Source organism: Arvicanthis niloticus, chromosome 9, assembly GCF_011762505.2.
Source record: "Arvicanthis niloticus isolate mArvNil1 chromosome 9, mArvNil1.pat.X, whole genome shotgun sequence".
Taxonomy (NCBI): Eukaryota; Metazoa; Chordata; class Mammalia; order Rodentia; family Muridae; genus Arvicanthis; species Arvicanthis niloticus.
This window is the reverse complement of record NC_047666.1, coordinates 77,692,049-78,268,764: the sequence shown is the minus strand read 5'-3', so window position 1 is coordinate 78,268,764 and position 576,716 is coordinate 77,692,049. Positions and strand designations below refer to the sequence as shown.

Below are 576,716 nucleotides of genomic sequence, written 5' to 3'. Positions count from 1 at the left end.
AGGTTATATCATTTTTGTATGTGTAATGTCATACACATCTTTTGTCTATCTTTATCCCAAACACACATAATGAACAAGGAATTCTACATGCCTGTAAGCTATGTTCTTATAAGACAAACTAGTTAAAGCCTATTTTGTGACATGTGTCCATATGCCAATTTTTTTTTAATTCACCAGAATGTTTTGGAATAATTGGAGTAGACTTGTAGCTTTGTGACAAGTGAATAAAAGGACTTATCTCAACCCCAATAAAGGCAGAAGCTTGTTCAAGTATTTGAAGCAAACTAACAATGAGGGCTGGAGAGGTGAGTCAATGGTTTAGAGTGCTTGCTGCTTTGGAAGCACCAGAGTGTGGGTCCCAGAATCTATATCAGGAAGTTCACTGCCTATAATTTCAGTTCTGGGGAATCTGATTCTCTCTTCTCGGAGGCACTGCAGCCAGGTGGTATATATACAGAAAATCATGCATGCACACTTACATATAAATAAAAGTTACTATCAAAAATAAATACAATTACAATGTTACAAGGTAGAAAAAAGGAATTCTAAAAATGGAACTCCTACACCAGGACTCTCTCCCCAGATAAACTGTGGTCTAGTCACACCTTCACCAAGGAAAGGGGGCTTCTAGGTTCAGAATAGCTCCTCCTTTTGTTGTCATCTGACTCCAGGACTCATTTTCCACTGATTTTTGTACTTGTTTAAATATCTTTTGGAGTGTTCTAAGCAGTTCAGATTTAGGGCCTTGTAAATATATATATATATATATATATATATATATATATATATATATATATATATATATATATATATTGTGCTCTGATTGCATGGTCTTAGTTAGGGGCCTAAACTTCAGTTGTGGGCCTTTTGTATAATATGCAAAAGTAAAATGCAGGACTTCAGAGTTCATGCATAGTGTAGAGAACTGTTTCTTGATTCTGTTTCAGTCAATTCTGAGATTGACTTGATTCTTAAACTGACCAAAGATTGGAGGAGTGCGTTAGTGGAGGTCTCGTTCAGGAGCAATTTGGTTTGAATTCTTCTGTATTTTGATGAACAAATCTCAGATTTACAATTTTACTGATTTTATTTTTTAAAAATTAGTGTTTTCTTTTCTACAGATTTGTTTTAACTAATTTTTATGTGTGTATTTGTCCCTTGTTGTGAGTGAGGAAGGTATGAATCCACTGGAATTCAAGTACAGGCAGTTGCAAGCCACTTGAGATGATGATAAGAACCAAACCTTGAACTCTATAAGAGCAGAACTTGCTGTCAGCCACTGAGCTACCACTCCAGGCTCCTAATCCTGGTTGTCTGAGAGCAAGTAGTTGACAATAGACTGATAGCGGAGGCCAATGTATCCATAAAGTACTGGTCTGAGGAAATGAGTTAGAATGTTCATCTTTCAAAAATTTGGGGCCATCCCTTAAGAAATGAAAACTATACATCAACAATATACATTTTCTGTGTGATGTTACTGGTGTGACAAAACAAATTCAATGTTTTAGGCAAGAAACTCAGCCTTGGTGATTACTAGGATTTACTGTTTCAGTAACTTATTTTCCAAGTGACTTACTCAGTTCAATGTACTGATGTATGAGAGTGTTCAGTCATATCTTGTGGAAAACATTTGCTTTGAATTAGAAGTTTGGTGCCTAGTATATGTTTTCCCTATAGAAACATTTAGGTTTGATCTTAACTGTGATGGCAAATTCCTTTTCTTTATTATTTTATGATGCTAGAGGAGTTTCTTTATTCCTTGAGTTTCTACTTTACCTATCAGGAAGCTTACTAGGTATACAGCACATCGGTTTTGGAGGCAGGAAGGTATGTGGAGTTTCATTTGGGTTTTGGAGTTAGGGACTTCTGCTATGTACAGAACTTTTCAGCCTGGAGATAAACAGTGAACTCTGGAAAGGTCTTCCTTCTCCCCCTCCTCTTTTCTTGTCTTCATCTTCCTCACCTCTTCTCTCATTCTTATAATTTTTCTTTTTCCCTTTGAGTATCCAAGGATCTGTCTTCTGTACACATCATGAACAATTTCTTCCCCAGTGTTGTCCATGACGGCTCTGTTTCTTAGCTTGCAAAGATCCCTAGGATAGACCTCCAACTCCTTTGCTGATCTTTAAAATCTTTTCATTAGTGCTTGCCTCTGATTAGCTCTCTGCCCTATCCCTAGGTAAGAAAGTTTACTTTTTTTCTATTTTTTACATAGAAGCATTTAATGTATATAAATCCTACAAATGTTATGTGAGCAGTTGTGAAAGTAGCAACAGACACTTAGGAGTAAGTGGTTATAAAGGAGGGAGATTCTTCCCTTAATCTCTATCAGTTATGTCCTCGGAATATTTAGAAATCTGGAACTCTGGAACCTAATCTTTACATAAAAGTCACAACTTCTTGAGTTTCCTTTTAATTAAAATGTCTTCATCCAAGGTGATAGATTCTAGTCCTGAGTTCTCCTTCCCTTTCACATGCTTAGTTGCTGATAAAGGCTCTGGAGCCTCCAGCACCAAACAGTGGGAAACCGGCCTGTCAGCCTCTGGTTTTGTTCTGTGCAGTCTCAAACTGGCCAAATCCCCAACACTCTCAACACACAAGAGGCATTACCTAGAAATGCTATGTATGGAGATGGACCTTTGCTCTGCCAGACTGAAAGAAGCACCTGTCATAGCAATGAAAACGAACAGCCGATCTCTGTGACATAACTTATTGTACACACAAGACAATTCCTACGTCTAGCCTCAACTTTGCAGTTAACTATCACATTCTCTTTGATGTCACTCTGGTTTCTCGTATCTCCTACTGATTCACTTACTACAAACAGAAATGATTCTGAAACCTTTAAACTTTCCTTAGAATCAAAACATATTGACGTTCTGCTTTTAAGCTTGGCATAAGTATTCGTTTCCTGAATTTGATTTGTTTACCATACCTAGTGTTCGTATAACCAGTAACTGGAAACCCACTGCAAGTGATTTCAATTCAGGCTGGACACACCTGCAATAAGATAAAAGCAAAATATAACACTTACATGTGTTCAACATAGTAAGTTGAGATTAAACTCAAAATGTTTGCTGATGTTATTTTTCTTTATGGTTGGAAGAAAACCATCATGGAAATGACCCTTGTGTTACAAAGGTATCATTAATAGCTGCCTACATGTTATAAAGGTATCATTCACAGCTTGAGAAGAGACAAGACCCTGAGTAATAACTGTTCACCACTATGATTTCAAGGGAGTACAGAAAGTTGAAACTCTTTACCCCAGGCTGGACCTGGACTCCCAGCAACCCTCCTACTTCAGCCTCCAAAAGTGCTGAGCCTACAAATGTGAGTTACTAAGCCTGGCTACATTTTATGTTTTATTCAGTAATTATGCTGTAATAATATCTGTTGTCAGCTTTATGATGTCTACAAAGACATTGGTCTCATGTGTCCCATACAGCCAGGGCCTTGACAAAAGACCAGATCTAGGTATAGGTCTCAGCACACTTCCTGCTTCTTACTGCTATGACTGTTGTTAGCAGAGAAGTCTAATAACTCTGTAGATAAAGTTAAACTGTAACCAGAAAAGTCAAGAAATTTATGCATTCTGGACTTCCATGTATGTAACTGTTATGTTCAAGGTAGAGAACTTGTTATCACCGTGCTTAGTAACACACTCATTCAGGGCTAGGGAGGTGGCATGGCACTAAGAGTCCTTGTTGTTTCTTTGAATACCCAGGTTTCAGTTCCCATCACCCACATTGGATAGCACACAACCTCTAGTAACTTTAGCTGAAGGAGATGAAACCCACTATTCTAGCCTCTTTCAGGTACCTGGGCTCACTCAGGCATACTCATATATACAAACGTACACATACAGAAACAAACCATAAATTAAATCTTCAAAAAAGTATTTATAAATAGAAACACATTCTTCTATCTAAAAAGAATTAAAAACATATTTATGGAATATATTTAAGGAATAATTATGGAATTATTTTGATCTTTCTGCATTTGATGAGCTGGAAACACCCTTACTTCTATAAAAATCTCATCCCTATTGATGAGAATTAAATTATGTGAATAAATGGGTGCATGGGATGTTACTCATGCTTAAATACTTTTGCTGAAATCCTAAACTGATGATATATTTTATGTTGCCTAAAACTACTTGATGCTTATTTGTTCAGAGAGCTAAGTAGATATGTCATTCAGCCAATTGGAAGAAACCACTCTCCTGACAAGAGCTCATGTTCTGTGAGGATCCATATGTATTAGCACTTTGAACTTCAGTTTTCTTAAAATGTGACTGATCCTTAATCTTTGCAGAAAAGATACCTTTTACTAGGGACTTTAAATCATGTTCCAGAATGCTGATTGCTCCCACTCAACCTCTGGGATATGGGGACTAAGACAAGAAGACCACTTGAGTGGTATAGTATATGACCAGCCTGGGCAACATAGTGAAACCCTCTCTCAAAAATAAATGAATAAATAAATGAATAAAGTTTTCAAGAAAACTTTTACAATTAAACAGAGAATACATTAAACCATGTGTAATAAAAATTTAAAACATCATGGTTATATATTAGGAGACAGTAAATGCAGAAGAGTTGGTGAAGAATGGTGTTAGCTCAACAGGGGTCAGAAAGCTATGTTTATAATTCTAGGAGACAGGTCTTTTTGTTTTCCATTGTGTTTTGTTTATTTGTAAGTAAGATGAAGGAAGTCAGCAGGAAGTAGAACTTGACTTGGTCACTGAAATCTTTATCAAACCTCACACTTATCAAGAGGGTTTTGGAGAAGGAAGAGATGGTATGTTTATCCCTGTTTGAGTTCGTGTACATAAGTGATGCTGTTGTTATAGGGTGTACTTGGGTTATGTTCTAGAAACACCCCATGTAACTCAGTTTTGTTATCCATGTGCATTTTCATCCCTGGAGAATGCTTAGCCTACATGGGAATGCGGAGGACTTGTTGACAGGTCTCATGTTTGCTTCAAAGTGGGCTGGACACCTCCAACAATTTTTAGGAATGAAAGCTTTGGCAGAATGCTGTGCATAGACTGCCACACACATATGTAGACATAGACAGCCCCAATCATAGGCATGGACACTCACCCGTAGCCACACCCTTGTACTCTAGCTGCTTGTCACTTACAGGTGTGCTTACCAGTGTGCGCATTAGTGAATGCATTATATCATAGTGCACTTATCAGTAACTATACTTCCTACTTCACCATTCATGTGGAGCACCTCAATATAGTGTCCATGCCACAGAATAATTAATAATAATAAAAATAATAATAAACAACCCAAGAAGCTAGATGAGTTTTCTAACTTATTTAATTTCTTAGCAATATCTGCTTGATTTAACAAATTAAATCTAAACTAATCCTCCATTATACTCTTTCATGAAAATGGGTCCTACATTGTTTCAAGGGATGATTTTTAAGTGACATCTGAGAACCCCAATCAGAGAGGTTGCTCAGAAATGTGATGCTAGGCTTAATATCTGTGAAAGACAAAGCTCTATTTCCTGGTTGATCCAAATCACTGGAATTAAAGTTTTAAAAGTTCTGAAACCTTTCTTGGACATTTGACATTAATATTTCTGTTTATCATAAGTCTATGAATTCTGAGGAGATTTTGTTCATCTTAGTGAATCTTTCATAAATGAGAAATACTCTCCTTATAAATAGGCAACATTTTATATTTAATGGACTACCTGATCATGGGAAACATGTTAACATAATATTTGGTCAAAATAGAATTTAAACAAGTGCAGGTGCTATTTAAATGTCTATATTCATTTAAATAACAACTAAAACCTTTTTTTTCCCTTTCTCTTGGCCTTTGGGGACTTTTAATCAACATGGAGTGCAAAAGTATAAAGAGATATTAGCCCAGGTTATCATACTCACATACATTTTTTAAAATCAACATTCAAATGGTACACATTTTTAGTTTTAAATGTGACTCTGGGTGAATGAGTCAAATGGAGCTGCTAGGACCTGCTCGCTTCCCTGGTCACCCATTGCACTTGTCCCACCATCTTCCCACCACTCCCAGCCAATCAACTATGTCTCCTTTCAAAACGCTTCAGCTTTTTCTGGTTTCAGGATTTAAAGCATGAATCCAATTCTCACCTAAAATCCTCATCTAGACACTTTTTTAGATCATGGGATTGAACAACATGTTTTTTTGAGATGTGCTTTTAAGGAAATCAAAATTTCTATCCTGCCTTAAACTAGTTTCCTTTTAATCATCTTCAGAGCCAATTTTCTTATTATGTTAGGATCATTTTAGAATTATTATGTGCTCATTTTAATGATAACTTGATTCATAATGGTTTTTGCTGTTGTACTCTGGGATGTATGCCCACAATTATACTTACTGATAAGTGCACTATGCTATAATGCATTCACCAATGCACACATATTTAAGCACACTGGTGAGTGAGCAAGCAGCTACAGTACAAGGGTGTGACTAGCAGTGAGTATCCATGCCTATGAATGGGGCTGTCTATGTCTATGTATCTATTAACTTGGAATATTCTTCAAGCATAAAATCTTATATAAATATTTGTCTAAAATCTGAAGAGCTCCACTCTTTTCATATTTTTATTTCTTAAGCCTCCAGTCTATTGCAAAATATTGGATCATAAGTTATTCTTTGGGTAAATATAAACTTTTGAAATATTATTGCTATTTTAAAATTTTAATATTATTTAATTTTGTTAATTTATGTCTGTGACTGTGTATTCCAGGTATGAGTATACACCCTCAGAACTAAGATGGTGTCAGACCCCTTGGAGCTGGAGTTATATGTGATTGTAAGACACTTGAGGTGGGTACTGAGAACTGAACTCAGGCCCTCTGGAAGAGCAGTAGGCACTGTTAATTGATAAGCCATCTCTTCATCCTAGAAATATTACTATTGATTGAAGTTTAAGCTTGTCAGGCTTCCAAGTGGATTTCTTTCAATAACATCAATAAAGATTTCTAGGGCAGAGTAGAACTGACCATAAAAGTTTTCTAACTGTAAAGAGAGGTGCTTAAAATAGAGACAATTCCAAATAATTCTATTTTTTAAGTGTCTAGCAAGCTGGGACTTCACCGAATCTAGATTTCCTAATGAAAGAAGCATATGCAAAATTATTATTTGTAGTATTGAACTTACAAAATAATAATGAGAACATGTGCTCTTATGTAACTAAGATTGAACAAGATATGAACTTAGGTCCCAAATGTAAGACAATAGAAGTCAGTAAATATATTTATCATCTAATATAAATGACTAATAAAGATGTCTTAACAATTTATACTCAGGATAGAGAGAAGTCAACTTTGTTCCCATTTGTGATCTGAGAGGTGACCAGAAGATTCTTGAAAGTTCAAAGGCAGATGACCAGACTTCCACAGTGGATGTGGAAGGGTATTGAAGACTGATTCCAAAGATAATTATCTGAGTTCTATATCGTTACACACACATGCATCGCACAGAGAAATGCACGTACATGCACATAGAAAAAAAGTGTACTCACTTCATCAGAATCAACATAAAAGCAGTGCTTCCCATTGCAGAGAAAATATACAAAATGGCTTGAAAAGTTATATAAAAGTAATATTTGGTTTTGCATTTGTCTCTTGGACATTCACCTAAATGTGCTGATTGGTTTCCATTCTGGAAACCAGAGTCGCTGATACAACTGCAGTCATAGAATTCCTAAAAGACAGTTTTTGAAATGTTATTTTATGTGTTTGCAAAACATGAAAGTGCTATAAATATATCCTATTATATTTTTAAATGGTTCTTCCATTCTAGCAAAAGTGTTTACTGTTTTTAAAAATTCTGATAGCATCATTGTTTAATAATTGAAAGACAAAAATTTGTCTGTATTTATTTCTGGCCAAGAAAATGAAATTTGCTAATTCCTAATTCAGTTCAATTTCAAGATTATAAAATAATTGATAAATTAGTGTCTGAAACTATTCATAGGTTCTTCACTCAAACAAGTTCTTTTTCATAATTTTCTTCTCACTTTTTCTTTCTATATTAGTTTTGCATCCTTATTTACTTTTTAAAATGTTTTATTGGATATTTTATTTACATTTCAGACATAATCCCCTCTCCCACCCACCCAGGAGCACCTATAATTCCAGTACTTAAAAAGATGTGGCAGAAGAATTCTGAGTTCAGAAACAAACCAATTATAGAGATCCTGTCTCAAAACCATAAAACAATAAACTGTTTGTATACCCAATGTTTGGATTAGGTAAAAATAAAAAAGGATATTTCTCAACAATGTGAGATATTGAATAGTGGTATGTGCAACACCATACGTAATTTCTATGCCCTGGACTCAGAAGGTAACTAAGGATTACTCATAGGTCACAAGGGAAAGTGTGTTTTGAATGAAAAAAGAATGTGTCATGGCATGACATATAATAGTCCTATGTGAAAAAGTTACTAGATTATCTGAGTAAAGAGCTAGATTTTGAGAATTCAGAATTGACATGTGAAAATTGAACAGTCAGGCAAGCATGAAGCCAGGACTGTTCCTTGAGGAGTCAAAAGTTCAGGGAGCCCAGAGTTAGACTGATAAAAGTCAATAAAATTTCTAAGTCTTATCTATATGATTATTTAAGATTCATCTTTATACAGATAAATCTTTATACAGATATATCTCACATAGTTGCAAAACATCCTTTTTTACTTTTACCTAATCCAAACATTGGGTATACAAACAGTTATTGTTTTATGGTTTTGAGACAGGATCTCTATAATTGGTCTCTTTCTGAACTCAGGATTCTTCTGCCTCATCTTTTTAAGTACTGTATAAATCTTTATACAGATATATCTTTATAATGCAATCCCCAACAAAACTGCAACTCAATTCTTCACAGAGATAGATAAAAAGAACAATTTTCAGTTTTATTTTGAATAACAAAAAGCCCAGGATAAATGAAACCATCCTCAACAATAAAAGAGTTTCTGGGGGAATCACCATCCCTAACCTCAAGCTCTACTACAGAGCATTAGTGATAAAACCCAAAACTGCTTGGTATTAGTACAGAGACAGGAAGGCAGACCAATGAAATAGAATTGAAGACCCAAAAATGAATCCAAACACCTTTGGTCACTTGATCTTTGACAAAGGAGCCAAAACCATCGAGTGGAAAAAAAATATCATTTTAACAAATGGTGCTGGTTCAACTAGAGGTCAGCATGCAGAAGAATGTGAATTGACCCATTCGTATCTCCTTGTACAAAGATACTTGTACCAAGTGTATCAACGACTTCCACATAAAACCAGATACATTGAATCTAACAGAAGAAACTAGGAAAAGAATCTCAAACATATTGGCAGAGAAAAAATTTCCCTGAACTGAACACCAATGGCTTATGCTTTAAGATCAAGAATTGACAAATGGGACCTCTTAAAATTGCAAAGCTTCTATAAGGGGAAGGACACAGTCAATAGAACAAAATAGCAACCCACAGATTGGGAAAAGATCTTTACCAACCCTGTAACCAATAGAGGGATAAAATCCAAAATATACAAAGAACTCAAGAAGTTAGAATCCAGAGAACCAAATAACCTTATTAAAAATACGGTACAGAGTAAAACAGAATTCTCAACTGAGGAAACTTGAATGGGCGAGAAGCACTTAAAAAAATGTTCAACATCCTCAGTCATCAGGGAAATGCAAATCAAAACACCCCTCAGATTCCACATCATACCAGTCAGAATGGCTAAGATCAAAAACTCAGGTGACAACAGATGCTGGCAAAGATGTGGAGAAAGAGGAATACTTCTCCATTGCTGGTGAGATTGCAAGCTGGTACAGCCACTCTGGAAATCAGTCTTACTGTGCTTAGAAAATTGAAAATAATTTTACCAGAGCACCCAGATATACCACACAGATTGCAAGCTGGTACAGCCACTCTGGAAATCAGTCTTACTGTGCTTAGAAAATTGAAAATAATTTTACCAGAGCACCCAGATATACCACACCTGGGCACACACCAAAAAGATGCTCCAACATATAACAAAGATACATGCTCCACTCTGTTTATAGCAGCCTTATATATAAGAGCCAGAAGCTGGAATGAACCCAGATGTCCTTCAACAGAGGAATGGATGCAGAAAATGTGGTGCACTTACACATGGGGTCCTACTCAGCTATTAACAACAGGCTTCATGAAATATACAGGCAAATAGATGAAACTTGAAAATATCATCCTGAGGGAGGTAACCCAGTCACAAAAACACACATTGTATGTACTCACTGATTAGTGGATATTAGCCAAAAAGAGGGGAGGGGAAGGGAGAGAAGGGGAGGGGAGGGGAGGGGAGGGGAAGGGAGGGAAGGGGAAGGGGAAGGGGAAGGGGAAGGGGAAGGGGAAGGGAAAAGGGAAAAGGGAAAAGGGAAAAGGGAAAAGGGAAAAGGGAAAAGGGAAAAGGGGAAAGGGAAAAGGGAAAAGGGAAAAAAGGGAAAAGGGAAAAGGGAAGAAGGGAAGAAGGGAAGGGAAGGAGGGAAGGGAAAGGGAAGGGAAGGGAAGGGAAGGGAAGGGAAGGGGAGGGAAGAAGGGAAGGGGAGGGGAGGGGAGGGGAGGGGAGGGAAGGGAAGGGAAGGGAAGGGAAGGGAAGGGAAGGGAAGGGAAGGGAAGGGAAGGGAAGGGAAGGGAAGGGAAGGGAGGGAAAAAATCAGAAAACTCCGATACTAGAGAGAACTGATTAGAGACCTGTGCTTGTTACTGGTGTGAGCCTTGTTAAATTTCTAGCTATAGCTAGGAGATGATAAGGAGTCTGCACAGCCTTAGGAAGCTGAAGTGCCAGAAAGAAAAGGAAAGGTACATTGCACCTGGGGTATCAAGATGTGTAATTACAATGGTGAGTAGCAGGGTCAGTTCACAGAGAATGAAAATCATGTTTGGAGTGAGGAACTGGTCTCTTGCACAGATATTTGTTTACATGAATGCTAGAAAAAGTGTCTTCAGCCATGGCTGAGATAGTCCCCTATACTCACAACCTAGCCAGGATTGCAGTGGGTAAGGCTAAGAGAGTAGAAACCAAAACTTCACATTTAAGTCATGAGAATCAGTGAGGTAATTCCCTGGCCTTGCTGGTAATAAAAGCTGTATGTCTGTCCAGGGAGACAAAGGTATCCATGACCTAGCTCCCATTGCACATTGTGAACACTCTAAAAATGACATGATCAACACCACCCAGTTTTTCTTTAAAAGAGAAACAAGAACTTCTCTTGGGAGATATTAAACAGTGATTGTTTGGGCAATTTATAAATTGTGATCCTTACTAACTGAACGATCAGTGGAAACTGTTTCAGCCTACTCTTCTCTTACATTGGATTCTGATTGGAGGTAAAACATCATTCATTCTGTTGATAAAATAATATATACAAACCCATCATAGGTCAAGGTTAGGCCAGCAAATAACTTGTTTTCACAGATTAGAGGAAAAAACAACAGATTAAACACATAGGCCATTGAGGAAGTGAAAAATGCAAACTTGGTGATTCCAGCCAGGGTCAATTTGAATTTTTTAACAATATATCCTCCTAAAAACATTCCAATTGCCATAGTAGGTATGATGATACTTCCTGGAAATAAGAGAAAAACATTGTAGTTAAGAAAGACTTCTCTGGTGTCTTTTCATATGAAATGTGCTGTGTCTACATAAACCCTTCAATTCTGTTGCTTCGAGACCAGAAATGAATGGTCAGAATGGAAATGGAAGACCATGCTCTATGTGGAAATGATGAAAATAATATCTCTTGACAAAAAAAGGAGTGCCTCTTTGCCTAGTAACAGATGTCAGATTGCCTCTGAATAGATAAATTTTATGAGGGACACCTGACCCAAGAAAATAATGACAATGTACCAAGCCTTCCAGTATAAAACTTTTTTTTTTTAAGTTTGTGGTTATTTCATTGTTATGTATGTGTATGTATGTATGTGTCTGCACTGGTGGGTGTATTTGGATGCAGCTGTCAAGGGGACATCCTCTGAGTACACTACCTGTCAGGTCCAAAGGGATTTCTAATCTGCCAAACTCCAAAAGGCAATCCAAACAGCCAGAAAAGGCCTCAACTTGGATTATAGGAAGATTTCTGGTGATTAGATAAAAGCCTGTATTTGTTAGAAACTTGCAGTTCCTCTCTAGCCAAGGAGCCATTTCACTTATCACTGGCAGAAAGAACAAATGATGACTAGTGTTGCCTATTAGCATATGAGAGCTCATGCTGGCCTCCCAGCTCCTTCTGCATCACAGGAAGCCAAGTTCAAGGAGGTGCCTTAGCCTTTGTCACCTCCTCATAAACCCCAGCTCACCTGCTGTTCTCCCTACATGTCCCCATTCCACCTGTCATCCTGGTATTTTGATATATTTTCACTCAACCTCCTTGCTTCCTTCATTTTCTTTATTTTTAATATTGGCTCTCATTTCTCCCACTGTTTTCTCTATTCTTTATCCCCTGGAATTTTTAAGTCTCTCAAAGATAGCCCTGGTTAGATCCAGGCTGCTATCCATATTGAGTCTGCTTCTTTCTCTTTCTGCTCTGGATCCTTCCATATGTCTTTGGTCACTCGGCCACTAACATCTACAATAAAAGCCTTTCCCTTAACCAAACCATGGAGCAGCCATGTTCTCAGTTTATACATCATCTGTGAAGCAAATTATGAAAGATCGGTCTTACCTAACACAAAGTTGGCCTGGGATGCTGTCTTGTTGTACTGCTGCTCTATAAACTTGAAGATGTAAGTAAAGGAACCAATGCTGCTGCTGGCTTGCAGCAACATCAGTATCAGGAATATAACATAGAGGTCGTTGGTAAGGATGCTTTTCAAAGATCGTAGAAAGCGTTGAAATAACAAGTGTGAAGAAAACATTGTAGCACAACTTAAATGTTCCCTACATCCTAATCTTCTACTCATTATATGTATGAGTTTAAATTATATAAATACATAGAACAGATACAGAGTGATCTAAAATCTTGCTTTAAGTGATTCATGAATATTTTTATTCAATCATTTCTACGATTATATTATGTATTTGGTCATTTGGGCTCATAATTTTTTTTTTTTTTTTGGCTTTTTTGGTTTGTTACTTTTTTTTTTCAGTGGACATTTGTCAGTTCTTTCCATTCTTAGTTCTTCATACCATTCAATCCATTTACCTGTTCATTCAGCAAATGCTCAGTCTTTATCAGATATCAAAAAAATATGCTGAAACATGAAACATGAATTCTGTATGTGATGTTACCTATTATTAGCATTTAATAATGTGATTCACATATTAATTAAGCAATTTGTTAAGCAAAATTTTAAATAATTGATGCTCACAGAATGAAGAAGTCTGATGTTTAAAAATCATAAGCATGAATTTAATATGAGGATTCCAGCACTTTGTTTCTTAGAGTGCAGCTTTTCAATAAAACACTGCCTCCACAAATATGTCAGCACTTAAGCCAACTGCCTAAAACATTGCTCCAGCAAATACAACTGATCTGAGTTACCTGCCTAAAATACTGTCCCAGCAAATACTGTGGAACTAAAGGAATCTGCCTAAAACACTGCCTCACTAAACCTGGCAGCACTGAAGCCACCTACTTAAAGATAAAACACTAACAAGCAGGTAACATTAACACAGGAACACTAACAAAATCATCTCTGTATTCCAAGTGCTGGGACTTGAGCCATGTACCACTGTACCTGACTGGAAATTTCTTGATATAAACAACAAAATATTTGCTTGTCTGTATGTATGTGCATCCATGTATGTGGTTGCCCTTGGAAGTCAGAAAAGGGAATTGGATCCTCCAGACCTGGAGTTACAGAGCGTTATGAACCACCATGGAGGTTTCTGGGAAGGTAAGTTGGGTCTGCTGCAAGTGCTCTTATAATCACTGATCTTCCTCTCCATAACATGATCTTTGTAATGTCTATGCTAAGTTTCAAAACCTTGGAGTTCTAGAACCCTTGCCTAGTATGCACAATGCTGTGGGTTAAAACCCCAACCAGGAATAAAAACAAATCAATACAATGATTTCTTGCATCTAAAAACTTACTCTTGAGGAACCAATCAAACCCTGATATTAGGCACTGCCCAGTTTCTACATTTAAAAAAAAAAAAAAAAACAAAAAAAAACCAGATAAGTTATCTTCTCATGGCCAACATCAATATACTAATCTTGTTGAAAACTGAACTATCCTCAATTATAAACCAAATATAGTTAGCTCCAGCACAGAAATGTCCTTGTGTTGCAGTGATGGAATGAAGAAGGTAATCAAATGAAGAAATGAAAGAAGAGGAATGTCTTGGGCCACATCTGGTAACTTGATCCTTTGATTCCAAAGTAAACCAGGAAAGGATGTAAGGGGGTTTTGTTTTTGTTGCAGTTTCTTGTACTGTTATTGTGACAAAGTACCTTGACAAAAGCAACTCGGGAAAGAAAGAGTTATTGTGGCTCTCAGTTTAAAGGCACACAGCATCGCTATATGGAAGTCATGATAATGGCAGAGGTAGCTGGTCATACAGGACCCAGAGTCAAGAAGCAGAGAGGTATGTGTACTCAGCTTGCTATCTTTTTTCCTTTTTATTTAGTTAAAAAACCCCAGCAGATTGAATGGAGTTACCCACATTGAGTTGGGATCTTCCTATTTCAGTTAACCTAATTTAAACAATTCCTCACAGACAGGCCAAAAGGCTGGCCTTCTGGGTGATTTTGGAGTCTATTAAATTGGCAATAAACACAAACCATCACAAATTATTGTAGTGATTTAGTTTTTGGTGGTATGTTTTGAGGAAAGTCTTCCATTGGTCTCATAGTCCAGACTAGCCTTCAACTCATGATCCCCAGAACCATTGTAACAATCATTAATTTTGGTTTTGCTATTTCATCAATTCATTCTGATACCCCATTTCCATTTTGAATTAAAATCACAGGTTAGAATTCAAATAAATAGCTTTCAATAGAATTACCAGGAAAAAATTCTTACCCTAAATACCTAGAAAGAAAACTTTCCGAGAATTTCTTCTTTTTATCCAGATGTCCGGCTAAGAATAGGCAATTTTCACATGAGTTCATTATGTATGCGTATCAGTAGCAAGGAGCTCACTGGAATTAATCATAGCTTCTTTGAAGAAGGCAAGCACCTCACAAACAGTGGTTGGTATCATTTGTAAATGAATGCATGAATGAATGAATGAATGAATGAATGAATTATTTTTACTCTTAAAACTATCACTTGATAATCTGTACTAAACTTTGAAAGAAGGAAACTGTGTATATAGTTCACTTGTAGAACATATAACCAGTATGAGCATAGCCCTGGACTTTGATGCCTAACAGTACCAAAAATTAAAGTATTTGAAGGAAATATATTCTTTCTTTTTTTACAATAAATATAATTTATGTGATTCTTTGTTCCTTTTATTATTTAGTGTGTATGTGTTATGTATGAGTGTACATAAGATGTGTGTGTGTGTGTGTGTGTGTGTGTGTGTGTGTACACTTGCACTGAGATGAGCATGACAGTTGTTTGGCAATTGCTCACAGAGTCCAGAGGAGTACAATGACTGATAGTTCTTCATCATTCTTACCTTATTCCTTTGAGGAAAAATCCTTCACTGATCTAGAATGATCCTGGATCTTGGATGATGACCTAGGAGCCCAAGACATTCTCAGGCACAACAAGCCACACTGTGCTCTTTACATGGATGCTGGTGATTCTATCTCAGGTCCTCATGCTTATACAGAAACTGTTTCCCAGCACTGAGCCATCTTCCTAGACATGTTTTCTCCATAATAAAAGCCACAAATCTAATCCTATTATTTGAATACAATCATGGAACTGGTAGCTCAAAGAGAATGGCTTCTGTAGGTTCATGTTTGAATATTTGGCTTATAGTTGTTGGTCTCATTGAAAGAGAAGTCACTGAGGGTGAACCTTCAGGTTTCCAAAGCCCAAGGCATTCCCAGTTAGCAATTTTACCCCCTCCTCTTTCTCTGTGACTCATGTTTGTGGATCGAGGTCTAAGTTCTCAGCTACTGCCTTACAAAATGCCTGACTAACTGCTGCACTCCTCTTTGTCATCATGATTCATAGACTCTACCCCTTTCTAAATGTGAGTTGCCAAATGTAACACTTTCTTTTATAAGTTGCCTTGGTCATGGTGTCTCTCCATGGCAAAAGAAAAATAACTAAGACAGGAAATATCACTTTTAATAGGAAATGTAGGAGTTAAGAAAAGGTTAGTATAGAAGGAAGCTAAATAGATAAGTTGGACATACTGTTTTGAAATATTCTCAGATTTAAGTGGGATTAACATCTGCATATTGACTGACTATGGCATCCTTACCAGTCATGTTGGCAGGAGCTTCTTTCTCTTGCTTTGTTAAATTAGTCATGTGATTCTTTTCTTCTTCTGTTTTGAGTACATGAAGACATGCTGAATATTTCCTTTCATTCTGTGATCTCTTTGGAATTTTGGGTAGAAAAAAGAAAGGTAGGGAGGAAATAATGCATAATAGTCCATTCACAATGAAGCTGACCCACCAGGCACCAACCCAACGAGCATCTTGAGGAGTTATTCGGATACTACCTGGAATGAATAATTAAAACAGGACATTCAAAAATAATCCCGAAAGTCAATGTTGGTGAGACCACTGGCCTTCATAGATAAAGAAACCAAACTATAGTTTATACATCCAAAAATGCAATTTTTTTGCTAGTTGTTTGTCAACTTAGAAGTAGGAAATGGGTTAATCATTTGATGACATTTTACAACTTCTGTTTTCAGGAACCAGCCATATATATTATATACAGACTCCATTTCAACTGCAGAATTATCAACAATATGTATTCCACAAATAATAAGATTAGGTTTGTGGCTTTTAGTATGGAGAAAACAGGTCTAGGAAGATGGCTCAGTGCCCAGAAACAATTTCCATATCAGCATGAGGACTTGGGATAGAATCACAAACATCCACATAAATAGCAAGGTATGGTTAGAAGTGCCAGGGAATTTCTTGGTCTCCTAGGTCATCAGATTTCAAGATGGTTGAAAACCAAGGCAAGGCATGACCATTCACTATCATCTGAAAATGGCTGTTGGATTCCAAAACTCCTGAGGTCAGGATAGCAACAGAGGGAAGGTTAACATGGTTTCTAAAAAATGGGAGAGATCCAATCTGTCTCTTGTAGTTGCTGGATATACAGCCATATTGATTGCAGACACAGGAAGTGCTAAGGAATCCTTCCTCACAGCCCACATAGTGAATGTGTGAGTCTAAGAGGAACCCAGAAAAGATGGATTTCATTCTGAGGCATTTGTTGACCTTCTTATTTCAACTGTATTTCTTCTGCATTGTGAAGAGAAATGATATATTAATGCCAGCTCTAAATACACACTCCTGTGAATGATGAATGCTCATAATCATTAAATGATGAGAAACTTCCTAAATATATCAGAACCAGTGAAAGCTGAATGATGAATTGTTGGAAACCCTGGAGAGTCCTGTGGCTAATTAGGACACAGTAGCAAAAACACAGAGGAAAGCTTTGCACTAGATGGTTCACTGAAGTACTCGGCCTAGCACTCAGACAAGATATAACTCCAATTCTCCTCAAAAGCTTCCTAAGTACTCATAAAAAGACACACCCAGACTCACTGAACATGGTTAGACTACCCTAGCACTGACACTAGACATACAGCAGTATTCTTGATAATAGATGTGATCACTAGACATAGAACAGTGTTCTTGATAACAGATGTGATCTGACCTTTGTTTTGAAATTGTTAAATATAACATTACAGCAAAACTCATCTTTCTATACTACCAAAGAGCTGTCTGGAGACAAAGTTAAGAAAATTGTCTCACTTTTAATGCAGCAAGTGTTAACTAAGGATGCAAAACCATCAAATTTATTGTAGTCATTACTGAATAAGAGAAGATGCAAAAAGGTCTGAACATCCACTTATAGCGATCTAATTCCCAAGAATTCTAACACAACACAGATAGTTATTTCTAAATATAGGAAAATATTTTCCAACTACAGCAAAACATCTACCTCACCTCTGTATGAGTTTTGAAAACAAAAGTGAACCTTGAAGTGAGTGAAAAGAAGTTTGATTAAGGATTTGTACTGATAATGATTGGAGGCATGAGCCTTCTCATGGACAACTGTGATGTCAACTTTATTTTAGAAATAACTTTGAAGCCATTGAATCCTGATGAGATAGAAAACAAGATCTGTTTATACACCAACTACTTATATATTGAAACAGATTTCTTCCTATGGCATCTAAAGAGATCATCATGCATTTGGTGGCCTCTGCCCCAGCGGGGAGTCAGTGAAGTGTGGCATCTCAGAAGAAGAGAGCATCTTGGATGAGAGTCTCAGAATGATGCTAATGGAAAGGGGAAGAGAACTCTTCACTAGAGATCCAGAACTGTGAGAAGAAAGGATATTTTTAAGAGTCACACCACCGATAGTCATTGTTACTGCAGAAAGTATCAGTGACAGAAAAGTGGGAGAGAGGAAAGGGAGTCAAATTGTAAAGGTAAAGGTGATCACAGACAGCCATGTATCCACTTCTAAAGAGCCTGGCTGCCATACTGAACTCTGGTCTGAAGTCACTGTAAGTTTGTAAGCATTAGTAAGTCTTCTGTATTAGAAATATTCCCGAGGAATTATGAAAGTATGGAGCAGGGGCTGTTATCAGATTACATTGAAGAAAGGTTATGTAATGATTAAGTCAATTATACAATTAAGGGTAAGAATACCTAAAGTGAAAGACTATAGGAAACATCACAAGTGTTTAGAGTGACACTGTGAGCCCTGTATTTGCCATGTTGAGTGCCACTTAGATATCTAAAAATAGAAAAAGTGAGAAAATCTCTTTGAAAAAGTTACCTGATTCCATTTCATGAACCACTGAAAAAAGATGACCTCTGAGAAGTGGATTGGAGGGGGAAAATGAAATGTCTTCTAAATTCAGATTTTTCTTTCAAGATAATTGTTTATGAACAGAAGTAGACAAAGAAAACCAGCTACAATGTTCTTTAAGGACATGAAGACATCATATAAGCCAAAAGAATGCAGAGACTGAAGAGTGCTTTGTGATAATGAGAGGGTGGAGAAGATTCTCCAGAGAGGGATCTGGCGGAAGATGCAAGATGAAGACCTAACACTTAAGATAGGTCTAAAAGAATGAGGTTAAGCTGGATATTATTTGTATGTACTTTGGGTTGAGGGAGATGAGAGATGTGATAGTTATGGGAAGGAGGGCTTGAAGACAAGACAGTTTCCACACTTTGGCCATTTTTTCTGAAGTATAAAGGAATGCTCACTTTGAGGGAAGAGAACAGCCAGAAGGATCACTTAGTATGCATCCCTTCATTTTCTAATTAAAGGTGACCATATGCCAAGCCCTCTGTTAGTTCCAGGGAAAGCATCAAAACTAAGACACAGGATAATGATGCTCAACCACTCCAACCTTCCTCCAATCAAACAACAAAACAGCATCTTCCAGAAGCTTCACTCTGTAATTCTTGCATTTCTAAATCCAATCTACCACCAAGTGAGAGTGCAGATGATTCGGCTCTATAATCAGTTTGTTTTCTGTCTGGTCATCTAAATTAAGATTGTCCCCAGTGCCACATTTTATACTTACTGGTAGCAGCTTGACATAAGCAAGAGATGGAATTTGTTTTGTTAAAATAATGAACACATTCTTACCACTTTAAATTTCTAACAGAAAATAATTATGCAACTATTGAAAGAATTAAACCAGTAATCCGGAGGCATGGTAGTTGGAATTGGAAAGACAGCCTTCTGATCTCTTTATTAATTGTACTTACTCAGGTCTACATATCCAATGTCTACATATAGTTTAGCAAACACAGATGACATGATAAAGCCAAGGATTGGTCCGATCGTTGCTATACTATGCAGAGTACCTGCAAATATTCAAAACCATTCAATCAGAATCAACGTGCACAAAGTTATGTTTTTCTTACACGACAAATTTAATTATATTCCCCTCCTCCCAGATGCATCCACTCTTTCTCAGCCAACCAAGTTTGGACCTTCTTATTGTAAGTCTCATCAACTATAGTTTTATGCTTTTGTGCATGGCTGTCAACACTGCATGGTCAACCCATCAGAGAACACACTGTTAGAAAAACCTTAATCTCTTTCTCCCAATATCTATCAATTGCTAACTGCTCCTAGTTAAGGACAGGAATTTGTGCCTACCTCTCATCTACATGCTGGAATTTCACCCACCTTGAACTTGTAAATGTATGATTTTTATACAGTAAGTTTTAAAATGTAATGTTACACAATGAATTCTTGAAATAATATTTTTGTAGGAATCTTAATTTACTTAGGGTGCTAGACAGATACCTCAGTTGTTAATAGTACGATTACATATTTTTCTGCCCAACTCAAACACTGCATACATTAGGGACACAGTAATAAATGCAGAAACACATCCATATACATAAAATATAAACAAATATTAAAATGTAAAATGATTAATTAGCAGTGCTACAGTTTCAAATTTAGACCTAGAACACTTAAACACTGAACATAATATTCTCTGTACTTTACCTAAGTACATAGGAGAATGTCCTTCTTTTGCAAAGTCATCAATGTAGGAAACTCCCAGGGGGACTACTGGTGTTTCCCCTATCCCACGAAGCATGTTCTCCATCAAAACATAAATCCACATGTATGACCTAGACCCATTTACACAACCTGTGTAGACAAAAATATGTCTTACTTTAAATGTCTATTACAGTATTGATACCAGAAATTCCATAAAAATTATTCATTTTTATGTATCAGCTTGACTGCCAGCACTGTGCTAAGACAATATCCCTGTTTATCTTCCCTTTGTTTTATTTTGTGTTAAGATTTTAACCCTGTTTAAGAAATAACAATTTCAAAATATATATAGTTCCATATATATATATGAATATATCCTAATTGCCTAATCCCCTGGAACTGGAATTATACTTCATTGTGACATGTCTTCTGACTGCTGAGAATTGAACCAGTGCTCTTAACTGCTGAGCCATCTTTCTGAACCCTAATTTTATATTCAGTATTGTAAAATATTTAAAATATTTACTTCTGTCACAAAGAGATGTCTTGGTTATAATTACAAATATGTCTTAATTGATTATTTCCTTGGGATTGATCAATAACAATAGAATTAAAAAGAATTAGTAGTTTTTTGTTCAATAGATATTAAAAGAATAACTTCCAGAAATAATGATAACTTTATCCAATCCCAATAATACAAAACATGAAAAAGTGTTAACTTCTTATTTTTTTCATTTTAATCTTCCCATATCTGATACAATATGTAGAATTATCTAGAGTGTTAAACCTATATTTTCTCATTAAAATATTTTTAAATTTTCAATTGAAGTAATTATTTTTATTTTGAAAAATACCTCTCCTTTGTTTATACAATGCATTGTTGCTTGCTTAAATTCTTTGTTGAGGCCAGTACATACTACAAGGCTCAGCTTGGACTCAAAGCTACAATCATTCTGTTTCAACTCCTTTGTGCTGGGATTTCAGACATGTGCACAGTCAATTGTTATACCTTTGTTTAACCTGCAAATGTTCTTCCCAAATTCTAAATGTAATAGACCTTAGGTCCTCTTCAGCTACTTCTGAAGTCTGATTTTATATCATGTTTTTACTATGATTATGTCTGTACTACAAGGTCAAATGAATCATTATTCTAAATCTAAATTTGCTGATATATTTTACAAAAATTTGAGTAGGTTATTTACAAACTTTCAAATATTAGTCACAATTACTGTTTTTTCTTACCTTTCTCCACTATCTCACTTGAGGTTTCATTGAGGGATGGCATTTGATTGATTAAACAGGTTAATGTAGAGTTGCCTAGAGAGCCAATGTCATTTTCTGTTGCATACCTGTAACTGTAATGACATCACTACATTTAACATTTTTCTTGTATACAAAGTGTTTTCACTTTCCTCAGAAACTATTGATTGTACCTCTCTCTTCTCCATGTCAACGAGAATCCCCTGATAATTTTCAAGCCTTAATTTTAGGACAAATAATAGGTAACAGTAAAGTGGCAAAAAGGCCCAGTAAGAAAGGTCATTCATTGTTACTCAGCCAAGGTGGCTGATCACTTTAATGTGACAGATGATACTTTGTTTATAATGGGAAAAAAACTTAGCTTCCCCTTTCTATATTGTAAACTGCTATCTGAGTGTAATAATTCTCTTTTATTTATTTTTAAGATGACAGTAATATAAGCTTCTTGATGAGTTATATATAATAAACAAGAGAATTGTGTTTTCAAATTAGTCTTAAAGGCTTGCTAATTCTTCTACCTTTTCTACGAAAACATCTGAATTTTTTATGGATGGATATACTCACAGGAACTAATGTCTGACTCTCTGAAATTTTAATAAATTCTAATCACTTCAGCATGAGCAAGGAGAATTTAATAGCAACAAAGGCAATGGAATCAGAATAGGGACATACATAGTAACCTGAAAAATACTATTATACCTGTACTCTATGCTGGACCACCAACTATATGCCAGGCACTCTACATTACTTCAAAACTGAAACAAAATGCACAGGTTTTTGTGCATAAAGACTTTCATTCCCCTTAAGAAAAAATAGATCATTAGCTGTGCTCAAGTTTTAGAATGGATGGATATTATAGACTTTGCCTTGTGTAGACACTGTGACATGAATCTTAGTGATAGCAGGAGTTTGAAATGGACTCCAGAGGACAGTAGACAAGGGTGTAGGGCCAGTGCATGTAAAAGTAAAACATTGGCACGTGTCGAGGACTGCAGCCTCATCAGCTGCTTGTCAACTGTGGGGAAGAATGGAAAGTGAGTCTAGGACAGTCAAAGACCCAGTCAGTAAGCAGCACACATGCGCAAGTGAGTTGACATATGATTAACCCATAGGCGAGACATTTCAATATTTTGATTTTGACTTACACTAACTCAATTTCTATCTCTGCCCACTCACAAACATATTTATAGCTTGAATGATGTAATTGCAGGAAAATATTTTCCTACATATATTTTATATTACTCAACTCTATCTTATACTAAAGGGTGGTCCCAATAACCTCAAAGGGTTTTTTGGTCCACTGATAAGCTGGAATCTGAAGTTTGAAAATCTGTACTAGAGAACTAGAAGTTTTAAGCAAAATTAGGAAAATGAGATTTCCATTTAAAAGTATATTCTTGTATTGAGTATTAATTAAAGTACAGCTGAGAAGCTGGAGAGATGGCTCAACTGTAAAGAGCCTTGGCTGTCCTTCCTGAGGATCCCAGTTCAATTCCTAGCAACTGTTAGGAGACTTACTAATTCTAACACCAATACTATTGGATCTAATGCTTTGTTCTGGTTTCCACAAGCTCTGCATACATGTGTGCACATAAATACACACAAACAAAACACTCATACTAATACAATAAGAAATAAATCCTTGAAAAAACTGATAGAATTAAAACTGAAGGCAAAACCTCCATTATTGGATTCAGCTTGGTTAAGGCAATGAATTTCTACATTGACAAAAGGATGTCAAATAAGATCTTTGTGCATGCTGAATTTCTGTGCTGCAGTAAATCAACAGCTTAGGATAAAGCCCTTGACTTCCTTCTGAATTCCTTTACAGTTGTAAGAACAACTGCTGAATGAATAGATATGCAAATGAGCAGATGTTGGCAAACACAGTGAGTTCAGGTTGTGATACATGGGTAGGAAAACCTTGTGAATGTCCATTGGAAATGTAGACATGGTGCATGGATACATAGACGTTGAGTGTTCAGAACAGTCACCCGATGTGAACTATGGCTGAATTTGTAGCATATGTTTCATATGAATCATTGCAGGAATTAGACTGAAGGTAAAGGTACAGAGATGCAGGCATTCTGATACTACCCATGAAAGTAAAGTCTCAGCCTGATGAAGAGCCCACACAGAGAGAAATAAATTGAAAGAGCATAAAATTATGAAAATCAGAATGGGAAAAATTATTTGAACAGTCAACTTTAAGAAGAATACAATATTAATATGGTGACAAGTGTGAATGTCAACTGTGACAAATGTTAAATATTTGTGTGTGTGTGTGTGTGTGTGTGTGTGTGTGTGTGTGTGTGTGTGTGTGTGTGTTGCGTGTGTACATGTGTGAAACTGGTCCTGGCATCTCAGCATGCACTGTTCTCTCTTTATTGCCATTCAGAGATGAGAACTCTGTCTTGTCTTAGCACACAATCAAGCCAGGTATAATTCCTGCATGGATAGTGTGGACCATCTCCAGGCCAACATCATACTAGGATCCTAGCTACACCTGCGAGCTTCTGGGGAAGAGAAAATTATTCTACTTTGAGGTTTGGATATCCAATACTTACTATCCCATGAAGAAATGTGGCAATGCAGTCAGAGTACTCCCAATGCCCATGATGAAACACCCAGTTCCAATCAGCTTTGGTCTGTGTAGTTTGGATCTAAAGTAACTCACAAATACAATAACTAATAAATTCCCTATAAGAAAACCAAGTTATGCCAATTTAATTAATGATACCAAATAATGATGGTCATTGTGTATGAATACCAAAATATTTGGTACTTTTCTTGGGTTGACTGACAAGAAGAAACTCACCCTAATTAAATTGACCATAGAAAAATATGGTATTAAGAATAAGCAGGGCCTAGAAAAATGGCTCAGAGGTTAAGAGCACTGACTGTTCTTCCAGAAGCCCTGAGTTCAATTTCCAGCAACCATATGGTGGCTCAAAAGCATCTGTAATGGGATCCAATGCACACTTGTAGTGTGTCTGAAGACAGCTACAGCATACTCATATGAATAAAAAAATAAATAAATCTTTTAAAAAAAGAATAAGCAAAACATGGTCAGACATGGTGGTACACAACTCTAATCTCAGCCCACTGGAGGCATAGGCAGGTTGAACTCCATCGGTTTGAGGTGAACCTGGTATACAAAGCAAGTCCAGAACAGCCAGGGTTATTACATAAGGAAACCCTGTCTAAAACACCAACAACCAAAAACAAAAAACAAAAACAAAACCATGTAGAAGTATTCTTATTTTGTTTTATATTTTATTGTAGGTTTATTCATGTTTTTAAAACTCATGTGTATATATGAACATACGAGTGCAGTCGCCACAGAGGCAAAAAGAGACAGTAGGATCCTTTGGAAGTGGAGTTACAGATGGTTGTGAGCCAACAGACATGGATGCTGGAAATCAAACTTAGGTCCTCATAAACAGCAGTAAGTGCACTTAACCATTGGGAGATTTTTCAAGTTTCTTGTTTCATTGTTAGTATTCACTTTTACTTGTGAAACCAACTTCAGCAGCCATCAATAGCTATGTCACTTTAAGCTAGACATATCATATTTCCACTTATTTGTACCAAAACTCACAGCACTGGGTTTTCGGTTGCTAGAAATATATTAATTTTGCACTAGTCTATTGAATATGGTTTGGAAATAATTGTTTGACAATATGATTGAAGCAGATTTTTTTGAGAAATTTCAAGTTGTCTAGTGTGTACTAAGATGAGAAAAGTAGAGAAAACACTTCCTAATAGGAATCAAAGGCAATTAATTAATGCAGTTTTCATAGAGTCCTGCCTTTCTTTAAATCTGTAATATGTACCTGCTATGGTATTCCCTGCCAAAAGTATCATAAAAGAACAAACCACAAACTAAGTTACAAACAAATGATAAAACACATTAGTAATAAGAACAGGTAGGTGGGCAGAGATTCTATCAGACCTCAGGAAAAATCAATTAATTAGGAGCTTTGGTAAATTTTCCACAATGAACTACTACTTAAAATGTCATGTTGATTGTGGATTATCCAGGGAAATGGAAAACTCCAAATGGGGAGTAAATTCTCATCTCTTAAACAGCAAACAGATAGATTCAAAGAGTTACCAAGTGTTAAAAAAAAAATGATATGACATGAAATTACAAATGAGGACTAGCCAAAAAAAATACATGAACAGTTAAAGAAGAATTAACTGTAAAGAGAAGAGATTTGGGGGGTGGGGAATCCTTAAATATAAAATATCAAAACTGACAGAAAGAAATGAAAAATATTCTAAAGTTAAAAATAGAAAATGTATAAAACTTAATTATATAAGATGACAGCCAACCATAGATAAAGCAAGAAACAGGCAGAAAATGAGACATACAGAAGTTCCTAAGAGTAGCAGATGCTTACAGTGTGAGGCCAACCTATTTACTGCTGGACTTGCAATGTTCATAGCTGAAAGCAATGAGCCTCTATCATTAGATACAGATAGATAGATGATAGATAGATCATTAGACAGATAGATCATTAGATAGATAGCTGATAGATAGATAGATAGATAGATAGATAGATAGATAGATAGATGATAGCTGGATGATAGATAGATGATAGATAGATGATAGATAGCTGGATGATAGATGATGGATGATAGATAGATCATAGATAGATAGATAGATAGATAGATAGATAGATAGATAGATAGATAGATACATAGATACATAGATAGATACATAGATAGATACATAGATACATAGACACATAGATAGATACACAGATAGATACATAGATACATAGACAGACAGACAGACAGACAGATAGTTTACATAGATACATAGGTAGATACATAGATACACGAGCTGCAATGAGATTTGAGTTATCAGGGCTCAGAGAAACAAGCCTCAAGATTTTGAATCATCAAGCCATAAGCTTTGAGAAACACGTTTTCAACAATAGGACTTTATTTGCTTCTTACTTATAAATAATTGTCGGAGTTATATTAAAGAATAAAAACAAACATATGAAATCATGAATTCAAGATTCATGTAAACAAGGAAATGTGCTATAAAGGCACATTGAAAATCAATATTATTATAACTGTAAAATTGTAATTGATTCCATGTGGAAAACAAAGTTGAGTCTGGGAAGATTTTTGAGTAGTTAAGAGCACCTGATATTCTTGTACAGAACCTGTTTGGGTTCCTGTAATCATGTTGGGTAGCTCACTATTGCCTGTAACTGCAACTCCAGGGTATCCAATGCCCTCTTTCAGCCTGTGAGGGCATCCTCACAACCTTGACACACACAAATCCAGTTTGTTTATTTGTTTGTCTGTTTGTTTTGAGACAGGCAAGTGTAATACAGTGATATATATATATATATATATATATATATATATATATGCTATAAAATATTGTTTGCATCAAAAAAGTTTCAGGATGCATGAAATAAAACAGATAGGTAAGTCTTTATGTAATCATTTATATATAAAAAAAAACTGGCTTAAATATACCCTAAATCAGTTTTTAAGGAAAATGACCCTCAAATTTTTAGGAACTGTTGGAAATTCATATGATAGACATAATAGTGAGGTTCTCCAAATAATTAAAGAGAAAAAAATGAAGAAGAAGGAGCAGCTGCAACAACCTTCTGCTTCAAGAGGTTAGAGTAGAATCTCTTTGCTCAACTGCACAGAGCTCTGGTATCATGGAAGAAGATGTAAAAACTAAAGTGAAAGCAACAGATTAACATCTACAGTGTAATAGAGCAATCAATCCTCCAGGGAGGTAAAGAGCAGAGATCCCACACAGACCATTGCAAAGCTCTCCTTACTCCTTAAATCAAAGGCAATATGGCTCCTCAACTTTTCTTTATCTCTGGTCTTGAGAGAGGGAAGGGTCAGTCTCCCAAGAGTGAGTTTGAAAGCAATGTGTCTGTGTAAAATCAACCCTTCAAAATTCTCTTTGCAGAGTGGTTGGTCATCACTTTGTATTCAGTAATATCACTGATTTTAACTTCTAGGCATCAGCAGCACTGCTTCCCAAGACATGACAACAAAAACGATATTGCTTTATTTTTTCAAAAAGGAGAGTTATCTCTGGTTGAGAAGCATGGGTACAGTGTATGACTGGACTCCATTTTCCCTCTGTAAGTCTGGTGGTTACATAGAAATAAACATTACCAATTTCAAAGCCTCCATCAATCAAACCAGAAATAGAAGATGGTATTTCAAATCTTCTTTCTATCTGAGTGATGGAACTTTTCATAGTAACTCCACCTAGTGCCTTGCATATGTAGCTGAGTGAGAGGGCTGCCAAAAATATCTAAGAAAAAGCAGAAAGAGGGGGGAGAGGAACATTAACCAACAAAGTATTTATACTATTTATAGAATTCAATTGCTTTTATACACAATATTATTTGTTGGGATTTTTGTTATTACTGTTGTTGTTTTTTAATTAAAGTCTTTCCTTTGTAGCAGTTGATATTACCTTATCTCTTACTGTTCTGGTTGTACAGATAAAGTATAACTTTCTAATTTGGTAATCATTACAGCAGTAAAGTTAAAACAATTAGATTATAAACTTATTTCTACATGGATAATCTCAGTTAGCCATCACTTGAGCTTAAGTTTTGTTTCAGCAGCAGCCAATTCTAGAGATTGGCAGCATGTTTTCAACAGCAGTGTTTTTGAAAACCCAGAACAAATGTGGAATCTCACAAGTTAATGTAGGTCGCATACACAATACAAATGACGGACATTTGTTTTAAGGTCGTTTTTGGTCTCTGGTACTTTTTATTGCCATGAGGAGACACTATGCCTGAAGCATCTTATAAGGAAGATTTAATTGGGGCCTTGTTAGAGGGTTAGTTCATCACCACTATGGTGGGATGACTGGCCTAAGCAAGCAGGTATAGTGCTGGAACTGTGCCTGAGAGTGTGTATGATACAACCAGCAGGTCTAAAAAACAAAAGGAAGGAAGGAAGGAAGGAAGGAAGGAAGGAAGGAAGGAAGGAAGGAAGGAAGGAAGGAAGGAAGGAAGGGAGAGAAAGAGAGAGAGAAAGAAGGAAAAGTGGAAGTGACAGGGGCTTTCTGAAACCCCAAAGCTCACTCTCAATAACACACCTCCTCCAACAAAGCCACAGCTCCTTATCCTTCTTAAATAGTTTCAACAGCTGATCAATGTTGAGGTTATGGAGATCATTCTCATTCAAACTACCACAAATAAAAAGTTATCAATATAGTGAGTGATTTATTCTAACAAAACTTGCTGATTCATCTTTTATTTTGTCATTGATTCATCCTTTCTTTTCTAGCCAACATTCACATTAATAAGCAAATTCTTTTTGTTCCAATGTTAAAATGTGACATTATAGAATGTGAGTTTGTGTCACCCCAAATCCCAATGTCGAAACCATACCCACAGAAGTATTGGTGCTATGAGGAAGATGTTGATTCTTGAGAGTTGAAACCTCACATTGGGTTGATTGGCCTTGTGATAAGAGAAAACACAGTGCATGATTTCCTGGCTCTGTCATATGAATATTCTCTTAGAGAAAGTCCACATGCACATCCAGAAAGAAACCGACCACATGACCCTGGCACTGCTGGGGCCGTGACTTGTGCCTTGGGCTCCAGTAATGGGAAAAGTCAACTGCTATAGTTTAAGTTGTATGGTTTGCACAGTTCTCAACAGAACATACAGGTTAGAAGTATGTAAAGTGGTAAATTTAAAGTGGTGAGAGGAAAAAGTAATAAAACCTGCAGTTTACAAACTGTAGTCACAAAACTATCCTTCAAATATAAAAGAAAAAATGAGTATTTTCCTCAGATGAGGAAAATTTATGGGAGCTTATTACAAAGTGAGAGAGAAGGGTGGGAATATGGAGTCTGAAGAATGGAAATAAGAGTGTGAAAGATATGTGACACTGTATGTAGATGTACAAATCCATAACAAATTCAAGTGCAGTCACAAAGAAACTTAAATTATTAAATCCAAGTAGGTCAATCACCAATGCATAAAAACTCTGGCATAGAGTTTTTTTTTAATCCTTATTTATAAATTTCACAGCGAAAAAAAATGGATGATTTGGATCAACAGTAACAGAAATTTTACACACAGATAAGCTTATTATCACATTAAAATACATTTTTAAATGCAATTACAATGCTATTCCCTAAGAACATATGTGATATAAATAAAAGGAAACAAGAAAGAAATAAAACCATGCCACTATGAAAAGCACTGGACATAGACACAGACACAAAAGAACATAAGTAGGAAATAAAAGAAACACAACACACAAAGATTAGCAAAGTTGCACCAGGAAGTATTTCCTGATGGTATTTACTTTAATATAAAGAAATACAGCACAGGAAAACATGCTGGTTGGTTTAAAAGATAAAATTAGAATCAAACTGGGGCTGGAGAGGTGGCTCCGTGGTTAAAACACTGTCTGCTTTCCCAGAGGGCTAGGGTTCTGGTTCCATTACCCACATCATGATCACACTGCCTGTAATTCCCATTCCAGAGGGTCTGATGCCCTCTTCTGGCCTCTTCTGTCATCAAGCATACACATGGTACACAGACATATATGAAGGCAAATCCACTCATACACATAAAATAAAAGAATGATAATTTAAAAAGTAAAAATCAGCTAAGAGACTCACTATATGGCTATATCTACTAAGTATTGATGTAATAACCTCTTTTAGTGTTAATATGGAATTTATTTTCATAGATATCTGATAATAGTCACTAAGCAGTTTGACATGTTTTCTAAAACCTGTTTGTCACCTCAAACTTCATGTTTGAGACATTAAGTTTCATGTTTAAAGGACATAGAAATATGAAAGATTTCCTCCAGGTATCCACGCAGGGAAGCAAACCACATGGAAATAAGAATGAAAACCCAGTGCAGGTTGACCTTGTTACCCTGGATCAGACTTAAAGATGTCTAATGACAAGTGGTTAGGATAACTGAGACATAATACAATTCAAAAAATAATATTTCTAAACAATAATTAATCCAATAGTCCAACTCCAGGTGCTCAACAAAGCTTATTATGTGACTACATAGAACAATTTTACAAAGTACATATGACATAAGCATAGGTTCTATAACTAAACGGCCAAGAATCTAATGTAGTCTCTGACCCATAGCCTAGATGTCAATAAGGTATAAAGTAAATGTGGCATCTCTCCTAAGGATGGGTAACAGTCTAGAGAGATAAGAGTGTGTAATAATTATTGTGACGAATTTAGGTGAGGTCTGCCTCTACAAGAAAAGGTGGGCAATATCTGTTGTGCTTCCACAGATATGTCATTAGCAAAATCTATTCTCTTCTTTCTCAATGGAATGCAGATAATTGAAATGTTTTTTTCCATTGAGGAGAGACCCCTGCATGATTTATATTCCCAGTTTGCTTAGTGATGCCTGTGAGTACAGAGACCTCTGTGTCCTCAATACAATAGAGCTTAAAATAGATGATAGATAAATAGATGATAGATAGGAAGATGATAGGTAGATAGATTGATAGAATGATAGATAGATAGATAGATAGATAGATAGATGTTAGATAGATGATAAATGATGATGACAGATAGATTCATAAGATGATAGATAGATGATAGAAAAAAGATGATAGATAGATAAATGATAGATAGATATATTGATTGATTGATTGACAATAGATAGATAGATGATACATAGACATAGATTGATAGAGATGATAGATGGATTGATGATAGATACAAAGACAGAGATGATGATGAAAGATAGATAGATAGATAGATGTTAGATAGATAGATAGATAGATAGATAGATAGATAGATAGATAGATGATAGATAGATAGATAGATAGATAGATAGATAGATAGATAGACCGACAGGAGATAGATGTGATATCTAAGGACAGACATCAGATATGGAAGATTTCTAAAGACAGAAATCAGATAGAAAAGAAAAATTGGGAAAATCCTCTATGCAGACAAAAACCAAAAGAATGCAGCGGTGGTCATACATCTAACAAAATATTTAAAAATAGCAAGACAGCAAGACTAGTACACTATAGAATCAACAATTATAACACATATGAACTTGACAATAAAATTCCTAAGCACACAAAGCAAAGGGTGATAGATAAGAGAGAAAGATAGCAACACAGTGGCATCAGAACACGTGCCTGCTTTGCTTTGTGCCATGGAGTAATCAAGCATAGAAAAAAATGAATGAAGAAACAGATATGAGAGAAGATTTAGATAGGGAGAGATTTAGATGTAGATATAGATTAGATAGATAGGATAGATGAGATAGAGAGAGAGAGAGAAACAGAGAGGGGGGGATAGAGATATAATGCTAGAGAGACCGATAGGAGCCAGCAGACAACTAGAAACACTCCAATGAGTGACAGCTAAATACACATCCGGCAAACAAACCATGTCATGCCACATAACATGACTTTACACCCCAAACACACACAGAAACATACACAACTGCCTCCATCTCCAGCTTAAGGGTACCAGGAATCTTCTCTTCTGGAATGTGTGGGACCTTGCACTCAAATACACAAAACTATACACCAACACATGTGTATACATAATTTTAAATTAGTAAAAACAAAAAGTCCTTTGGTGGAAAACTACAATCTTTTCAAAACTTGGATTTATCTGTTTTTATTTTTCATTTCTAGTTTAATTTTGTATGCAAGAATAATTGGTATATTTTTAATCTTCTAAAAATTGTCTGCTGGGGAGATTCTTAAACCCAAAATGAAAGGATAATTTAATCTATGGAAACTAGTCCATCAACAATTCCATGTTAACAAATAAACAACAAAACTTTGTTATGATCTTAGTAAATACAGGAAAAAAAAACACATTATGTTGCTGAAGTTCAGTCTCTTGCTCTGTATTGTAATTCTGAGTGCAGGCCACCAAGACCTGGTTGCCCAGAGATGAGGGAGTCCACTCCTCCCCCTTGCTGGGCAGTGGTGGCGCACGCCTTTAATCCCAGCACTTGGGAGGCAGAGGCAGGCAGATTTCTGAGTTTGAGGCCAGCCTGGTCTACAGAGTGAGTTCCAAGACAGCCAGGGCTACACAGAGAAACCCTGTCTCAAAAACCAAAAGAGAGAGAGAGAGAGAGAGAGAGAGAGAGAGAGAGAGAGAGAGAGAGAGAGAGAGAGAGAGAGACAGAGAGACAGAGAGACAGAGAGACAGAGAGACAGAGAGACAGAGAGACAGAGACAGAGAGACAGAGAGAGAGCACTCCTAGACTCCTAGACTGAAGGGACCCTATGTTACCTTGCCCTCTAGTTATTTATAATTGGTAAATACAGATGGTGACAGCTAATAGCTGAGCAGAAGAGACATAGATGGGGTTTAGGGTTCCTGGGCTTTGTGTTGGAGGAGAAACATGAGAGGGAGAAGGAAAGAGAGGAGAAAGCTACTATGGATTAGGTGAGTCAATGGGAGTTAAAAGCAGCCCAGATGAAACATGGGAAATCATATGATGGGATTATTTGGGATTATTGGCTAGGAAATTGCCATAATAGCATAGAGTATAGACATCTGCCATGTTCTTGTGCTGATTAAGATTTATTATAAATATAAAAATTGTATGTGTGTCTTTTATACTGGAAATAAATGGTTAAAGGTGGGGTAGAAATCTCAGATGGGGATTAAATTTTATTACATTATGAAGTGCCATACCCTTTCACAATAAAAACAATGTGTTGGTCTGAATAAGAGTGGCCCTTATAGTGTCAGATATTTGAATACTCAGTCCCCATTTGACGATGGAACTTTTGTAGAAGAATTAGGGGATGTGGTCTTGTTGGAGAAGGTTTGTCACTGGGGTTTAGGCTTGACTTTTCAAAGGTGTAGGCCATTCCTAATTAGCCCTCTCTGCCTGATGATGGGCCCCAAGATGTAAGCTTTTATCTACTCCTTCATCCATGCCTGCCTGTCTTCTGCCATGCTCATTCCCACAAAGGTTATAGACTCTAACCCTCTGAAGCTCTAAGTCCCAAATATGCTCTTTTTCCTGTAAATTTCTTTGATCCTTTATCTAGTGATGCTTTATCATATCAGTAGAAAAGTAAATAATCCACACAGACTAAATAGAAACCAAAAAAAAAAAATGAGATACTTCAATAGAGAAGATATATATATATATATATATATATATATATATATATATATATATATATTCAGTCTTCTTGACCTGGAACTGTTGGCATTCCCTAGATGAGAAGGAAAGTGAAGGTATGTGCGTTCACCATGAACATCCACTACACTGCTAGAGACTGAAGGTAAGGAAAAGAAAGAGAAGTGAGAAAGGAGAAGGGACAAAAATCATCTCAAGTTCATATAACTCCAAGGCCAAAACAATCTTGAGCAGAAAACCATACCTCACATATTCAGATATCAGTATATTCCATTAGAATAATAACTAGACAAGGTGCACTATGGCATATTTGTGTGCATGTGTTTGTGTCTGTGTGTGTGTGTTACTTCATGTGTTGGTGTATACCTATAATCCTAGCCATTTTGAAGCTTGGACAACATACCAAGAACCTGAGAAATGAAAGGGGTCATGGAGAAGAGAAGTTGTAATGACATAGATTCATAGACTTACGGATCAACTGAATAGAGCAGAGATTCCAGAAACCTTTATGCTTGGACAGATGGCTTTCAGCAAGTGCCAAGGATGCACAGTGGTGTTGGGAAAGCTGAGTCATCACATTTAAAGGGATAAAGATGTAACCTTAATTTACATCATATAAAAATTAGGTCAATGAACTAAAGAGATAAGTTTAGGATCTAGTACTTCTAGAGGAACAAAAGATGGGAATCTTTAAAGTTTTTATAATTGTTAGAGTGTGTGTGAGAGAGTGTCTGTTTGGTGTATCTGTATGTGTGTATGTGTGTGAGTGTGTGTATGTGTGTGCATGTGTGTGTGTGTGTGTGTGTGTGTGTGTGTGTGTGTGTGTGTTATGTGTAGGCATTTACACCAAAGCACAAGCAGAAGTCAGAGGACAATTTTACTGAGTTGGTTCTATCTTTCCTACTTTATATAAATTCTGAGGCTTTAATTCATACTTTCAGGTTTTGGGGGTTATTGTTACTTTTAATTTTGTTAATGCAGTGTTTTATAATGATTTTTGTAGTTTGAACATCCTCATTACTCTTGATTGAAATCCCACTTGGTTGTACTGTCATGTTCTTTTAATGTGATGATGAGTTCTGCCTGCTAGCATTTCAGTGATCACTTTGGTTTCAACAGCCAGCAGAATTTTGGGATCATAATCTCATGAGTCATTATCTCATGTTGATATCAGAGAGTGACAGTGAGTGTGGAAGTACTCCTTCACTTCCATCTTTGACAGAGTTTGGAAATGGTTCTTTAATTCCACAATAAATGTTTCCTTGAATTCTTCAGTGAACAGATGTGGTCCTGGCTTTTCTTGAAAGATGTTATGATTCCGTTTTAATAGGTTGTGTCCCTCTAAGAATGTACTCCTGTTGTGTGATACACACCATTGGGAGAACAGGAATTGACAAGTGTTGGCAAAGATGTGCAGATGTTGGTGCTGGCTATTAAGAATGTAAAATGGTAATGTCATGGAAAATCTTACAGCGAGTCCTCTAGAAAGACATAGAATGACATACCCCAATAATCTTTTTTAGAATGTATTTTAAAATCTTCTAAATCAGGGTCTTAAAGAGATACTTCATGGTTGTTTCACTTTTATTTATAGATATATGGCATCAAGTGTCCAGGTTAGTTGACTCTGTTAGTATTGCTATAGAATTCCTATCCCTTTTGGGGTCCACAATCCTTGTGTCCATTCTCTGTCTCTCTCTGTCTCTGTCTCTGTCTCTGTCTCTGTTTCTCTGTCTCTCTCTGTCTCTCTCTGTCTCTCGCTCTCTCTCGCTCTCTCTCTCTCTGTCTCTCTCTGTCTCTCTCTCTGTCTCTCTCTCTGTCTCTCTCTCTCTCTCTCTTTCTCTCTCTCTCTCTCTCTCTCTTCTGCTCTTCTAGGATCTCACTATGATATCACTAAAGGAACTGTCTGAATAACTAAGGGAAATATAGTCCTAATTCCTTCTAGTATAGAAACTCTAGGAATACCTTACCTTTTATCCTATGAGGCCATCATTACCCACATTTCCAAAATTGACAAAGACATTATAAGATAAAACAAGGGCAGAACATAATCTTATGGACACATTGAAAAAATCAACAGTAATTAGCAAATTTAATAAGCTATGGAAAAATAATTAAACTCCATGACCAAATCCTATCTCAACTGTACAAGGTGATTCTATGAACCCTTATTGGCAGACTACAAAAGAATATACATATGTATACATGTAATAATACAGTGTTATAAAAAACTAAATTATTTAAATTGATAAAGCTTGTGCAGTAAAAACTCAGGCCCATTAATAATGAGTCATTAGGCCCTGCACCAGTAGAAAAAAGTAGGAAAAAACGCTTACCACTGCCTGTCAACAGTTAGCTGGACATCCTGGCTAATGCAATAAAACAAGAAAAGAAATAATGTTTTCAAGATTGGATGAGGAGGAAGATGACATTCAGATTACATGATAACCTTTACAAAGCATCCCAAAAGATTGCTAAGGAAATAAATGAAACCAGGAAGTAGTAACAAGAAGAGCTTAGATACAAGCCATTAGTTTCTACTCTATCATCACTGAACAGTGAACGTTGAGATGAACAAAGTAAATCAGTGTACTATTCTTATTAGAATCTATGAAAATTGGTTTTTATATAAATTTAATGAAGGCTGATGAAAAGTACCAATTTCAAATGAAAGACCATTTACAAGGCAAGTAATAGGGATTCTGTTTATGTGTGCAGGTGAAACTGAGTGTCGAAATGTCAGTTCTTCTCAACTCCACACACAGAGTTAACAAACTGCCCACTGAACACAACAAAGAATTTAATAGACATTAACAAAGTAATTTCAAAGTTTATATGAGAGGCAAAAGACACAGAATGAGGACTCTTACGTTGAAGGAGAAAATATTTAGATAACTGTCATTACCTGACTTCAAGACTGACTAAAAATCTACAGCAACAGGGTGGTTTGTACTAGTGGAAGAATAGAGAACCTCACCAAAGAGACATAATAATAAGTGTTAGTCATTATTGCTAATGTTTTTTTTTTCTATCTTTTTGATTAGATAACATGCTTTGCATAAATATTTAAGTCCTACTTGGTTCTGTTCTCAAGAAGTTCTGTAAAAGATATCACTTCACAATAATGCATGGAGATGAAATAACCGTTATGCAGCATAATGGCTCAGACATACATTGTAACTCAGCATAATATCCCAGAGATGCATTGTAATACAGCATAACAGCCTAGAGATATGTTGTAACACAGCATAATACCCCAAATATATATTGTCATTGCATTGTGTTTTCCTTCCACCTAAACACTATTCAGATATTTCATCAGAACAGACTTTGCAGAAGTCACTCAAAAAAAAAAAAAAAAACCAAACATATTTTATGTTCTTTGGATAAAGTTAAAATGGACAGGTTTTATTACAAAATTCTTGCCAATTTTCCAATGTCAATAAATACTCAAACTCCTGAAATACCACCAAAAAAAGAACTTTACCCAAATTTTAAAACACTTAAATCAAGATACAGTTGATGTGAAAGTTTTATACTTCAGTGGAAATTCTAATCAGATACATGTTGCTGTTTTAATTAACTGAACTCTTCTTTTATTAATTTTAGTTCAATATTTGACACTCATCCTACCCTGAATCCATCGCAGAACCTTGTCTTCTCTGGTTTTGAAGCTTTGCTTGAAGGCTGAGTTTGGTCCATGATTGAACAGTGGTTGTGATGAGAATGTCTGCAATCACTGTTGATAAATACCTCCTTTGAAATGACCACCTATCCTGAAAAAAAAGTTGCCATTTATTTTACATTAATAATATAACTTAGAAATGAGAAATGACATAATGTCAACCCCAACCATTCTGTCACTGATATTTATTAAGGGTTTAGGTCTCAAGCACTGAACTAGGTAAATCCTATAGACAAAATTGAGAAATTAAACACAGTGTCCTAACTTCAGGGAGATATTTAACTTAAAGTTGGTAAATTTATTGAAAAAATGTAAAAACCAGTAAGGTAAATAAGATTTATTTATATTAGATATGAACAAAAGAATTAAATTATAGAAACTAGGATTTTGATATCACTCTGCATTTCTAGGTTATATGGCCTAAGAAAGGAAATTGTGCATTAAATTGTCTTTAAAATTTTATAAAGTTCCAAAATGGGCTTTACATATAGCAGATACTCAAAATAAACAGAAAAACACATTCTATGACTTACAACAAGAACTGTATAAGATAGCTTCACAGAGGGGTAGATCTGAGTCATCTAAATTATCTATAGACACAGAGAAACATAAACATGACTAATAGATCTGCCTATTGTACAGTATGTTTCCTTTATAGTAAATGTTCAGTTGATTGCTATTACTTATATTAGTGACAATCTGTAAATTTGATTAGAATGCAGATTTAGTAAATTTCTGAACACCAATTCTAAAGGATGCATCAGGGCAGATCTCTGGCCACTTTCTGTCACAACAGTTTAACCAGCTAATGAAAACTTTCATATATATTTCTGTTGAAAAATACTTTACTGAATATATGTTCACATCTTTAACATAAAAGGAACAGAGTATAAAATGCTAGGTCAAGCCAGCCTAACATTTATACTCAATCTCTCTCAATCTCTCTCTCTCTCTCTCTCTCTCTCTCTCTCTCTCTCTCTCTCTCTCTCTCTCATACACACACACACACACACACACACACACACACACACACACACAAATAGTTTTGGTCTTAATTGGGTACTTTTGCATGAACAATCCTGCATAGAATTTTGCCATATTTTAAAGAGTGACCTTGGTAACCAAAAAAGGCCACAAAAGTGCAGACTATTTAAAAAACAACTTAGAGCAGATCACGCGTTGACACTCCAATGACATATTATGGCCTCACCTAATATAACCTTCACTATTAACTCACCTATGCCCTCCACTGACAACCCAAGCTTTCTGGCATTTGGCCCATGATGGTCATCAGCCACAAAGCACCAGCAGCCTTGGTGTCATGAATAAGAAATTTTCTTAAGCACAATCTATGAATAATGAGGGATGACTGTGTACATTAGTCATTATTTTTCCTTTTCATGTGTGTGTGTGTGTGTGGTCTTCTATGTGCAAGCCCAGGCTTATGCATGTGGGTGTATATATGTGTTTGTGTACATATTCAAGTATATTGTAAATGCATGTGTGTGCATATGAGTGTGTATATGTATGTGTGTGCATGCATGAGTGCATGTGATGTTAGAGGACAATCTCAGCTGTTGTTTTTTTGTTGTTGTTGTTGTTGTTGCTTTTTGTTTTAAATGGGGACTTTAAGCAGCCTGAAACTCACTAAGAAAGCCAGGCTAGCTGGCCAGAGAGCCCCAGAGATCTTCTTGTTTCATCTAGGAAATTCTGGGATTATAAGCATATACCATCACACCCAGATTTTTTTTTTTTTTGAAATGTGGATTCTATGGAATGATTTCATGTCCTGTGAATGCAGGTTTAGTACTTTTCCATTTGAGTGAATACCTTAACCTTATGCATTTTGAAATCTATTACTATCACACTACTACATTATACTTGGTTATTGCTGTACTTGGTAGTATATGACTGTAATCCCAGCAGTTGTGTGGAATAGGAGTAGGTTTGGCAATTCAAGGCCAGCATTAGCAATGTATAAAATGTTCTAGGCTAGAACTTTTTATACATTGCTAAAAGCTAAGTCAGTCTGACTATAAGAATTTGTGTGGAAAAAAAGCAATGTATTTATGTATTATTACAAATATATAATTTTACGCACACATATGTATGATTCAACAAAATATTGAGGTATCATCACTCATATAAATGTGAATACATATAAACATATGTAGAGCACAAAAATGATGCCTGTGTATAAATAAATGAACTCCAGTCACTCCATTTTCTTCACAAGTTTTTGCCAATCTTGTACCCAGCCACTTCATTTTAGCTCTCAGGTGGGGGCAGGAGCCAAGAATCAATCATATGTTGTGTTGAGGTTATAATAAGTATAGCAACATTTTCTCATGCATGTCTTTGTTCAGTATTAAACATTAGGAAACAGCTTTTACTAAGTAATGTCAAGTAGGCATGGCTTGTGTAGTAGAGTGTCTTTTTTTTTTTTTTTTTTTTGCTTTATACATAACTTTTATATATATTCCCAAACTCCTGAGGACAGCTGTCTCAGCCTTTTCATTCTTCAATGGATTAACTTCCTATTCTCCATCCTTGCCTGCCTGCCCATTTATACTCTACCTGGCCTTAGAATCTTTCAGGGATCCCTGTACCATACAAAATGCAATTTATAGTCTCCATTACGTGTCTTCACAGTCTACACCCAGCTCTTGTTTAAAGTTTTATTTTCAATTCACTCACAGAACGTCCTCCATACATGGAGTCCTGCTTCAAGTGGAACACTGTCCACCCTTTGGAAGTTTCTTTCTAACCTGAAGTATCCCTCAGCATCTCTTTTCAGTGTTGCCTTTCCTGCACTGAAACAATCACTCCATGTCTCATATTCATGGAGTAAATATACCAGTCAAGCATCACATTCTCTATTTCTCTCTGTTCTCAGACCAACTAACTGTGTATACTTCTAAAACAACAAAAGTTTGGAAAGAAAACTTGTTGTTCCCTGTTTCTCATAGACATTAAGCTGCGAACTATGACTAACCTGGGGGTAAGAAGATCAGTCTGGATTTTAATCATATGATAAAATATATCTGTACTTTGGAACTTGAAGCTTTATTTGGAGGTATTGGACGTATTTTTATCTAAATTTGTAGGGTTTTTTGGTTCTAAATGTCTTAAACAATAATTTTAAACAAAGAATGTTTACAGATGACCACAGACATCTGAATGTACAATGCCAATCTTCCCTGAGGTGAATGTGTCTTCTCAGAATGATTGCAGGGAAGCAGTGCCAGCCTCTGCTTCTATGTGTCTGCATTTATTATTCATGGGTCACAGGAATGCAACACAGACAAGGAGCCATTGCCCAAGGAATCAAGGAGGAAAAAGGAAACAGGACACACCTACATCTGTCCTGAAGAATTGGGGACTCTGGAGCCCCATCTTATTTTGAGAATAAAAATTTGCTTATCAACTTTGCAAACAGGAGAAGAAAAGCTGCATTCCTGGGGATCCCCTTGTGCTGGCAGCTATGATAGTCATAATTTTAAAATCTGGAAAGGAGATAAAGCCATCAGGAAAACTCTTCCCATTCCCTCCATCTGAGTCACACAGAAGTTGGCATCTGAGGGGGAGCAGAGTCTGCTCAGAGACTGTGAAGCCCTGCCTGTTCCTATTTATCATCTAACTCAGCAACACCTTTTTTAAAGGTCAGAGGAAGTTAAAAAAAAAGGAGAGAGAGAGAGAGAGAGAGAGAGAGAGAGAGAGAGAGAGAGAGAGAGAGAGAGAATGAATCAATTCTTCATTCTGTGTGGTTGATAAAACAATTCTCCATAGTGAATGATAAGGAGGTAACCCATGGTTTACTCTCCCAGACTAGAAGTTCAATTTTTCTAAACAGAACTAGGAATTGATTTTCAAACCCTATTTCAAATTATCCATTACTTGCTATAATTTGGGGCTGTGGAAACCTGAGGCACATCTGTTGCCTGAAGGGATTGGTAACAGGTTCTGAGAGCTGCACAGAAGAGCCAAGCCACACAACTTATACAATTTTATGCCAGGCACCACGAGCACTCCCATATATTCCCTCTGTATTGAGAAGAAACACTGAAGAAATGATCAAAATTGTCACAAAGCATCTTACCTGAACTCAGGCTTCTACAGCAAGTGTGTACCTTACCTTACTCCAACCTGTACCTGCTCTGAGAGTCACACTTTAAAGCCTCTCAGCTTTTTTTTTTTTTTTCAGTTCAATGATGATTAACTATCTCTTCAGGCCACTCTCCTACACAAATAGGAAAAAAAGAAAGAAAGTACAAATAAAAATAAAAGAAGGCAGAGTGGGCATCTTTCTCTTGTGACTGATTATAGAGGAAACACTCTCAGTTTGTTTACAGTTAATTTAATATTGGCTCTAGGTTTTCTGTCTTTAGCCTTTATTGTTCTGAGGCATACTTGATGTATTCCTGATGTCTAGAGGATGTTCATTCATACGGATGTCACACTGAACTCTGCAAAATGTCATTTCATCATTGAAATTATTGTAAATGAATGGAATAATTAATAAAAATTATAAAAGAAAATATAGAATTTAAGACTAAAAAGAAATTATCCTGTATTTTCTAGCCTCAAGTTATTCATACTATGTATGACATTTATTGGTTTACATATGTTGAACCAACCTTGCCTTTGACCAAGGAAAGTAGCTTGGTCACAGAGAATAATCTTAATACACACCTGAATACAGTTTGCAAGTACTTTGTAGAGAGTTTTTGCATGTCTGTTCATCAAAAGACTTGATCTTTATTTTTCTTTTCTATAGTGCTATAACCTGGTTTTGGTATAAGGACAAAAATGAGATGATTCTGTTTGTAAAATACATTCTCTATATTAATCCTCTATCAGATATTTGGTGGCAAATTTGCCCTCTATTTCCGTGGGCTCCCCTTCACCCAGTTGATTGTTTCTTTAGCTGTGCTGAAGCTGTTTAGTTTTGTGAAGTCCTGATTGTCTATTGTTGGCCTTAAATCGTGGGCAAATGGAGTCCTATTCAGTAAGTTCCTCCACCCGTTTTGGACAGAAACCAAATTTTTATTTATTATTGTGGCATTTGAACAGAAAAGTACTTTTCTTCTTACACTGGGTTTTAGACATTATATGTAGAGACATGTCTGGTTGTCACAGACATTATGTGGGTGTGTACTATTTTTTGTGGATTGTTTGTTTGTTTACTTGTTCTCTTTATTTATTTTCACTTACTGCCCCCTCCCTATCATCTCCTCCCACAATTCTTCCCCTATCTCTCTCCCCTCCCCTGAGCAGATGGAGGCCCTCCTGATTATCCCCCAACCCTGGTACTTCAGGTCACTTCTAAGCTAGTTATATCTTCTCCAGAGGCCAGAGAAGACAACCCAGCTAGAACAACATACCACAGCTTTTGAGATAGCCAACACACACACACACACAGACACACACATACAGACACACACTCCAGTCATTCTGGACCCCCATGAAGGTCAAGCTACATGTGTGCTTGGAGGCCTAGGTCCTGTCATGTATGTACATCTGTTACATGTGTGCAAGGAGGCCTAGGTCCTGTCATGTATGTTCTCTGATTGATGGTTCAGTCTCTAAGAATCTCAAGGGTCCAAGTTTGTTGACTCTGTTGGTCTTCCTGTAGAGTTTCTATTCCCTCTGGGCCTGAAATCCTTTCTCCTATTCTTCAGCAAGGATTGAAAAGCTTCATCCAGTATTTGGCTGTTGGTGTCTGTATCTGTCTGAGTCAGCTGCTGGGTGGAACCTCTAATAGGACAGCCACGTTAGATCACTCTCTGCAAGCATAGCAGAGTATCGTTAATTAGTGTCAGGGATTCGTATTTGCCCACGGGATGGGTCTCAAGTTGGGCTGCTTATTTGTTGGCCATTTCCTCAGTCTCTGTTCCACATACAGTCCTTTTGTTTCTTGTGGACAGAATACATTTCGGGTAGAAAGTTTTGTGGGTGGGTTGCTGTACTATTGCTCCGTGACAGTTCCAGCCTGGCTACAGGAGGTGGCATCTTCAGATGCCATATCCCCAATGTTGTGAGTCACTGCTAAGGATACTCCCTATGATTCTTGGGTAAATTCCTTATCCCAGGATTCTGAAACATCCTGAAGAGGCCCACCTTGAGGTTTGGAAGAAAACTGTTTATAAATCTATCCTAAAACCAAATAATCCCAATTTTATAAATAAACATTAAATCCCTCTGCACTAAAAGGCAGCCAACTTCATTCTTTTCCTAGCAGAAAGCAGATTGCAGTTCCCAATAGCTGGGGACCTGGGAGCTGCTAGCAGTTTCTTTGATTCAAAGTTTTAGTGCTTGAGTCACGTGACTCATCCCAATGTTACTCATTACACACTTAAAAAAAAATATACAACTCTAACTCTCAAGTTAATAATCTTAAATTTTTAGTGAATTCTTGCCCAACATTGGGCATCACCTGTAGAGGGAGGTATTAGAAAAGAAGGAGTCTGGCTTGCTCCAGCCATGTACCCACACTACTGCTGGCACCTCTCAGGTTCTGCCACCTCTGTCTCTAGCCACTCCTCACCTCCACCCCCAGCAGTGACCAGCTGTGTTCCCAGCTCTGTTTTGCTTGTCCCTGGAGTTGCTAGTTCCTTCACAGCCATAACTACCCAGTGGTCAGTGGACTCACCTCCAAGTAACCGAATAAAGTTAAACACTAAAGCTAAAAATTAACCAAACAAATGCGTATGACAGCAAATACTCAAGACACAAGATGCCCACACAGATTAGTCAAGTTATCCCATCTATCCTAACCTTTTCATATCATCTCTGCCAAAGGCTGGTTAAAGCCACACTCATTAACACCTGCTTCCATCTCTGCTGCCTGTCTTACCACCCCAGCCTCCTTCTCCCCTGCCCCCAACCTTAGTTTCTCCCTGTCTTTGCCTCTCTTAGCTATGACTACCTTTTCCCTATCCAGTCATAGGCCTCTCACTGCAAATAGATTTGGCAGGGAAATTTTTGCCACTCTCCCCATCCCTGTCAGTTACAGATCTCCATTCATTCTCATGGCTATTTAGCCATCTCTCCTATCCCTACCCACACCTGATCCTGAAATTCCCCTGAATTCCCTCCCCAACTTCACTTTATCCCTGTTTCTTTTTCCATCTGCCTCTACTTTACTTACCCTTCTAAGTGAGATTCAAGCATCCTCACTTGTGTCTTCCTTCTTGTTTAGCTTCTTTGGGTCTGTGGAATATAGCATGGGTATCCTGTATGTTATGGCTAATATCCACGTAACAGTAAAAATTCATGATGTCTTTGTTTTTAATAGCTGAGGAGTATTTTGTTGTACAGATGTACCACATTTTCTTTATCCATTCTTTAGTTGAGGGCTATCTAGGTTGTTTCCAGTTTCTGGGTATTATGAATAAAACTGCTGTAGACATCTGCCAGGGTCCAGCCACTGCATGGGCAGAGGAGAAGGTGGGTGTCTTCTTTCTTCTCCCCTTCTTGGTTCTTCTTGAGGTAGCTGGAGGGGATGATGTAAGAACATTGGAGGGAGGTAAGACTTGGTCTTACAAGACTCAGGGTAAGGCTTTGGGCCTTACTAGATTTTTTGGGTTGCTGTAATAAAAGTTTACTTTTCTATGCTAGAAAAGCTTACTCACTATGCTACTGTAGCTGACCTGCCCTCTAGTATCCTCTGAGGCCAGAAACTGCAGACTCTGGCACCCAGCACCTCAGCCCCAAAACAAGAAAGGATTAGGTAAATAGCCTTGTACTATTTTAAAGACTTCTTCTGAGGGTAAAAGATTGCAGGCTTAGGTAATTAACACCTGTACCCTAACAACAGAGGATTAGGCAAATAGCCTTTGTGCTATCTCAGCAGGAGCTGCTGGGCCCTGACTTATGCTTGCTAGCCTGAGGTTGCAGGAAGAAAAAACACTTAGAGAAGTTATTACTAAGTGTAAAAAGTTTCCTATAAAGGCTATCTGAAGGGAAAGGTGGAAAGGAAAAGTGGGGAAAAGGAAAAATTCTAACAAAGGAAAAATTCTAAGGGAAAAAATTCTAGGTAGAGAAAAAGGAAAGGAAAGGACGAACAGCTCCTAATGAACCACTACATCTAGGACTACTGTACTGCTCTGTCTTTGTCTTCAGTACTTATGCATCTTTCAGATTACATGATCACATGGTACAAAGTCCATCACAAGTTCACACCAAATATCAAATCATAAATTGAAATAGAAGTTTACAACAGAGAATGTTTACATACATATCCATTAGGAGTTATTATCTGGCTAAATATCCATCACCTGTCTAACTCCACAGGTTCACTGAAGGTTTAAAACTATAACTAAAAAATTAGTGAAGTTTTGTATAGATTATCCCAGGCAATATTTTCTCTTCTGTCCTAGCACCAATGAGTTTCCTTTTAGTCACCTTTGGTTAATTGTTTTACCACCTCTTGGAATGTGCTCTGAGCAGGAGAAAGTCTGGTTACTAACTAAGGGCAAAGAACTGATGACACTCAGGAGACAGGCAGAGTTCTCATTGCAGTTTTGACTATCAGAGAGGAACCTAATAGCAGTCCCACCATAAAAGAGCTTCATTATCATTGATATAATTTTAGGAATTCTTATAGGATCATCAGTAAGACTTAAGAAGTCATCTATTGTCTATATAGCATCGCTACAAGACAGTACATCTTCGTGGATCTGCAGAGATCTGGTCCAAAGGGGAGTGATATTGCTTAGTGACTGTTACATATGTTTAAATAATAATAATAGGAAAAGCATATTAATAGCAGGAATCTTTCCTAAAATAAGTCCCCCACAGCCTTGCTGAATGAGGACTCACTTGTGGCAGATAATATAATACTCCAAGGCAAGCATTTCAGGATGATCACCTGCTAATTATTAGCTTGTTCCATTATGGGTCCTGAGAGACATCATTGAGTGATTGTTTATGGTGGATTGTAGAGTATCTTTGGGTATATGCCCAGGAGTGAAATAGCTGGGTCTTCAGGTAGAACTATTCCAAGTTTTCTGAGAAACCATCAAATTGACTTCAGAGGTGGTTTTACAAGTTTTTACTTCCAAACTAGCAATGGAAGAGTGTTCTCTTTGCTCCACATCCTTGTCAGCAACTGCTATCTTTTGAGGTATTGATCTTAGCAATTCTGATGGTCATAAGATGAAAGCTCAAAGTTGCTTTGATTTGCATTTTCCTAATGACTAAGGACTTCAAACATCTCTTTAAGGGGTTTTTGGCCATTCAGGATTCCTCTGTTGAGAATTCTCTGTTTATCTCTGTACCCCATTTTTAAATTGGGTTATTTAGATTGTTTTTGTCTACCCTCTTGAGTTCTTTATAAATTTTGGATATTAGCCCTTTGTCAGATGGAAGGTTGGTGAAGATCCTTTACCAATCTTTTGGGTGCTATGATGATATGTATATGCTCAGCCCAGGGAGTGGCACTATTAGAAGGTGTGGCCCATTGGAGTAGGAGTATGGGTGTGAGTTTTAAGACCCTCATCCTAGCTGCCTGGAAGCAGTATTCTGCTAGCAGCCTTCAGATGAAGATATATAACTCTCAGCTTCTCCTGCACCATGCCTGTCTGGACACTGGCATGATCCCACCTTGATGATACTGAACTGAACCTCTGAACCTTAAGCTAGCCCCAATTAAATGCTGTCCTTATAAGAGTTGCTTTGGTCATAGTGTCTGTTCACAGAAGTAAAACTCTAAGACAGGTGCCATTTTGTCCTATTGACATGTTCCTTTGCCTAACAGAAGCTTTGCATTTTCATGAGGTTCCATGTATCAATTGTTGGTCTTGGAGACTGAGCCATTGGTATTCTGTTCAGGAAGTTTTCTCCTGTACCAATGCATTTAAGGCTATTTCCCATTTTTTTCTTCCATGAGATATAGTGTATTTGGCTTTATGTTGAGGTCCTTTACCCACTTGAACTTGAATTTTGTGTGGAGTGATAAATATGGATCTATTTTCATTCTTCTACATGTAGACATCCAGTAAGGTCAGAACCATTTGTTGAAGATGCTTACCTCTATGGTTTAGGCTCAGAATGTCTAATGAAGGTGGGTGGAGAGGTGAAGGAAGTATGGAGCAGTAAGTCACCTTTTATGCCTATACCAATATAGGTTTACTGCCTGTTTTCTTCTATCAATTTCAGCATTTTGGGTTGCGTGTTTAGATCTTTGATCTATTTGAAGTTAGTTTTGAGCCAGGTAATAGATATGAGTCAAATTTCACTCCTTTGCACATGTACATCCAGTTTTCCCAGCACCATTTATTAAAGATATTTTCTTAAGTTAATGTGTTTGGAATCTTTGTCAAATATTAAGAAGCTGAAGTTATGTGTACTCATGTTTAGGCCTTGATTTTGTTCCAATGGTCTTTATATTTGTTTTGTGCTGATGTCATATTTTTTTTTTTAATTTCTATGGCTCTGTAATATATTGTAAGCTCTCCAACAGCAATAATTCCAGCATTGTTATGTTGGCTCAAGACCTTTTTCTGCCATCTGGGTCTTTAATGGGTCGATGTGAATTTTAAGATATATTCTATTTCTGTGAACAATGACATTTAATCTATAGGTAATGTTTTATAAAATGGCTATTTCCCAATGTTATTTCTACCAACGCACAAGCACAGAATGTTTTTTTCTTTCTTTCTTTGTCTGTTTGTTTTCATTTTCTAGTGTCTTCCTTTGTTTTTTTCTTCAGAGGTTTAAAGCTAAAGTTTTTATTATAGATGACATTTATTTTGTTGGTTAGGTTTACTCCTAGATATTATTTTCTGTGGAGATATTGTGAATGATCTCTTTTTCTGTATGTTTGTTGTTGGTATATATTTTTTTAAAAATCTATTGATTTATGCAATCTGGTTTGGTGTCTTGCCACCTTACTGAATTTATTTATCATTTCTAGAGGTTTTCTGGTAGAATTTTGGGTATTTCAAAAGTATAGTACAATGTAATTTGCAAATAGAAGTAATTTAATTTCTTCCCTTGTTTGTATCCCTTTAATTGCCTTCTTTTGCCTTATTGCTCCAGCTACTGCTTCAAAATAATACAGAAATGAAGTGGAGAGAGTGGGCGTCCTCTCTCATTCCTGACTTCCATAGGATTGTTTCATGCCTTTCTCAATTTAAGATTATGTTGGCTAAAGGGTTTAGTAAACAGTTTTTATTATGTTGAGTTTTGTTCCTTCTAGTCCTTCACTCTCCTGACTTTTACCTTGAAGATATGTTGGACTTTGTCGAGGGTTTTTCCTGTGTCTATTGAGATGATCATGTGATTTTTATCTTTAAGCCCATTTATGAGGTTTGTTACATTTACTAACTTGTGCTTGGTGATCCATCCATGCATTTCAGGGATAGAACCGACTTGGTCATGGTGTATAATCATTTTTAAATGTATATATGCATTCTATTTACAATTATTTTATTAAGATTTTTGGATCTATGTTCATCAGAGATATTCATCTTAGCGTTTTTTGTTTCGTTTTTTTAATAGTTGTTGTTTGTTTTTGTTTTGTTTTGCTCTTTTGTGGTTGGTTGGTTGGTTGGTTGGTTGGTTGGTTGGTTGGTTGGTTGTGCCTCTACCTTCTTTGGTATTTGAGTGGTGCTAGTTTTGTGGAAGGAGTTTGGGCATGTTCCTTCTGTTTCTATCCTTTTTCAGTAGTCTCAGAGGATTGGTTGTAGATCTTCGTTGAAAATATGGTAGGAATCTGATGTGAATCCATCTGCCTTGGACTTTCATATGAATATATATATATATATATATATATATATATATATATATACATACATACATATACATAAATGTGTGTATAGTATATATATATATTTATATATATAATTTCTTCCATTTATATGTATATAATTTCTTTCTATCTATCTATCTATCTATCTATCTATCAGAAAGGCTTAATATTATTATTATTTCAATCTTCTCATTTGTTAAGAGCCTATTTAGTCTGTTGACCTAGTCTTGACTTACTTTTGGTAGTTTGACTGAATCTAGCAATTTATCAATCTTTTTTTAGGTTTTTCAGATTAATGGAATAAAGTTTTTTAAGAGTCCATGTTAATATTGGAAATTTCTTTGGTGTTTTTTATAATGTTTTCCTGTTCATTTTTTACTATGTTAACTTAAGTCCCCCCCCCCCTTTGTTAGTTTGTCAATCTTGTTTATCTGCTTAAAACACCAGATCATAGATTTGATTCTTTGTATTGTTTTCTTTGTTTATATTTCGTTAACCTCAGATCTGAATTTTATTACTTCTTGTTATTGGCTTAATGTGGATTTTGTTCTTATTAGTCCAACTTTTTTAGTTGTATGATTGACCCATATTTTCTGTGTTCTGACTTTTTTAATGTAGGCACTTAAAGCTATAAGTTTTCCTAGTAGGACGGCATTAAATGTATTACAGAGGTTTTGTTGTGTTGTGTTTTCATTTTCGTTTAGTTTCATAAATTTCTTTATTGCTTTCTTAATTTCTGCATTGACTCATTCATTATTTAATGTTGAGTTGTTTAATCTCCATGAGTTTGTGTATTTACTAGAGATTTGTTTGCTGTCAATTGTAAGTTTTACTTCATTGTGGTCAAAATGAACGCAGGGTATTATTTCAATCTTTTTGAATATAGAAAGGTTAACTTTGTGTCCCTGGATATGAGTTGTTTTTTAAATTTTTCGTAGGATGCTGAATAGAATGTATATTCATTAGTGTTTCAGTGGAATACTTTGTCAATATCTGTAAGTCCATTTGATATATAATGTCGATAAATTTCTGATGTTTACTCAGATGACCAGTCTATTAAAGAAAGTGGGATATTGAAACCACATACTGTTAACTGATGTTAATCTGTGTCTTTAAATTAAGTAGATTTTTTATTCTTTTTATGAAATTGGGCAGCCCAGAATTTGTTGCATACATGTTTAGAATAGCAATGACCTCTTGGTTAATTGTTCTCTTGATTTGAATGAAGTATTCTTGTTTTTCACTTTTTATTAGTTTTAATATGTAGTCTATTTTGTCAGATATTAGGCTACCAATCCCTGATCAATTCCTGTTCTCCAATTGATTCGAGATCTTTTGCTCAAACTTTTACTCTAAGGTAGTGTCTGACTTTAAAGCTGTATTTCTTACAGGCAGCAGATGAGTTTTGTTTTTTGGTCCATTCACTCAGCCTGTGATACCATTGGTATTTAAGTTATTATCAAAATGTATGTGTTGATTACAGTCATTATGTTTTTTGACTTTTGAGTGTTAATGTTTGTGTTCTCTGTGGTACTTTTTGTTTTAATACTTTCTGTTTCTTATGTCTTCCCATAGTATTTGTCTTGAATGATTTTATATTATGTTATATTCTTTGTGTTTTATCATCATATTTGTACATCTGCTAGAATAAGGTCATCTTTTAGGTTTCACTTGCCCATCTTCTGACTCTACTTGTTTTTCTGTTTTCTGTGAATATTCCTAGAGAAATGTTGGCATGAAGTTAAGCTATATGAATCAGTAGAGCTTAGTATTAATTATCAAATGCAGGAGTTGTCTAATCTTAGTTATTTGGCAATAGAACTAAGGTTAGGACTACATGCTGACCCCTAAGTTACCCAGATGGAGTTTTTAAAAACCTGGTTAACCTTTAGATTATCTGAATTCTCTGGGGGCAGTAGGTCAAATGCCAGACCCCTTGTCTAAAGTCTGTGTATTGCCTAGAGCTGAGTTGAGCATGACAGGCCCAACCTTTGACTTCTGGGACAAATATATTGACTTGTGTATAGACTCTCCACCATGAAATAACTTCTGGGGCCTCAGAAGTCAAAGCGCCATGTCACACTGACCTTTGAGACTGATTAAGCTGACATCCTAATTTGTCAGTTTCTTTGCAGATACTCCGGATGGAATCTGTGTTGCTTGCAGTGATTCTGGCCTCAAAAGAGCCATATGCCTGCTCTTACAGTACTTGCTGGCCACCCTTAGCTGGGGACCTGGTTGTCCAAGATACCTTCTGTTATGAAGCCAGAAACCTGGTTTCCTGGGATTCTCTTCCATGTGTAATTTTCAAGTTCCCTCTAATTCCTAAAGACAAGAATCAACATTAGTTTGATCTATCATATTCTTACATCAAAATCAGGGAAAAATAATCACTCACTTGTAAGGCTGTTTTTTGTTTTTTTGTTTGTTTGTTTTTGAGTAAGGATGAAGTTGATAGTTTGATTAATTAAATAACATAAACACTTTCTGCTTTCTCAAATAGCTCAAGTCTGTGTTTCTGTTTTAAGTTCACTGATAACAATAAGATCTTCTGCTATCCTCTGCCCCCTCTCTCTATCTCTGTATGTATGTGTGTGTATGTTTGTGTATATGTATGTGTGTGTCTGTTTCTGTGTGTATATAGACATATACATATTGTTACCTTGGATCATTTGTGCATGACACTTGATACACTGTAGTAACATATATTTAATCTTTATTTCTCAATCATTTGGCATATTGCTGGTATTTCTTGTTAATTTTTCAAAGCATATGAATCATAGGATGAAGTGTAGAGGAGAATTATTAGGAAGTGTATGAAGAGATTAGGAAAGCTATAAAACTGACTTTAAAAACTCCTCTTTAAGTCCAAAACTATGTTATCTTTACTACAGAATGGTCCAGACAGGGGACACAGATCAAACAGTACACAGGGCAGGCTTTATTTGTCCTAGACAAGGTCCTCTTGTATATTCCAGTAGGTTTTTTGGATATGCTTTTATTCAGCCTAAGAAGATGGCTTGAGTGAATTTATTATGATGTTCTTAAACATCTGTATCATTCAGGGAAAACAAACTTACCCTGTATAAAATGAAGATTAAATTAGGCATACTAAGAATTTTTTCAACCCAGGATAAAAGTTGTGATAAAAAAAAGAATGTTTTCTAAGGCCAACGAGCATTTTCCTCTGCTTCTTTCTCCTTATATCTTTAAGTCACCAGATAACTTTTTTAGAAAATAGTAGAGGTCAAAGGAGAGCAATTGCAAAAGTCCTTTCAGGATCAACATCACGTGAATAGCTACAAATCAATAGAGTTGCAAAATTTTCCATAAACTTTAACAATATTTATTTCAGACCTGCCCATCAGTAGTGATGAAATACCATAGACTGTGAACTTTGCTAATTGTCAGAGAAGTAATACTTTTTGAGAAAGAACTTCAATATCACAAGACATAATCTCAAGAATTGATAAATGGATCATAGGAAATTAAAGAGCCTCTGCACTGCAAAGAAAATAATCAAACTGGAAACACTGCCTACACAATTGGGAACATCCTTTGTTCATTATGCTTTGGGCAAGGAATTATTTCTATTCTATTTCTCAATGGGAAAACCTGTGAATGTTTATTTATAACTACTGATTTGTTCTTATTTACCCATATTCTTTCTTGGCTACAATCTAATCCTGTTTCGTCCACCCTAACTACCCTGGTTAGATCATGTTATTGAAATGTCTAGTGTGGTTTCCCTCTCCTGATGTAAAATGTTGCCTGCATCTTGATAGTTGATTATCACTCCCACTGAACATATTTTCTAAGACACATTTTCCATGAATTTCCTTCTATGTCACTGCCTATTTCTTTTACATGGTGTGATGGATACTTCTGGTTGTCAACTTGACTACATCTGGAACGAACTACAATCCATAAATGGAGGGCACACATATAATCCACATCTTGAGGCTGGAAGACACAAGCTTCTGACCCAGATCTTGTCATGGAGATCTTAAAGCATAGGGGCCGTGAAGTGCTTAGGCCCAAGCAAGGTTGTACACAACTTAATCCCAAAAGACTGAGGCAAGCTGTTCTCTGAGTTCAAAGCCAGCCTGGGACAAAGCAATTTCCAAATCCAGACATGGTACTATCCACCTTTGATCTAGGCCACACTTTCTGCTGGAGGCCTATATGAGGACATTGGAAGTAGGAAGACTCATGCTTTTTTGCCTGGTTGTACTTACTTTCTAGTACATCTGCTGGAACCTACTTCTTCAGTTCTCCAGCTTATACAGAAGACCAACTGAAAGAACTAGCCTCATGGGACTTAGCAACTGTTGGGGACCGCACTAGCCCCAAGTTGGGGTGGCCAAAATAAATGTTGCAGCCCAGGCAAAATGTTGAGGCCTGGGCCAACCCACGTTTGGGCGGCCACTGTATCCCGGCCCAAGCTGCTGCTCCGGTCTGCAGGTCAGGGGGTTCAGCAAGAGCGAGGGTGATGGCAGATTCTACCTAATGTCTGAGATTCATCTCTGATGATCCCTCTATAGTCTCTGATCTCAGTCTATATATTCTCTGATCTCTGGTTCTGTCTTCTATAGTCTGACTAATGTCTTCTATCGTCTCAATCCTGATCTGTTCTGTCTCTGCCTTTTATATGTCTCACTTCTAAGCCACGCCTCTAAGTTACACCTTTAATCATGCCCTTAGGTCTTGTCTCTAACTCTGATCTCTATACTTCTAAGTATACTATTAAGTCACACACCTTTAATCTCAAGGTATCTAAACCAAGATCTCAGCTGTTGTAGGCTATTGTAATTTAAATCTCATATCAGGGTATATGGCTCAAGATGGCTGCAAAGCTGATAAAAAGGGGAATTTGCAGCTCTGACTGACTGGCAATCAGATTGCTTCTTTATTTTTACCAGTTTCACATGACAAAGAGACTAATGGGTATCCAAAAAGTATAAATTATAAAATTTTGTCTTCGGGCATGTGTTTGGTTTTTCATTTTATATAATATATTCAGAGTTATAAGTTCAGTAACAATTAGAAAGTAAAAATAGAATAAATTGTATTTTTATTATTAACTCTATAACTCCAATTCATCCATTTGGAAAAGAATATCTTTACCAAATCAAACATATTTATTATATGACAGCCAGCTTTTAGACTGCCAGCTTTAAAGCACTGTAGACAAACAGAAAATATCTGAACCAGTCTTTGTATAAATAGCAGCTACTAATACCTAACTCCTTTTAATATATCATTTCTTCATCTACACTATAATATAGAAAAAATTATTTTAGTCAATATATCTTATTTACTGAGTTCTATTCCTCCAGGGGTATACTATGTATGATGCCCTATCTTTAAACTACATTTTCAGAGGGCTCTAAACATATTGTAAAAGGAAGGTTAGAATCTGTTATTAATTCTCCTAGTCAGTCATAGTCAATTATTTTTGTTTACCCTGCACCAATTATCCTGTTTGAGTCTGCTTAAGGATATCCCAGGAAGACTCCTGCAGTCATGGCATCAATTAGAAATTCTTAGATATTGCTTATCTGAGCTTATCACAATCTCCAGGTTATAAGGAAGACTTCCAAACAGTGGCCAGATAAAAATCATTTTCCTAAAAGCAGAAGAGAATAGCAAGTTTAAGACTTTCCCTAAAAGAATCAGACATAATTTTCTCAGGAAAAGGTATAAAATGAATCATATTGCAAAAGTCCCTAAGGATGTAACATGCAAAGACCAAAGCCTAAAAGTGAGAGACAAAGTGACAGTGATCACAATATCCATCCCAGCTTTTCTAAAACTGGGTCAAACAGCTGTGCTGGTTTCATGACTTTTACCACTTCCAGTGGGTATGGTTGTGCCAGGTATGTTGTTATCTGAGTTATGTAGAAGGGTAGCCTGGAAGTGAGATAAGTCATAAGGTATGAGTGGGCAGCTTGAAGGGCTGTCCTGTCAGTGTGGTTATTGTTTTTACAGGTAAGAAATGTAAGTGATAAATTGTTGATAAGAGAAGTTTCTGGGATAGAATCCAAGATTGTACAAGGGATTGGAGTTCTCTGTAAGTTAGGAGTTGAGAGACGGCAAGGGGGAGCACTTCCCCCTTATAGCCTTTATTCAAACTCGCCTGACTCACACTCCAGCAGGTAAAACTGTTTTATAGAACAAACCCAAATTACAAAATATCTCAGTGAACTACGCCACTATACGACCCCAACCTTTATCATCATGAAGTTATATAAGTCTGAAGTTATGACCATCTAAGAAAATATTTGAAGGTATGTGACTACAAGGTGTAAACGTCTGAGGATGCAGCTGCTTAGTTGGAAAAGTATGTAAGTGCAAGTTCTAAGAAAACTCTTTAAGGACTGAAGATATAAAAGTCTAAAAGGGTTGTGAGGGTTTGAGAAAGTAATTAAAGACATATAAACAGTTATTTTAGATCTCTCTATGCCATTATTATACTAAAACTTCAAAAGTTCATAATTTTAAAATTGAACAATATGGTTCTAATAAACTATCGATGTAAAGCTAATAAAACATTGCTACTATTATCTCAAACTTGAGATTTCAGATTTCCTTTGGTTATCTTCGAAAAATGGGCTTAAAAATACTTCTCATCATGCTACAAACACCTCTATCCAATCTATGTATCCAGCCTTATTTTAAAAATGTTAAAGCTTTTAACCCAGACTCATTTTTGGGTTCCCAAACTTTTACTATGGCTCAAAAATTTGAGTCTGCTGCCTTTTCTACATTGTGAATTCCCATACATAAAACAGTGGTCATGCCAACATATCTAAAACTTGTATCTCTTTTTATAAATTTAAAAAATTCTTATAACCTTCAAAACTTCAATTTGAGTATACCTGTCACAGGGCAAATGGTCTCCAAATAAATACTTCTGCCAACCAAGAGCCTAAATTTTCACACATGTCTATTCCTGAGAGTAAAATCTCTCTCCATTTTCCTAGGATCTCTCTCCCTTTTTCTGGTCTTGGGACTTCCCTCTTCCAATCACCAGGACCACAAAAATTTCAAATGTATACCCAAGGTATATTTTTCCCTAAATTTCTTAATTTTACCTTCTTGCCCTAATCCCAACAGATTTCAAATGGACTACAAACTGCTTTAGCAATTACCAGCCCGAGATAGTCCCTCAAAATCTGTATCCTAGACAGCTCCAAAGTAACCTAAATGGTCTATCCAGCCTTTAAACTGCTCCCACATTTGCCTCCACTGCTGTGTGCATTTCCATGGACACGGATGTCCCACAGATCCTGGACATCAAACCAAACAGCCAACTCTTCATGTCCTTGATCAACATTCCAGCCTCCTTGGGTCTTTAAGAAAAGTGCCCTGATGTCAGCAGCAAGTAGCCAGGGTAAATGATGTCCACTTACCTAAACATCCAGAGACCCAATACTAAAATGAAAAGGTGGGAATGGAGGGCTCACTAAAAGACTGAGCACAGCAAACATGGTGTCAACAGGTTTTCCCTTTCACTTCCTTTTCCTCTCATGCTAAAAGCCATTATATTACTTTTCTATAGCTAGCCCCCAAAGGCCCATTATCTTACTTGGCTATTGACTCATTCCTGAGCAAAACACTGAAGTCCAACAATCAAAATATATTACTTGGCAAACATGTCCAATAAGGATTTACAAATTTACCCTAACACAGACTCTCCCATTTTCTCCTTTAAAAACCTAGTACTGACAAAGCAAACAAAAAACAAAAACAAAACCCAACACACCTGGTTGCTGCTTTGATTGTCCCTTTCTGTTACTTACTGTTGATGCTACTCACTGGTCTGCCTTTTGCCTGCCTGATCCTGAGGCAGGCACTCCAATCCCCCTTGCCCTTCGGTGTAATAAATGTCTTTTGTGCTGAGAACTTGGTATTTGTGTGTGTCCTGTACCAACCGGGGGTAGGGTAGCTTCTCCTTTATGGGTATTCCTGGGCTTACAGTTAGTACTGTGTCTTGGGGTGCTGCAGCATAAATACCATCATATTGCTCTGAAGAAACAATGTGCTTAGAAAAACAAGGAAGAAGCTGTAATTGGGCTAGCCTTTTGGCCAAGAGAATGAGGAAAGCCAAAGAAAAATGCCAAAAGCAGACTGCCAAGAGACATAGGCTGATTTAGTAAGAGCTTTTACTTCTGAGTCTTAACAAAGTCTTTCAGAGTAACAAATTGTCAGACCTTGAAAAATAAATAACTAGGCATAGGTTATTTAGTTCTAGTGAAGGCCACTGGCCAAGCATCTGCCAACTGTGCAGGCACAAATATGCAATCTGGCACATTCAGACAACACATGTTGACATAAACACATATACAGATCAGTTTACAGCATTGAAGAAGATAGGCCTACAGATACACACTAACACGAAGGCTTCTAAACTTGAACACTGTTATGTTTTGTCTGTTGGTTGTATTGTAATGCTAAATTCTGTAATCAAAAACCTATGAGTGATTTATCAAGTTTACGAGTTTTTGTTGTGCAAAACATATTCCTTACTTTAAAACTATTGGTTAGATAAAATTTTCTACAGCCAATTACTGGAGAGATTAGAGGTAGGAGGGTTTTGAGTTATCTGATTGGCGATGGAGAAGCAAGAGGAAGAGAGGAACAACCATGAGAAGAGAGGAAAAGGCACCTTGAGAGGAGATATACCATGAGCACTTGGCCAGGAGAAACAGCAAGTATTTGGGGTACACTGCTGGGGAGGTAGCCAGACCAGGAATTAGAAAAGTAGGCTAAGAGTTATGCACACACATGCCCCAAGTAACTGACAAAGCCAAATTAAAAAAAAAAAAAAAAAAAAAAAACATAGTCTGAAACTTAAGTATTATTAAACTAGTCAGGGATAAGTTTAAATTGATTGTACTACATGTTGGTTCCCAACACGGGACAAAGACCAGCTCCCAGGAAGGCTTTGTACTTCATGGCTGCTGATAGGGACACAGGCTATAGTTCTCCCAAGAGCTACATGCTGCTCTGGAGAGCCAGCGCTCTGCTTGGCAGAAATCACATATAATTCTGAGGCCCATGGGGGAAGAAAAAATAACAGCAGCCAAATCTGGGCCTCCTGAGTCCCCTGCCCTTTGTCTGGTGAGAGGAACAAGCTCAACCAAGCATGACAAGGCACATGAGCCAGAGACTAATGGTGGATGTCCAGGGATGAAGGTCTAAAATTACAAAGGAACATGGCAGGTCAAAGAGACCTGGCCAGGGCTTGCAAAACGCAGAACAAGGAGCCCTTGCTAGCTGAACAGCTGGGGTGGAGCTCACTAACACAGAATAAGGTACAAACTAAAAAGTCCCAAGAGTATAAAGTGATATGGTATTCAGTTTAAAGAACAATAAAAGAGAAAGGAAGCTAAGTATTAAAAAAAAAAAACAGAGAGAAATATTTAATTTAAATATAAGAAAATAAAGTCCTTAGGGAGAAATTTTGAAATTAAAATGAAAAAAATGTTTACTCTATTTGGGATGGAGAAAAGCATGGTGACACACTGCATTTAGATTTCATATGATCATGCTTTGCTTAACATACAAATGTCTGTTTTTCAAAGATTACAGTTTTGTAAGTCCTCTTTGGGAGAGATCAGAATAAGACAGACTTGGAGAAAGAAGAGACTGAGAAATTAGACACTGGATTAGAAACCATAAAACAGATGTTGAAAGAATCTCTAAATCAAAATAGAAAACCCTCAGAGTAATTTGATCTGGAACTTACAATAACATTTACAAATATAGTTCCCGACAGAAAAACTGCAGAGGGATTTGAGAAATCAAAATGGTAGCCCATAGAGATACAATATATTGAATTAAAAATCCAAGCTCTCCTTATTAATGCTAACTTAAAGCAATGCCACACAATGGATTATATGTTTCACTTCATAGAGTTTGGAGAATTAAGATATGTTGATACATTATATAACTGACAAGTTTGGAGTTCCAATGGACTTTACCTTGAGTTCTGGGTGTGGGGGGGGGGAGATTCTGAGATTGCACATTTATTAAAGATGGTGGCTATTTTGGAGATGCCTTTATAGATTAAAACTTATGATGCTCAGATATGTATGTCCATTAAAATACAACAATTTTATGAACATTATGGCATGAAGCCTATTCCAGATATAGCTTACAGTACTATAGGTCAAGCCATTATTACTTAGAACTTACAGGACCTTAAATGCTCATAGAACAGAAGGGGGGTTGATATATCCCCAAAATGGCTTTAAATGTACTTTGTTGACTTTAAATTTTTAATAGTCAATGAAACAAATAGCACAACTGCTAAGATATATTGTATTTTAGAAAGAACTGCTGAATTAGATCAGCCTATGTGGTCCTAATTCCAAAATGGAAGAAAGGACATACGTTGTATTGGGGAGGACATTTTAAATTTGTTCCAACAGGAGACAAAAAGCTATATCTTCCATCCAAATTATTAAAAATAAAATTTGAGGGGAAGATCTCCTGAAGATATCAACTACAGGCAAGAAGAAAACCAAAAGGATAAAACAAACCAATAATGTACAATGTCATGCCCTCTATTGAAACAACTCTAAACTGACTAAAACATATATGTGTCTCCAGCCAGAACTTCAGTTTGCATGGCCAATAAATCTTGCTGGCTACAAAATGTTCATACCTATTATTATATACCATCTTTTCATATGGAATAAATGTAGTATAAATAAATTATACTACAATTTGATCATATGATCAAACTAACTTCTGAAGAAAGACAGTTGTCTTTCACCTGCTCAAACAAAGAGCAGGACATCATCATTAATTGATCTATGTGCCCTGTGTATTCCATATGCATGTCTTTATAGAACTATGTATTTCTTGGAAGGTCCCATTCTGGCAGAATGGAAGACGAGGAAGGCACTTCTAACAGGATTCACCCTCAGGGATGCTGAGATGCTGAGACCTGTTTGATCCTACCTCAAAAGCATTGAAGCTGTTGCTGCCCAGACATTTTCAGAATAGCTAGCTCTCTTGGTCCAGACTATTTCAAGCAGAACACTATTTAAGCCTGCACTTTTTCAACATACAGAGACTAGACAACAAATGCTACAGTTAGCTTTTTTGACTTAACCACTGTGATGGTTTGCATATGCTAAGCCCAGGGAGTAGCACTATTAGAAGGTGTGGCCCTGTTGGAGTAAGTGTGGCTCTGTTGTGTAGGGAGCCGCGGTTAGCGGTGATACATCTGCCATTCCAAGATGCCTCCGTGTCCTTTTTCGCAGGTGAAGGGGACTCTGGAGGCGAGCGGAACACTGTTGGAGTAGATTTAGATGTGGCCCTGTGAGTGTGGGCTTTAAGATCCTCATCCTAGAAGCCAGGAAGCAGTATTCTGCTAGCAGTCTTCAGATGAAGATGCAGAACTCTCAGCTTGTCCTGAACCATGCCTGCCTGGATGCCGCCATGTTCCCACCTTGAAAATACTGGACTGAACCTCTGATCCTATAAGCCAGCTCCAATTAAATGTTCTTTATAAGACTGGCCTTGGTCATGGTATCAATTCACAGCAGTAAAGCCCCAACTAAGACAACCATTTTTCCTATTTTCTTTTGAGGCTCCAAACAGGAATTCTTTACCTCAGTTCAGCAGGAAGCAATTTTAAGAAGGCCATAATCTCATTCTTATAAATTGAGGTGAATGGCTTTGTTCATTTTATAAATTATACATTTGTTGTCATTTTAAGGGATGATTTACAAATAATTATGATCTTTGACAGGGAGGAAACCAAATAGGGAGCTTAGACACAAGAATTTCTATCTTACCTTTCCTTTTCTTTATCTTTCTTTCTCTTAGATCTCTCTTAGATTAAGGGAATTGGATTGAGAAGAAAAAGAGGCATATAGAAATATTATATAAAATTAGGCAAACAGGGGTAGATTATTGAATCTACTCTTAAACCAAAAAACATTTTGTAATGCCGGGCAGTGGTGGCGCACGCCTTTAATCCCAGCACTTGGGAGGCAGAGGCAGGTGGATTTCTGAGTTCAAGGCCAGCCTGGTCTACAGAGTGAGTTCCAGGACAGCCAGGGCTACACAGAGAAACCCTGTCTCGAAAAACCAAAAAAAAAAAAAAAAAAAAAAAAAAAAAAAAAAAAAAAAAAAAAAAAAAAAAAAAAAAAACCATTTTGTAGCCATAATTTTACATTATTAGAAATATTTATGTTGTGATGCAGAATTGAAGTTATATTTTGTTATACTGGTACAGAATTTTGTATATTGATACAGGTTTAAGGTTTTCATTGTTATAAATCTTTATAAATTAATATGAAATTTAAGATCATTTTGTTAAAAACATAATAAATGTATGTTCCAAATATTAAATAGGCGTTGTGCCTATGCATTTATTTTTAAACGTAAGGTTTGTTTTTAGTCTTTTCAATAGCTGCTAGTACAAACTGTTTAGGATAATTAAGAATCACAAGGTAGCAATCCACCATATTCTTGGTCTTGTCAGATAATAGTCTGGATTATCACAGAAATATACATCCTGGGTTGTTCAGCTAATAGGTAGCTGGGAACAGGCAAGATTTGCTTGTTCAAAGATGCTTTGAATCAATAGATGATCTTCAAAAAAACCTCAGAGATTCACAAAATATGGCACTTAAAGGTGTTTTTATTAATTTAAGTCTTTTCTTTTTGACACTGACACATGTCAGCCACTGGCAGCATCCCATTCATAATTTACTTCAATTGTGAAAGACTAGCCACTGAGCAAAGAAAATGTCCTAACTTTATCTGCAGACATAATACTGTCCAGACAGGACAAACCAATGCAGGGAAACAGATTGCCAAGCTCTGCAAATACAAAGTAAGCAAGTCCTTTATAATTCCTGTTTTACAAAAGGTCTGTTAGATATTCTGGGTCAGAAGGCTAAAGATAGATGTTCCAACATTATACAAAATATTGGGCACTGTACAGGTGATTAGCTGTTTCTCTCATTTCTATAAACTTTGAAAGCTGCATTCCTATATTTCCTGCTTATTCAGGTTATATATGTATATATATATTTAATATAATATTAATTTAATATAATATATTTAATATAATTATATATTATATATAATATAATTAATTATATATAATACACAATATAATTAATTATATATTTAATATATTAATTTAATATAATATTTAATATAATTATATATTTAATATATATTAATTTACTATAATATATTAAATATATATATTAAATGTATATATATATTTTCTTTCTCAGGTTTCTGATGGTGTTGAAGAATAGATAGTCATAGTCTTACTATAAGCTTAAGTTGTTTAGGATTTAAGATATTCTAGGTCTAAGAATGTATTTTTAGAATGGTAGTACAGCCTAGGATAGAAATTTATTTAGACACGGAACTCTGAACTCACCAGGATAGGATAGATAATAGAGTACTTTCTCTTAAGTTGCCAAATATGAAAAGACTGGACTTTTAGAATGTAACTCTTACATAATCATTTTCATAATTGCTTAATAATTGTTCTTTTTCTATGTTGTTTATTATTATTATAAGAGAAACAGCCTTTTTATTTAAACAAATGTTGGGGAACTGTTAATGTTTGGTCTGTTGTTTGTATTACAATGTTAAATTCTGTACTCAAAGGTCTAGAACTATGAGTGAATTCTTATGATTGCAAGCTTTTGTTGTGCAAGCCTTGTTCCTTAATTTTAAACTACTGGTTAAATAAAATTAACTACAGCTAATTACTGGAGAAATTAGAGACAGGTATGTTTGAAGAGTTATCATTAAATTTGGGAAACTCGGCATGTTGTTTCACTCTCAGCCTGTTTATATTGAGTCCTTGTCAGAGGCTTGCTTATTCATAATTTCTGCTACTTGCCAGCACCTGCCTATACCAGATATACCCCAGCCATGCCCTGGTTAATTATCAAAAGTTCCTGAATCTGTAGTCGCAGGACTTGTAGCACTGCCTTAAAGGAGGGTGCGGGGTAATAGAGATTATCTTCTCCATCTTTTCTATCATCCAAAAGATTCTATATTCCTTCTTGTCTTACAGGTACGGAAAGCAGATCCCTTTAGCCTCTGACTCAATTCCTTTTGATAAAAGGGTTTAGCTCTTATCAAAAGTGCCCAAAAGTCATATGCCCTGGCTTTCAGTTTATCCTTCAAAAGATCGAGCTCTCACACTTTGCCTTTCTACAGCTCTGTTTCCAACAACCCAATGGTAAAACCAGACAAAGATATAACAACAAGAAAAGAAAATTATAAACTAATCTTCCTAATGAACCAACATCAAAAAAATCTTAATGAAAAGCTTGAGGGATGGCTTAGCACATAAGTGCAATATTTACTCATCTAGCGCACTCAGGTTTGATCCTAAGCACCCACATGTTGGCTCACAACCATTTGTAACTCCATTTTGGGGACATCAAATGTCCTCTTCTGGCCTGCAAGGCTGCAATACACACATGGTGTATGATATATGTATAGGCAACACACACACACACACAAACACATAACAGTAGCATTCCAAGTTCCAATGACAAACATTCTAAAAAACAAATCAGGGAGACAATTACATTCACAACACACACACACACACACACACACAATATCTGGGAATGAACCAAAGCCAAGAAATGGAAAACTGCTACAGTGGAAACTTGAAGGAATTGAAGATAGAAATCAAGAAAACACTAGAAAATAAAAAACTACCCTTTGCTTATGGATCAGAAAAAATAATTTGTGGAAATGAACTGCCTATAAATTCAGTGTACTCCCAAGGAACATTTAAGGGTCATGCTTTGCAGCTGTATGAAAAAAAAAAAAAAAACCCTCACTGTCAAAGTTATAGAGATACAGAAGATCAAAGATATTCAAAATAGTCCAGAAAACTAGAATGTTACAGGAACTATCACTGTACCAGAGTTCACTGATACTACAGTCATAATAATAAAAATAGCAAGGTTCTAGCATTTTAGAAGACATATACATCAATAGAATATTCATATATTCAGAGTATTCATATCTAACTTCATACAACCACAGCTACCTGATTTTGAGGAAGATTTTTGACCTGGATGCCAAAAATATGCACAGTGGACAGCATTTCAACAAATGACACTAGGAAATGTGAATGCTAAGCCAGACTCTTATCTGTAAAATTAAAATCTAAACAGATCAAGAATCTTAACCCAAGACTGGGTACTTTAAAAACCCTTGGGGGCGGGGGAGACTCCACTTCTTCATGTACTTACAGGTATAGTTTTCAGAATAGAACAGTTGTAGTACAGAAAAGAAGGTCAGTGGTTAACAGATGGTATCTCATCTCATGGAATTAAAAAACTCTTTATAATAAAGAAAACTATAAACTGAGTGAAGAAGCATCCCACAGAATGGGAAAAAACTTTCTAGCTGTACTTCTGACAGTTAATAAACAACATCTAGAATACACAAAGAACTCGCAAAAGTAAACATTAAGAAAATAAACAACACAGTCAAAAAGTGGTCCATAGAGCTGAACAAAGAATTCTCAAGAGAAGAAACAGGAGTAGCTACTAAACATTTTTAAAGATATCCAATATTATTAGCAGTTAGGTAAGTGCAGAATAAATTACTCTGAGATTCTATCTTTCCCATCAGAATGGCTGTAATCAAGAAATTAAATGAGAATAGGTGCTATGAGGATATGGGGAAAAAGGAATCCTTATTCATTGTTGGTGGGAGTGTGACTAATGTAACCACTATGGAAATCAGTGTGGACATTCCCAAAAAAGCTAGAAATAGAACTATCATTTGACCAGATACACCAATCCAGGATGATACTGCCCAAAGGATGTTACATCTTTCTACAGAAATTCTTTCTCAACTATGTTCATTGCTGCTTAGTTTAAAATAACTAGGAAATGGAAACAACCTAGATACGGAACAACTCATAACTGGAAAAGGAAACTGTGGTGCATTTACACATTGAAACTTTCTTTAGCTATAAAAAAAAAAAAAATGAAGTCACAAAATGTGTGAGTAACGCTTTACTAGAGGCCACACCTGTACTAGGAACCCTGGTTAAAATGCCATCCACCGCCTACTAACACTCCTTAGAGCCTGCCTAGCAGTCCCCTATAGCACCTTTTCCTCTGGTCTCTGTATCCTAGTTCACAGCTCAGGAAGAATGCCCCTGCTTTACTGAGGGCCACACAGGTACTAAGAACTCCAGGTATCTAGAACCCCAGAAGCCACACCTGTATCTGAAACCCCAGAGGCAACACTAGCAACCAAAACACCAGATGTCATGCAGGCTGCCAAACTCCAGTGGAGATACCTTACTGGTCCTTGAAGACTCAACAACAAGGTTTTAATTATTTCTTTTAATTTTATAAATTAATTTTTATTTTAATTTTAATTATTTTATTTTAATTTTAATTATTTTAATTTAAAATAATTTTAAATTATTTAATTTAATTTTATAAATTAAATTTAAATAATTTAATTTAAGGTTGGACCTTAAATCCAACCTCATGAAGATGATAGACGCCTTTAAAGATGAAAGGACCAAATTCCTTAAAGAAATCAGAAGAACATGAACAGGTGAGGGAAATAAACGAAACTTTCAAGATCTGAAAATGGAAATAGAAGTAATAAAGAAAACACAAACTGAGGGATTCTTGGAGACAAAAATCCTAGGTGAGAGAACAGAAACTGAAGCAGGCATCACCAACAGAATACAAGAAATAGAAGAAAGGATCTCAGGTATAAAATATATGATAGAAGAAATTGATATATCAGTCAAACAAAATGTTAAATCTGAAACGTTTCTGACACAAAACATCCTAGAAATCTAGGTCATTACTGAAATACCAAACCTAAAAAACGATAGGAATAAAAGAAGGAAAAGATTCACAGCTCAAAGGCCCAGAAAATACATAGAAGAAAATTTCCCTAACCTAAAGAAGGAGATGCCTATAAAGGTAGAAGAAGCTGACAGAACACAAAATAGACTGGACCAGAAAAGAAAGTCTTCCTGCTACATAATAATTAAAACACCAAACTCACAGAACAAAGAAAGAATATTAAAAGGTACAAGGGAATAATACCAACTAACATATAAAGGCAGACATATTAGAATTACACCTGAGTTCTCAATGGAGACTCTAAAAGACAGAAGGGCCTGGACAAATGTCTTAAGACTCTAAGAGACCACAAATACCAACCCAGACTATTATACCCAGCAAAATTTGCAATCAGCATATATGAAGAAAACAAGATATTTCATGAAAAAGTCAAATTTAACCAATATCTATCTGCAAACTTATCTCTACAGAAGGCACTAAGTGAAAACCTCTAACCAATAATTTCATAGCAACAAAACCAAAAGAAAGGAAACACAACACAACACACACACACAATTACCACCACCACCACCACCACCAACAACAACAACAACAAAATAACAGGAATTAGAATTTATTGGTCATTGATATTTTTCAGTATCAATTCTCCAATAAACAGACACAAGCTAACAGAGTGGATAAGAAAATAAAATCCATCTTTTCACAGCATATAAGTAAAGTGTTGGAAAAAAAGTTTTCCAAGCAAGTGGATGTAAGAAGCGAGCTGGCATAACAATTCTAATTTCTAACAAAATAGATTTCCAACTAAAATTAATCAAAAGAGATAGAGGAGATTTTATTTACATCAAAGAAAACAATCTAGATTATCTGAATTCTGAACATCTACATCCCAAATGCCAGAGCACCCATATTTGTAAAAGAAACATTACTAAAGCTTAAATCACACATAGAACCCCACACATTAATAGTAGGAGACATTAACACCCAAGGGCAGGTCATCAAGACAGAAACTAAATAGAGAAATAATGTAACTAACAGATATTACAATTCAAATGGACCTAACATATATTAACAGAACATTTCACCCAAACACAAAAGAATATACCTTCTTCTCAGCACCTCATGAAACCATCTCCAAAACTGACCATACTTGGTCACAAAGAAGGCCTTGACAGATACAAGAAAATTGAAATAACTCTCCATATCTTCTCAAACCACAAACAATTAAAGCTTGATTTCAACAACAGAAAGCTTAAAAATCCATGGAAATTAAACAACTCCCTTCTGAATGACCACAATGTCAAGGCAAAGATAAAGAAAGAAATTAGAAACTTCGTAGAAATCAATGACAATGAGTGCACAACATACCCAAACTTATGAGACACAATGAAAGCAGTGCTAAGAGAAAAGTTCATAGTATTAAGTGCCTTCACAAAGAAATTAGAGAGCTCTCATACTGGCAACTTAACAACACACCTGAAAGCTCTAGAACAAAAAGAAGCCAACACAGCCAAGAGGAGTGGATGGCAGGAAATAATCAAACTGAGGGCGGAAATCAATAAAACAGCAACAAAGAGAGCAACACAGAGAATCAGTGAGACAGAGTTTTTTTTTTTTTTTTTTTTTTTTTAAGAAAATCAACAAGCTATACAAATCTTTATCCAAACTAATTAAAATGCAGAAAGAATATTCAAATTAAAGTCAGAAATGAAAACAGGGACATATCAATAGACACCAAGGAAATCTGAAGAATCATTAGGCTACACTTTAAAAACCTCTACTCCACAAAATTGACAATGCTAAAAGAAACTGACAAATTTCTTAATGGATTGCACTTACCAAAATTAATCAATTTAAACAATTTAAATAGCCTATAATACCTAAGAAAGTAGAAGAAGTTATTAAAAGTCTCTCCCAACTCCCCACAAACCAAAAAAGCCCCAGGCTAGAATTCTACCAGACTTTCAAAAAAATAGCAAATACCAATAATTCTCAGATTATTCCACACAATAAAAATAGAAAGAACATTGCCAAATTTATTTTATGAGGTCACAATCACCATGATCCCCAAACCACACAAAGATCCACCAAAGAAAGAATTACAGACAAATTTCCCTGATGAACATTGTTGTAAAGACATTCAATAAAATTCTTACAAAGTGAACACAACAAAAATGTCAACCACCATGATCAAGTTGGCTTCATTCCCGAGATACGCTGATGGTTAAACATATGAAAATCTGCCAATATAATCTATCATATAAACAAAATGAAAGAAAAACAGGCACATGATCATCTCATTAGATTCTGATAACCCCTTTGACAAAATCCAACACCCATTTCATGATAAAACTCTAGAAGATATCAGGTGCATCCCAAAACTTATTAAAGGTAATATACAGCAAGCTGATAGCCAATATCAAATTAAATGGAAAAACCTCAAAGCAACTCTATTAAAATTAAGAACAATACAAGGTTGCTCACTCTTCTCCTATCTGTTCAATATAGTACTTGAAGTTCTAGATAGACCAATAAGACAAGCAAAATAGACCAAGGGGCTACAAATTAGAAAAGAAGTCAAAGTACTGCTATTTGCAGATGATATTATAGTATATAAGCAACCCAAAAAATTCTGCCAGGGGACTCCTACAGCCGATAAACCCCTTCAGCAAAGTGGCTGGATACAAGATTAACTCAAAGAACATAGCCTTCTTATATACAAATGATAAATGAGTTGAGGAAAAAAATAAGGGAAACAACAGTCTTCACAATAACAGCAAATAATATAAAGCATCTTAGTATAATTCTAACCAAGCAAGTGACAGTCCTGTATGATAAAACCTTCAAGTCCTTGAAGAAAGAAATTGGATAAGAAATCAGAAGATGGAACGGCCGTCCATGTTCATTACATGGTACCATTACATAGTAAAAATGGCCATCTTATCAAAAAGAATCTACAGATTCAACAGGATCCCCATCAAAATTCTAACACAATTCTTTACAGAACTTGAAAGAACAATATTCCACTTCATACGGAAAAACAAAAAATCCAGGACACATAAAATAATCATGTACAGTAAAAGAACTTCTGGTGGTATCACCATCCCTAATCCATGTCTGCAGACATCTGAGTGAACTCCTATTTCTTGCTCTCTGCATGTCTCATCCATGACTGTTCTGCTCACATGCATCTCCTTGATGAAATAGCATGAACAGAAGTCAGAAGTATGGTATTTTGAGTACCTAAGTAGCTCTTTGATAAATTTCAAATTTGTCTATAATACTTCCTTCTCTTTCTTTGTCTAGTATGTATTAGAAAATTTTATTTGTAAACCACTGATACAGTGTTTGGAAAAAAAATGACTTCCAGACTGATATTTTTAACTTAAGACACAGTGAAGAAAGTTATTTCACTACTAAAAATTCCCTGGTTCATACTTCAATGAACTAACTTCTGCTCGCCCCACCCACTGGCTTCCTGTTGATGCAGAAGGAAGCTCTCCATGGATAGCAAAGGAAAGGACCTAGGGTAAAGTAGTATATTGTTCACATATGTTGCTATGAGAACAGGGCCTGGATTAAAAGAAGGATTAATGGTTAGCACAGCAAGGTCTGGATCACTAAGTAGGTTAAAGACGGTTGTGTACAAGATACTACAGATAAGAGGAGGGACAGGCCTTTGGAACCCTTAAAGCAGGTCAACCCCCACCACTACCTCAAACGCATGCCATGAAGCCCTTAAGGAGTATATGCAGAGGGTTGGGAGTGGGTGGGCTGGTGGGTGAGCACCCTCATAGAAGCAGGAGCAGGGAGGACAGGATAGGGGGTTTCCAGAGGGAAACTGGAAAGGGGGATTACCTTTGAAATGTAAATAAATAAAATATCCAATTTTTTAAAAAGGAAAATATGTAAATTGAAAAAGGGGTATACGTAAAGCACTATTGTCCATCCATATATCTTGTCTCTTCAGTCTGTTGGATGGTAAGTAGCCTACAGACATTTGTAGATGTCTTTCCCGAAAAAAGTCACACAATAAATGGAAATCTGAATTCCATGCTTCTGGCTTCATGGAATTAGCCTCTGTGAATCTCAGCACCACAGAGATGGCGGACATCCCTAACTGTAAGAATCATCAGAATCGATGACTGCACAGGGGCTGCATACAGTGTCTCACACACAATGATTGTCAATATTCTATGAAAATATTTTTGGAAGCCTGTTACAATAAAATCAGAAAGATAAAGCACACTAGAGGGCGCTCTAAGACCAAAATATGCACTTTTTCTTTTTTTCTTTATTCTTTCTCTCGTTTTGTTGTTGTTGTTGTTGTTGTTGTTGTTGTTGTTGTTGTTTTTAATTACTGTCTGCTTTAATGTAGATTTAGCTTGAGATGGGAACTCACTGTCTAGTGGGAATGAGACATATCAGGAGGAATGAAAACTGAAGAACTTTATTGCAGATTTGGGACATTAAAAACAAAAAGCTTCCTCTGTGGAAGGCACAAAAAAGACATGAAAATAGCTAACAGTGGGAAGATTCTCAGAATGATGGTGGAGTCACATATCCCAGTGTCCTTGGGTAGCTTGGCAATTCCTATGGACTCCGGAATAGTTTTGGATATAGTGAAGGTGAAGTGCAGACCCAACCCTTTGCCAAATCATAGAAAACCTAGTTTCACTCTTAGATCATCAACAACTGCATCTGAAGATGCAAAATATAAAGCATCGGTAATAAACACTCCACACAGGCCAACTCAGGACCAATGATTGCTTTCAAAAAGGCCAGAGTTCTGGCAGAGTTTTTAAATGTCTTTGAATAAAGACAAACAGATCTACTTGTCAGGCTTCTGAATCTCTCTGTCTTAGAGCCGGAATGCTCACTGCCCTGCACCTTACTTAGGAGACAGGGAGTGTTTCAGTGCTGTTAGCCTTAGGCAAGAAATAAATCTATGTGTGGATTTTCAGAGATGTATTTAATCCAAGCCAGACCTGGTCTGGAGCACAAAATAACGGAAACTGGAGATCTACTGATCAGAGATGGAATGCTGCTGGAAATGCCACTTATTAAAGGATTCAATGTGTACGAGCCCCGGGTAACTCTGGTGGTTAACTGGAAATGAAACCCAAAGGAGGTCGTTTTTTAAAGAGCCACTTTTTCTAAAACTTTGGTGTTAAAAGTTGATTAGTCACCATCTGTGACTTTTGTTCAAGAGAAAGCAGAAGATTCTGTGACAACGATGCTTCCTGGGCCCCAGATCTCTGCTCGCTGACCACGCATCTCCCAGCTTGTATGGTTCAGTCAGCCACTGGGTTTCTGTTGTTTACCTAGCTTTTTACAGTGGGGATAGCCATCCCCTGGTGCTTTGTGGGGCTTTTAGAGAATAAATTGGCAAGAAGGAAGGTATTAAGTAGTGGACATTACTATTAAGAAGAGGTTATGGGGCAGAGAGGATCACCCTGTTCCAGGTCAGTATCATTAGGGACAGTATCCAAAAAGGCAGTAATCAAGTTACAAGGAGCAGAGCGATCACCAAATCCCTGCCATAGGGGGCCACTTGTAAGTTATAGGACAAGGGAAAAGGCTTCACAAGAGGACAGTAAGTACAGGTAGAGGTAGCTTGGCTCAGGGTGACATTAAACTTAGGATCATGTGAAACATAGTAACAGTAAAATTCAATGTTGCATCTGTATATATGCCTAATTACAGTCATCATAGTCCCTCAGAAGCAGTATTTTTCTCAATTTAGTGGAGCCTAAATTCCAGATGCCGATCTTCAACTCGAGTTAAGTCATTGTTGCAGTTCTTGGTGGACAGATCAAGAACAGCACACCAGGGCACCTGATCAGTAATGACAGCACGTTATATGTCCCTACTTTCTCGTTCACCTTCATTGGGCTCCACCTCTTCTGGGTTTCACCACTTCTTAAAATTATCAAAGAGACGACCACTCTTTCAGCATGTCAGCTTTGAAGGATACTCCAGATCACCTCCAAACTGTAGCATATAAAACAGTTGCTGTTACTGGACACAAAGCACACCTGTGATGTGATGTTTGATAAATATACATTGATGTCTCTGCTACAGACTGCAGAAGAAGCAAGAGTGTGCAAGTGACATTAGTGTTACTCTAGCAGATGGAGCAGTCAGTAGGTGTCACTCTAAGGAAGTAAACCAAGGAAGTGACATGAGAGCTGGAGAAATGTCTTAGTGGTTAAGAGCACTGATTGCTCTTCCAGAGAACCTGAGTTCAATAGCCATGACTCCCATGTTGGCTCACTATCAACCATTACTCCAGTGGCAGAGAATCTGACACTCTTCTGGGCTTCCCTGGACACTGCACACACATGGTGCATGGGCATACATACACTCATAGCACACAGGACATGGGAAAATGTTAAAGAATAGGAATGTGGCCGTCAGAAAAACAAAGTAACCTGCTGAGACGCTTTTGCCTCCAAGGATTAGAAATGTCACCGAGGCAAAAGACTCCTTATTTCAGATAATTTCATCTGACCTTGTATAGGTTTCAGTTTGCTTAAACTTTTTTAATTTGGATAAACAAAACTGATGTTTTGTGGAATTATAGAATTGTTGTGTTAACACTGAAGCCACATCACTTCACCAACTCTTGTAAACCTGGGTGTAAATCTCGGCTCTATCAACTGCTAAAATCTGTTGATCTGGGCCAGATCACACAACTATCTCCTAGTCTCCATTTCTTTTTTTTTTTTTTTCTGTCAGTTTTATGTAGCTCAGACTAGCCCAGAACTCAACATGTAGTAGAGGGTTACACATTTGAGCCACCATGTCTAGGTTTCGCAGCTGAGGATCTAACCCAGGGCTTCATGCATGTTACACAGGCACTCTACCAATTGAGATACATCGCCAGGCTATCAAGTTCTTCTTGGAAAAATATCAGCAACAACCCAGGACACAGATTATAACTTTAACCTTTCAAGGGGAGACTGTCTAAAGCACTCAGCACACTTAAAGTAACTGTTATAGTCACAGCTGTTCTCCAGACTGTAAACAGGAGAGTTCTCGAGTATAGGTCAGCATCAGCACACTTTTTAGTCTCCTTTAAATATGAGCATAGAGATACATGATACTTGAACAGAAAACCTTAAATGTTAATAATGGTTCCTGTTCTTGATGATTTCTTTTACCTGCTTTTGAGGCCTCGGGATGTAGTTTGTCTGCCTGCACCTTGGGGAAATCATTTCATCTGATGTAAATCATTGACAGTAGAATAGCACCTTGGCATTCAACCTGCTCCATTAGAGAGAATCAGCTACTCACTGAACACACTGGGCACCACCAAGGCCCATGGCTGTAGAATAGAAGGATACTGTGGTCCACTGAACATAACCAATTGTGGAAGCCCACTTATCAATCAAATAGAACCCCACATATCAATCAAGTGGAATCCTACATATCAATCAAGGCCCTTAAGTTTTGGAGAAGATGTGTGACATCTGAAATGAGGCATGGTTTAAAAGTGCACTTTGTGTTACACAAAATATCTGCTGACCTCTTATATAAAACATCCACATTTTTTCCTAATAAATTCAGACTCCCACTAAATGATGTCTTCCTATGCCATAGAGTTGTGCTCCATGGATGAAATTCTACTGTCTGTTGAATTGATGGTTATGTATAAAATCTTGGGTTTTTTTTGTTGTTGTTGTTAACATTTGGTCTTTTTACAAGAGAGACCATTTTTAATAAGTTAGTTTTTGAAATTAAAATATAATTAGATCTTCTCTTTCCCTTTCCTTTCTCCAATTCTTCCCCCACACACCATTTCTGTCTCTCAAATTCATTGACTCTGCTTCTTTAATTGTTGTTACATTTGAGAGAGAGAGAGAGAGAGAGAGAGAGAGAGAGAGAGAGAGAGATTGCAACCTTATACAACAACCTCTTCAGTTTGCATATTACTTGATTTTAAGAATCAGAATTTGGTATTAAGTAATTTGGTTGGGAGCTCTTTTTGTTTGTAGTTCTTTCTTTCAAAACACGGCTTTATTTTTAAAAATCATATATGAATAAATTAATTATGGTTCTCTTGAGAGACGTACCCACAAAGAAGTTATGTGTTAAGGCATTACTATAAAAAGCTTTGAAAAATGAAGGTGTCGTGGGAGCTACAGTGAGAGATTTGAAATTTTAGTTCATAATTTGAGACAAGTTGGAGAAGGGTATTGATTCCCTTCATTCACTCTTTACCAGAGTCAGATGGACACAAACAATGGCAAAAAGAATTCCTGCTCAAAAGTTGGCAGCAGCCTAGTAGATGTAGGCCTGTTTAGCAGAGCAAAGCTCCATTTCCATTGTCAAAAGCAGCAAAACATAAGGCATTCAGTTATTACTAATTTCAATAAATGACAAGCATTGTGTGTGTGTGCATACATGTGTGCATACACAGGGGGGTTGGATGCCTGCTGAGACCAGAAGAGGGCATCAGATTACCCTACCGCTGGAGTTCCAGGGTTGTGAACCTGTGGATCTGAGGACTGGATAGCACACCTAGCCCCTTAAAGAGCATCAAGCGCTTGCGATTGCCGAACCTTCTCTCCAGACCCAAAATTGCTATTTTTTAAAGGACATTTTGCTCCCTCATTCTCAGTCTTCCTGTCTTTCCCCATTCATCTTTGTGGAACTGATACTTAAAGAGAGAGAAAAAGGGCAGCCAATAGCTGTTCTTGAACCATTTGATCTTTATGATGGTGAGTAAAGCCGCCATGTTTTTAACTGACACCTTCCTGTTAGACTTCGACTACATGAGGAATCTCAATCACCTGGACTTCTTGGGGAGTGTTTTATTCATGTTTATGTTTATTCTAAAGGTTACTTGGAGCTGTGTATCAGGTCAGGCTGGTATGGTAGAAAGGGCATTTTATGTAGAAATCAATTTCATTCTGACTGTGCTTTCACCACTGCTGAGCAATTTATGTGACCTCCGTCAGCTTTGCTATACCCTTTAGTAAATGGGGATTCTAGTATCATGAGGGCTGTGAAGATGAATCAGGTTGTAGTGTGGCTGATGTATCATAATGATGGCTTCACCATGCTGGCTTTGAAAATGCTAGTAGTATATAAGTGTCCTCCTCAGTTTCATCCAAGGCACTCCACTGTCTCACTCATACTGACATACCCCCATTCTTACTTTCTTAGCCCAACTACCTGGTCTTTGGACAGTACATGGCCTAAAGAAGGCTGATTTGCTTAGACTGTAAGCTCCTGGGTATGATGCCACTTTACAGGGTTCTCTTGTGTATCTCTGCACTTCTTAGAGGAATCAGATCCATGTTTAAACTGATGGTAAAGAAAGGAAAATGGTAATTGAAGCTTGAAGGTTAGAGAGTGAACTGCCAAACTCACTAACTGCAGTCAGAGGAGCACCAATTCCCAGGAAAGGGAATGTCTGAACTGAAGGGTTCCAGTGTGGAAAAATGGAGGACTACCTGGTGGCATCCTTCTAACGTGTCTGCTAAGTGGCAGGTAAACATCTATGATACCATACCCTTAATGCTACTCAAGCTAGTTACTTTCTGGATATAACAACCACTGATATTATTACTCATTTTCAAAGACTTAACTTCTGTGAGGAAAGAGTTTGTTTTATCTTATAGCTCCCAGGTCACACTCTATCACTAAGGAAATTTAAAGTGGGAACTCAAAGCACAGGCCTGAAGGTAGGAGCATTAGAGGCCATGGAGGAGTGCTGTTTACTGCCTTGTTCCTCATAGCTTGCTTAGCCTGCTTTCTTATATAACTCAGGACTATCTGCTCAGGTGGGATGGACATTTCTAAATCAATCATTAATCAAGACTTGCCTATAGGCCAACGTTGTGAAGGAATTTCCTCAGTTGAGAATCTCTCTTCCCAAATGATGCTAGTCTGTGTCAAGTGGAGAAAAAAAAAAAAAACTGACCAGGACAAATGACATCTAGACTCTACAATCTCGACAGGGTCAAATTGAGCCCTTGAAGGGTCAAAGTCTCTGACTGTTTTGTATATAATGTACATATCAACTACATAGTACATGTATGGTGTACATAAACATTTTATATTACAGATACGTGATACAGAAATGCATAGTACCACACAGTACAATTTCTAGTATCTATGCTATTACATCTTTTCCAACATTATGTTTTTATGGATAATTTAGGGATTTCATATAATCCTCTCTGATGAAGTTTATATCCTAGATCCCTCAGGTCAACCACCCCCAAAAAACCTTAACATTTAAATATTTATGAATTTATGAATACAACTTACATCTAAGTACAGCCTAAATACATAGAAATTTGGGAAGCATTTGTTTAAAAATATTTTGATTCACTGAAACCATAAACAATAAAGCATAGTGACATTAACTACAGTGTAACCATGGATACTTCTAAAATCACAATGAACATATGTAAATGATTAAAGTAAATAACACATTATTATATGTAAACTAATGAACTGAAATGGTCTCCCAAGACAACACTGTCATGAATGTTTTTATAGATCAGTTACTAAATTCCAAGGAGGAGCTAAAACTGAAGATTCTCCTTAGGAACTGCTCCAAGTCTATTCTAGTCAGGTGACTCAATGTACAGATGACATGTCATAGTCAAACATGGTAGACAGCCTTCCCCAGGAATACATCCCGCACATCAAGGACACAATTTAGAATGAGGCAGAAATAAGAAGATAATTAGAAGGAATGTACAAGTTTAAAAGCTTTAAAATAAATTTAATTACGTCTTTAGAGGTTTATCATCTAATTCTTAGAGTCAAAAACAAAGCAGGCATACCTTTGAAAGCAGAAAGAAATTACACGTTGAAGCCCTTTTGATTATAGTTTTATTCATTTACATGTATTGGATAAAATGACTTCCATGTTTGTTTCCATGTTTTGTTTTGTTTTGTTTTGTTTTTTAAAGTCGGGTCTCCTTCCCTGGCCAGTACTTGGGCTGCATCCCATGATCCTTTGCAGCACATGTCTCCTTCTTGATGTTTGAGGACATTGCTATTTTTTCTCTTGTGGTTATTAAGCTGCTGTGTTTCGAGACATATTTCTTCTTTAAAACAAAAAGTACAGCCATGCTTAGGAAGACAGACACTGTGCCCAGGAGCGTGGTTAATCCCAGGTATATGTGTCTAAAAGAGGAGAGAATCTCGGTTATAATTATTGCAGCTACTCAACTTGAAAAAAAAAGCATGAAGGTTCTCACAGTATGAGGATGACCACTGAAGGACACAGACTTAGAGTAGGCCAGTGGCTACGCATGCTGGTGAATGCCTGCCAGATGTTTGTGCCAGATGTTTGCTAATACAAGGCGATTTCTTAGCAGTATTGTCGTTCCTAGTTACTAAAATGATACAATGATTTCCACTTCCTCTGGAAAGAGACCCTGAAGTTGAATAGCCATCTTCCTGCTTGCTGGGGCTGGCCTATTTAGCCTATTGCTGTCCTGAAAGAGCCTCTTTCACTTTCAAATGTGTCAAGGTTTAACTAAGTCATATGGTGACCCTGTCTCAAATATTTCTTCAATACATTACAAGGTAAAGATGCAGCAAGCAATTCAAAGAAGGGATCAGAGCTCTTAGTGGAACAGAACAGCCTGATAAAGAGCTCAGTGTTCGGTTTCCTCTCTCCCCTACAGTCTCTGCATCATACAACGTCCACATTACTGTGAGCGCTTAGCCTCACCAAATGAGAGCAGAAACCAAATTTCACTCCCTGAACTGGCCCTGGCTTTGGACCAAATATCCTTCACACATAACATCAAAGCCTATTAAATCTATCTTATTTGAGATGGTCTGCCTAATTCACATGCAACTTACAGGCTCGAGACTAGGGTTTTTTTTTTTTTCTCTGAAACAAAGTACTCAGCGTGTAAGTCTTTGAATAAAAGAAGTCCTGCTTTTAAGCCACTGGAGTATGGCTTTAAGCAATACGGAGATAAAGGTTTGATGAACAGAACTGAATGATACCGTAGTGAGAAAACCACGCTCTCCACCCCAGACATGCTCACCCACACAGAGAAAGCTTTTTACTTTTGTGCATTTCAAGTACTGGGATAATTGAACATCAGCCTGGCAATAAGAGCCGGATGGATTGAGAGCCAAATCCAGATCTTGCCCAGGGGATTAGCGCTGACGTAAATGGTACAGTTTGGCTCAGTTTAAAAAAGAATAGAATTAAACCCAGAATGTGACCTAAATTTAAATGCATCTGAGTTTCAGGGAATATTTTGCCATTTGTGTGCACATTTTCAAACCTGTACTCTAGGATTCATTTTTTATTATTTGTTATATATTTGTGGTCATGTGTGTATCTGCGCATGCAGGTGTGTGTGTGTGTGTGTGTGTGTGTGTGTGTGTGTGTGCACGTGTTTTATGAACCTGAGTTGCTTACTCTGTAGCCTCAGTTTAGCCTAGAACATGTTATATAGCCCAGACTGACTTCAAATAAGCATTAGCCCCCTGAATGCTGAGATTACAGGTATGACTCATTTTACCTGGCTAATTCTCATGACTTTTTAAAAATGATTACTTGGGGCAGGAAGAAATTCAAACAAAGTATAATGATATAATGAAATCCATTCATGAAACACATTACTTTGTATGCTAACTTTAAAAAGTAAGAATGAAATAAAGTAATGATGGATTCAAAATGAAATTCAATCTTAATACCGGAAAATATTTTTTAATCTAAAATAATAGAACTGCTCACAGCTTTTTTGGTTGATTTACCTCACAAGCATGGAAACTACACAGGGAGTTCTAAGCATCAGGGATGCGGCAGAGAATGAGATGTAGGAACACAGAGACGTAGACGTGTTTGACACTGTACCTGAATGCATGAGAGTCATACAGTCTGCAGGAGCCTCTGCTTCCACATTTTTTAAATCCCCATTTGAGGCACGAAGTGTCAATTAAAACACCAAAGTACACAGGAGCTGGGATTCCTGCTGTAAGAAACACGAATGAATGCTTTCACGTTTTTGGACATGAATAATGACACAGAACCACTTACCCTGAGCCCAGCAACCACTGTTTCAGGGATGAAAAACCACAATTATTCAGCAAGACCTCTTTCTATGGGTCAGTGTTTGGTCACAAGCTCTGCACAGAACCCATGCAGTAACTGTCATTAGTTTAGCTCTAGGTGTGTGTCTCCTGGCACATAACACTCAGTGTGAACACGTCTCCCTCGACTGACTCAACAAGTGGCCTTAGATGTCACCTTTGAGCCCTTCTCCCAATTTTAAAATCCCAAGCCATAAAATATCTTCGTTTGGTATACATTTTCCTCTGTCTACTTCTGCTCTGGTGTAAATCTTAAGGGAGGGTGTGTGTATAGCTCACTAGTAGAGAATTTCTCTAGCATACATCAGAGTCCAGGGTTCAATTTTCAGACACCCCACCCTAATAAAAGCAATGACCAAAGGTTCTTTTTTGCCAGCTTCTTTAACTCTCTCTACCCTATTTACTATGCAAATAGTCACATAGATAATTGCCCAAGGTATTTGTTCCAAGACCAAATTTGACTCATCCGAAGTCATATTCATTGCCTTATATTTCAGATACCAGCTTCACTGAACTTTTTTCAGTGATTACCATGCTCCACCCTCTTGCCTAAAGCCTTGAGTAGCTTTCTTTATCTGAAGCAGATGTCATTTTCTTGCCTCCTCCTTTTGAATGTGCACATACCCTTTGTATCTCACGTTAAATGATTCCCTTCAGAAAGAGCCATTCCAATGACCTAACCTGCATTCGTTCTGCTCAGCAGCCCATAGCTCTCCTCCCTTACACAAGCCCTTAGTGCTCTGGGAACAGCCTGTTTGATTGTGCATTCTGAGGAAACCAAGCAATGCAGCCACAAGACAGGCACAGGACGTTTGTCTGTCTTACCCGTGCTAAAGCACTCTTCACTTCTCAATAACTGATTAATGAGGGCACCACCATTCTTAGGGACAGAAGATAAATTCTCACCATCAAATTTCAACAGAAGTACTCTGGAAGGATTAAAATGTGTTCATAGCTTCACTTCTATCATATGTTGCAAACAAATGGTATTAAAATCTGGTTTGCACAAGGTTGTTTATTTGTTTGTTTGTTTGTTTGTTTTCCTTTGAGTAGCTAACCTTTTTACAACTAATAAAGGAGGGTTTATTTTGGCTCCCAGTTCAGGGTATTTGAATCAACTATGGTGGGAAAAGCATGTCCATGAGTAGGGGCATGTTTGGTAAATAAATATAAGCAGAAAGCAGAGAAAACTCAGGCTACAAGTTGCCAAGTTATAGACTTCAGCCTCCCCCTGCCTCCACTTCTGCCCAATTAGAGATCTCCCCCTGCTAGCCCCACCTTCTAAAGGTACCCCAATTTCCTAAATGGTGACAACAGCTAATAATATGATATGATAATATAATAATAATAATAATAATAATAATAATAAGAGCACACTTCATATTCAAACCACAAAAAACACAGCATATAGTTATAAGAAAATAATGTACTCTTACTAAAGCCATCCTAATGTGTATATGATACCATCAAGACAAGCAGGCCTCTGATAAAAAGTAAGAATTATTTTTTAAATATTTTCAGCTTAAAATTCCACTGAATTTTTGGCCTAAGTGTGGTGGTGCATACCTTTAATCCCAGCACTCGGGAAACAGAGGCAGGCAGGTCTTTGTGAGTTCCAGGCCAGCCTGATCTACAGAGTGAGTTCCAGGACAGCTAAGTCTACACAAAGAAAAACTGTTTCAAGGGGAAAAAAATCCACTGAAGTTTTATAAATAGTCACTATACAGTTGACTTAACATAGAATCATTTACAGTCATTTCATCTTCAGGCAAAACATATGCCAGAAATGGAATAATGACTTGACATCATCTTACAAGTCACTTATTAGTGAGAAATGACCTTTATTGTGGGGATAACTACGGTCCTCAATTTTAGCAAGAGACCATTGTTCAGTGATGGTCTACACTAATGTCAGGTCTTCCTGAAAGAACGGGCAAACTAACACAGTACACTTGTGTTGCAGTAAACCTCCAACCCAAATAAGCCCGATCCAAAAAAACAACAACAAAAACACAACTCAATACAAGCTGTACACCTAGATTGGGCAGAATTACCACCACACTACTCTATTCCCCACCCATGAGATCCCTTTAACTTGCGGTTTTTCCAGGCCACATGATTCTCCTCCATTGTCCTTCCACCTCTTCCTCCTCCCTTGTCCTCTCTTTCTCCTCCCCCAAACTTTTCTGCTCCACCTCCCCTTCTACTGCCCAGTCCCGGCTCTAGCCTTTATTTTACAACTTAGTGGACAGAAGGTTCACAAGAAGTCACCTGTGTACTGAGTTCACTCCTTGTCTGCAGCCCTTCCCAGGAAAGCAGAATTAGCATTAAAATACAAGACCAGGACTATCCACAACACACTTGTACAGTTCACACATGAAATAGTTTATTAGCTGCTTACCAAAACCAATCAGGTAAATGAAAAAGAAGGACCATCCATAAGATGATCACACTTTTCTAACTAGAATAGTGAAGCATTGTTAGAGGCTAAGAGGGGAGCTAAATGCACTATGGGATTCTCCACTCACTGGACTGAAAGTACAGAAGTAGATGACATCACTACAGTGAAGTAAATTTGAGTGTATAATATACAGAAGCACACCCATATCAATTTTTTTGACTGGGGCAATGCATTGTGGTCATACAAAGTGATGACATTTGCACTTGCAGAACAGCACAAGCTATGGTCTTTAAGCAGCAAAGTGTCAGGAGTCTATACTCACTTGAGTATACTCACATTTAAACTGTAGGAGGCTCAACTTAGAGAAAGTGTTAAAGAAACCAGACCTGTTTAATCCACGGGTTTATTTTCTTCAAGAGAAGGAAAATGACTGATGTCATTTTCCAGGAACATTTGTGTGGATGATGTCTAAGAGCCTGGTGATCTTTCTGCTAGTCCATGGAACCAGCCTTCCTATATACCCCAAGCACTGTTTACGCCCTCTGCTCTTGGTCTCTCAGGGAATGAAACCATTCCTTATGAAAGAGCATGCTCTATCCAGAGAATATCCTTATGCATATCACAAAGCCTTCCTCCTCAAGTCCTTACCTTGAGCTCCTGTTTAGCAGTAGACAGAACACATTCTTATTGTAAAGGTCACAGGTGCTTTGTTACATTGCAAGGGAGTTTCCATGTAGCTATTGCTGAAGCTTTGTTGTGATAATTGTCATGTAGATTTTTTTCCCAAAGTTTTACTGTACTTAAGTGAATAAGAAATATAAACTATGAGGTAAGATTCCAGAAGATTCTGATCCAGCACCTGCTAAAGTGGAGCTGACCATAGTTTTATTTTTCACCTCATGTAGATCATTCCTTGTCACCTGTGATCTGTGATGCTTGCAGCACCCCGACAATAAACCAAAATAAACACACACACACAATGCAGTATCGAGAGAAACAGGAGAAAAAAATGTTCTTTTGAGTATACTTACCAAGAACTCTTACTGCTAAGGTGTAAATACCCAGAGCAAAAGACTTAAGTTGTGGTTGAATGCACCTAAAATTTAAAAAGGCACTATTTTAAAAATATGGCCTGAGAGATTTCTCAGTAGTTAAAGCAGTTGCCATACAAGTATAAAGCCCAGAGTTTAGATAGAGAGAAGGCTTGGAAACCTGGCTGTAATTCCAGCCTCAGAAAGCAGAGACAAGTAATCCTTAGAGGAAGATGTCACTAAGATTAAGTTTGTTGATAAGTTCTAACTGGGAGATACTGCCTCAGTGAATGAGGTCAAGGGACCCTGGAGGGCACTTGAGGAGACTGCCAATGTCAATCTAGTACCTCATGTGTGCATGCCATATAGATGTTCACTATACACATGTACTCATATAACACACAAACACACATTTCATATAACCTTTATCTAGTCACGATGCTTATCTAATCATTATTCTTTAAGATTCATATATTTTATTTTAAAAAGTGATGCAAAGTTTAAAATTCTCTTATTTTTAAACGTACATGATTTTAAACTTAATTCCTATATTAATTATTCTTAAAACCCTTTATCTCAATTAAAATATGCAAAGGAGTGCAGATTTCATGGTCCAATATATAAAACTGTTTTAAGTCATTCATATAATATTTATAGATCAGAATCCTCAGTTGATTTAAAAGTATCACAGCAAATTCCAGTCTTAGTAGGAATATGCAGAAAATAATAGCCTATAGATCAAAATAATCAGTTCAAAAACACTTTAAGATAAAGCATATCTTTAAGGTATCTTACAAATTTTTATTGTTAGAAGCATATTTAATCTAAGGTACATTTTATCTGTGTTAGTTAATATTGTCACCAACATCAGAAGACTAGGCATGATGTTTACTGAAAAAGCTCAATAATGTAGCTTTTAACCTTGATCTAGATCAAAGGTTTGCAAACATGTTGAATTAAGAAAATTCTACCTAGCTATATTTTTATATAGAAATGTAAAGTGGGGTCATCTGACAGTGGAAACAGGGGATGGGTCAATTATTTCAAAAAGTTATCAAGAACCATGGCTCCACAGAGAAGATATAGATAGATGATAGATAGATAGATAGATAGATAGATAGATAGATAGATAGATAGATACACACATACATACATACTTACATAGATGATAGATATTATATAAATGTTATATATATATATATATATATATATATATATATATATATATATTAGTGAAGTTGGAGTGAAGAGACTTGGCACTCACCTCAAGAGTAATATATATCCAGGTATGCCACCTAGAGATAATGTATATGATGTGATGACTGAAATCACAAGGAAATACAGAAACATTTGGGAACATCCATTATCCTTCTGACACCTGCCCATAATGCCTGACCAGTTTCCTGACTTAGGGGCTGCAAATCCCACACAGGTGCAGTTAGAAAATATCTGTAACACAGTAGAGAAACAGTCATTTACTGAGGTATATTTAATTAAAACAGAAGTTACATATTTATTTTTAAATACTGTTAGTATAATATACATGTATTATATGAGCAATGGGGAAATATTTTTGCTGTATTGACATATATTAAGGTAGAGTATTCCATTGTTCAAATAGTGACTAATCCTGCATAAGATTTCTCAGTAAATTCTAAGATATTTACATCAATCTTGCTTTCTTCACTCTCACTTTTATTCTTTCTTTTCTTTCTTTGGTAAAACAGACATATGTTGTATACAGTGCTGGCTTCCTTAGCTACAATTTCCTTTGTGTGATTTGTCCTTATTACTCCTCCCACCTCCCACCCCATCCTGCTCTGGCCTCCCCTCCCTTTCCACTATTTTATGCTTTTATCGTGCAATGGTCATTTTGTGCTCAACCTACTTTCTCTCTTACTAACCAATCTGCTTTCTACACAGGATGCAAATGAATGTTTAAAACTGATGGGCAGATTCTCTCACTGTTCTCAACTCTGCCGTTAGTGTTCATTGCATACTTGTAAGGATTCCAAATCACTGTTGTGAATCAACCATTCTCTATCCCATCCATTCTCTCTCTATAGCTCCCAGATCCTACTCTGATCTCATTAGACATCAATCTTCCCTCGTTCTCTGCTTTGGTTACACAAATGGTTCCCACAATGGCAATTTTTCAGGTCTGTTTTGTCCTAGAAAACCCTTCACTAAACACAATAAGTTCACCCATTTGTCATGGTCTTGCTGCTCCCCACTCAGGAAGGTTTCCTTTTGCTTGGTTGTCTTTCCTCTGTCTGCTCAGAGACTTCACTGGAGAGAATTTCCATGACCTCCCCTTGTAAACCACACCCATACCTCTATCCTTTCATTCTAACTCAGTTCCTGCTACTGTGTTTAGGGATGTGGTGGGAAATATTTTAAAAGACCAGAAAGTTCTCCCACTATTCTTAGCTACTCTCTGCCCACAGCCCTGACACCTCTAGGCTAGCCTCTGTGTGGTGGTCTTCCCAGTAACCCAGTAAATGAAAACTCTAGAAGCTTATAATTAATTAGTCAGATTTATATATCAATAAATTCTCAATTCACAAGATGTCTACACAATAATTTCAGAGCCAATTGATAAGGATACAAGCTGCCTACCTAGATTAGACTAATTATCCCAATTAGTCTATCCCTATATATGATAGCTACCTGTGGCTATTTAAAGCCAAGCAGAATCGGAATCATTCTGTGCTTCCTCCATCTTGCTTCCTTCCCTTCTCCTGTGTTGCTCCCTGTCTCTGCAACTCTTAGTCCTGCCTCCCTTTTCCCTGTCCAATCACAGGCTCCTTGTGTTAATAGTTAAATTAATTGGACAGAGAAAATTCTGCTACATAGGGCTATTTATCTTTACGATTCATTTCTTTACTAAAATACAACATCTATGAAAGTAAAATTATCCCATCTTGTCACTATTGTACATCCAGAGCATAAAATTGACTTCATTGTTCTGTGTCAGGAGCCAACAAACTAATAACTACCAGGTGATCTTCCTAAAATGAGTCTGCTTTAGATTAGTAAATAATCCATAGCAGATTTGTTCCAATAGGCAAGGCCCAAGAAAAAAAATCATCTCAGGATAGATTATTGCTATTAATATGTTTTTCCTCTTATTATTAAACATATGTAACATTTACTAGGTATTAGCCCACCCTTTTGAGCAGATCTCTGCAGAACTACAAAGATGTACTGTCTTCTAGTGTTGCTATACAGACAAGTTAATGACTTTTTAATCCTTAATTATGATCCTATAATAATTCCTAAAATTATATCAGTATTTATTAAGCTCCTTTACAATAGGTCTTCTATTTGTCCTTCCTGATAGTCAAAGCTGCAATGAGAACTCTGCTAGTCTCAAAGTGACACCGGTTAATTGCTTTTACTACTCAGAGAATGTTCCAAACAGATGAAAAACCCTTAACTAAAGGTCATAAAAAGGAAACTACAATTTATTATAGGTTTGGGGGACAGAATATAAAATATTGACTGCGTTTATCTTTACAAAACTTCACTAATAACTTAGTTATGGTTTTGAACTTTCTATGAATCTATAGAGCTGTGTCAGATGATGAATTTTAGCCAGATTATTGCTTCTAATGGATATGCATGTAAACATTCTCTGTTACAAACTTCTTATTCGATTTATGATTTAAATTTATGTGTAAACTTGTGATGAACTTTTTACCATGTGATCATGTATTCTGAAAGATACATAAGCGCTGAGACAAAGAGGATCGCAAACTTCCCTTGTCCCACTTAGGATCATCATGATCATTTTGCTTTTCCCCTCTTTCTTAGAAAGCTTTCATAGGAAACTTTTTACAACTTAGAAATAAATGCTAAATTCACTTTTCAAAGTGTCTTTTTTTTTTTTTCCCTGAGACTTCAAATAGCAGGCTGAAAGTCGGCAAACCCTGTGGAGATAGAACAAAGGCTACATTACTTACTCTCCTGCTGCTAGGCTACAGGTGTTAATCACCTAAGCCAGCAGTGTTTTAACTCTCAGAATTAGCAAGAAAGTTTTTAGGACTTTTTAGACGTTATCATTAACATTCAGTATAGTTAGAGAACTAGAACATCCAAATGCCATCAGTCTTTAAAGCCACACCAGAGTCCTACTTTGTGTCTCATTTCAACTGGTTCCAGGCAGGGACACTCCTGGCAGTTCTGATAAAATATTTTTGGTCCTAATCCATCTTGTTTTATTGCTGTTATTTGTTCCTGCACCTCACTGTCATCTGGAATGTCTTCAATATGATTGGATAAGCATTCATAACTTAGCAACAAGAGTATTTAAATGTATATGTGTTGTTCAATTTTTTCAGAAGATAGTCCTTCACAGATGGCTTCAGTTATGCACTGAACATCCATTCTCTGTTCCCTCATTGAAGTATCAAGATTCTGTGTAATCATATTTGGAGGTAAGGCCCTTAGGAAGTCATGAGGATACAGTCTTCAGGAATTAGTGTCCAACAAGAAGAAACCACTTTAAGGTTTTTAAAGTGGAAACTTGAGGGTTCTTTGGAAAGTGTTGGATTCTGTTTCGCTGGGACAAAAACATGAAGGAGTGTTTTCCTGAAGACACTAGTGAAAGGATGTTCTACTAAAGCAAGCAGGTGAAAGGACATGTGACAAAGGATTCTTCTTCACTAATGATATGCAAGTATTGGTCTACCTTAAGCATTGCATAACTGAGCTTCATTTGTTGGGATTCCATATAGAGAAACACACCAAAAACTTCTGGTGGTGTGTTGTGTGGCTTCTTGCTGCTTTCTCAGACTCAAACTGATTGGCAGAGTGATGTCAGCTGAGACAGACTCATGTGCTAAGGCAAGTGGTGAGGAAAGACCCATGGAGGACACATGATGTTTGGAGGGAGTATAAATAGGACTGAATAAACAGTGACAGAGGCTGGATAAACACAAAGACTGGGCAATAGATTGAACCTCATTTCTATAACTGCGAGGAGTAAATTCTTACAGTTTAAGCCATTCATGTCAGGTACACATGTGATTATACCTTATCAGAATGAGCAAACTTCCTACCTAGAGTTCTGCCTCCTCTACTCTACAGAAGCTCTGTAGCCCAGACCATCTGCTTCTCATGATCAAGCAGAGCTGCCTTAGAACCGTCAACATCCCTGGGATCAGTTCCTGGACTTCTGAATCCCTATCTCTAAATACAGGCCCCTTAACTTTCTATATTTGTGTTGTGCCTAAAACCTTCTATGTCTACTGGCCTTGAGCTTCAGCTCAGGAGACACCAATCCTAAAGCAGACTTTAAAAATGAAATGTTCTGGTGTTTGGGACCTTCTTATTCTGAGCTAATACTTTTTTTTTTTTTTTAACCATAAAATGGGAGTTGTGGAGTAAGCAATTATGAAAGTTGTTATACCTGTTTCATTACTAATTCTTTCAACTGAAGATCCACAAGAATGATTTAAATTCTTTATATTTATATACAGAAACAAGAGTAGGGTCAGAACCAGAGCTTTCACCTGGGTGACCTCCTGAGCCCCAAACAGAGCTACATGGGACTACTACCTACTAGCCGTCTCACAAGCAGATATGTTAAGAGATAATTCTTACAATGTTCTTTCCACTCCGGCTGGAGGATTGACAGCCAGCAAGACAGGCCGACACATAGGTTATCCCATTGTCCCCACACATGGGCTCCCACTTTGAGTCTGAACATTTACATCTTGAGTTGCAATCTGAAAAGAGAGCTCGTTCATGATAAGAGACAGGTTTGGTTCTGAAAAGAAATGTAACAGTATAAAATATTACCTCTTAGCAAACCAGACCTTAGTTTAAAAAATATCAATGCTCCTGGGTCATATAAATGCTATGATATCAGCAGTCAAAATACAATTATTGTGTTAAAGACCTTAGCAGCTAAGTGTTAAAAATGAACCAAGTGTTAAATTTCTTTCCCTTAAATGGAACCTTGATATTGTAATGGGTTTACCCATTCTAATCATGTCCATGGCTTAGTGTGAAGGTCATATTAAAGTCTCCTTCTTCTAGGTTCTTTTAATGAATTTTTAGGCAGAGGTGGGTCTGTCCATGGTTATAAGACAGAAAAGTATAATTCTACAACAATTTATGATATTACACATGCTGTCTTTTGTAATTGTGTGGACATCGGTATGATGGTGTTATTTGTAGTAATAAATGAAAGCAGCTAAAAGTGAACACCTTTCTTACATCCATTGTGACAGCATAGCTACTTGCATATGTCTTTCCAATAAACACATCATACATCTTTTGTCTCCATCTTCTCCCCATGTATAGAGATCATCTGCATCCTATATCATCTTAGTACATACAGTTTTACATTATTCAGTGAGTTACCAACTCATTTAGTCACAAATATTTATTGGAACTCACTGAAGTGCTAGCTTTGTGAGGATGAAAAATGTTTATAAATCTTAATAAACAATATTTACTCTCCAAGTGTTGGTATTCTTGAATTGTGTTTTCTTTTTCTCTGATTTCTTCACAGGGCACTCCCCCATGGGAGTGTTATTTTGGCTTCATGCTAAGTGTTATTCCCATAGAGCTCTCATAATTCTGTTTCCTCCCCTTTTTTTTTCTGTTAATCTCTCACCTTGCTGATTTTTTATGCAGATATTTTGGAGACTGAAATTAACAAACAATATGCTGAAATGTACACTTAGTGGAGGCCAGATAACTTTGTGAATTTATTCTTATGATGCCAGTGTCAAATACAACACTTAGAACAAAGTGGAGTAAAAAATGCGGTCTATAGAAACTGAATCAGGATCTTGTTATGTAGCCTTGGTTAGGTTTGAACTCTCAGACCACCTGCTTAAGCCTCCCTAGTCCTAGTATTGAAATCATGCCCCACCACATTCATCCAAAGGTAGTATTTAGAGAAAGAAGCAGTGCTGTGTGGCCTTGTTTCTAGTGAATATTTCCTATATTATTATAAGGATAATTTCTTAATTTAGGTAATAGTCTATCTAACTGGGCTGCTGTGGATTGGACCATCTCAACAATAACCTCAAACAGAACAAAAGGGCACTTGACCAGGTCTCAGGGATGTCCACTGGAAGCATTTAATCTCCCCTTCCATTAAGTATTGACTGCTGGTTGAGATGATTGGTTTCATCTCTATTAAGTAATATTTTTGAAAGCCCATCATCAGGCCCCTAGAGGTCCTGTGAGACGGAAGTCCCAGGTGATCGAACCTCCAATGAAATTTGATGGAGGCCACCTACTCCCTTGCATATTAAGAAAACCAGGTTAGGGAAACAACTTGCTAGCACTCACACTATTTATCAGTGACAAACTTGGGAGTGAACCCCTCCCAGGCCTCTTGCATCCAAGTTCTTGTTTCTCATATCAGGATTATACTCCTAACTGAAAAAGAAATATTCCCCTAGTTGTCATATCTCAAGCTTGTCAATAGAGAACCTCTCTGGTGTCTAGAATCAAAATAATCTTTACAAACAAAGCAATCCCTAGGGAGCATTTTGCATAAAATTAATTGTTTTACATTACTCAGGATATGTTTACTCTGTCATCTATGGTGGCAGACTTTAATTGTAGACACATCTTATGGAAGATTTGTTTGACAGTAGAATTGTGGCTTAAAATTTTAATTGTAAGAATAGTTTCAGTAAACACATCAGAGTGTTTATCTTTCAACGGGACTTGTCTTTTGGAGAGCTGTACTGAGAGGACAGCGGCTCCCTAGTGGTGTTGCCTTGTCTTCTGCTGTTTTCAATGGTGCAGCTATTCTCAAAGGGTAAATCTATGCCATTGTGGGGGATGTTATAAAAGTGTGGAAAGCAGTTTTGAAAGAGGAGTTCAGAATGAACCAAATAATGGCAGCATGATTGTAATTCAGCTTCAGTCTCTCAAGGTAACTGCCGAAGAGGCTAGTACTCAATGGATATATTATCTTTTATTTCTCTAAAATATTTCATCTTTTATCCTGGAAGTGATCATAATATGAACCTCAAAATTTTACAGCTGCTGTCTATATATTTCCTTTTGCCTTAAAAACAGCATGATGTAGAAAGATGTAAACTCTGAGTCGTGCCTGTGCTCAAGGTCAAGTTCTGCCTTTGATAGATGCCAAGTTTGAGAAGCAAACAGACTTTTAAAAACTCACTCAGTTCAAAGAAGATTAGCAAAACTAACTTGTATAGGAGTATAAAGGGCATGCATTAGAAAATGGAAATCATGATGTTTTATAAAATTGAAAAATACAAATGATTCCACTATGCTGGTCTATATAATGAATATGAAAGGTACGGCCAAAAATGCCACAGGGCTTCTATTCTCTGCAGAATCTTCTACCAATTCATAGTTACCATTGACATTTTTTATATTAATTGCTGACCACAGCAGACTCTTCAGTCTCACAACCTTGGTAGTCATACTTTTTTTTTTAAAACTTTATATTCACAAAATTTTCATTTTAGATGAAAGAAATTATAGTGTGTGCTTAGTAAAAAGTAGAAGAAACTATTTTGGTAAAGAAAATGGTGGCTAGGATGTAGAGACAGGCAGAAGAACAGGAAATGGGGAGCTGTAGAGAGGAAGAGGCAGGTGATGAACTGCAGAATAGAGGGGAGATACAGAAAAGGTAAAATGTCCCCTACAAACTTAGGTGCTTGAATACTTGGCTCTACCACTAGGTGGAGGTCTTTTGGAAAGCTGTGGAAGCTTCCGGAGGTGCGGTCTGTAGGTCACTGGGTCAGAAGGCCTTCCTTGAGGTTTGTAGCACAGACTTCCTTGCTGACCCATCACAGCCTCTTATCTGTTGATGAGTGAGAAAGTAATTCTATGCACCCACAAAAACATGGGATCGCCTGCTGCTATGCTGTCCTTGCCATGATGGACTGTATATGCCCCATAAAACTGCAAGCCCAAATAAAGACTTCCCTTTTTAAGGTGTTTTTATCAGGCACTTGGTCACACGATTGAAAACAAAAAACTAAAAATGGTATAGTCAAATCACTGACCATATTCATGATAGCATAGGAATGATACCAACAACAGGAAATGTAAATTGTTCATGTTCTCTGGATTCAGTGCACAGTAAACAGCTAAAAACAGCTGCAGTGAGAAAACATTTTCCCCAGACCCTTGCAGTGATGTTAACACAATAGAGACTAGGAAGAATGTTCTAGAGACCAATCTAGATAATTAGTAGTCCAGAGGGGAAAGGGGGGCACTTCTTTCAACTATTTTAGACGAATACTAATCACTTTCATGTATATGACATTATTTAGGTCTTCTATAATCGTAATAGATAGTTATTATTTTTTAAGTTAAGAAAGTTATAGCCATATTGGTTCATCTCATTAACCATCACTTCACTAAGAACTCAAGGTCGGTAGGTATTTCCATGATTACATTGTTTCATTTGTCAGATTAATTTTCTAATGTAAGCTGTAGATTTAGCAATTTTTATATTTCTATAAGACAATCAAATTCAAATTTGTAAGAAGCAACAAATTTCAGTGACAATAACAGATTCTGAGTTTTAAGTTGTGTCAGCTATTCCATTAAAAGAATTCCTTCCTATAATTATGAGCCTTAAAATATTAATATAATCTTATTGGAAAACTCTATTGACAATTGAATTTAACAATTCTATATCCACAAATAATGTCATGAAGGAACGTACCCTTGGTAGGAGACGGTTAGTCCGGCCACACTGGAATTTTCGCATCCCAGTGCAAACAGAGAGAGGAAGAGGAGGTAGCCAAAGACAGATGATCCCAAGTAGAGTTTTGTTGCTTCACATATACCAAGCCTGAATTTTTTCATAACTATTCCCCCAGAGAATATTCCAAGGGCCACTGCAGGAATGTTGATAAGCCCTGAAGAATAAGAAAACCACCACGTCACTCAGTAACTGTTTACATGAGATCTCTGAGCACCACACATGTGGCCTTAGTGATTGCTAAAACATATCAGTGGTTCTGGTATATCAAAATTTGCTGTTCTTTTAATTTATGAAAATATTCAGTTACTATTATTGTTCAACATAAACCAAGGGTTCGTGACAAGTATCAAGGTCTTGGGTTGACAATAGCACAATTGTAGTCTCACATTCTCCAGACACAATGAATGACACAAAGGCAACTCTACCAACGCTGAATGAGTCAATGAAGTGATGTCTTTTCCGGCAGGTGCCCAGAACTGACACCCTCAATCACATGGCAGTTGGGTAGAGATTAATGTTCTTCAATATGGCCCATAGAGAATGAAGGAAATGGGTCTGTTCGTTTGTTTAATGTTTTGCTTCTCACTTTCTGGCTCAGACAAAATCTGATTTTGTTGACCCAGCTCCTTGGGCTCTTTCTTTGCTGGTCTCCTTACAGCTACAGTGGTACATGTTAGCATGTGCACGTCATGTGCCAGATGCTAAGTGATGCATTTGATACACTATTTATAACATCTAGTCTTCATCACAATCTTAAGGAAAGGCATAGTACAACCCTTTATTTAGAAAGCAGTTTCCTTGTGATTTTGGTTAGTTATGGGTAAGCTTTAATTCAAATGTAGGAAAGCTCATGTCAAGTCCTTTGCTTTCCATCACTAGATTCTACTAGTTACATCTTTTAAAAGGTAATTAGGGGATGGAATCCTGGACAAAGAGTTATGCAGCCTTACTAACCAGCAAGTAACATGATTTAAAACCTGCAGAGGGAGTGGTCCCACCAGGTGATAGAGGTCATGCATCAGAGACCCAGGTGTCTAACATCAGCTCTGCCGCTTAACAGCTACATCACTGTAAGAAATTTCCTAAATGTCTCTAAACCTGCCCACTGTCCTATAATGATAACTATCCACGACTGCCTGAGTATTCCTTCCTTAAATACTTGAGACTAATGTGGTTTTGAATTTTGGAAAATTTTAGAGAATGCATGCATAACACAATATCCTGGAGATGAGATCCACATCTTGATGAAAATTTAATTTTATGGATCATATACATAACACAATAGCACAGTCTGCAGGTAATATTATACAATATCTTAAGTGTGTCCTTATTCTGAATGGGCCAGGTGCGAACTTTCCCACTTGTGGTCTCACATTGTCATTTTCTATATTTGATTTGAGACGCTGAACCTGAAATGGGGTTGAGGTGGTGGAATGATGCTATTCATTATTGGCTCTTAACACAAAAATCTAACACAAAATGTAGGGAGTGTGTATCCTCTGTATCAAAGAAAGACCAGGTCTGAGATAAAAGCTTGAGATCCAGCTATGCAGGAGGCAGCTACAGGGAGGTCATGAGGCTTGAGGAGGCTATGAAGACATTTAAGGACAACCTGAGCAGTTTAGTGAAATGCTGAAATAAAATTAAGGAGAGAGATTGGGGCTGTTGCTCATTGGTAGAATGCTTGGCGGGCATGTGCGAGTACCTGTCTTCAATTCCTATACATCATAAAAGGATCAGTGAGCCAACCTTAGTAACTCTAGAATGTCAGAGAATAGTCACATGGTAGTCACTTTCACATCCTCTGAGTGCCCGTTTTTCAGAATTCATCAAAAAACTGCATCTTCTGAGAGATACACTCAGCTTTTTTCCTTCTCTTTTCTGATACAAATACATAGAGTAATGTTTAAAATATTGCATGAAGAAGGGGTGGAAAGATGGCTCAGAAGTCAATGTTTGGTTCCCAGTACACACCTTGGATGGCTCACAACCACCTATAGCTTCAGCTCCAGGAGATTTTTTTTTATTGATTCTTATCTCATGTGCATTGGTATTTTATTTGCATGTGTCTCTGTGTAAGAGTGTCGGATCCCCTGGAACTGGAATTACAAACACTTGTAATCTGTTGTGTAGTTGCTGAGAAGCCAGCACTCTTAAACACTGAGACTTCTCCAGCCCTCCAGGAATTTTGACAGCTTCTTCTGACCTGTATAGGCACCTATGCCCACATGCACAAACAAACATCCCCACCCATGCCCTCATGCACCCATATCCACACACCCCTATGGTCATCTATACCCATGAACAATAATAATAATAAAATAAATCCTTTAAATTTTTGTATGAAGAAATAAATTATTTTAAATATCTTATCTTTAAATATCATATTTTAAAGGAATATATCCCAAGAAACAGAATAAATCTAATACATGAAAATGGTAACTTTAGAGGACACATTTATGGAGAGAATGAGCCAATCTAGGTTTTAAGTCTCTAATTTTATACAAGGTGATAGCCCTCTATTTAAAAATTCTCTTCTCTCCTTTTGCTTCTTTATTTTTGTTTTGGTCCCTGAATGGTGTTTTTAATATTGGCTATATAAATATACTATAAACACAACTACTTTAAACAACATATCTGAGTCAAAATAGGCTCTGTTAGAGTGAGTGCAATTATGCTGTCTAAATACCTGTTGCATGCAATCCCAGATACCACACATGCAATTTTGCCAATGCAAGATTTCAACAAAGCTTAAAACATGTGTACCCAACATTAGCAATCATCTAAAAAGAATTTAGTCTAGATTCACTTCTTTTTACTTATTTAAGAACTGTGGGAAATTGTCTTAAAGCCATTCAGTCACAGCTATATTCTCATTGCAAAGTTGTAATACACACCCACCATGTGTATATTCATTCTACTAGATATTTTTTTTACAAAACCTTACTATATTACTTCATTTAAAATATCTGAAAATACTTTAGATTAAAATTTTTGAGCAAATCTAATATTACAAAGAATGTGCAAGATTCATCAAATTGGTTTCTATGGGAATACATGACAGACAGGTGGACAACATACCAATGACAAAGTTGGCTTTGGACGAAGATTGCCCATACTGCTGCTCAATGTATTTTGGTTTATATGTCACCATGCCAAACAGAGAATTGAACTGAACAGTGCTTGCACACAAGTATAAGATGTATACTGGATTTCTAAAAAGAGTCTTCAGTGATGGAAGAAAATCTGTAAGACAAAAACAATATAGAGTCCTTGAAGACAAGGCTGCAGTCTGCCTGGGTTTGAATCTAGGCAAATACACTTCTACAGGGAGAAGTAAGTTCTATATAGGACTCACAGGTGAGTCAGGGACATATCCTACCAGCTGATGTGCCAGTGACAAGAGACCAGTATATTTCCCATCATTCCCATATTTCTCAGAGCTTGGAACACTAGGCTGAATATCATGAACTCTCCTTGTGACTCTCTTTCTCTAAATGTATCTCACAGCTATCTCTTTTAATGATTGTATCTTGGTGTTAAAAGAACATCCCTCCTTCTCTCCACCCCACAACCCACCCCATGACTTGGGCCATCCACTTCAACAGTTAAAGATGGTCTATAAACATAAATACAGGATTGTTTAAAAAAGAAGAGATGAGGTCAATTTCTCAGCCACCAACTTCCCTGAGGGGAACTCCTGAGAACATGTCTGGCTTTTGCCTGGCTCCCAGTTATACCCTTGCCAAGACACACATTTTTATATATTGTTCAAACAAGTGGGTATCATGTGTGAAAGGCTCTCAAACATGGAGTTATAGCCTCTTCTGTTCTGCCCACCCAGACTTACGCTGAACAACTGCTGTGTAGAAAAACAATCCTGAATGAGAAGGTTAAGCCAATCATAAGGAAGATAGGAAGGATTTGCTCATCCACCTGCATAATGTTTTCAATAAGGAAGACTTCTTCTCCCCAGTTCTGCTTCCTATATGATCTCTTAAGCTTTCTTCAGACAGGGAGAGGAGACAAGTGCTGTTGTTCATATACCTCCTCTTCTCCCACTAGGAAGACAGTAGTAGCCCGTGATCAAAGAGAATCTGACTTACCTCTTGCCATTTCCATGATTTTCATTTTGTCTTCTCCGGGGCCCATTTGGTAGTTAGCAGGGTCATCTATGATGAACTTGGATTTCTCAGATGAGGAGCCAGAGTCCTCTCTACTTTGGGATCTTGGTAGAGTCTTGGGTAAGCACCAAAAAGGTACAGCTGCAAGGAGACTTAGGAACCCTGCTATTAGGTAACCAAGCCACCAGGCCCCGACCCACTGGGGATCCTTTGGGGTGATAGTTATATGGTCTGAAAAAGAGAGGTTGATTAAGTGGTGAGTTCTTCAAGGTTAGGGTGTTGAAATGAGTTACTGCAGGAAACAAATTCTAGCAACATTCTACCACATCATAAAAACTGCATGAGGACTTAAGATCAGATTACCCAGAACCTTTATAAATGCCAGATGGGCCTGGATGCTAGCCTTTATTCCAGCCTCCAATGGTAGACAGGAGAGCCACAGAGCAAGCTGGATAGTTACACTAGCTATATCGATGATCTCTAAGGTTGATTGAAAGACTCTGCCTCAAAGAATAAGGTGGAGGAAAAAATTAGGATGATTGCCAATATCAACTTCAGGTCTTTATATGTACACAAATCCATGTGCATACACTCTCACACATATTCCTTGCCCAGACACAGGAACCATACATACATACACATACATATATACATACATGTATGTATATATCACATTGGATTCACATAATGAATGGCTAGAATTTTCCTCAAAGAAAGACAGCTGCCAGTCCCCAAGATAATTGCCTAGTTGGGGAAAAGAGAGCAGAAGACAGAAGCTACAACTAGAAGAAAGGGAAGTTTGGTCGCTGGTGACTTTCACTCCTATGTTTGCTTTATCAGTCGATGCCACTATCATAAATGTTGACACATCTGAGACCAGCAAGAGCCAGCAGGAGCCACAGGTTTGCATCTGAACTGAGCTGGATGCATTTGAATGTGCAGCTGTTGGGAAGAGGGTCCACCTTTATAAACAGACCACAGGTCACCTTGTTCTAATTACTAATCTGTTTATTTTCCTGCACCAATTAAGGCTTGCATCTTCAGTATCAAGGTATATTCCATGGATTGTTTTTACTTAATGAAAGAGTACCACCTTGACATTATATTAAAAACAAAATTTGGGGGCTGAAGAAATGGTTCAGTGGTTAGAGTACTTGCTGTTCTTGGAGAGCTGGACTTGTACTACCAAGCACCCACATAAAGGCTCATAACTGTCTGTAACTCCAGTTTCAGGGATCTGACACCCTCTCCTAACCTCTTCCAACAACAAGCACTCATTTAATGTACATACATACATACATACATACATGCAAATATTCATATGTATATATTTTTTAAATTAAAAAAAGACAAAATGTAATCTTTTTCAAAGTCCATTAAAAATTATAGTAGCTGAAATTAACGAATAAATACGAAGTGAGTTCAGCCGGTAAGATGGCTCCTGTGGCAAGCCTGGACACCCAAGTTCCATCCAGGACCCACAGGCAAAAGGAGAGAACTGATTTCAACAAGTTGTCCTTTGAGCTTCCCAAATGCATCATGGCATGAGTACGCACAAAGAAAAAAGTGTAAACAAAGAGATATAAACAAATAATCTACTTACCTAGATTCACAAAGCCAATATCAACATACAGTTTGGCGCATAATGAGCCCAAAAGGAAGCCAAAAATGGGCCCTATAATTGCCACTGTCTGCACACACCCTGTACAAAAGAAAAACAAGCCAAACCAAAATGAAACACTAAAAAGGGTGATAAGAGGAAAAAGAAGAATATATGTCATTTTGCTCTGCTTCGATAAACTGACAAAATGCTAAGTAGGAAATATAAATGAAATGCCACTGGTATCTGCAAAATAAATACTTCACTCAGCGTTTCTTTTGTGGGTTTTTCCCTGGTTAAATTTTTCAGTTGCACTGACTCAGGAAATACATCGTTCTCTGTTCTGGGAGAAAACTAGTACTTTTAACACATTAATCATCTCACGGAAATAGCACCAGGACTCTGACAAAATTACTTTCCAAGCATGAATCAAACTTTAGTTCCGACAGGTATGGCTGTGCACAGGTTAGGCATCCTAGCACTTGAGGTGGAGGACGGAGCTAGAGACTAGGTGAGACAGAAACCAAACATATCAGAACTGTGCTGGTTTTGTCATCTTTCAACCACGTTTTATCATCGGTGAAGCAAAAAGTTCTGTTTGACATTAAAATGGGTTTCTCCCACCTCAGTAATAAAGCATGTGCACTCACATGGAGTTTGTGGGGAAACTCTGTGGAGAGAGCGCCAACTCCAGAAAGAGCTAGCAAAGGAGGTAGACTTTGGACCAAGTTAAGTTTATCTAGAAAGCTCATCACAGGTCAGAAGAAGCCTCTGACAGAAGATCGCAGGAGCAGGTTATTCAGAGGACAGTGTCACTAGTAAGCAGAAAGGCTGTCCTGCTCAGCAAGGGTCTCACACCTGCCATTCATTTCACAGCAGAACTCAAACAAGGATATTCTCGGAAGATTACATGAGCTGGAGACATAAAGAGCAGCTCCCTGGCCTTTCTCGGACAGATGAAGTGTAAGATTGTGTGTAGTCCCTGTGGGCCTCCAGAAGAAGGTAAATCCTTCCCAGTCCCCAGAATAATTGTGTAGTTTGCCCCATATAGTTCTTCTTGAGGCTCCTGAGTTATGCTCCAGTTTTCAATAGAGACAGAACCTGTGGCTAATTTAAGCCTGTTTGGGCGTGGTGTGCAGGATATCTGGGATTTCTGTGGTACATAGCCAGAAATACAGTAGTCCTTGTGTAACCGTTCCTTCAGTCTTACCCTTTGTCCCTAAAAGCTACACCTTCAAAATACCAGAATTCCAAGAATCAAAATTGATGTAGTAAATACAAAAGACACTATAGTCATTCCTACAGCTGTAATTTCTAGCTGAATTCCAGGGCATAAGAAACACGATTAAATAATGATTGAATGCATCTGACCTTAATAGCTCATTCCTACTCTCCATTTTGTGTGGAAGATTTTCCAATGCATTCCCTACCCTTTTGTAGTAGATATTGGTGACTATTGCTGCTCAACTGTCCTCTGGGATAGGGTATCCTTGTACCTTGCTTATATTTTCTTTATATTTCTTTTCAGTCATTTATACCTGCTCTCAAGGTTCCAGAACCCCTTCCTATCTCAAACAGGAAAAAATGAAATAAAAGATCCTTTAATTAATTATGGAATTATAGAATGCAAGGCCATTTCTAGAACTGCAAAATCAACACACACACACACACACATGCACACACACTTACACACATACACACATAAATACACATACAGAGGCCCACAAGCATCCATCACATATACACATGTGCACACACTTACACACTCACATACATACACAAATACACATACACATACAGAGGCCCACAAACACCTACCACATATACACACACACACACACACTTACACACTCACATACACACACAAATACACATACAGAGGCCCACAAGCATCCACCAGATACATGCATACACACACACACACACACACACACACACACACACACACACACACTCATTAAAAGCAATCTCTCAACTCTGCAGCCCGGAGGATGCTTTTATAAGACCCCATGACATTGAGGTCACAGCTACTTAGTTCCATGTTCTTTCTTTCACTCAGCAGATACTGATTAAAGTGCCTTGACAGTTCACAGTTAACTGAAGCATGGGGATTGAGTGCTCAAACCTCCCATGCTGAATTTGGAATACTTGGGAAGGGCTCGAACCAGGCACCCAACTTCCCAAGTTGAATAAGGTATCAGTGTTACCGATGTAGAAAGCAGCATTGTCTTCACTGGCAAAGTCATCCAGATAGGCGATGCCCAAGGGTTGGATAGGAGTTTCCCCTAGTCCTCGGAGAAGATTTCCCAGGAAGACATAAACCCACATGGAGGAACTGGCATCCCCTTCACATTCTGGAAAGAAAACCAAACAAGAGGACTAGAGCTAGCCCACTATTGACTGACGTTAAATGTTTAATTCTACGTTTCTACCCTCTGATTTAAAACTGAAATAGAAACCAGAAACAGAATTTGTCACAGTGCCAATCTGATAAGAGTTTGGATGAGCCGTTTTGATTTGTGACTTCTATCTCATTGACAGATATATCCAGGGGCCTAAGAGATTCTTGTTCTTGCTGTGCCTTTAACTTATTCTCTCTCTTCTTCTCATTTTGTACCTACATAGACATATTTGTCTTTTTCTACTGCAGCCATTTTCAGCATGCTATGAAGGGCAAAAAAAAAAAAAAAAAAAAAGAAATGAAAAAAAAAAAAAATGTTTATCCACCCCTACTTTAATCAAAATTGCTTATTTTTTTTAAACTCAAGTACCTGCCATTGTTGCCTAAATTCTACTTGAAATTTCAACATTTATGTGTGTGATAATTGCAACACTGGACTCTATTGCCTACAATTATATCTGCTAGTGATCAACTACTTTTAGAATTCTGGGAATAAGTCATATAAAAACTATACATCGTATATTCTTTAGCAATCCGTATCTTACAACAACAAGGTTTGACACTATTTTTAGAGTTGAATCTATTTAGAACTGACTAGTGAAGGATACATTGATAAGTGTCGTGCTCTAATCTGACTGTATGAGGCAGGGTAGTTATGTCAGTCATATAAATGAAAGACTACTTCACAGAGGTTGGGCACAGTAATACAGTTTAGGATGCTGACAGCCTTCTGTAATCACCCCAATCTAAATGCCTGCTCCCAGGCACTTGCTGGGCTAAGTAGTTCTCAGGTATTTTTAACTGGAGTCTTCTTGGCAACACTGGGAGGTGAGAGTTATTTTTAGCTAGGTGTGAAAAGGATAAAGAGAAAATTAAATTTAACCCTAGGGGGGAAAAATCACATTTCTTTCTTTTTAATCCTTTAGATTGATGTTTCTATTTGTGAAACTCATTTTATTTTCATTTCAAGACCCATCTTACTCAGAAACACTGGTAGATATTGCTAGTCACCACCAAGCAATTAATCCATAAAAACCAATCACTGGAATATCTTATTGGGATCATAGCATACTGCTTTTATACTTTAGGAGCTTTTAATTTGTTTTGAGTTCATGCAGTGTAGGCATGTGAACCACAAGTCTACATGCCTATCCCTCTATGTATGCAGAGGCCAGAGCACATTGGTACACTTCTTCTGATGGGTACATTGGTATATTTCTCTAGGTGACTCTTGGCTGGTCAGATATTCAACTTACTAGATAGCCCAAGACAGCCTTGAATTCACAGCCTTCCTACCTCAGCCTACTGAGTGCTAGAATTATAGGCATTTGCTTAGATGTGTGTATGGGTGTTCTGCCTGTGAAAAAGACAAGGCGATGTTCACAGGTTGGCTGAGCTGACCAGTGAGTTCTGGTGATGTGCTATAACTGTACTGTGCTATAAATGGGGGCATTCTTGCCCCCACTGCCTCAAGACAAAATTTCTCACTGATCAGATAGCTCACTGTTATAGCTAGATTTGTTGGCTAATGAATTTTATGGACCCACCCACCTCTGTCTCCCAGCGTTGGGTCTATAGTTGTGTTCAGATACAGCTAGATTTTTAAGTAGGTGCTGGGGTTTGAACTCAGATCCCATGCTTGCCAAGTGAGCCACCTCCCCAGTGCATTTTCAGGAATTTTCGGCACTTTAATATTTCAAATATTAATTTTTTCATAAAAACGCATGATAACGCTAAAACTATTCACTTATACAGGTCAGTTTTTAAAAACCATCTTACCGTGATTTAATTTGTTTTGTGATTTCCCCACAATTGAGCTGGGTGATGGGCTGCTGGACTCTAGGTAGCACGGAGAGATGTTGGGAGTGATGTTGGAGGAGGGAGAATACCTCTCATACTTCTCATAGCTGTACCTGCACATACAAAGCATTTTCTTTACCCTGACAGGCTAACAACATGCTAAAAACAAAGGTTTACTTTGTTTGGTTGAAAATGAAGGGATCATGTTGGTTTGGCAGTTTCCTTCGAATCAGTCTCACCAAACCGAACCAGCACTGAATAGCAGTTTGCTTCACGTCACCCACGAACCCACAGCAGAACATAAAAACAAGAATCATTTTAAGGCTTTTTAAAATAAAAGATAATGATTGTCCATCACCTCTTCCCTTAACACAAGAGGTAGCTACCTACATTTGCTAAACACCAAAGCTGTCTCCAAGTCAGAATAAAATCAGCGTTGCAACATCTTGAGGCATTAGGACATCAGAATCACAGAGCTACCAGAACACTCACAGGCCAGTTCTAGAGAATCTATAATGTGCATCATGGCTTCAGAGCCATTTTCCCAGAAGAAATTCTTACTCTGGTTTTCCCTCTCTAGGTAATTAATCAGGCTGCAAATTATTAGACACACACACACACACACACACACACACACACACACACACATTGTGGATTGTTGTCCATCTTTTCTGCCCTGTACCCTATGTTTGTATTCAGGTGAGATCAGGTGAAATCTTAATTAGTCAGATAAGGCTAGAGCCTGTGATTGGGCAGTGGAAGGGAAGGTGGAGCTGAAATTTTTAGATATGGGACACAGAGAGACAGACAGAAAGACTGAGATGGAGATGGGAAAGACAAGATGGAACCTATAGGAGAGGGTGATGAGCCAGAACCATGTGGTCCTAGAAGCCATAAGTTACAGGAAATTTCTTAGACAGGTGATTAAATAATGTGGGACACATCTGTCCAATCTAGATGTGCAGTTTGTATCTATATCAACTGAGTTTTGAGTTCTTTGTGTGAGCATTTTGGGGGCTGATGATTTACTGTTATAAATCTGACTGGTAAATTACAAGCTTCTGGAGTTTTCATTTTAGGGGGATAGGGGACTAGAGCCAGTGGCAGCCAGTTTCAGCAGGCTAGCCACAGGGGGCAGATGGCTTGGGAAATACAAGCAGGTTCAGTTAGTTATAACCATGGAAACTTGCCAGCCATAGTGTGATTTGTTTTTTATAACTACTTGCTACACACACACACACACACACACACACACACAAACACATTATATATATATATTTAAATAGGGTAAATAGGGGACAGAGAGAGACAGACAGAAAGACTGAGATATTGTGTGTGTGTAATCCCAGCACTCAGGAGATTGAAGCAGGAAGGCACAAGCCAGAGCCACCTAGAACGACACCTGCCTTCTGCAAACAAAACAAAATTATAATTTTTAAGAAAAGGAGGAGGAGACCTGGCATTGATGGGAAAGTTAGGGGAAGACAGATGCTTTAGACTTACTTCTCCATGAAGAACTGGGGTACAGCAATGAGCATAGTTCCAAAACCCATGACCAGGCATCCTGCTCCGATTATTTTTGGCCTGTGAAGTTTGGCGCCAAAGTAGCTAACAAATGTTATGACCAGAAGATTCCCTTTGGGGGCAAGAAGAAGCATTCATGATCAGAATAGGGAATCTATGAAACAGTCCACAGCATAAGCAAAGAAATGATGTACACAGACTGAGCAGAACTTCACTTGAAGGAAGTCCCCTGTCATGTTGCTTGCTTTCCTGGAAGCTAAAATAGCTGTTGATTCATGACTTTAATCACCTCATCTTCTATGTCAAAGTATTTTAGTTACCATACCTCTTCCATTTGGTTTTGCCACACCTGATCATTTGTTCCTTTAAAAGGATTTTATCAGTAAACTAAATTATAAGCAGAGGGCTGGAGAGATGGCTCCTTGATGGAGAGAGAGCCTGCTGCTCTTACAGAGGACAAGGTTTGATTCCCAGCACCCACACTGGGTGACTCACTGCTCGGGTAATCCTGCCTGCAGTGGATCTGTCCCCTTCCTCTGAACTTCAAGGATGCCTGCATTCATATGCACACACCTACACACATAATTATAACTTAAAAATAAGTCTAAATTTTACAAAGCTTCCTTTGGTTGATATTTTAAATGTTTCTTAGTGACTTTGCAGCAAATTCTATTAGTTTCTTCTTTAACTTACAATTTGGATTAAACCTTCTATTAGTTTCCCAATTAGTTTTGAAACATAGATCCTATATTATATCTACAGTTGATATTTCCCAGAGAAAGGTATTACAAAAAACAGGAATATACCTTTCTTTAAATGAAATAAAATATTAGACCCACGATTATACAAATGATACTTTGTAATTGTTCACGACTTCTTTACAAAGAGACTCAATATAAAAAGTTTGTCTTCCAAAACAACTCTGTGTGTCTGTCATATATAAACTATATATGTACAATATATGTCATATATAAACTATATAATGTACAAATACCATGAATAAAATGTTTTTACAAGACAGCCATTCAAAAAAAAAAAAGCTGATGTGCAAGTTGGAGGTCAGAGGTCAGACTTGAATGTCATCTCTAGATGCTGTTTACCTTGTTTCGTAAGATAAGGTCGCCATCATCAGCCTTGGGTTTTCTTGTCTACCTACTCGGGCAGGCCTATCTCTTCTGCAATAACAGGGGAAAGTTCTATATCATACCTGATTATGGTTGTTGTTATTGTTGTCATTGTTGGATATGTATTTGGGCATCAAACTCAGGTTGTCATGTTCATAGGACACTGAGTGAGCTACCTCCTGAGTTCTATGATTCAACATGTTTTAAGGGAAGATTTTTCAGGCTTTGTTATATAGAAGAATCTCAAGGAGAAGGTACAAAGGGAGATAAAAATTCTTGGCACATCCAGTTCCTGGTGCCATGGAACCATGGTCCAGTCAAGGAATCTGTATTTGCAAGGTAAACTCAAATACAATGGTGTGGATTATGACAGCAACACACCATGAGAAATCTGAGTTAGGCGCACACATTTTAAGGACCTTTCCGTTTTAGCTATAATCATTTGGGAAGGCTCATTTGCAGGAACTCCCATCTAGATAAAGAAGCAGACACTTCCCTATAGGCTGACTATGGGGGCTGATGGTTGGCCTGGCTCTGATGCTGTACTTGCTCTTTCCAATGTTACAGCAGGAACATGTTTCCTTCCATCTGCAAGCAATCATCTGATTTCACTACTGTTTGGACATACAGCCAGCATTAGTCAATTGGAAAATGAGTGGTGAATTTTACAGCCTGAAGGATAATAAGAAGAATGTAGAAAACGTAGCTTGAAAATGAGGCCTATGTGCTTGACTCTTCGAAGAATTCAGCTCTTTAAAATTTGCACATTAAAGAAACTAAGCCTGAGAGCACCTACTCGGCACTTGACTAGTGTAAAAACTACACTGATCATGTCCTTCTGTTTGTGAGGCTGGCTTACATTTTACAGCAAGACTTTTGTAGCCCATGTACTTTTCACCAAACCCTTAAAATAAGGGACTGGTTTGAAGGGTGTTTCTTTGTTACATTAATAAATAATGCCATTTCTCCACCATCCTATGACCACAAGATCTCGTCTCCTGTGCTTGCTATAAAGGCAACCTTTCTGAGTTCCCAGGAGAGATACATGGGGAATACACAGTGATTCAAAACGTACAAAAAATGAATTGGAGTAGCTGAAAAGAGAGCTAAGGGGTAAAGTGCTGGCTGTGTTCAGATCCTCAACACCAACATATAAGCTGACAGGCTGGGTGCCTGTAACCTCAGCACTAGGCTTGGGGAGGAAGTGTGGCGATTGGTAGATTCCAAAGGCTTTCTAGCCAGCGAATCTGGCTGCAAAGGTGAGCCCCAGGCTCAGTGAGAGACCCTACCTCAAAAGATAAAGTGGATGGCAGTAAAAGAAGATACCGGAAGTCTACCTCTGGTTACCACAAATGCATGCCTACACAGTGCTTCTGTGTACATAAGTGCACATACACATGTGCACACACATATCACACACACATAAACACACACACACACTAAATTGAATATGAAAACTCTTCCATACTTCACGTGACCAATTAATAAAAAAACCAACAGGTCCAAGGTGTTTAATAAATGTTTTACCAAACTTAAAACTTTTTATGCACACATCCAAAATTTCAAATCCTAGAAAAGAAAGCAAATAACTGAAGTTATCTTATGCACCAGAAACAAACCTGAACAAGTCCAGTGTAAGAGATAGCAATTAGAGACCAAGTACGGTTGCAATTTTGAAGTTAAAGATCCTACTAGTAAAAGGAATAGTCAGTGCAGTCTGGCAAGTACAGCTTATTCCGGGACTGTGAGAATCTGAGCTAAGAAGAAATCTGTTAACTAAATCATCATATAACAGGTGGGAAAAAACATTTTTGCAGAATAGAAGAAATGTAGTGAAGCCCTTAGTGCTGCCAGAAATTAAATTATAAAATCTACTGAGCCTCACATGGTGGTGCACACACTCAATCAGTACTCTAGAGGTAGAGGCAGATGGATCTCTGTGAGTATGGGGTCAAATTGGTCTATAAAGTGGATCCCATGCTAGCCAATGCCACAGGGCAAGACACCTTGTCTCAAAAATTCCAACAATGAAGAGCAGAAAAAAGAAAGAGAAATGTGGTGGTTAGATAAATTTTTAAAGTATACTTACTAAAAACCATGCAAAACAAATTAATAACTAATTCATAACAATTTAATTAATTAAAATAAAAACCATGCAATAGTTGAATTGCTGTATAGTGAAATTTTAAAAGCCCTGTATTAAGCCAGAAACAAGAGAAGGGTGACTATTATCACCACTGCAATTCAGCATAATCCCCAGGCCAATTGAGTAAGAAAAGAAAAAAAATTGACACATTTAAGAATTTTAAAAAAGTGTGTGTGTGTGTGTGTGTGTGTGTGTGTGTATGTATGTCTTCTATTTTAATCATGTAATTTTTGTACTCAGAAAATGCTAGAATTTCTATAGATAATCAATTGAAAGTAAAAGAATTTCAACCAAGTTATTGAATGTATATATTATTATATATAACTTTTTTGTATGCATTTGTGGGAGTATGTGTTAGGGGTGTGTGTGTGTGTGTGTTTTCACACATGTTTAAGTACATGTATGTGGGACTAAAGCGACCATGTGTGTGCATGTGTGTAGACACTCAATGGTAGCATTGGGTATCTTTTTGGACAGTCTCTGTCTTATATATTGAGAATATCCAAGCAAAAGTTTACATGCCATCATTTTAAAGCATCTCTAGCTGTATGTTTATGCATGGAAACCAAGAGTAAGAAAAATTAAATTTGTTTGATATTTCATTTTTACTGGCATATCGACTTCCATGCCAGCTTCACTCGGTAGGCAGAAGCTTCCTATCAATATGCCTTTCTTCACCTGTCCTCACCCTTCTATGGTCCTTCAGTTCAGGACCATCACTGGGGCAAGCATCGACTCTTGAGGTCCCTCAAGGGGGGTCACACAGTAACATAAGGGGCTGGTACAATCAGTGTGACGGTTTGAATAAAAATGGCCACCATTGGCCCATAGGGAGTGGCACCATTAGGAGGTGTGGCCTTGTTGGAGTAAGTGTGGCTTAGTTGGAAGAAGTGTGTCACTTAGTGGTGGGCTTTCAGGTCTCAGAAGCTCAAGCCTGGCCCCTGTGTTTCTGTCATTTCCTACTTGCCTATGGATCCAGATTTAGAACGCTCAGCTACCTCTCCAGCATCATATCTGCCTGCATGCTCCCATGTTTCCTGGCATGACCATAATGGACTAAACCTCTGAACTGTAAGCATTCAAGTGTTTTACTTTATAAGAGTTTCCATGGCCATGGTATCTCTTCACAGCAAGAAAACCCTAACTAAGACAATTGGGTATTTTAGAAGCATGATGTATGTGAAGTTATTGATTAACAACATTGATAGCCTCTGGCAACAAGAAATGCAGACTTGCTTTGAGATGTCTCAACAGGTCAAGACACTTGCCACCAAGTCTGATGACCTGAGTTCAATCCACAAGACCCACATGGTAGATGAGAAATGACTCCCTCAAGGTATCTTCTGACTTCCACATGTGTACCATGGAACTCTTGTGTATGAACATGAAAACAAACAGGTTGACTAACTAACTTAATTAATTAATTATAAATAAACAACTAATGCAATCTACAACAGAAACAAATAGAAACTTGGGCCCCTTCCCTGAAGAATCAGTACCTGAACTTGAACATTTCCCAAACACCTGAAAGGCCACTAAGGTGTGGTTGATACTGTTCTGGAAACTTTGTGAGCTGATTTGAAAGAATCCTTCACCTACAAAAGCTGATGCCTTGCTTAGAACTCCAGTGGTTGGAATTTTATGTGTTCACCATCTTAATCCCCTTCATCTACAGTTATCACTCACCTCTATATGACATCACATCTTTCAGATTACTGGGTAAATCCCTTTGAACGTGTTGCTCAAAAGCTAATATTGCTATCAGATAGCCTCTGAGCCCAATTGCAGAGGCTTCTCCCACTTCGCCCTAACTACCTACATGATGTTTCTACCAAGGTGTTGGAAAGCATGCTGATTTATGGCTTTCTTTGTTCTTACACAATAAGATTTTCATGAAACTGTTATCAGATTAGACCAAGGTACTTGGGGTTGCCTAGTCTGTGTCCCTGAGCTATGGCCATACATTTTTTTTTTTTCTTTTTTTTTGGTCTCCAAAATAAGCCACCTCCTATTCCTTTTGAAGTGAGGGCTGCATTTTTTTTTTTTTGCAAAAGCCATAAAATTTAGATGTTCATTGGTCTCACTTCCTCCATGACATCCCAAGTCACAAATAAAATCAAAATATCGAGTTAAAAAATGAAGTTGAAAACCTAAATTCCACTCACTACAGGGAAATCTGACACTAGAGCAGTTAAGAGATTTCTCTGTTATTTTTCTTGTCCCATGATGACCACTAAGGGAGTTATTTTATTTACTTTGAAAAGGCATTAAATGCCTCTTATTTTTATTAATTCAGGAAGTTGACTAACTGGAATGGCACACATTCCAACACCTTCTAATCGGTGATTAAAATCACTCTTTGAAGACGGAGGTCTAAGCAATGGACAAACCGTAGATACCAGAGGGTAGAGGCTTTACAGCCTGTTCTACTCTTGCGTTCCTGATAAAAACAGTCCTCCTTCTCCTTTAAGCAAATATGTAGAAAAATACAGTAAGTGTCTGCTTCGTTGTTTTTAAAGACTTATTTATTTTATGTATATGACTACATTATAACTTTATTCAGACAGACTAGAAGAGAGCATCAGATCCCATTACAAATGGTCGTGAGCCACCAAGTTGTTGCTGGGAATTGAACTCAGGACCTCTAAAAGAGCAGTTAGTGCTCTTAACCATCAAGCCATTTCTCTGACCCCAAACATCTACTTCTTAAATATTTGGACTCCATTTTTGCAGAGCCCCCTTGAGTGCTCCCACATTCTCACTCCTCCAAGAGGCACTTCCCCATATTACAACCCAAAACACCAGTCTTTACCTCATGTTCCCCTACAGAAAGTCTCCCCTCTGATGGGTAACAGACTTGTCTAAGCATCCAGTAATGAATACTGGGGGCAGGAAATTTATTATTGCTTGCCTGCTCTCTGAGAGAATATGTTTCCTTTATATCCTTGTAGCATAAGATCCCGGCAGATTTATCCAAACAGGTTTGTACAGGTTGTATCTCAGCAGACAATGATGGATGGCATAGAGTTGGCTCAGGAGAAAGACCTTGGGCTTAAAGGAAAAGTCAGACTTCTGTGATACCTACCGATTTCAAAACTACCATCAATTATTCCCACCAGAGAGGAAGGGATATCAAACCTCCTCTCTATCTGAGTGATGGTGCTCTTCAGATAGCCTTCTGCCAATGCTTTGGCAAAGTAAACAAAAGACAGGGCACCCAAGAACACCTGGAAGACACAAAAAGTTACAAGTAACCGGACTAGCATTGCATAGCTCAGAAGTTTCCAAGGAAACAAAATTGAGAGGAACAACAAGTGTGTCACCATTGATGGCTTGATTCAAGCACTGTTGCAGCTCACATCAGCCCCAGGACCATGCAGAGTCCCTCTCCTCCCCCCGCACAACCCAAGTTACTTGGCAGTTGAAATGCAAGCAGACTTTCATGTAAAATGTTCACAGGATTCCCCTACTCCTCCACAAAATATTAAAGGGAGCCTAGCTTTGGGAATAAAAGTGAGGGGCAAGGAAAGAGCCACTGATGGGTAAGGAAATAAATGAGGTAAAATCATCACACCCTTGTGCCATCTTCCCACAAGTCCTTGCCTAACACGCATTTTGAAACCACACTCCAAGCACTAGCGGGAATTATTCTGCACTGAAATGTCTAGTCTACATGACTTGTAGTTATTAAATTTAACCTTAAATTTTCAGTGGTTCTTTGCTATCTGGTTATATTTTAATAGACATGTTTTAATTATATGTGTAAAGCAGTATCCAGGTGAATTCAGGCTCACAGTTAATAAAGTACAATGTTATTATATTCCATGAGTGTTATTGGTATAAAGAAGGGAGGCTTGAATCATGCAGACATCTATCTCTTTCTGTGTAACTAGCCAAGCCACGTTTGCTTTCAGAAAAGGAAAATAGTGTGGGTATACTTAGTACAACATACAGGGCAGGGTAGTGCTTTAATAAGTGTCTGGTTCTCTGTCTCCCCTTCTTATCTAAGAAGAGCTTTCAAGGGAACCCAGGAAAGTCATGCAGCCTGCATGGCAGGCAAAAATGATTTCATTGCTGGGTGGGTGGTCTTAGTAATTTGCAGTTGAGAGCTTATTTTTAGAAAAAAAGAAGAGAAGAGAAGAGAAGAGAAGAGAGGAGAGGAGAGGAGAGGAGAGGAGAGGAGAGGAGAGGAGAGGAGAGGAGAGGAGAGGAGAGAAGAGAAGAGAAGAGAAGAGAAGAGAAGAGAAGAGAAGAGAAGAGAAGAGAAGAGAAGAGAAGAGAAGAGAGCAATTCCTCTTGTAGCTTCATTTGTCTAGAAAGAAAGTCAAGCTTGTGAACTGTACCCAACCCCTCTACCTTGAGTTTTCCACAGCATGGCCGCGCTTTCTCTGTGGACGGATATCCTGCTTTAAAGGACGGCCCTCCGGCAGGTTGCACTGAATTTTTGTGGAACAAACGGGCGTTTTCTTTGGATGAGGTGTCCATTATGAAAATGTTTCTTATCCCAGCCTGTCAAAGTTGATTTTAAAAGGAAACAGCAATTTATTTCCGATCCGCATGATTTAAAGACGTTTCCGTTTCACAGTAAACTACGGTTCTATAGGGATAATTTAAAGCTTCGCTATCTCCACTTACCACAGTAAGTTGGCAACATTTTTCAATTAAAATCAGACAGGATATTTGATTAACGAATCCTGCCATTGAGACCCTACAGCCAGCATTCTTTCTCAATCTTTTCACTTTGGGCCTCATTATAGCAAAGAATAAATTTCCATGTTGCCTTTGGAATAAATAACGAGGCAGAATTTTGCTGACTTTGTGGTCTTGCCAGATTCAACTGGGCGCGAGCAGGAAGGGGAAGAGAAATCCAACCTCTTGAATATTGAGTCATTAGAATTACAGCTTCCAGGACATGAATAGCAGAGGCTGACACCATCACAGATCCCCAAAGCACCTTAGCATTCCTCTGGCACCCAAGTAAAGCTTAAACTGAAGCAAAAAGGAAGAGGTCCCCTTGGTGTACCCTTTGGCTAATGGGGAAGGAATGTGAACGATAAAAGTCTGGTGCCTAGATTGAATGCAGATGAAAGTGCAGGCGGAGGTTTGCCTTAGAGGAAGGAAAACTCTTCCCTTCCCGTGCTTAATTCCCACCCTCCCGTCTCTGTTCCTCCTGACCAAACTCTTTAACAGTTTTGCACAATCTGACCCTATTTCTCCCTGTTCACATTAATATTTACACATCCTGTGCTACTCGTTGTTAGCTGTCTACATGAACCAGAGTTTGTCTAATAATCTAATCAGGCCACAGGACTCAAAAATTAAAACAGCATGGCTGTCCCCATTGGATACAAGACTCCCCACTTGTACGCAAAAAAGGATATCTTCTAATATTCTTTACACTGACTAGAAATATAATATTTGGAGTAAATTTTCAAGCATGTGGTAGAATTTAAAATTGTTCTGTTCATGTGTATGATGTCTTTATTCCTTATTTTATGGGAAATGAATGGGGCTTAAAAGGGAGGAACAAGGGTCTTTAAAAATGCTATAAGAATATCTGATTTTATAAACATGCTTAAGTTCTTAAAAATGAGCAAATAAAGGGGAATGAAAGAACCAAGAAATATCAAGCCAATTAAAGTAGTTAACATTACTCTTGATGAAAAATATGGATAAAACATACATAAATATTTGTCTTCTTGATTTTCTCAAAGAACCAGCTCTTGGTTTTGTTGATTCTTTGTATTGTTCTTTTTGTTTCTAATTGGTTAGCCCTGAGTTTGACTATTTCCTGCCACCTACTCCTCTTCGGTGTGTTTGTTTCTTTTTATTCTGGAGCTTTCAGGTGTGCTTGTAAGTACAAGATCTCTCCAATATCTTTATGAGGGCACTTAGTGCTGTGAGTTTTCCTCTTAACACTGCTTTCATTGTGTCCCATAAGTTTGAGAATGTTGTGCCTTCCTTTTCACTGATCTATAAAGTCTTTACTTTCTTATTTCTTCTCTGACCAAGTTATCATAGAGTGGTGAGGTGTTCAGTTTCCATGAGTATGTGGACTTTCTGTTGTTTCTGTTGTTATTGAAGACCAGCCTTAATCGGTGGTTCTCCTATAAGATGCAAGGGATTATTTCAACCTTCTTGTATCTCTTGGGGCTTGTTTTGTGTCTGATTGTATGGTCAGTTTTGGAAAAGGTATAACCCTAGGAAGGTATAATCTTTTGTTTAGGGATGAAATGTTCTATAGATATCTGTTAAATCCCTTTGGTTCATAACCTCTATTAGTTTCACTGTATCTCTATTTAGTTTCTGTTTTGATGACCTATCCATTGGTGAGAGTGTGGTGTTGAAGTTTCCCACTATTAATGTGTGGGGTCCACTGTGTGTTTTGAGCCTCATGTAAAGTTACTTTTAGGAATGCTGGTGCCCTTGCATTTGGAGCATATATTTTCAGAATTGTAGAGGGGAGTGGGAAGGAATGTAGGGGGAAGGATCAGGTATGGCAAGAGATAGGAGAGAGACCCAGAAGGCCAGGGGAATGTATGGAGATGTGTAGCTTCTGGGGTTGAGGGGTAAGGTGAATCTCTAGGAAGTCCCAGAGACCTGGGCTGGGGGAGGCTCCTAGGACTCAATGTGAGTGACCTTAGCTGAAATGCCCAACCGTGGGGAGATGGAACCTGAAGAAACCACCTCCAGTAGTTAGATAGGGCTCCCAATGGAAGGATGGGATCAACAAACTACCTACAAAACTTTGAACTCAAAATTATTCCTGTCTCAAAGAAATGAAGGAAAAAAATGGATCAGAAACTAAAGAAATAGCCAACCAGTGACCAACCCAACTTGGGATCTATCCCATGGGTGGGCACTAAACCCTGACACTATTACTGATGTTGTACATGCAGACAGGAGCCTAGCATGATTGTCCTCTGAGAAATTCTACCAACACCTGAGATATATGCAGATACCCACAGCCAAGTATTGGACAGAGGTTGATCACACCTTTGGGAAGAGTTACAGGAAGGAATGAAGGAACTGAAAAGGATGAGAACCCTACAAGAAGACCAACAGTGTCAACTAACCTGGACCTCTGGGAACTCCCAGAGATTGATTCACCAACCAAAGAGCATAAACAGGCTGGTCTGAGGCCAGCAGCACATAAGCAGCAGAGAACTGCTTTGTCTGCCCTCAATGGGAGAGGATGCACCTAATCCTGTAGGGACTTGATGCCGAGGGTGCAAGGATACTGGGCAGGGGTACCTTCTCAGAGAAGGGGAGCGGGTATGAGGCAAGAACATTGCAAGGGAGACCCAAGAAGGGACAACATTTGGAATATAAATAAATAAAATAATAAAATAATTAATTACAAAAAGTGAAGGAAGCATTTACAAGGAAAAATAAAGTATATATATATATATATATATATATATTTCAGAAAAATAAGTAAAAATACTTAGTAAGCAAGACCAAAATTATGTATCAAATATACAGATAAATATAAAATGTTTGAAAAAATGAAGAAGTTTTCAGTAAATAATGCCTGTATTGACACAGTCCAGAAGAGAAAACCAGACAATGAGGAGGAGAACAGTACACTTTCCAACCATACACCAAAGCAAAGGCACTAAAGACAGATGAAATGGCAGGCCTGCTTTATCAAGGAATCCCTTTTAAGGAAAGCAAGCAGACAATGAAATGGATTCACTGTCACTATTTATTTCATACAAACTAAAGCGTCCTTCATTATAAAATCTCATGAGGACAGGTTAAAGAGAGAAACACCATAACAAACCTATAGATTATAAACTACCCCCAAATACTACCAAATTTAAATTAACAGCTCAATACTTCAAATTGGGTTTACTCTAAAAAGTAGCAATTGAATAATATTGCTAATTACTGTCATCCAACATCTATTTCTGATTGAAAGAATCATGAACAATAACAACAATAAAACAACAGCAACAGAAACAAAATCAGAACTCTAAGAAAAACTGTTACCAATTTGTGATACAAACTTTATACAAATACTAAGACTGATTTACCAAACTAATGCTTTGAAAGAATAATCCAAATGCTATTTGAGAAATGCAGGCTTCTGAAGTGTTCAGTAGCTCTCTTTCCAACAAGTCTACCTAGTACCTGAAGTAGAACATCTAGAAGGAGTCATTGCTTAGGATAAAAAAATATCCAAATAGCCAAATGATTTAAATGGCCAGCAGATTATGGCGATGTCTCACAATGAAATCTTAGAAGCCACTGAAAGGTAACACGAAGAAGTAAATATAGTTATAGAAATCAAACAGAAATGAGACGAGTTGATTTTTACAACAGTGCAAGGAACAGTATCTATAATAAGAAATGAACTTACATGCAGAGAATCAAAGTTCCAGCAAACCTAAAAATATCACTACATAAAAACATATAGGCCAGAAAGATTTTTAAAAACAACAACAGTAATAATAAATTTATACTTTAAAATGTGATCCTTTACAAAAAAATGATATAATTAAAATTGACCTTCTTAAGGGGTCATTGACATACTGTTTCCTGCTACACATGATTTTAAAGCTGTTAACAAGAATATGCAAATAAATGTTGAATAATGGCTTACATCATTCAGACTAAATCTTTCTTTAAAGGAGCAAATGGCTTGACTATGTTTGTGCCATACAATAACAATGCTGAAAATAATTTAAAAATTTGAGATGTTTCAATCTGCTATTTTCTTATATTTAGAGGTATTCCACAATCATTCTACTGGGAACAATAGCCAGATATCCTGATCTGGGTTGATGTTGTGTTATGACAAAGTAACACTTAAAAAAATTGACACTACATAGTTTTGCAGAAACTGAACTACATCTTAATACCAGATATGCAAATCAGTGTGCCTGCAATATATTTCAAAGAGGCTCTAGCTCCTGGGCATTGTGAGCTTCTTATTGCTTTGAAAGGATGGAGAGAAACGTGCAGCGACATGAACGGGAGCCATCCATGGTCAAGCCAAAGCTCACTTCTCCTCATCTGCATTTGTAGAGCAGGGCTAGAGCGAAGTTTAGAGAAATACACATTGATATAGCCTTTATCTCTCAGTTCACTTGAGTCTTTTTTTTTCCAAAAATTAAAAATAAATATTAAAAAGGCAGATGGAGTCGGGCGGTGGTGGCACACACCTTTAATCCCAGCCCTTGGGAGGCAGAGGCAGGCGGATTTCTTAGTTCGAGGCCAGCCTGGTCTACAGAGTGAGTTCCAGGACAGCCAGAGAAACCCTGTCTCGAAAAAACAAAAAAACAAAAAACAAAACAAAAAAAAAAAAAACCAAAAACCAAAAACAAAAAAACAAAAAAAGAGGCAGATGGCAAACTTTTCATTCAATATCCTAAGTTAAGGTATAACGAATTCCAGATTGTAAAGCAAACAAGCCAAGCTGGTAGGAAAAAAAAAAAAAAAAAAAAAAAAAAAAAAAAAAAAAAAAAAAGCTGAATTCTCTGTTCACATGAGTTGGTTTGAGAATCTAGTCTTTAAAGGAGCACAGGTAGCTGAGATAAATAGGTAAAGTTCAGTCACACGGATGCACACAGGCTCTACGCTCTGAACCAGTGATGGAGATGCAACCAGTCTACATGGGCTGTCATAGAGCAGCTCAGAGAAGTCCCCATGGCCAGCCTCCCTTCTGGAATACCTCTGCACCAGCCAGGTGTTCTGACTCTGAGAGACTTCTCTTCCAGAAGTCTTCAAAATAGCCTGTAGTTTTTCATGAGGAGCAGTGTGTCTTACACAGAGTTCTGATCTCCCACCCCTAACTACAAATGACTTTAGTATCAAATTCACATATCATAAACACCATCTCTATTCAGTGTGACATATGCATCTATTGTAGCTTTTAAATAATCCCAAAACTTCAACATCATCATCTCGACTTATAAAATGATTTAGTTCACAGCAGTTAAGCAATCTGACAGAAACTACCCAACTAATGAGTAACAAAGCCTAAATCTGAAAGCAGATCTGAGTTTACCTGTCTTCTTTAACCAGACTCCTCTCCTATTCCGCCCAGCTAACAAAGGAAGCCATTGACTTTTACTGACCTGCCATAGATAAGCTAAGTCTTGCAGAAATTAGTGTCAAATTAGCAATGTCTATTCACACAATTAAAAGTAAATGGATAGATAGATGGAGAGAGAGAGAGAGAGAGAGAGAGAGAGAGAGAGAGAGAGAGAGAGAGAAGAGAGAGAGAGGCAGACAGGCAGACAGACAGACAGACAGACAGACAGACAGACAAAAAGAGCCAAATCCTACCTGGAGGTAGAAGTCAAAGCTGTCCAGTTCCTTTCAGAATGTTCAGGAAGGGCCTCGATCACAGAGCACAGTCTGAAAGAGGAAACTGAGGCAGCATCACACAGCAGTTGTGAATAGTTCTGGCAGGTCAAGAGAGCTGGTGGGCAGACAGGACAGATTAGAGGAAAGAAAAGACTAAGGGTCTGATCTCGCCCCTAGGCAATCTCTCGCTTTCGCCTTTCCAGTTGGCCTCTTTTTTTTCTGGCAGTCTGCAAGGAATTGGGCACCCTGGCAAGGGCACTGCCCTGCATCTCAGCTCCCAGGGCACGGAAAGAGCTGGAGCCTTTGAGCCATTTCTTTGCAATTTGCAGCAAGTTTAAGGCCACACGTGATAAAGCTTTGTTTATAGAAGAACGGAAAAAAATGAAAAGACCACTTGTGCTTTTTACTTGCTGAACCCAGAAAACACAACTCTACAGGGGGTGGGGGTGAGGAAACAGAAGCCAGGGCAGGGAAGGAAGTTTGTAACAAAGACCCCCTCCCCTTCTCCTTCCAATCAGTCTTCCAGCCAGCCAGTCCTAAGGGACATCAAGGGGCCAGCCTTGTTGTGTTGTATTTATTTGTTTGCTATTATTTAAAAAAAAAAATCTTGGGCCAGTTCCCTGCTTTGTTTCCCTTACCATTGGGATTCTAGAATCTGCAGGAATACTTTCAGGTCAGGATCAAAGCTCTGCAGGATCCTTCCAGGGGGAGTTCATTTTCAAAGCAAAAATAAAAAAATCAATAGCTTCATCCACACACCCTATGAGCCTTGAAATTTGACAAAATAGCAATTGGAATTTTTGGCATTCAGTTACTTACACTACCTAAGTCTAAGAAAAGAGAAAACTTTGCTCTGAGAAACAATTCAAACCAAACCTTTTCCCAAGAGAATGATTTTAGAGGATTTGAGAAATAATAATTTGTTTTTCCATTTTGATTCCACCAGTAAGTTTGCCACCAGGATTCTTCAGTGTTCAATTAGTCTTCCAGGGCTGTGACTCTGAGCACCTAATCTCAACATGTTCTGCTATTGAGCTATCTATTTGTTATTCAGAATGAGATTTCCAGGGATAGTCCAAAAATTAAATGATGTCACTATCTACTCCAAACAAACGTTCAAAATGATCAGACAGTGCCTTTATCACAGATGTAACTCCAGCTTTCAAGGTGGTTCTGACAAGTAATCAGCTGTTTCAGACTTCACTTTTGTTTTCATGTGTATGTGTGCCTATGAGATTAATTGGATCACAGGCATATATAACTGCCTAGTCCAGAAACAGTACTGGATGCCCTGAAACTGAAGTCCTAAGTGGTTGTGAGCTGCTGTATGGGTACTGGGAACTACAACCTTCTGTAGGAACAGCAAGTGCTTGTAACCACTGAACCATCTCCATAGCTCTATTACCCAATATTTTTATGAGTATATTTTACTGCAAAAGATAAAAGAAGAGGGAAAGAAACTTGGAATTATCTTAAACTTTACAAAGAAGCAATGGGCTAGGTGTGGTGCTGAATTTAACCCCACCACTGAAGAGGAAAAGGAGGATCTATCTCTGTGAGTTCAAAGGCTGTCTTAGTAAAATAAAACAAACAAACAATAATAAAACGGAAGCACTGTAATGTAGACTCTTGTAAGACCAAGAACTTTAATTTAAAAATCAAGTTGGGCCTTGCCATCAGAAGCAGAGATCAAATATCTTTGTGTTAAACTTTTCAACATGTCCACAAGTGGTCACTGGCTATCAGAGGGTTCACCCTTTGCTGCATACCAATCAAAATGATGAAGGACTTGTTTATCTTTACCAAACCACACCAAATAAAAATGGGAAAATAGTTTTTCCATTTTTGTGTAATTTGGACTATTTCAGTGTTTTTCAAATCAGTCTCTAACACAACTCCTTTCCTTATACAACCCATAGTCAACAAAACTGCGAACAGGTGGCTGGAACACAGGGAAGTCCTTTACAAAGGCTGCATGACAGCAGGCCCCAGTGGCATGAGGAAGTCTGGGGCTCCAAAACGACTTTATTGACATAGTGGATGGTAGATGGTCTGGATGTGCACCCCTCTGAAACTCAAGGCAGACCTGAGTTAAATAGGGAGGGAGAAGAGGAGGATCTGGGAAAAGGAATACGCAATTGGCTACACCCTCTGGCCTTTAGGTAAATCATTAATATGGAAATCTCTCTAGGGCTGAGGCTTGTAGTCACGCCCTCTACCTGTGCTCTTTGGGTAGGGGCTGCATTGTCCTTACATGACTGAACGGTGCAGGTTAATGGAGATCTAGACCGTATGTCACAACCCTGGGTTCTGGGGGCATGGCTGAACACCTACCTGCCGTAGCCCCATTGGGGTCGGGGGTTCCAGGCCCGTGCCCAGCCAAGAACCAAGCTATTCTTACACGGCCCGACATGAGACTACATAGAATGTAGTTATCTATCATTTACACATTCCTTAGGGCTTCTGGAACACAGCCTTCTTTGGATTGTATACTACATCACTGTCACTCTCACCTTCAAATTCTAAATCCCCACTCCTTAAACACTGCACTGTGACCCTGAAATGGGGTTGCCTACCTATGTAAAAGGGGTCACAAAAAATGTGCCGAGAGTACAGTTTCTGGATGTGTAGCAGTCAGAGTTAATTCAAAATCAAATGAGTACCAAATGTGAGGTGTTTCTGGTAGAGTTCAGCTGTGTTGTATCGTGAGACTTCACCATAGCCCGGTTCTGAATAAACCACACATCCACTTGGCCTTGAACATGCCTGTGTCGCTCACAGTGCCCACAAACAGTGTCTGAAACATAGGCTCAGATTCTAGGAAATTTCATGTTATTCACTTGCAGGGTTTTAACTGCAGAGCTAAGTTTTCTGCTTATTATTTATTTATTTATTTATTTATTTTTAATAAAGATTTATTTTCGCACATGTTCAGTGTTAGCATTCTGTTTAAACTCTGCCCCACAGTTACCTGGCAACAGCCAGGTATCCCTGACTCCCTACAAAAAAAAAAGGCTGCTTGGCCCCTCCGCTCTCTCTTGCTCTTGCCTTCTTTCTCCTGCTCTCTCTCCCTTTGCTCCTTCTCTCTCCATGTGCTCATGGCCAGCCTCTACTCCTCTTCTCTGTTCTCTCTCTCTCTCTCTCTCTCTCTCTCTCTCTCTCTCTCTCTCTCTCTCTCTCTGTGTGTGTGTGTGCCTTTCTCTGTCTCTACTACCTTCTCAATTACCTTCCCCATGACCTGAGTAGACTCTATTCTATACTATACCATCCTGTGTGGCTGGTCCCTCAGGGGGAAGGGATACCTCAGCATGGGCCTGCAGAGGTACCCCCTTCCCCCATACCTGACTACACAATCACCAAAACATATCCTCTCTATATCTTTTTATAAAACACATCATTCAGCTGATTGAACCCGTTCATGTGTCTTCACTAGCAGCTCGTACATCTCCATCCCTTGTGTTTCTGGTGTAAATTACTTGGTCTCTGTGCTTTGAAACCAGCTTGGTAAGTCCTTTACTAAGTAGCTCCTGAAGGGCTGCCATAGCCAAGGAACTGCCAATCTTCAATAGCCCGAGACCACAGCAGGAGAAATGAGCTTATAGTTGGGAACTCTCTTACAGAGTTTGTTGTACGTAGGTTTGTCAAACAGGACAAGATTGTTGAGGTTGTCCCGAACTGTGCCTATGGACCACTTCCTTTTTTGGACTTGCCACTAGACTTATATACTGGGTCTTTGTCTTTTTTGGCCAACTTTCTGGCATCTTTCTTCTTGTTGTCCTTGGGCTCAGAGAGTGACAAGGACTGTAGCCTCACTAAGATGTCAGAGGTGGGGGGAAATTTTCTGCTTTTATAGAAGCAAAGTGTTTTACTTACAGAAAGCAAGGCTTGTAATGTTTTCCTGATGTCACTCTTCAATCTACATCAAATTAGCACATACTCATATCATATTAAAATATGATTCAAAAATTTATGTTTGTTGCTAACTTGAATTTTATTTTTAAAAAATCTTCAATTAATTTTGGTTCGAGATTAGGGCAAAATTTCCAATAATTTCTGAAATGACCTTAAGCATATTTCTGCTATTTTGTACCATATAATCTCATTCTCAGCATTGATGTTTAAAAACTCTAAGGTTGATTCAGTTCTGGAAACTATTGAATATGATTTCAACCCTGAAGTATCAAATATTTAACCAACACTTAATTTTTTATGTATTTCATTAGTATGCAAAGTTGCTCTGATCTTTATGTTTGGTAAAACTGTATGTATGCCAAAGGATTACTTTGAAATGAATTTCTTTATATCTTAATAATTGGATTTATTTGATACATCTGTGTCATGTAAAATTTCCCAGGAAAACAAATGTAAAGTAGACAAATTTAAAACATTTCAGGTAGGTCAGAGGTCAACCAAGACTCAGAGCATCTCTGTCTTAGTCACTCAACTCTGTCGCTGTGCTGAGAAGCCAAAGTCTCATCCCTAGGGATGCAGTGACAGAGGGCATGAGCCAAACTCGATCTCTCTCTCTCTCTCTCTCTCTCTCTCTCTCTCTCTCTCTCTCTCTCTCTCTCTCTCTCTTATCTCTTTCTCACACTCTCTCTCCTCTGTCTCTCTGTTTTTCTCTATGTCTCTCCATCCCTGTCTCTCTGTCTCTCTCTGTCTCTCTTTCTCTCTCTCCTCTGTCTTACTCCCCTCTCTGCCTTTCCCCATTTTTCTCACACTCTTCTCTCTCTCTCTCTCTCTCTCTCTCTCTCTCTCTCTCTCTCTCTCTCTGTATGTGTGTGTGTGTGTGAGAGTGTGTGTGTGTGTGTGCATGCATGTGTGTATGTGTGTCTTAGTGTTACTGTTGCTCTGATGAAAGATTATGACCAAGGCAACTTTGGGAACAAAGGTTTATTTGGCTTACATTTCCATATCACTGTTTATCATCTAAGGAAGTCAGGACAGAGCAAGATTCTGAAGGCAGCCGCTGATACAGAGGCCATGGAGGTGTTGCTTACTGACTTGTTCCCCATGTCTTGCTCAGCATCCTTTTTTACAGAACCCAGGACCACCAGCCCAGGCGTGAGATCACCTACAATGGGCCTTCCAACATCAATTACCAATTAAGAAAATGCCCTACAGCTTGATCTTATGAAGGCATTTTCTTAATTGAGGTACCTGCTTTTAAGATGACTCTAGCTTGTGTCAAGCTGACATAAAACTATGCAGAACAGTGTTTTCAAGGGGTGGGTAGGGTTAAGCTCATCTCAGAACTGTAAAGGAGGAGCCTTCCTTGTCTTTTCCACTTCCTGAGGTCAGCTGAGGATCTTTGGCTTTTTGCGGTGAGGTGAATTGGAGTCTTGGAGGAAATCTCTACATCTGTTGTTGATATGGAAACTTCAGACTGTCTTTGAAAACAGAGGAGCCTTCTTGACTTGTGTGTTTTTGTAGGGAAATAGGGTCCTAGAAACTCTATGGCTACCAAGGCCACTAGAACTCAGTGGTTTTGAGTGTCTGTTTTGTAAATCTGAAAAAGGAAATCCATAGATTTCAGAAGCTTAGTTTTAGAGATGTATCTTATTAGAGGTATCTTAAGAGAGAGAAAGATGGCCGAGTGCCTACATAGCTGGAGGGGTCACTGGAAAGAATGGAGCTAAGACACTGGGTGTTCCAGGTAATTGCTTTGGAGTTAATAAGGACTTAGTGGGTAGAGGAAGACAAGGTGGAGATGAACTTGTCCTGGTTGGTCCAGTTTCCATTTTAGGTATGAAGGTAACTCCCAGTTTCAGGACAATTCTCAGTATGGGTTCCAGGAAGCATACTTTAAGAGAAGAGAGATAAGGAAACATCTCACCCCTTTCTGGCACCGCCAATCTCTGGCCCCAGTAGAACCAGAGGTATTTTTGAGTTAGATGCTTCTAGCATTTTGACCTCTGGCATGAACAAGGCTGCAGATATAACCCAGGGCATTTCTAGCTTTTAGACAAGAAAGAAACTGGTCACACTTTGGGGTCCCTTTACTCTAAAATGCTTAGTCAAGCTAAGCACTTGGCCATGGTGTCTCCTAAGATTCTTCCTTCTGTTCCCTAAACTCTACTGAGATCTTTGGGAATTTCTAACTTTGTTTCACCTGCTAAATCCCTCTTCCCAAGGGAGGGTTCATTTAGAGATACAGAAGATTAGAATCACAGCACAGAGTTGCAATGAGGCAGTTGCAATTTCCCCAGAACACCCATTGTCTCATGCCTATCCTTACCTCAATAGCATCCAGTGCTTGTTATTCACTACCTCCTGGATGCTCTTACTTCTCCTGTCCCTTTTTCTGTTTGTTGTTCTTTCTTGGCAAATTTCACGAACTTGCATCCAACTTTCTGTTTATTCCACTTTTATGCCCACACTCTTGAAAATAGAGACCATTCATTAACATGCCCTCAGGGTTGATTTTGAATTAGTCATCACTAATTTAACTGGACAGCAGATGAATTGTTGGATAGAATAAACTTTAATGATCCAATCATCTTCCCTCTTTCTTAAATACCTTCTCTAATCTTTTCCCCCAGCTCCAGACTTTAGCTAGTGCCTTAACCGAGGGCATTCACTGATAAATAGTGACAAAGGGGCAGAATAAATGTTACAATCCACCACTGCTCTATCTATCATCTACCCTTAAAAACTTTAATAATGACTGTCTTCCACCTTCTTGGTCTTGTAGAGAAACCATCCCTGCTTCCAATCTTTAGTTTGAATATAGAGCTCTCAATTTTATTTCCTCTTGTTTTTTTCTAATAAATCGAAATCATTTCCATCAATAATACCAATGACATTTGCGTTAATGAATGAGGTGATTAAATTTTATATCTGAATTTAATTACATAGTAATGCGGTTGTAAATATAGTTGCATTGCTATTGTTGGTCACATGCTTTTCTTTGGTCTTCCTTCCTCACTTGAGTTTTACAGGGCCCCTCTCCCTTGATTTTTTTCTTCTACCTCAACACCCTGTACTTTTAGTCTTTAGACTGGAATTCCCCATAATTCTGTCCTTGATTTATCTTCTTCGATCTACTTCTCCTTCCCCATATACGAGTCACTTTTTTGCTGTCATGATTAATACCACGACCAAAGACAGCTTAGGGAAGGAAGAGTTTATTTTGGCTTACTCTTCTAGAGGGATTGGGGTCCCTGGCAAAGAGTCTAATTATAAGCTAGCAAGTAGGTGGTATGAATAAGGTAGTCCATACCCCCAGCTTGACTGGAAACAAATTTTTCTATTCAAGAAATTTCTGAACCAAGTTTGGAGAAATTCCTTGATGGGAAGAATGGTTTGAATAGAAATGGCCCCCAGAGACTCTTAGGCTTGGCCCATAGGGAGTGGCACTATTAGGAGACTTGCCCTTCTTGGAGGAAGTGTGTCATTGTGGAGGCAGGCTTTGAGTTCTGATATGCTCAAGCTAGGCCTAATGTGGCAGTCTCTTCCTTTTGCCTGTTGATCAAGATGAAGAAATCTCAACTCCTTCTCCAGCACCACCATGTCTGCCTGCATGCTGCCATGTTTCCTGCCATGGTGATAATAGTCTAAACCTCTGGGAAAGGTAAGCCAGCCCCAATTAAATACTTTCCTTGATAAGAGTTACCAAAACCACTGTATCTCTTCACAGCAATACAACCCAAACTAAGACAGAGAGTTTCTTTTCTGGTCTCTTAATGCTAGTCTTCCCTAACAGGCATTATGTTACTGACACCATAGCTGGAGATAGTATGTGAGCCTGAAATGTCTTTTCCTAGAAACAAGATGAAAATCTTCAAACACTACCTTGTGTCAGAAGGAATCAAAACCCAACTTGGCAAGTTTCTACTAATCAAATATAAGAAGATTTGAGTATGAATAAGACCTGAAATATTTAAATGATAGAACTAATAAATTCATAATAACACTTTAAAGATTATAATATCACCGTGTTAGGAAGTTAAATCTATTTCAAAGAAGAGATACTTGGGGAGAAACTGTCCTTGTATGTCACTTTCTTACTCAATTCATTTCTACTTATAAAAACAGAGATGAATTATTCTCCATATAAGTTTAAGAATAATAAAAAGAGACAGGAAATTACAGTTTTCAAGCCTCTAATTAATTAATGAAAAACAGTCATCACTTATCCATGAGTATAAAGATAAGATTCAGAGTGTAGTAAGGAATCACACTTGTTTAGCAAGATCTCAATTTGATGGGTGGGCACAGGAGTGGTTGTAAGAAAGAGACCTTGGAGACACTGGAGGGAGTAAAGGGAAGAGGGAAAGTGATGTTATTCTATTTCAATTTAAAATGTATAAAGATTTTTAAATGGAAAACAGTCACCAGTGACCAGTAATATCACAAAAGAAACTGCCATTGTGGCTGTGGGTCTGCTTAAGCCCTCCTGACCTCTAGTCACCTCACTAGAACGGAGAGCTCTGATTCGGGCCTACATGGCCATAGGGCATGTTTCTTTTATGTGAAGAGCATGGCATGTGTTCCAGTCAGGAATCAGGCAGGGAGTCACTTAAGTCTCAGGTATGTGCCTGAGACTTAATCCCAATCCCCAGGTCTCAACCTGTTCTACCACTCCAAACTTCCTGGCATGGTTTTAAGTCCCACTTGTGACCATCTTAGCAAGATGCTTTAATATGGCTGTTACCTTAGTCTTCCTCCAAGCAGAGCCTTGGCTTAAATATAAGTCTTATAGAGAATCCAATTATGAACATCAGTCTATGAGAAGTCCTGGACCTAAAGGACATGGCATAAACACAACAATCAAAGCACAACATGCAAAATCATATTAGAATAAACACGCCAGGCTGCTTCCAATAAAAAAGTACAAGGGTAATAAATTACATGTTAAAACAGAAGGGATGAATCAGCCAATGGCAACCAATGCTTATATCCCTGTCCAAAGGAAATGTTCTATATGTTCATTAGATTTTTACAATCTTCTTGATATATTTATAAACTCAAAAACTATAAATTTGTGGTTTTGAGGAATTTATATTTTTTAGTCTGTTTATTTGTATAATACATACTGGTTTCTATTGTCTGTGAGTACAAATACTTCAGAGGCAAAGACACATTTTTATTTTTAAAATTATGTACCAATGTAAAATATATTCTATTATCTTGAAAACAACTTAGGGGGTGCTAAGTGTTTTGGTGGTACCTATAGAATGGATTTCTCAATCTGTGTTCCAGGCAATGGGTACGCAGTGCTCACTGTACTTTTTATGTCTAGTTTGAACATATTCAACAATTTCTAGAATTACATTTTGAATAAATAATGTGATGGGTAGATAAAATGTGTTTGAAGATGAATTTTGAATTACTTTCTATAGGCTGCAAAGCTCAAAGTGACGCATACATTTATCAATGTACAATTTCATACATATACTGAGATCTAAAGAAATAGCTTATCAGTTATTAGAACTGCCTGGTCTTTCAGAGGACCCAAGTTCTGTTCCCAGCATCCACATCAGTGAACACTGAAAAATCTGTTCTCCATGCTTCTTTTTCTGTACTTCCCTTCGTTGAAAGCCTTTAGTAATAACATCATCCAAAATTCTCATTCCTTCAGGGACAAGTTCTTTAGGGACCTTGTTTTTATTCTGTGGCTCAAGTTTCTCATTATATTCACTATTCAATGTGGAAACCTCCATAGGGAATTCTCTAAGTTCCAAAACTGGTCTTTCTTGCCAAACATTTGTATCTGAACCCATATTTCAGCTAAAGAGACTGGGTTTTTTTTCTGTCTTCTTTGGGTGGTTCAGTAACACTATGATTTCAACTCCAGGGTGAGGAAACCATTGTGTCTCTTGGCAAAACCATTCTATACTTGGAAACTGTCTCCTCTAAACAAGCATGAAGATCTATTTGTGGAGAGGAAGAACATCAACATGAGGAGAAGATCCCAGTGAGGTCAAGTAGGTCAAAGGTCAAATAAGACAAGTCTAATAATATGGAATCATGAAAATTACTCAACGAGACCAATTTTTTATATATTAATTAAAATTTATAAAAAATAAACAATCAGAGTCAAGTATCCTGTTTTCTAGTGTTACACTTGATTATTCTAGCCTCAAAACCAAGCAATTTCTATCTTAGGGTGTTCAGCTGTACCCACTTGCATCCCTCTATATACAGGCTGTAGGGAATCCCAGTACAGTCATTGGTTCAGCAGACTGAACAAGTTGTCTCCATTTGTCAGATATGGCTTTGATTTCATTCTACTGAATGTGGGCATGCAGTTTACCCAACACTGTTTGTTATAAAATGGTCTTTCATCCAGAGTGTGTTTTTTTGATAACTTTCAAATATCAGATGGCTGCGGTTTGTGTATTTATCTTTGAGTCTTCTGTTTTGTTCAATTTGTCTACGTCTCCACTTTGGTGCCAGTACTGCTTTAATTGCTATGGCTGTGTAGTAGGCTTTTAAATCTGGAGTGGTAATCTCTCCAGTGTTGTTATTTTTGCTGGGTATTACTTTGGCCCTCCAGGGAAGAAGGGTCTTTTGTGCTTACAAATAATAAACTTTAGGTTGTTTTTCCATTCCCATGAAGAAGAGATGGGAATTTGATTAGTATTGTGTTCAATCTATAAATAGCTTTTGGTATAATTTTCATTTTCACAATATTAATTCTACCAATCCATGAGCATAGAAAGACTTTCCATTTTTTCTTTTTTTTTAATTTGATCTTTTTTTTCTTACTCACTTTACATCCTGCTCACTGCCCCCTCCTGGCCAGCCCCCTAGCAATGCTACCCCACCCCCATTCCCTTCTCTTCTAAGCAGGTGAGCCCCACCTTGGTATTCCTCCACTCTGGCACCTCAAGGCTATGCAAGGCTAGGTGATTCCTCTCCCACTGGGGCCAGACAATGCAGCCCAGCTAGAAGAACATATTCCACATATAGGCAACAGCTTTTGGGATAGTTGCTCCATTTGTTTGGGACCCACATAAAAACCAAGACGCACTTCTACTATATATGTGCTAGAGGCCTGGGTCTAGCCAATACATGTTCTTTAGTTGGCGGTTCAGTCTCTGAGAACCCTAAGGATCCAGACTTTGTTTGTCTTCCTATGGAGTTCCTATCCCCTTTGGAGCCTACAATCCTTCTCCTATTCTTCCATAAGAGTCCCCAAGCTCTACTGTTTGGCTGTGGTATCTGTATCTGTCTGAGTCACCTGCTGGGTGGAGCCTCTCAGAGGACATGCTCCTGTCTGAAGCATAACATAGTATCATTAGTTAGGGATTGATGCTTGCCCATGGTATAGGTCTCAAGTTGGGCTAGCTATTGGTTGGCCATCATGAATTTTGCAGGTAAGTGGATGGAAATTGAGAATATCATCCTGAGTGAGGTAACCCAGTCCCAGAAGGACAAGCATAGTATGTACTCACGGTATGTAAGTGGTGCCATAAATACAGGTACAATGCTACACTCCACAGACCCAACAAAACAAACAAGGAAAGCTCAAGAGAGGAATTTTGAATCTTAGAAGGGGGAATAAAATAGTCATAAAAGGCAGATGGTGGAAGGAACTTGGAGGGAGGGGAGAGAGGAAGGGGGAGACGGAGGGAAATGAGGGGCTCAGGATCAGGTGTGGGAAAGGATAGAAGAGATGCCTAGACAGCCATGAAAATAAATAGAAATCTGCACCTGATGGGAGTGAGGAGGTAGGGGGCATCTCCAGAACAAGACAGAGACCTGGGATAAGGGATGTGCCTGAGGATCAGCAGGAGTGACGTTAGCTGTGTCTCTACATTGGGAATATGGAACCTGAAGAGACCACCTCCTGTAGTCAGGCTGGAACCCCAGTGGAGTGACAGAGACACCAACCTACCCACAAAACTTTCAATTCAAAATTTATCCTGTCTATAAGAAATGCGGTCACAGGGAACAGAGCAGAGACTCTCCCTGTTCTGATGTCTTTATCTCTGTCTAGAGACTTCGAGTTTTCATAGAAGGCTTTCCTGAAGTTTGGTAGAGATCTTTCACCTCCTTGATTAGGTTTATTCCTAAATGTCTTATTTTCTTTGAGGGAATTGTGAATGGGATGTGTCTCCATGATCGCTTTCTCACCTGTTGTTTAGAAATGCTAAGTTTTCCAAGTTGATTATAGAATCTGCCACGATGTTGAAATAATTTTCAGAAGTTTTCTGGTTGAAATTTTGGAATCTATTGTGAATAACATTTGTATTACCTACAAATGGGATAGTTTGACTTCTTTTCCTATTTACAGTCTTTGATTTTCTTCTCTTGCCTTTTATTGCTCGAGACAGTGATTTAAGCACAATATTCAAAAGGAGTGGGGTGGTGGACAGCCCTGTGTCAGTCCTGATTTCAGTCTGATTGCTTCAACCTTTTCTCCATTTCAGATGCCATCGTCTATGGGTTTCTCATATACAGTTTTTATTATGTGAAGGTATCAGAAAGTCATGTTGGACCTTGTCAGAAGCTTTTCCCGCTTCCATTGACACACTCATGTAGATTATTATTATTTTTTTTTTTTTACTTTTAAGTCCATTGATGTGATTTAGTACATTTATTAACTAGCATATGTTGAATCATTCCTATGTCTCTGGGTAATCTTTTTCATATATGCCTATATGTGAATTACAAGTATTTTACTGAGGATTTTTTGAGTCTATGTTCATCAGGAATATTGGCCTTTAGTTTTCTATTTTTGTTGTGTCATTAGATGTTTGGGGTATTAGAGGAACAGTGGCTTCGTAGTTTAGACATACTCTTCAGTTAATATTCTTTTAATAATTTAAGAAAAACGGCCATAAATCTTCCTTGAAAATCTGGTAAGATTCTGCTTTGTGAGTCCCCCAACCCAGTAGGTGGCCTTTAATTATTGTTTCAAGCCCTACTTCATTATGGTTCTTTTAAAGTTGTTGATCTCTTATTGCTAGATAAATGTAGACATTCATCCATTTCTTTCCCATCTTCCTTAATGGAATTTTAATGTATTCACTTATGTTTAAAATTTCTTTAGTGTCTATTGTAGTCTTTCCCTGTTCATTTCTGATTCTGTTCATTTGAATCCTCTTTTTCATTCTTTTGGTTAGTTGGGCCAAGGATCTTCTGACCTTATTATCTTCTCAAAGAGTAGGCTTTCAGATTCATTGATTCTTCTGTTGATTTCATTGGTTTAAAACATGTTGGTTAATTTGGGGTGGTTTTTTGTTGTTGTTGTTGTTGTTCTTTAGTTATATTATTAACTCATTTCTTCTCTTTTAATTTTTTAATGTAGATACTTACAGCTATAAATTCCCCTCAGAGAGCAGTTTGTAATCTGTTCCCAACATTTTGTTTTGTTCTTTATGTTTTCACTTAGCTTCAGGTTTTTTTTTTTTTTTTCTTAATTTCTTCAATTCACTCATTATTTGCTAGTGTGTTGTTAATATCCAGGAGTTTGCACAATTACAACAGATTTGTTGACTGTTTTTTTTTTTTTTTTTTTTTTTAACTTTTATTGCAGTATGTTCAGATAGGATATACAACATTGTAAGTTCTTTAGAAATTTGGGGGTTTTTGTCCCAGTATGTGGTTTATATTAAAGATGCTTCTGTGGGATGCTGAGTAGATTGTATATTCTTTGGAGTTTGAGTGTCATGTTCTGTAGTTACCTGTGAAGCCCATTTCTGTGTATAATGCCACATAATCAGAATGTTTGTCTATTCTGATGTTTATCTTTTGTTTAGATGACCTGTCTATTGACAAGAGTGGGGTACTTAAACCTACCATTAATGTTTGTCTTTAACTCCAATAATGCATTTTTTTTTTTTTTAGCAAATTTAGGTGTGCCAGAGTTTAGTGCATTGTCTTAGTTTACTGTTCACTTGATTAAAGTGAAATGTCTTTTTTATCCCTTCTAATTGGTTTTAGTATGAAATCTATTTGTCTAACATTAGGAAGGAAATATCTACTTGCTTTCTGATCTAATTTGAGTACTTTCTTTTCACCTTTTCATTTTAAGGTGATAAAGTAATACCTATATTTAAATTGAGCTTCTTGTAGGCAACAAAAAGATGATTTTGTTTCTTAACCCATTCATCAATCTTGTGTCTTCTGTTGAATTTAAACCACTAATACTTAAAATTATTGAATAAAAATAAAAAAATAAAATAGTGTATACTTATTTCAGGCTTTTTCTGTTCATATTCTTAGTCATACTTTATGTTGTATCAATTATATCCATTTTTTCTATAATTTCTTATATGTGTATTCCTCTCTTCAATATGCAGTATTGCTTCCCATATTCTGTATAGAGATGATCTGTTGGGTATAATACTTTTAAGGCTGCTTGTATCATGGAAACTTTTTTTTTCTTTTCCAACTACAGCAAATAATTTTGCTTGGTATAGTAGTCTAGGTTGGTAGATGAGATGGGATGACCAGTGGTTTATTTTACGGTACTAGGCATTTCTGGAACAATGTGTATGCATGTGCACATGCATACTGATAATGGGAGAGGGAAAGATTATATATAAAGAGACTATTTGTCTGAGACAAAGAAGTATAAATGAGAATGTGTTTTCCTTTGTGAAAAGAGATTAGTTTGCAGTGAGAAGAAAAAGAACCTCAGAAATAACAGGCTTGGGAATTGGGGTGGAATTTCACAAGCAATGGCAAAATCAATATTTGTGGATTAAAATGTCAATTCATCTGGCCAATGCTGCACTCTAGATTTGCTTCTGAGGTCTCTGTCAGTTAAATGAAATACTCAACGTTTGGCCTAATTCAAGCTATGTTATTCGTAAAACACAGAGCAAAACCCTCAATTTTGCATATGAATAATTATAATACTCCCTACTGCATAGCCAAAGTCTCCATATTACTATGGGATTATTTATAGTATAAACAGAAGTACTTCATATTATTCTGAATCTGAATGTTTGAAGTTGGGCAATTTGGTTTGATGCTATTTGATTAAGGAAAGAATACAGCACAGAGGTTAAAAGTTAGGTGATGTCAATGACTAAAAATTCACTATCAATAGGGATAGAGATATTGCCATGAAAATTCAACCCCACCCAGGACCTCAGGAACAGGTTGGGTACAAGAAGCTCAGAGGACTTGGAATGTACAAATAACTATATCAAACACGATACCACAGAATCAATTTTATATTACATATCATCTTCGCATTTTAACACACATATTGATCTATGACACAATTTTAGTAATTTTGAATATGTATGTAAATATATAAACTAAGAGGCACTTCCAGTAATTCTGGCAAAAAGGGAGTATCAATATACTTTCTAAGCTAAAAAACAATAAAAATAAATATAACGTCTCTAATTTTCTTTCTATACAAATCCTATTTTTACAAAACTTTTATCATCCATTAACTGAATCACTTAAGAAATACTTGTGTTGGAATAATACTAAATATTGCTACATATACCATGTCCAAGATACAGGTAACAAGACCAAATTGACTTAAATTATAAAACAATCATTTAAGATCCAAGTTTTCGTGTTTCTAAAAATGGGTAAATTTGGCAAAGATACTCCTTAATGAACATACTCAAGCTGAGTGTGGTAAAAAAAAAAAAAAAAAAGCATTGTTAAAGACTGTCATTTAAAAATGACACCTTTACCAAGATCACTTCAGTTGGCACTTATTTGAAAATAATGGACATTTTAAGAACAACAAATTAAATCCAACCTATACCTTCTGGGTTATAAATATTATTCCACAGAGTTGAATATTTATAATCTTCTATTTAGAGAACCACAATGCATTTTTTTTTCCTTTTCACAAAGAAGCAATAATGAATCAAATCAACTGTTCCATCAGGAATCAGAATGCATTTTCTACAAGAACAAAAGAAAATCCAATTGACCATGTCAACCCAACCCAAACCCAATGGTCTCAAATTAAAGTTCCTTACATTATTACAGAATGACATAGAGAATCTTTAGCCCCCCCACACATACCCCATATTTTATATCGAGAGCTCACAAAATATGTAAAAGCACCAATTTCCATTTTGTGGTTAAAATTATTAAAAATAAAAACCCTCTAGGAAGGAATTCCAGGGATGTGTGGATTCAGACATATTTATTTTCATTGCATGTTGGCTAGCAGATCAGCCTTATTGGTGCAAAATTTTAGGATATATGGTCTAAATATATATATATGTTCTAAATAGATATATGCAGTCAACTGACACTCATAAATGCAAAACATAAGCAAATATAGTATGTTAATAATCTCATGCAAATATTTTACATAGTATTTAAAATTAGTGATTGGTGAATAAATACATATTAAAAGTCATTGAACTCCCTTTAACATATAATATATAGATATATTAATACTATTTCTTAATGGCAACAACAGTACAGTTCTTCAGTATGTGTATAAATAGCTAAAATGAAATATCTGGTATAATAGAGGTTTTCTGAGTTAGAAAAATAACCAATTGACAATATTAAAAGAGAAGTGACAGAACCCCTATTCACCACCAAGTTATATACAGAGAGGACAATTTAAAACAGTTATTATGGATTTCACAATAGCGTCTGAATATTTTGCTATATAAAGGATATGTAATTACCATGAAAAATTCCTTCTCAGCAGCACCAGCTCAGAGCACTAATGGTTCACATTCAGTGTGAAAAGTGTTTTTTATGTTAAATTAAGTCGAGGCTGTATCATAGGCCTACAAGATCATTTCACTACAGAGCAAACAACTGAGCTGGTTTGTGAGAAGACTGGACAGGTGTGCATCAGGGTTTTATATAGTCTTCAGTTCTGCTTTTATCTCTTTCTTCATGCCACTGTGGAAATGGAGTGGGAGTGATTTGGACCCTGGCATTAAAAACATTCCTTCCCTCTCTTTCATCAGAAGAACATTTCTGATTACACTGTCTTTGCTAATATTGACTCCGAGAAGGAAAATTAGTGAGAAAACTCCTTTTTTTTGAGCTGAACTTTGTTTGCTGCTGTTGTTATTTTCTTTGTTGTTGTTGTTTTGTTCTGTTCTTAAGAAGTAAGAATTTCCTGCAATAGTTTGTTTCAGTTGAAAGAAGCATGTCCAAAAAAACCTGGAAATTAAATGTGTCAAGGCTCTACTAGGTTTTGTGGAATTTTTTTTGTTTGTTTTGGTTTGGTTTGGTTTTGGTTTTGTTACTCTTCTATATAGGAATTTCATAGTTTACCCTACTGTTTGGTCAAACATGGCAGATGAACACAGTTGTGTGGTTAATCCAAGGATAAGCCTTCATTTATGAAAGCCTAAATTAATAATAGTTAATTTTTTTTGTGTTGAAGAATTTGAGTTTTGAACTATATATTAGAATTTAGTAAATAAAATATATGGTAATAGATCATGTATCATTTTTTAATGTCTGATGATAAACTACTGGATGATATCACCCTGTGCATTGGGGTAGCTCAAACGAACTAAGCTGTAGACAATGCATAACGTTAAATGTATGAAGATAAGGGACTGAACAACACCTTCTTGTGAGGGTCCTAAGAGGAACTTAGCTATAGTCAATGTATCACTTTTAAATGTATTGTGATAACTCACTGGATGATGCCTCCCTGTGCATTGGGGTAACTCAGAGGAACTTAGATTGCAATTTGGGTACTACATTCTTTGGTATATTTTGTACAAATTTATTTTATGCAAATGGGTGTTTTGTCTGCATATATGTCCGTGTACCACACATATGCAGTGCCCAAGGAGGTCAGAAGAGGGTATCAGATCTCTTGGAACTTGTGTTATAGTCTGTGTGAGCTGCCATGAGGACACTTAAGTTCTTAATGTACCTTATTAAATTTATGTACTTATTGATCCCCTTATAAAGCACTCTTCCCTCGAGAGCATTAAAAAATATTAAATCCTGTCAAACTATGAGTATTTTGGTACCAGGAAGCAGTGCTTTATGGGTTTAATTTTAATTGATGTCCCCCCCCCCCAATAATCTAAGAGAATGGTGGTTCAAGAAACCACATCAAATTGAAGTACTTCTGTCAGTAACTACACACAAAGACTACATTTATTCTTGTTAGTTTTCATGATTAAATAGCCACTTCTTAATGCAAACCAAAGAGTCTGGGTTAGACATGGCTCCAGTGAGCATTTATCTATTAGAAGAAGGGTATTTTTTCCTCTGTGCCACACCACTTTGAGAAGGAGGCATACACTAAGATTCCAACACATGATGTTAAGAAATATGAGATCAGTTTAGAGCCTTCAGCCCAACACAAAAGCACACAGTCTATGTACTTATGGTCTTTTCTACATTAAAAAACTGAAGGATCAACCTTATCCTCCAAAGCAGCAGATTAGGTCCCACCAATTGCATTTTTGCATCTGCAGACATATTTAAAATATTCACACAGAGAAGGGCAAATACCTTAGTCACAACATCTTATCAGTTCTTAGGGTTAATTTACTAGCATGATCATAAAGACAATTATTAGGTAAGGCAAAAAGCAGTATTAGGTAGTATAGGAAGTAACATTATTTTAGCATATGCAAAGCACAAGGTAGCAACATAGATTATTGATATTCATCTTGCATAATGTATACTAGTATGTTCTTATTCTCTAATCATGGTTCCCTCATGTGAGACATACAAATACTCACCAAAAGCACAATTTAAACCTCCTAGACTGAAGAGTATGGTTCAATTTAGTCAGTGCTAGTAACTTAATCCACTTATTTAAATTTTAGTGAGTACCTAGGCATTTGCTGGAGGATAAATTAACATGATATGGATCTAGGACCCCAAACTGATTGCTTAATTAGAGACTCTAATATGAATTTAATTCTGAGCTCTCTTCTGCTTGAAATGGTGAATTGTTTTCTCTATCTTCAGTTTGACTATGCTTGGATAGATTTTAAAACATGCTGATATCAGAAAATTCATAATTTCCTTTTACAAATTCATAAAAGAAATGAGTGACTTAGAACAAGGAAGGATCTTGAAATATTTCATTGCTCAGGGGGCAAGATAAGGCAAAAAAGTGATGTCAGTTTCAGAGCACATGATTATTGTGGCATTTAGTTTTCTGGGACTGAACTATTAATATGCAAATTTTTCCTCTCACTCACAACACAACACATCTAAGAGTAGAGTGCTGACTTTGTCTGTGGAAAGCCATAGAACTCTGTTGCTGTAACCTTCGGGCAATTGTAGAGGCAATTTAATTGCCAATGACACAAAACTCAAGGGGGGCATCCAATGGGATTCAGGATTAGCGAGAAGGCTAAGAAGCCCCTCAATGCTTCTAAGACACCCTAAGGAAGGTCGTCGAGGTGTCTGCTTCATGGAAGCACCAAGAGTGTGCCCCAAAGCAGAAGAGAGAGAACTTCCAGATTGTTCTTTTACCATTGGTCAGGAGTTGTTCACCACACAAGCACCCCACTTTTATAAAGAAGTCATTCCAAGCTTTAGACTTTATTTACAATGATAATTTTCATATTTTTTATTACTTAGAAAATAATTTATACTTTTCCATCATTTAACAAACAAAAGAGTAGGCCTGAGTCTCACGCCTTTTGCACAGCTTTTACCTTCAAGGAAGTTCTCTGGGAAAGAAAGGCCAGAGGACATGGGGAAATTGCAAATATCTACACCTAGTAAACAGTCTGCAGGGTATGCACTTCCTTCTCCTTAGCATAACTGGGACTGCCATGATTAATGCTTGTTCTGGAGTAAATCCCAAACAGAACAGGGTTCAGTGACAGAGGAAGGCAGACACTTTTTCAAACTGGAGGCAGTTCTCTTAATGCCAGAAGATGACAATACACTGACTATCAAGTACATGTCCTACTGAGAACAAAACCAGGTCTTACATAAACAAGAACATTTTTTTTCCTTACAGTTAAGTAAAACAGGAAAAGGGTCATTTCTACTAAGGAAATGCTACTCAAAAGGCCAGCCGGCTTCGATCACCATAAAGACATTCAATTATTATGTTGAAAATATCATAGATAACATGCAGAACACACTTAGGCCTTTACTCTGTAGAGAGCAGCTGGTTCCCAATTTCTCCTACCATTGACATGTTATGGCTATCTATAAAACTATCTTTTCCCTAAGTGGGTAGAGACCCCTCCACTGGGAGACCTGAGTTTATCGAATGGCACCTGTATAGGCTCATATAAAACTGTAGTAAATCACATCAAACACATTGGCACCACAGGAAGTTAACTCTGAAGTTGGAGGTGAATACAGTAATATTGCTGTCGCCAAGAAGGTAGACAACATCATTCATGGAAAATACTTTTGAAGATATTTGATACACTTTGAGAATTACTAGGTGGCTCTTTAGGGCACATACTTGGTGGGTTTCCACACTTCCATTCAGTTTGTTATCTTTTGGTTTGAGTAGAATGATAACTTGTTTGCTGAGAAAAAAAAATCAATCTGCCTGGATAAATGAGAACAATTCTAGAACAGATAGTGTCTAATGCTTTGTTCATTATCCTGCTATTTCATGTACTTTAAAACAAGCAAAACTAGACAGTTTGCTGAGATCCTCATGATGTAACCAGCCTGTCTCCTACTCAGATTCTGCGGCGTTATTCAAACTGTTATTCAAACTTCCAATATAAACACTCACAATAGATATGCCAATCCCCTCACTCCATACCTAGCTTGTTTGACTATTTATACTTATGTTAGACACATACGTCCACTTGATGACGTGGATGAGCTACTGAGTGATGAGTATATGAATGTAAGTGTAAGTGCTTTGTTTATCATTTTTATTGCAGGGCAAGGTTTATGTTTATTTACCTTCACTGAAGAAGGGTTCTTGCTTCAGAGCAGATTTACAAACAGGGACACATGGGCACCATAAAGAAAGAAAAATTATTCAGGATCTGCTAACTGCTGAAGCCCTGGTATTAACTCCTAAATACACAGAGACACATTCTAGTTATTTGGGTGAGGCCCCAATCCTTCAAGTCCTCTTTGCATTGTCCTCTGAACTAAAAAAAAAAAAATCTGCCCTGAAATATTTGATTTTTTTTATTTCATCTTTGTCTATTAAAGGAAAAGCTGTGAATTAACAGAAAATGTTGCTTTTGAAGAGAAGGGTGCATGACCCATTTATGGGAAACAAAGGGGTCTTTAATGTAAATAATCAAGGATGAAAAAAGGTAAAAATCTATGCACATGTCTCAGAGGCTATGACTAGAATTTTGTCAACACAGTACTGAACCAGAAACTACACGCAACAGAGTTTAGGAGAAATGCTAACAATTTGTTTAAGAAATGCTTTCATCAGGCAGGGAAAGACTTCAAATTAATTCAGTTAGCAAAAAAAAAAAAAAAAAAAAAAAAAAAAAAAAAAAAAAAAAAAAAAAAAAAAAAAAAAAGCTTTTTTTTTTTTTCAATGCCTTAATTTAACAGCCAACAACTGTATCAGATCATGAATCAAACTAGAGTAGGCAGATGGCTGGTGGCTCTCAAACTCCAAAATAAACCATCACCCAGCTACTGTGCTTGAAGATAGGTACAATGTATAAAAATGGTGACTAAAATATAACTATAAAATGTTTCCCTTTCCCCTTTTTTTTTCTTTAAAAAAAGTTTGCTATCTACAGAAACAAAAAAAAACTTTATATTTACATTATGGTAACTAATCATAACATATGTAATAATATCCAATAAAATATTGAAAGTGAGTATCAACTTTTTAAATAGAGGTTTGGCTCACAGCATAAACAAGTGTAGAAAACAAAACAAAATAACACAAATAGCTTCCAATAGTCTATCTTCAAAGAATAACTCCCACTCATCTTCCTTTCAGAAAAGAAGCACGACCATGGTCCAGGCTGTAAAGCCATGCTATGCCTTCACACAGTGTATGGAAGACCACAACAGGGATGTCAGAGCGAACAATCTTCAACAGTTGCCAAGAGGCAGCTTCCCCCAGACCAACTTCCAAGCCCTAAGTTGACATTTTGCCTTTGTCCATGATGTCACAGAACCCATGATGAGTTTGCTGACTTTATTCTTTATTACAACATATCTTGCATCAAATTGAGAAGACATGGGGTATCATTGTTATAGGTACTTTCCCAGGCCTTTCCCAGTGCTCTCTTAGAACTCTTACCTGATGAAGAGCTGACTCCAGCTCCTTTTGGGTGTCCACCAGTAAAGAACACTATCCCCTTCACTGGTGATTGATCCTAGGTGAGTGACACGTGTACTCACACAAACCTCTTATACATTCATTAAGCAGGGTAGACCAGAAAGCCTTAGTCTTCTGAGTGTGAGGCTGGTTGTAGAGTGCCCCCAAGTGGCAGGTAGCAGTGGTACCAATCATGTGGCCCACACAAGCCCTCCCTCTGCTAAGGAACCTTCTTAGAAGCCAAAAGGAGGGCTGCCATTCTTTCAAAGACACTGCAGAAAGGATTTCCTTCTGTGTGTTCACATGTACTTCATCACCTGTTACAGCTATTCTATGAACAACTAAAGTCATAAACATCACCCTTTCCTCATGCACACACAAGTACAAGACCACTCTCCCCTCTCTCTCTCTCTCTCTCTCTCTCTCTCTCTCTCTCTCTCACACACACACACACACATGCACACACACATACACAAACACACACACACACACACAGTTGGCAGTATGCATTAGAATTCCAACAATGCTCTGGAATGTTCATCCCTCAGTAGGAAGAACAAAAGGTGCCCAGTCTGGAGCCTACATCTGTTTCTTCTCTAAGCTGCACAGTTCCTCATGAGTTCTTGTTCTTTATGATTTCTTATGTCACAGTGACCTCTATATATCTTAATATGACTGTTACTACCTTGTGGAGTCAGGCGTCCTGGCTCTCAGTGTGCATGTGTGTATGCGTGAATACGAGTCTTACATGAGCCTATGTGGGAATTTATACACACACATATAATTTCTTTCTTATAAAACGATCTTTAGACGCTGGTGTCGCAAAGTGAAAAAGCTTCTTTGAGCTAGAGTCTTCAGCGCTGTCCTTCACTGTAAAAATAAACACACAAAATGTGAAGAGTTTCCCAAACACTTTAGCCATTTGCCCATCTTCTGGTATTCTACAGTGTTGTGTCTAAGTGTTGTGCTGGCTTGGAACGTGTCTGAGACAAGTCATTCTGTCTGCAAACACAGCTCGCTCTACCCATGGTCACATGTCTGGCTGTGAAGCCAGAGTCTCCTCTGCTCTTGGCTTTCCCTTCTCTTCCTCTTCCTCCTTGATAGCCTGGATCTGCTCTGAGGAATGCTGCAGAGGAGCCTGGTCCAGGGACTGGTTCTCTGTGCCTGATAAACACTGTTCCTCTTCAATCACTTTCTTCCACATCATGTGGTTCTGCAGAAGGTGCTGAGTTATTTGGCAGTAGATTCTCCTTCTTTTGAAACTTTTCTTTCCTGAAAAATATAAATCATCAGACCTATTTGTGAGCTACCTATATGAAGGTTATTGGTTTTCATATTATAAACAGAAATTAAGTATCAAAGAGACATCTATCTGTCTGTCTTTCTGTTTACCTATCTCAGTTGATTTACACGTGCTAACAGTGCAGTTTTCAAGAATGGGAAACAGAAGGAGCATGACAATAAACTATTACTGAGGGATAAATGTGAATAATATTTCATATTTAGTAATATTCATACTAGGTTCTACTTGTACTTCTTTGTTAAGAATATGTGGAGTGTGTGTAGTGTAAGTACGCCTGTATATATGGATATGCCTGTATAAAATTAGAGGTTTGCATTACAAGCCTTTCAGAGTTCAGAGGGCTAATCCTTATACCATAAAACCCCACAACACAAGCCTTTCTCTGCCACTTCCCACCTTCATCCCCATTGAACTTGGAGCTTGCCAATGGTCATGGGATGTGCCAAGTGTGCTAGATCTCTTGCTACCCATATATAGCACCTTTGTGGAAGGGCTAGTGAATATTTAGCCAGTTTTATGATAAGAGGAATCAGAAATTTCTTGAACCATGGGATAAGATCTATTGTTAAAATTGCTAAAAAGAAGAATTGAGTTCAATTATTTTGAATTATTTTTGAGCCACATTGAAACAAAAATATTAAATTAAATAAATGCTAGGAGATAGTAACATAGGCACAGGGTTACAAGACAAAATTTAAATTCTTTTTTTACTGTAGTCCTCATTTGTTCGTGAGCTAAATTCATCAATCAATATTGGCCAATTGACAAGCACTTTCATGGTTTCTATGTACTTTAAACAAAGATCGGTTGGCCTCAGAATTTTGTTTCAAGGTGCTCTCACTCCATGTGTAAGTACACGTGGGAGACGGAAATTGAGTAAGTGTGCTGTTTTAGGAAAGAGGTAGCACTTGTGACAGAGTTGGCATTATGGTTAGTGTCAATTTTCAACCTGACAGAAATTTGAATCACCTGAGGGATTGGCCTTTGGGCATACCTGCAAGAGTGAATGGAGTGGGAAACCTCACCCATTATGGGTGGCACCATTCCCTAGGTAGGAGTCTTAGAATGCTTATGAGAAGAGACAGTGAGCAGAGCACTAGCATGCAAACACTGATCTGATTCATTGCTTTCTAATTCCTGACTGTGGATGCAATGTGACCAGCTCTCTATAGATCTTGGCATTGTGACTTGCTCACAATGATGAGCTGTAACCTGGAATCGTAAGATAAAATAATGTTTCTCCCTGAGTCATTTTGGTCAGAGTATTTTATAACAGCAATGATAAAGTAACCAAGATACTGTTGCTCTTAGCTTGACTGAATTTTAAACAGGGACCCAACTCCTACTCCCAGATCCTGATCTCCTTCCTCTCAGAACTTTTACTTTAGAAAACTTCTGTTTGAAAATCAGTTCTCTGATCCTTTGTGATATAGATAAATCTAGACTGGGGACCATCCCTTTGCAAGGTGATCATAGAGAAAAACGGTACCAACATAGTGATGTGACCATACATCCAACGTGTATATCAGATCTCTAGTTCTGTACTCCTAAAATGCTGTTAGAAATCTAATGTTAAATGACCTTACCAAAATAGAATTTAAACAGAAATTAAGGTGTCTGTCTGTGTGTGTGTGTGTGTGTGTGTGTGTGTGTGTGTGTGTGTGTGTGTGTAGACAAGTAAGAGATAGGAAGGGAAGGAAAGAAAAGACCACAGAAGGATACAAGGAAGAAAGGAGCCGCTGCCCATTCTCCAGTAGCAGGAAGGGGGAAGGACAGAGCAAGGGAGGGAGGGGTGCTGCCCTAGCTGGCCAGGAGCTTCTAGGTGATTTTCTGTTCTCAACCACCCATTTCTTAGTCTATGTGCTGAGATTAGAAATGCTAAGCCTCACCACCACTACCACCACCACATCTAGCCTTTCCCCATATGGGTTCTGGGATCAGTCTTATGCAGAAAGCTTTTATGTGCTAGGCCATCCCAGCCGTAATTTGATTCTTTTAATTGGGTTTATTTGATAAGGGTGACATAGCCTGGCTTGCTGCCAGAGCACAGGCAATAATTGTGACAACAAGATACTTCCTCAAAACAACAACAATCACTTAAATTTGTTACGGCTAATATAGCTAACTTGACAAGACCTAGAATCAGCAAAAGAGGCAAAGCTCTAGGCATGTCAGTGAGGGAGTTTCCAGATTAGGTTGAGGTGGGAAAAATCCCTCCGAAATGTGGGTGGTACCATCCTGTGGGCAGGATCCCAGACTGAATAAAAAGGAGGAAGCTAGCAGGGTACCAGCATTCAAAGGGCTCTGTGGTCTGATGTCATGTGACCCACCTCTTCAAGCTCTTCTGCTGTGCCTTCCTGCCATGCGCACTAGAATCTCTTTCAACTGTAAGCTGAAGTAAACCCTGTTGTATCCTTGAGTTGATTTAGCTAAGCACTTTGTTGGGGGTGGAGGGAACAGGAAGAAAAGAAACACAATATCCTACTTCAGTAAAGAAAATACATGAGCACATATTATTTTTAAAAGTAAATTAAAACTATTTTCCTTGCAAAGCCATTTACTCCAGTTCTATTGTGGTGGTAAAGCATGACTTTAAATGTCATGAATGTAAATGATTTATATTTATTTATATGTATGCATGTAAGCCCGGTTGAGTGTATGGGCACTACCTGTGGGCAGAGTCTGCAGAAGCAAGAAGAGGGCACTGGATTTCCTGAAACTGAGTTACAAACAGTCCTTGACTTGTGGGTGCTAGGATCTGATCATTGCAAGAACGTTAAATGCCATTTTTCTAGCCCCTGAATATACTTTTTACCCAGAATTTGGTCTGAATCTCAAGGAAACCCTCTACGGTTCACAGTGTGAGCACACTTTCAGGGAAGAAGATAACAAAGACCCCCATTCCCCCCCCCCCCTTTTTTCTTTTGAGGCAGGCCCCAGGAGAGCAGCTGTTCTTTAGATAGCAGTTACACATTAGCAATAAACGTAGAAGAAAGTTTGTACCAAATATATTTGTGTAGATTAGAATCTGCAGGTGGTCTGAAGCTAGCCAGTGTTGGGAGTCAAATTATTCAGCACTGGAACCTTTTGAAAAGAGAACAAAGCGCCCTTTTCCTTGCTCAGATTCAAAGCACAGCTTAGTACTTCATTAGAAACCTCTTAGCTCGCCCCAGGAACCTTTCAGATTTAATTATGAGGTGGAATAAAAGCCCCCTCCCTTTGGACATCACACTGCAGCACTTCATTCTGTTTCCAGGGAGACCTCCAAGTTTTGCAAACTGCACAACTCACTCGCCAGTATCTATTTAATATTTTCCCCTGAAATCTAAGAACAAGCTAAATCAAAGTAAACATCTCAGCCAATATGAGTTCTGTAATGAAAATTCCAAAAAAAATCAAAAGCAATGGAGTTAAAAATGTAGAAACCTGAGTGCCTTCTCTGGCTCTGCAACCATGCCATGTTGCTTATGGTTGGCCGTCAATCTCATTTTCTCATTTATTAAAATGAGGCGGGGTCTCACTAAATGTTATGACTCTATTCCGTGGCTAAAGTTTAAACCTGATAATATCACTCCACCTTTATCGTTTTGGGGGCCACAAAGTTGCTTCAAAGTCATAATTTTAGGGAGCTCAAAAGATGGACCAGTGGGTAAAGTGCTAGCTGCACCAGCACGAGGACCCTAACTTGATCTCCAGCATCCATATGAAAAGCTGACCGTGTTCGCATACATCTTGTGGAATGTCACTGTAATCACAGATATGGGGAGTTAGAATCAGGCAGATTCCTGGATCTCACTGATTACCAAGCTTAGCCAAATAAATGAACTTCAAGTTCACAAAGAAAACCCTACCTCAAAAAATTATAAGGTGACATTAACCCCTGGCCTGGCCTCCACATACACCTGAATCTTCATACACACACACACACACACACACACACACACACACACACAAACACACACAAACACTCCCATACATATGCATACATGCATGCACACACAAACATGTACACAAGCAGATCATACTTTTAAAGCTACAGTATCTGATTGTTGTGGCAGAGATGTTTTAAATTTCAGTGTAAGGAGGCTAGTTAATTACTGAAAGCCATGTTTAGCTGAATTCATAAAACTCTCATGGATGCTCTGCTAGACTTGACTAAAACAGAAAGAACAAAGGAACAACATATCAGAGTAGAGGCTAACGTGCAAGCCCAGTGTTTGGACAAAGCATTCCCTACTAAAGCATAGATGAGTAAGCTAAGCCTGCTAAATAAGTCTTGCCACAAATCTTTCAATTTCCCATGTCTGGGTATGTGCATTACTAAATGTTTTTGAGTTTAAATGACAATCCATCAAGACTCTTGGAAACAACACATTTCCAGGGGCTTGATTGACAAACCTCTTTCAGGATATTCACTGGGAGAGCTGTCTTACCATAAGCATAGCAACAGGCTGACAGCTTGAAATGGAAATAAGGCAAAAAAGAAGACTAAGAATAAATAGCTCTTGAATCTTAAATCTTAGGCTCTAGCTCTGAATCCCAAAATCAATAATTTCCATTTATAAACATCAGAGAAATACTCTGGCAATAGAGTATTAGAGAAAAAACAAATTTTCATTTTCCAGGATTCAATTCAAAAGCTAATGGGCTGGGGAGGTAGCTCGGTGGGTAAGCAGTGGCTGTGATGGTGTGAGCATTTGTGTTTGGATCCTATCATCCACTTCAAGCTGATTTTGTACCAGAGCATCTATATTCTCAGTGTTCCTATAGATAGCAGAAGGTGGAGAGAGGAGAGTCTTTGCAAGCTCATCAGCCAGCTAGCTTGCCTTAGGCATCAATAAAGAAAAAGAGACTCAGTGTTAAACAAAATGGAAGGGGAGGAACACCACCAAACACTGTCACCTGACTTTCACATGCATGTCTACAGACAGACCACACACACACACACACACACACACACACACACACACAAAATCAGGAAATGCTAACAAGTAGGACAGAAGACACAAGAATCTAGCCTAAATCCAGTAAGGTTCTGTCAAGTATGTATAGAGTTGACAACCAGCTCTTTATTTCTGCTAGTGTGTACTGGAAATCAGGGTATATCTACCTATATCTATCTCATCTATACCCATACCCTCACACACACATATATAATCAGAATGGACCATGACAGGTTAGAGAACCTCCCTACTCTATGGTAGACTTGAACCAAATCTTACATTTTCCTGACCAAACTAGAGAAGAAAATGACCAGGGTATCTTTCCATGATAATGCCAACCAAAGACTTTGAAAATATTAAGCTTTTGCTTTGCCCATTTGTTCAAGTAGATAAGATACATGCTGTGTTTACAGGAACACAGGAACATAATATTTAACACTGTTTTAGGGGTTGTAGGTTTTACCAATTATATTATTAGTCACTGTGTTTTGTTATAAGAGATACACAGTAGTGTATCTAAAGGCATGACAGAGTCTTAACTTTATAGTCACTTGAATTACTGGTTGCATGATAGACCCAAAGCCAGTTATCAGATGCAATGGGGCATTGGTGAGTTGTCATTATTAGCTCACTATAACTCAGGATCACCCGAGAAGAAAGTTTGGCTGAGAAACTCTAGCTCAGGTTGGCCTGTGGGCAGGCCTGTGAAGGACAGTCTTGACTGTTAACGGAAGTGGGAAGAAACATCCTAGTAGTGAGTGGCTTCATCTCATGGGCTAGCCCCTGAACTGTAGGAGAGCGAGGGAACATAGTGAGCAAGCAAGGATCCTTATGCTTATCTCTGCTCTCTTACTATGGATACAATATGATCACCTGCTTCAAGTGCCTGCCACTGTGACTCAGCAATGGAATGTAAGGTGGAATTCTGAGTCAAATAAACTTTCTTCCCCCAAGTGGCTTCTTGTCAGTGTATCTGTTATAGCTACAGGAATGAAACTGTGACAGACTCCCATTGTCACACCACCGACACTACCCTAAACAAGTCATAATCAGTAATCATTCAGATCAGTTCGGCAGTCAAAGCAATATTTCTATCTCCACCCCAACCCCCAACATTTTCTTAAGCAACATGGCTAAATGTGAGGTGAGTCCACCAAACTGTTTTGTTCAAAACACCTCTGCTTCTCATCTTAGTGGAAAAGGCCAAGTTCCAACTGGACCCACAGAGCCCTGTCTCTGTCTCCTGCCCTATCACCTGGTTCCCTGTGGCTTCTCCCATGCTTCCTCTTCTTCTTCTCTGCTTTAGCAGCCCTGACTCCTCCAGTCAACATCCACTGCAGAACCTCAAAACTGCTACCTCCTCAATGTCTCAAAATCAATTTCCACATAGATTCCCATGAAACACTCCCTCGTTCTTTATGGATCTTTTAAACATACTATTTTTTTCTTTCTCTCTTTATAAGTTATTTAAAAATTCTCTGAATTATTTTATATCTCCCTCCCCCCCCCAAATAAGACAAACCAAGAAAGAACAAATTCCCAAACAAAACAAATCTCTCGGTACCTAGACTATCATGGACATTCTGCTTTGTCTTGCTGTGTATCTGCTGCTCTACTAAAATGTGCATTGAAAAGAATAAAGATGGACTCCCTGTTGGTTTTTTTTTTTTTTCCTATATGTCTACCAGGAAGAAGACCTAGGCACTGGGGATTTGTACAGCAAGGAGTTGTTAGGTAAAATCTAAACTCTTCTTATCTCTTACCATCCCCAACTAGGCCACAAAAAAAGCCAGCTATTGGTCCATATTATAACCCAGATTCTACATCATTAAGAAATTCTGAAGCTGGTTGTTAACTCTATATCTAGGTGAAAGCATCTGTTAACATGATGTCTGGATGTCATAAATCCCATCTCCTGCTGTGTCCATTGTAATAGCAGAGAAGGCAGCTTTGTAGTGCCCAAGCTAGCAAAGGGCAGCTGGACTTAAAGTATGTGGTTTACAAGAAGCATGACATCCCTCTAACTCCAAAGCAGGAAAAAGGCCCTGGAAAAGCTCATCAGAACTGTGTTTCATGGCTTACTGGGAGCTGCACTGCTTTCACAGGTTTCTTCCTCATGTGGTATTTCAGCCTCTTCCTCCTCTTCTTCAGGGTCATCGGTGTCTCCCGAATCATCACTGTCATCCACCCATTTTCCTGGCATGAGACCCGCAGAGTCATAGGAGTGGCAAAGAGGACCCACGATGTGTGAGATAAAGGATTCCTGAAGATTGGCCAGCTGTGGGGCAGAGCGGTCCATAAAGGGGCTTATGGGCAAACCAAGACTGGCTTCTTCATCACCCTAGAAACAGGGATTCACAAAGGTAAGTGACAGAGGAGTATAACATTAGGCGAGTCAGCATTCACCTGGCATCTAACATGAGGGTACCCCATAACCTAGATAGTTACATAAAAGTCCCTTGACATCACTGATCAGAGGCACTGACCTGATGGCTAAGATGCCTAGAGGAAGACTTTGTACCTTGGTTTTGTTAACTGTGCAGTCATGCATTTTTGGTTCATGTTCAAGGGGACACATAGTGAGATTACTGATGTGCACCTCAACTTCATCAGTGCTATGGTTTGAACTGAAGGCTTCCTATACACTAGACAAGTATGCCACCAGCTGAGCCACATCCCTATGACAGTTAACTTTTGCCTCATCTGCTACAAAGCATAAGACATTTTTTTTATCAACTCAAGTTGCTATATTTTTCCAAGTTGTCTGATATGTATCTTCTGATAATTAAATGGTTTTGATCTTTTTAGAAATTTTGTCTTAACTGCCAAATATTTATGAGAATAAACGTAACTGAAGATAAACAGTTACCTACAAAACTTAAGGGGATTTATAAAATTTTAAGCCAAGGTATGTGAATTTTCCTTTTCTATTTTCTGCATTTTAACATTTTAGCATTGATTGATAATATCATCATTACTAAAAAAAGGCAATAAACTATTTTTAAAAGCACAAATATTTCATTTTATATATGAATGTTGACTACATAAACCTTAAAAGTCTAATCCCCCTATGTAAGTATAAAGTATCTCGTCCTGAAGGGGTGGGCACCTTGAACATTAACAATTTTTATTTTCTGCCATTGTCCCAAAGTCTGTCAACAGTAACTTGGACAAACCTGTTAGGTGACCTCCTGGCCCCTTTCTTCTGAGACCTGACCTCACATTGCAGCCCCACCAGGTCTGGTCTCAGCCTTGCTTACTGGGATTCTAAGTTTGTACCACCATGTCAGCTAACCCCTATGATCTTTAGGTCACTCCAGATGAATTTAACATTTCTAATGGATCAGCTCAGTGTTAAGTACTTGATAGGATTATCCTGCCCAACCTCCACAGTAATGTTCTGACAAACTTACTCCTAAAGCTGTATGTGTGGTTTTTAACATTTGACCACAGTCTGACATCATCTATATTTCCCCTCAGGGTGAACATCTTCACTTTTCACATCCCCTATGTCACTGATACCTCTCTGTTATTCATTCCCTTTTACTTCCATGTTCTTCTTAGGAATGTTGTTCAGAACTGTGAATGTAATTAGGACAATGTAGGCTTCCATGGGGTTCATCATTCATGCTTACCAGACGTTGCAGCGGGTCTGTTAGTGCTTATGTTCTTGTGTCAAATGTACACGCGTGTGAGTGCACACACACACCTGCACCTTTCTCATGCACTGCTGTTATTTTGCTCTACTAACAAAGCAACTGGTACACATTTCCTTATACACATCTAAAGCTGCCTTTACTGCAATAAACGAACCCACAGAAGCTCAGCATTTAAAGGGCATTAATAACATCTCACTAGATCACTGTGATACTAGCATCACTCTGCAAGATAATTCTACCTCAGCGACAACAGCTGAGTTCCTTTTCATACATGCCATTTGTAAATTCCTGCTGAGACTGTCCTGTGTCTATCTGTTGCAAGTATGAATATAAGGTGGATGGATCATGCTGACATGGCTTAAGGGAAGCTCCGGTGAACTTGGACACAGCAAGGACACACAGCTTATGGTAGATAATGGGCTCTGCAAGTTACCTGCTCGTAAAACTCACTGGCGATGCCCTCCGTCCACCGCAGGTGGAGTTCTTTACATTTAGCAGGTCCATTGATGTCAGCTAACTTTATACACATTTGACACACCAGAAGACGATCATTCTCATTGGTCCAATCTATCCCAACATCGTCGTTGACCTGTTTGAGGCACAAAAAAAATATCATTTTCTGTCTCCATGTCTCACTTAAACATGAGAAAGACAATAGAATTTCATTAATCTCTTACTGTATGGGGATCAGAACATCAAACATCAAAATTTTGGATACTGGATCTAATATCATCAGCTTGCATTAAAAAAAAGTGATGCAGCTCATTCAAAATTACAGTCAACGATAAAGTCATTATTACTTACTGAGCTTATAAGAAATTAAAGTTAGCACATAGTATCAATTTCTATTAAATAATAGAACTACAATAAGAAGTTTTCTTTTGTATGTGTATGTAAAAATATACTTACAGGAGCATGTGTGTGTAAGTGGTATGTGTGTGTGCATGTGTGTGAGTATGCATATGTGTATACATGTATGTGCATATATATGTGCCAGTATGTGCATATGTATCTTTGTGTGCCTGTATTTGTGCATGTGTGTACGTGTGCATGTGTGTGAATGTGCATGTGTGTATGTATGTATATGTGTGTATGTGTGCATGTGTGTGAATGTGCATGTGTGTATGTATGTATATGTGTGGATGTGTGTTGTATGTGTGCATGTGTACATGTATGCGTGTGGATGAGTGTGCATGTGTATGCCTGTGTGCTTATGTATATCTGTGCCTATGTGTATGTGTGCATGTATGTACATATGTAGGCCAGGGGCTTCCTCAGAAGTCACTACCTTGCTTTTTGAGACAAGCTATCTCTGATTAGGTTAGGCTGCTGTCCATTGAGACTCAGCAAGCCTCCTGCGTCTGTCTCCCCAGAGCTGAGGCACTCATATTATATACATGAGTACTACTGTGCTCAGTTTTTAGTCTTTATTTTTTAAATGTGGCTTCCCAGGGTCAAACAGGTATTCATGCTGACAAAGCAAACACTCTACTGCCTGAGGCTTCTCCTCAGGAATAATTAAGAAACTTTCTTGAAGAACTATGTTGGCTTTTATGTTTGAAACATGAAATTTTGCCTCATGATTTCTTTCGTCTCTACTACTGTTGGATAATTCACCTCATACACTGTGGAAAGAATACATTAAAGAGCAGTAGGCTGATAGTTTATAGAACAAAGTCTAACACAGACAGCCAAGACCTCAACTTCTTGGGCATCTAGCCTCAGAGCAATGCCTATCTGTATGGATAAATATTTCAACCATTTCTTTCTCATAGTAATCTCATGGAAATCGAGTTTTGATCAATATTTTGATTCTAAGACACCTTTTAATGAAGCCACAAATGAATACTAGTAGAGATCTGGTTACCTTGGCATTAAATTTGGCTACAAAGTCAAAGTGTTTCTTCAAGTCAGTAGCCAAAATTGCTTCAATGACTAGGAACCGGAAGTGCTTAAATTCAACATGGTCCAGGTTAACTAAGAAGTTATACTCTGGCCGGGACATGAAGAGATTCCAGGCTGCAGCTGCATGATGATTCTCCAGAACAGAACGGTCGTTATATAGCACCGCCTAAGGTGGAAAAGAGGCAGAAAAGAGGGTCCAACATTTTAAGTTAAAGAGCAATCAAGAAAGTATGGAATCACAAAAGACTAGGCTTTAAATTATACATTTTTATGTGGGCTATTAAAAATATTCATTGTGCCGGGCGGTGGTGGCACACGCCTTTAATCCCAGCACTTGGGAGGCAGAGGCAGGCGGATCTCTGAGTTCGAGGCCAGCCTGGTCTACAGAACAGCCAGGACTACACAGAGAAACCCTGTCTCGAAAAACCAAAAAAAAAAAAAAAAAAAAGTCATTGTATTATCTTGACTATTGATGCTTTTGTATTTTTTTCTGGCATATAAGTTTCTCCCCTTAAAACATTTTTTGCAAATTATTATATATATTTATTATATATAAATTATATATTATATATTTATATTGTATGTAAATTTTACATATTATATATGTAAATTTATATATTATATGTTGCATACATTGTAAGTTTTTATATTATATATTGTATATCATATATAATCATATATTTATTATATATTCATATATATTAATTATGTATAATTATTTTCTTTAATAATTTTTTTGTTTAGAAAAACTTTGTTTAGGTCAAAAATTCACCCTAATATATAAGATAAATGGATGATAAATTTTTATCAATGAATGCACATACTAAGAATAAATGTGGTCATGAAAATATTTTGAAAGAATAAGTTTTACATATAAAATGTGTCCTATACTCTTAACAGATAAAAGGAAAAAATGGCTCTCTAGTCTTTTCAGAAGGGGATGTGAGTAGGGTATCTTTGCTTTGATGAGGATATTCAATACTAGTCATTTGCTTTGATTCTCCTCAAAAAGGCAACTGATAAAAGACCTTGTACATAATGAGGTTAAATATCTACTATGAGTGTCTTAGCACAGACCATGATATCTTTAGAAATTAACCAGGTCTTGAAAATTCTGAGGACTAAGTACAGTTTGGTGTCTACAGATCTAGTGCCTCTTACTAGTCATATTTGTAAAATTAATTTTATTCTAAAAAATGTAGAACCTAAATTATTATCTCCTCACGAAAATCTAGGCCTTTACCTGAGGGGCACTAGTGGCAACCAGGAAAGCGTTTGTCCTCCCTGGGTGATCATAGTCATGCATGGCTGCAGCAACATACAGGGCCATCAACTCTAGGGCTGGAATATTCCCAGACAGACATCCATATTTGTCATCTGGCACATGATACGCTTTTGAAAACACATATCCCATGTGTCCGTGTGTAAATCCGCTGTCAGAATCTGAGGAGAGGAAGGAAAAGTGAAGGGCAGGCATTCTTTAAAACTGTGAAGCTGGGATTATCTGATTTGGAAATATAGCATACAAACTGCAAAGGCAACACACAGTTGAAGTTCCTGGCTTTTGTAAGAAGCACAGGCAGAGTTCATACACACCAGAGTCGCTTGCTGAGCCGTGATCACCAATCACACTTGGGAGGCCAGGAATCGGCTGCGTTGTGAGATACCACACAGCATGTAAAACATCAGTGGCGTGAATTCTGTTATGATCTGTAACAATGGGAAGGAGAAACCACGTATCAGCTTGTGAACTCTGGGGTCCAAGGATGAAGACTGCCATCTACTGGGTACACACTCCATCTTCACACTTCAACACTTCAGGGAAAGCCCGCCAGATTTTCTAAAAGAGAGACTCTTAGAAATTCCACCAACTACATCATTTCTACAGTGATAAGAAACCACACCTCGGCATTTATTTTTCATCCTGATATCCAAAATGGAAAGGCCAGTGTCTGGTTCTTCCAGAACCCTATACACACAGAAACTTCATTGCATAGTGTTTACATTTCTGTCTCTGCTCCCTTCCGAGAAAAACTATGCAGAGCAGCAGAAAGAGAGAAACTCATGTTAAGTTCCACACTCCCCTTTGCCTTGAATGGTATTACAGGTGAACTCTTACTAAAGCCTCTACCACTAAGATGTGAATAGATTCTTCTGACACCGTTCATTTGATTCCGTTTTCACGGTTTTTCCATAACCTTTTAATACTAATTGTGGATTTCTTTACAGAAACCCATGAGACATAAGTCTTGGGGAGAGTAAGTGTTAAAATAATTTAAGCAGTGGATGTCTGCACTTGCAATTAAAGCTATGGCAAGCACAGCCTTTATTAGCTTACCCACATTAATCTAAGTGTGAACTTCAACACGTAGAAGATATTACTATCTCAAAGCAGTGCCACAAAAGATAAAGCTCCCCCTGAGAGATGTAAATTCCTTTATGGAAATGCAAGGAAGCTCAAATGGTACAGGCAGGTTTGTTGTTTGTTTTAACATTTACTTATTTTGTGTATGTACATATGCACATACACACAAGCATAACCTGGAGGCCAGAGGACAACTTATGGGAGTCAGTTCTCTCCTTTTACTATGTGGGTGTGGGGGATCAAATTTATGTCTTCAGCTCTGATGGTAAGTGTCCTTACCAACTGAGCCAACTTGCTTGCCCCATAAGCATCATTATCACCATAAATTATTTTTACTTGAAGTGAACAAATCAATAGTTTACAAAAATAAATTACTCACTCATCTAAAAATGGGAACTCAAAAGATAAAGTAACAAATGTTGAATTCTGGAAGCTGCTTTTGACACTTGAATGCTGGCCTGGTCTTCCCCATGGCCTCATGTGACACTACATACAACACAGTATTCTAGGTCATAGCAAAGTGGTATGACCACACATCAGAGTGTTTCTATGCAGTGCGGCTTCCAGGTAAATTCCATAGGATCCACTGATTGAAAACTAATATACCTTTGGAAATAAAACAATAGTTTGGAAATCCTGTCTGGATACAACTGTGCTTTAGTTTTCTTGTGGCTTCCTTTCTAAAAATGTTTATTTATGTAACTCCTTAACCCTTGTGAGATCACTAACATTTATGTCACTTGTTGGCACCTGACCAGGCTGAGCCCTGGGAAAGTCACATTAAAGGAAGCCAGGCTTATTGCCAGATCCTCCCCCTGCCCTGCCTCCACCATCAACCCCCTTTTCATCTCTCTCTTGCAACTTCCATGACCTCAGCGGCTGAACTTTCCCAAAGGACCTAGTATCAGTAAGCACCTCTTCCCCAAGCCAATCTGTCTATCTTGCCTATGCCTTGTCTGTAATTCTCAGTATGTCTCAGTGTCAGCCTGCATTCTTCCTTCTCCATTCCTGCCACACTATATGCTAATGCACTTGCATGTGCTTATTTCATGGGAGTATTTTAAAATCATCATGCTCTCTAAGCTAGCATGTTCATGATCTTCAGAGATACTTGCCAGAGATACTTTGCAGAGATAATTGTGTCCAAGTATAAGCATTTTAAAATTTTGGCTTTAACTTTTTGTTGTTTTGTTTTGTTTCTGCTTTTAAGACAGGGTCTCCCTATACATAGTTCAGCCTTGTTTTAAACTCATTATGTGCCCAGGATGGCCTTGAACTTCTGATCCTCCTGACTCAGCATCCTGAGTGCTGAAATTACAGACATATGTATTGTTTATGTTGCTCTGGGCATTGAACCTCTGACTTCCTACTTCCTAGGCAAATTCTCTACCAACTATGTGACATGCCCAGCCATTCATTTCAAGTCTTGGTAACTACAAAAGACATGAGCTTTTGAAGTTTAATATACGTAAAAGCAGACTTAAAAGAGAAAGCATATTTTCAATGATACAAATCCAGTAATATTGCATAGGTTATCACAGACAACACAATGAGCATATTCCTAGGATGTATTCAAATTAATAGACTGATAGGATTGCTTTTTCATCTATGTATTTATTCCTTTGAAGCACCATATAGATTCCATACTTCCTGTACTTGGGTCTCTGGGAGTTTTCTTCATAGACTTTAAGTACTGTATAATCATGTGGAGATTGAGTGGATTGGATGTGAAGAGTTAAACCTCTTCTTTGAACCATGTCTTCATTATTATAATTTTCTCAGTAATCTAAACTGGAATCCTTGACTGTGCCCTCATCTTGGGATTTCCTATGTACCTGGTTTTTAAATGAGGCTAGAGGAAGTGTATGAAGCTCTAGGTCTCACGTGCTGTGTGGGGAAGGAGACAGGCTTCTAGTCACAGCCATCAGTACAATGAGTCACACAGAGTGCACACAGCATTGGCCACTGATGCCTTGACCTCCCATTGGTCTGTAGGTCTGACAAGCATGCACTGGATTATCTTATACTCACAAGGAATGTCCCTGTATCCAATCTCCAAAGCATGAAAGTAATTCATAAACTCCCTAACCGGGATTTTAAAGGCTTCAAACAGTCCCATGTCTTCAAACAGTCTGTATGATACCTGGAAAAGAGAAAGACAAGGCCTTGTATGACATCACTCACTGTGCTAGAGAGGGAAAAGCTGAGAGTGTAAGTCCATCAACCTCACAGATACACTGCCAGCAGCTATACTTCTACTGGGACCAAGAAACACACTGAAGACTTCTGTAGACTGTGCCCATGCAGCTCCTTACTATAGGGACTACATCATCTATAGTCAAGATAAATATTGTGCATAAATTCCATAGACATCCAAGGGACCGAGAACCCCAGCAACACTAAAAACAATGTACTAAGGTATTAAATTGAATGACTACTGAATGTTAGGAGACAATATATACGTGACACATGCTAAGTTAGGTCTGGCATTTGCCACCTACAATCTCAGCACTTGGAGAGGATGTAGTAGATATGGCTTTGAGTCCAGGCTGGGTACAGAGTTCTTACTATAATTTTTGTTATTATTATTTTACCCCTAGGGGAGTTAGCAAAGCATGTTGTTTCAACAATAATTAGAGTAACTATGGCAGCAATGTGTATATACATATCATCAAATGAGACCCTTGCCCTAGTCAGTTGGAACATAATAATTATTACGGATACTTCTCAGGGTACCCTTTGAGACTGAGGCTATAGATTCCTAATATCTGGTAGCAGAGGATGCTGAGCACAGAGAGGCTGAACAACTTGCAGAACAACACCCAGTTGATATGGAGCAGAGCCAGAATCCAAACTGTACATGTTGGTTTTAAAGTTTGTTGTCTAGGCTGCTTCATATCCCTCAACCATGACTGGGAAATCAAAAATTAGAACTTCAAATCACTACATAAGATTAAAAGTAAAAACCAAGGCCTCACAATATAGATCTAGCTGGTCTAGGACTCACAACATAGATCAAGCTGGCTTCAAACTCACACACACAAACACACACACACACACACACACACACACAATTCTCTTACCTTTGCCTCCCAAGTACTGGGATTAAAGGCATGTGCCACTATGCTCAGCCTTTGCATGAGTCTCTTAAATCCTTTGAATGATGAACTAAAGAGTTAAGTAGTAGGCTATTCTAGAGTCTGATTTTATAATAGGGCATTAAGGCTGAAGCTATATAAGGAGTTCCAGGTAGGCTAGCCTGTGATACAGTATGACACTGTTTCAAGAAGATAAAATAAAAAGTCCATGGGGAACCTGTAACATGGATCAAGGGCAATATTGCGTGAGACTTTTCTCATTCTCCCTGCATACACTGCACACAATCTCTAGTAGAAGTAATGATCCTGCCTCGATCACAGCCATTCTTTGTGACATGATATACTACTTGTCTGTTTCCAGAACAGCCTTGCTCTTGGAGTCAACCCAATTTTGCAATTGGATTCAAACAGTCCTAGGAGGGAAAACAAATTCTCACACTAAAGTGAATGGGATACAATGGCTGCCTTGAGCTTGAGAAGGTCAGTGAGCCTTAAAGACACTGTTTAGCACACAGAACTCAGGAAGAGGTAATGGAACTAACAACTCTTAACAAACATGGCTACCTGCCACTGTATCCTGGTCATGGCCAGGATAAAGTCTTAGCAAAGGGTCAAGGGAATATTATACAGACGGAAACTAGCATCTGCTCATACTGATAATGACCCTCATCAAAGTGGGCTGTGTCCTGATCCCATGAAGCAGTTTTGTTACTGCTGCTGTTTCTGAGGTAGAGCTTCATGGAACCAAGGGTGACCTCGGACTCACCAACGTCAGCAGTCTTCCTGCATGCTGTGACCTTTACTCATACCAATATTTTAAATATATACTGATATATCATCTTATCATCTCTTGAATATCTCTTTGTACATATTTTTATTTTAATTGATGTGCATCATATATTTGCCTGTATGTGTACATGTGCACCAAGTCAATACCTAGTTCCCACAGAGTTCAGAAAATGGACACCAGATCACTGGAACTGGAGTTACAGATTGTCGTAAGCCACCATGTTGGTACTAGAAACTAAACTTTCATCCTCAGCAAAAGTAGCAACTGTACTTAACTAGTAAGCCTAGATTATATGTATTTTGATAGCTATTTTATTATACAACCAATTCATCACTTGGCTTTGACTTTTGAACAAATATATTTAAATGTTTTCCTAATATTCAGATGTTTCCTTTCCATATCCAGCAACCAATCCTTCATTAGGGAAGTCAAGGGGGTCTCCCTTACAGAGACAAGACTAACATATTTGTCCAGCACTCTAGTCACCCAGTCTGTATTTCCTGTAAAAGACAGTGATGGTTTGATTTCCAAACAAACACAACTCTGATGCTTCCTGTGCTAGTGGTGGAGATACATATTTCTCCACAGAATCTTATTTTTCATGAGGCCTAAGCACCGTGACACTCAGAAGTTAAAACAACTCACCATATACAATTATAGCAATGAATCCACCACAAACAGGAGTTTCCTTTCTGGGGCCAGGCCAGTCTCTCTTTGGCTCAATTCTATAAATTTCAGTCACCTGCATCTTGCTTATCTACCCCTGCCTCTGTTTCCTTTGTCTTGAACCACCAACCAAAGAACACACATGTGCTGGACCTAGGCCTATATATGTAGCAGATGTGCAGGTTGGTCTTCATGTGGGTTCTGAACAACTGAAGCAGAAGTTATCCCAAAAGCTGTTGCCTGTACATGGGATATGTTCTTCTATATGGGCTGCTTTGTCTGACCTCAGTGGGAGAGGATGCACCTAGCCTTGCAGAAACTAGAAGTGCCAGGGTTGGGGAATAACCAGGAAGTTCCCACCTGCTCAGAGGAGGAGGGGAAGGGAAGAAGAGGACGTATTATAAGAAGGGATGACTGGGAGGGGGTCAGTGATCAGGATATACAGTGAATAAGTAAACAACAAAATTATATTTAAAAAGAATTGCATATTATCTTAAATGTAGACTACAATATTCATTTGATTTTCCAGTTTCTTTTGATAACACACAGCTATAGAACTTACCAGGTGTTCTACCATAAAATTTCATGTCTATGTGTACATCTGCCCACAGGTGCTGAGAATATACAGAGGTTCTTACAAACCAGAAAACTGTTTTCTCCCATGTTTCAAGTCGGCTACTTGAATACATTTCTCACCTGGCTCAGAATACGGCCACATGTTTTCCCTATATTTTCCACTAAATCAAAAATTGGAAAATTCCAGGTGTTCAACTGATCCATAATTGAGTCCAGATTATCCATGACCAGGGGTTCTGGCGCAAGAATTGGTTTGTCCTGTAATAGAGATGAAGATATTTGAACCACATATAGTTTTTCTATTAAAAAAAAATCATTTTGCTAAATTTAAGAAACAACTGCATCTCTGAAGTAATTCTATGCATCTTAAAATCAGTAAACAAACAAAACATAGGACGAAATGAGCCTAGAGTAAAGAGGCTAGCCTCGAAGCCAGTTGAGACAGGCTTTTATGTGGTTTGGTGCCCGCTTGTCTCTCTTTCACATACAACCCAGCCTAACACAGGCATTCCCCCCTAGATGTCAGCTCTCCTACTACAGCATCAATTGCAAGATTCTCTAATGAAGACTAAAAAGCTTTGGAAAACTCTGTTATTTCTAAACCGCTTTCTCTCTATACTTCAGTAAATGTCTGAGATGCAAGACCTGGCTTATGTTGGACCCTAGACGGACTTGCATGAGGAAGATGAAAGCTCTACCCCTCCGAGTCAACTGCATTTATATTTCAGCCATTCAGATCACTATTATTTGTAGAGAATGACAGAAGCCACATATTTCAGGAATATTATTTCATCCCCATCACCTGCCCTATGCAAATGCAAGGACATTTAGTGTACAACATGTCCTGAGTCTGGGTACTCCTATCTTCCCACTATCACAAATGTTTTAAAAAGTAAAGAAAATGAAGAGAAGAAAACATTCGTTAATTTTTTTTTTATCTGAAAACCTGCTTTAAAGAAAGAGTAGCAGAAACATAATGAAAGAAAAATGATAACAGCAGCAGCAGCAGATTACAATCAGGTCAGCTACGTTCTGTCCTCGGCAGCTGTGCTTAACCTGACTCAAACACACACCAGTAAGTGTCTTTATGCCAGATATGTCACCATCAAAGGACCTTTGAGAATCAGTAAAAATATGATCTAATATAACAAGAAAAACAAATACTGGTTCACATTGTAATCAGGAGGGCATCAAGGGTAAAACAGAAGATGCCCTAAGAAAATCAGTCAATCAACCCCTCTTTCTAATGTTATATTACCACTTAGTTTTTATTAGTTTATTCATTTTTTCTTATTCAGTTTTTTTATTACCTTGTTTGTAGTCATATGTAAAGGTTGAATACATGGGGCTGGGGAGATAGCTCAGCAGTAAAGACCTTGCCAGGCAAGCATGGCAGCCCGAGTTTGGTCTACACAACATACTTTAAAAAATAAGTGTGATTGTGGGCACTTTTAATGTCAAAGCTAGGTACAAAGAGAAGGTGGGTTCTTAGGGCTTGGTGGTAGCTGCCCAGACGCCTTACTGAGTTAAAAACCGGTGAGAGACCTTGTCTCAGAATAAAGTAGATGCAACTTGAGTAAAAACATCAACGGTTGTCCTCTGACCTTCATTCCCATGTGTGCACACCTGCATGTGCACCTGCAGACACAAGAATACACATACACACACACATGCATACACATGCACACACACACATGCATTCCTTATTCTTTTCATTACCAAATAAAGGAATCATGAAGAAACCAATATGTGCAGAGAGAAGAAGGCTGCAACAATACAGCCATGTGGTTCCAAAGGGATGCAGCTATAAACCTAAAGACAGCAGGACCTATCTCTAAACCAGTCTCTGCTATGGAAGCAAGTTCTCATGGAAATGAACGAGTTTAGTGATGTGGGGCTACCAGGAAGATCATGGTCTGGGAAGTATAGGTGCCACAAGCCGATGCTTTCCTCGGGGGCTCGCTCTGGCACTCGGCTTCCTCTTCATTCTGCAGGATGTCGCTGCTGTCACTGTTGTTGTTGGTCTCATAGTCGGAGGTAACTTGAGAAATGTCATCTGCAGTTGAGAGAGAAAGGCCTGCTATGAGAGACCAATGATGGGGAGGGGCCATGAGGAAGTAAATCCTCCTAAAACATTACCATATGATGACATTTAGAGGGGCCGCCTTCATGGATCTCTACATCAAGAGCATGGAGGAGACCAGATGAGGGGGTTAGATCTCTTGGAACTGGAGCTATAGACAGCTAGTAAACCACACAACATGGTGCTGGGGACAGAACTCGGGTTTTCTGGGATAGCAGTATATATTCCTATACTCTGTGCAATCTCTGCAGCCCTGAAATAACATTTTGAAACTTAATGAGAAGATGGGAATTAAAATGTGTGATTTATGTGACATTAAATGGCTCTCAATGATACCTTTTAGATAAGTCATTACATTTAAATTCCCTCTCCCCCCGTCTGTCTGTCTGTCTGTCTCTCTCTCCCTGTCTCTCTCTCTCTCCCTGTCTCTCCCTTTCTCCCCCTCCCTCCCTCTCTTCTCTTCTCTTCTCTTCTCTTCTCTTCTCTTCTCTTCTCTTCTCTTCTCTTCTCTTCTCTTCTCTTCTCTTCTCTTCTCTTCTCCTCTTCTCTTCTCTCTCTCTCTCTCTCTCTCTCTCTCTCTCTCTCTCTCTCTCTCTCTCATGATGGTGATCACACTGGGAATTCACACATGGCATTGAGAACTCCACCTTTAAGCTACATCCCCTAGCTGGATTTAAAATTCTATCCTTCCATTGCATTAAGCCAGGAAACCAGGAAACAGCTGACTACACACTAATTATGGGCAGATCAGATGAGAATAACTATATTGACACACTTTGGAATGAGTGGTCTACAGGGCATGAAGTAGTGACTTATGCCTGTGAATAGACAGATGTTATGAAAAGCCCAGGTCTTTTGAGTCTGGGCCTCCCCTTCTTTAGTCTTCTTCATTATCTCTCCCTCCAGTCAGTAGTCAACTATTAGCTAAAAATCCAACCAGAGAACACCAGTTGTCTGAAGACTATGCTTTTAAGCAGTTACCAGGAAGAATGAGATATTTGTAAATTGTCTCAGGGTTCTCTTTTCTTCCACGTTTCTAATTAACTACTTGCAGAGTAAAATCAGAGACTATGAGCAGCATGAGAACTGCACTGATTGGGTATAGTTCCTCATCTGTGGAGAACAGGGAGACACTGCAGTGGAAGGCCATGGTGCTATGAGAGCCATCAGAGGTACCTGAGCTGCTCCACTCACTCTGTCAGCCCCGGGAGACTTGGAGGAACATCCTAAGTCTTCAAAAGGCTACACAAGGACCACACCAATAATTTTCCCTTGACTTTTCCTTGCCCTTTATATATTCCTACACAATATTCTCATAAAAACAACTATGTAAACAAATCTTGCTTGAGGGTATCTACCAAGAAACACTGACCTAGACGTATAATTATTTCTGATGGTGACGTGACCTTAAATTCTATATTTCATATTTTGTTGTTTGTCTTGGATACTTTCATAACAGTAAACTCAAGTCCACAGAGCTGTGCCAACAAAAGTAATTAAAACAACAGCAGTCATAAGTAGTAGCTGCTTATAGTGACCCCATACTTCAATGGGAAATAAATGCATCATATAGTTTATTTTTCATGTTATAAAAACTTATTTTCATCTTTATTTATTTTAGCTGTATGTATGTCTCTCTATGTGCTCCATGTGTGTGGTACCCAAAGAGGTCACAGACAGCATCAGTTCTTGGAAGTTGGAGTTACATGTGCTTGTTGAGCCACTTGATATGAATGCTGGGAATCAAATGTGGGTCCTCTGGAACGGCACTCTATTCTTACCACTTCTAAGCCATCTCTTTAGCTACCTCACATGATTTATTTAGTCTTTAAGTGATCTTATGTGGTGAATATTTTTCTTATTCTTCCATTTTGCAAATGGAGGAACTAAGGTGCAAAAATGTATACCACACATGAGGAGGGAACATAAGTAGGGGTGAACCAGGCCACAGCACCTCAAGGAAAATAATTTATGTTAACATGAACAGTGGTACAATCAAGGTCATATCTTAGCATCTGGGTTGTGATCTCACTAGAGCACGCTAGGACAAGTACCCCTCTCACCATATAGTATAACATAAAACATACAGTTCTGTAAACTATATAAAGGGGCTTCTGACATTTCAAATAATGTACATTTGTTTGCAAAGTACAAAAATGTTTGGGAGAGTCCCACATCAAAACGTTGCTATGAGTTAAATTTAGATAGTGGGTTGATATTTTTTTATTTCCTCATTAGTTTTTTAAAATTTATATACTTGGGGCTAGAGAGATGGCTCAGAGGTTCAGAGTATTTACTCTTCTTGTACAGGAAGTTCAGTTCCCAGCACCTACATCGGGTGGCTCACAGTCCCCAATAACTCCAGCTACAGGGATCTGTTGCCCAACTGTGACCTCCATGGGTACTATACTCATATGAATAATACTCTCCCCCATACACATAAAATTACAAACTTAAAAAAGTTAAAAATTTATATATTTGACCAGAAAAACAAAAACAAAAACCAGAAATTCAAGTTGCCTTTTTGGTCAGGAAGAAAATGTAAAAGAAAATGACTTGAATTTTGAGCAACAGATTCCAAACTAGTATATTACCTGTTCTGTTTGGTTTCTGCATGGCTGGGCCACTTCTCTCTGAGGGTCCATCAGCAGGATTCCCTTGTGAATAAGGTCTGCCACAGCTGAGAAATGTTGGGAAAGCCATAAGTACTTCGGTACATTTTAAAACTCTTAAGCACATAGTATCTTCATAAACATCAACGTCTTTGTCTTGGTCTTTCATTGCTGCCACCAAAGCACTGAGATATATATCTCAAAGGGGAAGGACTTGTGCTGGCTTCTGGTATTAGGGGTATTGATCCATGGTCAGCATTTCCACTGCTTTGAGACCGAGCTGAGACAACATAGTGCAGTGACATAGTGTGGCTAATATGGCTTACATCATGGGTCACAGAAACCAAGAGAGAGCTAATGAGCCAGGGATAAGAAACATCCTTCAAGGCACAATACTAGGGACCTAATTCCTCCAATGAGGCTCTCATACCATGTTTCCAACAATTTGTCCAGTTATAAGGGTATCAATAGATGAATCCATTAAGTCAAAACACCCGAGATCTGGCTATTTTCCAGTATTTCCATGTTCTATACTGAAATCACAACAGCTACTTTAATAATTTACCAGTCTTATACTGGTAAATCTAATGGAGAATTAACTTTAATACCATAGTCTTATATGGTATGTCTAACGCAGAAATTGACTTTGTTTTACATGCATGTGCTGACAGGTGGTCCTCTTCGGAGAGTGATTGATCGGTAAAAGGACTTTAAACTTCATCTTCCTCTCCTCATTTTCATTCTCTTCCCCCTTTTCAGTCTACATGTTTAAATTGAAATGATGCTAAAGTTAAATTATTTTTTAAAAAATACTGGAACAACTGCCATTTATGAAGTAGATCTGAAGAGCTCCTCGTACATGCTTGGCTGTGACCATCTTCTCCAGTGTGGTAACTTTAGAGCACTGTTGCTCTATTTCTAGGACATAGGATGGTCAATTTCTAAACAGACTTTAGTAAGAGGACAGCAAAAGTTAAAACAGAATGACAGTATACTAATTTTTTTGCCCCAAATAAATTCATTTATTTACTTTAGATTTTTCAGTTGTCATTTAAGTCCTTAAGAAAATAAACAAAGGAGAAGGACATTTTGGGGAAAAAGTGAATGACTGATTATACACACTGTTATTGAAAACAATAAATGAGCTAACATGATCTGTGGACAACCAAGAAGATGGAAGGTTCTAGAGAAGTGAATGGTGCCCCCTCACAGAGCTGAGTAAAACACAAAGATCTTTTTGTTCTATTTTCTCAACAACCTGACTATTTTATAAGTCTAAATGTAATCCCACCACACCTTCTATGTTTTAAACTGGCCCTTCCTTTATATCTTGTTAAATACTTTATGATTAGATTTTTAACCTTCTATTTTGTGTCTGGGCTCTTCTCTTTCTCATAATATAAAAAATCTTGAGAGAGAACTTTTTGGTCTCATGTTTACTTAACTCCAAGATTACCCAGCATAATGGAAAAGAAGTTACTTTAACATCTAATATTTACTATCTAAATGTCTCACTGTTTTCTTAAGTAGACATATAATAAAACTATGTATGACAGTAAACTGTCCTTCTACGTAAATTAAGTTTCCAACCCTGAAATATAAACAGAAAAGCATTACAAGGGAAGTATCTCTAGTGAGGAAATTTGCCTTAAGGAATCAAAAAAAATTACAGAAATCAAAAGAAAGTATGTACTAACTTATGACTTCTAGTCGTGTGTGAAAGCTGAGAGAGGGAAGAGTTTTCATTGCCTGGTAATAACTAAAAGGACTATTCGAGTTACTAGTTCAAATAGAGCAGCTCCTGTTCAAAAACAAAAAGAAAAAAGGCTCATGCTTGTTGCAAAGGCATTACAACAGCCAAGAGACTAGGGTTCAATGCCAAACCCTTCGAGTTCAGCAGGGGAAACCACAATAATTAGTCGTGTGTTTCTGGAGCATTCTGTGACTACATGGGTGGCTGCCTTGAAGGGAATAATAAAACCTGGTTTGGATTATAGATTTATAAAGCCCAAACAAATAAAACACACACTACTGGATTTCTAAACATTGCTGAACAAGGAGACAAAGAAATCCTCTCTCTCTCTCTCTCTCTCTCTCTCTCTCTCTCTCTCTCTCTCTCTCTCTCTCTCTCCTCTCTGTGTGTGTATGTGTGCGTGTAGTGTGTATGAGTGTGCATGTCTGTGTGTGTGTGTTTCTGTGATAACTCTGCAACATTCTTCCCTCTTAAAATAACCAAAATAATCTTGGAGGAGCTAAGCTGGGCAAATAGTAGACCTTTCCTGAATAATATAATACCCCTAGCTTTTCTTTAAGATGATTATTTCTCACAAGTCTTGAGGGAGGGAGGGAGGGAGGGATGGAGGGTGAGCCCCTTGGAAAAGCCAGAAGCAGATGTTCTTAACCCAAATTACTCTGCTGGGTTTTATCCTGGCTTAGGGTACAGAACAAAGAACAATGCTGCCCTCAGCAAGTCTGTCTAATGTCAGATGCTCGAACAATTACAGGGTGTTAACCTACAGGAATTGGCACTGGGGTCCAGTGAACTCAGAGAATTGGACATGAAACAGACCAAGAATTCCTGAGAGACTTTGGCACAGTGAGTGTGATGTGGCATGTCTCTTAGACATTTACTTCACAGGATCACTGGCAAGATGGTTGTGTAAGGTGAAAATCCCACAGAAATTGTTTTACTTAAAAAGCTGATGTGAGACGAGCTTGGGTATTTTATTCTAGTCTTTGTCCAATAATCAAGGTTGGGTATTTTTCCCAGTTAAAAGTAGTAGTAGAGAAAATTAAAGTAGAAATAAATATGATAAAGTAAATGGCATTTATTTATCTTAAGGCAGAAAAGTTTGGATGAGGAGGTATTATATGTTCAAGTCTTGATCAATATTCTGTGGTGCTGTTTGAAACTCGGGGATCCTTTAAGAAGTGGTCTTATGGAAAAGTAGGTAGGTCATGGGGGCGGGGTTCAAATAGATATTGGGAGCAGCAATCTCTCTTTCTCTGTCTTCACTTTCCCTAACAGTAAGTATCCTCAGTTAAACACTTCCTGCCCTGAGATTCTGCTTTGCTACAGGTACATAAAGCAACAGGATCAAGGAACCATTGACCAAATCCATGAAAGCTGTAGGTACAAGTTAACCATCCCTCCTGAATGTCAGGTATGCTGCCTGCCACAGTGATGACGTAGGTATGGACAAACTACATCCAATGAAATGTGTGAAGCTTTATTAGCTGTTAGCTACTAAAGAGTGTACACTGATGACATTAGACACAAGAAAGCTGTGTGCTATTGTGCATGCAAATAGCCCTCTTCATTAACTGTGGACAGTAACATTAGGCAGCCTCAGGACTGTACTTAAAACACTTGCTTCTTTTCTACTTAAAAAATACTTAATACTAGGAATTGGAGAAATGGCTCAGTGGTTAAGAGCACTGGCTTCTCTTCCAGAGGATCTGTGTTTGATTTCTAGCACTGACATGGAGTAGCTTGCAACAATCTGTAACTCTAGCCCTGGTTGATCTGTCTTCCTCCTCCACCCTCCTAGGTCACACACACACACACACACACACACACACACACACACACACACACAGAGAGAGAGAGAGAGAGAGAGAGAGGCCAAACACCCATATACTAAAAATGAAGTTGAATAAATCCTAAAAAAAAATATTTAATACCAAGATTAAGGAGCCAAAACAAAGACATTACTGGAAGACAATATAAGTATGTTCATCACTAATTCAAGGTGTTTTCTACTTATGGACGATGCCAGCAAAACGAATTACACCAGGCACATTAAGATCTTCTTTAATCATCCTCTGATAGTTCTTGTAATTAGTTTCTTTTCATTTTCTCCTCCTCTCCTACCTTCTTTCTTCCCTTTCTCCCTCAGCTCTCTCCCTCCCTCACTTTTTGATAAATGGTTTTCAGGCTAGCCTTAGAGTCACTGTGTTAACTCAAGCTGTCCTTGAACTCCAAACAATCCTCCTGAGTGCTGGGATTACGAGCATGAGCCCCATGACCAGCTTATAAGTCTATTTCTTTGTGATGTGAGGATAAATAATTTGCTTAATTTCATTTAGGAAACCATTTAAGTCCAGCCATAATATATTATGTTATTAGCACATTTTGAAAAAGTTAATGAGAAACATACATTTCAGGTAAAATGACTTAAGTATAGTATAAAATAGTCACAAGACAACAAATAAAAACATAAAAATCAATGAAATAGTCAACTACATCAGATTACTTGATGCGATTTAAAAATAATATATTTTATTTACATTTTTAAACTTTTATTTTTATTTACATGTGTGTGGGTATGTGCACAAAAGTCGGGTGATTTCGGAGCATAGAAGAGGGCATCAGATCCCAGGGAGCTAGGGTTACAGGTGGTTCTGAGCCTGTCTAGAACCCAGGTAAGGTTCTCCATGAGAGCATTCAGCACTTTTAAGCCCTTGATCTAAGTCTCAAGCACACAAAACAAATACTTTATCCATCAACGGTTAGTACGTAACCAAATATACACATCTAATTATTTAGTACTATCCAAAAATCTGTTCAGACTATAGAAAATGAAGTTCCTATTTATAGAGAGCTATGGAAAACTCAAGTTCCTATTAGAGTCACAAACACAGCATCACACTATACTTTCTTGGTACGATGATAATGTTCTTACCTGCTACATATGACAGATGGGGGTGGGATTTGAGGGGACAGGTCAGGGGCACTTTGGGTGTAAGTTAAGGCCCTGTGAGATCCAGGGCCTCGCTTGGTGGTTCCTTCAGGGGATTCTGGGAACTGTTCTGAAGCATTGCTGCTGACGGGACTGCTAGCAGGTGATCCTTGGGGAGGTGAGGAGGAGGGCGAGGGAACGGGTGAAATTTTAGCAAAGCCACCTGAAAGAGAATGAGAGTTATGGTGTCATTCAATGAAAACCCCTGACATGCAAACCTGTGTCTCCTTCCTGTCATCTCACCCTGTACACATATACTCAGCAGCAACCAAGGACATGCTTAGCCCCAGATCTGTTTTCATCTCCACGCCACCATCTGGAGACAGAACATGTACCTGAGATGTCTACATGGCATGAAAATATGACCAATAAATCATCCTGAAAATTTGGTGGCAGTGCTGGTACATCTACTCTAGCCATGGTGACCTGAGGCTACCTCAGGCAGGATATTATTTTCTTCTCCCATTTTTTTCTCTCTTGTCATCTTGACTTGGAAATAACAGTTACAATTTTCTTATGTAAATTTCTAGCTGGAACAAAACACACTATTTTTTTTTTTAAAAAAGACAAGCTTACTTTTTTTAAATTTACATGCATGTGTGTTTGTCTGCATGAGATTATGTGCACTACATGTGTGCAGGAGCTTGTGGAGGCCAGCAGATGGCACCAGATTCCCTGGACTGGAATTGTAGGTGGTTGTGAATCACTGTGTGGGTGCTGGGAACTCAGATCCTCTTCAAGAGCAGCAAGTTCTCTTAATCTTTTAAGATCTCTAAGCCATCGCTCCAGCCTCTCTGTTGCTTTAAATTTTCATCTACAGCACAAGATGGCAGGCATGGGATGCTTAAAATATGCAAGTGAAAATGATAATTTGGAGGAGGAGGTCAGCCTTTGTAACTGTTCACACACTCAATGAAATGTATATTTGTATGTAAAAATGCACTCTGAGAAGAGTAAGTGTGAAGGGAACATTTAAACATGTAATACATCCAGTAAAAACTACACAGTAAGCCTAAAGTTTAAACTTCAAATTAGGCAGTACCACATTTACTTTTATGCTACAGCTTGAGGTCTGACTACGTACCGGCTTGAATTTCAGCAGCTCTCTCTCAGTAAGATAAGGTGAATGTTTTCTGATGTTGCTGTCTCCCAAATACAGAGGAGGCAGAATGCAAATAAAACTGGGGAGGGGGGCGTAGGAAATTTAAAAAAATGATAAATCCCTTCATCTACAGGTTTCTGTTTATCCCCTCTGAGGGACACTGAGAGATCTGATGTCATCTCTAGCTGGTATGTGTGGCTAACTGACAGCAAAAGTTTGACTTTTCCCAGTCCAAAGTTTCCCTCTCCATGAAGTGGAATATCATGGCATGTAGATGCCCTTTTATAATTTTGTTGGTGCTATGTTCCTTCTGTGTAGGTTCTTGAGATGAGAGTTCTCAAGTTTCTTGGCTTCAGTATGGTAGACAACCTCCCTCTCAAACCCCTCCAGCAGATTTCTTTGTTGTTTCCTAATCAATATATCAATCTTTCACCTTTGTCCTTAACGAATGAGCCCATCTCAATCCTGAGAGGCTGAAGAATGGCATCATTAGAACCCTAATGAGAACATGTACATAGGCTCGAGGTAGAGGCTAGTCTGTTTGAGATTTATTGAGACATGGCAAGGATTTAGTGGCTGCCTGTTTTGTAGTTTTCCAGGACAGCCTGGTCTACAGAGTGAGCTCCAGGACAAACAGGGCTATGCAGAGAAACTGTGTCTCAAAAAACCAAACCAAAACAAAAAGACTATCAACAATTCTGTAGGCACTGGATTCATCATAGATTTGGGAATACCTTTCTATAATTTGCTTCTTATTTCTTTTGTGTGTATACATATTCATGTCTGTGCATGAGTGGACAATGATATGAAGGCAAGTTTGTTCCTCCATGACTTTCCACCTTGGTTTTAGAGACAAAGTCCCTCAATGAACCTGGAGCTTAGTGATTCTCCTTGGTTGCTCATCAACAACCCAGAGGGATCCTCTGGTCTCTTCTGTTTAGTGTTGGGATTGCAGGTTTGCCTTAGCCTTGCTTGGCTGTTCACACGGGTGCTGAAGATTGAGCCTGTCTTGAGTCAAGCCCTCCACTGACTGAGCTTTTGGCTTAGCCCCCTCTCCCTGCACCTTTTTTGTTAACTAACACACACACACACACACACACACACACACACACACACACACACACATCATTAGTTCAAAGCCCTTGGGGAAACTTCTCCATTCCTATCTTGACACAAATGTGTATTCTGAGAGCAATTTATGAGAAGACTGATTTTGTTTTAATAGCTGAGAGCTGAGAGCTGTAGAGACGTGGGTTTCATTCTTAAATACACATTTTAAAGTCCATATAGCCATTAGGGTTCTTGGAACTCAGGGACTAACTACATTTAAACTAATAAGCAGACCTCAAGGCTCCTGTGACAATCTTTTAAATAAACATGCAGCCAAGGAGAAGCACTTTGCTTTCATAGTACTTTGCTCTACACATTTTTTAACAAGCAGTGGGTCTCAGCACCAACAGCAAGCAGCAGAGATTTAGGGGATAGAGGGTGGGGTGAGAAGATGGACGTGTGAAGTTTATTGCAAGTTAAAAAAAAAACAAAAACAAGAAGCATTAGGGATGGTGTGGCAACAGGACACACACGTCCATACACCAGTCTTCAGAGGGATGGAGACATGAATGATCAATGCAGAAACAGGCAGAGTACCCCTTATCCACAATGCTCCATTCGGAAGGACTTCAGATTTTTTAGTTTTGTGGATTTAGGAATATTAACACCAAGTTCAAGAGTTGAGAATCTGTAATGCAAGTTTGGCAATCTGAAACATTCTCATTTAAACTTTCAGATCAGGACTGCTCAATATGCAATCACTGGATACTCTTCCACTTTAGAAAGGAAGGCTAGAGGAGAGGCTGAAAGAAAAAAATTTAAAAAAAAAAAAGAATAAAACCCAACAAAAATTCTAAAAGGCAGGGAGGGGAAAAATCAAGTATTGTAAAATAAAGTATCATAGATATAGAAAAGGGATTTCTCTATGAAAGTTAGAAATAGCCAGAAAGAAAGAGGCCCTTTAAAGACCATCAGAAGGAAGACATTCAATTTTGTATTACACACACACACACACACCCCAAAACAAAAATCAGGATGAGCTAAAAATGCACACTTTCTTAGATATTTATTGTCATTTTATAATTGAGTATTTTAAGAGACTCCAGGAACAAGATAGAGGTCATGAAATATAAAATCCTCAATGATTTAAGTTGTCCCAGCATGAAACAGTTAAAAACATTAGTAGACAATGAATAAACAAACAAAGAAACAAATAATTTAGAGACTCTAAAATCCTAATTCCTTTGAGTAACTGAGCCTTTGCTTCCTTGTTCCAAAGAGCCTGAGAAAATATGTGTTAAGACACAGAAACAACCAGAGGGAGACGGTGAGGAATGTTTTCTAGGATTTCTTTAGGTCAATCCAGTTGCTTTGCAGTATAAAAATCTCTCAGATTAACTTTAATTGAGCAACAAAGAAATGGAACAGAGAAGATGGCTCAACAGTTAATACACTTGCTAATCTTCTAGGGACCTAAGTTCTGTTCCCAGCATCCATATCAGAGGTTTACTAACACCCGTAAGTCCAGCTTCAGGGTATTTGACCTTCTATTCTGGCCTCCTCAGGCACCTTCAGACAGGTGTATATATTCACACAGACACATAAACACATATACCTAATTAGAAATAAAATTAATCTTAAAAATAAAAAACCAGCTGTTCTGATAAATATATAACTTTGTACTAATGTTTTAGAAAATTTATCTAGAGTAAAAACAATACAAGACAAAAAAAATCACTATTATATAAAAGTTTTCTCTCAAGTCCAGCTTATAGGTGTTAAATCATATGGTTTTACCACAGTGGAAAGCTCACACTTACAAGACACTAGCAAAGGATCACTACATAGGCAGAATCAGTGAATCAGGGGAACTTAGAAGTAACAGTAGCTCCCCATGGTTAGTGGCTCACACTAGAAAGGCAAGGTGGAAAATTTCAATAAGGGGTCGTAGAGATGCAGGTTAGTACCGAACAGCCACATGGCAGCTCACATTGTTTGTAACTCAAGTTCCAGGGAATCCAATGCCCTTCACTGGCCTTTGCTGGCACTGAGCACATCTGGTGCACATGTATACATGCAGGCAAACATTTTAAGAAGTAAATGCAAAAGCAAATTATTATCCTTCATCAGAGGGCTCCTGTGTGATCTGACCCATGTAATTTTCTTTTAGTCGTTGACAAAGATTGCTTGTGTTTCAGCTATTTCAAACGAATGTTGAGTAGGGGAGTTGGCAACACACTGTTCACTTGATTTGTGCTCAGGACAGATCCATCAATCTACTCTGGACACAGATCTTTCAACTTTAGTGTGCTCGGTCTTCTGCACCTCACCACCCAGGGTGCATACATTCCTCCTCTAGCTCCTCAGACGCCATTTCCTTATCCTCCTTCCATGCAAAGGACTTTCCCTAGCCTCTTCACACATAGTTTCTGGAAAAGCAGGTGACAGAAGAGTGAATCGCATCAAGCACAGCCAGGTACTTGCTTAGCAGGGACAACCAAAACAGGTGACATCAATGTAAGGGATTAGTGGAGGGCTGTCTAACACATGTGTGGGCAGAAAGAGACCCGTGTGGGCAGGAAGATCCAAGCAAGGGTGAAGTGCTAGAAAGTAAGTGAGAAGGAAAGGATGCGCAATCAGAAATAGGCATGTGTGAAAACCCCATAAGGATTTGCACTTTATACTGATTTAAAAATTGCACTAGGAGAAGGAAAAGCAAATAAAACCAAATGAAGACAAACTAAACCAGAACTTGATTGACCAGGGAGAGGTGGGATCTAGTTTGATTGGATTTTTAATATATTTCTGTATTTGGGCAGGATTTTAGTGATTGATTTGAATTCAGTATATACTGGATATAGATTATATTATAAAGTGCTTTTTTTCATGGTGACAGCAACCTAAAAACACTACAATACAAAGTACCTTCAAAATTATCAGGATGGAGAAATGCCCAGCCTACAAGAATGACAGATTGCTATTCAGTGCAGTGATTTCTACTATCGCCCCTTATGGCATGTTGAGTGGATAATCTTGAGTTAGTAAGTAAGACATGAGAGTAAGATGCAGGGACATGAAGCTACATCCTCATATACTGTTATTTCCAGGGTAACCCAGAGTCACAAGACTCAAATTTAAAAACAGGAAAAATTTGATTTTAAATTATGTCGATGTGTGTCTGTCCATATGTGTGTACATGTATGTAGCATGTGTGGTACATTGCTTCCAGAGGACAAAAGAGGGCAGTAGATCCTTTGAAACTGGAGTTACAGGTGACCTGATATGGGTGCTGGGACCATAACTCCTATCCAATGGAAGAACACTGCACACAATTAAGTGCTGAGCTATCTCTCTAGCTCCAAGATTTTATATATAATATATAAGTATATATTACATGAATAATATTTAGTATGTATATAAGGTTACATATATAGCTTTTATTTACTTATACTTATTAATTCATTCATTCGTGTGTGTATGTGTGTATATGTGTATGTGTGTATATGTGTGTGCATGTGTGTTTATGTGTGTATGTATGTGTGTATATGTGTGTGTATATATGTGTATGTGTATTTATGTGTGTGTGTATGTGTGTGTGTGTTTTGAGTTTTTTGTTGATGCACATACATGTGGAGGCCAGAGGGCATGTCTATCTGTGTTTGTCTCCTGGCATCTCAGCTAATTACCACTCTCCATCATCTGTTGCTACCTGGTTGGAGTATAGCTCAAGGCTATTTCCCAGCTCAGAGATGATGTCCACTTTAAAGAGCTTAAGGAACATCTATACAGCTCAAAGGACCACAATATTTTTTTGGAGCATTGGATTGCCTTTAATGGTTTCTTTGAGGACTGGAATAAAAATAAACTTGAACTCTGTAGAGAATGTGTCTTCCTTTACTGAACAGTAGAGATTTTAAGAGAAGGGACCAAGTGGGAAGTGAACAACCAGAGGAAAATGGGCAAACAGGAGTCCTACCCTAATTCCTGTGTCTTAAGGTTAGGTTTGCCTCTCCAAGAGTCTTTTGAAATATCACTGGAATTTGAGCAATTTTCAAATGGTTCTCACAGAAATCTCATCATTTGAAGGATATCCAGTCTGTTTCTGACTATTATACACTCAGTTGTAACCCATACTTGCTTCCTTAAGAACAGATAGAAAAGGTGAGAAGGAAGAGAGGAAGAAGGAAGAGAGTTAGAAAGAGAGGGAGGAATGAGGAAAGATAGATAAAATGAGGGACAAACTAGGGAGAAAGGGGAGGGAGAGAGGGATGGAGGGAGGAAAAGAAAAGCAGAAGAATAAGGAAGGGAGAAGTTGGGAAGAAAGGAACAGGAGGGAAGAAAGGCAGGGTTCAAGGGTCAACCTCAAATCTGAGGGATTAGTTTTCAGAAGAGACCAGAGTGAGCAAGCTACAGTTCTGCCAGTTGTTGCCCCTCAGCTCTGATACACATCTGAGCAGAGGGCACAGCTACTACAGAGGCTACCAGCAGAGCTTTTAGAAATGTCATGAGGGTGATGACAAGTTCATACCTGTTATGGCAGCCAGACTGGCATGTTCAATATCACAGTGAGAGGAGGGCTTTCCTGGAGCCCAAACTCAAATTTTTAAGCTGCTAAGGATAAACATCTCAGAAACAAAGCAGAAAGTAACTGAAAACCCCAAGAATTTCTACAGAAGCAAGTGTATAGTACTTCTCAGAAGAGGTCAGAGGACAGCTCAGGTCCTCACCTGGATTCTAGGATGGAAATTCAGAGGCAAATGTAAGGAAGTTGTGTGTGTGTGTGTGGGGGGGTGTATTTGAGCACACATATGAATGTAGTGCCTAGGGAGGCCAAAAGTGGGTGTTGGATCCCTTGAAGTGGGCATTACAGGTGGTTGCCTGACATGGGTGCTGGGAACCAAACTCCCAGCAAGACAGTTAAGAGCAGCAAACCCTCATAACCACTGAGCTAACTCTCCAGCTCCTAAGGTCTTGAACTCTTTTTCCTCCTGCATCAGTATCTTAAACTTCATTGTTCTTCATTTTACTGTCACAGTTCATTATCACATCTTATGTATGGAAAATGGGTCTATGCACCCAGAGTATACAAAGAATGTGACTTACCTGGCCTGTTTTGCTTTTTAGCTTTTACATGGTTAGCTGCAGAGACGGCATAGGATGAAGTGAAGGACCTGCTTTTGGTGAGCGTCATCAACACTGGGGCATTCCAAGAGTCAGGATTGACAGCACTACAAAGACAGCAACTAAAGCTCTCAGAGATATTACTCACTGATACTGAGCACATCTTTCCAGAACCTTCCTGCCACCTCCAGTCGATATGCCCACCTGAGTATTCATTCCCAGATTGCTGACAGAACCATTTAATTTGCAAATGGCAGACTAAGCTAAGCTCCGCATCTACTGCAGTCATGTGTCTATTCATCTCTCATCAAACACAGTCTACCAAGAGAAAAGATGACTTTCCCAACCCCCAAAACACGACGCACTCTTCTGCATGTATGAATCATGTTCCATACAGAGCTTTCACAAGCTATCTTGCAGATTCGTTGGCTCTGATATAACTGTCCTTGCAGAAGTAGAAAATGACATAATGTTTACTTTATATATAATAATACACAGGTATACAGGTATCGGTATATATTTTCTATGCAATATTATTGGTGAATACATTTAACATTTAGCATTTGAGCAAGCCACTCAACGACAGTGTCTTGCATTACTTACTTATCAAGTAGAACATGAAAGCAGACCTATAGTCTGTCACTTCTCTCTGTTGGCAACATAGCCTTTCGTAACAAAGAAAATTGTTAGCAGCAGCCTATAGCAGTGTCCAAAGATTTCTTTCTACTGGTGACACCCTCAAAAGAATGCTATACCCAGTCACAGCCCAATTGAAACATACACACAATGAGCATGGTGCGGACACACTGATCCTATAAATTATAGTGGAGGAAACAAGTTCTCTTTACCTAGATAAAGCATATGATGACCATCACAGATTGATCATCAAGTTGTTCCCTGTAAACTAATCTGGAATCAATCAATCCATAAAGGATTGGACCTAGAGAAGGTTACAGAAGCCATGTAATTAATGGGATGGGATTCTTGGAGATCTTCCAAGCTGAAATTCCTCTTTACATACTGCTTCAAGCCTTACTTGAGGAAATGGAAACATTATCCACCCTAATTTGGGAGAGAAGTGAATTCAGGAAGTGGACAACCTTGGACTGCTCCTAGCAAAAAGTGCTTGGTCTGTGTTTTGCCAGCACCTGTGTCCTTTCATGCACCAGTAAATTTGGTGAAGGTTAAAAGTCTATAATTTACATGAATATAGCTTGGATATTTGATCATTCTCCAATCTTAGATTAGGCAGGATGTATCTGATCTGTCTGAGGGATAGACGGTAAATAATGCTGAAATGGATGGAATTACAGAATCATGGATCTATGAAGTTTGTCATATAAGATGTAAAATTAATGGATAATTTGGAGGTGGTCCCAAAGAATAGGGGTTCTGCCTCTCCAAGCAGTCGTCACGCCCAGAGCTCTTTAGTGAGGGATGGGACTTCAGGATTTCCTTCCCCATGATATTTGTCTTCAATGATTATATTTTATAAGCTGCCTTTGCTCTGACTTCTCATAGAAATTTACCATATAACATACATGATGAGAGAGACATTTGAAGAGTGAAGTAAACTTCAGCAATTGTCAAGAACACTGGAAGCCTACAAAACATTTGTTTTATGGCATCTTTGGATGGTTCATCTTTAGCCTTTCCCAAATACTTGTAATTTTGTGAATGAGATAAAAAAATATGAACGAGTCAAAGATTTCCTTGTGGTGTTAGTCTCTGTTGGCTCATTCTACTTGCCTGGATAACTGATAAAGTGACTATGATATGTTAATATATAGGTCTATCTTTTCATTTCTTAGATTATTATATAGTCAACAAACTATTGCTCATCCATGTAGACCTTTTGAAGAGCTTAACATCCTAAAAAGATATCTTATTGAGGCTCACTCAAAAACTGCCTAATTATGTTCCTTTACAGCAATAACAACAAAAATCAAAAAACCATTTAAAAGGGGGATACAAAGATGGCTCAGTGATTAAGAGCACTGGCTGCTCTTGGAGGGGACACTGGTTTGCTTCCCAGTGCTACCAACATGGAAGCTCACAACTATATGTCATTTCAGTTCCAGATGATGCAATACCCTCTTCGTACTTCTCAAGGTGTTATAAACATGTGGTGCATATATACATGCAGTCAGGCAAAGGCACTCATATCATTTAATTAAAAATCTAAGGAAGTGTTCTTTAAAAACAGGTAAAACGTCTTTATTTTGAAAAGTTTATAAAATGGAATGTAATGAAGGCAGGTTAATTATGTTTTATCTATATCTATCCCATGTTAATCTGGAATATATTAATTTATTATATTATACTATTAGCAAAACATCATAAATCAATGTATGTTGTTTAAATGCATTATAGTTCAGGATCACATTTGTGTACTGATTTGTGTGAGCCTCAAGGTAGTTGTCAGTAACTACCAATGCTGGCTCATCCCTGCTTAGATCCAATGAACAGATAATAATTTGGATTCTAGAGAAACATACACATATATACACAAATATTCACACATACTAACATACACACATACATGTGTGTGTATATATATATATTTGCACAAAGAAATGTAAAAGATTTGAATATGTCCAAGGGTTTTTAAGATGCTATCTACTTTTTGATCTATAATTCTTGCTAATTCTGAAGATAGTAAGCAGAACTGGTCTGACAGCCATTGTAAGAATCCCATGTAAATGTCAGACTAGATGCGTTCATTTTAAAGTTCTCAGTATGAATCTCGATGCAGGTATAGTGTAACTGCAGTCTGACCTTAGCCTTTTCCGGCTAATGCTCAATGCCATAGGGGCAGGGCTCATACCAACTCACTCTCAGTATTTACATTTAAGGTCATGTCAACCAGGCCCTAAGGTACTCTGTGGTTAAGCATGCAAATTTGGCACATTCAAAGCCCACTTCTCGTAACTCTGGTCGGGCCTCTCTTCTCATGGACTCCATGAATCCTCTTTGGAGAGTAAGTCCCCTAGGGAGACCGGAAGCCAGTGGAAGTGGGGTCTGACCTGGGTGAAGGGGCTTCGTGCGGCTTTATGCTGGCACTGCGGTCCCTCCGCACTGGCGCAGGCTCCAAGGTGGGCAGACCTGTGGCAGAGGTGGTAGTTGTCCAAGTTGATGAGACTCTTCTCAGCAAGCCTGGAGGCAAGCTTCTCCTCAGGCGCTGGAAGGAAGATTCGCTTTATCACTAACCATATTTTAGCCATGAAATTTTATGTAAAGCAGTGGGCAGAAGCGAGGTAAACGGAAGCAGGTGTTGAACAGTTCTGGCTGAATTTCATCTACTCCGATCTTGGAACACTGAAAGAGAAACTCGGAAGTTGAGTGCAAAGGGTAACAGTGAGCCATGTTTGCTGTCCCCTGGGGAATTTCAGGCCGTGAATGTGAGAAGCAGACTGGCTACATAGCAAGTACTAGGATCCGAGGACTACACAGGAGAGTTCTGTCTCAGACTTCACAGAAGTAGCAGGAAGGAAACCTGAGAGATAGTGGAAAGGCTAGCTAAGACCACGCCCCTCATGCCATGCCGCACCTACCTTGGGAATGGTCAGCTTGTCTTTCTCCAAGCCTTCCTCAGAGTCAGAGCAGGTATAATTCTCACTGAAGGTCACAGTCGGGTTCACTCTGGGCTTGTGGATGGCTTGGAAGGTGAGCTGGGTGCTGAGCAGGTTGCTTACGGCCCTCAAGGATGTGCATACATTCGGAGGCAGAGAAGGGTCGGCCAGGAGGTCAGTAATGAGGCCGTGGGCCTCCCCCATCACGGCAATATCCACAGTGATGCTGGTTCCTGACTGGGACACCAAAGCAAGAGGTCAGGGAAGGTGAGTGTGTGTGGGTAAATTGACGTAATCTGAGCTTTATCAACGAAAAGCAAACAGCTGTCAGGCAAACTGCAAGTACTGGCAGCTGAGGCAGGAATATCTAGGGACAACCTAGGGTGGGTAGTAAGAGAAGACCCCGTGTTACTTCGGAGCCCAATTTGAAGGAAAAGGCAAGCAGATTGAGCTGAGCACTTCAAAACAACGCAGTTCAAATGACATTGCTGTTTTAACGCTAAAACTTGCCAAGGTTAGTTTTGTAGGTCTCTACTTTTCAAAAGTTTATATTTTTAGAATATTTAATACTGACCCATAAAGGTGTGAGATATGGGTTCGAGTGATGCCTCGGTGGTTGGGAGCACTACCTAGTCTTGCAGAGGACCTGGGATGAGCTCCCAGAAGTCACATGGCAGTTCCTAACCATCTAGGACTTCATTTCCATTGGGTCCCATGCCATCTTCTGACCTCTCTGGACACTTCATAACAGATGGTGCACAGCAGTGGTTCTCTCGTGTTGTGGTGTTCCCCCAACCATAAAACTATTCCATTACTACTTCATAACTGTAAAATTCCTACTATCATGAATTGTAATATAAATATCTGATATGCAGGATAGGTGATATGCGACTGTCAAAAGGGTCACAATCCACAAGTGGAAAACCCCTGGTGTCCGCAAAACACTCGTACACGCGAAAATCAAACTAAATATTTCAAAAACCATTTCAAACAGTTGTACATATGTGACATTTTAATAGATAACATACTGTATAATATTCAAACCATGGTCAGTACACCTATGCCCTAAAACATTCATCATTTCTCTGCCTGCGCTGAAAATATTCAAAAGGCCTTTCCTCCAGTTATAGGTGGAAACCTATAACACATTCTCTTCCCGAACAGCCATCGCACTGTGAAACAGCATGGGGCAGCTTCTTTCTCGATCTGAAGTACACTGTTCAAAGCTAGAGCTGGAGGAGGCATATAGAAGACTAAAACCGCTCTAGGGCTGTGTGTATCCTAGTGGTAGAACAGTTGCCTAGCACGTTTAAGCTCTGGCTTTGAAGCCAGTATAACCACTATTCCATGGCAAAATAACAAAAGATCGAACCAAACAACACCTGGTTTTAAAAAGCAGAGAATTTGAGGGGAAAAACATCAAACCTTCCTCATGAAGAGTTCTCTGTTTTACTAGGCATCACTGGGAAATCTCCTTGGGAAAGTAGCATTAATATACAAGAAGATCTTGATTCCAGTGAAGCTTTAACGTAACACTTGAGCTTAACACGTGGTAGGGAGTCCACTAGTTTTAGAGACAGACGTGAAAAGTCACCGAGTTTGTGTACAAATCCACACTCTGTCTCTCTTGGTTGCTAAGATCTTATGTCAGGTCTGTATGTTCGTGACACATTTGTTGCATTTTCTCAAGTGGTCCATTAGAACAGGATGTTAGGGTAAGAGTCAGAGAAGGAGGAGGGAGGTAAAGAGCGACAAAAACTAAAACAGCAAGTAAAGGCCAGTGTTCCGCACAGTGCTGTTCTGGAAAGATTGAAAGTAGGGAGAGGAGAGACTCAGCAAGGCCAGATGGCCAGGGAAAGCCTCCAGCAAATGGCAGAGGACCATTTGTCCTGCAGTGCTGCAGTGCAGCACATCACGGGGCACACAGAACCAAGTCATCTCAAGCAGCGCATCGTGCTGATTCAGGAGGTCCTGCATCCAGGCATTTAGATCCATAATCCACCACTTCCCAGCACCATTACCTCTACCTTTTAGGTCACTAAAATCTCCCTGTTTTTCATTTCGTCAGCCCATGGTTTGGGGATACAGTTTCTCAAACAACGGAACAAGAAAAGAGAAAAGCAAAATAATAATGACAATACTACCCATGAAGAAGAAAGTTTTAGTTTCTCATTTTTATTTTGGTACATAAGTAACTTACTTATTTTATTTATGTACCAAATGATGTTTTGTGAGGCACACAGGTGAAAGGACGTTTCCCTGAAGCAGACACAGGTAAAAGAATGTTTGGGTAAAGCAGACACATGAAAGGACTCTTGATGAAGGAGCATAACTACGACCGCACAGACAGTGGGAGACGAGCACTGAGCACTGGTTTGATTTGCTTCACCTCGGTATTCTTTGCTAACAACATACACGTACTGGTTTGCCTTGTGTAGGGTTGTTGAACTCAACTTGTGGTAACACCACCATTGAGAGAAACTCGCCACGAGCTGCTTATGAGGTTCCTGCAGCAGTTTGTCAATGCTTTGGAGGCCTCACGTCAGGTCAGTCTGGGAGCCTGGCAGCTTCTTCAGGATTGAACTGCAGCTGCCTGGTGCCTGCTTGCTTTAAGATCTGGACTGTAGCTGTTGGTTCATGCCTGGTGTCTGCCTGCCTAGAGGACTGGTCTGCATCTGCTGAATAGTATTTGGTGTTTGCTACAGGACTGAACTGCTGCCAAAGAAGATCAAGCTGGCCTCCAAAGAACTAATGCTGACAGGTCTACTTCCCAGATATCTTAATAACCTTTTTTTCTACTTCCTCTGCTGGGTGGTAGGATAGAGGAGAGATTAAACCCTTAATAACTGTAGGTTGTAAAAAATGTAGGTCTACCTACCCATAATGCTAATGCTACACTACAAAGGTAACTGTAAGAATAAAAAGAGATAGTGTAATCAAACAATTCTGTGCTAGCAGTTATGAATCATGTGGTATAAACAATAATATATGTAATCATATAGATAGAAATATAATCACCCTGAAGCTTTTCTTTTTTTAATTGGATATTTTAATTTACATTTCAGATGTTATCCCCTTTCCCTATTTTTGCCCCCTAGATACCCGCTATCCCATCTCCCCTCCTCCTGCTTCTATGGGGGTGTGCCCCACCCATCCACCCACTTCTACCTCTCTGCCCTCAAACTCCCCCACACTGGGGCATCCAGCCTTCACAGGACCAAGAACCTCCTCTCCCACCTATGCCCAAAAAGGCCATCCTCCCCTATATATACAGCTGGAACCATGGGTCCCTTCCTATGTGCTCCCAGGCTGATGATTTAGACCCTGGGAGCTCTGGTTGGTTGGTATTGTTGCTCTCCCCATGGGGCCACAAACCCTTTCAGCTCCTTCAGTCTTCTCTCTAACTCCTCCATTTGGGAACCCCTTGATCAGTTCAATGGTTAGCTGTGAGCATCCTCCTCTGAATATGTCAGACTCTGGCAGAGCCTCTAAGGAGACAGCTATATCAGGCTCCTGTCAGCATGCACTTCCTGGCATCCACATCAGTGTCTACCTTTGGTGACTGCACATGGGATGGATACCCAGGTGGGGCAATCTCCAGAAGGCCCCTCCTTCAGTTTCTTTTCAATCAGATACTATTAGAGTTTTCTCACAATAGACTTGAATTCCAGTGAGATGAAAAAAAATTAAATGTATAAGATTATAAGGGGAAAAGGAAACGCAAAAGAATATTTCATAATCTGGCAAACAGAAACATTAAAAATAGAAATTCATAAGCTGTCCAGGAAACCCTCAGTATGCAAAGATAGAAACATCCATGTAAGAAAATACATTAAAAGGAAGAAGTCTGTGGGAAAAGACAAAGGAGAAAAAACACAGTAACTAAAGTGCATTTAAAAAAATCAATAAAAAGGAAATAATATGGAAAAGGGAAACAGGAAACAACCATTTGGTGCACGATGATGGCTGTGGGCTTGCTGTATATTACCCTTATTATGTGACATATGGGTCCTGTAGCCCTAGAGTCATTGTGACTTTTATCATGTAGAGAAGTTGCATGTAGTCAATGGCCTTTGCTGTATCTGAAGGTGATTTTGCATTTCTGCTTTTGAGTCTATTCATGTGACCTTGTCCTGATTGGTTTCTGCCAGCTTGACACAAGGGATACTTATCTGGGAACAGGAACTGTAGAGAGACTCTGTACTGTGTGGAAGCACCTTTATGGCAGTGAGCTCTCTTGCCAGTCCCATGTTTGTTCATTCATTCGTTTCATTCATTCATTCATTCATTCATTCATTCACTTGTTTGTTTTTAAATACAGATTATAAAAGAATGCCATGCATTCTATATGTATTTAGAGAAAATATTCCAATTTTATGACATATCTCTAAAAAGAGTGGACTAGGGAGAAGTTAGAGGGAGAAGGGGGAGCGAGTATCATCAGAGTACATCGTGTGCATGTATGAACACTACCTGGGGTTGCATGTTCCATCAGGAACATGCCAGAGACTAGAAGAACCCTGCCTGGTACCATAGACCATGGGCAGGAGTGATCTGGAGTGAGCCAGAGAGAGATGACTCCACAGGGGACCACTCAGCCAGATTAAAGAGAACTTCCCCCCCAAAAAAACCCCACCAGTCTGGCACCATGGGGCCCAGACAAGAAGCTACCCTGAGATAACCATCAGTCTGGTGATACACAGGCCGGGAGAGGAAGACCATGTCATTTCCTATATATTGTACAGTTCTTAGCAAAGGGCCTTAAAAAGAAAAACAAGCAAAAAGCAAAACATAAAGATTGGAATCAGCTGAGGAGCCAACATGACCACACTGCCCTCGGAAAAAGGAAATAACAACACGAAAAAGAAAGTTCATGCTGCCTACTGATATCACGTCATGCCTGGCTTGACTGGGTTTTGGATTTAAGAACAGAATTGTGAGAGTTAAAAGCTGCATGGTGTGTAAGAACTTATCACCACCCTTTTGGCTCAGATAACTAAAGAAGCCACTGAAGCATGAAATGAAAGACTAACAATCAAATTTGATTGCTCAAAACCTGCCAAGAGTAACCACACTTGAGATACTGAGAGGTACACCGACTGCCAATAAGCAGCAGGAAAACCATAAAGCTACTTGCATGCTCACTCAGAGACTGTTAGCGAGTGTCACGGCAATGGGGGCTTCTATACTTGAGATGATGTTTAAAATCATGTGCAAAGTGGAAAAACATGGAGGATTCACTCAAAGGTATTTTCACACATCTTTTCAAATAAAAATAATTAAATGTCTAAGTATCCTAACAATAACTGTATGTTTCATTTAGCTAGTAAAATATTTGATAATGACAATAAACACTGAAATCATGTTTATGCAAAGACCACTGAAAGGAAAAGCATTAAACTAACAAGCTGAGCTCATCCTCAGTGCATTTAGCCACAGACCACAACTGGACTGTTAGGGTAGATGATTAAACAAAGCTTAAAAAAAAAATCCCAAGCACAACATAAAACGTGAAAGCATTCTACCTTATTCTTTCCTTATAATGGAAACATTGATAGTTAGCATTCAGAAAACAATTCTAGAAACACTGTTTAGTGACAGCCAAATCTGGAGCCCCATTTTAAAATAAAAATATGGTATTTAACTCCAATAAACAGTGGAGAAAAGTAGAGTTTTATACATCAAAGTGAAAATAATGACTGCTGTTGACACACCCACTACTTCACTGTCTCTCCCCTCCTCTCCTCCCTTCTCTCCTCCATCCTCCTTTCCTCCCCTCTCATCTCCTCCTCTCCCCTCTCATCTCCTCCCCTACCCTCTCTTCTCCTCCCCTTTCACCTCCCCTCCAATCCTCTCTCCCCTCTCCTCCCCCTCTCCTCCCTTCCCTTCTTTCCTCCTCTCTCCCCTCCCCTCCCTGTTCCCTCCTCTCTTCTCCTCTCCCATGACTCCCCCTTCTCTGCTTCCTCCACTCCCCAATTTCCTCTTCTTTTTTCATAATAAATTCTCTCTCCCTCTCTCCCTTTCTCCCTCTCTCCCTCCCTCCTTCTCTCCCTCTCTCCATCTCTCCCTCTCCCCTCCCTCCCTTCCCCCATCTCTCTTTCTCCATAGACCATGATGGCATCTACATCTGTCTACCTTGCATAGGTCCTCTTGCCTCTGCTTCTTGAGTGGCGGATTAAAGGAGTGCACTACCACACGCAGGTCTACCCACTGCGTTTTTGAAAGCATCCTCTTTAAAGCATTCCTTCCTCCAATCTTTTCTCCATCCAGTTGACTTCATAGACTCCTGATAGTGGCTCACATACTGACTTTTAATTTTCACAGGCATGAGTGGAATCGTGACAAAAGAGCTGGACAATTGCAAAGTACTGTTTTTATCTTCCACCAAAGGCTCAGGATGACATACTGACTATGCAACATCAACATAAGCTCCTGTATTTGAATTCTTTGTCCCAGCTTGTGGCACTGCTGGAAAGGCTACGTCAACTTTAGGAAATATGAAATGTGGTCTCTGGGGAGAGGTTGAACTTGGGGTTTATAGTTTGCTGCTACTTGTGGCCAGATCAGATCTGAATCAATCAATCTCTATCTCCGTCTCTCTCTCTCTCTCTCTCTCTCTCTCTCTCTCTCTCTCTCTCTATATATATATATATATATATATATATATATGTATATATATATATATATATATATAAATCAAAAATATATATATATATATTTTTCAAAACCCAATGTACTAGCTCCATCAAGGGTCCCCAGGAATGCCTCTCTCCACCATGAAGGAATATATATATATATTCTCTAACAGTGGGCCAAAATAAACCTTTCCTTCCAAAAGTTGCTCATTTCAAGTATCTCATCATGGTAACTAAAAAAATAATACCTCAGGAGACAAGAAAAAAAGATGAACAATATAGCTGAAATCAACATTAAACTTGAGTTCAAGGTTAGACATGTATGTAGCAAGTCAACTATAGGAACTGTATTTTTAGTCTTGATATTATTAATTATTATGCATGTTTATGGTTAGGCAAAGGGTAACTCTGAATATGGACAGCCATCAGAAAGAATTCCCTCTCTGAACATAATCATTGAGCTTCTTATTTACCATGAGCTGTAAGTTGTAAGAATCCTAGTAAGTATATGTAAACAATTCACAACAGATTGTAAAATACTGTATCTTTAATATATCAGATTATATGCTAAAACACTATGTTAGGTTTGGGCCAAAATATTCATATCCTAGAATTCCTAGTTTTTTTAAAAAGAAGGCTTAGAAAATAACTATGGAAAGAACACGGGATGAAATCAGAAGCTAATATACATTACTTCCTTAAAGGAAGGAAAGCAGAAAGGGAAGAATCAAACCTAAAGTGAAGACGTTAATAAATGTTGCTTCAGATTAAGGAGGTTATGTCTTACAAGGGAATGAAGGGGAAGACATCTACTCTGACAAATCTCTGTTAAGGTGACACGGAACAGTCACATTTCACCTTTGCTTCCTACAGAGTCAAGGACAATAATTCAATTAATAATTCTATAAAACAAGTTGAGTATATCCCTGCTCTGGTGCAGAACTTTTAAGAACTCCCAGATCTTCCCACTCAGTACATTACCTGATGTCTTTTGTGTTGGAGGAGACAGAGAAGTGATACAAAACAGACTTTGCAAACGTACGTGAAACAGACAGATCACACATGTTCAAGGGAGAGAACTGAGAAATGATGTCGGTAACCCACTGGACATACTAAAGCCTCAGACTAGGACAATAAAAAGCATATTTTCAAATATCGTGATAGTTTTCTAAACCAAACACTGGTTTTCATATGCAATATATCGACTATAACATTTGGTCTTGCTTCCTATAAAATCAGAGACTTAGCTGGAGTTCTCACTGGTCCCCTCTAGCATTGTTCTACATGAAATATGCACACAGAGAGTAGAGAGAAATCAATAACTTGTCGAGTATTTTTGACATCATTTTATTTTATGTGTGTGTGCACATGTGTATGTTCATGATTATGTGCACATTTTCATGCTTGCGTGTGCATGTTCTCATGTGTGCATGTATGTATGTATGTATGTATGTGTGTGTGTTCTAGAGGATGCTACTTTCTGTTTTCTACATCCTATATGTTGAAGCAGATTCTCTCGGTAGAGCCCTGCATTTATTTAAATGTCCTACTTAGTCAGTGTTCCTCTATATGAGCCTCCCAAGTGCTAGGGTTGTCCTTATTCCACCTGGAATTTGCTTGGATGCTGGATATCCAAGCTGCAGTCCTTATAGTTGCATGTCAAGCATTTTATCCACTTAGCCATCTCTCCAGCAGCTATCACTTTAATGCTAAAATTATTTTAATATTACATTGCAAACTTAGTAAAATACTTGTTTTGCTGACTGCTAACTTTAGGACAGTCCTATCTTACAAATTATTATAAAGTCACTTATTCTTTTCCTTTGCAATGGACACTGAGATTGACAGGGAACAAACTAGTATCTCCAGCTTTCACACACTCCTTTTTTCCCAATTGTCAATATGCACTTTGCCCAAAATGTCAGTCAGTTTTGCTGGTTCCCAGGTCTGTTTAGGCCAGATTATATTTAGCACAGTGCATTGCATATGGGAATAAGATACCAGTAAATCAATGAGGCAGTGAAATCCATTCCTTAGGAACTAGTTTATGTGAACTTGCACAGATTTTTGTAAAGAGACCTCAGCATGTGTATTTCATTGAACTAGGTAAGTCAGTCATGTGTGTAAAAGTTCAAATAGAAAGCCATGACTTACTTGAAAGGTTCTCCACTAGCAAAGCTCCCAAGTTCCCAATTCATTCCCAGTAAAAAGAAACTGAAATTAGTAGTCATCCATAGTGCAGCTTTTGGGTCCTGAGAGAAAGGCAACTTGGAGCTGCCATCCACACAGGGGATACAACCTCCACAAAGAGGCATTCTCAATCCCTCATCAAAAGATGTGGGAAAGCTTGCCTGCTTCCATACTAAGTGAAAATACATTACTAGAGGTATGGAAAATTTTATGAAATATTTTATGATTTTTCTGATTGAAAGACTTTTAAAATTCCACAACTTCTGTTCCTAATTAAGACAGTTAACAGGGCTTCAGCATGTTTTTAATCTGGCGTTTACTTTTGGTTGAAATAAGATGTAATAAAAAATAGCTGTGACAAGCTATTTCTTATGATTCCTGGAGCTGGAGATAAAACGTACAGCTCACTTGAAAATAAGCACCAAGAGATACCATGCAGCTTCCAAAGCAGGGGAGCAGGTAATGGTTCTACCCATCTATGATGTCTATGAACTGTGACAATCATTAGGAAGACACAAAGGCTCAAGAGTGTGCAACAGCAGCATGCATTCCTGTGGTAACCAGAAGCATTTTCATCAGGTCTGAAGCCCACTCAATGAGAGCAAGAGAGCAAGAGCGAGCATGAGAGCGAGATCATACTTGATACTGAAGACATGGGCAGCTCTCCAAAACGAGTGAACTCCTGAATCTTGGAGGAGGACATACAATAGCCGCTCTACTAAATCAACATGGATCTCAACTGTAATCTAAATATTTATCCTTATACCCATAGATACTTGTAATTCTTACCCTTTATCAAAGAAATGTCTCTTTGCAACAGATGGAGGTCATTACAAAAAAATCATGACTGGTCAAAATGTAGATAATAAATGATTATGGGGTATGCAGCCCCAATTGATATATCTAGAATACCGCTCCTGCACCGGAACCTCAGGGAACACCAGAAAGAGGGGGTAGGTTCATTATAAGAGACAGAGGAGCAGGACCAGGCTGTCTGCTGTGAGGCTGTGTCTCCTAGAAATGATAGGGCAAGTTACATTATATGGACTGAGAAGGTTGCGCTCATGAATTTAGGAGTATACACAAACGCACACACACAAATATGCAACAACACTTAAAGAATTTGAGGAGAAAAAGCAGGTGCATGGGAGGTGTTAGAAGGTTAGAGGGGATAAGAGAAATCATTAATATTTTTGATTTAAAAAATTAAAAATTAATATAATAACACATTAATAATAATGATGGTGACGATGCAACAACACTGGGAGTAAACAGATTTTAATGGAGTCTTACTATATTTCTCTGTGTGTAAAGAGTTAGAGTGAGGGTGTCAAGAGTTAGTATGAAGGGCAAGATGTTTTATTTACTCTCTAGCATCAAGTATGTATTGTAGGGGGTCACAAGGGACATACAATGTAAAGTCACTTGCTTGGGTTCACATTTTAGATCTGCTAATGTGCATATAGGGAAATAAATTTCTCCCTTGAACTCTTGCTTTCTCAGATCTAAAACGGGCTTAGCAATAGGACTTATTTGTTGACAGTAGAATGAATCCACATCTAGGAGTGTCGGTAAAGTCTCAGGAAAACAAATACAGGAATATAAAATCACGTCTGTAAATGACATGAAGTAATTCATGGGATTGGGGCGAGAGGAAAGGGCTGGGAAGTACATGGAACAGACATGATTCAAAGTATATCCCTGTAACCCAGGACCATGCCATGGAGTACGCAGAACAGACATGATGCAAGGTATATCCCAGTAGCCCAGGACTGTGTACAAAATGTGTGAAATGAAAATCCTACAAAAGGAGTCCTAGCAACTGTTTAGTCTGAAATACATGCTTACTAAATATTACATATCTCCAGCACTATTGTTACTGAACAGAAAATGATTGCACATGTAAAAAAAGAACCATGGACATGCACATCTCTGTCACTTGTACTGAGTCTCTTTCTCAACAATTATTTATCTGTATGCATGCCAGTGTGTGATTATTTGTTCATGTGTGTGTACATGTACATGTGCCTGTGGAATTCAGAAGATGGTGCTGAAATCTACTGGAGCTGAGGTTACAGGCACTTGTGAGCCATCCAACATGGGTGCTGGGCACTGAACTCAAGTCCTCTGCAAGGGCCATCACAGATCTTAAGTGCTGAACTGTCTTCACCCATCTAGTCAGAATTCCTTTATGAATGAAGACAACAGCCTAGAGATAATCTGTCCAACAAAACAAAAACAGTAAAAGCAGAACTTTTAATATTTTCACTTTTTTTTTACTTTAGGCAAAGATAGTTATAAAGTCTATATCCCCCTATACCCAAAAGCTCCATCATAGGTCTGAGATTAATTTTCGGCTGTTAAAAAGTAATTCAACAAAAGTCCTGCTTCCAGTTAGCACGGTGGATTGCACTGGTGTGATTTATGACACACCCTGAAAAGAGTTTTAAGAGCAGGCATCTGAGACCCATTGTTGGAAGTATTTTCCTTTTCTTTGTATTTAGTCATCTTGGGAGGCACCCTGGGAGGCGAGCACAGCATGGAAGAACATTCCCAGGGTGGAGAGGGAGCTGGGAGAAGAGATGGATAAACAGCATAAGAGATGACACATACGGAGGAGAGGTTCTGGGACTTTCCTTATGTGATGTGCTGCCCAACACTGAGAAAAGCAGCCTGCTGTATACTGGGAGACTAGTCTCTTAAATCTCTACATGAAGATGTGACATTCCATCACCTTTAAATCTTTTCCAGGGAAGCTGTCTTGTATTACGAGGAAACACTGCTTTGGTCTTTAATATGCTAAATTATTCAAGAAAATGAGCCGGACACCGTAGAATGATCTTTGGCATATTCTGGGTTCTGACCTCAGAGCCAGAAAAACTGCATACATGTTTATACTTTCATAGGACCCGATTATAATTTTAGACTTGAGATTGGCTGGGAAATTTTTAAAAAATGAAATCATGTGAAAATTTTGCAGTAAGTCACTGTAGGCTGAACCTTGGCTAAAGGCCATCTCGAGGAAACAGATGTTTGGTTATTTTAATTTTATGGAAGGGAAACAAGATGTTTACATTTGAAGTCTCTCCTTAAGATAACATTTATACATGTACAGTACTATAGGAGGGAACCTATAGAGCCCTTAATCAAATGTGTCATGAAAAATGTCAAGAGTAGAAGGTCTCCTATGAGAAGCCAGAAACAGCAAATGCCAGCCATTACTGTAATTCATAGCTTCCTTCTCTTTGGATGTTCTGAGAGCATCGCATGCCATCAAATGGGGAAGCAGCAGCACATGACCCAATATCCTTCTGTACTTCTGCAACATATCTGCAAACAGTTGGTACTTTGCCCAAAGTTCTGTTTATATTTTCTATTATACATACCTGCAAGTCACGAGTAACTTTCCCCAAGAACCTCACATTAATAATTACAATGTAGGTTGCTATTTTCTTATTTAGAAAACGAAACATTCCTTTGATTTATTTATTCTATAAGCTCTTATAATGTTGAAAAGATAACCTTAGATTTAACCTTCACTTATTCTCTTTCTAGTTTGCAAAGGTCATATGCATAGCATAGATATATGGGAATCTGACAGTGAACTGTCAGTGAGATTGCTCAGCCCAGTGAATGTGGAAGACAGAAAATATAAATTGCTGCATACAAAAGTTTTTGTCAGTGAGAGAACCACAAAACAGAACATCTGTGTACTCTCTGATATAAGTACAGGTTTTTAAATATTTTAGGAACAATTATCTCTGAGTTTGAAGTCATCTTTGGTCTGTTAAATTTTTTCCATGGTCACTAAACTTGAAGCTGCAGTTTGCTTAGCTTAAAACCTAGTGACCAACAGAGGGCAGTGTGCTGCCTTGGAAAGGACTTGTCAATTCTGAAAAGAGTACTGACCTCTCACTAACAGAGAGACTTCCATTTCTTTTGTTCCCATGCAACAAAAACATATAAATCATAAAATTACTGGTAAAAAAATTAATGAAAAAGTATTTATATCTTTCACATCATTGCTAAAGTAAAATTATAAGAACATAATATTTTTTCCAAATGGTAAACATTTCTATTGTCACTTTTTAACATAATCCTCTATGGCAGTACTGAGGATTGGGTCCTAACATGCTGGGCAGGCTTTCTCACGGTAAGACATTTTAGCCTCAGTCTCAGCCAGCCCCAGATTTCCCATTTCATAAGGTACATTAGAAGCATGATCCATTTCCATACATAACTTGATTTAATTTTTTCACATGTAATTCTCTGTTGTGATTCATAAAATGCACATGTGTGTGTGTGCGCACACACGCACACACACACATGAATTCATGATAGACATATACATCTGAACATAGTTTTCTGACATCTCATTAGCATTTCCATATCCCCATTGACACTGACCACCACTGAATGCTTCCCGCTTCACATGCAGTGGCTCTCACCTAGTCTACAGAACTCTGCTTCTCTTTCTAGAGTAGCTTCCCTGGTGCCTGCTAGAATGTTCCTTTGTTTCGTATACTAAAGGCACAAAAACCCTAACAAACTTCAAGTCCTTTGAGTAATCACTTGTGAAGAGCCATGCCTCTTCAACCATCTGTCTCTGTGCGACACACTCTCTTCCTAGAAGTCATACTTCTCTGTCATCCCTCACCTGCAGGCAGGCTCTCTTTCTTCTGAAGAACTATACTGTCTCAGTCATCTCTCAAATGTATGCACAGGCTTTCCAATAGCACTTGTCTCATTACTCACAGTGTGTGTGTGTGTGTGTGTGTGTGTGTGTGTGTGTGTGTGTGTGCGTGCGTGCATGCACAAGTGGCCACTCCCACACTTGCATTTTTTAATAAATAGCCACAATAGGGAATTACATGTGGAAAAATTAAATCAAATCATGTGTACTTTATTAAACGGGAGAAGATAGGGTAGGCTGAGGGCACCCAGCATCCTTAGGACCCTGAGCCTACTTCTCTGAACTACCTTAAAGTAGTATGTTAAAAACTACTTTGTGGGGGTAGTTATATAACTATGTAAAAATTATTTTCTCCTTTAGGCTTTGGTTTAGACAATAAGGGCAATGACAGACTTCATTTACTAGCTTAAGTCCAGAGCTCAGGGTAGAAATACTACATACTCTAAACCTGCAGAGAGGTCCATTCCTTCTTCTCAATTCTGCGTTACAAAAAAGGTGAAAGTGGAGAAGTTGCGATGTGTAATACATCCCTGAAAACAAATCACCGCATTAAGATAGCTTCCTGAGAGGGCAATCAATTTTCTAGAGCAGTTTCCTATCCTAAACTAATTTCTAAAAATCTCTTGAGGAACTACAGCCGAGAATGAAACCTATTTTCAACAGATTGTTCTAGAATAAGTTTCTCTGGAAAGTAGCAAATGTCAGTCTGAAGAAGCAACAACTGATGAGGAAACAACTCTACAACGGTTTCCTGTGATCTGATAATTATGAAATAGGAGTCAGAGGATTAGGATGTATATGCAAGTCTCTCTCTTCTTTTCTTTTTTTTAAGAAAATCTTAATGGGCCTCTAGGCAGAGAAAAATAATAACTCTTTGGGCACAGTTTTCATGGTGAACTTTGAGCACCTCGGGTGGAAAGGATGGCCGTGAAAAAGTTGAAGCAAATATCTCAGCAGCAATGGAAGCCATGATCAAGATCTGTGGTTGACTTGCCAAGTACAATGAAGAACCCTTCAGAACAGTGGTGTGAGCATTATGTATGAAGAGAGAAGTTGCTCTCGTGTTCAAAACCATGGATCCAGGAAAGCGTCACCAAATCAGGAGCCCAAAGGTATAATAAACTTGTATGTGGTGCCTGGGGTCCATATCATTGAACAAGTATGTGGTATCATGGGGTAATCAAAGCGTTGTATTAAGAGTGCTCATGCCTTCACACACATACATGGACCTGGATGACACAGATGTGTCCAGGGATGCCTTCTGAGCTAAGAGGAAGGATAAGCAGACTTATGGTAGAGCTATAATGGATTCCAATAGCTAGTGGCCAGAAAGAACAGATAGTCAAAGAAGAATATAAATGGCCAACCTCTTGAGCTAAGAGTTTGTATCCAAACTGACAAAGAAATAAACTGTATTAGTCAGTAATAAAGGATATGCACCAAGCAAAGTTTAAGATACTAGTTATTTCTGAAATGTTTCCATTAATATACTGTCTGGGAGGTTACTGTAGAGAGAATGGTCTCAGTAAAGAGCAGAGCACACCAACCATTATTCAGAAAGTTGAGCAACAAAAGGCAGGTTAAAAAAACCTGAAAAATGATGCAGAATTATCTCACAGAGTGTGGACATGAGATGAAGATGGATGGTGATGCTGGTCTCCAGGGGAGAAAGAGAATCTAAGAAGTCTTGAGCATCTGAGCAAACATCGACATATAGAGATCACTCATGTTAAAAACAGTAAAGTCAAAGCCACAATACACAGAAGAATTCTCAAGAGACAGGACTAAGAAGAGGGGAAACAGTTTTTCTGAATCAGAGATACCTCCTCTAGAATAAGAGGAGGAGAAGAGAATGCTCAAAGGTTTATTGCAGAGAAGATAGAAGTAGCCTTAGAGTTATGCTTTTACTTAAACCAGGCAGGGAATCCTCAGTTTAGAACGTGGGATGGAAAATGTTAACATTAGAAGACTTAAGGGACCTTTCAAAGAAAAGGCTGGCTACATTCTCAGGCACTCCTGAAAACTCACTTCAAGTTAGACAGCACAAACTCCTAAATATTCCCATGGACTTTCCCTGTTACCCGTCATGACACTTCACATAAAATATCAACGAGGTTAGTTAAACAGTGTTTCTGTATGACCAGCATCCCTGAGCATTTACCCAGAAGCCTCACTGTCAACAGTGTGGTAACAGAGACACTTGTACATTAGTGTTCACTTCAGCACTGCTCACAATAGCTAAATTAGGCAAACAACCTAGGTGTCTAATGACAGGGAAATGCATTAAGACACAGTGAAGTATACAATGAAATCTTCTGCCTTAAGGAAGAACAAAATTATGTGCTTTTGTAAGAAAATGGATGGAGTTGGAGAATATCAGATTCCATGATTAAGTCAGCTTCAGACAAATATCATGTTTCCTCTCATTAGTGGTTCCTGGGGTTTACAATAGCCATAAAATCATGAATGCACATATGACACGACATGACATGACAGTATTGTGGAGGTATAGAAAAACAATAGTGAGTAATTAATAACGGAGGGGTGAGAAACAGAAGGATTTGGGAGATATTGGTAGATATGCTCAAAGTATATTATATACTTATATGAAAACACAAGTATATATCTGGTAACATAGCCTTATATATAACAACTTCATGCTAATGAAACAACATATGCAAAAAGGGAGCTAAGGAGATGGGTAAGTATTTAAGAGCACATGCTGCTCCTGTGGAAGACTCCGTCCCAGAACGCACATCAGGCTGCTCACAATCACCTCTAACTCCAGTGAATCCAACACCCTATTCTGGCCTCAGGCAACATCTTCACTTATGTGCTCATACCCTCAAACAGACACATTTACATACACATTATTAAAAAATAAATTAAGTCTTAAAAAATAGCAAAAAGCAAGAAGTACATGACTGAAGTCAGGCAGGGATGAAGAAAGATGATTGGCAAACTATCTAGAGATGTGATGAGGTGGAAGAGCATGCTGGTTGACTGAAGAAAAAGTGAGCAGCAGAACAGAAAAACCTGAAAGGAACATCCTTGGATGGCACAAGAAAAATAAAGGCTTGCTTTCACAGATCTGTCTACTAGGCATGGAAGACTTCTCCTTTTTATTATCAGGAAATCAACTTGAAAGAAAATTAAGAGGCCAGATTTCAAAAGCCCATGAACAAAACTCTAAAGTTTTCTAGTTCTATATGTTGGTAATTAGAGAATGTATCATGTCCTACAAGGAAAATGGCATCACCAGATACAAGCCAGTACTTGAGGAAGATGGCTATGTCTAAGGATGCAAGAAGACACTGGTGGTTTGAATGAGAAATGTCTCCCAAGGTCTTAATCAAAGTACTTGGTTCCAGTAGGTGGTGTTATTTGGGGTAGGTTTGGGCAGTGCAGCCTTGCTGGAGAACATGCACTGCTGTGAACAGACTTTGAGATTACACACTCTCACTCTATTTTCAGTTCACTCTCTTCTTACACTTGGGTTTGAAGATATGAGCATTCCTGCTCCCATACAGGCTAGCTGCTTTCCTGACATGTTTCCTCACCATGATGGACTCCTATCCCTCTGGAATTATAAGCCCGAATAAGCTCTTTCTTCTATGAGTTGTCTAGGCTATAGTACCTTTATACAGCAACAGAAAAGTAACTGAGATAAAGATCAAACATAGCAACAATGGCATTTACAACCCTGACCAAAAACTGTTAAGGTGAATCAAGGGTACCCTGGAACCCATCAGGTATAGAAAGGTCAATACATTTGTTCTTGTAGCCCTTTCTCCTTTTCTCTCTTACTATAATATTTTCTCAGTTCTGTCCTCTACAAATATTTTCAGGAACTCTAGGACTCACAGCAAAATATGTGATCAAATCACTTGTGAGCATACAAAGTCCAAATGATTCTGACCAACAGCCTCAATGAAATGTTCTCTTTGAAATCAAAAGGGTACAACAGTGAAGGGTGCCCATGTCCTGGATTGCTCTAATACAAGAAAACCACATCAAAAATACTAACTATACGCACAATGCTTTTCTTGCTGTGTACACATTTCAAGCTTTTGAAAGTCATAAGTCATTCCCTTTATAATGACATTTTCAGAACTGGGAATTTCATTTTGGAAAGTTGAAAAAGAATCAAAGGTATCCAAACTTTTCATTTTTCATTTTATAATTATTGTTATCTTGGCTATCTTTTAAAAACAATTTTGTATTGAAGAAGAGAAGAAAAAAAGGAAGAAAGGCAAGAAAAGAAAAGAAGGGAAGGAGGGAGGGAGAGAAAGAAGGAAGAAGGGAGAGAGGGAAGAAAGGAAGAAAACAAAGGTAAGAAATGTCACTGTGCTTACTATGTGTGTGCATACATATAGTTAGTGATGTCATGTGCTACTGGTTGTGTGGTGGTCTCAAAGCTGCATTAACTGTCCACAGTGGAAATACTGCTTCTATGCACAGTTACCTATCATGGCTAATAAAAAATTATCTTTGCCAATTCATTTCACGCTCTTGCTACACTCTTCTAATTAATCTTTCTGAGCTTTGGCTCTCGCTAACAACCTGTGAGCGTCATCAGCAAATGCCAAGATTTCACAGTATCCTCCCTTCCCTTACATTTTCTTTGCAGATGTCAAATTAGACCCTTCCAAGTACAAAGTTGTAGGAAAAGCAGTATTAATCGCTCTCAATTGAAGAAAGGCTATGCGTGCCTGGGCTGAGGGATGAAGATGTCCAGGAGGTAAGAGGCAAGGTTGTGGTTACATAGTTCAGACTATCCTGTGTGAGACTATCTCGAAATTTCTAAGAATAAAAGAAAAAAGGGAGGGAGGAAAGAAGAATGAAAAGGAAAGAGGGAAGGAAGAAGAGAAGAAGAGAGGATGGAAGACCCTCCCTCTATTTCTATTCTTTGTTTTGATACATAAGAGAAATCTTCATATGATTCTCCCTTAGAAGCAAAAGTTTGGGTACTTTCTGGAACCATCTGTGGTTTTAGGAAAGTGATTGTCTTCATTTATTTCTTAGGTGACAATAAAATAAAATTTGATAATGTATATCATCTATAAATGTGAGTCAAAGACTTCGGTTTAAGGAAATGGCTAGAGTTATAATCTTATTACATTAGGATTGTTGTGAGACAACTAAAACTACGATTATCTTCAAGTTGGAAGATCTTAGTGGCTCAAAATATAGTGAAGAGAAAGAAATGGGACAGTACCCTTCAAGGCTTTTAGGAGGAATTTTTAAATGTCTCCTATTCCTGGCCACTATCAACAATGACTGGCTATGTAAAAGGAAATCAGTGAAGTAAATAAGTCAGATGTGAGTCACTCAGGATTTATGTCATAGATTCCTTTTCTCCTCGTGGTCATAATGATAGGTTTAGTCAATGCTTTCTCAAGCCATGGTTAAAGCAATAAAGGTCAATTTAAGGAATATAGAGAGCCAACAATATAGATATTTAAAGAAAATAAGTTCCAGAAAGATCTTAGAAGATCAGTATCATGAAACATTCATAAAATTGCTGGTTGCCAGTATTTCCACACTTGGTATCAGGAGACAAGTTATAAAGAAAATTTGCTTTGAATTCTTGCTAGCTATCATTTTAGTCAATTTCAGTATTATTTTGTCTTAAGGAGATGAGAAGTGAAAGGTTGTATAAGCTTTCTCATTATAATATAAGCAAAGAATAAATAGAGAACACCTTTCAAAACAAAGAGAACAAATGACAGGCAGGAAATCCCTTCAAGTGCTGGCTTTGATGGCAGATTAAAGATGATTCAATTTAACATGGAGCTAAATAAAACCCCAAACTGTCTCCTTACTAGCTTCCATATTTCTCAAAAAATATTTGCAAGTTACTGAGTCATTTCTATTATCAGCCTTACTCTATACTGGTCAAAGATAAGAGTGCCATCTCAGGTTCTTATTAATAGAATCTGATTGTTGGGTTCATTGATGGATTCAACCATCATCTTATGAAACGAAGGAACACTTAGATGAATCAATATGCCTAACACTCAAAAGTGTCCTTGTTTTTAACTTTCTTTAAAGTTTATACACTACTAATTTATTGATCACTTTCCTACAGCTGTGATAAAATACCATGACCAAGACAGCTTATAAAAAAATAATTTATTTGAGCTTTTGGTTCCAGAGGAATAAAGTCTTTCTGTTTAGGCAAGGAAGCCTGGAAGCAAACAGTATGATCATCCAGGTAGGAACCTGAGAACTCAAGTACTTAATGGCAAGCAGAAATCACAGAACAAACTAGAAGTGGCTGGAAGTCTTTAAGACTCTGAAAGCCTACTCCTAGTGACATATTTTCTCTACCAATCTTCTCCAGTGACATCATCTAGGGACCAGGTATTCAAACACATGAGCCTGCAGAGGACTTTTTCATCCAAAGTGTCATAATGTCTTAGTTACTTCTGTTGCTGTAAATACTCTGACCAATGTCACTTAAGGGGCAATGCATTTATTCTGGGTCACAGTGTGACAGTGGAGAGAGCACGGTGACAGCAGCTTAAAGTAGCTGGTCATATTGCAGCCAGAGCCAGGAAGTGGAGATGAAAGCAGGTTCTCAGGTCACTTTCTCCATTTGATATGGTCCAGGATTCCTAACCAAGGAATTGTTTGTCTATAGTTAAGACAGGACATGTGGCATCATTTAACCTAATCAAGATAATCCCCTACCATTACAACCAGAAGTAAAATAGTTTCTGAGAGGTGTATCTGTAGGCTCGTCTCATAGACGGTTCCAGATCCTGTCTAGCTGATGATTCACAACACTAACTATGACCCACTAGGTTCATGATCGACTTACGTAATATTTTTTCAATTTGTATTTATTTTATCTATTGAGACTATAGTCTGTGTTGATGGCAGAGGACAACTTGCTGGAGTAGGGTCTCTCCTTCTACTACATAGGTCCCTGAGGTTTAACTCAGGTCGTTCATCAGGCTTGGCAGTAAGTGTGGTTTATCTACCAAGCCATTTCACCAGGAATTGCTGATGTTCTATACTACTTATGACCATGAGAATCCTCAAGCCAAAGATTTGGCTAAGGATGAGTAAGACAAGTGAATGGGAGCTCACGAGAAATAAAGGGGCCTTTGCACTTCTGGGAAAAGGTGATTCTGTCTCTTCAGAAGGAACTATGCTGCCTCCAGCAGCTATAGGGGGGAATTGGCATTAGGACAAGGCCAACAATCTAGACAGTAATACAGTGGAATTAAACAAAACAAAACAAAACAAAACAAAAACAAAGCTCTAGGTCACTGTTTCTACTGTTTAGATGCTAAATTCATTAACCTTGAGGAATTCTCATGAGAAAACATCTCTTCATTGCTACTGCCTATCTTAGGAAAGCTTCCATCTTATTTGTGGTTGAAGATACACCAGTATAGCAAGTCATTTTTGTTGTCCTGTTTTGTTCACAGACTATGTCCTGACTGAATAGCTAAGCAGGAGAAAAAGAGAAAGTATCTAGCTAGTACTCTGGGCTACACTTCCACTTAAGAACTTGGCATCAGTTGTGATCTTACAAAAGTCAAAAAATTATGAGACAAAGAAAATAGACTATCCTATGTTCTGCAGACCCTAGTAGCCCACTGAGGGACAGGAGAGTTAAAGTGCCTGGGTATGCTATCCTTCACCTGAGGCTTTAATGTAACTTGGTTAAGTGTCTACAGATACACAAGACTATCTCTTATGGGTACAAGTATTCATAGACAAAGTATCCTTTCTTCTTTTAAATATTAGCCTCCTCCCTCTGAACTTTTACTCTGGTTTTCCCAATGCAGACAGTACATCTTCTATGTGAATTGTTCTTTGTGTTCTCCCCCTGTTCTTCTCTTCCTAAAACTTGTCACCGTTTTCCTAACCAAGCTGCTCTTTGGCCCCACAAAGTGCTATCCATTTCAAACCATGTATTCTGTCAGGATTTGAAATTCCATGAATGAGGCTCTCTTCTCAGAAGTTTTCTACCCCATGCAAGGGGCATGTTAATTCAAGTGCTTAATGGGTAACTCTCCTGACTCAGCATTCCCTTCTCTCTGCATAGCTTCCTTCCTCCTCTGGCCTGCTTTTCTTCCTCCTCTAAGAACAAAAGCTTGCCTGGACTTGTTTCTCCTCCCTCCTTGATTGACATGATCACATGATCACATTTTGACTCACTTAAACCTATCTTCTGCCCTTTCAACTATCACCCAATGTGATCAGGAAAGTGTCTTATTCTATAGTTCTAATACCACCCTTCCCCCCACCCCTTCCTCTTTTTCCCCTCCCTTCCCTCAGCCAAGCAGGGCTATTTCCTACTCAACCTGACCAAAGGATAAACTTTTCTTACAAGTAGTTCTTACACCCATTTTCATCTTCTGAGGTATTTTCCTCATGTATTTCCACTCTTAGCAAACTGTGCATCCCTCACCTGACCCAGCAATGACTCTGACTCTTTGTTTCGGTTTTTATTCTTTGTTTTCTCTGTTCTAACATTAAATCAGACACCAGACCTACCTAGGACTTGTAAAAAAAATCCGCTCACTCCTGCCTTAAGGAGCCATCATTTTATACCCAAGCAAAAATGGACCATTTTCTTTCAGCTTCTTTTGTACCAACCTGGGTTTTTCCTCATATAGAAACAGGAGCTTCCTGTCTTGCTATCTGATGGCTTTCTAAAGCTGGAAGTCAAAGCTAAACTTCATGGCATAGCTTAAAGTGTATTATTAACTTTTAACCTTTCCCCAGTTATACCTCCACATACTCTATAAAAGTCTTGTCTCCCCAAATATGGTCAATAATGGTTTGCATATGAAATATCTTCCATAAATTCATGTTTGAACACTTAGTTACTAGCTGATGATGCTATTTTGGAAGCTTTTGGAAGCTTTAGGGGTTGAAGTCTCACTGGAAGAAGTAGGTTACTGGAGTAGACATTGAGGTGCAATAGCCTGTTCCCAATTCCTTTCTGTTCTCTGCTTCATGACTGTTCATACATGTGACCAACTGTCTCATGCTCCTGTTGCATGCCTTCCATACCAGAGTGTACCATACTTGTTCAAACTGTAAACCAAAACAGGCTCCTCCCCTCTTAAGTTGCTCCTTTTTAGTAATTTACTACAGAAATGAGAAACATGACTAATGCCCACACACGTCTCACAAGCTGGTTCTGTGCAACAAGAACTGAGAAATTAATTTCTCTCTTAAGTGGCATTCGTGATTAAGCTTAAAAATATAAAATATCTTAGCTTCAAGCCCTCACAAACTGAAACAATCATTTCAGCCTAGATTCTCCCATAGAACTTTGTTCAGATATCCACTGTCATATTGGATGATTGCTAATTGTTGGTGGATAAACTTTTTGCCAAATTATGAAGATTAATAATATTTAGAACAAGTTTTATTTTCATAACCGCAATGCTCAACATACAGTAGGGATGCAAAAATAACAAAAATAAACAAAACAAACCAATCCACAGCTGTTGAAGTGAATAGGCTGAATAGCCTCTAATTGCCTCTAACATAATAGTCTATTCTTAAAGATTTTTAAGGTTTTTAAAGGTTTTTAAAAAGGTTAGAGAATCGAGACTTTTATTTGCAGTGCTAGAGACTGACTCAATTATTCTAGTCAGTCAATACAGAGTCATGTGTTTAAACACAATTCCCTTTCAGTCCTTATAGCTTCTAAGTATCTTATCACTTAGGCAACTACCTGCAATAAGGTCACAGTCCTCAGTATTAGGGATAGATTCTGGAGCAAAAGGGACCCAAGGCAGTATCACAGAGGCAAATGCACACATGGCCACCTGACAGCCTCCACTATTCACTCATCTTCAACTGTGCAAAACTCGTCTTTATGATCAGAATGTAACCAGGAGTGTGCATTTCACTCAAAGAGTCTCTGTAGCAATGACACCCAAATCACCAGAAATGCTCAATGACACCCAAATCACTAGAAACGCTCAAGGACAGAGGGAAAGAAGTGAGATTGCAAGCAGAGCAGCATGGAGGGTTTTGTTTGTTTGTTTGTTTTTAGTTTTACATAGAATAATTACATAAACTATTCAAATGACTCTGCACATATAGACCACCAACGCCTTCAAAACATAATTCTGAAAACCCAGTCAACCTCTATGCCCTAAAGACGAGCATTTCCCTATGAGTGTCCCACTATGAGCAGCAGCCTATCTGCTCTTAAGAAACAATAGCCTTCTTTCATTTAGGTTTGGAAAGTTGAAAGCCACCTCATGTCAAAACTAACACCCATACATAGATTAAATGTACTGCTTTCTGCCATATTGCCAACCTATAGCAAGTCCAACCATTGTCGTGCTGCTTGGGAGGATCCCTGTTTTCCATGCTGACATTTCTAGTCTATTGGATATGTCGGGCATAAGAAATTTACTACTGTAAACATTTTCCCAACAATGAACTAGCAGGTAATAGGAAGGAACAATGGGGATGGACTGGTTTGTTTGAATGAAATGCTAAAGCTAATACTAGACAAGGTGAGCAAAAAAACGCAGACAAGCTTGACATTGAGAAGAACACATTAAGCTAACGGCACATGACAGAGAACATTAAAATTATTGTGTTTTCTTTGCTCTCCAACTACACTTATGAAGTCATCCCTGACTGTAGGGTCTTCCCCTTCGCCTGTTAATCCACTCAGGCGTTTCTATCCTTCTCCTTTTCAAGGGCGTTGATTCCCTCCTCCTAGCTTCTAGCTTCTTATCAGCTAACACCAGCTAAGGACCAATGTTCTCTTTTCTCTCCTCCTCCCATTCTTATCCTAACACACCAATATTCGGCTTTCAGCACAGCCTAACAGTTCTGGGTTCTGTTATTTATTTATTTATATAATTTATTTTGTATGGGAGGTCTGGTGTGTGTGTGTGTATGTGTGTGTGTGTGCGCGCGCACGCTCATACATGTGTGCAAGCATGCGCCTGCATGACACAGGGCATGTGGACAGTAAGGACCACTCTTGAGAGCTGATTTTGTTCTTCTACTATGCGCATTCTGGGAATTGAACTCAAGCTACTGGGCTTGGTAGAAAACCCTTTAGTGGTGTTTTGTTTTGCTTTTAGATTTATTATTTTATTTTATTTATTATGTATACAATGTGCTACCTGCATGGATAACTACAGTATGTCTGCATGGCACCAGATCTCATTAAAGATGGTTATAAGCCACCATGAGGTTGCTGGGTATTAAACTCAGAACCTCTGGAAGAGTAGCCAGTGCTCTTAACCTCTGAGCCATCTTTCTAGCCCCTGTTTGGTGGCTTTTAATTCAAACTATCTTTTTCCTACTACCTATAGTAGCAGAGTTTTTCACAGCACTTTGAACTATAGGTGACTTTTTTTTTTCTAGAAATATCTCTTCTTCCTCTGGTCACATAGTCTCAAGCCTTTCTAGTTTTTTCCTTATCTCTCCAAAAGTTCATCTCTCTGTTTCCCATCTGTGAAGGTTTGAAGAAGAATGCTTTCCATAGGCTCCTATGTTTACATACTTTGTCTCCAGTAGATAGAACTGGTTGAGAAAGATCAATAGGTGTGGCCTCATCAGGTTTGACCCTGAAGATGGTCTTTGAGGTTTCATATTCGATGCTAGACCTGATCTCTCTTTGTTGCTGCCTCCTACCTGTAGATCATTAATGTAAGCTCTCAGCTACAACTGTAGTGCCGTAACTGTACTGCCATGTTTGCCTGCCATGCTTCCCAACATGATGATCATGGACTAACTCTTCAAAACTATAGGGAAGCTCCCAGTTAAACCCTTTCCTTTATAAGCTGCCTGGGTCATGGTGTCTCTTCACAACAATAGAACAGTAACTAGGACACAATACCTCAGTATTATCGGTCATTTCCTCAGATCTTACTAAACAACCCATGATTGTTCAACTCAATTTGCTTCCTCAGATTTGTAAGACTTCTAGATGACTTGAAAAGCCCCATCCCCGAAGCCTCTAGCCCAGAGCCTTATACCATGTGATTCTGTGAGCAAGATGGCACCGTGGGGCCCTGCAAGCCATGCATCATACCTTGTTCTAAGGGATTTACTTCATGGCTTTATTTGACAGTAGTCACATCCCCGCGTTCTGGCTTCTATCATATTAAACAGTTGAAAAAATAAAAAACAGCTCCTTTTTCTCATTTATTACTAAGTCTTGTCCTTTTAAAGGTTGCCACTCTCTTATTGACGTGTTTCAGCCACAGCTAATCCAATTTTACTCATTCATATCCTGGTAGACTTGATTGCACCATGAACAAGTTCTGCAAGCACACAACAACCCCACTCCTAATTGGTCTAGTCTTAGTTCGATTATTCTAGAGCTTTTAAGTTTTTCTGACTTGCTTCTACATGGCTGGGTTAAGAACCTGTCATCTGTATTCCCCATAGTCTATTCATGTTCATTGTTCCACTAAGATGAAAGTGATATGTTTAAATATGTATCTTGGCTGTTGACTGTCTCCTTTACTTAACTCTATCACAGTATGTGATATTTCACAGCCATGAAATGACTACAAATGTTTGCTGAAGTTAGATAATAATAATAACTTCTACAGTACAGCAAGGCAGCTATGGTTCCAACAACTGATTAGACATTTAAAAATGCCTAAGAGGAAAGACTTTTAATCTCTGTACCATCAATCAATGATAAATGCTTGCGATAACAGACATATTGATGGCTCTGACCTAATCACTGTGTAGTGCATAAACAGATATGTTATAACATACCATTTTTCACAATTGATTTTTTAATTTAAAAATTACAGAGTTAATAAGTGCATTTATTTATTGACCCATGCATTGGTTATGACAGAGTTTGTCTACACAAAACCAAAATATTGGAAAGCCACCAATGGGTGTTTTACAATCTATCTGGCAGTAACTCTCTTAGGAAAGATGAGTCAGAAATGGTATCCTGGTTTAACAGGAAATCTCTCATGAGATGAGTTGAAATGCAAAAGTTCTAATCCTCTGAGTGAACCTGAGGAGATTAGCACCTTTATCTGCACCTTACCTGAACTCAGAGGGTTAGCCTGGTGTAGCCTACCACTCTGTTTTTTTCCTGCCTCCACAACATTCCATAGATTCTGGAGAGTTGTGCCTTCATGTCACTGCTGTAGCCCTTGCAAGAATGGGATATCCTTTGAACCGTGTTGTTAAGTACTGAGATTCCAGCCACTAGACAATTCTCTAACAACTGCTCCTGCTTAAAATACAAGGTAAAACATTAAAGTAAAATCAAGTGGCAGTTTGTCTTTAAGTCAGCTTGACAACTGATTCCACAGTTTTTTCTCATGACACTATATTCCCTAAAGAGTGAAATATGTCAAACGCAGTTCATGTTTATAATTCCAATACTGGGGAAGCTGAGACAGGAGGACTGCCACAAGTTGTAGGACACCTTGTTCTACATAATGAATTCCAGACCAGTGTGAGTTACATAAAGTGATCTTGTAAATAAATAAATAAATGAATAAATAAATAAATAATAGATAAATGATCTTTAACTGAATATAACCAAAGATATGTATGTAACATACTATATCGCTTTAAACTAAAAACTTATTTTTACAGTTAGAGAAATGAATTGACAGATGCTTTTTCTATAGATGCAAGTTACTGGTTGTGGAGGAAGACCACATAAAATACCAGAAAGGACTGTGACCTGGAATCACCTCCAGGAATTCACAGTTTTAATTCTGGTGATATGCAGGCAGATGCTAAGGTGACTGAGGAGTGATCATGAAGGACTGCCATTACACAGCAGCAATAGCAGTGCAGAGACCTAGCACATGGGCTCTGTTCCTTTAAAGTACATGGAGAGTGAGGGCATGCAGTGGAGGCCACTGTCATTGTCATGACACCTTTCCGAAGTTCTCTCCCATGAGATTTGTATCACAAGCCCACTGGAGACTAGAATCCTGAGAGTTGGGTCATGTTCCGATGTGAGGCATCCAGGAATACATTTCTGTTTTCTATTTACCTCGGTGATGCCTGAGATGGGGATAATTTAAATTTAAATTTAAATTTAAATTTAAAGGGTGTATCCCCCCCCCCTTTCCAATTCTCTTCTCCCTGCCCCATTTTGATACCTTCCTTGAAACCTCCATTCTTCTAAAGTTGATCTCTGTCTTAGGGTTTTGCTGCTGTGAACAGACACCGTGACCAAGGCAACTCTTATAAGGATAACATTTCATTGGGAATGGCTTACAGGTTCAGAGGTTCAGTCCATTATCATCAAGGCAGGAACATGGCAGCATCCAGGCAGGCTTGGTGCAGGAAGAGCTGAGTGTTATCTATGTTTTAATCTGAAGGCTGCTAGTGGAAGACTCACAGCCAGGCAGCTAGGACGAGGGTCTTAAAGCCCATGCCCCCAGTGACACACCTACTCCAACAAGGCCACACGTCCTAATAGTGCTATTCCCTGGCCCAAGCATATACAAACAATCACAATCTCTAATGTTCATTTTCCCATGGCACCTATGTTTTAGAAGATACTTCAGTCATGTGACATAGAGACCATATGTGCCACTGGCCCTCAGAGTTGAGCATTGGGAGGGGGCAGGAACAAATAGGAAGGTGAATCTTATAACCCTTCTTATCAGCCAGCATATCTTCCTAAATATTGTTGAACCTTGAAGCAGTGAAATCATCCATGGTTTGTGTTTAAACACAAGTCTATGATGGAGCCTGTGGGCATCTAGAACAAGGCAGGGTAGTAAGTGCAGCTGTCTTCATGTCTGTTCCAGATAGCCTATCACTCAGAACATCCGTTCTGACATCCTCAACTAACACAACAGCATGTGAGTTTTTTCACTGCAAAGAGATAATTATTGCCAATGTAAAGGTCTATTACAACTGCCTATCCCATCATGGCAAGGCAGCACATCATGTGATTGGCTTGTGTGTGTGTGTGTGTGTGTGTGTGTGTGTGTGTGTGCGTGCGTGCATGAATGCCTCTGTGTGTGTATGAGAGAGAGAGAGAGAGAGAGAGAGAGAGAGAGAGAGAGAGAGAGAGAGAGAGAGAGAGAGAAACATCACACACCAATGGGCATTCTGATCAGGTACAATGGCTGGCCAATGAACCCCAGGAATAAGCCTGTCTCTGTCCCTCTAATACCCAGTACTAGGATTAGAAGCATAGTCTCCCATGCTTTTTTTTTTAAGGTGGTTTTGGGGCAGGTGTCAAAATTAGGTCCTTCTGCTTACAAAGCAGGCACTTTGCCAGCTGAGCCATCTCCTTAAACCCAAGTCACAACTTTGAATCCTTTTTGTCCTTCAGCCCCTTGGTGCCCATTGGCTTTGTGGCCTCTGTTGTTTCAGCCTAAGCCACAGATTTCAGGACCACCACCACAGCTTGTGCCTGAGACTCTCACATACAATGGATTTCAGGTAACAGTATAGAGGAAAGAAAGAAACAGGGAATGCAGCTCAGGCCAGGATGTGTATCCCAAACTCTTTACTGTGAAAAATATGTTACCGTCACACAGTGTCAGGACAGAAAGCTTTCCTAACATAAAAACTTCGTACTGTTTTCCAATTTCAAACCGGCCCTGGAAACCAATTTATCCAATTAACTGTTCCAGTAACTGGTACATGATTAAAATAAAACCCATCGCCAAGCCCCACCCCAAGCATAAATGAAATCAAACAAACACCCTTGATAACCAAGTGAATTAAAAGCTTGACAAATTCCAGACACAAAAACAAAGCTACATAAGTTCAGGCAGTAGCATGGGGCAAGCTTTGAGGATAGATCGGCCCAGCTTGAGAGTTCAATGAGGGGTCAGTTGCTAAAAGGGCTACCTTAGATACTTCAGGTGCTACCCAATGCATGTCCAAGGCTGCCAGCATCCACAGAAACCATTCTGGAAAGAACTGCACTTTCTGAATGATCAAGCTCTAACACTGACGTGAGCTGAGCAGTTTGTGGCCCACAGGAACCGACAGTAAAGCATAGTGTCCCTGAGCATGTGTCCTTTATTAGAGCAATGGGAGACATCCTACAAAAGAGCCCTCCAGGTCTGGAAAGGTACAGAGCCCTCATTACTCCCACAGTGAGAGAAGGAAAGCATCAGACCACTTCTGGGAATGCAAACCAATGACAGCCCTGCGACAGCTGCAATAAAAGGCTCCTGTCTTTTTGCAAAGCATTCAAATGCCATCTGGCAATTTCGTTGACGTCAGCAGGCACAGAAAAACAACTGCCCCCACTGGCTTCTTCATCATTCCCTCCCCCCACACAACCCTGCTCTCCCCTCCTCCCTGGCAAGAACCTCAACTCTTTGCTGAGGACAGGGGCAGAGTAACATTTGAAAAAAGATTTTTTTCCCTTTATTTCTTGTCTGTTGCATTTTAGGGAAGAGCTTGAGCATGACACTCCCAGTGGTATTTGCCCTCAGTTCTCAAAATCCAGTTAGCAAGCAGAGAAATTATTACACGGATAAGACAATCTGAAGCCATTTCTATTTGTGTATGAGGATTCAGAGTGTATAGACTGTGAGGCCAGGGGTGTAAAAGAAAACTATTAATCTAACTTCTGGTTCAACCCGTTCTCTCTTTGATCATTGTAAACAGCCAGCACTAGGCCAGCCCAGAACAAGCCTGCAGCCCCAGGCTGACTATGTTGGCTTGAAACTTATACACCACGCATGCTTTCCCAGGTAGTTCCTTAGAAACTCAGATGGACAGATCTGTGTTTCAATGTTAATGTTATTTTGTTGGAGACATGCTCTGTGAAGAAAAATAATTTTTTTTTTTACATTACTGGATAAAAATCAAAGAGACCAAGTAAATGTTGGTAAGAGTAGAAGAGACAACACCCAATGCAAATCTGGAAACGAATTTGCAAAACATCAGAGTTTGTATCACACAGAAGGACCAGGCTATGCTGAGATGTCGCCCTCACACTCGGCCTTTGATAAGTTTTTAGAGTTAAACACTCCTAAACTTTTTTTTTCTTTTTAAAAATTTATTTTTTCTTTTTCTTTTTTTTTTTAAATTTATTTATTAGATCTTTCATTTACACTTCAGATGCCATCCCCTTTTCCCACTCCCCCCCTTAGAAAACCCCTATCCCATGCCCCCTTTTCCTTTTTGCATTTATAAATTTTTTTAAAAATGTTAATCATGGGCTTTATAAGTTTGGTATTGTTCAATCAGAGGTGTAACCCACTTCCCAACCTAGATATATCAACTATCTTTGACTGGTGGAGATACATGAACATCTGCCTCCCTGTCTCCCCCCTCTTTCTCTCTTTCATCACCTAGCTTCTCCTCTCCTTCTTCTTCTCCTCTTACTCCTTTTCTTCCTCTCAGTACTCCTCCCACCTTAGCTCCTCCTACACATCACCCTTCCTGTTAAAATGAAACTTTTCTCTCAAAATACAATTAGAGCATAATTATGCCAATTTGTACCAGTGAGGAACAAGATAGTCCTAATACCCAGTCCATCCTTTTGTTGACTAACCAGCACCTCTGTCATCTATCCTAACTAAAACATTTAGTTCTGAACCTGGCTTTAGGATGAATGTCAGCTGCCGACCATCCACTCAAATCTTTTCTCTCAAGGTAAATAGCTATAAGTTTTCAACCCCGTCAGAAATCCAGAATGACCCTTCACAATAGCCACAAATAAAATAAAATATCTTGGAGTGAATCTAACCAAGCAAGTGAAAGATCTGTATGACAAGAACTTCAAGTCTCTGAAGAAAGAAATTGAAGAAGATCTCAGAAGATGGAAAGATCGCCCATGCTCCTGGATTGGCAGGATTAACGTAGTAAAAATGGCTATCCTGCCAAAAGCAATCTACAGATTCAATGCAATACCCATCAAAATTCCAAATCAATTCTTCATAGAGATAGAAAGAGCAATTTACAAATTCATTTGGAATAACAAAAAAACTAGAATAGCAAGAACTATTCTCAACAATAAAAGAACTTCTGGGGGAATCACCATTCCGGACCTCAAACTGTACTACAGAGCAGTAGTGATAAAAAAACTGCATGGTATTGGTACAGAGACAGACAGGATGATCAATGGAAGAGAATTGAAGACCCAGAAATGAACCCGCACACCTACGGCCACTTGACCTTTGACAATGGAGCTAAATCCATCCAGTGGAAAAAGGACAGCATTTTCAACGAGTGGTGCTGGCTCAATTGGAGGTCAACATGTAGAAGAATGCAAAATAATCCATTTTTGTCCCCTTGTAGAAAGCTCAACTCCAAGTGGATAAAGGACCTTCACATAAAGCCAGATACACTGAAACTAATAGAAGAGAAGTTGGGGAAGACCCTCGAATACCTAGGCACAGGGGAAAAGTTCCTGAACAGAACACCAATGGCTTATGCTCTAAGATCAAGACTCCTAAACTTCTAATGCTAAAGCAGACATCAGCACTGTTTCAGAATGTTTCGGTTTCTTTAAAGATATGGCTATGTCACATCAATGCTGATCTTCTTCAGCAGTTCCACCTAATTTTATAAGCTCATCTTATTCTAACTCACCTGAGGACAATCATGTAGTCTCAGTAGTAGTAAGAAAGACAGCAGTAAAGAACACATGAGGAGGAGGCTGATAAAGCTGAAGCAGTAATGGGGTACATTGTTTGAAATGCTTCCCTGTTAGGTTTCTTAGTTTTTTATTTTTTAAAAAAGATTTAGTTTTAATTCACTCCCCCAGCCCCCACCGTGTGTGTGTGTGTGTGTGTGTGTGTGTGTGTGTGTGTGTCTGTGTGTCTGTGTGTCTATATCCATGTGTGAATGCAGTGCTCACAGAGGCCAGAAGAGGGCATCAGAACCCCTAGAGCTGGAGGCAGGCAGTTGTGAGTCACCTGACATGGGTATTCAGAATCAAGCATGCCAAACTGCTGATCCTTCTCTCCAGTTTCCCCTTCCTCATTAGCTTTCAAAGGGACAGTGGCAAGCCTATACACATGCCCAGGACTGAGCTCTTCAGCTCATCTATTCTCTGTATATAGAGTCCTTGGCATTTTGACTTCTCAGCAAGTTCTTTCTTGCTGCTGCCCTCAGACCATGCTGCTCCTGTTAAGTAGATATTTCCATCTTGTGTGTTCCTTCCTACTCATTCCTGAAGGTTCAGCTTAGTAGTCTCTCCTCAAAAAGAACTTGGATGACATATTCCCTCTGCTTTGCAAATGCCAGGTATCCATGCACTCATTTAATGAGTTTGTGGCTGCTCATGTCTGTTCTCACATGGAACTCTGGGCTCTAGGAAGGCAGAACTAGTTGCTTATGTGTTTCCTCTGTGCCTAGCATTGTATTGCATCATACATGTCTGTGGAGGAAATGAAAGAACAGAGGACCTAGCAATTCAGCAGAGAAACAGAAAGGAAAAAGCGTAAGCTAAGGTCACAACCGAACTATGACCACTGAAGAAAGCAAAGATGGGCAAAGACAGAAGGCAGTGAGGGTAAACAGACAGGACTTCCTAAATATCTAGATATGGTTCTGTGTTCGCCTTACCACAGGGGTGCCAGGAAGCCACTCGGGGAGACGGAACACAGGGGCACTGGGCTGCATTCCATTGTCTTCATTTTAAAAAGTGACTATTTTAGCTAGGAGTCTGACATTCCATATTAGCTTAAGGACACAATGTTCTGCCATGGAACGATCAATATGTGACAATCTTTTCAAGGTCAGGAGTCACTTCTGATTTCCCAATGCTGCTGCTGCATCATATGGAGATTAAAATCTTCCAGAGACCCGAGAGACATCACTTTATATTCCAGGCATAGGTATTGGATGTTTTTCATTCACTGATGAATTTGGGATTCTGCGCGTTGCCACAAACTACCCTGTGTAATGACTGGGGCAACTCTACAATCCAGAGATTCAAGAACTCTGTAGCTTCCCATCCCTTCCTTGATCAGAATTTTAAAGTGACTTCCTAGTAAGACTATTCGGAAATTTCAGGTTGAGGAAGGTAATGCTGCTCTTATGTAATTCTCTTCAGAGTTGGTGCTTATGCGTTTGATTCTCTCACAAATGAATACATTTCTAGACCCACAAAATCTAGGATCTAAGTCTCCAGCAATGGGCAGTAGCAAGTCTGAACCTCCTTGTGATGGTTTCTATATGGTTGTTCCAGGGAGTGGCACTATTAGGAGGTGTGTCCTTGTTGGAGTAGGTGTGTCACTGTGGGTGTGAGCTTAAGACCCTTATCCTAGCTGCCTGGAAGCCAGTCTTCCACTAGCAGCCTTCAGATGAAAATGTAGAACTCTCAGCTCTGCTTTCCCCATGCCTTCCTGAATGCTACCATGTTCCCACCTTGATGACAACAAACTGAACCTCTGAACCTGTAAGCCAGACCCAATTAACTGTTGTCCTTTACAAGACTTGCCTTGGTCATGGTGGCTATTCACAGCAGCAAAACCCTAAGACACTCCTCAAAGGCAAACTGGTCCCTTGTCAGAGTCTTTCTTTCAAAACAAGGAATTTTTAGGTCAAAGTCTACTCCCTTTGACCTGGGAGGCTGTGGTCTTTAAAAGGCTCTCCCTGCACTAGACTCATGGCCTGCTACCCCCCACCCCCACCCCCGGCAGCTCCAGTCCTTCTTCATCAATGTGTTTTTTCTTGCCCTTCATAGTTCTTCACAGAGATAAAGCCTCCTCCTTGCTCTGCCTAACATAATTATAAATACCTTCACCATTTATGGTTCTACAAAACTTGTAGGCTCTAGAAACAAAAGCCATTTTTATAGCAACATTGGTAGTTTCTCAAAACATTTGCATCAGACAATAAGAAAACAAGAAATCAATACTTATAATACATTAAGTAAAAAATAGCATTTATAGAAGGTCTATTTTCCAACAGGCACCAGTCTATGAACTTCCTGTACAGGATGTCTCTCCATCTTCAGATTACTCCAGTTAAGAGGTGCTAAGCTTAAACACAGTTGTCACATGAGCTCATAGTGTTTTAGCCACTTACCCGAAATCTCACATCTAGTGAGTGATTGGGCCTGCATATGATTCCAGGCTGCTTCCGAATCTATAGCCTGTGCCCTTACCATTAACCTTTCTTCTGTCTTACTAATAAAATTCAATTTAAAGAGATCACTGTCATTTCTAACGAAATCATGAGCAGGAGTTAAGGCAGCCCAAGAAAGTCAGTCCTTAGGCACAGCCTGAAAAGACTGGAAAAATTATATACCCAGACCTCACAGCATTTAAATTCAAAGAACGTATTTATTGGAGCTAGAACAACAGCAGAAGCCTTAAGTGATTTTAAAATAAAGCTTGTGATGTAGGTAGCTCTTATCCTGTGAATGAGGCAAAGCAGGAGTCAGAGGGGATGCTAATAAAGCCAGGATTCTGATTCAGTTGAAATGTTTGTTTAGGAATATTTGTAAAACTATGTAAAGAGGTTTTCAGACAACGAGGAGAAAGAAAAATAGAAGGATCGGGGATTAAGTATAAAGTTTCTAAACTGTTGTGGAGAATCCAAAAGTTCTAGATTACAATATTACAAGATACATTATTACAAGAAGAATTAAGTTTTAATGATTTCTAAAATGAGCTTTTCCATCCATACAGAAAAGACTGTGGAAGGAATATCATTTCAAATGCAGATCAATTTGGTCTTCTGTCTCTATATTATACCATAAATTCCTCTACAATAGCACAATTGCCTTTATAAAAGATTTATTTTGGCTTTATGTGAATATGTTTGTCTGAATGTAGGTATTGCAGCATGTGCCTGCAATGCCCTTGGAAGTCACAAGAGGTCACTGGATCCTTTGACTTGGAGTTATAGACAGTTGTGAGTCACCAAGTTGCTGCTAGAAACTGAGGCCATGTCCGTTATAAGAACAGCCAGCACTCTTAATCACTGAACCATCTTTCTAGCTTCAGTGTAATTATTTTTTGTATACAGTTGAGATCACACCAAAACAAATATTTCTTCCTACAGATCCACAAAAACAAGATGGGAAAACCCAAATGTCTATGATCTCAAGTGTGTTGCTGTAGAAGCATCAGCATCTTGGTGTGACACAAATTGCTTCAGATGTTAGCCTGGGCCAATGTTGACAAGTCATTCAGGGATTAATTATTTATAACATTATAATTCTACTATTTCATACTTTGAAGATAAATTAATGATTAGTAACTCATATTGTATTATTTATAAAATGGCTACATCTAAATAAAAATAATTTTCTTTCAAATTTAGTTTTAAAGCCATGAGTCATGAAAAATATTTCTCAGGCTTTAGTTTGAAGAGAAAACTATAATTTTTGTATTCCTAGAAGCCTTCACATGAACTTGCTAAGAGCTAAGGAAAAGAAATTCTCCAAAGTAATTCAAGCTTATTCTTTTAAGAATGTAAACTTACTCTTTGCAGTGAGCTTATTTTATTTATCTTACTAGTTGGTGAAGGGATTTCTAATTTTAATAATCTATAAGTCTGATTTTTAAATTCTGGTATTTTTTACTTTCTGCATGAACTTTACACTTAGAAAACGTATTTGCAAATACATATTCCGTGTCCATTAGAAGGAAAAGCCCACAGACTATAGTTTGTTGTTCAATTTCAATGGTCAATGCTTAAATTTTGCAAGTCTCAGAGGGGTTAGAGACAATCAGACGAGTGAATAGGTGGACTCAGCTCTAAGCTCTGATGCATGCTCTGCTATTTCCTTTTGTAACATCTTAATGTTGTAACCTGTATCAGTACTTCAGTCCCTCGCTATTTAATGACTCCTTAGTAAAACAGAATGAAAAACATTAAGAAAAAATAAAATCCTAGGCTTTTCCTCAAATTCTGATCATTTTCATGGAGAAGAATTTAATTTGGCTTTACTTTGCTTCCTCCCACAATAGCTACATTTAATTTATTTGTCATGGTGAGAAACTATTTCTAGCTTGGCTTTGTTCTGTTGGGGATTAAGTCCAATTTTGAGAGTGTTTTACATAATTTGAAAAGGAAATTTAGAAGGAACAGTCTTATGCTAGTTTTCCCAAACCCAAATTAGTTCATTATAAGGAAGGTTGTTTAAAAAATTTCAGTGATAAACAAACCTAGAAGCTATAATTTTCTTGATAGCAAAACCCTCCATTTGCCTCTGAAGGCAGCGGGGGGGTGGGGGGGGAGGTTGTCAAGGCTTTCTTCTTCCTATTGGCAGTATTGTGAAACTGTTTCTTTATGGGTTACAGTAGTTTTGTTAAAGCCAAACTGAATTTGAGAGATTAATTTATGCCATTAGCTGTGGCTGTTAGAAAATGTGGTATATTTGCATATTTGACAGGAACCTAACATGTGAGTGCACAGTTAAAAGGCGGGGGAGTATTACTTTAATAGCAGGGTGTGCATTTATTTCTCCGACTTAGCATACGCAGTTGCTTTCAGTGTTACAAAAGTAAATAGCAAAACAATTTGCAGCAATTTCCCTATCCCTGTGATCAATAGAAACAGCAACAGAAAAGAACCAAAAGGCCTAGGCTTGTCAAAACACATACTGGTTAACGACTGCTATGATCACAGGTCTAAATTCACTCAACAATTCTGGACCTTAGGTATTTATAATAGCACCAGTGTGGCTGCTCTAGAATGGTCCTTTCTTTCTATTATTCCAGTCAACTAATCCTTCAAAAGCACCAGCTTCTGTGGAATTCTCTCTGAAGAGCACGGCCTTTCCTAGTTGCTATCTTCTCCAACTTTTGTCCACTAGAGTGATTGGAAAGTACTAAAGTTATATTTCATTACAAACTAGACATATTTCAAAACTATATTCTGCCCTCCTAGGCTCTTTCCGTTTCTAAGTGTAACTTTTAGGGAAATGAGCTGTGTACTAACCCCACTGCAGGTACTCAGCAAGTCTTCAAGCTCCTATCCAACACAAGTCAGGAGATTTATGATGAAGACGGAAGCCCAAAGAGGTGGCTTATTATATGATAACTGTGACATTCAGTATTTGCTGTTATTACAGAATTCTTGAGACTTGGTAGTTTATAAAGCAGAGCTATCTATTTTTTATAATTCTAGAAGATGAGAATATAGGATCCAGGAGCCTATATCTTTGGTGGGCCTTTGAATTACATGATTCCATGACAGAATACAAAATGTCCTAAGAGCATATATGAGAAAGAAACAAAACAAAGGGAAAACTCACCTTCATATTAGGCATGTGTTCTCATCACAACTGACATACTCCCATGGTAGCAGCAGTAATCTGCTAATGCGAACAGAGCCCTGTGTTCTAAATAGCCTATGGAAAGCCCTACCTTCAAAACTGCTCTACTGCACATTAAGATCCCAACAAGTTCCCAACACACAAGCTTTGAAAGCACATACAAATGTGAGTACATGGCAATTTTGAGGTTAACTTGAACAAGATAATTCTCTAATGCTAAGTGTGTGTGTGTACATATATATGCATAATACATCTATAATATATAATACATATATATACATATATTAATATACATTTATGTAGAAAGAAAGAAATTTAGACAAATATACACATATTGGCTAGTTATAATTTTTGTCAACTAGATACAAGCTCCAGTCATCTGGGAAGAGGGACACTCAATTGAGAAAAAAAAAACCAAACAAATAACCATGCTTAGGATTGCCCTGTGGGTCGTTTTTGTTTGGCTGGTTGGTTTTGGGTTTTTGTTTTGGTTTGTTTTGTTTTGGGCAATGGCTGAGGGCCCAGCTCATTGTGGGTAGTGACATTCCTGGGCAGGTTGTTCTGTGCTGTATAAGAAAGCAAGCTGAGCAAGTCTGTAGTCAGTGTTCCTCCACAGACTGTGATTCGGCTCCTACCTCCTAGTTCCTGACTTGAGTTCCTGCCCTGACTGTGATGGTAACATGTAACCAAGAGTTTTCCTCCAGAAATTGCTTTGGGTAAGGTCTTTATCACAGAAATAGGAAGAAAAGCAGACACACACACACACACACACACACACACGTTATTGATTTTGGCAACATAATCTCATTTGTCCCGGGATGGCCCTGAACTCACTATGTAGCCAAAAAATGTCTTTTCTTCCTCCACCTCAGACAAATTCTGGGGTTACAATATCATATCCAGTGAGAATACCACTGAAGATGGGACCCAGGATACCGTACATGTTAGATAAACACTCTATCAACTAAACTACCTTGTCAGATCTTAATTAGTTTGATTTAATGTATTAGTTTTTGAGATATCTACATGGTCCCATTTCTACATCCTAACAGTAGTCTGTTTCCTGAATCCCTATAATTTCCTTAATGAGTCAACAATTCTAAGAAGGAATTTCTATGGCCTTTCTTCCTGTCAAAAGGCCTTTACCCACGTCATCTTCTTACCTGGCAATTGTTTTCCCTATACTGGATACTAAGTTTAAGATCCTCTCTAAAATTTAATTAAACACTACCTATGGTATGATCTGAATTTATATAACACCAAGTGAATAAAAAACAGACATTCAGGGCTGGGGATAGAGACAAGTGGTAAACACTTAGCATGTATGAGAGCCCATTTTTGATTATCAGCACCATTAAAAAATAATAGCAACAACAATAAAAAATGCATACATCTAGAAACTGGCACCAGGAAGTATAGCATAACACACACACACACACAAATATGATGAAGGTAGGGTACTTCTGGCAGGCTATGAGGAGTCTGCCTTGAGTGACTGAGGAGAGGTAGCCAAAGTAACATGGAGAAGAAACACATGACAACGTTATGTGGTATGATGGTTGATCTTTATCAGAATTACCATAAAAACATACTTCTGGGTGCATCTATGAGAATATCCTCCTGAAAGTTTAAACTGTGGATACAACATAAACATGAACAGCATCACCACGTGAGCTCAGGTCCCAACCCAAATATAAAAGGAGACAGTGAACTGGAACATGGCATTGGTTGTTCTGATTCTTGACTAGCACAATGTAACCAGCTTCCCTACAACTTCCACCAGGAAGCCTTCCCTGTATCCTCAGACTCCAGGCCAAAATAACCCTTCTTTAAGCTGCTTGACCACAGAAACTAGAAAAATAACTGAAACACACAATGCCTTAGAACGCAAATGACAGACATGAAGAATGCAGGGCAGAGACTGGCAGGTAGTACCCAGGTGCCACAGCTGTCTGCCTTGTAGTGGGTAAGTATGATACGAAACAAGAGCTTCAGAAAACATTTGCTTGTGAGAAAAGGGAATAGAGGGACGATGGGAAGAACAAACTGGAGAGGGTGCTAAAGCAAGATACTATTACAAGTCCATTTTGGTAAAAACTATTATCACACTCATCACACAACCTTTAATGGACGAGTGCAACTTAGAGTGACATTAGTGTCCTAGCCCAATACGGCCTCTCAAGTGTCTAACTCAGGGAAAAGACAGCAAAGTTGTTTCTCATACATTGGACAGGTTTTTCTCAACAAGGCTGCATAGCCTCAAACATTAACATCTAAAATGGAAGATGTTTAAACCAAAAGGAGAGACAGCACACCTGAGACAGAAGGATCTCTGAATAAACGGAAGCCAACGTTCACAGATAATGGAGATGTCACAAACCCCTCCTGATGTGCATTCAACTGTAATTCATTCTCTCTCCCAAATTCACAGGTTGAAATTCTAAAGCCTGGTAACTCAGAATGTGACCTTATTTGAAGATAGACATCACAGAGTTATGGAATTAAAATGAGCTCATTAGGGTGGCCCTCATCCAATAACTGACTGGCATCTTACAAAAAGGCAATTTAGCAGCAGAGAAGAACATACAGAGAAGGCAAGTGAAAAGGAACACAGAGTTCAGAGTGAGTCTCCCACAGGCTAAAGAATATCGAAGGTCACCAAAAATAAATAAAAATAAATAAATAAAAATCAGAGGAATACACAGACTTGCTCACATTTGTAGGAAGGACTCCAGGAGGCACCGTGGTCTCAGACTTCTTTCTCAGAACAGAGGCAAACGTTTCTCCACATAAGCCTACCAAACTATGACACTCAGCTACTGAGTTCCTAGGGTGTCCTAGATTGGCTGAGGTGAAAACTCTTTATATCACAGGGTAGTCATTAAATCCAACTGGATGACTGCCTCTTTCAAGGAGCTAAATGTTATGATTGCTTAAATGGAAAATGGGTCCCCTATGCTCATGTGACTGAGCACTTGCTAACAGGTGTTGTTGCTGTTTTGAAAGGTTGTTGAACCTTCAGGAAGTGAATTCTTGGAGGAAGTGGGAGCCGGGGTGGGCCTTGAGATTTCAGCTTGCTTTGCTGTGTAGTCTGTGCTTCCTAGATCCACAAAGATGTAAGCAAGCATTTACTGCAAGCTCCTGACAACACATAGCTGCCTTCTGCCAAGCCTGTCCTGCTCTGATGGACCACATCCCCTTAAATCATGAGCCTCCTTTAAGTTGCTTCTTCTCAGGCATTTGATCACAGCACTTACACTTTGGAAAATATACCAAGCAAATAATCAGAGGCTCATCACTGCTCTTTGCAGAAATGCATCTGAGCTCCCTTATATTTTATTTCATGTGTGGGTTCATCTTTGAGAGGTTCTCATACATGCACAGGTGCATGAACATGGTTGTGCATATATATGTGGAGGTCAGTGAACAATTCTGGGATATTACTCTTCATGCTTTGTGAATAGGAGCTCTTACAGGCTTAGAGAACTCACTCACTAGACTAGATTGGCTAGTCAGTGAGCCCTAAAGAGCCTCCTGCATCTCTATTCCCTGTTTTGGCATCACAAGCACACTCCACATCTGGCCTGTCATACGGAACTTAAGAGGTATACTTGGGTCATCATGCTTGTATGGTAAGCATTTTGCTGACTGAAACTCCACCCCAGCCCCTGAGCGTCATTCTTGTAAGGAGAACCCTTCCCTACTTCTCTGCGGTTCACCGATATCACCCAATGTTAAAAATACACCCAGGATGTAGCACTGAACTACCCAGCCTGAAGGACCTAGGGTTCTCCTCTCTATTACTGTGATGCACAAGGGTATTGGGTGGCAGCTTTCCATCATCTCTGTCCTGAGTGCAGACTTCACAGAGCAAAACCCAAGATGAAGCCAGAGATAAACTTCATGATTTGAGTAACTGCAGTCTGCTTAATCTTGCAGTACTGTCCTCATTTCTCTCAAACTTGAAATAAAAGCAAATATCATCCCCACCCCCCGCCAAAATGTAACCTATCTCTGAAGCCTGCACTCAGGAGTGTATTAGATGGACTCTTGCCTTCTAGTTCCCTGAGTCCTGAGAAACTACCAGAGGTGAAGTGATACCTAAAGCACAAATAATCTTGGAACTTCTGATTCCACAACCCCATGCTGTTCAGTTTCCCCACAGAGCTGGAAATGGGACCAGTGGAATTAGGACAAGGCAGACCTCTTTAGTCTGATAAGCAGCAAAGCCCAAAGCTACATGTTTTATTAGTTTGCTTCCATTTTTTTCATCTCTGCCTTCCACCCCTCTGCAAAACTGTCATTCCAACTGTCCTTATATTTTCCCACCAGATTTCTCACAATTATAAAAAAGAAAATTAAAAAATGTTTTGCTGATTTTTTCCCTAAGCAGCATGACTGCACATTCCCAGGCAAATTTCATGTCTACACCACATAACACAACCACAAAATTTCAAAGCAAGAAGGAATCATCGTGTTGATTGGTATGAATTCCTTATGCCTTTAGCTGAAGAAAGCTAGCGCGTAAACAGATTATTTTATTCAGAGATACTTAGAGGCTAAACTCAGTCATCACTGAGTTCACATCTATTGACTTACAGGTTTTGTAAATTACACACAAAAAAAATAGTGAACTATATATCCTAGACCATAAATAAAAAACAGTTCTTCAATGAGGACCAAGATGGATATTTAAATGTAGAAAAACCTTCTTACTTACCCTTCACCTCTCTTTTGAGACAAGGTCTGATGAAGCACAGGCAGGGTTTAAACTCATTTTGTAGGAGAGAATGTTCTTATACCACTGATCCCCCTGTCTCCAACTCCTGAGCACTGGGATTGTAAGTATGCATCACCATATTCATTTATATGATGCCTGCTGAATTGACTGAGGGCCCCGTAGACAAACACTCTGTCATCTGAGCCTGTGCCCCTCCATGATGATCACTGCCTATTAGTTGAGCTCCAGACTAAGCTGAACAAACTAGATATTCTTCTTCAACTCTCCACTTTGTCCCTTCCCAACATGCTTGAGGCACGTGGGATGTGTCCATGAGATTGCTCTTCTACGTTAGTGACTTTCTTCACTAGGCTTCCAATTTAATCCAGGTTATACACCTACCCATGAGGCACTGGTATAGCTTGCCCCTGAAAACTAGAAAAGTGCTCTATGAGCCAAGTTCTGGTAGCTCACATTAGGTTGTGTGGTTCCTGTGTCTGTTCTTCCTGGAGGCAAGAATTCACACAAACACCCACCTCCTCTGGAATCCACCCAGTAGACAGCTACAGTCTGGGTTGCAGCTACACTAGAGCACAAAGTCCTACCTCCTGTACATGGGCAGAATCTGAGCATCTTCATATGGGTAAAATAAAAGTACTCATCAAACTTCAACTCAATTCCACCAATATGGCTGCTGTCAACTTTATAATTACATGTGAAATTGTGTCTTAGATGGTAATGGTGTCTAAATGACACTGTCTCTGTGGCTAATAAATGAAATTTATATTGTTCCCAAATGTGCTTTATCTCCTGGAGTTCCTGGCATGGTGACTGGTGAGGTCATGGACCTAGTTGCTTCAGTTAGAAAGGAACATATTCTTTGGCTCCTTTCTCTCTTCTCTGTCTCTTTCATTCATATATATATATATATATATATATACATATATATATACATACATATACACATGTGTATGTGTGTGTATATATGTATATACATATATACATATATATGAATGAAGTATATATATGCAAATAATACTTAGCTACTATGTACCAAGTATTTTACTAGACATTAGGAGCAAACTGTTAACACAACACAGAAGGATTGAGCCCTCTCATGGAGGAAAATTATACACTATGTGAATATTAAAAGAAACACAAAACTGTGGATTTGAACCACGATGGTGAGGGGTTGATGGAAGAAGGCTTTCTGAGAACATAGCATGGCATCACCGTCCTCTGAGCCTTGGTAGTACCTGGCCCAGCCCAAGGAACCCAAAGTCATATAGGCATACACATACAAATAACCCATCTTAAAAAATTCTAGACATAAAGGGAAAAACCGGACATTACCCAACTCCCTGGTTTTTTACCAACATAGCTGTTTCTTTTCCTCCTTTGCTTGAGATTTCATGCCATGCTTTCTCCAGCATTTCCTACTGTATTCTAACTAGACACATTTCACTTGAAAACTGGAAAGCTCAAAGTGTCCCCATAACAGCAGGTGCCTAGGGAAGAGTGAGCAACGTTGTTACTGAATGGATATATTTAGCAAGCTGATGGTACTTTGTCCTTCTTGGCAAATGGCACTTTTATGAATTTCCATGCTTTAGTGAAGATTCTCTTAATCTCATTTTCATTGGTAAATGATACCACATGCTCAGAATAGTCCCTGTTTTATGATTATTAGTGGTAAAAGAGTTTGATCCTTTCATATTATATATAACCAGGGCACAGAAGGGTTGCACCCTCTTACATAGAAAAATTATTACACACTATGTGAATGCTAAAAGAAATATGAGGCTGTGGATTTAGACCATAGTGCTGTGTGGTAAGATTTCCTATTTTCCAGACAGTTCCTGCCAAAGTACTCATCCCTCTGTTTTGAATTAGTTTGCATACAGTCTTGATTTTCAGGATGTTCACATTTCCAATCTGGTTGGTTTTCCTGCTAACTTCAGTTGATCATGAAGTTCCAACATGAAATAGGACTCACAATTGATTTAACATTTGAGGCAAAGTTTGTTCTAAAGTCCTCTGCTCCAGAAAGGTGAGACAGTATTTCACTACAAAAATACATTTTCAAACTGTGAAGATGAGTGATGTTGAAATTTAATCATTTTCAGTAAAAACATTTATTATTATAATAATTACACTTTTAAATTAGTATGTAGAAATAGTATGTGTAAATTCCCTGATCCTCTTCTGTCTTCTTCTGCCTCCCTCCCTCCCTTTCCCTCCTATTCACTCATTCATTAGTTCATTCATTCACTTTAGAAAATGGATCTCATGTAGCCAGGGTTGGCTTTGTGCTTGCTATGGAGCTAGAAATGGCTTTGAACTACAATCTCCTTCCTCTACCTCCCAAGTACAGAGATTACAGGTCGGCACCATTACACTAAGGTCTGCAATTTTATTGCTATCACTTTGGTTTTTGCACATACGTTCAGTTGTCCATTAAAATAAAAAAAAATGTCTCCTCCTTAATCATCAGGCCATGTCTCACAGGTAAAACCTATCTCCCAGGTTGACAGGCATTTGGGGCTTCAGAAAGATGAGAGGGTAAGAGCATAGGGTAGTGGCATAGTGCTGCTACAACTGTTTGTTTCCCAGTCAAGAAGCCCAGGCTCTGATGTCAGTACCACATGCAGACAGATGATGGATGTCTAGAGGGGTAATGGATAGATTAATGATGATAATGATGATAGACGATAGATAGAGATAGATAGATAGATAGATAGATAGATGATAGATCATAGATAATTAAATCATAAATAGAAAAATAGATATAAATGGATGATAGAAAGATAGCTGATAAATAGATGAGAGACAGATAACTAGATAGGTAAATAGATGATCGGCAAATATAAATAGATGATAGATGAATGGATGGGTGGATGGATAGACAGCAGATAAAGAGATAGAAGATAGATGAATAGATATACAGGTGAAAGAAAACTCCTTAACATCTATAACAGGACCTTGTAACCTAACTCAGAAAGAAGTAAAAGAAGCTTTATTTCACATGGATGGAAGCTGAAAGATTAACATATAAATTATATTATATTAAATTATATAATAAAATTGAACTTTCAGTTTTTATGCTGGAGATCAAGAAAAAAATGAACTTAAGTAAGTTTGAGGACATTAGTTATCTAGCTATTTTATCAGAACTAATATATATTAAATTTTAAATTATAGAATAGTATATAACAGATCATATAAAGCCTTCCTTTCTATGAAATCACACTGTAACCCATAGCAGGAGATGGTTTTTGAGGCTACTCAGGCAATCGGCCAATACACAACCTGTCTAGAGAAATCAAATGTTATAAATTCACCTCATTGTATTTAAAATAAAATTCATTTTATGTAAATGTTTAGTAAAGATTTTATTGTCTCCCTCCTACTTTTAACTAGAAATTTTAAAACTTAACCATAATTAATTGTACATTAAAACTTCATATATTAATCCTAATGATATAGCTATTAAACATTCTAATATTTACTGAAGTTAATTTCCTTCTTGATCTTCAGTTGAAAATATCAATTAAAAATTCAATTTTAGTAAGAATATGTTTTTCTTAATTTGTTTTGCAAAATGAGGACACCACAAATTAATGTTCCCACTGAAAATCCCCAAGAAATGTTTTATGGATGATGATGTATTCATCTTTATGAATCATTTAGGAAGCCTGAATTACTCTTCAGACAATCTATCATACTCAAGTCATCAGAGCTGACTCACTAAATAAAGTGCTAAGTGACATTTACAAAAAGTTAGAAGGAAGATTTTCAAACTGGCAGGTCAGGGTGTACCCCTCCTGTCTATCACAGAAGTCAGCACAAGGGGGTGGGGGTGGGGGGCGGTGTACCTGATGCTAATTCAGTGGAAGGGAATCTGACAGAGAGGAATTTCTTCTGATGAGAAAAGGTACTAACATTTTACCAGTTTGAGCAGACAAAGCTAGATAGAAAATGCTACAAGCTGGTGTACTTGTATTTGTGTTTAAGACTTAGTTTTATTTATTTGTATGTACAAGTACCTTTTTTTCATTTCTGTCACTCTATGTGTGGGTGCCTGATTCCCCTAGAGTTACAGGCAGTTGTTGGCCACCTGACTTGGGTGCTGGGGTTGAACCCAGATCCTCTGCAAGAATGGCAAGCCCTTTTAACCACTCCCTAACACCAACACTGACATCATTTTAAACAGATGACTTGTAAGTTGATTCCAATTTCCCAAGGAAAAATAGATACTTGTTCTGGTGGATCAGATGAAATGGAAGTCCAAGGTACTCCATGTCATGAAAAAAATGCTGATGGTGGATTCAGATAGCACGGTGGTGGTAGAATCAAGATAGCAAAAAATGTTGGTACTGAAGTTATCATTCCAGAGAGTATTGAGCCAGATGTGGTATTTAATACTAGCACTCAAAAGGATCAAGGAGACTTTAGGACTAGCTCAGGCTACATAGTTTAAGGCTAACCTGGGCTATAGAATGAGACTCTTGTCTTTAAAAAAAAGTCAGAAGACAGCATTTTGTTTGTTTGTTTGCTCACACATTACTTATTTAAGACCTCCTATGTGTTGTATAACACACTATATAATAACAAGTATACAACATGGATGTAATTTCTTTGGGAATTAGAAGACCACATCTTTTCAAGGATAATCCTGTCATTTTTGGGTCACTTTCACATCTTGTGGTAGAACTAGAATGTTTACTGTTTCTTCTAAGACCAATATTTTCTACATCACAGCTATCTAGCATCCTGGTTTATGTGGGCTCCTGCAGGGTGACTCCTTAAAAGTGTAACTTTCAGGCTAATTTTAATCTTTGGCTTTCAGAAGTGTCAATGAGGTTGGCAGGGTATTTGACACCAGCTGATGACTACTGGCTACATTCAAAGAGGCCACACTAATTCAGGGGTAATTCTAGGTCCATGATAAAAACCCCAGCCTCTTTAACAGCCTTCTGCATGCACAGTGAATTGAGCTGTTGGTTCCAGTTCTTCCTCTGTATATAAGAAATCTCTTTAGGAAAGACAGGCTTGGTGGAAGTTGCAATGGTACCACTGCTGTTGGGAGAAGTTACCATACTGGATAGATTGTTTTTAAAGGACAATGATTCAAAAATGTTTGTTTTCCACACACTGATACTACTGTTTGAAGGTTGTAGAGGAAGCTCAGTGGTTACAAGTGTTTTTTCTTGCAGAGAACCCAAGTTTAATTCCCAGCAACCAATACTGGATAGATTACAACTTTATTTAACATTAGCTTTTGGGGGATTATACATCCTCTTCTAGTCTATGTGCGTCTCACAAACATGCAAATAAAATAAGCAATCAACCACTTAATTAGTCAATAAAAGCATAAGAATGGCTGTTGAATAGAGGTAGACTCGTTGTTAAGAGTGCTTCCTACACAATTGCGAAGACAAGGGTGTCATATATTGATAAAGATAACCTCCAGGGAATGGAAGAAGAAATGTTTTATCTACAGAGTTACTGAGACTACACTAACAACCAATCTTGTCCCAAGTGTCAAAATCACCTGCATCATTTATATATATCTTAGGTATAAATAAAATATCTGCTCAGAGAAATCCTTTTAAAGGATATGCATTTCCTTCTTACTACTGTGATCATATTTTTTTTAAAAAAATGTTTGTTTTAAAACTATGTGCACATGTGCCTGTTTGTATGTGGGCATGTGCCCATGAGTATAGTGCCCACAAAGGTCAGAGAGAGTGTAGGATGTCCCTAGTACTGAAGTTCTAGCCAGTTTTGAGCTGCCAGTTGTGGGTGCTGGGACTTGAAACTCAGGTGCTCTGTAAGAGCAGCCAGGGCCCTTAACCTCTGAGCAGCTCTCTAGCCCTATGATATAGTTTTATATTCTTCCATAAGATGTAATGTAAAGCATCAAAAGCCCTAAATATGTAATCAAAGCAGAAAAATATCAAAAATTTATAGCAGGAAAGACAGGTTATCTTAAACAAATATAAAAATTGTTACTGGATAATGATTATAATTTCATGGTACTATAGTCTTTCAGTTTGGGGTACAAATTTGATTTGTACTTGAGAGTTCGTTGAAGAGGTCTAAGCCAATAAAATAGTCCAGGATAGCACTGTAATTCCTAAAGATCATTTCAATTCTTTGAGAAGGTCTTTTGATAAAGGGTATTTTGTACCCAATAATAAGTTAAAGAAGTTCATGGAAAACTTGTTTTGGATTGTTTTCTGTACTTATGTTTGCTTTTCTTTTTTTTTTCTTTTTTTTTTTTTTTGAAGTTTCTCAACTATCCTTCTTTGATTGAAAATCATTATAGGACAGAAGGGTTGTGCACACATTTTACCACCATATATAACTCACATTGTAATTTGAAACATATCATAGCCATGTCTTATCCACAATAAAGTATGTTTTAAAGTTAATATTTTATTAAAGTCACTCACATTTTTATAAAACAGACTTCCAGAAACACTGATAGAAAGTCTAGCTATCCTTCAGTTACAAGGCCTCACTGTAGTCAACTTATAAACCAAGCTAAAGGAAAGCTCTATGTGCTCAGATGCCCATGATATGCCTCATCTATCCATCTGTCCATCTGTCTGTCCATCCGTCCATCCATCTACCCATCTATACACCTACCCATCCAGCCATCTACCCATCCAGCCATCCACTCATCTACCCACCCATTTATCCACCCATTCACCTGTCCATCCCTTAACCCATCCTTCCATCTACCCATTCATCCTTTCATCCATTCTTCTACCCACCAATCCGTTTCTTCATCCATTTAGCATTCATGAAGGAATTCTGAATGACAATCATTATAAGACATATCATTAAGATGATTTAGAAATATGAGAACCTCAACATTCCTTGAAAATCTCCGCATAGCATCTTAAATTTCACATACATAAGAGACGAAAGATATAGACTACATAGAGAAAAGTGTGGTTCAGATATCTGAGCTGCATGGAACATGGATTTATGGAATAATACAGCATCTATCACAAACACAGAAAACATGCAAATGAAGTTACAAAGTACTGAAATAGCTGATGCTCTTCATAGTCATAAAATTTTACCTATTTTGGATACTGGGTTGTTGGGAAACAAAACAAAATGAAACTAGCAAAATATAGCAGAAATGTGTCCTTCTTTAGTGTTAAACAATATGAACACATTTAGATTTTAGGATGCCTTTTCTAAGTGTAGAAGGAGCTGTAAAGGCTAAAAGAATACGGTGTGTCACAGTATGCAGTGTTCTTTGTACTACTGTAGGTGGTACCTCTCATGTAGATTATGATATGGATTGATCTCCTGATTTATGAAAGGTTTTGCTTCGATATGACAGGTTAAGATAATCCTCCACCAATTTCCATTGTTATTCCCCTGCCTCTGAACTCAATGGTTTGTACTTTTGTTTCATTGACCTCATCCCTTCACAGGATGCCACTAGCCTTCATTTGACTAATAAAGAAGTGGATGATGCCAATCTAAAATGCTAGTCCCTCCCTCAGTGAATATATGAACCAAGATGGTCATATATTGGAAGGGAATTTAGCTGTAACCACGGAATTTGCTACAAGGGCCACTATGGGTACAAGATTCATTCAGAGCCTGGTCCTCACCTTTACATGATATAACATGACACTCCTCTCTTCACCTGTTAAAATTCTGGAAATGAAGTTCACCTGGCTGTATCTCAGGCCATGTCAGTCTAGGCAGGTCTATAGGTGATACTGACTATAGAAAAGTCAGTATCCCAAAGAACTAACTGATTTGGTCCATACAGAATAAAACTGAAATACAGCCTCTCATGGTTTGCCTATATTCAAAAGTTTCTATCAAGAAATGGGCAGATTTAAAGAACCCTCCTCTGAAGTTCTCTGCAGTACAGACTAATACAGGTTTAGATCTGAGTATTTTGCACAATCATTATTAAAACAATAACAAAATTCTCCTTAGAAAATAAGTTTATAAAGCTTAAAGATTCCATTCCATAAAAATAATTCTCACCAGCACCAATATATAAAATAAGAATGTGCTTTCAACATTTTGAAATCTCAGACTCTGTTCAAACCTTCATTTTCCTTTAACAATACTTGATAGCAAGTCACTTTAGATAAACATTATTGGCCTAAATGTGCCAGCAATGCCTACAAATACTAGTTAAGAAGCTACCATGATAGTGCTCATTTTATTAAAAATATGATATTCTCTATGATGCTAAAAGTTTTATTAAGATGATACAATCTCCATCATAAAACAAAGGGGTTTGCTATACACAGGTCACAAACAAGGTGTATAGAAATGATGCCATGATTGTATCCCTACATTTAAACACATTCTGCTACTTAAATAACACAGTAACTTAATTTTTATTTCAAGCCATATTAATAGCAATATTTATGACAATAAATCTGCAAAAAAGGAACAAATTCTTTTCTAAGGAAGTCTCATTTTGATATGACTATTTATCCTCAGAGTTAAAATAATGCTTCTCTGACTCCTGTCTTTTTCCGTAAACAAAAGCTACAGTGCCAAGATCCAACTTCAGAAATGGCAAAATTATATATTTTTCTTCTTTGGGGGCATAAATAGCAATGCCAAGTTCAGTTTGTTCCATTGATTTTAAGCCAAAGATACAGCAAAAAATAGTGAAAAGCCTGGTCCCATCGTGTGTCATAGGCTTCTATTAAAGTTCTAATGTAAATTCCCACTCTCTGAGTGGCAGGAGGCAGGATTACTCTTGCACATAAAAATTCCATGGGACAAGGGACAAGGCAGTAAGGGGGCAAGGGAGCAAGAAAGGGAGGACTCACATACTCTGGGATTGAGAATCAGTGCTCCAACCAAAACCAAGGTTTAAATATTACCTTTAAAAATTTTATAACATTTGAGTTTGTATATAGAGGTAAGGCCACGTTAGTATTTAAGATTTAAAATATTTCAGTGGACACTAGACAGTTGCCATCTTTCTAATTAACACATACTTCTTTAACACAGCAGTTCAGCACAATTTACTCAAGTCAACTCATAAATTATAACTGACTGGCTTTGAAGTTGCTATGATTTTCCTGCCTCTGCCTCTCACATGCTGAGATTGCAGGCAGGTACCACTGTGCCACACTCTGTGGTCTTTGATGGATGGGAGGTCCCCCATGCCTGGCTCCATCATCTTTGATAGCCTTATCTTTTCATCTCTTGCCTAGAGAAGGAACACTTCCACTATTTGCATATCCTCCTGATTCTTTTAGCGTCCTGCTAGAGATGTGAATCCATCTATCTCAGAGACATCCTCTGAGATGCTTTTTCTTAAACATTCTTCTTTTTAAATCACTCTCGAAGTGTGTGCCACAGAGGCTGCATAAACAACTCTCTAAACTCTGGATTTTCATGAGTGGAAAAGAACTCTGTTGCACGGCTCTAAGTTGGAAATAGTTGTAGCGGTCCAAGTGTGAAATGTAAACCAGAAGAACTCAGCTGTGAAGCCGAAGAGCCTGTCAGCAAAGTATTTTGATTCGAGTTTGATATCCTGTGGATTTCCAATAAGAACAAACTTTAAATTGTAGCATGCTAGAATTTTCCAGGAATTGTCCATTGCATAATGTATCAACACACTCATTCACATACAAAGATACACATATACCACTGAAAATACACAAACAGACACACACATACACACATACACCATATACCAAGACATTAAAAATTCAAACTAACAGGAAATTCCATTAAAAATAATGACGAAATTAATATCTACTGTTCTGGTTTCAGTAGTTAGTATGATACTCTTTACATACAAAATGAACCAAGTTTTAAATGCTAAGAAGAGAACCAGCAAGCAATCTGTAGACACAGATATAATTTCCAATGGGTTCTAGCCACTTGAACACAGGTCCTTCAAGCCTTGACAGCAAGCATGTTTACCTGCTGGCCATCGCACTAACCCATCCAATGTAAACAAACAAACAAAAAACACAAAACAAGTGTCTTTGATGGCAGTATGAAATACATCAAAAATAGTTTGAAATAATTTTGTTTTTACAATGGATGCAAAGAAAACAACTCGACTCTCCATACCATAAATACAATCATAATAGCATTAGAACTACCTAACTGTACACAAGATTGACTATGCATTAATAAGAGACATTTCCCCTCATGGGGATTTTTAAAATGTTTACCAAGCAAATGCCAACATCCTATATCTAAATTTGTTTTAGGGTGACACATGTCCATGGTCATTGTAGAGATCAACCATTCCCATTCCTCCACTGTCTGGCCATCCTCTTTAGTCAATTGATATTTTATCCACCACATACATGAAATGTGGTGAATGGATTTATTCTCGGTGTAACAGCCTTGCCTGAGATTTTTGTCTCCCAATGACAATCTGTCCGTATCTGCCCTTTCTTCCCACTCTACAGTTTTATTTGAAAGCAGAAGAGGAGAAAACTCCCAATTTCTATTTCAGAGTACATTCTCTCAATTACTAAAAAACATCTTACTCTATGCCACCAAGTATATAAAATCATGCAGTTAAAGTGTTTTAAAAGTATTTTCCTTTGTCAGATTCAACAATACAAAAGTAAAATTGACCTACTCTGACGTTACTGTATTTTTCGTTGCTTTTTTTCAGTAACAGAGAAAACTATAGACCTGCATAATTAGTTAGCAGAATTTGTATATTTACTTTAGAGTGTATAGAAGATTCTATACACTCAATAATGTTCTACTTCATTTTCTAATGTGACAGTTTCCAATGCAGGAGTTTTCAGGAAGTAGTAGGGCTGGAATAAGTAAGTATTGCTGGGTTTGAGCACTTGGTAAATGTAAAGACTGCTTATTCTACCCAAGTTTCTGCAGATAAATACCTATTATGCATGCACACCCTTCTCCATGCTTTTGTGGATGTTTTATAAGGGCCTACAAGGTTGTGATTTAGCAAAACATTTATATGGCATTGCATATGCCATGAGAACAAGGTCCCCAGTCCTCAGGATAAGGAGGTCATTCAATACGTATTAAACATGCCTGCTAATCTATAAACATGGGGCCAATGAAAGCACAATGCCAATGGCAATTTTCCCTTTTATTTCTATGGATGCTTTTGATTCCTGTTTATTAATGTTCTCTGCAAAGGACCAAGGCTTTTAACAAAGAGTGATGGACCCAAGGTCATCCACCAGGTCAGAAAAGCACATGGTCCATGCAGCCACTGCTTGGCTGAATTATCTTTTCTCCTGTGCTCCTCCTGTTAATCACTTCAGTGTGTGTGTGAGAGGACAATACCCTTTCCCCCCACAGTTTCTGAGGATATTTTCCCACTGAGAGAAGAACAACTTCACAGGGAGGTGAATATGATCTTCAAAGGTGAAGTGTGTCCTACAGACTGAACCTGAGGCTGTGTAGTGGAGCAAAGTCTCTCATTTTAATGTGACGTGCCAAAGCTAATTAGTCCACAGTCACCAATTCCCTTCTGACACACAGCAGAGACAAGGGTATAATCCCAACCAAAAGCAATTTTGCTTTCCAACACCACTTGGACATGTTTGGAGATCGTCTTCCTTGTTGCCATTGGGAAAGGGTGGCTGCCATTGTCTCCACTTGTCAAATTCTGCAGTGCTCAGAGAAAACAAAAGGCTCTGAAGTTACTGCAGCTTTTGCTCATTTTCCTCAACTTTAAACTTTAATTAAAGGGAACAACTTTAGACCTGCAAAATTAGTTCCCAGAATTTGTATATTTATGTCAACGGCACTTGTGTGCAAAATGTTCATATTCGTCTGTATATTTTCTCATGACAGAGGACAAAGGCAAGACATGTCTGTGATTAATGAGATTAAAAAAAAAAAACTTCACAAGATGAAGAAATAAGATTTCAGAAAGGAGTCTCCAAACAGATCTGATAACAGAGGTGACTGTGTGTGTGTCCCTTCTGGTGACTACTTCATGAGACAAAGTCACACCTAAAACGCATAAGCCCGGCCATGCATTTGTTGTAATGTCTAAAGCCACAGAAGCAAAATCTGAACAAATTTCACAATGTACCAGACACAAACACAGGAAACACAACAGGATATATGGAGAAATAGCTCAGTCATTAAGACCACTTGATGCTCTTCCTGAGAACTGTAGCTCAGCTCACAGCATCCACACTGAGAAGCTTACAGCCATCCATAAATCCAGCTCCATGGAATCTGATGCCCTCTTCTGGCCTCCACAAGCACATTCACATACCACACCAACACTAAATCCATCAGTAAATTCTTGTTTGGAGAAGTACTCCAAAAGGGACAATTACTGGAATGATGTCTAATCCATTATTAAGTTTACACTCTTGTGGAAAAGTGAAAAAACAAAACAAAACAAAACAAGTGAAAGTAAGTAAGTGAAGAAAGTAGCCCTGAGAGTGAACCCTACCCAAGACATGAAATGCTAACAATAGCAAGACACTAGGCACTTGGACAATGGGACAATGGCTCCTCCTCTGCTCACACTAATCCCTCATAATAAATTCCTGGGAAATGTGACTGGGCATCATCCTAAAATGTATTAAGGAAAAATAACTTTAATGTATTTATATGTCATTGTTCCAGAGCAATCTCGAAGACATTTACATTGTTCTTCACATACTCTTATAAAAATAAATTATTTATCCAAGAAAATAAATGACTGCTACTGAATTAGACATTTATTGACAAAGGGTTAACTATCAATTCTCTTTTGTATCCAGACTGACAGAAAAGTGAAACACAATGGCTTCTTACTAAATGTAGCCAGAAGACTTAAAGCTGTAAGAGTTAAGTGGGCTTGGGAAATGCTTTTTACTCTACCATTTTTCATGGACTGGCATCACCAGGATGCCACAGACAATTAAGGACCAACCACTAACACAGTTCAGAGGCTGCTTTGAAGGATACTAGGATCCTAATACATTAACATTTTCCACCAATCTATCCACCCACCTTTATGCTCTACACATTAACAAATTCAATTATTTATGAATAGTAAAACCAGCACCTCATTATCTAAAGCAAGACTTCAATCACACCAAGTTGACAAAGCCTAGCTGTCAGTTGACATCATGATACACTAAAGAAAAAAAGAAGAACTTACAAGTTCTTATTGATGAATAAAAATATTTTAGTTTCCCATTTGTCCAAATGATAGGAAGGTCATAGCTTCACAAACTAGACTGAACTATCCCACTAGAACATCCACCATGTGATAAGTAAATTTGGGGTTCTTGGAATTTCCTCCTGCACTTAGACATGTTTTGTAGGAGAGTATTTTTCAGTTGCTTCTTTTAACTTCCCACTGGAAAGTTTTTCATCAAGAATTTAAGGGGGAGGGGAAACATAATTGCCTTCTGAGAATGTCATGCCCTGACTTCATGTGGTATTACTGGGAACAATGCCAGATGAAGGATCTCTGAGTGATCCTGCCAGTTTATTTATCATTTAGCATTTTTCCTATATTTGGATAATCTGACAACTGAGAGCAGATGCTTCAAAAAAGCAGAAAGTAGAAACAAGAAAGATTAACTGCATCCCATAAGCTGATGGATTAAGTCAGAGAATTATTGACTATAATACAAACAATCTTGAATAAAATTCTTGCTGAATCTTAACAAAAATATGCAAGTAGGTGGTAAAATTTATTCAGAAAAAAATAGGTAGCTTTTGATATAAAAGGATCACATAACTTTGATACTGAATAATTCATATGTGATATAACCTTCAAGGATGAATGGAAATTTGAGAAAATTCTTACTTTTATGCATCTAGGAGAATCTTCAAGAAATTAACTATCCTTGTAAAGATTAAAGTTGACCTTAGTTAAAACTAAGTGTTCACAAAAATTATTTCCTCGCAACTGAAGATGCAAATTATTTTGTTCAATGTTGATTCCTTAAAAGTTAAAAAAAGTCATGTTTTTTCTTAAAAATTAAATGTACTTATTGTTCATATATTCATGATATCCATGTGTCAGAGAGCCAAATGTAGGAACCGACTCACTTTAACATATAGGTCCTGGGTATTGAACTCAGGTTACACTCAGGTTTAGAAGCAAGTACTCTTACCAGCTAAGATAGATAGATAGATAGATAGATAGATAGATAGATAGATAGATAGATAGATAGATAGATGATAGATAGATGAATATAGATACTATCCTGTATATACAATATCCTGTGTGTACACACACACACACATACACACACATATATATACACACACACACATAGTATATATACAGTATATACAGATAGGATATAAATATATACATGTATATATATACACATTTACATATATATGTATCCTATCTATATATACTGTATATATATTATCCTGTATATACATGTTTTTCTATTTTATAAATTGATTTCTGTATAGTCATGTTTTCATATTAAAAAAAAAGATTTGCTGACTTTTATTGTACATGTCTGAGTGTTTGAGTCCATGTATGTAAGCACCTTTGTGTGCCTGGTACTTACCCATGGTGGCCAGAGATGCGTTTTAGACAGGGTTTTGTCTCCATGAATCTATGAACAGTTTGTGTGCCTGGTACCCATGGAGGGCAAAAACAGTGTATCAGATCCCCTTTAACTGGAGTCACAGAGAGTATAGATCATTATGTGTGTGATGAGAACCAAAACTGGATCCTCTGCAAGAGCAGTGGTGCTGTTAATTACTGAGCTTTCTTAAAATAAAACACATAAGAATTTGTCACTCAGAAAATTCAGTACTGCTGATAAAACAGCTCTACAGTTTCTGCTGGGCTATCTATCTACTTATCCAATAATTAATTATTTAACTACTGAGATAAGGCCTTGCCCTATAGCCCAGACTGCTCTCAAGCTTTGTGTGACCCTCTGTCTCATTCTCCTAAATGCTGAGAAATGACAGGTGTGAATGGTCACTTCTACTCCTGCCAGGATCTCCCGATGCTCATACCCCAAGCCAGCCCGCCTTTTGATATCTACAACATTATTTCCACCATTCAAGATCTCCCAAACTGAACTTTGCCTCCCAAGAAAAGGAAAAGGCTTTAGGTTGGAAGCCTGTTAATCATTTTGTATAACTTGTCACCATTTCTTCTCCAGCTGTGGTACAGATATTTTCCAAATCTTTTCCACACTTGCGGATGCTTTGGGGTATTCTCCAGTATGTTGTTTATCTGGGAATATGCTCAGGTTTGCTGCAGCGCTATGTACCGCGTGGGAGGGAGAGGTGAGCTGTTTGAAAGAAAACCTTATACACAGGGACCAAAGGGAGCCCTTTGTACAAAGGTGTACTCTGCACCGTGGTTAGCAGACCCCTGCACCATTAGGCAGCTATGGGGCTGTTAGAATGCTTTGTTCCACATTTCTTGTGTCTGCTGTAACTATGGACACTCAGCATTTAATTCACTCCTGTTACTGTCTCTCTCTACAAGTCTATCTTTCTTTTGAACAAAGCTTTTCCATCTCACCCTAATTTTGGTTCAACACCTGGACTCTCCTTTATAACATCACCTCTTTATCAAAAGTACTTTGCTCACACTCACCAGTTCCCTAATCAGTCAACCTAAAGATATTCCCTTCATTTCCATTCTCTCAAGTTTATGGTTTTAGCTCTCTCTTTCTTCTGACAGTACTGCTCAGTTCTGACTCATTTTCTCCCACTGCTGATTTCATGTGCACCATGTGTACACAGTACCTCCCTCCCTGGCTTCCTCTTGGCCTGACCAGTGAGTAATTCCCAAGAACTGGCCTTTCTTCTGTTTTTGTCTTCAAATATTCTTCTGGGAGTCTATCTGCCACTGTAGTTAAATTATCACATGCACAACTAGCATTTCCAGATTGACATTTGTTCTCTTCTGGTCGCAGTGCAGATAAAGTAGTCCCTTGCATATTTGTATGAACCTTCCTTCTGGAATTACCATCCTGGCTGCTCATTGCTGGCACTTACACTGATGCTGCCATCTTCCCTTGGAAGGTCTCTGTTGTGGCACAGAATCTCCCAGTGTTCTAACTCGACCATCCTTATATTCCCCATATGATCTCATTAATGTCATATCACATTCTCTGTCTCAGCCCTTTAGAGTAATCCCTGTGACAGTACCCATCCCATCAATATTGTATGGCATTCACATCAGGTAACATCCTTACCCAATAGGTTTCAAAGTAAAGCTACAAAGAAAAATTCACATATATGCAGTTATGTCTCAGTTCAGAATGTTATTCAAATAGCATAATCCACTATTTCCTCTGCGCACTCTGGAGACTTGCCTGATAACTAAGGCTTGTCCCTGATGGTACCATTTCTATGAAGTATTCATAATTCCACTAGACAGAACTGTCTTCCATCACCAAAGTTCCATTACGTTTCATTTATTTACTGGGTATTTTTTTTTCTGCCAGATGCCTTATATGGAAATTACAAATAGAAAAATGGTTCTATTTCTTTTTCAATACTTATTTTATTGTTTTAATCATGTGTGTTATTATGGGTCTGTGCAGCTGGGTATGCATGTGTGTGTGTCAGGTCCTAGGAGACATGGGGTTTCAGATTCCCTGGAGCTGGAGTTGCAGGCAGTTATCAGTTATCTGAAATGGGTGCTAGGAATGGAACATGGATCCTGTTGCAAGAGCATTGCATGCTCTTAACCACTGAGCCATCTCTCCACACCCACACAACTGCTCAATTTCAAACCATGGCCATCATGTAAACCATTGTAAATTATACCAAGATGAGACTGGATTTCACTAAGGCTTTGGATTGTTAGTTAAATATTAAACGATAGGCATTCAGATGAAGCATGCTTGAAATTCCCTTTGAAAGACTGAACCTTTTGAGAATATTATATATTTATAAAAGACAGGAAGACAAGAAGGGACTAATGGTCTAACCAAAGCTTTTGGTGTCTTATGACAGCAATGTAGTAAGAAATTTGAAATAGGTCAGAGGTTGTTACTTAGTGTTGCATTTATCATTCTGGAATTTTGGAAGGATGAAGGGTTCATTATTAACTGTTCTTACTCCTTTGTGGGTATTTTTACTTTGACATTTTTTACTCTACTTGAAGACTCAGTACAACAAAGGTAAACGACATTGAGAAGAATCACCCCACTGGTAGGAAGGTATGAGAAGCCCCTGCAGTACATGATACAATTACTTGGAGCAGGGGAGTGTATTTGTATTGTTAGCTAATTGGGCTAACTAACTCATTTGCCTTTTGAAATCAAGCAAGAGTTCTAGTGTCATCTGAATCTTATGAAATTTATAGAAACACTTTTACATATAAAATTGTTCATTTTTATACTTATATATTTGCTTTACCCTGTGTTTTCTTTTACACTTGGGAGGATATTTTTTCTTATAATTTATATGACAGTGTGACCAAGCCCAACTTTAATATAAATTATAGCACAATGGCCTTTAGAGAGAAACATACTTTAAAAAACAATATAGGTATACATTTTACTACATTCTTTTGGCAGTACATGTCTTCAACAAGTTGGACATGCTTCTAAATGCTTGGACAGCAAAGCATTTAGGCAGTAACAATCAGAAACTATGAACTTACTTATGCTGTTTTTTTATTACCTATTTTAATAACTTTAATCTGTGTAGTTTTGTGTCTTGCAGTTTTGTGTATGTGCAGTGCAGTTTGTATATGTGCAGTGCAGTTTGTATATGTGCAGTGCAGTTTGTATATGTGCAGTTTTGTGTATGTTCAATTTGTGCATGTATAGTTTTGTGTATGTGCAGTTTTGTATATGTGCAATTTTGTTTTACGTATGTGCATGCCTCTGGAGACCAGAGACATTGGATACCCTGGAGTTGGAGTCACAGGCCCTTTTACATCACCTCATGTATGTGTTAGGAACTAAATTCAGGTGCTCTGCAAGAACAGTTCTTGCTTTTAATGACTGAGCCATATCCCAGCCTAGTGCTGTCTCCTTGTATTAGTGGTTTGCAATCATATGTAATTTATTCTGTTAATGTCAACAACTCACTACCCGCAATGCAGCAAGATGAGACTTAAGATATTAAAGATGTGGTAAGAGAGATAAGTGCCAAAGAAACAGAAGCAGGGAAGAAAGCACAGGACACAGTCCTTAGGATAATCCTGATTTGAGTTTACTTATATTATTCATTAAATCAACTGGTATAGATGAAAAGAATCACAGCTTCTATGAAAATATATTTGTAGTATATTAGCTTGATTTTCTGCTACATCTCTGTTGTTTAAGACTATATATTCAGTAAGATTTTACCTAAATATCCGCAGTAAAAATGCTTAATAAAAAGTTTTTTAAAATATTGAATAAATGTTGAAATGAAATAAAATAAAAACAGATCTTCTAACAGCAGCACTGAAATAACCCACTAAGTTTTCATCATTTTCCCAGTGAATAAGGACACAGGCACATATAGATACTTGAAATACACCCAGGAGTGGCCCACATTTGACAATGAACAGACATTTACTACACAGTACATTCACGTAGGTGAATGTAGAACTAAGAATTTCCAACCATTTGTTGTGGTCACGTTTACAGTCAGGTAAACAGAGGCTGCTATGAAAACAATATATCTTCTACATCTTACAAAATATCCTGAGAGGAAAACGGATCTTCTGAGTGTGAAGCCAAGCCTTTATTCTGTCAGGCAATGTGATTTTAGAAGAAAAACATATCCACTTTGTCTAATTAGGTCATTAAAAAGGATAAATGCGTCATGGAAGCTTTTCCCTTTTGCCTAAGACATAAAACGAGACAATGAAAACAGTCTGGTAATATAGAAAGGGTTAGAATTTGTTTCTTTTCAAAAATAATAGGTCCTTTCATCTTTCTATCCCTTAGACAAAGAGAATTAATTGGACACAAAATTTTCTTAATTAGTTCAGAGTTTACCCCCGATTCTATTTCAGAATATTTAACCAGAAACAGGAAGATAGAGGAGAGGAGGAAGAGAGCACATGGAAAATTATCAAAGGAAATGAATGAGGTCCAGAGAGTGGGTTGTTGATCATAATGCCTTCTGCAGAGTCGAGAGAAATATAAAGTTCACATGCACATAAACACAGAGCAATCTGAAGACCAGGAAGGTCTCGGGAGGAAAAGACTGACATCTGCCTGTGGGTCTTGTAAGCCAGACTTTAATTGCAGCTAACTTAAATAAAAACAAATGGCACAATTATTTTGCCTCTTCCTCTGTCTGCTGGTTATTATTTCTTGAATTTCACAGAATCTATTCTTCAAAGCATGAAGAAACACAACCTGAGAAAATGAAGAAGAGGGTGCTTACCTGGGATCCTCGTGGCCCTCTCTTGTGGTCCCATTCTGAATGACCCATGAGCTGTGAAGAGAAGAGTGTAGTTATGGTAAATTAGGTGCATATTTCATGTGGCCAGTATTCCTGCTCATGCTTTCAAAGAATAATTAAACTGCTAAATCTGTTTTCTGATAAGAATGATATCAAGTAGGTATCATGAGCAAATTAACATGAAGGAATAAATAAAGACTTGATAGCTAGCGTTTCAAACCACACTAGTGTCAGCGGTGTCTGAATATCTCTGGTAAGAAGAATCTGCTATGTTTGGCTTTAGTATCTTTGCCAGAGAAATCCTAGACACATGTCAAATTGTGCAAAACTTCACTTCCATGTCAGTAAGCCTGTGGTCACCCAGGGAAATAAACACTGTAAGTCACGCAATAAGGCTGTCTAGGCTGTCTAAAGCACTATCAGTAAGAAGCAGCAGAAGGACAATCTTATTTTTAGTTATTTTCCATTCTCTTTTGGTAACACCACAAAAACGTGACAGATTCAAGGAGTACAATGAAAAGCCAGGTGTGGTGGTGCACACTTGTATGGTGCACACCTGTGTGGTCCACACCTGTGACACTGCAACAGAAAGGTGGAGATGGAAGGATCAGAACTTAAAATTAAGTCAGAGGCCACTATGAGCTACATGAGACTTTGTCACAAATCAAAACAAACAACAAAAGGCCAAAAAAAAAAAAAACCCCAAAACAAAACACCAAATTAATAATTATATTTTTTTACAACAAAGTATAAAGTAGTATCAAGTTATCCCCAAAATAAGAATAGCTCTGAGCTGCTTTGCACATACTGCAAGATAATTATTTGTTAGAAGTAACATTTTTCAGGAAAAAAATTAAATAAATATACATCTTTATAGGAACTGGAAGGAATGAGACATCACTCATTTCCTCTGCACACGCACTTCCCATAATTACAAACTGAAGGGCCACTTACAGCCAGGAAGCTCACCAACAGCATGAAACAGATATATTAACCCACATCCCTCCATCTCTGCTGTGCAGCCTGAACCATCAGTGGCTACAGTAGCAAGCTCCCATAATAACAGGAAGCAGCAGTGAGCCTTTGAACAGAACCCAGGAAAACAGACATCTGTGCAGAACGAATGCTAAGGCTTGACTGGATGCAAAAAAAAAAAAAAAAAAAAAAAAAAAAAAAACCACCTTATTGTAGAAGATTGAATTCTCTAAGTTGATTATGTGTTCAGTGCTGCTCCAACAAGTTGACAGGCACAAATGAATTTCATCAAAACCTAACAGAATATTTTAAATAACACTAAAGAAGTCTTAAATTTGACAGTGAAAACAAAGGCATAAGTCATAGTGGAGGATCACGTCTAAGAATGTAATATACAGAATGGCACATATAGATAATAATGTCCCATGTAATGGATATTTGATATGAAATGAAATTTTAGATATTTTTACTTCCAAAAGGAAAGTTAATGGTAGTTCTCTGTTGATAGATCCATGCAAATACCCTTGGGTACACATTGTCCTTTCTCCAAGGGTTTCTCTCTCTTGTCCATGTGCTTAAGTCTACATGAAAGTTTTGTAGTAAAATCTACCTCTGTCTCAAAATAAAATATAACATATGGGATGATAGCCACCTCTGTTTATTTGTATGCCTTATTTACCTTGACTGTTATAGCAGAAAAGCTGAGGAAACAACACCAACAAATCATTAAACAAATGTAAAAGATAAGAGGCTACAGCTCAGTATGAGAAGAAGGGATTTGATTTCAGTACCAATTTTAAAAAGATAAATAAATCAACTCTATTAACTTATGGGAAAATGTTAATTTTATCAGAAATGAAAGAAAGTCAATAAGCTGCTTCTGCTGCCTATTAAAGCAGTAAATTTACCACTGTGACTACCTGGTGAAAAGTAATACAAAATATTCCTAGCTTACAGCAAATGCAACATATATAAATATGTTATGCATGTGCATATTTTATATATGCAAATATGCTGTCCTTAAAAATGTATAGCCTTTTAGGGCTAGAAATATGGGTCCTTGGTTAAGAGCATTTGCTGCTCTTAAGGAAGATCCAACTTCAGTTCCAGGATGTACATGGTAGCTTATAGCCAACTGTCCTGAACTCTAGTTCCAGGGAATCTGAAGGGTATCCAAGGGCATCAGGCATATATGCAGTAGACACACACACACAGATATATATATATATATATATATATATATATATATATATATATATATATGCACTATATATATGCACTATATATATGCATATATATATGTAGGAAAATAAACTCATTCACATTAACTAAAAATAAAAATGTCTTTAAAAAGTATACCCTTTGAACTAAGTAAATCAAAATATAAAAGTCTAGTAACAAGGATCTGATAAAATCTGTTATACAACAGACATCAACCAACTAACAAGTTACAGTATGAGATTAATTTGCAGAGTGCAATTAAAATTTGACTTTAGACTCTCTGACCAAAATTGCATAAAAAAAAATCTGTGTGACATAAGTCAAAATGAAACTAAGGTAATTCATGCTCCTCATTTACGAGACACAATTGATCATCGCCCTCAGAAACGCTATTGTAATGATTTAATTATAGTTTGGCTAGCACATAATTTGGGCAAAATTAGCCAACTATTATTCAAAATTAAATGTTCATACAATTCAGACTTCTTTAATGTTTTAATTTTATATTTCTAATTTATGGGCATTGCTTTTTTGGAAAATGCTCATTAATTCTAATTTAAAGTTGTTGATGAGGTTCACAAATACCAATTAATCAACTAATTAGTACGCTTTATAAATATTTAAGTAAAGACATTTAATGATTTGTTCTTTAGAATAATCAAAAGCAATTCTTGACACACATCAATTGCAGGCCCCATGTGGCCTTAGGATTGGTGTGTACTAACACCAGGAAGAATCTATGTATGGAACAATAGTTGGCAGGGTTAGGTGAGCCCTGTGTTGGTGACAACGTGATTTATTAAACTATTTGAGAAAGAATACTCTACAGGAGGCTGGCTGGTGAGGTGACTACTTGCCCTACTGATTTCAAGTCAGCAGGGTTAGAATAAGCTGCCAATGTTTGCTACCCATGGCTCTTACAGCAAACATGGGTAAGTTAATTTTAAATAAAAATCACAATCTATACTCCAGGGATTAAAGAGGGAATATTTTCTTATAGCATCAAGTTAAGAAGACAATGTTTTCCTATGAACTGAAAATGAGAAAAGCATGAAATTTCTCCCCATCACTTACATCTTAATGATGTTGTTTTTAGCCCAAGAATAATGTTATTTTTCAATGTACACTGATTTGAATCATCACATATTGCACAAGAAAAAAAATCAACTCAATGGTTTGTAAATCTGAACTTTTAAAAATATTCTGCAATATCTCACTGTATAAATTTTGCCCTTTCTTTAAAACAATAATAATATGCCAAGTATATTATCGATCAGAGACAGCAATTTCCCAGCATCATATGAGAAAATGATGAGAGAACATTAGTGTAAATGAATTATATTTTATTCTATTACAAACATTTATATAACATTATATTTAAAAGGTAGAATTTGAGAAAGATTGTGGTATGTTCAGAGACTTATTTTATACAAGTGTGCTCGTGTGCTCCACGTGCATACAGAATCCTGCAGTGGCAGGCAAAGTGCATCAGATACACAGGAACTTTAGTTACAGATGGTTGTCAGGGACTGTGTGTCCATGTGAGTGTGTACATGTGTGTATGCATATATGTGTGCATGTGATTATATGCATCTGTGTGCATGTGTGTGCATATGAGTGTGTGCATATGAGTGTGCATGTGAGTGTGTCCATGTGTGTATGCATGTGAGAGTGCATGTGTTTGTGCATGTGAGTGTGTGCATGTGTGTGCATGTTAGTGTGTGCATGTGTGTGCATGTGTGTGCATGTGAGTGTGTTTGCATATGAATGTGTGAGTATATGTATGTGCATATGAGTGTGTGTATGTTTGTGTGCATATGTATGTGCATGTGAGTGTGTACATGTGAGTGTGTATGTAAATGAGTGTATGTGTGCATGTGAGCGTGTATGTACATGTGTGTGTGTAAATGTGAGTGTGTGTGTGTGTGTGTGTGTGTGTGTGTGTGTATGTGCACATGCACACCAGGAGGCATATCCAGGTCTTCTAAAAGAGCAGTGGTTAACTGCCAAACCACCTCACTAGCCCTTGACTGTGTTTTTACTTTTCTTTGTTTGTTTGCTTCTTTTTTGTTTTGAATGCAGGCTACTGTTATTACTTTTAATGTCATCCAACATTATGTGTGGAACTCTATGTAACATGCAAAATATAAATAAAAAGCAATTAATTATAACTATAATGAATAAGATACAGGAGGGCTCTCTAACTAAGGAGGGCATTGAAGAAAATTAACTAGATATCTTTCCCTACAGGTTTAAGGCTTTAACCCTTACACTCTATTTTTAATTAAAGTAATTTGAGCTCAAATTATCATTTATTATTTCAGCATTGAGTCTATGAGGATTTTCTGTGGTTGTGTTTCATGTAAATGTGGTGGTATTTATCTCTGAAAAGACAGGACAACAGGGCAAGAGGTTTTAGAGAGTGCTTAGATGTTCTGCAGCCCACTCTCTCAACTAGTGACTCTAAGTGAAAATATTGCTAAAAGAAATATTAAAGAAAATAGGGTGTATAGAAAAGTCCACAGACTTCAGATTGAAGTACAAACTATTGCTAGTCTGTCAATAATAAACTCACACATTCCTTTGATTAATATGATAGATTTAGTGTTACCTTACAGATGAGCAAAGCAGTCAGGAGATTAGATTTTTAAAAAGAAGGAGGAGGAAGAGGAGGAGGAAGAAAAGGAGGAGGAAGAGAGGAAGAAGACAATGAAGAGGATGATGACAAAGAAGATGAAGAAAAAGAAAAGGAGGAGGAAGAGAGGAAGAAGACAATGAAGAGGATGATGACAAAGAAGATGAAGAAAAAGAAAAGGAGGAGGAGGAGGAGGAGAAACAAAAGGAAGAGAAGGAGGAGGAGGAGGAGGAGGTGGAGGAGGAGGAGGAGGAGGAGGAGGAGGAGGAGGGCAGCGACGACGATGACCTAAGGACAACTAGGAACAGAAGTAGAAAAAAATGGGCATTTTTTTTCTTCCAATCTATCCCATATGGACTAAACCCTTGAGATAAATGAATATCAGCAGGGCACCCAAGCAGTTCTGGGGAAATATCTGAAAGTATGAACTCCTTTGATAGAAGAATGTGTATGACTTTAAGATGTGCTAAATATAAGAGAAAGAGATGAGCCTGGAAAACACATAAACTCTGAGAGTTAAGAGTGCATGACTACTTAACTCAGAAAGAGAAAATTTTTTTGCCTGTCACCATCTATTTTAAAATTCCCCTTGGCTGTTCACTATGATCACTCCTTGGAGGAATGACATTTTGATAACTGTCTTACCAGAAGGAATGAGGATATGTAGGCCATCAGGGTTAAGCCTATATAGTCATGGCAAAAAAAAAAAAAAAATCTTTCCATAAGTCCAAAGAAAGGGGGAGAGGAGAGAGATAAAAGTAGGGAGGGAAAGAGAGGGAGAGAGAAAGAGAGGGAGAGAGAAAGAGAGGGAGGGGGAGGCAGAGGGGGAGGGGAGGTGGAGGGGAAGGGGGAGGGGAGGTGAGGGAGAGGGAGAGGGGGAGGGGGAGGGGGAGGAGGAGAGGGAGAGAAAGAGAAGATGTTGGGGAGGGGGAGTGAAGAGGGAGAGAGGGAAAGAGGAGAGAGAAAGAGAGGAAGAAAAAGGGGGAGGCAGAGGGAAAGGGAGAGAAAGAGAGGGGGATGGGGAGGGGAGGGGAAGGGAAAAGGGAGAGAGGGGGAGAGAGAGGCAGAAAGAGAAAAAGATGGAAAAAGAGGGGGAGGCAGAGGGAAAGGGAGAGAAAGAGAGGGGGAGGGGAGAGGGAGAGAAAGACAGGGATGGGAGGAGAGAAAGAGAAAGGGAGGGGAGGGGAGAGAGAGAAAGAAAGAGAGAGAGAGAGAGAGAGAGAGAGAGAGAGAGAGAGAGAGAGAGAGATCCCTTGTGTTTTTTCAGTTCTCTTGATGGGTAAAATACAGATACTTAAATTTATTCCTTGTGATCAAACTATACAGTCTTCAAGAGAGACAAGTCTGTTATATGAAGCATTTAAAACATTCCAGCTCTTTGACCCTGAGTCATTTTCATCTTTACAGAGTAAATTCTCCCTTCTTTCCATCTTCTTTTTAATAATAAATTTCTGCATCACAGGCTTTTGCAAGCAGTATGTTGCACAGTGCTGACTTCCAAGGAAAACAAAACCTCTGCCAAGCACAGAATTCAAGAAGTTCACAGGAGCAGCAAAGAAGGCAACGGGAAAACAAAATGGTTCTATCTGAGCACAGATATTTTTAAGAGTGCCGTGAGAAATGACAAGAGCTGGCATAATGTTTTTATTTGTTATTGATAGAGTTTCACTATGCTACTTTTCCCCGTTATTTGTTTATATAAAAATAAATGCTTTGGGCTTCTTGGGAGAATTGTAAACAAAGCTCAAAGCTGCAGGGGAACTTGGGACTCTATAGGAAAGAAGACATTCTTTCTAGCACATATGCTAAAAGACATGGCAGGAATAATTAGCTGAGCCTCACGCCATGAGCCTATGCTGCCAACTACTTGGAAGCGCAAACTGAAGCATGTTTGAAGTACAAAGCAAGCTAAACGCCTGCCTGAACAACTGAGTGTGGTGCTGTCTCCAAATAATGTTTTAAATGGGTTGGGCTACAGCATAATTGGAAAGCATTTGCCTAGCATGTGCAAGGTCACAGGTTCAATCCCCAGCATGACTTAGTGGTCCAAAGATGGAAGATGGATCCTGGAGGCCACCAGGGTTGAGTTTTAATGCACTCTAAGAAATCTGTTTTGCCTTGCAGATGGGGTTGGGTTTCACTTTAGACCATGCTAACCTAGAACTCTGTAGCTCAGGCTGGCCTTGATCTCATTGTGATCTTCCAGCCTGAGGCTCCTGAGCAGTTGCCATGATTGGCTTTAAGAAGACTAACACAAAATTTGTAAATGTACAGAGGTAATTTATACAGGAGGAAGAATGTAACTTGGTCTGCTTTCTAACTACTTGTTTTTTTGCTGGGTCTGTTTTTTTATTCACTAAACAAATTTTTATTGTATACCTATGATTGGGCAAACCCCGATAAAGCCATGGCTCACATAGCAGTGAACAAAATAAAATGTACTTCTTTCTTCCCTCAGCTCTCATAATCTAGTGAAGGAAGAGGTAAGACATTCAGAGAAGCTGCTAGCCCAGGGGTCCTGATGCAGATGAAGAGGATCTACAGTATCACAGGAGGATGGGAGTGCATAACAAAAGGTAATAGTAGGGGCTGGGCATAAGGCTTATTCTTGCAAGCAAGCCAGGAAAGCCCCTTTGAAAGATGGCCTCCCTCAGAGACCTGGAGAAAGTCAAGATAGGCACACTCATAGATCTGGAGGGCGAGCACATCAGACAGGATACAGCTGGTACAGGAAAAAGAACAGAGCCCGCAAGGAGCAACAGAAGGCCCCTAAACCACCATTTAAAAGGAATCAGGTTTGTGCAGTCACCGATCTACATTTAATCCTTACTTCATCCCAACAGCAAGAAAAGAAAAAAAAATACACCCTAAGGAGCATTCCCTATAAAAGATTGAGATAATGGGACTTCTCCTTGGCCTAAACTCTTACTCAATTCTACCCAGAGGCAACCTATGAGTTGTCATACATTGCATATTATATTTTGCTTGTTCCATGAGCTTCTGTGTTCTTAGACTTATAAGACTTGGCAGGGCATAGGACATTTGCTCAGTGAATGAAAGGCTTTGGGCAGAATCCTCAGCCCTGCAGGGAGAGGGACGTTGGAGAGACTCAAGTGAGGAGCGCTTGCGTGGGTATAGCCTCCCAACTCTATGGTGAGTATGACAGCCAAGGAGTTTTCTGTGTGATGTAGAAGCTCAAACTTACTTAGCCTTGGCATTATCTCTCTGGCACATGCTTTTCCATTTCTTTATTGATAGGTTTCCTTCCTCCAGAATCCTGTATGAGAATATGGCTGCCTTGCTGGCTCCATGTGCAGGAAGCTCTGCTAAAGTGACAATCTCTGAACCAGGGAGATATGCAACTGAGTATTCATGCCAGCACAGCCCTCTCTGCTTTGTTTCTCGATGTTCCTTTCTTCAGTTGCTGGTTACCAAGAGTGGGATGTCAGGACTACATTGCCCTCTGCACAAAGGGGACAATGGCAGTTTGCTTTTCATTGGACGAGGTCAGAGATAAGCTAGCAGAATCACAGGGACTCCCACACTTCATTTCTTAGCCCTCTGAGATTCTATAGGCAGAACCTGAGATTCTGCAAGATGTAATACAGATCATGTGGAAAACAGTTTACTGTCTTTCATGATTTAATGGCTAAACTAGGAGACATTATCAGCTGCCTTTGGGTGGATGAGATATGCCCACCTGACTGCCTTATAAACAGCCTTCATTACAGCTTCTTCAGTACCACTCTCCAACCTCCAAATTAGCTCCAGGTTACAGGACATCATCAGAGACATTGACTTTACTGGAGGTTTCATAGGGGAGGCAGAGAAGTTGATTACATTATAGAGAACACAGCCAAAAATCCCAAAGACAAGCTCTAGGGAGCACACAGGGCAAAGTAAGTGAGGCTTTTACAATTTACTACGGTCAGCTTTTCTTGCTTTGAGAATCTTTCCCAAAGTCACACAAATGCCATTTTAAATATCCCAGGGCACTATTGCTTCTCCCTCTTACACTATCAGAAAAATTAACAAGAAAAAGGAGAGTTCCTTAGTACTCTTTAAAAAATATAGTGTGTGTGTATGTGTGTGTGTGTGTGTGTGTGTGTGTGTGTGTGTGTGTGTGGTGTTAGTTTGTGTGTATGTGATGAATGTGCTCACATGTGTTTGTGTGTGTGTGTGTGTGTGTGTGGTATCTTTATATGTACATGAAGATGTTTAAAGACAAGAGATCAGCTTTCAATGTTGGTCTTCAGTAACCATACACCATTTTGTTGTTGCTGTTTTTGAGATGGCTTCTCTCACTGGCCTGAAACTCACAAGATAGACTATGCTGGATAATCAGCCAGCTCCAGAGATCCCCCCCCCCCTATTTTTGGTTCCCCAGGATCAGAATTATAAACATGTGCTCCCACACTTGGTTTTTATATGTGGGTTCTAGGAATTGAACTCAGGTCCCCATGTGGCAAACATTTTAACAACTGAACTTTCTATCTTCAGAAAGCTTCCCAAACCCAACCATAGCCCACTGAAGACTCAAGTTACTGAAAACCTTTTTCCACTCACAGAGAAATACAAGGTCCTGAATTCCACTCACCCTCTGACCCTGACTGTAAGGGCTGTAACCTGGCAGTCAGTAGAAAGTCCAGGATATTGAGGGGGGGGGGAGAGTTTGCAGAGAGCAAGTGTCTAGAGTCTACGATTTGCTTGAGTTTAACCCTTGTCCATTCTAAGGCCAGTTCTCTGTCTCTGCTAAGTGTAAGGAGGTTCCCTCAGCTGGGTTTAGACTATTTTCCTAAGTCTCCTTTGCCTCCTCCCTCACAGTGACTACCAATCTGCTAACCCCACAGGCTGCTAAGTCTTAGAATTACTAGTGAAGTGACATTTGGATTCTGTGTAACGTTTATACTACGTGTGCGTTGATGTGTACATCTCAATGTAGTGGGCACTGTCACTGATTCAGTGCCATATCCAGCACAAGAGCTCTTTCCTGTCACATAGCTTAGCTTAGGAAAACTGGGCAGCAAAATGAAACAAGCTCATGATTCTACATAAGGAAATTCCACCAATGATACTTCAATGAGCACTGCATATTAAAGACTAGAGAAGTCTTTAAGGAACCAGGGTTAAAGATTCCACAGAACCTTTCTTTCCACTTAAAGAAAGATTAACTACGTTTGAAGAAATAGATTTTTAACAATCTGTTTTGTGGGTTTCTAAATATTTCTCTTATGATTTATTTTCTTTCCTTATTAAAAACATTATGGGGCCCTGCTTTATGAATATAGAAATGAATCGAAAGAGGCAGGATGGAAGCAATTACATAGTAATGAACAGGGATTAAAATTTAGGTCAGCTACATGTGACTCACATTGTTTCCTTTTCCTACTGGTCTGCTTTTAGCATAAATAATCGCAGAGTTCATGCTAAATCTCCGGTCTCCGGCACCGGAACATTTTGATGAGGAGAAAGAAAGATGTCAGATTTCATATTCCTTCATTTTAAACTCACTGGATGTATTTATCCTCTTGTTCTCCATCTTTCTTAAGACTGTAGAACATGATATATTTTTAATTTTCTCTATAAATTAATCATACTTCAAATTTTAGCTGTGCAAACATCTCTAAGAGTAAAGTATATGTAGGCTGCTTAAATACCAACTGTTCACTTGACATAGTTCATTAGTACCAACCATTCATTTCTTCCTGCATTCATTCATTCCTGCATTCATTCATTCCTGCATTCATTCATTCCTGCATTCATTCATTCCTGCATTCTTCGTTCATTCATTCCTGCATTCATTCACTCTTTCAGTGCAAACTAGTCACACATATTTAGCTCTAGGCTCTATGAAAGTATAGCTAGGCTGGAATTTCTAACCCAGAGGTTCTTTGTAATAGGTTCTGAAACATTAATAAAGAGTAAGGAGTGATGATCCATGTGAATTCACCAGGACAACCGGCTCAAATCTCACCTCAGACATGATGCTGACTTATGAGTTACATGATCTTGATACAAACTATATAGTCATCAGCTATTTTTACCTTGACCAATGATCATGTCCTCGTGCTGTCACCACATCTGAGTTCTTTCAGATATATGTAATTACTTCTACATGATCTTGAATGAAGGGAAAGCTCATTCTCTGACTAAACCAATATACACTTACAGAATTTGACCATATTTATAATTAACACAATATGTCATGCATTCTGAGTTAGAGTCCCATGTAGTATACATGTATAGCTCCACACAGCCTCACAAATCAGATTCAGGCTGATTTTCTATAGGGCAGTCGAAAACCTCTATATTTCCATATAACTTGGTCACCTGGAAGATGGAAGCTTGGGATATCTTAATAAGAAAGGACTTTGAATCCTAATAATAAATGTTTAAGGTAACCAGGGGCCAAAACTACACATTGGTTCAGCAAGTATGAGAGGTTCTGGCCCTCATATGTATTCTTTGCTACTTGGAAATACAATTAATTTTCCAATGCAAACAATGAGTCTAGAAACACAAAAGGCTGGGTAGTAGAGCATAAGCCGGGCAAATCCCAAGGTCCTGGGTCCCACTTCCACACTGCCACCCCCAAACACAAATGCCTGAGAAAACAACTAAACCAATCAAACCACCTAAGAACCACCTCTCAACTCCAAGCAATATCCCAGAACACCACAAGGGAAAACTTTGTAGGTTCTGGGCAGGTGAAACAAATTCCTTTAAAAATAAACATGAAGGCATGACGCTTTAATTTATTAAGGCCACAGACCTTTCTTCAGTCAAAACATAAGTGTGCCCATAAATCTGTAGTTTTCAGTTCATTTCGCTATGCCTTAGATTATTTGTGAGAATTTGTATAATTATGCATGATTATGTAGGAAACAAACAAACAAAGCAGGAATTTCATACATTGTTTCTAAGTATGTACCTGCTGTTGATCAGAATAGGACTAACATTTTCAGTTTCTTTGCTTGGGTTTCATTTACATAATTGTTTATGAAATGACTTGTTCAGTGTTATTTTCCACAGAAAATTATTAAAACTCAATCAAACCTACAACAGTGGTGACTTCCTGAGACTAATCTATAAAAATAATCTCTTCTTAGAAAAAAAAAAACTTAGAAAACTTGGGGGAAAATAATGAAATCCAGAAACAGTATCAGTTGAACCAAAAATTTTGAACTCAAAGAGATTTATTTGTTCTTGAAGTTGGATTGTTTGTCTTCTTCTTTCTTTATAAAATATTTTGATATATTAAACTTGATATGAATAATATATTATTCTTTTGAATCAGTGTTAAAATTAATAATGTATATTTAAAAATTGAAAAAGCCAGGTTGCTTCTCTGTGACTATAAATATTTATCTGTACACACACACACACACACACATTTGTTAATATATAACTTGCCTTTATGCAATTTTTTAAAAACCTTCATTTAAGGTATTATTAATGTCAATAAAACCAACTAAATCCAAGGAAAATTCTCTAGGCTACCATATTTTAAAATGCTCTTAAAAATAATTCGAAATGAAACAGCATGACTTTTAAAATAAAACTGTAATTCCTACGAATTACATTCCTAAACTCAGGTTAAAGCCTGGTGCGTATAAAGAGCTACTGAATTCACCTTTGTGGCTGTAAAACATGAGTCCTGAATGCTGCTGTGGGTTTCTGTAGTGCTGGGGTGACTTTTATCCCATTACTTGTATCCCTATAGAAAACTGTCAAAGGGAAATAACAGTCACGTGAGGCGAGGATTAAACTATGCTGCGAATGCCCACGGTCACATCCTCAGAGGAAGACAATTCAGTTTTTCAAGATTCTCAAAGTGGAGTCCTAATCTCTCAAGCTTGCTCAAGTTGAGCAGTGATCTCAGTATTATTGCTTTCAAATTTTGCAAGTTGCACATGCTCAAATAGTTCCTGAGAATTACATGCACGCATGCGCACACACGTGGGCATACATACAACACATTCCTTAGAAGAACCCAGTTCATAACTTAGTATGCAAAGGGAGTTTTATCTTCGAAAAAAAAATGATCAGAGGTAGCGCTGGGAGACTAGGGTTATTTATTTAACTTACCATCAGGAAATGCTTTTAAAAAACCAAGCTCATTAAATTGGTGGCTATCTTATTTCCAGCCACTCTCCAGAGACTTCACAACCCAGGCCCTGTTATGTAAAGTCCTGTACGTGTTACAGTGTATCTATTAAGTCTTCCCGGTGCTGTAAAATGCTTTGGAAAGTGTTCTGGGTCTAAATTTTCCTGATCTTATTCTTGCCAGTGTGGATCTTGAAAGGCTGCTGTTCCTAAGCTACTTTTTCATTGATAAAATGGAGGTGGAGGTCAGTGAGACAGCTCGTTGGCTAAAGGTGGCGGCTGCCAAATCCATCAACCTGAGTTCAATCTGTAGCATCCTGAGGATAGGAGAAGATGACATTTCTTTTCTGTTCTTTCTCCTCTCTCCTTTCCTCTCCTCTCCTCTCCTCTCCTCTCCTCTCCTCTCCTCTCCTCCTTCCCTCCCTCTCTCTCTCTCTCTCTCTCTCTCTCTCTGCCCCTCCTGCATGCATGTGTGCCATGCATGCATATATGCATGTTCTCATGTGCACAGATACCCAGCATATGCATGTCTGTCTGTCAAGAGGTCCCAGGATAATGTTCAGTCCTTCATGATTTCTCTTTCACCTTATTTACTATCCTAAAATCTCCTGGTCAAACCCAGAGTTCACCAATATAGCTAATCTCTTGAGCCAGCTTGTTCCACTGATCCCATCTCTACTTTGTTGGCTTGAATTATAGATGGGCCACCATGCACACCCAGCATTGAAGTGGGCTCTGTGGGTCCGAGCACTGGGCCTCTTGACTGAGCATTAAGTACATTAATGGCAAAGCCATCTCCTCAGGCTCTATTCTAAGAGTTCAACACTGCTGGCACTTTCTCATTCCTCGTGTTTCATTTGTAATAGCACCTCATCAGAGACACTCTCCATAACTGTCCTGCCATCCCATCTCACTGGACCCTCATATAATACAAACAAACATGGAGCACCTTCTCTGAGCCAGGCTTGGTACTAAGAATAAACAAGAGTCTGGTATAACCTGCACCTTCCCGGCTGTTTTCAGTAGTTGCTCAAACATAAAATTATCTTTTAGGACTGGCTCTTGCCTATCTCCCACTGAAACCTTGAGTTTCAGGACAATAAAAATCCAGTCAGTATGTGCTGTGTGCACTGAGTTGAGACACACAACATATATTTAGAGAAAGATTCCCTGATGTAAGATAAAACTGAGCAGCGGGAGTCAACTGGTCACGAATCTTCTAAAGATGAGGAATTAGCTTGGTTTGGTGGTGTACACCTCTAATTCCAGCAATTAGGATGCAGGGGCAAATAGATTTCTATGAGTTCAAGGCCAGCCTTATTTACACATCAAATTCTCCAGGAATACACAAATATCATACACACCATACACACACACACACATTCTCTCTGTCACCTCCTAGTTCCTCCCTCCCTCTCCCTTCCTTCATTTCTTTTTCTCTATTACTACTACTCCTACTACAAACACACACACACACACACACACACACACACACACACACACACACATCATGTACATAGAGAGAGAGGATGTATAAATCTGAAAATTATACTATTGTGTCAATACTTCTAGGCACTAAATTTCACACTGCCCAGATGGAGTCTCTTGATACAGAAAAGCATCTTGTGACATACATGTTTATGTGAAACTATAATAAATGACATGTTTAGTGCTTTAGTTTTAAAGACCTGTTGCGGTTCTTGGGTACAAATTGAGAGCTTGTGTGCAATAAAAGAGCTTTAAGATGCTCTGCTCACACTAGGAATTTTCTGCCTGTTTTCTTCTGTCATAGTAAAATTGCTTACTTGTCAATACTACAAACATCTCACCCACAGGGCGGCCTTTGTAGGTGCCGATGTGCCTATTTTATAAACTACCCTACAAATCAGGAAGTGGTGGGATACAGTTCTGGCCAACATACAGAAGCAGAAGTCACCATGGGACATTTCTATGGGGACTCTTGGCTAGTTGAGTGATCAATAGCCAACTCTATGCCATGCCTTTGCTTGCTTTGACCTGATAAAGCCAGTCTCTGGCAAATTGGTATCTTGCTTTTCTTTTGTTTGCTTCTTGCCTTCAAGTAATGTAGGACAAAGCAGTGACCTCCTGACACAAAGAAACCACACAGCAAAACTAGTAAATTCTATTCCAATAACCCAAAGTGTCGCCAGTTAGCTCTCCCTAAGCGGGCAGCTACTAATATAGTGACCCCTGTCACCCCCCCCCCCACACACACACACACATACACAATTTCTTAGGAAACAGTAGCAATAATGATGGTTAGCAAATAAATACTGGGAAAAAACAACCCTTGGAAATGGAAGATAGACCCTCCACACATTATCTGACCTGTATTAACTCAAAAAAAAAAAAAAAAAAAACCACAGAATTCTGATTGTATAATAGTATGTAGAGGCACGATTTATGCTGTGAGTTTGGTATGTGTATGTGTGTATACTTGTGTGTGTATGTGCTTGTGTGTATGCTTGTGTATGTGTGTATTTGTGTTTGGTTCATAGCAAATTCAAGCATATGCATTACATCTGTGTGGTAAACATAAGTATATCTCAGTCCTCTTTTCTACCATATATTTGAATCTAGTTGGATCCTGAGAACTGAGAATTCACTTTCAAATCTGGCTACTGGAGCACTGTGTCTCATTTTCTTTCAAAGACAGAGATAAAATAGTCCCAAGAAAGAAAAAAGGTACAAGAAATAGGAAAATATTAATAAATCATAAATCTAGCCAAGGACTAGTAATAAGAATAGCTGAAATGAACATATACAACCTCAACACTTAACAACAGCACTTCAATTAAAAACGGGTAAACTGAGGAAGGGATAACTCTCCAGAAGCAACACGTGAGTATGTCACCAGCACATGGAGATGTGCTTGGCCAGGAACTCTGTGGGAAGGGGAGGTCAAAGACACAGTGAAAGACCACTTCACACTCCCAAAGAAGGTGTTTCCTTTTTAAATAGGCACACAGAAAATTGTACGTGTTGACAAACATTTGGAAGAATAGCTACTCCCACCATCTGCTACTGGGAATACAGCCACTTTGCAAAAGAAATGGCGAGTTTATCAAAATGTGCAAAATGGTGTTTTCATATAAAGTTGGAATGCCATTTATAAGCATATGATAATACACCCACAGAAGCCTGAACAGTGATATCCAGGGCACACCCAAATGCAGAAATAACTCCAAGTCCATCAGCTAATCAATAGATGGTGCACACACACACACACACACACACAACTAGGTGTGATGTGGCAACTCAAAGGAACAAAGGAAGAACATGCAGTAATGAAAACATGGCTAACCTTTCCAAGCCATGTGAGATGAAAGATGCCAACCAGAAAAGCTGACAATGGCCCATTTTAGGAAAAGTCCAGAATGAGCAAATCTGTATAGATCGATAGCAAGTGAGACTTAAGTGATAACTTAAGATAGGAGTGAGGTGGGTAAGCACGAGGCAGGAAAGCCAACCAGTACAGAGTGATGAAAATTACTGGGTTCAGCTGTGATGGTTGTTATCTCTGTGAAAATGACAAAGGTACTATACTGCATGCTTTAGATAGAATTTTTATAGAATATAAGTGATATCTCAGCATTATTTCTATGTGTACACAATCTGGTACTAAAAAAAAAAAAATCCTTAAGGAAAAACATTAATTTCACCCCAATGTAAATTTGAATAGTACTACTGAAATGTTAGGGGAATAGAGAATTATAATTAAACTTTAAAGTATTTATTTTTATGTATATGCCTGTGTGTACATATGTTTTCATGAATACAGATGCTTATGGAGGCCAGAATATGACTTTGGATACCCTAGACTTAGAGTTACAGGTGGTTGTAAGCCAAACCATGTCCTTTGTGTATTAAGACCAAACTCACATTCTATGTAAGAACAGGATTATTAAGCCAACTCTCCAGTCTCATAATTGACTTCTTTTTCTGTGAGATATTAAGATACTTTGATCTGTATTAATGAGAATATCTTATTAATTTTATACTGATGTGTGTGTATACGTGTGTATTCACACACAAGCATACATGTATCTGCATAGGCATGCAATGGCATGCATGTTGACCTTAAAGAACAGCCTGAGGAATCTGTTCTTTGCTTCCACCACATGGATCCTAGTAACTGAACTCTGCCATAGGTCTTAGGAACAAGCACCATTGCCCACTGAGGCATATCATCATCGCTGGATATATTATTTTCAACAGAAGATGTCTGTGCACAGGGATCTGTATTTTTCTTTCTAGCTGCTCTGGAAGACTTTAGGAATTTTTTCCACTTATATTTGCTCTGCTTGCCAAGTCAATGGGTAATGTTAAATACTCACAGTGCTCTTATTTCTGAGTTGGCTGAAGGAATTCTCCACAAAGAGACACAATATCAACCCTTTTATGGGTTTGTTATCTTAAACCATGGTCTGCACAGTAGCTTTTTTATTTTCCTTTTCCCTGAGTGCAAAACCTCTCTGCAAGCACTGCAGTGTGAGGTTCAGCTTTAATGTGCACAGCTAACCTTACATTAATAACCTCCTATTCATTTACCCAAATAGTGCTTTGACACATTCTTGACCTTCCACATATGTCACAGTTAGCGTTTTTATTGTTGTGATAATCATTATGACCAAAAGTAACTTGGGCAGGCAGGGGTTTATTTCAGTCTACAGATTTCAGATCACAGTCCGTCCCTGAGGGAAGTCAAGGCAGAAACTCAAGGCAGGAACCGAAGCTGAACCCTAGAGGAACACTACTCATTGGCTTGCTCCTAAGGACTTGCTCAGTCTGCTCTCTTATATGACCTAGGACTACTAGCTCAGTGGTGGCACTACCCTACTACATCAACCAGTGATGATGATGATGATGATGATGATGATGATGATGATGATAACAATGATGATGATAAAATGCCCTACAATCTTGGCTACAAATCAATCAGATAAAACCATTTTCTAAATCAAGATTCTTTTTTCCTGGATATATCACATTGTGTCATGTTAATGAGAGAGAGAGAGAGAGAGAGAGAGAGAGAGAGAGAGAGAACAGGACAACGTATGTTAACAATAACCTTGTAAAGCTATATTGGCATTTACTTAATGTTGCTTCTGGGAATCAAACATAGGTCCTCATGCTTGCATGGCATCAACTTGTCCTCTAATGCATTAACTTTTTAAAAAGTCCTCAAGCCCTTGGAGCAGTATCATCACCATCCCTGAGTTAGTGATGGAAACATGCTGTACAGATTTCCTTACTAGGTAGCACACACTGAGATCTGAGATGGATGGATACAGTAGATCTGCCTATTAAATGCTAACTCTTATTCTTTGTTGTCTATTGCTCCACTCAAGAATGACTGGGTGCTACTAAATCCCAGATGTGGGAACACTGAGTTCTTGGCCAAGAGATGAGACAATGGTGATGGCTGACCTATATACAAGGCTTTGATGGCTAAACTGAATTTTAAGTTATGCACAGAATATGACCATAGGAAAATTTAGAGTTTCAGAGTTCAGGATAGACAGCCTCTTTATACAAATTCAAAGAACTCAGGATACATTTTAATATAAGAAAAAATGTAGGGATTATGTCTATGTATTCTGTGATTTAGAAGGATTGTATGACAGCAGTTCTTGAAGGAAGAATATTTATGGCAGAAATGACTTATAAGATACGTTCTAAACACTGCATTAAAAAATAAGTTTGTCTTTCTCTTTTAATCCCCACAAAGAAATACTTCTTAGCCTTTCATGGCCAATTATGTGAGGTACCAAATATTCATAACCACATTCTCATTTTTGCAAGGGTTTGCCACTGAGTCAACAGGTGTGATTCATAAAAGAAAACTCAACTCTAATACATTAGCCTCACTGAAGGAGGCAGTAGTCACACTTCAAAGTGGGAGGAATCTTCCCTTGTCTTCCTTTGAAGAGGTCATTTAAGTTTCAAGTACATCCTGGATCCTGGCACTAGGAAAGTATATCTGAAGGTCTGAAGTGACTGCCAAGCATCTAGATTTCCATTTTCTAATTACACAGATTAGCACAAGGGCCTCTCTAATTCCAGATATTGGACTGAAAGTACTGATGTGAATTCGAATGAGAAGATAAAAGCATTGATCTTATGGAGTACATTTTTCAGGGGGAGGGGCTTAATACAAATGTTTTGTTTGACCACTCTTATATACCAGAAGTAGGTCACACCACCTCACTGACTGGACAAAGCCAGATAAAGAGGAGTTTAAAGCAAAACAAATTAAAAAATAAAATAAAAAGTCAAGAACAGACATTCTTTGATGACGATACTCTTACTGCAGAGACCTTTCCATCCACCAACTCATTGAGTTTCCAGTGACTGCAACCAGATAGACTCAAGTGACACTAGAGAAATAAATATAAATCAGTGTAAGTCTTTACCTTAACAAAATTTCTATTTGTATAAGGAAACAAGCATGCAGCTGAAGAATTATAATAGTATGCCATAGCTCTTAAAATATCTGTTCCTCAATGCCAAAAAGACATGCAATCCATTTAAAATGGTGTTTTAAGTTAGAAAGGGGTTGGAGAGATGGCTCAGTGGTTATAGCACTTGTGCTTGCAGAAGACCACAATTCTGTTTCCCAAACTCACATCAGGCAGCTCGGAATTGCCTGCAACACAAGCTCTAGGAGATCTGATGCCCTCTTCTGGTCTCCATGGGCACCTGCACTCACTTACACACACACACACACACACACACACACACACACACACACACACATTTTTATTTATATGGAATGCTCCTTATACAAAGAAACTGTAGGTAGAGGAGCTTGGAAGATGAAACACCCATGGCAAATATCCTAAATAAGAAAGTATACCAGTGAACTGCTTAGAACAAGTTTCTTTATAAATGATCTGTATTCACAATACATGCAGGAAAGGGTGGACATTTCTAGATACCCTGAGCTAGAGTTTTATCTACTGAAAGAAGACAAATGAGGGCATGCTCACTCTAAAGGAGGTAGATGTTCCTCACAATTTTATACTTCCACACAGTCCTATACATGCCCATCCGATAGAATAGAAATTCTGTGCTAAATCTGCCTTCCATTCATCTCACTTTTTTTTTCAGAAGCTACTTATTTAAATAGAGCAAAATAACATGTAAGACCAATAATAAAGCATGAACAAACAAGAGGTGCGGAGAGAGGGCTCAGTGTTGCCTTTGCAACAGAGCTGAGTCAGTTCCCAGCATCCGTACTGGGAAGCTCACAACCATCAGTAACTTCACTCCAGCAGATCTACTGTCCATGGGCACTGGTGTACAAATGACATACACACAGAGACATACATTTTAAAATTATTTAAAGCAAAATGATCTCAAGGAAACAGTTGTGCAACTTGATTTTAATTTATTATTAATGCTATAACAGTTGTTTATTTGAAAATACCCAGTCTTTCCATAATCCCTATATTTACGAGTTTCCTCAATATAACATGAGATCTTTAATATATTGTTTCGGGCTGAGTTTTATCAGTTTCCATAAAAAAGGGAACTCAGAGAAGTTCAAGAGAAACGTTTCTCTTATATCATCATCAGTAGCATTCACACTGAATCTGGGTCATGTGCTTGCCATGTGTACTGTAATCAGTTCTTGATGTTCATTTTTAAATGAGGATGCTTACAGACAACCATCAGACTGGGCATGGGGAGCACAATGGAAGAGTTAGGGGAAAGACTGAAGGAGCTGAAGGAGATTATAACCCCATAGGAAGCGCAACAATATCAGCCAATCAGCCCGCACCTGTTTCATGGAATGTAGGATATATATCTTTCCTTGTCTGGAGGAAGTAACCATGAGAGAATTCAAAGGTCAAGTGTAGCCGCTTGTAGTACTACAGAGTGTTACAAAGATTATAAGCTTTAGCTTATGTGTCCACAATAAGAAAATAAGAGACACAATCACAGTTTACATTAGACTTCATTGGTCAGCTCTGTGAAATGGAAAAGAGGATTTATCTCTTCATGTTCAAGGGTTCATTTATATGAACGAGTCTGCACCCAAATCTTTTAGATTTCAGAAGCTGAAATCAACCATGCTGTTCATGTCTCAACTTCCTGTCTCAACCTAGCTGCTGGTGGTTTGCTTCAATGCTGGCTTTCTTTAGTCTGTGGATACATTATTGAAATCTTCCCTCTGTTTTCAAGAGCCATCTTCCCTTGGTGTACTTATCTATATATCCACATTTACCTGTTTCAGGCATTGATTAAGTTGGAGAAGGGCACACCACATGGAATTCATTATAAAATTTGATTACCTCCATAAACACCAGCACCCTCTTCTGGTGTCCACAGATACTGCACTCACATGTGTACTTACCTCCATATAAACAAGCATGTATACACATAACAAAAATCAAAAAATTAGTAGTTTATACATAGTGTATTGTATATAAATAGTGTGTTCTTTGTGGGAAGCTAATGGAGTCTTGAGTCAATGTGTATTACTGACAAGTGTATGGTCCTGGTAAGAACCCCAGGGAATGAACTGGGAATGGACAGGCCTTTTCTGGGTCAGGCTCAGAATGGCAAGCATTCCCTACTCAGAGTACAGATGCTGACAAATGATTAATCTTTAGCTAAAGGCAGGGTGTACAGTATCAATGGCATCTTCCTAGTCCAGGATGTTGACTGCAACCCAAGACCACTTCTCATCAGAGACTTCCCACCCCACCTCCTCCCTGATGTTGTAGCTAATACATACACAGAGTGTCCTGACTGTTGCTGATGCATCTCCGTTACAGTCCATGGCTCACCTCATCCCATCTGTTCTGTATGAATGTCTGCCATTTCTTCACTCATGTTCACCCCAGTCAGATTAATCCCAAAGCTGTGGAGTTCACTGCAGTTCCTTCTATAAAAGCATACCTCAGGTTACACTCAGTTTGTTATATTATTGTGTTCACAAATGTGTTGATAGCACCTGTTTGCAGGATGTTAAGATCCCAGCTCAAATTGCACTACCAAAGACATGTTTAGGGAGGTTAGACACCTTTTTCTTCCTCAGTGGCCTCAGTTGTAAATGTTTATATCTATCAATGTACCTTAATGAGCAATGTCTCATTGTTAAATTGCTACAGAAACAACAGGGTCTAGAAAGATAATGGACATACCAGTATCTTGAACCCTAAAACATCAAAAATCACAAAAGAGTGAATAATTTAAAAGGAGATAGAGAAGCTGTATAGAAGTAAACACTCTCATCCACTTATCTTGGCTAGCTTCGAGATTCCCTGTGTTGTCGACTATGACTCTGATCCAAGGAGTCACTACTCATCCAGGGGCAACAACTCAACTGCCACCATAATTGTGCACCACAGTGCTTCATTCAACACCATCATCCCTTCCATGCAAATCACAGAATGTACCCATATCCTCCAGGAAGCTAGAAGCTGGGTCTCAAAGGTAGGAATGAAGTAGAAACAGAGATGCTCTGAAATGTTGGGGGATAGCCCAGGTATGTCCTGATTATGTCAAATCCTACTCTAGAGCATGGGTCTGTCCTCACACACACCCTTCCTTCCCATCAGAAGCCAGAACACTACCAGCTGAGTAGGTAGAACCTCAAAAATGTTGTGACTTTAGACCTTTTTTTTTTTTTTCATTTTAAAGTTTTACACACACACACACACGTCTGCTTCTACCTTTTAGTCAGTCATCTTCCATATGAAGTGATGGGTTTAAACAGTAAAATAATGATATAATGGGAGGAAAGGAGTCTTGCCCCTGGCATCGGGTATTATAAACAGCAAGGAGTGCCAGCGTAAACCTTTCTGCAAGAGACTATGTTCTTTGTCAAGCCATGTCTTCCTTTTAAAATATGCTTGCTGCCATATGTCAGTGCTGGACCAGCTGCAGTGCTAAGAAGAGCCTTTACTTGTGTTGTATAATGTTTTACAGGTTTGCCTCGGGGGTCACTCTCTGCGAGGCCTTTACGTCACAGTGAGAACTCTGACAAACAGAGAACAGAAAGATGCCAAGAAATGAAGAGTTGAAGAGGGGAGCACTGACGGGGATGGAACCGAATACTGCACAGTGCTCACAGCCTCTCTATTTATCTGGCTCCCGCTTAATGCCAGAAGCAATGTTTTCATTACTAAGAGAAGGAAAGAGAGGGCAGGAACAAGCATGAGGTTATATAAACAATATCAGCAAATATAAGATTAGAAACACTCAGCTAACCCTCCTGACTATCTAATCAGAAAGGGTAAAACATGCATCTTTTCAAATGTTTGGTGTTTAATTATGCATCCGCTATCGTGTCCATCCTGGTAAAAATACAAAGAAAAACCATTTCCTAGTTAGATTAATACGTGAATACATCTCAAGAGCTCTGTGGCTTGGTTCGCTGGGAGCCTCAGAGGCAGCAGTGACGAATCTTGTCCTATTAATACAAACTCAAGCTGACATAAAATAAGAGTCGGTAAAGCTGACCATGAAATCACTTGAAGAACAGCACTATGGTAAATGGCATTAAATGTTTTCAAAAGTAGAGTGGACGATAGCGTTTTCTGAGTCGCCTCTACCCCCTCAAGTACCACATGCCTCATTATAAACTTATTAAGTGGGTTTTAGATCATTTGCAGAACCTCGGGCTGCACTTCCAGATGCTTAGAGGTCCAGAAGGCTCAGTACACAGGCCTTTATTCAATTCCCTCTGTTGTCTTGCTTTCATCACAGCAAACACATTTGATATGAGAGCAAATTTTCCAGTGACTTTTAAGTTCCTGGATACAATATGGAAACTTAGGCACAGACGAACTTTCAGAAAATTTCAATGCAGGCAAGACAGGAGGGGAAAAGGGTAGTGAATCCTAGTGGGGGAGTTAAACAGAAATGCTTGGAGATAGTGAATAAGATCAAAACACCCTGTATACATGTAGGAAACTTTTCAATAAATAAATTGTTATTTGTAAAAAAAAAAAAAATGTACAATGCTATCTCCATAGGAAAGAAAGAATACTGGCTTGTAAAACAAGGCCTCAAAGCCTCCAGATGAGACTCCCACAGAGTTACTCACAGAGACCACACAGTCAGAGGATGATGGGAGAGGCCCAGTACATAAGAAGTGAAGATCCTACTAGGTGCATAAGCCAAAGTGTAAGAAGATCAAAACTGCACGTGCTGACTACATTGTGATATAGTCATTGTGATCCCTAAGAGATGTCAAGGAATTATCTTTGTTATCAGTTGAGAGGAGAAAAAAAGTAACTATGATAGTTTCACATTTTTATTAGTATCTTTCTTTGTTCTCAATTATGCCAGAATGCAAGGCTTCTACTACTCCAAACAGAAACCCAGAGTCCATTTCAGTCCTTTCTCATGTTCAGAGACAGAAGGGATGCTCTTCTATAGTTGACTGCACCAACAGGCAAAGCTATGCTTCTTTACTCTTGCTTTATATTCTCCTGATCTTGCCAAACCTTCTCTCCCTCCCTTACAATTAAGAGACCTCTCATATTCCTAGAAGCACATTCAAGAACACCCAGCCAAGAGTCAGTCTAAAGACACCTTCTACCAAGAAAAGCATAGAAACATTTTGAAAAGTTGGTAACCATTTTTTTTCTGAAATAGTCAAAACATAGAGGTAAGGCTCAGTCTTCTGTGTGTCGGGATGGTATGTGTGCACTACCTTGCAAGGCAGTGAAGTTTGTTATATTTATACTTCCCCACAATCTTACCATGATATTGTGAAATCCCAGCACATAGGAAGAGAGTAAGCAGTCATGGCCTGCAACCCTGACACCCATAAGCCAAAGAAAACTTCTCCTTTTATACTGATCGTCCTATGTGTTTTGTAGCAAGAGAAAGCTGCACAATGCAAGCTTTTTCTACTCAATCTACATGCAAACAGATAACACTAATATTACATAGACTAATAGCCCAAATCCATAAGTGACAAGTCATAGAGACAATGACTTATACTGCTATGGAATGACAATTCTGACATTATGAGGTTCCTGTTTAAGGCACAATTTCCATTCTGCCTCCACAGGACAGATTTGTAAAGATAGCTTTACAAGTACATGTTGAGAAAATGAAAGATGATATCAAAAGGGCTCATGAGAACTTGGAAGCTCTCCCCTGCTTTTTGTAAAAATGACAGTAGGATCATTCTAGAAGCCAACACAGTAGTCCCTCAAATTATGCTTTTTCAGAAACCTTAGAGACTCTCAAATAAGGGGATGGAGCAATGGCTCCATAGTTAAGAGTTTTCATACAGAGAATCTAAGTTTGGATTCCAGCACCCACACTAAGTGGCTCACAACCAATAGTGACTCCGGCTCCTGAGGATTTGAGTACCCTCTTCTGGCCTCTGCAAGTACCTATACTCCCATGTACATACTCACACACATACATATAAATAAATTAATATATATTATTCAAAAAGAAGTCTCTTAAAATTAAAAATTATGATAAATATACAAATAATAAATAATGCATGCCTTCTTCACATTATCCTAAGTATGCCATATAAGTGATTACATTCAGTCTTCCCAGCATGTGTATTACTAAACCTATTATACAGATGAGAAGACAGAGGTATAAAAGGGCTAGTTACGTGCCCAGAACTCCAAAGCTATAATAAAGCCCCATCCTTTGGCCACAAGAAGGCACTGCTTAGTGACTAACACAGGGGAGGAAGTAAGATGATTGAGGATACAGACTCTTCCACAAGAGTCAAAAATTTATTCTAGGCTAAGCAATTACAACAAATGTTCATTTTTAGTTATGTATATGTATACAGAGTTACAATCTTTATTTATAGTCAAAATAATATAGTTAAACATTTTATCATGTATTTTTAATATGCCAAAATAGACTACAATTAACTTAATAATGAAACATTTTTCTGTATACTCTTTAGTGTTCATTTATATTTTGGTTTATTGTACAATTTAAAGTTTTAAAGAACATAGTTACGATATAAACTTTACCAGCTTAACTGGCATCAGAAGCATCCAGTCTGAGGATTAGATGATAAACATCATCTTCCCAGAAAGCACACACTATGAATCTGGCACTCTGTTTAACATGTTTAACATATCGTCACATGTTAAAGATACCTGAAAATTCTCTCCTCTCTCTTAAGAAACAAACGTGAACAAATAGTGACCACTCTAGTTTGTTCTGCCATTATTTATAAACATCTGAACAGATGATCCTTAAAATAATTTATAGAATAGACCAGTTTTCTTAACCTTAAAAGAGCTAATTCAAGCCCTATCTACTAAGAACCCCATCACTAATATCCAAATACTTTGAGGAGTAGAAAAATTTGTTACATCAGAATATGTCTCCCACTGGGTTCTCTCATGCTCTGTCTACGGAACGTGTACAGTGATGAAGTTCTGCACGTGAACTTGACAATGTTGGTAACGAGTCTAAGACTGTACACCCTAGGAAATAGCCATAAGATTTTGAGTAGGCCAATTACATTCTCCCACCTTTACAAATGTGTTTAAATACATGAAGCCAACTTACCCCCATAGAAATACACATAAAATATTTACCTCATCATACAATATGCCATATGTTTTCCTAAAGAAGCACAAGCAATTCAAATACACTTGAAATAATATGCTAAATTATTTTGCAAGAAGTTTCCAAGAGTAGACCATCCATTTTTCCTACTATTATTCAAGGTTTTAATTTAAGATTTAATTTTGTACGTATGTGTGTTTTTGTTTGCTTGCCTATCTATACGTCCAATGTGTGTATGCCTGGTGCCTGAGGAAGGCAGAAGAAGATCTCCTATCCCCTGTAACTAGAGTAACTGATGGTCATTAGCTGCCATGTGAGTGATGGAAATCAAATGGAGATCCTCTACAAGAGCAGCCAGTACTCTGGACTACTGAGCCATCTTTCCAGATCCTTAGAGTTATTTTTAAAACTTCCGGTGAAATACTACTATCCATACAAGCATTGGTCCGTAGGGAAATTTCCAAGTGTAACATTTCTTCTGGTGAACTATAAATCTCATTATCATTTTGGTCAATAGCTCAGGGTGTTTCAAAGATCTCATCAGAAGATATCTAGGACACCAAAGACAAAGGTTTTAATTCAACATAAGAAAGATCTCCTAGATGTGGAGGGAGCAAGTCAACAGTGGTGGTTACCCAGCAACGCTATCATCAAAGCAATGCAGAGCCCTCATTTTTCATTTAGTTCTGTAACCCCTTTCCCCACAAACAACAACAACAAGGCTTTTAGTGGAGTGTGTAAGAGTAAGAAAGCAAATCTAGAAAGAAGACTAAATAAAGAAGACTAAATAAATAAAGACCAAAAGGCAGAGAGAAAGGAAAGGGTGGGCTTTCCCACTGGACGCTGACACTGCACAATGAATTCATGGTCCCCAAGTCTCATGGTGAACTTGTGACAGACAGCTGAGGGGGCTAGGAGTTTAGATGGGATGGGAAGACATACTCAGAGGCAAGAAGTTCTGTCATTGTCAAGAGGGACAGCATGGCATGGGAGAACAAAAAGAAATTGCAAGATTGTCAGAACTATGTCCACTCTAACAAACTACTACTCACCTCAATATGACAAAAAAAAAAAAAAAAAATGACATTCCTACCAAAGGTTTCCCTGTGTTTTGCTTCTCCATGATAGGTTTTAACCATGGATTGCTTTTTTTTTTTTTTTTTTTGTCACTATTCTAGCTCTTCACACTCTCCTCTGCTATTGGCATTCATTCTTTAGAATGTTATTCTCACTCACTTGTAGAAATTACTAGATGGCTCTGTGTATAATTTCCAGCCAATAATTTCCAGCCAACAGTCATGCTGTGTTCTGCAAACTCCATACATAGCTATTTGTTCTCTTGTTCCTTTCCTTCTTCCCTCTCCCTCTCCCCAATCCTCTTGTGTGTGTGTGTGTGTGTGTGTGTGTGTGTGTGTGTGTGTGTGTGTGTGTGTGTGTTGTTGATGTTGTTGTTGCTATTGTTGCTGTTGATGTTGTTAGATACAAAACAAGACTTCACTAATGCTGGAGAATCACGACCAGAGCACAGTGAATTACTTAGGCTACTTGAAGGTTCCAAAAAGGCAATATTCTCTCACCAAATCCTGCTTTCCTCTGCTCCTCTCCAGCTATTGGTCTTCACCTTCCCATGTCTGCTGTGATTCTCTGGGTGAACTAAGAGCTATCAGTAGGCACCATCACAACTCCAGAAACAATCTGCCATTTGTCAATATTTCCAATTAAAAGGCAAGTTCAGAGGTTGCATCAGTGTCTGAGCTAATGAAAGTCTCAAGATGACGTAAATCCCCTCATCCTGGGCTACGTGCCAAAGGAGCGTCTCCTGCCCCTACTATGTGAACTGTGCCCCACTGTGCTGCCTATCTTCAACCTCTGTGCTACTACTTCAAAGCCTTCAGTGTTTTGTGGAATAAGTGATCATTGGTTGATGACTTTGCCAGTAGAGGCCCCACTGTAATAGGGATTGCTTGATGCCTGCCTCGAGGACTTCAACCCATTAGGCTTGGTCTGAGACCTTGTGTTTCTATCATATTTCAGATAATACTGATAGGAAAGCCCAGGCTGGGACACTTCAAGAGCCATGACCTTACAGAGTGGAAGCTCTTGGAGAGTAGGTCCTTGCCTTGATAGTCACCATATCTCCAGTATATGGGAAGAACCTTAGATGACATTCACAAATAATCAGTTTTTAAATGGGTCTGTTTTAATATAATAGACATTTTAATGGACAATAGATTTAAATTATTCCTTCAGAAAACTTCTAAAATAAAATGGTACATAATTATAAACATGAATCTCTGTCAAATGTGGTATACATCACAATGGAAATGAGGGAATTGTATCAATAAGTGTGCTGATAATTAAAACAGCATGCCCATTTAAGAATCATTCATTTATAACTAAGCTATTAAAAATCAACTCTTGAAAGGCCCAGCTGACAATCTCATTCCATTCTTCATGTTTTTTTTCTAAATTTCAATTTTTTTCTTTATTACTCTTCTCACGACTCCTTTGAAAATATAAATCATTAGCCCGCAGCAGCTACAATGTTCTAGTTCATGTCTCCAAAAATGTGCACAGATTTAAAACTGGATCTGCTTGTTTCTTTCATGTCTGGCCAGCCTGTTTCTAGCCACCTGCAGGTAAGGCTCACAAACCCAACAACAGGAGAAAGGTCCTAGACCTGCAGCCCAAAGCTGAGCTAGGAATGGATGTGAAGCAGGAAAATAAAATAGAACAAAATGAATCAAATGAGTTATATTGGGCATGGAAAAATACACCTTTGTAGTTGGAAGGAAACATATTTTGCTCTATGAGAGAAGCAAATCCATTCTTTCCTCTAAACTATGGATAGACATGATGGATGTTTACCAAAGGGGTGGAAAGGGGACATGCCATGAGTCCCACCCCTCCCCATTTCAGCTAACCACTTAGATGTGTAGTATGAGTCCCTCATGAGTTGCAAAGCATGAAAATAAAATCTCCAGTAGATAGAACACATGCTAGGATTTCTCAGAGCACTTGGCTCCTGTATTGATTTGTTGGACTCTGATCTCATTCCTCTTTTTGTGACAGGGCCAAGGGTTTCTTGTTCGGTGCCGCTGAGCATGTGAAACCCAGAAGCAAGAAAGAAATCATTGGCCCAAATCCTAGAAGTGATTTAGAAATATGGCCAAATATCTGTTGTCCTCTTATTTTATGTTTTGACGAACATACATTAGAACAGAGCAACAATCGAAACGCATAATGTAGCAAACACTTCCCAAGCTATTGGCAAGCATGAGAAAAGCAATTATAAATATTTCTGAGGCGTCCGCCTGTGCCTCTTGGCTGACTATTCACAGTAAATTTTGACTCCTTAGTTGGATGCCACTAAGCAAACACCAGGAGGGGGACTCACCCACTTCCCAGCAACTGTGCAATTAGGAAAAAAATCCAATTCAAATCAAACAATATGCTAAAATCTGCTGTTCATTTTAGCTCCTATATTTCTCTAAGATTCATGATGCCATTGCCTGGCCTAACCTAAACCTAACCCATCTTCCTCCACATTCTTTCTACAAGAAATGTAGCATGGTCACTATGGCCCTTTGGTTCATCATCTCGTGCCTCTCCTTCTCCCTCTGTTTCTGTGCAGATCGCATGCTTCATTAGGATTATCCTGCTCGACTTGACCTCTGCAAACTATTTGGCTCTTCACACTGATACCAATGACTATGGAGCGATGCATGTGGTTTTTTCATCAGACAGAATTAGATTCAAACCTTTGTGCCCTCACTGAATAATGTCACTGTCAAGAAGTTTCTAAAATGGTGAATGTTAGCTATATCATCTCTAAAACTGAGTTCACCTTCCTAGTATAGGCTATAGGGAAAAGAGAGGGAGGTGCTACCATTAAACTTCTAAACAAAATCCTAGCTCACAGTAGGTTTAGCTTTCTTTCATTCTCCATCCCATGCTCCATGAACTATCTTACCAAATAGGCAATCTGTTTATCATAATTACACTGACAATAGCTAAGATATGGAATCAGCCTAGGAGGGCTTGGCTATTAGATAAAATATAAGTTGTAATATTGGCATAAAAGCACAACCATTGTTATACAGTAATAAAGAAAAATCAATTGTTTGAGATAAATGGCTTGAACTCGAGGACACGACACTAAGTGAAAGAAGCCAGTAAGACAAGTAGCACATGCTCTCTCATAAGTGAAAGTTAAAAAAGAAATGAACATGAGAATAAAATACCTATTTATAGACATTGGGAAGGGAGTCTGACAACATGCGATTGTGTTTGGTCAGTTCATACTGTAACCATACGTAGAAAGCCACTCTCAATTCTGTTAGCATACATAATGAACATATGGTGAGAACTTATTAAAAGTATCCCTCCCCAAATAACTGTTCCTCTTGTTACCTTCCAAGGTCCACATTCCTCATTCTGCCACAGGCTGAAAAACCTGACTAAATAACCAAAATTTTGCATCCTCTTTCTTTGCTATCTGTACAAGGGATATTTTAAGCTATACCTTACATTCACTATTTCAGGATTTTGCATTTTGATGCATTTAGTCATTTTCCTTTTTAATTAACCAAGTATATGTTCTAAGCCTAAATCCCTTTATTCTAAGTAAGTTAACACTTGTCATAAACAAGGTTATAAATATAAAGCAACTTATTGAACAAGGAGAGATAAAAACAGAATCTTTATAATACAAATATTTTTATAATTTCTATACTCCCATTGCTGCATAGTTTAAGACAACATAGTTTAAAAACACAGCATGTTTTTGTTACTTAGACCTCTACATTTGAGACACATATTCCTTACGTGATTTGAATCATCTATCAAAAACTGACTTCACATCAGGCTCATGCTTGTAAGGTGAGACATGATCAAGGAGTTGCCAAGCATGTTATGCTGCCTGCCTAGCTACAGGTGGCGTCAACCCAATTTATCTTTATATGGAAGTAAATCACAGTATACTGTATATTACCTACGCTCCTTAAAAGACAGAATCTCAGGGTGGGTGGAGGCATCTCTGGGATGAGCTAGAATTCTAGGGCAATAAGAATTCCCAAAAATCTATGAGGGTGACCCTAGGTAAGACTCCTAGCAATAGAAGATGTGAAGCCTGGACCAGCCATCCACTGTAACTAGGCAAGACTTCCATCGGAGGGATTAGTACAACAACCCAGCCACAAAACATTCTACCTACAATTTGTCCTATCTATGATGGAGCAGAAATGGAGGGAATAGCCAACCAATGACTAGTCCAGCTTGAGACCCATCTGAGAAAAAGCAGACCCATGACAGTGCTAATGATATCGGCTGTATTTGCAGACAGGTGCCTAGCATAATCATCATCAGAGAGGCTTCACCTAGCAACTGATGAAAACAGAGGCAGAGACATTATGCAAAGCTCTGGGAATCCTGTAGGGGGAGTGCGGGTGGGGGGGGGGGATTGTAGGAGACACCAGAAAAACAAAACAAACAAAAAAACCACATAATCAATTAACCTGGGTTCTTTGGACTCATAGAGACTGAACTGACAACCAACCAGGGATTCTGCATGGGACTGACCTAGACCCTCTGCACATATGATACAGTTATGTACCTTTTCTTCATATAAAACTTCTAACAGTAGGTGCAGGGGCTATCTCTGACTCTTACTGCCTACCTTTGAAACCTTTTCTACTACTGAGCTGCCTCACTTAGTCTCAATAGGAGAGGAAAGAACATGGCTAATCTTACCACAACTTGATATGCCATGTTTGCTTGATATCCATGGGAGCCCTGCCCTTCTCTGAAGAAAAATGGAAGAGGAGGAGATGGGGGCTGGGGAGGTAGGAAGGAAGGACTGGGAGGAGAGGAAGAAGGGGAAACTGTGGTTGGAGTGTAAAATTAATTAATTAATTTAAATAGTTTTAAAGAAAAAACAAAGGGAGTTTCATGATCAAAGTAGAACAAACCATTGTGGTCATTATTATGAGTATGGCAAAGTCAAAGTACTACCCTGTAAGTAGCCGACATGAAGATCACATGGAGACAGAATACTAAACAGCTCTGTAGCTTCCTAGTAGCAAAGAGATGCCCATTAGTTCTCCTGCAGCTACAGAAAAGATCCACTTTAGACTTTCTTCTAGAGAGACATAATCAAATGCTACCCATAAGGTAATGCACAATAACTGAAATTAAATAAGATTTAAAGTTCATTTCCTCAGTAGCAGCAGCTACAGTTCCCATGTCTATCAGCCCCATGAAGCACACATAAAATATATCCCTCATCACAGAGAGTTCTAGCAAACAGAGTTGCCTCGGGAGAATAAAAGCAAAAATCTGCTTAAAAAAAAAAAAAGAATCTAAGGATGATACTTTGTTTAGCTAAATCCATTATTAATTGAATTATAGAGACCCTGTTTCTAAAAAAAAAAATAATAATTGGTCATCATTATTTTTTACATAAGAGAGAGAGAGAGAGAGAGAGAGAGAGAGAGAGAGAGAGAGAGAGAGAGAAGCCCTTTAGAACCAAAACATCTGTTAATCTCTTTTTACAAGTCTGGAAATATTCCAAGCCAATATTAGAGACTTTTCTTTTTAAGTGATAGAGAACATTATTTAATTTTTAAAAGCCTCTATTCCATGCTTTTTACTAGTATTTTTTAAGCCAGTTATTTTCATGGGCACAAAGTGTCTCAACTTAGATACATTTATCCAAATTGGCCTCCTACCCTGTTTTTTTGTCTTTCTAGTACTGAACAAGCTTGAGCTTTTCAAAAGTTCAGTCATAGATGAATTTAGAATCTAAAAGCTTTTTAGAAATGTCACCTCCCCCATTGTCAAAAGGAAGATATTTCTGGCATTTCTTTATGCAAAGTTCCTAGGTAGGTAATGCACATGGGTCAATCTATCTAACACCCACCTCTACCAGCAGGACATTGGGTAATTTGTCTGTAATTTCCATCACTGGACCAGTTTACTGCATCTCTCCATCTTTAAAGGTGATACAAATATTTAAATATTGTAACTGACATTCCTCATGCCAGATTGGCTCTGGCTGATGAAGGGCATATGGGTTCCTGTCTGTTTTCAGAAAAGAATGTGGCATAGTGCTTTCCTAAACATGATTCTGGACCATGCTAGGAGTCAATCAAGATGTAACTAAGTAGGCTTCTATGGATCACATTCCAGGATCCAGTCATACCCTATGCTTGAAAGCTAGGAATGTGCATTTGGGGAGGTTGCAAGAGCCTGAGAAGCATCTTCTGGTTTAACTATCATCATCAGAATGGCAGACCCAGGGGCAAAGGACTTCACACTGTTAATCCCTAACTGAATGAGTCTGAGGAACTAAGAACTTAATAGTATAACTGCAAAATGATTCAATGAGACCAATGGTTCACATTCCATCAGCCTTTATTAATTATTTAATACATCCAATGAATATATTTATTTATAAATACATGAATTTATGCACGACATATACATATAAATAAGTGAATGCAATTTTCAAGCTATGCTGCAGAATTGGGTCATAATGAATATTTGGTTTGCTGCATGTGGGACCTGTAAGAAGCACAACAACAGGTCATGGGCGGGTCTACATTATGTCATTATGGTTCCCACCAAAATGATATCCTATCAATGAACTTCTGCAGTCCTGCTGCATTTTAAAAAGCAAACGATGCAAATAAGTGGAGTTTTATCCCACTGTCCCCAGTGTTCAAAGAATCTCTAAGATGTGACTCCCTTTTAAAGGACCACTTGACCATTAATGAAACCCTGGTATTGCTTTGTTGGTATTGCTTTATGCCCTATAACAAAAACTTGTTAGTTAAACAATATTAGGTGGTAGATAGAGGGATGATGGGTGAAAAAATAGGTGGGTAGGTAAATGGATGGATGGATGGATGCATGCATGAATGGATGGATGGATGGTTGGGTGGTTGGGTGGGAGGATGGATGGGAGGATGGATGGATAGATAGATAAATGGGAGGATGGGAGGATGGAAGGAAGGATGGGAAGATAGATGGATGGATGGATAGATAGAAGGATGGATGAATGGATGGAAGTTGTGTGGAAGGTCATTTTATATTATTTCCAGAGCAAAGCAATTCCCAAGATCATAAATGGGTTATCCAGAAGACTGCTATTTCCAATCTATGGTTACTTAACATATTATCTTTATTAGCAATTTCTCAATCATTCCTCATGAGAGTGTGAAAGTTATTCCCTTCAGGAGCCTTAACACTTGGTTTTGTATCATGAAAAGCAATGTAATCCCTATTAGACACGTATGCCAAGGCCTTGCCTTCAGAAGCACATGTTTGTGGAAAGGTTTATAATGACCATCAGTAGCTAGTATTCCTTGGATATTTACTATTGCAATACATATTGCCTTATTAAAACTTTATAACATCCACTCTGGGGATAAGGAAACTAACTTACACAAACTCCTTTGAGGCTGCATGTCAAACACATCAAAATCTTTCAGATGGGAAGACAATGAATCAATGTCTAAAGCTAAGTTCACTACCAAAAGCCATACAATTTTCATTGTGCTTTATGGAAGCTCTACTTTCCCAGGATTCCCAACTCTCACTAAATTTGTAATGTGTACAAGCAAATCTAACTGTGAATAGAGCCATAACCAAAATGCGTAGACAGTAATCAGGCAGTAATGAACAAGACACTGTATCTCAAACAAGGGGGAAATCAAGGACCAACACTCCAGATTGTTCTCCATCCCTTAAATGTACACTGTGACATGCATGTGCATATGGATACACACACACACACACACACACACACACACACTAAATTAAACTAAAACCTCTAAAAGAAAATACTTAAAATTTATTATCTAAGTGGGCAAAGAAGATCTTTTCAAAAGTTTTAAATGAAAAACTATGCATAATTAAAACAGGGTGAAACATTGGATTTGAAAGAATATTAAGAAGATGTTGTGACGTGCCATCTGAAAGGCTTTACCAACAAATGAGGACACATAATTAATATTTAAAATGTTATTGAGCAGAAAACTAATGAGTGAAAATACAAATGGCTGAACAATACATGTCGGCTTTATGAATAATAATATATAAGGATAAAGTTATGGTTTTTCACATGCCAAGTTTATAAGTAATTCTAGAAAGTATTGGAAATATATATGATTCTCATTTTCTGTTTTTTCTATATTGTCTAAGCAGCAAAAAAGAGAAGAAAAGCAATTAACAACCTGAAGCAAAACATCATACATCATTTAGTAACCAAAAAAAAAAAAATCCATGTTAAAAAAAAAACATACATAGTCATAAATCTAGTAGTCAACACTATAAAGCAATGAATTAGGCTCATGTGACTCTTGAAATTTTTATAGTGTTCAAAAACTGCTTCAAAATATGTCTCCAATCTACTTACTCTTATCTAGTTTTTAATAGACAAAGGCTTTATTTAATTGAAAATGAAGCAAGAAAAACCTGTGTTTATAAGGTAGATAGTCTACACTAAGATATAAATGATAGGGTGTTTCTGGAAATGAGGTTTGGTTGGAAGGCTCAGAGGGAATATGTATAGACGCCAAAGTGAATAAAGGGGTCACTTTGTATGGGGAGGGGAACTAGCCATCAAACCAGAAACCACAAATACTGAAAATGGCCCTGCCAGCTACCTAAAACTCAGATTCGTTAAAGGGCCCTTGTCCAGGAGTTTAAACTGTGCCTCCTGCTTGGAAGGAAGCAACTGTGAAAGCAGATGTGGTCTCCCCCTGTGACCCAGGCCAATGATCTGCTACAGAGAAAGAGGTTAATATAGCTTTAATGCTGGCAGATTAGATAGTTGGCCTGTTTGTTAGACATAATAGAATCTGCATCACTGAGAGCAGCTCTTGATGACGCACAATGTCACAAATCCAGCATAAGAAGGATAATTTAAGACCTGGTGACAGAACTCACATGTTAGTGAATGCAAATGCCAGCTCTATGGGGGGGGGGGGGATGCAGATACAGTATGCTGGGATTTTATGTTTCAAAAGAAAAATAATTCTTTATCTTGAAATGGTATTTCCTCTAAATAATAACATGAATAAAGATGTTTATGGATTTTGAACACTTAAATAAAATAACAGGTACAGGGGAAGAAAGGGAAAAAAGAATTTGTCTTTTGATTTAGCCAATTATTTGTAGAATATTTTTCGGTAATGAAAAGAAAATGGCTTATCATCCTGAATGAACCCTTTTTACACGAAAGAAGGAAGGAAGGAAGGAAGGAGGGAGGGAGGGAGGGAGGGAGGATGGAAGGAAAAAGGAAGGAAGGATAGAAGGAAAAGGGAAGAGGGAAGGGAGGGAGGGAGGGAGGGAGGATGGAAAGAAAAAGGAAGGAAGGATAGAAGGAAAAGGGAAGAGGGAAGGGAGGGAGGGAGGGAGGGAGGAAGGAAGGAAGGAAGGAAGGATAGAAGGAAGGAAGGGAGGGAAGAAGGGAAGGAGGGAGGGAAGGAGGGAGGGAGAGAGGAAGGAGGAAGGAAGGAAGGAAGGAAGGAAGGAAGGAAGGAAGGAAGGAAGGAAGGAAGAAAGGAAGGAAGGAAGGGGAAAAGAAGAATCTGCCCTGACCACATAAGATAGACAGCTTCCTAGTTGTTTCTGAAATTTCAAACTAGTCACCCTAAAGCTTGCACTGTTTAGGTGCATTTCTTTTAGATAAATGTGTTTGGTGAAATGCAAAGAATCTTTGGAAAGTATTTTCCAAATCTGTTTATTTTTTACCCAGTTTATTCCACATGTTTCCAGGGAGTATCTAAGAGACAGATGCATTCCTATAGGAGATATCAATGAAAGAAACAGAAGAGTTATTTTTATAACAGAACTGAAACTCCAATGGAAGAAGAAGTGAGTGTTTTTAAGGAACTTGCTATGGCTAACCAACTTTCTTCATAGCAGTAGATTTTATTTTGTTCTTTATTTGAAAGTATTTTGTTTTCCCTTGGGGCTATGCAATGGCAGGATAAAGGCCTGGTGATGCTGAGCTTGTCGTGCTTCCCTCTATTTCCCTGTGAGTTACTTGCTTACCCTTGCAGATGTCTTTAAACCCAGAGGTGAGTCACTTTATCTTCTTTTCTTTTTTCTCCATTAATTTATTTATTCACTCTACAGCGTGATTTCAGTCCCTTCCTTTCTCTCCTGCCTCCCTCACATACCTCCCTTTTTCCATCCCTTCTTCCCTTAGTAGGACAGAGAACCATCATAGGTACAAACCCACACTGGTACATCAAATCACAGCAGGTCCTCTCCCACTGAGGCCTATAGCAGAATCAGAAAAAGCAGTGGATTTTAAAAGGGGCAGAATTTGAATCTTAAATAGGTTTCTTCATTTGTCTACTGGAGACCCATAATCTCTCAATGGCTTAATATGAATAGAAGAGCAGCTTATATAGTACTTGAAAAGGACCTCAGTATCCCTACTCTTCAGGGAAACACAAATGGAAAATGCTTTGAGTCAGATAGCTGGCATTGAAGAAACAAATGGCACCAAGTTAGATGCTGAGCCAGCATGGCCTTTGTGGAGACAGAGTGACATGGTCCTGCCCCTGAGACAGCACCCCAGTGTGAGCCTCCAGGAGTTTCAGTGGCTGCTGTGGGTATAAGGCTTGTTGGTCGCTCTCCCCAGAGCAAAAATACCAACCAACCAGAGCTCCCAGGATCTAAACCACCAGCCTGAGAGCACATAGGGAGGGACCCATGGCTCTAGCTGTATATGTAGGGGAAGATGGCCTTGTTGGGCATAGTGGGAAAGGAGATCCTTGGTCCCATGAAGGCTGGGCACCCAGTGTGGGGGAATGTGAGGGTGGGGAGGTAGGAGTGGGGGGGCACACCCTCACAGAGGCAGGAGGAGGGGAGATGGAATAGGGGGTTTCTAGGTGGGGGAGGGAAAGAGGGAAAGGAGATAACAACTGAAATGTAAATAAAATATCCAATAAAAATAATTTTTAAAAAAGGCTTGTTTGTGTAATAATGTACATGGTTTCTGGAATTAATACTAGCAGTTGAGGACTCTGTCCTTCTAAGGACTGTCCTCCCTCTTAATGTTCATGACGCCATGATAATTAGAAACATCAAAAGTCCAAAAGTTGAGGGTGTGGCTATGTCTCAACAAAATTGTAACCACTGGGACCTTCAGGACAGCCTTTAGGCTGTGGAAAATAACTCTAAAACCATGTGTTTAAATATATATAATTTCTCAACTATACCAAAATATAAGATGCAAAATTATGAGGGGCTTCATGAATCTAAATGAACACAGACAGCTACACTATGAGTCAGAAAGATACAAAGGCAGGGAGAAACAGATGCAGCAAGATTCCCAAGTTCAAGGCCAACCTGGGACACTGCCAGTCTAGGCCCAGGTGTGGAAGAAATGGTAATTTCAGGACTGGGTCAAAGCCAACTAACTAGTTTATACTGTATGTCAAACAGATCACAAATCAGGCTGATCTCTGAATCTTTTTTCTAGGTTAAAAGAAAATGTGTGCTTGCTGTTTCCTAAGAATTAAGGGACTGGGATCAGAAGGTACTGACTCATAGGAAAATCAAAAGGAAACCTGAAGTAAATGACTGAATTGACATGTAAATAAAAAACTGGGCTTGTGTTCTGCTTGAGATGAGCTTGCAAAAAAGCAATAGATAACAGTTCTTTAGAATATTTCTCTAGAGAGAGCTGAGCTATCTGGAGATGTCTGAAAAGAGAAGAGAGCTAAAATAAAGAGAGAGAGAAACTGTCTAGAACAGAGCAGAACACACACACAGAGAGAGAGAGAGAGAGAGAGAGAGAGAGAGAGAGAGAGAGAGAGAGAGAGAGAACAGTTCTGAAAGCCATCCAGCAGAACCTAGTCACCAGCTTGGACCCACAATTTGATTTCCAGTCATTTCTTTTCACTGCTCCCAAATATTCCCTCTCTCAGGAACCCTTCTCCAAGCTGAGGCTGGTGCTTGGCTCAAGGGGAAGAGGAAACCCTCATGGTTTTTGAGAGTATAACTGATGCAGCAGCCAGCCTGCATGGTCATTCTCAAAACAGTAAAAGTAGAACTACCATAACCCAGGTAGAACAAGCCTAAGCATATGCCCACAGGACTCTAAGCATCTCCCAGAGACACGGAATATCTATGTTTACTCTTGCTCCAATTACAATAGTTATGAAATGGACCAGCCTAGAAGGCCATCAATAGATGAATAGATCAGGAAAATGTGGCACATAGATGAATCATGACATTTGTAGGAAAACGCTTGAGACTGGAATCAACCTTAACTGGGGGGGGGGGGGGGGGGGAACGGAAGCCAGACTCAGAAAGATAAATAATTCACATTTCCCATTGAACCTAGATTCAAAATTGTGTGTATGCGTGTGTACGCGCACGCACGCGTGCATACATATACTTATACATGTGGATTTGTAAATCATGGAAATGAAAAAGGGATCATGACAGAGAGGAAGAGATCTTAAGGATGTGGGAACTAGAGAATGTGATGGATAGGTGATATGAGAAAGCAGAAGGAAACCTAACTATAACTGGAAACCAGATGGAAGAAGAGAAGGATTTCACAAAGGAGGGGAGAGAGAGAGAGAGAGTCTAAGAGAGAAGTCTACTGGCACAGACAACAGAAGATCCCATGATGAAATTGTTACTTTGTACACTACATTTACAAATTAATTAATAAAAGAAACCAAGAATTGAGTGGTCTATGAGCACTTACTGCTATGACATAGGACCTGAGTTCAATTCCTCATACCCACAAAGTGGCTAACAACCATCTGTAATTCCAGTTCCATGGGATTCATCACCCTCTTCTGGCCTCCAAGGGAACTACATGCATAGGATGCAAAGACATACATATAAGCAAACACTAATAATATAAAATAAAATATTAATATTTGATAAAAAGAATCAGAAGAAAAGGGAATGTGGCTTCCATACTGGCTATGATACAAGAAGGGACTGAGAACAGGTGCTGGACCATTCATCTCTGGTATAACCAATGGTATACCATAATAAGGCTCAGAACATAGATTTGTGTCTTATTCATCTCATGCCACATTTTCCTCAAATAAATAGGACCCTCTCTTCCCAAATGGGGCATTTCATCTTACATTTGTTTTGTGGTAGATTCATAGCTATCCATAAGGTGGGTCTTAGAAAACCAACAAGGCAAATGCTATCTCATGTCATTTCTGTGAATGTTTTTAAGTCAAATTATAAACTGTTTTATAAAATTATAAAGTTGACTACAAAATATGCTATGGTTGGGAAAAATTTAGAACTGCATACTTCTTATGACAAATTAAATATATCATTTTGGCAAAGTTTACTGTCAAACATTTCTCTAATAATGAATAAATGTTTCATATCTCTTTTATATGTTAAGTGCCTAATACCATAGCCTTTATTTCCTCTTCAGTGGACAGATGTAGAAAAACACTTCAGAATTATACAGTGTGTTGTTTGAGAAAGACGCTGCAGTACAATGAAGACTTTGTAAATAACGTAACTATTTTATTGCATAAATTCTAAGAAAGCGAAACAATGAAAATTTTTGTATAATTCATGGAAGACAGAAACATTCCATGCATAAAACAAATACTGACTTACCATCAGTACTAACAAACACACACTTGAGAATTCATTATGAGTCTAGGATGAACCAGCTTCTAGGACTAGAGATTAAAAGAAGTCTGATATGCATTTTATTCTCCTGGTCTAGAACAAACAGATCTTCCACTGTTTGAACTGGCTCGTGTTAATAGATATGGATGGAAAACACTTAACTGTGCAGAGTGGCAGAGATGTAATAAACAAGTTTGTGGAGATCATGCAAAGCCATTGTAAACATGAGGGAATAATAGTCTGGTTTGGCATTCTTAAAACTTGTCATCCACTACTCAGATCTACCTACTCAGTTTAATTAAGAAACTGGAAGTAGATGCAATCCTTTATCCTCTAGTTCGGACATGAGACAGCCCCTAAATTTAGCCAATGAATCAGTTCATTCCGTCCCCCTCTGCTGGTAATTGATGGTGGGGCATTTTTTTTTCCCAACCATAGTTTCATAGGGAGGAACTGATTCATATTTTAATAGAAACAAAAATAATACATTCTATTACAGTCAGAGAACTGCTATTTAAAGAAGTCACCAGTTTAAAATGGTATATACATTCTTAAGAGTATAAAAAATGATGTCTGCTAAGATTAGGGTTACAAGGATAAACTTCATGAAAAGTGAATTATTTCCCATTACATTGGGAAAAGAAGTAGTTAACACTAAGACTGGTACATCAAAAGCAATATGGATATTATTTCTATTATAATTATGATTTCAAATCCAGTAAGCATTGCATTCTAAAATTAGTTTCATGGAATCCAACTAATTTGGATTTTATAAAACTGTCATAAATGACCATTAACAATATTTAAGACCACTGCTAAATAGCTTCGTTTTAATAAGTGCTCCATGGCTGAATAGAAAGCGATTCATTTGGTATAGTTTGCTTGAAAAATAACAAAACATAGTTACTTCATTCTACAAACAACTTAAGCTCAATAGAAAACCTTATTTCATCCAAGTAACCAAAAAATTTGTCTCATGGGCATTATGGAAATAAATCTACTTCTATTCAAAGAACTAATATTATTCATAATAGATGATGAAGCTCCATCATGTATGCTTTTATTAATCTAATTTTTTAAATATTTACTTTGTCTTGCCCTGGCTGTAAGGAAATCCATATGAAGGCAGGTCTGAGAAATAGGACAATATGGAGATAGGCAGAATCCTGAAGTGGATTTGGCAGGGAAACCTGTGGAACAAACTGAATCCCTGGGCATACTCTTTTCCATTGTCCATACAGAGAAATTCTTGAATCAACTAGTTCAGAAACACATGACTTTCAGAAATGACCTCCTTATATTAATCAAGCTTATGTGAAATCAGTTCCTTGGCAAAAGTAAGTCACTTTGTAGTAAAAATCAACATTGTCACCACTGAACACAACATGCTTGCTATTCGACATAGAGTCTCATATAGCCCAGGCTGGCCTCACACTCACTATATAGCCAAGGATAATCCTGAAGTTCTGATCCTTCTGCTGCCTCCTCCTAAGTGCTGAGATGGCAGGTGTGTGCCAGCACACCAGTTTACATGGTTCTGGGAATGGAGTCTGGGACTTCGTATGTGCTAGGCACATGCTCTACCAGATGAGTTACATTTCACTGAGCATGTATTAGTCTTTCTAATGCTGCAGAAACATTCTCACTTCACTTCTCCAGTGTTTGTCCACAGTGAGTCCCAGTGTCATGGTCTCCAGGAAAAAAAACAGAACTCATCACTAACAGTTCTGTATCACAGCTAGGCAGCTCAAAATGATTCTTTTCCAAACATACTAGAGGACCTACTTTTACCCTTCTTGAAAGATATAGAAATTTTAATTGGCATTTTAAAATGGCAGCCACTGAAACCAGCTATACATTCCAGACATCTATAGCTTGCACAATGTTGTGGTACCTACCATTAAATTAACTGAGCCCATTCAAGGGAAGACATCACAGATGATCAATCTTTCTTCCTAAGTCCTTTCAAATCTTTAATTTTCTCTCAATTTAAAATGTTAAATCCATCAATGACACATGTGGTGTCTCCTAAAAACCAAATCTAGCTTACCAGGAAACACACACACACCCTGCTTCTGCTATAGAAAGACTCCAGATGTCAACTCAAATCCAACCTATTTCACTGAGGATTTATTAATGATCAACTGCCAGCAGCAAGCATGAGCATACCACAGCCCCAATCCTTCTGCTTCAATGACGTCAAAGCCTCCACAGCTCTTTATTTCCTTGGCAAACGTAGGGAAAAATCCAGGTCACTCATTACTGCAGCATGATTGTTAACAAACAATGTCTCCCAGCCATTGCTGTTATCTGGCCTGGGACGCATCTGCCATCAACATCTATATCCTTGAATATTATTTTTGACTTGCTATTATTAGCACAGAACTATGCAGTCTGTACATGAGGCAGGGATTAGAGTTTACCATGAATTTTGAGGAAATGATCCATCTTATGATCCCACATAACTCTATTTATAAGAGTTCAGTGGACCATTATTCATACGCTTATTTTTCCAGCCTAGAGACTGACTCTTCAATTTTTCATATGAATTTATGGAATACAGAAACATAAAAAGGGATGTTCTGTCTTATGTTGGTGGCTACTGTAGTTTGTTTATTCCCTAAAAGAAAAACTGTTCTAAATCAACACAGCCATCAGGCACCAGCACACAGAGGCCATCATCTGTCATTCCCACCTGCAGACTTGTTCATTCTCTCAGGAACAACTGCCAAACTTGCTGCCTACGTCATTTTGGTCCTCTTGAAAAGGCAAATGAATGAATTGTTTCTCTTATTCCAAACAACAACCACACCACCACCACAACAACAAAAACATACAAATCCTTAGAAAAGAGGAAAATGCCCCAAGGACAGCCACTGACTCCATATTTCTAAGCAACAGGATTCCATGAGCTACCATCTTTAGCCTGGAAGTACAGTTCAAATGGGTGGTGCGCTTTCCTAGTGTGCATGTCATGCTAGGGTTGACCCCAGCTCTGCACAGACATGGTGGTGCCACAGGCCTGTAATATAAGCATCTGGCATTTGGAGAAGGGAGGCTCAAGAGTTCAATGCCATCCTCTTTCAAAGCCAGTCTGGGAGCACGTGAAACCCTGCCTCCCAAGCCCTCCTCCCAAACGAGTAACATTCAGATTCAGAGTGTTTTACCAAATTTAGAATTATACATTTTGAGAAGGAATACTTCAGAGATTTCCAAGTCATTAATTAGTTGTAGAAGAGTTACAGATTTTATTCTGAAGAACTATGAGCTTTTAACGTGGAAAATTCTGTCAAAATAACCTGATCAATTTTTGAATAATACCTTATATTCAAGGCTTTAAAAAGACAAATTTCTCAAAACCCTGAACATCTGGAAAGAGACGCTGATGAAATGGGAGTGAAAACAAAGATGACTTTAAAGGGGGGGGGGAGTGTGAATGAACATCAGACTTATTTGAAAAAGTTCTGTAATTAGCAATTAAATTGGATCTTGCAAACTAAATGTTAAGGTTATTTATTCACCTACATTGAACAACAGCCCCGAATGCATCCTTTAACAGTGAGAGTAGCATTGCAAACAGATTTTGGAAGACCTGATTCCATCCAGAGTTAAGATTCGACTCCTGGAAGGGTTGGGCAGAGAACGCCAAAGAGAAATGACCAGAAAGAAAGGGGTTAGAGAAGTGAAGGGCCAAGAGCTTGCTCCCCACAAAGATAAAATTCTCAGAGAAGTATTTCTATCTCATTATTTGTATCTAAGTATTTTTTATGCATTTCATAGTGGTCCAGTAATTTTGTAGACAGTTTAAAATTCAATGGGCAGACATAAGCTAGGATGGCATTACTTACTGCTATGCCCCAGTATGGGGGATTCAAGGGCAGGGAAGTGGGAGTGGGTGAATGGGCAGAGGCACATTCTCATAAAAGTAGCAGGAATGGGGACAGGATAAGCAGTTTCTAAGGCAGGAATAGAGAAGGGGATGACATCTGGAATGTAAATAAATAAAATATCCAATAAAAAATTGTGATCCATGGATGGAGCCATAGTTGTGCACTATAATAAAGTGAGACCATGTGAAACTGTAAAAAAAAAAAAGTGAATATTTAATTCTTAGTGGCTGTAAACAACATACATTACATACAAAATTTGGGGAAGTTTTTGAGACAAAAAAAAAAAAAACCAAACAAACAAATCGATGACTACCCTGATTGCCTTCAATCTAGTTTAAAACTCCATACAGAGACATGCATACAGAAAAGTCATGGTCACAGAAAGGACATCTCATCTATTGAGCAACTGGTTACTGCCCTGTGGTAACTGACCACTTATGCATACTTTTGTAAATTTATTCCTTTCCTGGCTTGAAATATATGTGATACTTTGATTTCTCATATGAATCTACTGTAACTTCCTAGTAGTTAGTTAAATAAAATATTCAGTATTCACTGAATAACTACATGAGTTGTGATTTAATTAGAAAATTATACCTCACATGTATATGTGGAAATGTGTATACATGCAATCAGAAACAGACATATTTAGGTTGTAGGTACCTTCTCTGCTTTTTGTTTTGTGTTTTCCAAAATTTACTCAGATTGCATACCTTACTTTAATAATCAGAGGAAGGAATACTTAAAGGAACTAAGAAAAAACCCAAAGTGACTCTTGACCCTACATTCACATCTAGCTCTCAAATAACATATGTCTTCCATTTAGGTGAACACTACAAAAGCAGCCAGCTTCCAAATAGCCACACCTATCATATTTTCATTTTGTCACAAACAAGAGACAGATATGTTATTATAATCATTGTTCATCTATGTAACAGATTGTGTTATTTAAAATATCATAAAAATCTGATGATAGACTACAGAGCAAAAGGTTGAAGACAAAACTGAAATTTTAAACAAAATTTATACCAGGTATCTTCTAAATTATTGATCAGATTTGCTGGGCCTTTAATGGTATCAATTAATATTTGGCAATATCAAAGAACGTGTTTACTGAGTTAGAGAGAGAATCCTTTCCTTCAGACCAGAGCTAGCTTTAAAATTACATTGTCCCCTTACAACAAAAATAATTGAAAACTGTAATAACAAAACCAGGAACAAAACATACAAAAATGCCACTCATTTTAGAGGGAGATACTGACAATATCATAGTTTATTAAAAAAAAAAAAAAAAAAAAAAAAAAGCAGGCCATTGTGTAATAAGCATTGAGTAAAACATTGAAGGGGGCATCACTTGAAATCAATGAAATTCATTGACTTGAAGTCAGTGAATTAACTATGAGCTAAGAGGCACAGGAAAAGGAAAGGGACAAGATATCCCAGGAGTCTGAGACATGCAGTCACCACATTCAGCCATCTAGATCAGTCACATGTAAAAATAAAAGCTCTGCTCATTTTTATGTGCATTTAATTTTTATCCATCTATTCTCATCTATACTCATGAATGGCTACAAGAAGTATCCCAAGCAAAATGTAAATGCTGAGTGTGCATGGTGGATCACTTACAATCCAGCACCCTTGAGTTAGAATAATATACCAGCTGGCTGACTGGACCAGATGAACTGAAATCTCTGAATCAAGTTTCAATGAGAGATTTAAGGTGAAGGGTGATCAAAGAAGACTTTCAACATCAACCTCTGTTGCACGCGCACGCACACACACACACACATCCTCATGCACACACACACACAGACATGAATACACTCAGAGGATCTTCAGGGAAGCAGAAGGATGGGTTCTCTACAGCAAATAGAAAGGCAGATTCTTGGCTGTCACCATAACAACAGAGAACAAAAGGCCATAGGGAGAGGCCATTAATGTGTTGTTTGTTGTTGTTGTTGTTTTGTTTTTTAATTTAACAACACATAAATGAAAACATATCTTTGCATGTTTAAAAACTTGAAGTTCTGATTTAAATAACATACATGACACTGGGTGATTCTCAAAGCAGATAACTAAAAATAATTGGCTGGAATTTTTTTTCCCCATTCCTAAATAATTCTGTCAGAATTGTTCTGACTTGCAATGGACTTGATGTTTTGAGACAATCAATGTGTGGCCATCAAATTTCATCATATGTGTGATTTGGAAGCGGGATCTCCAGGAAAATGAAGTCTGCAGTAAGAAGACACCCTACTTTGTTTCTGAGAAGATTCAGCCACAGCCTTGACTTGCTGAATTCCTTCTTTATTGCATCCTTCAGACTTTCTAGGAAAAAGCGGCCTCAATGTTCTCTTCCAGAGAGACATGAAGCCTTGAAGGTTTACAAATGAAGCAATGGTGCCAACTCAATACGCAGCTGCACAGCAGAGAGACCAGCCGTTAAGAAGCCACCACACCCACTCCATATCCAGTGACAGCACAGTAGAGTCCAGCAACAGCCCATCAAATGGAAAGTTATTCCACACTGTTCGGGAAGCCCACACAGACTCTTTGTTGTAAACATCAACTCCTTTTACACTCTGGACAGGGGAAGAGTGTATCTCTGAAAACACCCAGAGAAATCTATTCTAATATCTGAGTCGTGAATTTTGTTTCATTAAAATGTGCAAGGCGGACAGGCAAGCACAGTGTGTAATCAGACATTCAGGTTTTGTAAATTTTTATTTTAGTTTCGTGTTATGGGACGTATATATACTCCAGATTTAGAGAAACTTGATGTGGCTTCTTTTTATTTCCATTGACACCCAAGTATTTTAACTAAAGTGTGTTTAAGCAAAAATGCTTAATCGTTCAGAAGGCTGAAGAAAGAGGATTGACAATTTCGGGCAAGCCTGGGTTTCAGAGAAAAAGTATGTTTCACAAAATGAACAAACAATAATAGAAACTCAAAATGGCAAAGCCCATATTTATAGGAATTGAGGTAACTGCTCACACTACAGTGGTATTTTGGTTGTTGTTGAAAAATATTTGTGTTTCCATATGAGTTAGCAACATTCTTCCACACCATGGGCCAACAAAGGAGTGCATACTGTTCTATATCTTGTTGCTAAAACATTTCCTCATTTCCAGTCAAGTGATCAATTTTGCAATCACAAGAGTCAAAGCAACAATAACAAATGTTCCACTCTGTTCTACACTCATCAGGGAAGAGCCATGTGAGGTGCCAGATAAGAATGTCTATTTAACAGATCATATCCCCATGGAGAATTTAGGTTAGGAATCTGGGTAGATATATGGAATTTGAGAAGACAAATGTGTGGTTTTCTTGAGAAGATGTAGACAAATATTCAAATGTTTGTCACTTTTTGGGTTGTTTGTTATGTCACATTATGTGAAGACGGCAAAGAATATACTCCCCAGAACCCCAGAGTTAGTTAATATTAGATATAATTTGGCAAAAGACTTTTTACATAGATGCCCACAAGTACCATGGGACATTATCCATACACTCAATCATTGGTCTGTCTCTGAGGGCTAAAACTCTTTAAGCTCCTACTTCATATCCTACCTTGGGTTCTTCTCTAAATAAAATTACTTTATTGTAACAAACTCAGAAAGACGTCATGTAGCTACAGTAAAGAAAGCTCTCAAAACAACCAGTTTACCAATCCCAAACTCTACGCAACTCGGCAAATTTCTCTACCAATAGAATGGCCATCTGAAGCCATAGAACTTTACATGGGCCCTGAGACTTTTACATCACTGTCAGTTTGATTTTTATTCACTTACCCATCACAAAAACCAAACAAAAAAAACAAAAATAAAACTATGACAGACATGAAACTAGAAAAAATTAAGCAGTACCTACTCCTATGTAACTCATGTATCATTATTTCTTATATCCTGTCTTTCATCCTCACTTTATATCACTGTACTTTGTTTACTGAATTTTATGCTATGCCCACACATACACCTGCTTACATATATACATGTATTTGAGGGAGAACATGCATTTTTTTCTTGCTGAGTTTGGGTCACATTAAATTCATTAATTTCCCTGCAAATTTCCTGATTGCATTTTTTATTTATGGCTGAGTGTTATTCCAATCTGAATGTATATCTTATTTTCACTGTCTACTCATCTGTAGATGAACATCTGAGTTGGTGCCATTTTCTTGCTGCTATAGAAAATAGTGCATCAATAAACATGAATCAGCAAACATTTCAGTGATAGGATACAGAGTTCTGGGACATATGTCATACCAACATTAAAGCCAGAAAATATAAGTAACCTAAATAGACCTACTACAAGCAATGAGATTGAAACTGTCCTTAAAAGCTGCCCTACAAAGTCTAGGACAGAACTGACTCACTTCTGAAGTCTTTCAAAATTTAAGAAGATTAAATAGCAGTTATTTTTCCCACAAAACAGAAACTAAAGAAATGCTACCAAATTCCTCCCCAATTCCAGTATTAATCCTGTTACCAAAACCAGACACAGATATAACACAAAAAGGACAACTATAGGCCAATTCCTCTTATGCACAAAGATGCAAAAATTCTCAAGAAAACACTTGCAAACCAGATTCAGGAATACAATAAGATCAAACATGCAACATGACCAAGTTGGCTTCCTACCAGAGATGTAAGGTTAGCTCAACACATGTAAGTCAACAAAGGTAATACATCAAACTTAAGGGAAGAAACCACAAGGTCACCTCTATTAGTGCAGCCTCCATCAATTACTTCCATTACTCCACAGGGACCGAGCTATCTATAGGAACCAACCATCCTTAGTCATAGGAACATTGTAAAGTTCAAATAAATATGATGAACAACCATTGGAGTTAATCCCCTCCTGAACCATAACCATGAGAGCTGCATCTGTTGACAGACTATTCTGGAAGAACATGAGTCATCTGCAAAACCTCAAAACAGTACAAGTTTTATGTATTTGCTTTAATTAACTGCTTGACAAACAAGTGCTTCTGAGACTTCAAGAAGCCAAACTAGTGACTTCTGGCAGAAAAGTAGATCTGGAGAGAACTGCCTACTCCCTTGATGAGACGAAAGGCAAGCTGGTGACACAGTTCAACCATGGGAAGACTTTAGAAGTGGATTTTTTGTTGTTTGAGAAGAAAGCAAGGACTTGGGGGGGGGGGGGTCTCTAAAATGTTTTTTAAAAAGCATTCGATTGTTTTTTAAGGACCACATTGCTGAAGCAAGCTGACATCTCAAGTAACAAAATGAAAGACGTCATGCTTGGTTTCTTCTTATTGAATAAGATGGCTTTATTTCTCAAAAAGTTATATAAGCCCTGCTCTGTGCTTCACACCCAGAAACCCAGCATGAGCTATGCATCAGATGTGTGGTCTCTGCACAGGATTTTAATCGTGATAGGCACATTGGCTAGAAAGCACAGCTGAATTCAGCATGAGATAATATATACTTTTATGATCACCAAATACAGATTTGTGTAAAAATTGAGGTCTTGGTTACCATATTAATGGTAACCAGTATCCTAATAATTCCTCTAGAACTTACTGGACATTGTCTGACAACTGGATTTATGACATGCTGAGACAATATTAATAACCATAATTATATACTCATGTATGTAAATTAGACTTTAACCCATTCTGCCAAATGGGTTCAAGCTGCCTTAGGAAGTTCTTTGACTGAATATAGTCAGACAATACTTCTGTTAGGCATGAATTCTCACAGCACTAGTTATCCCCAGTTATCCCCAGAAGCTCAGAGACACAAGGAAATTCTAGGGAAAAAAATAATGATCATGGGGGACTAAGGTCACACTTTTATATTATAATATGAGCAATGTTTTACTTAGAAAAACATCTGACTTAAAATGGGTATAAACTTATTAATCAAGATAATAATTCAGCTCACAATTCTAACCTCAACTTAGTTTTTAACATGGATATTTTAAACAAAGATATCTTTTAAACTATCTTTAATCCTTGATAATTGTATCAAGAGGGGGAAGTTATGATACTCAAACACTAGAAATAATCCCTCTAAAAGAAAAATTGCCATTTCTAACCTATTAAAAATGAACACCTTTTAAATACTAAATACTTTGATATTAGCCTAAGAAAATATTAAAATACGAATTCATTGAAAATATAATTCTAGAAGCTGGAGAGATAGCTTGGTGTTTAAGAGAATTGTGTGCATTTTCTGAAGACCTAGGTTCTATTCCCAGCATCTACATGGTAGCTAACAATATCTTTACTCCAGTTCCAAGGAACTCAACACCTTCTCTGACCTCTGAGCACAGATGGTGCATAGACATGTATGACATATGTATAAGCAAAACTCCCATACATATAAAATAATAAAATAAAGCAAATCAAAGAGAGACAAGAGAATTCTATTTATACTGTAAAATGAAGAGAAGCTTGTATTTTAAAAATCTGTCTTAGGGTTGGAGAAATGGGCCAGTAGTTGAGAATGCTCCCGGCTCTTACAGAGAATCCAGGTTCAGGTCCCGGAACTCATGTTAGGTGGTTCACAACCTCCTGTGACTTTAGATTCAACAGTATTTGACATCCTCTTGTGGCCTCCAAAGGAATCCATGCACAGGACATATAGTCACACAAACACAAGTATACGTATAAAAATGTAAAAACAACAAATCTTTACAAAAATAATTCTCTAAAGATCTTTCTGATTATCATAACCCACAAGTGGAAAAATAATGCCATTGTTGGATGATATCAAGGTAGGATGCAGATTTCAAGAATTTTTTTAAAAATAAACTTGACATATCTTCTTTTTTCTTCATTATTATGATGGTAGTTGAAAAATATTAAGAGTAAATTCAAGTTCTGATAATAACTTGATCAAATGATTTTTACCTCTTTCAACCTGTGTCCTAATGAGAAAATTAAAGCAAAGAAAATAAATTAATCGAGTTCTTCTATGAATCAAATCAAAATGCATACTTAAAATATTTTTCATGGTATGAATAGCTACAAGCTATTATTAATCCAAGATAAAAGCTATGTCTTCACAGCCAGTTTTCAATCTCTTCTGTTTTTGGCAACAGTTCCAACAAATAATTTTTCAAGCCAAGTCTCTTTAGACCTGCTCAGTTAGAAACATAACTACCTGTAAACAAATGGTAAACTCTTCTTCTGACATGCATCCAAAATTTAGAGGCATAAGTGGATGGATAAAGAGTTGGAGGGTGGATGGGCATATGATTAAGCAAAGGTGAGAAAATGTTTGTGGTGAAATATAGCTGGAGCCAGGACAGGTGTTCAATATAAAACCATCACAACTCATACACGTGATTATATTTTTCCATCTACAAGGTGTAAGGACCTAGGTGCCCAGCATATGTCAACAAAACCTCACAAAATCTGGAGAAATTTCAATGTTGACTCCATTACTGGAAAGATTTGGGAGGAACTGGACTACCTTGTTCATGTCAAAAATAATGTTCAAAGCTGTCAAAACATGGCTGGAATTTTTGCCTAAATACAGGCATCCAGAAGTGTCTGGGTGATGTATAATTACATAGATGAGATCAATAATGATTGTATTCTTTATGCTATGATACAAATAGCATTTGAAATGGTCTTGACATATCTTGTATCTTAACCAGGTTTTATGCAAGTAACATACATCTGCACTTGATATTCCTGAAGAGAATGTCATATAGAAAAATGATGTTTTGCATATTTTATATTAAATTTTACAAGCTGTATGATAAAGCTCTCAAAATTAAAACTACCCTGGAGCCCTGCTCCACATTCATCCTTTCAATGAGAAGCCATCCTGCAGATATCTCCACTGATTTTATACTTAAAAGAAAAGACTGTAGCAAAAACTCAGGGTTTTTTCCCAGTTCTATTTCTCTGACTGCATCTTGATTTATCCCTTAATTTGTTTCTTGACTAAAAATATATTTTTATGACTTTAAAATATTTTCTTAACAATAGAGCATGGTTTCATTGTTCTGAATGGGAATTTATAAGGCTACAGTCCTGTTGTTCTTAGAGATAAATCTATTGACCAATCAGATTTATTTTTTGCCATAATTTTTAATGGCAAAGGGGTCTTGGGGTGAAATATTAATTTGAACATTGAGTAGCTTCAGACTTCAAAGACAATTCTAACCAAACTGATAGCCCCTCTTTACCCTACATGTTATCCATTGACTTTGAAAGCCTGGAGATTGTCAGGAACATGTCTTTCCTTTTGTACCTTGCTGGTAGGAAAGTGTACTTTGTACCCAAGACAGTAATATCCCTCAAATATAGATCAGCAGAGAATATGGAGCCTATCTGCACTGATTCAACAATATTCATAGAGGCATGACAATTTCCCCAGGTTCTGAATTTTTTAGAGAACCCAAGAAGCCAGATAAATGAATACTCAGCTGCTACTTTCTGCTAATGACAGATAGAATACAGTACAATCAGCAGTTATAGCCTTAATAATTTTCAATGCATAACTCTATAAGCACTGACATTTGAAGCCACAGATTCTAAACAATTAGATGGAATGTGCCCACAGCTGAAATTTGGTTGTCACATTCTCTTATTCTTTGGGGAAGGACTTTGTATCTAATCCTTAAGGTTTGGATCCCCAGGGACCAAGGCATATGTTCAAGAAACTTGGAGTTTCTGTATCTTTATTGTTTGAATAATCACAGGAAATTAATTCTTCCTCACTGTCAACTTATTTCCCATTACAAGATTTATAGAGAGTTTGACACCACAGACTAGAACAGTACAGACACTGACAAAGGCAGGAGTAACTCTCCATCTTTAAGTTCTTAATATTGAAGATGGAAAGATTATACAATGACTTATTTTCTCCTTAAAAGTCTTGAAATTATTGTCCTTCATTTTTATATTGTAATTATAGCAAAGTTGACCATAGTATTTATTATATATCTACTAAATCCACTCCAGTAAACTCACATATCAGAAAACCAAGTATCACACAGCACAACTAACTTTCCACCTAGCACTGTTACTAACAGGGGACTAGAGTTTCCAAGTCTATGTATATTATAGATTATTGTCTTATCCTAAAGTCTCCTGAGGAAGAAAGTCCATGTGGACACCCTGCTTTCAGCCCAATGAAACTGACTACATTCATCTGACCTTCCGAGTTGGGAGAGAAAAATGAATGTATTATTTTTAGCTGCTGGATTTATGGAAACACATTGAGAATCTATGGGTGACACCAACTGGAAATATGGGAAACAAAATGGCATGAAGTCTGCTGTGTAGGGAAGTTAGAGGGCATTGGGGAAGGGATAAATATGAAATTCCATTGAAGAAAATTCTCAAACAGAAATTGAAAACTTTAAAAAACATTTTCTCATGTTGGTAAGCAATCATTTTGTTTTATTAAAATGTGAATCTGAGGACAAGTACTCTTCAGTGTCTTAGTATTTTAGACATTAAGCTATTTCTGGTTTCCAAACATTTTGCCCTTTAGTCTAAGCCAAATTTGAAAATTCCCCAAAACTAGATTAAAAGCTCAGCATTCCAACATCTAAAATGACTTCAGAGGAGACTCTGATAAGATTTAGACTTTAAACCTTTCTTTATTTGTTTCTCAGTAGACTGAGGGTCACTGGCTACTTGCTGTTTTTCTGAGAAATAGTTCTGAAGACAACTTGCAGCTGTGACAATCTAGCCACAAAGATTAATAAACCCGGGAGAGAGCAGATCTAGGGAGAGTTAACAGCTAAAGAACAGATTCAGGGAGAGTTAACAGCTCAGGAGCAAATCCAGGGAGGGATTTAACAGCTGGAGAGCAAGGCTTTCATGACTGGAGAGTTACATCTTAAAGAGGGAATAAAAGGTAGAACCCCTCCGCTGATTACCACAATTCCTTACCAGGAAACTTAAGGGGTGAGAAAGGAGGAGCTGGGGTTGTAAGAAGGCACCAGATCTCCATCTTCATCGAATCAGCTCCAGGGGAGCCATTTTCAGGCAGCAGAGATTTCTCAGTGAATGCTTGCTTATACAAGAACATTATAAAAGTGGGTGGAGTTGGTTACAGTGTGTTAAAGATACTCCAAGTTTCTGTATAAAGCCGGTTTTTCCCTGGTTTGGGGATGTGGTGCAGTGGGTAGAATGCTTGCTTGGCATTTATGTGTCCCTGGTTGTAGACCCTAGACTTTCACAAAAACCACCATGGTGGTGCACACCTATAATCCCAGCACTCTAAAGATCAAGGTCAGAGGATCAGGAGCTCAAGGTCACCCTCAGCTACATAGAGAGTTCAAGATTAGCTTGGGCTGCAAAAGAAAATAAATAAAATAAAATAAGAAAAAGTCATGTACCATATATCAAATATTACTTTGGCATAAAGATCCAAAAGTCATTACTCCTTTGGAATGCAAATTTTAAATGAATAATGCCAATTTAGCCAGAATTCAAAAACCTACAAAGCCATCTGCATTTTAACGTCTCATTCCTGGAAAATCTGAGGACATAGATATAGATGGTTTGGAGAGGTGTGAATTTTCAGTTCATAAAATACTATCAATATCTGCTCCTAAGATGTGTAAGGAGGGCTGGAGTCAGTGATCTGCTGCTCTTATCCAGAAACAGGGATCCTTCTGTGAAGCAGATGGGTGGAGGGCAAGAGTGACCTGAACTGGATGGACCATTGGTTCATATGAGACTCACTGAAGGAGGCTTTGAACAACTCTAGTGCCCTGGGGAGGAAAGGCACGCCACTCATATTTAAATATTCTCAAAGAGATTTAATGTACAGGCTCGACTGAAAATACATGCACTTACAAACTAAACTGTCCCCTACCCTAACTGACTCTAAAATCCTATAGTGAGTCTGGAGTATTTGACTGCAGGCCTCTCTGTAGATGTGTGAAATCAACCTCCAAAAGGAAGCCCAAGGATGCACGTATAGTAACTCAAGACACTATAACAAAATACCAGAGACTTACCTGTTCCTGTCTAAAATATCTTATGTGAAAAACTTAACACATTTTCCTGAATACATTATAATAGTTTTAAAATCAGACAGCTCTAGACTGAACCCTTTAATATCAATAGTCATGCCTGAAGTCAAGGAAGACACCTAGACCACCATCTCTCTGTAATCAGATGTCAGGTGTAGCTACCACAAATAACAAATAGTTAAAATGAAGCCTATCTTACATCTGCCCCTACATTACAGGCTCTTATTTGTGAAACAGAATTTATCAGTAAAATTATTTGTTTCATAAGAGATGCTTTCAGCATATTTTAAAGTCTCTAAATGTATAAAAATAATGGATGATGTTAAAGAATTACTGCTATACAAATCAGAAATTTAAATATCAGTAAGAGTTGTGAGCAGATGTGGGAGGGATATAGGAATTTGAATGATAATAACAGGATTACAAAACGAAGCATGAAGGTGCACAACTATAATCTCTGCACTTTGGCATGGAGGCAGGAGAATCGGGTGTTCAAGGCCCATCTGTAGCTATACAAGGAGTTTTGAGGACAGCCTAGGATACAGGAGACCCTGTCTCAAAAAAAAAAAAAAAAAAAAAAAAAAAAGGAAAGATTGAAACTAAAAACCATACACACAAAAGGAAAGATTGAAACTAAGTTGGTTTTCCAGACAATGGAAATCCTGGAAGGCAAGAATACCAGGAAGCAGAGCAAAGTGCTGCAAGCCTCTCAGCATCAGAACTACTTTGTCCTAGAGGGTCTGAAGACATATTACTGATACATTGGCAAGGGCACCAAGGGACCATGATCCTTGTGGAACCTCCTTGATCCACTACCAGGTCAAGCTAGTAGACCTTGTGGACAGGACTCCCACTAGAGTGAAGATTTTTCTGGAAAGAAAAGGTACTGGTCTTCATAAAATCCAGAGAAATTATCCCCAAACCAGAATTTCATAGAACAGATGGCACTGTCCCTGAAAGATAAGCCAATAGCCCCAAGGACATTCTTCTTCACAGAGAATGTTCCTTAGGGTCCCCCAAAGCCTTTCCAAAGCATTTTTACCATCAGAAAGCCTGTTCTGATCTGTCCTTACTCTGCATGTCCTTAGAAGTCACAGCTGAGGTGTTACCCGTCTTTAAGCACTAGTCAGCCTAGCTACGTCATTTACTCTCATTTTATATCCTAAACAACTTGGCATCTCCCTAATCTCCCTATATAGAATTTTCTCTCAGATGTTGTCAAAGGTGTGGTATACTTAAGGAGGATTCTTTCGATGTTATCTGGTATGCAGTATCATTTCAATGAAGGGCCCAAATACACCTGTGCATGTCAAAAGGGAATCTGGTGTACTTTTAAAGTAATATTATTACTCAAAATATTACCAAAAGGATTGTGAGTTGATTAATCAATTAAAAAAAAAACAAATTACTTCATTTTATGTGTATGCATATGCACTATGCATGTGCCTGACCTACATGGAGACAAGAAGAGGGTGCTGAGTCTCTTGAACCTAGAATTACAGACAGTTGTGAGCTGTCCCCAGGGAAACTTACTAGGCAGGTCTCTTAACCAGGAGTCCCTCTCTAGTTCCAATTTATCAGAAAGTCGCCTTCTATTCTGAGTAAATGTCTTGTATATGGATGTTTTCAGTAAAGTACCTCTGGGAACAATTTGAAACTGATAAACAATGAATGAGTGCTGGGGGGGCGGGGAGGGCAGGGTACCATGAGGAGTCACAAGGACAGTTTAGACAGCAAGTGATGAGGCTGGATAATGCTTCAGGAATCAGGTTGAGCTGACGGGTGAAAACCTAGTCAGGTGCTATAATGACGCATAAGTCAAGAGTAAAACTCAGAAGGCCATAGAAAATGAATTCCAGGAGGCCCAGGGAGATGGCTCCGTTGGCAAAATGCTTGTTATGCAAGCATAAAGACTTGAGTTCAGACCCCCAGATCCATGTACAAAGACAAGTGTGGCAGCAACTGCCAAAAACAAGGGGACTCCTGGAGCTTGCTGGCCAGCCAATCATACTCAAATTGCGAGCTTAGTGTTCAATAGAGACCCTAAAAAAAATAAGCTGGACTGATGGAAACAGATGCAGAGACCAACAGAGAACAGTAGGGGGAGCTCAGGAAATCCCACAGAAGAAGAGGAGTCAGCGACAGAGGGGTCAAAGACACCACAAGAAAACCCACACAATAACTAATTTGGAAACATAGGGACTCATGAAGAATGAACTGACAACCAGGAAGCCTTCACAGGACTGACCTATATATTACAGTTATATAGCTTAGTATTCTTATAGAACTTCTAACAGTGGGAGTAGAGGCTAGATCTGACTTTTTTTTTTTTTTTTTTTTTTTTTTTTTTTGCCAGCTTTTGGAATTGGTTTCCTCATAACAGGCTGCTACTTCTATCCTTAATATGATGGGAGATGCCTACTGTTAGTAGAATTTGATATGTCATGTTTGGTTGATATCCATGGAAGACCTGCCCAATTCTGAAGAGAAATGGAGAAGGAGTGGATTGGGGGGCAACCTCTGTCCTCTAACATCTCATGCCAATTCATAAATGCCAAGCAAACTATTACTGTGCAGTAAGAGGCAGTGAATGCCCACCTCAGCTTTGAAGTTCATCTCCCAGTTTGCTGGGGCAGCATGAAGACTCATTTAAGTTGGACACAGTTATGAGGCTTGGTGACAAAGTGGACAGACGCATGGTACCGAGTGAGGTCTATGGTTCCCTTTCCTCTGAACTTGTTTCTAAAACAAGCCTGTCAGCTAAGCTCAGAGACTGTGTGAGGATGTACGTTTGACAGTCTGCCCATCTGCTGTGTAGAAATGCAACCAAAATCCAGTCCCAGGGCTCATGGACCCACCACTATCAGGCAGTGAACAAGCATGTTAGAAAGTACTTCTTAATTCCTCTTTGTAGTAGTTAGGTTAAAGGTCATGATAATGGTGAAATACTTCTCTTGGGTCTGGCATGCACTGAGCTTTATGACAGGGGAAGAGGAGGGAGGGAGATGAGCATCCAGACCAGAACGATCTGACAGCCTGTGGGTTCTCAACCGTTTCCCACATCTTTAGGAAGCTCCAATCACAACTGCCAGCATTCCGATGTCACTCCCACCCATTTGTCTTTAGTCTCCACCATTACCTTCTAAGTCCTACATTATTGAAGTACATTTGAAGAGGGAAAAGTAGAAGATTGAAAAGTTTTCTCACAACTATGAGCTACTTACAGTCCTTCATCACCCACTTATGGAATGTTTTATGAACTTATGGAATATTGTGATGACTTACAGTCTGCAGTCCAGATAATACAACAATGGTCAGCTATAAATGGGAAGTCCAAGAATCTAGTAGTTGTTCAGTCCCAGGAGGCTGGTTGCTTCCGCTGGTTTCCTGTAGAAAAGGTTCTAACAGATGTGCTGGCAAGTAAGTGCAAGCAGTTGAAGAAGAGTGAATCTTCCTTCTTCCAAAGTCCTTATGTAGGCCTCCAGCAGAAGGTGTGGCCCTGATGAAAGGTGTGCACCACCTGGATCTGGGATTTGCTTTGTCCCAGGCTGACCTTGAACTCAGAGGTCTCCTTGCCTCCATCTCCTTGGATTAAAGGTTTATGCTACTTTGCCTAGGTCAAAGCTTTTTATGACCACTATGCCTCAAGATCTCCATGCCAAGATCCAGGTCAGAAACTTCTGTCTTTCAGCCTCAAGATCTGGATCACAGGTGTGCCCTCCAATTCTAGATTGTAGTTCATTCCGGATGTAGTCAAGTTGACAACCAGGAAAAGCCATTACAGCCACCATCCTCCAGACAAAGAATTATGACAATAAGCAACAATTATAGGTGTAAACTATATTGCACAAAACATTACTCAAAGAAAGCCTGACTCTGAGGCAGCTTGGAGTGTAAAATGAGTATTCAGAAACCTATTACGAATGGAAAAGTAAACTCATGAGGGACTTATGAACTCAATGCTTACACAACAACAGTGCTGTCATAAACCTGTGTGATGCAGGTTGCTTTTCTCAAGAACGAGAGGGAAATCACACAGAAGCTATGGGAGGCAGTCCTCTCTTATTCTTGAGGGTTTCAAAAAAAATGTTTTCTCCACTGGCCAACACTCTACAGAGAATTTCTAAGGGTAACATGAATGTCTTGGTTCATCATAGCAGCTCAGTGCACTTGATGTCCAACCTGATGACCTGAGCTCTTTCCCCAGAACCCATGTGGTAGAAGGAGAGGCCCAGCTTCCCCCTTTATCTCTACTTGCTCTATGGCATGTGTATGCCCACATGCATACACACACACACTCACACATATATACACACACATACACACACCACATACTCTCACATACCCATGCACTAAGTAAACACATTTTTCTTAAAATATAAAAATTAGCACACTATCTTTTTTTAAATGAGGAATAAAGACTAATGTCTACTAAAATAACCCAGAGATTTTATATTCTCTGATATTAAGAGATATCATATAGTAAGATAAAAAATATGATTTAAAAATATTTTCATTTTATCAATAATAGTAACTCACTTTTAAAAATCATTTAATGGTGGAATATATGTTCTATAAGAAGAATGCAGGAAACCATTATATAAAACTCCAAAGGCCTGAAAGGCCTTATTAATTTTAGAGAGTTTTACTGTTTACCTCTTTGTTAATGAATGTTAAATTTATTTATAATATATTTAATAAAAGAGTTTGGGGTATACTTATCATCCATTCTAAATTTATTTCTAGATTAAAGATTCCTAGACACATTCCTAGGGTATTAATCTCTTTTTTACTTTACTCTTTAAAAAAATCTCTTGGAGACATTTCATGTATTTATAATCTGTCCTCCTAAAGGATGCCTATCTGCTATTTCTCACTTCACATTTTCCTCTTAGATGAAGACAACCAGTAACTCAGAATTTATGTTTAACAGCTGTCTTCTTTTACTCCCAACTAGATAAAAGTTGGACACATTTATTCAAATAACATGTAAGTGGGGAGTTTAAGAACCAAGGAAAATGTCTGGGGCATATATCAGAGCCTGCCTTCCCTAGCTCACAACAACAACAACAAAACAGCAGGGCTGTCCACATCCGCAGATAAAATGTGTGCTTGTTTCTACAAAGTTTACACCCAAAAGTTTGATATTTAAATTTGTTTTGTCCTTATAACCACAAAAGGGGAAACATCCAAACCCCAAATTAGTGATGGAGAAACAGTATCATTAGCAGCTAGAAGTGGTGATGGATAAGGAACAATGACCAAGCTTCACTTAGTACACACACATGTCAGCAGAGAGTAGAGTGGCTTTGTTTCAGGTGTCCATCTTTTCAGCTTGTGGAAGCACTGTGATTAAAAAAGAAAAGTCTCCAGTAAAGGCTGGAGAAACAGCTCTGTTAGTACAGCATTTGCCTAGCAGGCAAGAATCCTCGGGTTCAGTCCCCAATGCTACAAGCCTAGAATGCTGCTCTAGTCCCCAACTCAAAAGGTGGAGGCAGGAAGATCAGAAACTCAAGGTTGGTTATATACTGAGTTTGAGAACAATCAGGAAGTACATGAAATCCTGTCTCAAAAATCCCCAAAACCATACAGAATAATTCCCAATTAGGAATTTTTGTTTATATGATTTTATGTCTCTTAATTTTTTTTAAGTTGTTTGTTTAAGCTGGGGGGTGTAGCTCAGTGGTATGGCATGTACTTAGCCTTGAAGTTCAATACCTAGCACCAAAAAAAGAAGGAGGAGGAGGAGGAGGAGGAGGAGGAGGAGGAGGAGGAGGAGGAGGAGGAGGAGAAGGAGAAGGAGAAGGAGAAGGAGAAGGAGAAGGAGAAGGAGAAGGAGAAGGAGAAGGAGAAGGAGAAGGAGAAGGAGAAGGAGAAGGAGAAGGAGAAGGAGAAGGAGAAGGAGAAGGAGAAGGAGAAGGAGAAGGAGAAGGAGAAGGAGAAGGAGAGGAGGAGGAGGAGGAGGAGGAGGAGGAGGAGGAGGAGGAGGAGGAGGAGGAGAAAAAGAAAAGAAAAGAAAAGAAAAGAAAAAGAAAAAGAATCTAAAAAACCTTACAATCCTATTTATTATGTTACTCATATAACAAATACTGGCTTCAGCCACAGACTATGGCCAGCAGTACACAACATTTTCTCTCCCCAGCAGCTCGCTGTCTTTGCTGGCCTTCCAAGTGTCTGGCTGTCAAGAGCAGGAATGGGAACAATTTCCATGTTGCACAACACAGTTCAGTGTACTCAACAGAGGGTGGGGCTTCAGGCCTCACAGCCACTATTCAGAGAAATCTCCAGGGAACATGCTTTTCAAGAGTGAGAAGAGAGAGAAAATAAATGGGCCACAAGGTCAGACTCCAACCTGCTGACTTAGTTCTCTGGCTCCTCACACTCACCAGTGGCCTCAAAACAGCAGATCCATTAAAACATAGTCTCTTATCAATCCAAAGATCTCAAAAAGGAAGAAGAAAGGAGAGAGAGAGAGAGAGAGAGAGAGAGAGAGAGAGAGAGAGAGAGAGAGAGATCCTGAGATGAGTAACATCTTTTGGCACAAATTTCTATTATTTATGATGTTTCTTTCTTCTGGGACATTCTTTTAAAGATAGTCTTTAAAGTTCTAAGAACTAAGAACCATTTGTTCTATCAGCTTTCCTCATTTCATTCAACCCCAGGGCTTTAACTCGTGTATTTTCTATCTTATTCAAGACATGCTACCATTTTGAAATGCCTAAGATCAAGTACCCAAGGTCTCGAATATTCTAGAACACACAGTTCTCAGCCTGCGAAATTAATGAAAACTTGGCACAGCATCAGAGCTTTGAGCCTGTGTAATCTAAGAACCCACTAGGAACTCACACAGGGATTACTGTGTTCTTGGAAGGTGTCTACCATGAAAATGGGACAAAAGATAATTCAGAGAAGAAGTGATAAATTATTGTGAACCCCAAACATAGCAAAAACTACCTTTTAAAAAATTCCAGGATCTCACCATATAGAGATAAGGTGACCTATAACTAAACTATGTAGACCAGTCTGGCCTCAAACTGACCACCATGCTGGATGATAAGCAAATTTTTAAAGCACAGAACTGAGGTTCTTAAGTGAAAATTTAAAGTTCAGAGTATTCGGAGTGTTTCTCCTCAAGCATTCCATTCCCTGTCTGTAAGTCACAGTTCAGTGGTAACTAACGAGAATCTGTCCCTAGAGGCCTCATTGTACCCAATACCAGCTCAGCCATTACTTGTCCCCTGCTGGTCTTTAAGGAAAAAGAAAGCTGTGTTAGACACCATCCTCAGGATACAAATTAGTACAGGATGAGGAACAACACAAAAACAATCATCCCAAAAGACAGATTTGGGAGGGAATTGTATGTCCATCCAGGTAAACATCTGCTCTCCATAGTCTCCATAGTCATTGAGAATAATGTTGTACATTAAGTTGTACATTAATGTACATGCATTAATATTTATTTATAGGCCATAATTACAAAGAGGTACCAAGAGGGGAAATTTAACTATAAGCACTTCAATGATAGAGAGAATGGAGTTATTGGTCTACAGTCAAGTCCTGGACCAGTCTGTGCCAGTGGCTTTTGGTAAGAGAACACAGTTTTCTAAGTTCATCCAATCACCATGTTGGAGGTGTATATTAAACCCATGATACCTTGAAATTCTATTTGAGTCACACCATTCATTGAATTGTTAAGTGATTTTTACCCATGGATTGCTAATGTAAAGCTGATAAAACCCAAGAAATCATGTCCTATTTTAGCCTAATTACACTGACAGGGCTCCATTCTTAGGAAAAAAAAAAGTCACTCAAGTACAGAGCCACCTAGTGGTCAGCACAGGAAAATTGTTAAATGCCAAGAATACATAATATTAATGATGTACACTAGAGAACAAAAATCCTCAACTTAGTAGTTCTACTTATCAGAAAACAATAAAGTGAAATATTCAACTGTAAATGAATGTACTCCAGAGTTCACCTTTCCCTGTGTCAATCAAAGGGACATTAAAAGAACTGCAGATACACTCATACATACACTACACACATTATTAACACATAACACAAACAGATAAATATAACATGAAGCACATACTAACATACATATCACATACAGAGAGAATATATACAACACAATACAAGGCACACATACATAGATAACCTTACATGTAACACACAAAACACAATATACAGAATATACATTCAGTAACAATGTAGCCCTGGCTGATCATGACAGCATGCATTCCATCCTTGTTGTTTTTCTGCATGTTCCTTAGTAGACTGTATCTTCATAAAATTAGATAATCTTATAATTACAAAATGAAGTAGAAACTTCTGGTTTCTTTGGAAAGTCAGTTATGTCAAAAGATGTTTTCCTGAAGCAAACACAAGTGAAAGGATGTTTTGCTAAACCAGACATATGAAAGGATGGATGATGTTAAGAAGGACCCAACAGACGGTCAACGATACTGGATGGTATTGGTCCACCTTGCCTTTCCTTAATGGTCGTTATTTGTTGTGACCTCATAGAACAAAACATACCAAAAATCTTCTGGTGGTAGTATGATGGCTTCTTGCCACTTCTGAAGACGTAGGCCCATTGGCAAGAGTGATGTCAGCTGATACAGACTCATGTGGAGTTTTCCTAAGACAAATTCACATGATGATGCAAGACCCGTAGAAGAGGATACATGATGTTTGGGGGAGTATAAATAGGACCCAATGGAAACTGACAGTTGGCTTGTATAGCTAGCTTTGTCTTGAATCTTGTCTTCACTTATCTTCACTTTGCTGAGACAGGTACAGTAGAGAACTTCTTCTCCTGGCATCCCTACTAGTCCTGGTAACTCATGCAGATTCCATGGAGGCCTGGCTGTATCTGCTAGGTCATGCCACCATTACTGATTTGTGTTTGCTAACCCAACACTACTGAACAGGACTGCTGGCATATTTGTGAAGTGTTTACAGGTGGATCAAGCTACCACTGCTGATTCCTGTGAACTGAACCACTGATTTCCAGACTATGCAGATTGGATTTGCTCCAAAGAACAATTTCTAAACAGGTCCACTTCCCCCATATCCTAATAACTTTTCTTTTCCACTACCTAAGGTGGTAATGAGCAAAAAGGGAGGTGAAACCATTTAAGATCCCTTATTAAAAAGTAGGTTTTGAAAAAAAACCTAAGACGAGAAAATGAATCATTTTAACCAGACATGTTGGTGTATTCTTGTAAGCCCAGTACTCAGGAGGTAGAAGCAAGAGAATTATTGTTAAGCTGGTGGCCAGCTTGGGCTACAAAGTAAGTTCAAGGATAAGCTGGACTATATAGCAAGGCCTTGTCTCAAAAGAAAACAAAAATAAGTTTTTTGTAAACCTCTGGTGAACACAAATAGATGCGATAAATGAACAAAGGTGTTAAGTCAGTGATCTCAAAGTAAGAGATAGTTTCCACTCCTAATTGTCTATGTTTATAGACCAAAAGCTTATTTGGGGGTCACAAATGAAACAGCCTCTCTTACTACATGAATCACAACCTTGGGCCATGCCTCTTCAGACAATCCATTTTTCTATTTAAAAGGCACAGTTGTGGCAGGATTTTTCCTGCACATTGTATTTGCAGTGGAGCTTGCTGTTTGGGCAGTAGAAGAGGTAGGTGAAGCTAGGAGTTGGGAGGAGGAAGAGAGAGGAGAAGGAGAGAGGAGAGAAGATAGCCAAGGATAGATGTATGTGTGTCTCTCGCAATCAAAGGTAGTTATTATTATCAAAGTTAGGTTATTGGGTTAACAATTCTAATTGTGTGGGCATCTTGTATATTGAGTATTTTCTGATACATAAATCTATTTGGTTAATCTTAAGAATTAAGAGTCATATTTCTACCAGGTACCACGAGGATGGCAGTTATTGTCTGGTGTTAGGCTAAGCACTATGAGGGTGGCAGAGTTGGCCTAAGAGCCATGCTTAGAACTGTGGACTCCATGGAGCTGACCAGCAGAGGCAACAGCCACGCCAGTGTTTCATGGGTCCCGAACGCCATGGTTAGAGCGGGAACATAGATTGGGAACATGGCGAGGGCAGGAGCTGGCTGGACTGTGCTGCCACTTTTTCCAATACATCTCACTACACGCAGTTTATCTTTTGTGGAACTTTCAACTTGAAAGACAATTTTTAAATTTTATTTTGTGTTTTATGACCATGAGTTTTGCCTATATGTTTGTCTATGTACTATACATGGTGTCTGCAGAGGCCAAAGGGGTTTCCAATCTCCTAGAACTGGAATTACAATTGTGAGCCACCAGCTGGGTGCTGGGAATTGAACCTGGGTCCTTTGAAAGAGCATCCAGTGCACTTATAACCACTAAGCCATCTCTCCGTCTCCTTAAATTACTTTAAAATATACTTCAACTGCAAATATCACAGGGAAGTTAGAGAGAGGTTATATTTTCACTCTGCTGAGAGAGGAATAGACCTTTAGAGAGAGCGCACATTTCTGTCCGGCTTTGCCACTGAGATAAGAGTCTCTTGACCTCTAACCTACTGCTCTTTAAGCCTTATCAGTTTTTATGCTGGGGACTTAAAATTACCTGCAAGCTGTTATCATATTTATTCTCAAAAAGTCTCCTTGGAAGCAGTGATGACTGTTTTTCCTATTTTAGGACAGAGATAAGCAGCGTGCTTTTGAGATTAATGGGCATCTAGGTCTTACTCTTTGGGAGTCTGGTGCTCCTCTGTAGAACTTTCTAACTAAATGAATTCAAACCTGCAAGAAGGCTTGGTGTAAATGTGTAAAGTCTAGTCAGAAAGGGAATCTCTACATATTAAAAATAATAATGTTATTTGGACATCAGATAATAATGTAACTTACAATTATCAAATGTTAACACTAATACAGTTTCTAGATATAAGAGGGTCTCAAGGATTCCACACAAATGAAACCAAAATTTTAAAATAGACAAAATAAATTAATGGACTGTAGGCAGTAATCTTCAGAAGATTCAATTCAGTTAGTTGATATAAAATGAGTTTTGAAAAAAAATACACCAACCGGTAGTTTAATTTTTAATATTGCCATTAAGTATGTACACATGCCTATAACCCTTTCCGTGCATTTTCTTCCTGAATCTAAAATTTCTAGGCAGTGGTTCCAACTATACTTGTCAGTGGGCATCCACCCACAGCACTGTGGAAACAGGGGCTTGGCTTCATCACATCTCACCTTGCTTTGGTTCTCCTCTTACTCTGAGGCTGATTGCTGCCTTTACAATCTTCTGAAACAACATATACACTGCAAATAAATCAGGAAGCACTTTGGAAATATACATGAGAATAATCATAATTTTTTACATTTGTTTACTACTTCGTGTGCATGCATGTGCATGTGTGTTGTGTCTCTCTGTGTGTGTGTGTGTGTGTGTGTGTGTGTGTGTGTGTGTGCTGTGGCATGTATGTGCAGGGCAGAGAACAACTTATGGGAATCTGTTCGTTCCTTCTTCCATGTAGGTTTCAGGGATTGAACCTGGGTCCTCAGGTTTGGCAGTTTGTTTATTCACTACCATCTAGCTGGTCTTGACTATATTCCCTTCCTATATTTATTGACCATGCAGGGCAAAGTTCATGAAAAGCCATTAAAAGACCATTTAGATAGTTATGATAATTTTTTTAATAAATAATCAATCACCATAGTCATTCCTTTCATTGATTTGACTGAGCCCAAAATTTAATCTGGATTACTTAGAGAAGAAAGAGAATAAAACAATGATCTTAATCTCATTTTGGCAAATGTATCTATTATTCTTTTTCATCTCTGTGAAATAATTAGAAGAAAAAGATGTATGTAAATGTAGCTGTGCTCACAGCAACCTCTACAGTATGAGTTCATGCCTGGAATTATCCATAATCCACTGAAATGGGACAAAAGAACTGTTGGGGGGGAATGCTATCATGTGATAATTTCAATTATCCATAGAAGTCACTTTGTGATTCTTTTTACCATGTTACAGACTGACTGGCTGACACCAACATATTCCTTTTTTAACTAGGTATTTAAAAATTTTAAGTCACTAAGGTGACTTATTTAGTGGGAACACACTAATATATCAAATAAGTATAGAGTGATTAAAAAAAATAAGTAAACTCATTGAAAAGACTCCACCGGGCCATTACACTCTAGTCAGGTGTCCTTAGAGAATACCTGAGTAGACAATACTTCCCCCCAGAAGACATTAATAAATGAAAATCTGTGTGTGGGATTCCTTCCTATGATCTATTGGCCATGGGGATCTCAGCAGCCCCAGAATGATACAGGCCATGAACATTGCCATTGTACATGCTTATCCACCATAGCTAGACACTAGAACTAACCTGAAAACTTCCTCTTGCTGGCTGGCTTTCATAGTGTCCAAAGATGCCAGGAAGCCCCTGGAGGTAAAAAGTCAATGATCAAGTAGAGCAGGGAACCCTGAATGGCAGAGGATGGACCTGCCAGGCATGATGTGCCCACTAGTGCAACAGGAATATTGATTATGGGAATAAATAATCACTTACTGATTGGATTTGATGCATGCTCCATGGGAGGGAATACATGCTTATAAGTCTGGCCAAAAGTCCATGGCTGAGGAGATCATAAGCCCTGGGTAGAAACTACCACTGTTCTCTGCTATATGAACATGTTATCAAACTGACTCCTAAAAAATTATGTTGAAACCAATAGACTAGTGCTGCCCTCAGCCGCGGCCAGAGAAGCCTCTTACAGAAGAGGGCAGCAGTTAATGCAATGGCTCGTGGTTGTCAAAGTTCCTAGGATAAAAGTGACTATGAAGTGCTCAGCCCTAAGGGAAGCATTTGTGTCTATCCCCACGGGACACAAGAAAGAGGGGACAGAAAGACTGTAAGTGGCAATAGATGGGGAAGACTGAAATGGTCTCTTCTGGGGACAACATGGCCATATCATAAGGTCAAACCAAAAGGACTGTCTGCATTCTAGATGGCAGCACCAAGAGCAGTCTGTGTATTACACGAGTAAAATAAAGATGAAAAAGTGTGAAGCTGGGACATGGAGGTGTCTGGGCAGAACGGTGGGGAGGAAAAGTACATACGGTGGCCATATACTGTATATGCTTATAAGATAGCCAAACATAAAAGATAGTCAGAAAAAAAACAGCCCTTAGAGGAAAACAAAACCTTTTCTCTCCATAAATAGAGAATCGTCTGTATAAATGAATCAGCTAAGTAACTATACCACACAATTCATGCAAATAAATATTTTCTACTCTAAAAACTTAAGGATCACTTTGGTGTGAAACTCTTACCAGTATTTTTTTATGTTGTATCTTTTTTATGAAGGCTGGATGTGACACTTCAGACTGATGTATGCACCAGTCGGAATTATTACTATTCCAATCTTTCAGCCAATCAAATCTTAAGCCCTTGATAAAGTATTATACATACATTTGGCAAATTGTCAGATCTTAAGCCCTTGATAAGCCAATTGTCAGTGTGATGAGTCATTTATTTACAGGTCAAGTATTAAAACAATCAACATAAAAATGATAAAATGGGGAAAACAACAAACACATATGTAGGTTGTCTATAGGCTATCAAGCTTTCTTACCTTTCTGGTTCACAAGAACCAAGAAGCGTTTAAAATATATTTTAAAAGATGGAAGATAAAATAATCCCTCTATCTCTCTTTGCCCCTCCAACCTTCCCCCTTCCCTCTCTCTTTCTCCCTCTCTCTCTTCCCCTTCCCCTCCCCCCTCTTCCTCTCCCTCCCTCTCCCTCTCCCTCCCTCTCCCTCTTCCTCCCTCTCCCTCTCTCCCTCTCCCTCTCCCTCTCTCCCTCTCCCTCTCCCTCTCCCTCTCCCTCTCTCTCTCTCTCTCTCTCTCTCTCTCCCTCTCTCTCTCTGTGTCTGTCTGTCTCTGTCCCTTTCCATCTCTCTCTGTCTTATCCTCTAACCCCCCAACCCCTGCCTCTCTCAAGCCAACAGCCACAGAAATCTTAACAATAAGATCTGCTGGTTGCTGGGGCACCAGGCCTCCATGTTTCAGAAATGTGAGTGGCTCTGGACCCTAGAGATCCAGTAAGCCATGGGAGCAAGTGCTATGTTAGCAAGAGAAGCAGTACCCACCCTCCAGGACCTCAGCACTCACACAATTCTGTAGCCTGTAGCCCAGAGTTTTAACGGTGTCTTGCTTGCTGGATGGCTGCCATCTTCCTGCTACTTTTGAGGTGGATATCTCTCATTCATTTTTCTCAGAGTGGAGTCTGAGTTTCTGAATAGACACACTGATAGAGTACAGGATGTCTGTAACTGAAAAGAACATCCACTTCCTCTAACTTAACTGTGTCACCATAGAAAGTTTTCAATATTTCAAGTTAATGCTGCCAAACCTTTGAATATATAAACTTTTTTAATGATGTGTTCATATTTGACAAAACAAAAAACAAAACATGTTAAGATTCAGCCACGAGTCAAACTAATGTGATGTTCTAGTCAAATTCAGTTTTTTCTCCTCATTCTATGTCATTTCTATTTTATCATTTATATTTACTATCTTTAGTTTTAAAACATATTAAAAGGCACATGAAGATTTAAAAAGTAGAACTCATGATAATAACTTCCACCATCCTTTAAACATTTGGGTTTCTTTCTTTTGTTTTTTCCTGGTAGTGCAAGGGATTGAACTCAGGGCTATGGTACACATGTGGTAAGCAGTCTTCCACTGAGCTACAGCCCCATCCCTGGCCCTAGAAGGTTTTATTTGATAAATACCTTTTGGTAAATTTTCTATTATTGAAGGTTTCCATCAGGATAAATTATGTTTACATCAAAGCATTCTCAAATAAAGCAGAATGTGGTACTGCATTCACAAATACATCCAGCTGCTAAATAAAAATACACCTCACAGGATTGTTGAGAATGTTAAATGAAATCATAGCTGCCAAATCTTGCCACCACTCTTTGCTTTCACTTCTGTAGCAACTTGATATCTACTAAAGGCCACAGCACTTAGTACAAACCTGAGAGGTGCCAGGAGAATGCATGGGGTACCCTCTCCTTTCCCTGTCTAGGATGTGAGTACTCTAACCATGACATATTTGCTTTCTCGTATTATTGAACATTCTTAAACACACACACACCCGTGCAGGGATCAAAGCTAGGCAATATTGGCAAGTATCTATCATGGAATTATATCTGCAGTCCATCTAGATGCATTTTATTTACATATTTTATTCCTTTATATATTATTACATTATAAAATTTAATCACTTTCCTACAGGAATGTTTTCAATTACTCCATGAATATCTGTAAAGACCTCATTAGGGACTGTACAATGCCATAGTAGTCAATGCTCATCAGTCTCAAAAGGATGTACACATGTAAAAGATGGAAGGTGACTAACCTTATGCTTTGCTTTTTTTCTTGAAGAACCCAGTGCTTCCAAACCATATAAAACAACTGGTCTTCCTAGTTATTGTCAAATGGGTATGGAATAACTAGAGGCTGATGGAAGCCTCACCCTAATTTTATTTACATATGTTGGCAAAACTCCTTGTAGATCCAAGTAGTGGGCTCGATGCTCACTGCCTTGGTCTGCATATATTCCTCCCCATGATTCCAAGGGCACATTAGTGAGAACATGAGAGGAGACCACTGATTGGAGACCATTTCTACACTATAATCCAGGTCACTCTCAAATCTAACTTTCTCAACATTAATTATTCATCCCAAAATAGTTTTCTGGAAGTTAATATTTGTAGAACTCATTGAAATCCACGAGAAGTAAAAGGGCTATTCTGGAAGAAAATAGAAATAATAGTGACAAATTCAATACTATATTAAGCGAAAAATGGAAATACCAGGCAAAGTCTCCTTGTACTAGAAAATTCATACAAAGTTACTAGGCACTATGTCTTGTACTTTCTGTGATCCATAAAGAGCTGACAGCCCTGTGTGACAATGAACACAAACAGAAAGCTGAGTATATATGAGCAAATTAAAGGACCCAGCCTCTCACTGTTGAGCAGAAAAGTACCAGAAGGTGTTATTGAAGCAGAGGATGTCAAAGACCCCAAGTGTTTAGTACCAAAGCCGACAGCTAAGGAAATCCTAAGAGTGTCAACACCTGATTGTATATAAACAGCATTACAAAACCAGGCTAATGAGACCTCAGGATACAGTCATTTCAGGGAAATCAAATAAGCCTTCTAATTTATTTCACATGTTGGTTAATTTAATCAGGCCACATATTAAATGTCTTCTTTTAAATACTTTCATAGCACTACCATAAACTGGCCATTATAGATTGAATTATACTATGTATTTTTTTAATACCAGATTTTTCAACCACTAAAATTAGGTTAATAGTTATATCATAGAATATAGACATTATGTCATTTTCTGCCATTTGAGATATGAGTTTAGGAAGCCTGGGAATCAGTCACTTATATAAGAAAACAGTATACAATGAGTATATATAAGATATGCATACCTAACATTCATTTAAAATGTTTCATAACATAAAGCATACACGAATTAAGCTGTATAAGCATGTATATGACTTAATAAGTGCTAAATGTATGCATGTGTACGCATGGAAATATACACCTTAATTTATGTTCTCTATTTTTATCTACTAATGAACTGTGTAGTTAATACTTTTGGGAGTCCTGAAGAAACCTACAGAAACCTAAGTCTTGAGCATGAAAGGATTGATATTAGAAACCAATAAATAAAAAAAAAATATTTCCCTGATTAGAACAAGAAAATAGGATACATATTAATTTTCAGATTGTATTTTAAGTTCTAAGTAAATTTACAGGCTTGATTTATTCTGGTTTTTTGTTTGTTTGTCGTTTGTGTCTTGTCTTGTTTTGTTTTGTTGGTTAGAAGTAGATATACTCTTTACAATGATATGTGTTAATCTTTTACAAAATAGTATTAAAAGTTCCTGGTAAGGAAATTTTGACATCACTCAAACCAAGAGAGGAGAAAATCAAAAGTGAAGGCAAGGTTACAGGAGTTTTTGTTCCGTGCTGAGAGGACACAGCTGAGATTGTCCTCAGCTAGCAAACCCACCTGGAAGTTCAGCCTTGGCTTGCCTCTGGTGGGCCATTCTGCTGTTTTAATTTTTTCTTGTGTTCCCCAGTAAAGGGGTTAATTAGCAAACTAACTCCTAGGGACTAACCTAACCATCTCATCTCATCCTGGTCATTGTTTTAAATTCTACTTTGCTTGTGACATATAGATAGCCCAACAACAGATACTTACCTAGTGTGTATGAAGCCTAGGGTTTGACACCTATCACTGTAGATAGATAGATAGATAGATAGATAGATAGATAGATAGATAGATAGATAGATAGATGGATGGATGGATGGATGGATGGATGGATGGATGGATAGATAGATAGATAGATAGATAGATAGATAGATAGATGATAGATAGATAATAGTTAGACAAATGTTGATTGATTGATTGATTGATTGCTAGGTAAATAGTGATGATGATAAAGGATTTATAAATAACTGATGATAGTTGATTAATATATGATAGTATATATAGATAATAGGCATGATGATAGATATAATGAATATATAATATATGTGTATATATATAATATGTATATATGCAGATTAATTCAGGCAATTCTATTAGCCTCTAAAATTTTGTAATTGTGTCATATCACTGCTGTCACTCAGCAAGTTTATTTAGGCTCAAACATGATTGAAGTCTTTAATCACTTGTTCTGCAAGAGACACATAGTTCTTGTAGGGAGAACTTACAGGAGCACACCCCTTCCAGGAGATGTTCTACACTTATCAAGGTGGTCTGGACATAAATGTTCAAATGAGCAATTAATTTTGGAGCACCATGTAATTTTTAGTATTTTCTCTTATAAAATTTTAATTGGGGAAATGCAATCATGGTCAAAGGCCAATCACTTTACAATCAATATGTCACAGCACCAGAACTCTGCAGGGACCTGTGATGTTTTCATGTAGGAGAACTTTGGACACATCCCACAGTTACAGTCCCCACAGTTTATAGAGGCAGTTTCTGGGATTATATAGTTAGCAGGCTATTTTCCTATGTTTTAATACTAGCTTTCTAATTATACTCATAACATTAATATTATCATAAGTACAGTGATGTACTGAGAAGTAATATATTGTTTCTTATTGAATTTTAAATGTTACAAAAATAAGAAGGCTTCCTCATGTATCCTTAGATCTTTCTTTCTTTGGCAAGTAGTAATTAGATGCCTACTGTGTGTCAGGAACTCTGGAGCCAGAGCTGTTCTCAGCACTGAGTAGATAAACCAAGTCCTCCTCTTCCTCCTCCTCCTCCTCCTTCTTCTCCTTCTCCTCCTCCTCTTCCTTCTCTTCAACTTCACTGTGCTTGGAGAAGGCAGAACATAATAAAACAACATGCTGGGATAATATGCATGAATCAGAAAGGCAGATACAGATGGAAAGGCAATGGTTAGCATGCATGAAAGGCTTTTAAATAAGGGAAGACAGGGCAAATCACACTGGCAACAATTAGAGCACAGATAGTAAAAAAAAAAAAAAAAAAAAAAAAAAATGAATAGGCAAGCCATGTGGCTATTGACAGGAAGTACATCCATAGTGGAGGAAATTATAAACTGAGAAACCAGGGGGTAAAGGCACGCTCTCCAGGTTCAAATAAGAGCAGTAAAATTATGTGACTGGACCAAAGGAGGAACAAAATGTGAGAAGATGAGATCAAAGAGAGCAAACACAGTCTCACTGAGCTCATGGGCTGTTAAGAATGTTAGGTTTCACTCAGAATGAGAAGTGGAGCAATCTCAAGATTGCATGGAAATGACCTGACCTGACTCTGTTCTCAAAGGATTAGTGTCATAGTTCTATGATGAATAAACCACAGGGTAAACGCAGGAAACCTTTCAGGCCACTCTGATGACTAAGGCAGCAGGCCAAGATGGCAACTGCAGAACGGAGAGAAAGTGTTGAGACTAGACATGTTTTGAAGTAGAGCTGAATACATTTGCAGATAGATCAGCTGTGGAATGTAAGAGCAACCAAACTGGGAGAGATGACTCTAAAATCTGTGTCCTGAGCAACTGGAAAAAATATAATAGGATAATTAATGTGTCAACATCCTGATTTCCTGAACATGAGTCCTGTTTCTAAAAAACAAGGGCAAAAAAAAAAAAAAAAAAAAAAAAAAAACCCATCCAACAGTGTACAGACTTTTCTCTCTGGTCAATTTGGTTTGGTATATTAAATTTTTAGATACTTTGGCAACTCAAGATTCAATTTTTCTGCCTTTATTTCAACAAAGACATAGATAATGCACACAGAGAGGGGTCAGAATAAGTCTGTAACCTTTATTCAGTAAGCCAAAAAAAATCTGTTAAATAAAGTTCAGAGCCTGCCACACAACCTCCATGAGGCTACTTTTTGATGTGTCTGAACCAGCAGATTCAGATCAGTGGAACGGTCAAGCTAGAGCAGGACAGTGCTCACTCTGAAAGTATCTGTGGGAAGAACAGAGGCTGCCAACTCCTTAAAGTCCTATAAAGGAAAGCAGATAGCCTACATCACCATGAGGAGAATACAGAAGTGTTTTCAGTAAGGGAAAGAAGTTGTCCTCTTTCTTGCAGGTGCTCAGGGACTCCTGAACATCATCACCAGAGAAGCCAAGGCCAGTGACAACCTGAGAACGGGAGGAGGTTATTCAGTGCTATGAGCCAGGGGTCCTGCTTCTACTTGTTAGCTACCCATGTCTATCAGTAAACAAAGCCAGAGGATTCTGGGATCATGATGAGAGGCCCAGGGCTTCACCATCTCTGTTATTCTTCCCAAGGAGGGATTTTCAGATTGCTTACCACCAAAGATAGCATGAGAAAGAAAACAATAGTATTTCCTAATCATCCAAATACAAGACATGCTCTGTCCTATGTTCCTCCTATAGAGATTAATAATATTCCTTTATTGAAACATTTGCCGTGTTTTGTGGCCCGTAAATGATTAACTGCTTATCTAGTGGTTTCTACAGTTGTCACAACAGTCAGTATAAAGAACAAAAGTTAATTAGGACAAGGAGAAAAGGAAGCCATTCACAGACACACAATGGGAAAACTGCCAAAATTTGGTGCCCAGTTGAATGGATGTGAAGAAGATCCAAATAGCAAAGATGACTTAGGGTACAATAGTAATGACCAGAAAAGTGAGAAAATTGGATATTAAAAGCTTTATAATTTTAAAAGTATTTTCTTTCACTTTTATGAGTCAGGCAAGCCTTGGCTAGTCGCTGTGTTCTGTTCTACAGAAACTGTGCACTCAGAGGAAAACAATGAGCCGGAGAGGATTCCTCCTAGCCTTGCAAAATGCAATCAACATAAGGCATTATAAAGATTGCTCCAACAAAGCAAGGGACCATGATTCAGAAGTACCAACATTTAATGAGAGCATACAAAGCATTTTCTGAGACTGCATTCCAAGAGAAAGAAATGAGGGGTGCATTTTGATCAGGTAATAAGAATGTTCAGATGTAAGGCCGAGGAGGTATCTAGAGAGTCAGGTGTCAGCAATGAAACAAACAAACAACAACAAAACATAAGGTTGCGGAGCTAGCTCAGTTGGCAAAGTGTTTGTCTTACAAGCAGGAGGACCTGAATACAATGTTTTAAAAGAAAAACAACCAAACTTGATGTGTAGTGTCTTTGCAATCTTAGCGATTGGTGGAAACAGGTAGATTCCCAAGGCTCATTAGCCATCCAAGCCACCGAACTCAATAAATCCAGTTCATTAGAGACCCTCAAAAAATGAGATGTGTGGTACTCTAGAGACCTCACACATGTACATACACATGTGCACATGTACATCACATAGATATATACACATATCCATACACACACACACACACACAAAACCCCACATGTGTAAGCATAACACCTGATGAAGGCTCAAAACACAGAGTGAAATACACAAACCACCGTGTGCTCTGTCTACTTGCTGTCACAGGAGAGGCACAAATATTTCCAAAGGGATCTAGCACTCCCAGATCAGAAAATTCCTCTATACTCCAGAGTGCCAAAGAATGTGGCACAATGACAAGGGTCATTCTGAACTCAATCTCAATCTCTCTCTCTCTCTCTCTCTCTCTCTCTCTCTCTCTCTTTCTTTCTTTCTCTCTCACCTAATTTAAAAATGGAAAGAATTGTGAGAAGGGGTAACTGGAAGGGCACAGTAAGCAGGACATAAAGTGAATAAGTAAAATTAATAATAATAATAATAATAATAATAATAATAATATATGTTGAAGTACAAAAGATATAATTGAGCCTTTTCTCTTACACACATAGAGCTGGAAATCACAGGTCAGTTGAAGACTAGTGAACAGGGCTGTGATTATTTAAATGAGAAATGTCTTCCATAGGCTCACACATTTTAATATGTGGTCCAGCTGGTGATATTGTTTCAGAAGGTTGTGGAACCTACAGGAAGTTCAAAGGAATATTTCACTTCATGCAGCCCATGACAGTCTAGAGCCTCAGTCCACTTTCTATTTCCTCTCTGCTCTCTGTGTATGATGACTACATTATTATGATTAGGCAGCTTTCTTCTCCTGTTGCCTTGCCCTACTTGCTGTTCCCAAGATAGGCTTTAACCCTCAGGAACCGTGAGCCAAGACAAACCATTCTTCCTTGAGTTGCTTTTGATCAGTGATTGATCATAGCAACAGAAGAGTAATGAACACAAGTGTTAATTTATGGACATTTGAAAAATTCTAGGATTTGAAGTCTAAGCAACATCCTTAAATTCCTGGAGTTTGTTGTTTTTGTTTGTTTGTTTGGTTGGTTGGTTGGTTGGTTGGTTGGTTAATGACTTCTCAACTCTACAGTATTTCTCAAGTGATTGGGATAGACTTCCAAAGACTCGAATTTCTGCTAACACCTATGAGAGAATACCAAATGCTAATATTCACCGGGTGTTGTGGCTCACGCCTGTGGCCTTGGTCTCAGAGGAGGCTGAGGCAGGAAGACAAGAAGTTCCTCAGTGGGACTACATATAGAAAATGTGTCTGATCCCATAGAAAAGAAATGCTTGATCTCATTTTCAAATTGATGAAACTGGAACTCTTTTCTGTAGGTAACTGTACACTCTCTTTGCTCACCCTTCACTCTGACTTAAGTACTTAAAAACTCCTTCCTTATAGAGTACAATGATGCCAGGGTCTATTCCCTGTTCTTGGGAAGTAGAGGCAGGGGAGTTCAAGATCTGCCTTGGCTCTGAAAGACCCTGCCATCCAAAACAAAAATCCTACACACACACACACACACACACACACGCACACACACACAAAGAGAGGGTGAGGGGAGGAAGGAAGAGGAGCAGGCAAGGGGGAGAGAGAGAGAGAGAGAGAGAGAGAGAGAGAGAGAGAGAGATACACAGATAGATAATTTTTAGAAAATGAAGAAATGTACCAGCTAGATATGGTATTAAACACTTGTCATCATTTTATATGTGTGTGTGAATGGGTAATGAGGCAAGAGGACTACAATTAGTGTGAGACCAATCTGAACTACATAGTTAGTTCAAGATTAGCCCAGGCTATAGAGCAAGAAACCCTGTCTCAAAACAAATGAGGCCAAACAAACCCAATATATCTTTCACAAAATCACAATTTGCAATTTGTTTGTCTCTGCTTCCCACCAACTTCACTTCTACCTCCAAGCCTCCACAATCCATTGTCTTCCCTCTGGAAAATCTGGCAGAGATGACTCAGGTCAGGAATAACTCTCACCCTGTCCGTCTGCAACTCACATTCTACACTATCCCTTTGAAGAGCAAGCAAGACTGTGATACTCTAATGCAATGCCACGTGCTGGCCAAAAGAACCTCCAACATCCTCAATATTTTCAACATGGTATCCATCAAGAGGTCACCTGGATGTGGCCTCCTGTCACCGCCCTTGCTACTTTAGCTGTATGCTCATCTATAACACACATGACTTTTAAATGCATTTCCATAAATATGCAGATGCCACTCTGTCTCCTTTACCTTAAGATGCAATGACCCCCTTCGACCATTGATATCTCCCCCTACCAATCTGTATAACCCAGCTCTCACACCCATGGCTGCCTATAACCAACCCTCCACCTGCTTTAGTTTCCTTCACAGCATTTAATCCATCTCACTTAATCTCCACAAGATCTAAAATGAGTACAAGACATTATCTCTTTGTTGTTGGGTCTTCTGCATGCTTAGTATATAGCCTGGAACATAGCAGGCTAAATATTCACGAGGATAACATTCTCTAGCAATATATTGACAGGTCATGAAGATCTGGGACCTGAGCATACTCCTGCAACAAAGATTTGCTCTTTAGGAGGGTCCCTTAAGAGGTGGAGCCTAGGAAAGAGTCGTAGATCCTTGTGAAGATTAGGTCTTAAATTCTTGAAGGGGATTATACAGCTAGTCTCCTTTGGGCTCATTCTTTGCTTGCTGGCTAGATGCACAGCTACTGTGTGCTTGCACACTTTTCCCTACTATCTCACGTGAGGCTCCAAAGCCATGGGAATGAAACCCTTGAAACAGATAAACCTTTCCTCTTTATAAGCTGACCATCTCAGGCATCTGTAACAGTGATGGGATATTAGCACATAACCTTCCCCAGATGGGAGGTCACCTCTAAGAGTATACTCTCTTGGGAAGTGCTAGCTATGATGTCAGGAATAGGAAAGCACTGGAAGCAAGCTGAAGGAGAGCTGAGGCACCATGCTCTCCACCCACCCCATCTCCAAATGCTCAGTCCACTGCTCCTCATGCAGGAAGCCCTCAATAATAAATGATCATCCTGATTTTATCTCACTGGAGAAAAATAAGGAAGATGGCATTTCCTCATGACTTGAGCTTATTCAATTGGACCAAAAGAAGAGGGCCACTCTAGCAGGAGCAGCTGACTCTGAATTCTCACAAAACATAATTTCCTGGCTATGCTTTCCATGGGAGGGGCTTTACTTCAAGCATGTGGGAAGAAATGGGTGGAGGGAACAATCCTAAGAATTTGTTATTTGTAATTTATTTGGTAAGCATTCCTATTTTCTCCTCCCTGGGAGAAATACGCCACACAAATGCCATGTCTGCATGCACGGGCTCTCTGGGGGCTATCAGAGGCTCAGAGGCGTTGTGAGGTGAGTCACATGTTCATCTCATATGCTGTCGCCATTGGTGTGTGTGTGTATGTTTTAAGCTTTGTGACCTAGAAAGGAGAGGTACGGTATGAATGATGCACAGGCTACAGGGAGCAGAGGGCGTCATCAGGCTATTTATACCTCCAGGAAGGAAAAAATGAGTTCAGGGCCATGACTGTATACTCTAAGGACTGAGTATGCAGAGATCATCTGGAATCAGCAATAGACAACATAGCAAGGCATCTGCTGTAGTGGAGGATAAAAGGGGCACCATATCCTCTCATGCACTGCTTCTTCCAAAATCTCTCAGGTTCAAAGGATCTCAGATTAGCAAGATCCCTTGCTAGTTTTCACAGCATCCCAATCTGAATCCAAGAATTAGATACCCACATTTCAAAGAAGCCTTCATCTTACACATTGCACACCAGCATTTGGGTACAACTTGCAACCATGTGAATACAGAGGAAATCTTTGGAAAATGATCTCAGATTTTAAAAATTCCTTGGGAAAAAAAAATCATACAGTTGTTTGTTTGTTTGCTTGGGTTTTGGTGGTGGTGGTGGTGATAATAGTGGTAGTGTTGCTTTTAGGTAGGTAGGTAGGTAAGTAAGTAGGTAGGTAGGTAGGTAGGTAGGGGTGTGTGTGTGAGAGAGAGGGAAAGAGAGAAAGAGAGAGAGAGACAGACAGACAGACAGAGACAGAGAGAGACAGAGAGACAGAGACAGAAAGGCAGACAGAGAGAGAGAGAGAGAGAGAGAGAGAGAGAGAGAGAGAGAGAGAGGGTTGATTTAAGTAAAAAAAAAAAAAAAAAAAAAAAAAAAGAGGATAGGAAATAAGATCCACACAGACCTGTAACACTCTAAGAAGGAATATGTTTTCATGGTAGATGCTTAGTTTCTCATAAAGGGTGAAATAGCTTCAGCACAAGGCAGTGGAAAGAGTCAGCATCTCCACCTTACATTAAAGATCAGGAACAGAAAGGTATTCTTTGGAAATATATGATCATTTGTTTTTAAACACGCAAACAAGTCTAGCTGTTCTTTAAAAAAGCATTGTTTTTAGTTTTGAATACCAGGTGGTGATAATTATTAGTCCAGAAGTGGAGCTTCCATCAGATGTAACTGTGATGATACACACAGAGGTCAGGAATACATCACTGGCACTGTGACTCTTCAGCTTTGCGGCTGTTGTTGCTGTGAGCTACCTTAGCCTAGCACGAGTAATGTATATCAGGCAAGTGCTTTACCATTGGGCTAAATCCTCAGCCCATATTCAATGACTTTAAAAGACATTTCCGTATGAAATGTGAGGTGTGGCTGATAATCAGTGCCTTGCTATAGAACTACTTGTATGGAAATGTATTTTTTAAATTATGCACCAAGCAACAGTTCGCAAGCATCTCAATATTTAATGAGAAATTAGGATTGAGCTAGTGAGTCTCAGAGTTAGGAAGAGCCATCGAGGTGGCACTAACCTGGGAATCACGGAGGAACAAGGTGGCAGAGCCACCATAAAAATCAAAAGTGGTTGAGGTGAAATTCTAGACACCGGAGAGGCCTCGGTCACCATGGCAAAGAGCTGTGCCATACAGACTCTGGTATGTACTAAAGATCCTGCAAACACTACTCACAATGCTGTCTGTGACTAGGTACCTTCTCCCACTCTGCACCTGGTAAATCACACTTACCCGCCAGATCCAGTTCAAATCCTATCTACGCTATGAACCCTCCTTCCTCTCTGTGCTCTCCTTATGCCTTAGAAAATCTTTTGCTTTTTCAAGCCTGAAGATTAAACCCAGAGACTTAACATGCACTAGAAAAACTGTCCCACAGAACTATATTCATAGCCTTTAATCTTTTGATTCATAACCATACCACAGAGTCTAACTACTTCATGATATATATATATATATATATATATATTCCTTGCAATCTCTCTCTTGTTATGTTCTATTTTCCTTTAACCACTATTACTTATATTTTTATACTTTTATAATGGATCTTAGTAGCAAAGAATATATCATTATTGCTGAATTACTCAAGAAATTGGATCTAATGTTTTAAGATTTAAAACAAGGTCTCTTGTATCCCAAGCTGGTCTTGAACTCCTGATCCTCCGTCCTCTGCCTCCCAATGCTGAGACTGCCCTACCAGGCTTGAGTCAGATCCATTTCTAATAAATAATTCAATTGTAGTTTATTCCCATATTTTTATTCATAACGTATCATAAATAATTATTGCTCCAAACTGGTCATTTCTAATTCCTTTGGACTATAAATAATTAAGGGTGAGCTGAATCACTCTTCTGTCATGGGGTTGCACATTGCTGACAGGTCCCAAGGGAAATTTTACTGCATCTGACAGAAAACTCCCAGTTCTACATCCCAGAAACAGAAAGCGAAAAAGCTAATCCCACAAAGATTAGAGCAGATATATGGCATCTTCTGGTCATAAAGATGTCACACGAAAGAGAAAGATCCTCACAAACCACTGGCTGTGGACACAGTCTCTCCCACCAAGCAAACCTGGCCCTCCTTCAGACCCTTTACCTCAGCTGACTTTCCCAAATACCATTTGAAAAAGGCTGTCGACATGATATGGCTTGTTGAAAGAAAACTTTACTTATAAAGAAACAGAAGGGCTAGGGAGGAAGCCATTTAGTTTCAGGTCACAGCCTTGCCTCTCAAGCATGAGAAGGTGAATTCAGATCTCCATCAGCAGCACTGAGGAGGCAGGGACAGATGGGTCTCTGAATTAGCCAGTTGCTATGGTGAATTGGTGAGTTACAGGTTAAATGAAACAGCCCATCTCCAACAATAAGGTGAACAGCAAGGGAAGAAGACCTTGCAGTTGATCACAGACGTGCTTACATATGGTCACAGCACAAGTACTATGGGAGAGGGGAGAGAGAGGGAGGGAGGGAAGAAGGAAAGAAAGCAGGAGGAAGGAAAGTGGGAAGAAAAGAGGGGACATTCTATAAACATGGGCCAAGCCTAGGCCTTTACCTTATGTGATCCAATAAAATTATAAAAGGCTTAAAGAGTAGATTCTGCTAACCAGCCTGATACCAACTTGCCTGAGCTAGGCTTTGTCTGTAAATCTGTACTCTGTGAAGTCTTTCTGGATCTAGCCCCAAGCAAGCTGTAGGATCACAGAATTACCCACCAATTCCTTTACCCTCCTAAATTACTTTGTAATTGAAGTCTTTTGGAGGCCAATATCTAAAACTTAAATCCTAACAGTTCCGTGTCCGACAGTGAGGCACATCAAAGAAGCTTTTTATACTGCAACGAATGTGCAGCGGACCATCCTCATTCCAAACACTTGATTGGATTCCTTTAAAAATTACACCCTACAGTGACTCTTGTAAATTTCCTTATTTTTATCTGGTGTGTAGATAAAATCAACCAGGATGCTAGTAAAAAAATTAAATACTGATTTAAACCAGTAAAATAGGCAAAGAAATTATCCTTCTCATAGAGTTCGTTTAGCAAAATAAAAATATTCAGCCATCACCAGAGCAAAAATCTCTTGGGTAGCACTAACTCTCCCGGTCTGCATTTTCCAGACTGATCTGCGTAATATCCAGTTGGTCTGATGTGGAAAATGTGCCTGTGGGTGGGTCTGGAGAGGGCAGCTCATTTTCTTTGTTAAAGTCCTAATTAGAAACAGATAGTTAAACAATACAGTAAACTTCCTGGCCTCTGCAGACATTTTGAATTTATGCACCGCAGAACTATAAGGTACAGACAACAGTGATGATCTTGAAAGGGAGAACTTCACAGGCCTCTGTTCCGCCCACAGCATGAGAAAAAACTATTAATCAAAATATTTTGTCCCCGGAGATAAGCACTTACCAGTGTCCGGTGATCTAAGTCTTTTCAAGCGGACTAAGCCATATGTCAAATGGACTTTTTATTTGATTCCCTCCAAATGTTGCTGTAGAATCTTAAAACCCATTGAGATGGTAATGCCTTTCCCCTTCTCAAATGAAGAGAAGCAGCATGGTGAGTATAAACACCCCCACTCAGCATTCTCCACCTTCTATGTTGGCTAAAAGTCAATTATAAATAGGTAAAACTCTCAGAATACCATCTATAATAATTGCTTAGACCAAAAAAGAAAAAGAAATTTAAAGACGTTTACTATCAGTTTCAGGTTCTCCAATGATTTGGGGTTCTTGGTTTATTTGTTTTGTTTTGTTTTTCTGATTTTACTTCCTTCCCAAGCTCAGAGCCTTTAGGGATCTGTTACCCTTTCTGTAAACAACTATGAAAGCCTTATATTTTGAAACTAGGTGTAGATTTCAAATCTACCTTTTGAAACTGACTAATAGAACACAGTCAATGAGGAAAAAAAAATCCAAGAATCGTTGGGTATGGCTCCATTAGGACCAGTAGTCTTTTGATAAGAAGAAAGCCCACCTCTGACTAGTAGCCACAGCCTAGGACAGAGGCTAACCCAGATCAAATTCACTCACTCTTGCATGCCACATGGCAGTTTATGTCTGAGGGAGGGAGGAGAGAGAGATAGACAGAGAGTAAAAGAGTGAGCTCAAAAGTATGTCCACTATGATACAGTATAAACTGTGCGATAGAAAAGTGCCATCTGCTGCAGGCCCAGCACCTGTAAGTAGCATACAGGAAGGACACAACATTTGTCTAATACATGAATGAAGGTTGGATTTGGGGTGATACTAGCTCCCGACGGTGCCCATTGCAAGGTGGCATTTTGTAGTGTAATGGCACAAAGGCAGACTGAGATGCAGTCACAAGCCATTGATTAATGTCTAGTCTGAGCTGATTGGACTCACATTGCCTAAAAGCTGAAACACTTCAGTAGCATATTCCAGCTTTACAATCGGTACTGAGGAAAACCAGAGAACATCTAGGACAGTAAACTATCTCGCACTTTACTGGAGATCCCAGGCAGTGTGAGGAAGCCATGTAGACTGCATTTCCAGAAGAAGGGATAACCAGAGTCTGCTCAACCATTCTGAGAAGGAAAGCTCTCTTCAGTGAGAAATACATTTTAACTGAAAGAGAATTATATCACTTCCCCTTCCATTTCCTCCCTCCAACCTCCCCTATGTCCGCTGACACGCCCACATTGATAGCCTCCTTAATGTTGTTTATTGTTATATACATACATGTATATCTATCATGCATGTATACAGAAAGATGACAGACAGACAGACGATCTTACAGAAAGTCGAGTCATTGGAGCTGATGATACTTGAGAGGACTTTTTAATCCTAAACCTTTCCAAGGCTGAAACTGGAAACATCGTAGCAGTCATATAGAAAATACCCGAGTATCTGGAGTGTTCCTTTCTATTTTTAAATTGGCATGTAGTCTTTATTCAGAATTTAAGCTTGACATTATCTGGATTTTTTTCCGTAAGAAAAAAAAAGTATAACAAATGGAGATGTATACATGTGTGATCCAATCACTTGGGAGAAAGGGGCCAAAAAATCAGAAGTTCAAGGAGCTAACCTCAGCTCTAATGTAAATATGAGGTCAGCCTGAGTTATATTTAACAGAGGGAGGGGGAGGGGGAAGGGGAGGGGGAGGGGGAGGGGGACGGAGACAGAGACGGAGATGGAGACTAAAGACTGTCAGGGTTTTGTAATCTAAAAGCTTACCCCCACCCCATGATATGCCTTGTCCAATAAGGCCACACCTCTTGATCCTCCCCAAACATTTCCACCAATTATGAATGAATAATTCAAATATATGAGCCTCTAGGGATCATTTTCAATCAATCCACCACAGAGAACAATTTCTCCCTCAACAAAAAAATCCCACTTGTGACCACTGAGTATCTGAAGTTACACAAAGTGAGTAGGAAGAACAAAGCTGAGTCTCACTTGTTTAGCTCCGTTGACCACGCTTTTCTATAATGTAGGAAGAATGACTACGTCACCCTGGTGCTTTAGACCCAACTCCCTCACCTTCCCAGCCCATGGCCAACTCTGGACCCTTATCACAAAATGAAAGCATGTGACACTTCTAGTGTGTCTTCACAATGACTACTGAGGCAGCATTTGCAAAAGCAGAGAACAATAGGCCACTAAGCCAGGGGACTTACCCAGGGCTCACCACTAGGAGCCAGCAATCAGAGGTGAGTTTTGTGATGCTACCTCAGAATAGAGTCATCAGCAAACAAGTGACTTTCACATTGCCTACCTTTTCTAGTTCCCAGAGAAATCTTTGCTAAGGTTACACTTTGATTCAGCAGTTATGAAACAAGAAGGGGAGAGGCACAGCAAGACAATGAGAGGTTGTTGCTTGGAGTTTGAGATCTCAGTGCCTGGGGTACCATGTGTTGAAAAGCCAAGCCTAGATTCTACTAGAAGGCATTCCAGAGTCAGAGAAGAACTGAGTTCTAAAAATATCATTCAGCGAACCGCCGGTGGCTCGGCCCTTAAGGCTCCCGCGGGCGCCCCATCTCTTGGTGCGCCGGTTCGAGTCCCGACGTCTCTCCCGTCTTCCCGCGTCATCTCGTGGGAAAAAAAAAAAAAGTAAAAATATCACTCGGGCACAGAGGAGTTTGCTCGTCTGTTTATTTGTATTTGTTGTATGACTTGTTTGTTTATTGTTTGTTTGTTGTTTGTTTGCTTGCTTTAAGCCACAATCTCACTTCGTAGTTCATGTTGACCTGAAGCTTCTCATGTAGCCCAGGTTCTGTCTCACAATGATCCTCTTCCCTCAGCATCCCAAGTGTTGGGGTTAAACATGTATGTCTCCAAACCCAGGCTCTGTGTGTGTGCCAGTGTGTGTGTGTGTGTGTGTGTGTGTAAGAGAGAGAGCAAGAGAGAGAGAGAGAGAGAGAGAGAGAGAGAGAGAGAGAGAGAGAGCACCTGAGTTCAGACATCCAGCATCCACACTAAAAAGCCAATCCTGATGGTACACAGCTATAATCCCTGGCACAGCTCCTGGAGCTCACTTGCTGGGTAGTTTAAATGTATCAGAAAAAACCCCAGGTCCAGTGAGAGATCCTGTCTCAAAACACAGTAATAAATAGGGGTGGTAGCCGTTCGGAGAAGCAATTAGTATTAACCTCCAGCCTCTGCATATACATGTGCATGTACCAAGAAATGGGTGTTCTTCCTTTCTCCCTGGAAGAAGAGTCCTGAGGTAAAAGAGAACACCGTGTTTTTTTCTTCCATTAAGGTTTCATGGAATACAGGTGCATTTACAGGGGCTGGTATGTGTGGGCAGGGGTGAGAATTCTGGCGCTTAGAGAAGGCAGATAAACGCAAGAAGAACTCACTTTATTACTTAACTCCAGTAGGAAAGTGTCCCGGTTTTTTGGTGTTTTGTTTTGTTTTGTTTTGTTTTGTTTTATTCATTGCTCATTGGATGAAGAGCATATTCTAAATGGCCTCTGCTGCATCATACATTTAAAGCAGTCTCTTGGCATTGTGACGGGGTAATAGGTTAAGGATGTCCTATCAACACAGAGATATCAGCTGACGTCAAGGAAGAGCCCCAAACTCCGTTCACCATCCTTTTGAAATCCTTTAAGCTACACTGCTTGCTTCAGATAATTTGTTCTTTTTGTTAATAAGGAATAAATGCATGCAAGGGTGACGTGTGCCAGGCTGTTTACCATATGGTAAACTACTCTTTCAAAGCAAGCAGGGTACTTTTCCATGTTAGAACACACCATAGTCCATAGATGTAATACTCATTATGACCATTAGAGGGAGCTGTAGGCAACATTCCTTGCATGGCATATGGTATTTGGGTGAGCCGTGCACTGGCAGAAAACTCAAGAGACTGAAGAACTAACCTGAGGCAGAATAGGCTTCAAGCCATGACAATTTTGGTGAATAAAGCACTTACAGATCACCATGTCCCTGCATGCTAATGGCGAGTAGTACATAGACACAGGAAGACGACTGAACACCAGAGTGTGAAAAAGCTGCACACTGCATGTGGTCTGCCAGTTTCCTATTGGCTTCCAATACTTCTCAACCTCTCTGAGGTGATGAAACTCACTGCAAAGAGTGCCCCATGAGCATACGTGGAAGAAGCCAGCATGACACAGGATGGACAATATCAGCCGAAATCTAAAATTGTCAAACTTTGTGTTAATCTTTTATTACTTTTCTTGCACAATAGTAAGTAGTCTATCGCATGTAAAAAGCTCAGGCACCTGAAAAACAAACATGTAAAACTGAAGAAGTTTTCATATTTGAAATAATCTATTCAAGTTCTCCTTTTCAAACCCAGAGTTCAGATCCTGTGTTAAAAGATGAACACTCAGATCCTTTTCAAGCAGTGGTAGTACATGCCTTTAATCCCAGCACTTGGGAGGCAGAGGCAGGCAGAGATCTGAGTTTGAGGCCAGCCTGGTCTACAGAGTGAGTTCCAGGACAGCCAGGGCTACACAGAAAAACCCTGTCTCGAAAAAAAAAAAAAACCACCAGATCCTTTTCTAAAGCAATCAATATCTGACTTTTACCAAAGGCATTTGACTGATGTCTTCCTAAGAATGCATAACCACTCTGTTTGGAGAAGCAAAGAAACAAAAACAGGAGTTATCATCCTTCAAGCTTTGAAATTGTTAGCTCGTGTTGCTTTTATGGCTGTAAAGATCAGCCTTTGTGAACTTGTTTTATTACCTTACCCTGGGTCTGATCATCTGATTTGCTGGGGGAAAAAAAAAAAAAAAAAAAAAAAAAAAAAAAAAAAAAAAACCACAAGATGGTAGGTCTGGTTGATAGGCCATGCCCGTGCTTATCCATACTCATACTGTCTAGAGCAAAACACTAAGCCATCCAACAGTCTCTGATCTACAAGTGACATCTGCAACTGCTTTCTGAATGCTCGCAGCTGTGTCTCTGACTCAGCTCACAGGCCTACCACTCCGCATGACTGCACTCGCTGAGCTTTCATGAGAACCATGGTCTGTACCCCAGGATTAGTGTGAACATGCTGCTACGGAACTCACAGATTTGAAAATGATCACACAGAATGAGTAAAAGACATGAGGAGTTCAGTGGACAGGCTTATCTTGACTGTGGTACTAGCCACAGGGTCTGAGGACTTAAGTTCACCTTCCAGAACCATAGAAAGAGGCAGCATACAGTTGTAAACCCAGAGCTGGGTGTTGGAGACACCCAACTCTGGGGCTCAGTGAACAGAAGACCAAGCCAAAACTGGGGAGCCTGAGAAACAACAAAGGTAACAGCAAGAGTAACTTCAGCTCCATAAACAAGTACACACACAAACACAGACACACACATATACAAACACACACATATACACAGACACACAAACATATGCACAAACAGACAAACATACACACAAATACATACACACATATATACACATACACACAAACACATATACATACTCACATATATATACAAACATACAAACACAAATACATACACAGACACACATACAAACACATAAACACACACACTCATACACACAAATACACATATACACACACATACACACAAACACACACTCACAGACACATACACACACATAAACATGCACATACATGAATACACATATACACACACACATACAAACACAAACACACATATATACACACATACATACACACACATACACACAAAACAAGACTGGGGAGATAGCTCAGCAAGTTAAGGAGCTTTTTGCCATGTAAGTCCGACAACTTGAGTTCAATCCCTGAAACACCTGGTGAGATACGTCTTCTATCATCCATACATCATACACACATGCACACACGCATACATACACATGCACACACTCACACAAAATAAGTAAAATTGTAAAAATTTTTAAAGTTAGACAAATTCACAAGGTTGCTTTAAAAATGAAAAAATGATTAAAGGAACACGTATAATAAAAAAAGGATTCATGTTCTATTAAGTCAGAAAACTGCAGCCCCAGATTTCTGTTTGTCTCAAACCGCATGCAATGGTTGGTTTTAAAATTGCAGGGTCAGTACTGCCCAGCTGCAACACTAACCAATGTGATTCTCCTCTGTTCGTGAAGATGCTTGTGGATGAAGCTGTAAAAGGTTACACTGCCTTCAAAAATTTTAAAACTTATTCTTTGCCAAGGGTCGAGTGCTTTAATGACCTTTGAAAGACAATGAAGCAGTGTGCTAAGCCCTGTGTTTAAACATCTAAAACCTCACGAGCAGCAGAGTTACCTTGGAGAAGCTTCTCTGAGGGCATTGGTCTTAGAAAATACCCTTGTCCGCTTATGTTTACTTGGGAAAGCTATCCCAGCAAACAGTTAAATACCATAGGCTACAAGTCATGGAAAAGGGAGTTTAACTACGGTTCACATAAAACTGTGAACTCAAAAGAAGGTTACTTGGAAAATACACACAAATAAAATTTAAAAAACAGTTGGGGGGGGAGCACATCAGAGTTCAAGCCTACGAAAATACAACGAAATGTAGCAGATGTAGTATTTAGGGGGCTGCCTGAATGTCACAACAACAGACAACCTGACCTACAACACACAAGCTGGGATTTAAAGCTTCAATGGGATTCAAAAAGGAAACATACTCTGTCAGCCAAAACTAAACATACATTGATTTTTCTCATAATCCCTTCCTCTCCATGTGTTTTGCATATAGTAGGTGCTCAGTAAAGACTCACTGTGCTTTACCTAACTTCTTCCTTAAGGTGGCGCCATTACTTAATATCGTTTTTTTTTTTTCTCATCTCTTGGCTTTGATGGGTAAATGGCTCTTGACTTAGAAGTGTATGTGACAGAAACTCAACACATAGACATAGATAAAAATAAATACATCTTTAAAAAATAGTTAAAATAAGTCAAGCAACGTAGTCTGGGTTATGGTGTTTTCCCACAATGTTTAAGTAACAACTGGATACAAGCAAGGCAACAATAATACTTCCCATCACCAAATCCTCCACGCTTATAGGAAATGCAACCAGTCAGCCCGAAACAAGCAATTCCTAAGGAAACCTTATACACTGTACAGAATATAAAGACAGTTATGATTCGACCTGGATGTGGTGGTTCACACTTGTCATTCAAGCAAAGGAGAGGCCAAGAAAGAGCATCTGGAGCTTCAAGTTCCCCTGGGATATAGGGAAAAGATTCTGTCTCAACACATACACAAATACATATATATATGCACACACATACACACACATATGTATGCATACACACATGCACAGATACATACATACACATATACACATACACACACATGAACACACACATATATACATGCACACACATATATGCATGCACACACACATGAACAGACACATGCACACACATATACACATACACACATACACACAAACACACACAAATATATACATAGACATATACACACGTGTATACACATACATATATACACATGCATATATTATATATACAAATATGACTTATTTTTTCGAATGATTTGGGAATTACAATGTATTCTAGATTTTTTTTAAAAACTCACATTATCCAACACCATAAAAGAAAAGTCTATCCAATAATTATATAAATGCATAAAGTTTATTTTAATGAATTGGACTGAATCTAAGTCAATGACACAGGAACTCTTATAGATTCACCTTTGACTCCCTAAGAACAAGTCTGGGGCTGGAGAGACGGCTCGGTGGTTAAGAGCATTGCTGCTAGTCCAAAGACCCTGTTCTCAGTTTGTAGAACCTCACAACTGCTCATTACCCGGTCCCAGGGGATCTTATGTCCTCTTCTGGCTTTCCAGACACTATACACACATGCTGCACATATATACACTCCGACAGACAGACAGACAGACAGACAGACAGACAGACAGACTAGAGAAACAAATCATACTTGAAATGCTATCTTTTTGGAATATTTTATTTATTTACATTTCATTTGTTTCCCCCTTTCCCCACCCCCTCCTGCTACTTCTATGAGGGTGTGCCCCCACCCATCCGTTACTTTCATTGCTTTCCTCCTTGAGCTGAAATGTGCTTTTATTTTCATTCCTTTGTGTCTCCTTTTATTTTCCGTAGTTAGATAGGAGTGCGTTCATTTCTTTCTTAATGACAACCTTGTAGTAATTTGAGAAATGTGTTTTAGTTCCCATTAGCTTTCTCTTCTTTAGCTACACAGCCCCCACTTCCTTGTTGCTACACGATTTTCAGACTTCTGGCACTTCCTTCAGTCCATGTCCTTCCTAAAATTATGGGGCCTTGGACGGAACACAGTATTCCACACGAGCAGCCAGCATGGCGTGCGTCAGCACCCTGACTTCCCCAGGAGTGGACACTCATTGCTATTTATACTAAGGAAGTTTTAAGGTTTTTATTTTTCCTCTTCATTTTTTTTCACTGTTAAGCAGCTGCATCACACGGCGGACTCACATAAAGTCTGCAGTCAAATAAAACTACCAGATGTTTTTTACAAACTAAACTTTTCATACTTACTCATCCGTCCCTCACATCCAGGAGACACTGATACCGGTGATGGAGCGGGAACTCAGATGTGCCACACAAGGTAGTGGGCAACTTACTGTACTCTCATCACAAAACCCCTTCAACACCAGTCCCAGTGATTAAAGTGTTGTCAAAAATAAGTATTTTCTCTGGAAAATTCTTAAAGAGTTCAAATGGACACTTCTCCGTCTGAGTTCTGTGTTCTATGTAAAAGCACGCTAGTTGTGAAAGGTGAATATATTCGATCCCGATAATGCTGTGTGAACTGGGGTTATTACTATTACACTCACCTCCCAAATGACAAAATTTAAGTATGATTGGAGCAACTCCTTCCAAGCCACACAGCCTGTAAGAAGCAGAGGCAGGGTCAGGTTTCCACTGGGATGTGGCTCGATTAGTGGAATGCTTGTCTAACACTCAAGAAGCACTGGGTTCGGTCCCTAGCACCACTAGGCGTGGGAACAAATGCCTACTGTCCAACAGCTGGGGAGTAAAGGCTGGAGGGTTAGAAGTTCAGAGTCACTCTTGGCTGTATGGGGCCAGCCTGAGATACATGAGACCCCTGCTCAGAAAAAAAAATTATTTAAAATTATTAAAAGTAAACAGAAACAAAACCATAGAAAAAAATAAATAAATAAACCCTTGTTCTAGAATGAGGCTTATATGGTCATTATAAGCCTTTCTTTCTCTATATGAAAATACTAGTGAGACGCACACTGTATCAGACACTGAGAAATATAATGTTATCCTAAGTGCATGTATGTTATCTTTAGAATCTCTAACAGAGCCAGAAGCAACAAAAGCACCACGTCATAGGCCCTCTAAGCATAGCATCTTATTTTCCCTTCTACAGATGAAGTTCACTTTCATTTAGGAAGGGACTCAAGCATTTCTATCTGCAAAGACCTTATTACCATATCTGGCCTATGTACAGGTTCATTTCAACCATCAATCATATGTGTATTATTCAAGAAAATATACTTGCATGACAGTCTATAAGTTGCAAAGTTCTTTGGGGCAAAGAAAGCAACCTTTACATTGTAGCAGGATTTTACTATTAAAAAGTGAAATATTGTATTAGAGGAAAGACTGGTGATAAGTTATTGAAGTGGGAACATGAGACAAAGCATGAGGCTGAAGATGGGACATGGCAGCAGTCCTGCTGCCTAGCATACGCAAGGCCCTGGGTTCAAGACCACACAACGAGAAAAATAAGTTCCTCTTTCATATTTCGTCTTCAGTAGAATAAATCTCTCTGGTATCATGTAGGTGTCTACCTTGCTCTACAAATAAAAACAGAACTGATATAAAAATGTATACTGGGTTCCCACGCTATACACCGCCTCTGCTTCCCCCAGAACGCACCTATCTAAACACTGTGAACTGAGACTCTTGACAAGGTGCCTGCTTCTGATAAGCCAACATTACCTAAAATCAAGTACATTCATTTTTTTTCCAAAAAGAGTGTCACAGGCTGTCACTTTTGTTGACAAATAAGTGCAACATAGGAATAAAACCAAGGCTGTCTCCTCTCCAGCACTTCTTGATATCCTCTATCCTTCCCCAGTCAGCTTCGGAACACAACTGCTATGCTCTGCAGAGCCAAAGCAGAAAGGATGCCCAGACAGGTGAAGGAGGTCAGGATGAGTTCCTATTGTCACACCATTGCTACTGTTAAAATTCTGGGATTGTTTTAAATTTTTAAATAATTATTATTCTTAATCATGTATGTATGGGTACCACATGAATGCCTGGTACCCAGGAAAGAAGACAACATCAGATCGCCTTAACTGGAAATGTGAGATGTCCCTTGGGTGCTAGGAATCAAATCCAGGTCCTCTATTAAAACAAGAGGACATAAACACTAATTCGTGTCTCTAATCCAAAGATGTTGGGATATTCACTCAACTTTATGAATATTTATTGGCCGCTGCTGAGTTTATGGCACAGTTGCAGAAATTTACCTATTTCCTATGCTTTTCCAGTAAATGCATATTTGGAAACATGCCTAGCAAAAGTTATACAAGTCACCCGGAAGCAGTGCATACTTTAATCTATATCCTGTCCCAACTTTTCTTGATGTTTGTGTTTTACAGACAGGAGCACATCACCATGGACTTATATGTGAATTTATGTTCATAATTTACAATGGTAGAATTGCATTAGATAATAAAAAAACATGACCATGCATTCATGTTCCCTCTATGAAGCAGTCAGCTGGGGCAATGAGGTACCTGACATGAATCACCCCATCCAAGCACAGAAAAGGTGGGTTTCTTTGTTGCTAGTCTCTATCCCTTCATAAAACATATTTTTTTCTCTCCACGCCCCTGCCTTTTCTTGACAGCGCCAGGTCGTGTCTCCAGTCTACAAAAGACTACTTGTAGAATTACTATCAGATAGTAAGAATTTCAAGCGCAAATCATTTTGCCTTTTAAATATTACTCTGGAGATATCTATTTACCACCCTACTAAAGTTGTAAGTGATTATACTGAAATGTGCAAAAATGTAACGATTTCTATTTCTAACCTGCATCGTCTTTCTTGAACTTTCCAATGCACAGAAAGGCACTGTTTCTCTCACTTCCTGACTCCAAGCACTATGGCCACAGCACACAGAAGCTACAGTAGTTCTCTGGTATTCACCGAGTTTACCATGCATTCACTCCCTGTCCCCAGCACACACCTTCTATCCCCAACTCTGGCATCCCAAGCCTTACCTTGGGATATGTCTGCACTGAAGTGCCTGTCATCCTCGATAACTGGTCCTGCATGCTGCCACGAAGCTAAGAGAAGCTGCTGGTTTGTCCCGGGCTCACTTGCTATGCAGGGAACCCAAGCTTTAAGCAGGAGCAAGGCAATGAAAACACAGGAGGACCAAATCCCAGCTCAGCCGCGCACCAGCGCTGACACCTTCCATGCGAAGCCACTTCACCTCCATCACCGCATCTGAACCAGAATTAATGATTCCGAAAGTCTGTTTTTGTTTGTCCAGGTGCATGTGGCTGTTTCCTTCTGCACAGAGAAACAAACCCAAGGCATTGAAAGCACAGTGTTAAGGAGAACACTAATCTTAGCTGTCTGTGCAGCGTGAAACAGTTAAAGTCCAGGGAAAGAAATGAACTCAGACAGATACCGTACCATAAGAAATATGCAAACTGGGCTGTAATCTCAGCAGAAGATCAGGCTAAAAGGCTACTTTGAGGATAACCTGGGCTAAGTGATACACTGTCTAAGTGCTTCCCCCTAATTGGTACATGCTTCAGTTGGATGTAGTAGAGAACAGAGAGAAGGTGAGAAGGGGGAGGAGGATGGGGCATTGGTAAATTCCTATTCAGACATGCCTCCCTAGCGACTCTAATGGGAACCACCCATACATAAAGCAGGTGTAAATGGCATCTCACACAGAACTGTTGAAAAGAGTCATGTTTACAGCAATGCATCTAAATGCCATTATTGTAACAACTTTCATGTCTCTGAAGATACTGCAATTTACAACATCTATTTTTAAACTGCACATATTCCTTCTGTATACGTCTAGTATATAAACTTAGTTAAACTTTTAATAAATATCCAGAAATGTAATCTGGTAATGAAAAGTTGTATTGTTTTCAAAATCCTCAGTTTTGAGTATAGCGTTATAATTTGATCAAGACAACAGCAAAACCAACTAAAACTAAGTTAAGCTTTAATGACCACAAATTCCAGTCATTCCTAGAGTTCTGGAATATAATATTAATACACTGAAATATTATTATAGTAACAATTATCATAACAAATTAGATGAAGGAATTTATATTATAAATTAATATACTTAGGAACCTAATAGCTATCTTATAACTAGTATTTAATCTTTATACTTTCAAGAATTGTTTCCTGGGGCAGGAGAAACAGTTCTCTGTTGAGGAAACTTGGCACTCTCACAAAGGACTAAGCCTGGTTGCTTGCACCCAAACTGGATACCTCACAGTTCTCTGTAACTCCAGCTCCACAGGATCTGACAGCCCCTTTCTGGCCTCTGTGGGAACCTGGACTTATACACACATATTACCACAGAGACGTGCACATATAGAGATAATTAAAAAATAAATAAAATCTTTATTCACAGAATCATCTTTAAGGCATCAGATGATTATACCAGGAACCTAGCCTACCTACTTAAATTCACAGATTCCTTGATATGTAAATGTCCACATATGTCATACTTTTGAAACCATTCAACAAAATCTGGTGGCTTTTGTTGTCTTGGACAGAAGATCAACCAGCACAGCCTTGGCTACAAGATGATGAAGATGCTACAATTATTCCTCACATCTAGCAAAGGCTGTCACACTCTCCCACATACATTTATATATCAAGAGCTCAGCAAAAATAAGTCTTTAGTAACTATTTTACTGATATTTTACTGATAAGAGAAAGATAATTTTTAAAGCAAGACATCAAATATATATATATATATATATATATATATATATATATATATATATAGTTAGTTAGTGGGTTCCCTTAGACATAACATGCAACTAAATAAAAAGTTAATATAATTAAAATCATGCTAATTATTTTCTTCTGATGTTCATCTATATTTATCAAAAAGGGGTATACTTTAAGGGTTGGTTTGTCATTTTTATTAGAGTAGACATTAGCTAGTGCTTCCTGAATATTTAAAAGTAAATATAGCAACAGCATCAGCTAAAATCACAAGTGAAATTGAAACTTTCCAGCTACTGTCTGAGAAACTTACACTATCATGTGAGCAACACATTAGCACCGCGGGTGGGAAAGCCAGTCCGAGGCACGTTATCCCAGACAGGCTATTCTATCCTCAAGCCTTGGAGTTTTCCAAATATTTGCCCACACTCTACATTGCTCATGACCAATCTGTGTTTTTAGAACTTCAAAGGATAGCTATTCAAAGAACTGAGAAGCCAGACAGACATGAAACCTGAATGCCACACTTGGGGACACAGAGTGCTCTGGCCTAGCCACAAAGCCAGGCCTTGGTTCACCTCTCCCACTTCCTGTTCACAGCAAAGGTTAGAAGCTGACTCTGTTCCCAAGCACGAAAGTGAGCCAGTCTTTCTCTCTCCCCCTTTTTATTACCAATAAAAACTCTGAGAAGCACACAGAAGAACAAGTGCTTTATGTTATTTGCCTATTCCATGCCAAGTTATAAATTCTCAAGGCAGATGGCTGGATAATTGTTCAATTCTACAGATTAACTCAGCTGCAATTAAGCCACAAACTTCATAGCCAATAGAACGGTCTCACAGTCCTGAGTTATCTGCTGTGAACACAGATTTAACTTTGATAAAAGACGTATAAAAACATTAACTAATTTGATTGTCAAAGTTAGGACTACTGTTGGTATAAAAAAGGCTGGTGAACATCAAAACATTAAATCACATGTACAAAGGCAAACAAAAATGAGAAATCAACTTCTGGGGGGTAGGGTGGGGATGGGATGGGCCTGAGGTCAGAACACAACGTGCCAGAAATCAATGCAGCAATATTTTAATATGGCTAATTGGACATGCGGAGTCATTTCAGGTATTATGAACATACATATTTACTTCAAGGACTCTCTTGCTAGTCGTCAGTACAATTAGTCTCTTCCCACCTCACGCCCTGTTTTATTTCTATGGAACTCTGCTATTGCTCACAGTTAGACACTTCCAATGAGCAGAAAAGGATGTAGTTTTTTTGTTTTTTTTTTTTTTGTTTTTTTTTTTTTTTTTTTTTTTTTTTGCTCTGAGTTTCTTTCTTTCTTTTTTTATTCCACTGCTTGAGAGAAGTTTATCCTTTCATATCTGGTATGTCTCCTAGTTGAAGTCTAGTTCAAACGCCTGCCACACTGAGAAAATGCAAGACATTCACTCGTTTATTGCCCAATGACCTCACTGGACTCTGAAGGCAAAGTGGAATGATTGCACCTTACGCCATAAGTACTCAGAAGTCTGTGTTTCTAGGCACAGATTTGTATGACCAGGAAATATGATTTCCTAGCTCTCAGTCCATGTTTAAAACACCCATGAAAAGAAAATACTGATTTTGGTGGGAAGGGCTCCTGGGAAACCATGTGACCAAGCCTCTACCTGGGACCTGGCTCTTAGAACATACACAGAACTGAAGTCAACTTCTGCAAATCACACAGTCAGGTTGGGAGTCTCCGACCAACATTCTTCATGGTCAGTCCTATTTGTAATTACCAGTTGGGTTTCCTTCTCCCCTGATGTCTACAGTAAGGACATGTAATAGCCTGGGTTGCTCCTCGTCATAAAGCTCAGCTGATTCTCACACTAAAGATACTGAAAACCTGTGAGGGAAACCATACTTCCTGAGACTTGACTCCTGCGAATGGAATACAGAGAAAGGCAGCATTTACAGGCACAGTGTTTGGCCAAGCCTCATCACCCTGTCCTTTCTCCTCATTCTGCCGAGACCATAACACACTTCTCTTTTTCTGTAGTGCAATAAGCTCTCTTCTCTGAAGCCCCTACCCCAGCTGATAACTGTGTGTTCTGGTTTGGATATGAAATACCCTTCACAGACTCACATTTCTGAACATTCAGCCGCAACCCTACCCGACCCCTGGTGAAGCTGTTTTGATAGGATGTGAAAACTTAGAACCATGGAGTCTCAGTAGAGGAAGAGAGTCACTTGGGGCAGACCTTGAGGTCACATGGCTGAGTCTCCATTTGCTGCCTGTTGTTCCCTGACTGAATACAAGACTAGCTGCTTCCCCTTTCTGTGTCATGTCTCTCCTATGATGATAGACTGTTGCCCCTCCAACTGTAAGCCAAACAATCCTTTCTCTGCCAAGTTTCTTCTTCTTAGGAATTTGGCCACAATGACAATAAGCATAACCAATACAGTGAGCTTTGTGGAGAAAGCAGAATGAAAAGACAAGTAAGGTCCCAACCCCCCCCCTTACTGCCACCAATATCTTAATATTTTTATAAGGAAATTTTGTAATGATAATTGTTCATAAAACATTCCTCACCAGAACAAATTAGCTTTACAAAATTACACATCTTGGTTTTACTTTATCTAAAAGCTAAATATTTGGGATACATTTTTATTATTAAAAACCAAGTTTGATTTGACATAAGAAAAAGATGTGACAGAAGAAAAAGCAATACTTGGGCTTCTCTCTCTCTTCTCAGTGAGAACTCTGGTAGAGTCGTGCGGCTCCTGAAAAGACACTGCTCTGAAGCTATGAAAAGAATCTCTAATTTCAATGATCAGATTTTAACCTGTTGCTGTAAAGCACAGTGTTTAGTTTCTTAAATCTGAAATCCCACATATACCACTGTAGTTGAAAAAAAGACTGAATGCAAACAAGAATTCATAACAGCATTCACTTCAACATTATTAATAGTGAAAATCCAGAGATAGCAAACCTACCCAACATGGAAAGATCATTTTTAAAAAAAAAAAAAAAAAAAAGAGTTACTTGGAAGCATAGAAAGGAGCTGGAGAGATAGTTCAGCAATTAAAAGTACTTGCTGCTCTTGTAGTGGGCCTGGTTTCAGTTCACAGCACCCACGTCAGCTGGCTCAAGACCTTCTATATCACTATCTTCAGGAGACCTAATGCCCACTCATGTCTTCTGTGGGCACCTGAACACATACAGTGCACATACACAGAAGTAGACACACTTGTACGTGTGCACACAAGAACACACACACACACACACACACATTTTAATTTAAAAAGAGGCATAAAAATTTATATAAACATATAAACATTTAATGGCACAGAAAATGGTTGCGAATGCTAACTTAAAAGTATGCAGGATCCATTATATCCTGTGTATACAAAACATAAAGTAGAAAAACACTAAAATATGCTGAAAGATCTTGACTAGAGACAACTGAAAAATACTTATTTTTGGTCTCTTGTTTCAGGGATGATTGTTTGAATATAACCCACATTAAAAATTTTTATATGAAAACCATAAAAATGATAAAAGCAGCATCAGAAAAGTAGAGGATGGGGGTTTCTAGGGGCAGTCTTCACTTCTGTTTCCTCTCTGCTTACTATTGCTTTCTGGTTCCTGTCCCATGGGAATATGAAGGTGTGAGAGTCCCAGTTCCCATGAAGCAGCCTGCTGCCACACCAGCTTCCACATACCCCTCCTCTCCTATGCTGCTTTTGTCAGGTGTTGGGCCATAGTCACAGAGAAGCAACTGATGCAGTAATAACCATACTATTATTACAGAGAAGTTTAATGTGCAAGGAGCATGCATACTTTATGTTAACTCCTTTAGCCTTCTGGTGTCTGGTTTTCTGAAACACTGTCTCACATAATAACTCAGTCTGGCCTTGAACTTGCAGCCATCATCCTGATTGGGACACACAAGTGGTAGAATTGCAGGCTTGAGATAGCTACCTTAAATAATAAAGCTTAGAAATGATACAGATAAACGGGATGGGGCACATAATAAGCACTTAAAAATATCAACTTTTATCTGACATTTTCATATTTAATGAATCTTTTAAAAATATTTGTTTTGGTACATCTGTGTGTCTGTATGTGTCTGTGTGTGTGTCTCTGTGTGTCTGTGTGTGTCTATGAGTGTATGTTCGTGTGTATGTGTGGGTGTACATATATGCCATGTATGTACTAGGTATACAAGGACCCCCTAGAAGTTGAGTTGTGAGCCAACTGGCCTGATCCTGAAACTGAATTCCAGTCTCCTGGAAGGCTCTAAAGCACTAAGCAATCCTTCTAGTCCCCTGCTCAATAAATTGCTGCTGTTATTCCTCCGCCTAATGTTTGTGGAGCACACGCACACTTTCAGCAGCACAACCACAATGCTGCCACTGCCATCAAACCGCAGCACCAAGATGCGGAAGAAATCTTGGCTAGGTCTGGGTGGACATATTCACAGACATCTTGATGTATCTTCAAGCTTGAGACAACCTTCACCATCAAATGTTCATGCATTTCACCCGCTCACCCTGATTCTCACTTATGTATCTCCACCACAGGAGTACATTTTCCCTTTCAAGACTGAAGCTACTACTATAATCCCGTATAGTAGTAGCTTCTACTGAAGCTACTACTATAATCCCGTAAAGTAGTCTCAAATGCATCAGTACCAGAAAATATAGTTTTGGGCTCACAGTGTTTTCAACGAAAGTACTTTTGAAAATTGAAAGTAAAACAAAAACAAAAATTTCATTCAAAGAAACTCAAAATGACATTTTAAAAAACAGTACTTTTGTATACTATAATTTTGTGTGTGTGGGGGTGAGCTGGTTCTAAAAATTAAGGAATTCCATGTGCTGTCACATGGGTAATTTTTTTTTCAGAAACAATCTACTAAATGCAGAAGTGAGGCATAATTAACAGAATTGATTCAGAATATCAGCGTTCATGTGACAGCCTGGAACCTTGCAGTAAGATCAAGATGAATGGGCCTCCACACCATCTTTGAATACTCTCTTTCTAATGAAAATAACCAACTTTATTAGGATAAGCTTATACAAAAGAAAAAGATACATTTTCATGGAAAGCAAAAAAAAAAAAAAAAAATACCTCTTTCCAGTGTGAATATAAAGTTATAGGATTCATATGAGTTTACATAATTTTACAATCACACAAAGCCCCTTGCTCTTTGTAGAAGTAAACGTGATTGAGGCTAGCTGTTCATTTTATATTCGGCCTACACATGTGACTACATGACCAATTAAAAAGTATTAGTGCAAAAATCTTAAAGCCACATCATCTAAGAAATTGTCTAGAAACCATAAATCTAAGAAATCAGATAAGGCAATTTTTGTTTGGTTGTACCTTCTTGAAGGCTTTAATAATATTCAAAGAATCCAGAAACAACCAAAATTATAACCTGTAATACACACCGATAAAATTTTAACTTATTCTAACCTTCAATGGTGGCAACCCCAGTGATCCTGGCCCTTGAGAGGAGGAGATAGGAGACAAAGAAGCTTAAAATCTTCATCTAAATAATGAATTTGAGGCCAGTCTGGGCCATGTGAGAGTCTGTGTCAAAATCAAAATTAACAAACAAAGATGAGAACAACAACAGTTACAAAAAAAAGAAGAAGAAAGCCACCTCCCCTTCTGTTGGCATGAGCAAAAACTTTCTGCATTTCAAATGCTTTCAAGTTTCTTATCTTTAGAAAATATTATTTGTTCTAATATTTCTGGCACACTGTGGTTGGCTATCAATTCTTCTCGAATGTTTGACTGTGGTCTTATTTTAATTTAGATTACTACATAGCTACGCACACAGGCGGATCACATCTATATTAAACTTACAAATTCAAATGCATTTCTTAAATTCATTATTTCACTTCTTGGGTAAACCATTATTTCGTCTTCCTTGGGACGTCAAATCTATGAAACTGCTGCTGGGAGTAATGAAATTAAAAAAAAAAAAAGAAAGAAAGAAAGATAACTTATAGGAAAGTGAATCGCTTCCAGTGTACACTCTGCAGAGAAAAGCAAACCAAACAACATTTTGTTTGCTCAATATACTATAGAATAGCCATGCCAGGTCCTTAAATCCAAGTGTGTTGATTTCCATAAGTGAGAACTTTTTTTGAGCCCCTCATTCCTCCTGTGTGCATACATGATGTCACAAACACCCACACATCGGTGGGGGAGATGCTCCTACATTGAAAATTAATGTTGAGAAAGCTAAAACACATGCAGCTGACAGTCCACACCAATAAAATCTTAGATTACATTTTTTTTTTTTGATGTTTGAGACAGTGTGGAATGTAGCTGAGGCAAGCCTTGAACTCCTGATGCTCTTACCACCATCTCCCCAATGCTAAGATAACAAGTGTACAACACCATGCTGGGTTTGCATTAGTCTATGCTAAGTTCTCTGATGCTTTTTAGAGCACTTTAAAGTTCCTAAAATTTAAATGTTATTCCTTCTCTTCCTGGAAAGTAGTAGATAATTAGTTAATGTTTATTGAATCTTTAAACTGTATTTAATTGACTTATTTTGAACTGTGACTATTCAGTAATATATGGGAGTAGTTGTGGAACGATAGATAGATAGATAGATAGATAGATAGATGATATAGACAGACAAATGAGAAAATGTCATTATTTAAACCATGGGAACTCAATATATTAAGAGGCAAAAGTTTTTACGTGTCTGACTTGAACTCAATGGAGTTTACCCATAATATAGAATTCCATGTTGTTCTTTGTTTCTGCCTCCTTCGCTAACGCACCTGAGCTTCAATCAGATTGCTACAGAACTCAAGAGTAACCTGTCAGCACATCAGGAAGAAATCAGAAATTCATGCGAAAGTCTAAGGCTTATTCAATGGAAACTGAATACTCGGTGCAAAAAATAAATACCTTGTTTAGGAATGAAACAAATGAAAGTTTCCTTCGGGGACCCTGTGGAATGGGGACTGGCCTAATTACAGTTCCGATATGTGTCTTTTTTATCTGCCACCCTAAGGATCGAGACCAAAGGAAGCCAAAACAGGAGCGTGGGAAAGCTTGTGGTCGGGGTGAGGGGTTAGGGAAACAGCTGCTGTGGGCATGATACAAAAAGAAAGGAAAAAATAGCAAAAGAGAAATCAACAATAAATAGAATGTGAGTATCTTGACATTCTGTGGTTAAAATAGAAAGTTGTAAAATAAGAGATATTTTAGAGGGTTAGAAATGTACCATTAAGCTTACTGGCAATCCTATAAACTTTGATCTTCAGGATTTAAAAGCCATGAGTGCTTTATTATCAGAGTTTTGGTGCTGGGCATACTTATGTGTAATAATGTTTTTATATGTTTAATAGTCTCAAAAAATATCAGTAGCTGCTGTAACTTTAAGCCATGAGAAAAGAGGGACACTGGAAAGAAATAACAGGAACTCACCATAATTGTCTAACTATAGGCAAATAATTGTGCATAACTCACAAGAAAAACAAATAAATGAACCAATCTAGAAGAACTTATGTCTCAAATATCTGCATTTTATTCAGCCAGAAAAAATTATCCAGCTTTTGCCTGGTATTTTTTTCATATTTGAAATCATTTTAGGTCACTCTAGATATAGCTTAAAATTTGCTCCTATCAGAGGGCATAAAATAGAGGGGAAAAATTGTTTACAGCCCCGTAATTTATAACTAAGGCTGGTAAGATCATATGATGAGAAGAATAACTGAATTTTGTTTTGCCTCTGTTTTGACAAAGGGTCTCATGTAGCTCAGGCTGGCTTACAAATTTACTGTGTAGCTGAAGCCAGCCTCAAACCCCTGATCTTCCTGTGTTCCTTCCTGTGTTCAAGTGCCAGGATAACAGACATGCCCATCTTCAGTTAGATTTTCTCTGTGTGATTCATGGTCTCACTCTATATCCCTGACTAGAACTCTCTGCTAATACCAGACAAGCCTGGAAGTCATAGAGACTCACCTGCCTCTGCCTCTTGACTCCTAGGATAAATGTGTGCACTATCACATCTGGCCTTCAGTAGATTCCTTAAACAAAATGATACAGGGAGATGCTGACTCCAAATCTAACTTCAACAACCCCTATACTCTATTGCCAAGTATCTGGGTTCTGAAGAGCACCTGTTTTTCTACAAATTCCTAAGAAATAGTATCTACTCTCATAGCTTAATTAGATGTTTGAAAAACATGCACCTCGTGGTAATAATATAGCACATAAATGATACATATATATGTTAATATATTAATATATATAACTATTCCTATGTTAATGCATATATAACATTATGGAATTTACCATTACAGACTATAGACTTTCAACAAATTTATCTATTTTTTCCTTTATTTCAGAAAGGAGACCCCACTGTTCTTACCATCTTCCACTTTTCTCATGATAAAAATCTGAAAACTTTGTTAACTCCTGCCTTCCCATCACCCCTGGAAGTCTCATAAGCTTTATAGCATATGATTCTTCTCTTTTATGACTTTGTTTTATTTTTAAAATTATTTCAAACATCATTATAAAAATGTTACAAAAAAAATCACATGCCTAAAGTAACCAGACCCAAAGACTATACAAGTTAGTACATCATTTCCCTGCATTTAGAGTCCATTTGACATGGACTCTGTGAAGCATTGCAATGGATTTTACACTTTTGTTATCGAATATATTTTATACATTTATCTATATGGTAGAGTTAGAACTAGAAAAGCAACCAGCTTTACACCCTCTTTCATAGTGCATGCCCATTGTCTGCATTCACATGGAACACGATTCTTGATAATATGCTTAGCTCTCTAAAATACTTCCATTTTCTCTCAAGCTCTCTCAAGTCAAAGGTACTACTCTGTGGCATCCAGGCTGCTGGTCTACTGCACTTACTGATTAAGCCATTATTTATTCTGCCTTGAACACTCAAAGAAGTATTAAATAGCTTCTGGGAACAACACGACAATAAAAAGAAGCCACAGCTCTGTGCAAATATTTGGACGCCGCTATAGCCTTGGCCCCTACTAATTCATTATCTGCAGAACACATGAAACGTTACTTCAAAACAAAGGAAACCACATTTCCATGACTAAACTTTTAATAGCTTCTTTTCGGGTTCATTCTGCAGTCTTTAGCAAGAAAAACTAGGTCCTGAAGCATTTCGGCCCACTCTCAGCAGATCTATTTCCCATGATGCTCTCTGTTTTACAATGTTACATGCTGTCAGATACCCAGAGCCCCAAAGCATGGCTGTCTTTCACCAGACACTGCACACACTGTGTAGTCTCCTAAGAAAACCTGTTGAGTCCCTTTATACCTTATAACCTCTACTCAGTATTCAAGACTTGACTCAATGAATACATGTTTCAGGTGTTCACTGTACCCATAGAAAGGTAAAATCCACCTATCTGTAATTATGAAAATGTTCTGACTAGCCTGTACACTTACCAGGGCAGGCAGCTGTTACTCTTTCAGGTCTATTTCACAGTGCTGAGAACTGAACCTAAGACCTAGGATACCAGGTGAGGACTCTCCCACTGAGTGGCTCCTTCAGCCCTCAGTTGTTACCTACATTTTGGTTTTCACCAGAAGCAAGCAGCAGCTCCGAGCCATCTCCTTAAATGGAACTGATAGTATAATTTCTATCTCCTCACTACACGTGTGACATGAGCTAATGGCTCTATGGACTTCAAGTGTGTGCCCTCACTTTCATTGCACCATTTAACATTACAGTTACCATGATGTTCCTCAAGGCGCACAGGAGAAATCAAGAGCCAGTAGAGGCCATCCTATCCATCTGCACTGGAAGCAAAGAGAAGTATAAGAGTCTCCCTCCCATTCAATAATGATGTCATTCATAAAAAGATATGGATTGTTCAGAGTGGCTCCATGGAAATAAAAGTCTAAGTGACCAAGAAATATGCCTGCTGCATAGACAATTCTATGTGACAGGGCCACAATTCCAACAGCAGTGGCAGAAGTCTGTTAGTCTGTTTCTGCTTATCTGTATTACTGATGCAAGTGCTGTTTCACCTTTCTCTTAATATGCATCTAACAATAACATATAGATGTTCTTCTAAGGCTGTGATCGTACTAGGCTAAAAGGTCACTGAATTGTGAACCTCCCCCCGTGTGCTGCTCAAAACAAAGAAAGAGTGCTGATGATTTTCTCAAATACTTACAAAGTTAAAAGCATTTTTAAAACAATTAAAGGTGGATGATTTAGAAACAGTGGGGAGGCAGACAATTACAGTTGTATCTGGAAAATTTTCTAGTACACGAATAATTTATTCTATTATTATAATATTAACATAATAGGCTATTAACACAAAAATATTGATGCATATATATGTATGTGTGTGTATATATATATATATATATATATATATATATATATATATATGGTTTATACTTGGCCTGTTGGCATGGGGTTGTAAAAAAAAAGCTTTCAACAAATTAAAATGAGTTATAAAAGTCTACTTAGTATATCATAATCTCTAGCCATGGTGTTTAAGAGTTAGGGTGTAGTAGGCTATAGCAACTGTGACATTTCACAGGATCTTTAGATAGGTCATGAAAGATGAAATTTTTATGGTAGAAGGAATGGTAGATGGAGCCAGCAAGTGAGGGAGGGAAGGAGAGAGGGAGGGAGAGAGGGGGAAAGAGAAGAGAAGGAGGGAAGGAGGAATGGAGGGAGGGAGAGCGGGAGGGAGAGAGAGACAGAGAGATCAGGAAAAAAGAAAGAAGGGAAGTAGAAAGGTAGGAAAGGGGCAAAAACAAAGACGGAAGAGAAAACGGGAGGGGAGGGGGACATGGTCATGGAAAATGTTACATGACTGTTTGAAATAAAGGCCCTTGACTAACGATGGCTCATAAACTTAAGCTTGTGGCAGTAGTTTTGGAAATAGTCACAAGATTATAACTATAGACATCAAGCAGTAGGGGCCTGAGCCAAAAGTTAGCAGGAGAGACAGTGCAATGGTTCTAACAAGAGTATTATGCAAGGTCTCTGTGTTGCATCGACAATCTATGCATGGTCATCTCAGTGTTCTGTAACATGCAAGAAAGCCATACTTATTTAGATGAGCACACATTAAATCTATAAGCAGGAATAGAATCTCCAGAGCAAGGACTGAGGAACTGAAGGGGTTTGCAATCCCATAGGAACAACAACAGTATCAACCAGCCAGACCCCCCCAAAGCTCCCAGGGACTAAACCACCAACCACAGAGTGCACATGGAGGGACCCATGGCCCCAGCTGGATATATAGCAGAGGATAGCCTTAACTGGCATCAATGGGAGTGGAGCCCTTTGGTCCTGTGGAGGCTCAATTACCCAGCATTGGGGAATGCTAGAGGGATGAGACAGGAGTGGATGGGTGGGTGGGGAAGCACCATTACAGAGGCAGGTGGTAGGGGATGGATAGGGAGGTTGTGGAGGGGAAACTGGAAAGGGGGATAATGTTTGAAATGTAAATAATATAACCAATAAAAATATGGTTAAAAAAGATGTTATTTCAATAGCTCAAGTGCAGCAATGAAGGCGCACTCTTTCAGGAGGGAAGAAGGGATAATGAAGAAAGAAAAAAGTTAGAAAGTAATGTTAACCTAAGAAATGTCAAGATTCTGACACATTCTACAATAGGACTGGTGAGTCTCGAGTACCTTGCACTAAGTGAAATGTATGGGTCACAAAGGACAAGTTGCTCATGATCCCATTTAGATGTGGTAAGGAAATCCATAGAGGAAGGAGGCAGAGTCCTGTTTGCCAAAGGCTTGGTGGAGGGGAAGATGGAAAGCTACCGCTTCATGGAGCCAGTGTCAATACTGCAAGATGAGAAAGTTCCAGAACTGGACATGAGGATTGCACAACAATGTAAGTTCATTTGACTCTGCCAACTGCATACTTACAAATGATTAACATGCTAAATTATGCTCTGTGTGTCCTACTACAATTTAACATGCCAGTGCAGTGGTTTGTGCATGACTGTAATTCCTCTAAAGGAAACCTCTAGAGGCAGTAGCAGGCAGGAAGATCACATCGAGTTCAAGCCAGACTGGTCTAGTGAGATTCGGATCATTGAGAGTTACACAGCAGATCCTGTCTCAGTAATTAATTAATTCTAATTTTGAGGTGGCAGTTGTCAAGATGGGATTGAAGAAGAGGGAATTCTAAGTTGCTCTCAGATCACTGCAATTGCTTATGGCATAAGTAGTGCTGTTTATGGGAAGACTATCAAGCAGCCCATTTTGAAGTGGGCAGTGAGTACAAAGTATCAAATATATGTGATGGGGTCACAGAAGTGGAAATGGTTCCCACACATCTGGAGACCACAGATAAGGCTGTGGACAGAACAGTAACTATGTTGGTTTTAATTTTGCTCCTCCCTTTATGGGGGAAGAAAAAAAAGAAACATATAAGTTCACATCAGTGATGATCCTGGTTTTGAAGCGATGTTTTAATAAACAGATTGTTATATTCAAATGTTTCTCTCAGTTCTGGATAAGTTGAAATTGGCTGGCCATCTCATGAATAGCAACTTTTCAAACATAGCTTTATTAAGGCAAAATCAGCAAGTAATACTATGTATATAATGGCTGGGTACGGTGGTATACACCTGCAATGCAAGAACACACGAGGCAGAGGAAGGTGGATCATGCGTTCCAGGCCAGTATGTGCTACATAGTGAGACCCTCTCCCAAGAGAAAAAAAAAATTTAATGGCATACAAGAGTAACAGATGGTCCATCATAACTGTCCATGCCCACACAAAGAAAAATCCAAAGGTTCTTTTAATGAAAAATAGCAGTTGCAATAACTGAACTTTCTAGACACCTAGAGTACAGCTAGCAGAGTGTTCAATGGGAATGAAGATAGGCACATAGTACCTTTGGCAAAGCAAAACCATAACTGTGATTGATACTCAGAGATCTTCCTTCTCCTCTTTCCATCTAGGCCATTGTTTTGATGAACTTGCCACCTCTGCACCTTGGACTAACAATGTTTGTGTTGTGGGGAGAGAGTTGTTAATTTACCCCTCAACACAAGACCAATGTTCTGGATCAGAATTCCACTGCTCAACTGGGATACAACCAAGTCCATCAAAGACAAGACCTTCACGCCAGCCAGGGATGGTGTTGCCTGCCTGTGTTCCCAGATAATCAAGAGGCTGAAACAGAAAGATGTCAAGTTGGAGAACATCCAGGACCATAGAGTGAATTCAGGTCCATCATAAGCAACGTAGTGAAACCCTGTTTTTAAAAACAATGAGCAGAAAGAGTGCTAGAAATGTAGCCCAGTGGTAGACACTTGTCTAGCATGTGAGACCTCTCCCTGGAACCACAAATACAGAAAAGTTGGACCAGTCACCTGAGACTCCTTGAAGATGAGGACCAAGTCATTTTTGCCCAGCTCTCTGGGAAGAACGAATAAGCACTCCCTCAGGGGGAAACAAAGGCATAGGGAAAGTAGGACAGACAAAGACATTTAACTAGACATCTTTATCTCAGGGGGAAAGACAGAGAATCTTAACAGACACATAAACTCAAGATTAAGATGTTAGGGAAAGTGAATTGAGGTCACATCCAAGCTATTTTTGACTCAACATGACATCTGTCCTATCGTATATTTCATTAAATGTTTTACATAGGAAATATCACTTTCATGTTCTTATTCACAAACCTGTACAACTAGGACTGAAAGTTTCAGTCATAAGATGAAAAATCCAAAGCTGGTAAAGCATCCTTTGCCCAATATCAAATAGTAAGAGAGCAGATTCATAACTTGCTCCAATAAGTATGTCTTCTTTGACATAAAGACCTTCTAGGGCTGGGGGCAAAAGTCCGTGTTTGTCCTAGTTTTCTATCTGCCTCTGAGATAAACACCTTGACCAAAAACAACTTGTAGAGGAAAAGATTTATGTTGTTTTAGAGTTCACAGTCCATCATAAAAGGGAAGTCAGGACAAGACTTGAAGCCAGGAACCTCCAGGCAAGAACTGAAGCCCAGGCTCTGGAGGAGGGTTGCTTAGTAGCTTGTGCCCATGACCAACTCAGCCTACTTTGTCATACCACTCAGCACCACCTGCTCAAAGTGGCACTGCCTACCATTATCTGGGCCTGCCCACATAAGTCATTAATCAAGAAAATGCACCACAGACTTGCTTATAGGCCAATCTGATATAGGTCTTCTCTCCATTGAGATTCCTTCTTCCCAGATAAACCTAGTTTGTGTCAAGTTCATGCATGCGCGTGTGCGCGTGTGCACACACACACACACACACACACACAGTATGTGCATGCCCTAAGTTTCACTCACAACACCAGGATGAGAGGAGTCTTCCTAAGAACACCTTCACTTCCTGATGATGGAACTATTCACATAGCGGCTAAACCAACATGTTGTCACAGCAAAGTTACAGGACCTTCCCTAGTTAGGAAGAGGAAAGTATAATCTGCCTCTCTGGTGATTTCTAATCTCAACATTTATGGTTTTTTTTTTATTTTTTTCAGTCATTGATTTATTTTGGAAAAAAAAAATCCTTTATAAGCAAAGGTCGACACTTTTTCTATCTACCAAAGATTCACCATCTAATTAACTTCCAAAAATAATATTCTCACAGCATCAATCTTATTACTAAGAACTGTAGCTTCTTTTTCCTTCTTACTGATGTTTTTACACAAAAGAGATAGGGTCAAACATGGTGGTGCACACCAGTTGTGAAAACTTAAGTCAGAAGGACTGTGATAAGTTTGAGGCCAGCCTGGACTATAGAATGAGATTTGAATAAAAATCCATAAAGCAAAAAATTAATATTGATTATTATAATAAATTCAAGCTAGAGAGATCACTTACTGGATAAAGCACTACTTGGTCACAAGTGAGATGTTCAGAGGTCAAGTCAACATAATTGATGCTAAGACAGGCAGGTATGGAATCTGCCTATGACTCCATGGCACTGGAGACTCCCAAAGCAAGATGGTTAGCTATACTAGCATTATCAGTGGGCTAGAGGCTCAGTGAGTCACATTGCTTTAGTAAATATGATAGAGAATGACTGAAGAAAACCTCTGATGTCAACCTCAGGCCTCTACATGCACACACACACACACACACACTGACATAAGCATGCACACCCCACACACAAGAACATGCACAGATATGTGCAGGCCAAGCAAATCATATTTTTAATTTAAAGTTTCAATCAAATTTTTTGCAAAAGTGTAAAGAAGCTAGTAATGCTATAGCCAATATTTCAAATCTGGGAGCAAGGTGTAGATGTAATGGTCAGTTAAAAGAAGGAAAGGCAGAATGGGTACAGATGAAATGCTTTCATCTCAAAAAATACTACATACATAAATACATACATGCATGCATACATACATACATATATAAAACTATTAAATGAAAATTTAGGAAGCGACACTAGAATTTAAACCAAAACTAATTAACTGTGGCTTGTGCCCTCATGCTATGGTGTTGACTTAGAAACAAAATGAGCATTGAAAATGGAACAAGTCTGGTAAATATTAATCCCAGTTTCCAGCTATCAGGTGCGCTGTCTAAGAACTCAGAGCAGGAAGTTACCAGGGGCATGATATCCAGTGGACTGCAGCTTTGGCCCTGATCTGTCCCTGCTGCCATCTTTAACATTTTGAATCAGATTTATTATAGCATTCATCTTTATTTTGAACCTGCACAGGATTGTACTGGAAAAAAATATTCAATTTTTATAAGGAATGGAGGGGGGGAATATTTGTAATATTTGTCATTCTTAAAGTTGCCAAGCATCCTCACTCTTTGAAGCTATGAAGAAAAATAATATATGTGAATATATGTGCATAGAATTAATGTTATCATGACTAAGAGCATTTCCATCTGTAATGGTCCTTAGAAAGGATAATAAAAGATCCTTTTTTGGGGAAACATGCCTACTGACTTGAAATTTATGATAAGGGAAAGAATGAATATAAGAAACAAAATCGACCAGGACTGTGTGTTTTCCTACAAAACTCATCTCTATACTCCACAGGGGGGGGAAAAACACATGGAATATTGAAGAAGAAAACTCAGAGTAGGAAAAAAGATAAGAACAAACATATATTAGGATAATGAGGTATAAGCACATTTTCTTAAGATAAGAATAAAGAATAACCTATAGAAAGAAACACTTAAGCAGGCACCATGTGGCTACACATTAAAGACTGTGTAAGCCAACTGTCCTGAAAGAAAAATGCAGTGTTTCATAATGAGTGTTCACTACAATTGGTGTTGAACAGCAATGGAAAACACACAGCAGACAACATTCTTAAAAACACCCATTTTGTGACCATACATGAATATTTGCATAGATTTATTTACTTACTGAGTGTATGGGTGTGCACGAGTGTATGCGTGCATATTACATGCATGAAAGAGGACAAAGAGGTCAAAAGAGGGCACTGGATCCTCTGCCTATAGTTTTATTCACAATGGAAGACACCTGGAAGCAATTTTTAAAACAATTACCATAAATTTACAAAGTCCAACTTGAAACTATAACCATACATTCTTGGTAATCAAATAAATGTTAATTCTAAGCCACAAATTGTTGCATTAGAATGAGCTGGGTTGTAGCTCCTAGCATCTGCCCAGTGAGCTAAACCAGACACAGGAGCACATGGAAAGCGTCTCTGAGAACACTGTTCATCAGCTGTGTCATAGCAGTGGAGCGTGTCTCTCTGGGTTCAGCAGATATATGCACATTACTTCACATCACTAGCCACCAAGGAGATGAAGATTAAAAGCCCAAGGAGATACCACAAGATGCCTGTCAGGACAGTTACTGTGAAAAAAGACAAAAGTGGATATAAACTATCATAAATTAGTACAGCCACTGTAGGACCAATGGAGGTTCCTCAAACAACTGAAAAGAACACTGATGGACTGGAAGAGTGCCTCAGTGGGAGAGCTTGCTCCAGTGGGAAAGCTTGCTCCAGTGGGAGAGCTTCCTCCAGCGTGAGCAAGGGCCTGTGTTCAACTGCCAGCACTACAGAAATCCATGAAATAAGAATCCAAACACAGATGTCTCATGATTCAGTAGTCCACCTGCTGGGAATATTTACAAAGTAAAGCGGATCTGTCTGTTGCAAAGATAGCTGCAGTCCATGTTCACCATGCCAGCAAGTGGGAGCAATCTGAATTCCGTAGACGGGTGCGTGAAAAAAAATGTGTTTGTGTGTGTACATGTAGGGAGATGTGTACATGTGTGCACACATGTACATGTGTATAAACACAGTGAAATACTGCTACTCTAACAAGATGGATCGACCTAGAGGATGCTGTGCTCCATGAAACAAGCCAGACACATAAAGACAGAAGACACATGAGCTCATTTATACAGGGAATTTCAAAAGGTCAGACTGTTAGAAACTGAAAACGGAACCAGTTACCAGAGCAAAGTAGTAAGAGAAATGGTGAGGTGTTGGGCCAAGAGTATGCATTTTTGATCATGTAAGCTCTGGGGATAATGTATAATATAGTGATTATAATTAATAACTCTCTCATTTACTTGAAGTCTGCCAAGGGCAAATCTTACATATTCTCCATTTTACATAGTCATGTTAATTTGACTGGGATAATCATTTCCCAGTGTGTACAAATCCTCACACTGTATAGTAGGAATATTTATAATCTTATTTATCAACTTCATATCACTAAATCTCCAAGAAAATGTCCTTGATGTGACCAGGAAACTAAGACCAGTGGCAGAGTTAGGGGATGCTAAGCTGCTGGGTGCTGTGTTCCTGGTTGGAAAAGCGAGAAAGGAGATGCAGATGGTTTTCCAAAGAGAAGACTCTGGAACTAGGTTATAAGAAATGGATAAGATTTTGCTAATGACAGAGAAGAACTGAGGTTATCCCAAGGACTGGAAGAGAATGGAAAGGAACTTGAAAAGACTCATGAGAATTGGGGTTCATGGTGGAGGTAATGTGGGGAGGTACATAAAATCATAACAGGCCCATGCTATGCCAGAGGTAAGGTTCCCCATGATAGATTACAGAGAACCAAAGGGTGGAGGGGCATCTGGTGAGGTGCATGGAGCATCTGGGCTTCCCTCTCCTTCTGTACACATTACAAAGCTTCAAAGACAAATTCAGCTTCTCACTACCTCTAAAACATATATTCTCTCCTGTGAGAATCCAGACTGAAGTATATAAATAGATATACATGCAGAAAGTTGTTTTTACAGAAGGAGTTGTATATACATTCCTGATGAAATTCTTACAAGTCACATAGTCACTGTAACAACAGTGGCACTTGCCAAGTAGCCAAGGACTCAAGGAATATGAACCATGTCTGCTGAGGAGAGAAATCTGGGATATGTGCAAATAAGTTGTTAAAGGTAAAAAAACACAAGTTACTTAACTTAGTAAGTATGATTTCCACAGGATAAATATTACCTTAGCACAGATCGGTAAGGATACACCAAAAAGCCTATCAATATTATTAATATTCATCTTCTGCAACCAATGAAAATATAAGAATTTTTAAATGAATGTATATCATATACAACTTTGTTTCTTCCTCCCTCCTTCCTTCCTTTTGTTCTTCCTCTGTCCCTCCTCACCTTATCTCTTTTGTTTGTGTTTTGTTGAGATAAAGTTTGATGTAATTCAGACTGCCCTCCAACTTCCTTATAGCCAAGGCTTACCTTGCATTCCCAATTCTGCTGTCTTAGCCTCCTGAGTGCCAGAAATACAAGTGTCTACCACTATACCAGCTTTCCTGTTTAGTCTTTAAGAAAAAAAAAAGACAATTATACAGCTTCCTAACTAAAGTAGCATATGGCTCCAAATTAAAAATTGGCTCCCCCCCCCCCCATCCTTAAACCGAACTCAGAAAAAGGGAGGAACACATTGGAGATAAAGCATGATGCCCAGAAGACTTGGCAGAAGGTGAAAACCCAGTAAGCAGAAATGGACGGCATGACAGATGCAGTGCTTATAGCACACCAGGTCTTTCCTTCAGACATCACAGACTCTGCACCACGTGCTTGTAAACACACTCCATATTTTTCTTTTCAACTATTCTTTTTCAGACCTCTGGCTAGTGAGGTCACTTTAGCTATGCAAACTCACCAGCCAAAAAGAGATTCCAGGAAGAGCCTATGAAAGGAAATAAGTCATCAAGAATTTCAATACAACATTAAGACTGAACACAAAGTTGGAGACTCTGGGTGTTTTTAAGTGAGGACCTGCCATGTACACACTTTCAGGCTAGTTATTTATATCCACATGAGTATTGATATGCCTGCAGATATGCTATGTGCTTAATCTAGAAGAGCATTCTGGCTCCTCCAGAAAATAAAATCTCAATATTTTGGAATTGATGAAACTTTTATTTTAATCCACTTGAATCCCAGACTTGAAAGAGCCCTGAAATAAAAAAGACAAGTGATATTTTTCTCTTAAAAAAAGAAATCACCCTTTAATGTAGGTCTCTTAAATCACCATTTTTTTTTATCATGACATGATCATTTTGGGAATTCTGATTTTAAATTTCCTTTAGGAGGTGATTCTAACAAACCCCATTATCAATAACATAGTTGTAAGTCCAACTGCACTGCAGAGGAGAGTTCACAATGGTGAGAGCTACCTACAGGACAGGTAAATTGTCACCCTCCAGCTTCTGCACAGTGCCCACTGCTTGGGAATGAGTAAGACATGAGAGTACATGAAGTTGGATGCTCACAGGGAAAGCTCAGTTCTTTGGATAGAATCAAGGATGGCCGGAAAGCATTAAGATGGTGAACTACAGGGACTTAAACTTTAAAGAGCACAGGGGACCAGATGGGAGCTTGCAGCTTGAGCCAGTACTCATCAGACAAATAGCATTAAACATCTTAACCATCTCCAAAGATGTACTCAATGGCTGCATTTTAAAATAATTCAGGTCAGTAATGAGGAACCTTAATAAGCAAGAAAAATATAATTAAAATTAGTGTGTGCTATGGGCCCACCTAAACACTGAGAAAATGAGATTGGGGAGATTGCTCCAAGAGTAAGTGTTCTCAGAGCAGACATTAGGATCGAAGCTCTAATCCCCAGCACCTACAGAAGCAGCTGGGCCCCCATGGCAGCCACTTGTAATCAGTGTAATCACAGTGAGCTGGAGCCACAAATAGGGGCTCCCCAAAGCAAGCTGGCCAGGTAGAGTAGCCAAATCGGTGTGCTCTGGGTTTAACACCAAGACCTTGCTTCAACATATAAGATGAAAAGCGATCAAGAGAGACAACAGATATCAACCTGGGGCCTTTTCTCTCTCTCTCTCTCTCTCTCTCTCTCTCTCTCTCTCTCTCTCTCTCACACACACACACACACACACACACATACACATGTGCACATGTTCCTACTCCCATATAAACACACAAAAAGGAAAAAAGAAAAAATAAGATAAATGAATTTGGTTACAGGTTTTACAATAACGTGTATGTGATGTCATTCTTAGAAAAAAAGTTCTACTATTAAATGAAGTATTATATTTATAGTATATGTATAATTTTCTTCATTTAAAATATTATTCCCAACTACATCCCAGTCATATACAAACCATCTCTTTTTCCTAGGTTTAAAATAAGATTTCTAATGGTATCCAAACTGTTATTTCTTAAAACTGACCTGGGCTTACACCTAGACTCTACCTCTGCAAGCAGAGAGATGGTCCACTTGCTTGAGCTTCAGACATGAATGATGCATACCTTTAATCCCGTGAGAATATACAGTGGTATATCTAAGGTGTGTAATGTACTGGAGAAGAAATAGTAATAGGAAAAGAACAAACAAGAAAAACCAAAATGATGATGTCAGGCCTTCCTAGCAATTGTCTATGGGTTGGGGGCGGAGTCATAGGGTTACTTCTTACACCTGATCAGTGACAGGCAACTAACAGGTTCTGGGAGACAGCGAGGCTAGGATTCCAGTTCCATACCCACTGGTGAACACATCAGGCTCTGAGGATTAGCTCCAAACTCAAGATCACAGAGAGAGTCTTAGTTAAACTCTGTGGGACACAAGACAAAACTGGTAAATACAGGAAATACATGTATAAGGAAGGTCTGGCAGGGTGAGAGGGAAATAAGGAGGGTGTGGGTAGTAACCAAAATGCATCACACACACACACACACATATGTGTATGTGTGTATATGTGTGTGTGTATATATACACACACAAGTTATCAAATAAGAAAGCCTTTTCATAACTAAATACAAAAATAAAGCATTAAGAACACTAAGTGATACCTCTGTGCTCTTAGACAAAGAGCAGCTGTGCATCTCTGCGTCATGCTAGGCTCCTTTCTGGAATGGAAGGCACCTTAGGGAATTCTTTTCCCAGCATCTCATTGGATCCCATAGTGGTTCCTTATTTTTTATAAGCAGAGGTCAGAAAAGACCAAACATAGAAAGAGCATTCTCTCAAATGTAAGATGGTACCTGTATACTGGCTCCTGAACACAGGCATACTTAAGATAATAGATGAGGTTCAAGTACCCACTAATGAATATCTCACAGAGGAAAGGAACACACATAGTTAGCAGAGGACTGTAAAGACACCTGAACCAAGGGAGCTTAAAGAGAAAAGAAACATCCATTTTTACCCACCTCTGTACAAGTGAAGCTTCGGCACATACATGTATGTGCACGTGCATGCATGCATGCAGGCAAAATGCACACATAAAATAAAAATAATTTTTTAAAAGAGAATATGGGTCCTGTCTGTTATAACCAGACAATTCCAGATTCAACATAAATCCTAAATTATTTTGCTAAAAATGTCTCTCTCCTATGTGCCTCTAAAAAATATTTTAGCTAATTCTTCTTCGAGACCTTCATATGTTGTATCTTTATTACATTCACCCCCTTCTGTACCCACCATTTATTCTCTTCCAATGATCACCCTTTTTCCCGTCCTCCCAGTATGAAATCCGTGTTTGAGAGTGTGGAGCTATGCCATGCACACTGACCATGGTTCCTTTGTTGACTTACCAGCTCCTCATAAAAGATTGATACTATCGTTGCTTTAGACAGTGCTGTTTGCATGCATGCCGTCATTCACAGTAGATGAAAAAGACACGCAACACAAGTGTCTGTTGGTTACCAGACTAATAAAATGTGGCTAGCACACAGACACACACACACACACACACACACACACACACACACACAGGAATGGTATCCAGCCTTACAGAGTAAGGAAATTCATTTGAGCCCAGGCTACAACATGGATACTCTGTCAAGTGAAGTTGATAGTCATAAAGAACAAACGGTTCAATTCCACTCAGTGAGATCAGGATGAAAAAGTCCGTGGTGACAGGAAACAGCATGGACGAAACAAGGCAGGGAGAAGAGTTAGTGGGAACCGTTGATAATGAGTAGAGAGTTTCAGTTTGAGAATAAGTGAATAACCTAGAAATGGTTGATCCACAGAGGTGGCCGTGGTTGTTCAATAATGGGGATATACTTAATGCTGTGGTCTGCACTCATGACAGTTTCCTTACCTCAAGTTTTGTGTGAAGCAAACATGCCTAGATGTTAGGCTGCATCCACTGACTTTTTCTAGGAATCCTCTTCTCACGTGGACTAGATGAACCCAGCCCCTAAGCAGAATTCCCTGTTTAAGAAGGCCCTCTCACTTGAGGGGATGCAGACCTGCTCCTTTCTCGTGTCTCTGAAAGTCATCATATTTTTTTATGACTCATTTCAAAACAGAATGGTCAGAATCATCAGTGTAAAATGTTTGTCGGCCAGCAGAAACGGACAGATGATGACACCTAAGGACACACCTGTGTTGTTTAAATTGAGGAAATAAAGGCAGTTTGTCATCATTATCCATGTGACCCACTATGGACTAATAAATGCAATAAAAGAAATTGTAGCTGGGCTAAGCAGGTTTCCCAGCAAGAATAATGCTAACTTAATTCTACCTGCTGTGCACTCACCTCCCTCCTCCTCCCCACCCCCCCCCCCCAAAAAAAAAACCCACTGGGATTTTCCTCACATTCTCATAGGTTTGTTTAGGTTTACTAATTCTCAGTTGGAAATGGCAGGTTTCTACCCAGTGCCAAATAAAAGATGTTCAGCTGACCAGGAGAGAGACCACCATTTGCTGAAATGGGGGCCATTCTCCTGCAAGTGCAAGTGTCTCAAGCCTCCATGTATGTAACACAAGCACCCTGGCACTGACTCCCTGTCTTCTTTACAGCCATGTGTAATCTTCTTTCAGAATACACAATAATTTGCTTTCTTGCCATCTAAGAACAGAGTAGATTCTCCTGTAGTAGACTCATTTATTTTAATAATGAATTAATGACATCTAAAAATATTTATGTGACAAGTAATTGTTTACAGTTTAAAATATTTTGTATACCTTAAATATGTACAACTTTTGTTTTTAAAGATTTATTTATTTATTAATACGAGTACACTGTAGCTGTCTTCAGACACACCATAAGATAACATCAGATCCCACTACAGATGGTTGTGAGCCACCATGTGGTTGCTGGGAATTGAACTCAGGACCTCGGGAAGAGCAGTCAGTGCTCTTAACTGCTGAGCCATCTCTCCAGCCCAATATATGCAACTTTTAAAATATATTTACTCTTTAAATTTTTAATTCATTTATGTACAACATATATGGGTCAAAGTAGGAGGATACTTTTTGCTAAGTCCCCACCTACTTTATTAGCCCCTCTTGTGTGACCTGCTACATTGAATCAGAACTGCTTATGAGAACATATTCAGAGCAAGTAGAAAAATATGCCAGTGTACCATAGTATCGTTTTATCTGATTATCTGAACCCAATTATGATCTTGCTAATTACGTCATATTGACTTGATTACAAGTCATACATATTAGACATACTGCTCATTTATGCTTATATATTACAACATACTAGTTTGATACATTGTTCTTAGTCTAGCTGAAGGAAATAATTTTTTTCTTAGATAAGTTTACTGTGCTAGTAAATAGTAATTTTTGAAGTTTTAAAAGGTATAGATATAGCTGAGAACCTTCTTGAAACGAGACTAACTTCTTTTTTTTTTATATTAATAGTTGTATGTTTTATTTCACAAAAGATATCTAAGGCATATGGTAAAATATTAGGTTATAGTAAAAGCAAAATGGATGGATTATTTTCTTTTAAATTGATTTTCCCATTTGGTATATTTTAAAATTATACCTATGTACAATATAATACAACTACATTCAAATATATTTAAAATAAAGTAAAAAATAATACATACCACATTTTCATAGGTGGTATGTTTCTTTTTTTTTTCTTTCTTTATTTATTTTTTTTTATTAGATCTTTCATTTACACTTCAGATACCATCCCGTTTCCCCATTCCCCCCACTTAGAAAACCCCTATCCCATGCCCCCTTTTCATTTTGCATTTATACATTTTTTTAAGAAATGTTAATCATAGGCTTTATAAGTTTGGTATTGTTCAATCAGAGGTGTAACCCACTACCCAACCTAGATATATCAACTATCTTTGACTGGTGGAGATACATGAACATCTGCTTCCCTGTCTCCCCCCTCTATCTCTCTTTCATCACCTAGCTTCTCCTCTCCTTCTTCTTCTCCTCTTCTTACTCCTTTTCTTCCTCTCAGTACTCCTCCCACCTTAGCTCCTCCTACACATCACCCTTCCTGTTAAAAGGAAACTTTTCTCTCAAAATACAATTAGAGCATAATTATGCCTATTTGTACCAGTGAGGTACAAGATAGTCCTAATACCCAGTCCATCCTTTTGTTGACTAACCAGCACCTCTGTCATCTATCCTAACTAAAACACTTAGTTCTGAACCTGGCTTTTTCCTTGGCTTTAGGATGAATGTCAGCTGATGACCATACACTCAGATCTTTTCTCTCAAAGTAAATAGCTATAAGTTTTCAACCCCATCAGAAATCCAGAATGACTGAGTTGACTATAATTGTGGGAAGCACAAAGCATAGCTTCTAAAACTTAGCAGCACTAAGGTCTGTCAGATGATCCTGGGCCAGAAGGCAGAAGAACAGATGCTCCAACGTTTTGAAGTAGAGCGAGTGTCCAGGTGTTCAGAGGTCTCTATAAATTGGCTAAGTTTTAGAGACTAACTTCTTAATCATGGTCAGGACCTATATAAGCCCATAAAGTACAAGACTCAAAGCCTAACTTTATGCACGTGAAAAATCTTTAGGTTTTGACTTATAGGCAAGGTCCAGAGAAGCCATAATCTCACTGCACCTGTGTTCACAGCTATCAGCTTGAGATGGGAGCAAGGGAACCAGTTTCAAAGACTTAAATTTAAATTGTGTGTGTGTGTATCTGTCTGTTTGTGTTTCTGTGTGTATTATGTGTGTCTGTGTCTATATCTGTATATGTTTCTGTCTGTATATGTGTGTCCTTGTGTGTCTCTGTGTGTATGTGTTTCTGTGTGTCTGTGTTTGTGTTTATGTGTGTGTCTGTCTGTGTGTCTGTGTGTATATATGTGTGTATGTATGTATATATGTATGTATGTATGTGTATATTTCTGTGTGTGTCTATGTATCTGTGTGTATGTCTGTCTTTGTCTGTGTATGTGTATCTCTCTGCGTGTCCATGTGTCTGTGCATGCTTCTATGTGCATTTCTGCATGTGTGTGTCTGTGTATGTTCATATGTGGGTGTGTGTGCACATGTGGGTGCATACATGTGGAAGGCAGAGGACAGCTTTAGGTTTGGAGGGAGATTGTTCATCAGACCTGTTCACCTTTTATATTTTATTTTTCAAGTCAGGATCTCCCATTGGTCTAGAACTCACGGAACAGCATAGCTAGAGATCTGCCTGTCTGCATAGCATTTCTCTATCCATCATTTACTTGCATGGCTTACATGAGAGTCCTCATAGTTGCGTAGGAAGCACTTTACAGGCTGAGACATATTTCCAGCCCAAGTTACTAAAGTACTAGAATCATCATCATCCCAACCAATTCCTAAAGTGTGACTATGGATAGACAGAAGAATCTAGGTTTGGGGATATTAAACATTATAAGTTACCCAAAACCACACAGTTACTGCAATGCTGAGCCGCGGTCTTCATTAATTCCAGGATTCCTGATCACTTTACAAAGATCAATATTCCTCTGAAATATAGTAAGCACAGCTGGTCATGATGGTAAAAACCACAAACTAGTCTGAGAAGTTAGCTCTTGAAACCTACTGTCAGACAGACAATGCACTGTTTTAAGGCAGTCCAGAGTGATCTTATTCATTGTTTGAGTGGGAGTTAGATAACTGTCTAGTTCTTTTCATCATCAAATCATAGAAGTTATTTGCAATGCTTACATGATAATAATTTATATTTTAGCATGTTCCCACTGTTCAAATCAACCTACATTTAGATTATTAAAGTATGTGTTCAAAGACATTAAGGCGACTCAACAGGTAAAGACGCCTGATGACCTGAGTTTGATCCCCAGGACCCACAGAGTGAAAAGAGCAAACCAAGTCCTGTAAGTTGTGTACTGACTCCCACACGTACACTATGACATGTTCTCAAATAAATACATGCGATTAAAAATTATCTGTGCTTCTAAGTTTTTTGACAACCAGAAATTCAGTAATTATCTTTGCAATGTTTGTACTTAATAGACAGATGAAGAGGACCCAGTGAAGGGCAGAGCTCTGGCTTTGTAGATCTGAGCTATGAATTCCCCCGTGGCCCTTCCCTAGCTCACCACCCAGAGCCAGTGTCATCAGCTTCAACAACAGGACCACATGCCAGCCCCTGAGATAAAGGCAACAATATGACCAGCTTATCAAGTCAGGGAAATGTTAATGGCCCCAGAGCCTTGCTGCTTTCAGAAAGGTGACTACAGAGGAAAACAACTCACAGAGATAAACAAGTGGAAAGGGGGAACCTCAAAGTAGGGGGCGTTGTTCTCATGAGAACATAATTTTCAACATTCAAAACTGGGAAACCAGAAGAAGGTTTCTTCACATATTACAGAGTAATGAGGCTATGGGGCCAAAAAGTAGTGGAACGAAGACCTGCCCAGATCCAATCGTGATCCTGCATTTTAACCACTGTTCTGTGTGGATTCTCCCATTATTCTATTGCTGTCAGGCACATTTCAAATAATGAAACCTTGAGTTGGCATTCAGCTCATCTTCTTGTATTTGTGGATGAATGAAATACATTGTGAGGTTTTTTTTTTTCCCCAAACATGCTGTGTGTCGGTCAATTCTTTGTCATGAGAGCTACCTTTGATATTTCAGAAAATGTTTTCAACCTTCTGTTTGTAACGTGTATGTGTGGATGCCTGTGTGTAGGTTTGCTTACATGAGCATAGTACCCACAAGAGCCGGAAGAGGGAGTCATACCCCCTGGAGCTGGACTTTTGGGTGGTTGTGAGCTGCCTAATGTGGGCTCCAGCCCTACCATGAGCACGTTAGCATATTAAATATCCTCCTTGTCTATCCTGATTCATAACAATTTTTAAAAAAATCCCACATTGCCCAATATCTCCTGTGAGAAAATTATCCTCGATTGAAAATTAATGTAATACTTAAACATAGAGTAAGCACAATGGCAGATTCAAGTTCTTGACTTGCATTTCTTCTACAGTGATTATACTGTTTCTTCTACGGTGATTACAATTATAAAATTTGGTACTTTGAACTCAAGAGGATGACAGTGCTTTTCTGATTTACTTATGACAACTAGTGTTTAAATTAGATCTAAATACTTCAGGTGTAAGCTTTAAAGTCAAGTCTATTGCATCGCAAAATACCTCAGTGCTTGAGTTGGTAAAGAGGGTTTTTTATTTAACCCAGCTCGTGAAAAATAAATGCCTTTCAACTCTGATGCAGAAATATCCTTGTAGAATATTCTGTATTGTAACTACTCCATATACCATTTTAAAAAAAAAGGGGGGGGGGTTGATTTATATCTTGCAAGTGTGGACCTATAAACCACAAAATCTACCTTTATGAGGAAAGGTTATGATGTAGTCTGCCATTCAATGCTTAAAACAAATGAAAATAACTCACATCAAAGTAAAACCCAAACTAAAGCCACTGAAAATACTGTGTGAGACACTGCTCCTGGCAAGATTAATCCAATGGAGCCTCAGAGAAAGCCTTCCCCCTGAGCTGTGTTTACTTAAATCTCTTCTCACAGGACCTTTGAACAGGACAGGAAAGGCAGGTTCCTGTTCTACTCAGAACAGTTTTATAGAACTGTGGAGTATAAACTTTTCTCATAGCAACACACCAGATGGATATGACACACCCAGAACTGAGATTCACTACAGCATTGATTTGAAAAGTTTGGAGGTCTCCCTAGGGAGAATATACTAGAATTGAGGGCAGTTCCATGCTTGAATGAAGCCTGCAGGAGCCTTCCCACAAAGTTAACTTCGACAGGGACAGCACTGCAGAACCTTAACAATAGCTTTAAATGCACTTGTAACTTAATGCATCAGATCCAAGCCTTCCTTTTCCCATTTCACTTTCAGCCTATCGATTTAGACCCTTCATTTTAGTTATAAACTTGTCAAACTGGCACAGGTGAGAAGGCTCAGCAGCTAGAGGTACTTGCTGCCAAGCCTGACGACCTGAGTTCAGTCCCCAAGATTCATAGGATGGAAGGTAAAAATGGAGTCCTGTAAGTTGTTCTCTGATGACAACTGTGACGTGTGCACACACAGAGAAAATAAACTGCCATAAAGTTTTGAACACATTTGTCAATTTGTTTCTTTTTGTGTAATAAGGAGGTGATAACACACAAAGAAAGAGTCAGGTCATTATAACATGCTATAGACATCTATACTGGTGGAAATCCTTGCTGAATGAGGAGAAAATGGGAAAACAGAATTACACTTGAATTCCAAGGTCCAAACAAATTTATGCAGAGATACTTCTGCCTGCCAGTTTCCATTATCCTAGCCATACATAAATCATCAGTGGTTAATGCTGAAAACCCCGGCTATCTTCCCATTTTTATCTAAACCAAACAAGAACAGAATGTCCAAAGTACCAAAACACAATACAGACAGATAGTGTTAACTCGTGTGAAGATCTTCAGAGCTTTAGCTGATAAAGGCTGTAAATCTACAAGTGATTTTTCCTGACAGAAAGAAAGGAGGATAAAATCAAAGACAGTCTTCATAAGCATCAAGGTTTCTCTGCTCACTAGTGGTTTGTTACCAGGTGAGTGGTGAGTCATATGCTCTCAACTCCTGCCTGCTCACCCACAGTTTGACATCGAGTCTGACTAGAATTTACACTAGACAAATAGATATTGGAAAAGTCTATAAATTATTTTAAGGCAAAAAAAAAAAAAAAAAAAGATGATCAGCATAGGCTACTTTGTTTCAGTCAAACCAGGTCAACACTCCTGTGTCATTCTGCATACCCCAATTTCAGAATTCCTTGTCATTGAGGGGAGAGAATGGGAAAGTGTAGAAATGTCAGAGGCAGAAATTTAGTACCTCTCACAGCAAGGATTGGGCAGATTAACCAAGAACAATTCATGAGAGATCACAAACACTTGAATCTCTCTTTAATTGCCATTAAAGGCTGAGCCAGAATGTCAATGAAACTTTTCAGGAAGCCAAACATAACATATAGATAAACAAAATTCTACTATGATATGTAAGGTCAGGTCAAGAGAAATACTGAAAGCATGGAGACTTTGCCACATGGGAAATGTCATTCAGACAAAGAACAGATATACCATTGTGCTGAGAGCTGGCTAGTATTGTTACTGATACAATGCTCACAGACACTTGTGCACATGTACACACATACACACACACCACTCATACTCACACACACACATTTTTAAAAGACAAACGAGAGTAAGAATACCTCAAAAAAAATCAAAATAGAATTTACTCGATAATTGCCTAAGGTTAATTTTGAGGGCTGCATAGGTTGCCTCAATTAACAAATTAATTTATTCAATGGTCATATAGACCAGCATTCAAGTGTCCCAGAATAAGAAACTTGACCATGCACTTTTCAAATATGATGAACTTTATGGGGCTTACCCACAGTCCCATGGCAAAGCGGGGGTCTATAATGGTCCATCACCTCTCTCCTTGGAAGACTCAAAACCCAGTGTATAGTCACCAAGATTTGGGACACTGTAGCATCTCATCTCAAATACAGGAGAGTCGCTTGTGGTTTGACACCATTGTTTTACTTTTGAGACAGAGTCATCACATGTAGCCCAGGCTGGCCTAAAAGTCCCTATGTAGCTAAAGATGAGTTTGAACTCCTGATTCTCCAGCTCTATTTCCAAATGCTGCAGCTTATACATAACTGCATATAATATGGCAAGCCTTTAGGGGGAAGTTTCTCTATTGAAATGACTTGTCTATGTTGACGTTAGAGATGGAGTAGTTCTGAAGGCCAGGTACAACCACCACAGGGAGGGTATGGAGTACACTCAGCCCACCCATGTATTCAAATGCCTTTTGTGAATAAATGAAGTAGGTAACCTTCAAGAGGATGAGATTGCATGGTTGCAAGAGTAACTAACAAACACAGAGAAGCATCCAACCCGAACAAACACCAACTCCCTCTCTCACCCCAAAACTAAAATTACAGAGAGCATGTAATTTCTCAGAAAGTTCTTACTAGTTTCCAGTGGGTTTGTTTGTTTTAATCTTTTTTCTATTTTGTATTGGTTATTTTATTTATTTACATTTCAAATGTTATCCCCCTTCTCAGTTTCCCCTCCACAATACCCCTATCCCTCCCCCACCCCCTGCTTCTACGAGGGTGCTCACTCACCCACCCACCCACCTACTCCTGCCTCACCACCTATACTGGGGCATCGAGCCTCCACAGGACCAAGTGGCTCCCTTCTCACTGATACCAGATAAAGCCATCCTCTGCTACATATGCAGCTGGAGCCACAGTCCCCTCCATGTATACTCTATGGTTGGTGGTTTAGTCCCTGGGAGCTTTGGGGTTCTGATTGGTTGATATTGTTCTTCCTACGGGGTTGCAAACCCCTTCAGCTCCAGACTGAGCACAGAGATGCCAATGGAAGAGCTAGGGGACCGGTTTTTAAAATGTCAGTGCCCTTTATGCCTGCTGCCATTGATTTCCAACTGACTCTGCCAGTGACACTGCTCATTTATCTTCATCATCTTTTCTTTCCAGCCCCAGTGTCTTCAGAGCGCTTCAACATGTCCAACGGGAGCTCTTCCTTTTAATGTCCACTTTGCTGCTCTGAGCCACTGTTACCAAAATTATGCTTTAACTGTCCTCATCACTCTCCTTTAAGAAAACAACTTAACGTTCTGACATGCTGTATACACAGAACCAGGCTCAGATCCCTCAGCCCAATCAGAGAACACTCCATTTTTTATCCGTCACCCCCATCCCCGTCTGTTCCATCCTTTAAAATTTCCCATTACCCACTCCTCTCGCCTCAGCGGCAAAGTGAAGCTGTCTGTCCCACATGTCTTTCATAGAACACAGAATACAATCCACACCTGGCGTCCAGCTCACTCACTCACCCTCAAACCTTTCACTCTTTCCTCCCTCACATCCTCTGGGCTTTGTGCCCAGAGGAGAAATATAAAGAAGCATTCCTTTACGCGTGCATTCTTCATAATGCACCAAAGCTGCTGAGAGCCCGGTGAACTATTCGCATAAACACATGAAAAAGTCAAGCATAAATTTCAAAGAGAAGGAAGGACAGAATTTTACCAGAAATCTATGTTAAGAGAGTGATGGTATTCCAGCATTAAATTTAGCCATGACCTTTCTAGAAGGCAACGTTCTCATGACTGTAGGTCAGAGCTTTTATCACTGGGCATTTGTTAATGCTGGGATCTTGACTATAAACTTGGGGAGGGAGAGGTGCAAAGGCAATCCATTTCTGAACCCTACTCTCTTCAAGCCCCCTCCCCCACTTTCTGGCATGTCATGGGCACTTTTCAGATGTTCTGGAATAAAAATGCAAACAGAGAAAGGTTTTCAAGAAAGATTCCACAATCCAGAGATTTCCAGTTGCGACATCAGAGCCAACCATGCTAAAGATGACTTTCCCACCAGAAACGAGAAGAATTTATTAGTGAGCTTTACCACTTTGGTCTTCCTCACAGTCTAAGTCCCCAGTGTAAATTAATAACTTGACATCTGGATTGATGAGTTATAGCTTTATGATTAGTGTGCCTTGGCGAGGGATAAGCTCTGTTTTATGGAAAAATTACATCTCTGACCCGTAATAATGACATCTGGAGTCTAGCCAAATGCTAGCTCCAGAGCCAGCCCCTCACCCCACATCATACATGCCTGCCCATCCCTGCCACCTTAACTCTGGCTTTCTCTAGCACAATCAGCTCCTGGTAACTGTCTTCAAACAAAGAAACAAAAGCCAGGAGTAGCAATCTGGAGAAACTGCTCAGTAGTTAAGAGCATGCACTGCTCTTCCCAAAGAACCAAGTTCAGTTCCCAGCACCTAAGCTAGATGTGTCACAAACGCCTTTAAATCTAGCTCTCAGGGGAGACATGCACTCATGTGCACATACCCATACACAGATATACATGAAGAACACACCAACCAGTTATCTAATACCACATGTTCAGCCCAGAAAACATGCATAAAATAGCATTATATGACTGAGCAGGTTGTGTTTGGGAATATACAAGTATATAAACATGCATATATGTATGTAACAACAATAAATGTAAAAAGAGGCCATGGATTTAAAAGAGAGCTAAGTGGGAGACTTTGGAGGGAGGAAAGGCAAGCAAGAAATTAAGTTATTCTAATGTAATCTCAAAAAAGAATTAAAGTAAATATAAATTAAAAACCCATCTTAAAAAATAATAAATCAAACAAGCAAAAATACAAAAAGTATATAAAATACTCGAATAGGTCTGGGATTTTTAGTTTTGGATTTGGGGTGATTTTGTTTCTGTGGCTTTCTGTTTCCCACCTCTTGTTCTATTACATCTGTTTCTGACAGCATTTTCAGGACTATCACTGAGAATTGATTTGTCTGAGTGGGTTTAATGCACTTAAATGTGTTACTGCAGCAATTAATGTCTCTCTAAGTAATAAGGCATGTAGAATAATTATGACTATGGAGATCATATTATGCATATAATATATATGCAGGACTTTATTTCCCTATTCATGTATTTAAACCAGAACTAGCAAACAGAAATGGACAAAGTCACATTTCATGCAAGAATGCAGGGAACAGCCAACAGAACCCTTACAAGCAAAACTGCAAGCCATCCATGTGCATTCAATATAATTCAGACAGAACAAAAATTAAACATAGGAACTCCTAATGTCTGCATATGGCTTAGTTCTATTGCCTTGAGGATCTGTTTCTGAAGTTTCATGCTGGAGCATCCAATTTTATAAGAAACATTTGGTCTCTCCTACCTTCTGGATCAAGAGACAGGATTTTACTTTCAAACACTTTTGACCCATATTGAATGTCATATGACCATTCAGAAGCACATCCACAGGTGCTCTCTCAAAATCAACATGTCAGACAACCAGTAGATACTCTTAATTCAGTTCCATGCACAAAAGAAAGCATAAAGCAGGCCCTTTCTAAATGTGAAGAGTAGCCAGCCATCCCAGCCTTGACAGGTGAGCATATAGCATGAATTGACATCCTTTCCCATGACCAATGACATAGGTATTTGGGTCTGACTTCTGTTCTACCTTCTGTAGTAACACTCTGCACACTATAATGGAAGGAAGGCTTGCTCCACCCATTCTTTGCTGAAAACCCTTGGTTGGGGCTCAGTGGAAGGAATATTTACAATTATGATACTTGGGCACATAAAGCCGGGCAAACACTCTCAGTATCAAGGTGTCTCTGACCTTTCTCCTACCCTCACTGATGACCTTTCCAGCATCCACTGATGCTGGAAAACATTATTATTATTATTATTATTATTATTATTATTATTATTATTATTATTAGGCAGGAACAGGGAAGAACTCTGATATTGTCTTATCTTCCCTAAGATTCTTGCCCACAAATTGACTTTCTCTCTCCCTCTGTACCTGAAACCTCATTATCCACCACAGTAAGAAAGACTGATGAATGTAACCACATCTGGATGGACTTCTGTCATGGGAGTTGATGTCTCACTAGTAAAGTCACATTCAAAGAAAAGCATTTATCAGTGACATTTAACTCCCAGGGTCTATTTATTCCCCTTAATATTCATTCTCTGTGAAATCATGCAGAGTTTCCTCTGCCTCCCCTCCTCTTGTTCTCTAATAAGAGTGTGAGTGTCTGAACTTCATGGAGGTAGAAGGTGAACACACTGATGTCCACACAAACACCAAGTGTTTCCTTATGTCCATCCCCCTACCAATCTTTCTACTGCAGATTCATACCAGCAGCTCCTCAGCATGATGGGAAATGTCCCTTTGTCCCCACAACTTCTACGGCACCAGATCTCCTTTGGAGAAAGTCTTCATCCTCTTATAATGAAGCCTGCACGATGTGCAGAAGGCTTCCTCCCACCCTTTGCCTTTGGGTATCTCCTCCACTGTTGCAGAAATGAGAACCAGAGGGTTTCCCATGAACAGGAGAAGGGACACAGACCACAGCAGACTCTCACCACTGCCAAGGCCAGCTGAAAACAACCACCGCAGACTAGACTGACCAATCATTCATCAAGTGGAAAAATCTGCAAGAAAAGCAGCCTGAGGAGACAATCCTGTAAAGGCTAGTTTCCAAAGAGTGCTCTGAGGAACAGTATGTGGATAATTGATCACTGCTTTCCCTGATGGCCCTGGGAAAATCAAAGCTACACTGATTAGGTTTAATGGATATGATGCATTAGAAAATAACGGTACTGAGAGTAAATAAAAAGAAAGGGGGAAAGGTTTCCTGAATGTTTTCCTATGAAGTTGTATGATTTATTTCATATTATGCTCACAGTATATTAAACTATTACAAACTAAGACAATACTATGTTCTCTGGTGCTATAATAATAACTTTCTACATAAGTAAGAATAACTTTTCTACATAAGTAATATAATTAATAACAAAACACAGGCAATTTAGTGCCTGTGGGTTTCAATGTGTGTAAGAACTATTTTTCCAATATTACTTCTACAATGGGCCTTTGGAGTTAGACTCATATTTATTTTTAATTTGAGGACTATATCATATGCTATTGCCATTGTTTTTGGTTGACCTGCAGAAATTGATGGTAAGACCCTATTGCTGAAGACATCACATTCTTAAGTCACGGGACATGGAGAAACCAAGCTGGTACTAACCTGGAAGGTTCTATGTACGCTATTAGGGAAAAAATAATAATTAGCAATCTTATCAGCTGTGAACCCTGTGAGCTAACGTTAACAATTTGTCTTGAGAGGTATATCTGCTGGTTCAATAATGGCACAAAACTGAGAGTAACCAACCACTTTCAGAATGAATTAAAAGTGGGTTCCACAGGATGGAACTCATGCTTGATAGTGTTGTCACAGTCAAAAATCTGTGGCTGGCTAGGACGCATTGCCTAGGGGAGGACCAAACACTATTTATGCTAAATATACATAGTAATAAATGTCCCCCGGTGGTCTTATCTTTATTCCCATCTGTGAGCACCTCGTCAGAGAGGCTTCTTTTTGCAGTAGATAGAGATTAACACAAAGACCCACAACTGGTCAACAGACAGAGAATAAGGGACTATGGAGTACTCCTCCCTGAATGAAGAAGCATCTATATCCCACCCCAAATTCCCAAGACTCAGGGATCAACACCAAAGAAGGGAGAAGATTTTAGAAGCCAGAGGTAGTGGATACCTGTGCAACATAGTATTTGCAAGATATACCAACACCATTGCTCACATGACCTCACTGTATCCTACACACAATCAAGCCAAAAATCCCAGTTTGGGTGGAAAAAGAACTTGTGAAGTCTCACCCCTATCTGAACATCCATTGGCAATTGATGGCTGGTTGGGAAAAGTCAGTTCTTTTCAGAGATGCAGTACCTAGGGTCCATAGCCATACATATATAGGCACCCTGAACTGGAGTCAGTGGATTTATAAAAAGGACACATGAAGCTAACAATTCTGAAAACAAATTTGTCTTTCAAAATAAAATATAGCTTATCATATCAGCTAGAGCCTGGATCAACTCAGAAACAAGAATCAAGTGGGATTATGAAACACAATTGGATCCCAATGGCATCATCATCCGTTCAGTGACTAAGTTCAAGGGCTCAATCATCAACTTTCATAAGTTCCTCTTCATCCTTCAACCTCCTCCTTTGAAGCACCTGTGCCAGCTCTAGCATGTCCCTTTCCCTCCACTCCTGTCTGACCACTTGTTGGTGACATACGCTGCAGTTCATTGGTACTGGAACAGCACAGTAATCAACTTGCATGAAACTGCATATTTTCTAAGATCTGTGGGTAGGTGTGTGTAGCTAAGTGAAACGTTGTTGGTGTTGTTTAACTTGATTCTCTTTACATCTACATGGAAGCTTACATAGAAGCTTGAAATCTTCCATGCCTTGGCTGAAGGCAAGGATAAGAGACTGCCCTCATCTATCAAGAAAGACATCTTTCCTCTTCTTCTCATTTGTGTAACCTCAAAATGTTACACTTGGGCTACACCATCCTTAAAATACAGATAAAATCACTTACATTCAAAAAGTGTACAAACATACATTTTAATACTTTGGTCTGTCACAGTCTAGTATTTCTACCCAACATTAGTATGTTTAGTTTTTGTGGTGGCTTTATGAACTAGGTTTACAGGTGGAAAAATGGGTACACAAAAAATAACTTATGGGCTAACCTGAGAAAGGAAATCTTATGAGTATTTACATTCACAAACTATTTTCATTTTGAGTTCTGTGATTTTTGTTTTTAAGACACCAGGTCACATGTATCCCAGGCTAGGACAAAATGTACTATATTTCTTAGGCTGGCATGGAATTCCTGATACTCCTGTCTGCATCTCTCACGTGCTGGGATTAGAGGTATATGGCATGATGGTTAGCTTTCACAAACTACTGTGTGTGTACCCACACATATGCACACATTTGTCTGCACGTGGGTTTGTTTTCCTACAATACTAAGCCTTCTCAGAGTTAAGTTCAGAACTATTCAAGTCAAGCTGCAAAAGTCAGACTGGTCATAAAATGTAAGTGGGCATAAGTTTTTATCCTTGCATCCCTCATCCAAGACAACTTGATTGCTCCTTAAAGCACTGCAATGATTTATGACCCACTAGAAAGCCAGACTATCTGGTGGGAAGATCCAGGAATACACACTTAAATGGTTTTTTCAAATGATTTTTCATTTACGCTAGATTTTAAGAATCATAAATTCCTCAACTTAAAAACATGTAAGATGATGAGGAATTACATAAAGGAAGCTAGACAATCTTCTCACAGACTTTATGATTGCCTATATAAATCTGTGAGTCTTTGATATTCACTGTTAAAGATCATAAACCACATGCTTCACGGTGCATGAGAGTTATATAAGAACAAATAGCAAGGGAAGAGCTTCAGGGAAGGAGCTAAGAATGCAAGCATACTGAAGTATTCAGAAGGCAACAAGCACCATCAGGTAGAGTCTGGGATGGAGGACTTACATGTACTTGTTGACATTTTTAATGCATTTTAGTAACATGAGAAGCTCAAGTTCACATAAAATTGCCATTCGGTACATTCGTATGCCAATGTGACAAACCAGCTCAAGAATAGAAATCTGTATCTGGGAAGTCCATTCAAGAAGGCTCACCAATGTGCTTTTGGTCAAAGGATACAGCCAGATCATAACTTGAGTTCTGGCCTAGCACACAGCAGTGAGTTTCTCTCTCTGCCCCAAAATCATATACCCAAAAGACAGCACAAGAACTCTGTTTAAAGAATTAACCACTTGATTCTGATTAAATTTTTTTCCTGCCTAATCAAACATTAGCGTGATTTGTATGTACTCATTTTTATGGGCTTGCATTTCTGGCTGACACTTTATGTTTGAGATAACTCACTTATCAGCATTCACTCGTATCTCTCTCCAACATTCCCAGCCAAATTCTCACGCTTCGAACTAGGACCAGTTGAGAGCTGGAAGAAGTTCCACTGTACACATTTAAAACTTCTAACTGTAGTTCCCCAAAAGGGTTCAGAAGAACCAACCCAACTGTGATTCAAGTAAAAAGGAATGAAGAGACTGAAAACCATGAGCTACCACGGAATAAATGTACTAGGACATGAGACCTGTCTAGAAAAGTGATGCCAGTTACAGGAAAAACAAAACTCCATGAGTAAAGCTAGTCACTATCTGAAACAAAACACACACAGTTTTGTTACTGTTAGAAGCTTTGCTTCTAAATACCATATTTAAAGGTCTAACAAATTCAGAGCTGGCTTGACCATAATTTGATGATGTACAACAAAGTTAAGTGCAGAAGAACTAACTTCTCAAATTATTGGTTATTTTTCAATAGAAAACATTTTTTTCATTTTGTAAAATATTCAAAGAACTCAACTTTGAAAGTTGTCAGTAACAGAAATCAAGTCTACCAAGATAATTGTCAGCTACCAAAAGAGAAATCAATCACCATAACATTGTCAGAACTTCTTCCTAAATATTCTACTAAGTTTATCTTTGGGTCACAAAAGTCTAAATAACAGAGTCAAAACAAATCTCGTTTCAATGAAAAGACATCTCTACTGAGTATTAAAACTGTACCAGCAAAATGTTCCTTAGTTGAAAATTTAACAAGTCAAATTCTATTAAACATCAGTATTGCAAAGGTATGATTCCTGTGTACAGCAACCATCCCTCGTTTCCTTTTTTCCTTTCCTTTTTTCTTTCTTTTCCTTTCCTTTCTTCCCTCTCTCCCTTTTTTCTTACTTTCCTCCCTCCCTCCCTCCCTCCCTCCTTCTTTCCTTCCTTCCTGTCACACATTATAACCCAGGCTGGCTCTGACCTCATAATCTTCCTACTCCAGCACCATAATGGCTATTTTTTCTGGTATTCATCCCCATGCCTGGTTATAGAATTCTTTTATGATAAGCCTTTGCCAATTGTTGGGGTTGGAGAGACAGGTCAGTAGTTGTGAACTCTTACTGATCTTGCAACACACCAAGTTCAGGACTCACACTCATGTCAGGTGGTTGTCGATCACCTGTAACTCCAGCTCAAGAAGATCCAACACCCTCTGCTGGTTTCCAAGGGCACTTATACTCATGTGAATGCACATGTACACGTAACACACACTTTATTTAAGAGAAAAAAAAAAAGAACATTGAAACAACAGTGATCTTGAAGGTAGATCTGGAGAATCTTCAGTTGTCAGTGATCTAAAAACAAACAAAACACATTCTGAACATGAAATTTCCCACTAATGAGGGTGCAGGGGAATTCCCTTGGTGGGAAACATCACAGAGAACATTTTAAAAATGTTTTCATTATTATTTTTACTTTCTGTGTATGGGCGTCAGCCTCTATGTATGAAAGCACAGCACATGCATTACAGAAAATGAACACAGATCCCCAGCGAGGTCAGCCTGAGCTCTTAACCATTGAGTTATCTTTCCAGCTCCTTACAAGACATTTTAAAAAGCAACAACAACAAAGAATGCCAACATCACATCAAATTTGCACGTTCTCAGACTTATCTACTGACGCTTTTCTTTGTTTTAAACATTTTAGACTCTACCCAATCTCAAGGGACTGGGGGGGAGTGAGGAATAAATATTTTATCTCACAGATATTTCTTTTCCATCCACATATCCTGCCAGCCAGCACCTACAAAAAGCAAGGCACTCAGCCAAATTTTTCTAAGGGAAATGTTATGGGTAAGATGGGGAGGCTGAAAAATTGATTTCTTTTCTAATGAAAATTGTTGTGGTCTGATATGGTCTCTAATTTGTTTCATTCCAAGTCTTAGAAAGAAAATACCCCATGAGGCACAAGATACACAGTAGGCTCTCTTCTTCTAAAGTTTAGGGTCCCTGCTACAGAGACTGGACCTCAAAACATCAGCCACACAATTGAAGGGAAGGGGGTTGTGGCATACCAAGAAGCGGAATGTGGCCCTTAAGGACCATTATTTTGATCCTCTAAATCCTTTGGATCAAAATAAACAAGAATACTAGTATTTATTTGTTTATTTATTTATTTATTCCTCACACTTTTGAAAGGTGATAAGTAGTCTACAAATCTGCCAGAAGACAAATTACCCATCTCCAAACCTCTCTTTGATGTCAAACTTCCACCAGGTTGATCAAACTGTATTATATAGACCTGGAGAGCAAAAATACTTGCCACAGCCTTTGCATAAATAAATGTGCCTTACAATGATCTCAGAAGAGGAAAACAATTCATTAAAATCCTTTTAACCCCAAACCACAAGCTTCTTGCATAAAGTCACTCCAGTGTTCTCAGTGTTACCTGGGGAGGACAGAAAGGCATTCCTTACATTTTTAGATGCCCTTGAGAAAAAAGAATGTATTGAGTAAAAAGGGACATTTTTAAAAAAATGGAGACAGAGGGAGAGGGGGAGAGGGTATGAGAGAGAAACGGAGAGACAGACAGATAAGAAAGATGAGTAGGGAGAAATTTTAGAAGACAAATAAATAGATCTAACTAGAGAAAGGAGAGAAATAACTACATTTAAATGTGAAGTACTTCAAATAGTGACTGTCTATCACACTGCATCTTCTTTGGGTAGCTCTGTCAGGTGCAGACTCATTTAACTGTAAGAACTTATATCCACGTTACTTCTTTCCATCCAGATTTGCCCATCTGTATAACACGATCATATTGGTTTTGGAATTTTATTAATGATTTCCAGGTTGATATGTGAAAAATCTAGGTTATTTGTCTTCAATCCTCAATGTAAAGGTAAAATAACATGCTGGGACTCGAGTGGCTATCTGTTCCATATTTAGATAAATCCATTGCTCATGGAATGCATGCAGTACTTTAAAATGAATTGTATAAATTGTATAAATCTGTATTTATAGATACAGATATGAAAAACCATGTCATGTATGAAAAGTACTTTCTTCTTTAGTTATTCAATCAATGTTAGAACTTCATCTAGAATTAATGAATCCATGGAGTTTGATGGAAAATGATTTTGGACACTCTGAGGCTCCTTCACCGTGGAACTCTCCAGGATTCTGTGTACAGGACAGAGCCCCTGTTTCCTTCTGCACTTATGACTGATGTCTATAGAAGCACGGGTGACATCTTCACAGATGACACTAACATGTTTGCCCCTTTAGTTGCTGATGTTAGGAAGATAACATCCTACCTTACAAAGGTAGGTACTTTCATTGCCAAAGAATACACACTGATCAGTCACCCTGGACATGTGATATGGAGACAGATGTAATCTTCGTCACACAGAAAGCCAGGAAAGACAGACAGCAGCTAACTATGACACTGTCATGAATCAGATGTACAGACTCTTCCCTAAACACCGCTAAAATTTTCCCAGATTAAAATAACTATGTTTGCAGTTTCAAATACTGATGGAAACACAAAACAAAGAAAATGGCAACGATACAATTGCCAACTGCTTGAGTGGGGCAAAGGGCACAACCAAAATTACACCAGAACCAGAAGTACACTCTGTGAACATGTGAACCTATGTACATTTTGATTATATGTGAAGATGTAATGTCAGCATGCATATAGTTCATCCTGCTGAAAATGTAAAGATGGAATGACCAATACAGTGGCCATCAGCCACAAGTGTTGCCTGGATCACAAGCAGGGGGCTAGAACAACTGAAATTACCTTTAGTATAAAACACATCTTGGATATTTAGCTCATTACAAGCTAAATGGCAATGTGCCTCCATTTTCTTTTTGACAAACTGCTGGGTCAAATACAGTATTACTATAAATTTAATCTTTCTTTTATTCTTCTTATGTAAGTTCTGAAAATGCAAAACCAAATATGGGATTTTTTTCCCATCAGCTTATTTACTTATTCATTCCTTATATGCAGCTGACTATAACAGATGCAGAGAAACACAGCTAAAACTGTGTTTTATTTCTACTAGATATATAAGGCGCTCACCTAGGAGGCAGGCAGGACTGCTTTTATCAAAGCCACTGGGTGACACTGTTCTCCACAAAATTGACACAACCAAGTCAATTTCCCAGCCGGGGAAAAAAAAAAAAAAGACACATGTACAGGTTGTGTACAGGTCACACATGCACATGCCTACATGTATAAACATACACAAGCTGACAGCCAACAAAGTGTACTCGTTCCGGCCACTCATTGTCTCAGGGGGAAAGGCTTGGTAGGCCTTGGACTTTCATCGTTCCATTTGTGACTTGCAGACTTGACAATTCGAATGATCTTTCATAGGTCCTCTAATGGTAACACAGCTAGGATAAAATCACAAGAAGGTTAGTTTGGGGCTTTCTTCGAAAGGCCTTCTGTCCTTAAAATCGTAATCGGAAGGCCGCTCATGTGCTCCCGTAATATTGCATGTACTTACATTTTTATGGCTTCTGAAGGAGACCGGGCAAACTAATTTAGGGGGAACACAAACAGCTGTTTTCACTTACAAAGAGGGGTTTATGGCTTCTATGGTCATTTTCTGTGGGTTGAGTTTGAAATCCTGAGCATCTTTCAATCAATTTCCTTAAAAAACAAACAGACAGACAAAGCAACCAAATAGCTGTGTATAAGTGGCCACTGGAGACCTCAGTGTGGTAAGATGAAGATTCTACAGTTAGACTTTGCAATGCCATAAGCGCTCACGGGAGGGACAAAGCTAATAGTAACATACTCCTAACCAGGGCTTGTCTGGCATTCGTCATTTCATTTCGATAGTATAAGACGTTTTGTGTTATTTTTACTTCTGACATAGTCGTCTAAACCAGATTGGCGATCCAGGCTTGGTTCCATAGGTAAAATCACAAATGATGTCTAGGCTTGGCACTATCCATCATGGTCCCTTCCTGACTGTCCCAGGCAGCCAGAGCTAGCTGACTGACCTTCGGTTCAGCTACTAAGATACATTTCCCCAGCCCTTCCCTTCATGCCTCTCCCTCTGAAATCAGATCAGTTCAGATCTACTAACCACACACAGCCTAGCTAGCCCTGTGTGGAGTGAGCATCATCTCATATCGTAAACAGCCATGATCTCTCTAAAGATCCAAGAATGTGTTCTCTTAACATATAGTAAGTCCTATGTCCAGTAGTATTTTATCTTTACTTCAAAACCTACTGTCAATACATAGTAGTTTCCATTTCTAAAGATACACTCTGCATTTCCAAAGATGCTTTACATTTAAAACACTTATGTTTAACATTTATCTGACAGTATGGCAACCTTACATAAAAGTGAAGCATGAAATTTTGCATAAAATTTCAGGGAACAAATGAATGAATGGGTCCTAGATCCAGATTTAAAACCTGCTCTAAGGCACTATCTATATTCCCTAACCTACCTCTCTCTCTCTCTCTCTCTCTCTCTCTCTCTCTCTCTCTCTCTCTCTTTTGTGATAGAATCTCATGTAGCTTGGTTATCTTCCAACCTTTGTATGAGGTTGAAATCTGCCCTCCTGCTGCAGCCTCCCAGGTGCTGGGATTGACAGGTATGAGACTCCATGTTCCACTTCCCCCAGGTATTCTCCCAGGGGTCTTTCACACATTTACTGGAATTTTTCCCTTATGCAGATGCCTTATCCCTCAAGCAGTACTCTAAGCCCTGGAAAGACATGGGCTGCATCTTCTCCATGTGTACAGTTTTGACACAAGTGTACAATTTTAGCATGATATTTAGCACAAGGCCCGGTGTACAAACATGTTGACATGAAAGTTGGTGGGTTGACAGACCAAAGGCCTATATGGATCACACTAGCTGGCAAGAGTGCTTCCTTTTAATACAGGATAAATAGTATGATCGATTCATGCTTTTGACAATTATCCACCTGTGAACAACCCACATCAGCACCTCCTTTAGACGTTCACCCATGGGGATAAAAATCTGAGTATTTTACGTTGTGAACAGAACAAATCCTACATGCTTGGCTCAAAGTTAAGGTGATGATCAAAGGTGGCTTTACAAAAAAAAAAAAAAATCTCCTGTAAAAAATACTTCCAGTAAAAATATCCTCAACAAAAGTCCATAAAGGCAGACGTTTACTATCATAGAAAGGATCAGAAAGGTATTGCTTCATTGGGAAATTAACAACCTTAACAACACATCTAAAATGTGAGAACACAGAAATCTGGGGACTCTCTGAGGTTCTCCAGAATTATTAGACTTCACTAGACAGATGAATGTGGAGTGCCGGCACAAGTTGTGGTTTCAGTCAGCATGCAGAGCTTTTATAAAATATGATTAATAAATATCACGCAGAAAAAGGGAAGGAGGAAGACGCCATGGGTCAGAGATCCACAGGAACTAAGAAGCAATCACGTGTGTGTGTGTGTGTGTGTGTTTGTGTAGGCATCTGTCCGCAATGCTAAAGAAACATTGCTAGTGACCCAGTGCAAATGTTTCAGCTTGTCAGTATTTCTCCAGACACTATGCAACACAATAGTGGCATTGATCCGGTGTGCTCACACCCATGGTCTCTGAAAAAACACAACTTCCACCCTAATCCCAACAAACTCACTCCTGTAAAGGAATCAAATAACGGGAGTGCTCAATGAAGTCAACATAAGCGCTAGCAAACTGTGGCCAGCACAAACCATATTAATTGAAGAAATTTTAAAATAGAAGTGGGCTTATTATTGGCTTGATACCTCCCCCTCCCTGGTATAAGAAGGATTTTTAACACAGAAAGTTAAGTGTGGTAGGAGCTTCAGGTATCTGGGTGCCTGCAGCCATGATGCTCTGAGCTAAATCTCTGAATGGAATCACAACAAATTCACGCAAATGTCAGACAGATAAAATGCGTGCTTCCCATGCCAGTGTCCCTCATCCAGCCCAGTGCACCCCCTCCCCACAGGCTTTTCCAGATGTATTTCATACACAGAGTCACTGTTCTGGTTGTTTATTTAATTAACATGACAGCCGGCACACACTGTTTCTTTCAGTTCTACAGTTAAACTTTTTACACTTTAGACTCAAGACAGAAAGAGTAAAGTGACTGTTTTCACTCCTTCCAACCTCTGGAAATTTATATAGATTCTCTGACTATTTCTGTCAGTTAAAATGGTCCTTTGGTATGCTTTAAATATCAGTATTCACAAAGTTAAAAAAAAAAAAAAAAAAAGTCACAGGAAAACAAAACATTACTTTCCTCACTTTCCCCGGAGAATAAGAAAACCTTGTTTTGCCTTTTCAGAGGTTAACATTAATTAATTTTAATTCTGTCACCAAGCCATAATCAATATTTCTGTTTCTATCATCATAAACTAAGGAATAATAATGAAATATGATAGAAGCCACCATTAAAAGGCCCACATTTTTTAACTATGTTCAATGTAAGAAACATCAAAATTCATTAAGAAATGTAAAGTAGGCTACATTCTTTATGTTCAGAAATAAGATATGGTTTTATCTGTGATAGAGCCCTTGCTCGGCCACATGAGGTCCCAGGTTCAAGTCCCAACATCACCAAAACATTTCTGCCATTTTAAATCCTGAAGTTCTACTAAGGCTGCCTGTAGGACTGCAAGATGGAGCAAATGGGTAAAGACACTGGCCACCAAGCCTGAGGACCAGAGAGAGATTCCTGGGACTCACGTGACAGAAGAAAGAGCTAAGTCCTGCAGATTGTCCTGACTCCCAAATATATACATGTTATAGTGAGCATGTATGCATGAGCTCATGCTTACGTGCACACATGTAATTAAAAAACAAACTGTCTCAACAATTATTTGAGAAGAAATATTTCTGTGCTTCTTATCTGTACTGGGAAAGCTATCAAATTCTATTTGCTTAAAAGTAAGAGAATATAAGAAAGCCCACCATCTGCCCACCCTCCAGTGAGTGCCAACAGGAACCATTATCCTATCTTTCTTTTTTTATTGTTTGCATGGGGAGTTGGGGGCACTTTGAAACATCCTTTTCACACCAGTGGTTAACAGCTTGGCTCTCTCTGCTACCAAACGTATATTCCACTGTGAGTACACTCACATAGGCTGGTGATTCTCAATGGAGGGAGCACTCAGAGAAACAGTCTCAGGAGAGCGTAACCTTTGCTTTAGTTAAAGCAAACAACGTATCTTGTACATCTCTGACTGCCTTTGTGTCTATCACAGAGAAATTAGTTATTAATGTGGCTCAAAGCTTTTCAGGGGAGAACTGGATGGCCTCTGCTTTCCCCTGAGAAACCCTATATTTAATGTATTAAATTCTTAACAAGTAAGTAACATAAAATTACATTTGGTTTGGAACCCATTAGAAGTGAGTGGGCAAGCTACATTCAGTAATTTCAGAGAAACGAATGTCCAACAGTGGTCTGTGAGGCATATAGAGAACAGGCAAGCTTCAAGTGTTTTTCCAAAAGCTGAAAACTACAGAACTAACTTTGTGTTGAAAAGAGAACTTATTTGTCACGATCATTCAATAAATGCTAGGTACTTCTGCCTATTGGATGTTGGCACAGGTGCAGAATCAAATTGACAAGGTTTTAGCTGCTGTCAGATGTGAGAATTCACTTCTAGAGAGCACACACACCTTAGCAAACCCCAGTCTTCCCAGATTGTCAGCCTAAAATGTGTAACTTAGCACACACATCTAAGAAACCAGGCTCAGTCTTGAGGATACAGGGTTGGCAAGACTGGGCCACAAAGATGCTGTTAACTTTGCTCCTCATTAGCCGACACTTTTGGTTGCCTCCAGACACACCTGGTGCCTCCCCTGGTTCTCTGACAAAAATCTAGACCTGCATTTCCTTTCTTTGCTGTAAATTATCCGTGTTACAAACTCTTCAGGGACTATATAATCCTAAACTTCAGGGGAGGAGAGAGAGAAAGACAAAGGGAGGGAGGGTCTGCTTGTCTTATGAGAATTTTAGCTTGTGTTCTTCTCTGCCTCTTTAGAAATCAAAGAAAGAAAAGTCACAACAGTGGTCACTGTCACCCATAAAGAGAAGAAGAGTGCACCAACTCTCTCACCTTTAAATTCCACAATGAGCAACAGCTAAGTCAGTTCTTAGGAAACCTCTGTCTTCCGTGCCTTCCAGCACTACTTAAAACTCACTGGTTGCCTATAAGAACTGCCCTGTTCAGAAAAGAACTAACCAGAGCACCTGGGGAAGTGGGAGACGTTCATTTTATACTTATGTTCCTTCTGGACTTCGTCAAATATGCAAATGACCACAGTACCCTTTGCCCTCTTAATCAGAAGTTTGCTTCCTTGTGATAAAAAATGATAAGCCATTTACTATAAGGCTCCCAACCTTTTCGCAGAGTTCGGCCAACGTATGAGCTGTCACCTCACCCTATCTCAGAAGACACTACTCCATGTCAGCACCACCCAGTACCCACAATTATGTGCAGCGACAGCTTTAATGTGCTACATATAAAAACCAGGCTTCAAGGATCCAATTTGCTGCTACATGCAACCAGGGCCTCCTGTCATCCTAAGTGAGAGCTTCTTGATTTGCAACCTTCTTCATCAACATGACCTTGAAGAAGAATCCCCAAAGAAAATGATCAGGATAGATGATAAACGTGTACTATCTGAGCAATTAATGAATAAGGCCTTTGAGGATGGCAAGCTCAATGAGATGCTCCCAAGTCCCTCGTTTACTAGTGTGAAGCAGAGAGGCGAGGGAAGACCTGCTCACAGGACTGTGTTCACCAGCAAAGCTGCTCTGGTCACCTGGAGGCCTTCTGATCTCAAATCCACTCTGAATTCTCTTAATCCAAAATGTCAGAAATTTAATTCTGAGGGCTAAGTGGCATTAATGCGGAGTCATATTACTTCTGATTGGATCCAGATTTTTCCTATAAGCTAGGCTTCAACGTTGGCAAAGACCACATCACATTTTCCTTAAGTTAAAGAGAAGTATGTTGTCCGGTGCTTTAATAGTCATGCTGTCATTCAAAAACTCTCTCTCTCTCTCTCTCTCTCTCTCTCTCTCTCTCTCTCTCTCTCTCTCCCCTGCACCCATCAGTACATAATTGATTCTAATAATCTCCAAATTTCCACACAAAGGAAGCATCAGTCAGTGGCCTGTATTTTTCCCTTGACTCGTAGAACTGGTTTAAACCCAGAAATGTTTGTTTCTGCTAAACAAAACAAACAAAAAAAGGTACATTTGTTTTAAAGCAAGCACAAACACGTGATGCTGTCATTCAGTCTACGACATAAAAGTCCAAGAGCTATCCATCTGGATGATCAACTCCCTTTCAGAAACAAACCAACCACTCGCACCATATGGTGACTGATATATTTCTAAGGAGTACCTAACACTTATCCCTAGGATAACCGGAAAAGAAAACGCTTACTATATCATAGGGACAGCCTTTCAACCTGAGGGGGATCATGGGTAGGTGTGAATTTAAATGGAAAAAGTGCAAATTCCTATTTAGAGTGCAGAATCAGCTTTCCCAACCCCTTCAACAAATGTCAAACCTGGTAGAGAAAACTGAAGAGGAAAGACCTTAGGTGCAGCTTGTGTTTAAAATTAGATATGGTTCTCCTATACCATGCAGGGTAACTATCCCATGACACTAAAGACATTGGCCACCCCCTCCCCCAAATAAGAACTGCAAAACTGCACAAACTTCAACCCGAAGTCCACTCCCTCTCCTACTCCTTCCTCAAGGACACATATCTTAGCAATCTTAAGAGACTCTGGATCAATATTTCCTGCAAACCCCGAGGAAGTCTCTTGAATTTCTCTCCATTTAGGTGTATAAATGCCCATGAGGAAGGTTACTTTTCTGAGTGAACAATAAAAGCATTGCGCCCAATGCTGTACCGTTCTAAAGTTCACACATAGCCCTAAAGTGTAAAACCTCAGTTCAGAGTTCAACACAGGGCTGTGGGGCTACTAAAGTGTATCTAAAGGCAGACTGGCCGCCTTCTGATGCTGTCTCTCCAAACAAGAGTCACTGCAAAAACAGGAGCGGAGCACAAGTCCAGCGCCTGGCCATCCAGGATGCCTTGCCTGGCTACTCAAACTTTTTTACTAGCTTTTGGGGGTGTTTACCTGGCACTTAATAAGAAACAAAATTTTATTATCTTTTAAAAGACACAGAAGTAGAGAAAACGCACGTGTTGAAAGCCGCTTTGCTATATATAAATAAATAAATAAGTTACTTCCAAAAATCCAGGGAGGGCAGAAATCCTTCAAGAAACGCAGGGACTCAAAAACCAGGTGTAGTACATTTGAAAATATGGCCCAGCTGTGGAAGTCCGAGAAAAGGCACTCAGTTTTTTACTTTTTCCTGTTTTCTGTTGTTCTGGCTGTAAACTACTTCAAGAGACCGAGAAGGGACGAAAACAAGATATCTTTCTTAGTAAGTGTAAAGTTTTACTGTTTAGCAGGCTGGCTTCCCGGCCGCCTGTGCCCCACTCCCTGCGACTCTGACTGTTTCAAGTTTCACCGAGCAACCCCAAAGACGCAGCCACAGCTTACCTGCTCCCTGGGTATGCAGGGCAGGGAGGTCCTCCGGTGAGACTTGCCACTGCAGCCGGACATCTCGGCGGCCACCACCGAGCTGGACCGCCTCCTCCTCTTCCACCCCGGAATCTCTTCCTTGGTCCTCGCGCACAACTGGGACCCAAACCGCTCCCTGGGCGGAGCCGGTCCGGAGCACTGCGGCAGGATCTGCTCGGCGTACCTGGCCAGCAGCAGCCCTAGCACAGCCGCCAAGTATGCCAGGTAAGGTCTCCAGGCGACCTTGAACCTCTCCAGAGAAACCAGGGCCACCGTCCTGAGCGCGCTAGTCAAGGCGACCATGAGGACGCCCAGCCTCAGCCTCAGCACCAGCCATGTCGCGCCACCTAGGCAGCTGAGCAGGACCCCCGCAGCGGGCAGCGACAGCAGGCTACCGTCCCCCACGCCCAGGGAGAGCTGCACTAGCGCTTCCCCGGCGCAGCAGGCGGCCAACAGCGCTAGGGCCAGAGGCAAGCGCACCCCGGCGCGCAGCAGGCACAAGCCCATCCAGAAGAAGGCGCACAGGAGACTGAAGAGCAGCGCGGCCGGCTGCAGCCAAGGGCTGAGCTGCGCGCCGCCCCCGGGAGCACCTCCCCGAGGGCCCGGGAAGACGCCCCCTCGGGCTCCTTCCTCCTCCTCCTCCTCGGCCGCCGCCTCCTGATTTGACTCCAGCTCGCCTCCGACCTCCCCGCCGACCAGCCTCACCAGCAGCGCCAGCAGCACCGACAGGGAGCCCGCGCACAGAGCCGAGGAGAGTTGAGGCGAGCGCCGGAGCGGCTGCAGCGCCAGGGCTCCCCAACAACAGCCCGAGCCCCGAGGGGATGGAGAGGACGCGCCGCAATGGTGGTGGTCCCCTCTGGCCACCCCGGAGGGACTTGCCCCTCCGAGGCCCGGCTTGGCCGGGTCTTGGGTGGCCTCGCCCCGCACTGCCATGCTGAGTGCTCTGCGGACAACCCCCACCCGTCCCACTCGTGGGTCCGCGCCCTTCTCGAGCCCACTCTCGGAATCACTTCTCCCGGATCTACGTGAAGTTTCAGCCTGACAGAGAACTCAGGAGAGAGAGCTGAAGACTTCTTCAAATTAGCAGCTAGCAGGATCAGCCTTGAAATTTTCAACCCCCACCCCTCTTCTCTCTCTCTCTCTCTCTCTCTCTCTCTCTCTCTCTCTCTCTCTCTCTCTCTCTCTCTTTCCCTCTCCCTCCCTCCCTCTCTCTCCCTCCCTCCCTCTCCCTCTCCCCTTTCCCTCCCTCTTCCCCCCACTCCCTCTGTCTCTTCCCCCCTCTCCCCCTTTTTCTTCCCCTCCCCCTCTTCTTTTTCTCCCTCTCCCACTTTTCCTCTTTATCTCTCCTCCCCGCTCTCTTTTCACTCTCTCCTTCGTGGATCTCACAACCCCCCCCCCCCCCTGTGCGCGCGCGTAAGAGCTTCCCCAAGATGCTGACCCCTCATTTTTGCAGAGGTAGGAAGCAGAGCCTCCCAGCCTATCTCTATCCAGTTCATGGCCAAGAGTAGGATGAAAGAGAGAGGGAAGGAGGGAGGGAAGAAGAGGAAGGAAGGAAAGAAAAGCTGAGACCTATTGCAGAAGTTGCTAAGTTTCACCCAGAACAAAGCCTGAGGAGAGACTGCAGTATCAGAGAGGAGGGCGAGCAGTGGGGGAACCAGGTAGGAACAGGAAGAAAGTGGGGCTCTTTTCTTATTTTTCTTTAAAAATCAACTTTCTTTTTGATGCATGGTGGCTGCTGGTTTTGCAAGGGAGATACCAGTGGAACTGGGTGCTTAGAACTCTGAGCAAGGCCTCTGCAGGAGCCCATGCATCTGCTTCTTGCTGGGTTTAAGGGAACTCCCTAAGAGAGCTGGCTCAGGCACTGACAGTACAGCTCAGGGCTAGACAACTCCGTTCCTACAGATAGATCCTACCTGCTAAAGAGCGGGGGTGGGGGGCAGCCCTGATGCTGGGGTTTCTGAATGGCTCTGATGGATGAAACCTAGCATGCAGGCTCCTGTTCTTGAAAAAAAAAAAAATGGCACTTCTGTCTGCTGCTGCGCTATTAAAGATCCTGGGGGTGAGAGTGTTCCCAGATAGCTGGAAACCCATTTCAATGGCTCTTTCACACCCTGCTTCAGGTGGAAGGTCTCTGTTTGCAACAGAGAAGCCACGCCCATCCTTTAAAGCTACATTTTAATTGTGTGTGTGTGTGTGTGTGTGTGTGAGAGAGAGAGAGAGAGAGAGAGAGAGAGAGAGAGAGAGAGAGAATCACAGGACAACTTATGGGAATCAACTCAACTCTCTCCTGTGGACCAAGCTAAAGTCTTTAAGCTTGATGGTAAACACGTGCTGCTACCCACTGAGGCATCCTGAAGGCCCTCTTAGTGTTTCTGGAATGGAAGAATCTCAGAGTTACCTAGTGCACAAAGCCAGTTTAAAAAAAAATATATATATAGAGAGGCTGAAAATATAGAGAAAAAAAAGATGACAAAGGGGTGGAGAAATGGCTCAGCAATTAAGAGCCTATACTACTCTTTCAGAGAGCCCAAGGCTTCCCTAGCACTCACATCTGGTGGCACAATCACCTGTATTTAACTCCAGTTCCAGGGGATCTGATGCCCTCTTCTGGACTCCATAAGCACCTGCACTCACACGTGTTCACACATTGGGGAAAAAAAAGACAAAAAAAAAAAAATTAAGTAATTTAAAAGATCTATCTGGGAGTGGCATCACACACAACCCCAGGATCAACAAGGCTGAAGCAGGAAAAGTGTTGGGACTTAGAAGCCAGCCTGTGATACACACGAAATACTGGAGGAAAAGTATACCCTCCCCTCCCCAGCTCCAGTGCACAAGTATTGTTAGTCAACAGTTACTGTTTGTATGTGGTAAATTATACTATTTGCTGAGGTTCCTTTGCAGAGCTAGGAAGCCCAGCTAGTGAAGCACACCCACAATGAACAAAGCCTCTCTATTATTAATGATTACATGATCACGTACCACAGTATGTGGCATTTGGAAAACCACTAAGCTAACTTCATTGGCAGTTTATGCAAAAGAATCCCCAGTCTGCTCAGCAGATCGGGCTGACGTCTAAGTGTTGCAGGAATAAGAAGCTTCAACTCGTGCTCAGCTTGAATGGTGGCTGTCTGGGTGTCATTTGTCTCTCACAAATAATAATAAACTGATTTTTGTCTCAATTATCTTGGTGCTTCAGGTTAAAGTGTGTTTATAGCTTGGAGTACTTGAATAATTGGCTCAAAATGTCACTGTGCTTTGTGGGTAGAGATAGAGCAATAAAATAGGCCAAGAGGAGACAAAGGAAATAAAATGGATTCATGGGGGCAGTGGGAAAATGTGGCTTAAGTTGTAGATTCCTTTTTATGGGAAACAGCCTACTGCGGTCCCAGCTGGGCATTCACAAAGCATTAGGCATAAATGAACAGGGGGGGGGGGGTGACCAGGCAGTCAGCTCCTCTTTGTCACATGTCCAGAACTGTGCCACTGCCCAGGAGCATGTGTCGGGCACCTAGTCAGTAGCAGCAGCACCATCTGTCTGACAATTAAGGAAACAGGAGTAGCATCGCCTTTGCTGAAGAAACAGCGAGGCCCCTAGTATGCACACACACTTCCATGAGTTTCCATTTTACCCATGATTCAGCTGCCGGAGCCTACCTGGGACCCTTGAAAGTAAAGAACCTGCTGCCTCTTGACATGGGGAAAGCACATTAAATCAGAAATCTGAGCATATGTTGTTAAGCCTGCAAAGGTGGGGTGTGGAAGCAGAGTTGGGGGGGGATGAAGGATTATTTCCATTTCTCCATCTTTTACTTCTACACCCATCCAGTTTTTTCAGGAAAAAATAATGGCATATGATCACCGAAACAGAGCTCTCACAAGGTTGACAGTGGACATGGTTTGAAAGCTGTCATCGACAGACTAGTGAGAACTCAGGTAAAGAAAATCACTGTGTAAAGCTCCACCTGCTTAGGACCTGAGCTTTGGGACCACATAAAGGTGGAAAGAGAGACCCAGCTCCTCAGAGTTGTCTGTGATTGCCACAGGTGTACATGGCAGATGAGTGGCCACGTACATCGCTTTCATACTACGAATAAAAGTGTTACAGTAAAACACATGTCATTTACTAACAACAAAACATCACTGAATCTGTGTACTGATGGCATTGGAGCTGGTCGTTAGTGGAAAAAGAAACAATGCCTTGGCAACTGGCTTTCTTCCCATTTTTAAGAAAAATTACAATCAGAAAGTTAGCTATCCCACTCAAAGAAAAGAAGGCCCATTTTCCTGCCTCTTAGCATTCAGAAACCCAGGGAAGGCATTGAAAAGCAGCCAAATGCTCCTGCTAGAAACAGAAAGCTGCAGGGATAGACAGGGTAGAAGTAGGGAAGTGAATGGTGACTAGCAATTATCAGTCAGCTGAGTTAAATGAGGCAGACCACAGACTATAAGATAGCTTTGAAGCAGCCACATATAAATACTGCCCTTAGAAACATTCCTGATTCTGGAAAGTGACCACACAACTAACAAACAAACAAACAAACAAACAAACAAAAAAAAAGATGGCCCCACTCATAGGTAAGAGAAGAAACTGCCAGAAAGCCTTCCACCGGGTGCAGCCAATGTGGTTTGATTGGTTCTATGTGAAAACCCGTTGCACTTTGCCAGATATAAATATACTCAAGGGGATGGTTCTGAACATTTTGAAAGTTTTCACCCCTCTGTGTGGCTTTGTTTGTTCTCTGCTACCTCTCAGACCTCCGTGCATTCACGGTGAGCTGACACTGAGTGGCTAAACTAGGCAGTACCTTAGCCTCCGGCTGCCTGCCTCTCCACCCTTCCGCCTACACACTCAGTTTCTCGGCCATGCTCGCTCGTCTCTAGAAAGAACACATTGCTCTTGACTCTTCCTTGATTAGCTTACTACACTTCCAGACTATTAACAAAATCGCTTGCTTCTATTTCTCTAAGATGACCTGAATATCTCTCTTCTTTGCATCCATTTTACTGTAACCAAACAAAAGTTCATTACCATCTCCAGCTAAGACAGTTGCAATAACAACTGGTCTTGCCTTCCTTTCTCTATGGAGCATAATAATAGTTCAAATATATAAATGAAATGATGGTGTATCCCCTGCTTAAACCTGTGTTGCTCATTTCAAAACAGACTCCAAAGGCCTGGGGAAAAGCTACAAAGTCCACCAAGATTTTTCCAGCCACTGGCGTCTGACCTTCTGACCTCTTCCTGTTCTGTTATTCCCTAGTACTGCCCCAATTGTTACAATGTTCTCCATTCTCTTTGTGGAGCAAAAATATTATATTTTAAGTAAATATGACCTCATGATTTTACTGTCTTCCAGACAAAGTCTGCTTAGACACTTGTCCTTTCTCTTTCTTCTCCCAGTTCAAAAATACTTCTGGTGTTCTGTTCAGGAACTTTTCCCCTGTGCCATGTATTCGAGGCTCTTCCACATTTTCTCTTCTATTAGTTTCAATGTATCTGGTTTTATGTGGAGGTCCTTGATCCACTTGGTATTGAACTTTGTACAAGGAGATAACAATGGATAGTTTCTGTCTCTTAATAACAAGTCTTCTAGAGCTGCAGCAAAGCCCAACAAACTTGTCAACATCAATAACCCCCGTACCTCTTTCCGCTGGGTTTGCAAATATTGTAATCCTCAGAAAACTGAATTTTTGTATAATAATATAAATAGTACGTATGTCGTTGAAGTTTCCAAGATAATGATAAATTGTTTGGTTTTGTGAACTCAGCTTGCTTTTGACTTACCTTTATCCTAACTAACAGAAAAGAAAGATAATCATTCAAGTACTGGTAAGGGCTTTGAAAGCGTTTATATTGCTAGCGTAAATGGTTGTATATAACCATGAATCCTCTTCTCTGCCTTAGCAACAACTGCAAGGAAAACTTAAGTAAATCTGGATCTGGTGCTTGAGACTCTTGCCACATCTCGGACACATCATGAGTGGACATTTTCAGTGTAAATGTGAGCAAATGGTGGTGGCAGGGTAGACTTCAGGTTGCCTGACCTGATTTCTGCCCAATGATACTAAACCTTAATTCTAATTTCTAAATGTAAGCAATGCGTGTGAAAAGGCCTGACTTAAGGGGGTTTGGTCCTCTGTCTTCTTCTTTGAGGCAATTGATTTTGAACATCTCTTCCCCTATGCTTTGGATACACCGTGCCATGATAGGATGTTCAAACTTAAGGATTGTCTCTTTTCTCAGAACCTAGTTATGGAGACAAATGTGTGGAGTAAACTTACCTATCACTGCCTTCTTTTGTCCTTCTACAACACTGAAATTTAACAGGGGTATTACTTTGTCTGCAAGAGTTCTAATGGCATTCACACTGTTCCTTTTATGCAAGAGACAATAGAATGCTAAGATGCCTCCTATTGAGTGCACAGGGACATTGTTGGTCTATAGAGTTAATTCTCTCTTGTATTTGAAATCTACCCATGCTCCTAAAAGTTAATAGGATGCTTTGAACTAACTTCTCACATAGGAGGAAATGCTAGATGGCAGGCAAACAAGTATAATTAAGCAGTGATAGAGGGGGAGCGAGAAAGAACGAACACAGATACTGAATATGTACTGGTGAGTGGTCCATCCCCCACTGCACACTTCCTTCACGGCACTCCACAGAGAAAGCACATTCAAAATTAGAAGGAAATTATAGAGCAGATGCAAAAATCATTCATAAAAAGAACATATTTCAGAATTCTGGAAACATCCCAGTATAACAGCTATATTGTGCTTGGCAGCTTTAAACGTAATTTTGTATTTCTAGTCCTAATTAATTTTCACGAAGGATAGGATGTCAATGACAATTTTATTAGTATCATTATTTCATATAAAAAGAAACCAAGATACAGGAGGATTGAGATTCAACTTAAGCCGGTAAAGTAGCAAAGACACAAAAACTCAAGTCTGATTCTCGGTCTCAAAGTGGTCATTAACTCGTGTAACAGAGCCTCAGTCTCCTCCTGATCAAGAATAGGCCATCTGCCTCTCAGCAATACCTGCCGTAACGTCGAACTGTTCAAGCAACGCAGTTTGTCTTTCACCTAACCAAAATCCTTACATCCTGAAAGTTCCCAAGGTGAGAAATCTCACTACTTTTGTTTTTTTTTTTCTTTTAAGATTTGTGCGTGTCCGAGCATGCACGCATGCACACATGCACGCACATCCGCACAGTGTGCTCCATATGAATGCAGATACTTGTGGAGACCGGAAAAGGACACTGGATCCTTTACAATTGAAGTTAAGGTTGTTCGGAGCTTCTGTGTAGGTGCTGGGAACTAAACCCAGATCATCTGCAAAAGCTCTAAGTACTTCTTGACCCGTGACTCATCTTTGTTGTTGTTGTTGAATTATACCAAGATATAATTCAGGGCTGGCAAGATGGCTCAGCCAGTAAAGGTGCCACACAAGCCTCAAGACCTTAGTTTAATCCTTGATTGCTGCATGATGGAAGAAGAGAACCAGTTCATACAAGTCCTCTGACTGCCACAAGTGCAATCTGATATGTGTGTACATAAACGCACACATACACACTCACACAAAAGCACATTCACACACACAGACAAATACACACACTCATACATAAACACATATAAGCACACACTCACTCATACACACACAAACATACTCATACGCACAGTCACACAAACACGCACACTCACACACAAGCACATACACATATACAAACATACAAACATACTCACACACAAACACACACAAACTCATACGCACACAAACATACACATACACTCATACACACACAAACATAGCCATACACACAGTCACACAAACACACACACACAAGCACATATACAAACATATAAACACACACACAAACATGCATATACACTCATACACACACATGCACACAAACACATGTTCACACACAGGTACACACTCAAAACTCACAGAAGTTCACATACACACAAAACACACAAACAATCATATACACACATACATATACACAAACACATTCAGTCATATATAAACACATAAACACACACATACATACACATAAGCATATATACACACAAACACATATACAACCACACACACATACACACACAGCTTATACATCATGAAGCTCACCCTGTGAGACAGACACTGCTATGTTGATGGCATATTCACAACACCATGAGTCCATTTCTTGCTTAACTCTAGGTCATCGCTGTTAAAACAAGCACTGCACTCATTAGCAAACACTTCTTACTTCACACTCCCCCCAATTACTAATCTGGCTTCCAGCTCTGTGGATTTAACTACTAGGATACTAATTCTTTATACTGATAAAATAATAAATATGTGGCTATTCATATCTGACTTCTTTCCCTTAGTGCATTTCTAAAATTCCTCCATAGTGCAGAATGTGTTAGTATTTTATGGCAGAAAAATCTTCCATTGAACCAATATAATACTATAGGAGGACATTATACCCCGGCTGCCGATCGCTCAGCACTAATGGCTGAAAATCTTCTCTACTGTTGTTTGGCTTGCACTTTCCTTCCTCTGTAACATCCTGCCTACATTTTGATGAAGCCTATTTAATCTTTATTATTTTCCTCTCCTGAGTGTGTTTTCGGCATTATAAAAACCCATCGCCAGATCCGGGCCGTGAAAATTTGTCCTGTTTCCTCCTACGTGTTCTGTATTTTTAGTTCTGACATTTAGATCTTTGGTCCACTTTGAGATTATTGACTATTTAAAATTTTCAGGTGTGTGTGTGTGTGTGTGTGTGTGTGTGCGCGCGCGCGCGCGCGCGTGTGTGCGCATGCGAATGTGTTGCGTATGCATATATGCAGATATGCACACCCATGTGCGAGTACATGGAGGCAGGAGGCTGACATCCTGGTGGCTTCTTCAGTCTCTTCTCCTTTTTATCTGGGAGATAAGGCCTCTCATTGAATCTGTAGTTCACCTTTCAGCTAGACTGGGTGGCCAGGGAGTTCTCAGCATCTACTTTCTCCATGCCATGCTCCACACTAGTGTCAGAGACATTCACCTCTGACCTCATTTTGAGGTGTTTTGTATCTTAACATAAGTCCTCATGCTTGAACAGGAAGCACTTTATGAATTGAGCTATCCCTTCCCAGTTGTGAGTTAACTACTGTTGATGTTGTGAACTGTGACTCTGGTTCTATTCCTCTGTGTATGAATGAATATCTTGCCATCTCAACACAGTGTGTTGAAAGATTGTTTTTCCTCGGTGTATTTTTGTAGAGTCCTTTTGCCTAAGAGGCTGATGGAACGGGGGAGATTGTTAAGCTTAGGGAGCCTTCCTTTCTCTGAGTGAACTGGCCTTGCCTCAAGTACCTTTCTTACTGTCAATGTTAGACAGAAGGCAGGACTTTCACTTCCTCTACCCTACAGCATGCCTAGTGCAGTCTTTATGAAACCTTACTGATTTTCTGAACAATATGATTGCTGTTCCTTCCTCATGAGGCCCCATGTCTGCTTGTCAGTCAGCATGACTCTGGAAGTCCCAGTCCTATTTTGCTAATGCAAAATAAACAGATGAAACAACTACTGTTTTCTGCTTTCTTTTCCTTTGTCACTGTCTGTTTCTTCTTGTGTTTCCTTTTATTGAAAATAGACTTCTTTCTCAAATAATGTATCCTGATTACAGCCCTCCTTCTACTCCTCCCACTTCCCTTCCCATCCAGATCCACCCCCTTTCTGTCTCGGGTTAAAAAAAAAAAGTTTTGTAAGTGAACATAATATAATATTAATGTAATAACATAAAATAAAAACTAACATATCACAATAGGACAAAGCAAATAAACAGGGAAAAAAAAAAAAAGAGCCCAGGACAAGCATAAGTAACAAATATGGAGATCCATTCATTTGCACACCCAGTAAACATATAAAAACACCAAAGTGAAAGCCATGACATATACCCAGAGGGACTATAGTGTAAAAATAAAGAAAATAAATTGTGTGTGTGTGTGGTGGGAGAAGATGTGTGTTTTCATTTCAGTTCACATTTTTACATTCATCCTAAGAGAAGTGGAAACGACATCTTCAGTGTTCTCCAGCAGTACCCACACTGGTACTGATTGTATCGTTTCTTGTGATTACCTAAAATGTTTAAAAATAGATTTCAGGAAAAGATAGCTTTCCTATTTTAGTTTATGAAATAAGAACCAAGAGCCCCATCTACGAAGCAGCATTCCTGCTGTCTTGGATGTCTAAAAGCATGCTTTAATATTTTATGTATTGTGCAGAAGTTTTTCTTTAAAAGCAATGCTTCGAAGCATTTAAAAATGCTTTTATTCTTCGCTTTCATACCCCATGTATTCACATAGTTCATCGTAAAATACAGGAGCTTAGGAACACAGACAAAAGTGTCCTGTTTGGATAAACATACAAAAATAGACGCGGGATTTTTCAGTGCTTCGTGTAAGGCAAGCCTAAGTCAGGCCAACTCCAGATTCCTTGAGTTCAGATCATATACATGTTCCATCTTTAAAGAAAGCTAAACAGGCTGTCCCTGGGTGAGCATCCTACCTCCTATTATTTGAGGATTAATTTTGCTTATACCTGTATTTGATCTCACAGAGTCTAGAGTTGCTTGTTGCAGTGTCTCTGAGCATCAGCTTCTAAAGTGCTAAAATAGCTATGACTGTGTCTGATTAATACATGATACATATTAGATGCTTACACGTGGAGTAAATGTGTTACAATACAGCATTTTAAAAAACAAGCATCACCTCCAAAAACTATAGAACAATATAATCAGTGTCTGTAAATGACTTGGTATTTATCCTTGAATATTAACACACAGATACACACACACACACACACACAGAGAGAGAGAGAGAGAGAGAGAGAGAGAGAGAGAGAGAGAGAGAGAGAGAAGTGATTAATGCTGGTTATTTATTTCCCTTCCCCAACATGGAGTTCAGACAAGACAGCATTATCTAGAGTCCTGGACCTGACCCCCACCCGCTCAGGATGTTAGGGGAGAACATCTCTAAGCTCATCCAGAGTCTTCTTGCCTGAAACTGTGAGGCATGCCTTTCACTCTCCCTAAACCACAGAATCATGGTAACTTTCCACAGAGATGGCAAATTACATATAAAGCTTAGGTGCAAGGATTTCTTTTAGCCCCAAATCTACAAATAGGGTGTGTGAATAGTAAGAAGGTCAAGTGATGCAGGAAAGAAAGAGAGGTGTCAGACGGACAGATCTATGAGTGTGGGAAAATTTTATTTCTTAATCTTCATAGTACTCTCTCTCTCTCCTAGTTTTCCAAGTATCTATTAGTGAGACATTTTGGGCATTTACTATAAAGAGTTAGTATTATATCACTACCTTGGTTATCAGTTTGTAATTAATGTTGCAGGCAAACTTGCATGGCTCACCTAACTGAGAATTCTGGAAGGATCCGGTAGAGAATGCCTCCAGTTATTCTAAATTGAAAGTACTATTATCAATCACCACATGTCCTGTTCCATCATCTCGAATATCAGTTATTTAAATGTCTGAATTAAAGCTCAGGAGAGACCTGCAGAGAGCCATTATCTCATTGGCTTGTGTTAACATCCAAAGGGTCCTTTAGTTTAACCCTTACTCTATAGTGAATTTTGTAAGAGGAACTTTTTTAATCCAAATACATTCGCACCCTAATTTTTTTTAAAAAGCCACTTAAACAGGTGTTTTAATTCTCTAGTTCATAAAAGAAAAGGTCAAAATTGTAAGTCCATATAGCTAAATTTCTCCCATAGAGATGTAAGCCACCTTCCTACAAGATCCTCATGCCCTCCTTTTCTGGCTCTTAACATGAAGTTAATATTGCCACCCAACTAGAACCAGATTGTAGAACGCAAGGATATACCCCTAACCTTATAAAACTACCCTGGAATTTTTAATGAGAGCAAGTGGTCAGAACCCCAGTCTTGTATCTCATCCAATAGATGGTTCTCTTGTAGCAGTGTACTCTGTAGCTTCAGGTTGGGAATTGGCCCAAGACCACCTTGGGATGGAAGAGGGCCACCTACTGACTCACCACCACCACATCCTGCGGCATCTTCCATCCAAGTCTTCCCTGGGCCCACCCCTGCTGAAGTCCCAGGGTCTGAGAGATCCAAGGTTTAATGCATTCCATTACAAAATTTAAATTTCCAGTCTCTGGTTTTTATATAACATTTCAAAATCAACATCTTTATTATTGGTAGCAATTTTTTTTATTTTGAATTTTTATAACACCTTCTTTTTTTCCCTACTGGGAAATTCCAAAGAGGCTACTGAATGCCATTACCACACAGGCAGAAATCTTCACAACACCTCTATGAGGGAGGTGTTAACTGAGAGAGAAAGAAAGAGGGCTCAACATCCCTTCCTCACAGAAGTCTGATCCTAATCATTAATGAATGAAAATACAGCTAGAGTCCAGTGGTCACTGGAAGTAATTGGCATGTATTTTCTCAGCTGCCTTTAAATGAAAATGGCCACAATTTAACCGATCTGTTTGAGCTGATGGCTAAAATAAGATCTCTCCTGCACCCAAGCAGTAGAACCGAGCAGAGTCTGAACAGACAACTCTCTGTTAGCACAAGTTCTGCTCTGTCCCTGGGTATTTCAAACCCAGTCACATTCTCTGCCACCTTTCTCTGTCCTCAGTAAAGAGATTCTGATGGGGAGGTCACCAGATTACCTTTCTTTTGTGTTGTTTCCTCTTCACTGGCTTGGGTTCTCCCTTATGCAAAAATTGTGGTGACCAAATAATAATGTCCCATGAGGAAAAGATAACTGGCTTGAAGAAATGGGCATGGTCCAGATATCAAAAGAGATGACACAATATGATTTTGACTTTAACAGCAGAGCACGGTGGCAGTTGATCCTGAACTTATATCTCCTTTTGTAAGGGTTTTTGTAATACTCTAATATGCATTGTTAGTTCTCCTCTTATATCCCAGTATATTATAGTTACTTGTGTCTTTGACTTAATGCCAGGACTTAATGCTGGATGAAGCAGAGAGGCTCACACACCCCGTGACAGGAGATAACAGTGCTAGCTTGACAGGACATTGGACATCTGGGAAAAAGAGAGGAAGTAACAGATCCTCTACCCTAGGACACAGTCAGGATATCACTACAACTAAGTCTGACAGCTGTCAAGTCATTTTGTGCACATCAGGCTAGAAGTAGAAGGCAAAAAAATAAAAAAAAAAAATCACTGTGCTGATTATAATACAGAAGAGAGAGGGTTGCCACTGCAAAGCATAAGCCTTAAGGAATATGACTGAGCTAAGAATTTATTAAGGTACTTTTTGGTGTTTGCATCCCATGGGGTAGCCTGATAAAAATCAGGACAGTTTAGAAATTAGATCCCCTGCCCCCACACATCTAGGTACGTGCTACCCAAGTAAGCCACAGACTGACCAGCAACAGTGCAGACTAGAAGAAAACAGCAGAACAACTTGTAGAAGAATAAGCACTGAGAATCGGTTAAGGCCCAAAGTTACATGTGCTCCCTCGATTTACATAATGGCATAGCTCGCCAATCCTTCTCTTGTCTTTGGTGTGTTTGAGTGTGCATGTGTGTGTGTATGTGTGCCTGCAAGTGTGAGCAAGTGTGTGCATGTGTGTATTCTGTGTGTATGTGTATGTATGTGTAGAAGTGACACTGGCTTGGCTAGTCCTTTACAGAACAGTGACAAATTAGCTTACTTCGAAGCCTGGGGTGAGTGAAGCTGTACAGGTAGCCCAAGGGACATACTGTAGCAGTGTCATTAGTGACCCTTTCATCAGATCTCAGCTTTGCTGGAAAAGCTATAGCTCCTCTCTGAAAAAACAGACAGACAAGGTCTTTGTCTGGAGTCTTTCTTTATCCACACGTGATAAATTCTGAAGTCTTCTCAGACCCAGCTGCAGAAGAGAGAAATTCGTAACAATAGGAAATTCCAGAAGTGCAGGATTGCCCTTCACTCAGGTTGCTTTGGCAGAAGACAGACAGTCATTTAGAAAGCTTTACTAGAAATTTTAAGGAATTTATTAGCAAGTAGTAGAAAGCTTTACTAGAGAGGCAGGCTTGTAACACAGATAGAGAAGCGACTTCGTGAAGAAAGGAAAAGGGTTGAACTAAACAGATTTGGAACTAAACAAATTCAGAATTGATTTGGCATCAGTCAAAGCTGCATCCAATGGGAAGAAAGGGTGATGCCCAGAGTAGAGTCTAAGGAATTCCAAAGCGCCGCGTCATAGAAACAGAACTTGCTTTCCTCAAACGCTCTTTTTCCGTGAGCAAGAACAGACCACGGTGACAGACATACCACATGATGATACTCATGTGACCCTCTGTGAGGTCCTGAGCTGCTTGTCCATGTCTCTGGATCCCATTCTTTAGCCAGCACTGCCTGTCTCCATCTGCAGGGTAACATTCCATTCAAGAAAGCATTTTACTACTGCCTTTAGTCCTTTTGTAATTTATTAGAAACAGGGTCTTATCTACCAGGTGGGCTTTGAATTTACTATGTAACCCAGAATAACCTCAAATTTCTGATCCTTCTGCCTCTACCTCCCAAGTACTAGGAATACAGATATAAACCATCCCATCTGGGTTTTGCAGTAGTGGGGATCCAGCTGAGTGCTTTGTGCCTGTTAAGACAGAAAGACCCAAAGAAACAAGTGCACTACAGCCCCAGTCCCCTGTCTTAGATTGTGATCTTCTTAGTTAAGTTTTGCACTTTAGGAATCTGTCTCCCCACTTATGCAGCATAATTGGGTATCAATGACTGGAACAGCCTGAGGACCCATTCACTCCCAAATTAACTTACCCTTGCCCTTCTCTGCGCCCCAGAAAGTCTGAGCTAGCTAATAACTAATGGGGTGATAGAAGCCAAACAACCTAAACTGGTTTGTTTCTATGTTCTTAGAAACCACATGAGACAGTCCTCAACTGGTACGAACCTGGCCCCGGACTATAGTCAGAAGAGCTGCCTAAGTGTGCACTTAAAACATACAATCATCCTCACAAAATGGCTATGTCAGAATACACCAGGGACCTGCTTGCTATGGTTTCATTTGGAATGACTCCAGGGACCAATATGCTAAGAGCTTGGCACCCAGCTTGGTATTACTCAGAGGTCATGGGATCTATAAAAGCTGGAGCCTAATAGGCAGACATTCTATCACTGGGCTGTGGTCCTGAGGAGTGTGATAGGACCCCAACGTCTTCCTCTTTGCTTTGCAAGCCATGAACCAAGGGGGTTGAAACTCTCACACATGCCTGCCATGTGACAGTAGACTAGAACCAAAACATCATGAACGGGAACCTCCAAACTGCTGACCAAAGTAAACCTTCTGTATTATTTAGCTGGTCAGCTCAGGCATTTTGTTATAGTAATACAATATTGACTACCATAACACTTAAGAAGCAAATTAAAGTATGGTGACCTCTTTACCTCTCTAACAGAATATAAAACAGAAAAGGATTGATACTTGAAGAGCTTGCTTGTGAGAATGGGCTGGGTGGATCAGTAAGGTGCTTGATCCCCAAACCAACACAAAGGTACGGGGAGATCACCAATTCCACCAAGTGGTCCTTTGACTGTCACATCTTGCCCCTGCAATAGAGAGGGGGCAAGAGAAATGTATGATACCTTCTCTATCGTAGGAAGAGTCTTGACGTGTGTGTGTGTGTGAGTGTATGTGAGTGTGTATGGTGTGTGTGTGTGTAATTGTGTGTTTGAGTGTGTGTGTGTGAGTGTATGTGAGTGTGTATGGTGTGTGTGCGTGTGTGTGTAATTGTGTGTTTGAGTGTGTGTGTGAGTGTATGTGAGTGTGTATGGTGTGTGTGTGTGTGTGTGTGTGTGTGTGTGTGTGTGTGTGATATTTCTATATATAATACTACAACAGAAGGGGGACTAGAGAGGGGGGCCAGAACAAGTGTGGGGGTACACAGGAAAGGAGAAGGTGGGGTAGGAACAAGCAAAGCACAATGACATATACGTATAAAAATGTTATAATGAAACCAGTTGTTTTGTACTCTAAATAGAGAATTGATATATTTTTTTTAAAAGCTGAAAAAGATGGGACCTGGAAACGAAGTCTGATAGGTCTAGTAGCTGCATAGCATGATGAAGTCCTTGGTTTCAACTTCAACACTGTATGAAGGGAGTGTGGTGGTAAAGATCTCTAAACCCTGCACTAGGAAAAGAAGGGCTTGAATTCAGTCCTTGGCTGCACACTAAATTAAAGGCCAGCCTAGGTTCAAAAAAGAAGGGAAGAAGGGAAGAAGGGAAGGGAAGGGAGGGGAGGGGAGGGGAGGGGAAGGGAAAATAAGGGGAGGCAAGGAAAGGGGAGGGGAGGAAGGGAGAGGAGGGAAATAGAAGAGAAGGAAAGGGAAGGAAAGGGGGAGAGAAGAGAGAAGGAGAATGTGGATAAATTCAGTAGATGCAGTATGTATCTCTACTACATTTAACAGCTGAACATTGCCAAGGAGGTACCATACTAAAGAGAGCTAAAAAATTTCAAAGAATCTGAGAATAAAGCATTACCCAACTCACCATTGCCCCCTGAGGCCATAGAACAACATATTTATGCAATTGAAATACAAGTTCTTGTGAGAAACCTTTAACTATTCCAGGAGGAACGAACAACAACTCACCTGAGTGTTCATTTCCTCTTCCTCTTGGTCTAGGGCATGAATGTGGTCTGGGAAACAGGCATGATTGGGATTTTTCCACAGCCTTCTTGACCTGCACATGTTGGCTTGCAATGAAGCAAACCCCTATCCTGGCAAACTGGAAAAGCCATAAATATTTTTGGCAGAGGATAGCCTTAAAATAAAATGAGAATTTTTTTTTTTTATTTAAAGATCACATAACACTGGTCCAAGTGACATACACTGAGGCAAAGAGCTAGAAGATATTTTTAAAGCAAATATTCAGGGATACAGAGAAGTTTCTCACACTAATCCATGTCAGAGATGCAGCTGAAGACTCAGACTGAGGGCTCTGTAGTAGATTTTGTTTCTCAGAGAGTTTAGGAACAATCCCAGGGACTATCAAATAAAAGGACAAGGTCCTGATATGCGTTTGCCATTCAGAAATGGGCCATTAACTTGCCTAAGAGGTGCTGGTCCAGAATTCAGGAAATTCTGAAACGGGTCCACAGGCACTTCATCAAACCAGGAATGATGGTTCATATCTGCTAGCCCATACCTAGGGAGGTAAAGACAGGCGGATCAGGAATTCAACATTATCTTTGGCTGCATAGAGAATTTAAAGTCAACCTGAGCTACAAGAGACCTTTCTCTCAAAACCTAAAAAGGAAGAAAGGGAAAGGGAAAAGAGAGGAGAAAGGAGCAGAAGAGCAATGGGGAGAGTGGGGAGAAGAGACAGAAAGGAAGAAGACAGGGAGGAGAAGAAAGGACAGGAGAACAAGCCTCCACCCTGAGCAGGCTTGAAGTCTAAAATTGGGAACATCCTGGAGACTGGTGATTTCCAAACCTTTGTTCGTAATCAACTGGAAAATGTAGCTGGCCCTCAGCCTCAGAGTTTTGATTCTCCAGGTTAAAGGTTGGCCTGGACATTTGTGTTGGATGTGAGCTCAGAAATGAATAGTTCAGTTTGCAAATCATAGTCAGGAATAATGTCTGTCTTTGATCCCAGCATTCGGGAGGTTGAGGCAGGAGGATCAGAGATCAAGATCAGATGATCTTGAACATCTGATCAATGTAGGGAGTTTGAGTACTCACATCAATGTAGGGAGTTTGAGGCCAGCTTGGGCTACATTGGAACCTTGTTAACAGAATGTAGCAGGATACTTATTCTGCTACATTGTATTCGCAGTGGAGCTCAGTGATTAGGCAGTAGAAGAGGAGGTGGAGCTGAGAGCAGAAGAGAGGAAAGGGAGGGGAGTAAAAGAGGAAAAGGAGGGAGAAATAGAGGAAGGGGAGAAGAAGAAGGAGGCTTTGTGGATGCAGCATGGGGAATTGGCAGCACCATCCGCCATGCTGGTGTCTCGTGGGTGCCAGAGCCTGCGCATCTAACTAGCTGGATCCCCAGTCAGAGCCAAGGAGCAGCAGGAACATGGTTGCTGCCTGGGAACAAGCCAGACCAGGTGCGAGTTTTAAATATCACCCATTATATGTGCACCAACCCCGGGCAAAAGGTTCACTAGAAATTTAAGACTATTCACCTGAGAGTTAAAGTTGTATTTTTTTATTTTTTTAAAGTGAGTGAGTAAACAGCTCTGATATGAGTCACATGACTCCAGTGGAGGTGGGGGGGGGGTGGGGGAGACTTTGAACAAAGAAACTGCTTGCAGGCAGGTCCTTGGTGCCTGAAAGTTTGGATTTCCTGGTGTTGGGGAATTTCCAGAGCAGGAAGGCTGGAATGGGAGGATGGTGAGAGCAGACCCTCATAGAAACTCCCAGAATTATATGGATTAGACATGACAGAGGCAGGCCACCAGAAGACTAGATTCCAGAATTCAAACAAAAAAAATTATCTTGATACTAAAATTTGTTTTGAGAATTGTATATTGCAGAATACACAGCCTTGGTGTACCTACTAATAAAGCAAGCTGAGCAGACCTGCTTGAACTTCTGATGTCCTAGAATTCCAGCTGGATGCAGTGAAGATACATCGACAGAGGCTTATCAATTTACTCTCCCCCCCCCCCCCACCCCGCTCCTCTTCTAATCTCTCAATGCCCATAATCAGCTTGAAGAAGTTAATGAAGAGTCAGTGCCCCTATTCCCTGGGCTTGGGGACTTGAGGTGGTTAATACTGGGCTGTCTTTCTAGGGGAAAGTAGTGGTTTTGTAGGAACAGGGAGGATTAGCTAGGATTTATTGCATAGCCATAACCTATTGGTACAAATATGTATAATTGTTATTAATATGAAGTTATAATTTCTTAAATGGTACAAAATTTACTTTGATTTCAAATTTAAGGTTTTCATTGGTATGAGCTTCTTATTTGTATAAAAGTGAGATTAATATTGTTACTCTTATAGGCATTGTGTCTACATAACACATTTAGGAATACAAGGCTTAGACCAGTCCTTCTGTAACTTTTTTAACTGATTTGAGATGGTTAGCCTGTGAGTTAAGGGCCTATAGCAAATTCATGGCTCTGAGCTTATTGTTAGGGTGTTTTCTATATTTTATTTAGAAATAGCTGAGAGGAGTTAACAGACAACAGTCCAGATTGCCTTACATGGATAGTTGGTTTTCAAAACATCAGAAATCCACAGAATTGATGTTACAAACATTTCTGTATTAATGTTCATTTTGATTAGAGACCTGTCTGCTCCTGGCAGCTTCCTCTCTTGGAATCTAAGAAGAAATTGAGCATCTTTGGAGTTACTCCAGTTGTGGTGAGACAGCCACTAGGCAAGAATTGCCTCTTTTCATCTACAGACAAATTACTGTCCAGAAAAGGACACACTTGTGGAATAGTTGACTGATTATATCTGCCCAGACAGAGTAATCAGCCCTTAATAATTCTGCATTACTAGGTATGTCAGATGATCCTGAGCCAGAAGGCTGAAGATCGGATCTCCAACGTCTTGTAGTATAGTGACTATCCAAGTGTTCAGCAGTTTCTACAAATTTGCTAAGTTTTAGAAGCTATGCTTTGTGCTTCTCATAATTTCAGTTAACTCAGTCCTTCTGGATTTCTGACAGGGTTGAAGACTTACAGTTTCATAACCAATTCTGGCTATTTGCTTTGAGAGAAAGGATTTGAGAGGATGGTTTTCAGCTAACATTCATTCTAAAGACAAGAAAAAGCCAGGTCCAGAACTAAGTGTTTTAGTTAGGAGAGATGACAAAGATTCTGGTTAGTCAACAAAATGATGGACTGGGTATTAGGTCTATCTTGTACCTTACTGACACAAATTGGTATAGTTGTGCTCTAATTGTATTTTGAGAGAAAAGTTTTATTTTAACAGGAAGGGTGATTGATATGTAGGAGGAGCTAAGGTGGGAGGAGTAAGGAGAGGAGGAGGAGAAGGAGAGGAGGAGCTAAAAGATGAGAGAGAGAGAGAGAGAGAGAGAGAGAGAGAGAGAGAGATATGGAAACATGGAGGCGGATGTTCGCATGTCTCTGCCAGTCAAAGATAGTTGATATATCTAGGTTGGGTGTTGGGTTACACTTCTTATTGTATGAACATCTTCTTATTGAGTATTACCAAACTTATGAAGCCTTTGATTAACATTTTAAAAAATTGTATAAAAGCAAAAAGGAGGAGAGGAGATGGGATAAGGGTTTTCTAGGGAGGGGAAATGGGGAAAGGGGATGGCATCTGAAATGTAAATAAAATATTCGATAAAAAATAAATAAAATATCCAATTTTTAAAAAATTTTAAAAAGTGAGTGAGTAAATAGCTCTAATATGAATCACATGACTCCAGGGGGGGAGTGGAGGGGACTTTGAACAAAGAAACTGCTTGCAGGCAGGTCTCCTGCTGAGAGAAATTGCAGGCTGCTCTGAATCAAGAGAGCCAAATGAATAAACCTCCATTTTGGAGGAGTTACTGATTTAAGTGTGAATTTACACTATAGGGATTATTTGCTTTAAGGAAAGAATTTATAGACAGATTTGTCCGAATCATGAATCACATGGGGAATCTAGCTCAGGGTTTGGAACTAAGATAGGGAAAATTGTCACTGACTCCAGGTAAAAAGTACAGTGATATTCATTGCCTGCATTGATCAGGTAATACAATTTGTCTTTGGCGCCTATAGAGAGACCTATAGATAAATAAATGACTAGAAGGCTGCTCTAGACAGAGCGCCAAACAGATAGATGCTATAAATAAAAAGCTGCTCTAGGCAGATAGCTGGACAGAGAGATAGTGTAAAGCAGGTTATTAAGGTGGAATAAAGTTATATTGCCTCACAGAATACTTGGGTTCTGTGTAATGTGGGCCCCACAGGAATTCTGGGTTTATTTCCTGCTTGGCAAAATAGGAAAGGCCCAAAAATAGGCATATACAGCATTTTAGTTACTTCATTTCTTTTAGATTGCTTTAACTTTTGAAATGGGTGTGATTCTGCATTGTGTAGTTATATTTTTTTTCTCTGGAAAAAAAAAAAAAAAAGGTCAAGATAAAGGTTTTTCTAGTTACTGGCCCAAGGATATTATGATTTGGGGAAAAGGTTTTGTCTGTGTGTTTTCAGAAGAGGTCATTAAGGTAGTTATACCTACCAGAATAATATGGATCAGATATGTCAGAGGTAGGCCTCCGGAAGACCAGATTCCAGAGAATCATGCAAAAAATTGTCTTGATACTAATATTTGTGTTGAGATTTGTATATTACAGAATATACAGCCTTGGTGAATGAATCTCCTCGACAGAACATCCTGAACTGACCTGCTTGAACTCCTGATGTCCTGGACTTCCAGCTGGATCCAGTTAAGACACAGACATCAGAGACTTATCAATTGCTGGTGTGGCCTTCTTAGGCCAACTAACTCCCCTGTTTACCCTTCCCCCCACTCCTCTTCAAATATCTCAATGCTCAAATTCAGCTTGAAGAAGTTAATGAAGAGTCAGTGTCCCAATTCCCTGGGCTTTTGGGTGGTCATTATTAGTTTTTTTTCTTTCCTAGAGATTTTGTTAATGATTTTTATTGAAACAGGGAGAAAGAGCTAAAATTGATTATATAGCCATATCTCTGGGTAGAAATCTGTATAATTGTTACTAAGTTGAAGTTATAATTTCTTAAATGGTACAAAAATTTGATGCAAATTCAAGGGTTTCATTAGTGTAATTTCTTCTATTAATTCAAAATATGTGGGTACAGGGCTTAGACCCAGTTCTTCTTTAAATGTTTTTTTTTTTTTTTAACTGCTTTTAGATGACTGAGCAATGTGAGTTAAGGGTCTATAACAAATTCATGGCTCTGAGTTTATTGTTAGAGTGTTTTCTAGATTTTAATTAGAAATAGCTGAGAGTAATTAATGGACAACAGTCTAGATTGCTTTACATAGATAGTTGGTTTTCACAAACATCAGAAGTCCACAGAATTGACAGTACAGACATTTTTTTTACTAAAGAACATTTGACTAGAGACCTGTCTGCTCCTGACAGCTTTCACTTCTTGGATTCTAAGAAGAAATTGAGCATCTTTGGAGTTACTCCAGTACTGGTGAGATAGCCACTAGGCAAAAGTTGCCTCTTTTCATCTACAGACAAAATACTCTCCAGAAAAAGGACACAATTGTGGAATAGTCAACTGATTATATCTGCTAAGACAGAGTTATCAGCCCTTCATTATACTGCATTGTAGGTCTGTCAGATGATCCTGGGCCAGAAGGCTGAAGACAAGATGCTCCAATGTTTTGAAGTATAAGGGACTGTCCAGGTGATCAGCTGTCCATATAATTGGCTAAGTTTTAGAAGCTATACATTGTGCTTCCCATATCTTAAGTACATTCAGTCATTCTGGATTTCTGATGGGATTGAAGACTCATAGTCTCTTAGCCAACCCAAACTATTTACTTTGAGAGAACAGATTTGAAAGGATGGTTTTCAGATGGCATTCATTCTAAAGTCAAGATATAAGCCAGGTACAGAACTATAGTTTTTAAGTCAAGATAGATGACAGTGGTTTTTTTTATGGACAATATTGGACTGGGTATTTGGTCTTTTTTGTATCTTATTATTACAAATTGGTAATAGTTGTGCTCTAATTATATTTTGAGGGAAAGTCTCTCTCTCTCTCTCTCTCTCTCTCTCTCTCTCTCTCTCTCTCTCTCTTTTATTATAACAGAAAGGGTGATATGTAGCAGGATACTTATTCTGCTACATTGTATTTGCGGTGGAGCTCAGTGATTAGGCAGTAGAAGAGGAGGTGGAGCTGGAAGCAGAAGAGAGGAAGGGGAGGGAAGAAAATGAGAAAGGGGAGGGGAGTAAAAGAGGAAGGGGAGGGAGAAATGGAGGAAGGGGAAAAGAAGAAGGAGGCTATCAGCCATGAAGAACCACAGATGGGTCAAAAGCTGTCCTGGGTAGCAACTTCTATCAAAAGGTTAGATATTGGGTAACAACTCTAATGGTGTGGGCATCTTGTTGGTTGATCATTTCTAAATATATAATTTTTTTAGTTAATCATTAAGCTTTAAGAGTCTCATTTCTACTGGGTACTGAAAGGATGGCAGATATTGTCTGGGGTTCAGCCAAGCTTTGTGGATGCAGCATGGGGTATTGGCAGTTCCATCCCCCATGCTGGCATATGGTGAGTGCCAGGGCCTGCACATCTAGCTAGCTGGATCCCCAATCAGCCGAGGAGCAGTGGGAACATGGTGGCTACCTGGGAAAAAGCTAAGCCAGGCACCATTTTCTAAATATCTCCTGTTACAGAAGACCAAAAAAAAAATCATAATAGTATTATCAATGTATTCACAAATGAATCTATGCTTCCAAATATTTTTCTTGTTGGAATTGCCAATGTGCTTTCCTTGTGCTTAAGCAACTTGACATTTGCTTTGTGTGTGTGATACTTGTTACTAACCATCCTAGGTTACAACAGCGTAAATGAACAAATCTGGCATTTTCACGTCTCTTAAGTGTTTAGAGAGTAGAACTTAGCCTCTCTGACATTCATAGACCCTAGTGATGAGATTATTTTGGCTTTGGAATAATTGGTCTGAGACAAACGGTTCTCTCTAGGGGTTATTCACTAACAGCCAAATGGTTTGCACTTTCAATTCCAGGGTCACTGAACATCCATTCTCACCCCACCTTTTAACGTGTGTGTGTGTGTGTGTGTGTATCTATGTGTCTGTATGTGTGTTTATGTGTGTGTCTCTGTGTTTGTGTGTCTGTGTGTGTATGTCTGTGCATGTGTGTCTGTGTATGTCTGTGTGTGGGGGTCTCTGTGTGTGTATGTCTGTGTGTGTGTCTGTGTGTGTATATCTGTGTTTCTGTGTGTATCTGTGTGTGTCTGTCTGAGTGTGTGTCTATGTTTCTGTGTGTGTCTGTGTGTATATCTGTGTTTCTGTGTGCTGAGTTTGCATCTGTGTGTCTGTTTGTGTATGTGTGTGTATGTCTGTGTGTGTGTCTGTGTATATGTCTGTGTTTCTGTGTGCATCTGTGTGTGTGTTTGGGGTATGTGTCTGTGTGTGTGTCTATGTATGTCTGTGTTTCTGTTTGTATCTGTTTATGTGTAGTGTATGTATCTGTGAGTGGTGTGTGTATGTCTGTGTGTGTTTCTGTTTGTGTCTGTGTGTGTGGTATGTGTGTGTGTGTTTGTGTCTGTGTGTGTCCATGTGTCTGTGTGTGTGTCTTTATGTGTATCTGTGTGTGTATCTCTGTGTATGGTGTGTGTGGTGTGTATTTGTGTATGTGCCTGTGTACCTGTGTCTGTCTGTTTCCATGTGTCTGTGTGTGTGTGTCTTTATGTGTGTCTGTGTGTGTATCTCTGTGTATGGTGTGTGTGGTGTGTGTTTGTGTATGTGCCTGTGTGTGTGTGTGTATGTGTGGTGTGTTTGGACATGTGTATGTGGAGTTCAGAGAACAACTCACAAGAGACAGTTCTTTCCTCATACCCTGGGGCCCTAGGTGTTGAGCTTGGAGGCTCTGGTGAACAATCTCATTCGTACCTAGGTTTTCTTTTCAATGTTTACAGATCAGTGGGAAGTTCTATCATGTTTTATTTTAGAGATGAGCTCAAAGGAAAAAATTCTATAAATTACTATATGAGGTTGTGAGAATAGACAGCAGGTATTGATTGGTAACTATATTTGTCAACTCACTGTTCATGGATCAATTTTGAAAGAGTGCACTCCGGAGGGAAATACACTACAAAGCAAAGTTATTAGGGTGTGTTAAACATCCAGAGGAGAATCGTGCCTGCTGATCGCCAGATTTCTAGTATTAAGGATACCTAGAAAGTTTCTGTGTCTCAAGGCTTTATGAGAAAGTTATCAGCGTAAGAAATGGCTTTACAGTTTATTTTTACTAAGGATAAGGACGTATACCAAACAAATAACACTGAATGTGGAAATACGTCCAAATTCTATATTACAGAGATTAATGTCAGTCTGGATGCAGTACAGTGGAAACTGGATGCGTTGCTAGTGTGCCGCGCATGCCCTGTTCTTCACAGCGTTAGTTCCTCTATCCTTTGAGCACGGCTTTCTTGTATCCCAGTTGTTTCTAATAGTAGAAGACTTTCTGTTTACATCTACATAGCTTAGATGTTTTAGCATAGAAACTTCTTCTCAACTGGGTAGAGTTAGCTATGAAGGCTGTTTCATTTTTTGCTGATGGCTCACATGGCTCCTGCCAGTATTTATTACCAGGGACTGACTTCTGTCTCTATTTAGGCAGCCAGCAACCCATTCCTCTCCGAGTGCTGTGTCCCGCTTCCGTGTTCTGCCAGCGCCATAGCAGTTAAAGTCTGTATTCTACTGCTTTTTTTTTTTGCTGGGAAAATAAATTCCAGCCCAAGTTCAAATTGAAAACGAATCCCTTACTAGGCAACACGGGCTATACTATCTTCCTGTGGTCCCTATTAAAAACCCTCTGGTCTCAGTAGCCCTGAGTTTTACAGTGTAACCATTTCATGCTTAATAACATGTTCTATACAAGGCACCATGGGAAATTTAGGGGCGAAAGGTCATGCTTCACGTCAACTTATTTAAGAAGTCAAAGGGAAAAAAGCTGCTTGTCCTAATACTCACCGCATGCACACACCTAATTCCTCCCGCTTTTTTTTTTTTTTTTTTTTTGTCTACCTTGATCCTATAAGGCTCCAGTTCCATCTTCATGGCTTCCATTTGCATGAGCATATTCAAACAAGCTTCTACTGTTGCGCTGCTTGGGGGTCTAACAGAGCAGTAGCTTGTATGTTAAATCTTGTTGTCCTTGTGAAAAAAGGCAGCGAATCTTTCTAAAATATTTTTTAAACATCAATGACAATTTCACATTTAAAACACATCCATAAAGTGTTTCTTTCATCAGTTTTTAGGCATACCTGTAAAGGGAGAATTCTCTTAGTTTGTTAACTGGCACGATTGTCAGAAACCTGCTTTCCAAATCCAGTCATTCTGCAAACTTTTCTCTAATTCTTTGAAAATAAGTAAAATCCAAACTTTTGCTTTATGCAACAATAAGAACGAGGAACTCATCAAAGCAAGAGATTATTAAAAAACAATGTCAGTGCAGTTGTGAGCAAATTCCCTTGTATACGTGTGTGTGTGTGTGTGTGTGTATTATATGGAATGATATATAATATTTATATGACAAGTATATCATACTATCTTTTTTTTATTTTTCTCTCACACACATGCATATCATTCATATATATATATATATATATATATATATATATATATATATATATATATGTATGTTTCTTCTACCTCCTTTCTCATTTCCTCCCCTCCTTTCCTTCACCTCCCCCAAGATCCAGATCCACCCCTCCATTTCCTTTCAGAAAAGGGCAGGCCTCACAGGGATATCAACCAAACATGGCACATCAAGTTGCAATAAGACTAGCCACCTCCCATTTTATTAAGACTAGATGAGGCAACCCAGCAGGAGGAAAGGGATTCCAAAAGTTGGCAAAAGAGTCAGAGACAGCCCCCACTTCCACTGTTAGGAGTCCCACAAGAACATCAAGCTACACAACCATGACATACACACAGAGGGCTTATGTTAGGCTATCACAACACACCTTTAAATCATATTTTCTCCCAGCCAATAGCCATGGATTTTTTTTTTTAAGTAGGTGACCATTAACTTTATTTGTCCCTTGGATTTGTTTATAAATGCTTTCCTAATTTTACTAGGCCCCTTTCAAAAGTGAAAATATCTTAAGGGCTTGTTTGAATGTAACACAAATAAAACAAAAAATTATACAATTTATTTAAATGGAAGTAGTTCGCTTGTGAAAGCTAAAAGAATTTAGAAGTCTGATTCTGATGCTGTGGCCCAATCTTCCATGTCTAAATGCCTTTAACCACACAGTTGATGAGAGGGGTTAAGGGTGAGCTTGATACACATTCAATCTCAAAATGACAAATTATTTATCATGCAGAAGGAATCCCATAAGTCTAGGACACTGATTTATTTTACCCAGTTGATACTGACCCAAGCACTGCCTTCTTCTTCCTTTCCCACGGATGCAAAACTGTCAATGAATCATGAGAATTCTTTGTCTCAGTCAGAATGAAAACCAAGTATGGACTTTTGCTTCTCTTCTCAAGTTAACAAAGACTTCAACCAAGCACTCATACTGAATATGCCATGTCTCGCTGACTCTAATTTAAGATATATTTAAAATTTTATCCTTCCCCCAAAACATCTGGCATATTGCTGCCAAGATTCAATTTACAGCAATATTTAAATACTTCTTCTGCATTTCCTTCCATGTATACCACTTAACGTAAATAAAAGAATTCCTAATAGTTTGTTTCAGTGTCCATAAAGCCACATTGTTATATACAGAGAGAATTTCTAATAATTTCACACACGTATAGAACATTGAATTACTGCTTTGGGCTCAGATATACATTCAAACAGAATAGCTATGCTACAACATCTCCCACAACATCCAAAAGCACAGGAAGCCAAATGACAGCCTGACACCTAAGCCCTAGGTGTGGAGCTGTTGACGATGCTAACTTTAGGACATCCCCTAAAAACTTTATGTTTAGGAATACATAAAATCATACCTGCTATATCTATTCTTTTTTCCTCTGAAAGTTTAGTTAATTGAAGGACCTATCATTTGTCTCTCAGTGAGGAACCTGTAAAATGAACAAAATCATTTCCTCCCTGGGTTTCTTTTAGCTGGAGTGTTTTTAATCATGGCGACTGAGGACTAGAAAGTACAATATCCAGAAGCACTTCCCACCGTTTCCTCCAGTAGTCGTGGGAATTCAGGTCTGGTAGTCAGGACTTCTGTCCATTTTGAGTTGACATTTGGACAGGGTGAGACACAATAAGTCTCCATGTGTAAATTGCTTTCTTAGTGGTAGTTTTGACAGCTGTTTTGAAAACTTAAGCAGCTGTGGCTGCGTGAGCTTCCTTCAGGGTCCTCTACTCACTGGCCTGGGTATCTGGTATTGTGTCAATGCTGAGATGCTTTGTTCCTGTATCTCTGTAATGTAATCTGACCCTTTAGAGGACATGCTTCTAGTTTTTCAAACTTATTATAATCTTAGTTGTAGCTTTTTTAACTTTCAGCCCTTTTTAGGTTAAGGTGTATTCCTTTTACTCCTGGTTTCCATGAGGCTTTCATCATGGAGGAACGATGACCTTTTCAAAGGGCTTTTCTGTATCTATTGAGACAACCATGTGATTTCTGTGCTAAGCTATTTGTGTGCTATATCACATTCACTAACTCACATATATTGAACTATGCTTGCATCTCTAGAATGAAAACAAATTGCTCAATATGTGTGATCTTCTTAATATGTTTGTAAATTCAGTTTGAGTGCTCTCTTAAGAACTTTAGGATCTCTCTCTTTTTTTTTTTTTTTTTAAAGAGAAACATGTACAATTTGCTCTGTTCCATTTGCAAACTTTATAAAAGCTGAGATGGTTAATGAGCCAACAGAGTTATAAATATAAAGGAATTATTGATAAACATCATTTTTCTAAACAAATTGTAATTCACACATAAAACATTTTAATGTAGTATATAATGAAAGAACAAGTAAGATGTTCCAAATAACTCAAAGAAAGATTTAAAGAACCATATATAGATTAGCATTGAGGACTACTGAAATGAACTTAACAATAGATGTAAAATTGGCCTATCCACAGGGCAATGTTTCATTGTAGTCTACCAATCACATTTTACCTTCATTTTCATGATTAAGAATTACCTACACTATTATTAATTTTCTAGACCTTAAGAGGAATCTTCCCATAATTCCAAGATAACAAAATATGGTGAAGGGCAAGAATGGTGTACTAAAAGGATGGAGCTCATAACCCATCTCAGTCATTCCCAGAAGAATGTTGTGTTGCCTGGCAACAACAATTCTGAAGGTGTAATTAAGTTTGCTAATCAGTAGATGTTAAAATGGAAAGGTTACACAGATGGATCCAGTCATACCAGTCCTTCAAAAGCCGAGGTTTTTTTTCCAGCTAGCAGCAAAAGGGTCTTAGCGCTTAAAAAAGAGCTTGCCAGCTCCTTGCAGGTGTGAAGACAACCAGTCCTTTGAGCAAAGAAGTAAGGATGTCTTTGAGTCAGTCAATGGCAATGATCTCCAGCCATTAGCCATTGTGAAAGATGAGGCTGCAGAGCGGGATTCTACCAATAACTCAGAAACTCCAGAAGGTGCTTTTACCCAGAGTGCACAGTGGATAACTCATTTAACCTTGAACATCCTCAGCATAGAACCCAGCCAAACTATATGGGGCAGAGCCTGTAGAATTATAGTGTAAACACACACATACACACACTTTATTTAAACAGCATTCTATTAATCTCCAATAGAGAACAAATATGCATATCAATCCCTTTTGTCTACTGTACAAACAGTTGTCATAATATTAATCATAATCTTATGTATCTGTTTTCTGAATATGAACAAGCAGTAGCCTATGCCATAGAGATTTTTCAACTGAAGATGGAATGATGGATAATTTTGTGAGTCACTTTGACTGGATTAAACAATACCTAAGGGATTAGAAGATTCTAACTTGATGAATAGATTGGTTCTTTGGTGGATTCAATATGCCAATTTTGCATCTATTATTCATAAGTTCATTTCAACATTTTTGCCAATGTTTAAATTAAAATAAGTAATAATTATAACTTGGTGGCATTATATGAAGAAGGTAAAAGGTAGCAGGTGGGGCCTGGTGGAGGAAGAAGGTTATTGGGGTTATCTTTTTGAAGGCTCTATTTTTCTCAAAACCATGGTATCTTTTGGTTTATCTCTTTCCTCTGGTTCCTGATCAGCCATGAAGTGAACAGTTCTCTGACACATGTTTCCTCTGCCTTGACATTTTGCCCAAGATCAAATGATTATGAACCAACTACACTGAAATGATGAACCAAAACAAATCCATAAATTTTTCCTTTAAGTCTCTCCCACCAAGTACTTTGCCACCATGATAGGTAACTCATAGAGATGGCATTTAGTTCATTGATCAAAAGTTGAGGGATTTGAGGCACGAGGTCTTTTATGACTGATAAGTTGAAAGTCAAAGGACATGCATGCACAAGTGTGTATGTATGCATGCACATCTGCACACATGCATACGCACACATACAATTTTATCCGATTCACAGTATATAAAATTCACAGATGGAACAACCAAGTCCACATTCTTCTCTTGGCTCTGCTCCAATTAAGGAACATTGCGAAGGTAACTGTCAGCCTAAAGAGTGTCCTGTGTTGGGATAGAATCCTTTAACCAAGCTGAGGGCCCCTCTTGGGGAACAAACAGCGTTCATTCTCTTAGCCACAGAGGCAATGGGAAGAAAGCATCACCACCTAGTCTCTGGTGCTCGCCCCACACTGGCTGACCTTTGGGAGCAGGGAACAAAGAGGAACTGCTCTTGTTTGTGCTGGCAGGGACCCACACTGTAGCCAGCAGGGACAAGTCCCTGCTTTTGGAAAATGGCCATAGTTAGGCAGCTCTTACCACCAGCCAGTGAGGCGTGTAGTGTGTACAGGGCACACTAAGAAAAGCAGAAGAAAGGCTATAAATTCACAAATACACATCTATGTATATTTAAGGATGGCTAGCTTGTCTACATTTGACTCCTAAAGCTACAGAACAATATTTGTTTTCAGAAAATGTCAAGTTTTTTTTTTTAATCTTTAAGTATGTCATTATGATGTGATCCACTAAGGAACTGGGATCATTTAAGGAGGATCACTCACTGTTTTCTCTCTTTCAGACAAACAGAACATCTTATTAACTGGTCTCTGTATCTCTGTCCTCTGTTGTGTCTTTCTCTACTCTCTCTCTCTCTCTCTCTCTCTCTCTCTCTCTCTCTCTCTCTCTCTCTCTGTGTGTGTGTGTGTGTGTGTGTGTGTGTCTGTGTATGTATATGTGTGTATATGTGTGTATATGTATGTATGCGTGTGTGTATGTGTGTGTATTCTGTGTGTAGTGTGTGTGTGTGTGTGTGTGTGTGTGTGTGTGTGTCACTGTCTGTCTCTCTGCTCCCACCCTCCATTAGACTTTAAATAAGAGATGTCCCTCTTGGGAACATGCCTTTGGATGCTTGCTCCCCAGGTAGTGGACTGTTTAAGGAGGTTGAAGAATTTTTAGGAGATGGAACTGGAAGGAAGGGAGTTACTCAGCAGACAGTCTAAGCTTAGCTCCAGTTCTGGCTTTCTCGCTCCTTCTTTAGGCACCAGGATAGGAGCAACTTCTACCCACACAGCTCCAAACTGCTCCTACTCCCTATTTCCCCAGCAGTGTGGACTGTGCTGCTCTCAACCCGTGGACCCAGATAAATCTTTCCTCTTAAAATGCTTCAGCCGGGCGTTAATCACAGAGAGGAGAGAGTCTCTAATAAGTCGTACCTCCAAACCTCTTAATCTCTTCCATTTTCCCCCATTTTTAAGGGGTTAAAAGCAATGTCTTCTACCATATAAAGCACTTTACATGAGGTAGGGGTACACACAGGGACATGACCAGTGCTTCAGCACAGCAGAGTCAGGTTCTAAAAGACACTACTCTGCTTTCCAGTTGTACCCACTCCAGTAGATGAAGGAAATGTACCCAGGTCCGGCCACTACAAACACTATCTCCAAGCCCAGACACTGAACCGCTGTTTCTCATGTTTTAACTACTGTAATCAAGACGACATGTGTGCATACGCCATTTAGACACATTTATACGGATAAAATGCGTGCTGGAAATGTTTATATGAAGATGTATGGACTGACTTAGCATGTGGCACAAGCGAGAGTTCCTAGCTTGTTATCTCCTTTTAAATATCATACCTCACACATAAGGGCCACTAAATCAGCAAGAAGAGACAAAAAAACTCAAAACTGGAACTGGAGACATAAAGGAGTTTTGGTAGAGCTCAAGTTTCTTCTTTTCAATGCAATATTTAGGAAACATTACACACAGTAATTCTGATACCATCAGCCTACTGATGGACTACAGAGGATTTAATTTAAAACTTAAGAGGGAGTAGAGGTATATCTCATGACAAATACACACTTAGCCTGAACAAAAGGGAGAGGGCAGGGAGAAAAGAAATCAGGGTAACCTCCCCAATAGTCATCTAATCCCAATCGGTCAGCCCTAAACATACATATGAGCAACACCAAACAAGCTCAGAAGATTGTGTGTGTGTGTGTGTGTGTGTGTGTGTGTGTGTGTGTGTGTAACAATAACAACAATATGGAAGAGATCATGCTTTCAAGAGGGATTTGGGGTGGAACCCAAGAGGAGGTGGGAGGAGAGAGAGGGTAGGATGGAAAGGATGAAATACAAAACTCGTGTATGAAATTCTCAAAAAGTAAAAATTTTTTTTTGTTGGTTTTTCGAGACAGGGTTTCTCTGTATAGCCTTGGCTGTCCTGGAACTCACTCTGTAGAGAAGGCTGGCCTGAAACTCAGAAATCCACCTGCCTCTGCCTCCCAAGTGCTGGCACCACCACTGCCCGGCAAAATATTTTTTTTTTACATAGCAAAGAAGATGAAGGAAGGAAAAAAATCAAAGAAGAGGTGCAATCAAGGAAGAAAGAAAGACAGAAAAAAATGGAACTTCTGTTTGCAGCATCAGGGACTGAGCTCACATCTCTGTTCTTGGTAAGCTACAGCTGGCCTTAGAAACACTAGTTCACAGCACAGGCAGTGACAGTGCTGCACAAGCAAGAGAGGTGTCATATCTGGTTCTAACCAGATACACAGAAAACATCTTACATTGATTACATAACAATGGTCAAAATTATGTCTATGGGTTTGTTTGTTTGGTAAGTGTGTATCGTGAATTTCTGTATGAAACTACAGTTTTCAACCTTAAGGTTAGAAATTTGCTTGAACTCAAGAAGAGACCTAGAGCTGCAAAATAACACAAATCTTATAGTTGTGAGAGTTAGAAGTGTGTTTCACAGTGGGCAGGAAATCAGGGTGTTTCTTTGCCCTTTTGGCTTCTAGGGCTCAATACTTTTGACGTGTGAATCAAGCACCCTAGCCATACCCATCAGCACCGGCGGCTCTTCTGCCCCTGCTTCCAGCCTCACTGCCTCTCCATTCTCTCTTGGTGGACCCCTGTGAGAATGCTGAACTCATCCCTCTCATCTCTATCTGTATAATGAACATTTGCACAGTTCCCTGTGTCTCACTGGAGATGTATTTGAAGACCTGAGAACTAGGACCTGAACATCACAGGGTAGGGTGGCAGGTACTATCAAGCAGTGGCCAGAAGAAGGGATCATCTGGTAATGGAGATAACGGCAGTGTGTGATCTGCCTGATGTGAGTGGTGGGAACTGAACTGACGTTGTCTGGAAGAATCCTTACCCAGCTTTCTCTCTAGCCTCTTCCATTCATGTCTTGGTGGTCACCCAGGCTAGTTTTATATATTTATTATTATGGATACTGTAGTAATAACCATGGATATGTGAGTATTTCTGTGTTCTGTTAACTTATATTCCTTTGGGTAAATACTCAAGTGAGATAGCTAGAGCCTATGGTAGTTCTCTCACTTGTACCCCGAGGGACCACCATACTGATTTCCACAGTGGCTGTTCCGTTTACATTTCTGCCATCCCTGTGTACATAAGTGTTCCTTTTCTCTAACGTCCTAAACAGCACTCCGTTGTTTTTATTCTTGTAATCTGATATGTCCAGTAACTTTTTAAAAATGTTTGAGAATTTTGTACATTTTTGCAATGAGTTTTGATGAAGCCCATCCTCATTTTCTCTCTTCTGATTTCTCACATTCCCCCAGACTCTATTCCTTCCCAACTTCATGCTTTATTTTGTTTGTTTCTAATGCACTGAACCCATTCGGCACTGCCAGCATGGACGTGGGTATGTAGGGCCATCTACTGGACCACAGACTGGAAAACTGACTCTTCTTCTCCAGAACCTATTCATTGCCAGTAGCTCCTCAGCAAGTGGTGGTACTTCATGCCCACCTCTCCTGCTCCATGCTGGGATTGTGTCTGGCTTGATCATGCACAGGTCTCATGCATTCTGTCACAATTGCTATGAGTTCATATGTGCAACAGCCCTGTCATGTCCTAAAAACACTGCCTCACCACATCCAACCCCTCTGGCTCTTTCAATCTTCCTTCATCTCTCTTCCTGCATGATCCCTGATCTGCGGGAGGAAAGGATATAGCCATTCTAACTGAGCTGAGATGGAACCAATGTAGTATTGTGTTATCCATGCACATATAAGTAATTAAGTCTTCAGCTTTGGAAGAAAAAGAAGTCTATAAAAATGTTTGCTCACACTTGTTGAAAACACCCGGTCTTCCAGGTGTGGCAATGTGTGTTTCATGAGCATATGCATATTAATCCTCACAAGCTGATTAAGTTTATCTCACTATACCTGTGAAGAGATTAAACAGAGTACTAGCTAGGCGTGGTGCTGTACTCTTGGTCTGCTTTTTCCCTTGAGGTACCCAAGCACATTGTGCACTCAGCTACAGTGGAGGGAATGAAGATTAGCCAAGGCAGGTGGGTTTGGCATAATCTCAGTAAGTGTGAATGAGGGAGAAACAGCCTTCTCCAGAGACAGTTTTCAATGAAACAGCTCTCTCTACTGGGGACAAGAGCTATATAAACCTTAGGAAGTAGGTAGGGGTTTTCAGGATGAGTGTACATCATTGGCTGCACTGAGGTGCTAGCGAACACTTCATTTGCATGGAGAATTCCTAGTGGTCATCCTTATGAGGAGAGAGTAAGTTTAACCTATAACTTGGCCACCAGGCTATGTGATTACCTCAAAAGTGACAGAGGTGGGGGATCAAAATGTTCCTTGGACATGCAGGCCCAGAGCAAGGAGAAAGCAGTCCTACTCCTGATGGTCTCAGGGTGAGATTTTGGGGGTTTGGACACATCTCAACCTCACTCTTGCTCTGTACAGGCTCCCCTGGTCACACAGCCTTCCAGCCCCATGTGATGCTTCAGACTTGTGATCCCAGAACGGGGAAGCTGAGGTGGGCAGAACAGGAGTTCAAGGTCAGCCTCAGCTAGTAAATTTGGGGTTAATCTGAGATTCATGAGACTCTTTCCAAAAAAGGAAGGAAGGAAGGAAGGAAGGAAGGAAGGAAGGAAGGAAGGAAGGAAGGAAGGAAAAAAGAAATGAGGACAGGATAGCTGTGTGAGACAGTGAGTAGGTAAAGGCAACTGCTGCAGCCATGCCTGATACACATGCGCTGCTTCTTTCCCAGGAACCACAATATACAGGAAAGAACAGAATCCTGACAGTTGTCCTCTGACCTCTACATACAGCCACACCTACACATCACACACACATAATTTTAAAAAATATGTATAGAGAGTAGTGTGTGTGGGGACGTGTGTGTGTGTGTGTGTGTGTGTGTGTGTGTATCAAGCCAAGGGTCTCACACAAGCTAAGTAAGTACTCTGCCACTAAGTTGGATCCCAACCCCATGAACAAGATTTTTATTTTTGCCCCATCCTCCAAGGAATGAATATCTTCCCACTGGCTCCTCAGAGATCTCTCAACAGCAGCACGAACACATGGGAAGTCCAGGTGTGAACTACTGTAAGAACCAATGTGTTCCAGTGGATGCAATATTCATCTCTGTGTCTGTGTGTATCTGCAGTGCTGTGTGTTTCACAGTCTGTTCTGTGGGACAGATACCTTCCAGTGCCTCTGCCGAATACATTCATGAATGTCTAGTTTTCATACTGATCTACTCATTGTAGTTTGAAATATTTCCTCTTCCCTCAGGCTGAATCCGTGCATTAAATAAACTGTTTGCCATGAGCATAGAACAAGAACTGGGGTGCTATCAAGGCACTGAGCACAGAAATAACAAACTTGACAGGCAGAGGCCTTGAAACACCATTAATGCAGTCGACGAAAGTATTTTGCATAAACTACTCCTAAGGAATGCAAATGAAAATTAGACATAACTGGTGGTACATATTTAAGGATTAAGAAAGTGCAGAATGTATGCACTTAACTATTATTTGCACAATTGAAGTAGGAAACAATTCATATTTACAGTCAAAGATTTAGATTTGAATGTTGGCATGTATCTCAACATCGTTGACCCTCCAAATCCTAAGCAGGGCCCAGTAGCACTTATGTATGATAAAAATCATTTAAAGGTATAATTTATATAAACAATGATTTTCGGTTGATAGACCACAATTAAAATTTTCTCCATAGGATGAACTCTCTTAATGCAATTAATGAAAATAACACTAAAGGATTAAAGTGATGGGGTATTTTCTATTTAAAGGTCTTGTTCTTATTTTTAATTATGTGTTACACGTGTGTCTGTGTGTGGGTTTATGTGTGTGAATACAATGCCCTTGGAGGCCTGAAGAGGGTGTTGGATCCCCTGAGCCACAGGTTCAGGAGTTTGTGAACTGCCCAACATGGGCCCTGGGGTCCAACTCTGGCCTCCACAAGAGGAACCTGAGGTCACAACTGCTGAGCCATCTCTCTCCTCAGTGGTGTTTTCTAAAAGTGTTAATGAAATATCAAATGTAGATATCTGCCATTGCACTGGTTTTCATGAGAGTAATAATTATGGCGTGTCAAAGGTTATTTGTATTTAACAAAGAAGTGAGTATCACTTAAATATAAGGAGACTAGTATTAACACTACACATATAGAACACTCCATTTCCTTTCTTAGCTAACTTGAGGAGAAACAAATGCTGTTTGACAAGGAGTCCTTGACTATCATAACCAAAGTGGGACACATGGCATTTTTCTCTTCTAAAATGATTTTCATTCTTAACAGCTGGCACTGTTATGAAAACATTATATTTTAGTGTTTATTCTGTGCATTCTGTGACCAAGCCAGCTCAGTCAGTCAACAGGGTCCTGAGGGAGGGACTGAGGACTGAAAAGAAAAAGACAATTAGACAACATGATAACATGACCCCAGCCAGTTCTGAGGCTGAAGCTGGTTTATTTTTTTTTCCAGTCTACTTTTATATCATTCTTGGTACATACAAAGACTATCGTCAGTCCCAAGGTATAAACAAAGTAGTTAGGGAACAAACAAGACAATAATTAATAAAACAAAGCAATAAACAAAGTCCTGTGGTCACTTTGTCTAGGGATTTATCAGGATGACCAAGATACAAGGAATACAATACATTCCTCCACTGTGTTCATCTTGAGCCTACTTCCTTGTCCTAGCCCAATGTCAAATTCCTGCCAGATTCTTAGTAGTGGCCCCAGAAGCTCTCCACAATTCTGTGCCACTCCAGCAGAGTACAGACTCCAGAGCAGGGCATCTGTCTAACCTACTGTTCTGTTTCTGTGTTTAGGTTAATGTCTAAAGCCAAGGAAGCCCTTGGTAAATGCTGCTGGCTTGAGGTGTTTATGTCTGTTAGGGATTATGTTAGCTCATCATGTGTTTTCTCAGTTGGTTTCAAGATTAACATTTGGAGTGAGAAAACAATAGTTGAAGATGCTTAATCAATGCTCTGTATGTTATATGTAGCAGACCATTTCTTAGCTCTACTCAGGAATGAGTTAATTTGTCTCCATTAGAAACCTTATAAAATATTTTTATTGCACAAGTAAGGAAATAAAATTACACAAACAGGAAAAATGTGCCTGAAGTTATTTATCTAGAGAGTGGATGGACCTGGAATTTTAACCCCACAAGTGAGGCTCAGGTTTCCATGACATTAGCCGTTGTGTTACAGGCCATTCGGTGTTTCTGTTGTGTTAGAAAGCTAAGGTTGAGAACCTGAAATGAAAACTGTACCTTTTCCTTCTTTGTGTTTATATTCATGCTTTGTTAATTTGTCATTGACTTCATCATTGGGAATGGCTATAATAAACATGAATACAGAAAAATGCAGACATGTATGCCAAAATGACCATAATTAGGATTGTTGGGTTAGAAGTTGCTAAGGCTACAGAAGACACTAAATGCTACCTATTTTAAAACTAGTTATCCTAAAATTTTAAACTGCAGATTAAAGCCCTCAGGCAGCAGGCTTTCTAGTGAACTTTTGATAATGAAGTATTGATACTTCATTGTTAGCTTGCTATAAATGATAATTGAACAGAAAACTCTACACAAGGGAGTACATGACTCTTTGTTCCTGTAATCTAAAAACTTTTTTAAAAACTATTTGTGTTGTGGTAAATCTCCAACTACAATAAGCCAGTTCAAGAAAAATACAAATTTGTTGTGGTGAATCTTCAAACCCCAATAAGCTCATTCAAGGAAAACACAACTCAGTTGTATATTTATAAACTACATGCCTATTTTGGGCAGATTTGGCTCTACACCACTTTCTTCCCCAGCTATGAAATCTCTGCTACTTGAAGTTTCTCCAGGCCATGTGCTTCTGCTCCATCTTCCATCCAACAACTTTCCCTCTGTCCTCCTCCATTCACCATCTCCTGCAACTCCTCTTCCTCCCCTCCTCTTCCTATCTTGCCCCAAAAACCTGCCTCCTCATTTTTGCCCAACGATTGGCTATTTGTCATCTTTATTAGCCAATCAAATAATTAAGAGAAATTTCTCTATATATTTGTGTGCATGTGTGGATATGTCCATGTTGTGTGCATGAGTGTATGCGTATGTGTGCATGCACACATATATAAAATCAGAGAATAATTTGCAGGAGTCAGTTCTCTCCACCATATGGATTCCTGAGATTGAATTCAGGTTGTCAGGCCTAGAGACAAACACCTTTACTTGCTAAGCCATCTTATTGGCACCAGAAATGATGAATATTTGAAAGCATAAAAGAGATAGTGGCAGGAGGATAACTTTAGAGAGATAAAGTAGAGGAATCCCTGACACAGAGAAAATATAAAATAAAATAACTAAGTAAAAGACATAATGATCCAAGCATCTCGAACAATACAAATAATCACACTCGAGTCCTGAGAGGCTACAGCCTCAGAATCAGCCCATGCAATGAGAACTGGAGCATGGAAATTAGTCTCACAGCTCACAGAACAGAGAAGGAAACTGTGTCCCTCACCCTCCTTACTGTGTGCTCAGCGTGGCTGCCACTCACCACTTTGAGCTTTGACCAACTCTTTAATTTCTTTATCTGTACAGTGGGGTACAGATAAACTTACAAAGTTGTGAACTGTGAGACATGGTAAAGAGGGGATGAAGCACCTCTGAGCTCACTGAGATACAAAAGGGAAGAGGAAAGAAAACTATACACAAAGAGCTAGGCAAGAAAAAAATGCTCTTTGAGATTGGGTCACCATATAGTCCCAGGACAGAAGCGGAGTAAGGGGTGGAAATTTAGATAGGGGGGCAGGCAACAATATGGAAGGAGAACTGAGTTGGTATTGGAATTATCATTACAGTGAAAGATACAGCATCTCTGAAATTGACATATAAACTGATGACTTTGGCAATTTCCGAAAACTCAGAAAGCTCTTCAAAGAGTCTGGATGTGTTTTCTAGCAACAGGTGATGAAAGTGCTTTCAGTCAAACTCAAGGTTTGGGACCAGTGACAGAATTTACCTATGGTGTCCATCAGAATAGCCACCATAAAGCAGATGACTGGGCCCCACCCTGAGCTTTGATCAGCATGTCTGGAGTAGAGCCAAAAGAGCCCCTGTCACACAGATCTCATAGGACAATCGACAGATTAGTCCCACTGTCTTTAAGCTTTCTGATGTAATATAGTCAGCTTGTGACTCCAGAGGTAAGGATATCAGCATCTCTCCTTTTGAAAAAGCCCATCTCTCGTGAATGAGGAAGCAGACAAACAAAAAGCCTACCGACTATTTGCTCACAGCATCCCATCAGTATCCCATTTACAAAATTGGTCCTACCTAAAAGAAATGCAGGGTCAAAGATGGAGCAGAGACTAAAAGAATGGTCAGCCAGTGACTGGCCCATTTTGAGCCCATCCCATGGGTAGGCACCAATCCCTGACACTACACCTTGAGTGCTAATGTAAATTTGTGTCTGCCTCGGCTTCACCATTCATGAAAATGAAGGCTGAACAATAATGGCATGAACTACTGGATTTCTCTTTATTTCACTATATCTCAGAGAGTCAGAAGGGTAAGCTTACCAGTAGACTCATGGATGGACATGGTTTTAAATGCCTGGACCCACAATGAATAAATCCAAGTTCACTCCAGTAACTGGGGGCCATTTCTTCATTTTCATGGAGACTAACCATGTATGGGAAATACTAGGAGGGATGGTATTGGACCATTTTTCCCCTTAAAAAGATTTAAATCTCAGTACAAATCTTAAGTCTGTGTAGGGATCACATTTAACTCCCAGAGAAGAATTTGCAAAACAAAAATGATAACATTAAGGATCAATGCAGTATTTTTCTCATACCCTCACATGTGTTTGGAAAGACAAACTCTAAGCTTCCAAGGCAAGGTGTTTGAAATTATTACTCTAGCCATTACAAGATCTGGAAAATGATATAGTATCAGGAGTTGTTTCTTCCTCTTCCTCTTCTTCCTCTTCTTCCTCTTCTTCCTCTTCTTCCTCTTCTTCCTCTTCTTCATCTTCCTCCTCTTCTTCATTCCCCTCCCCTCCCTCTTTTCCTTCTTCATCTCCCCTCCCTCCCCCCTCCTCCTTGGACCTAAGTGGTACTTGAACAGAGAACATGGATCATCATTAAAATCAGCCTGTGAGTGATTAACTTAACTCACAGAGAAACTCTAAGGAGGCTAAGTGCTTTCTGTTTACAAATTACATTGATTGCAGTTGAAAAGCTTGCTTACTGAGAACATTCAACAAACAGCATAAGTGAGCGATGGGCAGCAGAAGACTCAAACTGTAGACTTGGCTCTGCCATGATGGCATGACTCTCTTGAGATGGCTGATGAGCTCAAAGCTACCAACTGAGCGAGTGGGACTCAGCACAGTAACCAGGAAAGTGATGAATCTGATAAGGGTATTTTCATATAATGTTGATTACAAGGCCAGATGAAGTAACTTAAGTTTCCTCTACACACATGAGTTTTATAATCAACAGTGTAGATTTTAAACTGAGAATTTTAAAGGCAGGAGTTTAGAGGATGTTTCCTTGTTTTTAAGATAGGGTCTCACTCACTATGTAATCCCAGACTTGCTAGCTAGCCAGGGTTAGCTTTGAACTTGTGAACCTCCTCCATGGTACACACCACCATGCCTGGTTTAAAGAATGGTTGCATAAGTCTACTCTAATGATAAAAGCAATTTCATACCAAGAAGATTGCAAAAATTGCGATACTAATCATAAGCTGGTACCTTTAAAGCGAGTTAATTCTCCTGAATAACGAATTAATTTTCCTGTTTGTGGTCTAACGAAGGCAGAGACTGTAAAAGGTAAGCAAAATGACCGAGTTTTTCAAAGAACAGATCTTGTACCACTCAAGTAGTGAAAAGGTTGAGACTGTGGTTAAAGGGAATATGAACTTCATTAATATGTTTGTTTTAGGACACATCATGCAGAACTATTGCTCCTTGTTCAAAATGTTCCATCAGCTGGTCTTAGAGAGTACCTTGAGTTCCACAGACACAAAGTCAGTGTGACACTGAAGTCAGACCCAGGGAAGACCAGTTGGCTTCCTACAACTTATAGATCACTGCCCTTCAGTAGGCTTTAAAATACATTTAGTGGATTGCAACCAGGATTTGGAAGTAAAATTAAATCAAATGTAAGGCAAAATAAAATAAAAATTGTGACCTAAGATTTTTCAAGGCTAAAAGCCCAAATTCTGGCATTACTGACAAACTAGACTTGGTCAATGTACTCTTACACCAAGTAAAGAGCTGAGCCAACACAGAAAGGAGACTTACGCAGTGCAGTCACCCTGAGAAGAGGCACAATGATAGGTGCTCAGTGACCCCAAACCTGTCTTGACGTAGTGACAGGGGCTTTGGGTGGGGACAAGGTGGGCAAGAGGCATGCATAAGTAAGCAGTCTTGGTCTAGATGTGGTTAGCTTTCTTGACCAGCTCTCAGCTCTGTTCCTGCAAGGCCGTCCACATCCTTAATGCTTGGAGGACACAGTGGTTCTCAGGAGTGGTTCTTCTCCAGGGTGTGGGCTCACACTAAGAGATAATTACCGTCAGGGGAATGGGGAATGGGTTTCCAGGGCTTTGCTATTCCTAGGACCTAAAACAAATGCAGATTAGGGCAATGACTTCTCTCTGTGCCTTGACCCTTGAAGAAGGATAAGATGGACTAGACAAACATACCTTGAACATTAGCAGACCTTGGCAAGCAATGACCCCAAAGTCAAGGGAACAGACATAAAAATGAGAGCAGACACACCAGGCTTCCATATGCATTCAACTGCCTTGGAAACCAAGTGAGGAACCAGGCCAAATCAGACCCAAGTGCCTGTTTCAGTTTCACAATGTGCTGTCACAATGCAAGTGTGTCACAGAGCAGGTGTGTCTATCACATTGCAGGTATGTCTGCCTCAGTGCAGGTGTGTCTGTCACAGTGTGGGTGTGTCACAGAGCAGGTGTGTGTCACAGTGCATGTGTCTTTCACAGTGCAGGTGTGTCTGTCACAGTGTGGGTATGTCACAGAGCAGATGTTTCTGTCACAGTGTGGGTGTGTCACAGAGCAGGTGTGTCTATCACAGTGCAGGTGTGTCTGTCTCAGTGCAGGTGTGTCTGTCACAGTGTGGTCTGTCACAGTGCAGGTATGTCACAGAGCAGGTGGGTCTGTCACAGTGTGAGTGTGTCACAGTGCATGTATGTCTGTTACAGTGTAGGTGTGTCACAGTGCATGTGTCCTTCACAGTGCAGGTGTGTCTGTAACAGTGTGGGTATGTCACAGAGCAGCTGTGTCTGTGACTGTGGATGTGTCACAGTGCATGTGTCTGTCACAGTGTGGGTCTGTCACAGTGTAAGTGTGTCTGAAATAGTACAGGTGTTTCTGTCAGAGTGGAAGTGTGTCTGTCAGAGTGGAGGTATATTTGTTACAGTGTGGGTCTGTCACAGTGTGTGTGTCAGAGTAACTGTGTCTGTCACAGTGTGGGTCTGTCACAGTGTAGATGTGTCTGTCACAGTGCAAGTGTGTCTGAAACAGTGCAGGTGTGTCTGTCAGAGTGGAGGTGTGTCTGTCACAGTGTGGGTCTGTCACAGTGAAGGTGTGTCACAGAGCAAGTGTGTCTGTCACAATGTGGGTGTGTCACAGTGTGGGTGTTTCCCAAAGTAGGTGTGTCTGTCAGAGTGTGGGAGTGTCATCGTGCAGGTGTGTTCACTTGGCAAATACTCTTTTAAATGTGTGTGAGGGTCTATATGCAGGCATGACACCAGTGAGGATGATATTTGAGGTTCTTCATTGGGACAGTTTGAAAATCACTTTTATTCATGAGAAAAGAATGGTAGGCTTCTCTAGATTGCTGATAAATCAAGGTCAATGCATAATTGTGACTGTCCTGTGGAGTCGCACTCATGCTAGTTGTTACGTGGTATAATTTCAAGTGGTAAATTCTTAAATGTTGGGATCCCCACAAAAACCACAGAAGTTTAAAGTCAGCCAAATCACAACGTTGAAAGATTAACATCCTGAAATCTAAAATTCCCCAATAAGAAACTATACACTAAATGTTGAGACAAGGATTTGCAATAAAGCAAAGACAAAAACATTAGTTTAAAAATGTATCATTAGGTGCTGGAAAGACGGCTCAGTGAGTAAGAGCATTGGTTGCTCTTGCAAAGGAGACAGATTCCATTTCCAGCACTTTCATGACAGCTCGAAACCATCTGTAGTGCCTGTTCTATGGCACTCTGACACCCTGTGCCAGTTTTCTTGGGTACTGCACACATGTGGTGCAGACAGACTTTGTTATACACTTATACTTATAAAGTAAAAATTAAAAAATTTAATGCATCATTTGTGTGAATTAGCCTTCTTTCTGCACAGTGAAATTCCAGGAGCTTTTTATGAACTAAAGCTGCACTTGCCTAAAGAAGTTACTGATTACTCAGAAAAGAATTCTGAAGGTTATAACATTGCTATTTGATCACCCATGTCATTTCTGCCCAAGTTGTGATTTGTATAGGAGCATATATGGAATGCATCGCCTATGTTCAGAGCTACATAGAACATCGCGCAGAAAATAGAACATTTACTAGGGGATGCTCTTGTAGTATATATTGAATAATATAATTTGAAAAAACTGAGCCACATAGAAATAGATGTAAATACATTGTCCAAGGAGAATGCACAAATTGTTCATCATTAAGCAAAACTTAGCATGAGAGGTGATCTTTGTACGATATGTTTGTAGCATGCGTTTACATATGTTGAATGTTTATTGTAGGTTTCCCCTTTTGCTATTATGTATGTAATATGTATATGTGTGTGTGTTCGTGGGTGTGCATGTGTGTATATAAGATGTGTATATATATATATGTATATATAATATGTATATATGTATATATAATATGTATATATGTATATATGTATATATAATATGTATTATGTATATATAATATGTATATATCTGTATTGTATCCTTTTCCCTGTTCTTATTTTAAAGATATGTTTATTTTTATTTGTGTATATGGGTGTGTGCCTAGGTGTACGTGTATATGCACATCTGTTCAATGCCTATGGAGACCAGCAGAGGTCATTGGATCCCTGAAACTAGAGACACAGGTGTTTATAAGCCATCTGACATTGTGCTAGGAGCCAAACTCCAGTTCTCTGCATATGTAGAAGGTGCTATTAACCACTGAGCAAAGAATCTCCACTTGCAAAGAGTCTCCGGTACATCTCCCACTTATCAAGTTTTCAGCCTTAATTGTATTTATTTTATAACTTTTCATGCTTTATATTTCACCTCTCATATCATTTCTAACATAGAGGCATGACCTGTGAAAAGACCTTTAGAGAATTCAAATTTGTTTTATTCTTTGTTTTTAAAGTTGATGCCAGGAACGTATATCAGCATTGGCCTTTCATACAATCTCTATGCATGTGTGTAAAGCCATTGAGATACCTACCACAAATGAAAACATTTTGGGGGATTTCAGTCTTTTGAGTGACTAGGTCAGAAGACTTGGGTTGTTGTCACACAGTATTTCAGATGAAATCATAGAGCTTGCTGGTCTACCTAGCATTCTGATTTGATTTTTACTTCCATCATCACAACACTCACTAGGACCTGAGTTCTGGTTATGAAGCCTTTGTATGGTAGGCTGGCTGGTAAGGCCTCTTCTCTTCCTCCAAACACCACCAGCAGTTAGCAGCTTTCCAGACCACTTGGAAACAAGGTCAAAGCAGGACAGCAAATGTGGGAGAAATGGCCTCTAGACTCTGGACCGCATCACTGAAAAGGCATCATTCTTCCAGTTTTTTTTTTTTTTTTCTGGGTCTTGATAATTTAGCTGTGTCTCTTGTGAAAAGCCTATAGATACAACTTTAAAAATACACTTGAATAATCTCTATCTTTTAAAAGGTACATGCTTATGTCCATATACATTTGGATATTCCAATTGTTCCTACTGTCTGTACTTTTGTTTTGTCCTTTTGAGGCAGAGTCTTGCTATGTGACCCTGGATAGCCTTTAGCTCACTATGCTGAGCAGTGTGGCCTTGAGCTTGTGGTGGCCTTCCAGTTGTCACCCCCTGAGTGCTGGTGTTATGAGCGTATCACCACACCTGTGTACTGTCTGTTTATTTCTTAAGCCTTGGTTTTTTTTGTTTTTTTTTTTAACTAGGGTTGTAAATGTTGACTTAAATCTGTGTCCCTGGACCTAGAAGATTATTGGAATTGGGGTGTCAAAATGGCTTACTAGGTAACGGCATTTCCACTAAACCTGATGCCTAAGTTCCATACCCAGGACCCACATAGTAGGAGAGAACCAACTTTCAGAAGTTGTCCTCACCCTTACATGAGTAAAATGCTATGTGTGCACCACACACTCACCCCACACACATATACCATAAACACACAAATGAATAATATCTAGATTAGACAAAGAATGGATTGTTTCTAAGTGACTTGCAAAGAGAGCCAGTTAGAGCCTTTTCCTCGCTCTTCTTTTTCTCTTGCCTTCTCAAGCTCTCTCCTTCCCTCCCTTTTCTTGTTATAAGGTTGGGAATTAGAAAGAAACTATGCATTTTGGGTAAGGACTCTACCTCTGAACTTTAATTCCAGCCCATTTTAATGTTTTAAATATTGTCCATGGGAAACTGAACTGATGTGGAAACAGAGTGAATGGCCTATGCATTTAGAGAAGAAACAAACAAAGCAATCTCTCTCAGCCTCTCTCTCTCTCTCTCTCTCTCTCTCTCTCTCTCTCTCTCTCTCTCTCTCTCTCTCTCCTCCTCCTCCTCCTCCTCACACTTCTCTACAAGTTCCTGAGGATACTGCAACGAGGATAAGTTTTCAAGACAAGAATTTCAGTTTATGTCTAGATTGTAGCAGGCCATCCAAAGAAATTCACTGTGGAAGCCAGAAATGGGGACACACACACATCATCGTGGCATTTTGGAAGTGGGGGCTCTCACATGAGTGTAGAGCTCCTAGAAGACAAAAGCAGGTGTTTCCAGATCCCATGGAAGAGGAGTTACAAGTGGTTGGGAGCACCTAATGTGGGCATTAGGGACCTAACGTGGGTCATCTGTAGGAGTAGCGTGAACTTTTAACCCCTGAGCCACCTGTCTAGTGCCAGTACTGTAGACATAATATTTTAGTGCACAGTGTAAAGGTTACCATTGTGTTACTCAAATTCTGATTTCTCTGCCCTTGTATGTTGTTTCAATCCAGACACAGCATTGTAATGCTTTTGTCAAGAATCTCCTGTCTCAAGTTTGTATAAACAACTTTTACCATTTATTCTCTGCCTTGTCAATAAATACTGATCACCCAATGGCTGAGCAGAAGGGGGCAGGACTTCTGCCAGGAAGGGGAAGGGGGCAGGGAAGAGATTCAGATGGGCCAGGAGGAGAAGGAAGGAGAAGGAGTGAGTTCAGCTGGAACATAGAGGGCACAATTGCAAGTATTATTGGGATTTTGGCTGGGAGGTAGCCAGATTAGCTTAGGGGTTAAAATTGATCATTTGATTGTCCTAATATTGAGGTGAAGCTTGGAAATAATTCTTGGTCTCTCTCCATGTCATTATTGGGAATTAGCTATGATACAGAAATACAGCTTCTGTATTAATTAACTAAATATATATATTAAAAATAACATTTACACAGCACTTTCTTTTCTTTCTCCTCTCCTTCCTCCCTTCTTTCCTCCCCTCACCCCTCTCTGCCATTCCGGGAATCCAAACAGAATCTTCCTAGAGCACATTGCTGAATGACTGGCTTCTAGAGTATTTGAATTCTAAAGATTCTAATTTTGTGGAAGACAATGATATTGCCTACATCATTGAGCTCCATCCTCTGGTAATATCTTAAACACAAATCACCTCCTAGAGGAAAATACACTTTAACTTATGTTTCAAGGGCCATGGAGGTTGTGCAGGAGCTGAGTACTGTTGAGACCTTTGAACACAAAATTAGTTTTGAAACTATGCAAAGTTATATATATATATATATATATATATATATATATATATATATATATATATTAATTTCAAACCTTCAATTTCAAGAACTAGGGAAAACTATGCAATCTTTCTTGATCTTTAATTTCCTGGCTATATAAATTGGGAACATATCCAATGGTTATTCATGGAATGCTTATAACTTTAAAAAAAATGTGCTGTTGGAGGCAAAGTAATTTGTAACTTATAAGAATCACACAAACTCTGATTTCATATTTATTTATTTATTTATTTATTTATTTATTTATTTTGTACCACAAGCCTGGATTACATATTAAATAATACTACAGTTCATGGGAGGCGGGACATAGCTTCTCTTGGCAGGACAGATTTCCATGAACTATATTTAAGCTTCACTTCAACCTAAGATAAAATTAGGCAAACTACAGAAAACCATTGCTTTGATTGTGCTTACAAAAATATCTTTGTCTCACCAAGTTAATGGTGTAGTTTTCTTGGTTATTTTTTCTTACTTTCATTGTCCCTAAAGCCATATCTAGTCTTACATCTAGACTTGAAAGCCAACACACCCAGAGGTAGGTTTCCCTCTTTAGACAGAGCTTGGCTAGTTTCAGCATAAGGCCTGGAACAGGTGAGTGGTCAGAAAAAGTGAGCAGGGACTATGATCAAGGAAGGCTGCACCTGAGCTCAGGGTAGAAAAATGGGGAAAGTTAGACATAGAAAAGGAAAGGAACCCTTTAGAAGGTAAAGCCTCTGACCAGCTGAGAATCAAGAGTCAACAATAGCATAATTTGCTGTGAAGACTGATTACATGAAGACAATACTCTGTTAACATAAAGGCATTCCAAGTAACAATGTTAAAACAGCAACAATCCATGCTGAAAGCCCCAGAGTGTTTAGCCTTGGAGTATGGCTGTATTATGGCCCAGTTGTAAAACTGTAATTTTCTGTAAATCTCCTGTCAGACTATAAACTATTTACAATCAAACCATGGCTCAGCTCCCCTGTGACCTCATGTGCTGAGCATTCATTCACCCCTTCTTGGCCTATAGAGCCACCCTACCATCTCATTTACTGAAAAGGAAAAGAAGACTCTTAGAAACACTTTTTGATATAACTAATAATATGCGTGACAATTGTTAAGACAAGTACATATGATTCCGTCTTTGGAAACATGTGCCCACACTCGTGTATAGACTATGCTTGCCCTAAAAACCTATCTTCGTACTAAAACCCTTACTTAAACCTATGTTAAAATTTCTGCTTAATAAGCTCCAGCTCGCCTGCATACTGACTTGCTCTGAAACTCTTTTATGGTACAGTCAGGAATTCCAGCCTCACCTTGAGGTGTGTGTGTGGGGGGGGTGCGGGGGGGTGTCTGTAACTAAACCCCTAAGGCAGCTACAGCATAGAGGTCTCTCCAGCTCGCATTCCTACTTCTGCCAACATTATATGCCCAGTAGTTCTCTGACTCCTTTTTGTTTTGTTTCAACTAAACTTCTTTATATTATAGGTCACTAGGTTTGTGGAGCTAGACTACCAAAGCATAATCTATTTTTACTCATTGATAATAGGATGCCCATAAGTAGGAACACACACACACATACAAACACACACACAGGCAACATGTAACCTATGATTTATAATAGCATCAGTCTTAGGGGACAGCAGGGCAGAAATTGATGCTGCAGGAAACAGCCACACTGTGCATACTGACATGGCTCGTGTCTGAGACTCGGGCTGCTATAAGCAACTACCATAAGCGGAAGGACTAAAGGCAAGTGATTATTTCTCACAATTCTGAAAGTCCAAAATCAGGTGTTAGCCACAGCCAAGCTTCTGCTGAGGGTATGTGTCCCAGTTTACATACAGTCAGCTTCATGCATCCCTACATGGTTTGAGGATGAATGCTCTGGGTTCTTCTGTTCTTTATAAGGACCTTAAGTCCTTATAAAGGACATCTTCCCAACCTCATCTAAACCTAATTCACACCCAAAAGCCTTACCTCCTAATGCCCATCACCTGGGGATAAGTTTTAAGCATAAAGTCTGGTGATCCTAGAACACACACGCTACCTACAGATACTATCTAAAGTATTATAGAAGGTAGATCAGATGTTCAATGAAATTGTAGTATTATACACCAAAGAACAAAATATCACTGCCACTGTTGACGGCTGGTGTCTGCATATGAATATGAAAAAGACAGTATCTCAGAAAATAGAACATTGTTCTACAAAGAGGAAGAAGAAATAGAGGACACGATTTTAAAGTCTTGAGTAGATATAAAAGAAAAATATTTCTTGAGCTTAAGATAGAGAGAGAGAAAAAGAGGGAAAGGGAGAGGGAGAGGGAAAGGGAGAGAGGGGGTGTAAAAGAACAGGAACTAAAGCTGTAGCACTTCCTCCATGTTTTGATAATTTTAAGACATTTATTTATCTCATGTCAAACTTGAGAAACAGGAGGTAAAGGGAGGTAAAAGTTCTATTTTATTTTATAAATACTTAAGGATGTATTATATACCATTATATTATGTATATATTATTAGATGTATATTATGTATATTATTAGATTATATTAACCACTATATATGTATCTCTACATAGGATGTCCTGAAAATAATTAAAGCTCTTAGTATTTGGAGCTAACTGAAATTTAATAGATAAAGAAGACAGTCTATTTAAGTGAGTATGTACCCACAGAAACCCTGAGTCTGGCCTAAGGAAACATCTTTTCTGAATAGAAAGCTGAACCCTGGACTCACATTGTCCTACAAAGAGAAAGTCAGCTGAGAGTGTCCTAGCTGCTCCCCCCAGAATGGCTTATCTCCAATGCTAGATTCAGATGGAGCCAAGTAGGATTATGAGAAAAACAACAAACACAGAGGGAAGGAACAAAGGTCACCAGAACTCAGGGGACTAAAGAGCTTGTTCCTGGGGACAAACCTGGGCATAACCTTGGAATGTTCCCACGGACAGGGCCTAGAGGGCTTTCAGAAACTCAAGCACACATGCACTGAGAAACTTAGCATGGGTTTGTTCCTAGTAAGACGTGCTTGTCTGTAAACTCACCTGTGTGAGCCCGCAGATGCAGTCAGGGGTCACAAAAATACTGGAAGGAAAGAGGAAAATGATGTAACTACAGTATAAAAAAGAAAAGACAGATTCCCTGCGTCCACATCCTTTAGGAGATACTCTCTACTCCTATTCTAGCATAACTGTATGGAGTTTCCACCAAGGTGGGGTGAACACTGTTTGGGGTGTCTTCAGATTAGAAAGCATTTTTTTTTATACGAGGACTGGAAACTAAAGCCCATAATATGTTGTCTGGTTTTTATGGATGATATCATCTGCAATAACCTATTGAAATGTCTGACCCTCCTTTTACTAACCTCCTCAATCCTTCTTTTCATTCTTTCCTCTGTCGGTACTGATACCAATACCCACAATCCACCTGGGCTTCAGGAGTCTTCCGGTTACAAATGCTGCTGCTATTCCTGTGTCAACTGGTCTTGCGTCTTATATTTCCTTTAAGCATCTATGACATTCCTTTGGCTCTGACCATTCTTGACATCAATCTCCAGGTAACTTTGTCCCATCTGTCATTCTGTCACCCTCTACTTAGTTATTGGCTTCAGCTGCTACTGACTGAGACTCCCACCTTCGAGCCGGGACTGGGAAAGTCCTCCTCAGGGTTAGGATGGGCTGGCAGGTAATCCTCATATTGCACTTTGTGTTGCAGACACTCTGACTAATTATCTGATAGCTACCTAGAGTTTCTTTCCTTTAACGGGGGACCTGAAGGACGGGAAGATACTCCATGTCCTTCTGGACCTAAATTCAGTATTGTTTCTCTGTGATCCTTTCTTTACCTGACTCACCTGACCCAAATTATTCCACACTTTTGCCTTGTCAGGGGATTTTATTGGTGCTTCTTGTGTGTGTGTGTGTGTGTGTGTGTGTGTGTGTGTGTGTGTGTATTTTTAATAACCTTACTATTTCACAAATCCAACCCAAGAAAACACTCCACAGGCTCTTCTGACTGTCCCTCTATCCTCACAGGAGAAATCAATTCCTTCCCGCTGTGTCTATGACATTCACAACAGATCAAAGTTTCTCAATGGCAGGGGTGTATTTCATTCTTCTTTGTATTCTCTCTTCTGAGCTCCTGCTTGGAAGTCAGCAGGATATCAATAGATTGCTCTGAACCCTCACTGTTGGCCTGAACTTTTACCCACATTGTTTCCTTTGATTTTCATGATAACAAGTAAGGGGAAAAAAATAGGGATCAGTCAGAAACTGACTTGGAGAGCAGTTTATAATGTAGTCTCCTCTCCCAAAGGCTTGAAACAGATATTAACTCTGATTTACTGATATTCCTTCCTTATTTTCTCTCTTCCTCCCTGGATGCCAGATATCCAATGGCAAATAAAGCCTAAAAGTGTTCACAGACCAATGATATGGATATAAAATATTAAGCATATAATATAGCCAGGTGTTGTGGGTCAGTTGGGAGGATAACACAGGAAAATCACCTGAAAGTTCAAGGCAAGGCTGGCCTATATAGCAGTTCTATGTCAGCCAAGAATATGTAGTGAGACCCTGACTTAAATGCAAACAAACAAAATATAGTGATGATTGGAAACGTGTACTGATAGAAGTGTAGGTTTTTAAATAATGGACTGATGAACAGCTGTGCAGATTAGATAAGAATGGAAAGGAACTAGAAAAGATATATCTGTATCCGCATCTATATTATTTATCATCTATGTATAGGTATATGCATCTATCATATATAATATATGTCATATATATAATTTAATGGAATAAGTTATAAATTGGATCTTAGAAGATAAACAAAAGTTAGCAAATGAATGAGGGGAGGAAAAACATTCCTAAGCAAGAAAAGTCTACACCAGATACAGAACCAAGAGGAGCTGGCCATTCCAGGAAGCAGGTACATTATCACTGCAGAGCTGGGCAGGGTGGGAAGTCAGGGCAAGGAAGAGAAGACACATATTTTACAAGGGAGCTTAAGAAACAGTAAAGATAATATCACAGCCAGCTCACTCAACTCAGATTTGCCTTTCCTGATTTCCAGGAACAGCATCACATTCTTACAAGCCATGCTGGTCTTTATCAAGACTGAGAACTAAAACGGAGCAGTCTGTTTGCCTGGGAAGAGCTTCCAAATGTTTACAGTTTCAGACAACTTAAATACCCCAGAACCAACATAAATACACCAAATGCTGTCCCCACTGCTATCAGCAGAGGAAACAAGATGAGCCCCCATCTCGATGACTTTCTAAAGAGGTCCAGAGGTTTTGCTTTGTCCACTATTATGAAAACAATCTTATTGTGGACATAAATCAACCACAAAATATTTTGGTTTAGGAATTATTTTATTTTTTTAAAAGTGTGTTATATTATTTAATTAATTATTTTGTTTGTGTGTGAGGAGGGGAGAGGTCAGAGGACAACTTGCAGGAGTTTGTTCTCTCTTTCTACCATGTAGGCATGTGGGGCTTGGGGATGGACTCAGTTCATCAGGCTTGGCAGCTAGGGTCTTTAACTATTGAGCCACTTTTCTGCTCCAAGAATTATTAACATCAGAAAATAAACAGAATAATGCCTTTCCCCTAAAGTCCTATTCTGAGAATCTAGGGATGTGCTGTCCTACAGAGCAAGTGGGATTTTGCACATACTATGGGGATAAAGTTCTTTAAGGGGATTTTTTTCTGAATTGCACAAATATGTGCAATGTAGCCACAGTGCTCCTCAACATGAAAGGGGAGGCTTAAGGCTCAGAGTTCTAGAGGATGTGACCTCAAGAGTAGAAAGAAGCTATGCATTATTGCTGGGAGGAGCATGCGAACAACCTAGGAGGTGCTGGCAACTTCTAGAAGCTGGAGCTACTCAGAAAAAGTATTTGTCCCTAGAGCTTTCTAGGAGAGCAACCTAGGAACTTTTAGCCCGGTGACATTTACCACAGACTTCATATCTTCAAATCATGTGCTGGTATGATTCAGTTACTTTAGACCATCAACTTCATGTTCGTGTCTCACAGTTATGCACAGACACCTTGATTTTTCAGCACCTGTCTTATTCACCATCGATGCCTCTCTTCCAGCATAATGCCAGAAAAGTAAACATGTCCTTAAAAAAATTTAAACTCAATTAATGAGCTAAACTGCCCATTTTTGATCTCATGATTTCCACACAAGAAAGCAGATCAAAACTCTGAATTCTGCTAAATAATTCTGCCAGAACTTACAGGACTTGTGTGAAGGGTATCTTTAAAGCAACAGCCTGAGAGATGCCTAAATGAATTGTTAATCCAACACTGAATAATGGAGAAAGAACATATAGAAATTCCAACCATTCCCCCAGAGAACAACTTCATGAATATGTATAACATGTACTTATCTGCCTAGAAACAAAAGACATATCAAGAAATAGGAATTCTCTTGTTCGTACCCTCTCATTCCATGTCCCTTCTCTCCCTGACCCCTTTCCCTTCTCTCCCTGACCCCTTTCCCTTCTCTCCCTGACCCCTTTCTCCACTTCTCCTTCCCCCCTCTCTCTCCAGGTGTTCCTGGCTGCTCTCTCCTCTTCTCTGTTCTTCCTTTCTGTCTCTCTGTCTCTCTGTCTCTCTGTCTCTGTCTCTCTCCTCCCTTCCCAACTCCACTTCCCATGCCCTAAATAAGCTCTATTCTATATGAGAGAGAGAGAGAGAGAGAGAGAGAGAGAGAGAGAGAGAGAGAGAGAGAGAATATAAATAGGAACTAAATCTCTCAAGTGTCTCTTCTGCCATCTTCCATTTGGCCAGAACAGTTGCCATGGGACACCTAAAAATGCACGTCCATGTGGTCTGTTTGACAAATATATGCAAGTAGCCACACACTGTTTCTGCTATTCTATGTGTGATCCATTGCAATGAGCAATGTTTGGGGATCATCTGGTGTGTGAAGTGGAGTGTTGGTTTTCGTTATTGTATAGTATGCCTTTATAAATATATGATACCTTATCTGCTTCTCTATTTTTGTAAAAAGACATGGTTGTGTATAATTCTTAAAATAGTACATTTATAACATGCTTTTAGGTAACATTATGTTACCAGAAATTTGGGGGAGCCTGATGGAGATCCCTCATATTAACTGGGGAAATCAGGGTCCCCTTTTGGAGTGTGTAATCTTTAAATAAAGAATTTAAGAATGAACTCAAAAGGGAGCTTGAGGACAGTTTTATTAGAGTTTTAAAAAAAAAACCAAAAAACAAAAAACCACCAGCCCTGGAGAGATGGCTTAGTGTTTAAGAACACTTACTGCTCTTGCTGAATATCCAGGTTTCTAGCACCCACATGGTGGCTCACAACAATCCGTAACTCTTCTGACCTTCTGACCTCAGCACACATACTGCACAAAATACACTCAGACATGTGTGCGTGCGTGCAGGTGCACGCACACACACGCTTAAATAAATAATTTTATAAAGGGATAAAGCTCAAGGGAGGCAAGCTGTTTTTTCTCCAAAAAGAAGGGGTGGGGGTTATACTGTTGGAGTGAAGCCACAAGAGGAGTTAGGGAAAGCATGCTTAGAAAAGATAGAAATAAGAAAAGTAATGCTTTTGGGTTTGTTTGTTTTCTAAAGTAATTCAGAAGAACAAATGCAGATTTATGAAGCTGCATGATTGTAGGTTTGTAAAAGGCCACATGAGGGGATGGGAATTCTGGGGTGAAAAAGTATATTAGCTCATTAAAGGGTTAATTATTTCCCCATTTCTTTAGTATGGCTTAAGGTGAACCTGCCTTCTTGATAAGTGGCCCCTTGGCCATGTGATTGGTAGTCCCAACTGGACTAGAACTAAGACCTAAGAAAAGAGACAACTGGGATGTCTCTACACAGAAGTAGATTATTTTTAATTAATTATTTTTGGAAGGACGTAATAACTTTCCCTGGATGGGACCTTCACAGCTACTGCAATATGTACATACACTATAACACACACACACACACACACACACACACACAATGTTGGCACAGAGGAATTTTGTCTTGGAGTAAGAGGGGGGCAAGGATGTGACAGAGACGATAAATGTGCTTGCCATCAAACCAGAGGACCTGATTTAAATCCTCAGGACCCGTATGGCAGAAAGAGGAAACTACTCCTTCAAGTTATCCTCTACCCTTCACAGATGCAGGTACATGCATATTCTCTCTCTCTCTCTCTCTCTCTCTCTCTCTCTCTCTCTCTCCTCATACACACAATTAGTTAGCTAATTAGTTGATAATTAAATTTCCTCCAAATGATTCTAAAATATTAAATCTGGCTCCTTTCTCCAATTTCAATAATGATAGTAACTCACATTTTTAACTTGTGAAATTATAGCTCACACTATAGGCACTGTTGTAACTATATTAGACACTTTGGGGTTCTTCTCAGGAATTCCCTGTAATTAGCTATTTCTCTTTTAGATGAACAAACTCACATATAGAGAGGACTTATCCACTGAGTAGCACTTGAAAGTCATGAAGTTAGAATCCATAGACAAGGCTGTTGCTGCATGCAATGCAGTATCTTTTACAGTCTCGACCTGGATCTACTTAAAGCTAAGCTCAACCACTGTTTTTCTCACCGTCTGTCTTCTGAAGTACTTGTTCTGATGATGATCCTAACTTCAGTGGTGTTTCCTTGGCTGTTAGAACAGTATGAGATCACAGATTTCATCCAAGAGATTGAAAAACCCCTCCAATAGCTATTGATAGTGGATCATGATATGTGGACAGTCCATTCCTCTATGAGATTGTAAACGATGTACAATTGCTAAAAGTCATAATAACAGTTTAACCAATCTTATTTTTACATGTGTGTATATGATGTGTGTGTGTGTGAATGTTCTTTTGTGTGTGTGTGTGTGTGTGTGTGTGTGTGTGTGTGTGTGTACTCTCGTTGGCATGCATGTACATGTCAGGGGACAACCTCCATGTTGGTTCTTGCCTTCTACATGTTGGTTCCTGCCTTCTACATTATTTCAGGCAGAGTCTCTCTTATTTGCTGTTGTGTGTGCTAGCCTAATGTCCCACTAGCCTCCGGTGCTTCTTCTGTCTTCTCATCCCATTTCTTCTTAGGAGCACTGACATTAGAGATGCGTGCTGCTATACCTGACTCTAGTCAGGTTCTGGGGATCCAGACATAGGTCCTGATGCTTACACATCAAACATGCCACCCACTGAGCCATCTCCACAGCCTCTGGGTGACCAGCTTTGAAAACATTCCATTTTATAGCAATGACAAGAAGGATGTTCTCCCTCATTCACTCAGGCATCATGTAAACAACTGTGTTCCCACATCTGTGTCAACCACACAGAGCAACCAGACATCCTAGCTCACTCAGAAGTCACTTTTTATCCTTATGTTTTGTTTGCTTGCTTTTTTTAATGAGTTTGGACTCTGGATAACTAAATGTATGTACCTACACAAGCAAGCATATGTCTTAGTGTCCTACTGCGGTGAACAGACACCATGACCATTGCAACTCTTTTTTTTTTTTTTCAGAATTTTATTTTTTGCTTATTCACTTTACATCCTGCTCACTACCCCCACCCATTTATACACTCCCACAACCTTTCCTCCAAGCTCCTCCCCTTCTCCTCTAAGCTGGTGAGAGACCCCCTGGGTACACACACACACACACACACACACACACACACACACTGACACTTCAAGTTTCTGAGAGGCTAGGAGCTTCCTCTACCTCTGAGGCTAGATAAGGCAGTGCAGCTAGAAGAACATATCCCATGTATAGGCAACAGCTTTTGTGAACTGCTCCCTCCCACCCCCACTCCAGTTGTTGAGGACACACATGAAGACCAAGCTACATATGTGCAGGGCAGCTTAGTCCCAACCCATGTATGTTCTTTGGCTGGCAGTTCAGCCTATGAGAGCCTCAAGGATCCAGGTTAGTTGACTCTGTTGGTCTTTGTGTGGCATTTCTATACCCTTTGAGGCCTGCAATCCTTCCCCCTTTTTTTCCAAGAGTCCTCAGGCTCCATCCACTGTTTGGTTGTAGGTGTCTACATCTGTCTGAGTCAGCTGCTGAGTGGAGCCTCTCAGAGGACAACATGCTCCTATTTGCAAGTATAACAGAGTATCATTGATACTATTGGGATTGGTGCTTGCCCATGGGATGGTGTCATGGTTTGACTATGCTTGGCCCAGGGAAAGGCAGTATTTGGAGGTGTGGCCTTGTTGGAGTAGGTGCGTCACTGTGGGCATGGGCTATAAGGCCCTTATCCTAGCTGCCGGGAAGCCAGTATTCCACTAGCAGCCTTCAGATGAAGATGTAGAACTCTGAGCTCCTCCTGTACCATGCCTGCCTGGATGCTGCCATGCTCCCCACCTTAATGATAATAAACTGAACCTCTAAACCTGTAAGCCAGCCCCAATTAAATGTTGACCTTGTAAGAGTTTCCTTGGTGTCTGTTCACAGTAGTGAAACCCTAAATAGGACAAATGGGTCTCAAATTGAGGAGGTTATTGGTTGGCCTTTCCCCCAGTCTGCTCCATTCTCCATCCCTGCATTTCTTATAGACAGGATACATTTTGGACTGAAAGTCTTGTGGGTGAGTGGGTGTCTCTATTGCTTCACAGGGGTTTCTGCCTGGCTACAGAAGGTTTTCTCTTCAGGTTCCATATCTCCAATGTTGTGAGTTACAGCTAAGGTCATCCTGTTGTGTTAGAATCATGTCTTGTGTACGAACAGACCACACCAGGCTAATATAGTTCCACATGGGGTTTATTGTGGGGGAAGGGGAGCAAAGGTAGTGATGAAGATGAAAGGAGAAGAGAGAGAGAGAGAGAGAGAGAGAGAGAGAGAGAGAGAGAGAGAGAGAGAGAGAGAGAAGAGAAGAGGGGTCTGCCTTTTATTTGGATTATGACTTAGCCGCTCACAGGTAAAGGTAGGAGGTAAGTCAAGTGGATTCTGGGAATGTATGGTGGTTGCCATGGCAAATGATACGCTGGTCCCTGTTACCTATGTGTGATGTCATTGGGTTTGGAGACAAACTGCTGTGCCAGTTCCTAATACCAACACATCCCCATTGATTCTTGGGCACCTCCCTTGTCCCAAGTCTCTGTCTCATCCTAGAGATGCCACCCACAAGCTCAGACCTTCTTCAGTTGTAGATTTCCATTCATTTTCATAGCCATCTCTCCTGTCCTTCCTTACACCTGATCCCGAATCCCCCCATTCCCCTGCCCATCCCCCTTCCCTCCCAGTTCCCTCCCTCCATGTGTTTCATGACTATTTTATTCTGCCTTCTAAATGAGAGCCAAGCATCCTTGCTGATCATACCTTTCATCTTGTTTAGTTTCTTTGAGTCTGTGGAGTGTAGCTTGGTACCTGTATTTTATGGTACCATGTATAAGTGGCAACAAGAAAGAGACTGAGAGCAGCTTGAGCATTTGAAAGCCCAAAACTCACCCACTAGTGATACCCTGTAGTGGGAAGTATTAGAAAAGAAGCCTCCAGCAGGCTCCCGGTTTAACCACTATGTTCCTTGCCGGCTACCCAGCATGCCGCCTGGTCCCAGCTAGGTGTCCTCATTTCAGCAGGCTCTCCTGTGGGGCTGGAGCTCCAGACTTCCCTTCATGGCCACGCTAGCGCTAGCCCAACACCACGATTGTCCACCCTGAGATCAGCCACCACATTACCCATTACCTGGCAACATAAAAACTCTTTTTTATGCATATATATATATATATATATATATATATATATATATATATATATGCAAGATGCTCACACAATTTAGAAAGTTATCTCAATTTTCCAGACCTTTAGATTTCATATCTACCTATTTACTTGAATCCACATTCTGGTCCACATCTGCTGCCACTTCACCTCCTTGACTAAAGGTATTTGTACCTCTCATCATTCCAAGAGAATTAAGGCACCAAGCCTGATGCTCAGATTTTCTTTCTGGGGGAATTCAGAGCCTTGCTTGCTTCTTGAGACCCTCACTTTCTCAAGTTTCTTGACTTTCCCAACAAATTTTTTCATTTGCAAACATTGGCTTCAGACAATCTGTGTTCCCCTGGACCATCACTTTTTTTCTCACTAAGTCTTAAGGCCACCCTGGTGACCAATTCAGCTGTTCTGAGTTTCAAGTACCATAGCACATTCTGGGATTACCTCAATATAATAGTGTAGAAATATGTCATGAATTAGGATTCAATTGTGGTTGAATGGCTGGCTGCAGCCATAGAAAGAATTTCACACCAGATGAGAGAAAGCTGGTTTGATCCTGCCAGGGGGCCTACTTTCTCATTCATTTGCCAATTCCCAGTTCTTTTTTAAAAGGTGTTTTCTAAACCCTATGAGGTCTAGTCTACCCAGACAACTGGAAATGTGCCAAGAGGTTGTAGTTACACTGGGCAATTTGTTGGCTATAGTATCTGTTGTGTAATATTTCTGAGACAAGAGAAATCACAATGATTCTTTGTAAATTAGAAAGGAATTCAAGTTACCACCCACCAACTTCTTTGCATAAGGCTTTGATAAAGCCTACAATTGTTCAGCTAAAACACACTCCAGAAGATGGTATCTTGATTCAGTTGACAAATGCTTCTAGGGGTGCTGGAGGGTCCAGAGTGATGGCAGTTATTCATTTTTCTTCTTCCCAGCCACTGAAGCAATAAACACAATATACAGGGTCAGGGAACAGAATAACGAGAGCTACTTTATAGAGCCATATATGAAATGCTTGCATCCTGAAAATGTAGAAGTAAAGAAATTATAGGGCTGGCAAGCTGGAGAGATTTCTCAGTGATTAAAAGTATGCACTGTCTTACAGCAGACCCAAGTTTGGTTCCCAGTGCCCATGCTGGGCAGACTCTCATGTCCTGTGTAACTCAATTTTCAAAGGATCAGATATGATATCTTCTGGCCTTAAAGATACTTGCATACATATGCTCATATCCACAAATAGATAAACTCACATATACATATTTACAAGTAAATACATTACTTAGAAATTGTGAGGCTAGAGGCCTATCTCAGTGATAAAGAGCATGCCTTAGACACAGTACCATAGCATAGGACTTGAACTCAGGGCCTTGTACACTCTAAACAAGTACTCTACAACTAAATTAATTATTCTTTCACCACTTTTGCTTCCTTCCTGATTTACTTTTTTTCTTCTTTCCTTTCACATTCTTATTTATCAATTTTTGATCCAAGGTCTTATTAAATTACCCAAGCTGACCTTGAACTCACTCTGAAGTCTATCTGGTCTGGAACTTGTAAGCCTACCAAGTAATTGGGATTAGGGGTCTGTGCTACCAGACCTGGCAAAGTCCCTTTCAAAAGTTTATTTATAAAACAAGACAAGGGTAAGTAAAGCCTTAAAAGAGACTTTGATGTTAGGATTACTTTTAAGGTATCTTTGCTTTTGTTGTTTGTGTTTAATGTCCCCCCCACCCCCCGTGTGGATTTTTCCCTGTTAAGGATGATCTGTATTCAAGTTAACTGTCTTAGCTTGAACTGTCAACTTGACATAGCCCAGAGCTCCCTGAGAAAGGAGTCTGAATGAGGTGATTGCAATCATTAGATTGTTCAGGAGGTGTGTCTATGAGAAATTGTCTTAAAAATTAAATGATATAGAAGGACCCAGCCTATTGTGAACAGCACCATTCCCTAGACAGGTGGTCCTGAGCTATATTAAAAGGGCTAGGGAACCATGAGCCTTTGAGCAAGGAAGCAATCTATAGTTTCTACCTCAATTCTTACTTGAGTTCCTGCCCTGACTTCTCTCAATGATAAAACTGTGAACTGAAAGTATAAACTGAATGAACTACTTTGTCTCCTTAATTGATCCTCAAAGTGATTTATCACAACAGAAAGGAAAGAACCTCCAGTAATATAGCTAATAATTCAGTGAATCACTTAAGTTCTCAAATGTATTTTTAGTATATCAAGCTCATTTGAATTCAGCCAGTATTATGAATTAAACATATTGCTGGATAGATATGAAATTTGTTGGTAATATTCTCTCTCTCTCTCTCTCTCTCTCTCTCTCTCTCTCTCTCTCTTGCTCGCTGTCTCTTTCTCTCTCTCTCTCTCTCTCTCTCTCTCTCTCTCTCTCTCTCTCTCACACACATACACACATACATATTCTTATATTATTCTCTCATACATTACATTCCAACCACAGTTTTCCCTTCCCTCCACTCCTACCAATTCCCCTACCAGATCCATTCCCCCTGTTTCCCTTCATTAAAAAAAGGCAGACCTCCCAAAGATACTATGTGAACATGGCCTTAAAAGTTACAATAAAGACTAGGCACATACCCTCTTATCAAGACTGGAACCTGCTAGAGGAAAAATGGGCTCAAGCAGCTAAAAGATTCAGAAATTACCCCACTCCATCTATTAGGATTCCCTCAAGAACCCAAGGTACATAAACATAACATATACACAGAGGGTTCAGCTTAGACCCATACAGGCTCCATAATTGTCACTTCAGTCTCTGTGAGCCCCAGTGAGCACGGCTTAGTTGAATCTGTTGGCCATGTTCTCTTTGTATCCTTGACATAATCTGCTTTGTTCCTGAAAATTAGAAAATCTGAAATCCAGGTGAAGTTCTTTAAAAACTAAAGTTATTCAAACCACAATAGTCAACTTCCTTGACCCCATAGGACTGAAGACATATTATAATGGAAAATGCATTTTGTCCAACTTCAAAAGTCTTCATAGTCTATCACAGTCTTGATATTGTTTTAAAGTTAAAAGTTCAAAACCTCTTCTGAGACTCATGGAAATTAACTGTAACCCCTGTAAAATCAAAATTAAAAAGCAGATCACATACTTCCAGCATACAGTCACACAGAATAGACATTACCAATCCAAAAGGGAGAAAAGCAAAGAAAACAAGGAAATACTGGACCAAAGCAAGACTAAAAAACAACAGGGCAAACTTCACATTCTGTATCTCTACATCTGATGTCAAAATTCTCTTCAGTTCTCAACTCCTTCCAGCTTTGTTGATGGAAACACATTTCTTTCTCAGTCAGTAGCTTTCCTTGGCCCATATCCTGTGACTCTGATGTCTCCAGAATCTTGAGATCTCCAACACAATCCAGACTTCACTTTCATAGCTTCACACAATGACCTCTCTAGGCCTCTCTGGAGGGACATCCTTGACACACACCTGGCTTTGTTGGCTTACCTTAGCTGTGGAAGGAAATTCTAAAACCCCTTTCTTGTATCTTTGATTCTAAAGCCCAAATCATATTACCAAATCTGCCAAGTTCTGCTGCTGAAACTTGTCCCTTTCTTCAATTATATTTACACTAGCTTTCTGTTGTTGATTGTTTCATTCATTGCTTAAGCTTTTAAAAAAATCCTTTCATAGGTTGGAAGCTTATCTGGATGGAATCTTGCCCTAAGGTTACCACACTCTCTTGATTCCTTTTAGCACCAGGCTTTCATTAAACTTCTTCTTAAGCACTAGACTTTGCTCCATTATACTTCCTTGTTCTCCTTTTCTCCTCAAATTGTACATTTTGTATTTCTCTTTGTTCAGCTTATTTCTTTTCATTATATATCTATATAAGAATGATTACTAATATCCATACAACATAGTCAATACTAGGCTGTCTTGAAATCTCCTCAACCAATGTAATTAATCCAAAATTCTTCAATTTAGCCACAAGCAGATTTTTTTTTTTTACAAGCCAGAAAGTAACCATGTTCTCTGACAAGATATCACAAGGAAGGTCTTTAGGCCACTTAATAATATTCCTCCCCTCTGAAAGCTCTTGAGCTGGACCATCATAACCTACATAGTTCTCATCACTAAGCACCACTATCTTTCATCCTCCTACTAGGATATCCCAGTAAGCATCACTAAAATATGCAACTACTTTTCTAGTCCAAAATTCCAAAGTATTCCACACTTCTACAACAGACATCATAATCAGGGCTGTCACAGAAACACCCCACTCCTGGTACCAATTTACCAAGTTCTGTCTTAGTTCTGTTCTGTTGTTGTGAGAGACACCATAACCAAGGCAACTCTTTTAAAAGAAAGCATTTAATTATGACTTTGTTTGTAGTTTCAGAGACTTTATTCATTATCATCATGTCAGGGAGCATTGAAGCACTCAAACTTAATGTTAGAGAAATAACTGTGAACTAAATCCTAACCCACAAGCAGGAGCAGGGAGGTAGAAGAAGGCCTTCCCTCTTTACTAGGAAAGACTGTGGCAAGCAAGTGAGTTTTCTGGAGATGGCCAACTGTTTTGCATGACCACTATGGGTGAGATCTGAGAATACAGTGTCCTTAGAGACTTTATCCCAGGATTGTTTCTGGCTGCTGATATGCCTTTCTTGTCACTATTACATAGCCCAGTGATTTCTATGTACTAACTCACCCCAATGGGGCGACTTCCCATAGAGCAACATGAAGATGAACTTTCATGAGTTAATGTTATTTAGATGAATTAATAACTTTATAGCATTTCTGATTTGATTTAAATAATTTTAGGAAGAAACTTTAAGGAGATGGTTTAAGTTGTTTTGCCAAAAAGATGTAAGTTGAAATCAAGAACAGAATGTGCCCACTCTTCATAGAATAGTAAGTAAAGGCTGCATAATAAAGAATACAATGAGCTTTAATAATTACACTAAGAAGAGAAATAGTCTTGGGACAAATTTGCGATCAAGGAAAAACATTAATTCCAGGTCAGGTCTGAACATGAAGGCACAGGTATGTTTTATGATAAAGCAAGGCCAGGTAAAACTGTTGCTTTGAACTTATAATAGGCTTATAAAATGAAACACTGCTTTGAACTTACTATTAACATCTTTCTGTGAAACTCTTTTGTGTAACATTTTATCTATGAGTTAATTTTATAAAGAACTTTTGTCTAAGAAGGCACAAGAAAGCCACAGAGAAGAAATAAAGTATGGCATTTGGGGCTCAGCCCTACCCACCACATACGTGTGTGTGTGTGTGTGTGTGTGTGTGTGTGTGTATATATATATATATATACATACATATATATATATGCATATGCATATATATCTACATATATATGTGTGTGACTGTCTGTCTGTCTATATATGTGTACATACAGATGTGTCTAGGTATATGTATATAAGTATGCATTAACACTTGTGTAATTGTTGAGACAGCTGGTCAGGCCCTGCCAAAGTGTGTATATCTGTGTGTGTCTAGGTGTGTACGTGAATTCTCCCTTTCTTCCTTTTCTTTTCTCTCTGGCTCAGGAAGAATTAATAAACTCCAAGCCTCTGACCTGGCCAGTGAGGCCACCCTTGAACCAGAGAGAAAAGAGCCCTAGCAATTAAGCCTTCTTTTTTTAAATCTCCTGCTGCTAACTGTAGGAGTTAATTACCAAAAGCCAGAAGCTTTTGGCCTTAGAACAGCAAAGAGTTAAAGGAAGAAACAATTTGCCAAATAGTAAGCAACCTTTTTGTCTGCTCTTCCCAAAACTGGCAAAGATTAATTTATTAAATTAGTGGAGAAAGACTACTATATTAAAAGAGACTAATTTATTGACAAGGATGGAGAAGTGATTCCTCTCTTCCTAAAGGAATATATCAATATTGGAAGAAGACAAATGCAAAGAGAAAAAAAAAAAAGCAAGACTTACAAGAGAATGGTGCCAGGATAAAGCCGTCCTGCCCACTTGTTCGGTTCCAGCATTACACATAGCAGCTGACAGAAGTCTGTAACTCCAGTTCCAAAGGATCTAATGTCCTCTTCTGGCCTCTACAGGCAGTATACACATATAGTTCACATATATACCTACCTATATACATACATGCATACATATATACATACATACATACATACATACATACACACTACACAAACAAATAAAACACTCATGCACATAAAATAAATATTTTTAAGTTGATCTAGAACAACTGTTCTCAACCTGTGGGTCATGACCCCTTTGAGGTCAAATGACCTTTTAATAAGGGTTGTCTAAGACCATAGGAAAACATGGATATTTACATTACAGTTCATAACAGTAGCAAAATTACCCTTATAAAACAGTAACAAAAATAATTTTATGGTTGGAGGTTGCCACAACATGAAGAACATTGTTAAAGGCTCACAGCATTAGGAAGGTTGAGAACAACTGTTCTAGAAGCTGGAGAGATGACTGAGGAGATTTTTTTTTAAAGTGCTTGCTGCTCTCACAGAGAACTTGAGTTCATTTCATAACACACTTCAGGCAACTTATAAATGTAACTGGAGCATCGGGGCTCCGACACCTTCTGGCCCCACTGAGACCCGATCCTGTACATACTCAACAATATCCTATCAGTTCTATACTACATGTATAAAATCTTGTAACAGAATTTAGTCTTTCTGAAATCTCTCATAAAAACCCTCCAGCACCCTAACATGCCACTGGTTCACATTAATAATAATCTTTATCACAGTCTGTTTGCTTCCAGTTTGTTTCAAGATTTGGGTCCATTTTCAGAGTTCAATTCTCTGTCCCTCAGAATTTAGAGTGATATGTCATTCATTCGGTTTCCCACTGGAGACTTTACTTCCCTTGGACCCAGTCTGCTCTTCATCACAGCACATTGATTAAACTTACTGTAGACATGGATTTCAATATGAATTCACCGTATTCACATTCTGCTTTTTCACATTCACAGAAAGAAGATGGTTACAGGAACAGACGATGAGAAATGAGAAATTACAAGGACTGGAACTAGTCTCTGATACGTGCACACTGAAAACCGCTGTTACATTCCTGAGTAGCTCTGGCTCAACGGTTAGAAAATCCAAGAGATTTTTCACATTATCATATTTCGGTTCTGGAAATTACTTGAATTTGATGGCATTTTCTCTTTTTTTTTGTCTTACTCCTTTACAGAAAAGTTGTGGTAATTTTCTCAGTAGCTAGAAGGAGGGAAAGCCTGAAGCATACTCGTGAAGTTCCGACAGCAGCATGGATGGTGGCGCTCTCCATACTTTCTGCTTTAGTGTAATTCAGCCTTAAAAGTCGTTTAATTACATTGATGACCTTGTCTGTGGATGCATATGTGCCATAGTATGCTTGTGGGGTCAGAAGACAAACTTGCTGCTATCAGTTTCTTCATCTTCGATGAGGCTGTTGGGATTGAACTCAGGCTGTCAAGCTTGGCAGCAAGCACTTTATTTACTGAACCACTTCACTGGCTCTAACTCAGCCCTTTTGGTTATTTTGAAGGAGAGGAATAACCAAGTGCCTGCAGAGATCATCTCCATGAGCTATTTAAAAAGAATAATGTCATCCAGAGAGCAAGGAACATCTGAGCAAAATTGTTGCTGCTTTAGGAGAGTAAGCATGAAAAATCAGTTTCAGCCTCAAGGGGGAACTATAGCAAATGCTTTACTTAGGTCAGGTTTTGGGGGTGGGGGGAGGAACTGAATGTATAGCACAGGATTCTCCCAGTATGTGATGTGTGAGATATAATTAATTACATGAACTGAGAGAATGTGGCTGCTTTCTGGTTTCTAAGTAACAAAACACGTGAAAGAAGTGATAGCAAGGATTTGAACTGTTGAATACAAAGGTACCACGTAGTCTCACCTATGTCTAGTAATTGCTCCTCACAAAGACCTCAGCACAGCTCTGGGCTGTCACAACGTGGTTCTAATTTGCTTTTTGGTTATAATGCATGCTCACTGGAAAAATCCTTAAGGCTGGAAAGGTAGCTTAGGGGCAAAGTTCCTGCCTAGATGCACAGATCCTGAGTTTAATCCATGAATCAACAGAATAAAACTAAACACTCTTAAAAGGAAGCTCAGAAACAAAAGACAGAGAGCCACTGTGGTGTCTCATACCTGTTGAGCTGGAATTGAGGGTAAGGGTGTAGGCTGAGGCAGGAGGGTTGCTACCAGTTAGAGGGCAATATGGTCTATATAATGAGACCCCTTTTCCAAAGTTAATCAGTCAAGTTAAAAAAAAGAGCAAACAATCAAAACTGGGAGGATGGGGAAAAATAATGAAAATCTCATCACAGAGAGGGAATTCTTATTCATAAACTGATAAACATCCCTACATACACAGTTGTGAATATGGACACAATCATGCAGTTTATTAGAATGTGACAGAAGCTGAGGATTGGTTCAACAGCTAAGGGCTCTTGCTGCTCTCTCAGAGGACCTACATTTGGTTCCCAGCACAGCTGGTGGTTGGAGGAGGATGCCAGCTTTTCTCATGCCACCTTCACTGAGGCTGAAGCTAAAGTTACTGATGAATGTTCAGGCTCCATTCCTCTGAGTATCCATGGAGGCTCCGCCTTGGGGAAGAACCATTTCTGCAACAGAACAAATACAAAATAAAGGGATCACGTCCATTTCCAGCAATGTGACACAAAATATTCTAAATAAAACAAAAACATGCAAATGTTATCCTCCGGAAATGACAAACGCTGATGAAACACTAAAGAACATCTGCACAAATGAGGAGAGCATAACGTGTGTGTGTGTGTGTGTGTGTGTGTGTGTGTGTGTGTGTGTGTGTGTGTGAATCAGAAGACAGGATATGGTGAGCCAGGTATGGTATGAGTACCTAGCACCCAGATGATGGAGACAGGAGACTTGTGAGTTAGAGGCAATGTGAATGACTCACTGAAATTCTGTCATGGTCCCCATCCCACACTTACCAAAAGGAAGACTTGAGCCTAGAGAGGTAGGTGATCATTAAGAGTGCTTCCTGATGTTCCAACGAACTAAATTCAGATCTCAACACCCATGTGGAACAGCTCACAGAGGAAACACAACACAAGGCAAACCAAGACTTTGTAATGAGACGTCCCAATTACTATCACTAGAACTTATTAATTTTTTTAATTTTTACAATCATATCTGAAATTCTTGACTTATGAGATTTCAGACAAAAATATGACCAAACCCCACATTACACCTCAATATAATTTCATAAAGAGCACCATTTGTGAAAACTGTACAATTACACACCTTTGCTTTTGTTGGTGTAACCCTGAGATTCAACACTTTTTCATATTTCTTTCACCTTTGTATTGCCATGTGGGATGAACATATGTTAAGTCACATGACTTCATTATTGACATACCTACTTTCTTTTTATCCCAGGTGGTACAAAATAGGGTTCACATGGTTTCTGATTCTTCCTTTTCTTCTCCTCTCTTTTCCACTTGCCACTTTGAGAACTGAACCCAGGGCCTCACCCAGACTAGACATTCTACCATTGAGCCACATCCCCAGCTCCAACACTCTGGTTCATTCTTTTTGTAGCTTTGTAGAATTTAGCAACACCCTGGCACTGTTTATGGAGAAAACTCTTTGCACAGGCCTTTTGCAAAATGAAAAAAAAAATTTGTAGATAAAGCTGTGAGTCTGTCATTGACTTCTTAACACATTTTTGCTCTGATATAAAGACTGAAAACCTGGACCTAGCTCTTCTCTTACTAAGAAAGTAAGATGGTAATATATTTTAGTTTTGAACAAATAAAGCATGAATTCAATTCTTTGGTGATTTGGTAATTGGGGTAGAGTGTTGTCATGTGGCCACAGGCACAGGAAGATGTTACAAATGAAGTTGACAATGTGGTCATAATCCCTAGTGAAAAGCTACATTTTTGTCTTGCTCAGACTTTGGCTCAATGTGTACAAGTCTCTGGAACTGTTCTATCTTACCTTTGAAGCCAAGTTTGTAATCACCCCCATATTAAAATATTAATCACCAAAGCCTGCAAGACTGCTGCACACTTTGGGGATAACTGAGTGTCATTTCTCAGGGATTTATTTCTTGTGTAAATTTCAAGAAATCTAGTTCTACATACGGGATATAGTGGGTATCACAGATGTCAAGCTAGCTTCTTACATTCTACGATGATGATGGTTAGTCTTCAATGTTGACTAAATAGGATTTGAAATCACATAGAAAAGAACCTCTAGGCATATCAATGAGGAGTTTTCTACATAGATCTCATTGAAATGAAAAGACCCATCAAAAATGTGAGTGACGCCATTTTGTGTCCTGGTATTCATTGCTCTATACTTCCTCATTCCTGGTTGAAAACATCGAGACCAGCCACCTCCTTCTCCTGTTGCCACATCTTTGCTGAACTGTCAGCCAAAATGGACCATTCTTTAAGTTGCTTTTGTCAGGCAGGAGCACAGCAACCATCAGCAAGACACGAAATTACTACAGTGGATAGACTTACAGCAGGATTCAGTGTTAACTGTACCACAGTCAACTATGACCTTGGGGATGTTGTTACCCAATAAATGATGTGTCATGATCCAGCTCTTCTCTTGCTGGAAGAAGGAGTCAAATACTCACATGAGATAATGTTTCATAGTCTGGCAGATGAATTCTCTTTCTGGAGATGGATCTGATTTAACCAATGCATTAGAAAAGGCCTATATTTTCTGCTTGAGCTAATATTGATGATGTCAGAAACTCTCTGCAGTTAGGAGATGAAAGCCTGCAAGGACGGTTTTAATCTCAGATTTGTTTACCAGTAGTTGATATGATGGAAAACGCATGCCGCTCATTATCCTCACACCCTATATATTCCTGGGAATGAAGTGAGGAGACATGCAGCTTTGCTGACACCCGAAGTCTATTCTTAGTCATAAACAGGCAAGACATGGCCCGTGCATGGCAGAGAGGAGATATTAACAAAAACATAGTTTAGGACCTAATGGTTAACAGATGAAACGAAGCTCCCCAACCATGGTTATTAGACTTAGATGGCTTCCAGTAGACAGACAGCCTTCATGCCAGGTCATCCGCAGGCCAAACACAGAAGCTACTAGTCTCACTTACCCAGGCTTTAACTTAAACTTTGATAGCCAAAAGTAACAGTACTGGTGATTTGCACCCCTAACAAATGCAGACAATAAGAAAGCTTCACTTGCAAACTGGTAAATTTTCTAGTTAAAATGGAATGGATGGAGAAAAGATTAGTGGAAATATCAGATGACATAAAAGAGAGGAATGTCCCCAATCAGGACAGGCTTACCCTTCCCTCTATCATGAAGAGCTAGGTCCAGGTTTGACTTCTAACTCATCTTGGCACAACTGTTTCCATGTTTTAAAGTGCAGAACAACACATTTAAAGATTAATACTTCAAGCTGGCATGGTGATCCTTATCTGGAGATACAGGGGGAAGATCAGGAGTTCAAGGTCACCCTCACTTACATATCAAGTTCAAGGGCAACTTGGGTTATATGAGTCTTTGTCTTAACACAGATACCTGCCTCACCAGGAGACCCAGTGAAAGCTATCCAGGCCACACCCACATCTGGGTACCACTGTGATGAAGGAATATGTGATGGAGAGAGAGGTGGGAAAGATAGAAAAGTGGAACTGTCCATGTGCTGTGAAGTGAGATGGGATGAAGACATGAAGTCAGTGACAGGCAATGGGAGAGGGATGAGGTCAACAGCAGAACATGTCATTACCCAGTAGGCTCCGTGGTGGTGTGTGTCAGCCTGCATCTTATGCAAATGCAGGTGTAGACATAGACTCAGCCCCAGAATGCAATGTCTAGCCTCAGCATTACCCGGGCTCTGGGAAACAACTGAGGCTGGAGATGAGGAATGGTTTACATTTTTTATTGGACCTGCTCATTGGCTTGTGTTACCACCAAAGGCGAATCAGATTTCTGTGGTCTGTGCTGCAGCCTGAGGCCATGTTGATGTCTGTGGGTCATGCTGCCCATGGGGGTGGGCATACTGATCCAAGCAGCCTGCATTGCCACCTGAGGTCTTGGTAATATCCATGGCCCAAGCTGCCCTCAAGGGCCTTGTCTGGGTCTTTGGTTCTATGGCAACCAGGGGCCATGTTTGTGGTCTATGCTGTCACCAGACACCATAAGGATACCTATGAGCCATGTTCCTGCTGTCTGTGAAGAGCAAGGAGACTACTTCTGCTGTGAGATCAATGACAGCAAATGTAGTTAAGGGGGAGGGACATAGACGGCTTCCGTGACAACCTCTATCCCTACCCCAAAAAGTAAAATCCTAGACCGGAAGCCATCAAAGAGAAGAGAGGTATGATGGGATGCTGAAATGCTCCACAATTTATGACTCCTGGCAGGGATGTGGGAGGGGAAGAACTCAGTTATATTTAAAGAGCAGGCCACTGAGTGTTTGCCCATGCTCTAGTGAGTATAGAGATAACACAACTGAACTTCTTTCTATTTTTTTTATCTTTACTTTTATTTCTACATTTTGGGGGTGTGGAGGTCACGATGGGGGGCATGCATAAAAGAATCAAGAAATGAGTGTGCATGATGTGAAATTCCCAGACATTCAATACAAATGCTATGTTTAATAAGACAGAGATAAAGGGATAGAGAGGATGGCTCAGCAGTTAACAGCACTTGTTGCTCTTACAGAGGACCTGGATTTGGATCCCAGATCCCACATGGCAGCTCACAACCATCTGGAACTCCAGTCCAAGGAGATTTAGTTCATTGTTTTTGTCTCCAGGTGTACTGTGTGCACATGATGCATATAAATGCATTCAGGTGAAACACTCATATATACAGAATACAAGAAATAGTAACAAACACAAAACAACACCAAAATAATCCACTCTTATACTAATGAGAAGCGCATATCCTTACAACTAAGATCATGATATCTTCTCATCTCTCTCTCTCTATAGATAGAGACAGATATAGAGATAGAGATAGATAGATAGAGATAGATGTACACATATATGTATATCTGTATATATATCTGTATATGTGTGTAGTAACAAACATATATATATATTTATATATATACATATATATTTTTATCTACAAATTATATATATACACTTATATATATATATAATACAAATATATATGATACAATATATGATACAATATATATATTCTACAAATTATATATATGTATATATATAATTATATATGTATAATATATACATATATATAAATTATATATATGTATATATATAATTTGTAATATATATATATATACACATATATATAATTTGTAGATAAAATAAAGTTACTGTTGCACTAAAGGGAGAAAAAATATGAGATGCCACAGGGGAAGGGGGTCATGTTTTTTTTTTCCTCTTTGCTTCCCATCTTCTAGGTTTCATTGTTTTTATTAATCCATTGCTGGTTCATATTCATGTGATTCTTCATGTGACTCTTCAAGCTGGTGGACACCATGTTAACCAGATACTATAAAGATAGAGAAACAAGCAAAATCTCTGTATCTGTGAGCACTTCTGTCTAGCTCATGGGACTATGAGTTGAAGTTCTGATGAGATTTGAATGAGAGTCAAGCTTGGTGTTTTTGGAGTAAATGTCACTCAAATTTTCTCTTTGTGCTTAATAGCAACAATGGCACGAGCATGCTCTTCTCTTGTCTCCAAATGGCAACACAACAAAGTGGTAGGGAAAACACATGGTGACTAATGATGCCAGTGCTCTTAATGTCTGTCTGTCTGTCTGTCTATCATATATCTATCATATCTGTGCATATATATTATGCATGATTATACATACATACACATATGTACATGGGTGCCTTTAGTATTTTAAATATTGATTTAAAAATATACACACATCTAAAGCTTTGTGAAATATCTATATAGAAAGTATATTTCTACACTTTAAAAACTACACCAACAAGAGTATTTGATGGTTATGTTCAGTGTCAGAAGTGCATTATGCCCCATTTCTCTGAGATGCTTTGCTACTCCTTGACCGAAGCTCTGAGCTGCATCTCAGCACTGAAGTCAGTGAATAACAGAAACTATGTAAGGACAGGTCCTCTATGGTCAGTGAGGAAGAAGAATACTATACACTGGAGGGCAGCTTTCAGGTGTTGCATGTCAGGGCAACTGAAACAAGGCTTGGGGTAAAACATGGGAAACTGAGGCATGTGTAAGAGAAGTGGTGGTCCTAAGCATCTTTTGAAATACAGAAGGCAGAGCAAAGAAGAGAGAAGAGGCATCTAGGAAACTGAACAGGGAACATGCAAACTCTTTTGTTCTGTTTCTTTGCAACTCCAAAGGGGTCAGTGAGTAGAAAGGATAGGAAAATAGATACCACCATGTATACATTAGTGAACATTACATAAGAGAGAAGATTTGGCTTTCTTGAGCCTTAAACCCACTTGTAAAAGGAGCTAAGGTGGGAGGAGTAAAGAGAAGAAGAGGGGGAGATGGAGAAGGAGAGAAGTGGACATGGAGGCTGATGTTCGCTTGTCTGTAGCAGTCAAAGGTAGTTGGTATATCTAGGCTGGGTATTGGGTTACACCTCTGATTGTAAGGGTATCTTGTTATTGGTCATTACTAAATATATAAGCCTTTGGATAATCTAAACATTAGAGTCTCATCTGTACCAAGCCCATGTGGTTGGCGGCACTGCCCAGCCTTGCAGAGACATCGTGGGAGATGCATGGAAGATTGGCAGAGCCATCTCCCACGCTGGAGTCTCGTGGGTGGCAGGGCTGGTGTTTCTAGCTAGCTGTTTCTAGCTGCGGTGCTCATGTGACCTCTGGCCACATGGCTGAGCTAGGCAGAGATGCTGCAGCTTAGATAGTAGGCTTGTCTGGTGGCCGCCTTTTAAATAATTACTACAACACCCACTGACATTCTCAAGTTCTAAGAACAGTGTAATTTATTATAGTTCCTTTTCCTAAAATCATAGAGATCTAGGCAAGGAAGCAAATCATCATAAGTCAACCTCTACTGACTGCTACTAAGTTGTGACCTCCTGGCCCCCACCATTCAAGGACAGTTTACCAATGGTGTGACCATGCACAGAAACATAATTTTGTTGTTATTTAAGTGGTGTTGATCAGAAATTGAACATAGAACCCTATGTATGCTAGGTATGTATCTCCAGTAATCAATATTTTTAACCACTGAAATGACACAATTAGCTAAGCGTCTTGCCAAAAATACCTTTTCACATCTCTTTGTTTAACCACTTACTAATAGCCTGGAAAAGTCAGTTTCATCTTGCAATGTTTTATGTAGCCTATAGATAGTCTTTTGATAGTAAGCATTAAATGTTATTATTTGTGTAAATACCAGATATATGTGAAGTATACATACCACATACAAATATACAAATATATGTAGTTATATATATATGTGTGTGTGCTTGTGTGTCTGTGTCTCTGTATGTATACAAGTGTATGTACTTATACATGTGTTTATACACACATTTAGTCTGACTGTATATCTGTAATTTCAATTTTACAAAGTAAGTTGAAAGAGTAACTATTAGACGACTCCATTGCAAACTGATTGTAGGTATAGTCAATATATTAAATGTGCATCGTTCTTAGCATTGCAAGTGGGTGTAGCACAACTATCAGACTCCTCCTATTCTGTGGAGCCCTTCTTATTTTAGATGTTGCTTTTCTAGAGAATTATGTTTGTCAGAAATTCCTCTGCTTCTCTGCTGTCTGACCTTCCATCTTGGTGTCCTATGCTCAATCAGATAATGTTTCCAAGAGAGCCCTCCTGGAAATATAAAGTGATTATGTGGTTTAAAAGGTTTGTATTCATACATGAACTTAATATGGTTTCTCATAATACTGCTCCAAAGAACCCTTCTTCTCTGGTTTGGAAATGTTTGTAGGAACATCTTCAAGGCCATAGAACACAGAGTCACAAAGACCAACAGCTCTCTTGAGGATAACAAAGCTTCAAGATTCTATTCTGCTATCTTATTTTTCACTCAAAACAATTGTGATTTTTCAACCCAGTTGAAAGGCAATTGTCACTGAGAACATGAGAAGAAGGCATCTTTCAAGGTCTGTATACTCTACTCTCCTTCTCTAGTTGAAAAAGGTATGGCAGAGGAAGGTCAGACACACATGTGGGATTTAGTGATGTCACATCCTGTTTGCATTTCTTCAAAGTCAATCTTACTGAATTTTCAGCTAAAATCGTTGAGAATTATGGTTCTTCCTTGGGTTAGAAGTTGCTATTAATGTCAACTTAATCCCTTTGAAAGAGACTGTGGGCCTATACGCAAATTCAAAATTAGGTCCAAACTCCCAGGACAGCAGGTCTTGGGAATCTGAACCATGTAAACAAGGAAAATCATCAATGACTTGATGAGAAACTAGCAAAATTCTAGGAAAAATATTAGTTTTTTCTTCTTACTGCATAGGCCAAAATCAATAAAATAAACTTTCTGCAGGCTGGGATATACTGACAGATATATGTTCAGAAACTTATTTGACAATGATATCTGATACTGCAAAATAAGATAAAGGTAAACATCACAGACGTTTAAAGATGTGGAGCTATCAGATTTGCTAAATAAATATTTGTATTTATATGTTTCTTTAGGAATATTTTAATGATCTCTTTAGTACAAAATTATTATTAATGTCTCCCTAGAGAGATACAGGCATCAGTTATCCAGACAGAGTTCTATAACATTGATTATAGGCTTTTAGGCTTCAACATGTCTTCTAGTTCTGTTTTACTGTATGGTCCTCCTATTTTCTGAACACACTTTCTTTTAAAATAATAAACTTATGGTCTGTGCTGCACCCTGAGGCCATACTGATGTCTGTGGTCTCTGTTATCACCAGGGGCCATGTGGGTATCTGTGGTTTGTGCTGATTCCCAAGTTCCTATCCATGTCTATGGTTTGTCCTGTTGTCAGGGCCATAGTAGTGTCTGTGGTCCATGTTGCCATTGGAAGCCATGTTTATGTATGTGACCTGTGCTACCACCTGAGGCTGTGTTAGTGCCTGTGGTCCCATGCTGCTGCTGAGGGCCATGTTAATTGTCTATGATCAGGGCTGCCACAGAAGACCCTGTTGATGTCCGTGGTGCACGCTGTGGTCAAGGCCTGTGTTGATGTCAATGGTCCATGCTGTCTTTGGAGGCCATGATGACACCGTGATTAGACCCATGGTCTATGCTGTCACCTGGAACCATGTTGAAGTTCATGATTCAGGCTATAGCTGGAGGCCATGTTAATGTCTGTGGTTCTTGCTGCCCAGAAAGCCATTTGGAAGCCTATGATCCATGCTGCCACTGACTATTACTGGCAAGGCAGCCTTTCTTGCAGTGGTATTGATGACTCCAGACTTATAATTGAGAATGAGAGCCATAGAAGGCTTCTGTGACAACCTTTCTACCCCCAACCCCATACCCCAAGAAAAGCAAAGAAAATGGTTTAGATAAGAAGCTATTGAAGAGATTCCTTTAAAAAAAAACTGTGATAAAAATGCTAAAGTGTAGCTCTTTGAAGTTGATGACTTCTGGCAGGGGTAAGGGGATGAGGAAGGAATCAGTTGTCTCTAAGGGCTTGCACTGGAAATTTAATCATGTTCCAATAAATATATAAGGAGCATAATTGGACTTGATATATTTGTGGGGGAACAAAGGAGGGAGGGCAGACCTGGGGGGAATGCAAAATGAGTAGGATTGGAGTGCATTATTGCATTTTCTAAATAATATGTAAATATATTATGTAAAGGAAAACTTATTTTTGTGTATTTACATATGGGTTTGGGCACCTTTATATGCAGATGCACATGGAGGCAGGAAGCACTGGACTCCAAGAGAGCTAGAGTTACAGGTAGCTGTGGACTATCAGCCCTGGAAGCTGCTAACCAAACTCTGGTCCTCTACAAGAGCAGCCTGTGCTTTAACAGGTAAGGCACGACTTCATCCCCCTGAACACATGTTCTTATCAACCAAAAAGAAAAACAGAAAACAAAAAGGCATAAAAATACAAACCCAGGACAGTCATTTATGAATGTCTAATTTATTGCTTGGTTGTCTAATTTTTGCTTGGTTGTGTGATTTTTGCTTGGCTGTGTGATTTTTGCTTGGCTGTCTACTCTTTGCACAGTTGTTTTTTAGAAGATTACAGGTAGCATTTTATATTCTCATTTCCTGTGAATTTTTTAAATTCATGAAATTGATTCCATTTGTATTACTATCTCAACCACAATTCAACCCCGCATAACCACTGAGCATAGTACTTCCCCCATTGACTCATTTGACACATGTACATTTTCTGATCCTGGAGATATCTACCTTAAATGCAAGGAACAGGAAGTCCACGAAGACATGATCCCTATCCCTGCTGTCTAGGAGCTAGGCCCTGAGTCCTGGAAGTAAAAGAATTAGCAAATCAGTGGCAATCAGTGCCTGTGGAGATGTTCTTTATGTCAGTGAGGCATGAAAAAGCAGCAATGGGCTTGAGCTGCATTCATTAGGAAGCTAAAGTGTGGAACAAGCCTCCTAAGAGAAGGTAGGTAGGAAGCAGAACACCTCTTACTAGACAGCAGGAACACCAAATCATGTGGTAGCTGATGTGTTTCATGGTCCTTCCTAGGCCCTAAAATCATCCCTCTGAGGAAGGGAACGTGTTGTGTTCAAAAGAAGCACACTGTGCAGAGGCCAGTACACCCATGTTTACTGTAGACTAGTCAACTATTCATGTTAGCCAAGCTGTAGATTCAGTTCAGGTATCCACCATCAAGGAATGGGCAATCCAGGGTTCTCCAGCTATAAAGAAAAATAATTTGGTTGTTTTGTGTGTATATTTTGCCCACATGTATGACTGTGTACTTCACGTGTGCCAGTACCTGCAGAGCAAAGAGGGCATCAGAACCCCTGGAACTAGAGTTAAAGATGCTTGTGAGCCATCATGGGAATGCTGAGAAGTGAGCGCAGATCCTCTGCAATAGCAGTGAGTGCTCGTAAAAACCATCCCTCTAGCACTTACAGTCTACATTTTAACATCATGCTACAGTAATTCTTATGTTAAACCGAAATTATAAAAAGTACTGTTGGAAATTTAGATAATTCCAAACACATGGAAATTAATTTAGCTGAAGTGCATTCAACTACCAGTCCTTGTGGTATCTTTTTTTTTTTCAAGTAGTCAAAACAAGTGTAGGTTTGATGGGTTGTACACATTTAATTAGTTCTCAAAATTCCAGTACATTAGAACTGTGAAAATGGATAAGTTTGGCGTAAATCTGGTGCCATACTTGGGTTCAAAGCTGTCTTTACACATAGTGAATTTCAGTTTAAATTTGCATGGGAACAAGTTATATCTTAACTTAAGAATGTAGAGCATTTTAACTGAGCAACTGACTCCCTTCCAATCACAGCATCCCATTCCCAGCATGTAACAAGCAAACAACTGAGTCTCAACCTATCACAATATTTGATCTTCAGCCAGTCACAAGCTGCAGACTGATCTGACATGTCTATATAAGGAAACCGCCAACTGCAGCCACTCATGAAACTTTTCCGCCTATAAATACAACCTGTGCTTCTAACGAAAAGGGACATTTTGAACCCTCTTGGATGGCTGCCCAGCTCTAGAACCTTTTTTTCCCCCCTCATTCAAATAAACTTTGTGGAAACTAACTCAGGTCTCGGTTTTTCCTTTAGTGATATTGTTACTTGTGGGAACCAGTTTTGTTTTGTCAAAGGGATCTAGTAAACTGAGTTGAGAAAAGGAGACTAGAAGAAATTTATTTCATGGTTTATAAAGCAGTATAAGGACATGAAAGCTGAATTCCAGTCGTTAAGTCCTTGCTGTGACATGTTACACATAACAGAAGATAGGTGTGTGTGTGTGTGTATGTGTGTGTGTGTGTGTGTGTAGGCGAGTGTGCATGTGCACACATGCCATGCCCACAGAGGCCAGAAGAGCAGATCAAATCCCCCAGAACTGAAGTTACAGGTAGCTATGAACTTCCTGATGTGGAGATCAAACTTAGTCCTCTGAAATTGCAGAATACGTCCAACTTCAGAGCCATCCCCTAGCCTCCCCTCCTCTTTTTATTTTAAAACAACACTGTTTTGAATCCACTCAGTCCACATTCATGTCTTTAGGAAAAGTGCATTGAGTGAACTGTGTTTGGGAACTTCTGGAATATGTCAGTGAAAGACATGATAGCGACTCCTGCCACCCAACAGCTTATATTCCAGTGGGATGGAAACAGGTAAAAATGGATGATCAACATGACAAATAAATTGCTAGAAGATTCCATCAGAAACGAAACTGAGAATTCATTTCCATCCTATTCCACATTCTCACTGAGGGTAAACTTTCCTTCAGCGGGAAGAATCTGTGTCTAATAAGACTTAAAAAGACACCAAGGGTGACCTTTTCAATCCCTTAGTAGCTGACTGAAGGGTGCATGCACAAGGGGGACATAGGTAAATATTATAAAAGGCAGATTGTTCCAAGTGGTTTTTTTTTTTTTTTTAAGCATTACAAAGAGTTTCAGAATACTCAGGGGAAAGAACTTTTTACTTAAATAAATGAGATGACAAGAAATGAGGAAATGGAATATTCCATCAGAGAAAGGAAGTGCTAATTTTAAAGAGCTTAAATAATAGATGTGACAAGTCTCACTTAAAGAAAATATTTCAACTGTGTAATAAAAATACATTTCCCAAGTTGAAAAATATGTGTTAAAAAAAATCTGGCTGATTTCAAACCTCAAAGAATGAAAGCTCTGAGGATTGACTGGTCCAAAAGGAATATTTACATAAGGTTTGTCAACTGCCTGTGTCCTTGTTTTGAGATTATTTACTTTTTGGTCATGTATGTCTCCTTTCACAGTTGACGTCACTCAGGAACTGTGTTTTTGTGAAGTATAAATTAATTAAAGTTTAATTTTTTTTTAGATTAGAGGTTGTTTCACTTATTAAGTGAAATCACTTTTGAAATACAGGGGAACATTAGGTAAAGATGGAGGCTGTGTCACGACTGCCAATCAAACCAAGGGTTGACAAGAACAAATCATGAATAAAACACTCAGCAGTGAAAGCTCTCTTGTTAGGTTAATGTTTCCCTAAGGGCTCTAAGAAAAGATTAATTGACTCTTATTCTCTAAAGAAATGAGTCTTACCTAATTTAAAAAAAAAAAAAAAACAGATGTACAAACAAGGAAAGTCAGTGTAGCAAGAATGGAGAAAAGCAGATGCACATTTGCACATTTAAAAAGTATAGAAAGACCTTTGCAACTCCAAGAGGTTCTAGGTAGGGCAACAAATACTGGACCACTTAAAAGAATGGACCCGAGTACGGCAAGTTATTTTTGTATGATGTTTCCCAAACTTACAAATGTTTTTCATACACTACATTTTTTAAACACAAAACAATTCTCTACCTTCATTAATCATTAATTATCTATCAGTCACTATTATTCATGAAAGAGATGCAGTGAGTCCCCACCATTGCCTGTGGCAAAGTGTTTTCTATAGTCATTTAAAATTCTTCCTAAGATAGAAAGATATATCGGAGTACTCATGAAATAAACAATACCACATAGGTCTATTAAGGCTGAAAGTTTTAGAATCTTTATTTTTCATTGAGTCTCTTTTATTTGTCCCATCTTTTTCTGTGCTGCATACTATGGTAACTGTTTAAGCAAAATTCAATGGCCTGGGTCCATCCTCAAGAAGTTCATGATTAAGCTGAAAAGCAGTGAAAGTAATCAAAGTATAATAGAATAATGCAGTGTGTGAATCGATTGCATTATTTTATTATAATAAGAACAGAACTGGGGTGTGTGCACACCTGTGTGTGTGTGTATGTGTGTGCATATGTGTATGTGTGTGATGTATGTGCAAGTGTGTGTATCTGCATTGTGTGTGTATGTATAGATGCACATGTGCGCATGTGTGTGTATATGTGTGTGTATGTATGTATGTATGTATATATGTGATATGTATGTGATTTATCAGAATGGCTAACTAGTTATGTTTCAGTCGTTCTAACAATGATTTCTCCTGATGGAGTGTCGAAGGATCCATAGTTGTATAGTTGTTCTGGCTATGAAGTTGGATGTCTCTGCTGATCTTCAGTATTATGTAGGAATCCCAAAGAAGTAGGTTTTAAAATCAGTCAAGGAACAAACTTGCCAGGGAAAGTGAGGTCAAGAAGGCAGAGAACAAAAGCACATCTTTTTAATATAGACTGCCACCAGCAGGTGTGGCCCAGATAAATGGTAGACTTTGCCACCTCAAAAGATCACAATTTAGGGTCAGTCTTCCCACTTCAAATGATTCAATCAAGAAAAATCTCTTGAAGGTATATCCAGCCACTTGGGTTTTGGTTAATTCCAGATTTAGTCAAGTTAACAACAACGAACAGCCATCAGAGTATAGAAATACAGTATAGAAAATGATTTATTATGTCACAAAATTCTAAGTATTTTCAGAAGAAGACCCCACGGGGGGGGTGGGGGGGTGGGGCGCAGGGGAATCAACAAGTAAATAAATAACAAATATAGAATAAAAGAAACAAATAGTACTTAGAAACTATAGATTTGATGTACACAGTGTAAACTGTATATCTGCATACAGAGAGAGACGAAGTTGGAAAGACAGATGGAAGCCTATGAAAAGGTTTTGTAACACAAAAAGTGTTTAACTTTTTCCAAATAGTTGATTAGATAGTATCCAAAATTTTGAGGCTGGGAATTGCTAACAGATTTATACACTAAAAAACAATTTAGATTATGAACTCAGGAGAGAGAATCAAGGAGATTATCCAAAAGTGACTGTAGGGTCTGTAGAGATGGCTTAGTTGTTAAGAGCACTTGCTAGTCTTGCAGAGGACCTAAGTATGGTTCTCAGCACCCCCACTTGGTGGCTCACCACCTCCTACAAGTCTAGCACCAGGATGCTAAAGCCCTTTTCTAGCCTACTAAGGTACTCAGGTATACATATGCACACAAACATAGATACATACATCTACATATAATTATAAATACATTTAAAGTGACTGTAATGTTAAAGATCATTACCTGGAAAATGTGACTCATTTTAATGTCATGGTCGTAGTTGGTCCCTATAAAATCATAACTGATATTTTGGTGGTGAGGACAAGAAAAGTGATCATTTCAACCTGAGTTTTGTAGGACATTAGGAGAGATATTTAACATGAGATACATGACTTGAAAGAGGGAGGTCTTACCCATTCCAATAATGGTTGTGAGAGCAATAAAAATAAAACTGTTTCCAAAGAAATATCTACAGTTCATAGCTGTGCTTATAATAAAAGTTATTATGCGTTGTCCAAGTAGATAAAAAAAATGATAATTTTCTGCTTGACCTAGTTGGCTTAAGTCCTACAAGTTGGGAAGGAGATTAATAAACTGACAACTAAATTTATAGCTTTTAACATGTGGTTGATCCAAGCTGTTTGGACTGATGACGTCATCCTTTTGGACTGGACTCTCACCCAGTTCCTGAACCCCAGAGGGTTGATAGTTTGCACAACATTTTTCCACTCTTCTGTGTTGGGATGTTACCACGTTTTTTTTTTTTTCCCTCTGTTACTCTCTGGAGTTTTATTCTAACTTCTATCACGAGTAGCTTACATGTTTGAAAACTTTGTGTTAACGGTAAGATATTTCCAGCTATTGTCTCAGAAGCTATTGGAAGTACGGAAAAGACAAATTGAATATTAAGAATTATTCCAGGGATTGGGGTGAGAGGATTGTTTGGTGATAAAGCACTTGCCAGGAAAGAGTATGGGAAAATTCCTGATCCCTAGAACATGCATGCCTATGATTCTAGACTTGGAAAGCAAAGATGGATCTCCAGAATAAGCTTACTAGAGACACTAGTTATATCAACAAGTTCAGGGTTTAACAGAGAGACACATATATACATATACTCCCACATACCTGTGCCCATACACTCATACACATACATATTACACAGAGACAGATGATGGGGGCAATAATTCTTTTAGATTCCCTAAAGTAACTATATGAAGTTACTAGGGCACACCAAAAGAAATCCTTGTATGCAGGTTAAATATTGATTATCTATACAATTGAAACAACATGCTTTTGTTTCACTGCTTACAGACACTTGGAAAACTGTTTCCTCCATGTATTAGAATCGCACTCTAAGGCAGCTGAGCCTTTTAAAAACATTGGAAATTAGAATTAGTTACTCTAAAGCTCACCGATAAAACTGATAGCAATTGGAGGTGAAGGCCGACACGAAAGCTACTGGATTCAGCAATGTGATTTCTTTCAACCTCAAGTGATACACTCACACACAGATTCACATAAAAATAAACCTTAAAGACATTAACATGTAAAGATACATATAATATACCTACTTACTGGATATTAGCACAATGACATTATTTTTATTTATTAGCTCTTTTTTGTTTACCATGTTTTCTCTAGTGTCTATAAATACATCTGTTAGATGGAGACATTGAATATCTGTTGAATAAACAAATGCAAGAAGCATTAAGACTTCAAACTATAGCCCCAAGCTCATCATTTCATCGAGTGTGATAAAAAAAAAAAAAAAAAAAAAAAAAAAACTAGCTAAAATCTACATCATTGAAAGTTGGGATTTTACCATTTCTTAAGCACTAATCCACATTTCATGTATAGGAAATGCTAAAAAGGAAGTCAGGTCCCAAATTGAGCTGGCCTAGGGGAATTCAAAGAAGAAAAGGACTATGGGAAGAAAAACAAGTGTAAAGATCGACCGAAAAGAATAGATGGCTAGTGACAGAGGTATAAGTTATCGTGTCCTGCTTCCTCAGGTCCTTGCCTAGCTGTGCACATCTGCGCAGTCTAGCCAGAGATGCTATGAGCCGAGTACCATATACCAGAGTTTTAGTTTTAACTAGAGATATTTAAGAATGAAAAATCCTTCCTTTCTTGGTGTTTGAAGACAGCACCGCCGGGATCCAACGCCCCACCCCTAAACTTTGAATCACTTATCTTATGAAGAGCTTGTAAACATGTCTGTCCTGCATGGTGACAAAAGCTAGATTTCCTTGTGAGGACTTGCTGATTGTGTCTGGCCAGATGGCTTCTACATCCTGCATGTCTTCCCTGCGCTTTGATGATCCTCAGCTGCACAGGCCCCGTGGTCTGCTTAACTTTTTCCCAGAGTGCCGTCAGCTGGGGAAAATGATCCCTTGTGGATTAAGCCCCGGACAAGTTATTTTATATAATTGTGTCCGGAGAATGAATTAAAACTAACAAGAATAATGGCTGAACAAACCTTCATAAAATCCAAATATCATATAAGATGACATGTTTTATATTTGTGGTTGATATTGCTGCTGCTGCTGCTGCTGCTGCTATTTAATGTCTTGTGACATCAAGATCGCTCATTGGGTAATGGCACTAGCTGCCAAGCCTGATGACCTGAGGACCTGAGTTCTATCCCTGAGAACTGCATGATGAAAGGAGAGAACCAACGCCCTCTGACCTCCATCCATCTAACATAGCAGTCAGGCCCACATGTGCTTGCCACGTGCACACACACAAACACAGAATATAAGTTTTTAAAATGTCTCATCCAAAAGTTCTAATTAAAGATAATAAATATCTTCATTTATTGTAAATGAAATTAATCTATTTTATATTTATACATAGGTTATATATGTATTATAGGGCTAGGCATTCTGTTTACATGTATTTCTGTGTGTCACTTGCATGCCTGGTGCCCATAAAGGCCAGAAGAGGGCATTGGATCCCCTGGAAAAGAGTTACAGATGGTTGTAAGCTGTCACGAAGGTGCTAGGAATCAAATCTCAGTCTTCTGGGAGAGTTGCAAGTACTCTTAACAGCTGATCCATCATGCTAGCCCTAATATTTATTATCTTTATATTATGCATCATTAAAAATAATTATTGATAGCTGACCTGTTTTATATATTCAATTAATGAATATGTATTATTCATGTGTAACATTTATCAACATATGCAACCAACATAATTGATGTATGCTTAGTGGCTGAAAGGATAAATAGGTGGCTTTTAGAAAAGTCTGTCTTTTAAAATCTTGTTCCTATTACTTTTTCTGCCCCAGCTATCAAGAGTCACTTTGTCTCTTAGGTACAGTTAGTATGTGTTTTCAGACATGAGATGCCTGGTTTTACAACATTCTCCCACCTTCCTGCTTTCTCCAGAATCATCAAGGAATGTTTTTAAATTCCAGAACTATTTCTCTTACCCCTTCCACCCCAATTGCTTGATCCTTGTGAGAGATGATGTTGTCTTTTTTTTTTTTTTTTTTTTTTTTCTTCCTTGACTCTTTTCCCTTGGGTGCCTGTCGCTGTCTGCAGTGATACATCATTTCCAAGAAGGGGCCTGAGTACCATCTGGCTCCCCCCAAGTGTAGCTAAAACCAGTGGGTATCATTTCACAGGAAGTTCTTAAGAGCTTTGGGAGAAAACATCAGAATTTTACATTCTGGAAACTATTCACACACCAGCACACACTCACACAAAACCCAACCATTGTTACATCAAGGAATTGTATTAGTGTCTTGGATGATTCTTCCATCCCTTCCTTCCTCTTTCCCTCACTCTGTCTTGCTACCAAAAACAGACAATTATTTTAAACTGCACCACAAATTGGGACTGGTGGGAGCCATTTCTAGCAACCCTTCCCAAAATAGGATAAAAATAGCTCTCTACATTTGTTTATTCATATCTCTCTCTTTGTCTTTCTCTCCCTCCCTCCCTCCACTCCCTCTCCCTCCTCCTCTCACTCCCTCTCCTCCCTCCCACTCTTCCCTCCCTCCCCCTCCTCCTCTCCTCCCTCCCTACCACTCCCTCCTCCCCCTCCCTCCCTCTCCTTTCCTCTCCTTCCCCCTCCCTCCCTATCCCTCCCCTCCCTGTCAGGCATTGAACTCACTTCCTAGCCCTTAGGAGGCAAATGTACCACTGAGCTACATTTCCAACCAGTTTTCAGTGTTTAAAGAACCACATTTACAGGGGCTGGAGAGATGGCTCAGCAGTTAAGAGCACTGTCTGCTCTTCCAGAGGTCCTGAGTTCAATTCCCAGCAACCACATGGTGGCTCACAACCATCTATGATGAAATCTAATGCCTTCTTCTGGTGAGTCTGAAGACAGCTACAGTGTACTCACATAAATAAAGAAAGAACCACATTTACTATCATCAGCATCTTTATTGCAGAAGGGGATACTGACCTCTCCCTGAGTATGCATCATTTCTGCATTGGAGAAACAGTGCTCAGCTTTGAATTAGCATTGGTTCTTGTCATGTTCAGTCCCCCCCCCACACACACACACACACGTGAAAAAATTGGAGCATGTGGCGTACTGCTCAGCTAAGGCTCCACTTCCTGATCGTCTTCCACCTAGGAACGTTTCAGCTCTGATTTCATCAATGCTAGTAGGACTTGTCTATTTCTAAGAAATATAAAACAAGAATCCTATGAATGCATTTTTGTGCCTCAGTTAAAAAAATGTCATCCTAACAATTTTATTAAGTGTTAGAAAATGTTGGGGGAAGTTTCAGGAGCAAACAAACTAATATCTAACAGCTGGAAAATCCTCTGTGTCTGCATTTCTGAATGCTTGACTCATGTGTGGAGGTTCTGGAGGATACTGATACTTGGAGCCCATCTCCAACATCTTCTGCTTTCTGTGGTGAGGCATGTTATTTCCCCAGCACCAGGGTCTCTGCATAAAGGACCCCAGGCAATTCTATATGAAGCTGAATCTGAGAAACCTCTGCAGGAGTGTGTGTGTGTGTGTGTGTGTGTGTGTGTGTGTGTGTGTGTGTGTGTGTGTGTCTGTGTGTGTGTGTCTGTGTGTGTGTGTGTGTGTCTGTGTGTGTGTGTGTTTGTGTGTGTGTGCGTGGTGGGTGCACATGCCTGTATGCATATGTATGCACTGCCTCTGTGTGTTTGCATATGTATATATGTGTTTATGTGTATTTTTTTATAGTATCATCAAAACTTTACTTACACTCCTTCCCTTGGAGTACAAAAAGACATTACCTCTTCATGTGAGAAGAATATACATTTGGTTACAGATTAGAAAACCCTATAGATACCTACTAGGAGTGTTGGTTTATGCTACTGTTCAAATCAGTTGTTTGTGGATTTCTTTCTTCCTGTCTTTTTAATTTATTTTTAAAGATTTATTTATGCAAATGAACCCTCTGTTTGCATGTATGCCTGCCTAACAGAAGAGAGCACCAGACAGAAGAGGGCATCATATCCCACTATAGATAGTTTTGAGCCACCATGTAGTTGCTGGGAATTGAACTCAGGACCTCTCAGGGAGCAGTCAGTGCTGTCAACTGCTGCGCCATCTTTCCAGTCTTTTTGTCTTATTATTGAAAGCATGATTTTAAAGTCTCATACTATTATTGCATTGACCTCAGTGTCTCTTTTCAGATCCATCAATTATAACCTGGTCAAATATATAATGTGTTTGCAGTCGAATGTGGAATATTTATATTACATTAGGCATAATTATGACCTGGTTATTGTTACTTCTGTAAATAAAGCATGACATAAAGAAATATAATTTTATGTCAGCTTAACAAGGGATGGATTTGTAATGGCTATTCTTAGTTGTCAACTTGACTACATCTGGATTAACTAAAAGCCCAAGCAGCTGGACATATCTGTGAGAGTCTTCTTGATTGAATTATTTGAGGTAGGCAAACCCACCCTAAATCTAGGCCACATCTTCTGCTGGCTGACTCTCTGGGTCATTCTTAGCTAGATTCCTTTTATAGCCCAGGGCCATCAGTGTAGGGATGGTATCACCCATAGAAGGCTGGGCCCTTCTGCATCAAGCCACAATCAAGACAAACTTTACATACATGCTCATAAACTAAACATATATGGACACTTCTTCAACTGAGGTTTTTCTGTCAGATGATTATAGGAGGCATGAGGTTGATTAAAAAAACTAACTAGGACATTAGTATTCTGGGTCTGGGACATTTTTAAAAATGTGAATAGGCATTACCATATTATCCCCAATACTATATCTTGTCAATGATCTGAGCCCAGATAATTCCAATAAGTATGAAGAAGGATATGATTCTTAGACAGAATTCCAAGTCACAAACTTTACTGATTCATGTTCCTTACTTTTGCTTTCTGATGTGAGGATTTTAGTTCTATGTCCTGACTAAGTTACTTTCTCAATTATATAACACAGAAAAAGGATTTCATGGGCTTCGATTTAGTAATTTCTGAAGAATGAAAACAAATTTATTCTCTACTGGGTGAGATATGTCAGAAAATTTGATTTGTTGGCTTTTTTGGTAAGTCTACTGAAATCAATAAACAAAATATTTTATGCTTATTCCAAAGAAGAAATTAAGTTGGAAACTAGACCAGTACTTTGCAAGGACAAAAAGGCTGTACATTGAATGTTGACTTGATGTAATACTAGGACTAGGACTTCAAAATCTCTCTCTCTCTCTCTCTCTCTCTCTCTCTCTCTCTCTCTCTCTCTCTCTCGTGTGTGTGTGAGACAGACAGACAGACAGATTCAGAAAAGCTTTTGTCTCCCAGCATGTGTGAAGTACTTTCATGTACTTGAGAGTATTTATATGTTAGATTTTTAAAAATCTCTTAAATTAAGGTATATATATTACCAAATATAGACCTAATTCTAAAATTCACTAAAAACAAAGACATAAAACTCTAGTTATTTAAATTTTTAAATTGTGCAGTCTCTTGAAAGAGGAGGCAGAGGAATGAAGAAGAGGAGAAGGGGAAGGAAAAAGAAGAGAACTGGGTGAGGAAGAGGAGAGAAGAAGAGGACCTCTCAACATATCTGTGGTTATGATTTCTCAACCTCTCTTCTTGGTCTTAAAGAAATAACACTGTTCTGCATAGGCAGTTATCCTGAGTGGTTAGGAGCACTGACTGCTTTCTTAAAGAACACAGACTCCATGCCCATCACTCACACAGTGGCTCACAACCCTCTGTAACTTCAGTCCCAGGGAATCCAGTGTCTGCTTCTGTCCTCTGTTGGCATCAAGTATTCACATGGTGCACAAACATTTAGGCAAACATTCATATACATAAAATAGAAAAATACACACAACAAAAGATAAATACATATTTAAAAACCCACAAGTTCTAATTTGGACAAAATAAGAACAGTTTGGTCATTGTGGATTTAAAAATGTCTTAAAGTCATTTCTTTGTGTCAATTAATACAGAGGAAGATAATACCTTTGTAAGGTTTTGACTGGTTTTCTCTTGACAGCATCTGTCCTATGGGCTTCCTCAACTTCTTACAATGGACGTTCCTTTCCTTCTCATCAATCTTGCCACAGATCTGGCTCCTCAGAGCTCCACTGGTGATACCTGCAGCCCTGATGGTGTCTAAGAAACCTTCCTGACACTTGGGTAACTACACAGTTAATTTTGCTTGGGCAAATAAAATGCATGTTAATATACATACATATAATAGACATTGTAGATTTCTTTTACATGCCTTCTTTGAAGGACCTGGTGTTTTACGGCGCCTACGGTATGAGACAATCATTCCCTCACTCCTTTTGGAATACCTCTCTATAGATTGTCTCCATGCATGTTTGGATCTCTCTTAGGCAGAGGCTGTGATTACCTTTGCTCTAGACTATCTTTGCAAAGGTATTTGTGTAGCAAATAGCCTTGAAAGATAACATTTCTCTCTAGAGTAGAAGATAGATTCGTGTGCAGTCAGCATAATAAAGATAATCGCTTCCTCTGTAGTAAATTTCACTTCATTTCCTTGTAGCACATTCTAAAAGATACAGGTCTGTTTAATTCTTGGTTTCTTGGCTGTGATTAAAACTCTCTCATATGAACAAGATCACCTGGCCCCTTCTTCATGGGTCTCTCTATAAATAAGTTGGCATGGGGAACAAATGCCACCATAAAGGTCACACTGCTTGCTTTGCTATAATAAATAGCCCTTTGTCTCTGACTTAAAGATCGCGGGTCCTCTGCCAGTACCCATGAAAGCATGGCAGTCTAGTTTGTTAATGTACGAGCAGGGTGACAATTCATATCTCACAGTAACCTTCCAATTTTTCCAAGGTATCAGGGAGCCAATGAAAGCCCTTTCATAGAAATATTGAGCAGAGAGAGAAAGTATGAATTAGGGAGACAGAATTTCAGATTTCTATGTAAGGAATGGGAATCCTTAAGTATCTTTGTAGTTGGACAGAATTCTAGAAACTATCCAGTGGAAAGGGCAGATGAAAGTACAACAAAGTCTGCTGGAGAGGTAAACGCTGTACCCAGGATATTTCCTGTACACATTGAAAGAACCACTGAACTAATTCTGTAGGGTTTTTGGTTCAAAGGTCAGGAAGCAAAGTCCTTGCAGCACAAACAGTTACACGGGTCTTTAATGACCATTGCTCCACCAGAGGACTGTTAGTTTCTATAGGAAACTGACCTCAAGTTTTCGCTCATCTCAATATGTAGTTATGGATTTCCTTCTGTGCTTATCAGAAGACTCTGAAACAGGCCAGGGATCTGGTTTTCAAGAAAGAAAAATAGTCAGAGAGGTTCCCGAAGTAACATGGAACAAGTGTTATCAGCTCTTCCCTGGGGAACGGAGCTCATCATCTGGGTCCGTGGAACTGAGCACGTCGTTTAGATTGGAGAGAATGGCATCAGAGGATTGAGTCAGGGTTGATTTTTAATTCTAGAAGCAAACTCATGAAACCATGCTGCCATCCAGGATCAAGAGGAACACTGAGTAACCATACAGTACTGCAGTATTTTTCAGGTTTAAAATAAATCTATGTTTTGAACGTGGAATATTATGGTACAAATCAGTTGTATAACTGAGGGTATATAAAAAGACAGCCCAGGTGTATTTGAGAATAAATATTATATAATCAGAATTATGAGTCTACTGTTGACAATAAGGAGATAATATTTAGATCTTGCATGTAAATGTCCAAGGGAGCTGGTCAGTTAGAATAGATTGTAGGGTCTATATTCTGTACCCCGTGGTGGTACAGAGGAGCAATGTTTTCTGAGAAGATACTCAAGATTTTGGGAGCATGGCTGGTAAGATTAAAATTTATGCCAGGTGGCTCTTGGAAACCAGTGCCCTGCTTCTCCTTTACCCAAGGAATAGAAGACAAAATAAGAACGATTTAAAGCCAAAGCAGTCTTATGCTGGAAGGCACTATGCGTGATACTGGAGGAGAAAAGTAACTGTCAATTTTACACTGTGCAATAATGGCATGAACGTTAAGGGATTAGCCACTCTTTCATGGTTTAGGAAGAAACTCATAACTGTCATTGTTAGCAGGGCCAAGAACCTGAAGCTAGACGGGCCATGAGGATAACCTACAAGTATTATACTGCTAAAGAGACATAGTACGTACCAACTCTTACCAGTTTGTTGTTATACCTATAGAGTACTGCCTCTCTCAACCCTCCTGAGAAAAGTGTCTTCTGAAATAAAAAGAGACTCACAAGTTGTCTCGGGATAAAGACTAAGAGACTGCAGAATACACAGCCCTGAATGCGATATCTTTATCCCATGACTCAGGTACAAAAAGTGTCACCGGTGGATGAGCACAAGGAAACAGAGTCTTCTGGACACAGAAAGGTTGCACATACGGACTAACAGTGGTTGTGACAGATACAGAAACCCTACACACAAAACCCTGCCAGACAACATTCTAGCATGGGGAAGGCAGGTGGGCACAAAGTCCCACCCCACAGTAAAGAGCTATTAGGGATTTTTGGTTTTCTTTTATAGTATGGGCCCCCATATGCAGTAAACTATACTACAGCTGATACCCACACACCCAAGAGTATATAAGCAGCACAGATCAGACTCAATGGGCTTAAAGGAAAAAATGGTCACAAGTAGGGAAGGAGGGCAGATCACCCTGAGTGACAAATGTTATCAAAGTACATTGTATGACATTCTAAGAGGATTAATAAACATGTAAATGCAGTCGTGAAGTATATCATTAGAAGGCTTTGTGACTTCTGTCTTTTATTGGATTAAACAGCATGACAAACTCGTTTGTTTTCTTAAAATAATCTCCAGTGTTTACCTGGCATCACAGTGAGCTCTGTCTAATCCTCCCCATGAGTGATCTGAGTACCCACCTTTTGGAGAATCACTATTTACTGGTCAGGAGGCTGTTCTGAACATCTTTGGGGCATGTGGTCACAGGGCTGACACCAACAATGACAGCCATGTTAATGAGTTTTCTTCTGTCTTATGCTCAAGATTGAAGCCTTATGATATGGCACTTACCACCAAGCCTGAAGACTTATGTTCTACCTCTAGAAACCATATGGTGGAAGTTGAACACAACCTCTTAGAACTTGGCATCTCATCTCCACACATGCACTATGGAACAACTGTACCCATGACCACACATAAACAAATAAATGAAAAGGGAGTTTATAAAAACATTTAGAATGTGATTACGTTTCTCCCTTCCTCCTTTTCACCTCCTGTTCTTTTCTCTTTTTACCCCATGAGACAACATTCACTTTTGTTGGGCAGTCTACAACCTTGCTATGCCAGTCACTGGATTTTAGTTTCTCTAATACTTGCTTTGAAAATGCTTTACTATGCTTGTTTGCTTGTTGTTTTCAATAAATCTTTACCCTGTGTTTTCTTCAGAGGAAAGCCGTGTTTTCTATCCTGGCATCATTGGAAAAAAGGCTAAAATATTAATTTATAAGTCCAAACTTTGATCAATAGGTTTATGACTGAAGGTTATTAAACATATACAACCTATATGTTTGGCTGACCATGTACATTTTTGTAGACTCTTCCAATTTAGTGGATTTCAACCTTATCATAAACTATTCATAAAGCACAGTATTTTATGTGGCCTCTAAGACTTTATTAATCCACCTGGTTATATAAATACCTTGCATTTTTGTTGGGAGCCGACTTTTAGCAGAAAGTGGCTATTAGCTTTGCAGCCATCTGGAACCATATACCCTGTCGTGAGACTTGTTTTTCAACAGCCTACAACAGCTGAAGCACACTCTAATATCCCACATATTTTGTTTTGCTGTTTACTGCCCCCAGCTGCAAGACACACACACGTGGTATCCAAGCCTGCAAGGCGCACGGTGCACGTGCTATCCACGCTATAGACGCCAGTAAGGCTTACGTCATATCCGCACCTGCAAGGCATGTGGCAAAAGCCTATAAATACCCCAGATTTCCCTTCAATATAAGAGAATAAAGGAAGACAATGAGAGAGACAATAAAGGAGAGAGAGAGACACAATAAACAAGACTTGAGACTTGATCAGACCATCTGTCTTGTCTCCATTCTTCTTGTCACCTGCCTCTCTCTCTCTCTGTATCTCTGTCTCTGTCTCTGTCTCTGTCTCTGTCTCTGTGTCTCTCTCTCTCTCTCTCTCTCTCTCTCTCTTTCTCACTAGACCCTGACCTGTGGAACAGAGCGGGCCATTACACATTTTAATGTTGAAAATAAGTTTTAGAACAGTGGTGCATGGAAATTCTATACATTTATGTTGTGCTGTCTTTATAGTTGGCTTAAAAATATTTCTTTCAAAACTCTCAAAATTTTTATATTTTGGGGTGCTTTATTTATTTGCTTAAAGAATCCAGATATTACCATTATGATCCATGCTATTGGCCAGGAGCATTTTGAAAGGCCTGGCATTCAAATCAGTGTGGATAAGGTTATGATTATTGAGTCGGGGGCAGGGGGAGGATCATGGTATGCAGGTGGAGGTCGCAGGCCTGGTGTGGTGACTTACACCTCTAATTCCAGAATTTGAGAGGCTAATACAAGGGGACTGCTAAAACCCAAGGTCAACTGGTCTCTAGAGTGAGACCTTACAAGTGAAGGCAGTGTTGGCCTTGCAAGATGCTGGAGATCATGAAGTGACTCTATTTCATCACCCCTATTACCACTGATCAAAACAGTGTAATTGTGAATAGGACAAAAATCACTGCTGGGTTCTTAGAAGTCTACCCTCACCCTTTACCCTGCCCTCCCCACCTGACAAAAAAGATTAGAAATGCTTGAACCACCTTGGCAGAGAGGAAGAAAATAAAAGAGGCTGAGAGAAATTAATCTCTTATGTAAAGATAAAAGTCCTATCAGAGAACTATAGTCCATGAAAGGGACCAGAGGACCACACATCCACTAAGGCTCTCATTTGTACCTGACCAGAAGGGCAGGTGAATGACTCAGTTCAGGAATGGCTTTCCTCTGTCAGGTAGGGGTAACACTCACGTAAGGAATAACAGAAGAGGCTTCTTAGCATCTAGGGGGACAATGTTTAGGACCCCCAATCTAGCAGCGGTGACCAGATAGAAGAGATTAATAAAGTAGCAGGCCACAACTGCCATGTTGAACAGCAAGCCCAGAAGAAGATGAGCTGAGAAGAAACCAAGCCAGTGTGCCCCATGGGGACACATGCAGATAACTATGGCTCATAATGTCCTTATGAGAAAAACCCTCCCTCCGGCAGCAGCACACATTACTCCACAAGAAGAGCGGAAGAACAGAAGGAGGAGAACAAATGTATGAATAAAATGCTAACAACCTTTGCTCAGCGACCCCCCCCCCCCCCCCCCCCGCTAAGATGACGGTCATTTTCACAGCTTGTTTGAGTCTGGGTTCTCTAGAGCAGTGGTTCTCAACCTGTGGATCTGGACCCCTTTGGGGTACAAATCACCCTTTCATAGGAGTCCCATATCAGATATCCCAATGTACTAGTGAAGTTACTCTAATGAAAAATGATTCAGCCATAAGGACAGATTCCCATGCAGCCCTTTTGAATAATGGCTTACTTCTCTATCACAAACCTACTTGCTGCACAGGTATGGGTTTCTGAAGGTATCTTTACCTTATCTTTCTCCCTTAAGCCCACCAGTATTAACATTCCATGGCATCCTGCTGAGCATTTGTAAGTGCTTTGGCTTGTAAGGCAGGGAGATCAGAAATCCAGGACTAACCTGGGCTATAAGAGACCTTGTTCCTAAAAGGGGTTTCATGACATCAGACTATGCTACTGTTCTGTTGTCAATATTCAACCCTCTCTGGTCACTGCCTCCCACAAAACACAGCACTGGGTATTTATTTTCTCTTCTCAGTTTAATGCAATCCTCTCATGCCTTCTGGCCCTGGGTATGTTGAAACAGCTCTCTTTGGTGTCAAGAGTAACCTCCCACTACTGCGTGTCCTGCTGAGTTCTCCATTTGGGTATCTTGGGATCTTTAACCAGTGTTTGCAACCTCGGCTTCATCTTCCTTAAAACTTGGGCTGTTGAACACTTGGGCTGCAGATACAAACCTCTCCTGCCTTTTCTCCAACTTGTCTGTGTGTTTACTCTGGTTTTACCTTCAGTTCCACCCTGGCTCAGTCTTTGACCTCCTTTTCTGTAGCACCAGGACCTCCCCCAGAGAACTCATCCAGCCTTGATCTTTACAGACCACCTACAAGCTGATGATTGATAAGGCCTGGGAATGTCACAGTCTTCCACAGCTAGCCATTTATGGTATGTCTCCAAATGAAATCTGTAATCTCTAAAACCTCTGCCTCCAGTCTTTCCCATCTAAGTCAGTGGCCATTCTACCCTCCTTGTTGTTCAGGCCAAGAAGCTCTGTGGACCGCTTGCCTTGTCCTTTCTTTTTCTACCACATAGCAAGTCCCTTGACAAATCTTAGCAATTCTACTTGAAATATATATCAAGAAAATAGCCACGTTTGACAGCTTTACTACTATTAGCTCAGCCAGCCATCACCACCCCTCACCTGAAGCATTGTGACAGCATCCACCTTGACCACGGCCACTTCACACACAAAAAAGCAAATAAGGAGAATTATTTGTATGGTATCCATGCTCTATTCATTCATTCTTCTGCTCAGAGCCCACTAATATCTTTCTAATCTCAGAAAACTATAGGCCTTTAAGATCATAGTCCGTCCATCCCATCTCTCTAACTTTATTGCATAGTATGCTAGTCACCTTTGCATTGCTATAATGAATAAAATGTCTGGTACTCTACTGATGAAAAAAATGGGGGTCACTGAGCTCATGATTTTGTAAGCAGGAGGTCATGGATGGATATTTTATGGTGAAAGATAGCCATGGTGAAGATAAGGGGGCAGAGAGAACAGGAGCAGTCAGGCCTACTCCTTTAACAACAACCCTCACTAAAATGGTGCCTTTCCTATTATATCCCCAGTGACCCGGGACATAACAGTAGGCCCCATATGAGGTTCTACCACTTCCCAATATAGCATCACTCTGGAGACTAAATAACCAATAACAATACATTCTTGGGAAACATCCACTGTCCCTCCAAACCATGCGTGCAGCATATTATGTCTTTCGGGATCTTTTCTTATAACTTAGGGGCTTTGCATTTGAATTAATTTTTTAAAAAATATCCTCCTCTCCTGCCAAGTACCTATATCTCTGTCTTCTTCTTCATAATTCTGACCAGATGTTGGTTGCAGACACAAAACAGAGGAAGAGGCTAGGGTCCCACAGTCTCCTTTGAGGCCCTATCCCTAATAACATAAAACCTACTAATAGGACCCCATATCCTAGAATATTCACCTCTAAACTGTAGAAAACTGGGAACCAACCCTCAGACTTAACTGACAGCATGTATCCACCTGCAGCCATGTCTTTCCCACCATGGTGGACTGTACTCCTCAAACTGGGCCAAACAACAACAACAACCAAAAAAAAAAAAAAAAAAAAAAAAAAAAAAACTGGATTACTTTACTGTACAATCTCTAAGATGTCAATCATCCTTCAGTAATTGGCAGAGACATGGTGGAAATAAATGTTTTGTGGCTTACAGGTCTTGGAGGGTTGACATCACGCCTGACAGCAATATACAGAGGTCAGAAAGTGCAGAGAAGGACAGGGATAGACCCTTGGGCCAAAACTTCATTAAGGCCAAGGAATTTTCTAAGCAGTTTTATGTGGGGCATTTGAGTTGCTAGATTTAAAGCCAGCAGATACAAGGTATGGGATATTGTGCAGTGTAAGAGGTCTACCCAGCTCGTGTGTAACATATGGGGCAATGGGGCCTGTCAAACATTCAGTTTGGGAAGTGAAAGAGTCTCCAGGAGACACGGGTGAGGCACAGGTGCCTGGCTGAGGCACATAAAGCTGGAAGGAAGTTTGGAAACTGTATCAGCCAGGACGGCAATCTCAGCTTCTTGTCTGAGAAAGTCCAGTTTATACCCAACCTGGATTCCAAAGTGACATAAAATTATGAAAATCTACTACATAAATATAAATACATGTATACATAAAAGACAGGTACTACCTTAAGCCTACTTTTGTGTCATCTCATCCTATTAAAATCAATCTCAAGAACAGAGGCAAGATTCCAATTCCACAACCATCAGTCTCATTTTAAACTATTGACATGCAATGATGTAACCTTTTGCTCTATTCTTTTATATTCCCATCTATCCATAAAATAAAAAGAAGTTAGACTTTTAAAGGCTGGGTTACCACAGTGTGACCTAGAAGCCCACAGCTTGGTCTTGGTCTTCAAGTGAAAGGCTGCAGAATCAATATAAATCCTATTAGAGAATGCAGCTGAGTTTGCTACTTGGTTCATAACACTGTAGGTGACACCACATTTTGTTTCAAGTTCATTAAAGAATAGCTCAAGGACTGTGGACTGGGAGCTATATCAGTCAATAAAGAGCTTGCCTTGCAAGCAAGAGGACCTGAGATTTATTCCCAGAATCCATGCACAAATGTATAGCATGGTGGTAATCCCATTGCTGGGGGAACAGAGACAGATGGATCCTTGGGCTTCAGTGGCCGGCCAGTCTACTTTAATAGATGAATTCAGTGAGAGATGGATGAGTTTACTGGGGATAACATTTGAGGTTGCCTCTGGCCTCCACATTCAAGTACACATATGATTTTAAAAACAGATGAAGTGATACGTTTATAAAATTATATCAGTGCTACATCAGCTGAACCACAGAAAGAGCTAATGGCATGGAGTAGCCACATAGCAGTGTAGAAACCCAGCTTCAGAATGTGCCGAGCCATCTGCTCCTTCCTAGCTACATGGCCCACATTTCCCTGTTCTAAAGACTCAGAACGTTTATAGTGAGATTAAGGGGGGGTGGGGGGGCTCCTGGTTCCAGAAATGTCTCATAGAGACTCAAAACGTAGGATACACTGAGATCAAACAAAGTGAACATTTCATGACTCTACTTTCATTTGCTTAGAAGAAACCTTGATGTCAGACTAAGGCAGAACACAGCTGGAGTTTCCTGTTGTGAATAGCCCTGCTGCTGTTTGTGTTATGATGCTAATTCTGCTTCCCCAAGAGGGGCTGCCTGGGATGAGGAGTGAATTACATACTCAGGTGACTTCATGTGACCCTTCTAATGAATAAAGATTTCAAGGAAACCAATCACCTGGGCAAGTAGGTAGGACTTCCAGGTCGGACAGAGAGGGATGACTGAAGAGGAGAGGAGTGGGCTTTTGTATGGGAGCACGGTGGCGAAAATGTAGGTAGGAGAGGCCCCGTTTCAGGTGGTGGATCTGTTTGGATCCGCTACCGGAGGATTTAGCTTAGAATGGCTTATAAATCAGGATGTTAGTTGTTGGGTCCATGGATTGCGTTACCTGTCCATTCTGAACTAAGTTTGTGTGGTGTTTTCCTTCATGTCGCTGACTCAGCTGAGTTCCAGAAAGATGAAATCTCTCCACCTGGCTCACTAAGTTCCCATTGGCAGGTTGCTGCCATGCCAGCCCCACACTTCCAAATTCCCATGGCAGGCTGGGGTGCCTCGCCACAGTAGCTTTTGTCTCTGAAACTCAGTTGAGATGATAACAGGCCGGTGCCTTGCCAGCGGTAGCGTGGATTGCTTTATTTTACGTTTCCCGCTACCAGTTTCCACAAACTGTAAACACCTCCACAGGGCTGTCAGCCGAGCCTGTGGTCTGAGCCCAGCAGTGCACAGCTGGAATATCTTAAACAGCCACTGCCAACAGTGCTCTAGATGACTTTGACATGAAAGGCCTTACACTTATGATACACACACGCACACGCATGCACATGCACAGACATTCTTGCAGTGGAGCACGAGTGGAGGTCAGAGAACAACATGTGTCTGTGTGCTAGGTACAGAAGGATGCCACTGTGCAGCGTGTGCTGGGGTTTCTGTGGTGCTGAGGATGGAACCAGAGTCCATGCATACTAGACAAGCATCCTGTCAGCTGACCTATATCCTCAGCCCAACAGCCAACTGCTCATTATTGCAAAAACTATGTCCCAGCCCTGTTTTAGGTACTTAGTATCAAACAGCACACTGACCTGGAACTTTCTAGTCACAGTCTTCAGGACTTGCTGCTTGCTATAATGCCTGTCAGAAGCAATGTCTGCTGCATAAATACGGCCTCTTTCTTTGCCTGATTAGCTTCCAGTTTGTTGAATGAATGAAAAAAAGGGGCATGACCACTCCAAGGCGTGGTTGAGGAGATTTTTTTTTTACTGTAGATACCAGGAAGAGTGCAGTCAGTGGTATTTGGAAGAGTCCAGACTGAACCGTGAGAGGATAGGAGGAACACAGACAAAAGGAAGAAAGAGAGGAGAGAGGAACCAAACCCAGTGAGACGCCAAGGACCAAGAGAGCACATGGCCAAAATGACAGAATTTTAAAGATATCAGAAGCTGGGGGAAGGGAAGGGAAGCCCACAGTCTGGAGAGGTTTAGGGTAGGAGGTGAGAGGAGCCAGGAGCCTGGCAGCATGGTACTGGCAAAACTGAGCGAGCCTGAGGCCAGAATGTGCTTCGGATGCTAATCACAGTGAGCTATTTGTCCCAAGTTTCTTTGGGAATGGATAGTTTTTCTTCTCATTTCATTGTTGAGACAAGGTCTCCAAAAGAGTCCATGCTAACCTTAAACTCTGTAATTCCGCCTCAGCATCAACCATGCTAGGATCACTGGGCTGTACCACCACACATGGCAACAATTGCTAGTTCTTAAAGATTCCTTCCCACTGTCTGTCTCCACTGCCTCCTTCATTCAGAGTTAACCAAATCCCTTCCTTTGGTCTGTCTCCACTGCCTGCTTCACTAGCCCCATCCACCTTGTGGTCTGCCTTATCTTTAAGCCCTCTGTAGGGACTTGCCTCATTTTAAAAACCTTGATAAACCCTTTGGCCCAGTCAAAGTTGTCTTTAACTTGCATATGTTTTCTTCCAAGAGAAAAAGAAGACATGCTTTCACCCCCAGCAACCACAGCCTCTTTGCTCTGTTTCTCCAAGGACAGAGGATGGATCCCAGGGTTCTTCTAGAATTACTCTTTCACACATAGCACTGGTGGCCAGAGGCTCACCTAGTTTTCAGAGAACACTGCAGCCTTCTCTCATACCGGCTCCTTCCTCAGGGACAAATGCTGTTCCCTGCCATCCTCCTGCCAACTGGGGAGGGCATGTCTCTCCCCTGGACCCCTGCCCTTTCTCCTACATTTTAGCTTATCCTCTTTCCCATTGTTTTTATGCATTTGGGTGTACAAAATTCTGAGCCAAAGAGAGAGAGAGAGAGAGAGAGAGAGAGAGAGAGAGAGAGAGAGAGAGAGAGAGAGAGGAAGATGAAAAAGAAAAAAAAGCAAAGAAAAAGAAAAGCCTGCAAAACAACTATTTTGAGGTACTTTCAATAATATTAGGCTTTTTTTTTTTTTTTTTTTTTTTTTGTCATACGGATTTCTGCCACTTTGAGTTTAGAGGTTTATTTAAATTCGATTTGGTCTGGTCTGGTTTGGTTTTTCTTTTGGTGGAAAGAGAATGTGTTCATAAGGCGTCATATGACTCAGGAAAGGAGAAGGAATTAGCAAACATAAAAAAAATGTAATTAGACACGCCAATGAAGCAAAAATCACATTTTCAGTAAAGCCTGCAGAAGTAAACGAACACATTCAAGCAAGTTTCCACCTGAGCAGACAGAAGAGCTTAACATTGGCGATGCTGCAGCCCCCCACGCCCGCCTGGACTGTCCCCCATTAGTCAGCTCCTCTCCTCCGTGTCGCCAGAGTTTCCTCCCACTGCAGCCTTCCCTCCCCTACAAGCATGCTCAAGTTGCTCTCTCAGGAGTAAACAGTTCCTCAGCTGCCATCTTCTCTAGCTACTGCACTTCTTTTAGTTTGATTTTTTAAAACAGCTGTGATCTCAGAGCAAGGGACTTTTTTTTTTTTTTTTTTTTTTTTTTTTTTAATCTTGATGTCATTTGTGACACATATACCACATACCACATTTGCCTCATATACCCCACAGAAGGAGACTTGGAACTTCTGATCCACTACTTCCCAAGGACTGGGATTTTATTACAATGCTCTTACCGCTGCATCTAGCCAAGAGACTATATTGAGTGCTCACTCATCTAAAGCACATGCTACACACATGCTTGCTTAACATTAGATCCTTTTCACACATGCAGTTCTGTTCATTTTCTGACTTGAAACTGTATGTATGTATGTATGTATGTATGTATATATGTATGTATGGTGTGGTGTGTGTGTGTATGTGAGATGTGTGTAGTATAGTATATATGTATGTGGTGTGGTGTGTGTGGTATGGTATGCATTATTGGTATATATGTATTATGTATGTGGTATATATGGTGTGTGTGTGTGTGTGGTGTGGTATAGTGTATGCATATGTACAGTGTGTATGTGGTGTGTGTGTGTCCATGTGTGTATGAGATGTGTGTGGTATAGCGTGGTGTGGTATGTATGTGTGTGGTGTGGTGTGTATGATATGATGTGTGGTATGTGTGTAATACGTGTGTGGTATGTGTAAGATGTCTGTTGTGTGATGTGATATGGTGTGTATGGTGTGGTGTATGTGTGTGTATGTGAAAGAGATAGGGAGTGGTGTAGTATGTGTGTACGTATGGTGTGTGGTATGTGTGTGGTATGATGTAGCATGTGTATAGTGTGTGTAAGATATGTGTGGTATGTGTGTATATGGTGTTTGTGTGTATATGTGTATATGAGATGTGTGGTGTGTGTGTATATTGTTTGTGTATCTGATATGTGTATTTGTGAGATGTGTGTGGTATTGTATGTTTATGTGTGGTGTGGTATATATGTGTGGTGTGTATGTGTGTATATATAGATGCTGTGTGTGTGTATATGTGTGATGTGTGTGAGATGTGTATAGTGTGGTGTATATGTGTGTGGCATCTTTGTGGTATGTTTGTGGGTGGCTTGGTGTGGTATGTGTGTGTGAATGTGTCTGGGTGAGTGGCGAGCATGTGCCGTGTGTGTGTGTGTGTGTGTGTGTGTGTGTGTGTGTATGTGCCCATGGTGTATATGCACATATGCTGGCAGGCAAGTGCACCCATGTGTGCCTGGACGCTAGATGAGAAGAAAGCCAGGAGACTAGGGGTCCTGTCCCTCTTTGCCTTATTCCCTTGAGAAAGGGGATCCCCCAAACTTGGAGATAGATTGGTGACCAGCTGCACTGGAGTGACAGGTTCAGGCTACCATGCAAAGCTTTCTAAGTCAGTTCTTGGGATCTAAGCTGAGGTCCTCATGCTTGCATGGTAAGAACCTGCACCCATTGAGCACCCCTCCTCAGTCTTTATCTGGATTTTGTAAGGTACACAACAGTTTACTTTCTGGATTCCTGTTTCTACTATTAAAGGAAATCTTAAAAGAAAAAAAGAATGTATTAAGCACAGATATGAATGCATAAATACTATTTGATGACCTACTATAGCTAGACACATACTTAAAAATCACTTTTCAAGAGGATGTGAAAGGTGAGATACTTGTACTGATCTTGAGCTTTTTTTTCTCTTGGTGCCATGAGCATAGACAGAGGGAGACGTGAGCATGGATGACTAAAACTGTTGAGTGGGATTCAAAGGGCTTTCAGTTTTTAAATTTTCTTTAAAAATTTTGTTTTTGATTTATGTAAAGGTGTGTGTGTGTGTGTGTGTGTGTGTGTGTGTGTGTGTGTGTGTTGTGTACACATGAGTGCAGTGTCCACAGAGGCCAGAAGAGGGTGTCTGGTATACTGGAGCTGGAATCCCAGACAGCTGTGAGCCCACTGAGATGGGTGCTGGGACCAAACTCAGGTCCTCTGCCCAGGCTCTTTCACTCACAAAGTTGTGTGTCTAACCTTCAACCAGACAGTTTTCAAATGCTCAGCTAGTAGATGTGCTGTTGAGAGTGTAAGAAGATTCAAAATAGGGTATTAGAAATGCTTATATCTTCTTTTACTAAAATTGTTCATATATTTGTTTTTATTTTCCAAGTTTTACAAGCAACACTCTATTCTCTTGCTTTTTTTATACTGAAAATTTAGTGACTGTCATGAAGATATTTTGTTAACCAGACTGTTCGCTCTTTAGACTGAAAAGCCCAGTCATGCTTTAAACCTTTGGAACCCTATTTACATCACGGTGAGTGACCCTGGAGGCTTTGTGCATCTCCTTCCCTCAGATCATCTCCTGCAGGAAAGTCAAGTACTCTGGTTTAAGCCACATGTCGCAGAAGTAGTTCCAAGATTCCTTTCAAAGGTTCTTCCATAACACTCTTAATCTTCAGATTTACTACACCTAGTCTGCCTCCAACTGCTAACAGGAGGGATGTTATAGGCCAGATCTGAGGATGTCCGCTCTACTGCATGACTCTGAGTACACACGAGTGACTGTGGACTTCATTTTTCACACTCAGAGGGGGAAGGGGGCGGGGGAAGGGAGAATTATCTGCATAAAATTAGACCTAAGTTTCTTGTGCAAACATTGCTAATTCTCTCTGAAAATCCACTTCTCAAATATGGGCAAGGACAACACACACACACACACACACACACATTTATGCAGGCATCCACAGATAGGGGACATTCCTAATTCAGTTTTAAAGGAAGCCTGGGCACATTTTACAGGCTCCAAAGTGAGCCTAACAGATAGGGCAGTTTATTAGTTTGGAACAGGTAGCATGGAGCCCAACATTTCCGTCTTCTCATGATTTCCACTAAAGACAAAGTATGCCCTATGTGTATCTCGTAGTCACTTGGAATCCAGCCAAAGGACACAGGGCTCGAGTTCCGAGGGTTAAATCATCACATACTATCAGCCCCAACAACACACTGATTCACGATATTTGCCCTGAAAGCAGCTAAAAAACTCTAGCAAAGCTGGGTAGAACAAACACGCCATTGTCGGGAGCCAGGTAAAAATGTGTAATCTTAGTTTCTTGAGGGTCTCTGAAGTACGCACATAAACCAAACCAGTGTCGAATTATGAAAAAGCAAGCGCCTTGAACAATGGGTCATTGAGCTGTCTTGGGGGTACATTTTCAGCCACTCACTTATTTGCGACTTTGTAAAAGTAACAACACAAGAAATTTCCAAGTTAGCAAATTCTTAACTCCAAAATAAGCTAAAGGCTGAAAAGACATGACTTAGTTTTTGTAAATAGTTAGCAAATTTGAATTTATGATTAAATAAGAGTCAGTCTTGTTCAGAATGTCTGAGAAGTCTTGGCTTCATAACTATTTTTTTTTAAGTCTGTTAAAAGGAGAGTAGGCGAAACATACTTCAGGACAGACGGCTGGTGGAAAGGGAACTAGGAAAAAGCACACAGAGGGAGCAGAACAGATAATAAACAATACATGGAGGGGCCGGGACAGATGGCTCCACAGCCACTTGCTGTTCTCATCGAGAACTCACCTTCCATTCCGGGCATCTGTAAGCACACAACCGCCTACAGCTCCATCTCCAGGGAGATCTGAGGTCTTTGGCTACGAAGAGAATCTATATTCATGTGCATATACACTCGTACATATAATTAAAAAATAATAAAAAGAAACCTTTTTTAAAGCATGAATTATTGGTCTTGTTACTCACTCATGAGCACCTCTTTATTTTTCCGTGATTTTACAACCACACTTCATTTGCCATAATCGTCTAAGTTCACAAACATGCAAACAAAAAAAACCAGATATTTTCATTCCATAATAAGCAAAACTACTGAGCAATAGCTTTTAAAACATCCTCCTCCTCCTCCTCCTCCTCCTCCTCCTCCTCTTCCTCCTCCTCTTCCTCCTCCTCCTCACTGAGACTAAGCTAAGAATCCAGGTGGTTGGATCAGGTTATCTGAGTGCCTTAACAGCCATCACATGACAAAAGGGGAGTCAGTCAAAATGGATGTGCCACCTCTGGCACTGAAGATGGAAGATACAGCCATAAGCCAGGGGAAAATAAGGAATAGAGCTTTTCATGCTGGACCAAGGAAGGACTTTGATTGTGCCCTAGAGTCAGTCCATGGAGAAGCACAGGTCCAGGCATACTGACATCAGCCAGACCATCTCAGTCATCTCATCTCCAGAAGATTCCCGATGAGGAAACCTTACTGCTACTTCAATCCTCCAAGTGTAAGATGGCTAATTTACAGTCACCACTCAAAAGATGTCTAAAAGCCCTGGAAAAGATGCCTATGTTGAGGGAGCCACAGAGTAAAATTACAAGGAAACAGAATGAATACTGATTAAAATGGCTAATATTGATAGGAATGGGTGATAAATAATAAATAAAACAACCAGTAATGAATAAGGTAGCTAATAAGCTTTGGGATACAACTTAGTTCCTTGAAAACATAAGTGTGCACAATGATTAAAATTCTATGTAGTTACTCAAGAGAAGCAAAGTGAACTGTGATACACACTCACAGGAAGGAGTTCACTGCAGCTTGCTTTGCAGTAGGTCAATCCCAGAGTTGGTTCAAACATCCTTAACTTGGGGGAAATTGTGAAAGAAACTGATGTGTATCTACAAAGTGAAATAAGGTTCAGAAATAGGAAGACGTAAACTCATGACATAAGAAAATCATGATGAATACACAGAGTAAACAACACATTATATTCTCTTCTAAGGAAGAATGCACACCGTGACATCATTTATATAAAACCTCAGAACATGGAATCTACCAGTGGCAAAACAAGTAAGCTGCTGCCTGGAGGGGAAGATGCCCAGAGGGAGAGGGAGGGCCATCGAGGGATGCCGGGAGCTTTGTCAAAGGACAGACAGCTTTACAAACAACATGTGTCAAACTTCTGATTGTGTTCATAGCCAGTTTATTGCACATAGATTAAACTGCAATAAAACTGTCATGAATAATATAAAATGTGTTTTAATGAGCAATTTAAACTTAAGAGATACAACTGAGTTCTAACGTAATGAACATTAATCTTTGAGCATCGCATTTCACAGAGCATATAGGTTCTCAAAGCCTTCCCGTGGCTAAGGACATGTATGCATTTGATCTACAGTCAGGTTGGCAAATGCAATGCTTTGTATCTTGGTGAATTCATCTTGTGAAATAATGCCCCAAGCATAGCACTTGCTGCCTTATGTGACTTTGAAGCTTTTGATTTTGAACCTACTTTAGGGTAAAATAAAAACTAGCCCACTTCAATAGAAAAGAAACACACACACACACACACACACACACTGGATTTTGAGAGATGGCTCAGTGGTTAAGAGCACTTGTTGGCCTTACAAAGAAGCCAGATTTGGTTCCCAGCACACTCATGGTGAATCAAAATCACCTATAACTCTAGTTCCAGAGAATCCTCCACAGACAACACACAAACACATGGTACACATGATACACATGCATACAATATTCTCACACAACATTTTTAAAAGTACTTAAACAAGAATATGAAAATTTACATCAGAGCTAAATGAAAAACTCACTGTAAATAAATAATAACAGTTGAAAAATATAAAAAGAATTCACAGTTCTCTTGGGGTCAATCTGGAAAAGGGATAGATTTTCTTGCTTGTTCTGAGGCATAAACAGGAGTTAAATAATAAACCAGAAGGACCACCTCTCCTATACCCCTTCCCATCACTCAGCTTCACTGTGTAGACAGGGATGTTTCCTCCAGTACTCCACTATACTAGGTGGTCTGTAAGACTACTGGGTACAACTAGGCCGTGACAACCCACTATCATAAAAAACTACTGATCTTCAAGCCAAATTCACACAGCCCCCAAAACACCCTTTTAGCACAAACTAGGCAGTCCTTCAAACATTCCGACACTTACTGTAGAAACTCTTTTCAAACAGCCTCCATATACCTGTGAAATGAGCCAACATGAATTCACTGGTATAATTATAACGTGTGCATTTTCCACTGTCCAATTATTTTACCAATCATAATCTTACAAACCCACTGATACTTCCCCAACACTCATCAACAAGTGCCCTGCCTGAGATGTTCACCTGCCCTCAACTGATTGTGTAGAACGGGAGCAGCATAAGCCATTGCATCCTCTGTCAGGAAGCTCTAGAAAGCCTGGGAACAAAAGCAGGGACTATTCCTGTCTGGTGGCAGAGGCCTTAAAATAAGACAGAAATTGCCTGCAGCCACATTTCTGCTCTGAGAACAAGAACAATGAGTAAGTGAGATGACCAGTCCGGGGTTCCAGCAGTCAGATTCCTATCAAATCCACACTAACTAGAAAAGGATGTTTAGACACCTTAAGATCTGTGACTACAATTAAGTTCAAATGTATAAGAAGTGTAGTTATGAAAAACAAACTAAAAGATATGTGTTTCTATTAAGATGCAACATGTTTTGTGTGCATTAGACTGCACCTAGAAATAAATTTGGTCTGAAGGAAAACATTGCAAACCTAAAACACAAATTTATATGAAAAACAAGGGAAAGAAGGAAAGAAAGGAAGGAAGGAAGGAAGGAAGAAAGAAAGAAAGAAAGAAAGAAAGAAGAAAGAAGAAAGAAAGAAAGAAAGAAAGAAAGAAAGAAAGAAGAAAGAAAGAAGAAAGAAAGAAAGAAAGAAAGAAAGAAAGAAAGAAAGAAAGAAAGAAAGAAAGAACGAACGGAGGCTGTACCTCAGTGGTAGAACACGTGGACAGAATGCACAAGAGATCCTTCTGCGTTTGATCTCCAGCATCACACACACACATACCAGGGGGATGGGGAGAATTCAGGAGAGCCTGCATTTGATCTCCAGAAATTCACAAATACTTTCTCTCTCTCTCTCTCTCTCTCTCTCTCTCTCTCTCTCTCTCTCTCTCTCTCTCTCTCTCCCAGAGAGAGAGACAGAGAGACAGAGAGACAGAGAGACAGAGAGACAGAGAGACAGAGAGACAGAAGGGGGTTATGGAGGGAGAGAGAGAAGAGAGGGTGGGAGGGGGAACAATACAGACATAAGGCAATGAATAAATGTCCTTGATTTTAGGAGGAACAGCAGCGACCACAAAGGCATCTCTTACAGGAGGACCTAATTGAGGACTGCCTGAGAGACCAAGGATTGCTGACATAGAAAATGCCAGCCAATCAGGAACTGCTGTTTAGAAGCGATACTTTCTAAACCAATGGGGCACAGGTGGAGGGTATTAAAGGAGCTTACAGCAGCATTCAGACAAGCTTGCTGTAGCATTTCTCACCTGCTCCTGGAGTCGTGTGTCATTGATTCTGTGCCACCTCACCTCCAACCCCCAAAGGCAGGTAGGGTTAGCAGCGAGTAGTGCAGGGCAGAGGCAACATTTGATATACACAATGTCTTTTGAAATGCCAGCAAAGGTGCTGAGGAGGGGGCTCAGTTGGTAAAGCACTTGCCACATAAACATAATGACCTAAGCTCAGATCCTCAACCTCCATTTAAAAGCCAAGCATGAGAACACACACTTGTCATCCTAGAGCTGGGGAGGAAAGACAGGAAGATCCCTGTGGCCCTCTGCTCAGCCAGCCTACTGAAATGGTGGGATCCAGCTAGGTTCAACGAGAGACCCTATCTCTAAATAATAAAGCGAGCCAAACAACTGTAGATGACTCCTGGTGCCTAGCATTGACCTACATACACACAGGTGCTCACATGCACATACACTGTACATATATATGTACTCGTATGAATACATGCACCCAGTTCTGCTAAGAAACAAATCTGGGTCTTCTCAAGAGCAGCAAGTATTCTTAACTAGTGAGCCATCTCTCAGGTCTCTAGTTATTTTGTTTTTATATTAGTACAGTTGATTATTTCTTCATGTATTTGAAATTTGTTTTATTTTTTTTTGCAAAATTGCTTCTTTATATTTTGACCCATTTATATGGGCTTTTATTCTTTTGTTGGTGTGTATCCAACACTCTTCTGTCTGGTGCACACACAAACACACATAAATGCAAATACTTTAAATAATAATGTAACATAAAGGGGCCTATAATCCCACTCTTTTGGAGCCTGAGCCAGACCTGAGATATACAGTGAGCTCTAGGTTAGGCTGAGGTACAGCATATAGCACTGTCTCACAAAACCAAAAATGAAAAGCTATAATGAAGAAATGATTATGTACATCTGGGAATAATGAGCCTAGGAAATGTATCATAGTTATGTTAAGAATATTAAATGAAGAAAATATAGGATGGATAAATATAGAGGATTTGCTAAATAATGGCTGACTTATGGGGTGCAACGTATGTGGTCATTTATGGACATAGGAAGATATAATTTACATGTTGTTGAATGAAAACATCATTCATACAGTAGGGTACTGCTTCGTTTTTAAGGCTTCGTGTATATGTCTTCATGAATGATGACATCATAAGAATTGAAAGAAGCACACACAGCCCTTTTTCAGGCTCTTCACTATAAAAAGAAGAGCTGACAGGTTTTGCTTCCAGGGCAGGCAGGCTACGAGGTTTGCTATTAACTTTGCTAAAACAAAGAAAAGTGTACCAGCTCATGCCCCTTCATTCTGATGGACTTGTTGCTGAGCTAAGAAATAACTGTGGCCCCTGCAGCCTGTGAGAATCGAAAGCCTTTTACTACATTACCCATCAGCTCTGACAGGCTCTGGGAAGTCTCAGGATTAAATCTTTCCAGGTGATCTAAGAGGATTGAAATGTAGACACAGGACCATTAACCACCCAGCCCTGAGTTTAAACAACCACATGAAGCTAGGGTAGATTAGCTCATCTGCAGACACTCACTCTGTGTGTAGAAGTAGAAATGACCCCAGAAACTAGGTCCACACCTCCTTTCACAGTTAAAATCAGCAAGACTGGACTTCGAAAAGGTGGTGTATGATCTTCCCACCCCCAGCTTCCTTACCACCTGCTTATCTGTCTCACGTGTCCTCAAGCCCACCTGTTACACATGTGCTTTCCCCTGAATCAAATTTCCATCCCCATTCTTTACTCAGACCTCCCTGAATGGATTCTCTTGAGTGTTGAATTGGTAAAATGTCAACATTTAATTAATGTAAGTGTGCATGTGTGTGATACATGTACTGGTTTTGTGTGTTTGCACTTATGTGTGTGTGCGCAGATATATATATTTGAGTCTGTGCATGAAGGCTGGAGGTCCACACTAGGTATCTTCCTCTATCATTCTCCAGTTTATTTTGGGAATGGGGGGAGGACAGAGTGAACCAATTCAGCTAGACTAGTTACCCAACAAGAGCTAGGAATCCTCCTGTCCCCTCCTACTTGGTAGGACTGTGGTTACAGGCATTCACTAACAGCCATGACTTTTATGTGGCTACCTGGGATCTGAACTCAGGCCCTTGACCAATTGAGCCAACACTGCATGCCAAGACAATTATTTTCCCTCCCTCATTTCACCCAATAAACCCTTCCTCTTGCCTCCAAGGAAGCTTCCCTGTCTCTAGGAGGACTACTGTGGAAATAGGTACACCTTACCACAGACCCATTTTCAAAGGCTACAGGCCAGCTTATTCAGTGGGACAAGTGAAGCCTACAGTGGCCAGACACAGCTGGGACACCCTCTAAAGGAACCTCTGTCACAGGACCAGACCCACTTGGATGGATAGAGAAAGAAGCACAAAGGCCAGCTATTGTGGCCCAGATGGTGAACATTGGCGGGTTTTACTAACTGGAGAACTCCACAGGCCTGAGAGGCTTTTTACCAGCTTTGGGCTTTATTCAACTTTCTTACTTTGCTGAATTTGGCTTCTAGCCCTTTCCCATCACAGGTGCTGTTTACTAATAAGCAGCTTGTGAGCTCTTTCTTGGTGTCTTCTGGACACTTTCTATGCTGATCTTTGCTATTAGTCATGGCCTACAAGCAACTTGTAAGACAGCATTAGGAAGCTTCTGATTTATTATCTGTCTGAAAATAAGAAGCCCATTTTCTTTTCTTTCTTATCACCGTGTGTGTGTGTGTGTGTGTGTGTGTGTGTGTGTGTGTGTGTGTGTGCGCGCGCGCGTGCGCAAGTGAATGTATTTGCGGATGTGTATTCACGTGTATGCACATGTGTATGAAGGCCAGAGGTAGACTTTAGAGTCTTCCTCTATTGCTCTCCATATTATTTTTGTGGCAAGATCACTCACTGAACATGGAGCTCACAAACTGGCAATACTGGCTGGTCAGCAAACTCCTAGAGTCTTCCTGTCTCTATCTCTCCGAATTCTAAGATTAGAGTCATGGTCCAGTATGTTTGGGTTGTTACATAGATAGTAGGGATCTGACCTCAGATCCTTAGGCTTGTGTAGTGAGAAATTTACCCACTGAGCTATACTCCTGGTGGCTTTATGTCTGAGGACAGAAGCAATACAAGTGCAAGTACAAGGTAGCCATCCAACTGCTAAAACGTTTACTGGTAATGAAACAGGATAAGGTGTTGAACCTGATTAGAGTGCAGAACATGGTGACTCGCTTGGCCAATTTGTTCAGGAACATGAAAAGGAAATGAATAGAAAAATAAGGCCTGCAAGAACATGCAAAGGATGAAAAGAATCTTCAATGAATGACGGAGACATGTGGCCATGAGTAGAAATGATGCATGTGATTAAATGGGACATTGGAGACCAAGAGCTAGCCAACTTATTCTTTCTCTTTCCTAGAAAAGTTGCCCACTAGAATCCACAAATGCTGCCCGCTGGAGTTTCATAGTGAAACTCCATATCTGACCAAGGGGTTGACTGTAGTAGACACAAGTATGCACTTATAAGGAAGTTTTCATGGTTCTGCTGAGGAACATTTCAGAAAACAACTTGTACCCTCTACAACAACATTGGAGACCAAACCCAGCTGAAAGACTAGCTTTCTGGGATGGTTAATGTTAAAGGTCAATGTGACAACATCTAGAGCCATCTGATACATGGCTCTTTTGGGCTTGTTAGTTGGTGATTATCTTTACTAAAATAATTCAGTTGAAAAGACCCACTGTGGGGGCACCATTTCTTAGGCAGAGAATCCTGGACTGTGTCAAAGTGGAAAGAACAAGCTGAGCATGGTTATGTATTTGTTCTCTGTTGACTGGGTATGACTGGCTACTTGAAGTTTCCATTGCCTTTCTGTCTTCACAATGATGGACTTCACCCTTGAATTCTGATCCATAACAAGTCCTTTCTCTCTTAAATTTCTTTTGTCAGAGTATTTTATCATAGCAATCGAAAAGAAGCTGAAGCTGAGACATTCAGTCTAGACTCTGTGTTTCCAAGGCTTTCCACACTTAGTGAATGGGTAAAGTCAGATAGAAAAAGCTTTCCTTCTTCATAAGAACAGTCATCAATTGGTGGCTTGGTATAGGCTTTGTTGAGCCTGCAGTGGAGTTCAAACTCTCTGAACAACCTTGCTCCTTCCTCTTTCATTTCAGGAACTCTTAAAACTTGCACCTAAAACTCCATTCCACTATCTGGCTCATTTGCAAATCTAAAATTTGCAAATTCACTTTCAAGTGGAAACTCTTATTTCCCCTAGTGTGCTTGTACCTACACATCAGGTATCAAGATCTCAGCTGCTTCCACAACAGGTAAAAAATTTATTTGTCAAAATCCAAGAATCCAGCCCATTAAACATTCAAATCGTGAGAGTAAATTTTACAAAGAGATAAAGAGCAACCAAGGAGATAAAACTTCAAAAAGTAGGAGTTTAAATGCAGACTTGTATCTGTGTTCATTGGGGATGTTCTGGAAATGGATGAGTGGATCTTCCAAGTGTCAGGGAGAAAGAGGAGATTGTTTTTAAGATATTGAAGGCAGTAGAGGAAGTGTCTAAAGACCATTACTCATACAGCATGTTACCAGATCTTTTAAATAATTCTGCCTTTGAATTCACAGATGCTGGAACTAATCTACACTTTATTTTTGATAGATTTATTTTTATTTATCTCTATGTGTATGCCATGTGCCAGTGTCTATGAGGTACACTGGTACCTGGAGCTTGAGTTCTAGGCAGCTGTGGGCTGCCCAATTTTAGTGTTGGGAACTGAACCCAGGCCTTTTGTAGAAGCAGTGAGTGCTCTCAACCACTAAGCCATCTCTTTATCTCTACATCTTCTTCACATTGTCATGCTGAAGGTGCTTCTTGTCTAATTGTAACAGCCTCACAAAACCCCAAGATGTCATTTTCAAGGAGAAAAGAGGGTGACAGGAATGTTGATGTCTTTATCTTTCTTAATGGAGTTTTGACTCTTGTTTATGGTTTTTAGTTGAGAAAACCTAGCATCAAATGTTCTCCCACCACCACCACCTCTCCAATTAATAATGAACACCACTGTGCTGGAGTTATCAGAACAGAGACTCTTGATTATGCTGTTTGTAGCATACTCACTAAATTTAGGGTGCAGAACCTCAGTCATGAATGTTCCCATTTTTATGCCCCAGACAGCTTCACTCACCTTTGATAGCAAACACCTGTTGGTATGTAGAGAAATAATATTCTACGCTGTCTCAGAAAATGAAAACCACTCAGTTAAAACAAAACATAGAAACCCAGTTTGCCTTTTAGGATGCTCAGTTTTCCAGGGTGCCTTATATCCCCACCTATGATGGGTTTCAGTGATGGTCACTGACATGTAAGGAGACATGAGGCAGGAAAGCCTCAGATTTAACTAGGAATGCAGATTTGGTGGTGGAACACAGAAAGAGACACCAATGATGCATGCAGATTCTTTACTCCATGCTGAAGAGTAACTAACAACCAACCCAGGCAGCCATCATATTTGGAAAATTAAACATAAATTATTGAGTTTCTTTTCCATGAAAGAGAGGCAAGATTCATTGGAATATGGGTATAAAGAGAGTCACAGACTTGAATAAAATGGAAAGTTTTACTGGCATAATCCCTTTCAATTTCCTGCCCCATGCTGGTCGAAGTTCAGTGCATCCCACAGAGCATGAAGTCCTCCCTGCTTGTGAGACTGACCTCTCCAGGAAGCGAGAGTCCACTTCCAGCACCGATGTGCTTCTCCTGGGTTGGAAAGCACAATGAAAAGAGAGTCTCTGTGGCTTTACTAAGTTAGACATGGGTGCCAAAGCCACTGTGCCTCTCACCTTGGTGGCCATAATGAAGACTCAGACAGAGTCCAGACCTCACATGGAGAAGCTGAGGCAGGTGGCAGCTTTTGGAGAACAGGGTAAATAGGAAAGCAACTGTCTTAGTTAGGGTTTTACTGCTGTGAACAGAACCCCGTGACCAAGATGGCCAAGATGACTCTTCTAAGGACAACATTTAATTGAGGCTGGCCTGCAGGTTCAGAGGTTCAGTCCATTATTATCAAGGTGGGAACATGGCAACATTCAGGCAGGCATGGTTCAGGAAGAACTGAGAGTTCAGATATTCATCTGAAGGCTACTAGCAAAATACTAACTCCCAGGCAGCTAAAATGAGGGTCTTAAAACCCATGCCCATAGTGTCACACCAACTATAACAGTGCCACACCTTCTAATAGTGCCGATCCCTGGGCTGAGCATATACAAACCATCACATCACCTGAAGGACTCTGCAGAACAAGTAGGAGAACTCAGGAGACACGGGCTTGAAGCAAATCTTATGAGACTGAAAGCTCAAATGCTGAACATCTTTTCCAGGGTTAACCTAGCTAAGTCACATATAACCATGCACATAATCTAAATGGGAGAAAAAGAAGCTGAAGAAAGGAGTCTTAAGAGGGTGTTTACTCCATGTTGACCTGTCCTGAATAGTTCATATAGAAAGAAGTATACCTACGTTGCAGTTAGGAGCTTGTCCAACTATCAATGGAGGATGAGCTTGGGAGTGAAGTCAACAGAGATCTGATCCCACCAGAGCACAGAGCCAGAACACACTACTCAGAGAAATAGCAGCCAAGATTGGATTTGGGTGACCTCTCCAATTGTAGATAGCTCTTGATGGATTAGGATTGGAAACGATGATTGCAACTGAGCTAGCAATCAGAATTAAAACAATAATCTCAACCACAATGTATGTGCGTATGTGTACATGTGTATGTGTGGCACAGTCACACAAGCATTCATGTGTGGAGGTCAAGGGTCTATGTTGGATGTCTGTCTCTACTACTTTCCACTTTATTTTCATTACATTTATTTATGTATTCATTTATTGTGTGTATGTGTGTGTGTATGCATGTACAGGCCAGAGGACAATGTGCAGTGGTCAGTTCTCTCCTTTTATTAAATGAATTGTAGGGCTTGAACTCAGGTTTTTAGGCTTGATGACAACTTTACTCAATGAGACACCTTGATAGACCTTTTCTTTTACATTATATTCTTTTACATTATAATCTTACTAATTAATGACAATTCAATCTTATGAGCTTTGAATAACCTGCAAAGACAAAACCTAAAGGCAGACTTTCTCCTCTAAATAACGGTTTATAAGAAGGCTACCTAGCTAGATGCAGTGAGGTGCTCTGTGTGAGTTTTGGACTTGTCCCTGTCAGACTCCCGTTTTGCTTTTTCCATGGTATTTTTTATGTCAAGCAGATCATTAATTGTGCAGATACAAGCACATAGGAGAATAGTAAAACAATTACCTAAACCCCACTGTGATGTTTTAGTAAATGTTACAGTGAAATAGGGGAAAAAAATAAAGCTTTAATGATCCAGGATATTTGTGTCCATTGATCAAACTCACAAAATAAACCTCATTTTGCTTTGCTTGAGCAATTCTTAATCCATGACGGATTTTTTTTTTTTTTTAAGCACAGCAAAGAGTGAGCTATGGAGATCCTTATTCATGTGAAAAATACTTATATAAACTCAGGATTGTTTAAAGAATGAATTAGAATGGATGGCTGAAATCAGATGTACTTAGAGAATGCTGACCCAATAATTATGGTAGATGTATATTTCATAGCATGATGTTTCAAAAATTTATACTGTGAAATGATAAAGTGGCTTGTCAGCTTTTATTCAGCTTATCACTCACTGTGTTAAGATTTACTCTGATTAGAATCAAAGGCTAAATTTAGAAAGTGTCTGATTCCATATCTGGGACCCACATAGGAATCGAGACTCCAAAAAGCTGTCTTTTGACCTCCACACATGGCATTTACACACACATACACACACACACACACACACAACATATTCATACACACAATACACAATAAATAATTAAATTGAAAAGTAACACAATAATTAAAAAGAAGTGATGTTTTTAAAGTTTCTTTATTTTAGATGTGAATGTAAAATGCAAATAGGAATACAAAAACAAACTAGTTCGAATGGTGTAAGTAAAAATATATATATATATAAATAGAAACAGTGGCTATGTGTATCGAGACAGATTTCAGTGCAGTTCCCGTCTTTTTGTGCGTGAATGATGGAAATATACCCAAGCAGGAGCCACACTGGGGATTTTCTGTTTGTGGTTTGGGAAGGGTTGCCGATTTCAGCCAGAGATCAGGAAATATTCCTGCAGTAAGATCTGATTTGTAAAACTTATCTCATGTGATCTCACAGGAAATGGTCAGGACGCCTTTACTGGTTACTTGCTGTTTGCTTAAAGACTAGAGAGAACAAAACATGATGAGATTTTTCATGAGAAGCAAGTCCATTTTAAAGGGAGAAGTCAAATGGGAGTCCATGTTAAAGGGAGAGACGAAATGGGAAAGGGCTGCCTAGAGCTACTCTTAGGGCCCAGCATTTTGACACATGTTCAGTATTTATTGGCTAGGAAAGAATATTAGGATCATTTTCCAGTTGGGAAAATAAGACCAGGGTCTCTTGCTTGAGCCAATGTAATGGCAGAGGTCAAGGTTTGAGCTCAAATCTATCTAATTTCCAAAGTGACTTTTCCCTGTACTGAGAAAGAAGGCCTATTGAAGTGTCTATCAGAGAATGATGGAGACAGTCACCTTTAAATGTCTAGTTGAAGTAGGTATGGGAAGGATTTTTTTACCAACTACACATCTGATAAAGGACTAATATCTAAAACATATATCAAGAACTCAAAAAACCAGACATCAAAAAAACAAAAGATTAAAAAATGAGGCACATAAGCTAAACAAAGAATTCTCAAGAGAGGAAACTTAAATGTCTGAGAAGCACTTAAAGAAAGTCTCAACATCCTTAGTTGTCAGGGAAATGTAAATCAAAATTATTTGGTGATTTCATCTTACACCAGTCCGAATGGCCAAGATCAACAAAAACAAACGACAGCTCGTGTTAGCAAGGCTGTAGAGTGGGGAAGCACTCATGCATTGCCTATATGGAAATCAGTGTGGTGGCTCCTCAAAAGACTAGGAACAAATCTACAACAATAGATCTCAATATCACTCTTGGGAATATATCCAAAGGATGCTTCATCCTACTATAGAGATACTTGCCCAATCAACCATATCCATTGCTGTTCTATATAGCTAGAAACTGGAAATAGCCTAGATGTCCAGTGACAAATGACTGAATAAAAAAAATGTAGTACATTTACCCAACAAATACTACTCAGCTATCAAAAGATCAAAATCATGAAATTCACAGATAAATGAATAAATCTAGGAAAAAAAAAAAAAGAATCATCGTAAGTGAGGTGACCCAGACCCAGGAAGATAATATGGTATATATTCACTTATATGGGAATATTAGCTGTTAACTCTGTAATAAGGAAGCTACAATAGACATAACCAAAGAGGTCATGTATAAAGAAGGGACTGGGGGAAGGGGTAGATCTCCCTAGGAAGGGGAAATAGAATTAATAGCTACAGGGGAATGGGGATGGGGAGTGGAATGGGTGGATCAAATAGGGAAGGGAAGAGAAGAGAAGAGGGAGATGAAGGAGAGGAACCAGGGAAAGACAGCTAAAACTAAGGGTCATTTGAGAGGTCATAGATTACAGAAGAAACTTCCTAAAATATATATATACATAGGAAGGTGATCTAAATGCAATCAACTACTGCATATCTCTTATCTCACAGAGATTGAGAAAGCACAGAGATTGAGGCAGCATGCACAGAGCTGGTGAGAGTCTGCACCAGATGGTGTTCTAGAGATGAGAGGGGAAGAAAACAAGATTCCTCATCCCTAACCAGAAGCTATCACCAACTGATAACCATTCACAAATAAAAACTTAGTTTTCTCAAACATTCTCGCAAACCACACTTAAGATCAGTGCCCCTGGGCAGCAATACAATGCAAACATAAAACAAATTCAATGGAAACTCTGGAGATTCTTTGTTTCAGAATGCTTGTCAGAACTCTCTCTCTCTCTCTCTCTCTCTGTGTGTGTGTGTGTGTGTGTGTGTGTGTGTATCTGTGTGTGTGTGTGTGTATCTCAGCATCTATACATGTTTGATATGTTTCTTCTTTGCCTCTTTTTCTTATATTTATTTTTTGATTGTTTCATCCTATTCCAGTTTGTTTATCTTATTTTGTTTTTTTAATATTCTTCAAATGCCTATTTGCTTTCTAACAAGAGACCAAAAAAGGTGTGGATTTGTATGGAAGGGGAGGTGGGAGGGATCTGGGAGGAGTTAGGAAGGGGAAGCTGTAATCAGAATATATTGTTTGAAAAATATATTCAATACAATAAAATAGAAAAAGAAAACATGCAATCAGAACAGCAAGCAAATAAGAGAAAAGAAGTTGAGATGGAAAACGAAGGACCTCCATCTAACAAAGTGGACTTCATTCTAGGCTTAAAACATGCAAATCAGTAACTGTAATGCAGCATGCACTTAGACTTAAGGACAGAACACACATGATTATCTCAACAGGTAGAGAAAGGGTGCTTAATATGTGCCAATAACTATTCACGATAAAAAAAATTAAAAGTGAGGAAAACTAAAGGTATTTCACCTGAACTCAAGAATGAAACAGGAAGTCCGCTTTCTCTGCTCCTATTCAATATGGTACTCGATGTCTCAGCTAGAGCACTAAGACAAGACAAAGAGATGAGATGAATACAAAGGGCAAAGGGAAAAGTCACAGTGTTCCTGTCTGCAAATGATGTGATCATATAAGTAAAAGATCCTTAGGACTTAACAGGAACATCTTAAAACTTCCACAAAGAAGCAATTTACAAAATCAGCATACAAGAGATCAAAACCAGTAACTATGTACGTGTCTGTGTATTGTTATAAAGGAATAAGTAGCCTAGCCTCTTATTTCCCCACAGCTACATTTCACAGCAGAGGGTACAGAAGGTAAACATATCCCAAGAACTATTATTAAAAGAACCCAAAAGAAGTTTAAACACAAGTTTTTATATTCAGCCAAATCATTTCTTAAAAGACATATAAAAACTCAAGAAATATTGATCCTGGGAGGACTTCTCAAGGCAGCTACTATGGACTGGAAAAGACAGAGCTCACAGCGTGTGAGCTGAAAGCTCACTAAGACTGAAGCAGGGCCAGCAATTAGAATGATGGAACAAAATGTTTGTCCTCAGAGAGCAAAGATGGGCAGGAACTAATAATGGAAGTTTGTGAGGGAGGGAAGAGGTAGGTCAAAGGTAGGGGAGGTTTGGTCAGATCTGTGACATCATTTGTAATCCCCGGAGTCAAAGGATATCTTTTAATGCTGGCAGATCAATTGATAGATGTTTGAGCACACTTAACAATAAAAGGTAAACAAGAAGAGAGATAGCACTATTGACTGAAGTGATTTGGAGGAAGAGAGATAGGCAGTTGGAAACAGGTTACTGTTAACCTCGCTGAAAGTCCAACTAAGAGAAGCTGACTAAAAATAAAAAAACCTACTATAGCCCAGAATTCCTAGCAGACCATTTGAGGAGGTTCATGGAAGCAACATTTTTTTTTTATTACAGTGATATTTTCCCCTCTAGGGCATAGACAGCTGCTAATAAGTGATGAAATTACTTGCACTTTAGTGGAATCAAAGCACCAGCACTGGCTGGCTCAGCACTCATTGGTTGGACATAGCCGTGCATTTCCAGTGCATTGTCTTTTCAGATCTACTTAAGTATGTAAAGCTGTAAAAATTCTTATTTTCTTTTTTTACACCTCAGCCTTGGAAGTCATGGCCTTTTAGCGGCCTACATAAGCAAAAGGAGGGAACACAGAGCACTAGCCAACAGCCAAAGAGGGCCAGTTATTTCAGGGCAAGGGACTTGGGTAATCATTTCTTTGGTGGGTGGAGCTAGCTTCTCTCTCCAGGAAACACTATCTTCATCTGAAAGCACAGTTGCCAGTCAGTGGTTAATCTGATCCAGCATTTAGCAGATATGTTTTTGAAAATAAGCAAACTGAGTGTACCCATTCAAGGAAAAGAATAGGCCAAAGCAAATTCTCAGATCATGGAAAACTGTTATCTCCTACTTTGGGTTTGACAGTTTGCTAACACTCCAGGTAGGCTTTTGATGAGGCCACTGGTAACATTAATAAATGTCTTCCCCACTCCAAAATAAAATATGCCAATATTTTGGCAATCTGAATTTCAGGGAACCAATACTTCCCAAATGTCCACTTTGTGACTTTTACGTAGGAATGTTAACTTAAGAGAGGCATCCAAACTTGAGAGTCCAGCCTCCTCTTGGTATCACTGAACACAGAGACTCCATGTCCACTATCTAAGAGGCGAATAAAGCTGATACTAAAGGGCCAACTACTCATTTTAGTGAATTGTCAGGTGATTTACAATTGTTTGGCCAAAAAAAAAATACAATAAAAATAAGAAACAAAAAGAACCCCACTAAAATCCACTTCACAACCGTATCTGTGAACCAGATCCTTTTTGGAATCCATCAAATAAAACAATGCATGGTGATAGACTTCAAACAGAAGCACATTCATGGTGACAACTTGGTTCTATTAAGCCTGACAACCAGATAATTTTCAAACATGTAACAGAGATGCTGTCACTGTGAATTATTTGTTTGAAATACATTATTTTTTAAAAACTTGAGTTTTTAAATGTATAAATGGGTTTATTGTAACTTGGAAATTAATAGGTATATATATTTAAAAAATCTTAGTTTTGATTTCTAATTTAAAGACTTTTTTAGATGTAGCCCAAATAAACATAGGAACTATGGGTCTCTCAAAAACTTTTATGACTATCACCAAGTTTAGAAGCACACACACTAAAAGGATAATCATAACAATAAACTATGAGTGTTAAAATAATCCTCAGTTGAAAATCCATTCTTGGAAAAATAACTTTTAAAATACAGAATGTATCTAAAACTTATATCATATACTTCTAGATGATGTATCATTTTAATGACTCATGGGGAAACCTCTCTGGCTTCCTAGGTTCAGACAAGAATTACAACCTTGGGTTGGAGAGGTGACTCCATGGTCACGAGTGCTTGTTGATCTTGCAGAGGACTGAAGCTTGGTTTCGAGAACTCGAGTGTAGAAGTTTACAATTTCCATGAACCCTGTATCAGAGTTTCTGAATGGGAAAGTTCAATGTCAATTTGACTGATAGAGGTTTAAGATAAAATTCTGTTTGCCATGTACATTTGATTTGTGGTTCATAACGAATTCTAAAAATAATCAGGATTTACTTGAGGAAACTTAAAGCACAAAATGAGGTACCGACTGGGGTCACATTTCGTACACACATTTCATAAGCTTTTACTGTGCCTTAGAACTTAGGGAGTGCCAGCAAGAAAACACAAATGTCACTTCTGTGTGCTTTAGGACACCTACCAGAAAACAGCAGAGAACAAGAGCATGAAGGTGAACATTTGAAAGCTAAATTTGAAACAGGTGTGCAAAGTAACAGCCATGTGGACCTGAATAAGTCGTTATTCTCTTTAGTACCTGATTCTCAGCTGTATAAAGAATTTAATTCTGCTGGTCTTTAATAGGCCTGCAACAACACGTGGGGAAATTCATATTTGAGTTTGTGATTCCTTTTCCAAGTCCACTTGTGAAATTTCCTCACCATTATTTGTGTCGAATCTGTAATTCTTAGTAACAAGCGGTATTGCTAATGAGTTTAAAAGAAACACTTGTGATATGGCAACAATCTCTAGAAGCCTAGATAAGACAGATTCCTTTCAATGTTTCTCACTTGGACAGACCTACACTGTGCAGTGGCTGCTGAGAACCAGGAAAAGACAAGAACCAGTGGGAGCCAAGGCGTTAGAAAGTGGAGAAAACAGAAATTTCAACTTCTTCCTCTTTTGAGAATTGTTTAACTTGTGTGTGCCCACTGTTGATCTATAAAAAGAGAGCAGGGTTTGGGAAGGACGTGGTAGAGAACATGAAAGACAAGACATGCTGTTTCATACAAATGAACTGAGACTCTTTTGTTTCACAATCTCTCATCACCAGAGAAATGCTGTGTTCTTGTGAATGGTTAATTAAAAAAAAAAAAAACCACTTTGGATTAAATACTAACACCTAAGCAAAGAGTCAAAACCAAAACTGGGATTTAATTTATATTTATATTTTATATTGAAATTTTATTTATATTTATATTTATATTTATATTTATATTTATTTGCAAACTTAGATTTCTCAGAAACTTTATTCAAGAAAATTCCAGGTCCAAATGGCTTCAGCCTTTTAGCCTGTTTAGAAAAATAATTCCATCAGTCTGACCTCAGTCCCAACCCCCACCCCATATACACCAGAGAAGAGAGGAAAAAAACAAATGCAAATCCCAGTTTCTAGGGTAGAATATTATTAAATACATGCCTTTCAAAACTCTTAGAGGAAAGACAAGGATGAAAATACTTAGAGGCATGGGCGCCCATTCCTACAATAAATGAAATAAATGTTAACAATTCACACATCCCCCAATGTGATTCTCCATCATCCAGTGCTAACCGGAAGCAACCTGAGGAAGGACACCCTCATCTTCTCTCACCAACTTTGCCAAAGCTTACAAAACTCCAAGTGCATAAGCCTTGGGACGTTATCAGCTCGAACATTATTATGGTGACGGAATATCCCATTTGGAAAACAGGATGATTCTTAGAACTACCAGTGCAGCAGCTCCTGAGAAGCAGCACCAAACACAAATCCCCAGGCCCAGTGTGTTAGAAGTCAGGTAAGATGAAGCCAGCCATCTGTGCATGGATGGAGCATTCCAGGTGATTCTGATGTGTACACGAGTTTGGGATGTGCCTCTGGAAGTTGCTGATCTAATCGTGCCTTACATCTTGATCAAAACACAAGGAACAAGGGCTAGAGATGGCTCAGCTGCTAAGTGCACTAGTTGGCAAAGGACCTGAGTTTGGTTCCCAGCAGCCACTTTGACCAGGTAACAACCACATGCAACTCTACCACAGGGGAATCAGATATTCTCTTCCAGCTTTCATGGACATCTATACACACTTAAATAAATAAAATAAACTGCAAAAATATTTTTGCAGACATTATTTTGTTTGTCTTGTCTAATAATGCCACCTTCCATTGATCAAATATTCCAAGTCACATGATGCTTCTGAGAAGCCAGTCCTTTTTTTTTTTTTTTTTTTCAAAATTTTGGTGATGGGCTAAAACCAATGAAAACAAAATGTGCACATAGAAGGCAATGGCTTTTAAACCTCTGGAGTCCAAGATACCAACCTTTGAAGGCAATTGGAAACATTATAGTCTCTGTTACTACAGCCCAGAGTAGAGTTCTGTGCACTTAAATTGGGCTTTTAGGATTCCATTAGATGTTAATTTACACTTGAAACATCTAGGGCATGTAGTGTTATAAACTTTGAGGCCAAGAAAATGTTCTTACTATTTATATGTTATGAGAAAGTAAGTCAAAATGGTAATAAAAAGGAAATATTCTGTTTATGTATTCTGCAGATTATATATAGCATTACAACTTGATAGTCTGCCCAGAGTTTCAGAGCCTTGGATGCATAGATCAAAGGTGCCCTGGGCACGCCATCCCATTTTGTATGTATCCATTTAGACACCCAATTTCCCCTGACCGAGGTGAGGCTGCCTTGCCTGCATGATTTCTTTTCAGCGGTGTGTGTATTAAGTCAGCATGGTTAGCCCTGGATCAGAGAGTTCTATGCTTGTTTCCTGCTTCTCATGATTTCTCGAAGGACAGACAGGCTCAGTGAGTCTTTTTCAAAGATGGCACCAGTTTAGAAGTAAGTGGCTAACCCTGAACTCATAATGCCTTTCTGAAGTGCGGAGTACAGGACAGAGCAAAACTGGAGCTGACAGGTCCTATTGACCTTCCATATGCAGCCGGCCACATTAGAGGATTCAGCCCCTTGCAGTTCTAGACTCCTTACCTCTGTCTTCAGTGTTGGACTCTGACCTGGGTAATCCCCATTTTCCATTTGCTGAGCCACTGCCACACAGTAGAGGACTATTGTACTCTGGCTCGCTTTGCGTTAAGCAAAATCATACATTCCAGGATTGTGCTGTCTTTTAGAACCCACAACACTGGACTCACATGTACAAATCCACACTCACATACACACAAATAAAAATATTGTTTCTAAAAGACAACTGGAGAGATGACCCAACACATACTACAGAGAACTGGCGCCTGGGTCCAGTTCCCACAGTAGGCAGTTCACAATGCCTGTAACTCCCACTCCAGGCGACCCAATACCCCTTCAATGTCACTGACTCATGACTCATTAACAAGACAAAACAACAGCCCCATCCTAAAAGCCAGTACTTTTGCACTGAGGAGCTGTATTGTGGAATCACGCTGTTCTGTACAAATGAATTGATTTTTGCTTTTCATGATCTCAGATTCAAAGAACATAAAATTAAAGGTAGAATATTTTTATGATATTTTCCTTCTAAACCACCACTGTTTCCTGATATTTAAATTCAATACCTAGGCTCAAAGATTGGGTATGGATATATTTTAAACCCTGGAGTCACTAAGTGCTGTGAACAGGTGTCTACTAAGAAACATACAAGCCATTTAGTGAAGGCCGGTAATGACGGCTTTGTTTCCACAGATGGTGCCAGGTTATTAGAGTGGAAATATGCCAATAAGTTTACCAGGTACATTTCCACTTGACAGAGGAACTTGTGCACAGCCTGATTTTATATTATGTTAACCTGTGATAATTGAATTCAGCTCTCATTCCCTCGTCTAGTCCAGTCTAGTCACATCCACTATTTCCCTTATCTCTAAAACTTCAATTTTCCTGAGTACCCTAGCATCATAGAAAGAGTTCCTTGAAGAAAAAAAAAATATTTTTTCACCTTCTATTTGTTTTATTTACTCTAATTGTTTATTATTTGGTCTAATGTTTGTATGTTTCATAAGGCAGACAATGCACATTAGTAAATTGAAATAGGTAGGAAATATCTATAACACAAAATGAACCCAAACCACATTCCCTGCCTGACCTGTGCTAACTGTCATCTGCTAAGTAAGATAACAGACTCTGAATGGTCATCGTTGAAGTGTAAAGAAGTGATAATACATATTATCATTTGCCTGTTTGAGGGGGATCTAAAACAAGATGCTGCTATTTTCCTGATTGTGCAATAGCTACAGTTCAATAAGGTCTACAATGTAGAGTTTAAAGACTCAGAGGCATGGGAGCAGTTGGTTCCTTGACTGACTCAGCGACATCGTGAGCAAATGACACTTAAGTTTCTTTGGCTCCCTTTAAAAATCTAGAATGCCCTCCCTTATGTCTTACCAAACACCTTTTCATGACAGAACACGACAAAAGCAAAATCCAATCTCTCCTTCCGTCTCCAGCATTCCAGCCCTGAAGATGTTGGTAGATGACTTGCCATTTTCTTAACAGATGTTTCCACCTAAGTCTCTGAGCTTGAATTAAGTGAAATGGTGGGTTCATTTTGTCAGCGAGAACTGAAATAGTGATCCCTTGATCAGAATGGGATTCTGGAAGTTTCTAACAGCTATTTCCAATGCCTTTACTGTATAGATGAAATGCTAGACCAGGAATTTGGTTGGTTATGGGTAATGTGTATCTTAACATCTCCCTGAAGACCTGGGGGACTAAATGGAGGGAATGAATTCAGGGTCTGAATCTTCCAGAGTGTTGTGTTAGAAAGCAGCTTGTATCTGGATAGATCACGCTAGACCAACACAGTCCCACGAGAAGAGATTTATTGGAGGGAGCGAGGAAGAGAAGAAGGAGGAAAAAGAAGAAGGGGTAAGGGGTTGGGGTCTCTGCCTTTTATTCAGGCCGTGACGTAATCACACACACCACCGCGCAGATGAGGCGCACAGATGAGGTGCACATTGGGAGTATGTAGCGGCTGCCATGGCAACAGGCGCAGACGGGTTCTCATCGCCTAGGAATGACATCATCACAGATTCAGAGGAGACCATAAAGCCATTTCTAATGCCAACAGAGTCCCACTTATCACCTGAGCCCTGAACAAAGTAGATTTGATGGTAGCTGAAGCTTTAAACAATTAAACACCCTAAAATCTGAGCATCCAGAGTGCTGCTCCAGCGTGCAGAGTAGCGGAGGGCATGTTTACAGTAAGGGAGGGCTCGGAAGCCATCTGCTCTCTACTCTCAGGAAAGGTCATCCTCTCTTAGGGAAGTGTTGTTGCCTGGGATGGAAAGATGGCAAATGCTTGTTGTATAAGCACAAACACCTGTGTTAGGAATGCCAGCACCCAGGTAAAAGGGCAGACAACGCAGTACACATCTACAACCCTTAAACTGGGAGGCAGGCAGGGATAGGCAGGTCGCTGCCATTCACTGGCCAGCCAATTGAGTCAAATCTGTGTATTACAGGTTCAGTAGTATACCCTGTCACAAAAATTAAGGTGAAGACTTCAGCGATGGCTCAGTGGTTATGAGTGCTCGCTCTTACAGAGGACCTGGGCTTGGTTTCCAGTACTTATATGGCAGCTCACAGCCTTCTGTAAAACAGCCCCCAACAACCGAGGTCAAAACTCCCAACTCATATACGAAACTTTTGGAGCAACACTTTATAATCAGCCATGACAAGCCCCTCTAACACCTCTCTAAATCTCTCTGGGATACAGTTACAACTTCTTATTATATGGTATTTATTCTACTACACATGAGCCTGAATCTTACCACTTACATAGTGTACTTCTTATGCCTTTAAAAGATTTACATGTATTTATTCGTGTGCATGTGTATGTGTGTGTGTGTGTGTGTGTGTGTGTGTCATGTGTGTTATCTGTGTGCCATGGTACAAGCATGAAGATCAGAGGACACCTTGCAGGACTTGGGGCTCTGGATTCCACCCTGGAGATCAAAGTCATCAGGCCTGCCAACTTTCTTCACCGACCTCAACAGCCCTACCCCAAATGCCTTTGTCTGCACTTATATTTTGAGTAAATATTCATGGTTTTGTGTATTCCTGAGTGGTGGACCATGAGGATGTTCAGTGCTGACAGCTTGTCAAAACATTCTCACTCATCTATGAAACACAATCGCTTATTTAACATACAGAATAACTAAATATCGGTATTTTCTTCCTTGAGTTCAGAGAGGGCTTCGTTAAAATTCTGTGGCCTTGTACTTCTGTCTCAGACCTAGCCACAAACTTGTTATAAGAAAGTGTTTAGTTGGTGTCAGCTCTTTGTCCTATCTCCATGAAAGTTCTTTTAAGTTGGGATATATACATTTCAGCATTTCCAATGCATTTTTTTGTACATGTAAAAATTTCCTTCCTACATGTGTTCTCCAGTATATTATGAAATACATCGAAGGAAAATGGGCCTCGTTTGCCAGTGTGGTGAAAACTTAGTCTTTTTCAATTAGCCTCGGATGAATTCACTGATTGGGATTTGCTTATGATACATATATGAAATCAAATATTTCCTTTGTCATTCATATCTATGTGATCAAACAGAAGATTGCTGATTAATTAGTTCAGCAAGCATTGCCTTATCTCCCCGCCACTCTTAAATACTCTTCATTCCAAGTGTCAAGAACATAAGTAACAATGAAGAAAAATGGGGCTGGGTCAGGGCTGTAATACATGAGGTCATGGGTTCAATTCACAGAACCGCAAAAGAGAGAAAGAAATCAAAGAATCTCCATCCCCAGAGAGCCAACCTTCCTTCTTTCTTTAAAAAAAATATTGCATGTTGATTTATTTATTTTGTGTATAGGTTGTGTCTGTGTAGGAACATATTAAGTCAGAGGACAACTTCTAAGAGTACATTCTATCTTTCCACCACTGGGTCCTGGAAATGGAACGCAAGTCCTAACGGCTTGGTGGCAGCCATTTTTACCTACTGAGCCACCTTGCTAGCCCGATCATGCCTTCTTAACAGTAAACGTTTTTCAAAGAAATACAACTTTCTCCCAGCAAATTTTAGTTGTGTGCTATCTTCTTCAACCCCCCCCCCAAGCAAAAGATTCAATTCTTTATGAGTACTATTTATTAAAAGAAGACATATCTCAAAATCATGATAATGACATTACTAATTTTTCCCACTTTTTCTTTAAAATTGTGGACACCACACATAAGCGTTTCTCCGTTATCTGAATTGTTTCTTAAAACATTTTTCAGAAATAACAGAATTATCCATAGTTTTACAACTGAAAATATAAATATGAAAACATTTTAGAATCTAGGATAGTGCCTTGAAAATTGGTCCCCCGGGGTGTGTGGAGATGACTCAGCAGTTAAGAGTAGAAACTGCTGCTGCAAAGGATCAACCCATATCCCATCCCCAGCATGCACATAGACTGACTCAGCTGCTGCTAACTCCAGTTACGGGGATCAAAAGCCCTCTCTGGCCTCCACAGACACCTGCACTCACTTGTACATACCCACACTCAGCCTCACATTTACACATACTTTGAAATAAAATATTTTCTAAAATGTCAAATGAGTACTCAAAGAAGATTCAGGTGTATTTTTTTTTTTTTTTTTTTTTTTTTTTGGCAGAGACTGTAAAATTTCCCCAAATCTCCATTCATGCCTCTTTCTTCACAACTGAACCTTGCCCTTATGAGGTTCCCCTACATTTTCTGCTGACTAGAACATTAACAAGTTCCTAGACCTTAATCAGCCTTATCAACCACACAGTGAAAGCCACATGAAAACTTGCCCCAGCAGCAAGAGAATGGATCTCCGTGACCACAGAACCAGCAGCAAGAGAATAGACCTTGGTGACCACAGAACCAGCAGCAAGAGTAATGGACCTTGGTGACCACAGAAAAATACACTGCAGTGACCACAGAACCAGCAGATCATCTCCAAATTAATGACACTCAATTCTGTTCACAGGAGAGGGAAATTGTCTACATTAATACTCCATCATTTGGAAATTCTAGAATGTTTTAGACAAACAGAAGCCTTGTTGATTTATTATCCATATTTAATTTCAACAAGCTAGCTATGCGTACTGGACAAGTACATATTGCTCCCCATTCTCCTTGCTACACAAGATGATAAAGTTCCCCAGTATGTACATGAATTGTCCAAAAAAAAAAAAAACTAGAGACTTTCCTGAAAGACCTAAGCAGAGGCATCTGTTTACCAGTGCTACAATGTAACCAAGTTCCTCATAGCCAGAACAATAAATGATTGATGAAAGTCTCTCTGATGAAATATCTCTGCAGAGTGACTCAAAGTCATGCCAATGGTACAGTGGGATACTGTAGAGCCTCCAGCAGACCAACCAAGCTGAGAAGTAGGACTGTAGCATCTGATTGGTCATATTAAATTCTATGTAACATATGAACCAAAGGGGATACTTTGTAAAAGAAAATATTCATTACATGTGGCCTCTGAAAAATGGTTTTGTGACTGGTGTTACAAAATTTCTATAAGTTAGTAATGTGAATGTTGAGATTTAGTCACTTCTTTTAAAGTTAATTTTACTTCTCTTCCCCCTCTCTTAACCTATTTATTGCATAAAATTATAGAGATGGCAGCCAGGTGTCTTCACACACCTCTTTTTCAAATGCTAGGGCATTTGAAAGCTGAGGCAGGTTGAGTGCCACAAGTTTGACGCCAGTATGACCTAAAGAGTAGGAATCTATCTCAATGAACCAGAAGAAGGAAGAGGAGGAGGAAGAGGAGGAAGAGAAAGCAAGCAATTGAGCCTCATCCAGATGTTCCACTTCTCTTCTCAGTCAAGATTGCATGCACCAAAAGTCAGTTCTATTGGGTTTGTCTAACAATCACATGACACTAATTGTTTTTCTAAGTTCCCATGGCTTTCCATGACTGCTTATTTGCCTGGGAGCACTTTAGCAGAGCAGTTAACAATTCTTTGAACAGATACAGAGTTTAATTGGTAACACTATACATTTACAAGCAAAAGCATGCCTTTGCTAGAGACACCAAGTCTACCAAACAATAAATATGAGAGAACCAAACCATCAAGTTTTAAAGTTGATATCAGAAATGTCTTGCTGTCTTTAAATAAACAACTGAGAAATACCAATGCTTGAACACATGTAAATAAAGAGCTAAGTACCTCAAAGTAAAACTAACATAGAAACGACACAATGTTTATATTTCAGTGGATGGCAAGATAAGATTACAGCAAAGCTCAGAATACATCTATATATAAGGAGGTTAGTTCCCCAAACAGTGATGAAGTATTTACACCATCTCTAAGCTAAAGGCTGGGATAAAATAAAACAGCCCCCTCCCTGGAAGGGCTTTAAAAATCATTTTCATCAGTTGCAGTGCTCTTCTCTGGAAACACTGAAGAAATAAGGGAAAGTATAAAAGCTAACGATACTTAATAAATTAAAGCCACAGGTTACATTATTATTTTTATTGGATATTTTATTTATGTACATTTCAGATATTATCTTCTTTCTCCGTTCCCTCCCCCCCACCACCACCACATAAACCTCCATCCTATCCCTCCTCCTCCTTTTTGCTTTTATACAGTTTTAATTTCATGCAAGTATTAAGGTCAGTTAATTCTAGGTTGAGAAACTAGCAATACAATAGATGCAAATAGTCAAGGAACAAGCAATACAATAAACACTGATTGATAGTCAAAGAACAAGCAAGGCAGTAAACAGAGTCCCGTGATCATTATTTCTAAAGGCTTATCAGAATGACCAAAATATCTAAGCCTACTTCCCTGTCCTAGCCCAAAGTCATTTTCATGCCTGAATCCTACTTCTTTGTTCTAGCCTAAGATTTAGATTCCTGCCTGAAATAATTTCTTCGTTCTAGCCTGGGATTTAGACTCCTAATTGAAATTACTTTTTTGTTCTATCCTAGTGGCAGATTCCTGCCTGTAGCTCATTTCCTTGTTTTTGGCCAATGTCAGATTTCTTCCAAGCAGCCCATTTCCTTTTCCTTGGCCAATGTCAGATTCCTCCCAGTCAGCCCTAAAAGCTCCCCACTTTTTATTGCATAAACAAGACTGAGTCTGTCTTAGGTCGTTCTGACAAGAATGTCTTCCTTAGCCATCATGGAATATGCATTATCAGAAGCAATGCATTTCTGTCTTAGGTTGGTAAGGCTCTGTGCAGAATCTTACCCATCCTTGGCCTGCCAGCCTATTAAATTAATAACTCTCTCTGGGGGTCCATTCTCAGTTTCAAGTCATTCACTTTGGCTGCCAGCATGTTGATGTTGATCAAGAATTGACAAATGGGACCTCATAAAATTGCAAAGCTTCTGTAAGGCAAAGGACACTGTCAATAGGACAAAACGGCAACCAAAAGATTGGGAAAAGATCTTTAGCAATCCAACATCTGATAGAGGGCTAGTATCCAATGTATACAAAGAACTCAAGAAATTAGGCTCTAGACAATCAAATAATCCAATTAAAAATGGGGTACAGAGCTAAACAAAGAATTATCAACTGAGGAAATCCAAATGGTTGAAAAGCACCTAAAGAAGTGTTCAACATCCTTAGTTATCAGGGAAATGCAAGTCAAAACAACCCTGAGATTCCAACTCACACCAGGCAAAATGGATAGGATCAAAACCAAAGGTGATAGTAGATGCTGGTGAGAATGCGGAGAAAAAGGAACACTCCTCCATTGTTGGTGAGATTGTAAGTGGGTACAACCACTCTGGAAAGCAGTCTGGTGGTTCCTCAAAAAACTGGAGGTAGTTTTACCTGAGGACCCAGTTATACCACTCCTGGGCATATACCCAAAAGATGCTCCAACATGTAAGAAGGACACATGCTCAACTATGTTCATGGCAGCCTTATTTATAATAGCCAGAAGCTGAAAAGAACCCAGATGTCCTTCAACAGAGAAATGAATACTGACATAAAATGTGGTACATTTACACAATGGAGTACTACTCAGATATTAAAAACAATAAATTCATGAAATTCTTAGGCAAATGGATGGAGCTGGAAAATATCATCCTGAGTGAGGTAACCCAATCACAAAAGAACACACATGGTATGCACTCATTAATAAGTGGATATTAGCCCAAAAGCTCACAATACCTAAGATACAACTCACAGAACACAAGAGGCTCAAGAAGAAGGAAGACCAAAGTGTGGGTGCTTTGGTCCTTCTTAGAAGGAGTAACAAAATACTCACAGGAGCAAGTATGGAGACAAAGTATGGAGCAGACACTGGAAGAGGGACTTCTGGAAACTGCCCCACCTGGGTATCCATCCCATGAGACGTCACCAAATGCACACACTGTTGTGGATGCCAAGAGGTACATGCTGACAGGAGCCTGGTATAGCTGTCTCCTGAGAGGCTCTGCCAGAGCCTGACATAAACAGAGGCAGCTGTTCAAAGCTAACCACTGAACTGATCACAGGATCCCTAATGGAGGAGTTAGAAAGAAGACTGAATTGAAGGGGGTTGCAGCCCCATGGGAAGAGCAACAATACCAGCCAACCAGAGCTCCCAGGGTCTAAACCCTGGCAGCCTAGGAACACACATGGAGAGACACATGGCTCCAGCTGTATAGGTAGTTGACAATGGCCTTGTCATACATCAATGGGAGAGGAGGGCCATAGTCCCTGGAAGACTGGATGCCCCAGTGTCAGGGAATTTGAGAGCATGGAGGCAGGAATGGGTGGATAGGAGGTGGCACACCCTCATAGAAGTCGAAGGAGGGGGGATGGGATAAGGGGTTGGTGGGGGAAAGGAGATAACATATGAAAGGTAAATAAATAAAATATCCAATAAAAAATAGATTATAAAACTGGCAATTGCAGCCAAGCATTTAAGACTTTCTGTCACAAATTTATTATGGGGATTCCTTATAATTCTCAAGGACAAGGTATTGTGGAAGGGGCCCATGGAACTCAAACAATATCTTCATAAAATAAAAATGGGGAGGTATATCCCTGTATACCACAAATTTATTTAAATCTTGCTCTTTTATTTTATTTTTTTTTTAAATTTTGGATGCCAAGGAACTTTCTGTTGAATGTCTATGGCATCCTTCAACTAGGCATACTTATGCCTAGGTAAAAAGGAAGGATCCACTCACTGGCTTATGGCATGATCCCTACCAGGTATCCAATATGGGGAAGTGGGCATGTTTGTGTTTTTTCTTCAGGATGCTGAAGGAGCATGATGGCTGCCAGAGTGATTGGAGAGAGATACCAATGCTGAAACAAAGAATGATGCTGAGTGCCCTTACAAGGGTGACTGGGAAGCTGTAATGGACATATGTTCCTGACCCACCTTTGCTTGCCTATATCCCAGATGGGACAAGCTGCCTTGCCTCAAGCTTTTAGACCGTGTGGGACAGAGAATCAAAAAGAGAAGTTATAATGATTCTTGTATTTTTCTTAAAGGTGACCAGTTATTCAGACTCAAACATGAACTGGTCTAGAAATCTATCCAATATTGGAAATAACAGTCTTTATTTGGAAGGCTTGACCTGCACATTTTCAGAGATACATTTGGAAGTTAGTTGCAGTTCTCTATGATGTTATGTTAGCAAGAAAAAAAGTTGGGACGGGTTCTGGATTTAAGGATCTTTTAATTGTCAAGTTAAAATTACTTTTGTCTCTTCTACAGTATTTATTGTAAGTTGCATTAATTGTATACTTTCTAATTGTATTAGTGTGTTGAAACCTGGCATGTCTGTTACAGGGGTCTATCCACCAGCTTTTGTTTATTGCCCTGAGTATCACAGAACCTTGGTTTTCTAGGAAAAAAAAAAAAAAAAAAAAAAAAAAAAAAAAAGGCTTGCAAGTACTAGAAGAAGTGAGTTAGACTTTAAGCAGAAGCAAGAGTGTAGCAGGCTTGATCATTGCTAATATAACAGCTTTAATTACATTAATTGCTAGCACCACTACTTCTGCAATTGCTTTGACACAGAACTTAAGACAGCTACTTTTGTTAATCATTTACAAAAAAAAAATGTTACTAATATGTTGAGTATACAAGAGAATTTAAGAGAATTTAGATAGGCGTTTGGAACAATGGATTGATGCTCTGTATCCTATTCAAATTATTAGAAGGAGGTTCAGAGTTTAAGAGTAAGGAGCCATCTCGAGTGTCATGCCCAATACCAAGGGAGTTGTGTTACTTTGAAAATTTACAATGATCGTCATTATAATTAGAAAAAACTTTTAAGACACTTGTATGGTATTTGGCATAATTCTAACACCTCTCTGGATGCTTTAACGTTGCATAGTGAGATTATGAATTTAAAGAATGCTACTCTGCTGAGCTATGATGCTGCAGATAATGCTGATAAAATTATTCATGGCTTGAGGTCAGTATTTCCATTTTGGTCAAGCTTCAGGAATAGCATATATAGCTTGATCAGCCCCCCTTTTTTTTCCCCGGGAGTACTTTTATTCCTACATTATCTTTTATGATCACCAGCGATTATAAAACTGCCCAAGATGTTAGCCTGACAGGTCCTGAAGTGGGATCACTGAGCATGGGGTGCCACAAACCCCACTGAGACACACCAGCTCTCAGCTACCTGCAAGATCTCTGCTTTCACTCGAAACCTCAAGAACTCTGAACATGCTGTGAAATTCGCTCAACTAACATCGCAACTGAAAACACACTCAGAAATCTGTTTATCCCATAAATATAAAGATAAGATCATTTTAGAGATGATTCAATTTGTCATTTTAATTGACTTTTTAATAAATTTAGCACCTCTGTGCTTATGAGGAAAACTAGAATTATCATACTTAAATAAACTCACACCTGATGCAGATATAAAGTAGATACCATGGTCAACAGTTGTGTTTGTGGTAATGTAACTCTAGACTGCATAACAGCTTTTTGTGATGTTCTGTTTTTTTGGTTTGTTTTGGTTTGTTTTGTTTTGGTTTGGTTTGGTTTGGTTTGGTTTGGTTTGGTTTGGTTTGGTTGTTTGGTTTGGATTAGTTTAGTTTGCTTTGTTTTGTTTGGGGGGGGCAGGTACACTGTGGGTGTGCACACAGAGAAAGACAATGCAGTGTGGTTATGAAGAGGTGAAGAGGGCTTGTGGAGGCACTTCCATTGGCAAAGTACTTGAGGTGCAACCATAAAGACTCAAGCTTGACCCCAGAATCTATGTAAAAAATTCAGTGGTGGTGGCATATTCTTGTCATCCAGCACTGAAGAGGCAGAGTGAAGACTTCCTACGGTTTTCTAGTCAGCCAGTCCAGTCTCTTTGTTGACATCTAAACTAGTGAGAGACCCTGTGTTAAACAAAGAAATAAGGTAGACCAAGGAATGACAGGAGTTTGGCCTCTGGCTCCATACATACACTCAGAGGTGCACACACACATGATCTGCATATTCTCTCTCTCTCTCTCTCTCTCTCTCTCTCTCTCTCTCTCTCTCTCTCTCTCTCTCTCTCTCTCTCTCAGAGAAATAGAGGTATCAAAATTCCCTCCATTTTAATCTGAATTTTGTGCCAACTTGTGCCTTCAAGTCATTTCCTCTCTTCATGTAAAGCAGTCTTTAAAACAGGAACAAGAACGTTTACCTCATAAGGTCACGCAGGGAGTGGTTGGCATGCTCTGTCTCCCCAGGGAAAGAACAATAGCCCAAGTTTGGCTTCCCTGGCTTTCCTTTGTTTCCTTTTTCTTATGCCTTTGGGTGCAGTCTGAGGAAGGGAAACCTAGATACACACTTGATTCCTGGCTGAATCACGTACTTTTCTCCTCCTCTTCTTCCTTTAAGGTTTCTCACAACCAAAAGGAAACTTAAGATACTAGAAAAATCGTATCCAAGTCAGTAGCTGTCACTATATCCTCTTTACAATAACTTGTTGTAATCGGCTCCAGGCTCAATGAGTCTGGGGCTAAGGAGAAAACACGTCATAGTCCTAGGGAGCTAAAAATGAATATCCATTTACAGTCTCCAAACTAATATCCACATCATAGCTGAGAAACAAAGGCTGAGTGGTTGAAACTGAAGGCATATTGCTGTTTCTGAAAACTACAATGTTCTTGCCAAGTAGACCTTGGTAGACACAGTAGTAGATCATTTAGTAGGTATTTTGGTCTCAACTGCACTCAAGAGTTTGAGTGTATGTGCTTCTCTCCTAGCCATGATGGGGGGAAGGGCTAACAGAGATCTATGGAGAGGCATTTACCATTCACCGTTACATGGTAGAATATCACTTGGCCATAGGAAGTACTGTCATTTGGGACAGCATGAATTAAAGTAGAGATCATGAGGCTCACAGAAATACAGCAGGCAAGGAATGACAAATAGGATGAGTGCCCACTCATGTGTCAAACCTAGAACACTTAAGTTTGTAAGAGCTCAAAACAGAATGGTGACGGACAAAGGTTGAAAGACAGAGCTGTGTACAGGGAAGGACAGGAAACATAGGTTAATGAGCCCAGGGTTCGAACTGAAACGCAGCAAGTTCTAGTGTCACTGCACAGAGGACAAGTGTATACTTCTAACAAGCAGAGTAGCAGGGGCCGGAGGTGATGGCCCAGTCAGCAGAGTTAGAAGACAAGGATGTAGACCTGATTTTGATCTCAGAGCCCACAGAATGCCAAGTCTGGTGGCATGTGATTGTAAGCCCAGTGCTAGGGAAGCAGAGACAGGCAGATCCCAGGTCACCCCGGCTGCTTGCTGAGCCAATGAGAGCTCCTGTATCAAAAAAAACAGGGTGGGAGATATCCGAGAAGTGACAGGTCAGGGTTTTTTTGTGGCTTTCATACCTACACACATGCGTGCATGCGCATGCACCAAAAACCAGAACAACTGATTGTGAAGTTGATCACAGAAATGACAAATGTTTGAAGAAACAGATACGTTTAATGTGATTTTATCATCATACAATGTATACAAGAGTTAAAACTGCATGGTGTCTCATTAATATATGTAATTTACATACATCGGCTCAAAAACAAATTTAGTAAAAGTAATAAGTTTGCCTGAGTGTGTCTAAGGCAGCTCTTATTTCCTCACGGCATCTCCCTAAGATACTGAAAATGCACCTACATGCAAAAACAGGTTTCCGTTTTAATTCTACATTTAAGTTCTGTATCACCACGAAGCACATCACCATTGGTAGAGAGTTAACATCTGGTTCTGCACAGCAACCTCTCAGAGTTAACCACACAGGCTCAAGATTAGTACGAGCCTTGCCTAACCAGACACCGCCCCATTCTGTATGAAGTCTCAATCCCTAAATGCAGTTTTAAATACCTTCTAAATTCACTTGTTAGATTTTTGAATTAATTAAACCAATTAAGCCATGAAAAAAAAATGTTCTTCTTGATTGTAACTCAGCAGGTAGAACATTCCAAGAGGCACTTTTTATCTTTTTTGCGTTTTTTTGTTACAGGGAGGATGTGAACCTCCACCCTGATGAATGTTAATTCTGGCATTGAAATAAAGAGGTATAAATATGACATCACAAAATGTTTAGATTACGTATAGCTTTCACCCCTTAATCAATGAAAGCTTGTTTTGAGGCAAATGGGGTCCATTAAAGAAAGGTGTAACTGGCCAAAATGCAAATGCTAAGTGGCTGTGGGCTGCCCATCTACAACACCACTTCTCTACCTAAAGCTCATGGACCATCACAAAAAAGAGGGTGGAAAGATTGTAAAAGCCAGAGGACCAGGTCATCAAATGCAAGACTGTGCCTTCTATATATGCTAGGAAGCTGCATCCAATCACTGAATCTCAATCAAATGGGAGCCTACTCAAGACCTGAACAATAACAACACCAGGTAACATGTCAGCTAGAATCCCACACATAGATGAAAAGCTGCAGGCAATCATTGACTCCTGAGAGAGGGAGAATCAGTCTTCTTCAGGGATGAGTCCCTTGATAGGTTTATAATCCCAAGCAGTCAGTTCTAAACACATATTAAATTTTATTTATAAGTGTATGTGTGTGTATACACACACACACACACACACACACACATATATATATGCAACAATAACTAAAGAATAAGAAGTCATGAATTTGTGGACTTTAGGATACACAAGAAGAGTTTGGAGGAATGTCAACATAGTAATCACATTGAAATTCTCAAAAAAATTAAAAAATAACACACTATGTTTCTGAAATACAAACTGCCAAGTTTTTTGAAAGTGTATATTATGATTCAAATGTTCATTTTATCCCAAGCTGTTCCCTCATGACACCAAGAGCATCAACGTCTTAGCACATCAAGAAGAAATGCTAATTCCATCTTCAAGTTTCCTGGGAAGAGTCAACAGTTTGTGACAGATTCTTAAATGAGCCATTTTGGATTATGTTTTGCTCTCAGTTATAGCGATGTGAAGATAAGCATGTAACCTGCACTGGGTCACGCATCTTCATCACATCCAAGGTCAAGGTCACATACAGATGACTTCTACCTAGAGCACTGGGCACTACTCCATAACATAACCCCTGGTAAATATAGATGTGTCGAAGATGGCAAGGCTGGCAATACTGAGCACCATACACAGGCAGATGACTGTGATCAGGTTAGAGCAGGATGTACAAGAGCGAGATTATCAGCAAAGGGAGCTGGAAGCCTGTATTATCAGAAAACATTGATGTCCTAGATATGTGACTTTCCCAGATTCTCATTGCTTTTATGTAAAATGAGGGAGAAAGCCAACAAGAACAGTATGCTGGGGGTATCAGACTTGCCCTTTTATAGGATGTCAAGAATTCTCACCAGTCAGAGGAATGAGCAGGAAGAAGTATTCTCTACAGGGAAGGAGCAATGCTTCAAGAGAACACAGGACTCAGTTGGGTGAAGAAGATGTTGGAGAAAGGCATCTCAGGCATCAGAGAGAGCACACTGCAGGGTGACAGCAAACATTCAAGAGAAAGCATCCCTATGCTTATATAACAGGGTTACATTTGTTCCTTCAGTCCAGCAAAACAGATGCATACTAAGCCATTTAGAAAGATGGAGTTTTCATTCAGTAAAAGGTACACTCAATCATATTCTTAGCCTTCTAAAGAAGAACTCTTTATCGTTTTGAAGAGACGTGTCAGGACCAGCTCCAAGGCTATACAATCACTGTAGCTATATTCTGTCCCCGACACAGAAAGGTCATGAGCTAGTAGTCCCCGTGAGTTACTGTTGCTCTTTTGAAATTTTTCCTAATTTTAAACAAAAGCATCAAGATTTTCATTTCATCACAGATCTGATTAATTATGAAGCCAGTCCTGGCCACACAATCATATTTATAATACTCAGCAGCTATTTATAACCTACTTTATTTTATTTACTTCATGAAATTCTATGAATTCTTTCTCCCAATGCTGTAAATAGAGCAAAATCAACAAAACCTGCTCATTAGTGAGGATCAAGTGATTTCTTGATTGTAAACTAATTGTTTTTTTCTCCATCATAGCAGAAAAAGAAAGTGCAGGAGACAGGTCAGTGCCTAAAACACTCAGTAGAAGAATATACTAGGAATTATTTTAAACATCAGCAAATTAGTGCTCTTCCAGCCAGCCAGCCTGCCTGCCACATAATGCACAGCTGGGTCCTGAAACTTGACTAAGGTGACAAGGAAATGAATACAGGACAGACACCAGAAAAGCTGGAGTCAGCTGAGCTGAGCTTGCTCAGATGGAGCAGCGCCTACCATTTAGCAACATCTAGGAACCTCTGAGTGTTTACTGTATGCAGCCAGGAACCTGTTAGTTCATCCCTTCAGCAGGTCTCAGCAGAAGAGCAGTTGCACTATAAACACCCAGGTGGAGGAAGATGTCTGTACATTCTATCAACACTTGCACATGGACTAAAGAAGACTTTGCTAGTTCCCTGAGCCTGACCCCAGGAAACCTTAGCCAATTGGATGGGTCTCAAGTATTGGAGGCCTTGTTACTGATATGCACTCACTCAGAACTTCTACTGTTCCCATCAGCTGCCATCCTTTCTTCTACCCCTTTCTTTTGTATTTTCTTCCTTGCTCTTCTTCCCCTTGCAATTGAGTTCAGGCTACATTCTAAATGATATAGTATATACTCAAACATTCAGAGTCCCCTCGAGGAGCACAGACATGGAGGAGAGTAAGCAACAACAGTGGAGACATAGGAAGGGCATGCCATACAAGGAGGTGATGTGGATGGAGATGACTCAAGACAAGACAGTCAATGCCATAGGAAGGAAGGGACTTAGATGAAGCAAGAAGGTATCGAAAGACAGGTATTTAGGCAGAGAGAGAGAGAGAAAGAGAGGGGGAGAGAGAGAGAGAGAGCTTGAAACCCACCAATTATAGGAAATCACATGTAGATCTGAAAATATGATGTATGTAGAAGTGTACGGAGGGATAAGGAAGAAAAGGAAACTAGACACAGGCCAAGAGTATTAAATGTAAGTAGATGTTAAAACTCACCCTGAATGCCCCTTGCAGACTATCTGAAGGTAATCATGATGGGATGACACACTTTTGCACATATGTGGGGTGGGAAAATCTACTCTGAATGTGGGCAGCACCAGTCTATGGGCTGTGGTTCCAGACTCAATACAAAGGAGACCATGAGGGCAGTGTCAGACTTCTATGCCTCTGCAGTGTGGGTGGAATGTAACCAGATGCTTCCCACTCCTCCTGCAATACTTTCCCTGCCATGATGGGAAGTATCCCTAAATCTGTAACACAAATAAACATTTTATCCTTTAAGTTCCTTCTGTGCCCCATGTTTGGCTCAATTAATGAGAAAAGAAAATGGTAGAGAAAGTAGAGAAATGGGATGGAGAGATACAGCGTAGAGATAAATGATAAAAACAGGATGCAGGCTTCTCCTGAAGTTCACATCTTGGGAAAGGGCAAGAACTTTATGTGGAAGCACCATTGACTCTAATGATACTGAAGAGAAGAAACTCATAGGAAGTGTCAGGCTTCACAGAGAGGTTTCGCCAAGCAACTAGTAAGGCAGTTAACTAGTAGTTAATTAAGTATTAATTAATATATTTAAATATATTTAATTAAACATATAATTAAATATTAATTGTATTATATTATTTAATCATTATATTATATGTGATTATTATAATTAAATATTAATTAAATATATATCATTAAATGTACTGATATTTGGTTGGGTTCCAGGAATGTGTAAACTGAAATAATCCTCTTCTCAAGAAGTGAGGTAAGGAGAGTGTTACACCCTTCGTTTTGAGAATAGAAGAGTGCTCTCAGGCTCTTACTAAGGGACTTATGGAGATTTCTAGAAAGAGCAGATGCTCTGTCTTGGAGAAGTTTCCTGAGCTGAGACTCACAGGACTGAAGGAATCAACCAGAAACAGGATGAGGTCACTTGAAAAGAAATGGTTTAGGTACATTGTGTGAGTGTGTGTGTGCGTGTGTGTGCGTGTGTGTGAGAGAGAGAGAGAGAGAGAGAGAGAGAGAGAGAGAGAGAGAGAGAGAGAGAGAGAGAGAGAGAGAAGCAAAGGAAATATGAATTCATTCTGGCTGTGCAGAGTCCAGGGGAGAGATAAAAGGAGAATAAGCCAGTGCAGAGTCTGTGGAGTCGGTAAATTACAAGAAGGATCCTTTCAAGTGCCAGCAATTGCTGCAGGGCTCATGTCTTACTAGGGCAAGCAGCACACACTGGGGAGGAGGGGGCGTCTTTCCACCTTGCCCCTTTCAACTCTTTCCTGCCAACCTCAACAAAACTCTCAGATTATTAAATTTTAGCTAATCTGTTATTGTTATACCTTAAGACAGCAACCAATGGTTTAAATCTAAAGTGGTCACAAGCCTGTCCATTCACTCTGTCATCCTCTGAATCTGACAGAGGTCTTGGTTGTATAACTATAGTTCCAGATACACTGTTGGGCATTCATGTGTCCCTGTCAGACAAAGAATCTCTTTGGTGTTTCTTATACAAGGGAGTATATTGATATTTCTCTTATCTCTGCTCAAAATCAAGGTGTTCCGCTATAGAAATCACAAGATCTCATTTAGAAAGCACCTTAATGCTTACACACTCCAAATATTTGGAACACTGTCTGCAGTTTTAGTCATTCCCAAAGCTTAGAATGCTGCTCTCAGACAAAACGATTGCCTCACAAGTATATCAAAACCTAGGTTCTGCCTCTGAAATTGCAAAGTATTTCATATATGTAATTTGTTTCACACAATGAACAGTTTAGAGAGCAAGGCAATTTACCGCTTGCCTTCATAAGTTCCCTTCCAGGAAATAAGACTTCAAGGACCTGAGTCCAGAGATACACAATTGTTTCACAGCTCTTAATACTAGCAAACCCATTCTCTGACTTGTTAAACTGTCAAGTCAAGGTTAATTTATTTCTTCATCATTGAAGTGTCTCTTGCATTTTTTTATATATGCATGATATTCTAATGATACTAGCCATCGGTTGTTTGTACATTGGCTGGATTCTTGGTTGGTAAAGAAGAACACAGCCTACAAGGAGTATCAGGTAGAATCTATGTGTTCAAAGGGATGCTTAGGCATGAGGAGTGAAGTCACTTAACTTCCAAATGAGAAACGGACACATCTCAGATCTTATTTTAAATAATGTATTACGAGATACTATTTAAAAACCCAACTCCACAAGCAGAACCATCTGGTTTAAGGAAATCAACTAGAGATGTATCAGCATGTAAGAGCACTTGCTGCCCTTGCCGATCACCCTGGCTCTACTCCCAGCACCCACATGGAGCCTCACAACCACCTACAACTCCATTGTCAGGAATCTGACACCCTCTTCTGACCCCCACAGGCACCAGTACTCACCCTGTACACACATATGCAGGGAAGCAAAACACATAAATAATCCTAAGTTTTAATATCAACTAGTAGACAAGCATAATTCATCATCTATGGGTGGCAGATTATTGACTTTTAATAACAAATGAAGATTTGCAGTGTCCCTTTTAAGATAGCTCAAAATATAGAGAGTGTTATATAAACTAATTCAACCTAAAGACATGAAGATGTACCAAATCCATTCTTACACGTTTCATTTCAGATGCACAGCTTTTATCATGAGACATCAAAGAAGAGGAGGAAACCTTGGCAAAGTGAAACAATAAGAAATGATAATTTTTTTTACTTTTAAATTATATCATTATTATGTATGTGCATGGTATGGGGTGGGGGTACAAGTAAACAAGTGGCAATGAATGTGTGCAGGTCAGAGGACAACTTTGGAAAGTCAGTTCTGCTGTGGGCACCAGGGATCAAACTCGGGTAGGCAAGCTTACACAGTGTCTTTTCCTACTGAGATATTTCATTGTTTCCACCTTTACCTGCTGAGACATCTCATTGGTCCCACCATTGCCTGCTGAGACATCTCATTGGCCCCGCCTTTGTCTACTGAGACATCTCATTGGCCCCGCCTTTGCCTACTGAGACATCTCATTGGCCCCGCCTTTGCCTACTGAGACATCTCATTAGTCCCACCATTGCCTGCTGAGACATCTCATTGGCCCCGCCTTTGTCTACTGAGACATCTCATTGGCCCTGCCTTTGCCTACTGAGACATCTCACTGGTCCCACCATTGCCTGCTGAGACATCTCATTGGTCCCACCATTGCCTGCTGAGACATCTCATTGGTCCCGCCTTTGCCTACTGAAACATCTCATTGGTCCCGCCTTTGCCTACTGAGACATCTCATTGGCCCTGCTTTCATTCCTTGACAAGTCATTCATGGATTTCTGATGTGAGTACATGAACATGACTTCAAAATGTCTAATGTTTCATATCAGAAATGGGCTGTGCGTTCTGAAACATAAGATTAAGCCATGATGGATGATGCTGTGCCTGATGATATGGGATGACAGCCAAGGACCAGATGCCTGTGGATAAATAACAGCTTAAAAGGCACCACACATACAGCCCTATTAACATCATGCTTTACTGTGTTTCAAAACTTTGCAGTCACTCAACAGATAGGAAAAGACCCACATGACCCTGGGCTTTCTGCTCTGCTCACAGCAAGTGAGTGATGGTCAACGCCAGCTGACGTTAGATCTCTTCCCTGGGAGACTTTTCCTTCAAGCACAGCTGATCTTGGGCTCCTTTCTTGTGGGCTGCATAGATTGATAAATGCCTACCTCACTCAGTAACATTTTCCAGACGCCCAGACAATGAATTCACAACATACACATCCACTTCCCTTGAAAGCACAGGGACTGATATTCTTGTTTCCAGAAAATACAGGGTAAGTTTATTTTTAAGGAGAATTAATAAAATAAGAACAGGATTGCTCCACTGCTCTCCAGCCACTGTTTACCCAGAGAGCTGCTTGCTGACGTCTGTCTTTTTCCTCAGGGGCCTGCTCCAATTAAAATGGGTCTATCTCCAGTCAGGTTTTATCTGGCCACTGAATACTTGATGAGGAACCCACTACCTGGTTTCTCCTGACTCACATTTTCAGAAAAAAATTCCTATATTTTGGCTTATGTTAAATGTTGGTTTTGTCAGGTAGAGATGGGTAAAACATAGTCTTATTTTGATTTGGTTTTTTTTCCCTTGTCTGTTATGGTTTCCCAGTAAAAGGGCAACAAAATATTTAAGAATGAGATTTTTCCAATTTCTTGTTGTTCTTGGCAAATCTCTGTGTTTTCTCCATCAGCATGTCTTCATCTAAGGACATGTGTCATATTTATAGTTTCATGCTGTACGACAAGTTAAAAAATATTTTTAAACCATAGATCAAGGCTGTGGGGATAGCTCAGTTTTTAAAGTATTTACTTTGCAAGCATGAGAACATCAGTTCTAACCACAGAATCCATGTATTTAAAAGAAAACCCGGCTGTGCTGACACACACTTGCCATCCAGCACTGAGGGAATGGAGACAGGTGTCTCCCTAAAGTTGAAGCCAGTGAGCCTAGTCTACTTGGTAAATTCTGGCCAGTGAGAGAGACCCTTGCTCAGAAATAAAAGAGGTAGACAACTCAGAGATGCTCCCTTCCCCACATGCACCTTCATATTCAGACATATGAACATGTACAAGGGCACGAGCATGCTATCACACACATGCACATACATACATACATACATGGGCACACACATGCACATACATACATACATATACCCACAGGGTACACACACATGCATAGACACATATGTATACACACATTGGGCACATACACATGCACACATATGCATACACACATGTATGCACACATGCACATACACAAGTACACACATGCACATGCACACACACACCACAGTTGATGTACTTACCACTTTCCTGAAGATGATGTTGATTAATTTAGACATATTTATGTCAGGACAATCTACTAATATTAATACAGATAGTGAATTTATGGTGTGACAAATAGCTAATTAATTAGGCTTTGCTGTGAGTGACACTCTGGAATTGGATTTCTCTATTCGTCTACTGTAATAGCTCAGGAAACTAGTTTGTGGACATGCACTAACTAGTGTTAGAGTCTAATAAATGAGCAACATTAACCTCAATTCCTCCTCAGTTGTTCAACATTTCATTAGGTAACTCGATTACTGTATCTATTCCTGCAAAGCTCAATTGGCACCTCCCAATTAGGCTTGAATTGTTTAACAATGTTCCCAAAGCCATGAGGCCAACAGCAACCCAGAAATGACTGCAGATCTGTGTGATCTAAAAAGCTCGTGTTTCTCAGCATGCAGAATACCATCCATTCGTACATGGTTTTCCACCTACACCCATGACCTGCTACTTTTCCTAAATCTATACAAGTGAAAACTAGCTTACCTCACCAAGTGAGAATCCAGAAGCTCTCTCCAGTGGAATGAATGTTTGTGTCCCCTGTAAGCTCACAAATGGAAACTTAGCCTTCAATCTGATCACATTTGGCAGTGGGCAGGGGCTTTGGTGGGTAGTCAGGTCTTGAGGATTGGGTTAGTGCCTACACAACAGGAACCCCAGAGAGTTATCTTACCTTTTCACCATGTGAAGATTCAGTACAAGAGGTCTGTACAGCTCCTAGGAGAGATTCCTAACCAGAATCCACCATGCTGCCCTGTGAGCTCCAGCCTCCTGCACCCCAGGAAGAAACTTCTGTGGGGTATCAGGTACTAAGTCTATGGAAGTCTGTTGTAGCAGCAGCTGTGCAAACAAAGACACCTGCTGAGTTTACCTGTCTCTATCAGACCACTTACACTTAGTCCCTCAGAGCACCAAGCTTGAGGCTTCTAACATTTCTGGAATCAGTTCCTCCTTCCCATTCTACTCCTACTCCACAAAGTACATGTGTTAGCTTATTCCTCTTGTGTGTGCACATGTGTACACACACACACACAAACACACAAACACACACACACACACACACACACACACGCATGCAGGCAGGCACCACCATATAATTCTACAGCAACATCTTGTAAGATAAAGCCCAATTTCCTAGGCAGGTCAGGTGTTGCTCTCTCAGATCCAGTCCCTGCCTCTCCCATGTCACCTTTTCTGCTCCATCACCTTATTCTGCAGTCACAGTAAGTCACACACTCTCTTGAACATGCCAAGGGGTTCCACATACTTCTGCAACTTTGTTTAGCTACTCCAAGTCCTCCCAGCCCTGTCTCTTGGGTCACATGATGCCCCTTCTATGAAGACTTCAGGGAATTTACAGTGAGAGCATTGCCTGCTGTATATCAGGTCCATTTCCAGTCGTGATCCTCTGTTCTATGCTAGTTTAGAAATGGTGCATGACACAACCCTATCCAAATCAAATCCCCACTACTCCATGGATTTTACAATGCTTTATTTCATTCCGTTAGTGTTAAAGGCATGGCGCACATTTATCTTTGCAATGACCGTGTGTAGAATGATCTCTGCTGGGTTACAAACAGCATCCAGGAAACAGAGGGACACTGATTAGAACATCAAAGCCAGCCTGGACTACAAAATGAGACCCTGCCTCAAAAATAAAAACAGATTTGAAGACCTGTCATTTACTTAAGAGCCATCAGAAATGTACAGGTGGCACTCAGCTGTCGTGGTGTCAAATATGAGAAAGAAATTGAACAACTTGGCATTAGGAGAACAACAGAAATGGTAGCATGACAAACCTGGACTTAGAGTACAGCCTCAAGTCTCCAAGCACTAGATTCGGGGCAAGTCTCATAGTTTCTCCATCAATAACCTGAGGTAAATTGTAGGGTCACTGTACATTGCCAACTGAGAAGAATATTGAACTGAACCCTCAGTAAGGAATCAGCAAGAAGTAACAGACAACAGAAGTATTTGCAGGTAGTCATGAGGTTCAAAGAAGAGAATAGTTGGGGAGGTGGTGAAAGGATTCTTGGATAAGACTGCACAAGAGGATATAATTAAAAGCATAGTAGAATTTTCCAGACTGGCAAGAGTGGAACAACTCTTCCACTAGAGGAAGCAATGTTAGTGGTGATACCTAACTTGTCAGAATGAGAGCAGGAAGCAGTCTGGTGTAGCTCATGGCTACCTCAGCAGACCAGCTGAGCTTATATAAGGTAAACAAGGCTCATGAATAATTTAGAGCGTTGAAGTGCAGTCCTCACATGCTGGAGGAGATGGATTGCTGCTGCCTCTCGGAAGAGCTGTTACCTAGTGCGGAGTTCTGTGCCACGTTCGCTTTTTACACCCTCCTAGTGGAAATGCTGACCTGCTTCATTTACTCGTGTCTCTTCTTCCGTTTGGTTGCATTGAGACAAAATCTAGCTATATATAGCCCTGGTTAGCCCAGTGTTCACTATGTAGCCTAGGCTGACCTCAGTTCACAGCAATCCTCCTGCCTGAGCCTCTTATGCACTGGTATTATAACTTGGATTTTAGTTTCTGCACTCTTATGTTTTCAAACAAGTTCTCCACACGGTAACCAGAGTGGCCCAGCAACCTCAACCTCAGATTCGTTAATGTCGACTTCACTATTTAAAAATCATTGTTTCTCGTGACTTTAAAAAATACCTTAAATTCCTCAGAGTAAGACTATTTCTATAGGCTTTACTTTATATAATTCTTAGGCTACAATAAATATAATTTTACCCTTCCCTGCTTTTGTACTTTGGAGTAAAGAAATCCAAAACCCTTACAGTGTCTAGGACTCACGAGGCTTCCTCAGAATACTATATACCATCTCATCTCAACCAGGCGCCATGAGTACACTCCCCCTCATAAAAAACATCAGTCCATCTCTCCCAAATGTGTTCCAATATTTAATTATTCTCAAAACCCAGCCTACATTCAATAATCTTCCCTTGGGCTCCATTAGCAGAATGTGTCCTTGTTGCTTATTTTTATCTGTTATACTAGCTATAATTTCCAGAAAGAGTACTTTATCTGGGGGCTAGAGGTGTATCTATGTGGTTAAGACTACTTGGTGATCTTGCAGAGGACCCTGACACAGTTCCCAGCACCCATATGGGACTCCAGTTTCAAGGGACCTAGCACCCTCTTCTGGCTTCTTCAGGCACCAGGTATGCACAGGTGCACATATATAACACTAATACACATAAAATAAGTTGCTTTTTGAAAAAGAGTGTCTTATTAATCTTGGAAATGCCCCAGTTACTCAGTGGGTAGTTAATATATCTGCTGAGTGAAAGGCACCATGGGATGTAACGCTCATCCTAACATAGGAACTCCCAGAGGGCCATGTTAGAATTCACTCAAGCCTCTTGAATTGAAAATGAACTCCACTGAACCAACAGATTAACATGTGATTGACAGTACCTTGATCCAGATGCCTATATCTGTCCTAAACCAGGTGGCACAAAGTTAACTTTGATCCCTGTGCTTGATCCCATATTCTACTGGTTAAGTCTAGAACAAGATTAATTTAATTACAACAAGCCACACCACTCTCAATCATTTCAACAACCAGCATCCTCAGAAACATTTTGACACACACAGATGTGAAAGCTGGAAGACACGAGGAACTTCAGAAGGCAGGAAGACTAGAGTTGGAACTTCCAGATCTTTTCTTCAATTGGCATCATATTGATTTTTAGATTTTTTTTTCACATGTGTGCAGTAGCCACAGAGACCAGAGAGGGTAATAGATCTCTTGGAGCTGGAGTCACAGATGGTTGTTCACTGTCTGATGTGGGTGCTGAGAACCAAACTCAGGTCCTCTGGGAAGCAATAAGTGTTCACAACCATTGGACCATCATACCTACCCCTGTTAACGTACATTAAAAAAAAAAGATGAAACATGGTTTATTCCAAAGTCTGTTCCTGTCATTTATATGTCATGACCAGTTCAGAAGGCTGGACCAGAACCTTGATCATTGTGCTGGATAGCTTTACGAAGACACAACACAGGCTAAAGTCATCTGAGAAGAGGAAACCTCAGTTCGGAAAATGCCTCCATGCAATGAGGCTATAGGCGAGCCAATAGGTCATTTTCCTAATTAATGATTGATATGGGAAGGTCCTGCCCATTGTGGGTTGTACCTTCTGTGATCAGGTGGCCTTGGGTTCTATAAGAAAGCAAGTTGAGCAAGGCATAAAGAGCAAGCCAGTAAGCAGTTAACTCTAAAAGCTACTCCTACAGCAGCTGTGAGTGTGTGAGTGAATGAGTGTGTGTGTGTGTGTGTGTGTGTGTGTGTGTGTGTGTGTGTGTGTGTTCTCAAGAGCATGTGTTTTGTTTTGCTGTGACAAAGTTTTTCTATGCCGGTAATTCATTATCTACCCCAAGCTGGCCTTGAACCTTGATCCTCCTGCCTCTGCCTCTTGAGTGCCAAAACTACAGAGATTCACAAGCTCTTTTGACTAAGCTCTATAGAACTAGTATTCTGTAAGACCCCTCCATGCTCATAGGATAATAATGTCACCTGGCAATACTTTTCTGAAAATAAATTGTGAAGCAAATCTTGACTCCAGTTTGCAAAAGAACACTCCGTTTGAAATAGAAAAGAAAGTGATCTAAATGTCAAGTTGCTATTGTCTCTTTTTAATGTAGGCACAGGAATACTGACCTTAAATGCTCTCAAGAACTAAGTGGCAGAGTGTGTCGGAGCACAGCAGCATGTGAGACAATGTACACACAGCACAGACAGAGTTACTTAAAATGGACTAAGGACCAATTTTAAGTTGAAAAAGATAATTTTCTTATTAGAATCAAAGAATTCTTTTACTTTTAAATGTCCTAAGGACTTCAGGCAATTCATTTTTTTAATTTTATGTGGTTTTACTTTTACATTTTTGTATATTTTAAGCCCTTTATGTCTAGTATTTTAAAAGATGAATTTTAATTTGTGTTTGTTTATATGTGTGTATATATATACATGTACATGCATGTGAGTGTGCATGTGTGTGTGTGTGTGTGTGTGTGTGTGTGCGAGTGTGTGTGCATGTTTGGGTATGTACATTGAGAACAGGTACCGGCGGAGGGCAGGAAAGAACACTGGATACTCATGGAGCTGGAGTTATAGGTTGTTTTTTAGCTTCTCCAGGTATGTCTTCTACAAGAGCAGCAAACACTGAAGAGCTATCTTTCCAGCCCAGCATCTAGCACTTTCCATGAAACAAAATATTCACATAATTTCCAAATCCTGCAGACTTGTATATTCTAAACTGCTCATTCTACAAGAAAGCCACACAAATCAGCAAAGACATAGAGAGTTGGAAACAGATGCTACTCATATTAAATATATTCTGATTGCATTTCGTTTAAAGTTATAGCTACCACCACCAGTGGGTCTCAACTCGCAGTTCTTAGTATATTTGAAGCCAGCAGGGCTAAGTAAATGTCTTAGAATTGCTTACTGTGGTTAAGCCAAGACATGATTTATTTGGTGCAAACTTATCCTCACAACTCAGTAGCTGAGCTCGCTTTCCCTAAAAGAATGAACGGTCAGGCCACAATTTAAAGGGCTCATCAAGACCAAGGCAGGGAACATGACACTCTTCTCTCAGGAGCTTGAGCTCTCTCAGTTTGGGGTTCTGTAGAAGCTGGTACTGATTTTATCTTTCCCTTTGAATTTCCTTGCTAGAGGCATTTAATCACTCTAACAAGCAAGCCCTAGGCCACTGCATACAAGATATTCCTAGGAAGGTCTTGAGAAGGCTGTTCAGAAACACTCCTTGATAAAGGCTGCTTCTAATGCCTACAAATAGAAGCCTTTTGGGGAGTCACATGACACAGTCTACATTCATGCAAGAAAGACTTGTGCTCAAGCAGCTCTAAGAGAGGGGGTGTCTTTGCTGTCCCCTTGTGTGTCAGTTAAAAGAGGATGCCCGGCTAAGCTCCACTCTTAATCCGCAATTCCCATTAAGGTAAGAAGTGCCCTGGTTGTTTGCAGGCAGAACTGCAATATTTGAGAGATTAGAAGTGGGCAATGAAGCTGACTCTCAAAATTCTATTTATTTAATCTGATGGTGCTGATTGAAGTGAAATGAATTAAAAAAAAAAAAACAATTGAATGGAGTCTTATATTTAAGCTTTCTTTGAATGGGAGAAACAGATTTAATTTGAAAAGGGATAGAGAATTCATTCACATGCTCAAAACTGCTAATTCACTGATGTCACACTCTCATAATTCCTCAAATTCCCATGATGCTTATTTTAATGCATGAGAGTTTCCCACAGAAGCTTTGTCCCAATGTCTGTACTCTTTACACAAATTCTAGATTACACATGACATTCTAAGTAGTTCTCAGTAACAACTCTTACACCTTTTATGAGAAACAGATGTGCACGAATGAATTGTGAACCCTTCTAATTAAGATAAGATCCTTCCATGAACCTGAATATCCATGAGACTAGAGGGCACCTGACAACATTCAGCCCAGCCATCTGTTTAAGAACTACAAATGTAACTGCTAAGATTATGAGTGAAAGTAGCCAGATTTGGATACGTGGAAACCTGAGGACCAATGGCAAAATTAGCAACAGATAGATAGAAGTCTTCTCACATGGACCTGGGTAAAGGTACTCACTGCCAAGCTTGATGTGGTGGTTTAAATATAGTTGGACCAAGAAGTGGCACTATTGGGAGGTGTGGCCTCGTTGGAGTAGGTATGACCTTATTGGAGAACGTGTGTCACTGTGGGGTTGGGCTTTGAGACACTCATCCTAGAGATGTAGAAGCCAGTCTTCTGTTTTATTTCAGAACAAGATGTAAAACTCTCAGCTCCCCCAGCACCAGCACATGCCTGCTGACATAATAATAATGGACTGACCTTCTGAAAGCCAACTCCAGCTAAATGTGTCCTTTATAAGAGTTGCTTTAGCCATGGTGTCTCTTCACAGGAATGGAAACCCCAATTAAGTCACCTGATGACATGAGTTTTAATCCCTTGGGCCCACATGGTGGAAGAAGAGAACTGATTCCTGTAAGTTGTCCTCTATCCTCCAAGCCTTGGCATATATTTGGCCACACAGAAACAGATAGATAGATAGATAGATAGATAGATAGATAGATAGATAGATAGATAGATAGATGATAGATAAAAGGATCTACAAGTTACCCCATTTGCTAGAGCAAAATCAAGACAATGCATAAGATATAAAATCAAGTGTCTCTTTACTCCTTACAAGAAGGAGTAAAAGGCTGAGCAGTGCTGTGATGGGCTTTGTGAATTAAAGAAACATAATTAACAACCCAGAACCTTTTCAGAGGAAGAATGTTGGAAAATCACCATCACAAAGAGTGATACCTCTTGCACACACAGACTAGCATCCCAGCATCCTAACAGTCCAGCATCCCAATAAAGAAGACCGCCAGCCTTCCAGCATTTCAGCATCTCAGTATCCCACCTAGCTAGGTCTCCCAGCCTTCCTGCATTTCAGCATCCATTAAGCCACAGGAACTCAATTCTAGATTAGTATACCCTATGTGTGTCTGAGAGAAAAATGGAAAATCCCTTGTATGAATAATTTCACATCAAAGTCATCCACTTTTTCCAAATCAGGCACACAAGGAAAGATAAGACAATTATACATAAAATCTCCTTAAATTACTGCAAAAAGTATTTGTTATGCTAATAGAAAACACAAAGTGAAGCATAGAGACTCAGAGAAAGAATGGATCAGATATTTATGTGTGTATAAAGTGATGTGAATTGGAAAAATTAGCTATGAAGGACATAGATACATACCAGAGCAGAAGAAAGTATCAAGAACCATCCTAAAATAAGAGGTGAAAAGAACAGAAAATATGAAATATTAGAGGTAGCAACCCACACATTCAAGAGATCCAATGAGTGAAGACAAAATAATTACAAAAAGAAGCTTTACCTAACTACACCGTATCAAAAGAATAAAAACAAAAGAACACAGTAAAAATGAGAAATAATCACAGAATGAATTAAATCATATGCATGGTAAATTAAAACTTCAAAAATCTAAAGGAAATACAGTTTTCAGAGAAACATGCAGCCATGTACAGTAGGAAATTTTAATGGCAATTCTTATATCACAATATAAAGCAGTCACAAATAGAGATCCGAGATTATTAAAAACAGAGCAGGCCAGAGGGATGGCTCAACAGCTAAGACTTGAGTTCAGTTTCCCACACTCACTTCACAACTGTGGGTAACTTCATCTCCAAAGGCTGACACCCTCTTCTGGTCTCCAGAGACACCTGTACACCCCTGGAGTGCACCCACACAAACACACATACAAGTCATTTTTTTAAAAAAACTTAACAAGTAGCAAGTAAAACTTTACTAATTGTAACTTTACTAAGCAGTATAAGGCAATAAGTATTACACATTACTTTCACAGTTGGAAAGGATGACAACACTAAATCAAAGGCTAAATATAGCTCTTATAATTTCAAATATAATGCTAAAAAATAAGCAAAAAGCCTTTTTCGCTCAAAGAGAAATAGTGTGATAATTAATAAAGTTGATCGATGCAAGGAGGCAGAAAGTGATTAAGAAACCGCAGTTTATGTGAGTAGAGAGCACAATAGTAGGTTGAAATACAAATAATTGCCTGAAATGTAAGGGAGCAAAGCACTATTCTCAAGAGACACATTTCTTCAAAGAGAAGTAAATAACTCTGTGTGCGTGAGCTATAACATGGAAATCCATGAAGGTTAACACAAATGCAAAGGTTCAGATGTCAACCCCATGATGGATAGTGTGCTGGTAAGTTAGAACAAAAGCCTGCACTTCCCAGGGAGTTATCCCAGAAGACAGAGTTTACACCCCATATTCAAACCATTCTGAGTAAAAGCAGATTACTTGACTTAGATTTGTTTTCAAGGCAAAGGTGGCTGGTCATAAATACTATCTCCCATGAAATAAAAGAATACATGAACTGGGTAAAACAATAAAAAATCAGTGTTGAAATAAACACCATAAGGAAAATCGAGTGATAATTTAGAGGCTAAAATGTATAGTATCTAAAAGTAAAATGTGAAAGGATGGTCTCAACAACAGGATAAATTGCTGTAGATAAAGTTGTTTGTATGTATACTAAAAGAATCCACTTGAAGGAACAATGAAGAATAAGTTTGAAGAATTAACCAAAGTGCAGGGGGGATGGCTCAGCAATTAGGTGCACTTGCATCTGGAGTTCAGTTCCCAGAAGCTCACAACTGTCTATGCCTCCAGAGGATTTAATGCCCTCTTCTGGCCTCTGTCAGCAATGCACTCAGTTGCACAACAGAGTGTGTGTGTGTGTGTGTGTGTGTGTGTGTGTGTGTGTGTGCGTGCACTCGCATGTGCACACACACACACACACACACCTGCAATTAAAAACAATTTAAAAATCTTTAAAGAGATAACAAAATGCTTAAAGACCCATAGGGCAATATCAAGAGATAATGTAGTTGACAAAGTAATATATAAAAGTTTAAATATAAAAATGCAAAGAGATGATTAGTCTCTGATTTAGACTTCTCCGAGTCTTTTGATTGTCTTTAATAAATTTAATAAGAAATTTTGTAATATTCCCAACCCCATCCCCAATATATAATTTAGCAGTTAATAGCCTGTGTGGTAGATATATGGTCTATTTATTTATTTATTCACTCATTCATTCATTATTTAATTTTTAAATAGGGTCTCACTGTGTAGCCCTAGCTAACCTGGAACTATGTAGACCAGACTGGTCTTGAACTCACAGAGCTCCACCTGCCTCTGTCTCCTTTGTGCTGAAATTAAAGGAATTCACATCCATATCCAGTGGACAGTTGTTTTCCCCCAACACTCCTAGTGTTTTGTGTTGCTTTCTTTCTTTTTTTGTCTCAGAGTTATTTGGTGAGAACCTCTACCATTTGAGCAATGTCAGAGAGGCCAAGGTGAGTTGGGTCTGAAGTCTACAGTATAAGAGCACGGCAAGAGAATGAGGAATACATCCATAGTCCATGCACTCTCTAACTTCATGCATCTGTCCAAGTGGATGCTAAGTTTGTGGTCATTCCATTAGCTCATAATTCTGAGAATACTCCCATGCTTTGCACAGGGTGAATACATGATAAATACGAAATAAGAAACAGTAATTTATTGATCCAGCCAATAAATACTCAGATAGAATACAAATCCTGCACTGCTCAGTATCTGTCTTCTGGAGGATGGCTCACCTCTGCTGTTTCCAAGGCCTTTGGCACAAATTCTTCTATAATACAGCTCAATGAACTACAGTGGACTGGATAACTCTCCTCAGAGACGAATGGAAAGGGGTTTAGAAGACTGAGGGAGAACTCTTGTGTATTTACTATCCATAGGAGTATTTTCTTAATTTCCTTTTGGTTGGCAATAGAAAGGTAGTCCCAGCAGTCTTTAATCTAAATTTTTGGTATTTTTAATAATCGAATTGCACAAATAACCCTAATTTGCAATATACCTCAAATAAGAACATTTTATAGTTCACTGAGTTCTAAATTGTCCTTATGAGTAGGATGCTTCATTGTTATTAGTAAGATGAGATCACGTCAGATATTGGCATATCAGATTACATCAGATATGTGGAAATCAGTGCAAGACCCTGAAGGGCTGATCAACATGGAATGACAATCAAGTGTCCATCTGCCATATGAAGGAATAAAATACAATGTGTCTGCTAATGTTCTGCACTGTTGGTTTGATTGGCAGGTGGCAAGAGCTCTGTTTTATCTAAAGAACATTTTGTGTGTTTAAAAATCCAAATCACAAATGATCAATCAATTTTTCAGATCATACTAGAAAACATTTAGGCAAAATTACAAAAAGAGCATAGGAAATCATATGAGATACATACAAAACATTCTCTCTGAACATTTTCAAGTCAAAATTCACAATATAAGAAAGAAGTGCTATCTTGTTTTAGACATAGAGGGGAAAATGCCATTGGTGGGCACGGGAGACTCTTAGATAAAGCCAATAAGATTTATGAATAAAAACCTCATGATCTGGGGCAACAAATTTCAAATTCTAACTAAACATTTTAGAAAATTAGCTTTGCTTGGTAAGTTACTGTATTCATCAGAGTTATCTAGAGCAACAGAGCAAAATACAATAAATATATGTGAATATATGAATATATATTCACACACCACACACACACAGATATATATATATATATATATATATATATATATATATATATATATATCACTATATATATTGTTATATATATATGGTGAGATATATATATATATCACTATATATATATTATATCACTATATATATATTGTTATATATATATGGTGAGATATATATATATATATATATATATATATATATATATATGGTGAAATAGTAACAACAGATATCTCACATGCCTGAGAGGTCCAGAAGCTGGTAGTTACTCAGTCTATGAGTCTCAATACCACAGCACTCTCAATCTTTCACTGAATACCTAGGGAATGGGTCCTGGAGAAATACTGGTCCTCAATCAGTGACGGAAGCCTAGAAACACTGGTTCTAATACCAGTGAAAGAATCAGCATCAGTAGCAGCTTCTTCCTCCTCCTCCTCCTCCTCTTCCCTCCTCCCATCTCCCTCCTTCCTCCTCTTTTCTCCTCCTCTCCTCCTCCTTCAGCAGCAGCAGCATGCAGGTGAGCAGCTCAGGCAAGAGGGAGAGCCAACCAAGAAAAAGGCAAATGATCGTACTTCTACCATACCCCTTTTAGTCCATGCTGCTAGCGGAAGGTGCCACCCACATTTGGGGTGCACCTTTGGGGGTGCACCTTTGTACAACCATTAAGGCAATCAGGACATTTCCTCAGTCGGTCTTCCTACTCAGGTGCTTTTCATTAGTGGCAAGCTGACAGTAAAACCAACCACCAGAACGACTATTTCTTCTAAATGTAACAATCTCAGTAAGTAGACCTCTACTCACAAAGTGGACTTTAGAAAGACAAGTTAAATGTATGTGTATGATTAATGTTCTGTCATCTTAGATGTAAGTGCTCCACCTGCATGCCTTGTCTCCACAGAAGCCAGTCAGGAGTGCTGAACCCCTGTAACTGGTATTACTGACAGTTGTAAGATCTACCATGGGAGTACTGGGAACTGAACCCTGGTCCTTTGCAAGAACAGTAAGTATTCATAATTGCTGATGGGTCTTTCTGGCCCCTGCAAAGACAATATTTTAGAAAAACTCCCTGCTTTTTCCTAATTAACTTCCAACAGGGGGAAATTTAAGGGGAAAGGTGGCCTTTCCTTTGGTGTTTTGCTTGTACTGACAAAGCTTCTTCATACCACCGGGTTCTGACATCATGATGTTTTATAGAGCTCCATCCAGTGTGGAAGAGAGAGCCTCCTCCTGGCTATCTGCAGAAGCCAGTCTCCTGGCTGCCTTTTGATTAAGATGTAGAACTCTCAGTTTCTCCAGCACCATGTCTGCCTGCCTGCTGCTATGCTTCCCACCATGATGATAATGGACTGAACCTCTGAACCTGTAAGCCAACCTCAATGAAATGCTTGCCTTCATAGGACTTGCCTTGGTCATGGTGTCTCTTCACAGCAGTAACACTTAAACTAAGACACCCAGTACTAGCTGATATCACAAAAGCATTCACAAACCCTGAGCATAGGAATCACCCGGGCCTGTTAAACACTGTATCCATCTCAGGTTCTAACGCAGCAGTGTGGATGCACAGTAGCAAGAAACAGCCCTGGTGAGTCCCAGTGACTCAGCACAGATGGCATAGGTTTCAGCATTCATCAAGGATGTCATAAGTGCTTTGGAAAAAAGTTTTTTTTTTTCATTCATTAAAAAAAATATGCATTACGCCAAGATCTCTCTGGTACCAAAGTTTCTCTCTTATAATAAACTAAATTGCAAAAGCCATGTTCTAAAAACTTAAGAAAGTTAACCCTGATCTTGCGGGATCATTTTAACCAACACATTCATAAGACCACAATCTTATCACTGGATAGAAAGAAAGGGGGCTACTTTGAAGGACTGGCAAAAACTACACAAGGTGAAGAAGTGAAAGTTTGCTTTGAGTTTGAAAGAATCATGGCTAATTAAAATCTACTAAAGAGCATCAGATACCACAGTCTATGAAGTCTATGTGGCCATAGATTTTAGAATGCTGTAAGATATTGGGAATTTTGAAATCTATGCAAACACTGTGTGTGTGTGTGTGTGTGTGTGTGTGTGTGTGTGTGTGTGTGTATTTTTATCCTCAGACTCAATACAAGCTAACCCCACCCCACTTTTATGCATCTTAATACATGGGCAGCTTCTGCTGGATATATTTCATTTGGAGTGTGTGTGTGTGTGTGTGTGTGTGCACGCGCGCGCGCGCACGTGCACGTGTGCATGCACACGTGTGAATGCACATGTGGGTACTCATCCATGAGGATACCAGAGGTCAACTACAAGTGTCATATCTCAAAAAAGCATCTGCTCTTTGTCTTTTTGAGAGATGGTCTCTCACTCTTCTCGAACTCACCAATTCAGCTAGGGTTGCTGGCCAGGCAGATCCAGGAATCTGCCTACAGACAACATTAGAACACGTCAGACAGCTTTATCCACCATTTTCATCTTATAGCTTCAGAGTAAGATCCTCTATCTAGACAGATATGTAAGGAGCAGAAGGTCTGTCATCACCCTAGCAGAAGACTGGAGACCAGGGAGTTTATAGAGGGGAGAGATTCACGTGGACTCATAATTTGGAAGCTCACATGCACAGGGCTGATATCTGCTTAGCTTCTGGTGAAAGGCATGCTTTGCATACAGGAGAACAGACAGGGAAACAGCAATGAAAGAAAACAGATGAAAGGGGCCAAGCACCTTCTAACAGCCCATGCTGGTGATAACTAACCACTCTTCAAGGAACCCTGTTAATCCCTTCCCAAGTGTGGAACCTCCATGACCTCGTGACCTCCAGAGGGCCTCCATTCCATTGCATGAAGGAAGTCAGTCTCTACATGTGTGTCAGTGGAAACAAGCTGTATTCAAATCACAGCAAGATAAAGACTGAGTTCTGTCTCCACTGGGGTTTTCAGAGCAGCTGTATGGCTGGAGCTGTTTTACTCTAACAAGATGCTGGCTCTCCTAGGACAATATGGTGAGACAGCATTATGGTGAGACAGCATTGCTGGCCTGCTTGTGCCATCAACTGAGGGTTTTGTTTTTTTTTCTGCTCAGTGAATATGCACTGAACATCTGTCACACACCAGGCAGTCTGTTGGAAAAGTGAGGCTTGGAGATAATAAAATACATTCACTCTCCTCAAAGAGGATCAGTGTAATGAACAGACCTTTTCAACAGTGTTGGTCAGAAAGGCTCCTCCCCAGAGAACTCTGTGATCCTCATCTATTGGGTTCCCTCTACCTTCTTCTCCTGAGTTCACCAGCCAGCATAGAGTCAACTCTCAAATTTCACTCCAATCCTCCCTTATTGTCCTTTTTATACCTACACTTCTGGGCTCCTTTAGTGACTCCATGAATGAAGATTTTATTACTCTTCTCCTCCGGGTGTTGAGGATATCACATGTATTACTGGAGGTCTCCAAGAACCTCTTCCCTCTGTCCCTTAGCTATGTTAGTCTGTTGGAGAAAACATTGGCAGGGGCTTTTAGCTCATCCTGTGTTATCCACACTTCTGTGCGTTTCATAAGTATCCCTATTGCTTTGGGATTTGGATCGTTAGAAAGACAATCAAAGTGAATCAAAACAAGTACGCAATATTGTGCATGCCAGGGTTTCCTGGCACCGCTTACCAGAAAATCTGTAGTGTGCAAGAGTATGGCCCAAATGTTTTCTTGACACCCGACTTGTCTGAAGGTTTTGTTAAGAATAGGAATGAATATATAGTTTGTTTGCTTGGAGTATTAAATGAAATGTGGGCTGGTTAATGTAGAATGTCCCTCATGAATAGAGAATATGGAATTGAAAAATGGTTAATATGGAGGACAGAATGACTCAGAAGTCTAAAAATAGCCAAGTCATGTGAAAGGGCTCAAAGACTGCTTCACGATGACCAGCATCTGCCTCCCGCCCAAAACCAGCACATGGCCTTTATTTAGATCTATGCAAAATGGCATTTCACAGCAGTTTAGCTGCATATTTAATTTTGTCTGGGGTTAATATGAGCTTATCTCTTGCTGAGGTAATTTATTGGTTCAAAAGTATACTCTAGCTCAAAACTGAGCTGAATCTGGTTGATTCTGTTTTATTCCTGTCTGTTTATACGTCAGTAACTTGGATTACTTAAAAAAAAAAAAAAAAAAGAACTTAAAACTTACCTGGTTTTATTTTATTTGAAGGAGTGTTTTGGCTACTTATGTGTATATGCACAATGTGTGTGCCCAGTGCCCATGAAGGCCAGACAAGGGTATTGGATACCCTGTAAGTGATGTTATGAACTCTTGTGAGCTGTCATGTGGGTACTGGCAATGTAACCCAGATCTCTGGAAGAGCGGCAAGTGCTCTTGACCACTGAGCTATCTCTCTGGCCCCTATTTGAAATTATTTTGACAATAGATTTGAAAATCAACTTTGGACAACCCGAACACTCCCCAGAGACCTAGAAGACAGCAGCCATCGACTCACTGAAAATGGAAACAATGGGCTTAACCACACAGGGTCCAGAATTTACCTGGTACTTTCTCCTCTAGGCGCCTGTGAATAACCAGGCTTTCTACATAGATTATCACTTCTGTTTTATACTACTGACCTGGTTAATTGGTTATTCATTTGAAGCAGAATGGTTGTAGTCTGAATGTAGAATTTTCTCTATAGGGTCAAGTGTTTAAACAATCGGTCCCCAGTGGGCGTTGTTGTGTAGGGAGGTCATGAAACCTTTAGGGGACAGAGCCTTTCTGGAGAAAGTCAGTCACTGGGAACTGATATTGAAATTTTCATAGTTCTGCCCAACTTCCTGTCTCCTCTTTGCTTCTTACTACACCTAACGGAAGCAGGTATGGAATTCTGGCTGCATATCCCTGCTACCAAGGAAGGCTCATGCTGCCATGACCTTGATATTAGGATGGACTATATCCTCCTCAAACTCTAAGATTCCTAGAAAACCGTCTCTCCCTTAGTTACTTCTTGTCAGGTATTGGGTCACAACTACATAAAATAATCTAATACAAAAAATATCTAATAACTAAAAATAGAACTGGCAATGTGGCATAGCAGGTAAAGGCACTTACCTTATAAGCCTAGTGAGCTGAGTTCATCCCCAGATTCCACATAAAGGTAGTAAAAAACTGATTGAACAAAAGTTGTCCTCTGACCTGCACATACACACACATACACACACATACACACACATACACACACATACACACACATACACACACAAACACACACATACATACACATACACACACATACACACACATACACACACATACACACACATACACACACAAACACACACATACATACACATACACACACATACACACACATACACACACATACACACACAAACACACACCCACTGGCACACAGATACACTTATACACACAACTTTCTAAAATACTACTACCATTATTATAATAACCATTTTTGTGGAAAAAAAAGTAGTCTCAGCAGACACAGTATTCGATACTTAAATCACCATACTCATCAGCGGACAAAGTCAAGGAGGGAACTCGAGGGTGGTCACGGGCTTAAGGCTCGTGTCAGTCACCATTTTTTTATTTAAATTATTAAAATTTATTGCTTTTACTTAAAATTCTGTTCAGAGCTGGTCTGTGTTTATCTGGGCTCTAGTGCAGAAAGCAGAAGCTGGTCCCCAAACATTACAGGGGACATTTCCACAGTGGGAGGAGTGGTTACTGCTCCATTTCAGCAGCAGCGTTTTCCCAGGGGAAAGTTTAGAAGTGAGGCTGTGTGGGAGCTGGGTAACCCTGCACTGAGAACAGGCTAAGAAGATGTGATGTTACATGGAAGAAAGGAGAGCGGTCAGTGACAGACAGCTGACAGTGTGTCATTGCAGGAGGCACAGTAATACACTACCGACTGGGGGAGAACGTGTCCTTGCACAGGAAGACACCAGGTGATGCAGGGAGAAGACCCAGGCCAGGTCCTAGGAGTGTGTCCTTCAGCTGATCTACAGGAAAGAAAGGCACTCCCTCTCTCCCAGGAAACCTCCAGCAGATGGAAGCTATAACTTTGCAGAGTGAATCTATGTAGGCCCTTCTAGGTGGTGAAATGGCTTTTCAGTTTAGCTGTACATGCATCCATCATTCCTGAGTTCCTTCATTCCTGTACATCCCTCCTGTCCACTTGAACCACGTCCTTCAAAAAGGGTTCACTCTAGACCTCCTCAAACCACATCTATGCTGCCTGTAGATGTTAGTTGCAAACATTCACTTCTCTTCCAACTACAATGTCACTCTATACCCCATGCCTCAGACATCAATATGAATGGACCAGTCTGCCATGTCTTCAGCTACTCTTGACCGATCTCCAGCCTTTACTTTACCCCCTCCACTCTGCCTGACATATATAAATGCACTGTGGTCACTGTCCTTAACAATCTCAGACATTTTCTGCTATGCACCAGATTGCTAAAGCTAAAATGTGATATAGAACCAACCACTTATATCCTTTCCCCAGTCAAACACTACACATAAAACTACATAGCCCATTGACATTCTTAATTTTAAATGTATTTTCACAATATTCTTATTAGTTCTTTAAGAATTTCATGTAGTGTAATGTGATCATAGTCACCTCTCCCCTAACTGTTCCACTTTTCCCCTTCCCTGTCAACATGGCTTTATGTCTTTAATTTTTTAAAATCTATGAAATCCAATTTTGTTGCTCCCAATAAACTGTTAGGCATCCATTGGAACACAGACAGGAAGGGACATGAAGTCCCACCCCTAGCTGAGGTCCTGTTGGTAACTGATTGCTGATAGGAGAGGGAGAGTTAGTTCTCTTTAGATGTGCTGTTTTATTAATCAAATTGATCTTCTGTACTGTGAGAAACTCATTTTGTGCTTCTTTAATAGGCTATGAACAAAGGGCTGTTTTCATGCCTGTCCATTCTCGTCAAGCTTGCATCTGGACTCATTCTCAATGAGTGACTTAGCTCCCTGTGACAATTGAGGAAGTGGGCATAGTCAGTTGAGATTTCTTCTGTTTTCACAGAATCTGCATACAAACAAGATCCTGAAGAGACTACACCAGTGTTGTGGTGAACTAGAAATGGCCAGCACCTGTCCCTTCAAGGAGACCTCAGTTTGAACAAGTGTCATGCATGAAAATGCCTTAACAAGATATAACAAAACACGGACTTTATAGCCATTGTTCAGAGCAAAGAAATAAACAAGAGATAGACAGAAAACAGTGGGCAGCTTAATATCATTCACACCATCCCACTCCGTGTGTGTGTGTGTGTGTGTGTGTGTGTGTGTGTGTGTGTGTGTGTGTGTGTGGTGTGTGTGTGTGTGTGTGTGTGTGTGTGTGTGGTGTGTGTGTGTGTGTGTGTGTGTGTGTATCTTTGTGTGTGTAACAAATTATGACCAGGTCAAGTAAGTTCACATACCCATAGCCACAAATATACCCAATTTCTCTGCGTTGGTTATCATCAAGGCCCCTCTTACTAGCTATGGTGACACAAATCATGGTTAGAGAGATGGTTTCATAGATATGAAAGTTCATCACACAAGCACAGAATCCCCAGAACCTACATTAGAAGTCAGATGTAGCCACACAAGCCTATAGCCCCAGCAACGTAAGAGGAAGGAGACAGGAGAATTACTGGAGATTTCTGGCCACCAGCCTAACTCCAGGCTCAGTGAAGACTCTGCCTCAAGAGTATCAGGTTGACAATGATAGTGTTAGACATCTGATGTCCTCCTATAGCCTCAGCCACATTCAACTTACATGCATACATCGGCACACTCGCTTAATGAATAGAAAAGCTCTATAGCCATTTCTCCTGCAATCAGTTTTATTCTCAATTATAGGTAACCACTATGCTTTATGTTTATGAATAGCATAGAGTACTGGGTTAAAGTTTTAAGGCCAGAGTGTCTCTATTTAATCCCTAGCTCTACAACAACTGATTGTGTAAGTGCCAATCACTCGTAAAATGGGGATTTAATATAAACAACCTTAAGGATATCATGAGGATCAAATAAATGAACAACTATTGGGTATTTGAAGCACTGTTTGACACATATGAAGAGTGATGGAAGCATTATCTGGGCTTCTGGTTTTAGATGAAGAAGGCATAGGGTGCTACCTTCTCTGACACCTGCTGTTCAGAACTTTAATGGGAAATATATTTATGGAAGCAACTTCAGTTGCAAAGGATATTACAGAGGATTCAACTGCAGACAGGATGTTACAATCTCAGTCCTTCGACAAAAGAAAAACAAACAAACAAAAAATGTGTATCTGTTGGAAATTCGTGCTGATTAAGCACACATGTTGATTCGAAAAAAGAAAAATAATTTGCATCATTTAACGCATCCCATAACACACACAAGTCTCTAAGTCTCTACTACTGGCCTGTAAACTCAGTGCTTGTTAAATATCTCCACTCATTTCCCACCCTTCATATTCATAGACGGTTAGGAAAGGAAAGATAAAATGTCATTTTCACAATCAATGCTTTTGCATAAGTAGATTGATACCTATCGATAGCAATACTTTCAACTCTCAGAATGTAGTTTCTACACACACATATTAAAAAAACCTTCAGAATAGAGATGAAAAACAATAAAAAAATTAGATGTTTTCCTGGTAAGCAATTCAGACCCCATTATTATGAAATTAACTGTTTTACTTGTTGCATAAATCAAACATTAGTCTAACACTGCCTTAACCTCCCACAAAAGATCAAGGTCACTATATGAGAAAGAAGTCTGTTGTTTAGAGACCATTACTTGGCTATGGTGTACAAACATTTGTTCTTATGTGAAATAAAGTAGAAGAAATGAGGAAGTTTGGAAATACCTGGATATTTGACACTCCTATCAAATTAATATCATTTTAAGCTGTAATTGATTTGATTGCTTTCTGAAAAGCATTTTTATCTGTTAGAAATTCAAAGTGAAATGTTTAAAGAAATAAAAAGCAATATAATCCTTGCTACTGGGCATAAACAGTGCAGGAAGGTGCTAAGAAGAAGGCTGGACAGTGTATTTGCAATTCTGGTGTACTGACAACTCCCAGAGCTGAGAAATGAATATATGGATTTTTATTATATCATTCTCCCTCTGTGTGTTTCCATGACCACAGCTTTGTTAAGAAGGTCTAATTGTCATCAGCAATAATTCATCCTAATTACAGGAGAACATGAAGAGTAGAGAATTTGAGGTAAAGTTTGAGGGCATATTTGCTCCTTTCGTATAAGATACTTTAAATAGTTCTCTCTTGTGAAATAAAGAGTGTAGCCTGACCTCTCTTATAAGCCCCTGTGCCCCTAAGTGAAGAGCTATAGGCAGCCAATGGCTGCTGAGGGAGGGAGGGAGGGCCAGTTTTCCTCAAGGACATACTCCCAAAACCTGAGTGTCAACCATAAATACATATCCATGTGGCAATACACTCCATGTGGACTCAGAAGGGTGTGTGCATATGAGTAGCTGATACAGATACATGGATATACAATTAATGTCAAAGAAGACATCATGAATTTTAGAGAAATGGGGGGACATGGGAGGAGTTGAGTGGAGCGAAGGGTATAAAAGATGCAATGTGTATGACGTTACCAAATAATTTTTAACTTAAAAAAGATTATAGCCAAAAGTTAGACTCATACATCATGTTTGTTTGTTTGCCTCTCCAAGCATTGAAATAATATCTATAGACCGTCAACTGGCAATCCTTAAAGTTCTTCTTTAAGACAGGAGAGGAAAAGGGAAAGGCAAGCTTCTACAGACACTGATTTCATTCCAGGGCTGACTCATATCAGCCATGCTGTCTGCGTTCTGCTCAACTGTCTGATGCATGCACTAGTTGCTAATCTGTAGGCATACATTTTTTTGCAACCTACTTTTAATAAGAGTTCAACCTCTCCTCTAGTTCACTACCCAGCAGAGGTGGTGGAAGAGAAAAGCTATTAGGATATGGGAGGAGTGGACCTATTTAGCAATAGTTCTTTGGGGGAGAGCTCTATCTTCTTTCTCAGTAGTTCAGTCCCATAGCAAACACCAAGTACAATTCAGCAGCTACAGTCCAGTCCTTTAGGCAGGCAGATACCAGGCACAAACCAGCAGCTGTAGTTCAATCCTGAAGGAATCACAAGGCTCGCCAACCAGCCTGAGGCAAAGCTACAGAAGTGGTGAGTTGTTACAGGAACCTCTCTCTCTGGCATTAACACAGCAGAGCCAACAATGCTATGTAAGGCGAACTAATACATGCATGTTTTTAGTGAAGAATGGTGAGGCAGAGCAAGCCAAACCAATGCTCAGTGCTCACCTCCCAGTGTCTGTGGTGTCATATTTATACTCCATCATGCATCTTTTCATGTGTCTGCTATGTCAAAACATCCTTTCACCTGTGTCTGCTTCAGGAAAACATTCTTTCACTTGTCTGCTCCAGCAAAACATCGTTTGATATAACTGAATGTCCAAACAAACCAGAAGTTTCCACTTCAATAGTCTTCTTTTATTAATTTCTCATCCAGATTATTGCAAAGTATTGCTTTGAGTGAGTGGAGACATAGCTCAGTTGGTAAAGTGCTTGGCTCACAGGCATAGGGTCCTGAGATCAATCTCCAGAAAGCACAAAAAAAAAAAATGCCTAGCAGGGTGGTGTGTACTTGTAATGCTAGCACTGGGGATTTGGAGATAGTGGATCCCTAGGGCTCACTGGTCAGTCAGCCTTGCCTAGTCAATGAACAACCCGGTCTCCAAAACCACAGTGGACATCTCCTGATAAATAACACCTGAGGTTGTCCTCTGACCTCTGCCCTGCCCCAAAGCACACATGCAAAGTACACAAACACGAGTGTTGTTTTTACTGGATTGTGTGAGATTAACCTAGTGAACCTAAGTAGCATGTATTTCAGTGTGCAAACTCTATTGTCTTGAGGGGATTAGAGTATCTGTGAAAAACAATAGCCTTTGAGAGGCTTCTATGCTATATACCACATTGAAGTTGTTCATACCAGTACTGTGTATGCTCCTAAGCTCCTGATCATCACTCAGCAAGCAATACACTTCCTCAGTGGAAACTAGTTTTCAACTGTCAAAAGAATTCCAATTCTATTCCGACAGTCCATTTTGAAGACTGCATGGCTGACATCTAGATCCAGCTGGATTCTCACATCAAAGAAGCCTTCGCTCTTATTCATCCACTGAAACCTTGATATCATACAATTGTTATACTTACCAAAGCTTATCACACTACATTGACGATGAGACCATCTTTACATACAACATAAAGATTAAGAAAAAAATAGAAATAATTCAATTGATTACTTATATATTTCCATGTGAGGCATAATGAATTAAAAATAATGTTTTGGGCATATGTAGTTCCGAATATAAAACTAGTACTCAAGAGATAAATTCCTGATATTTTTGTCTTGATATATATGAGGCAGATTAAATTTCAACACCAATAATGTCAGACTGTAGTCATTGCCCAAGCTTTTGTAAGATATCCTAAACATATCAAACAAAAATTATAAACTCTTTTGTAACAGAGTTAAATTTTTCTACTACTTTTGCTCCTAGGATAATCAGTTAAAACCAAGCTTGTAAAGAAGAATAAAACAAAACTGTTTTATCTAAGATAACATCTCCTAGGAGAGAGATCTCTGAGATAATGATGATGCAATCTTAAGTTGTCCTAAATCCTTCGTGGCAAGGTTGAAGTGCAAGACAAAGCACAGGTGTTGAACATTTTTAGACTCATAAATAATCAACTAACTTGTGTTCCTAGCAAATGTCTCCAGAACATAGTCATCAATGAAACTCAATCGCAACATGAGAGCTGACACGGAATGGGAGTTTGAGCCTTTCAAGTCTGATCCTTGAAAATATCTTCTTCCCAATCAATAACCTATTTTAATTTAGATAGAAGGAGTTTGGTTTCTAATGAATAAGTAATTGTTGAAATACATTAGTTGTGGTAAACTTAAAAGAGAAATTTAAGTCCCAAATCCCCATACACAAGGGCTGAGCCTGTCTGAAGCTCTGGAAGTCCATCATTGGTATCCTGATTACACCCATCTTCTTAAGTGGTTTTATTAGCCTCACCTACTCTCCATACTTAATATTTAATGAAAGAGGTGAGTTGCCAATGATTAAGTCCTGGAAAGTGGCCATTTGAACCACAGTAAACTAATGTTCACCTCAGCAGACTTCACAGCCTCAGTAAGTAAGAAGAATGAGCTAGAAGGCGAATACCTGCTATGACATCTTCCTAGGGCACAGCCAGAATCAGAGAAGTCATATGCCTTCCTCTGAGTCACATGAAAGGTGGCTTCCAGATACCTAGGAGAACAAGTACCTACTGAGGTAGCCAGCAGCATACCTACATGCAGCTAAGCAACCTCAGATCACATCTTGCTCCTCTTTCAGTTCAAAGAAAATAGAGACAAAATTCTGTGTCTCATGAATATATCACAAGATAACAAACTATTACAGCCGGAATGTAAATATCTACATATCTACAAAACACCACCACAGGTAGATTTCCCTTCTCAGAAGTGTATTCATGGTATAGATTGAGATTAATAAGAATGTGTTAGGTATATTATTTAATATACCAGAGTACGAATGCTAGCTTGCCATCTGAAAACTCTTAGTTTTCCTGAGCTTGCAAGGTGGTGCAGCAGGTAAAAGCACGTGCAACATAAACTTGGTGACCTGAGCTCCAAGCCTGGAACTCTTGTGAAGGGAGAAGGAAAGAACCAACTCTGCAAAGTGGTCTTAGGGCCTCCACATGTGTGCTGGGCACATGTGCACCTAAACACATGCACATACATATGCACATGTACCCACTTCACCCACAGATGCAATAATAACTAAAAATAGATGTATAAAAGGAAATTTGTCTTGCTTCCTGATTTTATAGCTAAAAAAGATTTATATCTATTCATTGCTTTATGAATTAAAATAAAATAACATGTATCACAGAAGTACCCTGCCCCCTGAAATGCCCAGTAGTTACCAGATATTATTTGTGTTACTATAACCATTCTTATTCAGGGATCCTGAATTACAGGATAACCCACAGAATTCCCAAGTACATTTGAATTTCAGACTTAAAAAATGAATGCTACTTTTAGAAACATATACATATGCAGGAGATGTAAACAATACCTCACCTCTTAAATTCCCACAACAAGCTGAGATAAAATTCCATGAAAGTTCATTCAGGGAAACCAAGGAGTTTATTAGTTTCTTACAGAGAAACATGTGAGACATTATTGGCAGGAACGTGGGTGGCCTTGAAGAAGCCACCCTGGAAGTCTGTACCTATGATAGGTGATAATTCCTTCATGCTTATATTGATGGAGACCACTCCCTAGTTCTTCCACATCTGTACACTCCAGTCTCTCCCCAAACCAAATGAAATTAAGGCAGAATTGCATCAAATGGTAAAGAGAATCAGGGTTCTTCATGCCCCTCCTTCTTTGTGGGACCATAAGCAGGCACAAAACCCAGCTGTGGTGCTCTTTGGTAAGCAGACTCATGGGAATGTGATGAAGATGGAGACAGTTTGGCTCAGGACATAGTCCTATACAGTAGCCTCCCGTGAGGCATTTGGAACATACTTATTCTAAATTCTTAACCTTTATCTGAAGCTCAGGTTTAACCTGGCAGATCCTATTTTATCTGACATATATATTCATGCAGTCAAGAAAATTAATGTGTCATTTCACAAAAAAACCTACTGGTATATAAAAGCTATACAAGCTAGCTGAACAAAATGATAAGGTGAGTATTCATTTATAAGTATTGCTTAAATAAACACATGCAAGAGTCTTTTGTAAAGTGTGTGTGTGTGTGTGATATTATGTGAGTACAGCCAGGCTTGTGGAGGTCAGAGGACAACTTTGGGGAGCTGGTTCTCTCCTTACAATATATGTCCCTGGAAGACAGAGCTCAGGAGGTTGAGGTTGCATTGATATAGCCTTTTTTTTTTTTTTTTTTTTTTTTTTTTTTTTTTTTTTTTTTTTTGATAAGCTGTCTCACCGACCCTCCAAGTATTTAATCAATCTCGGAACACCTCACAGTCCCAAAGTTGATTTTATGATTTACAAGATTCTAGTCTTGGAGGGTTTATTTTAAAAGGTCGGTGTACATTTGTGAAGAGCATACAAGCCTTTGAGAGTCTCAAGAAGTCCTCCCAGCCAAACGCAGGTAGTACTTTTGCTGTGTGATATCCCTGATACCCTACAGTCCCAGGTTGAGTCCCACACCAAGTCTTCTGCAGTGGTGTATTTGATACAACGATATCTGCCCCCCAACCCCCCATCGCATCCCCAAGTCTACTCACCTACCCAGGCTGTGCTCTGGAATGCTGTACTGTTTTCTCAATATTTCCACCCTTGTGTTGTTCCTGGCTTGATTTTTTTTCCTCTGTGCGTCTTGTAACCAAGTTCCACTTTGCTTCGTTTCTAACACAGGAACCAGACTTTACAAATTAGTGAAAGAGCCAGATATAACAGGAACCCTGATAGCCGTGAGAAATGACTGTGGGCCATCTGACAGCTGTGATAGGCTATCACAGCAGTGGCTAAAACTACTCCAAAACTCAGCAGTGCCCAGCACAGTGCCTTTGGCTCACAAGTTTACCTCACACCCATTGTAAAGATGAAGAGAACAAGGTCACAAGGCTAGAGTGTGTCATATCTCTACAAAGCACAAACGCCTGCCTGCTGACCAAAAGACATGGAGAGCAAGTATATCACAAACCTCAAAAGCACTGTCCTCTGAATAGATCACCAGGGTTCCCTGCTTTCATTCTGCCGATCTGCCCCAATAAAATGTCCTAACAAAGAGGAGCATGTTTGCCTTACAGTTCTGAGTGACAGGGCATCATCCACAGACATGCCATAGGCCAACCTGATCTAAATAATTCTTCATCGCCATTATCTTCCCGGGGACATATGCATCTAGATTGTGCCAAATTAATGGTTAAAAATAATCAGCGAGCAGTCAAAATACTAAGTACACATTTCATGACTTTCTAATACTCACAATTAGTTATAAAAATAAATATACCCAGATAACTCACCCTGTCATAACTAAATTGAATCTCATATTTGAGCTTAGACTGTAGAACTATCACAAAAAATTCTAATTACTCCAAACAAAACTAAAAGAGATGTAACTGAATAACTTCTGGGGTGAGGAGTGGTCAAAATCTCACTGCTAGGGGTTGAGGTCATAGGCCTGAGCTGTGAAGCTATTGTTTTTTGCTAAATAAAAATGATGAGCCTGTCAAACTGTCTTCTCAGTAATTTGTAGCGGGATATCCTCCCACTATATTTGTATAAAGCTCGGCACTGGACTGTATGAGAGGTAGGCGGAGTGAGGAGTCGGGAGGAAGGAAGAGTAAGGAAAGGAAGAGGAGGAGCGAGGGGAGAGGAGAGAGGAAGCAGCCACGGAGAGCTATGAATGGATCAAGAGCAGTCCTGGGTAACAGTTTATATCTAAAGTTAGGTATTGGGTAACAACTCTAATTGTATGGGCATCTTGTTAATTGAGCATTCCCAAATATATGAACCAATTGGATACTTTTGAGCTTTGAGAGTCTTCATTCTACCGGGAGTCAGGGCATGGCGGGTATTGTCTAGGGTTCAGTCTAGCATTGTGGACAGCATGGTGGATTGGCTGATCTAGCCACCATGCTGCCGTCTTGTGGGTGCCAGGGCTGGTGCTTCTGGCAGGCTGAAGTCTGAGCAGAGCAGCTGTGGGAGCAGGCACTGCTCTGGGCCTCTGGCCACTTCTAGTCGGGAACATGGTGGCGGCTTAAGAATAAGCCAGACCAGGCACCGATTTTTTAAATATTGCCCGCAACAGTGATTATGTTCAAAGATTAGAGCTGCTATCAAATTGGGTCTTTTTGCTGTGGTCAGCAGTGACTTCAGAGATTCGAATCTTGTTAAAGTTTGAAAAATAAATGGCTTTTGAGTTCCAGCCCATACACTGGACATTCATTTGACCTCCTCTATGGCTCAGGAAACATCACAAGAACAAGGAATAGAAGAGTGTAGGAGCCAGAGGTAGAGGATGGGGATATGCGTGGAAATGAGACTTCAGGGCATGATGTGGCTACTACATTGTTGAACTCACAAGAGTGACAATTATTTGCACAGAATCTACAAAACTGGCAATAGCCTGTCACAGAAAAGAAAGGGGGTCATGGAGTCCCAGCCATCACTTAGAATTTATATGCAGTTATCGCTGGGGATGAAAAGGTATTTCTTCGTTGCTGTAGCCACTGGTAAGTTGTTCATCATGCTCCTGTATAAAACCTCTCAGATTTACCTGATGTAAACAGAAGATTCACCCCTACTGATGAGTGTTCATGGTGATATAGGGAGAAATAAAAACTAATTATCCTAGGTTTTCACTTTTTTTCATATTCATGCCATTTAAATATGAAGGCTTAGAAAAATAAGACTACATCACTTATTCTGAACTTTTTACTCTGGGAAAAAGAATGAGAACAGTTTCTTGGACTGATATCCTACCTGACTGCCAAGAATACAACAAGATTCAAACTCTTACAGAGGGAAGCACTGAAGTCCAGGGAACTGATGGCATTAGTTGACCTGGCCCAAACCCTCATCTTACTTTTCTATTGCTGTGACAAAGCTCCATGACCAAGGCAATTTATTGAAGAAAGAGTTTATTTGGGGCTAACAGTTTCTGAGGGTGACAGGCCATGCCCATCAGGGAGCACAGCAGGAGGCAGAGAGACATAACTAACACTGGAGCAGTAGCTGTGAGCTCTTACCTTGACCCACAACCATGAGGTAGAGAGAGTTAATTTGGAGCAGCATGGGCTTTTTGAAATCTCAGCACCAACCCCCAATGACACACCTGCTCCACAATGCAACACCTAATCCTTCTCAATCAACTGGGGACCAAGAATTTAAACATATTCTCTATAGGGGACATTCAAAGCTCCATGTCCCCTTTCAGGGATTTCCAGTAGTTGTGCAGGTCCTTATGGGAAATGGTATGGGATCCATTGAAGATGTGTCTGATGTATACAGCCAACCAAGACCAATATGAGTGTAAAAATCTCTAATAAATTAAAATGAAGGAACTACACTGTAGTGTAATTCAAGTCTTGATTTCGTATGCCACTATACAACTTGTTCACATGGTTGCTTCTATAATTCTTTGTTGTGACTTTTAAATTTAGTATATCATTACAATTTTAATTTCATATATCGTAGGTTATTTAAAGATAATTTTTATCCTTGGTTAATTTCTGTTATTACATATTGTATTATATTTCTTTATTTTGTTGTAGAGGGGCATGTGTACCAAGGTATGCATGTGCAAGTCAGAGGGCAACTTGTAGAAGTTCGTTCTCTCCTTCTACCATGTAGGTTCTAGGGATCAAAGCCAGGTCACCAGGCTTGGCAGCCAGCCATCATATTTGAGTCCATTATAGCTTTAATTAAATTCATCATTATCACATTAGATGGTTATATACATCTAATGTTATTGTTGTATCATGATTTATATAACTATTTTCCCTAGTTGGATATTTGTGTGGCTTTCAGTTTGTGGTGACAATTTGAGATGCTGAAAGAAGTGTATTCATTAATGTGTTATTATTTAGTTGGAATTATGTTTATATGAATAATTGTATCACTTAAGAAAAGTATAATTTATAAATATATAGATATATTCAAATTACCACCAAAAATGTTCATACCGGTTATATACTTACATGATATGACGTCTCAGCTAATATGGATTTTTCAATACAAATTTAATCTAATGCTATTTAGCACAGACTAATGTTACAAGTTTATAATAAATACACAAAAAGTAATTTTTAAATTTAATTTCTTGAGCCATTACTGTTCAGAAAATAAGTCTCCTTGCCATTGAAGTCTGTCAAACATGACAATAGTAATTGTCATAGAATTTAAGTTCTTCTCAAAAGATAACTTAGAAATCCCAACCTTGATTTAAAATAAACTAATAATGACAATTACAACTATATATTTGTAAGAGACAGAGGTTAAGTGTGAAGTTTTATAATTAGTTGATAAAAATATATGAAATTGACTGTGTTTCTGCAAAAATACTAATTTAACATCTACATACACTGTAAAAGATGCTTTGCAACAATGAAGACTCCAAACTAATAGTGCAAGCTTTATTAGTCCTTCCTTCTTCCTTCTTCCTTCTTCCTTCTTCCTTCTTCCTTATTTATTTAAATGGAGCTTCACATAGCCCAGGCTATTCTGGGACTCACTATGTAACTCACTCCTCTAGGGAGGAGACAGCAGGTCTCTTCCCTTTGTAGAGACATCTATGAGGACTATATGTGGCAGAACTAGATTGTGAGACACAGCTGCTCTCTCCACTGATTGCATAAGCCACACCCACAAAGCTATGAAATTTGGTCTTGAGAAAAATTTCGAGCCTCAAATTCACCTGGGTTTTGTCTTTCTCATTTCCATATCATTTTGTTGTTGTTGTTGTTGTTTTCTGAGGGTTCCCCAAAACATTTTATTATGGGCAATAGGATAGCTGGACCCTGTGATGTCCTACTTCTGGCTTTTTGGTGGGCCTCAAGTTCTAAAGTTGCTGAGAAATTTTCTTTTTCTGATAAGGGAGATGACAGGGTAGCCCAGAAGTTCTGATGGTAAGATAATCTGATGAGACAAAACCAGGAGCCACTACGATTGCTCAAGGGGTTTAAGAAATCCCATGTACAGGGAGATTAAGGGGCTTAGGGGGTTAGGATATGTCTCTCACTGTACATGGGAGTTCTAGTGAGATTCCTAGAAAATCATAGGTTAACAGCCCAGAAGATGGAAAGCCTTAAACAAGTGTTGTTAATTATGTTGGAATTCTTGCTTCTCAGCTGCAAGTCTGCAGCAGGCTGGGGGATGGGACTCCATTCTCTTCTTACATCCCCGTAATTTTCTCTTTCTATCTGGCCTCATTTTAAGTACAACCATTAATCTTCAAACCTATAAATCTGGGTATAATTCGTCATAAGATAAGCAACTGGGCAACTAGTATGTGACTGGGATCTTACTGAAGGACTTGTGTTTTGTCATAAAATTTTCTGAAATTTTTATATCACATTGTCAAGCTTGAGCTGATTTTCAAGGGCATATTAAAGGGAGGGATTATGTATTATCATACAAATTGTACCATTTTGACAGATGCCTAGATCGCATATTTGTGGCAGAATGAGTCCCTTTGTTAAGATGTTAATATTTAGGTCATTTTTGTTTTCGTTTTTCCCACAATGCAATGGTTTCTGCTGTTATGTTTTCGTCCATGGTTTGATCTTTTGGATTCGCTTCCTCTACTCCCCTTCTCCCTACCTCCATTCTTTCTGGTCTCCTTTTCCCCCTAATATCCCCTTTCTGGTTCATGTATTCTGTGATCCTGTTTTCTTTCCCTACAAGGTCTCTCCCTCCAATCATGTGGTTTCTTTTGACTTATATTCACATACAAACACATACACACACACTCATATATAAAAATTAAGACCTAAGATGTGCTTATCGGAGAAGACCCGCAGCCTGTGTCTTACAGGGCCTGGCTTATACACTTAACATAATAATTCCAGGTCTGGGTGGTTGATTCTTGATAGTTTAAACTCTCTTAATCAAGGCACTTCCGTTCACAGTGGCCGAAAGAGCAAGTACAGCTAATTATATCCAAAATTATTTAAACATACTACTTCTTTAAATAATAAGTCCATGAAAATAAATACATCAGAAGGAGTTTTTAACTAATTAATTCTATTTTATAGATATAAAGAAAATCTGCTAGAGTATATGAAGAAGTCTTTACTAATCCAGAGTTTTACAGTTGACCCCTGGAGCATGGGTCTATAGCTCACACAAATTCCTTGTATGGAGAAGACTTCAATGTCCCCAGCAAATGATTTCACTACAAACAAGACTAACATGTCTCCACCTATGGATAAGCCTTACTATCAGCTCTAAAGAGAACACGAGGCTGGCTACACAGACTTCGGAAAAATAAAACTATATTTTTTGCATTTTGTAGATAAGGACAATGAAACACAAAAATTGTCACCAAATGGTCTGAGATTCAAATCAGAGGAAAAGCAGCCTTCATTTCATTGCTGGGTCCTGAGAGCCATAAATCCCAACTTGACTTATGACTAAATCCTGTTCCCGGCAGTTTCCTGTTTTCTTGTTGCCATTCTTTACTCTAGATTGGGTTTGAATTACTTCTCACATTGCTTCCACGATTTATTGTCTGCTACAGTTAGATGCACAGATTAGAAGTTTGACATTTCTGTATTTTCTGTAAACATGGATCATATCTAGAAAGCCCACCCCCCGTTTCCCACACTCTGTCAGCAACTGGTAGCGTGGGTCACAATTTTCTCAAAGTTGAGCTGACCAAGAATGACAACAATATCCTGGGAGAGAATGAACCCTGGAAAGTGAAGGATTTTTGTTTTGTTTTTATATTAAAGCCTGTTTTACAATAAGTAAGTGGTCATTTAGCAACATGTCAGAAAGTCTTGTTGGAAAGTGTAGTATGATGTTATCGGTTATCACATATATTCAAGGACAGAGAACAGAATAATAATTGTCCTGCCAAACCAAAGCCATAATTTGTAAGTATACTTTTAATCCTTTTCTATCTTGAAAGGTCTGTAAATTTTCTGTGTCAAAATATTGTAGAACACAAATTCAGTCGTCTGAACTTAAATTCAGAACACGTAGTCTTCTAGCTTAGAAAGGTACTGTCCAATATCATCAAGAAAATTACATCTTAAAACTTTTCAAAATTGGGCCAATTGTCTGGCAGACCACAACCTTACTCACACTAATGGGGCGGTGCAGAATAACAAACGGTGGACTGTAAAGCAAGCAGGGCTCCTGACAACATTGTAAGTGTGCATGCATCTCTCAACTGAGGAAATGAATTCGATTTCCTGGGATCATAATTTGGGTAAATAATCTGTCTGAAAACTTACATAGTATTAAGTAGAGTAGATACCTCTTCTCATAGGGGATATGATCAAAGGTAACACCCAACTGAAGATGCTGAAAACTACAGATAATATCGAGTACTATATATAGTTGTGTGGCTTCCTATATGCCCTACAGCATTGTCCTGTGACATACAGACAATCTTTCTTTCATTTCATGCCTTGGTGCCTCTGCATGTCACTATTCTTGCACATTGGGGTCATGGTTACATAAAATAAGGGATACTGGAGTGTACACACTGATACTGTGTGTAGTGACTCATCTCATAACCGAAACTACTGAGTGAGTAATGGGGCAGGTAACATACAGTGTATGAAAGTGGCTGGCATCTTGGGTGGAACAGAGTGGAATGATCTAAGATTTCCTCGTGCTACTCAGAATGGTGCAAAACTTTAAATTGTGAATTATTTCTGGAATTTTCCATTTAATATTCTTTAAATTGCTATTCTTCATGGGTCACTGAAACTACAGAAAGTGAAGTCACAGATAAGGGATGTCTACTGTATTTCTTGATATAATTGTTTGTTTTATCATCAGTCAATAAACAAAACCCTTTTACAGCATTTTTAGTTTGTAACTCAAATGTAAAGTTGTTATTTGAAAAATAAACACAGCAATCAGATAGTTTCATTAATATCCAGTTTTATAACATGGCTTTTATCATCACTTGAAACCTTTTAGTGAGAAACTATTTTTTTTTTAGTTTTTTCTCCCTTTTATTTTTTTACTGGATACTTTATTTATTTACATTTCAGATATTACTTCCTTTCCCCATTCCCACCACGCCCCAAAACCCCTTATCCCGTCAAGAAACTTTTTTTTTTTTAAAAGTAATCTCCAACTCCTTCTGGCAATTCATAGTACCTGGGAGCTGACAAGAAGAAACTAACCCAGAGAGACAATGTCTCTTTTAGCAAATAGATGAACTCCAGGGTTAGTCATATGTTCACATTTGAGCTCTCTGGCTTCATTCACTCCCCTTCCTCCCACTTGGCCTGAACTGAGCCATCCAAGGACCCATCCAACCCACGAATCTCAGAGAACTGGCTTGACTATTATCATTACCTTACTTGGTCCTGTTCAGTTACTAAGCACAGCACAAATGTTACTACGTGAGCACCTTCTTAAAGCTCAAAAGTGTACAATATAGAGAAGAAGGTTTTTAGTAGTCAACTTTAGCTAGTAACTCACACAGGACCACCAATCAGGCAAAAACAGGCAGAACAATTTTTTTGGTGTGTGTGGGGGGGTTATTTTTCAAAGCCATAAAGCACACAAAACAGTACAACAAATAGAAGATAAGCAGAAAACTGGTCTAGAGCTCTAGACTATTACGCAAGATAGGAAAATAAGTTTCTAAAAATATACTGTATTATTATATATGATTCTGAACCATATATAATACAGCTCCTTGTGTTGTGGTGACCTCCAACCATAAAATTATTTTGTTGCTACTTTATAACTGTACTTTTGCTACTGTTATGAATCATAATGTAAATACCTCATATGCAGAATATCTGATGTGTGACCCTGTGTGGATTATGACCCACAGGTTGAGAAACACTGGTATAGAGCTTTGTGTTGAGTTGGGAGTATGCATGTACTCATGTGCACACAGTCACTGAAATAGGACTTCAGGTGCTGTACCCTATCTCCCTCTTCCTTATTCCTTTGAGATCAGATCTCTCTCTAAACTCTATCTAGGCTGACTATCAGCAACTTGAAATAATTCTCCTGTCTCCACCCATCCCCCTGTGAAGTTAGTGGAGACGTCTTTATGTGCTGCTATGTCCAGCTTTTAATGTGGTGCTGGGATTTGAACTCCAGTCCTCACTCTTGTGCAGCAAGCCCTCTTACTCACTGAAGAAAGGGAAGTCACCATGGGGAAAGGAAAGGGGGAGAAAGAAAGGTGAGCACACAGAGAAAAGAAAGAGAGGGGAAGAGAGAGAGAGCACACAACAGTCCAGAATGTCTGGATTATATAGGAAGGAGCCTCTGGGGGAAGGGCAGCCCAGGCCCTGGGCTGGAAAGTTCAGGATTGGGGGTAGGGTATGCCAGGTAGGAACTGAGGGATGCTGGGAGAACCTGGAAGCCAGGTCTGCTTTGATATGTAAAATATGCACCTTAGTCCCATGTCTCAGGGTAGGAAACCAAACAGCTAGCACTTTGTTTGCTAGAGCTAGTTCTCATAAACACAAATAGTGATCTGAATGGCTCAGAAGGAAATAATTAAACTTATTTATTGAGTTTATAAATGTATAGAGTTTATAGAGAAATCGAGTTGTTTTATTTTCCATTCATATGTTTTAAAATGATAGCATACAGCTTTATGAACAATGACAGAACGTGTCAATTTATTTAATGTCAAAGGATTGGTGAATGAAATTAAAAGTACAGACAGTTAACACTGCATAGGTAGTACATAAGTAATTCATAGTCAGGCCTCAAAGCCCTCCAGGGCTACAACATTCCTAGTTTGTAAGAGAATACTTTCAATAACATATCTGTGTGCGCACACATAAAATTTCATATTTCCTAAACTGGAAAATTTCTCTATGAAACACAAGATTTCAGGCACTTACTCATCATGCTTGCTGAGGCCAGCACAACGTTATAACTGCAGGTTTTAGGTTTGTTGGTGAAGGGATTCTGGAAGCTTCTTGCGGAGGTCTTCAGGTGAAGACACCAATGACAAAGTGTCAGATGCCTTTGTACTCCATCCCATGGTCCAGCGTCAATTAGAACTTACTGTACGGAGTAACTTTGAACTTCATATAAGAAGTCCAAAAAACAAATAGTAACACCACCACATGTCTAAAGCTGACAAAAGTGTTTCAGGTCCCTGGACCTGAAAGACTGTGAAGGAGACAAACACAAGGCCTTCTAGAGATAAATAGAAAGAAAATTAGAAATTAGAAAATGCTTAAAAATGTCCATAAGTGAAAACATTCATGAGCAGTAGTCAGTGGTTTGCAGGATTCCTCCCCTGGTTCCTGCGTTCTCTGGCAGGCTGGGCACTGGTGGGAACTGATTGGTGGATGTGGTAAACCGACCAGCATAGCTCTTTGTGAAGGGAATTAATAACATGAAAACATGGCAATTAACCTTAAGCCTCCGGTAATTAACCATAAATAGACCAGACTATTCAATCTGTCCCGGTTTCAGGGAATAGAGACCACAGGCTGCCATATGCCCAGTACATCACTGGAACCTGCCTCCAGAACATGTTTTCATTTAGGAAAAAAAAAAAAAATGTTTGGCCAATGCCTTGAAAATTGTGTTTGACCAAAGTGTTTGAGTCTATGGCTTCCTCTAGGCAGCTCCAGTTGGGGTGTGACACAGTAGTCAAATACTCAGCTGTTTGCAGAAGAGTGCAGCTGGCTCAAGTGTATTGGGTGGTTTCAGGGCAGTGTTTGAAATAAGCACCGGTCTTGAAAATGATTGCCTTAAAATGAGAATTGCCTTCCCATTTTGTTTTGAAATATGCTTTTCAGCTGTTGGAATGAAGTGCCACGTGGTGCTTGCTTATTTAATTGCTTTCATAAAGCAAGCATTGTCTAGATATTGTTTTAACACCCAATCTCTCTGCAAAGTGCTGTAGGTAAAACACAGGCTCCCTTTGTGTTGAAAATGGCACATCTTCATTTCCACATATAACACTGATTTTTAAAAAATAAAAATATATATTTTTAAAAGATATGTGCACATGCGCGTGTTCATGCACACGTGTGTGTGTGTGTGTGTGTGTGTGTGTGTGTGTGTGTGTGTCTGTGTCTGTGTCTGTGTCTGTGTGTGTGCATGCACCTGCAGAGGCTAGAAGTTACAGGACATGGTGAGCCACCAACATGGGTACTGGGAACTGAACTTGAGTCTTCTGCAAGAGCAGCCAGAGTTTTTAACTACTAACTCATCTCTCCAGCTCCCTGTGACAGCAGTTTTAAGTATAGTATTTTCATATTTACATATATTATTAAAGCAGTGACTTTGGCCACACATCCTTGACCTTATGGCATCAGAAACTTAAGAGGAGCAGTAAATACAGCCAAGCCCTGCCATTCTCCTGGGCGTCTCAATAAACTGAAAAGTTCATGACAAAATAAGCCTCCTCCATCTTAATACTCGCCTTTGCCTGAAGGATAATCTGATACCACAGAATAATTTTATATTTTCCTTAAGTTTCTGGTGTTTTCACCTAAATTATACAGTGCATTTCTGCTTGCCAATTCCTCTTGGCTATGTCCTTTCTGGAGTCAAACTGTGCCTCTGCACCTGGTTTCTATACCTGCCTCTCCTCCTGGTTAAAATCTTCTTCCAACTCCTTATACACTTTCTCAATTGCTTTTGACATTGTTATGTGTTCAGGCTTAACCTACGAATTTCCCTTCTACTCACATAAATAAAACACACCTCCAGAATCATTACTAAGCCATAGAGACACCATTCTTGGGACTGGAGAAATGGCTAGAACATTCAGCACCTGCATCAGGGAGCCCATACGTGATTGTAACTGCAGTACCAAAGGATCCAACACCTTCCTTGCTCCTCAACAGGCATCTGCATACACATGTGTGCACATATTCACAGACACATACAGATATACATATAAACAAATGTTTAAAATAATTAATGATCTGGCCGAAATTGAGGATAAACTATGGTGTCTGGAGAGCTACAAATCCTTCCCATATTTCTCTGTATCATCATTTCCCCATCATTCCAATCAAATATTCATTTTTTTATTTTTTATTATATAAATTTTCTGAACACAATATTGAATTGTATATAAGGTCATTTTTCCCCTCCAGGCTCCCTACCCTCTTCTTTCTCGTCCCCCAATCTTCCTGTTAGTGCCCTGTGTTTCCCTAAACTGTTTTTTTTTTTTGCTTCTATTTCATGTCATATACACATATATGATTTTTATCTAGTCAGCATGTCACAGATAAGCACATATCAATGTTTATTTATGCACAATTCACAATACTTAAGTTGTAGAATCAACCTAGGTTTCCGACATCAAAGGGACGAATAAATAAAAACAGGGTATATGTACATAGTAGACCATTTCCATCACAAAGAACAAGCTTATATTGTTTTCTGGGAAAAAATGGGTGAAAGATGATTCTATGAAGTGAATTAGGTCAGGTTCAGAAGGACAATTACATTTTTCCCTTCTTGCTTTCCCTTAACTGTCACAGCTGCTAGAAGCACAGACTCCCGGACTCCAAGAGGACCCCGTCTATGCTGCTTCTTATTAGTTTGAGACAGGATCTGACTCTATAGCCCAGGCTAGCCTGGGACTCACAATCTTCCTGCCTTCACTCTCTGCATGCTAGAATCACAGACATGAGCCACCATGCCTGGTTTATCCTGGCCATTCTAAGCATCTGTGTTCTGCTGTGTGAATTTCTTCACAAGTTGGACCTACATTTGGTGGGGATTTTTAATTCTGCGTTCTGTTTGAAAAGAAAAATGAAATTCGGAGGTCAGGGGTGCATGCTTTTTTCTCAGCTTTTAAATCCAGCGTAGCATCTGGAGGGAAAGGAACTTACCCTTTTCCACTCTAACAAACCTCTAGAGTGTTCTTTGTATAAAGGGGGCTCAAATAACATAGTAGAAACAGGAAGGTTTTGCCTCTACTGTGTATCTGATACCATGGAAACCCTAAAAGACAACAGCAACAACACAGTTCTTAAAAGTAGACTTTCATCTTTATCTACGAGATCCTGAAAGGGTTAAATAGCAACTCCCTGACCTACTGAAGAACAATATTTGGCTAATAGCACAAATGCCATGCCTTCCTTGTTTCTACCTAATAGAAGAACCAGTTACATCTGTGTTTTCACACACACACACACACACACACACACACACACACACACATTTGTATTTCTATTGTCTCTGCTTCCTGGCACAAGGCTCAGACAGGCTTGAAGTTTAGTAGCTTGTAACAATGCCCCTTGACAGGCCCCTCTCGTTACGTTCATCACGGGACCTAGTTACCAGGAATGCAAAATGTGAGATGAATGAGTTGGAACCCTCTTGGAAGGATGCTCTTCAATCAGTCTAACAATCAATCAATCAATCAATCAATCAAACTCTGGACACTGAAGCCCAATGGGGATGGCTGGCTGTGAACATATTGGTTGATATTACTGAGGTGATGGCTCTTGATTCCAGAAGCACGGACAGAAATCTGTGTAACCCTAGTCCTAATGCCTCTCTTTATTTGGCCCTGAACAATCATTATCTTCTATAACAGAATCATAGCCATAAGTAAAACACTTTTGTGAGCCTTGGGAGCTATTTTAGTGAATTATCTACCCAAGGTAGTTTTACATAGCCTTAGAGTTTTAACCAGGAAGTGGCTGATTAACTATGGCTTTGGGAAACCTAAAATTTGTGTCTGGCACCTGAAATTAGAGCAATCCTGTAATGAGCTTGCCCTTGACTTGCAGGGTTCTCTGGTTTGTACGTTTTTATCCCCCAAGATTTATGTCTTGATACCCAAATCCCAAGTGATAGTATTAGGAAGCCGGCCTTTGAGAAGAGGCTGGTCTTCTGGCTCCTCAGTTAGTTTGTGTTGTCTCCATCAAAAGAATCCAGATGAGACACACAGAGTGCAGCACAGAATGGTTGTGTTTAATATGAGGTAAAGCATGCGACTCTGAAGGATGGCAGTGGTCAATGACCAGAAGGACCATTGCAGAGGAAAGTACTCTCAAGGAGTAAGGATGGGACCCCAGAGAATTGTATTAGTCAATGACCAGAGGGACCCTTGTGGAGAAAAATACCCTCAAGGAATGAAAGAAAGCAGTGATAAAGAGGCCATTGTGTAAATCTGTATTTTTAGGTAAGCTTGATACTGTTTCTTGAAGTCTCTAATACAGCTTTCTTAAGGGCATTCTCATTCCCAAGTGGTAGATAGAGGGAATCTAATTTGGGTTTTGGGGTTAACTCTTTAATTGTGTGTGTGTGTGTGTGTGTGTGTGTGTGTGTGTGTGTGTGTTCATGTGTGTGTGTGTCTGTGTGTTTGTGTATCTGTGTGTTTGTATGTATGTCTGTTGTCTGTGTGTGCGCGCGAGCGCGCACGTGTGCGTGCATGTGCATGTGCGTGTGCATGTGTGTGTGTGTGTTTGTGTGTTTTGGAGGAGGAGGTCTGGGTCTGGGTCTGTGTGTTGGTATGTGAATAAGTGTAGTTCCTGCAGAGGCCAGAGACAGTAAATCCCCCTGGAGCTGGCATTACAAGCAGCTGTGTGCATCCTTCCATACATGGTGCAGCTCCAAAAGCAGTATGGATTCTTAACTCCTCCAAAAGCAGTATGGATTCTTAACTGCTGAGCTCTTGGACTCTTAACTCTCCTCTTGGATTAACTCTTAGGGAGAGAGCACTGTATGTCGCTGTTCTTACAGAAAAGTTTTCTGTTACTTGGCATCTTATAAAGATTAGGGCTCCCAGAGCCAGGGTCAGATGGTCATCTGTGAATAACAGGCAGTTCAGGATGTTACATCTCTTCCTGGGGCCAGAGATGACTCAGACCTGCTCCTCTGAGCTGCAATTGGTGTCCTGCAGCTTCAGTCTTTGATTTTGTAAGCTATCAATCACGAGGGAGGAGTCCAGCTCTAGGTTTTGTAATCATGAGGGAGCAGTCCAGCCCTTATATCCTGTAATCCTGCTAATATCCTACTGGTTACCTAACAGTAAAGTCAGAGGTCTCGTGACTGTCCTTAATTATTCTCACTGTGTAACGACACAGCAAAGAGATGCCAAGCACAAGTCATACATACAGCAGCCCCTTACCCAGCCTGCCCACACCTTGGTGTTGGAATTTCCAACCGCCATAACTTGATGGACAAATGCCCCTTGTTCATGAACCATTTCGTTTTAGGAACTTTATCGCAACAGTTCAAACCAACTGAGAAGGGGTATGCCCAGTTAGCATCAGAGCATCAGTGTCAACATGAAGCTAGAGAAATGGAAGGCAGGGGTTAAAAAAGCAGCACTGAAGCCTGACAGCAGTGTGTGGCCTTGGTCACAAAGTGACAGCCCTGGAATAATGAGCTCTCGACAGCAGGAACTTCCCAGGAAGATGGAAAAATGGGCTTTCTTGGTAAGAAAATAGACAACCGCTCTTCAGACAGAATACATGCTATAGAACCTGACTCAGTCTTCTCAACGCAGGACAATGTGAGGTTGTACTTAGAAATGATAAGGAAGGTACAGGGTACCTTTGTGAAATGATGTCACTGTGAATCACTGCATAGGTTGAGAAAGTTCACGCTCGTTCTGAAAAGGCAATCGGCTAGAAAATTAGTAACAGGGGAAACTCCTGATACTAACCATTTATGCAGAGTGTACCACCAAACTAATGTCATTTCTATCCCATTATGCTCGTCCATTCATTTTAACTGAACACATCCACAGTCTTTCTAAACCAAGAAATAAAACTTCTCCAAGTATTGTTACGAATCCATTTCGAGACCCTGTATTAGTGCAGGCAAATTCCGGGTGCCCCAGGAAGCAGGCATGCGTGCGTGAACACTCTCAGCGTTCTCCCTTCGCCTGGCCTCTGTATATAAACGCTTTGTTTGTTCTGTTTATCTTGAATTATTGTTTACAAATTCAATACACACTTTCGAATAAGATTATAAATAAGTAAGTCCAGATAAGACCTGGGACAGACTCCAAGTTGGAAATGCTTAAATTGTTCTGGAAGACTAGAAGTAAATATATTGAATGTAGCAACTATATTGATTCAGACAGCCAATTTCCCTGTTGAAAAAATATACTGAGGAAGTAGAGAGAGTAAGATGTGTGATGTGTAAAGGGTCCGAGGTCGACAGCTTGGTGAATAAATGTGTCCAACAGGCTCTGTGTTCCCCAGCTACCACGAGAATCCCCAGACTTACTTTCTCCCTTGAAACTTGCATATGCTTAGAAAACAGGGGACTCTTTGCATCCCATTTTCAACGTGCTTAAGGGAAAATGTGATAAAATGGAAGAACTTTCATCTAGAAATAAACGCTCAAAATTTGGTTTGCAATATCCCAGATCATCTATTTTAAAAATCCAGAGGTGATCTCAAGATATTTTCTGCAGATTTTCCTAACACTCTTCTCTTCTGTTTACTTCAGCTCTGCAGCAAATAATCCCTGTGGATTCTTTATGAAGGGGACGAAGGCAAAAACAATCTCACAGTCACAAAATACATCACAAAATGCCAAAAATGTACGAAAGTCACTGCAACCTAAAAATGGCCACAAATTCATAAAATCTCATTTTCACAGTGTAATGCTTTATACTGTGTGGTGATTAGTTTTCTGCACTAATGTGGATAGACCTTGGTACCAAATATTTGTCCAAGCATTACTCTGGATGCTTCTCTGAAGTTATTACTTTAGGGGAACAAAACTAAGCCTGGACCTTTCCCTGACCACAGCATTCATACTTATGATTATAGCATGTACAGGAGCATAGTATTCTGTCAGCTCCACGGAGCATAAAGAAAAATAAAAAAGTAACATAAAAAAGTAAAAAAAAAAAGCTTACAATAGCCAAAAAACAAAAACAAAAGTTATGTCTATCAATGGAAGAGCAGTTATTAAAAAAATGTGGTAAGTATTCACAATGGACTTCTGTTTCACCATAAAAAGAAGAATAAAACCCCATGATTTGAAGCATGTATGAAACTGGAAACAGTTAAACTAAATAAAATCGTTGGGCACAGAGAGATGGGACTGTGTGGCTCACTCGCAGAGAATATCAGAAAGTCAATCGATGTCATAGCAGTAGGCAGTGGGATGGCGGTTACAGGAGGCTGGGGACATGAGGGAGGAGGCAAAAGGATTCAGTTGATCAGTGGGGATTGAATTAACTGGGAATAAGACACTCTGGTATTGCACATCAGGGCAACCACATAGATACACAATGTTCCAGATTCTCAAAACCTAGAAGAAAGATTGTGACTGTTTGCCAAGAAATGACAAACATTTGAGGGCACAAATGTGTTTACATATCCAATTAACACACAATTTACATCCTATCCTATGGAGCCCAACAAGTATGTGCAATTTATTTTTAAATCTTGTATCACTTAAAAAAACCTAGCTAAAATTTTAAAATGCTAACTAAAATTTCTGTGGTAGTTTCTATTTGTTTGTTTGTTTGTTTGTTTGTGTTCTGCCTAAGAACTTACAGGCATCAGAGTATATCTGTCTGCATCTAAGGATGCCACATTCGTAAACAGTATTTTCATAAAGTTAAGTTACCAGCATAAGCCCTCTTTATCTCATTGCCAATATATCTTCATAATTTTCATGGTATTTTTTTTCAGTATCTGAAAAAGTTGCCAAGAAGTGCCTTAAACTCAATATCTATGTAACCCCAAGCTAAGTTTAACCTCTTAACAATCCTCCTGCCTCAGCTTCCTGGGTGCTGGAATTGCAGGCATGGAGAAAACACCTCTGGTCATTACATTTCAATTTCCAGTTACATTTATTTACTTATTCTGTGAGTGTGTGCACACATGAGTGCCACAGTATGCATGAGGTGGTCAAAGAGCAGCACTTAGTCAGTTTTATACTTTCTTTCATCACACGGTTACCAGGGAACAAAACTCAGGTCATCTAGCTTGGCAGCAGGGGTCTAGTCGCTGAGCCATTTTGCTGGGCTGTGATTTTGGAAACACCAAGCCAGCTGTGACTTCACAGTCAGTTACAACACAAAGGGCAGG

General features: G+C 39.2%; 3 protein-coding genes, 1 long non-coding RNA gene and 1 pseudogene across 5 annotated transcripts in view; all 5 read right to left on the bottom strand.

Annotated features, from left to right (window-relative positions):
• LOC143443587 (uncharacterized) overlaps positions 1-3,082 on the bottom strand; it is a 6,138-nt gene extending 3,056 nt beyond the window's left edge. Inside the window, exon 1 of the long non-coding RNA XR_013112713.1 lies at positions 2,936-3,082. This is a non-coding gene — a long non-coding RNA (uncharacterized LOC143443587). The remainder of the gene's footprint in view (positions 1-2,935) is intronic.
• Positions 3,083-11,387: 8,305 nt separating this feature from the next.
• On the bottom strand, positions 11,388-41,894 carry LOC117715788 (solute carrier organic anion transporter family member 1B2-like). Its single transcript, XM_076940965.1, has 9 exons — positions 41,834-41,894; positions 37,683-37,825; positions 28,065-28,206; positions 24,458-24,590; positions 21,873-21,985; positions 20,634-20,780; positions 19,880-19,978; positions 16,375-16,617; positions 11,388-11,614 (listed from the first exon to the last, which is right to left on the bottom strand). The coding sequence occupies exons 2-9, from the start codon at positions 37,749-37,751 to the stop codon at positions 11,388-11,390; spliced, it is 1,173 nt and encodes a 390-aa protein (XP_076797080.1). The 5' UTR covers positions 37,752-37,825; positions 41,834-41,894.
• A 35,303-nt stretch (positions 41,895-77,197) lies between these two features.
• On the bottom strand, positions 77,198-118,014 carry Slco1c1 (solute carrier organic anion transporter family member 1C1). Its single transcript, XM_034511771.2, has 15 exons — positions 117,621-118,014; positions 111,681-111,833; positions 110,410-110,551; positions 104,034-104,166; positions 102,510-102,643; positions 100,537-100,683; positions 98,333-98,431; positions 96,712-96,960; positions 95,687-95,851; positions 92,564-92,759; positions 88,486-88,651; positions 84,143-84,327; positions 82,879-82,943; positions 79,211-79,328; positions 77,198-77,511 (listed from the first exon to the last, which is right to left on the bottom strand). Exons 2-15 carry the CDS (start codon positions 111,807-111,809, stop codon positions 77,289-77,291), a joined length of 2,151 nt encoding a protein of 716 aa, XP_034367662.1. The 5' UTR covers positions 111,810-111,833; positions 117,621-118,014; the 3' UTR covers positions 77,198-77,288.
• Positions 118,015-121,057: 3,043 nt separating this feature from the next.
• On the bottom strand, positions 121,058-123,548 carry LOC117715787 (small ribosomal subunit protein eS25 pseudogene; annotated as a pseudogene).
• A 9,212-nt stretch (positions 123,549-132,760) lies between these two features.
• Positions 132,761-388,860, bottom strand: Pde3a (phosphodiesterase 3A). Of its 2 annotated transcripts, none has more exons than XM_034512469.2 (16): positions 387,695-388,860; positions 241,079-241,129; positions 179,334-179,588; positions 178,806-178,960; positions 175,762-175,886; positions 168,450-168,669; positions 163,747-163,832; positions 160,971-161,125; positions 159,190-159,327; positions 155,971-156,082; positions 153,171-153,284; positions 152,818-153,017; positions 151,537-151,740; positions 150,103-150,258; positions 148,093-148,351; positions 132,761-141,036 (listed from the first exon to the last, which is right to left on the bottom strand). In XM_034512469.2, the coding sequence occupies exons 1-16, from the start codon at positions 388,646-388,648 to the stop codon at positions 140,795-140,797; spliced, it is 3,426 nt and encodes a 1,141-aa protein (XP_034368360.1). In that variant the 5' UTR covers positions 388,649-388,860; the 3' UTR covers positions 132,761-140,794. The 2 variants fall into 2 exon arrangements, with proteins under 2 accessions (XP_034368360.1, XP_076796864.1); XM_076940749.1 differs by having other exon boundaries at positions 179,334-179,584; positions 387,695-387,833.
• Positions 388,861-576,716: the final 187,856 nt, after the last annotated feature.

What these genes read in the sequence shown, in the direction of transcription:
- LOC117715788 (XM_076940965.1), bottom strand. Translation starts at nt 37,751, where the DNA reads ATGGACCAAACTCAGCCTTCAAGCAAAGCTTCAAAACCAGAGAAGACA. An exon ending in TGATGGAGGCTTTGAAATTG is followed by an intron (nt 24,591 to 28,064) that starts GTAATGTTTATT and finishes GTTTTCTTATAG; the next exon opens with GGAATTTATTAGTTATTGTA. An exon ending in CCACATTTCTTCATGGGATA is followed by an intron (nt 21,986 to 24,457) that starts GTAAGTATTGGA and finishes ATGTCATTACAG; the next exon opens with TTACAGGTATGCAACAGAAA.
- Slco1c1 (XM_034511771.2), bottom strand. Translation starts at nt 111,809, where the DNA reads ATGGACACCTCATCCAAAGAAAACGCCCGTTTGTTCCACAAAAATTCA. An exon ending in TATTGGCTTTGTGAATCTAG is followed by an intron (nt 96,961 to 98,332) that starts GTAAGTAGATTA and finishes TCTCTTTTTCAG; the next exon opens with ACCATATAACTATCACCCCA. An exon ending in CTTAGCAGTAAGAGTTCTTG is followed by an intron (nt 79,329 to 82,878) that starts GTAAGTATACTC and finishes TGTTTCTTACAG; the next exon opens with CAGGAATCCCAGCTCCTGTG.
- Pde3a (XM_034512469.2), bottom strand. Translation starts at nt 388,648, where the DNA reads ATGGCAGTGCGGGGCGAGGCCACCCAAGACCCGGCCAAGCCGGGCCTC. An exon ending in GAGGGCCACGAGGATCCCAG is followed by an intron (nt 179,589 to 241,078) that starts GTAAGCACCCTC and finishes TTGGTGTCCCAG; the next exon opens with TCAGGAACCAGCATCACTGT. An exon ending in GCAGAAACCAAACAGAACAG is followed by an intron (nt 161,126 to 163,746) that starts GTAATATACTAG and finishes TCTCAACTGCAG; the next exon opens with ATGACATTTCTCAAGTTACC.